The sequence below is a fragment of the Ochotona princeps genome, chromosome 2 (genome assembly GCF_030435755.1).
Source record: "Ochotona princeps isolate mOchPri1 chromosome 2, mOchPri1.hap1, whole genome shotgun sequence".
NCBI classification, from domain to species: domain Eukaryota; kingdom Metazoa; phylum Chordata; class Mammalia; order Lagomorpha; family Ochotonidae; genus Ochotona; species Ochotona princeps.
In genome coordinates this window covers 15,500,893-15,953,742 of record NC_080833.1, presented here as the reverse complement: position 1 = coordinate 15,953,742, position 452,850 = coordinate 15,500,893, and the positions used below count along the sequence as shown (strand labels likewise).

The following is a 452,850-nucleotide window of genomic DNA, read 5'->3' as shown; positions in this document are numbered from 1 at the left end:
CATATCATCAGCAACAGTCCAGGTATGATGAGGCTGGTGCAGAGTCCACTGATTGACATAGTCCGTCTTAGTTAATTAATTAATCTTTAAAAAAACCCGACAGCTTAGCCCACCAAGTTTCAACGCTGCCCCCTCCTCCTCTATTCTTTAGAAGAGACAAAATGCCTCTTTTCAAACTCGATTTGTCTGACTCTAAGATGAAATAGTCGACCAATGGACATTGGAAGGATATCCTCACCCTTGGATCGGCGAGATTGACAGCATTTCTACTTGGGCAGAACTCTCAGAGCATGTGCCACAGCAGGGACCCTAGGTTGATATTGGATGGCCTTTCTCCCTCCCCTGGTAGTGGGGCAGTTGGGAAGCTAGGTGTGGCTTCTCCCCTTATTTTGCTCCTTCGCCCAGAGACAGGAATAAGAAATCAAAAATTTGGAAACAGTGATCACACCCACTTTTTCCTAACCCTTGATCCTTCCCTCCCTGATCAACTGTGTAAATATCATCACACACACACACACACAAGTTCTAGTAAAAAAAAAAAAAGCAAACCAAACCAAATCAAAAACCCAAACTGGATTTGTCTGTGACTTTGTTTCAGCCGCACTCCTGCTTGCTGAGTCCTGAGGCTAGGAGTGTGGGTGATAGTTTCTCACAGCAACAGGTGCTGGCTGAGCACTCGCTGGGTGCCAGCTGCCAGACCGTCCACGTTCCGTGATTGTCTCCTGGAACAATCCAACCCCCGAGGGGCCAGCTGAAGCTTCATTTCTCCATTTTAAAGATGGGCACACTGAGGCAAATCAAGATGGCGGAATAGAGTAAGGACACGTTTAAACAGGTGAAGAACCATTAGCCAGTGTAAAACAGAGCAGGCACATTCCAGGAAATAGGAGAGGACAGAATGACAGCAGAGGGGCATCTGGAGACTGACAGACACTGGAAAGCAGCGAACACAACAGTGTAGTGTGCCAGTGACTGACAACCTAGTGGCATTTAACAAGCGGCAATCTGAACTGCACCAGCAACCCAAACTACACTGTCAACAAGAGAGCTCAGGAGGTGAACCCAGACAAAGGACTGCCCCTTCTGCTGATCTGTTTGATTTGACCAGCAGCAGAGACAGAGCAGCAGGTCCCAGACAAGTAGTGTGGGAATAGGGTGGATTTCACAACCCAGCCCACCCCCTACAGCCAAATCAGGTGCCATTTTGTGTAGGGAGACAAAGACTATGGGACAGGACTGAGCATGCACTGAGCTGGAAGTGAACTCATTTCTGGCTCAGTGAACTGCAACAGCTTGACATCCTACAGGTTCCACCCAAGATAGGTCCAGGTAGCCCCAGACCTGACAGCCAGCAGATCAAGAACTCCAGTAGTGACATATCAGGAACCATTTTGTATAGTGTGGTAAAGGCTTTAAGACTACAGGGACAATAGTGAGCTGTGCATGCACTGAGCTTGTAGTGAACTCACTGAGGTCAATGCATTGCACTGGTCCCACAGGGAAAATAATACCGATTTGGGCATTGTATGTGTCAAAATAGGTCTGTGTGGCCCCCAGGTCTAACAGTCAACAGGTTCCTGCAAGATCAACACCACTAACAACCTAGTTATATAGGACACCTTCTGTCTCTTTCCCTAATCCTGGGAACTGCTCTAACAGGAAGTGGGAGAACGATTGTAGACAACAGTGGATCCTCAGCACGGTATCGCAGGAGGTGGAGAGTGTGAGCCAGGAGCTGGGGCTGTGGAGACCATGGTGAAAGTCTGACATAAGAACCCAGACCTGGAACTCACTGGAGGTTGTGGCACAAGTGACTGTAAACAGAGTCGTGTACCAACTGCAATAAGTAAAATCGCACTGTAGACCTGTGGGTGACACAGCTTAGAAACCTGACCAAGGAGAAGAATCTGATAACCAGAGGTACAATGACCAAGAACAAAAGAAGAGACAGAGGCACAGTGAATATTACTGAAGACTGCCCGGCAAAGGAGCAAAACCCTTTGCCAATCTCAGAGTTCACTGAGGAAGACATCAAGTAAATGAGGGATACAGAATTTAAAATACTCATTATAAAGCTTCTTATCAACAATGAGAAGCATGTAATACAGGAGTTTAAGGAAGTTAAGGAATATGTCACACTGGAAATGAATCAAGTGAAAGTTGATATATTAGAAATGAAGAATATATTAGAAATGAAGAAGAAATGAGGAAATTAAAAGTACAGTGGAGAGTCTCCAAAGTAGGATGAAGGAAGCAGAAGAAACAATCTCAGGATTGGAAGATATTTCCTGTCACCAGGGGGAAACAAACAAAAAGCTGGAAGCAGAGCTGGGTGAAGCTAAAAAAAGTATTCAAGAACAGAAAGACACTATTAAAAGGCCAAATATAAGAGTTATGGGAGGCCCGGCGGTGTGGCCTAGAGGCTAAAGTCCTTGCCTTGAACGCCCCAGGATCCCATATGGGCGCTGGTTCTAATCCCAGCAGCTCCACTTCCCATCCAGCTCCCTGCTTGTGGCCTGGGAAAGCAGTCCAGGACGGCCCAAAGCTTTGGGACACTGCACCCGCGTGGGAGACCCGGAAGAGGTTCCTGGTTCCTGGCTTTGGATTGGCGCGCACCGGCCATTGCGTTCACTTGGGGAGTGAATCACCAGATAGAAGATCTTCCTCTCTGTCTCTCCTTCTCTCTGTATATCTGACTTTGTAATAAAAAATAAATTAAAAAAAAAAGAGTTATGGGAGTCCCAGAAGGTACAGAAAGATAAGCTGGATTTACAAATGTATTTAATGAAATAATAAGGAAAAATTTCCCTAATCTAGAGAAAGAATTGGGAAACAACATCCAGGAGGGGCACAGAACTCCCAACAGGGTTGACCAAAAACGATCTTCACCACAACACATGATAAACAAGCTCAAGTAGCATGTTATTTAACTTCATGGTGTTGTAAATTTCTATTTTTCTTCCTGTTGTTGATTTTGTATTGTGGCTTTTCATTTAAGGGGATTATAGTAACTGTGTAATGGAGATTATCATATCCAGACATGAGGATACAATACAGTATGCATTTCTACTTCCAGATCAAAGATGGACTCCCAGTGAAACTTTACTATATCTTGACAATAGGATGCTGGACTCTCTGCCGTTGTCCACACCCACAATGATGGACATATGACTGTTTATGAAGAACTATACTGTAGCAGTAACATAGGGGAACTCATGTTATTTTTATTACGGGGGAGTGAACTTGGGGAGGGAGGAAGGGAAATCCCAAGGCTTATGGAACTGTATCATAAAATGATAATAATAATGAAAAAAGAAGCAAAAAAACAAAACCGGGCACACCGAAATCTAAGAGAAGCCAGGAGGGGCAGGAGTTTAGCAGGATGGTTAAGTTGTCCAGGTCTCCTATTGGAGTGCCTGTTGGAGTCCTGGCTGCTCCACTTCTGATCTAGCTTCTTGCTAATGTGCACTCCGGGAAGCAGCAGAGGATTATTCAAAAACTTGGGTCCCTGTCACCTACGTGGAAGACACAGATTGAGTTCCTGGCTGTGGCCTGGACCAGTTCTGCCTGTTGGGGCAGCTAGGGAGTAAACCAGCAGGTAGAAGGTCTCTTTCTGTCTTTCAAATAGAATGAACACTAATGTGAACAATTTCACTTTAGTAACAAGCAGCAGAGCTGGGATTGGAACTACAGCCATCAGATTCAAAAGACCTGCCTGCTGTGTAGGATTTCATCCATGCAAGTAAGGATTTTGAATGTGTTTTTCCCCAAAAAGAAGGCAGCCATGGAAGGTTGTTTAAGCAAAGGAAGAATGTGATCTCTCATCTACAAAGATGGCGTAATTCCTCCTCATGGGGCTGTTGTGGGATTTTTCTCAGTTCACAGATCAGAACATCTCTGGGTCAGGGCTCAGAAGGGAAAAAAAGACAGCCCCAAGCCGACTGTCCTGGTTTAAAGGAAGTTGCTGCAGAGATTTTACCCATGTGTCACTACTGCCATCCTGTGGTCACTCTATTGTATGACAGGGTTTGGGTTCTGACTGGTTACATTCAGGTAATCCTGGGTGAGGTCTTGTGCTGGGAATCCGGGAGGGGCTGGTGCCCTGGGGTGCAAGTTGTAGAGCCCTGGAGTGGGCTCACTGAGATCCTATTGGTGACCCACACCCGAGCCACATCCTCACCCCGGAGATGCAGGAGGGTCTGGGGAGCAACAGGGTTCTAGACTTCACCTCTAGAAGCCTCAGTTTCCCCTGCTATATGGTGGAGACAGAACCAGCCTGCAGGGTTGTCCTCCACACAGCAAGTGTTGAGCACATGTAGCATTTGGTGAGTTGGCTGCCAGCCCTACTGCTGTGCCTGAACTTGCCCGGTGGCCTTGGCAAATCACTTCTACTCTCTGAGCCACATGATGTCAAGTTGCAACAAAATCATCCAGCTGTTACCCACTGGGGCTATGGAAAAAGATTTGGAAGTCTCGCTCACAAGCCCGTGAGTGTGAGCAGAGTCGAGCTTAGCCCAGCCCTGGTGGGGAGGGGGCTGTGAGACCCATGCCCTGCAGTGGAGCCAGCAGCCCGAGATGTGGTCTTGGAGCCAGCAATGGCATGCCAGTCTCTATGCCTGCCCAGTCCACTGGCTTGGAGACTGGCAGTTACCATGAACCCCGAGGTACCCCTACAACATGAAGCTGCGTCTCCACATTGGTCACACCCTGGAACGGCGCAGGGCTTCACCAACTGTGGCTCCCTCCACTCCCAGGACTCTCTGGAGTGGGATCCAGACATATGGGAATTTTTGTGGTTGCCTTTGAGAGGCAGGCAGACAGACAGGCACATACCTGAGCACAGCCATCGCTGATTCACCCCTTAAAAGCTCACAACAGACCAGGGAGCTTGAAGCCAAGAGTCAGAGCCCAATCCAGGTCCCCTGCGTGGGTGGCAGGACCCGGTCACTCCAGCTCTCCCTGCGGCCTCCCAGGGTCTGCTCAGCAAGAAGCTGAGTTGTGCTACAGTTGGGGATGGAGCACAGGCCCTCCCACAGCGAGTGCAGGTGTCTCTTTAAAAAAAATTATTTATGGGCCCGGTGGCATGGCCTAGTGGCTGAAGTCCTTGCCTTGAACGCCCCAGGATCCCATATGGGCGCCGGTTCTAATCCCGGCAGCTCCACTTCCCATCCAGCTCTCTGCTTGTGGCCTGGGAAAGCAGTCGAGGACGGCCCAAAGCTTTGGGACCCTGCACCCGCGTGGGAGACCTGGAAGAGGTTCCTGGTTCCCGGCATCGGATTGGCGTGCACCGGCCCGTTGCAGCTCACTTGGGGAGTGAATCATTGGACGGAAGATCTTCCTCTCTGTCTCTCCTCCTCCTCTCTGTATATCTGACTTTGTAATAAAATAAATAAATCTTTAAAAAAATTATTTATTTGATGGTGATTACAAGGTTGACCAGGGTGGAAAGGATCAAGGATCAGGGAAAAGTGGGTGAAATCATTGTTCCCTCATTCCCCATTTCTTTTTGTCTCTGAGGCAAGGGAAGAGATGAAGAGGAAGCCACACCCAACCTCCCAAATGTCCCAGTACCTAGGGATGGGAAACCACTACCCAGTATCAACCCAGAATCCTGCTATGGTCCATGTTCCGAGGGTTCTGATCAAGTGGTTTGGATAGTTCTGAAATGCTGTCGATTTTGCCGATCCAAGGGGGAGGCAGTCCTCCCAGTGCCCACCGGTTGTCATAGTCAACATCAAGTCTCCATTCACCCAGATTTTTGCTGTCATCATTTGCTGGGGTAGTCTTCTCGTTTGCTCTGTTCTCCTTCCTCTGCAATGGTGCCAAACGGGCTGCCATATTCTCCATGTGCGTTACGGTCTGTGTCCACTACTACGCCTTTTTTACTCGTTGTAGTGCAGGTGTCTCAGCCACTGGGCCCAACACCTGCCCCGGTACCTGGAGCTTTAAAAAGCTCCCCAGGTAGCTGCCATGGGCAGCTGCATTTGCCCCGAGAAGAGAGAAACATTTTATCTTTGGTGCTGATAGAGGTTCTTCCAGGTGTTCACCGAGCAAGATCTGACACCCAGCCCAGGAGTCAGGGGCCGGGGGGAGGTTTGATATCAAAACCAAGCCTAGCCAGAAGCTGGCCTTCATGGGGTCCTTATTAGGGGTCAGGCCCTGCGCTGCCTGCCTGCTTTCTTTCTAAAGGTTTATTTCATTCATTTGAAAGACAGAAGTAAGTGGGTGGGATGAGTGGGTGGTGGAGAAGGAGAGAGAGAGCACTTCAATCTGTTTTACTCCTGGAATGGCCACAATGGCTGAAACTGGGCCAGACCGAAGCCAGGAGCCTGGAATGCCATCCGGCTCTCCCACATGGGTGGCAGGGTCTCAAGCACTTGGGTCATTTTTTGCTGCTTTCCCAAGAGTATTAGGAGCTGGGGTATTTTCCCAGGAGTATTCTCAGGGAGCTGGATCAGAAGCAGAGAAGCTGGGACTCGAACCAGCACCATTATGGGTTGCCGACATTGTGAGCGGCAGTGTTACTGGCTCAGCCACATGAGGGCCATTTTTTTTTTTAAGAGATTCTTTATTTTTTTTTTTAAAGATTTATTCATTTTATTACAGCCAGATATACACAGAGGAGGAGAGACAGAGAGGAAGATCTTCTGTCCGATGATTCACTCCTCAAGTGAGCCGCAACGGGCCGGTGCGCGCCTATCCGAAGCCGGGAACCTGGAACCTCTTCCGGGTCTCCCACGCGGGTGCAGGGTCCCAATGCATTGGGCCATCCTCAACTGCTTTCCCAGGCCACAAGCAGGGAGCTGGATGGGAAGTGGAGCTGCCGGGATTAGAACCGGCGCCCATATGGGATCCCGGGGCTTTCAAGGCAAGGACTTTAGCCGCTAGGCCATGACGCCGGGCCCCAGATTCTTAATTTTTATTGGAAAGATGGATATACAGAGAGGAGGAGAGACAGAGAGGAAGATCTTCCATCCGATGATTCACTCCCCAAGTGAGCGCAACGGCCAGAGCTGAGCTGATCAGAAGCCTGGAACCTCTTCCAGGTCTCCCACACTGGTGCAGGGTCCCAAGGCTTTGGCCATCATGAGGGCCATTTTATTTTTATTTTTCTTTTTTTTTTCTTTTTATAATCCATTTTATTGTATTGTTGTTGACAATCTTTACATAGTTAACTATAGTTGAAGGAAAAACAAGAAAGAGAAAAAAAAAAAAAAGGTTCAGGGGGATAGGGAGGTGGGCAATGCTATTATGTCCATATTGTTTCCATCATGTATCTGAGGTAAAAGGGGATATTGAGGGAGAAGCCCCACCCGGTTTCCCGCCCACCCCAAGTCCCGGATGTGGGGCATGCTCTGAGATATGTGCTCAAGTGGAGTTAATAGTTCTCCAGTTATGAGTCACTGCCAGTTTCGCTTGATGAGGTGGTCCACTGATTGATATGGTCCATCATGAAGTCTCCATTTGTCCCATATTTCGCTGCCAACATGTAGCTGAGATGAATGATTGTCCTATTCTGTCTTCTGTCTTTTCTTGGTTAGAATTCTGAGTCCAGCAGTTCAAGTGGGGAGATCTCCAAAGATACTTTGAGGTATTCCCAGATTAGTTGCTTGTATGTTCTAGCAAGCACAGGGCCCGGCACAGTCCATCACCCTAATCAGCTGGTGGTTGCAATTGCTGTGTTGGTTCTGTTTTCAGTCCCGAGTTGCACTGGAACCAATGGGTGTTGCAGTCCAGTCTGGTTCGGCCCTTACATCAACCAGTGGGAGCTGCAGCCTAGTTGGGGCGACCCACAATAACCCCCACCAGACCGCCCCCTACCCTGGTTTGCCAGTATGTGTAGCAGAAGACCAATCTGTCCCCCATCCCATTTGGCTCTGGTACTTGTCGATGGGTATTGAAGCTTAGTTTTATCTAACCAACTCAACCATCCAGCCCTCACAGATATTGTTGAGTACCTCTCTATCTAGCCATCCCAGCCCCCGTCCTAGTTTTCATGCCCTCCCACGGGAATAGTGACCCAAGAAGGGGGAACCCACTTTTTCCCTCCAAGGTCTCTCTGTCCCGGTTTATGCACTCTTTAGGTGGTCCTGTGATTTGACTCGACAGAATTAGTCCCCAGTGCCAGCTTCTGCCAGCTGATGCTGTGGCCCTGATCTAGTCCACATGCAGCGCACAGGTGTTGTAGCCTTGCTTAGTCGTGTCTGTCTCTATCCCAGCCAACACTCTCCAGTGGGAGTGGTTGTCCAGCGAGGGGACCAGCCCCTTAACCCCCCCGCCAGCTCTGCCCCTCCCTTCCTGGATCTCACGTGTGCTGGATGGGTGCTGCATTCATATCCAGTACAGGCAACCACGCCCTGGCGTTCCATAATGTGTACTGGTTTTGTCGCAACCAAACCTGGCCCATTCCACACTCTGTTCTGGTGATCGGATTTGCCAGAGGATGACATGAACTGATTCAGCCTGGTCTGCTCCTGACCCATGCCGAATGCATGCCAGTGGGAAACTTTCCATGGCCTATTCTGGGCTGTTTCCAATCATGCTTCTCGCGCTTACCTGCAGGGACTGTGTCCTGCCAGAGGAGTTGCCCAGGCTCCTCCATCAGAACCCCTCCCAATGCCAGATTTTGCGCTTGCCAGGGGGTTCTTGAGCCAACCCTACTCAGTTCACCTCCTGTCCTAGCAGGAACAGTGGCTTTTCCTGGCTGGCTTTCACCCCATTCTGACTCTTGTTGTTGGATGTTTCAGCCCAGCCATGGCTCGTCCATACCCACATACAGCTCACACATGGCTCAGAAGGGGATTGAGACCCAGCCTAGTCAGTCCCACATCTACCCTGTTTCTCCATAACACCAGATGGTGCTGGGATCTGAACCGGCCTGGTGCATCCAATCCCAGCCCACACTAGTGCCTCGGGTGACTGCAACTGTTTCCTAGATAGAACGCAGCCCCCATTCCAGCACATACACCCCTTGGTGGGAACCTCATCCCAGCTGTGGCATCCCAGATTGGGACCGTTCCTAGCCGTAAATCACGCACCTGCACGTGGTTGCTCCGAGGACCATTAGGTGCCAGCCTGCTACACAAGCCGGAGCTTATCTTTTACTTGATAGGTGTTCAAAGCTCAGCATTATTAAGGGATTGGAAGTTCTTCAAAGGAAGAGTTACTGGCATTGGGAATCTTTAGGATTGGCTCAGATCCCAGAAACAGTGGGGTCACTCTAGAGCTATCTCAGCAGCGATTCAGATGTCCAGTACCCCAGAGCTCCCCGGCCGGGCGGCCAGCAGGCTCAGCCTGGCGCCAAATGGCGCACTGGCCGCCCGGGCCCAGCCCGCCATGAGCCATGGGCACATGGCGGACTGGGTTCGGGATCCGAGCTAGACGTCCTCTCCCGCAGCCCTCGGCTCGCCTCTGGCAGCCGGAGGTTAAATCCCGCAGGCCCAAGGTTGCGCCCCTCCCCAATCCCGTTCACCCACCACCCAATGAGGGTGATGGGTGGGTCCCGGACATGCCCAGTCACGGAGGCCTCCCCCCTCGGCGTACTCACCCCAGAAGGAAGCAGGCCTCGCACCCAGGCATGTCCGGGCCCAGCCCGCCATGAGCCATGGGCACATGGCAGACTGGGTTCGGGATCCGAGCTAGACGTCCTCTCCCGCAGCCCTCCTGAGGGCCATTTTAAAAACTAATTGATTGTATTCATTTGAAAGGCAAAGTGGGGGGGGGGTCAAGATGGTGGAGCAATATTAGCCAGTGTGAAACAAAGAGGACACATTCCAGGAAATAGAAGAGGACAGGGCCCGGCGGCATGGCCTAGCGGCTAAAGTCCTTGCCTTGAACGCCCCGGGATCCCATATGGGCGCCGGTTCTAATCCCGGCAGCTCCACTTCCCATCCAGCTCCCTGCCTGTGGCCTGGAAAAGCAGTTGAGGACGGCCCAATGCATTGGGACCCTGCACCCGCGTGGGAGACCCGGAAGAGGTTCCAGGTTCCCGGCATCAGATCGGCACACCGGCCCGTTGTGGCTCACTTGGGGAGTGAATCATCGGACAGAAGATCTTCCTCTCTGTCTCTCCTCCTCTGTGTATATCTGGCTGTAATAAAATGAATAAATCTTTAAAAAAAAAATAGAAGAGGACAGAACAACAGCAGAGGGGTACCTGGAAACTGACAGACAGACTCAGGAAAGCAGCAAAAACAACGGCGTGATGTTGCAGTGACTGACACCCCAGCAGCATTCTGCAATTGGCGATCTGAAGCCCACCAGCAGCCGGAACTCCACCAGCAACCACGTGGGAGGGAACACTCACCGGGAGCTCCAGAGGCGAACCCAAAGAACTGCCCGTCCTGATCTGTTTGATTTGACCAGGAGCAGAGTCAGAGTGGCAGGTCCCAGATGGGCGGTGTGGGAACAGGGTGGATTTCATTGCCCAGTCCACCTCCTAGAGCCGTATAAGGTGCCATTTTGTTTAAGGAGGCAAGGGATATATATATACAGTAATGATGTAGGGAAATTCAGTGAGGTGGGGGGATTGGGGAGGGGATAAGGGAAATCCCATGATCTATGGAACTGTATCATAAAATGATAATAATAAAAGAAGTAAAAAAAGAAAGAAAGAAAGAAAAAAGATGGGCACTTGCTTTCTGAGTGTGCTGTAATTTAATCATCACATTGATCAACCTTTTAAGAAGATTTATTTATTTATTTGAAAAGCAGAGTGACAGAATGGAAGAGGTGGAGAAGTCTTCCACCTGCTGGTTTGTTTCCCAAGTGGCTGCAAGGGTCGGGGCTGGGCTGAGCTGACACCAGCAGCCTGGAACTCCATCCAGGTCTCCCGCGTGAGTTCAGGGACCCCAAACACTTGGATCAGTCTTCCTCTGGTGCATTAGCAGTGAGCTGGATTCTGAGTGGAGCAGTGGGGACTTGAGCCATCACTCATACAGGATGCCAGCAGTGCAGGCAACAGCTTCATGTGCTGCGCCATGATACCAGCCCCCAAAACAGGGAATTAAGATTCTCTCTGCTGTTGGCAGAGGCTGGATACTGGTGGCCAACTTCACATGTCTTCTATGCTGGGCTGGCAGAGCCTTTGCCCCTGGTCCAGCAGCTGGGAGCATCTCGGGTCACGGGTCACGTGCTACAGATCCGTCCCTTCTCCCCTGCTGCGCAGGAACCCCAGGAACTAATCCTTTCATCAGAGGGCATTGGGAGGGATTAGAGCTGGGAAATTACGTGCCACAGCTGGTGGCCCCCGGAGAGCCAGGGCACAGCCTCTGTCCTGGAGGCCAGACCTGTTCCTCAGTGACACAGCAGACCCCCAAGGGCTAGTGGCTGTGGCAGCACTGGAATTGTCCCATCTTCTCTGAGCCTTCTGGGAGAGGGTAAGTGTGTGCACCACCCTGGGGTCCTGCGGGGATTGTTTCTGACAAGGCAGGAGGAGGAGTTAGACGTGGTGGGGCCATGAGCAGTAACCAGTTGTCCTAGTTTGCCTGGGCTCCAGGCCCAGTCATGGACAAACCGAGGCGGTGGGCCAGCCCAGGAGGGGCTTCCCAGGGCGTTCCGGGGGATTCACTTTGCCGCCTCTTCCCATTCTAGCATTGATCTGCCCCCATCGCTTTTCCAGCCTTGCACGACTCCCTTTGGCCTGCGTTGCTCTGACTCAGCATCCTGGTCCTAGGGTCTCCTGTGGCCCTACACCTTCAAGGATCTGGGACCTCCTGCCTCCTGAAAGAATGAAGACCCAGGTAAGAGACACAGCCCCCAGCAGTCTGCAGACCCTGCCCCAAGTGGCACCCCCACCCCCGTGTCACGTTCCCAGTGCCTGCTAACACTTCTCTTTGAAGCTTGGCCTCCACATACTGTCCCCAGGTACCTGTTCAAGGTCACGTTCCTGCTCCTCACCCCGAGCCAGCCGGCCTGGAGCCCCGTGTCTGCCCATTGCTTGTGACTCAGGAGAGGCTGGCTACTCTGAACCCCCAGCGGAGCCTTTTCTGGGTGTTCTGCCTGCATCGTCTCATTTACCTGCCCCTAAGCTCGGTGAGGTCCCTCACTCTGCCTGCCCCAAGCTCAGTTCCAATCCTGCTGTCCCTGCCAGCACTCTGGTGGAGACGTCCCCATTCCCTTGGGGCTGTAGTGGCCTGGTTTTACAGCATAAGTCGGCCTGTTGACTGGTTGGTTGGTTGGTTGGTTGTGCTGAGTTTTGACAAACGCATGAGGGCGCTACTGCAACCGAGACAGAGCCGTCCTCTCCCTCGCCACATTCCCTTCTGTTCTTCCTTAGCTGGTTTGTTTCCTGTCGTAATGGTATTTTCCACTAGGATGTTATGTAAGTGGTATTAGGCTAAAGGTTCTTGGGGCTAGCTCATTCCATTTGCCATAACGTATTGGAGATTGACCCACATGGCCGCAGGTTTCAGCAGTTTCTTCCTCGGCGCTGTTGAGTAATATCCCAGTGTGTGGAGGCAGCCCAGCTTGTCTGTCCCAGGGTGGGGAACACTTGACCTAGGGGCTGCATCAAGATCGTGAAAGTCACAGCAGCACCTGACATGCAATAAATCAGTAGCAGGCTACTTTTTAAAAAAGAAAAAGTTATTTGAAGGAGAGAGAGAGAGAGATATCTTTCATCTACTGATTTACTCCCCAGATGTCTACAATAGCTGGGGCTGTGCCAGGACAAAATCAGGAGCCTGGAACTCCATCATGGTCTCCCTCATGAGTTCAGGGGCCCTAGCACTTGGGCCATCCTCTATTGCTTTCCTGTATACATCAGCAAGGACTGGAATTGAAAGTGGAGCAGCCAGTAGTCTCTGAGTCTTACATGTGATGCTCATGTTTCAGGTAGAGGTTTAACTCACTATGCCACAACCCTGGCTCCAACAGCCTAAATTTTAAGGTGATAATTTGGTATGGGACACAAAGGAAGTCCTTGGAGAAAAGTTTCCCACCCCTATCAGTGACAATGTGAGATTCAGTTGTTTCTGGTATTTATTTATTTATTGGAAAGTAAGATTTACAGAGAGAAGGAAAGACAATAAGATCTTCCACATATTGGTTCACTCCCCAAGTGGCTGCAATGGCCAGAATTGAGCCGATCTGAGCCCTGGAGCCAGGAGCTTCTTCTGGGTCTCCCACGCAGGTGCAGGTCCCAAAGCTTTAGGACATCCTCTATTGCTTTCCCAGGCCACAAGCAGGGAGCTGGAAGGGAAGCGGGGCCGCCAGGATTAGAACCGGCACCCATATGGGATCCCGGCACGTTCAAGGCGAGGACCTTAACCATTATGCTATCACACCGTGTCCTGTCCAGCAGGACAGTCAACGGGGTCGCAGCCACCTAGGAGAGAATGAAGGGACAAGAGACACAAAGAATGGACGGCAAGACAGTAGGTCTGATCAAGCTGTCCATTTATTGATTTCAACTGAGGGTTTTTATATTCTTCAGTAACTAAGGCTCAGGGAAAGAGAAGCTGGGACGCAAGCCATGGTCTCAAGACCTATTGTTTTTGAGCAGCCACCATATCAACAATAGTAACCAACATATCAACAATAGCATAGGTAATCAGTAACAAGATGTCGGTAAGTACAGCATCAATCACATTCTAAAACAGTTGCTAGGAACAATTGAAGCTAAGCGTGTGATTAGTTTCATAACTTCTTTCCCAAGCATCTAGCCAACCGGGGGTTTTCCACTGTCCCATAGGTCTATATTTAAAATGGCTTCAGTGTGGCTATAGTGCACGGCTCCTGACAGCACCGGGCCCTGGAATTTGCTTTTAAAATCAAATGAGGGTCTAGCAACATGAAGGCTAAGTTTCTGCCTACAGTGCCAACATGCCGTATGTGTGCCAGTTTGTGTCCTGGCTGCTCCATGTCTGATCCAGAGTTAAAGCTCTGTGGGCCTGTCCCAGAACAGGACCTGGAAGACAGATGTCAGTCATCCTACAGACTCCTGCTGGGTCTCAGAAAGGACACGCACATCACTGGGGGACAGGTGGATGTGTGAGTCAATGATGCTTGGGCAAGATAAAGGGGATGCCTGCCTTACACCGTAGCCAAGATTGCTCTGTGTGAGAAAGTGCAGAGGCTGGTGTCAGTGACCTCTGGCCCATGTACATGCACACATACACACGGACATGCAAACCCAAGAGACAATATTGGCAAATGTGCCAGCAACCAAAACCAAGACATAAAGCCTCCCTATTCAAAATAAGGAACAGGGCTTAGGCTGTGCCAGACAATGTCTTCATTTGTTCAAGTCAATATGTACTTCATTGTGTCAAATGTGTGAGGCGGTGCTGGCATCATCCTCATTTTACATATATGGAGACAGAAGCCGACAGGGGTCAGGTGATGGAAGGTCACACAGCTGGTGAGCGACCAAGCTGAGTCTCACAGTCAGGCCATCTGGCCACAGATCCATGGCTGCGTGAGTCCACCTGCCAACCAAAGCGATGGTAAACACAACATGAATAGATAAGCCACGGGAGAGAGCACAGAGCCTACAGCTCTGACAAGAAAACCAACAGGAAAAAACAAGCAAAGGAGAAGGGTCTGATCAGAGAACACCAAACTCAGACGCATGCGAGAAACAGGAGCAGCTGTGTGGAGAAAAGGCTGATTCCCTGTGGGGTGGCGTGGGGGGCGGTGGCTGGGGAGCAGCTGAGCAGGACCCGGTGGGCTGAAGGACATCTTCCCCTGCCACCAGAGAGTCCGATTCCTGCATACGGTGCTCCCAGCTCAAATGGAAAGCAGCCATGTGTGTAAGACAGCGTAGGCCCGGGCTCTGCTCTAACTACTCCATGATCGCGTATTCCCACAATGGTGCAGCCCACTTAAGTCGTAAGGAACAACCCGGAGCCACAGGCACCTGCCTGGGTAAACACCAGCTGCAGGAGGAGGACCCAGTAGGACACCACTTGGATGAACTCAAAACAGTGCAGAACAATGCTCCATGCTGTTTTGGGGACCCGCAGCTGCATCACCCGGGACAAACGCCAAGATTGGGATGATCTGACGCTCAGGGAGCTGGCCAAGGGACCACAGACTGTGGAGGCTCCGCTGCCTGCAATGTGCTGCTTGCATCTATTCATCGATTGACAAGTATCACTTAGTGACATTCTTTAAAAAATATACTCTCGTATTAATTTATTTAAAAGGCAGAGTTACAGAGAGAAAGACAAGAACTTCCATCTGCTGGTTCACTCCCCAAATGGCCACAATGGCTGGGCTTGGTCTAGGATGAAGCCAGGAGCTAAGAGCTCCACCCAGATCTCCCACAAGGGTGGCAGGGGCCCAGACACTTCGGCCATCTTCTGTAGTTTTCTCAGCCACACTAGCAGGGAGCTGGCTCAGAAGTGGAGCAGCCGGGACTTGAACGGGTGTCACAACACCAATCTCCAGGGAGTACTTTAAGCACAAGGAATACCACAGTAGACAAAGCAAACACAATTCCCTGTTTTGTTTAATAATCATTATATGTATAGGTATATACATATACATATATATATACACACACACATATATATATTTACTTGAGAGCCAGAGTTACAGAAAGAGGGAGACATAAACACACACACAGATCTTCCATCTGCTTGTTCACTCCCAAAATGGCCACAGTGGCCAGAGCTGGGCTGGTCCAAAGCAGGGTACCAGGACCTTTTTCTGTATCTCCCGCATGGGCACAAGGGACCATCCTCTATTGCTTTCCCAGATCCTTAGCAGAGAGTTGGATCAGAAGTATGGCAGCCAGGACTAGAATGGGTGCCCATATGCTGGCACTGCAGGCAGAAGATTACCATAAGAAGGCACCATGCTGGCCCCAATTTCCTGTTTTCTAGTGGATTGGTGTGCTGAACAAACTGAACAAGTCCCGGGCATGTTACATTGTAAGATGTAAAGTTAGGAGGAAAATATGGTAAATGTTAAGATTTAACAAAGCTGGGTGGTGAACGCCTGGGATTCGCGAGAGCAGTGCCTCTCTCTCATATTCAGGATGCTTGGCGCATCTCATGATTTGAACAGGCCAGCAGGGCCTGGGGATTAGCTGGAGGTGGGGGGTGGAAGGACTGGTTGGGGCCAGCGAAGGTCCTGGCATTTGCAGCATGGGTGGCTGAGGGGAGGCAGGTGTCAGGATCTGAGAGTGAAAGAGTCAACCTGCCACTGAGGACGCCCACAATTCTCACTGCAGGGCCAGGACCCCAGTCCCAGCTCCACTCATTATTTTAGCTTCCTGCTACTGCATCATCTGGGAGGCAGCAAGGATGACCCCAATGCTTGGGTCCCTGTCACCCATGCCAAAAATGAAGTCCTGGCTCCTGGATTCAGCCCGGCCAGCCCTGGCTGTTGCAAGCACATGGAGAGGGGACTAGCAGATGGAAGGTCTCTCTTTGCTTTTTAACCAAAATGAAAGGAATAATAGTTACTAAAGGATGAATAATGGAACAGCTCAGAATAGCCACTGGCCCTAGGGGAGAGTCGCGAATTCTCTTGTAGCCCTTTCATCCCAGGATGGACCGAAAGGGACCCTGGGGACAGGGAAGAGTCCTGGTCCCAGCACAGCTTGGGCCACAAGGACAACACAGAGGTCACACCATGAGACATGAGGGCGGAGGGTCAGACAGGACAGATTCACTGCTTTCTTGCTCTGTGACCTTGAGCTAGTCACTTACCCTCTCTGAGGCCTATTTTATCCCCCTTGGAAATGGGGCCCACAGGCTGATGTCAGGAGCAGGTTGTGAGATGCTAAGCAGCCCATGTTGGGGTGGGCACCGACATGTGATGGGCATTGTCTTAGACAACTTCTTTTCTTCCTGGAGCTATAGTCTGCTTGCCTGGAGGTGAGATGGCTCAGGAAGTGATCTTAAGGCTCGTGCAGAACTTGGGCTGAGCAGGTTGGAGCCTGGCCGTTTGGTTCCCAGCCCTGTACCAGGATGTGTGGTTTGGGGGAGTCACCGGACTGCTCTGAGTCACAACATGAAGGCACTAGTAGGGTCTGCTTCATCTCTGTCTCCTTCTTGGTTAAAAATTTTTATCGATTGGGGCGGATGTGGTGGTTCAACAGGTTAAATTCTCCACCTGCAAGGCTGGCATGCCATATGGGCACTGGTTCTTGTCCTACCTGCTTCACTTCCAGTCCAGCTCCCTGGTTATGATCTGGGCAGGCAGCATAGGATGGGCAAGTGCTTGGAACCCTGCACCCACATGGAGACCCAGAAAGAAGCTCCTGGCTTTAGATAGGCTCAGGATTGGCCATTTTGTGGCCATTGGGGAGTGAACCGGCAGATGGAAAATCTTTGTCTCTGTCTCTCCTTTTCTTTGTAAATCTGCCTCTCCAATAAAAATAAGATAAAAATAAGTGAATCTTTAAAAAAATATTTTTATCTATTTATTTGAAAGAGGAAGACAGAGAATTTTCCATCTGATTTTTTTTTAAGATTTATTTATTTATTATTGGAAAGGTGGATATGCAGAGAGGAGGAGAGACAGAGAGGAAGATTTTCTGTCTGATGATTCACTCCCCAAGCGGCCTCAACGGCTGGAGCTGAGCCAATCCGAAGCCAGGAGCTCTTCTGGGTCTCCTATGCGGGTGCAGAGTCCCAAGACTTTAGGCTGTCCTCAACTGCTTTCCCAGGCCACAAGCAGGGAGCTGGATGGGAAGTGGAGCTGCCGGGATCAGAACCGGCGCCCATATGGGATCCTGGGGCGTTCAAGGCGAGGACTTTAACCACTACGCAATTGCGCCGGGCTCTTTCCACCTGATTTCATGGCTTACTTCCCAGATGGCTGCAATGGTCCCAGGGCTGGGCCAGGCTGAGCCAAGAACCAGGAATTCCAACCTAGGTCTCTCACGTGGGTGACAGGAAGCAGGGACATGGGCCACCATCTCCTGCCTTCCGGTGCGTTAGCAGGGAGATGGGAAGCAAGACAGCCAGACTCAAACCAGTGCTCTGCTGTGGAAAGCCAGCATCACAGGCAGCGGCTTCTCCCACTGCACCACAATGGCTCATGGCACCTGTCTTAAAAGGCATAGCACAGCCTCTGGGACACCAGCTGGAGGTGCTACAGCACTCCAAGGCGGGGGCTACAAGAGAGGTTGGGAGTTGCCACATCTGTCCCTTCTCCCTCAAGCTGTAGCACCTGTGGTCTCATCCCTGCTCTCCTGTTTCCTATACCCACTCACCTCTCAGGCTGTTACACTTCCTTAGGCCCTACACCTGCACTGGGGTAAGGCCCGAAGCCCTGGGCAGCGCCATCCTTCCTTGAGCTTTCCCAGCAGGTTCCGTTCTCATCATGAAGGTTTTTTTCACTCACTTTGACCCACCAGGCTTCTGGAGCATCATTGCTGTAAAGGTCCAACCACCCAGAGGGAGCCTGGCGCATGCCCACTGTTGGGCGCTCTTGCCCAGGTTTGTGAACACAGACCTGGAAGAACGGAGGGGGAACGCGGGCAAGTGCAAGAGTGGAGAGGAATGGAGGGCAGCCTTGTCCTGCTGGCATGGATTCTCACCTCCGCTTTAGCAATGTGCCTGGAGCAGCACACACAGGGACCACGGAGGACGACAAGCAAAGCAACAGCTGTGTCCTTGGAGAGCTGGCCCTCTCCAGTGTGTGAGCCAATGGTGGAAGGCCAGCTGCTGTGCCGAGTGCCGTGGGAGGAGGCATGGGAGAGTTAGGGAAGGCTTCATGGAGGAGGTGATGTTTCATCTGAAGGCCTGAGAGCCCTCGCTGTGTCCATGGGAGAAGCAAGGCATGACAGGCAGAGATGATGAGTGTGGGCAGACACACAAGGTGGGACTGTTGAAGGTCTCACTGGGAAGCCTCTTACGTTCACAAGAGTGAAATTCACCCACAGCTGAAAAGATTGCTTGGGACACCTGCACCCCATCATCAAAGAGCCTGAGTTGGAGACTCCAGCTCCCAGCTACTGCACAACCTGGAAGGCAGCAGGGGCTGGCTGACAGTCACATCCCCACCACCCATATGGGAGAACTGGAGTGAATTCCAGGCTCCTGGTTTGGCCCAACCGTGTGTGTTATAGGCATTTAGGGGTGTGAACAAGTGGGTGGGAGCTATCAAATGAATTAAGAAAACTTCATCTAAAGCTCTGGGCTGTCTGACGCCTGGGCAACCCAAGATGTAAGAGAGTCCTCCTCTCTTTCCTCTGACCCCAACTTCTTTTTTTTTTTTTTTTTTAAGATTTATTCATTTTATTACAGCCAGATATACACAGAGGAGGAGAGACAGAGAGGAAGATCTTCCGTCCGATGATTCACTCCCCAAGTGAGCTGCAACGGGCTGATGCGCGCCGATCTGATGCCGGGAACCTGGAACCTCTTCTGGGTCTCCCACGCAGGTGCAGTGTCCCAATGCATTGGGCCGTCCTGGACTGCTTTCCCAGGCCACAAGCAGGGAGCTGGATGGGAAGTGGAGCTGCCGGGATTAGAACCGGCGCCCATATGGGATCCCGGGGCTTTCAAGGCGAGGACTTTAGCCGCTAGGCCACGCCACCGGGCCCGTGACCCCAACTTCTTATCCCCGTCTCCCAGACTGCCCAGCAGCTCCACTTGCTCAAAGTGAGAAAGAAGTGGCTTCTCCCAGCCTTCAGCGCTTGCCTCTTCCTGCTGGCTGTGACCATGACTGGATGCTTCCTGTGGCAGTATCATCTCCCCAAGCTGCCGGCCGGTGAGTGCTCCCCCACCTGGGGCTCCAGGTGGCCCTCGGGGTGGGGCGAGGCAGGGCGGTGGCTCTGAGGGTGCAAGGCTCAGAAGCACTGGTGTCCTGCTGTGACCCCTGACTTGCGCTGTGCATCTTTGGGCCAGGCTAGTGATCTCTCTGTGCGTCGATGTCCTCTCGTGTATGAAATGAGGGTCCTGATGCCACCAGGCTTTCCCTCGACTCACCCAGTCTGGGTTCACCCAAAGGTGCAAGCAGTGTTTTTCTTGCTCTGCCTCCAGTGCCCTGGTAGGCTGTCTGAGCCCCAGCGCACTTTGAAATGCTCTTGCAAGTGCCAGCAGCCACTCCCTCCTGGGCTGGCTGAGTCCCCACAAAGGAGGCCCCAGGCCCCAGGGACTGCCAGCGTGCTAGAGGGCTCCTCCCCTTTCCTTCTCTCGCAAATTCCTGCAAGAGGGATTTCTCAGTCCCACAAGCAAGTAGGCCCCAGTTACGCAGGCTGGCCAGCCCTGTAGGGGTGTTGCCCACACATCAACGTGTTACATCCTTGGGTACTGACCTTGGCTACACACACAGAACAGAAACGTGAGCCAGAATGAAAATCTTACCCCCAAAAGGTGCACAAAACGCAAACCTCACGATTTGGATTTCTAGATTCAACAGGCGTGCAAGATAACCTAGCCCAGCTCCTACACAAGTTTCTAGATGCTTCCTTTCAAATTGTCCTGCATCCATCTCATGGTGGGGAAGCAAACAGTGCATGGCCTTGCCTTGCTGGGCCTGTCCTGAGCGTTGTCAGAGTGAGGACTCCCCTGCCCCACCCAGTGTGGGGTGAACCAGACCTGCACACTGAGGTTCCCAGGCAACACCGTGTGTGCACCCCACAGTCCCAGAGGCACGGCTGTGGGTTCCAGCCCTTGTGGCCAGGCAGTCAAGCCCCAGCTGTCACTGTGACCCCTCCTCCAGTGACTAACCTATACGGTGCTGTCACTGCGCCTCATTTCCAGTTTTAGGGCTCCCTGTCTGCCTGCAGAGTGGTGGGTGGTTTCTAGTGGTGCTGTGGGCTGCTCAGCCAATCCACGGGCTCTCCGCCAGGCAGTGGGCAAGCCTCCTGGGAGTGGATTTCTCCCCCCTGCAGCCTCTGGCTCAGCAAGCCACCTTCTCAGGCCTGTGTGCAGGGGGGCAGTGCTCCAGGGAGCAGGTTGCTCAGGCCTAACCTGGGAAGTTGCCCAGGGCATTCAGTTGCACAGTCAGACTTGGGTCACACTGACATTGTTTCATTTTGGTCAGTCTTAGGAGACAGAGGAAGGAAAGAAGGCTATAGCTCCCCAGCTCACAGCCCTTGACTCCACACTCCTGCCTTAGAGGGTTGGGGGACCACTGGCTGGTATCATAGCCTGAAGCAATGTCAATGCCAGCCCCCTTTCCCCTGAGGTTCCTGGCAGAGGCAAACGGACTGAGCCCGATGCCCGAGACTCGCCTCTGTGTAGATAGAATCCAAATAACTCTGCAGAACCAGAATATGGGGGAGAGAGACAGACACACTATGCAGCTGAGGCTTCTCCAAGCCGCTAAGTGCATTGGTCAAGGTCACACGGAGGTGACAGTGGGAAACTGGTCAAGTAAGAGATGGGGGAACAGGGGCTGCCAATCAGGAACTGGGGGTCTTGACGGTTACATGGACCTTCCGCTGGGCCACTCCATGCCTATGGGTGGCCTCTGGTGCTATCTTCTGGGCAGGGAGATTGCTGCTGGCCACAGAGGTCTGGCTCTGACCTTGGCTGCCACCTTCTCCCCGTCCCTTAGAAGGAGCCCCAGACTCCAGATCTCTGTGCCCTACTCGCTTTAGGGTCCCCGGCTCTGGAGGTGACCTCTGTCCCCATGAGGATGTGTCCCCGGCATCCTGAGCCCGTGCCTTTGGCCCACCCACTCCCTGTGCTGAAGGAGGCACTGGAGAAGGTCAGTGAGTGACCCCGGAGAGAACAGGGGAGGGCTGGGCCCGGGTGGTGGGGCAGGGCATCCCCGTGTGCTGGCACTAGCATTCGATCTGCATGTATCTAGCACATGTTTCTTGGGGGGTACCAACTCTGTGCTCAGCACCTGGGATGGGGTGGGGAGAAGACACTGACCCATGTTCAGTGCCTACCCTCTACCCCCAGACAGCAAACATTTACAAAGGAGTGAGCATGAGGACAGGAGTTTAGAGGACCCGCCCTGGGATAGGGAGGGTTCCTGGAAGAAGCCGTGTCTAAGCTGTGAACAAGGTGATGTGTGTGTGTGGTGGGGGTGAAACAGTTTGGGGAGGTGGAGTGGTGTCCAGATTGAGGGCCCAGCCCACTCAAAGGTCTGGCTGGAGCCTGCAGGTGCTGGGCACGTGTGGAGAATAGTAGCAGGTGGGAAAAGATGATTTTGTTGCAAACACACATGCACACGCATGCACGCACACACACATACCATGGCCGCATGTCAGAACACTAGAGGGAGGTGTCAGCCAGCTCCGGTCTGTGCCACCCACATGGCACACTCACTTTAGGAAATACAGGGACAAGGCACTGCAACATGGGGCACTGGGGACTGATGTCTGTCCCAGGGACAGCTGCCAGGAAGGGGTGGGGAGCCCCCAGGAGAGAAGGCCCGGCCGTGCAGGGACACGCTCACCACCAGCAGACAGCCGGGCAGAAGCACAGAGGGTGCCATGTGGCTCCCCGGGGAAACGTTTTCAAAAGCCATAATAACTGGCTGCCTTCCACCGGGTGCCTGGCGGGCACCAGCCGCTGTACAGGCCTCTGCATGCGCACTGCTGGAGAATTCCTGGCCACGAGGAGGAAACTGAGGCCTGGGGAGGCACAGCCAGTGCAGGGGTGGATCACAGGGCTGCCCTAAGAATGGGGGCTGGAGTCAGTACTGGGTTCGAATCCAGCCAGCCATGAGCCACATTCAGAAGGCATTTAGGAGCTCAGATCCTATTTTCTCATCTACAGAATGGGGAGAAGCTTAGCACAGCTTGGTCAGGCATCAATGATCCAATGCATGACAATCATTGTCTACACTTCTGGCACATAATGTTATCATTCTCATTATACCTCAGCATTGAAAATCACGAACCATTGTCAGTAAATGTCCAGAGAGGGTCTGGGGCCCTCTACAAATAGTGAAGCCCACCATCCATGGTTACAGTAAGTCTACTAGGAGGTTTTTCTTGAACATTCTTAGGGATCCAGCAGAATCAGTTCTAATTCTGTTCTCCTGTTTAAAGAAAATTGTTCAAGTTCCAGCTACTGCGCTTCTAATTAAACTTCATGTTAGTGTGCTGGGAAAGCAGCATGTGGTAGTACGGGTGCTTGGGGCCCTGCCACACAGGAGACCCGGATGTACCTGTATGCAGGCTCCTGGCTTTGGCCTGGCCCAGACTGCTTGATGCGACCATTTAGGGAGTGAGCCAGCAGATGGAAGATGTCTTTCTGTCTCTCCAGCAGTCCGTTCTCCTACTCTCTGTCGTTCTGCCTTTCAGACATGTAAACCTCTTGAAGAACTAAACGTTTATGGGCCCAGTTCCATAGCCTAGTGGCTAAAGTCCTTATCTTGCATGTGCTGAGATACTATATCGACACCGGTTCGTGTCCCGAATGATCCACTTCCTTTCCAGCTCCCTGCTTGTAGCCTGGGAAGGCAGTTGAGGGTGGCCCAGATCCAGAAAAATCTCCTGGCCCCTGGCTTTGGATTGGCTCAGCTCCAAATGTTGCAGCCACTTGAGGAGTGAACCAGTGGATAGAAGATCTTTTTCATATATATATGTATATATATATAAACTCTTAAAAACATATATATATCTCATATATATATATAAATCTCAAAAACACCTAGAAGTTTATTTATTTATTTAGAGATAAGTGAGGGGAGAAAGAGAGTTCCTATCTGTTGGGTCACTTTTTAAAAATGCTTGCAAGGGCTTGGCAGTGTGGCCTAGTGGCTAAGGTCCTTGCCTTGATCCCATATGGCCGCTGGTTCTAATCCCGGCAGCTCCACTGTCTCTCCTCCTCTCAGTATATCTGACTTTGTAATAAAAATAAAATAAATCTTTTTTTTTAAAAAAATGCTTGCAAAAGTCACGGTGGGGCCAGGTAGAAACCAAGAACTGGGAATTCAAACAGGTGGTGGGGACCCGACTACGTGAGCCACCACACAGTGTATGCTGGCAGGAAGGTGGAATTGAGAATAAAACTGAGATTTGAATTTAGACACTCTGATATGAGATGTGGGTATCCCACAGGGCAATTACGTTTTTTATTTGTTTATTTCTTTGAAAACGGGACACACAGAGATTCCATCTTGTAGGCACAGGCTGAGCTCACTACTCTACAGCGCCACCCCCACTTCATAAAGTGCATCTTTTTAAAAAGTATGTATTTGTTTATTGGAAAGGCAGATATATAGAAAGAAGGAAAGACAGAGAGAAAAATCTTCCATCTGCTGGTTCACTCCCCAAATGACTGCAGTGGCTGGAGCTCAGCCGATCTGAAGCCAGGAGCCAGGAGGTTCTTCCAGGTCTCCCACATGGGTCCAAGATCTCAAGGACTTGGGCCATCTTCCACTGCTTTCCCAGGTCACAAGCAGGAAGCTGAAGAGGAAGTGGAGCAGCTGGGACACATAGGCACATCTCTCTCTCTCTCTTTTTTAAGATTTATTTATTTTTATTATAAAGGCAGATATACGGAGAGGAGGACAGAGAGGAAAATCTTCCATCTGATGATTCACTCCCCAAGCAGCTGCAATGGCTGGAGTTGAACCTGTCTGAAGCCAGGATCTTGGGGCCTCTTCTGGGTCTCCCACACAGGTGCAGGTTCCCAAGGCTTTGGGCTATCCTCGACTGCTTTCTGAGTGTGTTCAAGACAATGATTTTAGCCACTAGGCTATTGCACTGGGCCCACATAGGCACATCTTAATTATCATGCCAAATGCCCACTCCCGCTTCTTTGAAGTGGCCAAGGCAATCTTTCTCTGAGCAAACATGGTGGGTGGAAGCCCCATAACTCGATGCAGGGGAGCTGTTGGGCAGAAGCGTGGGCGTGGCTTGAGATCCTGAGCACTGGAGGCTCCTGGGGGTTGTGTGGACGGAGGAGCATGGGCGGGGGGAGCCTGTCCCTGCACCTGCGCTCTGGCCTCCTGTCCTTCTCCCCCCAGGTGGACGGGATCCTGCGCCAGGCAATGGTTGCCCCAGGCCTGGCGGCCATGTCTGCCGTGGTCATCCACAATGACACCGTACTCTGGACTGGGAACTTTGGGAAGAAGAATGGCTCAGATCCCACTTCTGGGACCCCCAACGAGTACACCATGTACCGGTCAGCCTGGGTGAGGGGTGGGCGGGAGCAAACACTCTCAGGGACAGGGAGACCCAAGAGAGTTATGGTTGGGGAGGGGGTGTATGGACCTGCCAGTACCCGCTTTACAGATGAGAACATCAAGAGGGCCAGTGAGTGCTGCATATCACAAACAGACTAGACTTTCCAGGCTAGAAAAGATTTCCTTTTCCTTTCCCTTATTTCGTGTCTCTCATGTGCCACAAAGAACTACAGAGAGTTTCGGGGCCCTTGGCCCAGAGCCCTGTCTGTTGGAAGTGGTGGCCCAGTCAGAGGCAGCTTGGGGACATTTGGCTGCATACCTGGAGTCTCGCCTCCACAGTATTCACAATGCAAAGTGAGCACATTTGTTCTTAGGGCCCAAAGGGAGGGGCTTAGCACTCACCTGCACCTGCTCTGGGCCAGCTATGAAGCTGACAATTACACTTGCTGTCACTTAGCAAGCACTCACCGCCTGTCCCTTACAATGACAGGGACTTCACCTGCACCGTCCTGTTCAGCCCTTTTTACAGTCTGTGGAGTACATACTGAGACTGAATCTCAGAAAGGTCCAGTAACTTGCCCAAGACCACACAGCCAGTGAGAAGAGGTATCTGTTCCACTCTTGCCCAACTTTACTTCTTCTGGAATCTTCTCTAGCATTCCAGAGGCAGTTCCAGAAGGCCTGTGATTAAGGCTGGAGTCAGTATTTTTCTTTCTTTCTTTTTTTTTTTTAAAGATTTTATTTATTTATTTTTTTTTATCACAAAGTCAGATATACAGAGAGGAGGAGAGACAGAGAGGAAGATCTTCCGTCCGATGTTTCACTCCCCAAGTGAGCCGCAACGGGCCGGTGCGCGCCAATACGAAGCCGGGAGCTAGGAACCTCTTCCAGGTCTCCCACGTGGGTGCAGGGTCCCAAGGCTTTGGGCCGTCCTGGACTGCTTTCCCAGGCCACAAGCAGGGAGCTGGATGGGAAGTGGAGGTGCCGGGATTAGAACCGGCGCCCATATGGGATCCCGGGGCGTTCAAGGTGAGGACTTTAGCCGCTAGGCCATGCCGCCGGGCCCTGGAGTCAGTATTTTTCAAGAACATTAGAAAGCTAGTAGTTGAGGGCTCAGGGTGGGAAGTGGGCTGTGGGTCCAGCAGCGTGTCCCTTGGACTTTGTGTCTCAGGATATCCAGCATCTCCAAGATCTTCCCAGTCCTCATGCTGTACCGCCTGTGGGAGCAGGGCACCGTGGCCTCCCTGGATGATCCCCTGGAACGCTATGCCAGCACCTTTACCATTAACAACCCATGGGACATGGCATCAGCAGCCAAGCAGTATGGCCTGGTGGGTGGGCTGGACGAGGTGGGCCCAGCCCCAAGGCCTTCACCTGTCACCCTCCGGAGGATGGCCAGTCAGCTGTCAGGTGAGTTTCAGAGTTTATCCAGATTGTCCCAATCCAGCCAGGCTGGACCCGCTTCTTTCTCTGCTTTCTGATGCAGCCACCCTCCCTCTGACAGGGCCTGACACACACAGCTTACATCCATGTAGGCTCCCACCACTGCAGTACCAGGGAGCCTGTTTCACTGTGACCTTGTTGATTTAGCAAGTGTGCCATTCTGACCTTGGCCAGTTGGATCAATGAGATGTACCTTGAGCTCATGAGTGAAGCTGAATATCTTTTGGTATTCCTAAGTTTTTAAAGAGTCCTTTTTATTTCCTTTTCTATGAACTTTTCTCCCCTATCCGGTGTCCATTTTTCTGTTGAGTTGTTGATCTTTGTGTTGTTTGGAGCTGATGTTTATACATTAAGGGAATTAGGTCTTTGTTGGAGAATGGTCTGTAAAGATTGACTCGTTGACTTATTTATTCTTGAACTAAGCAGATCTTCAACCCATCAGCATAACCAGTTTGTTGTTTGTTTGTTTTGAGAGGCAGAGAGGAGAGAGAAAGAATATATTCCTATCCGCTGGTTCACTCCCAAAAATGCTCTTGGGCTGAAGTTGGGAACTCAACCCAACTGGCTCCCACATGGGTGGCAGGAACCCAGCAGCCTGGTCTGCACACCTGCCTCCCAGGGTCTGTGTTGGGTGGGGAGGAGGCAAAACCAGGTATCAAACCAGACACTCCATCGGGCAGCATGGGGCATCTTCACTGCTAAGCTGGGTGTCCACCCTTGATTTCTAGATTTTTTTGCATTAAAAAAACCCTATATTTCAATTTCATTTTCCATGAAATTTCTGAATTGATTCTCTCTTTTTTTCCATTTGTTTAAATTTTATTTTTGACAATCTTTACATAGTTAATTAGGGCACAAAGGTTCAAGGGCTACAGGAAGTGGGTAAGACTATTATTTCCACATTGTTTCCTTCATGTATCGGGGGTAAAGGGGGATATTAAGGGAGAAGCCTCACCCAGTCTCCCACCTACCCACCCCAGGTCCCCGATGTGGGGCATGCTCCGAGGGTCTTACTCAAGTGGTTTTGATCGTTCAGCAGTTATGAATCGCTTCCAGTCTTGCCACTCCAAGCACAATGAGGTCACTGAGGAATCCTCTGATTGACATAGTCCATCTGAGAGTCTCCGTTTGCCCAGTTTTTCACTGCCAATGTATGGCTGGGGTAGTTGATTGATTTCTTCTGTCCTCTGTCTTTTCATGGTTAGGGATCTGAGTCCGGCAGTTCGATTGGGGAGATCCCCAAAGAAACTTTGTCTGAGGTGATCCCAGACCAGATTCTTGTATGCACTAGCAAGTACAGGGCCCGGCACAGTCCATCGCCCCAATCAGCTGGTGGTTGCAATTGCTGGGCGGTTCTGTTTCCAGCCCTGTCTTCTACACGAACCAACGGGTGTTGCAGTCCAGCCTGGTTCTGCCCGGCACATACTCGGCCCTCACATCAGCCAGTGGGAGCTGCAGTGCATTGATTCTCTTAAAGACAAAGTCATGCAGCGGTGGCATGAGGTGCACACACAGTAACGTAGTACACCTCTCTGAGATGTAGCAGACGGGGCATCTCATGCAGCAGGGGGATGGCAGAAGAAACAGCTACCTGAGGCTACACAAGCACACACCATTACATCCCCAACAAAATGAGTAATGACACTCTTTCTGTGCTATAATGGAATATGATAGAATGTTAAGTAGGCAAGGAGCGATAAAAGCATGTATTGCACGCTGTCATAGAAAGAATAGAAGTGGGCCTGGTGCAGTAGCCTAGTGGCTAAAGACCTCACCTTGCATCCACCGGGATCCCATATGGGTGCTGTTTTATGTCCTGGATGCTTCACTTCCCATCTAGCTCCCTGCTTGTAGCCTGGGAAAGCAGTGAGGATGACCCAAGGACTTGGGACCCTGCACTCATATGGGAGACCCAGAAGAAGCTCCTGGCTCCTGGCTTCAGATTAGCTCATCTCTGGCCATTAGGGCCACTTGGGGTGTGAACCAGCAGACAGAAAAATCTTTCTCTCTGTCTCTCCTCTCTGTATATCTGACATTCCAATAAAAAAGTTAAAACTTTTTTTTAAAGGATGGATGTAATGTATATGTTGAATGTGTTTGGGATACATAGTATATAATGCACATCACATATAAACATGCATGTTAGTTTATTTGCACCAACTTTGGAGGAGAATTAGAGATGGAAGCATTGGGTGGGGAGGACATGGGGGCTGGGGAGGGCAAGAGGGCAGCTTTCACACCTTTCATGTCCTTTGCATTTGAACCATTAAATGAATTGCTTATTTTATTTTTTAATGGTTTATTTGTTTGCTCATTTGAAAGGCAGAGAGAGAAAGAGAGAGAGAGAGATCCATCTTTCATCTGCTGGTTCACTCCCCAAATGGCCCTAATAGCCAGGGGCTGGGCCATCCAAAGCCAGGAGTTTCACCCGGGTCTCCTACATGGGTGACAGGGGCTCAAGCACTTGGGTGGCCCTTTGCTGCTTTCCAAGTCACGTTAGTAGCCAGCTGGATGGGAGGCAGAGCAGCCAGGACCTGAGCTGGCACCTGTATGGGATGCTGGCAGCGACTCAATGCATCATGCCACAACACCATCCCCTAGAAGTCTCTTTTAAGAATGCAATATCGGGACCAGGGTTTTGGAGCAGTGGGTAAAGCCGCTGCTTGTGACCTCAACATCCCGTATGGGCACTGGTTTCTGTTGTAGCTGCTCTACTTCTCATCCAGCTCCCTGCTAGAGGATGGGAAAACCTGTGGAAGGTGGCCTAAATATTTAGGCTCCAGGCTGGGGCCTGACCCAGTCTTGACTGTTGTTGCCATCTGGGGAGTGAACCAGTGGATGGAAGATCTTTCTGTCTGTCTCCCTCTAACTGTGCCTTTCAAACAAATGTATGGATAAACTTTGGAGAAGATTTATTTAAGAGGTGAGGAGATCACAGGTACATCATGTGGGCATGTTCAAGGGTGGAGAGGATTGGGAGGGAAAGGGCAGGAGAGGGGAAAATGTTTCTGCTTTCCAATCTGTCTTTGGAGAGAGAGAGAGAGAGGGAGAGGGAGAGAAGGAGAGAGAGAGAGAGAGAGAGAGAGGCCAGTCTTCATATGATTTCGGGAAGGGGAATGTTTTCATGATACCACCCAGGTCCTTGGCGAGGGGAAGTATGCCCTGCGGAAAGGGTCATTGATGATTGGAGGGTGGGATTTACAAAGAACAGAGGGAATGTGCTTTCCAGCTCATGACTCCATACTGGCTGCCTACCTGTCCCATTTCACTGCCCACTTAGAGATTCCCAACTCTTAAAAGAAGGGTGCAGATTCATCCCACTTTCTGTGGATTAGGGGGTAGGACTTGCCTATCCCAGATTTAAAACTCTCTCTCATCTAATGGATCCCTTCTGGTGTACAGCTTCCACTCAGTTCCTGTCACCATGACCCCTTGCATCTTCATCATTACTCTGATGTTGGCTTCTTCGTATAGGAGTCCTTCACACAAGGGGTCTAATCATGCAGTGTGTGTGTTGAGGTCAGTGATCCTGAGTATCCTGTGGTCATCATGAGATGAAAGGACATGCTGCTTGCCAATTCCAAAAGCCATTAGTGGGCCTCTCCCAACAGTGGGCGCAATGGCCTGACCCAGCACTAACTCCCTAGGCCATACTGCCTGTCCTGCCCCCAGACCCTGCTCCTGTGCATGCCTGAGGATTCCACAGTCTGGCCTGGGGAGGCCCATAGTGACTGTCCATATCAAAAGCCCTGAGTAGTCCTGACCTTGGCCCAAGGACCCTGGCAAGTGGGTGGTGACAATCTACTCTCCAACCCCCTCCTCTTCCTCCAGCTTAGAGATCTAACATTAATAATAGGCAGTTATATTCACACATTGGTATACCAGAGCTGGCATGAACCAGACCCAGAATGCCAGCCAGCTGTGGGCTGCTTTTCTCCCAGCTGTGTAATACTTGCCTAAGTACCAGGCAACCTCAATAATTGCCTCCAGCTAAGGGGTCTTAATATATATTTTTTAAGGATTTATTTATTTTTATTGGAAAGTCAGATATATAGAGAGGAGGAGAGACAGAGAGGAAGATCTCCCATCTGATAATTCACTCCCCAAGTGACCGCAACGGCCAGAGCTGAGCCGATCCAAAGCCAGGAGCCTGGAGCTTCTTCTAGGTCTCCCACGCGGGTGCAGGATCCTAAGGTTTTGGGCCGTCCTTGACTGCTTTCCCAGGGCACAAGCAGGGAGCTGGATGGGAAGTGGGACTACCAGGATATGAGCTGGTGCCCATATGGGATTCTGGTGTGTGCAAGGTGAGGACTTTAGCCACTAGGCTATGTCGCCAAGCCTAGGGTCTTAAATATTTGATGGAGGTATCAGTTCATATCTGGAATACTCCATTTCTGATCCAGCTTCCTGCTAATGTGCCTGAGAATGCAACAGAAGATGGTCAAAGCGCCTGGACCCTGACACCTCTGGATTCCTACAAGTACAAAGTTCTTGGTTCCTGGCTATTGTGGCTGTTTAGGAAGTAATTCAGAGGATGGACAATCTCTCTCAGCTTTTATCACTCTGCCTTTCAAAGAAATAAAATAAATTTTAAGAATCAGAGAAAGAATTGGACTAAAATTAATTAAAAGAAAGAATGGCATACTTTAAGTTCAAATTCTGGAAGGGACTACCAGGGCCTTGAAGCCCTTGTGAGCTTCTGGGTAAATCCACCTTGCCTGACTCTAGGGCTCCCTCTAGGGGTGCACTGTGGAGTCGTCACCGGTATCCGTGGCACACAAGCTGGCTGTGAGGACCAGAGGGCCCACAGCCAGGAGGCCACAGTTCAGGAGGCCATCTGAACTCTCATTTGCTTTCACCCTAAACTTTGAGCTGCCTCCCTTCCCAGAAATCTCAGTTCATTCTCCAAGTTTTTTTTTTTAGCACCTCACAGACCAATTGCTGCAAATGCTTCAGCCCACCCTACTTGGGGGCGAGTAAAGGCTCCGAGAGGGGATACATTTGGGGACATGGGGGGAGGTGCTGGAGTCAGAACTGACAGGTGGAGCTCTCTTCTCCAACTGCCCAGGCCAGGCCCTGTGGGCATTCCTGAGACCTCTCCCTCCCAGAGTATCCCTCCCAGCTAACTCTGTTGGTGCCACCTTTAGGATGGATACTGAATCCAATCACTCTTCCCACTTCTGCTCTGATACCCTGGTCTCAGCCACTATTATTTGGGCCAAGATTTTCACAAGTCTCCAAGCATTCTTTCCTGCCTCTGCCCCTGGCCCCAACAGGTTGTTGTCCCATGAGCCAACTGACCTTGATAATGTGTACGTTGGATTATGTTGCTTTGCCTGCAACCCCTGCAGAGCCCCCCTCCCACACAGAGGGAAGACCACATACATCCAGTTGCCCAGAGCACCCTATAGGGTGACCGCACTCCCCCAAATCTCTCCCGTCTCACTCCCCCACAGCCACACCGCTAAAGGGATTATTTTCCCCATGTTACACATGGGGGCCTGGGGTCCAGAGAGATTAAATGATTTATCCAGTGAAGCAGGAAGCATGGTAGATCTAACCACTGCTCCTTCTCAGGACTGCCCAGGAGGCTGCGCGCCACCTCGCTGCTGTGGCAGGGTAGCACTCAGGAGGCTCTGAACATGCTCAAGGACGACGTGCTGGTGGTGGACCCCGGAACCAGGTGAGGAGTGCGTCCAGTGGCCTCCCTGGGAGACATACCCTTGTGAGAAGGAGCCTCATGCTAGCGCGTTGGAGCAGAGAGAGACTCAGGGATGGTTGACTGCACCCCTCAGTCCACAGCTAGAACAAGCAAGGCCTGAGATGGGAGCTGACGAGAAAAGAGTGGAGATATAGCAGGGTCACTAGGTGGAGAAGCCACGTCTGGGAGCAGAGGGGCTATAGGGCAGGATGGAAGATAGCCAATTCCCTAAGGTACTTAGTTCCCCTGCCTCAGAAACCCCTTCCATGCCCCTAAATGCTGAAGTGCAGCCCCTTCTTCCCTTTAGGAAGAGGATCCAGGTGCTGTAGAGGTAGTGGATGCTGGGACCTCTGCAGCCTGGAGCCTTCCTCTCAGCTCTGCTTTGAACTTACTCTGTGACCTTGGATGAGCACTTGACCCCTGTGAACCGCACTTCTCTTGTCTGCAAAGACCAAGATGGTTTAGCCATGAGGAATGCCCGGTGGCATCCGGGAACTCTCATCTGGGGCAGTCGTTTGGGAATCTTGAAACTGCCTAAGCCCTGGGAATCAAGAGAGAGGCCCCCTTCTGGATCTTCCGTGGTCAGGAACAGAAGGAGATGAGGTCCTGTCCCGTGCTTACTATCTTTGTGCTACAACATTATTATCATTTAAACAAAATTAAATAGTATTAGAGGAAAATTTCTCATTTGCTCCAAGCACATCACACGAAAGCTAAAGGGCCAGTAAGTGGGCTGTTACCAGGGTGGGAGTTTGGTGTGTTGACGAAGCTGTCACCTGCTCTCAAAGTGTCTGGTTTTGGGTCCCAGTTCCAGCTCCAGCTTCCTGTTCACGTTCACACTGGGAGTCGAGTGCTTGGCTCTGTCACTCGGGGGTGAGACCTGGAGTCACTTCCACGCTGTTGACTTAGGCCTGGCCCAGCCCTGGCTGTTGGGAACATTTGGGGGGTGAACCTGCAGATGGAAAAAAAAATCTCCATCTCTTTGCTTTCACATAAAATGAGAGAGGGCAGGGAGAGAGATTGGCTTTCTGCTGTCCCAGGTACACTGCTAAAGGCAGCTGTGTTCCCGCAGGGCTGTGTGGCCCTGCGGGTTGCCCTGTTGCCCTCGGGGCCTTAGCTGACTGCAGATGGATTACGGGTTTATTCTCACCCATCTCCGAAGTTTCCTCTGACTCTGACCATCTGACATGCAGAAAGGCTCCTTCCCACCCAGCTCCTCACCGCCCAGTGAAGCTTCCTGGGGAGGGGGCAGCGGAGGGGGCATTTTAGACTCCTGAGCAGGAGGGAAGGGGTTTATCTGCAGTCTGCTGAGGTTCAGCCCGGTTCCTACTGCTGTCCTTCCAGGTGCCATTACAGCACGCTGGCCTTCTCGCTCTTGGCGCACGTCCTGGCAGCTCACACCCCCCAGGGGGACTACCAGCGCTGGCTCTCGGAGAACATACTGGAGCCGTTGGGGCTGGTGGACACGGGCTTCGACTTCACACCCCGTGTCCGTGCCCGCCTGGCCGCTGGCTTTTACGGCAGTGGTCGGCCGGCACAGCTCTATGACCTGGGCTGGTACCGCCCGTCGGGCCAGATGTACTCCACCGCAGCCGACCTGGCCAAACTGGCCATAGCGCTCCTGGGCGGCGGGCCCACGCGGCTCCTGCAACCCGATGTGGCCAAGACGCTGCTGGCGCCGCTGCTGGCGTGCCCGAGCCCCTACTTCGCCAATGAGACGGGCACGCCCTGGGAGTTCCACATGCAGCGAGGCTACCGTGTGGTGCGTAAAGACGGCGATCTGGACGGCTACGCTGCCACCTTCTCGCTCGTGCCCCTGCTGCACCTGGGCTTCGTGCTGTTGCTGGCAGGACCGCGGCCGCCGGGACCCGACCTGGTGACCCAGGCCTACGACGTGCTCTTGCCAGCCATGGAGTCGGCGCTGCGGGAGGCTGAGCACAGCCCTGCCCCGCCGCCCAGCGCGCGCCCTTTCGCCGGCTACTTCACCTTTGCCAACTTAACCTTCTACGAGGTGCGCGCGGGATCCATGGGAGAGCTGCGCCTGCGCCAGTTCGGGCCCCGCGTGGAGGTGCTGGTGCCACCCGAGTTCCGCACGCTGACACTACGCCACGTGCGCGGCCGAGTCTTCCAGCTGCATGTGGCCCGCGAGTTTCCGTGCGCGCTGCCGCTTGGCGACGCGTGGCTCTCCCTGGAGGCCCAGCATGGGCAGCTGGTCAACTTCTATCCTCTGGACGGGCACGGGTTGTCTCCCGGCTTCGATGTGCCAGGCCTCAACACGTACCGGGTGCTGCGGCTGCAGCAGAAGCCCGTCTTCAAGGCCCAGTGACCGAAGGGGCCTGGCTCAGCTTGCCTCCCTGCTACTTGCCGCCCAAACCGCCCAGCCTGGCGTTTGGAAAGGGAAGGCCGCAGGGATGCCGATTGGAGAACCCGGGATTCCAGCTGGGTTGTAGTCGGTTCTGCATCCACGGGGGTTAGGGGAAGAATTACGTGCAGAAACTGAGAAACGTTTAGTAACTTCAGTCAATATTTCAGCATGGAGAGTCGTGTCCCTTGGTGTGTGCTGAATCTAAGACAAACTACAGGCTTGGAATTTGTCCATGAAAAAAATGAACCTTACTGAGTTACAGTTCTCAGGGCGTAGCTGAGTGATTCCAACAGAGCCTGCCCTCCTCCCCAGGCCTCCAGCAACGGAGACTAGAGCTCTCTGCCCACTGCCATTCCTCCACAGACAGTTCCCTCCCGCCCCCGCCCCGGGGCAACCACTGATGCGCTGTCAGGGTAGATTAGTTTCGCCTTCTAGAATGTCATAAAAATGGAAGCGTGCAATGTAGCCTTTTGTGCCCGTCTTCTTTGGCTCAGCGTGCTGTTTTTGAGGTTCCTCCGCGGCTTTGTGTCAACAGTTTGTTCTCTTTCATGCCATTGTGTGGCTGTGCCACTTGTGTTTATCCATCCACTTGTTGACGGGCCTTCGGCACTTCTCAAGGCCGCACTGTTAGGAAGCAGCGCTCGGCCCGTCTGCTCGGCGAACTCTGGCTACGGCGGTGTCTGCGGTGTCTGCGCGTGATGGCCATGCGGTTCTCTGGAGTGCGGTTCGTGAGGACTCTTCAGAAATCTCATGAGAAAAGCACCCTCTGAAAAATTATGCATGGATTTCACTCCCCCCCCCTTTTTGCACCAAAGCCAATCTGCTTCTTCACTCAGTTCTTCTATGAACTTCTTGAACTACCCTGATACTATACTTTCCCTGTGCACGTTTTTGCAAACACATGGGGTTGTCCGTCCCTTTATCTTTACCCAGGCCAAGGATTGTGAAGGCATAAGTCATTGTGCATGCGTTTAAATATTATATTTATTGAAATTGAAAGAGTTACAGAAAGAAAGGGGGAGACACACACGCAGAGGGAATGACAGGGAAAGCAGTTGAGGATGGCTTAAAGCCTTGGGACCCTGCACCTTGAGACCTGCAAGAGCTCCTGGCTCCTGGCTTCAAATTGGCTCAGCTCCAGCCTTTGCGACCCTTGGGGCGTGAACCATCAGATGGAAGATCTTCCTCTCTGTCTCTCCTCCTCTCTGTATATCCACCTTTCCAATAAAAATAAATAAATCTTTTTAAAAAAGGAAAGGTAGAGTTACAAACAGAAACAGAGACATAGAGAGACAGAGAGACAGAGAGATCTTCTATCTTCTGGTTCACTCCCCAGATGGATGCAGTGGCTAGAGCTAGGCTGGTCTGAAGCCAGGAGCCAGGAGCCAGGAGCCAGGAGCCAGGAGTTACAGGCCAGGAGCTTCTTCCAGGTATTCTACCACTTGGGCTCATCTTCCGCTGCTTTCCCAGACATGTAGGCATGCTACGAGAAAGCTGGGTTAGAATTGGAGCAGCCAGTACTTGAATTGACATCCATATGAGATGCCCCTGCCACAGGCGTGGCTTTATGCGCTATGCTGCAGCACTGGCCCCGAGATACTGACACTAACCCGTTCAGACCCAGGATCTGTCCATCAGCACGAGAAGCCATCCTTCCCCCTTTCCAGCCACGTCCACTCTGCTAACCAAGCACACGCCTTCCTGCTGGCAGCTGCAGACCTGGTCTCCTTTCCTGTAATGCTTCCAGGTTGTATCAGTGAGGTCACGTGGCAGCTGAGTGTTTGTTGCGAATATTAATGGTTGGGTTCTTTGCTTTGCAGTATAGTGGTGCCAGGGAGGGATGAAGCCTGATTTGTTTAACCATTCACTTGTTGAAGGACGTCTGGGTGCCTTCCAAAGTCGAGCTATCACGCATCAAGCTGCTACAAGCCTTTGTTTACAGGCGTTTGTGTGAACATAAGTTTTTACTGCTCTGGGATAGATGCCCAGCAGTGAAAGTGATGGGTTGAGTAGCAGTTGCATGTTTAGTGTATAAGGAAACTGCCAACACATTCCGGAATGCCTGTACCATTTTACGTTCCAGCCAGCAATGTATGAGTGATTTTATTTCCTCACATCTTTTAAAATTTCCCCAGCATTGGATATTGACACTCTTTTTTTTTTAAAATTCTAATGATTCTGATAGGTTTGTAGTGATATAGCAGTGTGTTTTAAAAATACTTAGCTATTTCTTTTTTATTTATGCAAAAGGTAGAGCATCAGAGAGAAAGAGAGATCTTTCATCTACTGGTTCATTCCCCAAATGTCAACAAAAGCTGGGGCTGGGCAGGTGGAAGTCAGGGGCCAGGAATCCCATCTGGGTCTCCCATGCTGATGGCAGTATGCTGGCACCTGCTGCCTCTGAGCGTGCACACCACTGGGCAGCTGGACCCAGAACCCAGGCAGTCCTGTATGTGTGACATAGAGGCATTTCAAACAGTGTCTCACCCACTGTGTCAGCGCTTACCCTGTTGAGACTTTTTCATTTTACTGCTACTTACTGACACTAGTGAGCACTTATTTATTTGATAAGCAGAGAGAGAGAGAGATAGAGAGAGAGAGAGAGAATTTGCCATCTGCTAGTCCATCCTGTACATGCCTGCAATAGCCAGAATTGGACCCAGGCACTCACTCCAGTGTGAGATATAGGCATCTTAACTGTTAAGCCAAATGATCACTCCTAAATCTATCATTTTTTAAAAGATTTATTTTTATTGGAAAAGCAGATCATATCTACAGAGAGAAGGTGAGACAGAGAAAGATCCTCTACCGGCTGGTTCACTCCTCAAACGGCTGGAACGGTCATATCTGAGCTGACCTAAGGCCAGAAGTCAGGAGCTTCTTCCAGACCTCCCGTGCAGGGTTCCTAGTATTTGGGCCATTCTCTGCTGCGTTCCTGAGCCATAACCAGGGAACTGGATTGGAAGTGGAGCAGCTGGAACTCAAACTGGCACCCATATGGGATCCCAGCATTGTAGGCAGAAGATTAGCCTGTTGAGCCTTGGTGCCTGCCCAAACTTATCTTTTATTTTCATATTTTTGTGTGTGTGCACTTTTTGAAATGTCCTCATACTTTTTTCTTCTGGGAATTTTGCTGAGTGGAAAACAAGCTGCTTAAAGGAAAATGCTCTTTCTGTCAAAGTCTAAACTTTAAGTGAGTCTTTTAAATAAAGTAAGTCCTAAGAAATAAAATTCAAGGCTGGCATTGTAGTGTACTGGGTCAAACTGCGCCCTGCAATGCTGGCATTCCATTTGGGCACTGGTTCTACTGCTGGCTGCTCCACTTCGGATCTAGCTCCCTGTCAATGAGCCTGGTGAAGCTGTGGAGCATGAGCTAAATCTTTGGGCCCCTGTACCCACCTGGAAGACCCGGAAGAAGCTTCAGACAGGTCCAGCTCTGGCCCTCATGGCCTTTTGGAGAATGAAACAGCAGATGGAACATTTCTCTCTCTGTAGCCTGACTTCCAAATAAATAAATAAATAAATAATTTTTTAAAAGAATGAAAGATTCCATATAGGACAGGCCCAAGCTGTGGCATTTGGCGGTAGAGCTGGAGAGGTGAGGCTGCCGCCCCTTCCCAGCTAGATAAGGGGACGAGTCTGTGTCCCCGTTTGTGTCCGAGCTGCTCCACTTCCCATCCAGCTCTCTGCCTGTGGCTGGGAAAGCAATAGAGGACGGCCCAAAGCCTTGGGATCCTGTACCTGTGTGGGAGACCTGGAAGAAGCTCCAGGCTCCTGGCTTTGGATCGGCTCAGCTCTGGCCCTTACGGCCATTTGGGGGAGTGAACCAGCGGATGGAAGAACTCTCTCACTGTTTCACCTTCTCTCTGTCAATCTGCCTTTCCAGTAAAAAAAAAAAAAAAAAAAAAAAGGCAGGAGCGGCTTGAAATTGAGACCTGGGGCATCTGATCAGGGTTGGTTTCAGTTCAGCCTTCTGTTCTCCCTGCCCACACCACTCTCTCTCCAGCCCTCGCCCCCGACTGGCCTGGGTCACAGCTGCTAAGGGGGGCAGAGGGCACGGAGTTCTTTCCTTGTTGCTCACCCAAACCCCAGAGACCACTGCTTCCTCTCTGAGGTTCAGCTTTGGGCTGCTACCAGACCCTACCTGCAGGGGGCAGAGTGGATCCATGAATGGGAGGTCTGGCTCCAGCTGTAGTCCAGACCCCTGCCTCCCATCCCAACATGCAGCGTTTGAGCCAACACCGTGGGCCAGGCTGGGCTTGGGCACTGCAACCCTCTCATGCAGGTGTTCTGTGCCCCCCTCCGTCAGACAGATTTGCTACCTGCTGTTGCATCCTCTAAGATGTCTCCTCCACTGGGGGTCCATACCCCTTCACGCCTTGAAAGCTTCCAGCATGACCACCGCATCTTCCGTGGTCACTGGCTCTGATAACAGCAGCTCCTCAATCGTGTTAATTCTGACTCCAGTCTCCACCTGCTACCTCTGACATGCCCAGGTCACTGTGTCCAGGATCTTCGCGTACACGGGCCGCTTTCTTCCCCTCTAGTTAGTGCAGGTCCTGCTGCCTCTACAATGGTTTTGCCTGTCACCCTGCATTCTGCCCAGCTGTGGTCCCAGACCCAATGCTGTTGTCACTCTCAGATTCCCTCTTCTTGAGTCCCTCTCCTGATTTGAACCCCAGGAATTGTTCCATGGGTGACAGAGACTGTGGCTGATGAACAAACACACGAGAAGATCATTGTAGTATCGTTTATTGGAAAAAGTGAAGAGACAGGAATTCCAACACCTGACAGATCAGGTGGGCGTGTCGGTAGGGGACTCAATGCACAGCCTGCATTTACACTGGTGTCTTTACGGACATGAACACGGGTCCCCCATTCCTTCTGCCTTCCTCCCTCTATTGGGATGTCTGGGAGGAGGATTTCAAATGTGGAATCTCCCTAAACCAACCCTTCCTGACATCACTGATCTCCATTGGAGAAACAAATGACAGGTCAGTGCAGTGCTCTGACCGCATTGCCACAGCCATCTGGGCCCCTCGGTTCAGTGCATCCGTTTGGCTAAGGGACAGGCCATGACACCTTGGCTGAGGGGAGACAGCCAAGAGGCTAGGTCGTGCGCTCAGGACTTGTTCCCTGCTTCCACTGCACACGGACTTCTTCTCATTGTCTCTCACCCTGTGACCTGCACAGACTGACATCTCCCCGGCTGCCTTACCACTAGATGCCACTGAGCGCACCTGTCACCCATGTGGGGATCTGCATCCTGGCGACTGCCCAATCCACAGTTAGCTGCAACAGCTTACTGCAGGTTGAAGAGGCACCTCTGATGCATATTCAAAACAACCCTCCCGGTCTCACTTCTTCTGCTCTCTGCCCCTGCCCCCGCCCCTCGCCCAGGGTCAGGGCACTTCCACCTTCCCAGTCGCTCACAGTAAACCCTGGGGAGCCTCGTTGATCCCCACTTCCTCTCTGAATGCAATCTGGATGTCTGAATGAGATAGCTTCCCGCCACCTCTGCTTTTCCAGTCCTGTCCCGGGCCCCTAACCTTTCCCTCCAGGATGGTTGCTGTAATATTCTAGTGCCCCACTTCCCCCAGCCAGACATGAGGTCCACCTGGCCAGGCTGCTTGTACAGTACCTGATTACCCTGGCCCCGGAGGACCCCAGTTCTCCCAGTCTCCCCGCACTCCTCTGGCTTCCTCCACACTGGTTGGGGACGATGCACGCATTCTCTGGCCTTGGGGTTGGCTGTTCCCACAGGCTGGCTGGCCACTCGCGGGCTCTCTCACCCCTCAGCGTTCTTGCCCCGGATGCTGTCTTCTTAGTGAGGTCTCCCCTGATCATGCTGTTTTTGTAAACTGAGGGATGATGTGTAAGGGGTATTCAAAAAGTTCATGGAAAATTCACATTATAAAGAGCTATGTGTAGATTTCAAAATTTTTTAAAGATTTATTTTATTTTTATTGCAAAGTCAGATATACAGAGAGGAGGAGAGACAGAGAGGAAGATCTTCCGTTCAATGATTCACTCCCCAAGTGTCTGTAATGGCCGGTGCTGCGCCGATCCGAAGCTGGGAACTAGGAACCTCCTCCAGGTCTCCCATGCGGGTGCAGGGTCCCAAGGCTTTGGGCCGTCCTCGACTGCTTTCCCAGGCCACAATCAGGGAGCTGGATGGAAAAGCGGGGCTGCCAGGATTAGAACTGGCGCCCATATGGGATCCTGGCACATTCAAGGTGAGACTTGAAGTGCTAGGCCACAGTGCCACGCTTGATTTCAAATTTTTTCTTGCTCCAAAATAAGCTTATCTCTTGGTGCCATTTTCTTTCTGAGATTAAAAATAAGTAAATTTGTATGAAAGAGAGAAGAAAGATGGATGGAAGGAAGGAAAGAAGGAAGGAAAGAAGGAAAGAATCTTCCGTCTGCTGATTCATTCCCCAAATGCTTCCAAAAGCCAGGACTGCGCCGGGCAGTGGCCCAGAAGTCCATCTGAGTCTCTCACATGGGTGGCAGGGACCTGAGCACCTGAGCCATATCTGCTGCCTCTTAGGGTATAGGATGGAACATGGAGCTGGCACTTGGATAAGAGGACAACAACTTAACCATTGTGCCAGTGCCCGGTCCCTGTGGGCTTGCTCATGTGCCTCCATATGAACATCCAGAGTAGGCAGGTTCATCAATGGCAGTGTAATTCCCAAAAGCTGTTGCTTCTGGGGAGAGGGAAGGGGATCAGATGAGGGTTGTAACTGTTCTGCTTCCTGCTCTAGTGGTAAATCACAAGTATAGACACACGCAGGTGCCTTAGAGCATCCATGGAATAATGAGCTCAAAGATAAGTTGATTAAAAAAAAAAAAAAGATTGGGCCTGGCGCCGTGGCCTAGCGGCTAAAGTCCTCGCCTTGAACGCCCCGGGATCCCATATGTGCACCGGTTCTAATCCCGGCTGCTCCACTTCCCATCCAGCTCCCTGCTTGTGGCCTGGGAAAACAGTCGAGGATGGCCCAAAGCTTTGGGACTCTGCACCTGCGTGGGAGACCTAGAAGAGGTTCCTGGTTCCCGGCTTCGGATCGGCGCGCACCGGCTGTTGCGGCTCACTTGGGGAGTGAATCATCGGACGGAAGATCTTCCTCTCTGTTTCTCCTCCTCTCTGTATGTCTGACTTTGTAATAAAAAAAAAATAAATCTTTTTTAAAAAGAATTTATTTATTTTTATTGAAAAGGCAGATTAACAGAGAGGAGAGACAAAGATCTTTCATACACTGGTTCACTCACCTAGTGGCCTGAGTGAATGTAAAGCAAGGATCCAGCAGCCAGGAGCCAGGAGCTTCCTCCCGGTCTCCCTCGAGTGCCTTTCCAGGCCATAAGCAGGGAGTTGGATGAGAAGTGGAGCAGCCAGGGCACAAACTGGGGCTCATATGGGATGTTGGTGCTTGGAAGCAAAGAATTAGCCAGTTGAGTCATTGCACTGTCCCAATAAATTGATTTTGATGTATGTAGTTTTTGAAATCCATGCAGTGTTCTCATGATACATATTTTCCACCAACTTTTCGAAATCACCCTGTATGTGTAGGAATGTGTTCTCCGCTGCAGCTCTGAGTAGAGCCCTGCGACCAAACAGGTAAGGAGCTGAGACAATGGAGTTTTAGAGCTGGCCCCTGGGTCCTAGTCCTGATTCCTGTTTTTCCCAACAGCTCCACAATAGTGGGAAGTTTCTTGGGTTTCCTTATCTGTAAGATAAGGATGGCGACAGCTCTCTTTCTCCAGCTTTATCTTTGCCATGGAATTCAAGCAAGCGATGGGTGGGCTGGTCTCAGGGAGCAAGGTGTGCCGGAGGAGGGTATGTGTTTCCCAGTGAGCCTCCGAGTGGCTCTGCAGCAGCTTAGATATCTTCCAAAAAGGGAGCCAAACTACCGCATAGGGTTGGCGGGGCTGAGCACGCCGCAGGCACCTGTGTGTACTGTCTCTGGGTGAGTGGGTGGGATTTTACAGCTTTGCCTGTGAATGTGTGGGGGGAGTCACGAATGAGTGTGCGTAGGGGAGGTGGAGCCTGTGGGTGAGCGATGGTGTATGTGTGTCAGTAGAGCCGAGGAGTCATTGAGCAGCTGTAGAATCTTAAGTGTTTTTTTTTTCTAAGACTTGTTTTATTTGAAAGGCAGAGTTACAGAGAGCAGGAGAGCAGATGTGAGAGTGAGAGTGAAAGAGAGAGAGAGAGATCCTCCATCCACTGGCTTATTCCCAAAATGGTCACAGTGGCCGGAGCTAAGCTGTTATGAGTCTCGCAGCCAGGAGCTTCTTCTGGTCCTTCAGTGCAGGTGCAGGAACCCAAGGACTTAAGCCATCCTTCACTGCTTCCGCAGTCCATAAGCAGGGAGCAGGATCAGAAGAAGAGTACTCAGTACATGAACCAGCACTCATATGGGATGTCATATGCTTAGCCTACTAGGCATGGTTTTGAGTCTTGAGTTTTATTTTTGTGCCAGCCATGGCCACTGGGGAGGAGGTGCCAGCTATGAATGAGGAGCTGGCAGCGTCTAGGCCCAATGTGTTGAGTCATCAGAGCAGGTCTGGGCAGACACTGTTGGCTGATGGACTTTGGGCAAAGGTCCATGGGGATGGGAGTGGGATCTCCAAGGCCATGGCATCAAACCCAGTGAAGGATGATGAGAAAATAGTTCTTCTCTGGGTGACCTTTCTTTGTGTGGCAGTAGTGATGCCCAATCCCTGAGGAGTGACTGGGCCTGTGGGTGCCCACACAGAGCCAGGAAGGGGAGAAGACTGGGCTCAGCTTTGGCAGGGTGGGCAGGGAAGTTAACAGGAACCAGGAGGGCTCAGAGAAAGAGAGAGAGAGAAAGAGAGAGAGAGAGGTGGTTCAGCGTCCCTGAGTGGGGAGCAGAGCCTCTTGGGATCTCACAGAAGGTGGGAGAATACAGGCAGAGCTGTTTGTGCCCAGAACTGGGACGGTGTCAGCATTCAGGAGACAGACAGATGCTGTCTGGGGTGCAGGGTCTGAAGCCCAGGAGTCTAAGGTAGGCCATAAGTGTGCACACTTGACTCTGTGTGAATATGTGTGCAAATCTAGTTAACCTCTCAGCGTGCCCATCCAGCTCCCATGCCAGCTGGCGTGTACAAACTGGCACAAGGGGATGTGCATATTTCGGGGGAGGGCGGAGCTGAATGTGCATCAGCATCGCTCACAGGGCACTTGGTTCATTTTTCTTTGAACAGCACACCTGACACTGGAGCATTGATCAAAAACACAGACCTGGAGTCTGGGAAGTCGCAAGATCGAGCCAGCTTTGGTGTCAACAGAAAGCCTGTTCCTTGTGCACGGCCATGTCCGGTATCCCATAGAGCAGAGGAGCAGGGTGGAAGCTTTATGAAGACCATAACACCATCCACCAGGGCTCCACTCTCAGCGCCAGTGGTATGTCACTGGGGATTCCTTCCACGGATGTCTTGGAGAAGCTAAGGCCCCAGCAGGGAATAACACCCAGCCCGGGGCTGTGTTGCACACCGTCCTTTTGGACCTGCTTCTCTTCTGCCTGGGACACTTTCTCCACCCTTTTTCTGAGAATGCTCCTAGCCTGCTGAAGAACTCTGCTCAGCACCCCAAGGGGGACCCCTTCAGGAGGGTTGGGGCCCCCTGCCTCCCTGGATGCCTGAGGCACTCAGTGGATGCATCGCCCGAGGGCCTGCTGGTGTCTTCCATCCACAGAGGGGTGACAGGTGTTTAATCCTGGCAGCATTCCCAGAGCCAGCTGAGCACCATGGGCTCCCGCATCCTGTACAGGTAGGTGGCCAAGGTGCCCTTTTAAGCATTCCCGGGCAGGGTGTGTGCATATTCTTTCTGTTTCTCCCATCTGTGTCTGTTATGGGGCCTTTTGTGTAGCGCGAATCCAGTACATATTTTTTAGAATATGTACGTTTGTTTATTTGAGAGAGAGAGAGAACACAAGCATGACAGGAAAGGTTGGTTGATCGAGAGGCAGACACGCATAGAGAGCTCTCATCCACTGGTTCACTCCTCCAGATGTCTGCAACAGCTGGGCCTAGTCAGTCTAAAGCCAGGAACCAGGTACTGGATCCAGGTGTTCCCCATGGTGGCAAGGATCCAACATCACTTCAGCCACCACCACTGTTTCCCTGGGTCTGCCTTAGCGGGAGCTGGAGTCAGGAGTCGGAACTGGGTTAGAACCTAAGCACTTTCATGTGGGACCTGGGCATCTTAGCCATCATCCTAACCTCTAGGTCAAACACCTGCACCAGCAAGTACTTTGTGCAGGGGTGAATGACAAATGAGATAGTGAATTGCAGGACAGACCCTTGGAGCCCACTGCTTGTTGACTTCTTCCCTGCTGAGCTTTTCCAGGCACTGTCAACCACCAGAGCATCTTGCACATGCCTGGTGCATCTCCAAGTGTGTTCCCTGGATGCTGGTTCCAAAAGGTACCCTCCCCCAAACCCATAAATCATTGCATCTTTTAAGAGATTCATCTTGCATGTTTAGTGTATTTAAGGATTTACAGTATCCTGAAATAAGAAATCTGATCTGGGTGGGTGCTTGGCATGGCTAAGATACCATTTGGGACACACCCGTATCACATTGGAGGTCCTGGGTTTGAGTCATGGTTCTGTTTCCAACTCCAGCTTCCTGCTCATGCACCCCAGGAGGCAGTAGGTGATAACTCAAAACCCCACCACCCACTTGGGACATTCAGATTGAGTTCTGGCCTCCTGACTTCAGCCTGGCTCAGCCCCAATTGCTGGGAGCACTTGGAGAACGTACAGTGAATAGAACTTTTCTCTCTTTCTCTGTGTCTCTCTGCCTCTCAAAGAAATAGAAGTAAAAGAAAAAGAAAAATCTGATGAACTCGACTTAGTCCCGAACTTGTCCAGTGTATTTGACCATGGAGCCTTTCTTGACGGTGTTTCCTAGCAGAGCATCAGCTGACATCCCCAGGACGAACCTGGACTGGCTGTCCACTGTGAGTCTAGCCTTGCCAGGCTGTGGGCAAGGCAGAGGGTATGACAGACAGGGGCCCTGCTGTTGTCGGCTTCCCACTAGCAGGGTAATCAGAGCCACGCCTCTCGTGTGCTTCACCGTAGGATTTTACAGCCACGACTACAAGGCCTGGAGCAGTGACGCGGCCATGCCGAGGACACACAGGCAACAGTGGCAGAGTTGGGCTAGAAATCCTAGGGCCGACCCCCAGCATGTGTTCTCAGAATAGGAGGGATAGTGTTCAAGTTCAACACTACCCCAGAGCCCAGCCCCAACCCCCACCCCTGAAGAACTCTTGGTCACACCTCAGACCCCTGCTCAGGCCTTCTGGGGGCTCCTCTTTGTTCTCTGGGGAGCCCCACAGGGCAAGGAAGGAACTTAGTTCAAGCGATCATTTTGACAATTCACATTTATTTTGGAAAAAGGAAGGTTCTACAAAGGCATTGGAGTAAACAGCGTCAGAGTTGCCCTTGGACATAGCTGTCAGAGCGTGCAGAAGCTGGTCTGAGCCCCAGCTGCGTCCCTCCCTGATCCCCAACATTATCAGGAAAATCCAGGTTCATGGCCAGAGGAAATGGGGTCCTGTGAACCCTTCCGCTCAAGACAGCCCCAGCCCCTGGTTGGGAACTGTGGCCTGCATAGCTCAGGATAGAGTGGATACTTAGTGGGGAGGTGTCCAACCCCTACCCACCACCTGCAATTGCGACCAAAGCTCAGGGGAGGGGCTGTGATGCTGCCCCCAGGAGGGTGACAGAAGAGGGCCTCCTTAGGAGCAGAGATCTGCTAGGGCAAGGGGCTGAGTGGGGATTGGGGTAGCAGCATAGCATTGTGAGGAGGGTGGGTGCTAGGGAGAGGCCACTTTCTGGCTGTGTGACAAGGGGCAGCCGCCATGCCACATCTCTGAGGGAGTGAGAGTCCTAACTGGACCCATCTTGCAGAGTGGGGTGAGGATGAAGAAGACGCTGCATATAAAAAGGATGAGTGTGGCACCAGGCACACAGTTGGCACTCAGAACGTAGCAGCTACAATTGTGAATTGGGCTGGGCCCAGCCAGTTGGCCATTGCTGTTTTCTGGAGTTTTCCCAAGGGGTTGGTGGTGAGTGACTATCTCTGCCAGGTGCAGCTGCGATCAGCCACAGAGGCTTTGGCCTGGTGCCCCCTTGCCTGGCGGAGCAATTCCCTGTCTGTGGAAGGGGATGAAGCTTACTGAGCTCTGAGTTGTCCACAGCCACCTTCTCAGGCTGGCCTCCAAGCTTGGCAGGCAGTAGCTAAGACTGGAAGAGGGGAGGGTGTCCGCGTGTGGCTGTGGGAGCTGCAACCTGAGGGTCAGAGGAAAGGAAGGGGCTTGCAGCAGGACCCTACAGGTGCCCATGCGGATACTCTGGCTCCGGGGGTCTGCTTGGGGACAGTCTTCAGCAGGGATCTCCAAGACCTTGACTTGCAGCTCCTGGCACAGACTATGTCAGCAGGGCCTCCACGTGCTTCCTGAGGTCTCTGCCAGAGCTGATCAGCCAGCAGGTACTGTGGCTGGCATGCAAGCCTTGCCCAGCTGTGGCCCAGAGGCCTCCCCTCTGCCCGGGAGGGCCTGGTATGGGCAGTTTTGCCCCTGTCCCTGGGGCAGAGGCTCCATGTCACCTTGCTCAAGTCCATCTCAACTCCCACTCAAAGGAGGCGGTTTGTTCTTAGGCCGTCTTTTCAGCTGCCTCCTCTTACTTCGCCACCCTCTCTCTTTGTGCTTTTTATTTTTACTTTTTGAAAATTAAAACTGCCTGGGCTCTCAGGTTTGGGGGCCAGCAATGAGCCAGGGGTCTGGAAATTCCAAGAACTAACAGCGTCAAATCCTCAAGGGACGGAATCTTAAAAGCCTGAAATCTTTCCACTGGAATCTTCCAATGGGGGGGCTCTGCAACCTTAGACTCTTGGAATCTTCCACCCGTGGGCGGTGAGAATTCGGGACTCTTGCCATCTCAGCAGGGCCCTGGAGGGAACATGGCCTTGCCCTGACCCCCTCACAGGCCTCCTGGCCTCAGCCTGCGCCCAGACACTTTTCCTGCTGATGAGGCCTGCCCTCCTCCCCGCAACCTCATCCAGTTCAATGCGAAGCCACTCCCTGCTTGGCTTAGCTCACTGAGCCAGGCCCTGGTTCTTAGTCCTGGGGGGTGTGGGGCGGGATGGGTGTCTAGAGGGCTTCTGTGGGGGTCCCATCTGAAGTGTCAAGTTGCTGCTGCTTTTTGCCGTGTCAGCTTTCTTGCAGCAGCCTTAGTGCTATGAAGTTGAGCTCAGACAGGCTGTGGATGTGGGGCCTTAATGGCAGTCTGGTCCCAGAACATTCCTGAGGGACACCCCAAGTCCCCTCTGTAGGGGTTCTGCTAGCGTGAGGCATCCTGGCTGACATGCCCAGCGCTTCCAGGTCATGGCCAAAGCCTGATGGGGTGTCTGGAGGAAGCTTGGTGTTGGCTTCTGGGACTCAGAGTTATGGCATATGGCAATGCTGTACATGCATTTTTTCCCCCTTGCACCTGTTTTTCTTCTACCCTAAGCTCCATCTCCCCTGGGGCATGGCCTGAGGTTGCTCCCTCCCAGGGACCCAGGTCACCCCATGCCACTGGCAGTCTGACCTGGGTCTCCCCAAAGGGTAAAGGAGACCACTGCCCACCCGAGATTTGATGGCAGGGATCTGCAGGGGTCCTGGGCTGGTCTCTTCTGAGTTTTTCCAGAATGCACTGTTGAAAAGCATAGGACCCCAGGGACTTTCCAACATGCCTGGGACAGATGGGCTCCCTGGGAGCTGCCCATGCCCACCTCCCTGCAGGCCTGGCAGCAGGTGCTAACTTTCCTGTTCCTCATGTCCCCTGCCCCTGTGACCTGGAGGATGTGGGGCAGCCATTAGCCCAGTGAGGAAGCAGGGCCACTCCCAGGCTCTTCTACAAGTCAGTTCAGCCCCATGCTTGCCGCCCCAGCATTCTCTGCTGCACCATAGCTTGTGCCCGACCTGCCTGAACTTCCTCCTCCCCTCTTGCTGTGTTCCCTATTTCCTCTACTCTCTGGACCCATGTGGAATTGGCTCCTCCCTGTGCCATTCCACATGGCCACAGCACCTTGGGATGTCTTTTCTTCCCACTTCTGTCATTTTCAAGTCAGCCTCCTCCAAGAAGGCCTCCCATCTGAGCTATTCCTTCTTCGACCCACCAGCAGCAGAGACCAAGAGCTTCCTGTTATCTGTGAGTAGGCACTAGAAGCGGACAGACTGGGGCTCAGGGCCTGCCCTGCTCCCTCCAGCCACTTCACCCCTGACTGCTGTTTCCTGCCCCCAGCACTGAGGTGCACATAGCGTTTCACTTGCCTTACCCAGGCAGGGGAAGAGTCTCCCTAAATCTGTGCCCATGCTAGTAACTGCAGCAGACAGCCACAGGGTCAGGGCTACAGCCGGTCCCATGAGGATAGGGTCATCTCCTGGGGAAGTCTTGCACTACTGGGATCCTGGGAGAGCCCAGAGTAGCCAAGGGCCTGGCACTAGGGTGGGCAGTGGCCTGCAGCCTTCCTGTGCCCAGCGTGGTGATGAGCTGGGCAGGGTGAGTACCCCTTGGCCTTCTGGCCATGAGCCCCTAGACTGTGACAGAATGAGAAGCAACCAGTAAAGAATGGGGCAAGTTCAGGTGATGCCCTCTGAACCAGGGGCACTGCTGGCATTGGTAAACAGCCCTTGCTGTTGAGTCCCTGAGGCGTCCCCACAGAACCCTGCCATAACCACTATCTGTTCTGATTGGTCAGTTCACGTCTTCCCAGCTAATTAGCTTTGTAAATATCACCCTCTGGGAAGAGGCCGGCTGATTCCTGACAATAACCCCCCCAGTGGGGGCAGCAGGGACCAGGGTGGGTGGCACAGCTCTCTTCCCCAACCTGGCCCTGGCACAGCTCTGCCAGTCACGTCATCCCAGAGCAGCTGGCTCCATTTCCACGGTGCCCTGGTCTGTGTTGACGAGGGCAGCTTTCCTTCCTTAAGCACCAACTGTGCAAATGCAGCCGGAAACGCCTCTCCCACTGCTGGGCAGGTGGGGGCTGGCACTTGGGGAAGTGGCGCCAGGAAAGGATTAGTAACCAGGCAGCAACGGCTTGGGGCTGTGTGCCTGGGCGAGTGGGCAGCTTAAGTAGAAGGGGCTTGGCAGCGCAACCTGCCACTCCCTGCCGAGCAGCAACCAAGAGGTGGGGGTGGGGGCATTGCGCCTGTGGAGGGGAGGAGCGGCGCCTGCACCTGGGGACAGTCACAGTGTTGTCTGTCTGCTCCCTGGAAGGAGAGACAGAGGGTCTGGGGAGCACCCGTACTCTGGGAAGCAGGAATGTGGTGTCCAAGACCACCAAGGCCCTTGGGCTCCAGAGGATGGACAAGCAGACGCACTGGCCAGTGGAACCCAGCCTAGCGGCTTAGGACAGGAAGCCATCTGACAGGAAGCACCGATGCCAGCCCCTTGTGGGGGCCCCGGAGCAGCAGGGCAGGGGGTGGGCTGGGGAGACAGAGTTAATCTAAAGAGCATCAATGCAGCCAGAAGGTGACCTTGTGTGCTGGGACAGCTGCCACCCGTGCGGGCATCTTGGGGGCACAGAGGGCTGGCCAGTGGGCCCCTGATGGCCAGGCAATGGGAAGCCTGCCAGGGCCTTCCCTGTGGCTGGCCCTGCTGTCCCCCTAGGGAGCTGACACTCCTCTAATCCCTTCCTTCCCTTTGAGTGGCATCATGGCTCTGGGAACCAGGTGAGTGACAGACAACAGGCTGGCCTGGCTGGGCGCGCTCTGACCGCAGGCTCTTGAACCTGCTGGATCACTCCTCAGAGTCGGTCTTCTCGAGGCCCTGCGAGGGGGTGTCCCTGCCTCCTCCTTCTCCATCGGACCTCTGTGCACAGCGCAGTTTCCCCATGCACACGGAGATCTACTCACGATGGCAGTAGGAGCCCATTTGTCTAAAGCTGGCCGAGAGAAGGTGGCCATTCCTGACAGGTGGGCAAGCGGATACTCCAGGAACACCCCCTGACCTCTGACTGTCACAGTCCATCCTCACAGCTCCCCTTTCTGCTGGGCCTGGTGTGTGGTGTACACCCAGTCAGCTCCCTTCTTCTGATGCAGTGGCTTACCTGGACACCCAGGGCATCGGATGCCAGGGTCCAGCTCACTTTTGTTGCCTGTGCCTTTGAAGGGTCACATGCAGTTCTGCTGTCCTTCAAGTGTCTGCTTGGTCCTAGGCCTTCTAGAATCCTGGGAGGACGTGATGGACCACCCAGCACGCCCCAAGGGGACCAGGCTCTCTCTTGGAATGCACAGAGGACAGGGGCCGTTTTATAACTAAAGCGTTTATTTCCGTTCCGCTCACTAACCGATTGTTCCGCTCAGGTGCCTGCCTTGGCCCACAGGACAGAATCTGTGGCCGGACCTCTTGGCTGATGGTTTCGCCCAAACCCCCAGACCTGGGCGAAGGCCTGGAGGTGGCAGAGAAATCACACACATCCCCTCGCAGGGAAGAGAAAGAGCACGGCCTGCCTGGGCCCCAGGAGCGCCCTCTGCAGGGCGGGGCTATCACAGTGAATGAGCAGGGTCCTGGCCTCTGGTGCAGCCCAGTTTCCAGTCCCAGCAGCAACACTGGGCTTTGGCCATCTCCGGGCACCCAGGAACCTCGAAGGGGCCTATTTGCCTGGGAAGTACTGGATCAACTGGGGTGGGTGGAGAGTAGCCCCACAACCCACTTCCTGCTCAATCTGTCGCTTTCAAAAATAGTCCTGGGGTGGTAGGGGGAGTGTGGGAGGGGAGATGGCTGCTCCCCCACCTTGGCGCCTCCCCCTCCCCACTGAAATCTCTCTGGAGTCTCTGGATGGCCAGATGGTCCTGTGGTGGTTGGCTTTGGTGAGGCCTGGCAGCAGGTGGGAAGTGAGAAGGATGTCAATGAAAACCGTATAAAAAATCCAGAAATGTGCATATAAAATCTCGCCCTTGGTGTATTGCCTAAGTCAGTACGCAGAAAGCACCTTCTTCTTGGAGAAGGATTAAGTCCTCCAAAGGTAGGAAATGTCAAAGTGTCATTTCATTAAAAAAAAAAATCCAACAAACAACCCCCCCAACCAAAACCACCCGTGACCAAAATTCCCTCCCCCTCCCCCCAAGTCCACGAGTTGCTCTCAACAAACCCAGTCGCTGGAGCAGCCCTCCTCGGTGGCAGTCGTAGCTGACGGCAGTGCCTGCAGCATCGGGCCTTGGCTGGGGGTGCCCTGGAGACCGGGCTGTGTGCAGGAGCTGCAGACGTGGGGGAGGGTCATCTCCAGCAAGGCCGCCCCTTTCTCAGGCGTCTGGGGCTCTCCCTGATCCAGGCGAACGGACGGAAGCCCCCACTTCAGCCCCATGAACTGGCAGGAGAAATGGTCTCTCACTGGAGTTCCCCAACTCTTCTTCAAAGACAGACCAGTTTTCTGTCTGCCCAGTGGCAGCAGGCATGGAGTTTTCCAAAGCGGGGGCCCAGGGTGGCCGTCTGTCCGCCTGCCCCGTGGGCCCGGCACTCGGCTCTGGCTTGAGCAGCCTGAGGACAGGAGAGGGGGCAGTCCCCCAGCTCTCCTCTTCTTCACCTCTGATCCACGCCTCTAGCCTGACCACCTTCCTCCCAGAGCGCGACGGAGAGAAGCTGCTGTTGGTGTCTGGCTGGACAAACTGCCTGGATCTCCCAGGCCGCCGTGATTTGCTCCAAGATCGGCCATTGCTTTCTTCATGAGAATCCTTTTTTAAAAAATGGTCCTTGTGTCTCCCGCCCCCTCCCAGGATCTATTTTTTTCTTTTGCTATTTTTTTCCCCTATTCCCTTATTTCCGTCGTCTGAGTGGTTTGTGTTCTCGGGGACGCCTCGTGGCTGCAGTGCTGCTTGGTCCTTCCTGTTGCCGGCGGCCTCCTGGCAGGTGGCTGACCCTGCAGTGGACGGAGCGCCAGGGGGGCCAGCATGTGGGGCAGAGGGGGCGGGGTCTGTAGGAACAGGTGCGACGAGGCGGTGACCGTCAGACCTCCACAGACTGAATCTGGTTCATCTGGGCCCGCATCACTTGGATGCTGTTGAGGATTTTTTTCTGGTGGCCGGCCAGTGTGACACCCACCCGTAGAATGTCCCTTTGGGAAAGAAGCACGCTTGTCAGGGTTGTGGAGAGAGGGGGGCGGGGGGCGGGGCTCCCTCAGGCAGGTTTGGGATAAGAGAGCAGGGTTGGGCTGCAGGGGCTGCGGGATTGGAAGAGCACTGGACAGACTTGGGGTGCCCAAGTGCCCTCTCCCCTCTGCCCTGGGTATGGGACAGGAGTGTGTATTTTCAAGGCACCAATTCCTGCCAACTCCTCAGCCTCCTACTAAAGCCCCAATTCACACAGGAACAGACAGAAGCCGAGGGACATGTTGGGATTTGCCTATGGTCACCCATCCAAGAGTCACAGCGATGTAGCATTGTCTCTCCAGAGTTGGCCATCTGACCCCTTGGTCCCCACCCTCTCTACGGGGACACTGCCTGTCCCTCGCCCTCCAGGGCTCCCTGCTCACTGGCCAAGGGAGTGGGCATCTGGAGGCAATGGACACTTACTCCATCATCATCTGAGACACGACGTCGAAGGAGGTGAAGCCGGCATTGGCGAAGCTCTCCTTGTACTGCCCCATCTTGATGGCCTCCAGCCACTCGTCCACCGTGTTAAAGCTGCTGTAGTCGGGGACTGTGCGGTCCAGCAGCGGCAGGTTGATCCTGGGGTGGGTGGGAGGGTGGGTGACAGGGATGGTCAGGGCCTCTGTCCTCCGAGGAGTGAGGGGGTGTGCACAGACATACCTGCGGGCGGTCACGCATGCACACTTGCAGACCACTGTGTGATCGTAGTGGGCAAGTACGTGTGGGCAGGACTTAAGGCTGGAGCGGCCTCTGCTGGGCCCTTGGGAACAAGGGCAGGAGGTACTTCTCTAATGGTTCTAATTTCCAAGAGACAGGATTCCAGCGAGGGTCACTCTGCCCGTCTCTTCCTGCCCCTGCCCCAAGGGCTGCTCTCCGTCCTGCTCTGCTACAGGAGGGCTGCAGCCCCAGAGCCCAGGGAAACAGGGGGTATGAGTGGCAATGATGTCCCTACTGGCCAGGAGTGAAATGATTCCCCTGTTGTCAAAAGCTCAGAGTGGCTTCAGCCAGAGAGCAAGCCAGGAGGGGGCTGACACAGAGCACGCAGGGAGTGACAAGTAGAGGCAGCGTGCAGGTCTCAGTGGAGGAAGGACCGTGACCCAAACAGTCTGGGAGCAGTGAGGCCGGCAGCTTTAAGCCACACAGCTGGAATTGCCTTGGACAGCTGGTGATTGCAGACTTGAGGAGTGAGAAGGTACAGGGCCAGCTTGGAGGTGGGAGTGGCAACTGCCCAGGGTGGGCAGTGGTGAATGGTGGCCCGATGGAGCATGCCCCAGGACCCTGGGGAGATGGAATGCTCCAGGGAGTCTGTGGCAACATTTCCTACATGGAGTCAGGCTCTCTGGCCTGGAGACGCTTACCTCAGCGTGGGGACACACGCGTGTGGGGTGTGAGATTCTGAGTGGGCTGTGTGTGCAGGGACCTGTGGCTGTGGGGAGCTGTGAGATGCTGTGCTTGTCTGTGTGTGAGGAAGCCCAAGTGTTTGTATCTAATTGTGTGTCCTCTGTGTGTGTAGGTGCAGAATGTCAATGAGAGGCTCCAGGGCGAGTGTGAGGGGAGTGATGGGCTGCCAGTCAGCTGCTGTCCTCTGTGACCATTCTTCAAAAGGCATTTTCCCTGCCACCTACAAGGGCACACACCTCTGATGCTCCGTGTTCCATACCCCCAAGCTGGGAAGATGCCAACCACCACTGCTCTTATCTGTTCCCAGCCCTGGTTGCAGCAGAGGACACCAGCCAGAATCAGGAGGCAGCCATGGCCCAGCCGGAGCAGGGCAGGGCCGTACCCGGAGGAGAGGGGTGCCATGGCTTTGAGGCTGTTGGGATTGCGGATCATCTTGTCTAGCGTGTTGACGATCTGGCCGAACTTGGGCCGGTGGTTGCGGTCCTTCTGCCAGCAATCCAGCATGAGCTGGTGCAGGGCACTCGGGCAGTCCATGGGTGCTGGTAGCCGGTAGTCCTGCTCGATGGCATTGATCACCTGGGGACAACATGGGGATAAGGGCGGGGGTGGTGACCTCAGTGCGCTCCTGGGCCTGAGCATGCTGGCCGTCATGGCCACTACTTCCCCTTCCTGGAGGGGACCCCAGAGCTGGGCCTGCCATGGTTTCCCACCACTGAGCTGGCAGCTGGGTGCTCTGCCAATGTTAGGGATTCAGCACCCTGACCACAACCTCTCCTAGGGCCTGCCCTGCTGGCCCGTCTGTGTCAACTCCACAGCTATGCCCTCTTTCCCCTCTGTGACCCCAACCCCCTCCTGGCCCCTGCTGGGTTCCAGCATGGCCGCATCTTCTGCACCTGTGCCATCCATTGCCGGTTCCAGGGGTGAGATGTTTCCTATAGCACAGCCTGGAGCCTGGCTGGTGCTTCCTCCCATGCGTCAGGGAGAGCAGCTCAGATACCCCTGGGGATCTGACCTTGTCCTCCTTCTCTAAGGAGCTTCTGTGGCTCTTCCTGCTGGTGCTTTTGCACATGAAAACCCTTGGGCTGGCATTCACATAGCACAGACCCTCACCTCCGTTCACGGCCAGCTTTCCTCCCCTGACTCCACAACACACCTCCTCCTATCCCACCCCTGGGCCTTTGCACAGGCTGCCCTCTCCACCTGGGAGTCCTCATTTCCACCAGTTCTTTTCCCACTGGAGTCCCACCAAAGACTTCCTGGCTGATGCTGCCCACGCTGCCCTGACTTCAAGGCCCACAGACGGAGCTCTAGACCTGTGTGCCTGACCACAGAGCTCTTGATGACTGCCCCTAGGCCCCTGAATCATCGTGCCTCCCAGCTACATGGTGAACATGTAGCAGGTCACAGGCGCTTTTCCTACTGCCCCCACCCCCACCCAGGGGATGCAGGTCCTGGGCACCCATACACCTCAGCTGACCTTGGCCTGGGGACAGCTCCGGCAGACTGTGGATCTCAACAGCCTTGACTCCTATGCCCCAGGGTGACAGAAGGTCATGAGGAACCCCTCCCCCCCAATCCCCATGGAGACTCACATCCTGGTTGGTCATGTCCCAGTAGGGCCGCTCCCCGTAGGACATCACTTCCCACATTACGATACCGTAGCTCCACACGTCGCTGGCTGAGGTGAACTTCCGGTACTGGATAGCTTCTGGGGCCGTCCAGCGGATGGGGATCTTCCCACCCTGGGGGACAGCAAGAGTTGGCCAGTGGGTGGGAGGCTGACCTGGGTGACCTCTTCTCTCGACAGTTCCCAGCCTGGTGGCTGGGCTGCAGCACTCTCAGGAGGCAGCTCTCCACTTCCCACCCTCCATGTGCTTCTGACCACAGGACATTTGCACATGCTGTCCTACTCATTCTGCTACCTAGACCCCTCCTCCTTCACATCCATGTGGCCCCCAAAAGCCTTTCCCTCATGTCCAAAGAAGTCCTCTCTCTTCTTCATCCCACTGCTGCCTTCTACCTGTCACAGGCACCTGTTCCCCAGCACAGCCCTCAATGGACTTACCTGCTACACTGGCTACACTGGCATCAGCCAGAGCTCTTTGAGGGCAGACCTGTATCTTACTCCTTAAGCTACAGACTCTTTCTGGGGGTAGGCATTGTGGTGTAATGGGTTAGGCTGCTACCTACATTGCTGGCAGCCCATATGGGTGCTGGTTCAAACTCCAGCTGCTCCATTTCCAACCCAGCTTCCTGCTAATGCACCTGGGAAAGCAATGGAGGATGGCCCAAGTGCTGGGGACCCTGCACTCATGTGGGAGACCCAGAAGAAGCTCCTGGCTTTAGCCTGACAGCCCCAACTGTTGGGGCTATTTGGGGAGTGTATCAGCTGTTGGAAGGCCTGTCTCTCCCTTCCTCTGAAATTCTGCCTTTCAAATAATAAAAAAAGTAAGCCCTAAAACAAACAAACAAACAAACAAACAAACAGACTTTTGGGGGCCAGCATTGTGGCACATCAGGTGCCTATACTTCATATGGGCTCTGGTTTGTGTCCCAGAGGTTCCATTTCTGATCCATCTCCCTGCTAAAGTGCCTGGGAAAGCAGCAGAGGATGGTCAACAAGCTTGGACCCCTTGGGTCTCTGCATTCATGTAGGAGGCTGGGATGAAGCTCTTGGCTCTTGGCTTCAGCCTGCCTCAGTGCCAGCCATGGCAACCATTTGAGGAGTGAACCAGCACATGGAAGATCTCTCTCCCTCTCCCTGTAACTGTCTTTTGCTGTCTTTTGAATAAATGAATCTTGAAAAACAAAACAAAACAAAACATATCAACAACCCTAGCTGCTCACAGGAGCAAGTCCCAAGGTTGGGCATTTCTAGGGCGTCTCCTCGGAGCTGCGCACTGCCTTTTCCCGTGTTCTAGTCACACAGCATGGCCATGTGCTCAGGGCCTCGGCTCAGGCGCTGCCCCTGCACCAGGCCTTCACCTGCCTGCAGTGCCATCCCACCCATCTGGGAGCTGAAGGAAGGCAGGACGTGTGGGTGCCAGGGCCTGGCGTTGGGCATGAGCAGGCAGGACTGGCACCGTGTTCCCCAGCTCCAACTTACCAGCGCACTGGTGTAGGTGGGGTCTGATGTGTCATCCTCTAGGAAGCGTGAGAGCCCAAAGTCAGACACTTTGCACACTAAGTTGCTGTTCACGAGGATGTTGCGGGCGGCCAGGTCGCGGTGCACATAGTTCATGTCTGCCAGGTACTTCATGCCTGCCGCGATGCCCCGCAGCATGCCCACCAGCTGGATGACTGTGAACTGCCCATCGTTTTGCTTCAGGAGTGAAAAAGACACGGTGTCGGTGCGAGGAGGGCAGGTGTGGGAGCTCTGGAGAGCTGGAGCAGGTCCCTGCTGCCCTGGCCCCAGGCTCCCTGGGGTGGGTGTAGGGAGGACTCGGATGCTGTAGAACCTGAGAGAGGCTGACTGTGGGGTGGGTGGGAAACTCATGGGCTTGAGAGCAGGTGGATGTGGCTTTACCCTGGCCCTACCCGTCTTGGCAGGGCAACTTGGGACATGTATTAGAACCTCATGGGCATAAGCCATTCTCACTTCCTAGGGCTGTTCTGAGTTAAGCAAAATGGTACATGGAAGAGGCCAGGCACCGAGTAGGCACTTTATGGGTGTTTGTGGCACAGCTATTAGCCCGATGGTGCTGCTGAGCAGAACCCTTTGCTGTGCTCTCTGGGAGGTGGGGGCAGGCCAGAAACTCCCCTCTGTTGGTCTTGCGCTCTGGACTCTGCCTGGTGCTGGGCGACTCTAAAATCTGGTGAAAACTCTGGTGGAGGGCTCAACACACCTGGTGCTAGTCTAGGCTTTCACCTTGACCCTCCGGGAGTCCCGTCTACCACTCTTCGGAGCTTGCTTCTCTGCGCAGCACAAGAAGGGTGGCTGAGAGTGTGCAGGAAGCAGGGCTCAGGCTGTGATCTGGCTCTGATCAATTGGGCAACCATACTGAGAAGGACGCTGGGATTACACCTGGGCTTCATGGGAGGCGGCGCTGGAATTGACTAGCAATGCCTGCCACGGGCCAGGGTTTGGAAAGTCACAGTCTGGAAGCTGTTCTGATCTAGGGTTCTCCCAGGACCCTCTAGGTACCCCATCCTGGGCCCAGCACCCCTGGCTTCCCGTACCCGGAGGAAGGAGTCCAGGGAGCCGTTCTCCATGAACTCTGTGATGATCATTACAGGTGTGCTCTTGGTGACCACACCCTCCAGGTGGATGACGTTGGGGTGATCAAACTGGCCCATGATGGAGGCCTCACTCAGGAAGTCCCGCCGCTGCTTCTCTGTGTAGCCTGACTTGAGTGTCTTGATGGCCACGAAGATCTCCCTCTTGCCGGGCAGCTTCAAGTGACCACTGCAGACCTCTCCAAATTCCCCTGGGATGGACATGGGGAGAGAGAGAGGTGGAAAGTCATCTGCCAGGGGGCAGGGTTCCTGTCACCTGTGTTCCTGTCCCCTCCTCATTGGATAATGTACCCTCTCAGACACAGAGTCTTAAGACAACGTGGAGGGCCCAGTCCTCAAATCCATCAGGGTGTCTTCATGGTATTTGGCTGGGCCTTGGGGGAGGGCTAGGGGGAGCCTGGGAGGGGGCGAGGTGGCAGTGTATAGCAACCTGGGATGGGCAGGAGATAAAGGACACAGCACTGGACAGAGAATCCCAAGGATTGGTTTTCAGCCCAATTCAATCAGTGATTTGCTGTGTAAGCTCCTTCCCAGCCCCATGCCTCAGTTTCCCCTTTTTCAGTTGGTGAGGTGGCTTTAGCAGATGACCCACTTACACAGCCCTTATTCCTTGGGCATTTTGAACCTTCAGGTCTTGGAGGGTCCTCTGTCCCTTTGCCCCAAGAGTACACACATGTTGGGGTGATCTCCCTGCCCACGGTGGCAGTTTGTAGGGTAGCAGCCACCTACCTGCTCCAATCACCTGCTCGATTTTGACGCAGGAGATGTCGATTTCCTTGGCAAATTCCCGCACTGCCTCGTTGGGATCCTCATAAGTGAATGGGTCAATGTAGATCTTCATGCCTGGGGTCACTGTGGGACAAGACAGGCCCGGTCACACAGACTGACTCATCTTGAGTCACACGGAAAAGCAGAAGTCTGTCCTTCCGTGGAGGGAAAGAAGCCTCCATGTAGCCCCTGGAAGAACTGGGCAACCTTCCCCCCATCTCCCCTGCCCTCCCCTGTGGGTCACTCGCCCTCCCTGGGTCTCCCTGAGCCAGAAGGGTTAAGAGGAACAGACAGAAGAGGGGGGACGTTGATTCTGATTGGGAGTAGCTTTCTGGAGTAGCCCGAATGTCAGGATGGACTGGCAAAGCCTGTTATGGGTGTGAGCCTGGAAGGACCAAAGGACACGCAGGCTGCAGGCCTCAGGATGGAGAATCAGGGGGTGCAAGCCAAGGAAGCAGGGGTCCAAAGGAAGAAGGAACAACACAGAAAGGGGGAGCAGTGGAAACGTTGCTGTTTGAGACCCTAGTATTCCACAGGGGAGTGCCTGGCTCTGAGTCAAGGCTCCACTTCTTTTTTTTTTTTTTTTAAAGATTTATTTTTATTACAGTCAGATATATACAGAGAGGAGGAGAGACAGAGAGGAAGATATTCCATCCAATGATTCACTCCCCAAGTGAGCCGCAACGGGCCGATGCGCGCTGATCTGAAGCCAGGAACCAGGAACCTCTTCCAGGTCTCCCACGCGGGTGCAGTGTCCCAAATCCTTGGGCCGTTCTCAACTGGATCCCAGGCCACAAGCAGGGAGCTGGATGGGAAGTGGAGCTGCCAGGATTAGAAACGGCGTCCATATGGGATCCCGGGGCGTTCAAGGTGAGGACTTTAGCCGCTAGGCCACGCCGCCGGGCCCAAGGCTCCACTTCTGAACCGGTTTTCTGCTTACGCACATCCTGGGAGGGCACTCAAGTACTTGGGCCTCTGGCATCCACAAGAGAGAATCAGACAGACCGAGTTCCAGGCTCTTGGCTTCAGCCTGGTACAGCTCTGTCAGTTGCTGGTGTCTGGGGAGTGAACCAGTGACTAGAAGACCTCTCTGGCTTTTAAATATGATTTTAAAAAATACAGACAGAACAAGCAACTACTAAGGACCCCTCCTCCCCACCACTTGCCCAGGAGCCTCTCCTAACTGTCCAGCCCACTCAGGTCTGAGTACCTACAGCTGCTGGGACTGCCTCCTGGGCCCAGCAGCCAGGCCAAAACCTTCCTGGATCCTGATTCCCTCCTGAGATCAGTGAGAGGCTAGACACTAGGCACATGGATTCGATCCTCGACCTGATGTAGACCTCTGTTCTTTGATGCAAGAGACAAAAAGCTGACCAGGACATCCAAAATCCAATTTGGATGTATCACCAAGCAGGATTCTCTGAAGTGAGGGACAGCTGATCTTCCCACAGCCGCCTCCCAGGTAACTGACCCTTCTGCTGCCTGGATTTGCTGGCTCCTCCCAGCCCAGGCCAGACTTGGGCTCCCGCAGCTCCCTGCTCACGTCAACCACTGCTTCAGCAGCTGCGTCTCTGGGAAGGAGTGGCCCTAGGAGCTCGAAGCTGGAATTTCTGGGTCTCTCTGAGACTTGGTCGAGAGGTGAGTAAGGCCAGCAACCTTGCTCAGCTGTGTGACCTTGGAGCTGTTAAGTTGACCATGCCCAGCCTCTGTTTCTGATATTCCAGCAAGGGGAGGAGGTTGCCATGACAACCCAAGACCTCAGGCCCGGGGAAAACACCGAGGGCTCCAATGTAGCAGTTGAAGCTTCTAACTGGTCTGCTGCTTGCTTTGTAAATCAAGTTTTATCGGAACACAGCCATGCTCACTCCTGTCCCTGTGGTTACTTTCATGCTGTAAGGCGGAGCTGAGCAGCTGTAGCAGAGGCGAGTGCTCCACAAAGCCTACAGTAAATACTGTCAGGGGTGGCATGTGGCACAGCATGGAAGTCGCTGCTCGGGACACGCACATCCCATACTGACAAAGTTCACCTCTGCTTCCAGTCCAGCTTCCTGGGGATGTGCACCCTGGAAGACAGCAGTGATGGCTCAGGACTTGGGTCCCTGCCACCCATGGGGGAATAGCTCCTGGTTTTAGCCTGGCCAAGCCTCATGTCCTGCACATTTGAGCAGTGAATGGGGGATTGAATCTCTTACTGATTACAAAACCACCACCCTGGCTCTGAAAGCTTGTGTTTAAACCATCTGATCTTAGGACATGAAATGACCCTGGGGGCTGTCCAGTGCTATGGACACCACTTGGGATGCCAAGTGCCTGGTTCAAGTTCTGGCTTGGCTCCTGGCTCAGCTCTGGCTACTGTGCACCCTGGGAGGAGGCAGAAGATAATGGTTAAGTACTTGAGTTCCTGTCACCCAGGAGGGCGACCCAGGCTGAGTTCTGCTCTCCTGGCTCTGGGGGTTTGTGAACATTTGGGAATGGAAAATTTCCATCTTTCTCTGTCACTCTTCCAAAAAGTAAAAAGAAGTAAATGTTTGAAAAAGGAAAGATGGCCACCTGTCACGGGTGGGGTCCATCAAGTGGGTGTCTGTGTGGCCCTTGGGGTCAGGGGTCCCTCTGGGGTTTGTGAGCCGAGGCTTGTCAGCCCTGGGACCCTGGGACCCTGGGACCATGGGCTTAAGGAGGCAAGCTTGGTGAGGCCCTGAGACAGAAGGCGCTGTTGTTCTTTTAGAAGGAGTTCATGCTCCTTATCAAGGCCAAAAATTATGGGAATAAACATTGTCAAAGATAAAATCTGCTCCCAAGTATGGGCGTGCGGGCGTCTGGGTTTTCCCTTGCTGTGCAGTGCACACTTGAGGTGGGCATGTGATCAGAGCCCACAAGCCACCTTGCAGGGGTCTGGGACCCCCAGAGGGGCTGAGAAGCTCAGCCGAGACGGCGCGTGCCTGCAGCAGAGGGCCTACAACAGACGCTCAGTGTCTGCAGAGCTGCGTCCAGATGAAGACAGAATGATGACAGCAGCTGTCACTCTGGAGCCCTGTCTGTGTCCCACACTGTGCCAGGTCCCCAAAACGCAGCATCCCGTAGCCTCCTTCCAGTAACTTGGAGGAAAGGTCCCATAATCCCCATTTCACACATGGGGAAACAGCTGCTCGGAGAGGCTAAGTTATCTGGCCCAAGCTACACAGCCAGCAACTGGCCCACTCAGGACCTGAACCCAGGACCAGTCCTCCTAGCTCCCATGTGCGTGGCCTCCTGCGTGATGCCTAACCAGGAGCTGGCTGCTCCTCCTCCTGGGAATTCAGCCATGACTTTTTTCCCTCTCTCCCCCTGCGACACCCTCTGCTCTTCCCCTAACTGCTGAATGTAAATCTGGGAGGCTGAATGAGAGACTGAGAATACTCTTACTAACTGGTTCATTCTTTCAGTCCTCAGTAGCTGGGGCTGAGCCAGGCCAATGCCAGGGGATGCCCCACATGGTGGCAGGGATGTGACCACACGAGCCATCACCACCTTCTACCGCCCAGGGTCTGCAGGGGTAAGGAGGTGCAATCACCAGAGGCCAGGGCCAGAGCCAGGAACGAAACCCAGGCTCTTGGAGCTGGCTGGGCCCATGCCCACTGCTTCTCCTCTGTGAAAGCTGCCTGTGTCCCCCTCATGGGAGAGCAGTACCTCCTCCTGGACCCTGCAACCCTGTCTCTACACCCATTCTATGGCTCTGGTGTCTGGTGGCTTTCCTTATCTTGTACCAGGGTTCCCAGGCATGACAGTGCGCATTATTCTTCCCCCTCTTTCTGGAACATTCTGTCACCTGTGGGAGCTGGCTTTACCTTCTCCCCCTGAGGTCAGGGGCCATGTCTGTTTTGTTCACAATGCCTGGGACGCAGTGGGTGCTTGACAGGTACCAACTGAGTGGCTGCTGGCATTACCCACTCATGTATGTACCTCCTTCCCTTTCCCACTTGGTTGGAGTCATGAATGCCCTGAATATTTGACAATAGGGCCCAGTGGCCAAATCCTGGCCTTGAATGCCCCGGGATCCCATACGGGTGCTGATTTACGTTCCAACTGCTCCACATCCCACCAAGCTCCTTGCTTGTGGCCTGGGAAAGCACCAGGGTCCCAAAGCCTTGGGACTCTGCCCCCGTGTACAAGACCAGCAGGAGGCTCCTGGCTTTAGATCAGCTCAGCTCTGGCCATTGCAGTCACTTGGGGGAGTGAACCAGTAGACAGAAGACCTTTCTCTATGTCTCTCCTTCTCTCTGTAAATCTGCCTTTCCAATAAGAGTAAATAAACCTTAAAAAAAAAAAAAAAAAGAATTTGACAAAAGCCACGACTCTGCTTCTTGAAAATCATTCCCTTATGTGTGTGCGCCCCTCCCTAGTGCATGTATAATTTTGGGGTGCTGCCAGCTAACTCCAGGGACCTTTACTGTTAGACTGTTGGCTGTGGACCACATATGTGAAATGGTTTGTAATAGATGTTCAAAAAACACCCAGGACACACCTTCCCTTGTCTGAGGGACATTGCTGAGTTCTTGATCCATTTCCTTCTGCTAACTATCCTACCAGGTATACACTATCACTGGGCCACCCAACTGGCTCTGGCCTACAAAGATCATCTCGCTTTAGGGCCTGACGGGGATTATTGGAAATGACCCCAACTAGGCCGCAGTGCCCACTGGTATGTTTGGCATACCAGTTTGGCATCAAGAGAGGGTGGCACAGACACTCAGCCTGGCCTGATGTGAGATGGGACAGTGGAGAAGATGGGGCCCCGGTCAAGCCACTGGAACAGGGATGGGGGATCTGCTGTGCCCTGGGAGAGCTGTGGGGAGGAAGGGGCCTTCCTGGGCCGGAGTCTGGGGTCCCTGTCATCTCACTCAGACCCTCAATTCCCTCATCACTGGTACATTCTGCACCATGCACCTGTACTTCCTCCATGCTGGGTGCCCTGTGGGGCCGGGCATACAGAGGATCGTGGCAGGCATGGCCTGTGTCTGATTGGGTCCTGGCCAGGCGACGGGGGGGGGGGGGGGAGATGGAAGCTGCTGACCCCCACAGTACAGCAAGCGCGTGCACAGACAAGGCCTGGAACCCTGGGGGCAGGGGCAGGCAGGTGGTGTATCCCTGATGGGGCCCAGGGAAAGGCAGGGGAGGCACGGGGGGTGGGGGTGGGGGGGACTCCAGGCAGAAGAGCCAGCAGGTGCCAAGGCCAGGAGGCTGGCATGGCTATTCCATGGCAGGTGGGAAAGTACATCCTGTGGGGTGAGTACATACTGTGGCCACTGGTGTAGTGCTGCAGCTTGTCCGTGTACTCCGAGTCGGCACGTTCAAACCCCCGTCTTCTGGAACAAGAGTAAAGGGCTGGAGCCATCTGCAGGTGCCCAGGGAGCTGGGAGCCACAGTAGGTGCCAGGCAGAGGGTGGACAGGCCTTTCCAGAGGCCTCCCTGCATGCCCAGCTTTGGTCCCTACACCCCCATCCCACCTCAAGTGCAGATTCGTTCTTCCCAGCTCCTCTCTGGCTAAGCCCCTTCCAGGTGCAGAGTCAGCTTCCAGCTGTGGCCCCTGGCCCGGGGTCCAGCCTATCCTACACAGTGGGGACCTCTTTAAGGAGGAGCCTCTGCTCGCCTAAGGCTCATGGGGGCGGGGAAGTGGTCCCAGCCTCCCGCCTTGCTAGCTGCTGGTGACACCATCTGCCCTTCTCCCTGTCTGAGCCCCCCATGTCTCCAGGAGCTCAGCTGGGCTCCTGCGCAAGTGCAGAAGGTGGGGCAACTGCACCTTCCCAACCACCAGCCGCCCAGCCCTGAGATGCTGCCGTCTCAACCGCGTCTACAGTTCAAGTGCTCAAGTGGCTGCAGTGGACCAGCCCCTGGATGTCCAAGCCACAGGAGGGGCAGCTGATGGTGGCCTTTAGGCGGTGGCAGTAGAGCATTGATTCGAGCAGCCAGGTTGGCATCAGACGGGGGTCCCCCACGCACCTGTTGCAGACAATGGCAATGACAACCACGGCGATGAGGAAGACCAGGCCGGCAGCTGAGGACCCGATGATGAGGGGCAGCTTCTCCTGGATGCTTGTTTGGTACTCGGCTGGGGAGAGAGCATGGTGGACACTGTCACCTCTGCTGGTCTCCTGGGATGTCCCCTGGTTCTGCTCCTGCTCCTGACAGAGCACCTGTCCCATGCATGTCACCCACACACATGTCACTTGGGACACATCTGTGAGCTGTTGCAGCTCAACTTGTCATCTTTAAAATAGGAAAGATAGTATCTACAGCCGGACATTGACATGGAAATCAACTAGAACAGCTGATTCACGGAGAGGCAGGTCAGAGTCAGGGGGGCAGGGAGACTCCCTGGGTTTGAACCCCAAAGGGACCACTTACTGTCAGGGTGAAACTCAGTATTGGGTTTCAGTGCCTTGCTTTTCCCAGCTGTGAAAAGGGATAACAGTAGCTCCCAGCTTGGCCAGCTGTTGCATAAAGTCCTCAGGACCTGAGTTCCCTGCTAATGTAGCTGAGGAAGGTCTTAAATGCTAGGGCCCTTGCCACCGCTGTGGGAGGTGGAGTTCCAGGCTCCTGGTTTTGGCCTGGACCAGCCTGAGCCACATTATCTGTGTGTGTGTGTGTGTGTGTGTGTGTGTGTGTGTGTGTGTGCAGAGAGGGTGGGGGTGGCAAAGCAGCAGATGGAAGATCTCTGTGTGAGTGTGCACGCGTACCCGCACGTGTTTGTCTCTTCAAATAAATAAACAAATCTTAAAGATGTTTGTTTTGGTGCAAAACATTTTGAAATCCACACATATGGGACTCTTGAAAAAACTATGTGGAAATGTAGGGCATGATAAAAACAATGTGTGGACTTGGACTATAGGGGAAGGGGACCATAATAAATTTCTCGTTTTAATTCCACTTTCTACCAGCGTCTTGGTGGCCTCTCCCTCTTATGTGTCTCCTATTCTGTTTGAGTGTTGCATTAATCCTGCGATAGACTTCCCGTGACTACCCACGTGTGATTCCACGCGTGGGGCAGAGTCCCGCAGGGAGCCCAGGGCCGCCTGGCCCAAGGCCAGGGACTCGGAGTGCTCAGGTGCACTTCGTATTGGCCTGGCTGAGAAAACACCAGGTTCCTTCTCAATGCCTTGAACTCCTTCAGCACTTGAAATTCTCATGTCCCTCCCCAACAAGAACAGGAGCATAGGAGGCAGGGTTGAGGCCAGCTCTGGGTCCTCAGTACTGACATGTGGCCCAGCACATGCAGGGCCCTTCAGTGTATACTGGGTAAAGAAGTGAGTGAAGGATCGAGTTGCCCAGGCCCCAGTCTGTGACACTCACCCCCCCAAGAAAGAGATCTGAGTGCTGAAGAAAAAAGGGGACCTCCTGGAGGAGGTGGGTGATCTAGGAGCCCTCGGAGGAGAGCTCTGTGGGAAGATGACAATGTGAGGTTCTGAGTGCCCTGGAAATGTTCAGCTGGACAAAGGCCCAGACACCGGGAAGGGCTCTGGAGTCGGGATGCCAAAGCCCCCCCGCCCCCAGAGCCTGGCTGGCTGCTGGTGGAGTGTCGAGGCTCATGGCAATGGCAGCTGGTGACAGCTAGCTGTGCAAGGGACCTGGTGCCAGCCCTGAGCAGGATCCTCAGCCTGATGCCTAACAACGAAGAGGATGAGGACAGCACGGTGGTTATCGCCCCATTTCTGGACAAGAAAACTGAGGGTCAGAAGTGAAGTGACTTGTTTACTGCCTCGGGGCGCCAAATCCACATCAGAACCCCAGTTTTCCTGGCACCCCACCTCACCCGGCTTACACTGTACTGATCAGAATGGGAATGATGCTTTTAAGACCTGCAGTCCTAGATGCAGAACACACATCACCCTCAGGCCACAACCTGCCATGTCCCCGCCTGGGGCAGACAAGACTACTCCATCGCTATGCGGCTTCTGCCCACTGCACTCAGACAGGATTTGCAAACTCCTGCTCTCAAATGCAATGCAAAGCCTGCCCTCACCCCTCGCACCCAGCTCACCTTCTGTCATGGTCTGGAAATACATCTTGCCACTGTAGCGCCCATAGCCTGCCACGGTGCGAGCCCGCACCTGGAAGACATAGATGGCGCCGGCTTTGAGGCTCTGCACCGTGACCGTGTTGGTGGGGCTTTTTATGGCTGTGGCGTTGAACTCACTGAGCTCCTGCCAAGGAACAGAGAAGACGGTTAGAGATACCGGCCGTCAGATCCGCGCCTGCGCCTCCTGCCACTTCCCGCCCTACCCGGGACAGAAGGGCATGTTCACAGCTTTTGCTTTTGGCTTGGCAATACCGCCCATAAAAGTGGATGGAGCGCAAGTCCCTGCCTGCCGGTGTTGGATTTAGCCTCGGGACTTGCTCTGGCCACCAGACGCAGTGCAAGCCGAGGAGGTCCGTGTGTTGTTGGGCTTGGCTGGGGGTGTATGCTCGTGCCATCTGCCACAAGATGGGGCTTGCCTTGGGTAACAGCCCGTTGCAGAACAAAAAACAAAAAACAAACAAACAAATAAAAAAAAAACCACCTGGAGACCTTGCCCCCCACCCCCTTCCCAGACTGAACAAGGCCCCATGAGCTGACCCACGATCATAAACCCACAAAGCAAGCGAAACAGCCCTGGTTTAGGGTGACTGATGGTGGCGCATGCATCATGTGGCTCATGTATAGACCCTGGAGGCTGGGCTGGTGTGTGAGCAGGGAGAGGCTCGCTGGGCTAAATGGAGGGATTTCTTCTTGGTCCAGCACATTTGGGTAAGAGCAGAGGAAAGCCCAGAGAGGGCAAATGACATTCAAGGCCACAGTAGCAGGTGGTGGCAGCAGCTGCCAGGCTTTTGCCTGGTTGGGGGGCTGTCAAGGGAGGTGGAGGGATGTCCCCTAAAAAGTGAGGGCTGTGGGTGGGGCTAGAGCAGGGAGCCCGTCCCCTGGGTCACAGTTGGGGAGGCAGGGACGGCTCGTGGTAGGGATAGGGCACCAGCAGATAGGAAGGCCCCTTCCTGTCCTCTCTTCCAGGAGAGAGGGGACGTCTCCACCCGTTCTCCATCCCCTCCTCCGCTGGACATGACTCTGTTCTCTGGGCCCAAACATGTGTTGTTAGTGCTGGAGTACGGGGTTCCTGTCTCGCTCCTTTGTCCTGGGCTCATGGCGAATGGGGCAGGGTGCTGTGCTTCATCGCTTGCCCCAGGCACAAAGTCCTGTGACAGAGTCCTTTCCCAGCACCTACGGGGGAAGGTCGACTTCTTGACTGGCATTCTAGACCCTTCAGAGCTGTCTCGGCCAATGGATCTTGCCACACCCCCAGGGTCCTCTTAGGCTCTGGCTGTTCCCAACTACTTCTTTCTTCCCTGAGAAGCCTACCAGATCTAGCATCCCTAGCTGCTTTTCCACTGACTGCTCTGATATACATGTCTGTCTTCTCTAGTGGCTGCTGGCACTGAGCACATAGTAGGTGCTTACTACTAACAATAATCAATGAACGAATAATTAAAGCGATCCACAAACGCAGAGCTGCAGTACCAGAAACAGCCACTGGGTGCCGCTGTCCAACATGGCATCTGCTCAGGCTTGCAAAAAGGGGTTGGGTGATACAGGCAGGGTGGGTGCCCACTTAGAGATGCTGGAGGTGTCAAGTTCTCCGGCACCGGAAGCAGATGAGAGGAAACTGCGGGTGTCTCAGGAGGAACCAACCCGAGCAGATCCGTCCCCTGAAGCACGAGATAGAGCCCAGGACTGGGAAACTGCTTCAAATCCCAGCTGAGCGGCTTTGTGGCCTTGGGCTGCTGGTGAAGGTAAAATTGGATCCGGTAGTGCCTCGCACATGGCGGATGCTGCCTTATCTCTCTGAAGTGCCTGGGTGTGATCAGGGAGTGACACCAGTAGGTGCTGGGAAGAAATGCTGTGTGAAATGCGCTAGCTCCTAGTTGCAGGCTTCAGCCTGAGACCCAGAGGTGGTGAGGCATGCAAGGGGTGTGCATCCTAAACCCTCTGAATTTCAGTTTTCTCCTCTCTGATGGGTTCACACCCAGAAGATGGTTGTAAAAATTCAACAAGAAGGTATGCGTTAGGTTTTTGATTCCGCCCTCTAGCTCACGTGAGGACTTCACACATGGATGAAGTGCTGTTGCCCCACGGCGTGCAGGAAGTCCTCCCATGGTTTAACAGATGGGCGCATCTATACACTGGCCCTCTCCAGGCCGCTTGAGGCATGAAGGCACCCTCTGCCCTGCTTGCTTCCAGCCCCTCCTGCCAGCAGGTTCTTCTACTCATGTCTGTTTCCTAGATGTTTTTACTGCATAAACATTGAAATCCAGGGTTGCTGCTGTGGCACAGCAGGTTCAGACACCACCTGTCATGCTGGCGTCACATATGAGTCCTGGTTCGAGTCCCAGATGCTCCACTTCCCATCCAGCTCCCTGCTGTTGCACCTGGGAAAGCAGCAGAGGATGGTCCAAGGGTTTGGACTCCAGCTACCTAAGCAGGAGACCCAGACAGAGATCCTGGCTCCTGGCTTCAGCCTGGCTGTTGCAATAATTTGTGGAGTGAACCAGAAGATGGAACAGTTCTTTTTTTCAAACAAGTAGACATATCTTCAAGAAAATATTGAAATTCCTGTGGCCCATAAGGACCAACAGGGACAACCCCCTCCTGGAGCTCCAAAGAGACGAGCATGGCCTGCCCCAGTGAGGCTGGGGACAGCTGCCAAACAGACCACCTCCCCGGGACACCGGAAGTGATGGAAACATCCAGCATCGGGGCTATCACGCGGCCAACCCATTCATCAGCAGGCATCCACAGGCTGCTGGCAGAATGGCTGTCAGCTTCAGGCAGGTGGGGAAGATCCCACAGGAGCTGGGGCCAGAGGCCAAACATGGTGCCCACTGGAGGTGGAGGGGCCCTTTAGGACCACACAGAACATTCAGGGAGGAACCCTACAGCAGGTGGCGGGGGGATTCCCAAGTGCTGGGCAGGGGCAAGCTCTGGACTTGGCAGATGTGAAGCTGCTCAAGCAGGATGTCTCTCCCCAGAGGCAGAGGTGGTGACTGAGCAGGGAGCGTGGCGGCAGAAGCCGCACCTGTGCCTCCTGCCCTTCCACTGCCGTCCCCACCCCGTGGCCCGCAGGCCCACTGCCCTGCTGTGCTCTTCTTGGCCCCGTGCGCTCCATTGGACTCTGCCAGTCTGGCCAGCTGTCCCTCAGTACACTCTCCAATGTCTTCTAAGAGATCATATCTCGACTGGCCTCTGGCCCCAGCCAGCTCCACATCTACCCTGGGGGAAGGCACCCCATGCCCAGAACCAGCCATGGTGGGTCCCTGGTTCCAACCCAGGGGTTTACAGTCTTGTCTGCACCTGTCAGCTTTGCACCGTTACTGTCACCAAGCCTCCCCATCCAGCCACCATTGCTGTTTCTTGATTATCCCACAGAAGCCTCGCACAAGGTCTCCTCCATGTTTCCAGGCCCCTCTGCCATCCCTGACAACACACAGCAAGCTACGGTGATCCGAGACAGATCGCATCAGACCAGAACCTTCTCATTACACTTGAAATCACACCCAGCCTCCCCAGAGACCTACCTCCACTGGCCCCGGTTCCCCTGCAGCCTCCCCTGGAGGTCTCCCGCTCACTTGTGCTGCTCCGGCCACACTCCCTTCTGCCTGCCTGCATACAGAATGTGGCCGGCATGTTGCTGCCCCAGGGCCTTCGAGCATGCTGCTCCTGCTGCCTGGGATGACTGTTCGCATCATGTGTCTGGCTGGTGAACTCCTCCCATCTTTCAAGGCTCGGCTCAAAGGTCACCCAGAGCAGGCTGCCCTTCCCCCGCCAGGACCAAGGGCTTCTCCTGGGTGTCCTGGGGTGTGTGTGGAGGAGCTTGCTGGCCCTTCTCTTGGCTGGTATTGAATCGGTTTCCCTGGCTACTTCTTCTGTCTCTGGGTCCAGCCCAAAGCTGGTGACAGCAAAAGTCCAATGACCCCCATGAGCAACTGTCACATGGTCCCCTCTCTGTAGCCCAGGGCCTGGTAGAAGGCCCTACAAAAGTAGGGTCCCCTCTCCCAGCAGCCAGACCTCCGGTTGCTGTCCCCAAAACCCTACCTCTCTTGTCTGTGTCTAAGCTCCTGGTTTTACCACCTCCCAACAGTTGTCTCGGAAGTGTCTCTGGGAAATAACTGGGAGGCAGGAGGCCCAGGCACGAGGCCACATGCCTGCCCGGCCGCCAGGCCCCAAGTGCCATTGGACAAGTCACATGTTTCTCTGTGCCTTAGTTTCCCCTCCCATTCAGTTATGAGAGTGAGAGCAGGGAGGGCCATGCCTTAGCACATCATGAGCACCCAGGACCTGTGAGCTGGTGGTCACCCAGCTGCCGTAGAACCTGCTGGTCCAGGCCCCCTGCGCAGGGGCCTGGAGATGCTCCGGCTGCAGTGGAAAGTAGGCCAGAGCCGTGTTCTGGTTCACACCCCCAGCAGCCTCCCAGGCCTGCCAGCTGCGGCAGGAAATGGGTCGCAGGCAGAACGCGCATCGGGATTCCTCATTTCCGCTCCCGTCTTCAGGGACAAACGCATTCAGTTTCGCTTAATCACAAAGCTTCTTAATTAGGTTTTTTTTTTTTTTTCCTTTTTGGAATTCTGAATTACTGAGGCTCTGTCTGCTGGATGGTGGGAATGCTGGCTCTGGCAGGGCCTGGGGAGTCCTGAACTGGAACCACTGGCTCCTATCAGGGTGCCCAGTGAGGGCAGGGCCACTGCCTGCACATCACACACTGCGCTGGCCTGCATGGCTGTGCTTCCTCGAGCCACCAGCACATGCTGCTCAAGCCCCTGCTGTGTGCTGGGCCACAGTGAAGACAGTGAAAGGCTCCCCCCATGGAGCTCAGAATGGAAGGAGCAAGTAACCCCATTCATGGCGGTGCCAGGTGGGAGAAAGGTTGCCTGCCCTGGTCAAGGCAGTGAGGGAGGGCTTCTCTGAGGAGGTGATGTTTCAGTTGTGATTTTTTAAGATCTAGTTATTTATTTGAAAGGCAGCGTGAATGAGAGAGTGAGAGAGGTTTTGCATCTACTAGCTCAGCCTCCAAATGGCTGCAATAACCCAGGCGAGAGCCAAGAGGAACCCCCATAATCAGGTCACCCACAAGGATGGCAGAGGCCCAAGGATGAGGTCATCAACTGCTGCTTTCCCAGGCATATTAGCAAGAAATTGGACTTGAGGTAGAGCGTCAGAACCGGCAATCTGCTATGGGCTGCTGGCATCATAACACTGGTCCCAATCTGTGATTTTTAATTAATTAATCAATTAGAGAAAGAGATGATTCCTTCATTCACTGCCAAAATGTCTGCTGTGGTCCTGGTCCTGGGCTGGGCTGGGCCAGAGGGTGAAGTTAGGAGCCCAGTCCAGGTGGGTGGCTATTGTTGCTACCTTCTCGGGTCTGCGTTAGCAGGCAGCTGGAGTCAGGGGCCAGGAACTGAAGCCAGGCACTTGGCTGTGGGACTTGGGCACCCCGATTGGTGTCTTCAACACCAGGCCAAAGCCTGACCCTGGGCAGAGATGAATTGGAGCTGCCTAGATGGAGGGAGAGGTGGGGGTGGGGAGGAGTCCAGTCACCGGCCAGCCAGACCCCACCTTCACTCCTTCATTCCCATGCTGGCTGTTCCCAGCTTGGGGCTGAGCCAAGCTAGGGCTTAGTGGGGGAAGACACAGGCACCTGATACCAGTTCTCTGTGTTTCTAGAGATGGGCAGAGTCCACGGAAGAAGACATCCCACACCCCCCCACCCCGGAGCAAGTGACACCTGTCTGGGACCCCACAGATTCTGACAAGCAGGGATGGGGTAGGGTGGGGGCATGCATGCATGGGCAGCAAGGAGAGGGCAGCCCCAAGATCAGTGGGTGCTTGGAGCCTCTGTGGGGAGGTCTGCATGGCCGGGCCCTGGGGAGAGATCTGTTCACTGACTTACTCAATCCTGGCTTACCAAGCAAGTGCTCAATGCCAGGCGCAGGGGGCTGGGAAGAAGGGGCGGAGGGCAGATGGAGAAACGTGAACCCTGACTTCTGGAACTGTAGCACTTATAGGGTAAACTGGATCAAGCCGGGTCAGGCCGGGCTGGTGTGTGACGGGTCTTGAGTATCACCAAAGTGTGATACCCCATAACCAGCTGTTAATAGGGCGCAGGGGTCCAGCCAGTCTCAGGAACGTAGAACCCTCTCCCCATGTTCCTCTGCTAATAGGGAGAGCTTTTCCAACCACTTCCGGTTCCCAGGAGGTGTGCCCTCAAAGGGTTTCCTTCCTGTCAGTCACTTACACTTTGGTTTAAATGGAAGCCCGGTGACACCTTGCAAAGGATGCCTCTGGTGTGGGCAGGAAGTCATCAGTCAAGGGACCAGGTGTGTGACCCAGTGGTTAGGCTGCCTCTTGGGCTGCTGGCAACCCCCGTAGAGGTGCCTAGTTCAAGTCTGGCTGTTCTATATCTGATCTAGCTCCCAGCTAATGCATCCTGGGATGCAGAGGCTAGTTCAAGAACTTGGGCCCTGCCACCCATATGAAAGACCCGGATGGGGGCCTGGCGCTGTGGCCTAGCAGTTCAAGTCCTCGCCTTGAATGCACCAGGATCCCATATGGGCGCCGGTTCTAATCCCGGCAGCTCCACTTCCCATCCAGCTCCCTGCTTGTGGCCTGGGAAGGCAGTCGAGGACAGCCCAAAGCCTTGGGACCCTGCACCCGCGTGGAGATCCGGAGGAGTTCCTGGCTCCTGGCTTTGGATTGGCGCAGCACCAGCCATTGCGCTCACTTGGGGAGTGAATCATTGGACAGAAGATCTTCCTCTCTGTCTCTCTTCCTCTCTGTATATCTGACTTTGCAATAAAAATACATAAATCTTAAAAAAAAAAAAAGGACCCAGATGGATCTCCTTGCCTTTCAAATGAAATAAAAATTGATCAATAACAATTTTTTCAGAAGTCACCCATCAGAGGGATTTCTGAGGCCACAGTGCACAGCCCAGAGGATGGTCATCCCCCATGTGCCCTCCTGGACCCATGCTGTGTATCTCTGTGTGGCTCTGCACTCTCTGGACCTCACACCATGCTGTCCTGGCCCACTGTGCAGCAGGCAGGGCCAGCACAGGACAGGGATGTGCTCGGCCTCTGTTGAGCACAAGGCACAGTGTGGCAGCAGCCTGCCCATCCCACTGACTCTCATAGACCCAGTGGAGCGGCGGCTTTGGGGAAGACATTCAGAGGTGAAGACGCTCACACCCCAGCTTGGAGTGCCACTTCCCACTCCAGCTTCCTGCCAACGCACACCTTGAGAGGCAGCGTGATAGCTCACATCATTGGGTTCCTGCCAGTCACAGGGGAGACCTGGATAGAGCTTGTGTCTCCAGGCTTTGCCCTGGCCCAGGCTCAGCCAGCAGGTGGGAGCTCTCTCAGAGAGACCCAGGCACACGCTCCAGGCTTCACAGCCAGCAGCAGCGGAGCCAGAGCAGGCACCAGGTAACCATGGTGGCCAGCACTCCTCCTGCTGCACAAGGCCCAGGGCTTGTGGATCTGCCAAGCTCGGGCCTGTGAGAGGAACCCCAGGGAAGCAGGTGGGGACAGGTACCTTCTCATAATACTGCAGCTCGTAGTCCAGGATCACACCGTTGGGCTGGTCTGGCTGGGACCAAGACAGGGTAATACTGTCCACAGTACGGCTCACCTGGTGCATGATGGACACGGCCGATGGAGCTATAAGAGAGGACAGAGGTCGGGATCAGGCATGGGCATGTGGGGGTACAGCTGCTGATCACAAGGGAATCGTGGGACCAGAGGACCCAGGCATGTGGTCCAGGCCACAGAGTCAGCTCAGACAAGCAGACAGGGGTAGCAGTGGGGGACATAAGGGCTCTTGTGCGGTTGTGAGTACAGCCCCTGAACTCTTCTGGGGCACCTTGCTGATACCAACAACTTCGCCCTTCCCAGTGTTGATTCCTGGGGCAGCTCAAGCCAGAGAGTCCAGAGATGCCCTGGGCATCCCCCTCATCCTGGCTGCAAATACAGTGGACCAGATGCTGCTCATTCCATCTTGGGATTTCTGGCCTGCTAGCTGGGGACACACAGACTGTGGACATGGGGCCAGCAGCCCTGGGAAAGGGAAGTAGAGGGGTGGTCATGGGGATGGAGAAGGTGTGAGTTGCATTGATTCAAGATTGGCACGGAGCACCTACTCTGTGCTGGAGATTCTAGCACTGAATAAAACTGATCCCTCCCCAAAAACATCTGCGCATTTACTGGAGCAATTCCACTCTGAAGTCCATGCAGCCAGTCCTGGGCTTTTGTCTGGGCTCCACCCTAAGAAACCAACTGCAAGGTGAGAATGCATCTGTTGAAATGCCCCCAATCTGCCTAACCTACCACACAGCTTAGCCACGCACCACACGGTAGAGTGTCCGTGGGGTTGCTGGTAGCTGGCCTTGCTGCCAGAGAGAGGTTTGGGACTGTCTAGTGACCTCTTCTGAGTGTGCGTTATGGTAGCATTGAAAATGACAAAGCCACTGTTGGTGGGGAGCTGTTGGTGCTCCCCAAGGCAAACAGGCTCCTCAACAGAGCCGCTTCAGGACCATCTGCAGCAGCACCACTCACGGCAGTGAACAACGGAAGATGAGGCAAATGGCTACCCACAGGAACATAGATACACAGCAGGTGGAATATCACATAGCCATGAAAAGCAGCAGGGTCCCGAACCCTGCTGTGAGGTGGATGAACCCTCATGGACCAACCAAACAGACGGAAGACACAGAGATGGTCCCCTGGATGCTTCTGTTTACACGAATTATTCAGAGACAGTAAGAGTGGTGGTTTGAGGGGACTTGAGAAAGAATAATGGGGAACAAGGGGTCTGGAGTGTTCTTTGGGATGATGGGAACATTTTGGAACTTTGTGGGAGTGGTGGGCACAGAACATCATAAATATTTTAAAAGCCACTGTATTCATGGAAACTTCATCTCAATAGAACCAGCCAATTTATCTTCCCCATCCTCGGCTATAGGAACTGTTAATGCTATCAAGAAGTGGTTACACAGAGACAAGAAGGCTAGAAGGACTTTGGGAAATAATTCAGCCCATGTCCCCAGTTCCAGAGAAACTGGGAGCTGTCTGGGAGTTCAAGTTCACAGCGTGTGGCCTTTTTGACACCTTAGTCCAGCATGCACCCAGCCTGCTTTCTGTCTTTCTCAGCTGGGACACATGTGCACAAACCACCTACTGCGTGTCAGCTCATGGCTCTGAGCCCTTTACACGAGCAAGTGGAATTGACCTGCTGGCTCCTGAGATCACAGTAGTGGGGGCTGGGATTTGAACCCATGTCTTCTTAGCTCCACAGCAGAGCAGGGAGGAGCTCCTGGCATTGCCTCTCCTATGGTGAGGCTTCCCAGGCCTGCATGGTCCTGGGAAGCCATGAAGAGGACATCTCCCAGGCTCCTCCTGGCTCCTGGGCAGGTGACAAGCAGGTATCCTGGGTCAGGCAGGGTGACTTCCCCTCCCTCAGACCGGCTCTGCAAGAGCCTGAAATCATGGGGCCAGCACTGGTGGGCTGCTCACACAGCATCTGTTTCCTGCCCTGTTTCTATCCCCTGACACTGTCTTCTTTGCTGCAGACACTGCCCGTGTGACCTTGGGTGGGCTGTACCCTCTCTGGACCTGGTCTCCTCAGAGCCATGATCCAGGCTGGAAGAGCCTTGCAGCTGGATGGTCCCTGCCTGTCACTCTGTTAAAGGTCCCGGTTGGGAGATGGGGCAGCCTAGGGGCCGGGGTGTATCCAGGCAGGCCCTGACTCTTCTCAGGACCCCCCCAGAGCCATGGACACCTGTCCCCAGACCCAACAGACAGAGTGGCAGCAGCATAGGGGGTACCAGCACCCCTGGTGGATCTCTGTGGCTACCTAAGCTGGGACTCCAGTCAGGGCAGTTATACTCTTAGGGTCAGGAATTGGGCCAAGTATTCAGGGTGGTGGCTGGCACGTGGACAGCTCACTGTATCACTGGCTACCGTGCGCAGAGCAGCTGGCCTGCGACATCTGATCCTTATGGCAGGAGGGAGGGGTGAGGGGCCTGGAGCTACACTTTGCAGAAGAGGAAGTGGGGACGCAGAGGGGCATGGTGACTTCCTCAGGGTCACATAGCTTGTGGGTCATGCAGGGCTTCCTGCCTCAACTACGCTCCTTGAGCGTCCTATTCCCTTAGGTCTGGACCCTCATGTGCCATCACTGCCCCAAGCACTGTGCTGGATTCTCTGTCTTGGATTCTTCAGGTGATCTCCTCTGCAGGGCCTGGTGGTCAGCATCTCTGGACAGCAGCTAAGGAAGTCCCTTCTGGGCCCTGGGCCCTGGGCAGGTTCCTGGAAGCAGCCTCTGGCCCTGGTCCTTTTAAGCCAATCTGCACGGCTGAGCATGGGTGCAGGGGCAGTGCAGATCACAGGATGCTCTAAGAAGCCCAGAGGATACCTGCCTCCAGGGCCCTCAGGGTGAGGAGGCCACGAGCAAGAGGAAGCCGGAATCCTCCAGGCATCTCAGGTCTGTCACCAATGGGTACAACCAAGCAAGGCAGGGAGAGCCACGGGAAGGGTGAAGTGAGGCTGCTTGCACTCACGGGGCAGGGACCTCCTGCCAGGCCATGCCTCTGGCTAGGCCACACCCCCAGCTCGCAGGGCGGAGTCCAGCAGTGTTTACCCCTGTCCACAGGCTCAGGGAGCTGTGAACAGGCAGGAATCACAGGGGTGACAGTCCTGCAGGTTTGGCCTATGATCCCAGTGTCACACTGGGTGCTGGCTTCAGGGGACAACAGGCTCCCTGCCTTCCTCTGGAGGCTCGAATGGCGGAAGCTTGACTTCTCAGTGGATGCTAGCTTGGCTCAGGAGGTACCATCTGCAGACTGGGGAGGTGTGGTTTGGGGCTCCTGGCCCCAGGGTGAAAACTTAGCTAAGGGGTCAAGTGCCAAACCAGGCCAGGGGTGTCCTGCTCACACTCCTCCTGGCATGTTCCGCCACCCCTCCTCTCCACTTCTCAGACTCAGTAGGCACAGGGGCCTTGGCACAGGAGCCCTGGGGCCCCTTCCCCTCAGGCCTGGGGCCTGAGAAGCTGCATTCCCCACAGGCGACCTGGTGAAATGGACGCTGTGGTTTGCAGACCCCACTTGGAGGATTCAGGGCCAGAGACAGGAAGGGGACTGTCTGAGGATCAAACCTGCAGGCCTCAGGAGCCTAGCCTGGGAGCTGGGCCTTGCACTAGGGGCACTGAGGTCCACACAGGGGGCCACCTCTCTTTCATGAAACGAACTTGGATCCAATGCCCCTGGTGTGCTCCGCCATGCCCTGCGAGGGGGTGGGACCAGGAAGCTGGCGCCAAAGCAGGTGCTTCCTCTGAGCCATTCTTTTAATGTTAAGATCCATTCTGTGAAGCTGGTGTTGTTATCATACCCATTTTAGAGACGAGGAAATGATGGTGTGGAAGAGTGAAGTAACCAACTCAGTCACACAGGTGAGCAACGCAGCTGGGACTCGAAAGGGTGGGTAGGATCCAGAGAGGTTCGGACATCAACATACCCCTTTGGTCCCTGAAGATGCCCTGCTGGGGCTCCTGTCCTGCTGTTACACTGCTAACTTCACCTGCACCTGTTCACTCTGCCACTGTCCACCCAGCCGCCCCAAGCGGGTCCTGCACAGTCATGGGGGTCTGGGCCTGGTGGGCTGAGCTGGCAGGCTTGGGTTTCAGGCAGCTCACCCAGGCTCTGATCCCCCTAAGCCCCATAACCCGGGCATGGCAAGGAGGCGGTATTTGCTGGGAAGATGATCAAGCCAGGCTGGCCTTTCTCCTGGAATCCGCGGGATTAGCGGTGGAGAAAAGGGAACAGCTGGATGTTCTCCGGCCCCTCCTGCTGCCGCCGCCCACCCTGGGGTGTCAGGTTTCCCTGTAAGTTGGTCAGCAGGGAATTCTGGAATTTTCAATTACCAGCCTGCACGCCGGCAAGGGGGACCGGGTCAGCGGTGCCCGTGACCTCTGTGCAGAGATGGAGCCCTAGGGAGCAAGCACAAAAGAGGTTTGTGGCTGCAAGGGGCAGGGGAGGCCAGCCGGTGGGGGGGCGTTGCTGGGCTGGAGCAGGTGGCCGGGGCCTGGCTGCTTTTGTTAGGCAAGGCTTGGGGAAGCAGCCCACCCTTGGGGTGCCTTCGTTCCCTTGGGGGCACAGAGGGACTGAGCCAGGCGCGCCCTAAAGGTCTTGTCCTGCAACTGGGATCCTGGGCCAGCACAGGAAGAAGCGAACCTGTGTGTGACCCTCGGAGTTCTGATTCACCTTCGCAGCCCTTGAGTTCCGAGCAGGGAGGGAGATCTCTACCCCAAGACAGGGGAAGGGGTCACTGGGCACCATCAAGTGGGAGACCCCACTCTAAGCCCCCTGTTCACATATCTCTGCGTCCCTAGACTCACTTCACTCCCTAAGGAGCCTGAAGCGGCTCCTACTGTCCCAGACTGAAACACGAATGTGCTTTGTGAGCCTGCACCTGCTACTTCCTGCTCTCAACCCCTGCTTCCCAGTCCCATCCACACTGGTCACCACTCTCCCCCTCCCCCGCCCATCTTCATTCAGGGTTTGGCTCACATGTCACCACCTCCTCAGAGGCGCCCTCCCATCAACCCTGTGTGAAGGCTGGAAGCTGCTGTCTCACCACCCCCTTCCCACCTATCCCCAGTGCCTGGGTCTTAGTCAATCTGAGATGAGGATAGGAGAAGTCAGATGAAGTTCAGGATGGCGGGGACCCAGCTTGGTCAGACTCTACTGCCTGGGTTGGCTTTTCTCCCCTGGCCATCTGGCCCTGTATGCAGTGGGGAGTAGAGCAGGCTGATGCCGGACCCTGGCTCTGCTGGGTAAAGACCCAATTGCCTCCTCCTGAGGATGCTGGGCCACCTTGGTCTCACCTGTGCTGTCTGGTGGGCCCCTCCGATCCCAGCACCAGCATTAGCAAGGGACGAGGTAGGAGCTCAGGCCTCGGGGTAGGTGACCCAGGCAGTTTGCCTTATTCTCCTCTGGAGTACGGGGGCAGTGACTAGGATCTTGGGGAGGTCCAATGAAGATACGCCTTTCAAGCGCTCAGCTCCAGAGTCAGGGGCAGAAGTCACAGGGTGAGCCCCGTGTCACAGCCAGAGCTGCTCAGATCTGCTAGCAGCAACGTGCTTGGCTGAGAGCTCAGCAGAAGCTCCTGGGCAGTGGTGGTCATGGGGAGTGGGGGGAGGCAGGCAGCTTCTAGGGTTCAAATCCCAGCTCGGCTACTCCCAGGCCAGTGTGTGACCTTAGGCCAATGACTTCTGACCCAGGTTTCTGACCTGTATCACAGGTGCGGCAGACACTGTTCAATGTGGGTCAAACTTTCTCAGAGGACAAAGCCCTGCTTCCAGCTTGGCACCTTCCGTCCCCATAAGAGACCACATGACCCCCAACCCTCTGGCAGCTACAAGGGACCTGTGACAATGAGCTTGCCAGGGAGCTCTAAGCTCTAGTCCTGGGTGGGTCTTCTCAGTAGGCTTCTTAAAGGGGAGAGGTCCAGGCAGTGGGCATCTAGCTTCAAGGTTAGGACACCTGCATCCCACGTTCAAGTGACTGGGCTTGATTTCCGGTCCTGGTTCCTGCTTCCTGTACTTTTTTTTTCCAGATTTATTATTAATGGGCCCGATATGGTAGCCTAGCAGCTAAAGTCCTTGCCTTGCAGGGGCCAGGATCCCATTTGGCGCTGATTCTAATTCTGGCGACCCTACTTCCCATCCAGCTTCCTGCTTGTGGCGTGGGAGAGCAGTCAAGGACAACACAAAACCTTGGGATCCTGCACCCGAGTGGGAGACCTGGAAGAGGCTTTGGGCTCCTGGCTTTGGATTGGCTCAGCTTCCAGCTGTTGTGGCCACTTGGGGAGTGAATCAACAGACAGAAGATCTTCCTCTCTGTCTCTCCTCCTCTCTGTATATCTGACTTTGCAATAAAAAAATAATAAATCTTTAAAAAAAGATTTATTATTTACTTGAAATGCAGAGCTGCAGAGTGATAGGGAAAGAACAGCTGGATTTTCTGTCTGCTGCTGCATTCCCCACGTGGCTGATCCAGGCTGAAGCCTAAAGCCTGAAGCCAGGTCTCCCACGTGGGTAGCAGGGTTCCAAGCACTCAGGTCATCTTCTGGTGCTTTCCCAAGTGCATTAGCAGGAGCCGGATGGGAAATGGAGCAGCTGGGACTAGAACCAGCTCTCACATGGGATGCCAGTGTCATAGGTGGTGGACACACCCTGGCTCCCTTGCTGCCGATTGGCTCCATAAGGAAAAACAGCTGTGTACTAAGGAGGCTGGCCTGTGGGTGAGTCCATGAGCTGCAACCACTCCACTGCCCATCTGTTTACACCTTAGCCTCACTGGTCTATGTGCTGTCAGCCCAGCCAGATCCATCTCCCCTCCGTCCTGTGCCACGTGCTGTCTTCCTTTGCCTCTGGGTTTGGACGTGGGGCTTGCTCTGACCAATGGGACACAAGCAAACATGATAGGACCACGACGAGGCCCTTCCCTTTATCCACCTGCTCTCTTAGTCCAGAGTCACCTGCTGTGGGTTGAGGCACAAGGCAGAGAATGGATGTCCCAGCTGTCCCAGTTCTAGCCACTGCAGACCAGCTGACAGCAGACAGTTCCCAAACATGCGGCGGAGCCCTGAGCAACGCCCAAGCTGCTGCGGTCCCCAGAGCAGACTCACACCCACCCCTGCCAGGACCAGCACATCCAGTCGGCTGCGGCTGGCTTGCGCTTCACCCCAGGGTTTCTGAAGTTGACTGCAGACGGGCACGGGGGCAGCAGCAGCCGACTGCTGCTCTTCCTGTAAGATGTGGCTAAACCCACTCTCACACAATACTCCAGATCCACAAAACTTCCCTGCAGAACAGTTGGGAGATCAAAGAGGCTGGCACCTGCAGAGGGCTTGGCCCGGGAGGGAAGAACCTCTCCCTCATTCTCGCTCTCCGTCCTCCCTCCCCAGGCTCTGGCTCACCCAGGGCTCTCTTGGCCCATTTCTCTCTGATCGTCCTGGCCTCCCAGGGAGAGAAGCAGGTGAGTGTGTGTTTGCAGCAGTCCTGGAGCCTGAGCCCAGTTGCTGTCTACCCGCCCCACTGCAGAGCGGGAGATCAGAAGAGAGTACAGGTGGTAAGTCAGGGCTCCGCAGAGTTCAAAGTCCTTCCGTGAGGAAGCTGTTTGGAGCAGTGTCACAGGCAGCAGTCTGGCCAGGGTGTTGGGGACGCATCTTGCCACGATCTTGGGCAGCTACTGAACCTCTTGATAAAAGGAGACCTTCACACCTGAGTAGGTGCAGGGTCCCCTGCCAATACTGCTGTGACCGCACCTGATTTAGGTCACCTGTGATTGGTGGAATAATGATCTCTCTCCACCCCCACCAGGATGCCCATGGCCCCCTGCCAGGGATCCATTGATTCAAATGAAATTGACTGTTGTGGTAAGGGTCATGGCCCGTGGGATGGATGGTTGTTCTGGGACTAACACGGTAGACCCAACCTAATCCATCACCTGGGTCCTGAAGAGGGGAGCCAGGCGCCAGGGTGTGGTGAAGCAGGGTCAGCCAGCCCTTGGGGCACCAGCATCCTGCATCAGGCAGCAGTTTGAGTCCGGGCTGCTCCACTTCCAATCCAGCTCCCTGCTAAGGCACCTGGGAAGGTGTCAGAAGGCGGCTCATGTGCTTGGGTTCTTGTCACCCACATGGGATGGAGTTCCTGGCTCCTGGCTTCAGCTGGACCCAGTCCTGAGCCAGCTATTCAGGGGAGTGAACCCAACTACCCCAGCTCCAGGAAGTAAGAACACATCCTTCCCACCCCTGCGTTCCATCTGAGTGGAGGAGCAGGTGCTGTCGGCAGCCTGAGGGCGCCTCCCCTGAGCTCAGGACCCACAGGACTGAAGCTGACTTTTGCTGTTTCTGGTCCCTGGGCCTGGCAGCTGCCAGGCACCCACCTGCTCTGTGCTCGGCACTTTGGACATGTTTCCGTCATCCCCACAGCCGTGCCACAGATCTGGAATGATGGGAAATACCATTGCACTGCTGAGGGGACTTAGGCTCCGGAAATAGCATCCTCCCACAGAGCCTGACCATACAGCCTGGACAGTGCCATGCCCGGTGAGAGCTCAGTTTGTTAGGTCTGGCACTGAGGCCCATTCTCCCATGTGACCCACCAGTGAGGGTGGAAGGGGACAACAGCTCAAGGAAACCAGAGACAGCTCCTGGCACAGCCACTGCTAAGGTGCCGTGGGTGAGGCCCTGTGGATCACCCCAAAGACAGACTTCTTCCTTTTAAGACGGGTCTCAGGGCTGTGGAAGGCAGGGCCCCAGTGCCTTGACAGAGTCTAGAAATGAGCCAAGGTCCACGGGAAGTGTGAAGGGCAAGTCTTCTGGGCAGAGGGAGCGGCCCAGGTAGAGACCCTGGGGGTTGTGCTTAGAGGAAACAGAACCTGCCTGCCAGCGGCTTCTTACACACCTCCTCCAGGATGGCCTCCTCCCTGCACAATTTCATCTCTGTCGACATAAACCTCTTCAGTATCAAAACCAAATGTCAATGCCTCCTCATCCAGGAAGCCCTCCAGCACACACCTTTCATTTTCCAGGAGGAAGCAGTCTCCGAGCACCTCCCTGGGGCCTCGCGCATGCCACTGTGAACCCAAAGCTGCACCCTCTGTCTCCTCTTCCCAGCCAGGGTCCAACTCCTCAGCAGCGGGTCTTGTGCCTTCCCCACAGTGGTCTTGCAGTCACAGGTTCCCAGTGGAGTCCACTTAGTAGTGGGGTCTTGCAGAAGTGACCCCACCTCCTTCCAGGCTCTGTTGGAACGTGGCTTTCAGGAAGCTCCCTCCCAGGGCCCCGTAACAGGGGCAGGCAAGGGCTTACAAGCATGAGGGCAGCCGTGGCAACACTACCAGCATTGCCATGCCACAGCAACCCACAGATGAGCAGAGTTACACTTGGGCACCCAAGCTCATGGCTTACACACACCGCCTGCTGTCTGGCACCCCAGGCCCCAAGTGAGGCTTAGCATGCAGAGGAAGGTACAAAGCCCTGGCACACGTCACACACACACACACACCAGATTTACACGCACAGCCAGACCCACAGCACACCTCAGGCTCCTGGGACACACTGCGACTGAGCCCAAGCCCTGGAGTCCCTGCAATCTCATCATTCTTCCTAATTTTGTGACTCAACCTCTCTGAGCAGAATCTGTGAAATGGGGACATTGGAGTCCAGGGATGTGGTGAGGTCCTACATGGGGAATATCCCCCGTCAAGAGCAGACAGCTGCTGTCCCACTTTCTGTGCCCTGAGTGTGCCATTTCCTCTCCCTGGAAGTTCAGAATTCTGTTGATCCTTCCAAGTGCGGGTCAAGCCCTGCGTTCTCCTGGAAGCCTTCCAGGATTCCACACGCACATCCCATGTACCCACTTTGCATAATGCAGGAAATCTAGGGACAGGATTCCCTTCCTCTCCTACAGACAGACCTCTCTCAGCCTTCCCTGTGTGCATCGTGGGGGCTGGGCAAAGCAGGCAGGGTGAATTGGGGGTTGGGGAAGGGGGGGCCTCACAATGCCCATAATAATCTCATGGGGCTGTCAGGTGGAGAACAGGCTGGGAGGTGTCTCCTGGACCCCACAGCAGTCTCAGGTGACACCAAGGCCAGCAGTCTGGGTGGGCTGGATGCTCAAGCAGGATAGACTGAAGGTGGGCTGGGGAATGGGTATGCACATCTGGCTGTTTTTTTCTTGCTATTAAAAAAAAGCAAGGTACAGGGTGCAGGATGGAGGGTGACATGGGGCCTCAGAGAGACCTAGTAAGTTGAGTATAAGGAGGACAGTGCTGTGAGTCAGCCATAACCCTGGCTGTGCACCTGCTGGCATTAGACTGTGGTGAACTGAGGTTCATAGACAGCACTTGTGGACCCTGCTGAGCACCCACCTCCGTACGTCTCCCCCTACTGCACTGTACTCAGGGTTGGAGTCAGGATATGTGCCAGTGACACGTGTCACTTCCTCTGACCCTCCTGGGATTGCTCCAGCTTCTGCCAGGCTGAGCTAGGACTCAGCAGTCACCACACCCTCAGAGGGCAAGGCAGGCAGTGTCAGGACAGATGCCGGGAGTCCCAAGCTGGCAGTGGAGTAGCCCTGTGCACTGGGGCGCTGGCCCAACACCCGAGGCGCTCACCTGCTTGGTTGGTGGTGATGTTCACGGAGGCGAACTGCGGTGAGAAGGGGCTTTGATCCGTGACGCCGTTCACGGCCTGGATCTCGAAGGTGTACTGCGTGTGGGCCAGCAGGTCGCTGATGTAGATGCGCGGCTCGGTCAGGCCCAGCTGGCGTGGCGCATACTGCACGTTGTCACCACAGCGGGTGCAGGCGCCCCGGCCCGAGCCACAGCTCTTACAGATGATGTTGTAAACGAGGTCCTCGCGGCCGCCAGAATCCCGCGGCGGGGTCCACTCCAGCATGAGAGAAGTCTCATTGACGCTGGAGATGACAGCCTGGGGGGCAGACGGGATGGCTGGGGAAGGGGAGAGGTGTGGGTGAGTGGGGGTCGTAGGGTGTCAGTCCCTCCCCTGCTCCCCCAGGACCTCCTCCAAGTCCTTCCTCCTCTTCACCTGAGAGATGTTTCCAGAACACAGTCTAGCAGGCTGCATACCAGTTTAAGCCTTTCCCTTGGAACGCCCTAGGGTCTATGCTTGGGGCTGGTTTGTGACTGGAAAGATCCCCATCTCGACCCTTTTATTTATTTATTTATTTAAAAGTCAAATATACAGAGAGGAGAGGCAGAGAGGAAGATCTTCTGTCTGATGATTCACTCCCCAAGTGGCAGCAACATTTGGAGCTGAGCCAATCCGAAGCCAAAAGCCTGGAGCTTCTTCCGGGTCTGCCATGTGGGTGCAGGATCCCAAGGTTTTGTGCCATCCTCCACTGCTTTCCCAGGCCACAAGCAGGGAGCTGGATGGGAAGCAGGGCCGCAGGGATGCAAACCAGCACGCATATGGGATCCCGGTGCATGGAAGGCAAAAACTTCAGTTGTTAGGCTACCGTGCTGGGCCTATCTCATTTCTATTTTTCCCTTCTGCTGTATCATGGGACACAACTTCACATAGGGCAGCAAGGTGCCCGGCTGCCCATGTATGAGAGCTGGCAGGTATTGAATCAGAACTCTGTTACAAAAGGGAGACATACAAGTGTGGCATGTCCCTTCGTCCTCTCCTGTGATGTGCCATCCAGAACATGTGCGATGGGGCTGGAGCTTCAGCGGCTGTGTTGGACTTGGAAGTGACCTTAAGCATAGAAACTACATGCTCTACATGCTGGGAAGAGCCAAGTCCCGAGACCCTCATGGTCTTATCATCCTGCACCAGGACTGCCTTTCAGGGAGAGAGTAAGTCAACTGGCTTTGAGCCACTGGGGTCCTCTTTTCCTTGCAGTTAAACGCCCCTGCTGACTGATACAGTCATTGAGTCATTCTTCCCCAGAACGCAGGGCAGCCTGCCGTGCTGCAGAACCACTGCGCGTGTCAGTCTGTCTCCTGCCAGGGCTCCTCAGTGAACTAAGACCTTGAACTTTACCCTGCAGGCGGTGTACCACTCCAAGACTGTTTCCGACCCCCATCTGCAGCAGGCGGCAGCTCGGCACTCAGGAAAGCTGCCTGGCCCTCACTCCTTGGGGACCAGCTTGGGGTTCGGATGGGGAGGGGAAACCTGGGGAAGGGCTGACCTTAGGTGCCCGGGACTTACTTGTGCAGGGCATGTCCAGGGGATCCAGGTCAGCTCTGTAGTAGCCATTGCGGCAGACACAGTTGGTAGCCCCTTCGGAAGTGGTCCGGCTGTTGATGGGACAGTGAGTGCATGCCTCGTCCCCCTGGTTGGCCTTGAAGGTTCCAGATGGGCAGGCTGTGAGAGAAGACAAGGAGGGTAACTGGGGAAGTGAGACAGGACTCCTCTGGCTTTTGGATCACCTCCACACCCCCAACCCAGCCCACATGGCCTGAGCTAGCTTCCTGCTGCCTTCCTGCAGCCCAGGAAACAGGTCACCAAGCTGGACGTCAGCTCTGGCTTCAATGTCACCTCCTCCAAGGGGCCACCCTGACCACCTTTGCTAAAGTGATTCTCTGTGGTCCTAGCTGATTCAGCCTCTATTTTCTTCAGGAGGCGCCACCACAATTTGTGACCATGCTGGGAAACCTGGGTGTTGCCTTTTCCATACCCAGAAGACATGTGGAGAGAGGAAGAGGAGCCGAGCCGGGTATATGCAGTGCTCAGTACATAGGTGCTGACTGAATGACTGGATCCCTCCCGGGATGCTGGGAGAATCGAATGGGAAGGAGAGAGGGGTGGAGGGCTGTTCAGCCAAGTTGTGTGCTTGTTTGGGCCATGCCAACATCACCTCCATCTCAAGCCACCATCAGTGCCTCTGTCCCTTGCTCGTTCTCTCTGCAGTCTTCCCCCGGGCCTGGCCACCAGGGTGACCAAATCAGTCCTTCTGGTCTTCCGCCTGGAAGTCCTGTGCCCCAGCAACTGCCTTCATCTGAGGCCAGCGGGGAGGGCTGGCCACCCTGCTGTATCTCTCTCCAGCCCCATCTGTCACCACTCTCATCTATTGGCAGTGTCAGACATCCTGGCCGCACACAAGGGTCCCCCGGATTGAACACCCTTCTCCCCCATGTGCCGGTGCCTTGGGAGTGGCAAGCCCAATGCCTGAGCCTCTGAGACTCTCCCACAGCAGCTGATACAGTCACTGCAGTGGCACACAGGCAGGGGCAACACTGACTGTGAGGAACAGGGAAAGCCCTGGCTTGCTTTGCTGTGTCTGGCCATTTCTGAGATGTCAAGCCTCCCGCCAGAACAAATTCCCAGCCACCAACTTGAGAGTGCTGAACACGACCAGGACCAAAAGCACACAATCAGCTCTTGTGCGGCAAGCTGGTCCAAGCTGGCGCCCGCCTGCCACGGGTCTGGGTTGGTGAACTGGAACCCACCCCTGGCTGCAAAGGCGGGTTGAGGGAGGGCTGAGTTTTAATGTCAGCATCTCTAGCATCTGACACAGGAGCCTGCACGTAGGAGGTGACTGAAGCCAGTGGGCATTGAACAACTCCAGGACAGGGGCTGTGGGCTGCAACAACAGACCGGACCTTAGGACACACAATGATGCTGCATTAGTGTCAGTATCACTTAACAGGCATACAAGGTCTACGAAGAATTTCCGTTGATCACGGGGTATGCAGTTGCCAGGAACAGAGGTGCATGCTGTAGATTCTCCCACTTAATTTAAGCGATCTCTACCTGAGGAGGGGCCACTCTCAGCTCATTTCACAGATGAGGAGCAGAGGCTCCTAGGGAACAACAGGAGCACTCTGTGATTCCAAAGATGCCGTATCCATACACCATGGGTCATAGACATGACCCCGAGGCTGAAGGCCGAGGCATGACAGGGCTGACTGGGGTCACTGGGGAAGGCAGAAGCCAAGCATGGCTCTCAAACCCAGGGCTCTGGCCCCCAGCAGCTGGCCAAACACCTGCCCCTGCCGCCGCTGTGAGTGTTCGGCCAGGCAGCCCCAGGCAGCATGGCAGCCGGCTGGAGCTGGGAAGCAGCTTTTCTCCCCGCCTGGCCCCCGGGCTCCAGGGACAGGTGATAATTGACCGAGTGAGCCCTGAGTCAGGGCTCCATCTGGGCCTGGCATGGCAAGGCTGCTAATTGGCACCGGGTGCTTCTCAAAAGCCTCAGAGTGGCTGGCCTACTGCCTCCACTTCCCTCCTCCTGGATGCCGCTGGGTTGCCACTCTGAGTGCCTCTCTGGGCTCCCAGGGTTCCAGGCGGAGGTGGCAGCAGGAGAGGCTTGCTTCTGGATGCCTGCCTAGAGCTGCACTCCCCCAAGCAGAGCAGGGAATCTGGGGTCTGGTGGAGATGAACTTGGGCACGGGCGGGCAGCTGCTTCCAGGGTCCAGGCCCAGTCCTGCCTGTCATTAGCGATGAAACCCTGGACAAATAACCTACACGCTCTGCACAATGGTGATAACAAGACCAAAGTGGAGTGGTGGAGGTGCCCGTAATCTCCCATCCTAGTGCTTGGATTTTCATCCTAGCTCTGGGTGCGATCCAGCTTCCTGCTAATGTGCACACTGGGAAGGCAGCAAAGGATGGCTCACGCACGTGGGTCCTTGCTAGCCCCAAGGGAACCCTGAATGGAGTGTTGGGTCCCTGGCTTCCACCTGGTCAGGCTCCAGCTGGTTTGGTATGTGGGGAGTGAACCAAAGGAGGAGAGATCCCCCACTTCTCTCTGTTCTCTCTGCCTTTTAAACACCATGAACCCAAATAAATAGAATTTTAAAAGGATATTGTCTTGTATTTTGGGGGAAGACTAAGTGAGGTGATGAAAGTAAGGTGTTTAGAGAAGTGCCTGCGTGGCTCATGTGTCACAACATGTTAAGCTGCCACTTGAGACGCTGGCATCTCCTATCTGAGCTGTTCCACTTCCGATCCAGCTTCTTGCTAATGCTCCTGGGAAGACAACAGAAGATATTCCAAGTATTTGGGTCCCTGTACCCATGTGGGAGACCTGCATGGAGTTCCTGGCTTTGGTTTGACCCAGTCCTAGCTGTTTCCGGCATTTAGGAAACGAATCACTGGATGGAAGCTCTCTCTCTACAACTCTTCTCTCTGTCTTGCAAATAAAGTGTGATACCAGTGTGTGCTATACAAGTCGAATAACCCTTATCAGGAAGGTTTGGGGCCTCAAGGGCTTGGGTTTGGGGATATCTGCACACCCCAGTGAGACATCTGGGGGATGGAAACCAAGCCTCAACGCAAAGCTCACTGATGTTTGTAGATGCCTTTCTCACATTGCCTGGAGGTCATTAGACATTTTTAGTAATTTCACGCTTAACAGTTTCACAGTGTGGAACTTCCTACCGGAGATGTCATGTCAGAGTCCAAAAAATTTCCATTATAGTATTAAGTATTTTAGACTTCAGAATTTTGGATTAAGGATATTGAAGCTGTATTCATTTGGCTTGTAAAAAAAAAAGTAAAGCTTGTTAAAGCTTTTCTGAACATGCTCTCCTTAGTACTTGCTTGTTTTTGGCTCTCCACTCACAGGTGCTAAACGCTGGCTGTGGTGGACATGGTCCTTGTCTCTTGGGGCTCAGGTGGTGTCAGAGAAGTGGTAACTTCATTTCTTTCTTTTTTTTTCTTTAAAAAAAGAATGATTTATTGGACCTGGTGCAGTAGCCTAGTGGGTAAACTCCTTGCCTTCCATGCCGGGTATCCCTTATGGGTGTTGGTTTTAATCCTGGTGGCCCCGCTTCCCATCCAGCTCCCTGCCTATGGCCTGGGAAAGCAGTCAAGAACAACCCAAAGCCTTGGGATCCTCCACCCGTCCTGGCTCCTAGCTTTGGACCGGCTCAGCTCCGGCCATTGCAGCCTCTTGGGGATGAACCAACAGATGGAATATCTTTTTCTCTGTATCTCCTCCTCTGTATATCTGCCTTTCCAGTAAAAACAAATCTTAAAAAAAGACTTATTTATTTTTATTGGAAAGGCGGATCAGATTTTTAGATAAAAGGATACAGAGAAAGGTCCTCCATCTGCTGATTCACTCCCAAAGTGGCCTGAGCGGATCTGACGCCAGGAGCCAGGAGCTTCTTCTGGGTCTCCCACATGGGTGCAGGATCCCAAGGCTTTGGGCTGTCCTTGACTGCTTTTCCAAGCCACAGGCAGAGAGCTGGATGGGAGGAAGAGCAACTAGGACATGAACTGTATGGTATCTTGGCGCATGCAAAGAAAGGATTTAGCCACTGAGCCATCACACCAGGCCTGAAGTAAAAACTTCTAAGCTTACTCAACAGTATAGCTGTTGTGGCACAGTAGATTAAGCCTCTGCTTACAAACCAGCCACTCTTATAGGCACTGGTTCGACCCTTGGTAGCTCTACATATGATCCAGCACCTTTCTAATGAACCTGAGAAAGTTTTGGAAGACGGCCCAAGTGCTTGAGCCCACATGTGAGACCCAGGTGGAGTTCCAGGCTCCTGGCTTCAACCTGGCCTAATCGTAGTCACTGCAGCCACCTGGGGAGTGGACTAGCCGATGAAAGTTCTCTCTCTCTCTCTTCCTCCCTCTCTGCATGTCTGCCTTTCAAATAAATAAATCTTTAAAATTAAAAATAATAATTTTACCTAACAGTTCCTACTATGTGCCAGGCATTGGGACATTGAGACACAAGACCCCAGCCCTGGTACCCAGGAGGCCATGGTCAGGCAGAGGGCTGGCCAGCCCTTCTTTTGCCAGGCCCACCTGCTGCTGCACCAGTCAGAGGAGCAAGCGACCAGGCTCTGGGGTTGGCAGGGCCAAATCAAAAGTACATTTGGTTCCTTTTCCTACTTGGGATCTCCAGGAAGCAAAGTCCCCCTCTGGGGAGAGGGGGCAGGGTCCACGGTGGGGACGACCTGGCAGCCTTCCATGCTGAGAGCCTGGGCTACTTCCTGCCCAGGCAGGAAGCGAGCTGCTCTCCTGTCAGAGGCAGGTGCCAGTCGGGAGCATCTCTATAGCTGCTTTCGGCTGACAGGCTCTGGCTGTAGCTGGGCTCAGGCACCCAGTGCGCTGGGCCCTCTGCTCTGATTGAAGAAGAAAAAAAAACAATTTGCATACATGCAGGGCTTGCCATGAGCAGGAGAGGTTTTTGGGGTTTGGCTCATGCAAAGTGGTTTTACCATTTTGCACGCTTCTTGCTTTTGCTACCGCCGCGGTTAACCCAGCAGTGAGGTTTCCAGGGCTGGGCTGAGTGCTGGTGGGCATGGTGCAGCCACTCAGTGTCTGGGATGAACTCACGGCTGGGCGAGGAAGTTCTCCAGCCCCTGCCTCACTGGTCCTTGTGACCGCAGGCCATTGGGAGGGGCAAACTGGCTCACCAAGGGGAGTGCGCAGTCTTAGGCCCACAGCCATGTGCCTCCTATTGTTGGTTCTTTCTCAAACACTCGCCCCCTAGGTCCTCAGTGTCTCCACCAGATGATGTGGGCTCCCCCATTTAGTCCTCCTCTTCCCCGCTCCTATCCAGCCTGATGAAGCCCTCGGCTGTCTTCCTGCTGTGGTAGCTCCTAAGGGATGTCGTCGCTGGGGGATGACAGTCATTCTGCCTCCACCCCCACCAGCCTCCTGCACATGCCCACCTCCACTGGGACCTCCCTCAACAGTTGGCCAGATGCCAGAGGTGGCAGCAGAGCCTCTCCCATGCCCAAGGGGCACCTCTCAGGCCAGCACCATCCCTGCCATCTGCCCACTTCCTGCTCTGCTTAAGCCCCCTTGGTGGCCCCCTCAGGGCCTGCCACGTGTCCAGCTGGCTTAGGTTCCCGGCCCCTCTATCAACAACAGCCTGGCTCTGGAGCAGCAGGTGGCTTTGAGTGCCCTGAACAAGCTATGCGAGGTCTCACTTAGGGCTTAGCCCAGGTGGTTCCCTCTGTCCAAAACGCCGTTCCAGCTCCAGTCTGGCCAAGTCCTTCTCACCCTTTCAGGGGCAGGATTTGGCCTTGTGGCTAAGATGCTCACATCTCCCATAGGAGTCCCTGAATCCCACACCTGGCTTCGCTCTGACTGCAGCTTCCTGCTGCTGCAGACCCTGGTAGGCCATGGTGATTGCACAGGTAACCAAGTGCCTGCCACCCACGTGACATGCTCCAGCCTAGGAGGGCATCTGGAGACTGAAGCAGCAGGTGGCTGCTCTCTATCTCTCCAGGAATCATTTTCAGCAAGCCCCCACCCAGATCACCTTTTGGTTTCCCTTGGATGACGTCTCCCCTAGGGTTGAGTTTGGGGGCTTGTCCCCTGCACTTGAACACCTGATGACGACCTCTGCCAACTTCACAGGGGTTGATAAGGCCTGTCCCTCCTCCCAGGTCACAAGTGCGGGGATGGTAACAGGAGCACCTACAGGGACTGGCACCTTGCACCTCCAGTGTCTGCATGAGAAGTGATAAGTAGGGACCTTAGAGAGTGTTTGCTGACTGACCAACTGAGGCCCTAATGGTAGAATCTTGCGCTTAATGTTACTCAGTGTGTGTGGCCTGGCGATTTTGTTTTAGGTCTCAGGATCCCCCAAGGACAGTTCTCCAGGCATTTGGTTAACACCAGTGTCTCTCACTGTCCCTCCCGGGCTGGCAGCTCTGTGAGGGCAGCCTCGGGGCCTGGTCTGTCCACCGCCTGGCACAGCTCCCTGAACCACAGACTAGAGGCCCTGTAGGGCCCAGCTCTCAGGCCAGGGCCAGCCTGAGCAGTGTGTGGGGAGCCTTACCCTGAACCCCACATCCTACCAAGAGCTGGCCCGAGTGTTTTTCAGCATGGCCGCAGCAGCGCTGCTAGGCGAGGTGTGGGGCCCCCAGCCGGGCTCTCAGGCTCTCAAGGTCCTCCCCTCAGCTGCCCCAGTACACACCCCCAACCCGCCCCCCCCGCCCCCCCCCCCCCCCGTGCTTCCCCCCCACACCAAGTAGGGGCTGATGTTCCTGCCTGCCCAGCAGGCAGCCCCATTCCTCCAATTTCCTCCCAATTAATCAAGCTCTGAACTTTTTAATTATCTGCCTGCAGGGGGACTCCCCACTCTGCTGAAGCAATTAAGGCCATTTCCAAGCGCTGTGCGGCTGCAGGCAGGCAGGGTTGGCTGACCAGGCCCTGAAGCTGGAGGAGGTCAGAGGCAGGGCCAGTGACAGCAGGGGGGCTGCCAAGGACTCCTGTGGCCCCCACCCTTGAGCTCCTGGGAGGTCAGTCAGGTCTGAAGTATGGGGCCACGTTTAGGTTCACTCAACAGCACTTTCTCTGCAGCTAGGCTCTCACTTCAACCATCCTGGGCAGCTGCTGCGCGATGGGGACTGGGTAGGGTGAGGTGCGTTCTAGCCCAGCTTCACCTTGACATTTGGAACTAGGACAGGTGTTATTTACAAACGAGGGAACAGAAGCTCTAGAGCAGCCCTAGAGATGGGGCTGGAATTTGAAGACAGCTCTGAGTCCTGAGCCACCTTGTTCTATTGCTTGTAAGAAGTCAGCATGGTCTGCAAGGTGCCCAAGTGGGGCAGGCGCTGTGGCACCACAGGTTAAGCCATATACAATGCTGTCAGCCCGTACAAGGGGCATTTTGAGTCCTGGCTGCTCTACTTCTGAGCCAGCTCCCTGCCAATGTGCTTGGGAGAGCAGCTGAAGATGGTCTAAGTCCTTGGGCCCCTGTCAGCCACGTGGGAGATCCAGATGGAGATACTGGCTCCTGGCTTTGGTCTGGCTCAGCCCCAGGTGAGTGAGTGAACCAGTAGATGGAAGTTCTCACTCTCCATCTCTCTAGCAGCCTTTCAAATAAATACTTTCACACAAATCCCAGGAAACCTCTGGCAAATGCCCCTAGCTCAGGTCCTGTTTGAGAACACAGACTCTCCACGGGCAGGGGGCCCAGCCTGTGCAAAGACACTGAGGTGTGAAGTAGCATGATGCTGCTGGGGTTCTCACTGGAGACCTAGAGAGGCAGGAGATGAAGATACAAAGTCAGGAGGCAGCTGGAGCCCTGGAAGCTGGTAGAACCTTCTGGACCTTTTGAGCTAGGCTGCGAATCTGCAACTCAGGCGAGGCCATGTCAGCTTAGTGGCCCTTGGAGCTGGAGCTGCAACCCATGTGTCCTGATGCCCTGATGTGTAGGGGGTGGTGTGCCCCCTTACAGCAATGACCTCCAGCTGCCTTCCTGGCTGTCACCCTTGTCCTGTCAACTCCTCACACCCCACAGGGAGGCCAGAGAGGGGAGCAGCTCCTGCTGGTGATCTCCCAGGACTCCCGTCTCACCCCAAGGAAAACCCCACAGCAACTTGGACGTGGCATTGAGCCCAGCCCAGTCCTCCGACCTGCTGCCCCTGCTAGGCTCAGGCCCTCACACATGCCAGTCCTTGCCCTGGTGTCTCTACAACATCCCTCCTACATCTCATCTCCTTCTTTATAACTGGGCTTAATGCCGCACACCCCAACTTCCTGAGAAAACAGGGTACCCCTGGTGCCTCCTCCCTCCAGCTGCAGATTCTCTCTGCACTAAGGCTTAGAAAGCCTGCGACCCTTGGGCTTCCCAGATGCTGGGCTGGTGAGCACTAAATCATTACCATGAAATGCCCGAGGGGAAGCCGGATGTGTCCAGAAAGCCTGACACATCTGGCAGGGCCAGGCCTCTGGGCACATCTGGTTGCTGTATTGACAGGTGACAGGTCATGAATGCAAGGTCTGATGCGACGAGGGTGTGGTGGATGGGATGGAGCTGAGAGGGGTCACCCAAGCTGCCTGGGTTAACACCACCCCAGCTTCTGCCTTGGGAGCATGGCAGGTGTCCCTGGTCTTGGTTATATTCTGAGGGAACTCAGACCCAGGACCCAAGTAGAGGGACTCTTACACGCCCGTGTCTGGCCACTTGGCTGGGCTCTGGCGAGCCTGGGAAAGCCCTCCTCCTCTTGCCAGCTGGGGAGAGGGCCTTTCCAGGGTCACCCCCTGCGGCTCTCCCCCTTCTGTGGGATGCAGAAATATGGTCATCAGTTCCACCTGAGGGAGCCCCTGGGCTGTGCCTGCCCCCACCCCCCACCTCCCACCTGCCCCCAGAAAACCATGGTCATTAATAAAGGACACAATTAGCTGTCAGCGAAGAGCATGTCTGGAATTTTTTTACCTGCCCGGTAAGGCAACAACACCCGCCCGCCTGCCCGCGTCCCCCAGGGAAGCAGCTGCCGTACACCTTCCAGGGGCCCCTCGCCCCGGCCTAGGGCAGGGAGCAGAGGAGGGGGGCCTGGAGGCCTGTGAACTTTCCCAGCGTGGGCGACGCAGGTCTGGGCCTGCGCGGGGCAGTTTTTTTCCAGGCCAGTGGAGAAAGTGACAAACCAAGAGAGATTCCTGGCAGAAGTTGTTTTGTTCAACCCAACAGGCAAGCCAATGCAACGCATGAGCCCCTCCCTGGTGGTGAGAGAGGCCCCGCATGCTGTGAGGATTCAGAGTGCAGGCAGCTCAAGTTTTCTGCCAGCTAAAGGCACAGGAAGGGAAACTGAGGCCGGGAGGGCGAGGAGGGGTCTGGCTCCTGCTTCTCTTGTGAGTTCTGCATCTCTCTCTCCCAAGCACCATTCACACCACAAGTGCCTGGGACCCGAGCTGGGGTGGATACCGAGCGGTCCCTAGTGGGGACAAGTGACAAGGAGATATGGTTCTCCCCCTGTCTAGGAGCTGAGGTCTGACGCATGGCAGACATGGGGCAAGAAGCAATGGATAGCAAACCTGATACCCTAGAGTTGCGATAGCTATGGAGGAGCCAGGCAGGGGAGCTGGTAGTGGACCTCAGGTGGCAGAACAGGCACAGAGCTGGCAAAGGCGGTAGAGTTACAGTCCCTTTGTCCCTCGCCAGTGTGACAGAGCTGAGAGCAGGCTGGCCCCAGCTGCTCCACACCCACTTGCTCCTAGGCAGAAAGACTACCTAACAAATGCCATGATCTGGAGATCGGTCACCCCCCAACCCTACTGCAGCTCAGAGCAATCAAATGCCACCCTCAGGGCCCAAGGATACCAGGCTTGGGAGACTCAGCCACCAACAACTGCCACTCCTCTTTCCCTGCCCACCCTGCATGCTTCTGGAACAACAGGGAACTGTGACTGGAATGCTAATACCAGCCCTGCTCAGGAGGTGCTGGTATTTGGCACCTCAGGGAGAAGGGATTAGGAAACACAAACAGAGAGAGGGGGCCTCACTCACATCCACATGGACTCCCCGCCTTGGGAGACCTGAGATTGCTCTCCATTCTGGGGGTCCTGAAACCGACCGTCTCCTCCTGTCAGCTTCTGGGGAGCAGACATAGGCCTCGGCTAACCCATGCCATAAATCAAACACACAAGATGTGGCTTGGCAGTCCTCCCAGTGAAAAAGATCTGGGGGTCCCAGTTGACCACGAGCCAAAAGCGGCTGAAAAGGCCTATGCGGATGCAGGTTGTGAGGGCGGCAGTGGAATGACAGCCACCACCCTCCCTGCTGCCCGGGCAGAGCTGGCCTGGAGTTCGTGGTCTGCAGAAGATTCCTGGTGGACAGAGCAGCTCAGGCATTCAATGCGGTGTCCATCTGCAGCTGTGCTTAGGTGGCGCTGGGTGCAGGAGGCGTGGACATGCTGAGAGCCTGGGGCTGAGTTCCCCCAGTAGTGTTTGGCAGTACCTGGCCCGGTTCAGGGAACCCCTAGAGCATGCTCCATTCACATCCCTGAGAATCAGTAATTTCCTCTCTTGCTCAGCTCCTGTCACCATTTCTGGAGGTTTAAGATCATGTGCGAAGGTGCATGGTGTCACTGGAAGCCACCCTTGACTGAGGATAGACTTGTAAAAAAAAGACTCATCCAACATCTTCTGAATCAGGACCAATGCCCAGCTCTGTATTGGGCATAGGCACAGAGCTGCAGTACACTGGCTCTTGTGCACTGTCTAGCAGGGCAGAGTGCCATGCACCGTGGTGCCAAGCAAGGCTCTGCAGAGCAGGGGCCATTGGCACAGGGGAGTCATGAAGGAACAGGAGTCAGCCAAGCTCTAATGAGCAGATGGGGCTGGTGCAGTGCGTGAAGCCGCTGACGGGACACAGGAGCGTCGGTGTGAGTCCTGGCCACACCCCTGCCCACCCACCTCCTGCTCACGTGTCTAGAAAGGTGCAGGAAGACGGCCTGAGGACACAGGTTTCTTGGCTTTGGCCTGGCCCAACCTTTCCCATTGCAGTCTTATAGAGGGTAAACTAGCAGATGGAGATTCTCTCTCTTCTCTGCAAGTCTGTCTTTCTAATAAATAAAATTTGTAATAACAAAAAAAGGAGTTTCAGAAGAAAAAGAGGGGAAGGGCATTCAGCTACAGAGTGTGGAAATGTAGCAGCATGCTCAGCTCGGAGGCTGGGCATCACAGGGAAGCCAGCGGGCAGCCTGCAACATGGCTCACAGCCCGGGGTCCCTTAGCCTCCTCCTCCCAGCAGCCTGCCAAGCTCTCGGTTCCTCACACCCCAGCCGACTCACTCTGGCTGCACCCTGCACCTGTCCTGGTCTGTCTTCCTTCCATCTTTTCCAGTCCTCCCCCTCCCCCAGCTCTCAGCCCTTCCTCCTCACTGTAACCATCCTGCCTCTTCGTCATGGAAAATGAGCAGAGCACCTATTTTTAAAACATTGTTTTAAGGATTTGTTTACTTACTTGAAAGGCAGAGTCACACACACATACACACAGAACAAAAGGAAGAGAGAAGTTATCTTCCATTAGCTAGGGTACTCCCCAAATGGCTGCCGTGCCTGGGGCTGGTCCAGGCTAAAGCCAGGCACCTGGAACTCCATCAACGTGGGTGGCAATTGCCCAACAGTTGAACCACCTCCTGCTGCCTTCCTCTAGAACATTAGCGAGGAACTGGAGCAAAAGCGTATTGGACTTGCACTGGAAGCTCCAACGTGGGGCAGCTGGGGCTGGGCCAGGTCACAGCTGAGAGCCAGGAACACCATCAGGCACCCAACACGGGTGGCGGGGACCTAAGTCTTTGAGCTATGACCTGCTGCCTCCCAAGATGCACGCTAGTGGAAAGCTGGAATTGAGAGGACTCAAGACTCGAACCCAGACACTCTTGACTATGGGATGCAGGCAGTCCAGGCTGCACCTTCACTGCCATGCCAAACGCAAGTCCAAGTACGCAGCATGTACCAGCATAATCAGTGGCTAGGTGTGCATGCTGGACTTCCTTGGGAGCCCCCAAGAAAGTCTTGAGCCCTGAACGTGACAACACGTAGGCTGCCTTGCAAGGTTAAGAAGGACAAGAGGACAAAAAAAAAAAAAAAAAAAAAAGAAAGGCAGGGATTCTAGGCAGAGGTAACAACTAGGGGAAAGGTGTGGAGGTGGGAATGGGCGTGGCCAGGCTGACACCTGCTGCTCATTCATTGAGTGCGCAGGTGCACACAGACAGCAGGCTGGCCAGGCAGGCGAGAATAGACAGCAGCACCCAGCTACCCACTTGGACCACCTCACACAGCGAAGCGTCTGTGCCCATCGCCTACAGACCAGGCAGCTCTGCCACTAAACAAGAACCCACAGACAATCAGGCAGGAAGGACACTCCTGGGTCCTAATGTCCCCATCGTTAGAGCAAGGACCAGGGTGTCAGGGTTCCTTTCCATGGAGCTGATTCCACGTATCCTTGGGGACTCCCAGTGGCTGTTGAAGAGGTTGCTTTCTGACGCTCTCCTCCCCAGAGCTTGCAAACATCCACACCTTCTCAGTCTGAAGGGGTCAAAAGTTGAAAGCATGAGCCAGCAGCAAGATTTTCAGCCTGAGTGATCTTGGGCCGACAGCCGGAGATTTTACGACAAATTGTCCCGACACAGCCACTGCGGAGCAAACACGGCTAAATGCAGCTTCGGCAGGACTCCCCTAAACAATTCTTTTATTTGAACAGCGTTTATGGTGCCTGGAGCCGCTGGGTCCAGTCTGTGCTATGATTTTGTGAAGGAGGAAGAAACTGACAGACAGAAAGATGGGGGAATGGGGGAACTAAAACAGAGGACAATGACAAACCTCTGAGCCCATAAACCCGTCTCTTAGCCCTTATAAAAACGGGGAGCCCTGGCTGTCTCTGAAAGCCTGTAAACTTGACAGGCACTTAGCCCCAGCCCCCACAGGGAAGGGCTTTAATCCTTGGGAAAACTGGGAGAAGGCCCACGCTGTCACTAAGTGAGGGCTTGAGGCCACACCTTCCCAGCTGAGTTCCTCTGACCTCACTACGCCCCAGGCTGGGTCCCAGGAGGGGCCAGAACTAACAGTTTCATGTTTGGAATCTTCTGATAAGTAACAGCGCTCTTGAATGTGTGCGCCAAACCAGGCACTGTTCTAAGTGCTTCACACAGGTTCACTTGTGTATATCTCGAATTATATCAAGATTTTCTAACTCTCAAGGACATGGGCGCAGAGAGGAGAGGCACTTGGCGTGGGGTTACAGGCTCAGAAAGTGGCAGAATCAGGAGTTGGTTTTTTTGTTTTGTTTTTGGTGAGGTTCCTCTAAAGAAAATTTATTGGGCCTGGTGTGATAGCCTAGTGGCTAAGTCCTTGCCATGCATCTACCAGGATCCCATATGGGCACTGGTTCTAATCCCAGCTGCTCTACTTCCCATCAAGCTCTCTGCTTGTGGCCTGGGAAAGCAGTAGAGGATGGCCCCAAAGTCTTGGGACCCTGCACCTGCATGGGAGTCCCCGAAGAAGCTCCTGGCTTCGGATCAGCTCAGCTCTGCTCATTGTGGCCATTTGGGGAGTGAACCAGTGGACAGAAGAGCTTTCTATATCTCCTTATCTCAGTATATCTGACTTTCCAGTAAAAAATAAATCTTTAAAAAATATATTAATTCATTTCACTGAAAGGCAGAGTTACACAGAGAGAAAGAGATCTTCCTCCCCTGCATTGTTCCCTAAAATGGCTGTAACAGCCAGAGTTGGGCGAGTATAAAGCTAAGAACCAGGAGTTCCTTCTGGGTCTCCCATATAGGTGCAGGGGTCAAAGCACTTGGGCTGTCTTCTGCTACCTTCCCAGGCCATAAGCAGGGAGCTGAATCAGAAGTGGAACAGCCAGGACACAATCTGGTACGCTGCAGACAGTGGCCTTATCCATGATGGCACAACATCCACCTCATTGCAAGACTCTTCCCAGGAAAGTTTTATTGGGGCTGGCACTGTGGTATGGTAGGTTAGGCCTCTGTCTGTGGTGCCTATATCCCATATGTGTAGCTAGTTCAAGTCCTGGCTACTCCACTGCCAATCCAGCTCCCTGCTGGTGTGCTTGGGAGGGCAATGGATGACCCAATTCCTAGGGCCCCTGCAGCCACACGGAGACCCAGAAGAAGTTTCAGGTTCCTGGAAGAAGCTCCAGGCTCCTGGTCTCTGCCTGGCCCAGCTCAGGCCATTGTGACTATTTGGGGAATAAGTCAGTGGGTAGCAATTCTCTAATTCTCCTTCCTTACCTGGAAACCTGCCTTTCAAGTAAAAAGCAAATTTTTGCTTTTTTCAAAAAAAACAAAAAGTTTTTATTTGAAAGGCAGAATGAGAGAGTGAAGAGAGAGCATGCTCCCTGTCCAGCTTTGGTGTTTCTGAGAAGCAGTGCAGTGCAGTGGCTAGTGCAGTTCTGCGCAGTGCAGGAGCCAGGCTGCCTGCCTGGGCTCAAGGCATTTCGCCACTTCCTAGCTGAACTTCCTGTGCATCAGTTTTGCTACTTGCAAGATGGGAACAAAACTCTCTTCCTCCACGTTGGCGGGAAGAAGGTTAATACATAGGAAACCCTGAGACTGTTGCGGGAGTACAGCGTATGTCTTTGTTCTAGTGATCTGCTCCCCTGGGGATGCATCCTGGGCCTTGCTGTCACACTGGACAGCCTCAGGCCCAGCCCAGAGCCCCTTTCACTGCAGACAGCTGCTCCAGCCTCCTGCCAGCCCCTGACACTGCAGAGAACTCAGCAGTCTCAGTTCAAATCCCAGCGCCTGCTCTTCCTGGCTGAGGCCCGTAAGTGTGCACGCATGCGCACGCACACATGAGTGACAACAGCTGCTTCCAGCTCACAGTGTGGGAGCAGGGGCCAAGAGACTGACGGCCCTGGCTGCCTGTATGGCCAGGGGAAAGTTGCTGGAATAGCAACTGGCTATAGGGCTTTAAGCCATGAACACAAAGTGAGGTCACCGCTGGCCGGTGCCTGGGACCTGCCCATCAAGCAGCTGTTGCTACGTCCTGTTTCTCCCTGCTGGGATCACTCACTCAACAGCCTGGGGCTGATACAACTGCAACCCAGACAGGCCAGATGCCTCCCCAGGAACTTATAACCAAGCCAAGGAGCCTGGCGTCCTCACCATGTCAAACAAGGTCAGGGTCATGGGCCAGGGGGAACTGGGGTCGGGCTAAGGTGCATCATCTGGGCTGCTGGCAGAGGGGTTACCTGGAGGAGGTGACACATGAGCTGAGGCAGGAAGGACAAGAACGTGTTGGATGTGGGGAGTGGGCAAAGAAGGGGGTTCCAACATAAAGGGAACAGACCATACCCCGCTCTTTCCTGGGGGAGGGCATGAGTAAGCTTGGGGGGCCTGGGAGCTGCAGAGAAGCCTGCGTGCCTGGAGAGGGTGAACAGGAGGGCTGAGCAGAAGGAAGGAGCCATGGCTTGCAGGATTAGCCTGGAAGCAGGTGTGATGGGAAACCATGGGGTGGGGCAGTGGCTTGGGATGTGAGCAGGTCCCTTTGCTGCCTGAGGACTAAGTGGTGTGTGAGCCCAGGGGAGGTAGTTGCATTATGGCATGTGCAGAAAAAGATAGTAACGGATGGATAGGGCAGTGACAGTGACGGGAGAGAGGCAGGGTGTTTAGCGTAGGGTACCAGCCCAGGTAGATGTAACTGCGGGGAAGAGGCCACCCCCTCATCAGTCTCCCAAGCAGGGAACACAGCCCTTCCATTGCCAGCTTCAGCATGGCTGCCACACCACTCCCGGAGGCTGAGCAGTCAGTGAGCTGGCCTCCCAGTGACAGAGCAGGTAATTAGGCTTTTGGGACAGGTGCCAGGGGGCTGGCTGAGCCTCCTCTGTGGGCTGTGCACAGCCTGTGGCCACACCACTCCTTGGCAAGAAATGGAAAGAAGCAAGCTGCTCTTAGCTGTCTTGTGCCTCACTTAGAGGGTCTTCCCACTACCTCCCATCCTACTGCAGGCCAGGATCAGGGACTCCCCCACTCCACCCATAGGAAGGCTCAGATCTGGCAGCCCCTGGCGTCAGCCCTGCCCCAGCCCCTCTGCTTTCTCCAAGCCCAGCACATCTTCTCCACTGGATCCTAATGTGAGGAACCACGTCTATACCAGTGCAAGTGAAAGCTGCAGCCCTCATGGAGACACCAGGTTTTCATCCCAGGAATGACTGCGACCTGGACACCCACAGGGCAGCCAGCCATGACTCTCCACAGCCTCCCCTGCTTTCCCTATCAAGGGTGCGACAGATCCCAGCCAATGTCCATTCCCTGTCACTGTTTCTCCTAGGCTCGGCCATGTGAGCGAGCACCTTCTGTGTTCATGGCCTGGGGGTGGGGCTGGCAATGGCATCAGAAGTGGGCCAAGGGCCCCCACTCAGACTTGGAGTTGCCCTTTCCACCGCCTAGGGCTGCCCTGCTCTCTAAGGATTTCTGACATCAGAGAGCTCCTGTCAGATTCCAGAACAACACAGACACTGATAGGCGAAGGCAGACAGGAACCGGCGGCCGAGCACGTGGCCTAAGTGAGCATTAAAAATGGATGTGACTTGGGGCGCAGCAGGCTTAGCTGTTCCCGGTGACACCAGAATTCCATATCAGAGTGCTGGCTGCTCCATTCCCAACCTGGCTCCCTGCTAACACACCTGGAAAGGCAGTGGAGCACAGTCCAGGCAGGTGCTCGGGGCCCTGTCACCTTCTTGGGAGACTGGATGGAGCTCTGGAATCCTTGCTTATGCCTGGTCCAGGGAAGTGAAGCAATAGGTGGACAATCTCTCTCTCTCTGAGAAACGGGGTGCAGATTTGTTCCCTTGTTCACATGTTCCACAGATGTTGACTGCGGCAGGCAACTTGCTGGGTCAGACCCAACCCCCACCGTTTGTCTCTTTTGCCATATGGTGAGCTGCTTGTGCAGGAGAGTGGCTGTGGGCCGACCACTTCCTAACTGTGTATCTTTGGGTGTATTTCTGTGTCTGTGTGCTCATCCAATGGGAGAACAAGACTAAACACGAGGAGCTGTTGCGGGTATGAAATGAACAAACTGTGATTGCCTAGTGGCGTGGCCTCCATCTTTCCATGTTCTTAAAAGACTTGGGGGACTTTTCCAATCAAGGGTTCTAACAACTGAGTTTCAGGTCTCTTCTTTTTCTTTAAAAAAGAAAAAAAAAAAACCGAGAGACAAAGAGAGAAGAGAGCAGAGAGCTCCTACCTGCTGGTTCACCTGCTACAGTTCTGCAATGGCTAGGGCTAAACTGGGGTCAGGGCCACGGCCCGGGACCACCCCCAGCTGGCCCGCATGATGGATGACAGCCCAGTTACCTGAGCCATCACTGCTGCCTCTCTGGGGTCGGCCTGGGGAAAAGCTGGAGTTGGGAGCCAGTGCTGGGATTGAACCCAGGCACTCTGCTTGGGACATGGGCATCTCCCCTGCTGGATCTTTTCTCCTCTTTCCAGCACTTTTGCAAAGAGTACAAAATTCATTTGTCAGAGAGAGAGAGAGAGAGAGAGAGAGAGAGAGAGAATTTTGGCACCTGGACCTCAGTATTCACCAGGCTCTTCCTATCTGATTTGTCAGGGGCTTTACCATGTTGTCTCCTTTAATCTGGGTGGCAGTGCTGTGACAGGAGGTTGCTGTTATTTCCCCCAGTCCACAAGGAGAAAAGAGGCTCGGAGGCTGCATCACATCACCCACCCACCTACCCATCCATCCATCCACCCATTGTCTGTCCAAGATTAATCAAGTACCGGTCACTATAAGCCAGTCAGATCCCATGCCGGTGCAAGGGTTCCATTGACCCACGAGACCCCATCCCTACCATAATCAGGGCTTCCAGTGTAGCAAGTGACAACCTCTGTTAGACAGTGAGCAGAGTTCCCAGGGTGTGCAGGGTGCGATGAGTGTGTTCACGAGGCAATGCCAAAGAGATTGTGGGAAATGCATGGTGTCTCTTCCCTGGATTCTCCATGGGCTTTCTGGAGCCCCTTGGCACATGCCCCTGGGTTTCAGCCTACCTGGAAAAGCCAGCCTCCAAGGCGCTGCTCCTAACATCTACCATCTCCTCCTGGTGCTGGCCATCTTTTCCCCCATCCCCTGAGAAGTCTACACTGGATCCCACGATTGTCACTGGCTTGCTGGCTGAGGGTTGCCTCCCATTGTCCTCTTGTCTGGAACCCTCCCCCTGCCCTGGCCCCACAATTTACTTTCTTCTCTGACTTCCCACAGGAACTCACATGCTCATTACTTTCCTGGTCACCTCCCCATAGACTTATTTCCTCTTTCAGCTTTTTTGCCACCTTGAGTCTTTTGCTGAAAGCAACCAGGCTCAGTCACCTTTAAACCTCGGGTAAGTTCCTGGTTGAGGTGTAGGGTTCATATACAAATAGCTTCTTCTGGCCCTCTGATCTCTAGATGGGTGGCTGCCTACATGGCTGTGTCGAGAGGGACCCCGAAGTAGCATCTGGCGCGGTAAGACGAGTATTGGGATTGATTTGTAATGTCTGCTCTGGACCCAGGAGAGAAGTGGCAACAGGTGCACTTCATTTCTAATAACCTGGGAAAATCCTCTTGCTTTTTAAGGCTTCATGCCCTCCTCCTGCTCCGGCCGGTCTGCAGAGCAGTAAGTCTAGGCTGTACCGGAGCACCAGGAGTCTGAGTGCTTCCCCTTCCTCTCCTAGCATGTCTCCCAGGGGACCAAAGTCACATGGCAGCCTGGTCCCAGACTTGGTGCAGAGCGCATAGACAGTCTCACATAAAGCTGGTGAGTGAGTCTTCTGCCTTAGTCATCCTGGGACTGAGGAGAAGGAGTTTATTAGCCCAGTTAAAAGGGGGGAGGTGGAGCCAAAGAGATGTATGAGCACCTGCCCAGAGCTACCTAGGCAAGGCCACACCTTTCCCAGGGTCTTTGGCTCCCAGCCAATGCTCCCCATGCCCCACCCAGTTAGCTGAATGGGCCGCTCTGATTGGATACTCCCCTCATGCCAATTAATCATGGTCCCAATCAGTGACAAGGCTGCATGTTCCCACTTGTTAAGTTGCTTGCACCTCACAAGGACTTGGGGTGAGGAACAGGGAACCACTGCCTTGGGTCAGTGGACTGGAACCCTGATGTTCAGAGGAAGCACGTGACTAGTTGGGGCCATGCAGAGCTGGAACTCAAGCCCAGGTTTTGGGGCTCCATGTTGCAGGCTCTGTCTGGGACCACCTCTGTTTTTTCGGGCAGGATGGCAGAGCAGGGGCAGGAAGGGGCTGTAACAGGAGTCCTGCTCTTGTCGCCCCACAGGCCAAGCCTCACCATGGGTAGTCTCTTTGAGGGGCAACCAGACGGGGAGAGAAGAGGTCACAAGCCCTGAGCAGTGGGGCGCCAGCTGTGCCCGGGCCTGGGCTCCCAGCAGCTGGGTAAACAAGTTCCTTCTAAGGGCTGGGGGAGGGAGTGGGATTCCTGTTCCTCTCGGGCTGCTGGTGTGTTGCTAATGATTCTGGGAAGGAGCTGGGGCAGGAGGAGTGCTAAGGTGGGATCGGGAGGAGCCACACAGAAGGACTGGGGTGGGACATCCTTGGAAAATCAGGATGACCTAAGCACAGATGGGGAAATGTGGCTGGGCTATCCCCCCTTTCTGCTCGGTCCCCTGCTTCCCACAGCCTGCTGTGATTTTAGTCTCAAGAATACATAATGCTGGGCAATTACTTGGTCTCCTGTGACTTAATCTTTCTATCTGGAAAATGGGCCTGCAGACCAATTCCTCAGGACTTCCCACCTCCCGTAGGATTTTGCTTCCATCTCTGAAGACATGAAAGCACTCTACCTTTTCTGTTTTGTTTTGTTTAAAATTATTTGGGAGGGGAGACAGAAAACACATTCCCATTAACCGATTCCCTTTCCACTTGCCCACACTGGCTGAACAGAGCCAGGAGCAAGAATACAACCGAGGTCTCCCACGTGGGTGGCGGAGGCCCACCCTTAGCCAGCCCTGCTGCCTCCCAGGGACTGCCCTGGCAGGAAGCTGGAGTCAGGAGCTGAAGTGAGAAACAAACCCAGGCGGCTTAGCTGCTAAATGCCTGCTTCCTCTTTGTCTTTCTTACTGTTTGCCTCCTGGGGCTTCTGGTTCCTAAATGAGTGCTCCATGCTCTTCCTGGTGCCCAGCACAGTGGATGCCCAGTATCAGCTTGTCCCCTGGACGACACAAATGAGTGAGAGGGTTGGCCAGATCCCTGCCTGGCCATGGTGTCTGCTGCGAAGCTCTGGGATTTGCTGGTTTTCTTGTAGTACATGGAGAAGGTGAAATTTCAAAAGGCGAGTGAGGGCTCAGGTTTTCAGCCATCTGGTGGGACAGGAGGCTGCAGGCTACACGAGGGCCCCCAGAAGGTCAAGTTCATGGAACAGCTGGCTGTGAAGGCCTTATCTGCTGATCCCTGACCCAGCAACAGTAACTATACATTCCCCTGGTTACAGCATTCTGCCCATCACCCTAGCACAGCCCTGCTCAAGGCCACCACTGCTGTATTCCATCAGGGTTCTCACGTACTTCGGAAAACAGGGACAGACCGGGGGGGGGGGGGGGCGACTCCTTGCTTGCTTTGTTTCTGTACCCCTAGAGCCAGGCGCAGAGAGGGCAGGAGCGGCTGAACCTCCCAGTCTGGCGCCGGCTGAGCTCTCAGCACGCCTCCCCTTGGACACACACGCTCTGTGGAGTGTAGACGATCAGAAGGCTTTGGGGAAATCAAACGTAGCTACTCAGGAAAGGCCAGAGCCCCTCCGGAGAGGCTGCGCGGCGGGGCCACTGGGCCCGGGGGCGGGTGATTCACGTCTCGCTGGCTGGGCTGGGAGCAAGGCCGCCGCTGAGCTGAATTCAGAAGACCTTCTCTGTTTTATCTCACAGATGTTTCTAGGATGGATGTGTCAAGGAAAAAAAAAAAAGATGAAGTTGAAAAATTCCAACTCAGCACATGTACCCCAGCCCGCAGAGACGTGAGGAGGGATTAAAACACCTCTCCTCCTTCGCAGGAGAAAGCTAAGCAGTGTCCCCGCCAGGGCTGCTCTGGCCACCTGCCGGCTGCAAAGACGACCTCCTCATTAGCCTGGCTCTCCCCCTGGAAACCCCTTGCAAAAACTGCATCCTGGGGGTGCGTGTGCGTTCGCACATGCCCCTGGCTGTGTCGCGGACCCTGTTCTCATACATAATGAAAGCTACCTTGAGTGTGCTTAGGAGGTGCTGGCCTCTGAAAGAAAAAAAATCTATCTATTTATTTTAATTATTTGAAAGGTACAGAGAGACGTCTCCCGTCCATGGGCTTACTCCCCACATGCTTGCGACAGCTGGCATTGCACCAGGCTGAGGCCAGGAGCCCCAGGACTCTGGGTTCCCTAGGTGGATGGTGGAGACCCAGTTACTGGCACCATCCCCTGCTGCCTTCCAGGGTCCACGTTAGCTAGAAGCTGGAGTCCGGGGCGAGCCGGGACCTGACCTGGGCACTCTGATAGGACACACGAGCCTCCCGAGGGGTGTCCTCACTCCCACACTGAGCCCCAGCCCAGGCCCGTGTTCTTATCACCTCCTTTTCTGGTGACTTGTTCATGTATCTGGGAACCTGCCTTCTGCATGCATGTCTCTTCATGGGCAGCCATGTGCTCAGGCGTATAGTTCAGCCTTTTTTGTCTGTGTGTTCACACACATGCCTGAATACTTTCACCCTGCTGTGTCTTCTTGGACATGAGCTTCTGCTGCTCAGTTCAAACCATGAGTCACACCTGCCCTGTAATTTGCTGCTAAAAGTAAAGTTTTATTGAAACAATCATGCCATTTGCGCATGGAGCCTCGCTGCTTAGGTACTAAGACTGGGGATCTGAGTCCCTGCAAGACCCACAAAGGCCACAGTCTGAACTCTGGGGACCTGTTGGTTTGGTCTGACTCCTGGCTGCGCTGGTTCTGAGCCAGCTCCCTGCTGTGTCTGAAAGAGCAGCAGAGGATGGCCCAAGTGCTGGAGCCCCTGCCATCCATGTGGGAGACCCAGACAGAGTCGCACGTTTCTGGATTCCGCTTGGCCCAGGCCAGGGCATCACGGTTATTTGGGAGAGTAAACTGGTAGATGGAAGATTTTCCTCCTGCCCAACTGCCCAGCCACGTGTGTGTAATTACCTTTCAAGTAAATAGATCATCTTTTTAAAGTGAGGGGGTTTTTGGTTTTGTTTTGCTTTTGGATTATGTTGTGAACGGATGCAAGCTCATGGTTATTGCATCTGTCAGAGAGTAATGACTCTGTGCTCCAAACAATGCTTTTTGTCTTAAGTCACTTTGCCTCCAATGGCTCGGATGGCTCTTGGCTTTTACTCTTTGTGTTCTGTTCTAGCCCTTTCTTCCACCCACTTGTGTATCATCATCTCCTGGGCTTGACTCTGCTCAATAGAGAGAGCTGCATTATTTTCTTCCTTATTCAAATGTAAACTAAGAATTTGGTTTTTTCTTTTTAAAATTTTAGGTATTTATTTTCATTTACTTGAAAACCCAGTGTGATAAGAAGCGAGATCCTCCATCCGCTGGTTCATTCTGCCAATTGCCTGAAAAAGCTGGACCGGGCCAAACCCAGGAGCCAGGAACTCCACCTGGGTCTCCCATGTGGGTGGCAGGGGCCCAGGCACTTGAGCCATCACTGCTGCCTCTCAGACACATTAGAAAGATGCCAGGAGGAGGAGGTGGGATGCAGTCCCGGGCACTGCAGTATGAGACATGGGCATCCCAGATGGTAACTCAGTTTGCTGCGCCACAACACCTGCCCCTCTGACCCTGTTTTAATTCCATTCTTACTCCTTCCATCTTGCAGTTTTTGTCCTATATGTATATATACAAAAAGTATAAATATATTTATATATAATTTATACATATATGTAAATTCCAATGTGAAGAAAAAAAGTCAAAGAGTTTCCTTTCTTTCTTAGAAGACAGGTCAACATTCTGTATGGCGGTGGGGAGAGGATGATAGCCCCATCAGCTCAACCCACCACGTTCCAGAAAGTTCTTCCTCTGCCTGTCTATGTGTATACAAGAACTATCTGTGTACACCTGTGCAGCTGCTGCCATTGTCACAACATTTCGGGTGCCCTCTCCACTGTACAGGGAGCAGAGGCTGGCCCTAAGGGTCCTAGATGGGGACTCTCACCAGTGGGACAATATCTGCTAAACGCTCCTAATCAGGCTCTCGCGTGGGCAAGGAAGGCTTCTTGGAGCAAGACAGCTGACCCGAATCCTGACAAAGGAAGAGGAACAGACTGGGCAGCATGGCCGCACCCGTGACCCTCCGAGGGGTTATGTTCCAGGCCATGGGTTAGAGACTATGTGATTTTGAACTTCTCTGATAGGATTCCTCACACACCTGGCACAAGTCACTACCAAGGACAGACTGGGTGTGAATGTGCCCGGCAAGATGAGTGGGGTTCCTGGAGTACTGTAGGGTGTCAGGCCTGGGAGTGCTAATCTGTCCAGAGACACAGGCGTGACACTGGTGTGCCCTTCCTGCCCGGGAAGACCCTGATGATCAGAGAGGTGGCATGAGATCAGAGGCCACGCGGGCTGCCCAGGACGGGACAACTCCGCATTTCCACCTCCTGCTGCCGCACACAGCCCGCATTCTCCAGGCCCTATTTTCCACCTCCCCAACTCTTTCTCCCCACTCCCTACTGAAGGAACTGGGGGGCCTCGAAGTCCTCCTAGACTGTGGGAGAGGAAGCCAGCGCCGTTGCCTCATCTGTTTGGGGTCTGGGGAAGCCCACTTCTTCTCCCAGGGCTCCTGCGTAGGTTTATGTGGGGCAGAGAATCAGGTTAATGGAATCCTGGCAGCCTCTGGCTAGGGGTGGGGGAGGGGTGCCCAGTCCCTTCTCCACCCCCCCATCCCCGCAGCCCACCATGGCCAATCCCGCTTACAGCCCAGCCTAGTACAGCCCCTCCGGAGCTCCCCAGGAGCCCAACATGAGCTCCACATGTCTTACCTTCCTCAGGGAACCCAGTCTAAGCAGCCTCCACCCATAGCCACCCTGGGGAGTAGATTCTATAGCTCAGCGTAGACCCTCCCTTGTAATGCTCTCAGCAACTCTGGATCCCTAAGCTGGCATAGTATGGTGCAGGGTAGGGCATGCAGTGGGAAAGCACTAGGATTGGCCCTGCTCTCAGGCCAAATATCCAAGCTCCCCAAACCTCATTTTTTTTCTTTCATCTTTCATAAAGTGGAGTAATAGTGGACTCAACTTGAAAGGATGGCTGGATTGCAATGAGGCCATGCGCATGAGCGCCCAGCAGGTTGCCTGGCACATAGTAGGACTTCAATGAATATTTATCGACTAGGTAACTGTTATGTCATGCCTATTGGCTCACTCTTCAAATGCATGGAGGTTGGAAACCCCATCCAAATCTCCCACGCGGGTAACAGGAACCCAATGACTTAAGTCAACGCCTGCTACCTCCCTGGGTGTGCATTAGCAGGAAGCTGGCACCAGAACCCAAACCCAGGCCCTCTAATACAGGATAGAGGTGTCCCGAGCTTAACTGCTGTTGCACCAAACGCCTGTCCCCACTGCTTGTTTCCGAGGGAGACCCAGCAGGGAGCACTGTTCCCCACCCTGATTCTGGGTTTGTATCTGGGGCACATTGCATCCCCAGAAGCGCTGCAAGCCACACACCCTGGGAGGTGCACGATAGGAATCACTTAACGCACATCACCAGCCCTGCAGCAGCCAGTGTGGGCCTGCCTGTCACTCTGGTTCAGACCTTCAGAGTGTGGGCGTCGCACTATACAGTCTTGACTTTTACCCTGTCTTCATCTGTCTCCCTGGACAAACAACCTCTGAACGGGCTACTGGCCTGCAGCCTCTGTTTTCCCAGAAGCAACATGAGGCGGCTGGTCCCAGCCTCCTGTGCACTCCAGATCTGCAGGGGCAAGGGGAGAAGGAGGAGCCCTCACTCCCTCCTGGGAGCCCTGTGAGGGTCCCTTGATACAAACGGAGAAACTGAGGCTGGGAGAGGTCTCCTGCCTGACCCATTCAGCTGGTATGCAGGCCTGCCTGGCCCTTCTCTGCGTGCGTGGCCTCCTGCTCTCATCAGCCTGCAGGCAACAGCAGGGAGCTTTGGTTTGGTCCCCTCGTGGCTCCAGTCCAGGGCCCGGGGCCTGCCCGCTCCCTGCCCCTCCCTGGGAGCCCCGTCTGCTGTCGCCTCGGAGGACAAAGCCATTGCAGCAGGCACCCCTGCGTGCAGCCCTGGAATCCCCGCGTGCAGCCCTTTCTCTGGCTTGTTGGAGCCTCGCCCAGGGTTGGCCCATCAGTCCTGGGAAGGAATTTGCAGTTTCTAAAGGAAGGAAAAGCAAATCATAGCTACGGGCCTCCCTTCCCGCCAGTCAAACGTGAGCATTATCATGAACTTGAACAGCTCTTGACCGTTTACAAATTCCTGCCTCCTCAGCCTGGCCTCAAGGCCTCTGCTCAGTGCTTGGCTATTTGTCCCGCCCACTGCTGTCACTTGGCACCTGTCACTATCACCCAAGCGAAAGCTCCCACACGGTTGTCTCTGGGTCTTTGCTCCCTCCCTTATCACCACCACCCTGAACCCAAATTCTGCTGCTTCTGAAACCTTCTGACACTTAGTCCTTCCTACAGGAAGGCCTTCGTGATGCCTTGACCATGAGTCCCTTGGCCCCACCCCCACTCTCATAGCACTGTGTATCCCCAGTGGCCCCATTGTTCTGTCTCTTAGGACAGAGAGTTGTCATGACTCATATCCATCTCCCCTGAGGCCAGAAAGTATTCTAACCCTCAGAGGATGACTTGGAAATGACAACTGACTGACCAGCAACTCATGAGCAACCACGACGGGCAAGTGTGCTGGGTGAACATCAGTGTGGTCATCGGTGTGACCGGCAGGCAGGTGAGGGTCAGCGCAGGTCAGGGAGGCCTTCGGGGATCAGGCACCCACAGCCCCTCACACCCTGGCTGGGAATCTGGGTGAAGGTCAGGCTGCGGCTGCCCACGCACTGGAAGCAGGCTTCTAGAACACACACACATTAATTCGAGCAGAAAGGCTGGCCGCACTTTTCCCTCTGGGTGTGTGCTGCAGGCGGGGAGGGGCCAGCCCAGCCTTCATGGCCTGGGGTTTCTGTGAGGCTCCTGCCCATGGCAGGGGCTGCGGTGGGGTGGAGAGGTGGGGAGGGGAGCAGAGGATGTCTCCCACTCTGCTTCGGCTCTGGCACGAGCCACCTGAGGTGTCCTCTTCCCTGCTCATTCTCAGTGTGACATCTTAACACCTGAACAGTGTCTCCTGTTCCCTCCGTGACATCATCCCAGGACAGCCCTCTGCCCTTCCTGCCGTGCCTCTACACATAGTTAGCCTGTGTTTGTTTCCCAGAACAGCCCACAATCCTGCGGATGTCACATTTCTGTGAACCCCGCTCAGGGTTAATATTCTACTGGCTGGCACAATTCTCTAATTCTGTGGGTCTGACCTTGTTAAATCTACAACACTTGCAAACTGCTGCCTCCCAGTCTTCCCTTGATGGGGTCTTCTGCATGCGCCTGTGACTGGACGATTGCAAGGTTCTCTAATTCCATGATTACAGCCTTGCGAGGCCGGCACCAGGCTCCCATTCACACTTGGCTGCAATGCTAATGCCACCCGGTTCTGTGCAGTCACAGGTGGGCATGGTACTGGTGTGTGCGCCCAGCTCGGGATCCTGGGCTATCTCACCTTGGCACTCTCCCCTTACTCATCCCTGGCTGTGGGGCAGTTCCTCCAGGGCTCACAGGTCCCTGTGGGAGGTCTCCAGCTTTGTCCCAGCCTCTAGTCTCTTCTGCCCACTAGGATTGGGTCAGCCACACATCCTCAGCGAACATGGAGAAGAGGCTCTGGGAGCTTTGGCATTGGGTGTGGAGGGCTGGGGGACAGGGCTTGGGATACTGACCGGTGTTGCTGTTTCCCCAACTCCACACTAGGTTAGTCATGGTGCAGCTGGGCCCTGCGGCTGCTGCTTCTACCACAGCCCAGGAGCAAGGCTTGAGAGCCCTGGGTTAGAAGCCACCAAGTTGCAATATGGTCCCCTGAATCCCTCAGGTAGGTGCACAAGACCTGTAACAGCCATGAACCCCCAGAAGTGGCTGGACCCAAACAGAACTGAGTGTGAGTGGCTGCATGGCAACACACGCAGGCCTGGCCCCAGCTCCACTGGCCCTGTGACCCTGAGATACTGATCTCTGTCCCAGAATGGGGGCAGAGTATGTGGGGGAGGGGAGGCATCAAAGGTCCTGCCTGATCCTTAGTGTCTAAGTGCACAGATATGTGCACACACAGGCACACATGGTTGCAGCCATCCACATCTATAGATCTATATAGATTGGGGGCCTCTGCTTACCTGTCCTGGTATATGGGTCTCCATAGGATGCCCCAGGTGTGATGTCCATAGCTAAGGCCAAGGGACTGGCCATCTTTTCCCTAGCTTTCTCTATAGTCACCTCAGCCCTGGATGGGCTGCTTCCAGGTGTACATGACCATGGGGAAGGAGAGGGTGGCCAGGCCCCCAGGTGGAAAATCAGACTTCCTCTACCTCCATGCCAGATATGTGAACCCCTCTGTCTGGAAGTAGGGGTTCCAGGGTTCTCTGCCTTGGGAGCACTTAGCTCTGACCACATTCCAGGTGTTCTACATGGCTTCCCTCAGTACCACCCTCACACTGAGTCTGCAAGCTGAGTGCTATCCTGGCCCACTCTCCTGATGAGAAAGGCGAGATGGTATTTCATCCCAGAAGGCAGGTTAGGGGTTGGTCACACCCAGGCCTGATGAGACAGTGGGGCCACCACCATGCATGGGATTCCTGAGGAATATGCCAGGATAGCAGCCAAGGGTCTTGGCTGAGAGCTCAGCTCTGAATGCTGGTCCTTCTACCTGCTTCTGGTGGGTCTCCTGTGGGCCAGCCTGGGGGTATGGGACTCAGAGTTACAAGTGAGCAATACCCAGCCTGCCATGGGAGTGGATCGGGGAGTGATTCACACAACAAGGATGGGCAGGCCCACATATCCACCCAGAGAAATCAGGGGAGTGGTGGTGGTGTGGTTTAAACTGGAGCTGGAGAGACCAGCAGGGTTTGCACTGGCAGCAGAGGGAGGGAGGGACACCAAGAAAGATGATACTTTTCTTAGAGGGGAATCTGCGCCCAGTGGGGAGCTCTGAATTCCATACTCATTTAGGCAGAATTTCAAGAAAAACTGGTTTGGCTCTGCAGACCCAAGGCACAGATCAACTGGAGGTCACAGCCAGGGGGAGGGGTGCTGTGGATCTTCCAGAAAGAACTGGCCTCCACTCACAGACCTTCCCTGGGCTGGGACCCCTGACAGGTGCCAGAGATGCTGCCTGGGGAAGCAAGGGTGATGGTGGCTTTGTGAGCTGGCCCAGGCCTGGGCCCAGGGACAGGATAACATTCTTGGCAGACCCTAGGGACCACCTCTTCAGCTTCATGTGCAGAGTGGGTGGCCAGGGGTGAGACCAAGAACAGCAAGTGTGGTTTCATGGTGGCTCAGAACCAAGTGTTGGAGTCAACATTAGCATAGTATGTTAAGCTCCTCCCAACAGTGCTGACACACCATCTGGGTATTTGTTTGTGTTCGGGCTGCTTCACTTCTCATCCAGCTCCCTGCTAATGTGCCTGGGAAAGCAGCAGGGGATGGTCCAATTGTTTGGGCCCCTGCACCCAATTCATGTGGGAGACCCGGATGAAATTCCAGGCTCCTGGCTTCCGTTTGTTGTAGCCATTTAGGGAAAGAACCAACAGATGGACACACTCTCTCTGTCTCTCCCTCTCTGTAACTATGCCTTACAGATAAAGAAAATAAATCTTAAAACAAAAAACGATGGGCCTGGCATGGTGGCTCAGTGGATAAATCCTCACCTTGCAACTCGGGGTCCTATAAGGGTGCCAGTTCGTGTCCCGGCTGCTCCACTTCCTATCCAGCACCCTGCCTGTGGCTTGGGAAAGCAGTGAAGATGGCCCAGAGTCTTGGACCCTGCACCATGTGGGAGGCACAGAAAAAGATCCTGGGTTTGGATTGGCTCAGCTCCAGCCATTGCGGACACGTGGGGAGTGAGCCAGTGGACAGAAGATCTTTCTCTATCTCCTCTCTCTCTGTAAATCTGCCTTTTCAATTAAAATAAATAAGTACTAAAACAAAAAAGACAGACAGTGTGTGGTTTGCATCAGCATCCAAAAGTAGGAGAAAGTGTGAGATGCAGATGGCTGCGGGGCCAAAGGCAGAAGGAGGTTGGTGCCAGCTTAGGCTCCGTACGCCTGCCTTTTTAAGGAGCCTGCATTTTCTGCTCATTGACTTGGAGCTTCGTGGGCAGAGTGCACCATCTGGAATAAGACAGCAGCCTTGGCCCAGGCGTTCTGCCTCTTCATTCCAGTTCACTCACCCTCCAGCAATGGCCACACCCCTGCTCAAAACTCTGCAGAGATGGGGCCCGGCGGCGTGGCCTAGCAGCTAAAGTCCTCGCCTTGAACACCCCGGGGTCCCATATGGGCGCCGGTTCTGATCCCGGCAGCTCCACTTCCCATCCAGCTCCCTGCTTGTGGCCTGGGAAAGCAGTCGAGGACGGCCCAAAGCTTTGGGACCCTGCACCCGCGTGGGAGACCCGGAAGAGGTTCCAGGTTCCCGGCTTCGGATCGGCGCGCATTGGCCCGTTGCGGCTCACTTGCGGAGTAAACCATCGGATGGAAGATCTTCCTCTCTGTTTCTCCTCCTCTGTGTATATCTGGCTGTAATAAAATGAATAAATCTTTAAAAAAAAAAACTCTGTAGAGATGCCCCCGTGTCCTCAGGGTTACACACTCAGCTCCTAGGCTGGCACCTACACCTCCAGGGGCCTTCTCTGGCTTACAGCGGCAGGGTCCACCCTTCCCCTCCCCCAGCACTGACCACCTGCGCAGGGATCCTCATTTGTCTATCTCTTAGCAGATGCAGCTCTGGCTCCCACCTGAGGCAGGCGTGTCGATTTGGTTTCCCATCCATAACCAGGGCAGCCCCAGCCTCCCCCAGGGCTGCTTGTTTTGCCTTGCAAAAGGCAGAGACTTCACCTGGCCCAGCTGCCCCCAGTGCTCCACTCAGTATGTAGGGAAGGAGGAGGGAGGAGAGGGAAGAGTTTCTATGTAATCCATTTCCCACCCCTGGCCAGAGTCTGAGTGGCACACAGAGCATCTTGCTCTGCCCTCCCTGCCCCTCATAAACCATGGCTGGGGCCAGAGCCCAAATCCAGAGGGGTTGTGCACCTTGCAGGGAGGAGCAGAGTTGGGACTGAGAGCTGGATGTCCTAACTCCCTGTCCAGTGCTCTTTTCTTGCCTCCTCCATCAGACTGGCCCCTTAGCCCTCTGTGCTCTTGACCCAAGGCTGCTGATCCAGTGCGTTCTGCCTGGGCTCTGAGGGGAATGGGTGGTTCACACAGGTCACTCCTGAAATCTTGCACCTTCAGTAGCAGCAGAATGTCAGCACCCAGGAATCATCTCTCAGAGGCCCATAGAGGTCAAGTGCTTTCCCTAAGGACACACAGCTAGAAAGGTTTTCATGGGGCATGCACATGAGACCAAGGTGCAGCACAAACTGTGTTCTTGACTTAGGAAAGTTCTGGGAGCTTCTAGGGGTGGGAGAACATGCCCTAGAGAAGGGAAGGAAGCTGACCCATCCCCAGGTTCTTTGCCTGGAAGGCCAGGGAGGAGCTGGGCTTTTACCAGCCTTGCCCAGCCTTGCAGGCAGCCCATCCTAGCAAAGCCCCTGGGAACCTGGCCCTGGCCAGCTCACCCTGCCTCGGCCACGGGCTCCCTGGGACGGAATGCTCACAGGGCTGCCATCCCAGGCTGTAGCTGAAAATTAAATTAAAACCACGACAGGGACAGTTAATTAAAGCAGATTAGCGTGAGACTAATTAGGGACACTGACACTGGAACCATCGCACTCCAAGATGTTAATTAGCTGTTCATTAATGTCAGCTTCCCGTTCAAGAGAGAAATATGAACAGCCCTTCTCCGGGCCTTCATTCTGGGGGCCCAGTAAACAGGGGCGCTTACCCAATGGCAGCCCTGGCCCGCCGGCTCCCCTCCCCTGCTCTGGTCCTGGGATCGGCCCCCTTCCTTTGTCTCCCTCCTACAGCAGCTTGCTGAGCGTTGGCACTGCGAGAAAGACCCTGGACTGGGTCTGGCGAGCTCAGCCAGGGCCTGGACATAGTCGCATTGGAAGAAAGGCGGCAAATCTGCCTGGCAAGCCAGGCTGGCACTCGGTCCCTGCCGCCTTGCACTCCCTGCATCACAGACACGACCCTCACTCCCTCCTCTCTTTCATTAGTCCACCCTTCCACTTGTCCAGTTATCCACCTGTCCATCCATCCACCCAACTGTCCACCCATCCACCAGTCCATCCACCTATCCATCCATCCCTCCACCCATTCATTTACCCATCTATCTACCCATCCACCTGTCCATTCATTCATCCATCCATCCTTCAGATCAGTCAGCAAGTCACACGTCTCCCCACCCATTCATAAATCTATGATTCCTGTATTCATCATTTTTTAATAGATTTTTTTTTTGGAAAGTCATATTTAGAGAGGAGAGAGAGTAAGAAAGATCTTCCATCTGCTGGTTCACTCTTCAAGAGGCTGCAACAGCCAGAACTGAGCCGATCTGAAGCCAGAAACCAGAAGCTTCTTTTGGGTCTCCCACGTGGGTGCAGGGTCCCAAGGCTTTGGGCCGTCCTCCACTGCCTTCCCAGATCACAAGCAGGGAGTTGGATGGGAAGTGGAGCAGCCAGGACATGAACTGGCGCCCACATGGGATCCTGGCACTTGCAAGGCAAAGACTTTAGCCACTAGGCTACCATGCAGGGCCTTGTATTCATCATTTTTTTTTTTTTAATCTCTCCACTAATCTTTTACCAAAATCTATCTCATTATCTACCTTTTCCTTTGTTAATCCATTCACTTAGTCCTTCATCTACCTGGCATTCACATACTCACTCACTCATCCCTTAACCTGTCTTCCTGCCCAGGGCTTTATCCACCTACCTAAGAAATCTCCCTATGTCTGCCGTCTCGCACCGTACACAACCTCCACTCACTGACTCCTCCACCTTCCTACCACTGCGCCTCTGTCCACCCTTCTCCCTCATCTACTCAACATTCTGTGCCAGGTACTGGGGCAGGGGGGAGATAGGATCACAAAGATGAGGAAAGGCTGGGACAGTAGAGCTTATTGTCACATCTGCTCTACAGAGCTAAAGTTACCTGCCCAAGATCACCCATCAGATTATTCATCTAATTTTTACTGTCTAAATATTCACTCAGTGTTTATGGCTTGCTTAGCCAGTAGGTGCCAGCTGAGCATACAAACACCATTCCTAACGGAACAAGCGCTTTAGTTTAGAGAGGTGATCCTCCAGGGAATCCTGGAATTTACTACCACTACATGCTGTTCCCCCATGCATATGCAGAAAGCATTTTGGAAGCTGATTTCAGGGAATTTCACATCCTTCTTTAAAGGCCACCCAGGAACCTTAGGCTGAGAACCACAATGCCAATGGAGAGACACATGGAGCAAATGCCAAACTCAGTGTTCAGTGGAGAAGTGAAGAGGAAGTCAGGGAAGGCTGCTTGGACGAGGTGGCAGCCATGCTGAGTTGTGAAGGATGGGCAGCTGGCCTCTGTAAACCGATACAGCCAAAGGCGCTTTGCAGGCATTGTGCTTTGTCAGCCTGGGGTGGGACTAGGGCCTACTGTGTGCAGGGGCTTGGAGGAATCAGACTTGGATTCAGGCCTCCAGCCCAGCTCTTCCTAAGATGCTATGAGCACTGCCTCTGGCCCCATTTTTGTCCTTGCTGTAGGACCAAATGGGGTCCATGTAGATCTGAGTGGCTGTTGGTATCTCAGAGACCCCAGGACTTGCATGGGTAGAGTTGTGTTAAACAGAAACATTAGCCCTAAGGCTCTGCATGTTGGGTCTTTCCTTATCACAGTCTCTGTTTGAGGAGGACATTGGGAGGCAGGGGCACTAGGCCTGGGCTGTCTGGAACCAGCTGGCTAGGAGGCAATAGCAGTAGCAGCCCGTAACACGGACCCAGGAGGCAATGAGTCAAGGAAATGGCCTGCAGGTTGGTGCATTCCCTGGCCAGGAGTAGACTCTAAGGCTAAGCTAATTGTCCCTTCCCCTTTCCTGCTCTAGCCTTCTCTGGGTTGGTGGGCATCTGGTCTTAGGTCAGCATCCCATCAAACCAAAGTCATGACACTGGTCACCTCCACTGCAGGAAACTGGACATTTCCAAAGGGGCATGGTTCTAGATCTGTCTTCATATCATACCTGTGCCAGGTGGGGCCACATGGCCTCAGGTGTAGCACGTTGTCATTCTAGGCTTTTTCGTTCTTCATTTATTTTTAGCATAAAAATTAAAACTGTAGGCCTCTTCCTGTCTCTAATTTTTTAATCCTTCACCTTCTTGCTTTACATGTGCAAAGCATGCATCATACACTTTTTGAATTTATTCTTTTTTTTTTTAACCCAAGAGTCACTGTCTATCACTGCAGAATTTAACCTATTCATATTTATTGTAGCATTGCAACAGGAACATGTCAGATGTCTCACAGAGTTCACTCTTTCCTCCTAGCACCATCCTGTTTTGTTCTTCCTGGCCCACTGCTCCTTCCACAAGCGCCACCTCTGGAATACGTGGCACCTGGGCTGCATTCATTGAGCAAAGTCAACTCTTACCTCTGAGCATCCCACACACTATCAGAACAGGAAAGGTCTTTATGATCCTCGGACTAAGGTTAGACATATTTAAAACATCAGTGTTGGGAACAGGCCCTGTGATGTTCCATTTAGGAAGAGCCCAAAATGTACCACACAAGAGAGAAGGGAAAATGAGAGACACAATCCTGGAGCCAGCAGAAGAGTCTCAAGAATGTAAGAGGGGGCCCCACGTGGTAGCCTAGCAGCTAAAATCTTCACCTTGAATGCAGCCAGGATCCCATATGGGCGCTGGTTCTAATCCCGGCAGCTCCACTTCCCATCCAGCTCCCTGCTTGTGGCCTGGGAAAGCAGTCGAGGACAGCCCAAAGCCTTGGAACCCTGCACCTGCATGGGAGACCTGGAAGAAGCTCCTGGCTCTTGGCTTTGGATCAGCACAGTTCCGGCCATTGTGGTTACTTGGGGAATGAATCAACGGATGGAAGATCTTCCTGTCTTTTTTCTTCTCTGTATATCTCTATAATAAAAATAAATAAATCTTAGAGAAAAAAAAAGAATGTAGGAGGGATAAGAGGGATTGTGCCAAGAGCTTGGGCTTTGTGGTTACCAAGACGGGCTTTGAACCTGACTCTATTCCAATTTTGACTGACTCTGGGCTTCCAATGCCTCTTCTGGACTTCCAGGAAGCCAGATCCAATGGTGTACGAGACTGCACTGCAGGATTCCGTGGCAACATTTAAAGGGGTAGCTCAGAGCGATAGTACGGGAAGTTTCTGACGAGTGCTCCAATTATTTGACTGCGCCTATTCTTTAACGATAGTTACTGACTTTGGGCTGGGCACACAATCTCCCCAAATCAGACCATACTTCCTGCCCGTCTTGTGGCTGAGTATGGCTATGGTTTGGTTCTAGTCAATGAGATACTGAGAAACGATAGCTGCATTTTCTGTTAAGTGATTTGTAAAGATACATGTCTCTAGATACATGTCTCTCCTCCCCGCTTGCTGAGATGTGGATGCGATGGCTAGGGCTCCGGCAGCTTACTTAGAGACCAACCAAGTCAGGAGGAGCCTGGGTCCTCTGTGACAGTGGATCCCATACCCTGGCTCTGAACTGCCCACCTCTGGGTTCCACTGACTTGAGTGAGGAATAAACTCTCATCTTGTTTAAATCACTGTTTTTTAGTTTTCTGTCACCAACAATTCACCTGATGACACAAGTGATCAAAAGCCAAAGAAACGGGTGAATACACACCTTGTTCAAGTTCTGGTTCTACCACCACCAATCCGAGAGATCCTGTGCAAGTTATTTAACCTCCGAAAAGTATAATGTAAATGTTCTTCAGGCAGTTACAAAACAGAAATGAAATATGGATATAAGACACTTGGTATAATCTCTATTTCATAATTAAAAGCTCAATAAAGAGGACCTGTGTTATGGCATAGCTGTGATGTTAGCAACCCATCTCAGAGTATTTGAGTCCTGGATACTCTACTTTGATCCAGCTCCCCGCTACTGTACCTGAGAAAGAGTGGAAAGTGGCCCAAGTGCTTGGGCCCCTGTACTCACGTAGGAGACCCAGATGGTGTTTCTGGCTCCTGGCTTCAGCTTCACTTAGATCTGGTTGTTGCAGCTTACTTATCTAGTCATTTATTTTTGGTTAAGATTTATTTAACTTGAAAGTCAGGGTTACAGAGTGAGAAAGAGATCAAGATCTTCCATCTGCTGGTCCATTCCCCCAAATGGCCACATCAGCCAGAACTTGACTGGTCTGAAGTTAGGAGCAAGGAGCTTTTTCTGGGCCTTCCACTTGGATGCAGGATCCCAAGGGTTTGGCTCATCCTCTCCCGCTTTCTCAGGCCATAAGCAGGGAGCTGGATTAGTAGTGGAGCAACCAGGACTTGAACCAGTGACCGGCCATATGGAATGCCAGTGCCGCAGGATGAGGTTTGGCTTGGCACACCACAGCATTACCCCTTGTTGTCACCTTTTGGGGAATTCACCAGTAGATGGAATATCTCTCTGTTGCTCTCATTCGCTTAGTCCCTCTGCCTTTTGAATAAATAAATCTTAAAACAAGAACTCAATAAATAAAATAATAGCAGCTCTTGTTGCCATTATGATCACAGCAGCTAATTTCTTCTCCCAGAACTCCATAAAAGCTGTAACTCCTGTAGCCCTGTGGCTTTTAGGGAATCATGTTCCCTCTGGGGAGGAGCAGGGCTCTAGTGACAGAAAGTCCCAATGGCCAATGTCCCCTTCCTTTGCTGTGCGATCCCAGCCCACCTCATCATCTCTCTGGGCTGACTCGCCTCTTCCTGATGCTGGTGATTCTGACCTCACCAGGCTGTTGTGAGGTTTCCATCTGATAATTCTTGGGGAGCAACCGGATGTAGCTGTGGCTTCAGGAAGTAGATACCAGAATATGCTAAGGGTGTGGATCTGGCCAGGCCTGAACCCAGCTCTTCCAGAAAGCAAAGCCACAACCTCATCGCTCATCTTTCAGCCTAACTGGCCCTAAGGGGTGCTTAGGACACAGTGGGGGGAAGACCAAAGCTCCATCTTTAAAAAGCCAATCAATTTGCGGCCATTAGATGTGGCTCCTCCACCAGAGACACCCAGGGGCCTCTTCCTCACCAGGCTCCCAGGAAATTGATTGGCAATTACTGACACTAATGGGGGCTGCAGAAGCCTGTGGATCTGCCCTGTCCTCTCTGGGGACAGTGATGGCATGTCAAGATCTGTCAGGCTACGTCCATCGTCAGGGCACACAAGACCAGATCTGGTCAGAAACTGGGGAGCCAGCTGGACTTGCATCCCCTGGGGACCCTCACCCCTTTACTTATTTATAGCTTGGTTGACTCATGGTGAGTTAATGGTCCTACTGGGGCTGGGCAGATGGTGGGGCCCAGAAGGGCAGGACGGGTGTGGGGAGACCAGCGAAGCTTCCAAGTCTGCCCTTCGACCTGGATCTGACATCACATAAAGGAGGCCTCAGTCCTCACAGGAAATCTGGGGTCAGAAAGGGAAAGAAAGGGGGCAAACAGAGAATGGCAGGACACAAAGACTGCAGCCACGAGAGGGTGTCTGCGGAGAGAGGCTGAGCTATGGCGCCGCGGGCCTGGCAGGGCCCTGGGAAGCTGTTGAGTGCAGCCCTGTCATCTCATAGATCCTCAGCAGCCATGGCACAGAGAGGGAAAAGCGCCAGCCTGAAGCTCACAGAACCCTTCGGGGGAGCTGGGACCAGAACTGGAGTAGTTGTCCATTGAACCGGGAAGTGAGATGTCCCTTGGACTGGAGGAGAAGGGGCATTTGCTCTAATTTGTAAGGGACATCTCTGAGCCTGGGGAAGGGCCAGCATGAGGATGTGGGGAGCTCAAGGCAGGACTAACTATTTCATTCTTGGGAAAGGGGGCTGGTTTTGGAGGGCTTCCTGGAGGAGATGATGTCGATGATGACAGGATGAAGAGGCAAATGGGGGTGTGCAGGGAGGGAGAATGAAGGGGATTCCAGGCCAAGAGAACAGCACACGCCAAGACTTGGTTGGGGCTGGGGACAGGCATACACCAACTACAGGAAGCAGCTGGAAGGTGGAGTGGAGCTAAGGAGAAGCAGGGGAGAAGCATGGGGGACAGGGCTGGCAGGAAGGAGCCTGGGCTTTATGCTGTGTGTGATTTGGCCATACCATGGTCTTCTCATAAAGTCGACCTGGGGTTGCCACAGGGGAAGGACTGATGGGGAAGAGGGAGGCAGGGTCTACGGTTAGAGGCAGTGGCACAAACAGGAAGGTAACAAGACCTGGCCGGGGGCCGGCAGAGGTGGGGCCTGGAGGGAGGGAGGGTGAAACTCCAGAGATGTGTAGGAGGGAAGATGGACAGGTGTCTGAACACATGGCAGGCCCCAGCTGAAGGAGGGGTTGGAGGAGGGCTGGATGGAGGAGACTGTAGAATCCGGGTTGACCAGATGTCCTGGGGATAGGGGTGAGTGTGGATAGGATGTGCATGGCATCCCTAAGCCAACACTGATGGATCACACAGTTTTGCCAAGAAGGAAAGGGCCAGGTGTTGCAAGGCAGGCAGCAGCAGGGGAAGTTCAGAGAGGTCAAGTGTCCTTCCAACGTCACACATCCAGGAAAGCTCCACAGGATTGGACTGCTGGGACTGTGTGCTTCACTTTCCCGCTGTGGATCACCTGTTCAGCCCAATAACTTGTTCCATCTCCCAGCCTCAGCCAGAAAGTGGGGCCTGAGATTTTGCCTGTTCCACCTGTGAGGGGCTTAGTCAGACCCATTCTTGGCCATGACTATGTAGTTTTGTGGATGGGTGGGCTATGAAGCCAAGATCATTGCAACCGAGGGTTCAGATTCCTGGAGTTCATGTCAGCCAGTTCATGCCCAGGGTGACCATGGGGGTCAGGCCCACCTATCATCTTCAACTTTTTTTTTTAAAGATTTATTTATTTATGGGCCCAGCACAGTGGCTTAGCGACTAAAGTCCTCGCCTTGAACACCCTGGGATCCCATATGGGCGCCAGTTCTAATCCCGGCAGCTCCACTTCCCATCCAGCTCCCTGCCTGTGGCCTGGGAAAGCAGTCGAGGACGACCCAAACCTTTGGGACCCTGCACCCGCGTGGGAGACCTGGAAGAGGTTCCTGGTTCCCGGCTTTGGATTGGCGCAGCACCAGCCATTGTGGCTCACTTGGGGAGTGAATCATCGGACAGAAGATCTTCCTCTGTGTCTCTCCTCCTCTCTGTATATCAGACTTTGTAATAAAAAATACACAAATCTTTAAAAAAAAAGATTTATTTATTTTTCTTGGAAAGGCAGATTTATGGAAAAAGAGAGACAGAGAGAAAGATCTTCCATCTGCTGACTCACTCCCCAAGTGACCACAATGGTCGGAATTGATCTGATCCGAAGCCAGGAGCCAGGAGCTTCTTCTGGGTTGCTTACATGAGTACAGGGTCCCAAAACTTTAGGCCATCTTCCATTGCTTTCCAAGGTCACACGTAGGGAGCTGGATGGGAAGTGGAACAGCATCTGGGACATGAACTAGCACTCACAGGCGATGCTGGCGCTTGCAAAGGGGAGGATTTAGTCATGGTGCCTGTGTCTTCACCCCTTTAAAGCCCCCAAAAGTCTGCACCTGGCACTCTCCCCCCTGGTCTGACTCTCCTGTCTCCACTCTGAACCTTACAGGTATCTTACCTGCCCTGCCTTCCTCAGGGCTTTATGCTGCTCCCTTGGCCTGGGAGACTTGCTGCCCCTCCCAGTCCCCACAGCTCCTCCAGTTCCCGTTGCCTGTCACATGTCACTCCAGGCTTCTGTCACCTCCTAGACCAACACAGGCTTCCAGGTGATCCCTCGTGGCTACCGTGTAGGGCTAGGCACAGGGTGTGGAGTTGGATAGGCCCAAGACCTTGGCTGGGTGCCACATGCAGGGGGCTCTTACGGCTGAGTGTCCCCGAACCTGTTTCCTCTTCCATGAAGTGGGAATGATCACTCAGGCTGAGATTAGCTCTCATGGCTGCTGGGAGGGTTACATGAGAGGATGGGTAGGGCCATGATGCACAAACTCTAAGGGGACAGCCAAAGTGATGGATTCGCTTATAGCCAAGCCAGAGCTCACTCCAAGGCTTCTAAGTGGGCCATTGATGGGGCTTCTGGCCCCGCTGCAGACCAGGCTGGCTTGGACCCCTCTAAGAAGTTCAACTCTTTGTCAAGCTTCTTGACCCACTTGCAGAGCGGCCACGGGCAGGCTGGCTCCCAGCTGGGGTGATCCCTGGGCAGCTGCCTGATGTGCTGACTGCCTCGTGCCTACTTGGCAGACAGGAAGATCAATACCGCAGTGGGTAGGCAGCCCCGCTCGATGCCACAGCCAGTCCCCAGAGCTGAGAGTGGACCAAGAATAGACAGCACCCCGCCTGCTCCCTCCACAGGGTCAGTCCAGGGCAGGCCAGAGTGCTGGGCTTTGATGGGCTGCCTGTTGCAGCCTCACTGAGCTCCATTCAAGCAGCTGGTATACCCTGAACTCCTCTAAGTTTGCTTTGAATGCATGTTAGCCCATTGAGTCCTCACAACCACCCTGGAAACAGGTGCCAAGAGCCTTGTTTTCCAGAGGGAAGGAAACTCAGTGACTCACCCAACACTACACCTGCTAGGACGTGTTCCAGGTAGGATTAGAACCCAGATCTGTCTGGCTCACAGCCCACACTTGTTGCTTGGATGTGCTGCTGCCCTCACTGTCACATGGACTGCTCCAGGGTCATTTGCTCCTGCAGACTTCTGTCCCCTCAGATCCCCATCCAAGGCCCTCTCTGTGCTCTGGGCGCTGGGACTCTGGCTCTGGAGCTTCTTGCGATGTGCATGTATTCTGACCAGCAGGTCCATGTGAGGTTAGGAGAGGCACCTCCTCGGCAGGAGTCCACGCGCAGCCCCTTTCTGTCAGGGTTAAAGGCTGAAGGTTGTGGGCTTGGCGTGATGGCTATGGGCGCTGGTTCGTGTCCCTGCTGCTCTACTACCCATCCAGCTCTCTACTTGTCGCCTCGGAAACCCCAGAAAACCCCAGGATGTGGTGAAAGCATTGACTAGTCCGGGTGGGGGACACCTGCAGAAGAGGGGGTCTAAGTTTCCATTTTACAGGTGGGGAGAAAGCCCAGAGAGGAGAGTCCTTGGCCTCAGGTTACACAACTTGAGAGTGGGATGCAGGATCCTGGATCTCATCTCTGTCTCTGCTAACACCCACACTCCTGATGCTCCGACAGCAGGTGCCAGCCTGACCTGGCAGCATCACCAGCTGAGACCTTAGGGAGGAAGCTGGGTCCTCATGCAGTCCTCGCCTCCTTCTTTGGAAACACCCAGAGCTCCCAACAGAGCTTCTGGCCCCAGACCCCCACCCAGCCTTGGTGGTCCTTGGCCAGGCTCTGCCAAGCCACAGGAAACATGAGCAAGGGCCCTGGCAAAGGCAGCACAGGCTGGAACTTGAGTCATGTGGGGCTTTCCAGGCACTTCTGGGACTGACAAATGCTGGCAAAAACATCTTGTGTCCCTGGAATTTCTGAGCAGTCCCTGAGACATGGCTCCCAAGTTCAAAGCCAAGGAGAGCCTGGAACCTAAAGGGGTTCAGGCTGTCTTCCTAGGGCATAGACCCCAGTTTGGCTGTGAGGTTTCTGGGGGGCCTGGTGGGCATGTTATTCAGGCCTCAAGAGGCTTCCTTGGGCATTGGTTTTGATGAGGACCCCCCACAAAAATCACTTTTGTTATCCTGCCTCAGTTTCCCTTTTTACAAATGGTGTTTCTGTGTGACATGGCAGCCAAGCTGCAGATTCAAGTCCAATCCCCCTTCACAAGACTGTCTGAGTTCCAAGAATAGTGGGGGGCTGGAAAGAGCAGACCCCTTGGGTATGGGAAGCAGAGAGGGGTTCAGCCACCAGGAAAACTACTACCACATGCTACATGGGACTGGGACTTCAACACTCGCCCGTGTCCTCCACGAGTGCCTCTGAGGACTTCTTGCCCAGTGTGGCTCCGGCCCCAGCACCTGGCAGCCTTCACGCGTGGCCACGGAGGGCGGCCGGTTTCAGCCCCTAGAGCTGTTTCCATGGAGACAGGCACAAGGCCAGCCAGGCTTTTGAAGAATACTCACAACAGTGCAAACTTGCCTCAGATGAGCTGCCATGCACTTGGGGAGTGAAACAGCCTGGCTCGCCCCACGCCCTTTAAACTGCTGGGACCTGGCCAGTGCAGCTTCAGGCGGCTCTTCAGGAAGACACAGCTCAGCTCTCTGGCTGGAACCTTGACCTGGGCATGCACTCCTGTGAGGTGGACATGAGGTCACTGTGATGCGTTGAGAGCTGACATGAAGTAGGTGCCTGGTTGCCTACCCTATGCCTACCCAGCATCATCCCTATGCAGGTGCTCAGGGCCACCCATCACACTGCACCGTGATAATTTGCCCCGTGTTCCCAAAGGAACCCCAGTAACTGCTGTGTGAGAGTGCCTCCCCACCCCACCAGGCCACTCCCCAGGCTGGCATTCAGTGGGCCCTCAGCAAGATAAATAGCAATGTGGGGCCAGTGTCCCACGAATGGTACCCCAAGTACTTGGGTCCCTGCCACTCATAGGAGAGACAGGATGGAGCTGCTGACTCCTGCCTTTGTGGCCTTTAGGGAAGCGAACCAGATGAAAGGCTCTCCTTTTAAAATAAATAAATGAATCTCTTTCAAAAAATTAAAATGATAAATAGAGGTCTAAGAGTGTGGTCCAGAGGCACCCTGCAGGATGGAGGGCATGGAGGTGATGGGGAGAATAAAGATATCCATGGATTTCCACTCGCAAGGGCACCAAGTCCCAAGAAATTTACAAGTCAGAAATATGGTTAAGCCAGAAATGCACCCGACCCACAGAACAACCCAGCTTGGTCACAGCATGCTGGAGGGCAGGCATTACCATGTCCCCTGCTGACCGAGGGGCTGCCTGGGAGCTGCAGTGGCCATGGATGCCCAGTATCACCAAGAGTGGAGACCAAATAGTGCTAGCTGGGGAAAGCCAGAAACTCAAAATTACAAGTACGGTTTTTACTGAGTGTGGGTCACTTTGGGTCATGGGAGAAATCAGAAAAGGTGGAGGCGGCCTGAAGTGGCAGCTGAGCGGAAGGCCAGGAAAAGGTGTTGGGAGTGTCCTGTACCCAAGGCTCCAGGGGAGAAGACCCAAGTGGCCATCACTTGGCCGAGGTGCGGAGCCACTAGGCTGTGGCCGCTGACACTCGCCTCCCAGTCGGGACGTGCCCACCCAGCTCCTGCTGCTGACCCTGCCTCCAAGCCAGCAGTTCTCAGTTTTCCACTCTCCCACCTGTACCTTCCCCAAGTGCCTCTCTGAGGTCAAGCTCTAGTGGCCCAGTCAGGCTGCACCTGGGGTAGGCATAGTTCTGGCTCCACCTTCAGCCTCTGCTGCCCGATGTCACCCCCACCTGCCACCTCACCATGGCTCACATGCTCATGTCGGGTTCCAAGCCACCTGGAACAGCCCATGCTGGGTGCAGTGCTTTCCGTTGGCAAAAAGACTCAGGGTCTGAACTCCGGACCTGTCACTTATAAGCTATGTGACCTCAGAGACGCGAATGACCCTCTCGAAGTCTGGGTTTTTGAGAAGAGAACCTTTCTGAGGTTGCTGAGAGACTGGAATGGATACATTTTCGGAACAGAAATGAAACAGGCAGTTGCGGGGATTATAGAATTAAAGTGCATTACAATAGTGACTACATCACAAGTGTAGGATGTCATAGGCCTAATTATAATACACTGCAAACCATCCAATAAAAGGAGCGGATGGCATTGTGGCACAGCACATTAAGCTGCTGTTTGAGATACCTGCCTTCCATTTCAGAGGGCCTAGAATCAAGTCCCATGTCTGCTTCAGATCCATCTCCCTGCCAATGTGCTTAGGAGGCAGCAAGTGACAGCTCGAGCACCTGGGACCCTGTCACGCAGGTGAAAGACCTTGATAGAGTTCGTGGCTTCTGGTTTTGGCCTGGCCCAGCTGTGACTGTCACAGGGAATGAACCAGTGGGATGGATCTCTATCTTACTCTTTGTCTTTCAAATAAGTGAACATTTTCTTTTATTTAAGATCTACTTCATTTATTTGAAAGGTAGAGTGACAGACAGAAGGAGGGAAAGACGGAGAGAACTCTTCCATCTATTGATTCGCATCCCAAATGACCATGACAGTCAGGGCTGCGGCCAGGCCAGAGCAGAAGCCAGGAGCTCCAGCGAGTCTCCCACAAGGGGTCTGGTGCCCAAGGATTTGGACCATCTTCTGGTGCTTTCCCAGGTACATTAACAGGGAGGTGGATCAGAAGTGGAGAAGCTGGGACTCACGGGTTCTTTGACATGAGATGTCAATGTTACGGGCAGCAGCTTTACTCACTGTGTCATCATACTGGCCTCTAAACTAAAAGCTTAAAAAAAAAAAAGGTACTAGATTTCAACAGCTAGAAAAACATGAAACACTGTTTAAGCTGCTGTACCCAACCAGCATGATCTCAAGTCATTTATTTGACCCCTTGCCTGTCTGCCTCTCCCTCCATCTGTCTGACCATTTACCAGGTCATCAATGTAGTCATTTGACCTAAACTTTTCAAACACCTGCTAGCTAAGGGGTGTACACAAAACCTCAGCCGCACCAGGAAAAGGTCATTACCAGGTATACCCCAAGTATGCCCGGCTTCCTCCAAGTCCTCCTTTGGTCCTCATAAAGGTTAGCATGCCCGTTTGCAGGCTGAGGCCAACATCCAGCGCCATTTGTGTGGCCCTCCCAGCCCCGGCACCACCCCCGTCCCCACCCCAGAGGTGAGCCTGGGTCCTCTGGCTCCTACTTTCTCAGGTGGTCACGCCACTGTGTTCCGGAGCCCTAGCCCCTAACTTCCTCTCCATTCTTAGCACTCTTCCCATTCCAGGCCAACCCCCAACCTTCCAGGGTGGCCTGTGTGGAATGTCCATCTGTGTCCCTTCCTGAGGAATTTCCTTACAGAATCTGCTCCAGCACTTGACTTGCCAATGCCCACTCCAAGGGGAAGTCTTGCTGAAAAGCCCAGGTGGGTCTAAGGAGCACCTCTGCCCCCTCCTCCCTGCAGCCCCACTCCTTCGTATGGGCCTGAAAGCTCTCCTGAAGGAAGCACCTGAGGTGAGGGGTGCAGATGTGTTCGTCTTCCTCCTCCCAACAGCCAGAGAAGCAGGTGCGATGCCTCCATTTTCTGGCAATTTCTGGGGGCTGAGTGGAGTCAGCTGATTTGTCTTAGGGGGCACAGCTCAGTGAGGGTGAGATGGGGAGGTTCCAGGCCTGAGCCCACAGTCAGGTGCCCCAAGGACATGGGCCATCTTCTGGTGCTTTCCCTTCTGCAACCAACAGACTTCTGCCCTCACCCCCAGTATCCTGTGGGGTTCTTTTAATTTTTTTTTTTAAGATTTATTTATTTTTATTGGAAAGTCAGAGATACAGAGAGAGGAAAATCTTCCATCCGATGATTCACTCCCCAAGTGACCGCAATGGCTGGTGCTGTGCCAATCTGAAGTCAGGAGCCAGGAGCTTCCTCCAGGTCTCCCATGCAGGTGCAGGAACCCAAGGCTTTGGGTCGTCCTCGACTGCCTTCCCAGGCCACAAGCAGGGAGCTGGATGGGAAGTGGAGCTGCCGGGATTAGAACCAGCACCCATATGGGATCCTGGCAATTCAATGCGAGGACTTTAGCTGCTAGGCCACTGTGCCGGGCCCTCTCTAAGTCTTATCCTGCCCCTGAGGGACAGACAGTGCGAGACAGCCAGACTTCCAGGGAAATTGAGGGGGAAAGATGGAAGGCTTCCTGCCATATGCAGTCGGGATGTCCTGACCACACACGGCCAAGGGGCTGCCTGGCCCTGTGGTCCCTGCCATCAGGATATAAGGGATCAAACCAGGATCAAACAAAATTCACACAGATGCTAGAGCTGAAACCCCATGGGGTTGCTGGGTCTCCTGTTCCTTTTGGTTGCTTGGACATATGAATGCACACTTAAGCTGCACTTCTCTCTCCACTGTGGAAGGGTAATGGAGACCAGATGAAGCCTTGGAGGAGATTAAGAGCTGCTAGATAGAATCCTCCTAGTCCCCGCCCCAGTGATCACACCAAACACCCAGCCAGACCCAACTGTAATCTATTGTCCTGGCCCATGAATCTCTATGGTGTCCATGCTGACTTCCGGGCCCATGATGCCCCTTGGCTCACTTGCACCTGGCAGACTTGTACACAGCCTTCACAGCCCAGAACAAGGTGAAGCCTTATCCATAAGGAGCTGCTATAACCGAAACAGAATACTTCTCAGAGCAGGAAGAGGGTGTCATCCCCTACTTCTCTGTACCTGGCAGAGTTGGTCCATGGTACACACTGGGTCTCCTCTTACTACTGGCTTAGCCTTGGTATCTAACACACAGGCTACTCAAACACACAGGCGTTTAATACAGTAGTTAAGACATGTCCTGGGAGACCTATGTCCCATTGCTGAGTGCCTGGTTCAAGGCCAGGTTCCACTTGTGAATGCAGATTGTGGGAGGCAGCAATTGATGCTTCAAGTTCTTGGGTCCCTGCTGCCCATGTGGGAGATTCGGATTGAGTTCTAGGCTCGCAGCTTTGGCCTGGCCCAGCCCTGACTGTTGCAGTCCTTTGGGGCGTGAGCCAGCAGATGAAAGACCTCTCTTTCACTCTTCCTTTCAAATAGAAATGTATCTTCAAAAACCAGAAGAGAGACCTATTCTATGGAAAGAAGTGGAGGTTGGGAGTCCAGCAGTCCTGGCTCAGCTGGTAACGCCCGTGGGAGCCCTGGGAGTTGGCTCCTCACCTTGCAGGGGATTTGGCTTCGTCCGCTGTAGAATGGGAGGAATCCTCCTGACCATCCTGGAGAGCAATGGTGAGATCTATATAATTAGGACATGGCGAATGCCCTAAACAAAGTCATATACATTACACATGCGCGTCCTGCATATTAATAAATCATCTACTGAAAAGACCAAATAGAGACCGCAGCTCCATGGAAACTCGGCCCAGGCACTGATCCCTTGGAAAAACATCTTAGGAGGGTTTCGTCTGATCTGTAGACACCTCTGCACCCCAGCCTAAGCTCCACTTAATTGTCTCGCTGTGAGGGTGCCGAGTAAATACTCCAGGCCAGCTGATGCCTGGAAACTGCCAATCGCCGGGGAGCAGCTCGTTCATTTTCCCGTCTCTGCACACGGACCCTGGCGCTTCTGCAACTCATCTTGGGAAATTGAGTGCAGCGGGTCAGGCTGGGGCCAGGGGGTCGCAGGAAGTGGGGCTGGGGGTACCAGGGGACTTGAAAGGGCCTACAGGGCCCCGCCGGGAAGCTGTTCAGGCTGGAGGAAACGGGCCTGGAGCTGCCGAAAGGCAGATGGATCCCAGGCCCGGCTGGGTCCCGCTGCCTCTGACTCTGCTCTCTGGTCTTCACTGGGGTGGGAGGAAGCCTGGGCCTCCTAGCAAGGCTGTACGCGGGTGGCCGGCAGTGAGCTCTGGGGGCTGACAGCCCCGTGGGTTTGAATCCTGGCCCCCAACTTAGCGGTATGTGTTGTTGGGTTAAGGTTCTTCACTTCTCAGGGTCTTAGCTCCCCCTCTGGACAATGAGAGATGAAGAAAAACAGTCCCATGGGACTCCGGGGCTGGCAGGAAGGCAGTCCACGTTAAGAGCTAGGCCCTGGGCCACGTGTGCGGCTGTCATTGGATCTGTGTTAAGCTGTCACAGTTATTGTCTCTTTCCTCCATCTAGGAGCATACTGTTTGGACATTCTCGGTGGCAAAATGTGCACCGTGGGTGGTAAGTGTTTTACACCACACACCAGCTCACAGGATCCCACCAGCAGCCTTCTGTACTGGGTGAAGGATCACCACAATTGATTAGTGATGTTTGAATTGGGAGTAGGAAGGGAGCGGGGTAGCTGCTGGATGCCTTACCTGTCCTCATTGGGATTTTTCACTCCCGCAGCTGATGCTGACGGAGACCTTGGCTTGAGCTAGGCACTGCCAGGGCGTGGGCTACAGGGGTGAGCAGAACCAGTCAGTTTCCCAGCGGAGGGGTGGGTGCAGTACTGCACTCGGGGGAGGAAAGTCAGGACACACCCATGCTGTGCCCTTAGCCCACGTGGGCCTCCGTCCCCTCAGCCCCAATAGGCACAGTGAGCTGCCGACTACTCTATTTTCTGCCTTTCTTCCATCCCCTGTGCATGGAAATATATCTGTTTGAAAGATAAAGAATTAGAGACAGAGAGAGAGAGAGCTTTCATCTACTAGTTGATTCTCTAAATGCTGCAATAGCTGCGCCAGGCTGAAGCCATGAATCCTGATCTCAACCCAGATCTCCCAAGCAGGTGGCAGGAGCTCCCTACTCAGGCCAGCACCTGCTGTATTCCAGGGTGTGCATCAGCGAGACTCCGGAGTTGGTAGCAGCGCCAGGACTTGCACCCAGGCACTGATTTGGGACACAGGTACTCCGAGCAGTGTCACACTGCACAAAGGTCGTCCCATAGTCCTCTGTTTTGACAATAACTTTCCACCCTTGGAGGGGCAGCTCCCTGTTCCTGCCCCTAACCAGTTCTGCAGAGCCTTCCGCTACTGCTACTGTGAAAGGGAATGTTGGGGGGACATCTTCCTTTCACTGGGAGTTCCTGGGGGGCATAGCTGTGCCAGTGCCTTTCCCAATACCCAGAGGCCAGTGACGAGCACACAAGCCAGGCTTCCGGAGGGGGCTGCAGCAGGCAGAGGGCAGAGGGCAGGATCAAATGACCTGGTGACACCTAGCAGGTGGGGCTCCTGTGCCGAGGTCCAACTGGTATATTCTGGTCAGCAGGCCTGCCATTAAATGCAGATTGTTCCACTTCCTGACTAGGTGTGGCTGTTACAGGGCCATTCTGAGAACCTGGCATCTCCATCTCAAAGGTGGAACTCCTGCTTGACCAGGTTGTGCAGCCAGAATCTAGGGCGCCCTTGGCATGCAGCCTGCTCTCCCCTCTCCTTCCTTCCCAAGGCAGTGTTCAGCTGCGGCACCTGAGCCCTGCAGTCAGACACGAGGTCCTGGGAGACCACATCTGGACAGCCCTGACCTCAGGAAGCAGGATCCAAGGGGAGTGGAGAACAGAGCCCCGGGCGGGGGGACCTGGCAGGTTCCTTGGACCATGCTGGACTTGGCACCCCAACGCGGTTTCTCCAAGAGCGGGATCTGAGGCTCGCCTGTGCAGGGCCGCCCCCAGCTCCTCTGACCCCCGCTGGCGGGGAAGCCTCCTTGTCCTTCCTTCAAGCAGGGGCGCCCGCTTCTTGGTGCTACAGCCAGAGCGCGGATAATAAAGGCACCTCTGTGTGTCTCGGGGGAAGCAGGGCTGGGGGTGGCGGTGGGGGGGCCCACAAAGCTCCCGCAGCTGTGTGTTTGCAAACAGGGGAGCTGAGCCGTGCAGAGGGGCTGAAAGCACTAATTGTCTTTAATTAAAGGAGGTTGGAGGCAGCGCAGGCTTTGACAAAAGAGATTCCCAGCCTGTTAGCAGCTTCAGCCTGTGCAGGAGCTGGGCCGCTTAGGCGCGCCCTCGGCTTTGTCCCCACAGGGCCGGGCCCTGCGGAGGGCACAGATGACACCTGCCTGGTGGGGGCGGGGTGCAGGGAGGGGCACCAGGGACCAAGCGCACGCAGTAGGACTGTGATGAGAACTAGGCTCCTGAAGCCTCGGCAGACATCCGGTGGAAGCATCTCATTCATTCACTCAGTCATTCATTCCATCACTCAGCAAGCACTGTTCAGCACTTGCTACACACCCAGCTGGTGCTCAGAGCTGGAATGCTCCCCGCATTTCGAGGACTTTTACATTCTAAGAGGGACACTGAGCACAGACTCTGAGATGTGGGAAGATGAGGTAGCTGTGAAGCTGTTATCATCATTATCCCTTCATCCCCGTCTGGGGAACAGCCTATCTAGACATGCTCATCGGCAAACTCCGCCTGCTCAGGTTTGAATCCCGATTCTGTGGCTTCCGCAGAACTTGCTGTGCGATCTGACGCCAGTGACTTTACCTGCCTGCGCCTCAGTTTTCCTACTTAAGAAAGGGGGATGGTAAAAAGCGCACACACTTTGCAGGCTATACAAGGAAACAGAGGTGTGTTAAAATGTTCACACCCGAATGTGCACCGAAAGCACACCAGTGGTCAGTGTCCGCTCTTCCCATTAGCCAGCTTGGCATCCAGATGGAGTCTCCCAAGCACTCGGCGGAGCAGAAGAACCCCAGCCCAGGAGGCTGGCTGGGCTCCAGGTCCAGCTCCGCCAGGAGCTGGTTATGTGGCTGCCCCGCCTCACTTTCCCCACCTGTCCAATTAGGGCCAGACAGGATGGAGGGTGAGAAAGTCTTCTGCAGGCTCTGCCTCCAGCGCCTGGGAATGGAGACTCCTCTGCAAAGCAGCGTCCCCAGGCCCCTGCTCCCTGCTGCATACAAATGGGGCAGGCTTCCCACGCGGCAGCTTCCTCGGCATTCTTTTGTCTTCTCTTGCTCCAAGCTCACCCTCAGACACATCTGTAGCCCCCCGGCAGACACATATTTACTAGCCAAATGCTCGCTCGCTCTCTCTCTCTCTCTCTCTCTCTCTCTCTCTCTCATGTACACACATGTGCACCTGCCTGGTTCCCACCCTGATTCTGTCTACAGCCTCAGAGCCCCTCACCCACCCAACACACATACACACAAATGCACACACTGGAAGCCTGGCTGACCCCTGGGTCCAGGGTGGGCGGGAGCCAGGAGGTTGCTCATAGCTTCTGATCCCCTGCAGCCCAGCTGGCTGGACTGGGTGGTCGTAGAGAGGGAGGGAGGGGGCAGAGGGCAAGAGTGTCCTGGGCCAACCCCCTCTGGCAGTGGGAGGGGAGGGCAGATCTGGAATGTCCCCCGTGGGGAGCACCATGGGAGCTGCCTCCCCTACCCCCTCTCTGCACTGGCACAGGAAACTGGAGTGGCCCAGCACGCACAAGTGGATCAAACCTAGGTACCATGTGGTCCCTTCAGAATCACAGAGCCTGGCCTCAGGTGGCACACAGATGTCAGAAGGATGCTGTGGTCCTAGAGGGGGGCAGGACAGGAAGGAGCAGTGCCCAGGACATACACACTGGCCACTGCAGGACGCCCTACTCTGACATACTCCAGGGTAGCCCGGCCAGAGGCATGACCCTACCATGGTCCCCTCTGAGCTCCCGGACCCAACATCATTTTGGGGGTGAGGTCCTCCAAAGCATGCCTTTCCTGGTACCCTGAGCTCCTGCCCCTCAGGCTGTCCCCAGTGGCAGCCTCGACCTGACCCCAAGGGAGTGGATTTATGTGCTCATCTGCCTGGCACTCGGGACATCCACCCTGTGCACCTGCGGTGTGCTGGTCAAACCTGCATGCTCCCCTGCACCTCACAAAGGAAGTGACCTGGAGAGTGGGGGGAGCACCAAGCCCAGCCAGGGCCCCACCAATGCTGTGCCTGGAGACGTGCACTCGGGTCCCTCTGCAGAGGAAAGTGGGAGGACAGCTTCTTTTGGACCCCTGGGTGACCAGGTGAGGGCAGAGGCTTCACGTTCCAGTTCAAGTCCCCTGGGGCCACTGCACATCCAGGGCAGCCAGACAGTGGTGCCTTTAGGGCCCAAGCGGAGGAGTGGGGGGAGGGTCAGAGGGAGAGAGAGGAGAGAAAAAGAGAAAAGCAGCGGAGGCAAGCAGCAGAGGGCAGAAGATGGGAGAGAAGGAGGAGGAGGCCAAGACAGACACCAGGGGAGAAGGAAGGGGAGGGAAAGACAAAGAGGCAGGAGGGAAGAGAGGGGGAGTCAAGTTCAGGGAGGGGATGGCTGGAAGGGGTGTGTAGGACTGGGACTGGGCCCTGCTCGGGAGTGGGGGAAGCGCAGTGGAGGTCCCAGGAGGAAGAGGCTGACCAGAGAACCTGGTCCCATCAGGGGCCTGGGCCAAGAGGAGGAGGAAGGCTGTGGATGCCAGGCGGGGGGATGGGGAGGAGGGTCTGGGAGTCCCACAGTGGGAGGGGTGAGCGGGTGTGTTCTCCAGCCCTGGCAGGTGTGGGCAGCAGCCGTGCTGGTGTCTTGCTCTCTCCACACCCTCTTCTACATTTTGCATTCTTGAGAGCTGTGCTGAGAGATTAATTCATATTTAATAGTCTTCCCCGGCAGGCTGGGGGCGGGGGTGGTGCAGAGTCACTATTTTGGTGAGGGGGGAAGGCACTAAGTAATGAGGCAGAGTGGACTGACTGACGGGTTTTCCCCATTCATTCCCCACCTATCCATGGAGCGCCCATCGTGTGCTGCCACAGCTCTGGGGCACGCAGGCTGAGCAGCTGGTGGAAGGGGTTAAACTTGGGGCCTGCTGCCTCTGGACATAACTGCTTTTGCACCTGTCTTCCCATTGGGAACAGGGGGTGGCCATGTCTGCTCCCAGGAGCTGGGGAAGATGGGCTGCCACTGCTGTGTCTGCAGAGACCCTGCCCGAGGACAAGAACGGACTCTGGGCAGTCTCCTGGGCCTCCTCCTGACTGCTTCCTCACTGAAGAGCTGGGCATCCAAAGACTGCCAACCCTGCCAGGCTCGGGGGTAGCCACAGCTGTGCAGCCAGGCCAGGGCCCTGTGTGGGAGGTGGGTCAGCCCTGCCCGGCCCTGGCAGCTGAAGCATGAACATGGGGGTGGGGCTGGCAGGTGCCCTGCCCCTCACAGCCTCACACCTGCCCTGTCGCTCAGGCCTGGATTACCCAGGGCCTCCTTGGGGCTATTTCTGTGTGTTCTCTGGGTCTCAGCTCTCAAGCCCCTTCCTCCAGGAAGCCTTCTGGAACTCCCCAGCTGGGTGTAGTCCTATTTCTCCCCTGGTGGGCCCTCACTGTCCCTCACACCTTGGCCCTCTGGGCATTACAGTCCCCCCGCCACATCACAATCTCTTCTGACCATCCAGTCCCACTTTGAGGTCATTTCCAGGACTAGAGTACTTGCTGGACAGACTGTTCCACCTGCTGTTGCTCTCCCTGGAGGCCAAACAAGCCACTTCCTGGATACTTCCCCCTCTTTGGCGAGGGACCATAGTTGGGGCAGAGAGTAACAGGTGATGGGGAGGAAGGTGAGCCCCGCTCTGCCACTCCCTGAGCCAGGCGCTTCCCCTCTCCATGGCATTTGGAGCCTAATACGGTGGCCTTAGGCTGGTGGCCATGCCCAAGGGTGACTGGTGGCAGAGGCTCTTTAGCGCCTTCTCTCACTGGCCATCCAAGCCCCCATCATCGGTAAAGTTGTTTTGCAAAAAGATTCCAAACAATTCGCCAGACCTACAATCAGAAGGCCAAGCCCCTCCTAGGAGGGAACCTTGCCCCACTCCCATTCCCCTCTCTGCAGTGTGCAGCCCTAAGCTTGATGCCAACACCGCTCCCCACCTCCACCACCACCCTGCGTCATCATTTCTGCCGGAAATCCCCCCATCGGCCCACTCCTCCCCGAGGCCCCGGCAGTCTCCTCTCTTTCCCGAGCTGGCTGCTCTCCGCCAGGGCGTGACATTCACCAGCGCGCCCCTCCGGTCCCATCTGCAGCGCGCCCCGCCCCCGACCCCCCCCCCCCCCCAGCAGCTAATCCGCACAAAGCCGCACGCAGGGCGCAGCATGACAAACAGGCCTTGCGCGGCTCGCAGGCGGCAGAGCGTGCTCGCCTCGGCCAAGGCGGGATTCAGCGCGCCTGTCACTCTTGGCGCCCCCGCCTCTCATTGGATTCCCAACACGCAGAGGTCAGCAGAAACGCGGGAGTGATGGGGATCAAAGGCAAGGGGCTCCTGTGAGATAAAGGGAGGCATTCTTCGCGGGCCACAGGGCTGCCGCTTGGGGGAGGCGCAGGAGGAGACCTGCTAGGGCTGCCGGTCCGTTCCACAGTGGGAAGGGGCAGGAGGCCACTCCCACCAGGCCTCTGATCCCCACCCCTGTACCCATGCTTGCCCAGGGCTGGAGCTCTGGACATCATTCAAGAAACGGCCTGTAACTGGCACCTGCTCTGGGGAGCTTCCTTGGAATGTTGAGCAGGCCTGTACCTGCTCCCCGTGCAAATCCTTGCAGTTCCCTGGGCCTCGCTGTCCTCCTCTGTGGAATGGGCACAGCAGCAGCTGCTACATAGGGTAATGGCTGGGAGGAAATGCAGGGACATCAGCCAAGGACTCACGCATGGCTGGGGGCAGCTCACCAGCGCCTCTTTGCAGAGCTGCCCTGCCCACTTGTCCAGAGATACCCAGCAGCCGAGGAAGGAGGCAAAAGTGCTTCTTAATGTCTCTGGGTGGACAGTGGAGAGTGGACAGGCTCGAGAGGGGAACGAGCATCAGTCCCAGCCTGGGCTGGGGCCTTCCTGCTCATGTCCTTTGTCCTTCACTGCCACCCCGGTGCTCTTCCGGGGCTGGGACCCCGCACAGCCTAGGTGGGGAGCCTGGCCCTAGCCCTATGCTCCCCCTGCACCCCGGGGTCCTGAGCTTTCCTGTGCCTGCGAGGAAGGTCTGGGTGGACGTGGGTGAGCACATGCATGGTGGGGGAGGGGCAGGCAGGGACAGAGTGGAGCTGCAAAACGGTCTTATTTGCTTTAAGAACGTTGGATCTGCTGACTTTGGTTCATAAAAGAGACATGAAGGGGACCTCAAAGGGAATTTCTAAGAGACAGAAAATCAATGGCCTGACATCCTGGCCCCCTGGATGTGTGTGTGTGTGTGTGTGTGTGTGTGTTTGTGTGCATGTTGATCGAGCACACACATTCACACACACAAATGCTCATTTTCAAGTGCATGTACGTTTGGCTGGGGACACTTAACACATATACACGAAGCTATGCATGCACACAGGACAATCTTCCGGTGGGATGCACCCCTGGGAACCCACGACTGCCTGACCCAGCAAGTGTGCTCACCCCTTGGTGCCACACACCCCCAAGGACACAAGGTAAGACTCCCTCCAGACACACACACACACACACACACACACTTGTGTGGCACAGCACACACCTTCCTGGCCAGGCATTTGTCCGACAACGCAGCACATACAGGCATGCTCCTCCCTGAACACAGATGTGCTGGGACCAGCCAGGCAGGAGCACATGGGACCACGCAAGCTCAGGGTGGCAAATCACTCCTAGAGGGCTCCAGGATGGCCTGCACAGGCAAGCATCTGTGCTGGACACATCCCTGAAATGGGCATATGTGCTCATGCTCCATGGATTGTTCCAACCACACAGGTGGATCATTGGTGGGCACGTGTATGCACCACAGGCAGGCAGGCACGTGTGCGCATGCGCGCACACACACCCCTGGCAGGCCCAGCACACACAGATGCCCCACACCAATCCAGCCCACATGTACACATCCTCCCTGGCTCTCTGGGGCGTTCCTACAGACAGATGGCTCTGACAGCAGAAGAGGCTACGGCTGTGGGGCTTCCAAAGCTAGCCAGCCTGCCGAGGCAACGTGGGGAAGCCAGTGACTGATGATCCTTAGATGCTTAAAATGTGGCTAATCCGAGGGTGGTGGCTTTAGGGAAGGAAGCAGGAAGTGGGTTTTCTAGAAGGAGCCAGTGCTACCTGACAGGTACCAGGGCAAGTCTGCAAAATGCCTGGAGCGCTGACATGAGGCTCAGGGCTCAGAGTGTGCTGGGGACATAGTGACAGACACAGCACTGCATACACGGTCTCAAGCCTGATCCAGGCCAGTCCTCATGTGTCATCCAATAGCCACTGTTCAATGACAACCATTTAGTCACCGACTCTCTTGGCACCCAGTTTTCTCAGCCACAGAAGGGGATGGGAACAGCCCCAAATACTTAGACACTAAGTAGCAGGCTCTGCCCTGCAGAGTCAGGGTCCACAGACCACACACCTCATGCCAGCTGCTGTACCAGGTGCACCTTACATGGTCTTCTTGAGTTTCCACTACATGTCCTGTGGTACTCCAGTTATTACTGTACCCATTTCATAGATGGGGAAATTGAGGCCATGGGAGGCGAATCATCCTATCTAGCTGCCAGTGTTGGGACCCAGATGGCTGGTTCTCACTTGGCTGAACCTTCTTGTTTGCTTACCATGGCAGGGTTGTGGCTCACCTGCCTGCACAGTCCCTCAAGGAGCACCATCAGGACCAGAGGCTGTCAGTGCCTCAGAGTCAGACTACAGATAGCAACTCTGAGTCAGGGATGGGGAGTATGCTCCGCCAGTGTCCAGGCCAGGGGACCCAGGTGGTCCCTGAGGCCAAACCAGACCCTGATACCCTGACTCTGAGCTCCTCCTAAGTTTCTTAAAACAAGGACATTCCACAAGCACACATATTAAGCACCTGCAGTGTGTTCATATTTGCTGGTCATCCATCACCGCTGCCCTGGCCCACCTTAGTCTTGTCCACACTACTCCATTCTCCAAGGACTCTGGCAGGCACTGGGCTGGTTCATTCCTTCCTGGAGCTGGACAGCCCCTTTCTCACCCTCCTCCTTAACCCATCTCATTCACCTTCTGGATGAACAGTCCCATTCACCAGCAGGGAAAATGAGGCTCAGGGTAAGGGCCTGGCTGTGTCTGTGTCATGAGGGGCAATGGCCAGGTAGGGACCTGCCCTCTCTTCTCCTCCGTGCTTGCACAGACCCTGGCATGCACTGTAGGGTCTGCACCACCAGGCCTGGGTGGGGAGGGGGCAGGGCTGGAACGACAAGACAGAGAAGAGGCTCTCACCAGGCGCCAGCTCCCAAGGGCCAGAGATTCTGTAGGAGAGACCTTCCATGCAATGGCTCACTCCACAAATGCCTGTGACAGCCAAGGCTGGGACAGGCTCAAGCCAGGACCCTGGGTCTCCCACATGGGTGGTAGGGGCTCAAGCACTTGAGCCATCAGCTATTGCCGCCCAGGGTACACAGCAGGGTTAAAGTGAAGGAACTGGGACTCAAGCCAGGCACTCTGATATGGGACGAGGCTGTTCCAGGAAGCAGCAACTTATGCAAGGATCCAAATGCCCACCCTTAAATCAATATCTGATAGGAAACTTGGTGGCAGCAAGGCAGCCCAGTCTCTCCCTAGGGCCTCTGCTAATAGTGGCACTCACAGAGGGGCTGGGAGGTTCCAGTCACTGAGGCTGGGTGGATGGATGGGTGGGACTCTGCCACCTACCATGCCTGAGCCATGGACAGCCTAGGAACCGGAGCTGCAGCAGTGAGTACAGTGGAGGTGCCCTGTGGTGCACGCCTTCTGCTGGGCAGGGAGGCCACAGAATTATCGCCTGGTCACACAGGGTCCGTCAGACACCATAGGAGCCCGGACAGACAGCAAGCAGGCAAGAGGGACCGGATGCAGGGTTGCTGGGCATCTCAGGAAAGACCACATGCTCCTGGCAGAAGCCACAGCCAAAGCTAGTGTGCCTGGGTTGGAGGGAATGGAAGGGAAGGTGTTGGGACCCCAGCTCTTGCTGTTTGCAAGATGGGGAGCCCCAGGGGTTCTGAGCAGACTGTGTTTTCGAGGGTAGAGAACAGTCAAGGGGAGGTGGCCAGTGGCCAAGTGGCCTGGTGAGTCCAGGATGAGGGCTGGGTTGGAGATGAGCCCAGAGAAGGCATCAATCGGGAGCCTTGGGGCCCTGATGCAGCCACCCAGGGAGAGACAAGAGGAGAAGGTCAAGGACTGGGCACAGGGGCTCTGCCAGATGGAGAGGCGGGGAAGTAGGAGATGAGCTAGAACCAACACTGAGCTCCCAGGGAGGGACCCAGGAGTGTGTGGTCCCTTAGGAGGGAGTGGTCACTTGGTCCATGTCACTGGCAGGTCAGGGAAGCTGAGGCCTGGCAACTGCCCCCGGTAACATGGGCATCCCTGTGGCTGATTCGATGGGATGATGGGTCTGGGGAGGGGAAGAGCAGAAGCAGAGCCCGGAATCCAACCTACTAATAACTCAGTCTCAGCTTCTATCCTTCCTAGCAATAAGCCTTGAGCAGGTCGCTTCACCTTTCTGAGCCTGCACTTACTCATCTGAAGAATGGGGACAACGCTCCCTTAACTGTCTAGGACTGTAGAGATTCGATTTGATTATGAGATAACAATTGTGGGAAAAACGTGCTAACACTATAAGTAGCCCATAGGGCTGGGCTTGAGGTGCAGGGTAAAGAAATCTGCTTGGGATGCCTGTCCTATATGAGGGTGCCTGGCTAGAGACACGGTGGCTCTGCTTCTGATCCCGCTGCTGTGACCCCTGGGAGGCAGCAGGCGATGGCTCAAGTTGCCACCCACATGGGAGATCCAGCTCCTGGCTTTGGCCTGGCATTTGGGGAGTAAGCTGCTGGAGAGAAGCTCTATTTGTCTCTTTCTGACTCTGTCTCTCGGCCTTTCCAATTATCAATAAGTGTAAGCAAAGAAGACAAAACCCAAACTATTTCAGTGGGATGAGTTCAGCTGGGAGTGACGGTGTGTCCATGGCCCCGTCCTGGCCTGCTGCTCAGCTGGCCAGACAGGTCATCAAGACCAGAGTATAAAACCCTATGATGAATATGACATCACCCCCCCTCCCCGACACACACACACACATACCACCATCATCACCACCACCCAGGCCAGGGATCCTGGGGCAGACCAGCAAGGCCTGGTGAAAGGCAGAAAGCCTGAATCCCAGTCAGGGCAGAGGCCCAAGGCCAGCCCAGTTTGGGATATGCCCTGGGCTTCCCATACTAGCCATTGCAGGTTGCCAGGCGCCTGTTTCTGACAGGCCAACCCCACCACTCATGCGTCACTCTCCACATGCTCTCTGGGCAGTCATCACCTCCACCCCACTCAGGACAGAGACCAAACGCTCCTGTAGGGTCTTGGGGGACCCTGGGAGGTCCCACCTTGCAGAGGCAAGGGCAGAGGCGGGCAGGGGAGCTCATGCTGGGCATCTCACAGACCACAAGGGCTCCAGCAAGCTCCCTCTGCCTGGGAGGTGCAGCAGGGTCAGCTCTGTCCACCCCCTCCCTAGGTGTGAAGTGACCCCTGCTCCTGGCTCCAGTGTCCGTTGTCTTGCAAGTGTCACACAGATCAAAGTATCTCATGGGCTGAGCAGCCCCAACGCTGCACAAAAGCAAGCAGCCTCCAGGGTTTTCTGGAACAAGGCGGAGTGCGAGTAAATAAACACTGTGCATATGTAAGACATTATAAGTACCCTGTGCTTTGGAGAGACAGATCTTCCTCAAACTTCAGTGTTAGTGTGGCAAGACATCCTTAAAGCTGCAGGAGCTTAGGTTCTGATTCCTGACAAGGCGAGTCCTGGGCCAGTAATTCCTTCCACTGGCCCTCCTGTGTCCCCAGCCCCCATGCAAAGCCTGGCAAGGAATCCATATTGGATTTCATAGGGTTTCTCTGCCAGCTCTACCTGTTAGGCACAAATAGCTTCCTTTCCCAAAAGCGAGTCTGACATGGGGAAGGGTCCAGATCTGCCTCAGTTTAAGCCTCATGCCTGCTGTGTGGCCTTGGGCTACTCCCTGTCCCTCTCTGTTCCTCCTGCCAGGTCAGGGTTGGTTCCTGGAGGCCTAAGGGGATGAGGGGCGGCTGAGGACAAAGAGCCATGGGAGGAGCAGTGCTAGCTGTGGGCGGAGGCCACTGGGAGCCAGTGGGAGCGGAGCCAGCTGCCGCAGAGCAGGGCAATGAAAATCTCTTAACCACACAGGATTGTTAACGGCTCCCAAATCCTGTTGTACCACAGGCTTAGAAAGGCTTAAACTGTTAAATGCACAAACTTCCTCAATAAACGGGCTGGCCGCTCTCACCAGACCCTGGGGCTCAGGAGCAGATGAAACGCACCGGCTAGAGGGAGGGGCCTGCCCAGCTGTTCTGGGTCCCGCGGGAGGCAGCCTGTGGCCAGCCATGTCCACCTGGGACAGGAGGGACTCGGGGGCCACAGGGCTTGGGTTCAAATCCTACCTTCTTTTCAGCTGTGTTCCCCTAGACAGGCTGATCTCCTCTCAGACTTTCACGTCTCTCTTGTGTAAGGTAGGGATGACCCATTGGATGACAGGATTAAGATGCTACAAGTGCAGGAGAGACCAGAGGTGGAAGAGGGGCCGGCAGTATGGTGCAGTGGCTTTAAGCCTCTGCTTGGGCTGCTCTGCTTCTGTTAATGCAAACAGAAAGGCAGCAGGTGGACCCGGTGTTTGTGCGCCTGCTACCCACATGGGAGACCCAGATGGAGTTCTGGGCTCTTGGATTCAGCCTGGACCAACCCCACCGTGGCCACTTGGGAAGTGAACTAGTGAATGAAGATTTTCTCTCTTTCTGATGCTCTGCCTTTTGAACAAATAAATACATAGTTTTGTTTTTCTTTTAGACATTTATTTATTTTACTTGAAAGGCAGTATTAATTATAGAGAAAAGGAGAGACAGAAGGAACCATCCACTGGTTCATTCCCCAACCGGCTGGGCCAGTCCAAAGCCAGGACCAGGAGCATCTTCCAGGTCTCCCATGTGGATTCAGGCGCACAATTACCTGGGCCATCCTCGCTGCTTTCTCAGGTGCATTAGCAGGGAGCTGGATTGGAAGTGGAGCAGCTGGGACAAGAACTGGTGCCCATATTGGATGCTGACACCACAGGTGGTAGCTTAACTCACTATGCTACAGTTCTGGCCCCATAAATAATCGCTTTCAGAAAAATCAGGAAAAAACAAAGAACTCTTGAAACACTGAGTGTAGAGCTGCCTCTGCCACAAATGAGAGGTGTGACATAAGCCTCAATGTCCCCATCTGATGGGAATATCCCAGTGGGTGGCCAGCAGGGAGGGCCATGCTGTGGGGTATGGTCAGGGGACTTCGCTTTCTGTTCACAAAGAGGCAGGCATGAAGCTTGGTGAGCCCCTAGGAGAAGAGGAGGCTGCCCCGCCGAGCCTGGTCCCAGGACTGTAACCATGCTTCCTCACATCTCCTCCTGCTCAAGGCCCAGCCTTCCTCCTCCCAGTGTGGGCCCTCCAACTCCGTGCAAACTGCAGGCTTCCAGCATCTCAGGGCCTCCCCAGGGGTCCAAGGCCAACAGGGTAAGGAAATTGAGGCTCGTCTGATCGCTCTATAGAGGTTCAGGCTGCATGCTCAGGTGTGGGTGGCACAGGCCCCAGTGACAGAAGGCAAGTGTATGCTGGCGCTGGTGCACTCTCACGTGACAAACCCGCCCCCATGTTGGCTGGACTGTGTGCTCCAACCCCTGGCACAAGCCTTGGAGCATGCCAGACTGGTCCAGCCACCTGTCCCCTCCCCCAGTGTGTCTCCACCCTGTCTCTGCCGAGCAGCAGAGGTTTCTGTGTGTGTGTGTTGAGGTCTGGGCTTCCCTCCCACCTAGCATTCCAAACTCACACTCTTCCCCAGCAGCATAGGCCCTGCCAGATGGCGGCCTCTCTCCATTTGCTCTTCCCTGGACTGACCGCATCCCACCCCCGCACAATCCCCCAGACACATCTGGCCACAGGGCCAACCTCTGTGGGAAGGAGACCACCTCAAGGATGGCCTAGCAGCCAACTCCAAGACCCCAGAGAGGACCTTGGGCCTCTGGCCTCTTTCCTCCCTTGGCTGGGGAAGTCTGGGAGTGAGAGACAACAGATCCGCAGGCGTGATATCCCACGCTGGCGTGCATGTGGGGAAACAGGCTGAAGTGCATGGGAGGATGGGGGTGCAGCCCAGCCCCCCGGAGGGTAATCTGGCAACGTGCATCCAAAGCACAAACAAAAAGTACGGGTCCTCTGACCCCATCATCGGAAACACAGCCTACGCAAATAGCAGCAGCAAGCAGTCCAGCGAGGCAAGCCCCCGGTCCACTGCAGCATGTCTTGGGGACACAGAAACACTGTGAGAACCTCCCTGGGACTGGACGGAGAAGGCAGATAAAGGGGTGGCATGTCCCCTGAAGAACATCCAGGTCTTCCCCAGAAGGCTGCAGCTCTAACATAGCACAAAGATGTTCAGGGCAAGCCCACGTCCTCACACACGCTTAGCAGGAGTCCACCATTTCTTTAAAATAACAATAATTGATAGGTGTGACTACTGACACGTACTCCTGGAAGAGGCCTCCCAGTTCGCCTCCTTGGCTTTCTCTGGGTGATGAGATCATGGGTGACTTTCATTTTCTCCTTTTCCTTAGCAGTAATTTCTAAAGATCCTGAAAATAATCTGCATTGCTTTGGTGATGAGAAAAAATGCTATCTGGAGATTAAAAAAAGTGTGTGTGGGCAGGGCCACATTGTGGCACAGCAGGTAAAGCTACTGTCTGTGACGGCCAGCATCCCGTATGGGCACTGGTTTGCGTCCCGACTCCTCCACTTGTGATCCAGCTCCCTGCTAATGGCCTGGGAAAGCAGCAGAGGATAGCCCAAGTCCCTGGGCCCCGGACCCAGAAGAAGCTCCTAGTCCCTGGCTCTGGCTTGGTTGAAGCTTGGCTGTTGCAGCCATCTGGGGAGTGAACCAGTAGATAGGAGGAAAAAAAAGTTCACAGTCAAAGGCAGTGTCCCATGAAACTCCCAATTCTTACTTTCCTAACACCTTTTCTCGGTTACTGCACACAAACGGAGGCTGGGGGAAGGTCAGGCACTGGCCCAAGGACATAGAGCTAGGGAGAGGCAGAGCCAGGGCTTAAAGCCAAGTCTCCAAGCCCAGGTCAAGGAGAGACCATGGAGGACAGAGCGCCGGGAGCTGCAAGGCAGAGTCCTGGGGAAGAGGGCGAGGCTGGAGAAGGCCAGCCGCTGGGAGCCAGGAAGTGCGAGCCAGAGCCAGCGAACACACATGTGTGTGCACAGCCTCCCCGAGCTGGCGCGCGGCCCCTCTCCCCATCCAAGCTAAATATTAAAACTCCCATTACACCCCGATAGTTATCATTGCAGCCAGCGCGCTCGCCTCTGGATCCGTTACAGCCGTGGAGACAGGCAGGCAGGCAGGCGAGGGCCCTTCCCCCCAGGCCCCCACAAAGGCTCGTGCTGGACGGGGTGAAGCAGGGGCCCAGAGACCAAGGGAAATGGGACACACAGACAGCACCCCTCCTCCCGCACACTCACTTGCACCTGGGAGGGGCCCACTCCAGGTCCTGGGGCAGTGGGAGTCACTGACTCCAGAGACACACACTGCCACCTTCAGCAACCCTGCTGGCAAGCAGCGTGATGGGCTCTGAGTTCCTGAGGGTGGGGACTGGGATTAGGGACAGGAAGGCCCAGGAGATCTCAAGTGGCAGGGCAGCCTTGTGAGTCGTGCAAGCTAGCATCAAGCACTGGGCACACAGCGAACAAATGAAGAAAAGGGAGCAGAGCCCTGTCTCCCATGGCCTCTCCTTCTGCCTTGCCAGGTCAGTCTGGTCAGCTCAATGATTGCTCATCAACACAGCCTGCCCAAAGTGGGTCCTCTTGTTGACATTACTGCACTATGTCTATTTTTTCCTCTCATTCATCATATCCGTACCTAGTTTCTTTATTTGGACATGCTGTTTTCCCCATCAATTTTCCTCCATCCATTCACCCCGACTAAAAAGTTGGGGAGTGCAGCAGACATGTCTGTGTTGCTCAGTTTGTATTCTCCAGCACCCAGGATGTGCCTGGCTCCCACGCCTGCTTTGATTGCTAAATGGGGACCGATGATGTGGCACAACGAGTTAAGCTGCCACCCGCAGTGCTGGCATCTCATATGGACACTGGTTGGCGTCCTGGCTCCTCCACTTCCCATCTAGCTCTCTGCTAAAGCAGCAGAAGATGGCCCAAGGACTTGGGCTCTTGCACCCACATGGAAGACCTGGAAGAAGCTCCTAATTCTGACATGGCCCAGAATTAGGCTATTGTAGCCATTTGGGAAGTAAACCAATAGACGGAAGATTCTCTTTGTTTCTCTCACTCTGCTGTTCAAACAAATAAAACAAAATCTCTTTTTAAAAGTACAGAACTGGGCCTGGTGTGGTGACTCAGTGGCTAAATCCTCACCTTGCAAGCACCAGGATCCCATGTGGGCGCTGTTTTGTGTCCCGGCTGCTCCACTTCCCATTCCAGCTCCCTGTTTGTACCCTGGGAAAAAAACAGGATGTCCCAAAGCCTTGGAACCCTGCACCTATGTGGGAGACCTGGAAGAAGCTCTTGGCTCCTGGTTTCAAGTTGTTTCAGTTCCAGCCATTGTGGCCATTTGGGGAGTGAACTGGTGAATGAAAGATCTGTCTCTCCTTCCATTTGTAGGTTTGTCTTTCCAAGAAAAATAAATAAATCTTTAAAAAAATATATATATATATAATATGTATATTTATACACATACAGACATAGTCACCAAGGATTTTGTCAAACATTCATGGAAAACAGAATTAAAAGATAAGAATTTTGGTTAAAAAAGTTCTGGAATAGGGCCCGGTGTGGTGGCCTAGTGGCTAAAGTTCTTGTCTTCAATGTGCCAGGATCCCATATGGGTGCCAGTTCTAATCCCAGTAGCCCCACTTTGCATCAGCTCACTGCTTGTGGCCTGGGAAAGCAGTCGAAGACAGCCTAAAGCCTTGGGACCCTGCACCCGTGTGGGAGACCTGGAAGAATTTCCAGGCTCCTGGTTTCGGATCAGTGCAGAGGGATTGGGGAGTGAATCATTGGACGGAAGATCTTCCTCTCTGTATCTATCTGACTTTGCAATAAAAATAAATAAATCTTTAGGAAAATTCTGGAATTTATATACAATGTTTCATGCTACATACTTTTTTCTCAAGATCTATTTTATTTTTATTGGAAAGGTACATCAGATTTACAGAGAAGAGATACAGAAGGCCTGGTGCAATGGCTCAATGGCTCAATGGCTAAATGCTCACTTTGCAAGTGTCAGGATATCATATGGGTGCTGGTTTATGTCCTGGCTGTCCCACTTCCCATCCAGCTCCCTGCTTGCGGCCTGGGAAAGTAGTAGAGGATGGCCCAAAGCCCTAGGATTCTGTACTCACATAGGAGACCCGGAAGAGGCTCCTGGTTTTGAATCGGCTCAGTTCCAACCATTGCAGACATTTGGGGAGTGAACCAGCAGATGAAGATCTTTCTTTTTTTCCTTCTGCAAATCTACCTTTCCAATAATAAATAAATCTTTAAAAAAGAATATGCTTGCTGCATCATCAGCTTTTCTAGACTGCCCCCTCTTCGATTGCACCTGCATATGGACGGCACCAGAGAAAGTTGGTGAACTTGAGCTGGTGTAATCCACAGTTCTGTACGCTACTCACTGAATGAGGAACTAGCACCCTCTTGTTACCCAACACTGCCTCCTTCCCCCTGTGGAGGTCACTCCCAAGGATCCAGCTACTCCCCACCTGCCTTCCCCCTGCAGCCTGATTTGCTGTGGTCTGTCTTAGCAAAGCAGTGGCTTCTCGCTCTACCCAACTGTTTCAGTGTTAAATGGCTCCTTTCAACCTCACCCGCCTAGAGATCCTGCTAACCTCTCCTCCCATCCTTGAAGAGTGGATTCCCCAAGGGTGTGTTATCACAACCTGTGCCTGAGTGAATGGTCCAGTTACAGGATCATCAAGGCTACCTGTGGCAAAATGCTGATTCTTCGTCCCCTCTCAGAGCTGCAGCACCAGGCCTCCAGAAGAGGGCTGAGCCAGACCCAGGAATCAGCGTTTCACCATCCTGCTAGATTGTTCTAATCCACAATGAGGGCTGGGAAGCCCTAGGCAAGAGGACGAGATACCACTTGGCCACCACTCTGAGGTACACTGCAGCCACCGACTCTCCCACGTCCTGGATCTGCAGGGACTCAGCCTGGAGCAGTCCCACCTCTGGGTGGCCGCTGCACAAGCCATAGCAGCAGCTGGTGGCCTTCTGGACTCCCTGAGCTCATTAATCATCCCCCTGTCTGACTCCCATTTACATTCCGTGGCTGATTGGGTCAGGTCTGGGGTTCAGCGATGGTCAGGTCCAGAGGATGGGGGCAATGGGAGGGAGCCTGGCTGGGCAGCTGCAGCTCCGACATCCCCTGGAACCTGACTACCCACAAGGATGCTGAGAGATCCTGTTCACGACAAGCAACCTTCAGGTTGGTCCTAGCAATACCACCTGCTGCATTCACATCCGGGCCATCCCTTTCCCTGGAGTCGGGGCTGAATTCTGTGTTTCATTCTTTAATAGTGAAACGGGCAGAACAGTGGGGTCAGGTTACAAAGATTGTGGCTCTGTCCTGGGTGCTCTTTGACATTCTCTGGGCTCTTGCTCAGTTCCTGCACATGTGAGACATGTGCCAAGAACCATATGATGGAACTTGAAAGAGGAGCCCTCCAGACTTGCAATGGAGGCATAACTTCATGGGAAACTCCAATCCAGAGGCACCCATCTTGGCTCTCCCTGGATTGCTCAGAATCCCAGAGATAACAACTACTTGCTACTGAAAACTGCTGCCTTGGGGTAACCTGCATGTAGCAGTTGATGCCTGATGCACCCCCTTATCTGAGGTTCCTCCAGCGGTAGCTCTTCCTGCATCCCTTTTAGATCCCCTAGCAAGGGACAAATCATGTCAACTCCTGCCCCCAGGCCTTGGTTCGTGCAGATCCACCCTGCAGAAGTCCTGGGTACCTACTCATCCTCTCCCCTGCCCCAGGCTCAAGGCCAATGCCACCTCCCCATGGAGTCTTCTGTCATCCCGTGCCCACCACAGCCTGAACAGTTTCCGTTCCACAAGTTGGACCTCACCACCTTCGTTGGCTCCAGGTCCATCTCCCCTGGAACCTGGGGGTCCACAGCTGCATCCTTCTCTGCACTGATACTCAACATCAAGTCAGGGATGGTTTGATGAGTGAATAACCGACCAATAATGAATGCCAGGTTTCGTGCTGGCTCACTCTACCCTCCAGTGCCATTTTCCATCGCTGTGAATTTTCACACTCATGGACTTACAACCAAATTGGTTAGCTTCTCCAAGCAAGCAAATTCCCAGTTTCTTTCCCAGAATCATCACCTTCCTGCAGGGGAAATTTCCTGTTCCTTCAAGCTCCTCTCTTTCCTCTCTTGTCTGTCTTCACATCCTGAATCACCAACCCCCAGCACTGTGGGCACAGCTCCAGGCACCCACCACCCAACCATCCCCTAGGCTTCCAGGGATTCAGCAATGCTGCCAGGGCTGAAGGCAGAAGTTGCAGGGGAGGTGGTAGTGAGACTCCCACACTCTCTGCCACTCTCAGCCTGGCATTAAAGGAACTCCAGGATGCAAGGATACAAGAGGAAGTCACACACTTTCCAGCTCACACTACCAGGCACCTGCAACAGGTGGGCTCTGCATACATCATCTTCTCATTTAGTTAGTATCTATCAAGGACTTCCTCTGTGCTGAAAATCATGCTAAATGCTTGCCACATGGCTGCTTACAGCCACCCAATCAAAGTGGGTTTTACAGTTGACCAGCGTCACACAGCTTCTAACCAGCAAGGCTGTGATTTGAACCCAGTTTCATCTAACTTCACAGCCTTCCCACCACCATGCAGTTCCTCCTACAAACTCCTCATGTTTACAAACCATCTTCACAGTTCTTTGTCATATCCACTGGTCCCAATGTTAGCTTATGCCCAGGGAAGCCAGACCGTCCCTACTCTCGTTGGTGCGTTCTCTGGACTTCATTGTTCTCGGGCTGCTATGATGACCAGATGAGTTAACTCACATAAGCGCTCAGCGTACAGTACAAGTGGCAGTCACAGAGCCCAGTTCACGGGAGAATGGCACATCCCCATTGCCTTGAATTAGCCATATGACTTGCTTGGACCATTGAGCTTGCAGGGACGGGATGTGTGGGCCACTGCAGATGGAAACTTGAGGGCCAGCGTGCCATCTGCCTCACACTCCCTTGCCTTTTGCCCTGCCCACAGCAGCCTGCCAGCTCCGGGTTCCAGGAGGGGGAGGAGTCTCAACCTGAGCCACGAAGGGCAGGTAGCACGGGGTGAGACACACGTTCTTCCTGTCTGGTCACTTCCACGTGGCTGGGCCTGTACTGACTGCGGAGTAAAAGCTCCATAAATGTTAAGTCATTCACACAGAAGGGCGATCTATTCTAGCTCATCTTCTTAAAAAGGAAACTCCACCAGTTGCCATCATAAATAACCATGAAATAACGAAATCGAAAAGTCTTTATCCTCACACCAACCCAAATCATCTGGTATTGCACCTGTCAAGTGTGTGGATGTGTGTACACGCGCACGTGCGAATGTGTGCACAGGAAGTGCTCCCCACATGCCTCCCTCGATCAAGCTGGGGCACTGGTGGAGGAGTGGATCTGGATACCCTAACCACAGGTGCCCCGTGGCCAGTCACCTCCAGGCCTTGGCCTTGCTCACTTGAGCCCTCAGCTGCCGTGTCCAAGTCTGTAGTCAGCAGCAACGTCTTCCTTCCTACCACCCACAGCATTAACAGAGGTATGTGCCCCACGTTGGCCCTTCCTTACCTCGACAAATGGTGCCATTCTCCACAGCCTCGAAGCCCGCCTTGCACATACAGCGCCCGATGGGCACCAGCCACTCGCCATCCCCGTTACAATACAGTTTGATGGGCACATCCACCTCCTCTGCATTGGCGATGCAGCTGCCCCGGGCAGCTACCAGGGATGTGCTCTCAGCCCCTGACAGTGTCTCCTGGAAGATGGCACCATTCTGGATGACACGGGGGCACTTGCGGTAGAAGACCCGCACGGCGATGAGGGACATACAGCCGCCATAGTCCTGGAAGGCCAGGTAGAAGCCGGTGCGAGACACGGGCCCGAAGCTCCGCACTTCGGTGTTGATTTTCATTACCCGGCCTCCCAGGTCCACCTGTGAGAAGCTCTCGTCGGCGGCAATGGTGTCCACCTTCACCCACGGATTCTCCATCCAGTTGGGGAAGGTCTTGGTGGCCGAGTCAAAGTCGGCCTCGTAGTAATAGAGGTTGAAGGTCTCCTTGCAGGAGCCGGGCACGCTGGGGATGCTGCTACAGTCACGCACTGAGAACTTCATCTCCACGTGGATGCGGTGGGCGCCCCGGCGCCGGATAAACTTGGTCCGCAGCCAGTTGTTCTGGCTTGACTCAAACACATTGCACACCTGGTAGGTGCGGATTGTGTTCATGTTCTCGTCGTAGCCGCTCACCTCTTCCCACTGTGGGAGAAATGCTAGTCAGCTGGGGGAGGTAATGGCTCAGCCCCAGCAAATGCCCTCAAAGGGGAGACACAGACTTGGACAAATCCTCTGGTTTGATGGTGGAGAATGTTAGAGAAGTCCTAATCTGATGGGAGAGGCATGGCCTTGGGGCATTCCCCATCCCTAAGGGTGACATGCCAATCTAATGGAACAGCACACGCCTTCTTGACTTTGATATTTCTCCTGGTCAGCGAGGGAGACGTGGCCCTCTCTGTCAGGGGTTCACAAACTTGATCAAGGAAAGAGATGTGGGGTCCTGATCCCTGGCATTTCCCATTCGACAGGGCCACAAGCGAGGGCCCTGCCTACAGGGAGTGCTTCTGATGGGAGCTGGCAGAGCTTTGGACATGGGGTTGGGTTGGGGGGATGCCAGCACAGTGGTGAGAGCGAGCTTCTGCCCTTTGAGAGTGCCTTGTGTGAGCAGGGAGACACATCCCTTGTCTTTGGGGACTTCTTCCTGTGAGTTAGTACCCATCCCCTTCCCTCAGGGGCAGCTCTGCTCTGGGCTCTCAGGCCAGACCTAGCAGGTTTAGGCTGGTTAGGAACCTCATAAGAAGGGCTCAGGGGTTGGAGTACCTTGGAATTGAATCTTTATTCCCATTGCAGCCCCTGGGCTCTGCTGGCATGGGGGTACCCAGTCCTGCAGGGGACACTCCCTGTCCTTTCCCTATCCCGATGCCTTCATCCCGCTGAAGCCTATTCCACCTCGCCCTCCCCACACACACCAGGCCCAGCTGGGCACACTTACAGGCTGTAGTCTACAGCCAAAGGGCTAGTGAGCAGGCAGGTGCAGACACCTGGCCCCGATTATGCAAACCTTTCTGAGTGCTCACCTGTGCTGCCTTGGAACAACTGTGACCTATCCAGGGAGCTCTGGGTTCTAATCTCGCGTTTGCTTATAATATGTGTGGCCTCAGGCAAGTCACTTCCTGTCTCCTGGTCTTTATTTCCCCAACTGCCAAATGTGACCATGGTTGGGGGGGGTGCGGGTGATGGGAGAGGCAGGTGGCCCCCATAGCCAATGCTGCTCATCGCCTTTGTTCTCTGCGTGGAGTGGCATGAAGGCTGCAGCCCGAGGAGGTCAGGGGCTACGCAGGGCGGGGGTGGTGGGGAAGGCCAGGCTGCAGCCTGCTAGCCCCATCTCCACTTCAATGGTGACTCCGAAGCTCCCCGACATTAAAATTTTCTCTTTTTTTGGTGGCACCATGTGACAAAGTCAGCCCCTTGTTACAACCACTGCTCTTCTTCAGAACTTAATTAGAGCACTTAATTAGAGCACTTTGCCTTTCTCCCCTCTCTCTAATTAACATGCGGAGGCCCTGCAGCCTAAACACCCCAAATAATTGCGGCCGGGGGCCCTGCAGCCCAGCCTGGCCTCATTACTGGCAGGGTGGGGCTGTGGGCCCAGCCGCCTTCGCAGATGGAAAATTGGTGACAAGAAAGAGCCACAGAAAGAAGCCTGACCCTGGGGCCCTTGCCTATTGAGAGCACAGGCCTAGGGGAGAAAGAGGAGGGGGATGCAGTGCCCTGGGGCAGCAGCTGAGTCCTGGGGGAGGGGGAGGGAAGGGAAGAGCTCTGGGAGGAGTGAATGTTAGCACCGACAATGGCCACGGTGCCAATTAGCAGCAGCAGCACTCTGGACGGGTAGCCCCATCTGAGCCGGGCCTGACAGTCCTAGGAAGGAGGTGCCGCTACGGCCGTCTCATTGATGCATAGACATAAGCTAAGGGACAGGGATGAGCTGGTGGGGGTGAAGAGGAAGAGGAACCTGCTCAGTGAGGGGAGCACAGATCCCAACAGGGAAGCAGAGGGAGTCCAAGGAGGGGGCACGTGAAGTTAGGATCTCACAGCAGGCCACTGCCTGGATGCAGCCTGAGCCCCAGCACCTGCTAACATTCGGCCTCTGGACCTCAGTGTATCCACCTGGAACATGGAGGCACTCCCGTCCAGTGGGATTGGAGACGATGCTACTGTAACTGAAGGAAACGACAGTTTGCTTTCCTCCTCTGTAAAATGGTCTGACTTTACACTATGAGGATCCTGCGGCTGAAGGCCCCTGCATATTGTCATGGTAACTGGTGCTCCATACATGGCCAGGAGAGGACTTGGAAGGGGGAGGGGTGGGTGGGCCGTGAGAGGTCTTTGCTCTGGGCTGAACTGGGCTTCGGGGCAGCAGGGAAGGGGCTGGACTTGGAGGGCATATCTAAGTCCTGAGCAGAGCCCAAGGAATCTTGGGGGATAAGACAGGGTTTGCAGATCACCAACTCACCCCTGATGATGGATGCACCATCCAGCCCAGCTCAGCCGTCGCTGTAGTGGAATCCATCAGCGTTTCTGTAGGAAGAGCCAAGAGTCATTGCCCAGCTTTGCCTACTTGGAGCTGTCAATCACTGCCCAGTCCTGCCTACTAGGAGCTGTCAATCACTGCCCAGTCCCACCTACTAGGAACTGTCAATCACTGGCTAGTCCCACCTACTAGGAACTGTCAGTCACTGCCCCAGCCCTGAGATGTGCCCCTCGGGATCCCTCATTCCAGCACTCTGCTTTCTTTCATCACCCCAATTAGAGGACTGTAATCCCAAAACCTGCCCTCCCTCCAGACCCTGTACCTCCATTCCCTAATCCCTCCCACTCTCATGGCTCAGCCAATTGCTTGATTCTATTTTTCCAGGTCCCTCCTATCTAGACCCCAATGGCCTCCCACCCAACCAATTCTCCACCCCTCCATGCCTCCTCCCACCCCTAATCCGGGTACTAGCCTTTCCCTCCTTTTCCATAATGTCAGGCTCCTAATCTGGGGTTTTCTCTAGGTTCCAAAGGGTCCACTACCAAATGCTCAAAATGCTACATCACCCCAAATAATTGTGATATAGTGGGTTAAGCTACTATCTGTGATGCCACCATCCCATATGGTCACTGGTTGGTCACTGCCCTGCTTCTGATCCAGCTCGCTGCTAAAGCATCTGGGAAAGCAGCAGAGAGGGTGGCCCAAGTGTTGGGACCCCCACCAACCATGCTGGAGATCTGGATGGAGTTCTTGTGGCCCAGCCTTGGCTACTCCTACTGCACCCACTCTGGGAGACAGATCCTTTGTGTGTGTGTGTGTGTGTGTGTGTGTGTGTGTGTGTGTGTGTGTATAATGCTACTTTTCAAATAAAAATACATCTTTAAAAATATTTCACATCAAAACTTCCTTGTAATCCATTCAGTTTTTGGCTTGCATCAAATTCTAAAAAGCTGGAATGTGGGTGCACTTCAGTGCCAGATAAGCTTATCCCACTGCCCACACAACTGCCAGGATCTGAAATCCTCAGGTGTCCCAGCTCTGCCAACTCTGCCCAGGATGGGTCCTGAAGGTGGAGGGTTGTGGGCAGCGGGCACCAGCTGTCACTGGTCAGACAGCTCTGTGACCAGCAGCCACACCATCTGTGGCAGAGGAGACCCACAGGGACAGAGAGAGGCCCCCTCCCCCAGGCTCAGCTCAGAGCTAGAGCCCCCATCCATGTCCCCCTGCTCTGGGAGAGGGACACCACCCCTCTGCCGGTTCACTCCCCAAATGACCACAATAGCCAAGAATGGACCAGGCTGAAGCCAGGAGCCAGGAGCCAGAAACTCCACCTGGATCTCCCACATGGGTGGGAGGGACCCAAGCACTTAGGCCATCTTCTACTGCCTTCCCGGGCACATTAGCAGGGACTGGATTGGAAGCAGAGCAGCCAGGACTCAGTCTGGAGTCCAATCTGGAATGTGGGAGTCCCAAGTGGCAGCTTCACGTGCTGGGCCACAATGGAGGCCCCCTCAGAACACTGTGTTCAACTGCAATGTACTGAGTGGATTCAAATGGAGCTCTTTCAGGCATTTGGCTAGCTGATGCCCATGACATCCAGGCACTGAGCTGGGTACGCTGGGACAAGAAGTAAAGAGGAGAAGACACCCACCCCCACCATGGAGCAGTGCAACCCGGTACAGATTTGAGCTGTGGGTGAGTAAGCACCAACCCAGCAGGTCACAGCGGAACCTGCACATGGCTCAGCTCAGCCTGCAGATGAGAGGCATGCTTGCTTTTCTGCTCCAGTTCTGTGTCCAAGGCAGGCATCATCAATCAATCACTACCCTCGATGGCTACATTGTACTTATCACCAGAGTCCCAGGACCCAAATGCCCACCAACTGTGACCCACTCCCTAGGGCAACCCACTTGCTTCTGATTGGAGATAAAGCAACTGGAGTAAAGGGAAGGAAAGGAACTCTCTAAAGGTCACAGAGGAGCTGATGGCAGTGCAGGTGCCAGCCTCCAACCCCATCACTCACAGGCATTTAGAACAATTAGTTTGATGGTCTGAGCGAGATTCACTGATGCCAGGAGATTGGGAGTGGGGTGCCAACTTTCAGGCCATTGAGAAGGTTCAAATAGAAGGTAATGAGGGCATGACCATGGCAGGGATGGAGGGGGGCTTGGGAGTTGGAGGGGGAAGCATCATTTGCCCAAAGATGACCTCAGCCAGACGGGAGAGCCAACAAGAGAGGATGCAGGAGTGTCCCCGTGACCACCTGTGGCTTGTGTTTGTGGTCCTTGGGTCCCTTCACACTGCGGCCAGCGTAGGGGTGTAGGAGTGGTGGGGGGGCCAGGGACAGTGGAGACAGTGCCAAGGGCATCTTTTTGATGGCAAATCGAAGTGAAGTTCTATTATGTTGCTTTGGGGCTGCAAAAAAGGGCTCCTTTTCACACTCGGAATGCTACAGATTTTCCTTCCTGGAGAGAACAAGGGTTGAACTTTTAACCTGTTCTCTCACTGGCCTCAGCCGGGGACTCGCCAAGCTGGGCTCTCTACCAGGCCAAAGGAGCAGCTGCCGGGGCAGTGTGGACCGAAGGAGAGCGGCGACTATGCTTGGGCCAGAGCAGGGCCACGGCTCTGCCAGGCGGAAGCCAGCTTGCCATGCAGGTGGCACCACCCATTTGGCTAAAGTCCTGGATAACCCAGAGGACAAGGACTTGGTTCGTGTGGCCCTGGAGGGAGGGGCTGGGAACTGACCTTGTTGTTCTCTGGGTGCAAACGCAGGCCCAGAAGGCACTTTGTCATAAGTCACACAGGAAAGCAGGAGACTCAAACCTGGGGCACCCCAAAAGCTTAGGCCTGGGCCTTTCACCCCCCTCATCTTCCTTCCAGTGCACTTGACCCAAACTTGCCCTGGCTGGGGGCAGGATGGACAGCCTGGGTGGAGGAGCCCAGGGGCCTGGAAGTGAGTAGGCTGACAGGCTCACAGCCAGCAAGGCTCAGAGGGCCCAGCAGGTTGGCAGCTGCCCTTGGAAAGCGGCAGCAGGGCAGTGACTCCTCTGCCCCCTTCACACCTGCCAGGCCTGGGAAGAGTTGTCAGCCCTAGGTACTGGGGCAGGAGACGGCACTTGGTTACCTCGCCCCTTCACCTTCCAAGGCTCACTCGCCTGTGCAACAGGACAGGCCCAGCTAAATTCCTATTGTGGATATGAAGACCCAATGTGTCGGGCAGCACCCAGCCCCAGAGGGCCCTCAGGAAGCCAGAGCCACTCAAAGGCAGCATGGGCCCTTGAAGGTGGATCCAAGAGGCTCCAGCTCCACCCACTGACTTTCCCACTCCTAGGCCGCACTGGCCAACGTCTGACCAACATCAGCTTTCCTCCCCGACGGCCACAGCCTCCAAGGAGCCCTTCCAAGTCCGACTGATGCTGCTTTCCTGGGATGTCCCAAACTCCTCTTGGTTTCTCTCCAGCCAAATGCAAGCATCCAGCATCTGGAGTGCAGAGTTCTCACCTCGGGTTCAGGACACCCGAGTCCCAGGTCCCAGCTTCCACACCGACACAGCCACTGGGACAGATCAGGGTCCTCTCTAATCCCTAAATTTCACAGGGGAGGGGAACTCAATTTCATTGAGGCCCTATGAAAACCTGGAGATGACATCAACGTTCTCCCAACAATGCCAGGAAGGACTTGATACAGTTCCATTTCACAGATGGGAAGGCCAAGGCTGGCAGGCTCAAGAACACACCCAGGGCCACTCCCCTCTTCCCTTGCCAGGCTGTTTTTCAGTTGCTGTCTCTCACCTGGCACTATTCTTTTGGTTTTAAGGTTTCTGAAATAGATCTATTTATAACATTTATTCATTGGAAAGATGCCTTTCGAACGTTCTCTCTCCTCCATCCCTACTTTGTCCGCCCCTCCTGCCCCCCATTGGTGACATCTCAACTCAGGTCACCTCCTCTGGGAAGTCCTCCCAGTCACTGGTGTCCCAAGGTGTCCTGGTGCTTGAGATGACCTGGGCAGTAACTGTCCTGGTTTGCCATTCTCCTCCAAGGGCCTGTGCTCCCCTGAAGAGCAAGGGCTGGAGCCCGTAGAACCCGACACAGGGCCTGGCTCAGAGGAGCGGGAACACGTGCCAGCCAGTGCCCTGTGCCACCCGGGGCTGCCTGGCTTCGGGCCTTTCCGGTGGGCGACACTGGATGACGTCAGCCCTCTGCCTTCCACCTGTATTGCTCTTGACTATTTTTCTTCCAATTGACTTTTTTTTTCTTAAGTGCATTTTAAAGAGGAAACAAAAGTGATTATTATTATAAATGGGAAACCAATATCACTTTCCATAAAAAGAAGGGAAATAAACACGAGGCTGCTGTAATTAAAAATGTTCACCGGCAAGCCACCGAGCACGCTCTGGGGGCCACGGGGCTCCATCAAGCTGCCTCCGCCGTGACAGTGCCAATCCCTCATTGCCGGGAAGCTGGCGTCCCCATACACAGATAATTAATCACCACGCGGATGTGACAAGACCACACGGGGATGTGCACGGTGCACTGTCGCCGATGGGTGTGGCGGGGGAGGAAAGGAAGGCCACATTTAGGTATGGCTTCCCAGGAGGGGAGTGCCCTGGCAGAGGGGGCAACTGAGAGAAAGTCAAGGGAGTGAGAGTGGGCAAGTGCTATCGGGGGAAGGGTGGGTGAATTGGGAACTGGAAGATTCGGCTCACTGTGCCCTTCTGCTCATATCCTCCCCAGCCTCACCAGTGTCTCCCCGCCTACACACACACACACACACACACACACACACACACACACTGCCACCTCCCTCCCCATTCAGCCCTACTACCCAACTGGATCTCAAGCGCTTATCAGAAACCACTCCCGTCCCTAAACCCAATGAAGAGCTGAGGAAAGTGGGGCCATAGACACTCTAGGAACCCAGGCCAAAGCAGGAATGGGGCCACCAGCCTGAGACACATGCCTTGGGGTGCAGCAGTGTTTGGGCCTACACCCCCTCTCCAGCCTGCAGCCGACACAAGAAAGCAATCAGGAGGCCCCGGCTGTGCGGCTGGGGGAGGCAGCCGGCCCCTCCGGCAACGTGGGAACAAGCAGTGTGCATTTCAGAAATATTTGCGTTCAAAGGGGAGACACACTGAAGTCGTTAGCATCAGGCCGCCAGGAGGTGGCTGCGCAGGAGCCCTGCTCACGGGCTGCTGGGCTGCAAGGCTGCCCCCTGCTCTCCAGGCCACCGCCGGCCAGCTCTGGCTGTCTGTGCCAGTGGGGGAGATGACAGCTTTCATTAAGCACCTCCTGCCTGTGTGCCAAACGCTGACTGGGGTATTAAAGATGCCATCTTCCAGATGGGAAAACTGAGGTCAGACAGGGACACACAGGCAGGGCCAGGGTTCGAACTCACACCGATGTCCTTACCTGTGTTCTTACCACTATGTCATCAGCTTAGAAAACGGAGAAGACCTCAAGGAAACCATCAAGGTGTGTGTGTGTGTGTGTGTGTGTGTGTGTGTGTGTGTCTAGGCTCAAGTGAGGACAGGAGGGGATAAAAGGGAGAGTAGCAGAGGAACAGGACTCAGATTTTCCAGGCCAGAACCTGGGCTCTGGCATCCTCCAGTGTGTGACTGAGCCTCAGTTTCACATCTGCAAAATGTGAGGATAAAGTAATACCTTGCAAGCAAGTCTTACTGCTCTGCACCTTGCAGGGCCCTTATCCTGGGGAAGCTGCCTTGCTCAGCAAGGCATCCACAGCTCTGACAACAGGGCCCAGGGCACATGCTCAGGTAGAGGCTGCCAGCCTGCACATGGTGGCTGTGTGGTGCTTGTCAAGCCCAGCTCTGGGCATAGCATAATGCAGCTATATCCACAGAGTGCCCGGTGCCTGCAGGAACATGTCCTAGCTCCTTTCTAGTGTATTCCAGGGTCACTGACGCCCTCTCAGGCTCTGTCTTTCCCCGCCTGAGCATCCAGCTGTACCACTTTCTGCTGTGGCCACAAGCCCGTCCACCTTTGCCTTCCTGATCGCCAAGTCCTTCCTGATATTTTAGCCAGGCTGGCTTCTCCTCTCTAACTCAGCTCCGGGCTCCTAGTGTCTGGCAGCCATCTACCTGGGCTGGGTTAAGTGACAAAGTCACGGTCATTTAGTGAATATCTACTTTACCCAAGCCCTGTGCTGGGCACCAGGGGCACAGAGACTGACCAGTTCTTTCCTCACAGCACTGCTAGGCTAGTGCCCAGGGCAAAGCAGGAACTGCAGGGAGAGGCAGGGGAGAACTGGCGCACACAGTCTAGGGAAACCTAGAGGAGGAAGTGAAAGCGGAAATAGTTGACTTTAGCCAAGCAATGAGAAAGAGCATCTCTGAGGAGCTGTCAGGAGAGGTGGGAAAGGGGGTGGGGAGCTCGGGTGGAGCTTGGGACCTGGCAATGGCAAGCTACGGAGCATTCCTGATGAGGCTAGAGACACTGGCCGTTCTGAGGACTTTGGGATCACATGGCGGCCCTGTGGAGGACATGAAGCTCCACATGGGGACCAGCTGGGTGGGGAGGTGGTACATGCTGGACAGGTGCCCGTGAGCCGTCCTTAACTGGCCAGGAGCCTCTCCAGAACGGGCAGCAAATCAGCTTAGCATGTGACCAAGCAGCAGGCCACTCAGGACCCTTCCAGAAGTTCATGGTAACTCAAACCCAAGCCTGGCTGGCATCTTCCGGTTGGTCCGTGAGATGCCAGCCACAGCCTGGGAGTCAGACCATTCTTTCCTCGTTCCAAATTAGATGTTCCAAGAAGAGAGAACGTTCAAGGCCACCAACAAGCTTAAGCAAGTCACTTCCCCTCTCTGAGGCTCTGTTCCTTATTCATAAAATGAGGATGACAAAATCCTCACCCTGCAAGCCTGGTACAGCAGCCTAGTGGCTAAAATTCTCACCTTGCATGCACCAGGATCCCATATGAGCGCCGGTTCGTGTCCTGGCTGCTCCGCTTCTCTTCCAGCTCCTGGGCTATGATCTGGGAAAGCAACTGGGGACAGCCCAAGCCTTCAGACCCTGTACCCATGTGGGAGACCTGGAAGAAGTTCCTGGCTCCTGTCTATGGATCAGCTCAGCCCCATTGTGGCCACTGGAGAGTGAATCAGCAGATGGAAGATCTTTCCTCTCTGTCTCTCCTTCTCTCTGCAAATCTGACTTTCCAATAAAAATAAATAAAATCTTAAAAAAAAAAAAGACAAAAAAGAAAATCCTCACCCTGCACCCTCACAGTTGCACTTGGACCCACAGGATGTAGGGCAACGAGGTCGGGCTACCTGAGGCCCACAGGGGACATGGCAAACACTCAACAGGTGTCTACCAGCACTGTCCCCTTGCCAGTTCAGAGCAAATTTCCAGGGAAACTGAGGCTTGCACAGATCAAGGAACTCACAGGGTCTGTAAGGAGCAGGTCAGACACCCCCCACCCCACATGCGGGGCCAGTCCCACGAGCCACCGGGCTCTTCCGCCTCCCATTGGGAAGGGACAAACCACTGATTTCATCTCCCAGGGATCCGGATGCCAGGCTCTGAGGTAAACCATGCACACATCACTTCGTAAATAAGGTTGATCCTGTCGTCCCATTGCCCAGATGAGCAGACTGAGTCCAGAGAGACTTTAAAACCTGTCCAAAGCCACAGAGCTAGAAAGAAGCTGAGATTTGAACCCAGCTCAGCCTGACAGCCTGATTGGGCTTCTGAGAACTCTGATGAGAACGGGAACCTAAGGGGCCTCAGACTCACTGGCCCAGAGTGAGTGAGGAGCCCATGTCAGCTTCTGGCAGCCCGTAGTCCTGTGGAAGCGGGGAAGAGCCAGCATGCTGTTTTTCTAGTCCAGCCCCTGTTCGAGGCTCAGGCAGCACGAAAGGGGATCCTGCTAATGGGAAATCCTTCTGCCCAGGCACACACTCCTGCTCGGCCTCCGTGGCCCGCCTGCGGCTGCCTGTGTTTTTTCAGGCTCCAGGCAGAGGAGTCCCCGCGACGCCGCCAGCTCCTCTACTCTGTCCCCCCGCCTGCCCGCTGTTGGCCTGGGCACCCGCCAGCGCCGGCCCCGGCTGAAACTCAATCCTTGGGGCCAGCCGGGCTGCACTAACAGCGGGCCACATTGTGCAGCCGGGGCTGCGGGAGCGTTTGGATCTGCTGCTTGGGGACCCACTTAACCTCTGCAAAGGACAGGATGATGGATGGGGGTCTGGGCCAGGGTTACTGGGGGTGGGGTGACGGTAAATGAACACCAGGGCCTACTGGGAGGGAGGGGGGAAAAGGAAGAGAGTGGGAGGGTTGGGGGCGAGACGGGCAGCTCTGGACATGGGACGAGCCTTCTTGGTTCTCGAGACAACTCTGAGAGGCCTGGCATTCTTATGGAAGCGAACTCTGAGAGGCCTGGTGACCTGACTAAGGGTACACAGAGTCTGAAACTGAGTCCAGGCCCATGCTCTTGGGTCTCCCAGGGCATGGCAGTCGTACTTTTAAAAACCCTCTTGCATAGGAATCCGCTTATGCTTGGTATCTACTGACCGGCAGAAGCAGTGTGCCCAGGTGCCCGGCATCAGGCCATGCTCTGTATTCCCTCATCCCCAGCATGACTTGCAGACACAGGACCAGTCATCACGGCCACGTCACATTAGAGGAGATGGGAGAGCTCAGAGAGGAAGCCGGCCAATTGTGACAAAGTAGGGAGCCCAGGTGGTCCCCACCAGCCGCACCCACAAGTGAGTGTGTCTCTCTCTGCCCACCAGACACAGTCCCCCTGTGCAGCCAATTTCTCCTCCCTGCAATGCCCCCCACCCTCCTGGGGACACTCAAACACGCCCCTCCAAATGGGTCCCAAATGTCACCTCCCCTGGGAAGCCTTCCTAGATAAGCCATGGACTGCAGCTTTCTGGTCCTGTGTATCTTCTGTCATCAGGTTAGCCTGTGGCTTTATTTTACTCATCAGCCCCTTTCCTTCACCCCCGTCAGCCAGGTCCACCCAGACATCAAACGTTCTCTCCCGCTTTCACCATCAGTCTGGGTGTCTGGAGTTTGTCTCCAGGAAATATGGCCACTGATGGGAGGATGGCTGTGCAACCCGTAGTAGTCAGGGAGGGGGTGGGCTGGAGGGCCTCCTGTGGACACCACAATCTGGGGAATGCTGAGCCCCTGCTAGGAAGCATTTGCACAGAGCCCACACCTACAACACCCACATCCTCCAGCAGTGTTGAATCTTCTAAATGATGCATTGTATCTAACCTGATAGCCTCTATAAGTAGTTTTGTAGTGTATTGTTCAGGGCATCATGCAAGGGAAAAAAATCTGTATCTGGGAAGAGTTTTTTTTTTAATGAATATTTTTTGATCTGCAAAGCTCCCTGCCAATGGCCTGGAAAGAAGTGGAAGATGGTCCGAATCCTGGTGCACCTGCACCCACATGAAGGATCCAAATACAGCCCTGGAAAGCCATAGTCATTTGGGCAGTGAACCAGCAGATGGAATCTGCACCCCCACCCCACCCTTTCTCTCTTTCCCTCTCTGACTTTAAACAAATCTTAGAAAAAAATAATGTCTTTGATCTGGGGTTGGCTAACTGTCACTGGGGAACCCATAGGTAAAGAAGGCTGGCTGTGAAAACACTGGGGGATGAGGCTGTGGTACAGTGAGTCAAACTGCAGCTTACAGCACCAGCATCCCACATATGATGCATGGGTTCGAGTCACGGTTTTTTTCCCTGCTAATGTGCCTGGGAAAGCAGCAGTAGATGGTCCAAGTGCTTGGGCTTTGTACCAACATGGGAGACCCAGATGAAGTTCCCCTGGCTCTTGGCTTTGGCCGAGCCCAACCCCACCGTTGCAGCCACTTGGGTGAGGAAATCAGTGGTTGGACAATTCTCATTCTCTCTCTTTCTCGGCTCTCACAAGGCTCTGTAAGATACATTATTATTGTCCCATCACCCAGCCACCCAGCCACCCTTGTTGCTTACCCCACCCATCGATTGTTATCCCCCTCACCCACTTGACATCCTCCCTACCCACACACCCGGAAGCAACCTCCCTTCATCCGCCCGTCTTTATTCCCGACAGCCAGTGGCCAAGGAACCTCAGAGTTGAACAGCATGCCCGACCCCCACAGCCCACCTGTGAGCAGCCACCTGCGAAGGTGAAGCAGGTTCCCTTTTAACTACTCTGCTGTTTGGCTTCCTGGCTCTCCTGCTTCCTTCTCACTGTCCCCTCGCATGCAGGCCTAATCGTCTAAGTCACCTCAAATCCGTCTGGATGTGAGTAGAGTGTAAATTACAAATCAATACGACACAGGCCACTGAAGTCCAGGCCCAGCTCCATCAGCGTGGAGTCAATTAGCAAGCCTGCTGCAGGACCTGCTGGGATTGCATCTATTTGCCTAATTGGCACTGGTTTCCCCCAGTGCAGGACAATTAACTCGAATTCTAGAACCCAGACCACCCCTCTGCTTCTGGGCAAGGTGTCAGGCGTTCAGCCACATGGAATGCTGCTGAGCATTCAGCCACTCACTGACCCACCCGCCTACTCAGCCATCCAACCCCCCACCAGCCGGTCCTCCAAGGCATCCACAGGCCGGCCTGACATCCATGCCCCCACACAGCTATTCACCCTGCCAGCCATCTATCCATCTCCCCAGCCACCCATTCACTTACTCAACAACCCACCCACTCACCCATTCCCAAACCCTCAATCCAAGCAACCATTTAAGAAAGCAACCTGCCATCTTGTCATCCACTCATCTTCTCACTGACTTCCATCCACCTGTCATCCCACGGCCCATCTATACAGCTAGCATCCCACTTTGGTAGCCATCCATCCATTCATCTACCCATCCACCCATCTTTCCATGAGCCAACTTCTCTTCCCCCATACTCTCTTCTTTCTCAATCCATCTCTCCACCTGCCCATTCACTTATACAATCCATCCACTCTTGTCACTCACTTTGACGCATCTGCTCAGCTGGCACCTGCCTCTCCCATCCAGGCAGCCTGCATTGTCACACCCCTACTATGTGTCAGGCTCATGCAAAATCCTGGAGGACTGAAACCAAACACTGTCCCAAACCTCAAGAAACTCAGTGATCTGAGGCAAACTCTAAACCACCTGTGGCCCCCACCCCCAGTACCCAAGGCTTCTCCAAGCTTCACATTCCACACCCAGATTTGGCCTCTGGCTCAGGCTGGCACTCTGGGCTTGGTCCTGCTGGCACTGAATCTGGCTTCCTGCCACCTCCAGGTGATGAGCTCTACAGGAGCCCCACAGGCGTGGAGACCTGTTTTCCACACTACAGCAGACACAGATGTAGCTGGGTCCCGACTGTCCCTCAAAATGACCAGTGGAGAACATGCCCCCTGAGGCAGCCCCATCCCTGTTCTATAGCCTGCAAGAAGGACCCCAGGAATGAACAGATGTAACCCATCATAGAGAGACCTAACTTGTCCAGGGATCACAGGGCACTCCCATGAGTGCAACTTGGCCGGAACCCCAAATATGGAGTAGGAGACAAGCCAAAGGAAGGAGGGCAACAGGGGAACTCAGAGAAGGAGAAAGGGTGTTGCCAGCAGAGGACAGGCCGTGCAAGTGGGTGCATGAACCAGTGCCCTTCCCCGCACCAGGGAGATGGCAGGCTCAGAACTTCAGGTGCCTGAGTGCTGGGCTCAAGAACAGCTGAGAGTACACTGGAGGGGATGTAACTAATGAAGAAACTGCAGCCAAGGGAGCAGAAGTGGTACAGAGATGGTTTCCCCGAGCCACACTGCTGATCGTGAGCATGCCAGAGATCCCATCCCAAGTGTGACGGCTCTGAAGTTCTTTCTGCTGCTCTTTCTGTGGGTGGCTGCTGCCCCAGAGGAGACCTTTCAGAATGCCTGTATCCGGCCCACATGGATGCTCGCCTCCTGGACCACAGAATGCTCCAGGTCTCCAGCTCTGCTTGACGTGACTTCAAGGACTCCCTTGCAGCTAAGTGGGCACTGCTTTGAGCTGGCAGGGGGTAAAGTGGGTGTATCCTAGCATGTGGGTGTTTCTTTCCTTTCATTATCTTCATGACAAGAGCCTCCATCAGTTTCTGATCATTTCCTACCCACCTGAGTCATAATGTCAGACAAAGCTTCCAGCATGAGCTGGTGAGGTTGGTGACACGGCCAGCCTGGAAAGGCTCATGGCTGGAGGAAACACTTGAGAAGAAACAGAGCTTGGAATTAAGGGGGGGGGGGTCCTTGGAGGAGAAAAGATACCCAGAGAGGAGACCCTGAGTCCACTGCAAGGAAGATCCTAGCCACCAGCATCTCCATGGCCATGGCTAACATTTACACAGCCCCTACTATCTGCCAGGCCCTGTGTCATGCCAGTGACACACTTGCCTTCAGCAGGTTTTCCCAATTCATCAAGGGATGTGTCATCATCCCCAGTTTGCAGATGTGCAAACTGAGGCTCAGTGAAGACCTGTTAGTGGCTCACACCACTGCAAGCTGGTGAAGAAGGCAACCTGGATTTCTGAATGGTGTGACCCGAGCTCTTCTCCACAATCCCAAGGAGCCTTTGGGATTCCATAGTCTTGGGTAAGGGTGGGCTTCCAGATCTGAAAGTGGTGCAGGGCGGGGTGGGGGTGGGGGGAAGGGGGCAGGGATGCAACCACCTGATCGACTCCCCATCCTCCATGGCTGCAGGTCCTGCAGGTGCCTCAGCAGCCTCCACAGAGTGCCAGGAGTGTGTGAGGTGGGCCGTGATACGACCAGCCCTCTGGGCTCCTGCTGCAGGGCATAGTGGCAGAGAAGCTGCCTGCCCACGCTGCAAAGGTCCTCTCCCTCACCTGGGCTGCTGCAGAGCTAAGCACAATGTGCTAGGCTTGGGGCTGCTTGGCCCTGGCCTCTGACCCCCACGGTGCCTCCGTCCACACCCATCTGCTCATTCCACATTTTCTCTCCTGCTGCTGAGATTTTGTCTTGGGTCCTGCCCCTGCCTGAGCAGCAGGAGCATCACATACAGGCCAGTAAGAGCCGGGGGTCTCAGGAGAGGCTCACAGAAGGAGGGTAAAGTATGCTAGGCTCTAGCCTCCTGAGACCTATCCAAGTGACTTCCCCTGTTCAGGGTATCCATCCTCGAAGACTCAGCTCAGACACGTCTTCCTCCAGGAAGTCTTCCCTGATCACCTGCATTCCCCAGATTCAGCCGGAAGACCCTTCTCTGAGCTCCAGAAGGACTCTAATGCCCTTTCTTCACCTGTGTTTGGACTGGGCCTGTGGTCTGCTAACATTGAGCTGAGTGGAACAGGGAGGCAGTTGGAGGTCTGGGTGACCAGGAGACGGCTTCTGTCACACATAGCAGAGGCTGTATCAGACCACAAGCAGGTGGCCTTGGGCTAAGCTCAGCAGCTGCCCTCCCAAGCATAATGCCCCAAGCTGTGGCCATGCTGCTCAACAGGAGGTCACAGGCTCCCTAGCCACAGGCAGGCCTAGCTCCCTGGGTCCCACAATGGGGCACCTCCTCACCAGGAATTCAGTCCCGGTGGCCTCGCCAATGCTAACAGCAGGGCCTGGAATTCCTGCTCAAATTGGGAAATTGGATCTGGAAGCTCAAGCATCCGACCACAGGCAGGCGCCTCTCTAGTGGGGTTCAGGTGTGCAGTGAGTGGGTCCCTCCAGCCGATGGGGAGCCCAAGCACCGCTCCCTTCCCTCCACTGGTCCTCCCCTTCTCCCTCCATACAGGTCTGCAGCTTCAGCAACTTCACCCGGAAAATGGGGGCAATGAACCATACCTACTCACAGGTGCACACGCAAATCTCTCAGCACCAGGCCTGGTGAGCGAGCATCACTCAGGGAGGCGAAAAGCACTTAGCATCAGTGAGTGCCCCTTTACCCCAGGCCAACCAGACGTGGATACCACCAGGGTGGGGGTGGGAGGACACGAATCCTGATCCTTAAGCAACTGTGAGCGTTTGGCCTTGCAACTGTCCACTGTCCATAGGGGACGCCAAGCAGGTTTGCGGAGCAGACTAGGAAGCTGCAAGTCAGAGTGGGAACCGGGCTCGCCTGGGAGCTGGTGACGGCGCTGGGATTCAGTCATCCCCGCTGCCTGCTGTCAAACACTTGGGGAGTCCCTGTGCTGGGCCTGGCGGGAGCGTTCTCTGGGCTTCATTTAAAGCTGCAATTATCTGTTCCATTTCCCCTGCTTCTGGATGGGCTCTCTGGGGAGTCGGGAAGACCCCATTGGAAGACACCCGAAATGGGGGTGTCCAGGGATTCCTTCCCATACTTCCGAGCAGCAAGGGGACACACGCTTGCCACAGCCCTCTTCCTGCATTTGGTCTCTCACCTCTGGACCCCTGCACCAGGGAGCAGGCTGGGGGTGGGTGGTTTTGCTCGGGGTGGGAAGCCCTTGCCAGTCCACAGAGGCTGTGAAGGAACAAGCTGGGGGCTGAGGGATTGCTAACGTGCAGCAGGATGATAGTGCCCAGTGTAGAGATGGGAAGACTGAGGCAATTTAGAGATGATTCCCAGCTGCCGTGGTGAGGTAGTAATGAGCAGAGCCCAAAGCCAGAGTGATGCAAACTACAGAACAGTTCCCCCTGTGTGTGATGCCCCCTCGATGGACTCAGGTTTCATGGCTCTGGTGCCTCCTGAGCACTGGCTAGGAGGCAGCAGGAACCTCATTCTATAGGAAAGGGCTAGGCCAAGGTTGCATGCCAGGCTCTTGGTTGGCGGGGGAGCTGGAGGAGAGGACTCCCCATTTCCCCTCTAGAAAAGCTTCCACAGCCTGCTCAGCCCCATCCCCAACTTCCCCATCTCCCCAGGGCCACAGCCTCCCTTACAGAACACCCTGGAGGACAGCTTGGAGGAAGCAGCAGCGCTGTGCCCACTCACCAGGCAGTGGTGCTGAGACAGGGCGTCTTCCCACTCTGAGCTGTGGGAAACACACAACACGAACAGCTGCCTTGCAGGTGCCCAGGACAGCTGATAACATCACGCACAGGAGTGCCCGCCTGGGCCCTGGCCACAGGAAGCACTTGGTAAACGACGATGCCCCTTCTAATTCCCACTGTCTGGGCACAGTGCAGGCGAGCACCAGAGGGACATTGCGTTGTTGTGACTGCCCACATCAGCCGGCCCCACTGGTCAGGGCTGAGATGGACTCCAGCTTTCTTGTCCGTGGAAGATATAAGGTCACACACATGCACACACGCACACACACACACACACACACACACACACCTCACTCCACCCCTGTAACGAATCTGCAACAGCTAAAGGGACTTTGCAGGTGAGACTGCATGGAGACTGCTCTGAGATGCGGCAAGGGGCTGCGGCTGCAGGAAGGCAAGCGGCCTCTAGCACCTGGGAAATGGATTCTCCCTGGAAAGCTTCCAGGGGAGTGGTGCCCCAGAGACCCCCCACTCAGCCCGAGGAATCCCACTTTAGACCTCAGACTCCAGAAAAGGTGCTATTGGAAGCCACTTTGCTGTAGTTCCTCATGGCAGCCTGGGAGACTAACCCAGCATCCTCAATGGGAAAAGCCGAGGTCTCTGCACATTAATAACTGGTCTGTCACCTGGACCCCATGAGCTCACTCCTCAATGCAGAGTGAAAGCCCCCTGCTGAGCGAGGACGAATGTGAGCTGGGGGGGGCTCCAGCGTTTCCCATCAAGCTACCCCCCTGTCCCCTGTGCCCAGCTGGGACAGGCGTCGGGTAGCACTGGAGCAGAAATGGGTCCTATGGGTTACTGCTGGGCCCAGCGATGGTCTCGGGTCTAGCACAGGACAGCCTCCCTTAGGGCTCCCATGGATCAAGCCCTGCCCAGGACTTCATTTCCCTATAGCCCCATGCAGCAGAAATTTGTATTGGTCCCATTTTATAGATGGAGAAACTGAGACTCACAGAAAGGATGCACTCTGCCCAGGGTTGTCCAGCAACCTTCATCCTGCACAGTCCCAGGAAGCTCCAGTCCTCCAAGGCAGGGAGCCTCTGGTGTGGGCCTAGCTCTGTGTGTGTGTGGGGGGGTACTCTCTGCCCCAGCACTCTTTGCACCTGAGGTAAGAATCAGGTCTGCCTCCCAGAGTGTGTCCATGGTAGCTGGTTCCAGGTGCACGAGGAGGAAACGACCTTGAGGGCAGCTGCGGCTGGCTCAGAGCCCCCTCTGCCCGCCTCCACTCTCCCACTTTATGGAAAGGGCCCCCTGAGTCCCTGCCAAGGCCAGTCCTTCAGCAAGGGCTGGCAGAGATCCCATACTGCCTCTTAATTCCTGGGGTCCAGAGAGGGGAGTGGGCTGCCCTACCACACCACTGCGTGGGTGCCTTAGAAGGGCTTTCGTGTGTCCTGCCCCAGCCTGTGGAGCAGAGAAGCCCCAGACACTGTGACACTGAGCAGAACAGGCTGGGAGCTCTGGACCCAGACCTTGGGAGGCTGAACTTTGTTCTGAGCCATGGGTGTCCCTGTGACACCCCTGGGAGGCTCCAGCTGGACTCTGGAGACTGGGAGAGGAACAGCGCCCACACACACAGTTCTGAGCCCATCTTTCCTGTCGCAATGGGACCACAAGAGCTGGGAGCTGGGGGGCTGGAATCGGAGGTCCCTGGTGGCTCTGGGCACTCTGAGGCTGCCGCCTGCACCCTGGCGTATACCCCGCGCGTCCCCAGGCGACGTTCGCCTCAGATGACTCTGGCAGCAGCGCCGGTGCCAGGCTGGGGAGGGGGAGGCGGGCAGGGCGGCGCTGCCACAGCAGGCCTCGGAGCCCGCGCGGAATCCCAATTGAGCTATTTTTAATGTGCTTCAATTTTCATTTTCTTTTATTGGAAAACACAGATGGTGACTTGCTGCCCCCCTCGCTCACACTGAGCAAGGCGCCGACAGGGAGTGAGAGTCGCAGCACATGCACACGCCCTCCCCACTCCCCCCCACGGCTGGGGAACATGGCCCAGCGGCTGCCCTGGGGCCTTACTGTCCCCACCTATAAAATGGGAAGCCCTGAAAAGCCCCTGTCAGTCTCCACCAGCAGGCAGGGTCTGAGCTGGAGAAGGGATTAAAGGCCACTCACTAGCCCATGGTGGAAAAGGGGGTGCCCATGAGAGGAAAGGAGGGAGATGGCCAGCTCAAGCCAACGAGTTACACCCCAGGCTGTAACACCCCAGGTTAAGAGAGGCAGAAGCTGAGGCCTCACAGATCCATGGTGCGGCTTCATTTCCCTCCATCAGCAGCGCTGTGGGGTGGCGCAGGGCAGCAGCCAGCTGTATACCTGCCCAAACTCGAGCCCGTTTGGCAAGTTCTGGTTCCAGACTTCCCTTCTCCCCACAAAGAGTAGACTTGAGGGGCTGGAGACTTGTATAAAGCTCCCGGGTGACACTGGGGCAGCCTATGGACCCCTGGCTCCACCGTGGGCTCAGCCACGTGACCATGGTTGAGGACATTCACCTGTTTGAACTGCAATATCCTCCTCTGGAAAACCGAGACTCTCCCTCAAAGACTTGTAGAGAGTCAAAAGACTAGTTAGGATCACATCCCTTCCTGAGGCAGAGCCATTGCCCCCAGTGTTGCCGTCGTCCTGGGATACAGCATGGGGCAGGGAGACACCCAGAACAGAGGAAATCAGAAGGGGGCTGTAGCACCAGGCAGTGAGTCTCACAGGTTTTGGGGTGGCCTTGGCTGCTGGGCTACTGTATGTCTCAGCTCCCTATTATGCTCTCAGTCCTGGGCATGACAACTGGTGCATGTTGTAGCTCCTGTGAGCAGGTGACATGAGAGGGAAGTGGGGCCCAGCAGGGGCAACACCCCAAGAGTCCAACCCAAGAGCCTGCCTCCAGGGTTGCCCGCATCCCCACATCATTCCACCAGCAGCCAAGGCCTGGCTAAAGGAGCATCCCGTGGGCTCCCTCTTTTCTGTGCCCTCATACCCCACCCCCACACTGGTCTTTGAGCACCCACACCTATAAAACTGGACTTACTCTCTAGCAGGTAGAGCTGGGCACAAATGCTGTCTGGGTAAGCCAAGCATGAGGTTCCCTAAGCCTCAGTGTTCTCAGCTCTAAAATGGAGGGAGGGTTGAGTTACCTACCCGACCTTCTAGCCGTGTGCACCACAGCAAAGGAGAGGTTGCAGGCACACTGGGAATCTTGTACTGGGTGCCCAAGCCAGGGTGGGAGGGCAGAGAGTGTTCCTCCCAGGGGGATGCTGGGCAGGGTCTGGATTTCTCCACTTGCTCCCGACACTCCCAGACCTGTGGTCCCCTGAACCCAAAGTTCAGAGCTGTGAGCCAATGGGCTGCAAGAGCCAGCAAGGGAGGTGAGCTGCTGACTGTCCTTTGTGAGGGTGACATGGCTCCATAGTGTCACCCAACAAATGGGGCGCAGTCACGTGAAAACATCTGGATTCTCTGCCTGAGGGCTCAGAGCTGCCTGGACACGAAGGCAGAGCAGCAGATTCATTGTGGGGGTCTTGGCCCCAGGCCAGGCCTCCTTGGGGTTGGACAGCCACAGATTGGGATGCCGAATTTGCCTGTGTACTGGGCACTCTCCCATGGCTGCCCCATGTTCTTCTTACAATGGCTCTGCAGCATGGACATGCAGCCATGCCTCAGACCTACACATGGGACCACTACATGATCATCAGGGCTTTGGGCTGAGTCAGCAGATGCCAAGGAGTGAGACCCAGACCCGGGCAGTTATCAGGCAGACAGCCCACTACCAGTGCCATGACAGGAGCAGGTACCGTAGCCACAAGGGGCGCAACGGGATATGATGGGTTCCAAAGGGTGAGGCAGGCCTCACTAGTTGAGCAATGGGAGTGGTTCAATGAGGCCAAGGGATTTGTGCAAGGCCCACCAAGACTAGCAGCTGTGTTGGCTACTGAGTCCAATGTTCTTTCAGGATGCTTCTTGGCAAATAAGGAGACGAGGATGCTGGAGAAAAAAAAAGTCTCAAAGTAGAAGAAATAGTGCATGCAGAGGCCCTGAGAGGGGAGTACGACAACATGTTCAGCAGTTAACCAGCGAACTCACCCACTCATCCACCAACCATCCTTCCATTCTTGCATCCCTCCATCTGTCCCTCCATCTCTTCATCATTCCATCCATCCATCCATCCATCCATCCATCCATCCATCCATCCATCCCTCTGTTCCTGCACCTACCAGGCCCTAGTTGAGCTCCCATAAGTACCAGGCAATGTGCTGGGAGATGAGGATCTGAGCTAGTCCCAGAAAGGATGGCTCCGTGTTGTGCTCTCTCCCACCCTGTCACAGAGGAGGAAACAGGCTCAGAGAGTGGACCTGACTCATCAAGCAAGGAAAGACCAGTGGTGACAGGTGGACTTGAGTCCCAGTGTTCCAGATGGCAGCCACAATCCTGCCCTAGGAAGTGCCTAGGTCCAACTCCAGTCTAGGGCTCCTGACTCCAGCTTCTCGCTAGGGCAGACCCTCGGTGCAGCAGTGACGGCTCAAGCACTTAGGTTCCAAGCACCCACAGGGGAGACCCGGATTGGGCTGCTGGCTCAGCGTTCCAGCCGGCCCAGCCCTAGATGTGATGGGGGTGGGGAATGAACACAGACAATGTGGGCATTTTGGGAGTGAGCTAGCAAGTGGGAGCATCTCTCTCTCTGCTTCTCCTGCCCTGGCTTCATATTCACAGCTCTGGCCTGGCATGGGACAGCAGGTGTCCTGCTGTATGGACCTTAAGAGCAAGGCCCACTGCTGCTAGGCGCCCAGTGTGGGATGGACCCTGACTCCAGAACCACCTGCTGCCCAGGGAGCCCTGAGGAGGAATACATCCTGTCTGGTCCCTCCACTCCCTCCTTCCCAACCCTCTTCTCTGCCCCAGCTTCTGGTCCTGGAGCCTTGCTAGAGGGCTTTTAAGCTCTCAGGGCCCACTGTCCTGCTTTGGGAATACCCAAACCTGAAAAAAATAGAGAGAGAGAGAGGAAGGAAGGAAGGAAAGAAGAAAGAAAGAAAGAGAAAAAAGAAAGAAAGAAACTAGCTTACAGATGGTGAACACAGCCAACTTTTGCATCATTGGGAGGTCCATTACGCAGATGAGAAAACTGAGGCTCGGAGCCATGATGACATGTGTGCAGGGTCCCAATGCTGTAAACAAAAGGGTAAGGATTCGGCTGCACCCCTGCCCGACCTCACAATGTGTTCCTGGCTTCCCTTCCAGAACATCCCCTAACTGTTCCCTGTCAAATCTTTTCACTCTTCGATGTCTACCTGGGCCTCTGGGAAGCCCTCCCTAACTGTCCCAAGCCACCTCTACTCCCTGGAGTTAATTTGTGAGCTCCTCCTTGTGGGTTGGGCTCCCAGGTGAGACAGGGCAGGGCAGGTGGGGTGGGGGGTAGGGGTGTCTCCTGGAGGACTAGATTCTTCACAGTGACCTCAATATTGCATATAGACTGCAGCAGAGAGCAGGTTCAGGCCCCTTTAACAGCATCCCAGAGTATGGGGAAGGTCTATCCCTTTCTCTCTCACTTGCCCATCCTCTGCCATTACCCTGGGTTTAGAAATGAAAAAGAGAGCCTGGCACAGTAACCTAGTGGCAAAAGCCCTCGTCTAGTACGCGCTGGGATCCCACATGGGCGCCGGTTCTAATCACGGCAGCCCCACTTCCCATCCAGCTCCCTGCTTGTGGCCTGGAAAAGTAGTCGAGGACGGTCCAAAGCCTTGGGAACCTGCACCTGTGTGGGAGACCTGGAAGAAGCTCCGGGTCCTGGCTTCGGATGGGCGCAGAGGGATTGGGGAGTGAATGATTGGATGGAAGATCTTCCTCTCTGTCTCTCCTCCTCTCTGTATATCTGACTTTCCAATGAAAATAAATCTTTAAAAAAAATGAAAAAGAGTCCCTGCTTATTAGCAGACATTATAGCAACATAGATGAGTATGGAGAGAGAAATCAGGGTCCTTTCCTGGAGACAGCAGGAAAACACACTCCTGGTCACACAAGTGCTCACAGGGGCACACCCACACACATACTCCTGAGAGGCACCAGTAGGGCTGCACTCAGCAGATGGCTCGGCCCTGGATTGGGGATGGCACATGTCTTCTGACCCAGGCACAGAAGGTTCCAGCACATTCTACAAATGTTGCACATCCATGGTTCTGGGATGTGGTCCCTCCATTCTCAGCCCTCTCCCACAGAGTCCACCAGGGCATTCTGGGGCAGCAGGTGTCCTGTCCTATGCTTGGCCCGGGACAGCTCTCAGGAATGGGGAGTGTAGCAACCAGGGTTGGCAGGGTCCCAAGGGGAAAAGCGGTCGGCATACGTACCCCACTCTCCCCTATGCACACCTCTGCTCCCCTGCAGCCTGGCTGCTTCCCCCACACCTCATAAATCTACAGGCGGCCAGGCCCACTCAACCCAGTCAGCCGTCCCTGGAGACTCCTAGATAAAGCAGCAGTGGGCAGAGGGGAGGACTGGGTTGTGGTGCTCGCGGAGCCTCTCGGGCCCTGGGCCCAGCATATAGTCCCAGGGCCAGTCTCCAGGTACACGTCCCAGGGGACCTGCCTGGGCCAGCTGCCCAGCTGGGCTTCCTGCTGCCCCTCTGGGCCTGGTTGCCCATTCATCGTGAAACCGCAGCGGTGCAGACCGTCCCCAACACCCCTTTTATCATGTCCCTCCCCAATGCTGGCCGGCTCCTGTCTCCAGGGCTTGGGGGAGAATGCACAATTTCTTCCCCCGGAATTCCTGAACCCGCCACATAGCTTCCCACCCCCACCGCACTCCCCAAGCCCTGGGATGAGATTTGGCTCAGTTAGCCGTGTGTTCTCACGTCCCACCTTATCCCTGCAAACACATCATGTGCCCAGGTTGTAGGCATGGCTGCCAAGGAACGCCTTCTAGAATCACACATGGCAGTGGGGATGGTAGCAGTGAGCTGTGCAAACCACAGACCTGGTACTTGGCCACTTACAAGGATGGAATAAATGTCCATTCTCTTTTCCTGCCTAACAATCATGTATAACAATATCAATAACAACAACAAAATGTTGGAAGCACGTATGTGCATCGACTTACTTGACTCTCTAAACCCTCCTTTGAGAGCTGCGGTGCATCATTCCCATTTTCCAGATGAGGAAACCAAGGCCCAGGACTGTGAAGTCAGGACTGTGAAGTCACTGGCCTGGGCCAGAGCAAAGAACAGAACCCCCAAAGATGCTCCCCAGGAGTGAGACAGTACCTGCCCTATCCTGGCACAAATCTGGATCCGTCTGAAGGCAACAAGTCTCATGGGCGAGGCAGGAGGAGGCAAAGTTATAGGGTAGCTGAGTGTGGCCCCTGCCCATTGATACGGGGATCCCCTGCCCTGAACCCAGAGGAAGGAGATGCTGAAGGCCTTCAACAAGCCCTCCCTGCTCTGGGGGTGTGGGTGGTCTGCAGGCGGGAGAGTGGCATCTGGCACTGCCATACATGGCGCTCTACAGTGAGATCTCCCCACCCTCCCCACCCTTGCACCCCAGATCCAGTCAGAGAAAGGCTCTGCTTGGATTTCAACAGCCCCGGACCATGCAGAAGCGCAGGCCTGATGGGAGGCTCCCCTAGGTCCCCTAGGCCCCCCAGCCCTCTCCTCCCCTGAGTACCTCTCTGTTCCTTGCCCAGCACTGGCTTAAGAGGAACCTCTCCTGCTTGCATCTGGGGGATGGGAGATCAATGCGGGGGGGGGGGGGGCGGCTAGCTCCAGGACACATCCCAGCAACTGTTTTTGCCTGGCCCCCAAAACTCTGGCCACAGGCTTCCTTCCTTCCTGTAGGGAACACAGCCACCCAGGCCCATGCAGTGACATCTGTTTGTGTCAGTAGATCTGGGTGCTTGCTCTAGGGTGGGGACATGGACTTCCCTTCTCAGCACGTTTACTCCAGGAAACCGGGAGCCCTTTCTAGAACATGTCTCAGGATGGTGGCAACCAAGACGGGCAACTGGGAACCACAGCACAGAAAGGCAGGGGAGCCCTCTTCTAGCCAGCTTCCTGGCTGCCTGTAACTCTCCCAGCATGGCCAGTGTGCGACAGCATTTCCAGGCGGGATGCGCGGATCACACGGGGGCAGGCTCAGGGTTCTAGCAGGGGCGCAATGCTAGCTCTCAGCCTAGGGTCACAGGCCTGTGCTGGGGGAAGCAGCTGTGGGTGCCTCCCGTCCCCAGGTCTCATCTCCCCCTAGCCCCAGCACCCTCCCAGCCGGAGGCGAAGGTTTGGAAAGGCCCCTATTGCACATCTGGACCTCATTAGGCTGAGAAGCTGGAGAGGACGGGATACAAATGGGTCCAGCAAGGGTTTAGATAAATACGGGGATGATAGATCCACACTGGGTTATTGAGGGGAAGAGAAAGGATGTTCGAGGAAGAGCCTTAACCTTGTCAAGCTCCCCGACAAACTGTCCCCAGGGGGCCCGCTACTCAGCAGCCTCATCTCCTGCCTCCCCTCCACACGCAGCCCACGCCTGGCCAGAGGCACAGGCAACGCCGTCTCGGGCCACCGGGCTTGGACTTGGGCCTTGGGCGTGGCCCCGACCCTGCTGACTCAGCCCCCGTGGCCTTCCCTGACCCCCCCAGGCTGGGGGTGGACTCTCGGGGCACGACAGTGACTTTCTCACCTGCTATCCAAAGCCACTTGACATGGCTCGGTGAGCTCAGCGAAAGGACCCACATGCTGTGATTTCATGACCACGAGAAGAGCCGTCACGCATCCCATGTCTGCAAGGGCCAGGGGCCATGCCACTCACACTCATGGAAACATTTAACCTGCATGCCAGCCTGGGGAGGCAGCCCCATGTTACAGGCTGAGGGTCGCTGAACACTGCAGCTCACACTCTCTCCCTGGTCCGACAAGGCCTCCCCCTGCAGCAGGTAGAAGCAACCTGCTACGGGAAAGGAGTGAACAGGAAACTGAACCTTAGCAGCAGCTAGAGTCCAGCCCCAGCTCCAGCCAGGCCTTTCTTAGGGGCTCCTCCTGGATGGTGGATCTTCACTCCCTGGCCACATGGTGATCGTGGAGGACATTGCCGAATAACTTTTCTGTCTGCATGATATGCAGCCACCATCGTAAACAACTGCAAAGTGCATCACACATTGCTGAGAAAGCTCACCAAATTTAAGTGTCATACTGCCCCTGGGTGGTCAGTTTAACTGGATGGGACAGGAAACTGAGGCTGGGAGAGGAGAAATGACTCCCACATTGCTGCACAGCTACTTGGAACTCATGAGTTGCCAGAGTCCAAAGCCTGGAACTGGGCAGAGTCCTAGAGCAGGCTTCATTGTTCTCATTCCTTGAGATGAGGTCCAGGACAATTTCACCCTCAACTTCCCAGGACTCACACAGCACAGAAGGCCGGTGGCCTTCCACAACATATGTGGCCCCACAGTGAAACCCTGCTGAGTGACAACGTCCACCCTGTGACACATCAGTGCTCTTAGCTCATGTGTCCACTAGGTCAACTGTGCTGGATCTGTGTGTCCCTGATTTCTACAGAAGGGCAACAAAGCCCAGAGAGGCAAGCACCCCTAAAGAAGGCATACGAGGACTGGCAGAGCTTGTGTCTCTCAAGGCGGAGGCGGAGGAAGGTCAAAGCTCCTAGCTCAGACTGGAACGGCACTTGAGAGAAAGGGGGGAGACCCACGATGGGAGCCAGTTCAGTGGCTGCCCACATGCTAACTCAGGTATGGGACAAGGGCTGGGGCTGGGACAGGAGCTGGGGCTGGGAGAGAGGCTAGAACAGAGGCAAGGGCAGGGACTGGGGTTGGGACTGGGGCTGGACCTGGGGTTGGGATTGGGGCTAGGTCTGGGGCTGGGGCAGGGGCCAGGCTTGGGGTTGGTGCTAAAGTTAGGGCAGTGGCAGGGGCTGAGGCTGGGGCAGGAGCTGGGGTTGGGCCTGGAGCTGTGACTAGGGCTGGGAACTGTAGAGTCGACAGCCCTAGGCCAGTGCCAGACAGGTGAGCTCATCTCTGCCTCCGTGTACTGGGCACCCCATCAGTCCTAAAGGCAAAAGGTGGATGGACATGGGATGCAGCTGAGAGCCCCAACTCTGCCCTGGCAGCTCACTGGTACACCTGCCAGGGACCTCTGTCAGGACTCGGCGCTGTGCCTGGTCTTCAACTTCCCCTGTACCAATGAAGGGCTGGGACTGACCAGCTCTCACCAAGCTGCAGGCTGTTCTAAACCAATATTAGGACAGATCACATGCATACACACAATTAAGCCACACTTGAATTTCTGATTCGGTCACTAACTTTTACTGAAGGAAATTCATCTGGAAAGGAAAAACTGGGTTAGTACTGTAACAAGAAGAGATCCAGTACTGATTCCTCTAAGAGAGGTGGCATGGGAGGAGGCCAAGGGACTGGGCTCTGCAGCCAGCTGCCTGGGAGCTTAATCCACACTCACTGTGTAACCTTGGGCAAGTCACTTCACCTTCCTCAGGAATGCTGACAGAGCCTGGTTCCTAAGGGTGCAGTAAGGATAAAGGAGGTGTTGTGTGTAAAGCTGTGTGTGTGTGTGTGTGTGTGCATTTAGACTCCACCATGATAGCAGGACGATGGCTGGCTTTCCAGCTCCCCAGTGGGGTCTGAGTCTGGGGCCTGCTCTTCCTGGATGAAAGGGAGATTAAGGGCTGTCAGAGAGGTGTCACAGACATGCTGGCAGGAAGCAGTCTCCATGAGTCATCAGCAGCGTGGGGGACGAGCGGCCAGGCTCTCACTCTCCTACTGCGTGATTCTGTGTCATTTAACACCACCTCTGCGTTCCCCCTGTCCTGCCCTATCCCATACCCCAGGAACATGGGACAAAAGCACATGGGGCTGGTCTGGAGCCAGGAGCCAGCAGCTTCTTCCAGGTCTCCCAGGTTGAGTGCAGGGACCTAAGCACTCAGCTGTCCTTTGCTGCTTTCCCCAGGCCATACGCAAGGAGCTGGATCAGAAAAGTAGAGTGGTCAGGATTCAAACCACCTAGCCCCATCACAGCGCTGGCCCCAAACAAATCTTAAAAACCAAGACAGTTCTATCACATGCCCCTTACCTGCTGAAATTCCCACTGTGGCAGCCACCCCTCGCACTGGGTTTTCTCAGCCAGCCCCAACATCAGTTTTCCCAGTCTCCTTTGGGTGGTGGCATGAAGTCAAGGTTAAGCGTAAGTGTGGGTTCTGATACCTGCCAGCTATACAACCTTGAGTGAATCCTATCCCTGGCAGGCCCATCTCCTCACTGGTGAAACCTGCACCTGCCAAGGCTGTGTGTGCTGAGGGATACAATCAAGCAGAGGAGCAGATCGGGGGCTTTGCACAGCACAGGATGCACATTTAGCACTGATAAATGGCAATCCTTGACGTTATTAATAAATTTGCAACTTGTGAAAAACTTTCCTCTGTTGAGCCACACACCTGGATGCCCATGACTGTGGAGCTTTGTGTACTTTTCCGCATCCAGCCTGCCATGCCCACATCTTTCTGGTGTTTGAGGAGAGCAGAGGCCAGCTGACAGCTCAGCACCATCAGTGCCCAGGTGGGCTCTGGATCCTAGCAGAGGTGTAGCTGAATGAATAAATGAATCAATCAGTGAGGAGGGGACCAGGCCCCCAGGCACTGATGTCACACAGCATCTGTGACACCAGATGATCACAAAACACCTGCTGCCACCAGTACAGCACTGGTTTCACTCCCAGGTTCCTGATGGGTGTTTTGGGGTGAGCCCAGCTCAGGGCTGAGCAATGCAGGAGGCAGTGAATGCCAGAAGAAATGTACACTCCAGGGTCTGGCATGATGGCTCAATGGCTAAATACTTACCTTGCAAGTGCTAGTATCTCATATGGGTGCTAATTTGTGTCCCAGCTACTCTGCTTCCTATCCAGCTCCCTGCTTAGGGCCTGGGAAAGCAGCCGAGGATGGCCTAAAACTTGGGACCCTGCACCTGCATGGGAGACCTGGAAGAGCCTCCTGGCTTCAGATTGGCTCAGCTCTGGCCGTGGCAGCCATTTGAGGAGTGAACCAGTAGTCGGAAGATGTTTCTCTGTCTCTCCTTCTCTCTAGAATCTTCTTTTCAAGTAATAAACAAATAAATCTTTCTAAAATGAGAGAAATAAGAACAAAAGGCCGAATTTCATAAGGGCTTACTCTGTGCCAGAAGAGATTTAGATGCGGCAACATTTTGAATAGTCACAACGATGAAGTAAAATAGATTAGATTTCTTGCCCTAATTTACAGATGGGGAAACAGGTCAGACAGAATGAAATAACTAGCTCAAATAGGTAGTGGGCAGTGGAGCCAGAATATGAGCTACGGAAGCTATCTCTAGTGCTATGCCGATTCTCCGTCACCATGCTCGTCGCTCAAGCGCTTTTTGAAGATTTATTTATTTATTGACTTGAAAGGCAGAGTACCAGATATCTTCCATGCACTGGTTCACTCCAAATGCCAGCAACAGCCAGGGCTGGGCGAAGCTGAATCCAGAAGCCCAGAACTCCATCTGGGTCTCCCACTTGGAAGCCAAGTACCCGAGACATCATCCATTGTTTTTCCAGGAAACTGAGGTAGAAAGGGGGCAGCTGGGACTTGGATAATGCTCTCTGCCCCAAGCAGTGGCTTAACCCCACAGCGCCACAGCACCTACCCCATATGTGCTTCTTCCTTAGCTTTGCACAACTAACCACTTGCCCAATGAAGTAATCAAGGTATGTCAGCTTGCTGGTGGCAGAGTAGGGTGGCCCAGTCTCACACACAGTCCTGCTCCTCACTTCTACAGCACAGCAGGTTCTAGAGCCCACAGCCCATCTCATCCCTACAGCACAGCGGGTTCTAGAGCCCAAAGCCCATCTCACCCCTACAGCACAGCGGGTTCTGGAGCCCACAGCCCATCTCATCCCTACAGCACAGCGGGTTCTAGAGCCCACAGCCCATCTCACCCCTACAGCACAGCGGGTTCTAGAGCCCACAGCCCTTCTCACCCCTACAGCACAGCGGGTTCTAGAGCCCACAGCACCAGCAAAAGGAGGCAGCCAAATTCCTTCCAGATGAGAGGAAGGTGCCCCCCCAACTCCTTACCGGAAGAAAAATCTTAGCATCTCAGCCTCCTCTCTCTGCAGGCCACATCTTTGGCAGAGGTGGCTGGCAAGGCCATCTCACTGGCTACACCAGCTCCCGGGCAGGTATGTCTTTCTCAGAACCCCCAGGCATGCCATCTTGCCTGAAGCTGTGCAAATTGATTCAGGATGCTGGAGGTAGAAGGAAAGGCCCACGCATCAAAAGTGCCGCATAGATTTCAGCCATGTTGATACACAATTAGCTTGGCCTGGGCCAGTCGGATGGTTCCTGCCGGATACTGATGCCACCTGACAGGTCGACAAGAGCCTGCCTTGTTCAGCGCCGTGCCCAGGGACCTGGTCTGAGAAAACGCAGTTTTCTCCCCACCTACCTGGGTTTCTGCTCTGAAGCTGACTGATGCAGAAACCTGGGTTTCAATCCCAGCCCTGCCGCCAGCCTGCCAACTCTCCTCCCAGGGCCTCAGTTTCCCCTTCTATAAAACATGATGATGTGCTGAGGGTCACCTGCCAGGACCACTGGTCATTTCACCTTGCAACACCCTCTAGGAGGACGGCAAGCCTTAGAGACTTACCCTGAGGTTATCTGGCAGCGTATGGCCTCAGACAACCCAGGTTCTGGATCTAGCTTCTCCCCCACGCTGTGGGGAGGTCATAAGGAAAATACTGGGCGCTTCTGGGAGCTGACTTTGCCACCCTGAAACGCAGAGGTATGTCAGCATTTGGAAGCTGCAGCCGCAGTAGGCAACGCCATCCTTCACCCCAGGTCAATTTCAGGACCTTGCCCATCCGTCCAGAAGCAGAGGAGGCATCCATCACTCCGAGGAGACACACAGGGTCGGGGTGCAACCTGCCCCATGCCACTGCCGCACCATCTAGCCATTCATGTCCTATTCATGGGTCTCTGTTACCGTTACCCTGCTTGGTGGGCTCTGCTTCTGACCCAGCTTCCTGCTAACCAGCCTGGAGAGACAGGAGAGGATGGAAAGATTAGAATGGAGTTCCGGCTCCTGGCTTGGACTTGGCCCAGCCCTGGCTGTTGGAGAATAAACTAGAAGATGGAAGATCTCCTCTACCCCCATCACCAACTTTCGAAAAAAAATACCTTTTTTTATTTTTTAATAGCCACAGTTGCCCCTTATTTGAGAAGCTCTCTGCTGACTGCCTGATCTGCCTCAGGTTCTAAGGCCAGGTATCTGGCAGGGGCAGCGCCTGCCCCTGACACAGCTGGTGACCCAGAGAAGGTATATGTCCTCAGGGGTCTTTGATCAAAATGGAGTCATGGCTGTGTGGTGGGAGCCCACAGCCATGGGGCCGGCAGAACCCTTTCTCAGCAAGCCTCGGCAGTTCACATTCAATCCCTCCCTGTTCCCACCGCGCCAGATGCAAGATGGGGCATGAAAAGATGGGGAGATAGGCTTTGAAACAGAAGCTGGGGGCTGATGCAGTGGCTCAACTGGCTAATCTTTTGCCTGCATGCACCGGGATGCCATATGGGCACCAGTATGTGTCCCTGCTGCTTCACTTTCCATCCAGCTCCCTGCTTGTGGCCTGGGAATGCAGTCAAGGACAGCCCAAAGCCTTGGAACCCTGCACCCACTGTGGGAGACCTGGAAGAGGCTTCTGGCTTCAGATTGGATCAGTTCCGGCCAATGGGGCCATTTGGGAGTGAACTAGTGGAAGATCTTTTTCACTGTCTCACTTTGTAGGTCTGTCTTTCCAATAAAAATAAATAAATCTTAAAGCTTAAGAAGCAAGCCAGAGACCGTTACACAAACCAGAAGAGTCAGCCAGGCAGGACAGTTACCCTGTGCATAGACACCAAACCCTGCTGACCCTGTTACAAAGACACCTGTGGCCAGGTCCTGCACAGAGCATGCTTGTCTTATTGTGTCTCTCAGCCCCCAAGGTGGAGATTGTTCATCTCCCTGCTTTAAAACACAGCTTAGGAGCTGCCATCGTGGCATAGCAAACTAAGCCTTCTCCCTGTGACAAGTCTGAGTCCAGGCTGCTTTACTTCCAATCCAACTCCCTGCTTATGTGCCTGGGAAAGCAGCGGAAGATGGCCCAAGAACCTGGGCACCTGTACTTGTCGAAAGACCTGGAAGCAGTCCCTGGCTCCTGGCTTCAAACCATTCTAGCTCTGGCCATTGCAGCTGTTTTGGGGAGTATTCTTCCAGGACTCCCGCACGAGGGCAGAATTCCAAAGACTTGGACCATCCTCTGCTGCCTTTCCAGGCCGAAAGTGGAGAGTTGGATTGGAAGTAGAGCAGCTAGGACACGCATTGGTGCCCAGATGAGATGTGGCACTTGGAGGTGGAGGACCGGCCCATTGAGTCAACACGCTGGCTTTTAAATACAAAATAAATAAATCTTGTACACACACAGAGATGTTAATTCATTTGGAAGGCAGAGATCCTTCTGCTAATTCACTCCCCAAAGTCTGGGACAACTTGGAGGCTGGGCCAGGTCAAAGCTGCAAGCCTGGAACTCCATCCAAGTTTCCCATGTGCATGACAGAAGAGTCCAGTACCTGACCCTCATCTACTGCCTCCCAGAGAGCACACATTAGCAGGAAGCTGCTAGGAAGAGAAGCAGCTCAAACCCAAGCACTCTGATAGAACACGCCAGTGTCCCAGGAAAACTCTGAAACCACTGTTGGCAGATCCACGAAGGCCATGAATGCTCAGAGCAGCAGGGACTCGACCCAAGTCAGAACTGCCAGCAAGTAGGGAGGGATGTATCTTAGAGTCTGCCTCTTTCGGTGGAGGCCCAAGTGACTCACAGTTAAGTGCACAAATCTCAGGCGTCCAGCCCAGTGATCTCGCGTACATCAAACCATGTGATGACCACCCAGAAAAGTTCCTTGTGTGCCTCCCTCAGCCACATCCTCCCCGAGTTCTGCTTGCTTTTGGCTTCTTCCACTCAGCTAAGCACCGTGATGGTGAAATGGATCCGCAATGCTGTGTGCTCCTAGTCTTTCATTATGCCTTAGTGTTGCAATGCAGCCCATTGTGTGAATACAACACAACTTGCCTGCTCTTTGCTGACGGGCATGGGGATGTTTCCAGTTTGGGCTGGTGTGAGCAAAGCTGTTCTCAACATTCTGGTCTTGCACCTGTCCTTTGGCGAACCCAGGCACTCATCTACCTAGGTCTTCATTAACCAAGGATAGGGGGCCTGGTGTGATAGCCTAATGGCTAAATCCTCACCTTGCATGCACTGGGATCCCATATGGGTGCTGGTGTGTGTCCCAGCTGCTCCATTTCCCATCCAGTTCCCTGTGTGTGACCTGGGAAAGCAGTAGAGGATGGCTCAAAGCCTTGGGACCCTGCACCCAAGTAGGAGACATGGGAGAAGCTCCTGGCTTCGGACCAGCTCAGCTCAGCTCTGGCTGCTGCTGCAGTCACTTGGGGAGTGAACCAGCAGATGGAAGATCTTTCTCTCTCTCTCCTTCTCTCTTTAAATTTGCCTTTGCATCCACCATGGTGGGAGGGTTTGGGGAGGGGTGGGGAGAATCCAAGTACCTATGAAACTGTGTCACATAATACAAAGTAATTAATGAATTAAAAATAATAAATAAATTTAAAAATAAAAAAAATAAAAAAAATTTGCCTTTGCAAGAAAAATAAAGAAATTTTAAAACAAAACAAAACGAAAATAGGGGTAGGGAGCAGGTGTCTGGCCTAGCAGTTAAGTTGTCAGCTAGAATGTCAGCATCCCACATCCACAGCACCTGGGGTCAAGTCTCAGCTGTACTTCCAGTTCCAGCTTCCTGCTAAGTGTGTCCTGGGAGGCAGAAGGCAATGGTTCCAGTAGGTCCCTGTCACTTGCAGAAGAGACTTGGAGGGAGCTCCCGGCTCCTGGCTTTGGCTTGGCATAGCTCTAGGCATCGCGGAGTAAACCAGCAAATAGGACCTCTCTCTGTGTCTCTCTCATAAGTGAAATAAATAAATAAGTGAATAATGTTTAAAAAGTGAAATAAATAAACAGAACATTTAAAAACAAATAAATAGGGAGCAGAACTATTGGCCACACAGCAGGCCTATGCTTAGCTCTATGAAAACGTCCACACTCTTTTCCATGGGGTTATGCGGCTGATTTGCTCACGGCCTTGCCCCAATGTGTTTCTCAGGGAAATCATGATTCGGGTTGATTTGGAAAGAAGTGATTCATTATGCTAATAATAAAATATAATTTGCTCCTTTTTAGTACCACTGGGTGAATTCCATTAGAAGCAAATTCACAAATCTATTCCAAAGCCTTTGTGAGGATCCCTAGGTTGTAATTGGGGGTTTAAAACCAAAGCCTCTCCATTATCCACTGCTCCAGATGCCAGGCCTCAGGCCCCAGGATGGCACTAGACAACATCACTGTTTGCAAAGGGGGGCAGAGACGGCCAGCGGTGTGACTGCCAAGCTCTTGGGAGCCCTTCTCCCTTTCAGCCTCCTGGAGGTACTAGGAAGCAATGGTCCCTGACCCATTTTACAGAGGAGGAAACCGAGGTTCAGGAATGTGTGTACCTTGACCTGGGTCTCCCTTCCTGGAAGCTCAGTAGCTTCCGGGGTGCTGGAGTCCCAGGTTCTTGTGACAGTGACTAACCAAGGCACAGAATGGGCCCTGGGGAAGAGGCTGGCTGCAGGGAGGGAGGGAACAAGGACCCCAGGAGAAACCTGAGGCTTAACCTTCAAAGCCCCAGGGCCAGGAATCAATAAACCCTATTGCCTTCCTGATGTGGGGGACGGGATGACAGGGGTGGGGATGCTGGACAGAGCCAGGGGCCTGGTTCTACAGCCCTCTTCCGTTGGCCCTAGGTCCACACTGGTGCAGAACCGGGAATCCCCAACTCAGCTAGCACAGCCCTAACATCAGCGACCACAGCCTGACCATACCACAAGCAAGGCCTGGACCTCCAGGGCCGACCCTGCCCCTGGACTCATTTGGGTCCTGATCGTAAGCAGAGACCTCAGTCTAGACCTGGACTGGGCCTGGCCCTCCATCCCCAGTGAGCCCTGGGCAAGCCCTCTCCCTGAACCTCAGTTTCCCCATCTCTAAGTGGGGTGCTGATAACATACATGGGCCTGGGTTCAAGTTCTGATTTGCAGCTTCCCACGGGGGCTATGCCTTAACCGCACAAAAGGAAAGCAGAGCGTAGCTTACAGGTGGACACCAAAGACCAGCAGCCCAGCAAGCAGCACATTTGAAGCCCCTGCAGGTGAACTGTCTTGCAGCCCTTGTTTTTGTGGTTGCACTAAAGAGAGGGCAATAAGACAAAGAGATTGAGTTCGGAGGAGCCCAGGGCTGTCTCCCAGTGTCCCAAGCCTTCTGGGTTTCACTTCCCACCTGCAGACAGGAACGACAGATAGGCCACGGCTCAGCCACTCACCCTGCAAGGAACTAAGCACCTACTGCGCGCAAGGCGTCCTTGAGAGTGCCAGGCAGGAATGAGGCCCCCTACCCTAATCTGCCAGGAACCCCTTATCTCTCGAGGAGAGACAGGAGGGCTTGGGATTTAGATAACAGGGAGACTGGGGGACGGCTAGGGGGGAAGGGCAGCCAGGTGTCGGAGTGGAGGGAAAGCAGACGGCTCCAGGGAGGGAAAGAAAATGCAATGCCCAACTCTGTAGGGGTCAGGGCAGGAGGATCAGTTCTAATAGCCCCATGGTAAGAAAGAGACACAGAGAGAGAGCACGCAATTGGGATGCTGGGATGGAGTCAGAGGATCCGCACTGGGGTAAGGGGGTCCTCCAAAGTTGGGACCAGCCCCAGTGACCACACAGTGCCCTCCCTGCCAGTCCAGGCAGCCACAGTTGGGAGCTGCCTTCCATTACAGCCAGAGGGGCCCAGGGGCTTCAGAGCAGAGGTAGGCACAGGGAGCAGATCCCTGCTCCCACTCTCCCAAACAGGGCAGACCAGGCCATTCAGGGTTGGCTCACACAAGCCCCCGGGGCGTCCTCCAACAGGCACCGAGTTAGGAACTTTCCACAGCTGCCCCCACTCAGAGGATGGAGACTCAGCTCTACTTCCCATTTCCCTGAGCCCAAGGGCGAGGCCAAGGCCACCCACATCAGCTGGGGTGGAGGCGCCAGCACCACGCCAAGGGTGCCGACTTGGGCTAAAGGAGGGTGGGGTTCTGGAAGAGGCTGCAGCGGCAGGGAGGACAAGAGGAAAGGCAGGGCGGGCTGAAGGGGTGGGACGCGGGACTTGGGGATGGCCAGACCTGCAGGAGGGCACAGGTCTTGCAAGTGTCCATTGGGCACAGAACTGCTTGGCTGTGCGGGAGCTGTGCTGGTTACAAAGATGAGACAGGCTCCTGGGCAAGCAAGCTCTCCCCACGGACTATGCGGCTGCCCTCCTCCCAAGCCCTGGAGTTGACTCTGAAGGACCGGGAGAGGGGTGCAGCAGCTTCCGGGGTGCTAAATGGCCCACGGTGGACAGGATGGTCCCACACCTGTGAGAATTATCCTCCCAAACCAGAAGGTAAGCTCATTTAAAACAAACAGAATCTGCCGAGAAGGCTTCTCCGTCCCCAGAAAGGGACCTCCCTCCCCACCCCCACCATGACCCCGGGCAGATAATTCCAGCCAGGTCCAGTCTTGGGGACCCTCACTCAGGTAAAGAGGTCCTGACTGGGTAGGTACTGCTGAAAAAAGATCTCCAGGTCACAGGGGACCGCAAGCCGAGTACAAGGAAGCAACAAAAGGCTCAGGCAAATCGTTGGGGCCTGAAGCTTCAAAAACAGGGTTTATTTAGATAATCCCTTGCCAGGCCTCCCGCCTCAGCGCCTGGTTTCTCCGAGGATTTATTTTGTGAAAATGTCTCTCTCAACAAGTCAGTTATCCTGCCCTGAGCCGAGCAGGGAATTCTTCTCCGTGTTCAAAACCACAAACCCCAGGCAGCTCCTCACGCGGCCCGGTGCCTTTCTGCAGCGTCAGGCGATGAATCACTCATTGGAGCCCAGCGCGGCTCCAGGCCAGGCCGGGCGCGATCAGGGGAGGACGGGCCCCTTGCACACCCAGCTCTAGGGCCAACTGTGCGGGGCCTGGGTCGGCCACAGCTCATCACACACACACACACACACACACACACGCCTCTTGCCAGATGCAACTATGACCTGCGCCCTTTGAGGAAGGTGTTCAGGGAGAGGGTGAGAGGACAAACTGGGAGAGTACAGCGCTGAGACAGGAAACTAACCCACCCGCTGCATGTGCCTTCTGGTGCCCTGTGCAGTTCACTGCTGACGTCACAGCCATTCTCCCGGCCCAGCCAGCACCCCACGAGCCTGGGTCTGACCTTGCCAGGGCTATGAGGGCACCTTGCTTGTCCCCTTCTCTGCCAATGCCAACCTCCAGGCTTACTGCTAGTCTCATCTCCCTGGGAGTGTCCATAGCAGAGGACCAACACTCAACCGGCCAGCCAGGGAGCCACCGTCGGGAACCCCTCCTCCTCAGTGGCTCCTCAGGAAACAGGTTGGGTAGAAAGGAGTCCACCACTGCAGGGCTGAGTCCTGGCACCTGTGCCCTGGAAGGACTACTGAGTAGCTGACTTGCCGACTGAGTGAGCACCTGCAGTGGGATGGCGTGGGTACAGTGCAGCAAAGCACAAGGAACCCACACACAGAGCCAAGTCCCGGCTCAACAGTTTAGCAGCGGGGTGACCCATGGGGACCAGTGCCGTTCCTGAGAGCTCAGTCTCCTCGCCTCTCCAATGGGGACAATGGTGGCCCCACCAGGGTTGCTAGGAAGCTGCAAAGGGACAAGGATTGACCAGAGCCTGGCGCAGCAGCAGCCCCCGGAGAGGGCATACAGCACTCACGCCACCGCATGGTCACTCACGATTAAAGGATTCAAACACCAGGTAGGTCTCCTGGCTTTGGAACAGCCATCAGCACAGACCTGGATCGAGCCAGGCGCACTCAAATAAGGGAACACTTGTAGAAAAGATGAAGAGATGCTAAGACCAGGCCCCCAGATGAAAGCAGCCAACTTGACTGCAGCACAAACCCTGCCCAACAAGGAGTGTTGTTCCAGGGGGGTCCCAGGAACCCTTCCAACCCCAAAGAGGGGAGATATCTCATGTTGCAGACATGTTGGTACTGGTCCTCTTTATTAAAAAGTTAGAAAGCTTCCTCATTTCTTCTCTCTCAGAGGCACACAGAGAGTTCCAATCCACTAATTACTCCTTGAATGCCCACAGTGTCCGGGAGAGACCACAGCCAGGAGTTGAGAACTTTAGCTGAGTCTCCCACGTGGACAGCAGGAACCCAGCTACTGGAGCCATCACCAGGCCCTCTGCATGTCTGCATGAGCAGGAAGCTGGAATCATGAGCTGTAGCTAGGTCTCAAACCCAGGAACACCAATGGGGGATCCCGATGTCCTAGTAGGCACCTGTGGTGCCAGGCCCAGTGACCAGTGTTCCCTTCCCCTCCATGGTTCCCTTAGGTCCTGTCACAAGGCAGGGCAGGAGCTTCAGGCCCAGGAGCTTGCTTGCTGCGCCTGCGACCCCGCTCCCAGCTCAGCCCGGCACTACCTAGCTTCAGCTGCGTCTGAACAGCCTATGCATTATGATAATTTCCTCCCACTTGCAAGGTCTTGTGGGTGTCACACTGAGTTGTAAAAACCTCTCGGAGAGAGGCGGAAGTTATTTTTATGGGCAGACAGTGTTTTCATTCACTTCTTCATTCATAAAACATCAACTGGGAGAGCCTGCTGGTAGCAGACGCTGGACTGGGGGCCCAGCGATGAATGAGATCAGAATGAGCTGCAGCTGGGCCTTGCAAGGCCACCTCAGTCCAGAGCCGGTAGCAGCAGGTAGGGCACACTGGAATCCGCTGGACATAGGAAGTGTTCACTCTCATCAGTAACTGGGGCCAGAAGATCAATCTTGGGGCATGGGAGTCTGTGACACACATTTGAAAAACCTGGAGTGTGTGGGTGAGGGTGACAAAGACAGGCAGAAGTGACAGCAAGGGCCAGCTCACCAGGCAGCTGGGGTCTGGCCTTGTTCAGACAGGAAGGAGCCCTAGGGCTGAGCAGGGCAGCGATGGGATGTGAGTTGCAATGTGGAAGACTCAGGTGGAGCTCAGCAGGGCACAGTGATGGGGTCCTTGCTACCGCCCAGGAGAGGGAGAGGCTGTAGGGACAGAGAGGCAGAGCCAGGCCCAGCTGAAAGGAATCGAGCAGAGACAGATTAGGAAACCAAGCCATGGACGGCTGGCCCAGCATTCCTTGTCAGACCACTGGCTGAATTCAATGCCTGGAGGTCCCTGGGGCGAGCCCCAGGTTCTCAGCTGCCACCCCCTCAGCGTTCAGCCCAACGGTCATTGCCAAGGTGGTGGCTGAGACTTTTGAGCCAATCAGGGGCTCCCAGTTCTGGTAGCCGAGTTGGGGGTGGGAAGGGTCCGGGAGTCTTGAGGCAGCCCTGCCGCGCACTAGGAAGAAAGCCCCATTGCAGGCTGCACCAGGGTCTGGGCTGTGCCTTTATCCGCAGTGACCCTGCCACAGCGTCTGCGGCTCAGACGTTTCGGGATGCAAGGCCGCCCCACCCCCGAGGGGCCCTAACTAAAGCTGCAAAGGGGCCTCCTGGGGTCGCAGCCCCATTGAGGCTTCCCAACTCCTTCCCACCCCCAGGGAATCGTGCTTGGCATGGCCTCGAGTGGGGGCGGGTCCCCCAGGCCCTGCCTCAGCTCTCGGAGGATTCCTGCGCTGTCCCTCCCCCTCCTCCACCGTTCTTTGTCCCGCCTCCAGAATGATTTGGGAGGGGACAGGCTTTTGTGACTCTGGCCCAGCCCTGGGGCCTCCCGACACCAGCCAACAAGAGGGGCCTCCTAGTCTCTAAGCTTCCCCTAGGCCAGCCCACTCTCCCATCTACAGCAGCGTTGCCAGGGAACACATGAGGCCTCACGCCTCTGTCCCCTCCCCACTTTCGACAACAGCAACAGTGACCAATCATCTCTCATAGGGAGCAGGGAATCTAGGTACCACAGCATCATCTTCATTCACTGATGGGAAACTGAAGCCCACAGAGGGTATGTGGCCTCGCTCAAGTCACAGAGCATTTCCATGGCCAGCCAGGATTGGAACCCACAGGCCCGTGTACCACACAAGACTCCCAAAGCTGTGCTGTTAAGAAAGGGTGAATAGGCAGGAGTGTCGGCCAAGGCCCCGCCCTGCTCTGGGTCACCCCTAATTCCAAAGAGCCCCTGATGCCACACAAGAATCCTGAGGCCCTCCCCACCCCTGGGTGGGAAGGTCAGTTTTGGGGAAGACAAGCTCCCATCAGCCAGATGACGGACAGTGTTGGGAGAGAGGTTTTCTCAGCCCTCAAACCAGACCTGTGGGAGGCAGCTCCAGGCCCGGGGCAAGCCAGGCAGCCCTTTACCAGACATGGCACCTTTGGTTCCAGGAGCGAGGATGCTTCCCAGGCTGGAGGCTGGTGGGGTACACAGCCTGGGAGCCAGGAAGAGCTGGGCTGAGCCCCTGCTGTGCAGCCCCTCCAAGCACCACCCTCTCGGGGCCTCAATTTCCCCACCCCACTGGGTAGTGAGAGCAAAATGGATGGAAAAGCAGTAAACCTGCCCGGTGCAAAGCAAATGCTCAGTGTCCACACTGTCATCATGACTGTCAGCGCCGAGCAGCATGAGCTTGTCATCTGGGTCCCCTAAGTTCAATCTAAACAGCCTGTGTGCATCCCTGATTTTCTGGACTCGCGCACTTCCCAGCTTCCAGCAGTAGGTCCTCCGAGGCTTCTCAGGACCCCCAAAGAAATGCAGGTTCCCGGGCAGTAGCCCATGGCCCCTCCTGTGGCCCTCCCCTGGGGGGACCCGGCTCAAGCCTCAGCTCTCCCCTCTCACCAAAATGTTACAGGCCAATATGGAGTGCGGAGGTCAGAGAACAGAACGGGCACCCATCCTACCAAGCCCCCAGTGCTCTTGCTCGCTGTCCGCTGAGTGGGAGTCCTGGGCAGAGCTCTGTCCCCGCCCCCACTCGGGGACTCCTGATGAGGGTGGCCCCTTGGCTGTGGCTTGGTTTGTGGGGATCAAGAATGAGTCCTGGGATCCCAGCTCTGTCCCCACTGTCACACCCACCTGACACAGCCAGGAGCACTGGCTTTGTGTGGGACGGGGGCGGTTCTGCCACTCACGGACTGTGGGTCCCCCTCAGAGGCCCAAAACAGTGACACTAACAGTTGTACCTTCTGGTGGCAGACTCAACAAGGTCACATGGGGGCACGCAGTAGGGTGGCAGGACATGCCGCAGCCATCGTAGTGCGAAGCTCCACTTGAAACTCTTACTCGGGCCTGGCGGCGTAGCCTAATGGCTAAAGTCCTCACCTTGAACGAGGATCCCATACAGGTGCCGCTTCTAATCCCCGCAGCTCCACTTCCCATCCAGCTCCCTGCTTGTGGCCTGGAAAAGCAGTTGAGGACGGCCCAAAGCCTTGGGACCCTGCACCCGCATGGGAGACCTGGAAGATGTTCCTGGTTCCCGGCTTCGGATTGGCTTAGCACTGGCCGTTGCGGCTCACTTGGGGAGTGAATCATCGGATGGAAGATCTTCCTCTCTGTCTCTCCTCCTCTCTGTATATCTGACTTTGTAATAAAATAAATAAATCTTAAAAAAAAAAAAGAAACTCTTACTCGCTTCCAAGGAGAACTTTGGCACCACATGGCAGTGTGTGTTGTCACATGTGTCATGTCTCAACACTTAAGTGCTCTGTCCTCCCTGTGCCTCAGTCTCCCCATCTGAACAGAAAGAGGCTGCCTGGAAAGGTAGCCGAGGAGGGAGAACATGCAGCGGGTTGGGACAGGGGTGGGTTCGAGGTACCAGGAGAAAAACACAGCGGGGCAAGAAAACCCTTCTGTCTCTCTGGGCCTCTGTGGCTGCATCTACGCAATGGGCCTCATGCCACACTTGCACCCAGCAGGCACTGGCTGGGTTTGGGTGGACCAGGTGCCAGGTTTTGCAACTGGAGCGTCTGGTGCTAAGATGCAGACGTCACGGTCCTGTGGCTGAGGGGTGGGCCTCCCCCTCTGGGGGCTGTAAGAGGGCGGCAACAGTGAGTGGGAACACACTGGGCTGTCCGTGTGTGGGCTTCCACGAAGGGCCTCTCCTCACACATCGGAAAACAGGAGGGGACAAAATATCTGCTAGGCTGGCAACAATCAGAAGGGCGGCTTTCAAATCCAACTATGCACGCCTGTGTATGTGCACATGCGTGTGCATGTGTGCGCGCTCCTGTGTACTGGGGGCTGTGGAATGAAATGAGGTCATATGGGAACGGACTATTTTTATATCAACAAGGCATTTTAAAAATACTTCTTAATTACATGAAGATGGGTAAAAGGTTTTCTCAAAAATTAGAGAGAACTGTCAGAACCGCCCTTCGGCACCTCCCATGCCCTTCCCCCAACGCTCTGCCTCCCGCCTGCGGCCTCGCCTCCCACCCTCTCCCGCCCCCCTCACCTTTCCCAGGCCCCCACAGCTCTTGGCGCCCACCCCTGGGAGGCAACTGGCCCACACATCTGGACAGAGGGGAGCCAGATCTGCAGGGCCCCACCCTTGGAGCTCTTTCCAGCGGCTTCTTAGTTCACCCTGGGAGACCCGGGAAGAGGGGGATAGGGAGGGCCTCTTGCTTTCCCCACTGCATAGCAGGGGCCCAGGCAGAGTGTGAGACCCGCCTGAGGTCACACAGCCTGCCTTCTGCCCTAGAGGGTGCTTGCTGTCTTCCAATGCAGCTCCAAGGATGCTCAAACCCAGGACCGGTAGTCTCCCTCCCTCCCTCCAGGGAGAGGGACCTTCCTGGCGCTGCCGCCAGCCCCTTGTTTCCTGAGCATCCACCACAACATGCAGCAGGCGGGATTAGCACTATAACTCTAGTGGCAACCTACCCACAGTCACGTCAGCACCGAGGCAGCAGGGGTGGTGGCAGGGTCTGTGGTCAGCTGTCTTCCAAAGCAGCCCCCAGCCTCAAAGAGGAAAGAGACTCCTGCAAAGTCACCATTGCATCCTGACAGGTGGGCCTGAGCGCAGGTCATGCTCTCCCCTGTTCCCCATGTTTCACCCCCCCCCGGGATGGTCCAGCAACTGCTGGCGGCACCAAAGTGGCTGCCCAGAGATGGCACTGTCAATTATTCATCAATGTTCAAAACCAGCAGACTGGGCCCGGCGGCGTGGCCTAGCAGCTAAAGTCCTCGCCTTGAACGCGCCGGGATCCCATATGGGCGCCGGTTCTAATCCCGGCAGCCCTGCTTCCCATCCACCTCCCTGCTTGTGGCCTGGGAAAGCAGTCCAGGACGGCCCAATGCATTGGGACACTGCACCCGCGTGGGAGACCTGGAAGAGGTTCCTGGTTCTCGGCTTCGGATCGGCGCACCAGCCCGTTGTGGCTCACTTGGGGAGTGAATCATCGGATGGAAGATCTTCCTCTCTGTCTCTCCTCCTCTCTGTATATCTGACTTTGTAATAAAAATAAATCTTTAAAAAAAAAAACCAGCAGACAGACACTTCTACATCGTGAATGCCAGCAGAGCTGCCTGGGGCAACTGGGGTGGCCAGAAGCTGCAGTCAGAGCAACATTGAGGGGCGTCGGCCCCAGAGCCCTTGGCTGGAAGCAGAGCTGAAGCCGCCTTGCCACTGGTAGGTCATCCCCTTCTGTCAAGTCCTGAATTGCTTGTAGCCCCATAGCCGGTCCCCTCAGGGCAGTCGGGCCACTGCTTTCTGAACACAGGTCTGGTCCTGGAGGCACAAGTCCTTCCTGGGTCCCCACCAGGTCACCTGCTCCATGCACACTGGCTGCCTGGCACACTCCTGCTCCAGGGCCTTGGCCTGGCCTGTGGTCTCCACCTGGACCTACTCCATCAACTCCCCGGCCTCAGCTCCCATATCTCCTCCTCTTCCCAGCTGGCCCTCCCCACCCTGTCCTCTGCCCTGGTCCCTCCTGAGTCCCTGCCACCATTGTCGCCTCACCTCTTTAGGCATTTCCTCCAATAGAGGAACACTCCATGGACAAGGACAGTCCGAAGTGCCCCCTGGAGTGGCCCACAGTCACACGGCTGCTCAGACAGCCCTGACATCTCCCTCCAGGGCACCAGGAAGAAGAGAAAGGCGTGAGGCCCGAGCTCCACTGAGGACAACCCTCAGCAGCTCAGCCGCTGCACAAGTCACTGCTCCTCCCCGAGGACCAGGAATCTCATTGGTCCAGCCCCGGGGCCCTTCCTCTTGGCCGAGGAGGGGCTGGGCACAACCAAACATGCCAGCCCCCCAAGGCTAGGCCCACGTCGTGTGATTCACCTCGCCTCCCACCCCCGACCCTGGGGCCTGGCCCTGTGCCAAGCCCCTGCAGACTTCAATACCAGGCTGTTCAATTACACAGATGACGGGTGTCACAGCACTCTGCCAACTGTCACCACAGAGAACACTCAGACGCTGCCCTCCCACCCCCTCCAACAACCGTGCACTCATTCATCTTTCCCCTCGCACGCAGGCACTGGGCACCTGCTCTGGGCCATGCACTGCAGTGGGCCCAGGGAGCCCAAGGCTGAAGTAACTCAAACAAGGCCTCCGCCTTTGTGGGGCTGAGTCTGGTAGGAGAGAGAGAAAGAGATGATCAAAGAAGCACGCGACTTACAGTAAAAGTGCAACTTTGGCAAATAAGACATCAGCCCAAAGAACTGCCTGGTGTTTGAGGCAGACAAACGATCCTGGTGATTCCAGCTTGAGCGAGCGGCCAGCGCAAAGGCCCTGTGGCAGCAAGGAGCCAGGGCGGCCACCACTGCAAGACGGAGGCGGATGATGGAGCTGCAGGGAAGGGAAGCTTTTTGCCTCTAAAACAATGGGAAGTCATGGGAATGTTCTACAGAAAACAACATGGCTGGATGCCATATCCATCCGGAGTCTTGATCCCCTACTTGTCACTATGCCCCAGGGTGGCTATGGCTGGGGGAGTGTCAGGCTTCCAGGGCCTGCTGCCTAGGTGAGAATGCCCAGAATGAAGCAGCCTGAAGCCGTCGGGGTGCCTGCTGTCTGACGTCTCCCTGTTGCCTGAGGTCTGCTCCCCAGCATGACTGTCACAACGAAAACCTGCCCAGAAATTCAGGAACTCAGGGCGGCTCCTCCTGGGATCCGAACTGGGAGGCAGCACCCCGAGTGAGCAGATTATCAGGCTGTGTAATTTCTGGAATAAACACAGCTGTGTTTGTTTCTCAGCACGGCGTTCCAGACACAACGGCAGCCTGGCCCTCCACGGGCAGCTGGAGCTTCACACCTAGGGACGTAGGGGGTCTGCGAACATGCCCCTCTCAAAGGCCATGGGTGCTATCACACAGCCCGAGTCGCCTTAGGGTCCATGCAAGAACCAGAGCAGCTGCAGGCCCAGAATGGACACAGAGCAGCAGGAGAGCTCCGAGAGCCTCTGCCCTTCGGGTCACGTGCAGACAACTGGCCTTACAGCAGTCGCCATGCGGAGGTCCTCCCAAAGATGAGTCCACAGGCGCGTGCCCTATGTCTGAGCTGCACAGATGGGAACACTGAGGTCCAGGGAGGGGACAGGCAAGGACAGGGCAAGGACAATGTCCATCCAACCCTGTTGGTTGTGTGCTGGGCTTTGCAACACGTCCCAGGTGCTCACCACTTTGGCTGTGTTCTGCAGCACTGACACGGAGCTGGCTGGTGGTCCTGCCCAGGTATCCAGGAACTGGGAGAAGTAAGATCATGGGCACCCTCTCAGAGGCCTGACTTCCACCTCTACAAAGCAGGGACAACTGTGCCTACTGCAGGGGACTGTCCTGGGGATTACACAGAAATCTGCCTGCAGGGACTCTGGGCAGGGCCACGCCACACCATGTTCAAAGGAGTCCACTCAAGAAGAATATCCATCGTTTGTTCAGCAACTGTCCCCTGGGCACCTAGTGTCCCTGGCACCACAATGGACACTGACTAGGACCCAATCCCTAAGCACATATTGGCATGTAGTGGGATCAGAAATGGAATAGCTGGGGCTTGAACCAGTAGCTCCAATAGGGATGCCCCAAGTGGCAACTTCACCACTACACCCAATGCCTGGCCCTAAGTCATGTGTAAAATGCCCACTTCTTATTTTTTGTGTCCTCAGACTCTCAGAAGGACCTGAGGCTGCTGTTGAAAGGCCTGGATGGCCACGGCCCCACAGCTGGGAAGCAGCACCACCTATGGTGAAGGCTCCATCTCCCACAGGAGCAGCTTGAGAGACCACAGCCCTGCCAGCAGTGTTGCGTGACTTCAGGCAGGTAGCTGTCCCTGCTGGGACTCAATTTCCCCCCATGTCCAGCAGCCTGGAAGAGCAGGGTCCCAGCAAGTTGTCTAAACCCTGTCCTGGCCCTGAGGATCACAGTGGACAGGGTGGCACAGTATTCCAAGGAGGTCCCTGGGAGCTGGAGGGCTGCAGCGTGGGGAGCATCTGAGTTTTTATTTAAGGGGTTTATTTATTTATTTATTTCCTTATTTATTTATTTAAAAGGCAGAGCGACAGAGAAGAGAGGTAGATCTTCTACCTGCTTCCACCATTATTATTCATGTGCACTCAACCATGGTCCCTCCACTCTGGCTCACCCTGCCCTGACCTTTCCCATGCTAGAGCAGCTGGCTGGGCAGCAGTAGGCCATACCCAGGCCCGGGCAGCCCCTCCTGGCCTCCAGGCTTCCCCGTGCCCACTGGGGGCTCCCCTCGCATGCTAGCCTCTGAGACCATCTTCCTGGATGCTCCCCAGCTTCTGATTGATTTTTCAGACTCGGGGCTACTTCCAGCCCCCACTGTCACTTGTCACTCAGGGTCTTTTTTATGCTAGGCTCCCACCTCCTCTGCCGCTCTCATCTCCTCTTTCTATTCTCCGCAGCCAGTGGCTTCTGCAAAGCAGCTCCTTGCAGCCTCTAGGCCTCAGCTCAGGCCGTTCCCTCCGCTAAGGATGTCATCCCCCACGTTCTCCTTGTGCCCAAGCCCTGCCTCGCTGCTTTGTCTTCCCTGACAGTACAGGTTGGAAGACCTGTTCCCCTCAGCCCTCCCTGTCTGTCACACACAGCTATGCGCAGCCCCAACAGCCCTGATCCAAAAGGCTCAAGCCCACAAGTGTTTAGGATCTGGAAAAGTTTTTTTTGGATATTTTCATTGATCTAATAAGTTACTTGGGGAATGGGCCTTGTTCTCTAAACGTGAAATTCATTGATGATTCACATACTTCTCACCCACACACACAAAGATGACTGCACAAGGTAGTTGTTTAGATTTATCTATTGGGCCTGGCACTGAAGACTAGTGGTTAAAGTCCTTGCCTTGCATGCACCGGGATCCCATATGGGTACTGGTTCGTGTACTGGTGCCCCACTTCCCATCCAGCTCCCTGCTTGTGGCCTGGGAAAGCAATCGAGGATGGCTCAAAACCTTGGGACCCTGCCCCTAAGTGGGAGACCTGGAAGAAGCTCCTGGTTCCTGGCTCCTAGCTTCAGATCGGCTCGGCTCCGGCCATTGTGGCCACTTGAGGAGTGAACCAGTGGACAGAAGATCTTTCTCTCTCTGTCTCTGCTCCTCTCTGTATATCTGACTTTCCAATAAAAATAATACATATATTTTTTAAATTTTGAAAGGTAAATTTACAGAGAGAAGGAGACAGAAAAATTGTCCACCCCTCAGTTTGAAATGCCCACAATGGCTGCAGCTGAACCAATCCAAAGTCAGGAACTTCCTACAGGTCTCCCAAGTGGGTGCAGGGGCCATGTTCTGCCGCTTTCCCAGGCCATAAGCAGGGAGCTGGATTGAAAGTAGAGCAGCCAGGCCCAGCACAATGGCTCAGTGGCCAAATCCTTGCCTTGCACATGCCGGGATCCATGTGGGCTCTGATTCGTGTTCAAGCTGCTCCAGTTCCCACAGAGCTAGCTCCCGGCTTGTGGTCTGGGAAGGTAGTAGAGGATGGCCCAAAGCCTTGGAACCCTGGACCCACGTGGGAGACCCAGAGTAGGTTCCTGGCTCCTAGGTTTGGATCAGTTTAGTTACAGTCATTGTGCCCATTTGGGGTATAAACCATTGGATGAAAGACCTTTCTCTGTCTCTCTCTGTAAATCTACCTTTGCAATAAAAATAAAATAAATAAAACAACAAAGAAATGGAGCAGCCAGAACTCAAACTGGCATCCATATGGGATGGCGACTCGATAGGATCAGATGGCTACAGCACCATGACAGACCCTGTACACAGCATTTGTAGCGTGTCCACATGCTGACTATGACATGCAGTCAAGCATGCAACTGTCCACTTACAGTGTCGCATCAGTACTACCAGCTCTTAGTAAATTTTCATTTGGGAGCATTCTGAATTTCAGACTTTTGAACTAGGGATGTTCAACCTGCATTAAAGCAGTGGCTGTGGATCACAAACATTCCCTGAACCCATGTTTCTTCCTCCTATAAACCAAGAGCTAGGGCCAGATTCCAGCAAGATGGCCAAGTGCCTGCTCAGGATGCCCACGTTCCGTATCACAGTGCCTGGCAGGCATCAGATGATGACTCCAGTTCTGGGGTCCCTGTCCCCCGTGTGGAAGACCCCTATGGAGTTCTGACTCCTGGCCCTGGAGGAATGAACCAGAGGATGAAAGATTTCTCTCTCTTTCTCAAACATACAAAAAAGAAACATTTTCAAAATTGCCAAGGACTATCACGCAGTTGTGGGAGGGGACGCTGGGAGCCTGCTGGAGCAACCCAACACTCTCTGGGTGGGATGGGACAGAGGGAGGCTGCTGAGATGACGACACAGATGCTGGAAGAGAAAAGGAAGATGGAGCCGGGAGAAGGTGAGGAAGGGGCTGGGGAGGAGGGAGGGGAGGAGGAGGCCTTGCTGCTCCTTGGCTGGGATCTAACACTGACAGCAGAAGGCAACTCCTGTGCTTCCCCAAGCCCCCAGCGCCCCGGAGGTTTCTAGCAATGACTGCTGGGTGGGTGGACAGATGGACCAAGGTGAGAGGGCGGAGTTCTGAGAAGAAAGGACACACGGACAGATGAGCAGAAACGCAGCAGGCTGGAAGAGCCCGGGTGTGTGATCCCGGAAGCCTCCGGTGCAGCCTCCCCCAGCAGCAGAGGCTTCTGGGAGCAGATGCCAAATCTGTTCTCCTGCTGTTACAGCCCCCCCACCCCCTACGACTCCCAGCTCCCATGCTCCCTGGCCAGCAGCAGTTTGCTCTCAAGGTAGAGTGAGTAGAAGCTTTGGGCAGACAAGGCCCGGGGGACACCCAGCTCTTCCTCCACCCGTCACCAGCCCCTGACAGCAGGAATGGGGCTCCCAATGTGCGAGCCAAGTCGGTGGGAAAACAGGATTTGCTTTGATGGAAATCCACCGTGGGGGCCGGTATCCCCAGAGCACCCCAATGCAGAAGTTTTCACAAATCCACAGCCACCGGCTCAGCTGCTTCTCCAGACCTGGGGAGTGCACTGCTTGCCAGCTCCCCACAGGGCCAGAAACGGGAAGAAGGAAATGTCACCATGCTGATACCAGAAGGAATCCAAGGGGGAGAATGGCAGTCTGGAGTTTGGCGTTTGTTCATTCATCTGTCCATGCAGCTATCCAACACACACAGCCACTCTGCCTTCGTCCATTCATCGCTCCATCCAATCTCCAAGACGCCATTTGGCTATTGGTCTACCTACCTGTCTCTCTCTACGTATCCAACCATCCAGGAAACCATCCTGTTATCTGTCTTCCACCCGACAACCTCCCCAGTTTATCCAATCATCCAGCCCACATACTATCCATGCACTCATGCCTTGTTGGAGCCAGAAGCTCTTTGCCACTGTACTCCCCAGAACCGCGGGAGCTGCCATCTGAGACCGTGGGGAGTGACAGCTGCCGCTGACGGGGACAAGCGAGGGGAACGACGGGCCAGGGCCCTAACTCGAACAGATTCCCTGGGCCACGGCCTTTCGTGGGTTCCAGAAAGGCCCCGCAGGCTCTGACCAAGGCTGTTCCCAGGCCCTGCCTTCCCGTGAGAGGCGCAGAAGCCCCATTCAGGAGGGACACATCCCACTGTGCGCTAAGCTGCTTTCTCCCCACTTACACGTTTCAGATGCTTTTTGTCCTTCCGACTTCCCATGGACCCAGGCCAAGTGGCAAGTTGGTGCTGTGGACATATGTCGTCGCCATAATGGGAATGTTGACCCCATGCTCTCTCCCCACTGGGCCCAGGCAGCCTGCACCCCACCCCGGGGCTTGGCGCGTCCTGCTCGCAGCCACCCGGGCTTCTCGCCAGCTGCCTGAGTACATCCCATGTTTGCTGGAACTCTGAGCAGATCGCTACAGATGCTGTTCCCAGTGGCTGGCAGGCCTGCCACATACTTCCTTGCTTAGCTGCTCCTTAAGAACCATCTAGGAAGCTGTCTCTTCCAGGAAGCCGTCCCTAACCTCATTTCACAGTTGAAGAAACTGACAGGGGTCTGGCTTTGTTGAGGCATAGTACGCTATACCACCACTTGCAATGCCTGCATTTCATACAGATACTGGTTTGAATCCTGGCTACTCCACTTCTGATCCCTGGAAAAGCAACAGAAAATGACCCAAGAGCTTAAGCCCCCTGCACCCATATGGGTGATCTGATGAAGCTCCAGGCTCCTGGCTTCAGCTTGGCTAAATCCTGGCAATTGTAGTCACATAGGGAGCAAACCACCAAGTGGAAGATTCTCTCTTCCTCTGTCTCTCCCTCTCTAATTCTTTAAAATAAATATTTTTAAAAAGAGACTGAGGTTCCACAGGGTAAGTTAAAAAAGCCAAGGTAACACCGTGCAAAGATGCCCGAGCCAGAGCCAATGCAGCCCAGGATCTCTGCATGCCACTGACTGCCCCATGAAGGAGCAGCTGGAGCAAGACAAGCTCTCTGCCTTCCTGTATGAGGACATTGTGACCGTAGGTCAGCGACGGAGTCAGCGAGCATAGGATTACAGTTGATGGGACAATATTTGTATGATAAACAACTGAATGGATGTCTTGTGTGTGACTGATTGGATATCCTTTGCATGAGAAGGACTTCCAAACTAAGGCATAGAAACAGTTGATGGTTCTGTTGATGAACTAAGTATCTCTACCTTAATCCTGTATGACCCTCAGCATATAAAGTCTGTTGCCCCTAATAAATTTTGGCTATTGATCATCAGTCAGTAGTCCAAGCGTGTTATTATCGGCTCCGTGCACCAAGTCCATCGCTGCAGGACAGCGGCACCTTCCAATGTGGCCAGTGCCTGCCAGATAGGTGGGATACTTCTGGATTGTTCTGGAAGGTGGGGAAACAGAGATCATGGCAGGAAGTGACAGGATATAAGACCCCCCCCCACCCCTGCCTCAGTTCAGAGTTACAGGTAGTGTTCTGACCACTGCTTACTAGCTATATGACCATGGGCAAATCACTACAGCTCCAGACCTCAACTTCTCCATCTGTACAATGGCAAAAACACCCTTCATGTCTCTTCCCCCAGACACTTAAGCCACAGCCTGCAGTCTTCTGCCATGAGCCAAGTCCAAATGGCACACATGGTTGCTCTCGTCAGGAATGAATTTTATAACAAAACAAGTGAGCATCTCAGTAACAAGCTTTGCCATAAGCGTCAGACTTAAATCAGACCTGGTGAAAGTGGTCCCTGATGTCTGCATGGCAACATGGTCAGGAATGGGGAGCACCTGCCTTGTATTTTAAGATTTGCGGATTTATTTTAAAAGCACAGTGAGAGAGAGAGAGATTGTGTGTGAGAGAGAATCTTCCATCCACTGGTTCACTCCTCATATGGATGCAAAAGCCAAAGCCTGAAGGGGTCCTAGCATTTGGGCCACACTCTGCTGCTTCCTCAGGAGCACTAGCAGGGAGGTAGCAGGTTCGGAAGCAGAGTAGCCAGGTCTGGGACAGGACAGCTTAATGGCTGTGCCACAATATCACCCATCCCTGGACACTGTCTCCCTGGCCTCCAGCTCACCCTCTCCACAGTGCAGGCTGCTGCTGGGTCTGAGCTCTCAAACCAGGGAGCTTGTGATCTATGCTCTGCCCAAGCCTAACCTTGTTCAGTTAGTGAACAGAAGCCCACCTCCCAGCTTAACCGTTTAACCCACAGCACTTGACCACCTGCTACCCTGGTCTCCTCTGCCACATCTTTGGAGGTGATGCTTACAGACCAGTGTGCTCACCCATCCACTTCACCATTTGCCCAAATCTCTCCGTGCTCTGAGCCAACCTGTGTTCCAAACTCGGGTTTGACAGTCCCTGTCCAACACCCTTAGGTCATGTTCTTTTCCTTCCATGTGGCCCTACTTCCGAGCTCAACGGTCAACGACACCCACAGCCTCACCTTCACAGCCCCTTCTAGAACTGAGCAAGAGCTGCTCCTTGGCAGAACCTTCCCAGGTAGCTGAAGTTATACTCCCCAATTTACTGCCCAAGACACTGAGGACCAAGCAGGTGACACGACCTGTCCAGCCACAGGCCCTGCCTCCACAGTCAGCCCCTCCCACCTCGCATCAGGCCTTGCATAGACCTGCAACCACCAGCAAAGGGCAGCGGGTCTGGGCCATGAAAACGGGGAGCTGGGTGCAGAGGGTAGGCTCCAAGATGCTATCGAAGGGTGAATATGCCCATCCCACAGTCAGATGTTACCTGTTCAACCACTGGGGCAGCAGTGGGCTTCTTCCTGCTGACTGAACAAGAAGAGGAAGTTCCACATCTTCTCCCTCACCTGGAACCTGAGGGGATGTCTGGGATGCACATGAGTCAGCCTTGTAACATGCTTGGACCCACTACTAAGCGCCACAGGCTAGATGTTCTGTGATACCAGGGCCTAGCTCTCAACAAGCCTTGCCAGTCCCATACCACCCTCCTGGGAATCCACAGCACTAGACCCAGGATGGAGTGGGCAATTTTGAGGAACCAAGAGGGGCCTGGCCTCCCAGCCACGTCCACCAGGCAGGGTGGCCACACTGCAAACGAGTCCCTGCTGGACCAGGCTACAGAGCAGAGCACCTGCCAGCAGAGCCCCGCCCGCCCACAGAGGCAAAGCTCTCATCAATCATGGCTGCCGGAAGCCAGTGTGTTTTGGGTGGCAACCAATCATGGATGCGGTGTTCAGGGTTCCCCAACCCCTGCCTACAGCCTAGCACTGGGCACCGAATCCTGGGGCTGGAAGAGTCCTTCCAAACCTGCGTTTCAGGTGCAGCACAGGCAGGATATATCCCAGGGTCAGAGGACAAGCATGGGTGCGGACCCAAGAGACAAACCTGGATCCCAACGTAGGAGTAAGCAGATGGCTCCGGCACTCGAGTTGAGGAGGCGGCTGCTATTCAGCCCCAGCCAAGGGTTGCCACGTGGGGATATGGGCCTGGTGTAGCCAGATTGCCTGACTTTTCAGAGGAGCCAAAACAAGATCTTTCTTGATTTTTAAATGTTGCCTAAGAATTCAGACTGGACTTGTGATCTCTGGGGCTTCGGGCTTTAAGTTCGGTCCAGCCATTGCTGTGGGCAAGGCGCATTATCTGGCAGACATCACCGTCCCCATCTTTAAAGTGAGCCCCAGGCTTCCCACCTTATTCCAGGGTTGTGGGGGAAAATTCAATGAGCTGGCACCTTTGGAAATGGGGGCAAAAAATGGCCTGGTGTCCGCTCTCAGCACAAGCGCCCCTCACAGTGCCGCAAGTTAACACCGATCTAAGTTGCAGTAATATTCTGCTCATTACAACAGAGATTGCACATTTATGGCAAGTCGGTGAGTTCCCGAGCCTCCTGCTGGCATGAGCTCCGATGTGGATGGAGTCAGAGGCTGGATGGCTGCCCGGGAGACCCCTACCAGAGCTGAGCAGAGCTGCTGAACAGCGGGAACATTCCAGAGGTGACTGGGCCTTCCACCCAGCTGCAGCTTTCAGCGCCTGCTCCACTTCTCCCTCATGCCCCCTGAACCTGCCCCCTGAGCTCTGGTGTCCTCAACTATGAAATGGACACACTCTGACATCCACCTATAGGGTTGCTGGGGAAGTTGTATGAGACTCCATGCACAATACCCTCAGAACAGTGCCTGACACACAGAGGATGGCTTTTAGCATATCAGGACATAGAAGTCTGTGCTATCCCTGGGGCTAGGGAAGGCCATAGCTGGGGAGTGGATAGCACCCTTGAAACGGGGCCTTTCAATGGTGCCCCTTGCCCTGGAAGGCTCAGGACTGACGTCTTTGGCTTTCCCCTGGGTTTGAATGCAAAAAGGCCAAGGGACAGCCAGAGGCAGGAAAAAGAAACTTGGCAAAATCGCATCCATGGCGCCCAGGAAACCAGCGTCCCAGCACACGAGTGTGCATGTGTGTCCATCACTCCCGGGCCACACACAGCTCAGCCTCCTCAGATCCACATGTCCGTCTTCTCCAAGGCACTCCCAGTCCCATGCTATCACGAGGGATCTGAGGCTCAGAGATGTCCAGCAACAAGCCTGGGAACACCCAGCAAGAGACACCCCTCTGGGGCAGAACAGAAAGAGACCAGCCGCAGACTCAAGGTCCAGGGAGTCTTAGGCAGGACCAAGTTTTTGGCCATGGCATAGTGGGCAACCACCAAGGGGTGCTGGGCACAGCACGTGTCCCACATAACAGGCAGCAACTCCAGTTTACAAATGAGGACGCAGGCCCACAGCTCAAGGTCACAGAACAACCAGGCCCTCTGCCCTGAGGACACCCCCCCACTCTCACACCACTCCCAGGGAGGGGCAGCAGCAGGTGGTTCAGGGAGGCTCACCTCCCCAGACCAAGGCTCCTGGAGGGGGTGAAGGGAGGGGAGGGGTCTGCCCTGGCCAAGCCCCCAGGTGCCACGGGTGCCCCTCCCCCACCAACCCTCCGGAAGGCAGCTGCTTTTAAAGGCCCTAAAATCGTTTGCAAGGCAGCCTTATCAGACCGGCCGAGCCGATCCCAATCAGGAAGTCTCCAGGTGCTGCCTCTACCAACGGCCGTCTGCCGCACCCCTGGGAGCTGTGTAAACATTCTCAGCTTGCTGGCCGTCCCCAGCCACCTCCTCTTTCAGCCGAGCAGCCCGCCCTGCCTGCCCTGGCCTGCTTCACTTCCGCCTCTCCCAGCTTCCTGCTGAGGGTCCTCTGCCTCTTTCCCAGAACGCACGGGTCCCATCTTGGTACTGAAAAGCAAATCCACCCACCCATGGATTTCCCAGCCATGCTCCCGACCTACCAAGCCTTCAGCTAAGTGAGGCAAGCGGATCAGGTCACAAGTTGGAGTCACCTCTTCCAGGAAGCCTACCTGGATCTGCACTCCCAGAGTGCCCCTGCCCTGTGCATCCCTCATCCACCTGCCTCTTCTGGTGGGGGCCTTTCTGTGTGCAGGGCCCTATCCTCAGACCTGAGCTTACAGAAAGGTGCTGGGAAGGAAGGGCTGACTGGCAGCTATCCTAGGCTGAACGCCCAGCAAAGATGCTCAGAGAAGCCGGCCATGCCTCTGCATAGTTGCCCAGCCTGGCTCCCCACAGCAGCAGATCCCCCCTCCCACCCGACGCCTGCTATATCTTATAATATAGAGATGGACAGTAGAATGAATGAACACAGCAGTCTGCCTGTAGATTCTACAGCGTTTGGGTTTTAAATCTAAGCCCTGATTTCCTGGCTAAGACGGGTGCAGGCAAGCAGTCTCCTTCAAAAACCAGAAGCAGAAGAAACAAACATAAAAGGAAAGCCAACTCCGGCTAATCCCGCTGAAGGTCGCTTGGTCTTAGGTGATGCCCAAGAGGGCGGCACAGCGGGGCTGGCCCAGGAGCGGGGGAGCCAGGTAGGGAAAGGCGAGAGCTACACTCCCTGCCCATCAAAAGGAGACTTGTCTACCGCGCACGTGGCCCCTGCTGGAGCACTTGAACCCTTCACTGGCTGGAGCTGAATCGGCCCATTCATGATCACCCCAAACTTTGTCCCATCCCTGCTCAAACTATTCCTCAGGGTCTCCCCCCAGGGAAGATTCCCCAAACTGTCAGACTCCCTCACTCATCGTTCATCTGTGTTTCATTCTCCTGCCACTCACTCATGTGTGCACATTCGGTCCATTCAGTGTTGCTTAGCTGACGACCCCTTGCTTGGCTGAGCACAGCTCCAGGGACTGGGGGTGCCATCCCATGGCAGATTAAAGAAAAAAAATTTCTTCGTTCCTGGAACTGGCAGCCTAGTGGATAAGCAGATATCCAGGGAGGATACCAACAAGCCTTTGACACCGAAGTGGTGGGATAGAAGGTATCAAAACTGGATGAAGTAATCAGGGGAGCCTTCTGGAGGTGGTATTTGAGCAGAGATCTTTGGACCACAACTCTGCCTGCCAAAATAAACCAGCTGGTGAGTCTTTGCCTCCATGTCTTTTCCACATGCTGGTTTCTCTTCCCAGCACCCCTCAAAAGTCCCCAAGCCAACCTCCTGGACTTCGGGAATATGGCTCTGAGCACAACAGGTGGCTAAGGAAGCGCCACGTGCGGGGGTGGGGGTGGGGAGGGCAGTAAAAGCACAAGGTAAAGTCAAAGTGGCGGGCTCTAACGTGCGTGCAACGTCACCACCTCCCCGACTGCCCCAGGTGGCTAAGAACTTCCTGCTGGCAGCTCCCAGGGCTACAGGGCTCCCCTTCTCCCCTGCCAGTGTGTGTCCTTCGTGTCCCTGCCAGCTCCAGGGCCCAGAGGACATTCGGGTATATCTGGGGAAGGAATGAACACGTGCAGAGAAGGGAGCCGGGTTCTCTCCTGGTGCCCCTCGTCTGGATTCCATCTAGCGGCGGCTCTGCCACCAACGTCTTCTGCTTCACTCCCTCCAAGCTGTTTACTTGTTCATGATGAGTCTATGGTTTGGGGAGACACTAAGCACACCGTCCCCTCACAAAACCCCCCAACACACACACACACACACACACACACACACACACTCCTTTCCCACATTCCCCAGGCTGCACTGGGGGCTTGCTTAGGGCCTCAACACTCAGGACAGTCCCACTCCAGGCGGAGGGCCAGAGGAACAGGCAAGGAAGGGGAGGGTGGCCCCATAGCTTCCAGAGCCAAGTTTCCACTCAGTTTCTAGCCTGCTGCTCCCCAAAGGACCCCCCCCCCCCGGTGTCCCCAGGTATGCCCAGGGCAGCACAGCCCACGGCATCCTCCAAATCCCAGAGGTGACACCCAAGACTTCAAAGTGGACCCTCAGGTTCTCCCCCGATCTTTCCACCCACCCACCTATGCAACAGGTGCACTAAGGGTCAGGGTGCCCTACTGAGCAGATGAGAAAACTGAAGCTGGGTGCAGGAAGGTACATGCATAGGAGGGAATGGCGAGATGAGCTGAACCACTGCACACTCCAGACACTGGGGTTCCTACAGGCAAGGGAGCCAGTCCAGGCAGGGTCCCACGGTGAACCCACAACAGAGCCCTTGACCTCCACCTCATACTTTTGCCCAGCTCTTCGCCCAGCTCCTTGGCCCCAATGGGCCGATTTTCTTGGAGGCAGAAGGAGTCTGCAGCCAGGTGCAGAGGACCCCCTGCCACCCTCCTCCCACCCAGCCATGGCTTCCCTTTCCCACATTGCAATGCCCCCCAGTGGCAGGCCCAACAGCCAGGCCCCCCCCCCGTGACGTCAGCAGTGGGCCAGCCCCGTGTAGAGGCCAGGGGCCAGTCTGGCCACAGCCCACCAGATTCCAAGTACCCCCTGCCAGGGCCACGGCCCTTCCATCTACCCTGCAGTAATTAGAAACACACCCAGGCCTCTTCCAATGCGACGGGGCCAATCTTGCTGCCTCTAGCGCCGCTGACTGCAACCTAAAGAGTGATATTTATGCCAAGCTCCCCAAAACACCGTAAACATCCCGATGTAGAGCAGGCCAATGCATGAGTCATTTCTCCACAGCCACAGTTAATAAGTGGTACCCTCTGCCACATTCCCGGGCGCTCCCGCCAGTGGCTACCCTCCCTACTCCTGGAGCTTGCCCTCTGCACAGAGTGCCCATGGCACCCTTGCCATCCCACCGGCCCCACTCTGGGAGGCCGCAGGCAGCCTCCGAGTCCTCCAGGAGCCATAGGTCAGCTACCCCAGCGCCAAAAACCAGGACAGCCCTCCAGGAACACCCCCAGCCTTAGCCGCTGAGGGTGGTCACCAAGGTGCTCATTATCCAGGCAGCAGCTTAGGTTACACACCACAGGGTCCCCCATCAGTGTCACTTCCAGAGGCCGCAGCCCAGAGACCCCATGCCATCAGGTTTTGTTTAAATTGCAAATGGGAAGGGGGCTCCTGGTCACCCCAAAGTGGCCTGAGAAGAGGGTATGCAGTGCCAACCTCATCCCCAAGTGGCACAGTCCCGCAAGGTGTGATCTTGTTGGGGGACAAGAAAAGGCAGCCCCGGGGACCCAACTTGAAAGACTCAGGCCTGGGTTCCTTTTTTGTCACCTGCAGGCCGGGGTGAGCGAGGCCCTGGGCGTCCACAAGCTTCTCTGTCTGTTCAGAGGCACCAGCAAGCACACCCACCTGGCATCCCCGGCAAGCCTGATATTGAAGGTTCCCACGCAACTGCGGCGGGAAAGCACTTTGTAAAGCTTAAAGTACCTTGTCAACGGTGCGGCACGCCGTAAACCACAGAGACCGGCTCCGTGCAAAGTACTTCATAAGCTGGGACGTGCCCCACACATGAGAACCATTATTCACATTTAGCTCTTGGCCAGCACTCTGGGTTCTTCCTGGGGAACACACCCAGACCCCACCAACTTTCCTTCCCTGGCTAGCAAGGCTCTCGCCTGGGGGTCGGGTGGGACCAACACATGAGGCCACAGGGGATCGAGAGGGCCCAGCGACCCCGGCCAAGGCCAACACATGCCAAGAGCATCTGGTCCGGCCCTGGCGGCAGCTGGAGAGTTCCCGGGGCTCCAGCCGCCACGCTGGGCTGTACTGCGCACGGGGCGGTGGCCGGCAGGGGTGCCCGGAGACTCCGCGCGGCGGAGAGATGCCCACCGACCCATCCCCCGCCCCCCGCAGCCCTGCCGGGGAGGAGACCCCATTGTACGCCGCAGGCGATGGGCAGGCACCGGCGTCGGTGGCTAGCGCGCTCGCCTCGACTATGCCAGTCCGCGCTCTTCAGGGCGCGCTGGGGGCCCCGTCCCGGGTGCTCTGGACCAGGGACACCCCCCACCTCGGCCAGCCGCGGTGCCTCCTTCCCCACCCACCCCCACCCCGCTCTGCTCCCTGCCAAACTTTGCGGCCCCGACTGAGCGCCCGGACCCCCGGCCCCGCTCCACTCCACCGGTGCCGAAACAGGCCAGGCCCGCGCGAAGGGGCTGCCCGAGCCGGGGGCGGAGAGCACGCGTGGGCAGCCCCCAACCCTGGGCGGCGCTTGCCGGGCTGGCTACAAAGCCTCGGCAAGATGGTCCCTTCGCCTCCTCCTGGCACAGTCAATCAGCGCCCGCCGCTCTCCGGGCGCTCGCGGGGCCCGCGCCCCTCGGCGCGGCCGGACACACCTCCCCGCGGCCACCTGCGCCCCGCGCCAGCCCCCAGGCAAACTTTGCGGGCCGTGGGGCGGAGGTGGGCGCCGGCGGACGCTCGTGCCCGGCCGCTCCCCGCCCCCATCACCGCCCGCCGGCTCACCTTCCACGGCAGCAAGCAGAGGCAGCAGCAGCAGCGCGGCCCCCAGCCTCCGCAAGGCCATGGCTGCGCTTCCCGGGGCCTCGGGCCGCGGCGCCGCGGGGGCCCGGGCGGGAGCGCGCGCCCCGGGCTCGGGGGCCGGGGGGAGCGGCGAGGCGCGGCGCACACACAGCCGCCGCCACCGCGCAGCCAGCAGAATGAGCCATCCAGCCCGGGCAGAACGGGGACCCGGGCTCCGCCAGCGCTGGGCACGGCCCACCTGAGCCGCGGGCGCGGGGGGAGTCCGGCCCCGCCGCCGCCCCCCGCGCGCGCCCCGGCGCCCCGCGCCTCGCGCCCCGCCCCGGCCTCCACGCCCCCGGTCTCCTCGGAGAACCCCAGCCGGGGGCAGTGCGCGTCACGGAGCGTGGCGACCCCGCGCGCCCGGGCGGCCGCGACCCCGCGCTCCCCCCCGCGCAGCAGTGGTCTCTCCCGGCGCTGTGGCTCCTCCAGATAAAGCAGCGATTTCAGCCCAAATGTTTCTCAATTTTTATTGAATGCTGCAAAGCCGGAGAGCGTCTGGCGCGGCTGACAGGGGCAGGGAGAGGGAACCCGGGGGGAAGGTGAGAAAAGGGGCGTCCCAGAGCTGGGGCTGGAGCTACCTGTCAGGCCCTGGAGAGCCACCCCTCAATCTCAGCCCCGCCACTTGGGTCCCTGCGGCTTCGTAAGGGACCGAACTGCAATGAATGGGAAAAGAAAAAAAAAAAAAAAAAAGGTGGTGGTGGAGGGGTGTGGGGGAAGCTGGGAACAAAACAGGCGGCTTTCCCAGGCGCTGGGGCCGGGCTGGGGCCTTGGCGCGGCCCCCAGGGCCTGGGGGCGTCCCTCCGGCAGCGGTGGGCCGAGCCCTGGCAGAGCCCAGGCAGACAGACCCCAGGCCTCCCCTTGCTGCCTCGTTGTTCCCAAAGAGCTGACAGCCCCTCCCTGCAGCCCATGCAAGTCAGATTTCTGGTTTTCTGTTGATCTTGGTCCCCGTACAGTTCAGGAGTGACAGCGGCCCGTGCTAGGGGTGGCCAGGTTTGGGGTGGGGTGGGGGGAGCCCTCACTCAAACCGGCCGAGTAGAATGGGACTGTGCCTGGCTGTGGCTCCATCAGGACACACCCCTTGGGCCATTTCTGTGTGCCCAGCCCACTCTGACAGCCTTTATCACCGTCATCGTTAGCAGGCTTTGCTGGGCTGGCTGGTGGGCGAGCTGCAGGCACCCCGCTTCCGGCCTTAGGGAGCTGCTCTCCGGACCAATAGATTGAGATCTCTCGGAGCTGGGCATTCTGGGCGGGTGGGTGCAGGAGCCCGGCAGGTGGTTAGAGTTCACTCCAGACTTCACCTGCCCCTTTGTCCCAAAAACTCCCTGAATGCCCCAAGAAGCCCTTTAAGATCTAACCCTAGCACTAAAAAGGAAGTGCAGACTGAGAAAATGGCCTCTGAGGTTGGGAAAATTGGGTCACCTTTGACAAGTGGGAGAGTTGTCCTGAAACGGATGCCATCCTGAAAGACCACCAGGAGGGAGATGGGCCCCCAAGGCAGGGAGCAGCCTTGCAGAAGGAGCAGCCAGCACCCCCTGCACCCAGGTGGGGTTGGCTGGGGGTGGGGCCAGCTCCTCTGTCCTTCCTGATTGTCTCCCTGTGCAGGAGAACCCAGGCACCTGGAACCTGTCCCACCTGGGCGCAGGCCTCCCAGCAGAAGGGCTCCCAGCAGTGCCAGGTGCCCGCTGTTTATTGAGCATCTACTAAGTGCTGGGTGGACTGTGGACTCAGCCTCCCCTGTGTCCATCGACTTGCCCCCAGCATCCGTGGGGGATCCGGAGGCGTGTTGTGTGTGCTGTATCCTCTTTCGCCTTTAGCCCTGTGAGGGCTGGAACCACAAAGGACAGCATCAGTGACCAGTCCCAGATCACAGTGAGTGGAAGCTACACTCCAACGACCCTCTCCTCCTCCCGCCCGTCCCACATCAGCACTGGTTCCCTTGTAGCTTTCAGCTCAGGCAGTCATTTGGTGGACTTCCCAAACCTCATTTTACAAATAAGGAAACAGAGGCCAAAGAGAGAAAGTGGTTCACCCAGTAGGTGATGAAATTGTCATCTGTCCAGGGAGGGCGCTTTATCCGTTAGACATAAAATAGCGCCAGAAATTGTTCCCTCCCCACTTCCTCTCCGTCCTTCTATCTGAGCTACCCAAGGGGGCCTGGGTTTGCGATGGGGCCAGGCCCTGCCTCCCGGGTCTCTGTCACCAGCTTGCTTTCTTCCAGGCTAAAAGGTGGGAGTCGGGAGTCCCAATCAAGCCCCTCCCCGCCACCACCGTAACTCTCACAGACCTTGGCCTTGGGGCTCTCCTCTGCCAGCTTCCTTGCTAATTACATTTCTTGGAAGCTGAGCAACCCACTCGGCCTCTGGCTGGTGTCTCTGATTGTGGAAAGGTGTCTTATTTGTATATCTTTTCTACCTGTAGCTGGGAAGTCACCTGTGTGTGGGCGGGGCCTGGCTCGGAGTGGGGGGGGGGAGTAGATGGCCTGCTCCTTCACTTCCTCTCTGAGGAAGATGCAGTTTAGGCTCGACTGGTCTAATGACAACAGCTCCTCGCATTTGCAATCACGCTTTAACAGTTTGCAGAGCAGCGTTCACACCCTTCAGCTCCACTCGTGCTAATTCACCCAGCCTCCCTTGCGGGCCACCTGGCAATGGGGCAGAGCTGTGCTGCCCAAGGGGAAGGGGCAAGGAAGGCCTTCGCCCTAGGACAAACCCCAGGTTTGGGTTTTGGCTCAGCTGGAAGGAGGCTTCAGCAAGCTCACTTCTCTGGATCTTTCTCAATCCCATCTGATGGACAGGCATGACCTGGCACCTGCTGCCAGGCAGGCACTGAGGGATGCAGGGGACACAGCTGGGGACCTGCCAGGCTAGCCCTGCTCTCCAGGAGCTTATGCTCTTCAAAAATTAAAAAAAAAAAAAAAAAAAAGGAAAAGGTAAAGTCTGTTTTAATTCAATCTTGCCCTGAACTTTCTGGAATGCCCTGGTGTGCCTAGCGACCAGAGGATGACCTGCACGGTTTTAGGAGGCAGCAGCACAGAGTGATGGAGCAGTGATTGATGGTGATAAGAGGCTAGTCCAGTCTAGGGGTGGGTGGTGTCAAGCAGGATGCTGTCAACAGATACTGGGGGTGGGAGGAGGTCCTATGTAGACCCCCAAGTGCAAAGCTCCCTAGGTAGGAGAAAGTGTGGGGGATTAGGCCAGGACCCTGAACCTGGGTTGTGTATTGTAAGCACAAAGGGAAGCCACAGAGGACAAGTAGGGGAGTGAAGGGACCTGAGGCAAAGGACCTGAGGCAAAGGAAGCTGTGTGAACTTGATGGAGTAGAGATAGATGCTAACCCTGGCACCATCCTCCCAGTCCATGGAGCTGGCCTGGCTCCTGTACCCATGTCTCTGAGACCCCAGCCTTCCCTTAACCTACTGTGTGACCTTGAGCAGAGCAGTCACCCTCTCTGGGCTCAACTTGCACAAATGCAAAATGAGGGCATTTGGCCAAGGGAAACCATCTAAAGCCGTGTTCGACCCTGGCCCTCCCAGCATGGTGGACTCGGTGGGGGCAGGCGGGCTCAGAAGAGGCTCTCTCGCGGAGGAGGAGGAGGGGTCTTGAGAGGTCTGTTGTCCTGACTGACAGGGCCTGGACAGCAGCCTGGGTCTCTGACTCCTGCCCCAGGGCCTGCCGTGCCCACACCAGGACTGAAGGGGACCCTCGGACAGTGTGAGCTGTAGCACCCTTGCAGCCGGGCCACACTCAACTCCTGCTTCTGCCACCAGTTTGCTGTGTGACCCTAGTCAGGGCCTGTCCCTTCTCTGACCTTGAGTTGGGAGAGTCACACTTCTGTCCTCAGGAAGCTGTACAATAGGAACACAGTCCATATCCCACATGTAACTTTAAAAACCTATAGTAGCTACATTAAAAAAGTAAAAATATCAGGGCAATGTAGTGGCATAGCAAGCTAGACCTCCACCTGTGGCGCCAGCATCCCTTATAGGCGTCCGTCTGAGTCCCAGCTGCTCCACTTCTGATTTAGCGCCTTGCTAAGGTGTCTGGGAAAGCAGAGGAAGATGGCCCAAGTCCTTCAGCTTCTGTACCCACGTGGGAGACCCAGAAGGAACTCTTGGCACCTGGCTTTGGACTGGCGCATGTCCGACCATTGCAGCCATTTAGGGAGAGAATCAGTGGATGGAAGATCTCGCTGTCTCACCTTCTTTCTCTGTAGTTCTGCCTTTCAAATAACAGTAAACAAATCTTTTTTTTTTTTTTAGATTTATTTTTATTACAAAGTCAGATACACAGAGAGGAGGAGAGACAGAGAGGAAGATCTTCCATCCGATGTTTCACTCCCCAAGTGAGCCGCAATGGGCCAGTGCGCACCGATCCGGATGCCGGGAACCGGGAACCTCTTCCAGGTCTCCCACACGGGTGCAGGGTCCCAAGCTTTGGGCCATCCTCGACTGCTTTCCCAGGCCACAAACAGGGAGCTGGATGGGAAGTGGAGCTGCTGGGATTAGAACTGGCACCCATATGGGACCCTGGGGTGTTCAAGGCGAGGACTTTAGCCGCTAGGCCACGCCGCCGGGCCCAGCAAATCTTTTTTTTAAGATTTATTTATTTTTATTGCAAAGTCAGATAGACAGAGACGAGGAGAAACAGAGAGGAAGATCTTGCATCCACTGATTTACTACCCAAGTGACCTCAACGGCCGGTGCTGCACTGATCCGAAGCCAGGAGCCGAGTGCTTCTTCCAGGTCTCCCACGCGGGTGTAGGGTCTCAAGGCTTTGGGCTGTCCTTGACTGCTTTCCCAGGCCACAAGCAGGGAGCTGGATGAGAAGCGGGGCTGCCGGCATCAGAACCGGCGCCTGCCCATATGAGATCCTGGCGCATTCAAGGCGAGAACTTTAGCTGGTAAACCACTGCGCTGAGCCCCAACAAATCTTTTTTTTTTTTTTTTTAACAAAAAGACACAGGCGGAATTGATTTCCAATTATTTATTTAACCAACATACCCAAAATATCGTGAATTCAGCATGCAGCTAATAAACAATGTTACCTTTGCTTTTTTCCACTGCATCTTTGGCCTTTGGAGTCGAATATATGTGTCCCAGCATCTTCTATCAGCCTTGTTCCAAGTGCTCAACGGCCACGGGTCGGCAGGGCTACACAAAGGAACCTGCATCTAGGTGATGAACCGGGATGATCCTATACAGGAACGTGCGGTCCTTGGTGCAAGTTGTCCAAAGCCTCCTCCAGGGGCCAGAGACGGAGGCTCTCCTGGAGGACTGAGTGAGGCTGGCCTGCAGGCTAAGATGCCATTGGCACGCCTGGTTGGAGTTGTAGCTCCAGCTCCAGGTGATGTAGACCCTGGGAGGCAGCGAGGGGCGACTCAGGTTCTGGAGCCCTGCCACCTGTGTGCGAGCTCCGGATGGAGTTCCTGGCATTGGAAAGTGAACCGGTGCATAGGGACTCCTGCTCGCTCGCTTCTCCCTCTCTCACTGCCTCCTCTCTCCTACTTCCTCTTGCTGGTTCTCAAATAATCACCTTGATTATCCTACATGGGCAGTGGCTCAAGAGTTGATTGCCCCACTTCCGATCCAGCTCCCTGCTAATGTGCCCGGGAAAGTAGCAGAAGATGGCCCAAATGCTAGGTTCCCTGCACTCACATGGGAGTCCTGAAGAAGCTGTGGGCTCCTGGCTTCGGCCTGGCTAGCTCTGGCACTTGTGGCCATCCCGGGAGTGAACCAATGGTTGGAAAATTTCTCTTTCTCCTCCTCTCTCAGTGACTCTGCTTTTAAATAAAAATAAATATTCAAAAAATAATAAAAATGCAGTAACAAGTGTTCAAAAGGAAAATGAAGATCACTTATAACCCCCAGGCCGGAGGCACTGTGGGTACTTTGGCGCTTTTCCCGCCAGGTGCAGGTCTCTTGCACATTGCTGTAATACTGCTGTGTGTGCAGGCCTGTGTCCTGTCCCTGTTCCCTTCCAGCACTGTGGGGCAAGTTGGTTTGGGCTTACTCCAGGAAAACAGTGCTACACAGCCAGCAGCTCTGGGCCTTCCAGTGTGTGCCTGCAGCCTCTGCTCTGCCTTGATGCGCCTTTATGCCCAGGGGCTGCAGGAATACCCAGGAGGGAGGGTCTGCTGAAAGCTGACGGCATTTGATTCTTCCCCACCCCCCACCCCCCACCCCACCCCCCCGGCCCTGCCTGGCTCTTTGTGAGGCTAGGCTGGGCTGGGCTGTGGCTCCCAGCAGCCAGTCTCTCGACTGCCATCTGGTGTCCCTGTAAGTTACTGCAGCTCCAGGAGCACCACTTTACTTTCTGACCAGCCTTCCCTGGTAGGGAATCATCTGAACTTGCATCTGGGCAGGGGCTTCCTGCTGCTCTCACTGGGCAGCGCCGTAGCTCTAGAACAATGTGCGCTGGGATCCAGATCCAGCCCCGTCTCTTCTGGGCTCTGGGTCCTGGGCTATCTCCCCTGTCCAGGTGTCTCAGCATCCTCTTCTGTAACATGGGCTAGCATACCTGTCTTCTCTGAAGTCGGGAACTTGAAGTGAGAAGCCGTGTGAGGTGCTGCATGCTGAGATGGGTCCACAGTGCCTAGTGTGCCCCACCATCTGGTGTCAGGAAGAAAGGAAGCTGCGGGGGCTGCTACTCCTCCTCCCTCTCCAGTTCTCTGTTCTGAGCTCCCAAGGCCCTGAAACCACCCATCTCCAACTGAGATACTTGGCTGCTCTAAGCCCTCATTGGCTCCCTAATACCTGCTGCAGTGAACACAACCCCCCAGCACCTCATTCAAGGCCTCTCAGCGATGGGCCCAGATAGATCATCTCCCCAGTCTCGACTCCCACGGTCGACGCCCTCTGCCCCAACCACGCTGTTGTCCTCAGATCTGTACCTTCCACCGCCATGATCTTCTCAGCAGCTTCTGTCTGGATCTTATTCTGCCCGGACGCTCTGGCAAAATCCAGTGCATCTTCCAGGGGCCATGCCACTCCTCCAAGAACCACCCCGGCCCCCTTCCAGGCCTGCTGACTCCCTGACATGCTGATGGCGGGCACCTCCATCTCCATCTTGTATCCTCCACAGCAGCCTTGCCTGGGCTTTGCGGGAGGGGAGGAATGTTGCCCAAATCTTGTGTGATCTTGAACTTCCCTCTTCCTGCCTCTCTAGACCAGGGGATACCTGGGGACGGACTGCATCCTGTTCACCTCTGTATCCAGAGTCCAGCCAAGGGCCCGGCTCACAGCTGCAGGGGAACTGATGGCTGTGCTGACTTGAAACTTTCTCTCCTGGGCAGAATCTTCCTTAGCATTGGAGACAGGTGGCCCAATACTGCCCAGTGTCTGTGAGTCACAGATCACCACCAGGAGCCAAAGGTACACTCCCTCCAGGGAGCTGGGAAGACCTGGGAGCCGTGTGAACCCTGGTGGCAGCAGGAGAGGGGAGGGGGTCTGGCTTACAGGGTAGCCTGGTCTGGCGCCCTGCTCCCTCCATTGTCTGCTTTGATCTCCCGTGAGCCTGGCCGCCTTCTCCACCTCACTGTGGAAGAAATGGAGGAAGTGACTTAGTTAAGGTCTCTCTACAGCCTCAGGAACACTGAGCTGGGAGCCAAGCCTCTGGTTCCCTGGGTCCCTGGGCCCTCTTGAAGCCTACAACTGTGTTGTGGTTGAAAAGGTACCAGACTGCAGTTCAGGAGACCAGAGTTCAAATCCTGATGCAGCCATTGGCTCTCTGCATGGTGATCCAGCCTCAGTTGGGAAGCCTCAGTTATCGCGTGGCGGGACCTGTTAAAAGATAAAAGGAGGGCCCGGCGGCATGGCCTCGCCATGAAAGCCCCGGGATCCCTTATGGGTGCCGGTTCTAATCCCAGAAGCTCCACTTCCCATCCAGCTCCCTGCTTGTGGCCTGGGAAAGCAGTCGAGGACGGCCCAATGCATTGGGACCCTGCACCCGTGTGGGAGACCCAGAAGAGGTTCCAGGTTCCCGGCTTCGGATCGGCGCGCACCAGCCCGTTGTGGCTCACTTGGGGAGTGAATCATCGGCCGGAAGATCTTCCTCTCTGTCTGCCCTCCTCTGTGTATATCTGGCTGTAATAAAATGAATAAATCTTTAAAAAAAAAAAAAAGATAAAAGGAGCCAGGCACGGGACACACCTCTGCCCACCGGGGAGGGCCCTATCCAGGTGAAAGGTCACCACTGGTTCCCCTGAGCCTGGCGCTTTGATCCCAGCGCCCCAGAGCAGTGTAGTTTATGGCAGTTCACTGGGCCAACCATTTCTCAGGCTGCTGTTCTTTAAGGAGTTTCGAAGAGCTGTTTTGATGGGTGACTGGCAACAGAGGTGTGGCAAGGTGGGGGAGCTGGGCCAGGAGAGCTGTTCCGACTCAGGCCTGGGCCCCAAAATGGCCCACACGAGGCACGGTACTGAGGCTAGGAAAATGTGCAGGAGGTCCAAGGGCAAATCATATATTTTTAAGGGCCCTTGTGCCCTAAAAGAAACATCATAGACGGGATAGCTGAGCTCAGGGCAAAGACTCTCGCTTAAGATGGAAGCGCAAAAGGACAGACACTAGCCGGTTCATAGTGGAACAGGACCGAGGGGAAAGGAGTGCCTTGGCAGAAGTATCTGCCAAGTAGAGGGGAGGGGATGGATGGAGAGAAGGAAGCAAGGAGGGGAAGATGAGCAGATGGATAGATTGATGGATGGGTGACTGGACGAATGGACAGATGGGTGGACACACAGGCAAATGGCCAAATGGGTAGATGAATGGATGGGTGGATGGGAAGATGGATATATGGTGGATGGGTGATTGGGCAGATGGATGGACAGGGTTGTTGGATGATGGGCAGAGGGGTGGGCAAGCAGATAGACGGATGGGTAGATAGCTGGACAGATGGATAGATGGAAGGATGGATGATGGATGGATAACTGGACGAAGGGGCAGAGGGATGGAAACACAGGTGAATGGATGGGTGGATGGGTTCACGAGTTGGTGATGGGTGAGTATATGGATGGATGGCTTGATGGGTGGATGGATACATGGATGGAGAGGAGGAAGAATGACAAGCAGGCAGGTTCTCAGGACATGGTGACGTACCACCTGTAACGAGTCTCTGCATTGCCAGAAGTTGACTCAGCGGGTTTGGAAGAACATCTTTGTGATCAGGAAAGATCCCTAGGAGGTAGAACAGGATTTATGATGGCTCTGAATCTGAACTCTCTAACCATGGTGATAAGGATAGCAGTAACCGCAGCTGCCAGGGGCTGCGCTGAGCAAGTTGCCCCCAAATTCCCTGGGAAGGTCTGCCTGTGGCTTCGGTGCCCATCTTGTCTGTGCTTGGTTCCCTTGGGCCCTCACCTTGACTGCCTGACTGTTGGTCTTGGAAAGCCTGGGGTGGCCCAGCTGGCACTTCAGCCTGGGGAACGGGAGCCTCTGTGTCACGTCGTGGGTCCCTGGCTGGTCCAGAGTCCTGCTCTCCTGAAAGAGGGACCGGCTCTGACCAGGCTCTTTTTTTTTTTTTTTTTAAGATTTATTTATTGGGCCCGGCCGCGTGGTCTAGCGGCGAAAGTCCTCGCCTTGAAAGCCCCGGGATCCCATATGGGCGCCGGTTCTAATCCCAGAAGCTCCACTTCCCATCCAGCTCCCTGCTTGTGGCCTGGGAAAGCCGTCGAGGACGGCCCAATGCATTGGGACACTGCACCCGCGTGGGAGACCCGGAAGAGGTTCCAGGTTTGTAATAAAAATAAATAAATCTTTTTTTTAAAGATTTATTCACTTTATTACAGCCAGATGTACATAGAGGAGGAGAGACAGAGAGGAAGATCTTCCGGCCGATGACTCACTCCCCAAGTGAGCCGCAACGGGCCGGTGCGCACCGATCCAAAGCCGGGAACCTGGAGCCCAGGAGGGGAACTGTGATGCAGAAGGGAGCAGGAGGCTTGAGGCCAGGGGCTGCATGCTTGGAGGCCTTCATGGAGATCCCTTGGGGAGGCTTATGACTGGGCAGTGGGCTCCGGGTCTGCCATGGTGAAACTATGATGGAGCCAGAACTTGAGAGTTTTTAGGTTCAGAAGGGCCTGGCATCAGTTTCTCCACACTTCTCATTTTACGATGAAGAAGCTGTAAGTTCCAGAGAAGGAAAGGAACTTCCTCAAGTTCAAGGGCAGCACCAGCGAAACTTATTTCCAGATTAGGGGGTGAAATTGGCAACTGGCCTGGGACTTCCAGGCTGGGATGGGGAGCCCCAGGGAGTCCCAGGAGACAAGATGGGTGGTTCTTGTTTTTCTAGAACCATTGCCAGGTCTACATCAAGCTCCCCACTATAACTGCAATGAATTGGAAAGCAGCCAGCTTGTCTGTTCCACTTGTTAACTGAGAGTCTACCCTTCTACTGTTGCATATGATTTCTTTTAATATTTTTTCCAAAGGATTTGCTTGGGGCTGAAATTGTGGCATAGCAAATGAATCCTCCACCGCAGTGCGAGCATGCTCAGATGGGCGCTAGTTCATGTCCCGGCTGTTCCACTTCTGATCCAGCTCCCTGTATACAGCCTGGGAAAGCAGTTGAGGACAGCCCAAAGCCTTGGGACCCTGCACCCACGTGGGAGACCCAGCGGAAGTTTCTGGCGCCTCGCTCTGGATTGGCTCAGCTCATCAGCCATTGCAGCTATTTGGGGAGTGACCCAGTGGAAGGAAGATTCTTTCTGTGCTTCTTATTCTTTCTGTAATTCTGCCTTTCCAATAAAAAAATCAGTAAGTCTTTTAAAATAAATAGGATTTATTTAATTTAGTTGAAAGAGACAGGGAGACACGTCTTCCTTCTGCTGGTTCATTTCCCAGATGGCTTCATTGGTAGGGGCTGGCTTAGGCTCAAGCCAGGAGCCAGGAACTCCATCTGGTTCACTCATTTGGATGACAAGGACCCAGGCACTTGGGCCATCTTTCTCTGCTTTCCCAGGCACATTCACAACAAGTTGGATTGGAAGCAGAGCAGCCAGGACTCGAACTGACAGCGTAATATATGATGTTGATGTCAGCAACAGTGGCTTAGCTACCGCACTTCCACACTGGCTCCTGGATTCATGCTTCAGTGCCAACGGTCTCCTTGATCATGCATTCCAACACAGTCAGGCCTTCATCTAGTGATTTCAGGAGCCAGGGAGGCCCTGGGGAGCTGACTGTGGCGAATACACGAGTAGAAGGTCAAACTTTGATTTCTGAATTCTAATTCTGCACCAGGCCCATGAGCTATCTTGGAAGGGACAAAGGGTAAGGGTGGCACCACAGGGTGACAATGCCAAGCAGGTGGGAGCCTGGGATGCTTTCCACCACTTAATTAAGATCACAAAGGGAAGCAGGATCTGCATTGGATTGTGGGGATTATGCAAATAAGGCTGCAGATTTCTGATCTCCTGGTCCCTCAGGCTGTTATGCTGGCCTGGACCACAGCGAGGCCTGGCTCCTGCCTGGAGTCTGCAGCCAGGCAGAAGCGTGGCTGGGACCCTGGCTTCCTGGAGCCCAGCCCTGGGGTAGAACTTCTCGAGGGAGCCTGGGGCCAGATTATCCTGGCAGAGGGAATATTTGAAGTGGTCACTCTGGAGGGAAAGCAGCCCCGGGTCCCATGGCATAGCTCTTCTCTGAGAAGGCAGTGAGGAGAAAGGCAGGAGGCAGAACTGGGTTTGGTTCTCTGCTCCGCCATTTGCTGGCTGCGTGACTCTGGGCGAATGGGTCCATCACTCAGTCTTCATCCATGAAATGGGAGATAAGATTGCACCTGCTAGCGTGGCCGTGTGGACTCACTGTGACGCTGCCCACTCACTGCCTCAACAGCACCCAGGAGTGTTCTTTTCCTCCTTGCTTTCTGGGGAATAAGTGCAATGATATTTTATGCATTGTAGTAATTTTATTGATATACAAAATATTCTGTAAGGCTATAGTAGCAGGTCCCAGCATGGTGGCTCAATTGGCTAATTCTCCCCTCTACAAGTGCTGGAATCCCATATGGGCTCTGATTTGTGTCCCAGCTGCCCTGCTTCCCATTAATCTCCCTGCTTATGGGGTGTAAACCAGCAGATGGAAGAGCTTTCTCTCTTTCCTTCTCTCTGTAGGTCTGCCTTTACAATAAATGTATATGAAGTTATATAAATTCCACATATACACTGTATATAAACACTGTGTATACATGTATATGTTCCATATGTACCTACTGCATACTTTCTTACTTTTTTCTAAAGATTTATTCTATTTTTATCGGAAGGGCAGATCAGATTTATGGAGAAAATGAGAGACAAGGAGAAAGAAGTGCCATTCACTGGTAGCAATGGCCAGAGCTGAGCCATTCTGAAGCCAGGAGCCAGGAGCTTCTCCTAGGTCTCCCATGTGGGTTCAGGGTCCCAAGAGCTTGGGCCATCCTCTACTGTTTTCCCAGGCCACAAGCAGGGAGCTGGATGGGAAGCGGAGCCACTTGGACATGGACCAACACCCATAATGGGATCCCTGCGCTTGCAGAGGGGAGAATTAGCCAACTGAGCCATTGTGCCAGGCCCACATGTGACATACTTGCCATGATTCTTTTTAACAGTTATTTATTTGAAAGGCAGAATTACAGAGACAAAGCTCTTTCCTCTGTGGGTCACTCCCCAAACGGCTGGAACAGCCAGGGGCAGGCTGATCTCAAACATTTCCTCTAAATTTCCCAGGTGGGTACAGGGGCCCCGGTTCATGGACCATCCTTTGTTGCTTTCCCAGGCTCCTTGAACAGGCAGCTGCATCAGAAGTGGAGCAGCTGGGAATCAAATTGGCACCCATTTGGGATGTCGGTGTTGCAGACGGTGACTTAACCTGCTGTATGACAGGGCCAGTCCCTCCCTAAGCATTTTGCATACCACCTCATGAGATTTTGAAAAAATTTTTTGTACCAAAACAAGCTTATCTTTTAATTCCATTTTCCATGGATTTTCAGAAGTACTCTCCTATATATGGGAAATAACAGCAGAACCTAGCGTGACAGCCAGCACATGGAGAATGCCTGCGGCCGGAAGGTGCTGGGAACTGTTTTAAGCTCTGCAAACATTGGCTGTCAGAGGGCTGCTGGCAGTCCTGAGCAGCCGGAAGTGCAGCCACACCCACTCCCCCAGGGAGGGGCTGTATCCACTTTGCTCCCTTGGCTGAGCTGAACCTGGTGGATTGCTGGCCCGTATCACCAGCTGTCTGCATGCCCCTCCAGGACCTAACAGTCATCAGCTTGAACTTGTTCATCTTACACTTGAGAAACTGAGGTTCAGGGAGGAAAGGCTGCCCACGCCTGCTGCTCTGACTCTGGATGGAGCTCCCCACAGGGTCCCTGTCTCCAAGCCCCGCCCTGCCCTGCCCTACTGTCCACCGGACCCAGCACCTGGGGAATGATGTCTAACCCACCAGCTGCCTCCCTCCTGGGCGACAAATGTTGGCTGAGGTTGAGTCATGAAGTCAGAGCTAGTCCCTGGGGGTGAAGGCAGGCGCTGGACCTGAACAACTTCACACCCGTCTGACCACGGAGGAACCAGGAGGAGAGCTCTGGGTCAGATGTGGGGTTAGAAAGTGGGGAGGCTCAGCCTGCTGAGCCTGCTGGGGCAGTGGTGTCCCAGGAGTAAGGCTGTGCCATGCAGACTTGATGTCCTCCTCTGTAAGGATCTTCACTACCATTCCTGGCTGGCATAGTCGTGACAGGACAGGTGAAGATGTGATGGTGTCCATCACAGATAGAGTAAAATCATTTCACAGAGAATGATGTCACACGGGTGACCTGTGGAGGCACAGAGGGACAGAAGAAGTTGGCCAAGATCACATAGCCCTGCTGCAGGTGAAGGGGAAGGACCTACAGAATTCCCTGGGCCTTGCCCTGTTACTACTCTGTCCAACCCGGCGGGTCCTGGGGAGCTGGGTTGAAATGTGGCTAGCCTGAAGTAGGAGGTGCATAAATGCCAAAGTGCACACCAGCTTCTGAAAGTACGGTAAAGAGAAAAAGTAAAACATAAACAATGGGCCCTTCGCGGTAGCCCAGTGGCTGAAGTTCTTGCCTTGGCATACACTGGGATCCCATATGGGTGCCGATTCATGTCCCAACTGCCCCACTTCCCATCCAGCTCTCTGCTTGTGGCCTGGGAAAGCACTTAAGGGCAGTGCAAGTCTTGGGACCCTGTACCCATGTGGGAGACCCGAAAGAAGCTCCTGGCACCTGGCTTCGAATTGGCTTAGCTCTGGCTGCTGTGACCACTTGGGGAGAGAAATAATGGACAGAAGACCTGTCCCTTTTTATCTCTTTGATCTGACATTCCAACACTACTAATAAAAAAAGATAGATCTTAAACAAAACAAAACAAAACAAAAAACACTCCAAAATTTTGAAGAAATGTTGCTAAGGGGTTAGTGTTGTGGTGCAGTGAGTTAAGCTGCCTTTTGAGTGGCTGGCATCCCATATTGGAGTACTAGTATGAGTCCTGGCTGCCCTATGTCCAATGTGGCCGCCTGCTCACACACCTGTGAAAGCAGTGGGTGGCCCAAGTGCTTGGAGACTTGCCTGGGAGACCTGGTAGAGCCCTGAGGCTCCTGACTTTGGTTTGAATGAGCCCTGGCCACTCGTGGCCATTTGGGAAGCGAAAATGAAAGATCTCTCTTCCTTTGCAACTCTGCCTTTCATACAAATGATCAAGTCTTTAAATAAGAATGCTGATGAAATGTAAAAATAACATTTGGGATATACTAGGTTCACTAAAATGTGTTGCTGGAAATCAATTGCACTTGTTTCTCTTTGCTGGTTCTAACCTGGCTCCTAGAACAGTTGCAATTGTACATTTCCATTGCCCAGGGCAGCTCTGGATGACATTGCCCAACAGAACTTGCCACACAGATGAGAACATTCGCTCCTGTCCTCACGAGGCAGCCACCCAGTGGGACGTGACTGTTGAGAGAGGCCCAGCGCGTCTGAGCCAGTGCCTAGTGTGTGCCTTCCCTGGAATGAATCCTAGCTGGTGTTCAGCAGCTGCCATTGCTACAGCGACTCCTGTATGGGCCAGCACAGCCTGGCTGGGCTTTTCTGGCTCAGGAAGACAATGAAGTACCGCAGAAAAGAGGGGAGGGGGACATGAGGAGCACCCTAGAGGCTCGGCCAGGCTCCATTGGCCTACGGAAATGGGGCCCAGAGAGGTTGGGGTCCTCCCAGAGCACACAGCTTGGAGGGGAGCCTCACTGCAGGCCTCCTCTTTCTCCAGGGGCTCCTCCAGGGCCCTACCCAGCCCAGAGATCAGCTGTTCTCCCAGCCACCCGCTGGAGACCCGTCTACCCCCAGGAGCTGTCGTCACCCTTCCCTGCCACCTCCCCCTGTGCTTCACGCCTGAGCTGCACGCCGCCTCATCTCAGCCTCCCCAACTGCGTGCCCTCCGGACCCCTCTCATCCAGTCCTACCCTCCATTCCTGGAAGTATGACTCCTTTTCCTTGGTCCCCAGCTGCTTCAGAATGCGGAACTTGAACTTGCACCTATGTGGAAACAGCAGTAGCTGAAGCCTGACCTGCTGCTGTCCTAGCAGGCTGACCATGGCTGCTACAAGCCAGCTCAGCCACCTCCTTCTGGTGTGAACTTGGGCCAGGGATGTCTCTCTGAGCCTCCATTAACTCATCTGAAAAAGGGCAAGCAGATGCATCTGCACTTCCTTTTGGGTTTTTTTTTTTTTTAAGATTTATTTATTTTTATTACAAAGTCAGATATATAGAGAGGGGAGACAGAGAGGAAGATCTTCTGTCCAATGATTCACTCCCCAAGTGAGCGCAACGGCTGGTGCTGCAATCCGAAGCCAGGAACCAGGAACCTCTTCCGGGTCTCCCACACAGGTGCAGGATCCCAAATCTTTGGGCCATCCTCCACTGCCTTCCCAGGCCACAAGCAGGGAGCTGGATGGGAAGTGGAGCTGCCGGGATTAGAACCGGCACCCATATGGGATCCTGACGCGTTCAAGGCGAGGACTTTAGCCACTAGGCGATGCTGCCAGGCCCTGGGTTACTTCTTGATAGACTGCATTGTATATTGATAATGCATTCAGGGGCAAATGTTTGGCTTAGGGTTAACATGCCTGTGTCCCACACCGGATGCCTGGGCCTGGTTCCTGATTCCAGCTTCCTGCTGCTTCATACTGCAGGCAGAGGTAGGAAATGGTATGCAGGCCATAAGCAGGGAACTAGATCAGAAGTGGAGCAGCCGGGATTCAACTTAGTGCCCATATGGGATGCCAGCACTGAAGGTAGATGCTTAAGCTATTATCCCACATTGCTAACTGCTGAAATATGTTTTCTACTGAATACATAGCGCTTTTGCACTATTGTAAAGTTGAAAATGTCTAAGCCAGGGCCTGGTGCAGTGGCCTAGTGGCTAGAGTCCTCGCCTTGCATGCACCAGGATCCCATATGGGTGCTGTTTCATAGCCTGGTGGCCCCTCTTCCCATCCAGCTGCCTACTTGTGGCCTGGAAAGGCAGTTGAGGACAGCCCAAAGTCTTGGGACCCTGCACTCACATGGGAGACTTGGAGGAGGTTTCTGGTCCCTGGTTTCGAATCAGCACAGCTCCAGCCGTTGCGGCTGCTTGGGGAGTGAATTAGTGGATGAAAGATCTTCCTCCCTGTCTCTCCTCCTCTCTGTATATCTGCCTTTCCAATTAAAAAAAATATTAAAAAAGAAAAGAAAAAAATGCCTAAGCCTGACCATTGTAAGTTGGAGATTATCTACAGTTATACCACAGGGTTCTTACATTAAGTATCAGGGCACTTCAAGAATTTCATGGGCAGCATGGAGCTGGCATGGTGCAGTGAATTAAGCCAATTCCTGTGATGCTGGCATTCCATATGAGAGTACTGGTTCAAGTTCTGGCTGCTTAATCCAGCTCCCTGCTAATGTGCTTGGGAAAGCAGTGGAAGATGGCCAAGTGCCTAGAGAACCCTGCCACCCATGTGGGAGACCCAAAGGGAGTTCTTGGCTCCTGGCTTCGGCCTGGCCTATCACCAGCTGTTGCAGTCATTTGGGGAGTGAACCAGCAGTTGCTATCTTTCTCTCTCTGTGTCTTTCCCTCTCTCTCTGTAACTCTGCCTTTTAAGCAAAGTTCCCCAGTTCCAGGATGAGCATCTGGTACAGCTGCAAAGCCATCCCTTGGGACAACCTGCTTTAAATCCTGGCTTCACTTCTAATCTGCCTTCCTGCTTAAGCGTACCCTAAGAGGCAGTCGGTGATGGCTCAGGTACATGGGACCCTGCTATTTGTGTGGGAGACCAGGATGGAGCATACTGGAGTATCCTGGCATCTGCGGTATCCGATGTCGGCTGTTGCAGCCACTTGCGTAGCGAACTAGCAGATGGGAGAGCTCTGTCTGATACTCATTCTTTCGCTGCCTTAAAATCCCTGAACTAAAGAAACCGAAATGATAATATGGTATAAAAAATTGATCGATGGAATACTTTGTCTATATTTGTGGAACACACAGTGTGATAACTAGATACATATATACAATGTATAATGACCAAACTATAGTAAGTAGCATTTCCTCCAAACTCCCCTCTTCTAGCCCTTTATAAACATTAAAAAAAAAATTGTAAGCTCTCGTTACCCTAGTAGGTGTTGTTCATATTTCCATTTTTTAATGAGAAACCAGAGGTCAAAGAGGAAGACATTTGCATAAGGCCATTCATTTCTGTGGCCCTCAGGCCGAGCCCATTCAAGTAGAAAACTGGCCTGCATGTGACTTCTGTACTGTCCCATGCCTCAGAGGTGTTCCGGTAGCTGCACATGGATCTGCCCAGGCGGGCTCTCCCAGGAGCCAGTGCACTGCCCTGAGCCAGGAGCAGAATGGTGAATGGCACATCTTAACCTGATTCAAAAACACCTAGCCACCAGGAGGTGCTCATTGGATGCGTGTTTGTGTGAGAGCAACTCATAGTCCTGCAGTGCCTTGTTCAAGCTGTCCAGCTATTGAGGAGTGCAGGGCAGGGTGGAAATGGGCTTCTGTGTCACTTACATTTGAAGGCTTACAAGTTGCAATTCAAATTAATGCACAGACAGAATAAGGCTAGTACGGGCAGGTGCCGCTTGACTGCAGAGAACATCTGAGGGGGTTTTGTTCCTGTCTGAGCATCAGGAGGTGCATGCCCACAGGTGCAGGCTGCTATGATGCAGGGCACAGCATCCCATGGGGCCACCACTGTATATGTGGCCTTTTGTTGACCAGGATGCCATTATATGGAACACATTATAATGAAATACAAAATATACATAAGGCTATAGTCTTTAAACTTTATTTTTTAAAGATTTATTTATTTTCATTGGAAAGGCAGATGTAAAGAGAGAAGGAGAGACAGAGAGAAAGATCTTCATTCTGTTGAGTCACTCATTCCCAAGGTGGCTGCAACAGCTGGAGCTGAGCCAATCCAAAGTCAGGAGCCAGGAGCCTCTTCTGGATCTTCTGGGCATCCCACGAGGGTGCAAGTTCCCAAGGTTGTGGGCTATCCTTGATTGCTTTCCCAAGCCACAAGCAGGGAGCCAGATGGGAAGTGGCTTAGCCAGGACATGAACTGGTACCCTTATGGAATCCTGGCACATGCTAGGTGAGGATTTAGCCACTAGGCCATTGCACCAGGCCCAAGTTTTTAAATTTTGATTTAAAGATTATTTATTTGGGGCCCGGCACAGTAGCTTCGCGGCTGGAGTCCTCACCTTGAACGTACCGGGATCCCATATGGGTTTCGGTTCTAATCCCGTAGGTCCTGCTTCCCATCCAGCTCCCTGCTTGTGGCCTGAGAAAGCATTTGAGGACAGCCCAGGGCCTTGGGACTCCACACCTGTGTGGGAGACTCGGAGGAGGTTCCAGGCTCCTGGCTTCGAATTGGCTCAGTTCTGGCCGTTGTGGTCGCTTGGGGAGTGAATCAGTGGATGGGGGAATCTTCCTCTCTGTCTCTCCTCTTCCTGTATATCTGACTTTGCAATAAAAATAAATAAATGATTTTTTAAAGATTATTTATTTGGTAGAGCTACAGAGAGAGGTAGAGAGATCTTCCATTGCACTGGCTTACTCCTCAGATGGCCAGGCCAAAGCCAGAACCAGGAATTTCATCCGCATCTCCCACGTAAGTCCAGGGACTCCGACACTTCAACCATCTTCAGCTGCGTTTCTTCCACACAAGGGCATAAGCAGGGAGCTAGAAGGGAGGTAAGCAGCCAGGACATGAACCGATGCCATATGGGATGCCAGCGTCACAGGTGGAAGCTTTATTTGCTGTGCCACAAAACTGACCCTGTAATTCTATAGCTTGGATATGACTGAAAGTCAGCAAACTAACCAAGATGAGCAAATGAGATGCGTGTTGCTCATGTCTGGGTGGTTTCTGGATGGGCCGATGAGTAATAAAACAAGAACACGATGATTCACAAGTTGTTAGATATTTATTCTACCAGTTTTGTTTTCCTTGTCTGCATTTCAGCAAATTCAGTAATTGTGTTGTTATCATCAAGATTTTCAGGTAATTTCTGCTCTGTTGATGGCAATGTGAAATTAGACAGCCTTTCTCAAGTCATTGTATTTCTCAGAGAGTTTTTAATTAATTTCAACTGGGAAACACTTGCTCTGTTGAGGATGTAGCAACAAATTGTCAATAAAATTCTTAAAGCAATATTTAGATTAGGAAATGAGCCATGAATTTTACATAGCAAGCTTAAGCACTGTGATGGGGCTGCCTATGATAAATGACAACGATTGTGGAAAATATTACAAGCCGTTTAGGTTCTCCATCTAAATTATAGCATGGGATCTTGACGTTTTACCATCTCTCGAAGCAGGAGCCAAGCCTAGGTTGTGCATATCCTGGTGGTCACACTCTGAGTGTGCTGTGAATGGGTTGATGACCCGGTCGGTTGTAAGGGTCATAGGGATTATCTTCTGGTAAGGAGTATTCAGCTGCTGAGTGCCAGCCTTGTGGGTACTCTGCCCCTCACCGAGCACCTGGGGATCCACCTCCAGAGGATGGAAGAGGAGCAAGGAAGTGCGTGCCTGAGGCTCCTGGGATTTGCCACTGTCGCAGGGTTTAGCAAGCTACTTAGTGTTTCCTTTTGCCTAAGTGCCATGATTTTTCTCACCCAGCCAGAGCCTTCCACTGTCCCAGAGCTGCTGCACCTGCGAGGCAGGCAGCCGCACAGTGCACGGGCCTCTGCTGCGTCCACAGGCCACTAGCCTTTGTGTCCAGGGCAGCAGAAGGCAGGAAGCAGGAAGTGTTTCCCACGGTGGTAGGCACAAGAGCAGGTGTCGAGGGTGATCGGGGTACTGTGCCTAGCCACTGGGGTGCCATGTCTTCTTTTTTCTTATTATTTAAAGATTTATTTGAAAGGCAGAGCATGAGAGAGAGAGAGAGAGAGAGAGAGAGAGAGCAATTTTCTACCTGCCAATTCGGTCTCCAAATGGCTGCAACAGCCAGAGCTGGGCCACAGCCATGAGCCAGGAACTCCATCTAGGACTCCCACATGGGTGCCAGGGACCCCAGCACTTGGGTCATCTTCCACTGCTTTCCCAGGTGCATTAGTGGGGAGCTGGTTCCGATGCAGAGCAGCTGGGATTTGAACTGGTGTCTCAGGCAGCGACTCAACCTTGGTTCCTCAATTTCTTCTTGGAGAGTCGTTGGGTCTGTGTGAGTGTGTGCTGCTTGCGGGTGGGCTGGCTCTGGGACTGGGCAGGAGCTAAGGGAGGAAAGCGTGGACCAACGCTCACAGCGCAGGTGCTTCGGCCAACACTGCCATGCCCATGCTTGGGCCATTTCTGGTCGTGCATTGGCTGAGTGGTGACTTCACTAAGTCTTCCAAGACAGGCTTGTTCCTAGCATTTCAGGCAACGTTGCCGCCACTGCTCTACTGAGCAGGCAAGACCATTTCAAAACAACAGGTGTATTAGTATCCACATTATGGCAGGCTAGAAAATAGCTCTATTGTGGGGAGAAGTGCAGAAGATTTACCAACTCAGCCAATAGTAAAAGTGTGCAGTTCAGCAGTGTTGCATATATCAGTGTGGTGGAAGAGATTTCTAGAACTTTCTCATGTCATAAAATAGGAATTCTGTAGGCACCTACTTCCTCTTCCTCCCAAATCTTGGTATCTGCCATTCTCCTATTTCTTTTTGCTTTACTTTGTTTTATTTGAAAGGGTGTGTGGGGGGTGGTGGAGGAGAGAGAGAGACCTTCTATCCACTGGTTCACTCTCGGAAAAATTGAGTCTGGGCCAGGTTGAAGCCAGGAGCCTGGACTCCTGATCTCCCACAGAAGTGGCAGGGCCCCACGTGCTTGAGCCACCATCAGCTGTCTCCCACCATCAGCTCTGCCCACCAGCACAAAGCCAGAGTTGGGAGCAAAGCCGAAGTCTGGGATGCTCCAACAATGGGGCAACTTGGGGGCCACCTCAGGTCATGCCAAGCCACCCACCCCTACTTCCTGTTCCCGTGAATTCGATCACTTTACATACCTCCCTGTGGATTCATTTTTGTGTTTATGAAAATTTCAGTCTGCAATTGATTGAGAAATTAAAAACCCAGAAGTTCCTTCACCATAAATAGAGCGAGAAGCTGGGCTACCAACATGCGGGGGCCCCTCAAAGCTCTTAAGGAATTTCTGCTTGGTTCCCTGGCCCCCAGCTTCCCTCAGCGCTTGCTGGGAAGGCTGCACAGCCGCATCCCTCCAGGCGTGCTGGCCACTGATCTTGCCAGGGCAGCATGGCTGGCTGGCTGGCTAGCTGGCTGGCTGGGCGGGGCCCTCTGGGCTCCCAGCGGGCCCCATTCCTGCCCCATTTCACGCCCCAAGGACTTCTTTGTCTCCACCGATGCCTGGTTTTCAGTCTCCACATCCCTGAGAGGGCTTCTCAGGGATGACACACTCTGGCATCTCCCACCGCTGACTTCCCGCCTGAGGTCCCCGTGTAATGCCGTGAGACCACATTCCTCTCTGGCTGCCTGTCTGTCACCTGTGTGTGTTATGATTCACGCTGGGGTGGATGGGATGCTCTAATGTCCCGAGCATGTGGCCAAGGGTGGGGGGCACATTCCAGAATTTCTGAGCCAGGAGGCATTGGAGGCCACTTCCTCTTATTTATGAGATTACACATTCCGTGCAAAAACCTTCAAAGACAGCCACGGTGCCAACACAAGATCCTGCCTGTGTTCCAACACATATTGTTCAAGAACGAGAGCCGTGACGTCTACAGGCGTGTGTGTGTCACAGGCAGTGCACGTCTTGCCACAGCTCTGCAGCACAAGGTGCCGTGGGCAGGTGCTTGCTAGTTAGCCCTCATGGCCTTTGATCAGACACTTTCTCTCTCAACAACATTGCTGTGCTCAAGTGTTCATTCTTTCCTTCAAATAAAACTCTGGAGACAGAGTTCCAATCTAGGCAAAAGGACACACTGACTGGCTACAGGTGGGGCCACCGGAAGTTTCAAGAGTGTCCATTGTAGCTCAGGAGTGCCAGCACTTGGTATTGTGGCTTCTGAGCCCATGATCTGGTTGTTTTCATGTGTGTTGCTTTGGAGATGCTGTGCATGCTTTCTTTATGCCTGTTGGTCAACTGCACAGAGCTTCCCCTTCGCCTTGTGGTTATTTGGTTTCACTGAGATAGATTTTGGAGTCTGTCTGTCTACTCTTAATGTCACAGCTGGGAAAATGCACATGTCCAGAGGTGAGGCTGACCAAGTTCAAGGTAGGGTCAGGCCAGCCTGGAAACCAGGATTTCTGATGCCCAGGGGAGGGCTTTCCCCCGATTCTGGGGCCCTGTGGAGGAGGTGGGGTGGTGACTCAAGAACCCCAGCTGTGTCTCTTGCGCTTGTTGTCAAGACAGTGGACAGGAGACTCTGGACCCTTCTTTCCCGGTCTCAGGCTTCTCGCCCATCAGGTGCTCAGCTCTTTCTCAACAGTGAAATCCAGATGCTGCTGCTCTCCCCAAGACGCTGCTCGGCTCTGCTTGTCGCGAGGGGGTCTTGTGTAGGGGGCAGACTTGGCAGCTTGCACAGCCTTTCCAGAAGCTGAAATTCTTGGGGGCTCCATGAAGTTCATGGAAAATGTCTGCAATGAATAGCTATTAATGGATTTCAAAAATTCTGCACTGAGGGCTCTGGCACAGTAGCCTAGTGGCTAAAGTCCTCACCTTGCACGCGCTGGGATCCCATATGGGCACCAGTTCATATCCCTGTGGCTCTGCTTCTCATCCAGCTCCCTGTTTGTGGCCTGGGATGGCAGTAGAGGACAACCTAAAGCCTTGGAACCCTGTACCCGCCTGGGAGATCCGGCAAAAGTTCCAGGCTCCTGGTTTTGGATTGGCTCAGCTCCAGCCATGGAGGTCACTTGGGGTGTGAATCAGCAGGTGGAAGATCTTCCTCTCTGTGTCTCCTCCTCTCTGTAAATCTGACTTTCCAATAAAAAAATAAAAATAAATCTTCAAAAAAATTCTGCACTGAAACAAATTCTAAGCACTATCATTTAATTGTTTTCATTTTATTCAAAAGGCAGAGAAACACATACAGAGAAAAGGAGTCAGACAAACATTTTCCATTTCCTGTTTCTTCTGGTTTATTCTCCAACTGTCCCCACACAACTGGGACTGGCTGAGGCCCAAAACCAAAGCCGAGAATTCCATCCCAATCTCCCATGCTGCCCCCAGGGGGTGCATCAGCAGGAAGTTGGACTGTAAGCAGAGCCAAGATCCCCACTCAGGATGTGGATGTCTCAAGTAGCCTCTCGATGCTGTGCCAAGCCCCTGCCCCTTACTCTACTTTCCCATAAACTTTCTCAGGTACTCTCGTAAGCTCAAGTCGGCTTACAGAGTTCAAATGCCTTAGCCTGCACAAATCCCAACCCCAGGCAGGTCTCTCAGCTGTCCTCCAACACACCTGCCCAAACAGGTGCCTTGAAGCTCCTCTACATAGAAATGCTATCTGTCCACCTGGCACAGGTTCCAAAATTCCTCAGACATGCACGGAATTTGCAGGGTATGGATGAGGGAGACACGTCACAGAACAGCACAGTTTCCATGGAAGCCATGGGGGCAGTGGGGGGCACAGTGGGCATCCAGCCCAGGGTGGGCTTCCTGGAGGAAGCAATGCCTAATTCTTTTTTTTTTAAAGATTTATTTATTTTTATTACAAAGTCAGATATACAGAGAGGAGGAGAGACAGAGAGGAAGATCTTCCATCCTATGTTTCACTCCCCAAGTGAGCGCAACGGCCGGTGCTGAGCCGATCTGAAGCGGGGAACCAGGAACCTCTTCCGGGTCTCCCACAGGGGTTCAGGGTCCCAAGGCTTTGGGCCATCCTTGACTGCCTTCCCAGGCCACAAGCAGGGAGCTGGATGGGAAGTGGAGCTGCTGGGATTAGAACCAGCGCCCATATGGGATCCCGGGGCGTTCAAGGCGAGGACTTCAGCCGCTAGGCCACGCTGCCCGGCCCGCAATGCCTAATTCTTATCCTAAAGAAGGAAAGGTGATAGCCAGGGAAAGGAAAGTGTCTGGGGCAGAGCAAAAGGGTAGACAGAGCTGGTGACAAAGAAGACACAATATAAAAGGCCACTTGTGTGGGGTGGTGGGGAACCTCTGTGTTTTCTGCTTTTGTGGTTTCTGCCTTGCTTGCTTGGCTGGGGGCTGTGTGAACCTGAGAGTGTACGAGACACCTGGCAGGTCACGTAGGCAGAGCACTCCTCAGGAAGGAGGCCCCTGGTGTTAGATAAGACCTGCTCACTACCTATAGCCCACCAGTTTGTACTATTTGAAAGTTGCTTGCTTCAAACCTACCAATAGAAGCCTGCCAACTTGTTCTTTTTAAAAGTTAACAGTTAAAGTGACAAATCATGACTGTGGAATTGGCCTAAAGTGTATCAAAACCCTGTGCTGTGCAACCTCTACCCTTCTGCTGCTGCTTCTGCCCCTTTTTGCTGCTGCTACTACTGCTGTGGCTGGGGTGGCGCCTGCAGCATCCCACTGGGCTGGGGTGATGGCTTGGAGCCTAGGTTATTCTGAATAAATCGCCCTTGTGTGTTTGCCTCGATTTCAGACTCCTGATGATTTCTGGGGAGCTCAAAATCTGGGTACAGCAGTGGTGCGAGGATTAAGCAGCTCCTTGGGATGCCAGCAGCCTGTATCAGAATGCTGGTTAAAGTCCTGCTGCTCCACTTCTGATCCAGCTCCCTGCTAGCGTGCCTGAGAAGGCAGTGAAAGGTGGCCCAAGTTTGGGGCTCCTGTTACTCATTGGGGGGACCTGAATGTCTGGCCTAGTTCCAACACCAGTCCCAGCTATTGCAGCCGTTTGAGAAGTGAACCAACAGATGGAAGATCTCTCTCAATGTCTTTCCCTCTGTTTCTGTCATTTTGCGTTTCAAATAAACAGAATATGTCTTAAAAAAAAAAACTGTAGTAGGTGTTGTGGCGTGGCCGCTGAAGCTGCCGCTTGAGGTGGCTACAGCCCTCCTGAGCTAGAAGTCTAGGGCTAGGCTGGATCTGCTTCTGAGCCTGCGCCCTGCTAGGGCTTCTGGGAAGCAGGGGAAGGGGCCAAATAGCTTGGGGTCCTCTCACTTCCCTGGGAGACCAATTCAGTTCAAGACTGCTGGCTTCAGCCTGGCCCAGACCTGGTTGCCGTCAGCATTCAGGGAGCGAACCAGTGAGTGGGCGATTCTGTCTGTCTCTTTGTTGGTCTGTTTCTCTGTCATTCTGCCTTTCAAGTAGATAAAAATAAACAAACATTTAAGAAAATAAAATAGGAATGCCATGAGGAGGAGCAAGGAGTCAGTGACCCGGTGAGGCAGGAGAGAGAATATCATTCATTCATTGTTCAAAAAGCATTAGCAGGCATTTCAAACGTTCCTAGAAAAAGAAATTAAAAGGTCAGTTTATTTTGATGCAAAAAGAGTTTAAAACCCAGGCATGTGAGGAGTGTTCATAAGTTCCTAAGTGTGTAGACTGCAATACAGTCCACTGGTACCATGTTCATGTGTGTTAACTGTAAAGTCTCATTCATTCCGGAGGACTAGTAGGCCCATTACACATTAAAGCCTCTGATTACTTTCTGTGAAAGCTGGGATTTTCTAAAATGAAAATGGGAACAGCCTAGTTTTATATTTCAGCAGTCCCTTTTAGGTCTGCCTCATTGTTATGGAAAAACCTGTGACCTCACAAACAAAGTGCCTGGAGGGGTCTTAGGGACCCCCAGGCCACACTCTGGGAAGGATGAATGGGATGAGAGGAAATCCTGGAGGCAGGTGAGGAGGCAGCTTTTATGGCTGGAGAGAGAGCCCAGGCGCTGAGGGCAGGGCAGCATTGTGGAGGGAGGGTGCTGGGCTGGGAGGCGGGGCCTGGGACCAGGTTCTGCCTGTGGTGTGGGAGGCAAGTTAAGGCCCCAACTTGGGTGTGTGGGTGTGGGCTGCCGAGGCAGGGCTGTCATGGGGGAGCAGGTTTTCGAGGTGAAGCTAATAAGCTCTTGGAGCTGGCTGGGTGGGGAATGTATGTAGACTCCTAAGTGCAGTGCTCAGCCTGCGCCAGGAGAGAAAGGGGTTGGTGTGAGAGGGAGAGCATTGCTGAGGACAGAGATGTTAGCGCTGGAGGAAACAATCCTGGGAGCTGCTGCTGGACAGGAGAGGCCCATGTGGGAGTGTGGCATCAGCCCTTCCCAACACTTGCCTGGGGCATGCTGCGGCTGTGTCATCGAAGCCAGTCCCAAGGAGGGGCCCAGCCAAGGCTCAGCACAGAGGAGACCTGGGGACATGGGAGCTGCTGAGGGGCATCCAGCCAGGGCAGGGCACCCCGGGAGGTGAGGTGTCCAGGGGCCTCTTTCATCTGTGAATCTTTGCCTTGGTTTGATGCTCCGGACACCTGGCCAGGCTGAGACAGGTGCTAGGCCAACTGACCCTGAGGTGGGCTTATTGAGCATCAAGCTCGAGCCCACCCTGACCCTGGGCTCTGATTCTGTTCTACGCACCTCCAAGGGTTGGTTTGCGTGGCAGGAAAGCCAATCCAAGATGGCCCTCATCTCCCTGAAAGTGATTGGTGGGCACTGCCCATCTGTCAGCACCACAGTGTTGGCCGCGAAGGACTTAGCCTTGAGCCCAGTGGGTGAGGGCTTCCAAGACTCTTGGAACAGACAAAAAAGAGGTTAGCAATGACCATGAATATGAGTACATAGCAAGGGCCTGGAAATGGTCCTTATGTGCACTTCGTCCTTCTCAGAGCAAATCCTGAGAGAAGACAGATTGTCACCCTGTTCTGAAGATGACAGCTTGATGCACTGGCCCAGGGGGTTAAGCTCACACCCTCCATCTGAGTGCTGGTTCAAGTCCCGGCTCTTCTACTTCCCACCTGCTCCTGCTCCTGCTCCCTATCAAGGTGTCTGAGAAAGCTCCAGAGGATGGCCCAAGTGCTTGGGCCCTTGCCACACATGTGGAGTTCCAGGCTTCTGCCTTGGCCTGGCCCAATCCCAGCCACCGGAGCCATTTGGGGAGTGAATCAACAGATGCAAGTTCTCTCTTTTCTTCTCTATCTCTCCTACTCTGTCTCTCAGATAAATAAACCAAAATGAGAGAGGTGAGAGAGGTTAGAGAGGTTGCGTCATTTTGCCAGGTCCACAGAAGCAGACCACAAGGAATGGGGTCGGAGCTCAGACACCCTGCCTCCAGAGTGTGATGGTTCAGCTGTGCCCAGCTATGCCCACTCACTTGAGAGCAGGTGCTGGAGAGCCCCACGATGGTGGCCACACAGTGGACATGCACTCTCCCCACTGGGGACATCAGGAAGGCTTCTCGGAGGTGGTGCCACACAGTATGAGAATCAGCCAGGCCAAGGGCATCGAAGCAGGAAGGATGCTCCGAGCAGAGGAGAGAGCACCTGTGAAGGTCAGGGACAGAAGGACAGAAGCACATGGCTTCTTGAGACTGTAGTGAGGAGCCCCCACAATTGGCACGGGGAGAGCAGGGGTCCACGTGAGGGGCTGCGAAGTGGGCATGATTTTCCTGACAGGGAGGACCAAGCGTCAGATCGAGCAGGGGAGAAGTGTGAAGACAGAGATGGCTCCATATCTACAGCCAGTCCCAACCCTTGGCCCTGCCCTGTGGAGCCTGGAGCACCTTTCACTGATAGCCCCCCCACCAGCCTCTGGGTAGCACAACATGGAAACTCCACAATCACATCAGAGCCTTCTCCCCTCCCCAACTCCTTCTAGCTCGCTCCAGCCTGCCACCCCCTGGCCCAAGCCCCACCTTGGCCTGCTGAGGAAACGGAACAAGAGCCCTTCCATTTCCACATCACTACCAACACAAGTCTATCCCACCTGTCCGCCACGCATGATGCTCAGTGGCTGCCCAAGGCTGGCAAGGTGGAAGGCAAGCTCCCTGGCTCCCTGTGCCCTCCTTGCTGGCTCAGATTCAGGCTGCACAATGTCTTTCTGCTTCATGGGAGCATGCATGCCTGGGGCCTCCTGGCTTTTGCGTGGGGCATCTGGAAGGCTGCCGTGGCCCCTCTCGCCAGCAACGTGTGATAAACCTCCTCTTCATCCTTCAGTTCCTGCCTCCCTTCATCACACACACATTGTTTCAAAGTCTGTCCTCCCCTGGGTCTCTGCCCCAGCACATGACAGTGAGCGTGAGCCCAGGAGACATCCAGTAATGGTTGTTGAATGAGAGAATCAGACATCTACTCCGAAGAAGCTCAGAGGGTCAGGCGGAGGCTGCATTGCAAGGTGCCCAGGGTCCCCCCAGGGAGGTCAGGATCGCAGGGGGCAGTGAGGATGTTTGGGAAGCAGAGGAGGCAATGGTAAATTTCCAAGGCATTTCTGTTTTAGTTTTTTTTTTTTTTCCCCCAAGATCTGTTTATTTATGGAGCTAATGCAATATAGTTTAACTGCCTAATCTTCCACCTCTAAGAGCTGGCATCCACGTGGGCACTGGATCATATATCCTGATTGCTTCACTTTCAATCCAACTCTCTGCTAATGGCCTGGGAAAGCAGTAGATTACGGCCCAAAGCCGTGGACCCCTGCACCCATGTGGGAGACCCAGAAGAAACTTCTGGCTTTGGATAGGCTCAGCTCCGGCTGTTGTGGCCACCTGGGGAGTGAATCAGTGGATGGAACATGTTTTTTTGTCTTTCCTTCTCCCTATAAATCTACTTTTCCAATAAAAATAAAATAAATGCTTTTAAAAAAAGATTTATTTATTTGAAAGAAGAGAGAGAGAGAGAGAGAGAGAGAGAGAGAGAGATCTTTCACTTGCTGCTTCATCCCCTACATGGCCACGATGGCCAGGACGGGGCCAAACAGAAACCAGGAGCCAGGAGTTCTGTCTGAGTTTTCCATGTGGCTAACAGAGGCTTAAGTGCTTGGATCATCCTCTGTTGTTTTCCTAGCACATTAGCAGAGAGCTAGATTGAAAGTGGAGCATCCGGGAAGAAACTGGCACCCAAATGGGATAGTGGCATTGTACGTGGTGGCTTAATGTGCTGTGCTACAATACCAGCACTTGTTTTTGACTTCTGTTGTTTTAAGATTTATTTATTTCAAAGCATGACAGAGAGGGAGAGAGAGAGAGAAAGAGAGAGAGAGAGCTCTTCCAACTACTGGTTCACTCCCTAAATGGCTGCAACAGCAGGGGGCTGGGCCAGGCTGAAGCCAGAAGCCAGGAACTCCTTCTGGAAGACCTAAGCACTTGGGTCCTCTTTCATCACTTTTCCATGCGCTTTAGCAACAAGCTGGTTTGGAAGCTGAGCAGCTGGGGCTTGAACTGGAGCTTGCATGGAATGCCAGTGTCACAGGCAGAGGCTCCACTGCTCCACAATGGTGACCGCCCCCTTGTGTCACCTGCTGGACCTTGAAGGACCAACAGGACTCCATTAGGCATAGGGGGCTGGAGGAAGAGCAAGTGTCTCAGAGTTCCTCAATATTGTTGGCCTGGTGATACATGGAGAGCTTGCGTGGAAGCAGGTTATGCCCTTGACCCCTGAGGTGTGGTCCACAATGCCCTCTGCCATGTCCCCATGAGAAAGCACTGAGTCCCAGCTGCTTGGCTTCCAATCCAACTTGTTGCTGTTGTGCCTGAGAAAGTAATGAAAAGATGACCCATGTTTGGCCTTCGTAGCCGTGCGCAAGCGTATACACATGGCCCTGCTGCCGGCAACCTCACTGGAGTGTTTCACCCGGGACATGAGGGGGTCAGCCCTGTGAGGAGTGATTCGAATGTCTGAATATCGTCATGGAGACTGAGACCCTGCCATCCTGGACCCTGCGCCACTTCCTTCTCCTCACAGCTCACAAAATTCGTGCAGGTCCAGCCGTCCACCAATCAGATATAATCTCCTGGTATCTTACCTGAGAATTCTATCCGCTCCTCCCCAATGTCTCGCTGCGGGGGGGCTTCCCCAACCCCCACCCACTTACCAATCACCCTCAGGCAATCAACTGTGACAATTTCGGGCACCAATCCCCTGGCCTGCCCTTAATTCCTCCCAATCCCCCCATACCTTGTGGGTTCACCTCAATGATATAAAGGGGCCCCCAGGTGTGTCCCTCTCTCTTCTCCTTTGCTCTCCCACCAACCCATCCCATTCATACTCTGCTGGAATAAAACTTCCTAAAGTACCTTGTTGTGTCTGGTGTTTGCCTTAAGGTAAAAGGACTTGACTGCGGGAATTGGCTGCACATTAGAACTCTAAGAACTGTAAGAGCTTTAAGTTTGTGTTTAAAACCTTTCAAACAGGGCCTGGCATGATGGCCTAGTGGCTAAAATCCTTGCCTTAAAAGCGCCAGGATCCCATATGGGTGGTGGTTCTAATCCTGGCAGCCCCACTTCCCATCCAGCTCCCTGCTTGTGGCCTGGGAAAGCAGTCGAGGATGGCCCAAAGCTTTGGGATCTGGATCCTGCACCCGCGTGGGAGACCTGGAGGAAGTTCCTGGCTCCTGGCTTCAGATTAGTACCTCTCCAGCTGTTGCAGTCACTTGGGGATTGAATCATCGGACAGAAGATCTTCCTCTCTGTCTCTCCTCCTCTCTGTATATCTGACTTTGTAATAAAAATAAAAACAACAACAACCTAACACGCCCTGGCTTCTGGGATGGCTCTGTGTCGGCTCCTGCCTGCCAATGTTGAGGTGAGCCAGCCTCAGGGCATGGAGGGTGTGTTCAGCCCACCATCTTTTCTGTGTACCACATGGGAGGTGGAGCCACGTGGACCAAGAAATCTCTGAGGTCTGGCTGAATAAATCAAAGGAAGACACCAATGTGCCTCCCTTGGAAGACCAGGTGTGAGTGTCAGGCATGGATGGATCCAGGTGCTCCATCCACCTCCTGCTGTGGTGCTCCTCTCCGAGGCTTTACCCACAAGCCTTCTCTCAGGTGAACTGACCAGAGCATCTGATGCACAGCAAGGCCACTCCCCAGATGAATGCAATGGTCAGGCTAGACCAGGACAAAACCAAGAGCCCCGAACTCCGTCTGAGTCTCACATGAGTGACAGGGGTCCAAGCACCCAGGCCACCTTCCATTGTTTTCCCAGGCACATCAGCAGGAAGGTGGGTCAGAAGCAGAGCAAATGGGGCTCAACGAGGGCTGTTGTTATAGGACGCTGGCAGGGCAGGGCAGGGCAGGGCAGGGCAGGAGGCAGTTTAGTCGGCTGCATCACCATGCTGGCCTACATGCCCACTTTTGGACCAGTTGCCATGCTCAGAGAAGATTGAAATGTGTTGATTGGCCAGATCTGGGACCTGGGCCCACTGTGGGTGAGATGCTGGCAGTGCCTGCCCCTTCCCAATTGTGCAGATAGATAGAGGGACAAAGAAACCAGCAGACTGTTGCAAGAGGGGCTGGCCCCTTCCCAGGGATGGGGGGGGAGACTGTTGCTGCTGCTCTCTGGCCTGATGTCCTGCCTGGCCTGGGATAGCGAGGAAGTCCCCCACCCCCCAACATGCATGTCACACAGAGGCCCCTGGAGATCCGGGAGTCCCGGCCTCCTGCGCTGGCCCTTCTGCCCTGGCTCTGTGACCTTGGCTGATGACTATTTCCGTTGAGCCTCAGTCTCCTTCTTGAACAGTGGAAGACACAGGGGAGAGGTTGGGGGTGGCAGGGCTAGCAGGCTCGCTGCCCTGGGCCAGGGATGCTGTGAGGGTGCAGAAGGAGCCCACGGAGGAGGCCTTGCGCCCCCTGAGTCTTGACTGCAGCTCTCAGACCCGCAAGGCCATGCATATGCTGCTGGCTGGTGGGACATGGTGGGGACAGCGCTGGCTGTAGTGTGTGTATTATTTTCCACTCGCAATTCTGCCCCAGGGTCAGCTCCCGAGCCCAGGTAGCAGTTGTCATTGTTCCTAGTGCCTGGAACAGTGCCTGTTGCATAGACAAAGCTCACGCAGTACTCAGCCAAGTCAAAGAACGGGAGAGGACAGGAAGCCCTATAGGGGCTCTGACCGCCCCTCGGCCCGCCGCCACGGTTTTTCCAAGGAGCTGTCTCCTCTGCTCCACCGCCCACACATTCTGCTGTTGACAAATGGCCCTGATGACAGCACAGTCCCACGCCCTCCGCAACCCCAGACACACGTGCCGGCTCACACGATCCCTGTGGCGGCAGTGCAGCCCGGAGGTGGGCAGCTGGGCCTTTTCAGATGCCCAGCATCCCAGCTCCAGGCTTATTCAGTAGCGATAGGCATGCCATCCTCTCAGAGTGACTCTTGGTGTCCCGGATGTAGCAGGTGCTCCCTTGGAGGTCTGCTCTTTCCCCAAGAGGCTGGCCGGAGTCCACTCTTCTTATGAGAAGCCCTCGCTGACTGCCCTCAGGGCTCTGAGAGCTCCTGGGCGGAGGCTTTCAGGGATGGTGAGTGCCGTTTCCTGGGTATCCGTGGCTGTCTCCCCAGCAGCCCCTGCCGTGGGCCACGTTTTAATGAGGAATTCTCTTTGTGCATGAGGAAGTGAGCCTTTGATCTCCCCGCTGGAGTTGGCTGAATGTGACGGTGTGCACGGAGCAGCAGCTGAGCCCCGGGCTGGAGTTCGGGCTGGGGCTCTGCCACGGAGGAGGGCTGGATCTGCAGCAGTGGCCTCCCCGCACCCAGCCTCAGTTTCCTCATGGGTACAAAGGGCCTGTGCACAATTTCTTTGCATCTTCTCCTTCTTGAATTTCAGTGGCTAATGGACCATTATCTCTGGGTCACCGGTGGGAACAATGAGGCCAGGAGAGGTAATGCCCAACACCCTCAACCTGGTGTGGGACACAGGGGATTTGAACCCATGCTGCCTGACTCCTGAACTCGCCTGATCATGGGACTGGCAAGGCCAAAGGTAACAGGAAAGGCTATGGTCATCAGGTGGTCCCTTGGGGTAAATAAAAGTTGGGACCTGCATGCTTATCCTGCTCTGGGAGGGGCAGCCTGGGCACTCCAGTCAGGAGGCCAGGTGCCAGGATGTGGAGGGTGAATCCTTTTCAAAGGGGAATCAAGTTCTCATGCAATTCCCTGAATTGCTCAGTGGCCTGGCTTTGGGAGGCAGCGATAGTTTTGGAGGTCTCTTCCTTCATGTTGTACTGTCTACCGCCCCCCAACCTGTCAAGAAAAGAAAGTCACCTAGGACTGGTGATAGGGTTGGAACTGGCCCCAGATCATGACCTGACACTTGGCTACACTCTACACGCCCACTGGGGAGCTCTCAGAAGAGATACCAAAGGGAATGGATACAGACCCAATGTCTTACTGACAGGGTGTCATGGGCCAGAGTCACGACCAAGAGAGGAGAGACAGGGAGTGTGAGTGAGATCAAAGGGAAACAGAAGCAAAAAGATTGGCAGGGCACAAATGGGAAGAAGGAGGAAGAGAGCTGAAGCTCATTCCCAGATCCAGGGGCATGAGGAGGGTACAGCCTGCCCAGGACGCCACTGCAGCGCCGCTGTGCGGCACCATTGCCAAGCTGCCACTAGGGGCACCCGCATCCTAAGACAAATGCCTGCTTCAAGTCCTGGCTCATCCACTTCTGACTCCAGCTTCCTGCTGATGCTCATCCCAGCAGGCCCAAACGATGGCTCAAATACTTGGGTCCCCATGGAGAAGATTCACATGGAGTTTCAGATGGAGTTTTTGGTCCCTGTGTCTCCTTGTCAGGCAAGTTGTGAAGGAGGTTGGTGGGATTCCAGGTCAGGTCCCTGCAGAGGACAGGAGAGAGAGGGACAGGAAGTTGGGGCTGTGTACACAAGCTGGGTGATGTGCAAGGCACAGCCATTCACCTGGGTCTGTTTCTGAATCTATGAAATGAGTGTGTGTGTGTGTGTGTGTGCATATTTGTGTATACATGCATGTGCGTGTGTATGAATGTGTGTATGAGACAGAAGATATGCACAGTTGTGCTCGTGTGTATGTGGGTATGTGCATGTTTGTGTGTGCATACATGAGTGTGTATGCCAGGCAGAAGGTGGGCATGGATGCCCACCTGTGCATGCAAGCTTTGCATTGTGTGTGTGTGCAGGGGGCAGCACTGGAGATTTGATATTCAGGATTCTCCTCCTTGTGGGCTCTGGACCACCCATGGGTGGGGGCAGCTAGTCTGTGCCTCCTCCCTGGGAGGGATTCAGCTAGGACTCAGCTGTTGCCGCCTCCTGCTCATCCTGGCCCTGCCCTCCCACTGGCTCCCAGCCCCTCACTTGCTCTGCCAGGCAAACCCCAGACAGCCAGAACAGGGAGAGTTTGGGCTCTGCCATGAATGTGGCCACTCGCTGTTTTCTTCTTTTCTGCTTCAGGGGCCCATGCTGTGCTGAGCTCATTAACACTAACAGTAGCTGCTGTTATTGGGTACCTACTGTGTACCAGACCCAGAGTTCGTTGGTCACAGGCTATCTCGTCACCCATTCAGAATGCACTCCCCATGGCTCGGCATTTGGTGTATGGGGAAAGGCAGGCTGGGTGGGGGGCAAGGTGGTGGTGGGAGGCATGAACTGCCTCAGTGAAATACCAGCCACATTGGGGTCCCGGGCAGGCAGAAGATGGGCGACTTGCAGCAAATCACTTTCTGCTTTGGGGTCTCAGTGTCCCCATCTGTCAAGAGTGTGGCAGTAAGAAACAGAGATGGTGGGGGAGCCCTTGGCACAGACAAACCCTGCCAATCTCAGCTACTGGCACAAGTGGATTGAAGTTCGGTCCTGAGTTGAAGGCCCGGCTCTGCCACACAGCATGCTGGGTGACCTGGGCAAGCAAGAGGAATGCAGAGCTATGAGGACAGGTTGAGGGTGTTCACAGGGGCCCCGCAGCGCACCCCCACATAGGAAGGAGCACCTTTGATCCTAGCCCCCGTGCCCACCCCACTCTCCCGGGTCCCCTCGCAGGGCTGTGGGAAGAGAAGACGCAGGGCGGGTAGGGATTAGTCCTGGGTCCCTCTCCTGGGGCAGCTCTTTTAACTGGGGCCTCCCTAGGGATCAGCCCTGCCCCCTCCCAGGCCCCGGGCCAGGCCTGTGTTTGCTGCGGGGATCTGGGCTGGCCCGGGGCCCCTGTCTTTGATTCCTGGGCAGCTTTGCTTGCTTTGCGTGGTGGGGCCAGCAGCCCGCAGGCCGGCTCTCCGGGAGCAGGCGGGCTGCAGTGGGAAAGCCGGGCAAGCGGCCCTAAGAGGATTGCGGCCTTTCTTCCCCCCCTTTGTGCCGCTCCCGCGGCCGCCAGCGCCCAGACCACAAAGGCCGTTTGTTTGGCCGCCTCTGGGGGCGCCGGGGTCACAGCTGACAACCGCGCCCTTGGAGACAGCAGCGCCCTGGTGAGCGGGAGCGTCCAGGCCTGGCACTTCCTTGGAAGCAGTCGGGGCTTGCTGCAGGGACGGGGCGCGGGGTGGGGGGACCCCAGGGTGGTCAGTCGGAGTGGGCGGGCCCAGGCATCCAGAATAGACGGAGACTTGGGTCCCCAGCACCCAGCCAAGCTCCCACTGCAATCTTGGCAGTGTGGTCGCTCCCTTTCTGCCATTGGTTCCTTGGCCCAGTAGGGACCAAGAGGAAAGAAAAGCAGTGGGGCAGCAGACAAAAGGGGCAGAGCCAGCTTAAAAATGGAGGCTCCAGGGCCCGGCGGCATGGCCTAGCGGCTGAAGTCCTCGCCTTGAACGCCCCGGGATCCCATATAGCCGCCGGTTCTGGTCCCGGTGGCTCCGCTTCCCATCCAGCTCCCTGCTTGTGGCCTGGGAAAGCAGTTGAGGATGGCCCAAGGCTTTGGGACTCTGCACCCGCGTGGGAGACCTGGAAGAGGTTCCTGGTTCCTGGCATCGGACTGGCGCAGCGCCAGCCGTTGCGCTCACTTGGGGAGTGAATCATCGGATGGAAGATCTTCCTCTCTGTCTCTCCTCCTCTCTGTATATCTGACTTTGTAATAAAAAAAGAAAAAAAGAAAGAAAGAAAGAAAGAAAGAAAGAAAGAAAGAAGAAAAGAAAGAAACAAAGAAAGAAACAAAGAAAGAAAGAATGGAGGCTCTGGGAGACCCCTGGAGAGGCGTGTGTCCCCGTGGTCGGAGGCCACACTCCACATTCTACATCTCAGGTCTAAACTGCTGGTGGTGGGGTTGAAGGAGAGGGCAGTCATTTCACTCAAGTACTCCACCTCCAAGAGGTGCTGAACCAAGTGAGAAGCCAGATCAGATTCTGCCCCAGGCACCTCTGCCGTGCTGGGAGGGAGGCTTGTGGACGACACACTCTGACCAGGGGCTCCCTGGCCTGCTGTTTGGACTGTTCCTGTGGGATATGGGACCACATCCTTGGCCTTGGATTTTTGTACAGACGTGTGATCATATCCTAGGCCTTGGTCTGCTGTATCGGACTGCCCCATGCCCTGTCCAGTGTTTGACTGCATCCTTGGCCCTGGCCCACGCATCTCCGCCACACCCCCGTCTACCTTTCAAGTGGATGAAAATAAATCAGGGCACATTTCTTAAAGGATGGGAGCATGAACACTCCAGGCCCAAAGGACCTCTGGACCCAGTCCCCAGTGCATCTCTGGGGCTGCAGCTGAGCTAAGACAGGCCCTTCTGGGTGTGCCAAGGACCCTGGGGTACCCAGAGGCTCTGTACCCTGTCTGGAGGTGTGAGGCTGGGCAGGCAGTGGCAGGAGAACAGGACTGAGGGGAGCGGAAGCAGCTCCTGCTCAGCGTGCAAAGAGCCCGAGTCTGTGGGAGAGCAGCGTCCTGGCTGCAGAGGATGCCACCCTGCTGCCATCCTGCTGGCAGGGTGGGTGGGAGGCTTGGCAGAGGGGACTTGGGCAAGCACTTGTTGTAGCCCGGGTAAGAGGAACATAGAGGCAGCAGCTGAGCGGTCAGAGCAGACTGCGGATTAGTCACCTGCCCGGGAGGTGACCGGTTAGGATGTGAACTTCCAGATGAGGCAGCATCTGGGTGGGTGGTGGGCACCTGACAGGGCTGCCCTGAAGTGCCTCTCTGAGTTAGAAAGAGGGCACTGTGTGTGGATCTCAGCACAGAAAGTATTTTGGGAGCTTGGTTTTCCTGCATCATCTTTAAATATTGATGACCACCAATTTTAGGAGCTTGATGCTGGTGGCCAGGAGGCTTCTATGAGCTTCACTGCATGGTCGTACCAAGTCCTCAACCGAAACTCATGGAGGAGACACAGTGTAACACCTCCATTTTCCAGATAAAGAAATGGAGGCAAAGAGAGAGTAATTCATCCTGATCACCCTGTCAGGAAGTGGCCGAACTGGGATTTGAATGCAGGTTGCCTGGCTCTGGCAGCTGCGCAGTGAACCAGAGTACCGCAGTGCCCAGTGTACCGCGATTCACAGCCTGCTGCCTGTGCCTGTGGCTGCTTAGCAGGTCCTGTGCTGTACTCCCCATTGTCCAACGGAGTACACCTGCCCCGAGACCCCAGTGGATGCCTCAGACCATGGGGCATATACAACCTGACACATTACATGGATATTTCTGCCTGTAAATACCTATGATTGGATTTATTTTGTGAATTAGACAAATAAGAGGGGAACACTAAACAATAAAAAGAATAATTGCAATGATGCCCTGTAATCAAATCGTCATTCATTCTTGAAAGAATCAAGACAAATAGTATTATTTTGGGGCCACAGTTGGCAGTGCAGGAAATGAAACCATGTGTAAAAAGGAGATTGATGTAATCTTTTACATATCTATTTTTTAATTTTAAAAGTTATTTGTTTGGGGACCAGCATGGTAGTCTAGTGGCTGAAGTCCTCGCCTTTCATGCGCCGGGATCCTACATGGGTGCTGGTTTAAGTCCCAGCTTTTTCCACTTCCCTTCCAGCTCCCTGGTTGTGACCTGGGAAAGCAGTGGAGTATGGCCCAAGGCCTTGGGATCCTGCGCCTGCGTGGGGAGACCCGGAGGAGGCTCCTGGCTTTGGACAAACTCAGTTCTGGCCATTGCGTCTGCTTGGGGAGTGGACCAGCAGATGGAAGATCTTTTGTCTGCCTCTCCTTCTTTCTATAGATCTGATTTTCCAAAGAAAATGGAAAAATATTTTTAAAAAATGTTTATTTGAAAGACAGAGAGAGAGAGAGAGAGAGGAAGAGAGAGAGAGAGAGAGAGAGAAATCTTTTATTCATTTGTTCATTCCCCAAATGTCCACAGCAGTCGGGCTAGGAAGTCAATCCAGCTCTCCCATGTGGGTGGCAGGGACCCAGCTACTGGCACTGCCACCTGCTGCCTCCCAGGAGGTACATCTGCAGGAAGCCGAATCAGGAGCAGGACTGGAAGCCAGGCATCTTAAGTGCCATCTTAATGGCAGCACCAAATGCCTGCCCCTATTATTTAGTTATTCAGAGAGGCAGAGACACACACACACAGATAAAAAGAGCTCCCATCCTCTGCTTTGCTTCTCAAATGCCTGCCATGGCTGCGGAGGCCAAACAAGGAGCCAGAAACTCCATCCAGTTTCCCATATGGGTAGCAGGAATTCAACAAGTTGAACCATCGCTGCTACCTCCCAGGGTCTGCACTGGCAAGAAGCAAGAATTGGGACCCATAGCTGGGATTCTATCCCAGGTATTCTGATAACGGCATGCCTTATCTATCCTTACTTGGACGGCTAAAAGCCCAACCCTGTCCTAATGTTTACAAGCCAAAAAGCAATGTCATTTCACAGGTTGTATTGGACTCTCAGGGAAGTCCTGGACATACGTGGTGCAGGGACTGCCACCACCTGGTGGCGGTGTACCCCAAGCAGAGCCAAGACAAAGGCCAAATGTTCCAGTGTCACAGGTATGCACTCCAGGCCAAGGCAGTCCACGGCTACCCACCCAGGCAACATTGTTGTGGAGGGAAGGAGATGAGGCTCCTAGGGCCTGGGCTGGGGAAATTGTGTCTTGGAGGGGCTGTGGTTGTGGGTTCCCGGGATGCAATTGCCATGCCCAGGGTGGACTCCCTCCCTAGTTCCCTAGACGACCAGCATTAGCATTTCTGGAACAGCTGGTGGGAGCTCGGGTGGGGTGGGGGGTTACTCTGCAAACATCGGCTGCACCCATGACCCCGACCTTCTAATCCTAGGGCTTAACTGACTTCATTAACTCTAGGAGGCTGGGCAGAGACCCCCCCAAATCATTCTCTGTCAAACCGCACTCATAAAAATCCCATTCCTGGGAACTGTACAGGAAAACCTACAGCCTGGAGACAGGGGACTGGAGGTGGTGACCTTTGCATGTGAACCCTCTGCTGCCTGGTAAAAGGGCAGTAGCCAGCCCACCCACCCCCCACTCGCCCAGGGGCGGTGAAGGAGGAAACTGGGTGAGAGCAAAGCACGCTGGGTAGCCTGGCCAGGAGCTGAGCTGTCTAGCCTCCCGCCACCCCCCGCGGTTGCCATGGCAACAGAGTGGCGGGCGGGAGGAGAAGAGGAGAGACCACTCGCCCCTCAGACAATGGGAACCTGTTCCGGGTCACTGCTGGCGTTATCCTGAGGGACTTGGGGTGGTCAACAGTTGTGGCTCTTCACACCCTGAAGTCCTGGACCCCGGGGCACAGTCCTGGGTGCTGGTTGAGCCTGGGGTCTTTGGAATGAGAGCCGAAAAACAGACCTGTCTCTCCAGGAACCTCCAGTCCCACCAGAGACTCCTCTTCCTGGGCTCCCAGATCCCCCATGGTAAAGTTAGCTCACATGCTGACCCCTCGCCCCCACCTTCTGTGCTGCAGAGCTTAACCTTCTGTGAGGAGGTGAGTGGCAGGTGCAGGTGGAAGTGGCAGCCGCTCTGGGGACAAGCCACATATTTCATGAGTAATTTAATATCTGGAGTGTGAACCACTGAGCCTGGAGCGAGGAGCTACCCTGGGCCTCCTAATGCGGGGGTGAAGATAGAGGAATGACAGGGTTGAGCCAGGGGCTACAGGGGACTTCACCTTTTAAAGGTCCTGTGAGGGGGCCAGGAAGGGGCGGGGACATGCACCTGCTATGCCCAGACCATGAGCACTTGGAGCCTGGGAGCTCTGGGAGCTGGCCTAGGGGTGGTTGCTTTGAGCCCCAGGGACTTGAGTTTGGCTCCTGCTAAGTGTGTCCCCTGGAATTACACCTGTCTAAGCCTCACTTTCTTTTTCTGTAAAATGGTGTGGGTTGTAATGCTGAGGGCTCACATCCTGCTCTGGGTATAGCTGCCAGCCTCCTGGGATGGGGGCTTCTCTGGACCTCTGGTTCTGCCCCTTGCCTCCTCGTCAGTCTCCCTTGCCTGCACAGAGTAGTCCCTTTTCACTACCTGGAAGCAGTTTGGTGTGCTTGAGCCCAGCTGGCCTAGATTGTCTCCTCATTCTACAGATTGGGAAACTGAGGCTCAAGAGGGGGAACGGTGGCTCCCAAAGCCACGTGGGAGGTGGGTGCTCAGCCCAGGACTGCAGCTCTGGTCTCTGGACCATGTACAGTGCTGCTTTCCAGTGGTAGGTGCCGTGTCACAGGAGTGCCTGTTCCAGGCTGGGAGAGAAGCGAGCCACGGTGGGGGGGGGGGGGGTTGGGCAGGATTCACACTCAGACCTGAGAATACTCAAACCAGAGCCAGCTCTGTCCCTGCACCCCAGAAGGCCCAACCAAGGCCCGGGCAGTGCAGTTTGTTCCCTCCCAGGGCTCTGGGGGAAAGAGCTTGGCTACACCAGGAAAGGCGTCCGTTTTCCTGCTGAGGAGACCGGAGTAGGTGATGTGGGATACTGACATTGTGGTCGGCAGCTTAACCCACTGTGCCAAAGCACCAGCTGCCCCCAGGTCTATTTTTAGCCCTTATTCCAGTGCGGGTCTCAAGGTCTCTCTCCGACTGAGGGGTGTTTTCAGCGTGACTCCCGGGGTAGCTTCTTTGGTGCTTCTCATTGCAGTGAGCTCTGGGTTGTATGTGAGGCACCATGCTGTGTCTACCTTCCCAGCAGCCCATGGGTGAGTTATTGCCCCATTTTGCAGACAAGGAAGTTGAGGCTCTAGTGGTGGTGGGGGCGGGATGCTGACTCCAGGTCCTAGAAGTGTCGGGTCTGATTGGGGGCACCTTGGAAGATTGCTCACCTGTCTCTTTGTTGTTCTGACACCCCAGCCTAGTCCTCAGTTCTCCTCCCCACTCCCAGCAGGTCCCACACAGCTGTGGCTGAGAACCCATGCTGGACAAGGCCCTGGTGGCCTGAGCTGTACAAGAAAAGGAATAAAGATGTTTTTCTCAGGTCTCCTTCCCTGTACACCAGCTGGGGCCGAGCCTGGTAAGGCTGACATTTATATACTCTCTTTAATCACATTAGCTGCTGTCTCGCAGACACGTCGCTCATGGGGGCCCAGCCATCTCTCCTGTGGACACGTGTGCCTGCAAAGGGTGCCTGCCCCCAAAGAGGGGTGAGTACAGGTCCTGGAGGCCACGGACAGGCCCTCGGGGCAGCACAGCCCATCCACTAGCCCAGCAGATGCCCAGCGTGGTCGAAACCCAGGCTGGAGAGAGAGGAAAATTGGCCACCAGAGAGGCCTGTGAATTTTTTTTTTTTGTGGTCTCTAGTGGCTCATGGGAACCTCATGAGAAGCAGTGGTCTCAGTTGGCAGGCCAGGGTGCTAGCATTTGTTGAGGACCTGTTGGTGTGTGCACAGCAACAAGTGGTTCTTTCTGACAGCCACTCTTCCCTGTGTGCCTGTTACAAGCTGGCAGGTGCTTGCCCGATGCCAGTCTGTGTGGCTCATGACACCCAAAGCCAGGATCGCTCCATTTTGTATCCCAGGAAGCAATAGCTTAGAGTTGAGGTGCCCCAGCCAGAAAGTGGCAGAGCTGGCACAGACCTAGAGGGGCTCCTGGGAGAGGAAAGGCACACAGCTCACCGAGCAGCATGTCCTGTGCTCGGTGCGTGGGGCTGGGTTTTCTTGGCTGTCTGTGGGCTTTTGCTTCTGCTCACACTGCACAGGGGCTGGGGGTGGGGCAGCTCAGGGTGAGGAGAGGGCAGAGAGAAGAATCTGAACAAGCAATGGAGCAATGAGGTAGGGAGGTAGGAGGCTGGGGAACAGCGGCGCAGAAGGGGTGCAAGTGATGCTGGGAGAGACCCTGTGTTCTTCTGGCCTCCGATGGGGGCCACCATGTCCACAGCAGGGGTGTTGGGCAGATTCAGTGGGTTCACATCTCTATTCTGGGGCTCCCGGAACCACTTGACGCTCGCCTGTGCCTTGCCTCACAATACTAGTCTTCCGGGGGAGATGGCCTGGGGCTAAGGGACACAACTGTGCTCCCCATCCCTGGCTGGGCAGTCCTTGCCACTTGCCCATCTCCCTCTCTGCGTAGGGGCTACTTGTCCAGGTGACATTGGGGAATTGGTTCCAGGACCACCAACAGATCTCCAGCTCCCAAGCTGTGCAAATCCTTTGGAGAAAACGGGGTCGGAATTGCATGTTGCCTGTGCACCCTCTGTGTGTTTGCAGGCATCTCCAGGTGACTTCCAGGATGAACACACAGTGAATGCTGCGTGTGTCATGGGCACACTGTATTGGCAGGGAATATGAACGGTGCAGCCAGTGCAGCCCTCACCATGAAGTGCCTCAGCCAGCTGGGTCAATTCTCCAATGCTGGTGACAGGTGCACTGCATTGCTATCTGACTGCAAGTCCTCTGCTCGCTGGAGCAAGCAAGAGGAACCAATCAATCCACCAAGTCACAGATCAGCCAACTGATGAGTGATTGAATCAATCATTGATTTGCTCACCTATGCTTTCATTCATTCATTTGTAAAACATGGATGTACTGGGACAGTTCCGTTCCAGCTTCCCTCCTGGGTCCTGGCTGAGTTCTGCGCAGGGCTGGCATAGTGGTACCGCAGCTGCTGCTCCTGCCTGCTGGATGACCTGTCTGACGTCTCTGCCCTCTTCCCACGGGAGTAGCAGCTCCTGTCACTCTTGGTGCACAGGCAAGGCATGGACTTGAGAGTGCCTATGCCACTAGAACCACAGGCGAGGCTACTGCCACTGAACTGGCGCCATTCTTTCCCCACTGGGAAGCAGTTTGTGGCTCAGAGAGGGCTAGTGGCTTGCCTGTGGTTACACAGCAGGTCAGGCTTTGAGGTCAACCTAGGATCAGGAGCCCTTGACCTCCTATCCAGGGTGCTTCCTGTCTGGCCAGGACTCCCCACTGTGGATACTCCTCCCTGGGTGGGCCCTGCTGGATTTCTTGAACTAAACACCCCCTGTTCTGCATCTGGGATGTCTCTGCAATGCCTCCTGGCTACGTGCTAAAATCAACGCAGCCTGCAGCCTGCTCTGCCAGGCAGACGTGTGAGGCTGTGTGTGTCAGAGTGGGGGAGGGCATGGAGGCAGGGTGCCAGGCACCCTCCGTGATGTCAGCGGGAGGCCAGAAGGGCAAGGAGATGAAAGGGAAGGAGACTGCAGGGCTCAGCCAGGGAGACACGGACCAACCCCCCAGAGCTGCTTGCTTTGCCTGCCCTTGAACTCCCTCACTGTCACCATCAGATTATTGTACCAAGGACCACAGCAGCAGCACCAGCATTCAGTGTTTGAATGAGCACCTGCTGGGCTGCACTGACCGCGGTCCACTCCTGAGCAACCGAAGTCAAGGCCAACTCCCTGCCCCTGCTTGGTAATGCAGTAGGTTAAGGCGCTGCTTGGGATGTCGGCCTCCCATGTCGGAGTGCCCAGGATTAAATCCCACCTCTGCTTCAGATCCAGTTTCCTTGGGAGACGGCAGGAGATGGATGGAGCTCCAGGCTCGTGGCTTCAGCCTGGCCCAGCCCTGTCTGTTGCAGGCAGCTGGGAAATGAACTAGTGGATCGAAGATCTCTCTTTCTGTGTTATTCTGTCTTTCAAATAAATGCAACTTTAAAAAAAAGCTGATGAAGGGTTGGCTCCATGGTGTAGTAGCTTAAACCTCCACTTGTGCTATCCACATCTCATATGGACCCTTGTTTGAGTCCTGACTGCTCCACTTCAAATTCAGCTCCCTACTTTTACGCCTGGGAAAGCAGCAGAAGATGGCATGACTCCTAGGACTCCTGCATGTGGAAGATTTGGAAGGAACTTCAGGCTCCTGACCTTGGACTGATCTACTCCAGCCCTGTTGGAGGAGAGAGCCAGCAGATGGAAGATCTCTTCTGTCTCTCTCTCTGTGTCTTTCTCTCTCTCTGAATCTGCCTTTCAAATAAAAATCTTTTTTAAAAATACAAAATAAAAAAATCTGGTGAGAGTTCAGTGGGATTCTGTGTGCCAAGCTTTTGGTACCCAGAGAGTTGTCCATGGGTACCAGCTGCAGCCATGACATTGGGTTGTTCTTGGAACTGGTGCACACACACCACCACAGAGCTTATTTCCTCAGCAACTTTCTGGGGTGGGTGTGACTGCCACCCCCAAGGGACAGAAAGGAGCCGGAAGCCCCCAGAGGTCCATTCATTGGCCTGAGAAGGCAGAGTTTATAATGCCGCAGGATGGATTTGAGTGCAGCCCTGCCCAGGTCACAGTCCTGGGACCCTGGGACCTGCCCCCTGGCGGAACCTTCTCCCTTGGGAGGCAGCTGCAGGCAGGAGGCCTAGCTCCTCGCATCTTGTCCCCACACAGCCCTCTGCAATGGCGAGGCCACTCAGCCACTGACCACGGCCTCCAAGTCTCGGCTCGGCCTCCAAGTCTCGGCTCGGTCTCCTGGGTGGGGCTGGAATCAGCTGGAATGAATGAGAAAAATACCGAACTTCAGGTTTCTGCTCCTGCTGTCAGATGAGGTGGGATTGGAACCTCTAGGGTGGGACTCGGATACCAGCAATTTCCAGGGGATTTGGCTATCACTAGAACTGGAGACCTAGTGCCCCTGATGGCTCAGGGTAGGAACTGTGATGCCCAGTTTACAGCTTATGGCACTGAGGCCCAGCGAGTCTTATCCTTATCCTAAGGTTGGAATCTGGCGGACGAGTCCATTGAGACAGCACAGGCTTGTGGGGGGACTTGGGGGCGTTCCGGGCTCCATATCCTGATCTGTCCTGGGAGCTACCCCTGTAATCAGTACAGATGACAAGTTCCAGCCCACAGGTTGAATCCTGCCCACAGTCTGTTGGTGTGCGGCCTGCCAGCTAAGAATGGTTTGTACTCTTTGAAATGTTTGAGAAAAAATAGCAGGAGAAATATTCTGGGGCATGTGAACGTTACATCAAATTCAGTGTCCATCAAGATTGACTGAACTCAGCTCCATTCATTTACCCATGAGATTCCAGGACCCCTTGAGCACAACAACGCCTTGTGTGCTCAAGTCCCTTATGGAAAATGCTGTATCATTAGCATATAACCCATACATAGCTTCCTGTACACTTTAAACCATCTCCAGGTGACCAACAATACTTAGTACAACAGAAATGCTATGGAAGGGACTGGAGCTCTGGTATAACACCCTAAGTGACTACCTGCGACACTGGCATCCCGTATGGGCTCAGGTTCAAGTCTTGGCTGCTCTACTTTCGATCCAGCTCCTTGCTCAAGGCCTGGGAAAGCAGTGGAGGATGGCCAAGCACATGGGCTCGTGTACCCTCAGTTCTCGTGGGAGACCTGGCTTCTGCTTTGCCCAGCCTGGGCTGCTGTGACTTTGGGGAAGCGAACCAGCGGATTGAAGGTCTTTCTCCCTGTATAAATCTGCCTTTTAAATAAATAAATAAATAAAGAGAAAGGCTGTGGGAATAGTCACTATCCTCCATGGCTTAGGGGATAATGACTAGGGGATAATCTTTCCCCGTGGCTTCCCTGTGAGAAACACCCTGAAGTGGGAGCCGCCTGGATGTTGCTTGTGGCTATCTTCCTGTGACTGAAGAGAAGGGTTGGGGCAAGGGAGGCCATGTGGTTGCAAAGCCTGAAGGATCTGATGTCTGGGTCCTTACAGAGAAAGCGTGATCTGGAGCACTTTCAGCAGCACCTAGAGCCTCGGAGGGGGCATGTTTCCAACCTGCAGGTGGCTGTGTCCCTCCCCTGTAGAACTTAGCATCCTCGGGCCTTGTGGATGCTGGGATCTCACTTGGGGCTGCAAGCTTAGAGGAACTTGGGCCTGCAGAGCTGACCCCTGCCTCAGCCCCGCACTGGAAGTTGGTAGCCCACTCAGAGAGTGGGGAGGGCTGGGGGAAAGCGAGGGAGGAGCCTCACCTGCCTATGCCCACTTCCTGCTGTCTTTCTGCTGGTGTCTGCTCCCCTCTGGTGGCAGTGAGCTGGGAGCTGGCCCAGCACGGTGAGTTTGTCTCTATCTCCTTGGGAATTTAGTCCAAAGACCTCAGCTTTGCCAGTGCTTTCATTTAGACAGGGTGCTTCTAGGAACTGACCATACCACAGGTGTCAAGGGCGTCCCCCAGGACATGATGGCTGCATTTTTTTTTTTTTTTTTGTACGAGGGTGAAATGGAAGATCAGAGGGCATTCACTTGGCTGTGGCCACTCAGCTGGTCAGAGGCCCAGGCAGGATTTGAGCGTGAGGTCTATTTGACCCAAGAGCCAGTGAGCTTGACCGTGACTCCGTCCAGCCCCTCAGGGTGACTTAGCCTGCTGTAATGTGCTAACAAGTTGCCTGGCATTGATTCTGTCTCCATCACGTACTAGGCAAGTCACGTGACTACTGTATCTCAGTGTTCCCAGCTGCAAAAACGGAGAGCAGGTATGGTGGTGATGTAGGTTAGCCTGAAGAGCTGACAGCTGTGATTTTATGACTTAACTAAGCCCTGACCTTCCTTCTCTGCCTCTTTTCAACCAGCTCAAAGTACCAGGCTCACAGGGAGGGGTCAGGTGGGTGATGGCAAAGAAGCCAGGCTGGAGTCAGGCCCATGGACTGCCTTGGTCTGACTATTGGGCCTGTAATGTCCGCTCTCTGATTCTCAATGTTCTCCTCTGTAGAATGGGAGCCATTGGACAAAGGCAGTGACTCTGAAAGTGTGGTCTCCCAACCAGCAGCAGGAAAAGAAGCTTAGAGTGAAATCTTTTGGCCTCACTGATGCTGGTTTAGACCACCTGCCTGTTAGGCTGCTGTGACTGAAGGTAAGACCACCCACTAGGTGCTTCACTCAACCCCTGGAGCTGCTGTTTGTTCTAGACCTTGCTCTTCCTTGGCGTCTGCTGATTGGGCCAACGTGTACCTTGCTGCACACTGAGCCAAGCAGATTCCCAGTTCAGGTGTTAGATTCTGTGTCACTGGGGCCATTGCTCTGGTGTAGCAAGCAAAGCTGCCACCCGTAGCATTGGCATTCCATATGGGTGCCAGTTAGAGTCCTGGCTGCTCCACTTCCCCACCTGGGAAAGCTATGGAAGACGACCCAAGTGTTTGGGCCCCTGCGCCTATTGAGAGGCCCAGAAGGAGCCCCTGGCTTCTGATTTTGGTCTGGTCCTGCCGTCTGGAGAGACAGTGCACACATGAGTGGAAGATCTCTCCCTTTTAACTAAATAAATATAAAAGTCTTAAAAAAAAAATCTGTGTTCTCTCCATAACAGACAGAGGGGTCAAGGTGTCACCTTGGCCATCCACTTGCCTTAAAGGTGGCAAGGCCTGCTCTGCAGAGAGAGAGGCCCAAGCAGGGAGGGAGTCATGGCCCCCCAGGTTGGAGTGCCCAGCTCTTGCTCCAGTGTCTGCTCAGGCAGGACTGTCCACCTGCTCCCTGGATGGCTATCTCTGAGCCCCTGTATTCTTCTTGGTTCTTATGACCTCATCCAACTCCCCAGAGAACTCTAAGGGATAACTCTGCTCACTGCAAAGCCATAACACAGGTAAGGAATTTGGATCCCTACACTTGCTAGTAGGAGACATTCACCTGCCATGGGCATGGCTGACAGAGTCCAGGGTTTCTGACTGATCTGGAAGCTGGGGTGGGGTGGATAGGGAAGAAAGGGCACCTTGTAAGTGTCGACTGAGGAGCCTGGGGCAGAATGGAAGTCAACACCCGGGCTCATGGTCAAAGACAGAGGAGCACCAATTCTGTAGGAGTGCTGACGCCTGATGCCAGTGGCCATGGCTGGCTCTGCCTGCGTGGGATACTCTGCACCTAATGTGGTCAGGTCTGCCCCTGGGATGAAATGGTCCCTGCCTAGACAGATCCAGCTGCAGAGGGTCAAGAATGTGGTCCTCTGAGGCCTGATGAGAGACCAGAGGGCAATGGAGAGGCCTGCAGATGTGGTCAGAGGATCATATGGCTAGGGTTTACCAAGAACACTGAGGCCAGCAGAGGCAGGTGCCAGGTCCAGCTGTGCATGGGTCAGCTGTGTGGCCCTGGGTAAATCCCTTACTCTTTCTAATCCCCCCAGTTTGCTTATCCATATGAAGGGCCTTCTAAGTATACTGCTTAGAGGCTGCCTCTGGAATTCAATGGGCTAACACACCCCAAGCAGAAGATATGCAGGAACCCCAGGTGGCTGAGCTCCTGTTGTTGTTGTTGCCATCATTGCTGGACAGATGTTTTGGGATGGTAGGGCCGAGCAGCAGATAGAACAGCCAAGCCTAGAGGAAAGATTTCAAACTTTGGCTGGAAATTCTAGGGTTGGGATGGTCACCGACGCCAGGCTGGGAGATGAAGCAGAGGTAGTAGCTATGCTCGTGAATGAAGGCCTGCGAGCTGGACCAGCCACAGGCAGGGGTGCCTTGGATCATGACTGGAGAGGGCTTGGCTGGGGGCAGGGATTCTCATAGAAAGGGCTAAAGTGAGCAGGTGCAGACTGGACCTCCTATTCCTGTGGTCTCCACCGACCTGGCAAGGACTCTTTATTGAGGGGCTGCTGTGCAGCCTGGACTCTGTCAGGGTTCACAGATGAGCAAGGGACTCACAGCCTACCTAGGGGGATGGAGTGGATATGAATGAAAGGGCAGCTGTGCTTTGTGCATGCTCTGATAGGAATGAGGGAGAGTTGGGGTGGAACATTGGAGGAGTACAGTTTGGGTGAGGCGGTATAGCCTGGGTGAGTTTCTGAGGCTGGTTGGGCTGACAAAGTGGAAATTTGCAGGTGAGCGACAAGTGGGCAGACAGCCCTGCTGCAGGAAAGCAGGGACAGGTTAGAGGAGCATGGGCTGGGCTGTAGCCAGTGGAGGTTGGGATGGAAGGTTGTTGAGCAGGGGTGTGGTGTGTCTTGTGACTGGATGATTCAGTAAGACCACAGGAGGGAGGGTGCATGGGGAGAATTGAAAGGGAAGGTCCCAGGACCAGAGTCAGCTATGATTCCTTGCTGGGCTAACATGAATTACATGTGCAAAGCCTCTTTCCGGATTGGCCCAGGTCTGTTGCTTTAAAGAGATCTTAGGTAGGCAGACTTTCCCTTAAATCCCAACTGTGGAACTCTACTTCCCAGCTCCTCAGCCACCTCTTCTGAACTCCAGGTGCAGTGCACCCTCTCTTGGGGAGGAAAGAATGAGAAAGCATCCAGTCGGTGGTTGGGTGGGGTGGGCGTTCCCACCCCCACCTCCCACTGGGTGGCTGGTGTAGGACAGAACAGAGTTTGACCACCTAGTCATCTCTAATAATGTGGGTTTTCCACATTCAGAGATCAGCCATGCATCCACTCCTTGAGCAATCCACTCATTCACTTGGTTGGCTTTCCTGAGCAGGTGCTGTGACCCAAGGCTGACTCTACCCAGGTCTCTTGGCCTTGAAAACTTTATTTACTCATTCACTCTGCAACATTCCCAGAGCTCTCCTGCATGCCCCTGAGGGGAGGAGCCAATGCGGGGGGAAGGGGGCGCATCGGGTGGGATGGGGTGAGTATCAGCCCCGCTGCCAGGTCATACATCTGCATCTGGGAAGAGCAGGAACCCAGAGAAGATGCTATTGGCCCCCTCCATGGCCAGCAGGGAGTTCTTATCGTTGGTCTGCAGGTGGACGCTCTCACCCATCTCCAGCTTGAGGACCACGCCACCCGTGGTGACCTGGAAGGTGTTGATGGAGTAGTCACAGAAGGTAAGCACCTTCTGTGGCTTCTCCCGGCCCCGAAAGATGCCTACACACAGGTTCCCTCGTGAACTGGCATGGTAGGTGAAGTAGTAGAGGCCGGGCACGGTACATGTGAACTTGCCACTCCGAGAATAGTAGTTGTTGTTCTCATTGGTGATGGTGTGCTCGAAGCGGACAGGAAGGTCCCGGCGCACAGGGGTGGCGGTGGTCTTTAGGACTGAGAAGACGATCTTCTGTGTGGCTTTGTAGTCTCCCGATTCGCCCTTGGGGCCGGGGGCTCCGGGGGCTCCTGGGACACCTTTAGGGCCAACTGGTCCCTTGGGGCCCACTTTTCCTGGATTCCCAGGACTCCCTGGGTCTCCCTTCTCTCCAAACTCTCCGTGATCGCCAGCTAGTCCTGGAAGTCCTAGAAAAAATGGCACAAAGGAAAGGAGGTGGTCAGAATCTTTGGCGACAAAAGGAAGGTACCTGGGCTGTGTCCTTGGGCAGGGCTCTGCCCCTCTCTGGGCCTGAGTCTGCCACCTGTCAGGAAGAGGAGGCAGCCCTTGAAGAGTCAGCTTCCGGCCCAGCGTTCTGCACTGCTCCTTCATTTGCCAGGAACAGGGACTAATTGGCAGGGAGAGGAGTCAACATCCCTGAGAAAGGTCCAAGGCCTCCTTCCTCCCCAACTTGTACAAGCACAAGTCTGGAGCGGGGATAATGAATATTTGGCATGCGTGTTAACCCTCTCCACTCTGACACCCATGGCAGACATCCCTAATCCATCACAGCACACATGCATTTTTTGTTGCCCCTGCAAAGTGAACTTCAGAATTCTCAACTCCACCACTCCATGCAGCCATTGGTTTGGCACAACACAAAACAAAACAAGCAACAACAACAACAAAACCCCTCTTTTCCAGACGAGCAGCACCCAGGAGTGCCTGGGAACATGGCTCTGGACACACACACTTGTTTATGTTCTGCCACGTGTGCTGTATCTGGCTGTGTCACCTTGATGTAATGAGTCGCTGTGAGACTCAGCTTGTGTTGTCTGGGATTCTGAAGATGAAATGAGTTTAGTTGGGGAGAGTGGCTGGCTCCGCAAATGAATAAGCAGCTTTTTTCAGGCTTGCTGCCCGGGTGTCATCTGATAGGTGAGGAGGTAGTGTTGAGAGGTGAAGTCAGACCCAGGAGTTGTATTCTAACCCATGACTGGGTGGTTTCCAAGGAGCTCTTGCGTGTTCTCCGTCTCCCTCTCTCTTGCTAGAGATTCATGTTCTAGCTACTGGGCTACCTTTCTGGACACCAGTTTTCCCATCTGTAAAGTGGGAATAGGAAATCCCCACTGGCAGAGCTATTACAAAGGCTTAGCAAGCAAATGGGTTTGTGGGTTTTGCAATCTCACAGGCAGACAACTGGGACTTGGGGTACAGGAGATGGTGTCTGGGCCAGAGACTAATGTGTTTGCAAAGCCCATCATACCTTTTTCTCCCTTTACCCCTGGGGTTCCAGGATTGCCATCAGAGCCAGGTAATCCTGGGATGCCTGGGGTGCCAGGGATGGCTGGGTGCCCGGAGCAGCTGCTCTGTGCTTGCGAAGCGTCCAACAGACTGAGCAACAGCAGCAGTGCTGGGATGCTGCCTCTTGGGCTCTTCATTGCCATGCTCTTTCTGCCGCCTTCTGTGGGGAGAGATGTGGAAGGTCACTCATGGTGACGCCTGTCATCCACCTGCCCATATGCCCATCCATCACCCACTCTTCCCTCTCCATCCATCCATCCATCCATCCATCCATCCATCCATCCATCCATCCATGTATCTATTGATGCCTCCACCCACGCACATATGCATCCATGCATCCATGCAGCCACCCACCCCCCTATGTGCTCACTGATTGTTTTCTCTTCCTCAGAGCCTGAACTAGGTGCTGAGGACACAGTGATGCACAAGATACAGCCACTGCCTTCACAATCCTGTCTGTGCCCTCAGGTGGGGGAGGGAGGGACAGAGAAAGAGGTCAACCCCTGAGGCACCAGGAGCGGTCACAGATTGAGACTGATGCTTGGAAGGGAAGGGTGGGGGTGTTGCGGGAAGGGTCACGGGCTTGTGAAGGGGAGACTAGTCTCTTGGGGAAGGCACTCCCATCCAGGAGAGGCTCCTGTCAGAGAAGAGGCGTTCAGGCCGTCATGTGAAGGTTCATTAGGGGTGGTGGGAGAAAGGCCCCAGGGTGGAGCAGAGGTTGGGGCAGCAGGGTCAGAGTTGGCGGAGGGAGGATTGCAGGGATGTAAATGAGACTGCAGGTGTAGGGGGCAGCATCTCAGCTCAGGCCACCCGTGCCTCATATGCAGAGGCCACTCCATGCCTATGGTTCTGACAGGGCTCCGAGGCCCCCAGAGGTCCAGTCACCTGCTCGGGGTGCACAGGAAGGAGCGTGATCCTCACCTGTTCTTCATTCCATTGAGGTAACATTCACATAATATAAATGACTTGATTCAAGTGGGCATTTAGTGATATCTGCCATCCTCGTAGCATTGTGGCCGCTGGCTCCTGGGTCTACTTCTAAGACAAGCTCATCATCTGCCAGTGAATGACCCTGGACACAAGACAGCTGCCTCCACGCCCCGCCTCTGGCCTCTCATGGTCCTATCTCACCAGTTCTGCATGTTTCCTACAAATGGGACCTTTGAGTGTAATGTTCCCGGGGTCACCCCTGTCGGTGCACACACCTGTCAGGACTTCCTGCACCTGTGTGGTGTCCCTCTGGGCAGAGTGCCTTGTGTGCTGCCATTTCTCACAGACAGCCATTCTGGGTGCGTTGACTTGTGCGCCACCGTGACTAGTGCTGCTGGGAACACGCACACGCTGATTTGAGCACCTGTTTGTAACTCTCTTGGGTGTACTCCTAGGAGCAGAATTCCCACTGTCACAGGAATTCTATGTTTACCTTTTTGAGACATTTCAGCCTATTTGTAAAAAAAGTTATTTGAGAGCCAGAGAGCTATACACACATCTGTGATTGCTGGTAAAGACAGAGCCACAGGGCACAGGGCCCTTCCCCAGCAGGACAGCCCCTGGATCCCACGGCTGTCCTGGAGCCAAGACACAGTCTCATTTTTAAAATTTATGAATCAACCTGAAAGGCAGAGTGACAGAAAGAGACACAGAGAGAGAGAGAGATAGGGAGAGAAGGAGAGAGAGGGAGATAGAGAGAGAGAGACAGGGAGAGACTGCCCTTCGCTGGTTCACGCTTCCAATGTCCACAGCAGCTAGGGCTGGCCCAGACCAAAGCCAGGAACCAGGAACTCCATCTGAGTCTCCCATGTGGGTGGCAGGAAGCCCACCCTGCCCCTGCCCCAAGCATGTGGGCCATTCTCTGTGGCCTTGCACATACATTAGTAGGAAGGGATGCTGGCATTGCACATGCTTGCTTAACTCATTGTGCCACAATAAGTTCCCATTTTAGGAGTAAGATATATCCTGGTCTCTGTGGGCTGAGTGGTAAAGCGGGACTGCTTCCTGGAGGAAGAAGGCTTTGACTAGTGTCCTGCAGCTGGGGAAAGTTGGCTTAGGGCCAAGGCGAGAAAGGCCACCTCTGCAGACCCCAAGGCTGAGATGGCACAAGCCATGGGCGAAGGTGGCCTTAGTGGAGACATCCCCGAAGAGACTGGGGTGAACATTTGGCCTTGCAGTTGTTTTTTAGGGTATCCACACCCCACATTGGAGTTCCTGGCTCTGGTTCCCTGACTCCAGCTTCTTGTCAATGCCGACCCCAGGAGGCTGCAGTGATGGGTTTGGTAACTGGGCTACTGCCACCCACGTGGGAGACCCTCCTGGAGATCATTGTGGATATTTGGAGGGGTGGCCCAGAAGTAGAAGCCGTGTGTATGTGTGTGTAGGAAAAGTCATTTCTGTTCGGCTTCTGTTTACCTGCCTATACAATGGGCATAATAGAAATCTTGGGCCTGACATGGTGGCCTAACGGCTAGAAGTCCTTACCATGCATGCACTGGGATCCCATAAGGGCTCCGGTTCGTATCCTGGCTGCCCCACTTCCCATCTAGCTCCCTGTTTCGTGACCCAAAGCCATGGGATCCTGCACCCACATGGGAGACCTGGAAGAGGCTCCGGGCTCTTGGTTTCAACTCCAACCATTGTGGCCACTGGGGAGTGAATCAGCAGATGGAAAAATCTTCCTCTTTGTCTCTCCTCCTCTCTGTATATCTGACTTTCCAACAAAGTAACTTAAAAATATAAAAAAAAAAAAGATAAAAGAAATCTCTCCCTGGAAGGGTGGAGCCTGGTGAGTTGGAGAAGTGTAAGGGTCCTTGGGCACTGTATCATTTTCTCCATCAGCCAAGAGCCCATGATTCTGGGAGCAGGAGGGAAGATGCCAGGAGAGAGAGGAAGGGGTCCCGCCCAGCGAGAGGGGTTCGTTCAGCCGGCAGTGGCCCCGGGCTGCGGAGCTCTGGCCAGTGGGGCGTTGGACATAGTGTTGGTGCATCAGACTCCCTGGGGGAAGCTGGAGACCGGGGTGCGGAAGTTGGAAATATCCCGATTCTTGTCCATTTCAGCATCCTTAGAACTCACCTGACCTGGCCCCACCAGCCCAGCCAGTGGGAACCCTTTCGCCTCTTCCTGGTCCCTTGTTGGAGTCTGGCTGAGCTGACCTTGAACTCTGCCTATGCTGCTGCTTGAGTGCATGGCCTCAGCCAGTGCTTCGCCTCTCACGGCCTCTCTGGCCGAGGTGCTGTCAGGACGATGGAACATAGCAGCCCCAGAGAGACAGCCCCTGGGACCCTTCTCTCCAGGACACCTGACCAGCACCTCTCAGCTCAGCTGCTCACCAAGCTCTCCACTTGCCAGGACCACGCTGAGCTTTCTAAGCACTGCTGATGAATGACAGCAGCCAGGTGCTGGCAAGGAGGGCTGGCCGAGGGGAACCTGGGTTCTAACCCCACCTCTGATCTGGAGTCACGGCCACAGTTGAGCAGAGTGTACGTTTGGCTATGGGAGATCCTGAGCTTCTTTGGGACTGGCAGCAGCCCAGGATGGTTTCCTCAAAGGGGGTCTCAAGTGACAGAGTCAGGTGACCAGCACATGCAAGCACAGAGTCCAGGACCCCAGAACCCTCTGCCGGAGTCTCCACTCATCTGCTTGCCAAGGTTCACCCCACTCTCTGCTCGGTTAAACACACAAGGCTGGTCTAGACTGGGTGCCTTGGCCCACGCGCTGGGTGTCACAACCTCCCTGCCACACCAGCCCCCTCCTCACCTGGGGACTGGGTGTCCTTTGAGGCCGCTGAGCTGGGCAGCAGTGGGACTAGGAGCTCAGAGCCCGCTGCTCTTTGCTCCAAAGCGGAAGCTCTGTGTCCCGGGAACAGGAAGGGCTTTCCCCTGACTGCCCCCTCCTGCAGACCCCCCCCACTTCCCATCTCCCGACTGTCTCCCCACCCTGTTGCCCTCAGGCAGTTTCAGATCCCATTTCTGCCTTCTGGAGGGGTTTACTGTAACTGGGGCTGGGGGGTGGCCAATTGGGTTTCGCCGACTCAGCAGCTGTGGGGCACACAGGCTGTGCAAGGAGGCTGTGCTGCATCTTGTGTTTGTAGCCTTGTGATCTGGCACTGATGCCAGGGCACACCCAGCAGGAGGTGATGTGGGGACCCTTGAGTCCTACTTGCCTGTCAAATGCTCTCAGCCAAAGGCAACCAAGGGAAGCCCTGTTTTCTCTGCCATGTGCTGAGGCCACTATTCCACCTGCTGAACAATTCTCACTGACCACTAGGGGGAGCATGGAAGGACTGATGGAGGGGAAGGGGCATGTGGGGGAAGTGGGGGTGTCGGGTGTGTTCATCATCAGCATTGCCTCATGGCCCAGGTGCCCCCTTTCTGGGCTCATCTCTGCCGTCCCTCCAACCTCGCATTCTGCACCTCCGTGCTTTCCTGGCACTCCGAAATAATCTAATAATGCATTTTAAATGTGCTCATTATTTATTTATGGCCCTGCCTCTGCCTCAAGCTGGGCTGGAGGCTGTGACAATATGAAGCAGTTGGGGGCCTGTTGCTTGCTGATCCCGGAATGACACCAGCTTAGGGCAGGAGGAGGGCTTGGAGGAGACCCCACCCAGCCTCCTCATTCTGCATGTGGGGAAACTGAGGCCCAGAGAGGACAGTCTTCATCCTTACACAGGCAACGTTGGCTGTTATAAGCCAGGCCCTGGAAATGGAGCAGGAAGACAGTCAGCTATGGCTCTGGACCCTGTTGTGCCCGTTCTACTGGGGTCATTGGTGGTCAACATCAGATGACATCCTAAGATTTATGCTGCTGTGTTAAGCATCACACACACACACAAAAAGCCATTGCCAGGGCTCACACCTATGTAGGTGGCAGGTTCAATGGCTGACATCCCAGGCAGCAGGGTAGCAGCCCTCTGCAATTGAAGGTAGCGAGACTCCCTTCTCGGAGGCATCCCAGGGACAGCCGCCACCAAGCACCAGAAACTGCACATACGGGAGGTGTCTTGATCTCTGTGTTTGGAGATTTAAAAAAAAAAAAAAATGTCCCTGGCTTGTGGATGCTGACACATGGAAATCTAGCACCAAGTGCATGAAATGAAAGGGGAGGAAAGGAAGCTTGATAAAACCAGCAGGGCTCTGGGCTCGACCCCTGTAAACCCAAAAGGAGCCGGGGGGGGAGAGGGAAAGGGCAGCGGGAACTTGGTGGGCTGCAGGTGCAGGGTCCCATCTGAAGGCCTGGTTGTGGTCTGTAATTCCCTGGTGGCAGGTAGCACTTGGGAAAGCTGGCTTTCATTAGGGTGGAAGCAGCAAGGCTAAGGGCAAGACCCAGCAGAGAGTGGATCAAGTCTGGGCTTTGGAATGGACCACTTTCAAGTTTGAACCCAGCCACGTGACTTTTTAACTGTGTGACTACAGGCACAGGGGCTGGCTTCAGCCTCCTTGGGCTTGAGCACTGGTCTCCTGGGGTCCCTGGGGAGTCAGTGAGCTCAGTCTGCAGGTGAGGGCCCCTCTGGGTGGTCAGTCCCTGGTGAGCACCCAATGCAAACATAGAACCTGTCTTATGCGCAGGAAGGGATTTGGTGGAGCCTGGACTCCTTGGGCCCACAGGAGACCTGGATATGGGCATCAGGGGCTGGAGGTTGTGTCCCTGGGCCTTGACCCCTGAGTGGTAGCTGCTGATCTTTGGGCCTGTGGCCCACAGAGTGGATAAGCCCTGCAGAGGGTAGGGAAGCCTCTGTTTTTATGCAACCAGGGGGACCTGTCCTGGCTCCTGTGCCCTCTCTGCCTCCCTCCACCCGCAGCACAACAGTGAAGTGGGCATTTTCAAAGGTCTGCCTCTCCTGACAAAGAGAGGCAGATAAGGAGAACGGAACCAGCCCGGAAACTCTTGCTTGCCAAGCACGGATTCTGCTGTGACTCTGGCCTACACGAGCACAGTATTGATTTGTGAGCCAAAGACAGATGAGAGAAGTCGGAGCACCCGTGGCCTTGCTGGGCCAGTGGATAGGTGGCTGGGTGACTGATGGAGGGGGAGCTGTGAAGGCCCGGTGCCTGGGCATGGTGAGGTCAGCTGCGGCCCCTGCCTCTTGCCACCTGCTCCATCTCTGTCTGCCTGTTGGCCCCACACATATATCTTGTGGCCCACTGTGGACATCAGAGGGGTCCTGACCATGAGAATGCATTGGCCAGGCCTGCTGTTCTGGCAGCCCACCTCTGCCTGCCACGGCCTCCAGGAGCTTTCTGGGGCCTTGTGAACTAAGCTGAGATGCCAGCCAGGTGGGCCAGCTGCTCCCAGACCTAAGCATGCCTCAGATTCCCCCAGTTCTGTTGCAAACCCTTCAGGTCTGCCCAGGAGAGTCATTTTTAAAAAAAATCTTTTAGTAGTTAAGCCAGCACCCAGGGGCCTGGGCAGGTGCTAGATCCATAGCAGCTGGTCCCAACCACCAACAGCCTCAAAGCCAACAGCACCTGGAGGCTTGTGGGCAGCAGGGACTTTAGACAAACTCCCGGAGCCCCCAGTTTGCAAGTCAGATATGTGAGCGCCATTTCCCTGTCACCCCCATCCACCCACAGCCATCTCACAGGACATTGTTATGAACACTCACAGAGTTCATATGTGTGGGGCACTGGGGCTGCTACGGTAGCATGCAGGCTAATCCTCTGCCTGTGGTGCTGGCATCCTATGTGGGTGCCGGTTTGTGTCCTAAATGCTCTACTTCCAATTTAACTCCTTGCTTATGGCTTGGGAAAGCAGCAGAAAATGGCAGAGCCTCTGAGTCCACACACTCACCTGGGAGCCCAGAAAGAAGCTCTTGGCCTCCAGCTTCGGACTGGTTGAGCTCTGGCCATTGTGGCCATTTGGGGAATGATTGAGCAGATAGAAGACCTGCCTCTCTTCTCTCTGTATAAAAAAGTTAACCTTTCAAATAATAATAAGAAAAAAATGTATAAAGCACTTAGCATATGCGCAGTGTATAGTGAATGCTCAATAAGTGTTAGCTATTGTGACTTTTTAAAAAAAGATCTATTTTGAAAGGCAGAGAGAGAGATATTATCTATCATATTCCAATTTCACTCTGTGAATTGCCACGAGAGCCAGGGTTTGTTCAAGCTGAATTCAGGAACCCCAGTTCCATCTGGGTCACCCATGTGCTTGGGACGATCCTCACACTCAGGCCATCCTTGCTGCTTTCCCAGGTGCATTAGCAGGGAGCTGGATTGGAAGTGGAGCAGCTGGGACTTGAACCAGTGCCCATGCGGGATACCTGCGGTGTTACAGGTAACACCTTAGTCTGCTCTGCCGTAACACCATCAGCCACTAGCAGGATTTTCATTCACCCGTTCATGCTTTTAGCTGTTCATTTACCCACATAAGCATCCATTAACCCAATTCACTCATTTGTTCAGACCACGATGCCCATGCTGTATCTTCCTGAGTCCAAGCTGCTCCCCAAATTCAGCAGGGCCTGGAGACCACATGCACGCTTGCCAGCCAGCAAGCTTAGTGCTGCTAGCGGCCACAGTGCCTCTCCTGCAGAGGGGGCTGGCAGTCAGTTCCGTTGGGGCTGCTGGGAGCCAGGCTCTCCTGAGCACCTGTGAGATGTCCCACGTCCAGCCTGATACCAAGCTGAAGCTGCTACATTCAAGGAATGGACAGTGAGGAACTCAAGCCAGGCGTTTTCACTGATTTATTTGTTCATCTGTATTTCTCCCCATTTCTTTCAATACGCGCCCCCCCCCCAAAAAAAAACCCAGTGAGGTTTCCAGCAGGTATTAGGTACAAGGAGTAACTTCTGAAGCTGCACAGAGAAGGAAGAGAATTTGTGGACCAAGGGATCAAGGCAGGCTTCCTGGAGGAGGAGTCCATCAGGTGGGGACAAAGGCTTGGACAGGGGTGCAGACAGGGACAGCTGTGGGCTGTGCCCCCTAGTCAGGAAAGAGCAGGAAGCCAGAGAAGACGCTGTCGGAGCCCTCGGTGCCCACCATGCCATTGTAGTCGTTGACGGCCAACCACACCTCGTCGCCCACCTGCAGCCGCAGGGACACCCCGCCCGAGCTGACCTGCTTGGTATTGGACGTGTGGTCACAAAAGGCGGTCATCCTGTTCCCGTTGTGGTACAGCTGAACACACAGGTTGGCTGTATTTGAGGTGTGGTAGACGAAGTAGTAGAGGCCGGGCACTTTGCAGGTGAACTTGCCAGTACTTGTGTCGTAATCCCCTTGAGGGTTGGTGATGACCGTGTTGAACTTGACCAGACCATTGGGTGTCGGGTACTCGGCAGTCTGCCGAGTGACCGTGAACACTGACTGGTGCTTTTGCTTGTACCTGCCCTCCACACCTGGCTCTCCTGGAGGGCCCCTGCGCCCAGGCTCCCCCGGAATCCCAGAGGCTCCCATGGGGCCGTTTTTCCCTGGATGGCCGGGTGTGCCTGGTTCGCCTTTCTGACCCTTGGGTCCTCGGATCCCTGGGATAGCTGGGATTCCTAGGCAAAGAGAAAGCAGGAGGGAAGTGACAGGGCAAGAGACAGGCCAGGGCAGTCCTAGGGTGTCTTTCTCGGGCTGACTAGCCAGGTGTGGTCTCTAGAAGTTTCTTCCCGTATGGACCATCTGCCTGGCAGCAGTGTGTGGGAGCAAGATATAGCCTAAGGAGAGAGAAGTCTTGCTTCCCCTGGACTTGACCTCTGACCTTGGTTACATTTCCACAGCCCCTTTGCCTCTCTGCCTGTTTCCACATTTGTCATGGAGGATGGGATGTGAGTCAGCAGAGCCCAATGGGGTCTCCAGAACATGCTGGAGGAATCCCAGGGTCGGATGAGATGGTTCTATTTAGGTCACAAGGCTGTCCACCCTGTGGGCTAAATGTAAGCAGAGACCCTTACAGGCTGGCAAAGGCCTCCTCCTGGACAGGGCTTCCCGGTAGCTGCTCAGCCTGCTCCCTGGCACGGAGGAGGAAAAGGAGAGGCCGCGAGGCAAAGCTCCAGGGCAGCCCGGTGCCTGGGCTCTGAGGATAGAGGATCTGGATGGCCATGGAGTGGCCTCAGTCCTGGAGCAGCAGGGGCAAGAGGTGGTGGGCTTCCTGCTTGCAACACCTAAGTCCTGGCCCCCTAACCAGCCCAGTCAGATGCTCTGCCCCTGCCCCTGCCCCACCACTCCAGATAGGCAGACTCACCTGGCTCACCCTTGGGTCCTGGCAGCCCATCATGCCCATCCCTTCCTGGAGTCCCAGGCAGGCCTGGCATTCCAGGGATTCCGTAGCAGCTTGTGCTGGCCTGGCTTCCAAGTGGTAGGGCCAGCAGGAGGAGCAGCAGGTGTGCCCCATGCAGGGGCTGGAAGGTGGGGCTCACATCCATCCTGCGAAGGCAGCAGGCCTGGGGTGGGGGGAGATGCACAACTGGCCCACTCAGCCTCATGTCCCAGCCATCCTTCTTGGTCCTGGGACCCACCCTTTTACCCCAACCCCACACCCTTGACACCCATCAGCCAAGCTGTCCCTGGTGTCATGTTTCAGGAAGGTGACATCGGCTGTCCCATGGGCAGGGTGCCATCCTCACCTGGGTGGGGGACTTCTGTATGGCTCACAGAGAGGCCTTCCAATCTGCGAGCCCTTTCCTAGGCATGCCAACACTGTGTTGGGGCGGCCTGAGCCAGGACGGCCCAGGGCGGGGCTGGACAGCCCCCTGGCCTCCTCTCTGCACCACAGCCCACATCCCCTTTCTCATCAGTTTTCCTGAGTCCACATTTCCTTCTGGGTGCTGAGCCAGACTGACCCCAGCAACATCCTGTCCCCCTCCCTCCCCCTGCCTGTTCCAGAGGGTCAGAAATGAGGAAATGGCCACTGCCAGCATCTGGTTAAGGGGTGCTTGTGTGCATACATGTACGATCATGCATGTGTGAATACGTGTGTGTGTGTGTGTGAGTGAGCATAAGACCCCAGACTACAGAGGCTCCCAAAAGCAGGCTCCGCCTGTCACCCTGTGTGGTGGTGCTAAGTTGACTGTGGCTCAGTTGCTATACCACATCCCGGGGGGGAAGGGCTAAACCGTGGCAAGACAGAAAATCGAGACTCAGGGAGAAGCTATCCCTGGTTTGCCTGGTTTCTTGGAGTTCTAAGTCTCGCCCTGAGAACCCTCTGTGCCGCTGCTCCAGAAGCCAGCCTCACACGCACCTGCCAAGGACAGGACTTGGTCTGGAAGCGTCCGTGTCCCATCCTGGCTGCTGCACTCAGAGGTGGGAGTCCAGAAGAGCCAGCAGCCTTGGGCTTCTCTTGCAGTCCTGCCACTCCCTTGTCTCAAGGCCTTGAGCAAATCACGGGTTCTCTGGGCCTCACTCGGCCCTTTTGTACCCTGGGGGTGTGGCAGGGTGTGAGCGTGGGAGCCTCTGTTGCCCATGGAAAGCTCAGCTTTCCTGTCATCACTGCCTTCCCCAGCTGGACCAGAGGAACCGTCCCCCAACCTGGGCCTCTGCTGCTGGAGCTCATTGTGGATGGTGAGGGGTTGCCAGTCAGGGACAGGCTGGAAGATCTGCTCCGCTTCTCCCTCCCGTCATGGGAGGTTCATGGGAGAAGAGGTTCTGACCCCTGCCCCATCCCTGTCCCTGTGTGTGACTCTCAGGCAGTGATTCCATGGCCTTGACTTTGAACTTTTGTTCCTCCTCCTTACCACCTGGGACAGTGTGTGTTATAGGCGTGAGCAGGATGCCAGCACCCAGCATCTGCCCTGCTGAGTGGCGTTCCTGTCTGTCCAGTGATGAGGGGATCTCAGAGTGTCCAGTGAGGTCCCACTGGGTGGGTGGAAGCTAGGGGACAGAGAAGACAGGACCAGAACCATGCTACATGGGCAGGGGCACCAAACTGTGACGCCAGCCCCCATACAAGTCCTCTGCGCCAAGGTCTATCTTATCCAGCAGGTGGCAGTCTCAGCCCATACTCAGTGGTCCCAGCCAAAGCAGCCCATCCCGGAAAGGCGGCCTGACCCATCCTGCACCAGCACTTCCCTAGTTCCACCCCAAAGCAAGGACGCTGTACCTGGCACGCACAGCTCAAGGTGTGTGTGTGTGTGTGTGTGTGTGTGGTGTGTTTTGGGGGGCACTTTGGAGGGTTTGTGGATCTTCTCTGGGTGTCTGCGGCTGTGAGTGCTGGGACAGCAGCTTGGGCACCCCTGGTGTGTGTGGAGGGTAGGGAGGGGGCGCGTCCCCAGTGTGCCTCTCTGAGGGGTGCCTGTCTTGAACCCAGAGGGGCATCGCCATGTCACATGTTGGTGGGCAAGTAGGGCCACACGCATCCCAAGCGAGGTATAGATGTGTATGTGTGTGTGACAGTGGTGTGTGTGTGCGGCCATGATGTGTGTGTCTGTGGAATCATGTGTACAGTGCACACATGTGTGTATGACTAATATGTGTATATGTTTGATTATGCATGTATGGACGTGTATGAGACTGTGGTGTATATATGCCTAATATGCACATGGGTGCCTGGTGGTATGTATGGCTGTGATACATATGTGTGCATGTGCACACAGCACACTGGTACAAGCAGGTTCCTCTGAGAAGAGACAAAGGACATTAGACTGTCACTGCTGACCTCCTGGCCTCCCCGTGGCTCCACAGCCCACGCACACATGTGGGAGCAGGTTCCTTCTGAGCAGCTGCCTAAGGGGACTAGCAGGACCCCAGGGATGCACCGTGGGGGTTCCAGATGCCCAAGTGCCCGGGCGGGATGCCCCGCAGGCGATGCAAGCAGCAGCCATGGCCTCCCTGTCTGCTGGGCAGTACACGGAGACCAAGCTGCAGGGATGGCTGCCAGTGCCCTTGTCCTGCTGTGCCTTCTTTCGGATTCCTGCCCACGTCTTCCTGGGACAGGGCAGCAGACACATGGGCGGGAGTTATATGCAGCCACAGAGGCAGGTGACCAGTGGCCAGCAGGGCAGTGGTTAAACCACAAGTGTGACTGTTGGCAGGCTCGGTCCTGTTCCAGCTCCTGCCCGTGGATACCTGGGCCGGTGGAGTTTCACTGTCTGTGAGATGGGGGGTGCAACTGTCAACAGGAAGCAGAATAATCGCCTAAACTCCTGGGAGCCAGCACCTGCTCCCATGCTCTACTGGGAGGCCATCAGATCATCCCAACCACCCTCCCAGGGGTGAGCTGCAATTGGTCCCATTTTACAGAGAAGGAAATTGAGACCACACAATGGCGGACATGAAGTAAGAGGCACGCCAGTGACAACTAGAAAGGGGATGGTGCCAGGGTCTGAACCTGAAGCACCCAGCTAGGGAGAGCCTAGGACAGGGCTGCCTCCTGCTCGCTCTGGTGTCCTGATCACCCTTGAGCGCCCCCTCCTCACCTGCCCTCCCCCGGCGGGGAGCCAGCGAAGCCAACCCAAGCAGGTAGAGAGGCATTTATTTTGGGGGAGGGGCTGAGATATGGCTGAGAGCAGGTGGAGGGGTTTCGAGTCTCGGAGTCGGGTCTCTCCTTTCTGGCCGCTCATCCAACAGCACCGCACCCCCCCTTCCTCATTCCACAGAGTAGAGTGTGGGGGATAGAGGGGGCGGTGAGCAGCGGGGTGGCAGAGCTGGGGCACAGGAGGCAGTTCAGTTGGATGGAAAGATGAGGAAGCCGCTGAAGACGCTGTCGGCCTCGTTGCCCTGGTAGATGCGGCCCGTGGTGGGGTCCTTCTCGATCCACACCTGGTCCCCTTTCTGCAGCTGCAGCACGGTGCCCCCCGACAGCACCTGGAAGAGTCCCCTGCTGTTGCTGTCGCAGAAGCCCACGGAGCGGCGCACCTGCGCCCTGGAGGAGGAGGCGATGAACAGGCAGAGGTCCCACTTGGACACCACCTGGAAGGTGAAGTAGTAGAAGCCAGGCACGTTGCACACGAAGCGGCCTGAGTGGTTCTGGTACGGCTCTTCCTGGTTGGTGATGATGGTGTCGAAGATGACCACGTTGCCGCCTGTCGGCGGGTTCCGCCTCACTGCCGAGAAGGCCGGCCGTGGCTGGTCCCTGATGTTGCCTGGGTAGCCCTTGGTGCCTTTGGGTCCCGGGCTGCCGCGGTCCCCTACAGGGCCACTGGGCCCTGGGAAGCCCACCTTGCCAGGGCTGCCGGGGGGACCTGGTTCCCCAGGGTCTCCTTTTAGGCCTCGGATGCCCGTGCGCATGCCAGGGGCCCCTGTGGGGAGAAAGGGCCGGCAGACCGAGAGTGAGAGTCTAGCGCTGGCCAGTCCTCGGGACAGGACTGGGAGCCCCGCGTGGTGGTGGGCAGGACAGACTAGATTCAGATTAGCTGTGAGACCTTAGATAACTGTGCCAACTTCTCTGAGCCTCTGCTGAAAAATGGAGAGCAGCAGCACGTGGGCCGAATGGGATGCCCTGTTGGCTCTGCGGTGTCCTGCTGGCGGCTGCGCCTCCGCACCCTTGCAGGCTGGAGACTCCCCCTCCCCCTGCCCAGGCTTGGGGTCTGCCTGGCCTTCGGGTCTGCTCGCAGAGGGGTCACACCAGATTTTCTTTCTCACCCTGGAACTTCCTCCCTTTTCCATCATCCTCAGTGCTTTTACTCTAGAAACTTTCTGAGGTTTGGAGAGGGAAGCGGGGGCAGAATTGGGGGGTGCAGGTGCCTCTTTCTATACTGGGCAAGGCTGTCTTTCTACTTCACAGCTGAGGCAACTGAGGTGCAGACAGGGCCAGTCGCTTGCTCAAGGCCACACAGCAAAATCCCTGGAACCCAAGCCTTCTAGTCAAGGACCAGGGACCCAAGACCTTCATGACTAGAACCAACCCATTTTCTGGAGGAGAAAGGTGAGGCTGAGGAAAGAGGATCCAGGCAGTAAGAGGAGGGGGGACTGATTAGGACTCCCCAGCTCCTAGGGCTAAGTACCAACTAGAGGGGCTTTTGCCTCCCCACTCCCCAACCAGGCTGTAGAGCTGTGCCCAGAGCGAGGCTACTCACCAGGCGCCCCTCTCTCGCCCTTGAGGCCAGGCCGACCCGGTCGGCCAGGTATCCCTGGGACCCCATCCCTGCCGTTGGGGGCTTGGCACACATCCTGGGTCACCCCAGAGGCCAGACATGTGGCTAGCACACAGACCACCAGCCAGCTCCATGAGATCTCCATGCTGCCAGCCCTGTGGAGACATGGACGGAGCCTGGGCAGGCGGGACACAGCCCACTCCTCACGAACACCAGAGGTGCGGCTCTGTGCCCCTTGCACACATTCTCCACTAAACTCCAGGGCCCCACACTTCCCACCCCAGAACCACAGCATCATACAGAGACCCGCAGAAGCCTGAGCCCAGCCACACAGTCACAGTCAGACCCAACCTCTTCCCACACAGCCCTGTCCACCAGTTCCAAACCCACTACAGTAGCCAGACACACAGACCAAGAGCCAAGCGGCTGGCTTCCCTCCTTCGTGGGGGCGCAAACATTCATACACTCCCATGGTTGATCGATTTCATTGAACAAATATTTATCGAGTGCCGGCTCCTTATTTAATCAACACTCTCTCGCCCAGATGGCAGAGCTGTGCAGACACACACGTATGACACCCTGTACCTGCTCATCAGTCTGCACATCACCTGGGGTGTGCTGTCCCCCACAGCCCCCTCCTGGCTCTGGTACCCGGAGCCTGCTCCTGGCTCCTTGGGCTTTTGGGGCCAGGACCCAGAAACTGTAGACCTGCTTCATTCCGCATCTTCTGCAAGTCTGGCTCAGGAAGCTAATGTCCCCTCTGCTCACTCGGGATGCTGCCTGAGCCAGCGCTGGTGGGGCCCACAGCTGGCCAGCCTCAGCCCCTGCCCGTCTGCCTTGGTGGCAATGGCAGGGTGGGGGGTTCTGGCTACTTGGACCAGCTGCCTGCTTCCCTGAGTTCCTTAGCTCCCCAGCCCCTCCCTCTCGGGCTCTGGCCTCACCTGCCTCGGGTTGTCTGCTCCCGGCTGGATGCTTCTGCCCTCTGCCCAGGGGCCCTGGGGTGATGGTCAGTGGGAGTGGCGCTGGGGAGCAGCCAAGTTTCACATCCCTTCCCCCTTCCCCTTCTCCAGACTTGCCTCCGGAGCTTCCCCAGGGGCCAGAGCTTGCCAGCGACATTTTGAGCAGATGTCAGCAAGACCAGATGCTGGCTGTCCTGCCGCAGCCCCAGCTGGTGTGGGGGCAGGGCGAGGCATGGAGAAGAGGGGAACAGGGGCGTCTTTCCAGACTTGGTCACCTGCAGGACTTTGTCTTGGTGAGGAAAGCAGCGTATGTTCATTTCCTGAAGCTTGGAAAACACAAAGAAGAAAGGAGTGTGTGTGTGTTGTGTGAGGTGCGTGAGATATAACAGTTTCCATCGCTTCCAAGTAGCGTGTCTTGGGGAAATTATTCAATGTCCCAGAGCCTCAGTTTTCTTATCTGTAAGGTAGGAATAGTAGATTCTACCTCATCTGATCATGAGAACATTTTAGCAGTCCATCGCCTTAACCACTCGGCCATCTCGTCCACACGAGAACATTTTAATGACATGGAATTGCAGAATGTGAAATCAACAGCATGTATCAGCATTTAGAGAAACTGGTGAGGGAGGGTCTGACTGGCTAAGCCTGCGGTGCTGCTATCCCATAAGGGCACCAGTTTCAGTCCAGGCTGCTCCACTTCTGATCCAACTCTTGCTAATGGACTAGGAGAGCAGTGCAGGATGGACCAATTCCTTGAGCCCCTGCACTCACATGGGAGACATGGAAGAAGCTCCTGGCTCCTGGCTCCTGGCTTTGGATTGGCTCAGCCCTGGCCGCTACAGCCATTTTGGGGAGTGAACCAGTGGATGGAAGATCTCTCCCTCTGTGTCTCGTTCTCTGTAACTCTGCCTTTCAAATCAATTAATCAATCTTAAAAAAAAAAAAGAAGGAAACTGTTGCAGATGCAGCAGGAGCATAGCTACTAATTCCTAAAATGGAAAGAAGAGGGGGAGGAAGAAGTGGGAGTGGCCCCACACAGTCCCACCCAGCACCTCTCTTCTTTGTATCCTGTGGGTGTTGCCTCCCTGCAAAAGGAGCTAAAACAGCTATCAGGGTCAGTCTATGGGCAGTGGATTAAGGCACCACTTGTAGTGCCTGCCTCCCCTCTCAGAGCACCACTTCCCATCCCGGGACTGTGCCCTTCAGATGCCCTGCTAATGCCCCTGGAGGCAGCAGGTGATGGCTCCCTGCCTCCTTTGTGGGAGACCAGGTGGAGTTGTGGGCACTTGTCGTTAGCCAGTCCCAGGCCCAGCTGTTGGAGGCATTTGAGGAGTGGATCAGTGGAAGATCCTCCTCTCTCTTAGTGTCACTTTGAAATAAACAGAAATGAGTAAACTTAGCAACAACTAAGGACCAGAGGCAGTAAGACTGACCCAAGGTGGCCCAAAGAGTGCGTGGAGTTGGCCCAAGGAGAGAGCAGACGCTGTGCTGAGCTTCTTCCAGCACAGTTCAATTCTCACCGAAATAGAGTGAGAATGTGCCCGGGCCGTAAGGGGCTTTATTTTCTTTTTTGCAGCTTATTAGTGAAGCAGACTTACAAAGCTGGTTCAATGAGATGAAAAAAAAAAAGAAGAATCATCCACGGAGAGGAGAGAGTAAGGCGGCAGAAACGGCAAGAAGATTGTGGAATATTCATGAGATTGCTAAGTTAGATACAAAACTGGTTAATGTTCTATAAGGCAATAAAATCGCAAGCTCGGAGTTGTCTTCCCTACTGGAAAGAAATCATTTGCATCTCGGCCAGACAAAAATAATTTGCACCTTATCCGGTTCCTACCAGTTAGCAGCTATCTTTGCAGAGTCCGGATCCTAATCAATAGTAAATAATCAGTCAGTCCCCGGAGTGGGAGATGACCGTCAGGAGGGCTGGAGTGTGACTTTGAAAGGACATCGGCTGGCTATCTGTTAGCTTTATTCCAAGTGTTGGTGCTTTTACTTCTCTGGTTGTGACAAGCCGGAAACACTTCCCCAGAACTAAAAGGCGGCAGGAGTAATGTTAACAGCATTATGGTGGAAAGAAAATGAATCAGCAGCCACCCCGTGACTCTCTCACCACAGGGGTACGTTCTCCTTTCTCTCCAGGGTAAAGCCTGAGGCTGGGAGAAAGCCATGAATGTAGCGCTGGCCTCAAAGTCCACGGTGGACTCACCTCTCCTGCCAGAGTCGGGATCCAGGAAACAACCCACGCAGCCCGTGTTGCCAACAGCTAAGCTCACGGTTGGAAAAGAATTCCAGGGATGCAAGGTGGGGCCCCTATGCACCTTTCCCAGTGGTCCTATACAGGCTGGTGCTTGAGATCAGGGCAGATTTCCTCTGCCTTGGCTGAGTAACGCTGGCCCCACCTCATGCGCACAAAGGGATGCAATCTTTAAAGAGTCACACCCCTGGTGGGATGTTTAAACAGAGAGAGGCTCCCGGGAGCAGGTGTCCCTGTCCGAGATCATTTTAGAAAGAGGTTCCTATAGGCCCCGAGACCGGCAATATCCCTTGCCTAATTTAAATAGCTATTTCCAGGCCTCTCTCTCACTCTGTCTGAAGCGTATTCGGCAAAGTGCAGAAAGTCACATGTGTGGATAACACCACTCTCTGCTGCTGGTATTTTTTTTTTTTTCGTTAAAAGCCATTGACATGTAATTTGCATGCGGTAAACTGCACAGATGCCAAGTGTGGGTCCCGCAGCTTGCAGACGCAGGCACAGAGCCTGCCCCACGGCAGGGTGGGTGGGTGGAGAGCAGATCGGGCCCATCATCCCAGCAGGAGGCCTCCCCCCTCAGGTCAGCAGAGCTCCCCCACCCCTAAGTAGCCAGAGTTTCCCACTCCGTGGCTGTTGCCCCGCTGCCTGCCCCGAACTCCAGGCGAATGGAATCATGTTCCTTCGCACCTGGTTTCTTTCCGTGAAAGAACGTGCTGGGGAGACCGGCTATTCGTCCACATCTGCACGAGATGGTCACTTGTTTAGTTTGCAGCGTGAGACTCCTGTCTTGTCTGTCCACTCTCCCCCTGGTGGGTCACTCTAATGACCAGCATTGTCACACAAGCCCTGTGCCCAGCCAGCCCTGGGGACAGGAGCACTCAGTTTTCTGTTGTGGTTGTAATGTCATGCGGGGGGTGTGGCGTCCACCCCAGCCCTCTGCTCCCTCTTTCTCCCTCAGCCCATGTCTCCTCCCTCCTCCACAGACAACCCCAGATCCTTAGCCTCAGCCACTCTCTCCTCCCCACGTCTGCTTCATGCCCTTCCCTCTGGACATGCGCTGTTTCATCTTCCTCCTTGGGCCTCTGTGGTCTTCCCTCCACTCTCGTCCTTGCCACCCAGTAAGTTGAAGGGATGTGATGGCTGGAGGGGAGAGACTGCTGCCATGATGGGAGGAGGCTGCTGTACACCCTCAAGCCCTTTTTTTGCTTGCAGATCGAAGCCCTTGTCTGCATGGTCCTCTGAAAGTTGAGAAACTGTCAGCAGCTCCTTTAGAGCAGGATGAGGCTGCCCCCAGTTTAGAGCCTGCGTCCTGCCTGCCGTGTGATTGGCAGGCATCCCCTCCCAGGTCTGGGGCTCCAGTCCTTGCCTAGAAACCGAGGGGGATGAGCTGGACACAAAGCCAAGACCCCATCTTCTCTCCCCACCTGCCACTCAGGGATCAGCACACTGAGGAGAAGTTTGAGAAGGAAAAGTAGAAAGAAGACAAATCAAGACAAAAGTCTCAGAGGAATGTGAAGAAAAATAGCTAGAGATGAAGCCCCCTCCCCAACTCCTCCAGTCCTGGGGCCCCACCTGGAGATGTGTCCCAGCAGCTCCTATGGAGCCGGCACCAGCGCCAGGAAGAAGTACCACTGTAAATGCTTCTCGCAGCTTTGTAGGCAGATGAGCTGGGGGGAGGTTAGAAGGATTAGGAGAAAGTTTGGAAAACAAACCTAGCTGGCAATGGGACCAGCAGGGAGGAAGTGCGGCCCCCTGGGGCGAATGCAGGGATGGAAAGGAGGTCCCCTTTCCTCTCCCGTGTCCCCGGGGATGGGGGCTCACCGAGGCTTGGGGTCACAGGTGAGTGGCCAGGGAAAGCCCCGCGGGCAGAGGCTGGGAGCCCCTTTAGGGGCCCAGCATGGCGCCTGAACCTCCCTATAGCCACTGCCGTCCTTGGGATCCACACCGCCCTCTTGCCGGTGGGTAGAGGCTGAAGCTGTACCTAGGTGCATTTGCAAGATGCTCCCAGCCTGAGCAGCTGCGTGCAACGTTCCGCACTGAGCCAGTTGATGGGTCGAAAAGAGCAGATCAGAAGGGTGGGCGAGGAGACCACTCAGTGGCAGTGGGCACCATCTCCACGCGCTTTCCTGCCCCATGCCCAGGTCGCTTACATACTTCCTTTCGTGAAGTTAACACAGTTACTCACAGGTTTTCTGACTCATTTTCTTCTAGGATTCACTACCCCCGGGTGGGTGAAGGGACCCCGCACTTGAGTCATCCTCTGCAGTTTTCCCAGGCACATTAGCAGGGAGCTGGATCAAAAGGCAATCGGGCTTTGAACTGATGCTCTGATCTGGGATGCTGGTATTGCAAATGGTGGTTTAATGTGTTACGCCACAAGGCTGGCCTGACCGGCTCATTTTCAAAGAAACACCTGAGACTGAAGAGGCATAATGACCTGTTCCCTGGCCTAAGTGTTGCTGGGTTTAACAAATAAAAATCCAGGATGGGGCCCGGCTCAGTAGCCTGGCAGCTAAATCCTTGTCTTGAATGCGCCAGGATCCCATATGTGTGCTGGTTCTAATCCCGGCAGCCCTGCTTCCCATCCAACTTCCTGCTTGTGGCCTGGGACAGCAGTCAAGGACGGCCCAAAGCCTTGGGACCCTGCATCCGCCTGGCAGATCCTAGAAGAGTTCCTGGCTTCGAATTGGCTTAGCTCTGGCCATTGCGCTCACTTGGGGAGTGAATCATCGGACGGAAGATCTTCCTCTCTGTCTCTCCTCCTCTCTGTATATCTGATTTTCCAATAAAAGTAAATAAAGCTTAAAAAAAAATCCAGGATGCCCAGCTCAATTTGAATTTCAGCTAAATAACAGCATGCGTGGGAGACACGAGGAGGCTTCAAAAAGCTCATGGAAAATGGAATGATTTTGGTATAAAAACGTTTGAAATCCACACACAGATTGTCATAAAATGAATTTTCCATGAATTTTTGGACAGTATTCCCCTCTCCAGGAGTTATGCTAAGGCAATTATTCTTTTTGTGTTTTACCTGGCACCTGGCAAGTAGCACAGGCCCCAGCTCTGTTGGCTCTGCCCTCAAGGTTCTCAGGTGTGGAGGGGTGGGGCCAGGGAGGTTCCCTGGTCCCTGAGTCCCTTTGGGACAGAAAGCACTGCTCCCCAGAGCTGGCCATGAGCCCCAACCCAGCTCCCCAACAGCAGGGCCAGGGCAAGCAGAGGGGCCATCGCGGACAGGGGACTTCAGTTCTCGTCCCAGAGTGCCTCCCCGCACAGACCGACGTCCTGGGTCTCAACCTCCCTGTCTGTAGACAGATGGGAACATCTGGCCAGAACTGTGGTTCTTGTGTGCAGTTACCTGGGCGAGCTGGGCTGCATACCACCTGTTGCATAGGAACAGGGCAGGGAGGGGGGCTGTAGGGAGGGGTACTTGGAGCTTCTGCGTTTGTGAAGGGGCCAGTGGGCTTCTCAGGCTGCTGGCCCAGTCTCTTTCTGGCGCCATGACTGTGGTCAGGTCCCTCCAACCTTGGTATGATGGCTGAACTTACCCTGGAAGCTTGGATGAGATCTTTGAGCCCCTGAGAAGCAGGTGCAAGGCCCTGGATGGGGGAGTCAAGGCCAGGCTTGCTGGGATGGGAGTGAGGGGGGCTGGAGGGGAGGAGGAGAGGTCCCTTAGTCTCCCCAGGGGTTGGGGTCAGGTCCAGCCTGGCATTCAGGCACGGATCTTACCTCTGAGAAGGGATTTTGGCTCCCCATGGGGTTACTTCTGTCATCCCCGCCCCTCCTCCACCCCACAGTTCTCTGGAAGCATCCTAGCTTGGGCTTTTTCCAGGATCTGGAGTCGCAGCAAGGTTGGCCTTTGCCAGCAGCTGTCCTACACGCCCTATGCCTGGGGCCAGGCAGCCTCGCCCCACACAGTCCAGCTCACACAGGGTCCCAGGACTGCATGGACTGGGCGGGCTCAGCCAGGCATCGAGCTCAGCGCCCACCCCCTGTTTTCTCATTTTCCTATCTCGAAGCCACTCTGGAATCGGCTGGTGACAGCTGCTTCTGCCCCCTCTGTCCCCTCCTGCCACCCTCTGCTGATTACAAATAAACACCCGCTCTACACGGGAGAGTAATTAACTCTCTTCGGTGGGGAAGAACTAATCAGCCTGGAGTTTGCTGCAGGTGGGAAAAGGGAAGGCTTTTCCTAAGTAGTATGCAAATGAACCTAGAGTATGCAAATGAACCCCTCAGTGCTCCAGGGAAGGGCTGTCAGGGCCGGAAGTGCTGTCTGTGGCCCAAGGTTGCAAGGGGTGGGGGAGCAGCCTTGTCCACTCTGTCTGCAAGAGGCTGGAGCTTGGAGGCCGGCGTGGTGCTAGAGCCGGGATCCCAGCACACCTGCTCTCTCTTATGCATTAGACAGAGGAGACTGAGGGAGAAACGGGCTTTGAATTTGAACACAGTGTGATGGAGCAGGGCCTCACCAGTGACCCTGGCCAATGGCTTCACCTTCTTGAACCTTCCCAAACCTAGCACTTTGGTGGTGGGTGTTCTGCAGGTAGGAACTCTTATTAGAATGAAGGTACTCCCACAGGATTCCCAGGGAAAGCCCTGCCCCTAAGGGGCTCACCAGTCAGCCATTTGGGTCAGCCTGCTCCTACCCTGACCCCCCAAAAGTCCTGTGGGGGTCTGATAATCTGGACTAGGACTTTGTGAGGAAGGCGAGGTCTCCAGCGCATCAAATCTAAGGAGGTGCTGACTCTCAAGATGGTCCAAGTGCAGAATTGACCTTACGAGTGAGTGAGTGCCTCCTTAAAATCTTGTACCTGTAGTACCTCATCATTGCTCTGGTCCCAGTGGAAATCCCACTGGTGTGGAGTCATCCTGCTCTTGGCTCAAGCATTGCCCCTGCCCTGTGACTCTTCTATATAAGTATTGGTCTCAAAAATTATTCCATTTTAGTTGGAAAGGCAGAGATGGAAGCAGAGCTCTTGCACTCACTGGTTTTCCTTTCTTTTTTTTTTATTAATATTTTATTGTATTCTTGTTGACAATCTTTACATAGTTAATTACAGTAAAAAAAAAAGGTTCAGGGGGTATAGGGAAGTGGGTAATAGTATTATGTCCATATTGTTTCCATTATGTATCTGAGGTAAAGGGGGATATTGAGGGAGAAGCCCCACCCAGTTTCCCACCCCCCAAGTCCCGGATGTGGGGCATGCTCTGAGATCCTTGCTCAAGTGGTTTTAATAGTTCTCCAGTTACGAATCGCTGCCAGTTTCGCTCGATGAGGTCGTCCACTGATTGACACAGTCCATCATAGGGTCTTCATTTGCCCAGTATTTCGCTGCCAACATATAGCTGAGGTGGTTGATTGACTTGTTCTGTCCTCTGTCTTTTCTTGGCTAGGGTTCTGAGTCCAGCAGTTCAATTGGGGAGATCTCCAAAGAAACTTTGAGGTGTTCCCAGACCAGATTCTTGCATGTTCTAGCAAGCACAGGGCCCGGCACAGTCCATCACCACGATCAGCTGGTGGTTTCAATTGCTGGATTGGTTCTGTTTTCAGTCCCGACTTCCACTGGAACCAATGGGTGTTGCAGTCCAGTCTGGGTCTGCCCAGCACATACTCGGCCCTTCCATCAACCAGTGAGAGCTGCAGCCTAGTTGGGGCGACCCACAATAACCCCCACCAGGCCCGCCCCCTACCCTGGTTTGCCAGTATGTATAGCAGACTAGTCCAGTCTGTCCCATGTCCCGTTTGGCTCTTGTACTTGTCAGTGGGTATTAAAGCTTAGTTACATCTAACCAACTCAACTCTCCAGCCCTCACGGATGTTGTTGAGTGCCTCTCTGTCTAGCCACCCCAGCCCCCGTCCTAGTTTTCATGCCCTCCCGTGGGAGTAGTAACCCAAGAGGGGGGAACCCACTATTTCCCTCCCAGGTCTCTCTCACTCCCGGTTTATTCACTCTTCGGGTGGTTCCGTGGTTTGACTTGACAGAATTAGCCCCCAGTGCCAGCTTCTGCCAGCTGATGCTGCGGCTAAGCCCAAACATCCCTCACCCACTCTAATTTATGCTTGCACCAGGAAGAATAATCCACCTAGCCTGGCTTTTCCCTGATCTAGTCCACGTGCAGTGCACAGGTGTTGCAGCCTTGCTTAGTCTGGTCTGTCCCCATCCCAGTCCAAGCTCTCCAGTGGGAGTAGCTGTCTGGCGAGGGGACCAGCCCCTTAATCCCCTTGCCAGCTCTGCCCCTCCCTTCCTGGAGCTCGTACGTGCTGGTTGGGTGCTGCAGTCAAATCCAGTACAGGCAACCTCGCCCTAGCATTCCATATTGTGCACTGGTACTCACTGGTTTTCATTCCAGATTCCCCTGAAACAGCCTAAGCCAGGGAGTCTGGAACTTGATCCAGGTCTCCCACATGGGCGGCAGACATCCCAGGGTGGCATCCGCAGGCGTCTGCATCAGAAGTGGAGCCAGAGCCCCCCGCATCCCCCGCTTGGGTATGAAATGTGGGCGTCCCCAGGGAGGTCTCCATTGGCACCGAAGGTGTGCCCCTTACAAGGCGGAGGGGTCAAGGAAAGGGACACAGCTGTCCTCAGTGATGGAGACAGTGACATCTTGGCTGAGGTGTTGGTTTCATGTTTATATAATTTGTAAAACTCATCAGATATGATATTGAAGTGTATACGTTTCACAGCACATAAATCCCTACAGCACAATTTCAAAATAAAATACAATGTCGCTATCTTCCAGGAGAGATTATGCAGTGATAATGCCACCAAAGTGTGCGCCCAGCTCCCACTTGTACACCTCCTGGGATGGGATTTGAGCTGGGATTTGAACCAGTGTCCATATGGGATGCTAGTACTTGCAAGCGGAGGATTAGCCTGATATGCTTAAAAACATTTGACATTTAACTAAAAGTTGATCATCGTGGTGTGTGCCTGTACAGTGCGTCAAGCACATTTATGCCAATGTTACACATCATTAGCATCCATCTCTGGCATGTTCTCCATTGGGCTGTGTGGCACCCATGACGTGAGGGCCCCTCCTGGTGCCACTGGCCCCTGAGCTCCATGCCCCTGCCTCTGCATCCAGGACGACTCTGGGCCTGGGTAGGTGGGCTCATGCAGTGTTTGTCCTGTTGGCTTGTCTCCTTTCCCTCGGCTTGATGTGTTCAAGGCTGACCCGTGCTCTGCCACCTGCTGCCTTGCTGAGGTACGGTGGGGTTCCAGCGAAGAGAGGACGCACTGTTTTCATCTATCTTTCTGGTGATGGACGTGCCTTGGACCAGTGAGTGTCACTGTGGTAAACCCAAGAGGGTAGACCCTGGTTCCTGGGAGACCCTGCTGCGGCTGCTGCCCTGGAGCTTAGGCCATCCTCCGCTGCTTTTCCAGGCACACTAGCAGGGCGTTACACTGGAAGTGGAGCAGCGCAATGGAGGCCTTGGGGTGAGGACATGGGAAGAAAGCAGGTCAGTGGCTCTGGCTGAGCTCTTTCTTCCCTGGGACAGGGGCTTTGGAGCAGTCCTGTCGGGCCCAGTTTCTAGGCTTAAGCAGGGAAGGGCTATAGGAAGGATGGGGTGGGGGTTGTGGGATGAATATTTCTTTCCCGGAGCTTTCTGGAGGCCAGTGGATCCTGGCTAGGAGGAGGGGAAGCAAAGGCCAGTGGGGCTGACTCTGAGGCAGCCTGGGTAACAGGCATGGTTCCAAGGCACTCCTGGAGCTAGGCTGGGGTCATGTCCTTAGCTAAGGCCCATGTTAGGGACACTGGCTTGGGAGCCTGGGTTGCTGGTTTAAGGCCCAGCTCGGAGTCTCTTCATTTCTAACAGGCACTGTCTCATCCACCTAGTGGGGAGGTGGGGACTCTCCTGGGATGGCACTGATAATGAAGCATCTTTCCCCCAGCAGGTCTGTGGGTGTTCAGTTAGTTCTAAAGATGGGTGATTCGCTCAGGAAACCCCCAACATCGAGCAAGAGGTCTGGTCTTAGAGGGAGATGTTTTTATGGGGTATGAGAGTACTGGTTGGCGTGCCCCCCAGCCCATCCACTGTACCCGTCCTACAATTTCAGTTTCCCCATTGCTGATGGCAGTAGTATGGCCAAGCAGGGTTCTGACATTGGGATGGTATCTGGGGTGAGTGAAGCCACCAGCTGCCATGCCGGCAGCCCACATCCAAGCATTAGTCTGAGCCCCAGTTGCCCCGTTTCTGATTCAACATTCTGCTAATGTGGGCAGCAGGTGATGGTATAAGTGTTTGGGCACCTGCTACTCATGTTCACTCATCCTGGCCTGTTGGGTGGTGAAATCACTCGCCCCAGGCTGCACACTATGAGACTATAAGCAGTCAGTGCCTGGGCTTGTGTGTGGCCTTGAGATAGTAGTCTTGGCTTTCTGAGCCTTGGTCTCCACATCCACAAAACTGGAATGACAGGACCTGGTGTGATGGCTCAATTAGCTAATCTTCCCATTGCAAGTGCCGGGATTCACTAGGGACACTGGTTCATGTCCTGGCCCCCTCCATTTCCCTCCAGCTCCCTGTGTATGGCCTGTGAAAGCAGTAGAGGATGACTCAGAGCCTTGGGACCCTGTAACCATGTAAGAGACCCAGAAGAAGCCTTGGACTCCTGGCTTTGGATCGGCTCTGCTCTGGCTGTTGTGGCCATCTGAGGAGTAAACCAGCAAATAGCGGATCCTTCTCTCTGGCTCTCCTTGTCTCTCTGTTAATCTGTCTTTCCAACAGAAACAAATCTTAAACAAACAAGCAACAATGGGAATGACAGTCCTTCTCTGGCAGCTGCTCTCTAGGGGTGGGTGGTAGAGATACTAGGAGGCCCCACAGGGCTTGGCTGTGGGATGCTGTGACCCTGCTGGCACTCAGATGGCCCCGGTCAGCTGAGGGGCCACACCTGGTAGTCTCTGGTAGTGTTGGTAGCTTAGCTTGGGCAACGCCGGGCATCTGGGGCTTCCTTGGGGGTCTCTGCCTGGTTTCAGACTATCTGCACACCATTTTCCCTACAGGCCATTGCTGACACTGAGGCAACCCCTCCCCCAGCTCTGCAACACCCCTCCACCTGGGCATGAGGGCCTGAGAGGTCCTCCTGGGCAGTGAGGCCCCTTGTGACTTCCTGGGGCTTCCAGCATCTGCAATGGGCAGACTATTGTGGGGAAGGAGGCACTGCTCCACAGCGCCCCCCTTTGCTTCCTGGCAGGAGGGGGTGACCAGGTTATTTTGATAATAAAAGTTTAATAAATTGAAAGGCACGGTTTCCATTCTGTGGGTAATTAGCTACTGCCTCTATGCTCCCTGCTAATTGTCTCTCTCACTCCAGACGGGCGGAGATCAATAGGAAGCAGCCGCTGTGCGGTGAAAGTCACAATTAATTAATTGTTGGGCGTGTGTGTGTCTCCATCTCTGTCACATCAAAGGGCTGGCTTGGCTCTGCTGGGCTGGCCCAGCCCAGAGGCCCCAGACGCAAGTGACCGTCAGCCACGGGGCCCTCCCCTCGGCTGCAGGAGGTGCCTCAAGAAGGGGTCTTCAGAGACTGCAGGCCCGGCGCCTTCTCTGACAGCGAGCATCTTCCACGTCTCCACCTTGTGTGCAGGCTCCCCCATGGCATCTCCACTTCGGCACCCCCCAACTCCATCAGCCCTGATGCCCTCTCTCCTCTTGTCCGTTCAGTCTACTCTGCAGTGCAGCTGAACTTGGCTTTCTACATTACAGCTTGGGCTGTGTTGGTCGTCAGGATAGTAGGGTGCGGTCAGGGGTGCTGGGAATGCTCTCCCTGTGGCTGTCGTGGGGGCCTGTGGGGTGCGTGTGGGTGCAAAATGTCCTTCCGTTGAATACTGCAGATTAGTGCTTGCGCACACACACTTGCACACACGCACCCACACACAAACCCCATCCCCACTCAGCAACAACTAAGGCTGATGCGCCTGACGGTGAAGCCTGAGGCTGCTGGGATCTCCATGGGTGGGAGGCTGCTGGGGCCTTTCCTGCTGTTGCCCATTAGTCTCAGGATGAGCAGCACTCGCCCTTTCCCTGCTGGGGAAACAGAGGCACAGAAAGAGGTTGGGAAGGAGCTAGGGACAGGAGAGGGAAAGATGTGTGCAGGTGGGGGCTGGCTGTACCAGACACAAGCTCCATGCCTCATGTGCCTGTATTTCCCATTTCACAGACAGAGAAACTAAGCCTCAAAGCGGGGCAGGTGCAGGAGGTCTGAGCTGACACAGCCTGAGAGTGAAGGCGTCCTCATTCCAATCCCCTTCTAGTTGAGGAGGAGAGTAGGGTGACGTAGAGGGAAGTTGGGAATGTGGGAGAGGGAGACGGGTGTGAGGAGGGAGGAGTGAACCTGGGCTCGTCCTAACAAGCTGTGAGAGCACAGGGCAGCTGCTGAAGATGCAGACTGTGACTGCAAGCACACAGGCATGCGTAGTCAGCACATGTGCGTGCACACACAGCACATGCGTGTATGCACAGCAAGGTGTGTACACATGCTCCTACATGAACACTATTGTTCCCCCCTTTCTGGGGGGAGCCACATCCCTAGGGCCTGTGTGCCCAGATTTCTGTCCCTAAGCTTCATTGTGCCTGCACACTGCCTGGCACACAGCAGGACCTGGGGGCAGCCTAGGCTCCCGGCCCTAACCCAGGGCTGCAGCTCTGCAGGTGCAGCGTGGCTGGAGAGGGTCGGATCTGCCTGGCCAGAACCTCCCCCAGCTCCATGATGCTCGGCTCTCCCCTACCCACAGCAGGTCTATGCCCGCCCCCGCCCGGAGCTGCCAGGTTGGCAAATATTGTACCAGCTCCTTCCCGGTGGGGAAGGCGGTGCCTGTCCTTCTGTCACCGCTTCTTCGTGAGAACACAGCAGTGAGTCCAGCCTCCTGCTCAGGGCTGGCTGTCAGGGGAGGCCACCTCTGTGCTCCCACCACCGTTGCCGCCTGTCACTGCGCCTTTGAAGTGGTGCCTGATTTTCCAGTCTGTCTGAAGTCGCTGGCTGTTTATGTAGCAGCTGGTCCAGCAAGTCCCCCGCGGGGCCCTTCCATGCTGTGGTGCCAGCCGCTGGGGACTCGGAGAGGCAGCCCCTGGCTCCCACGGGTTGTGGTGGAGGGAGGATGCTGAGATGCCATTGGTGCTGTCTTTGGGGTCTCCTAGACTGAATTTGCGTAGTTTTTGTTTAAAAGGACAACAAAGGAGTCTCCAAGAGCCCCAAAGTGCTGTCTTGTTTCAAAGAAAGAGGAATAAAGACAGAAAAGAAAAAAACCCAAACAAGGGCCAAAGGCTAAACTCTAGCCTGCTTTGAAATGCTTTGCTGTGGCAGGGGTGGAAGGTGTAGCACGGGACGCCCACGTGCCATGTGACCTTGGCCAAGTCACTTGACTCTGTCCTCTGAGTCCCCAGGGAGAGTTCCATGGGCCTGGGAAAGTCATTCTCTGCCCAGAAAATCAGAGGTGGGGCTAGAGAGGCCTCAGAGAGCAGGCCTGTGGCAGGGTGGGGGTTGCATGAAACCCCCAGCATCAGAAGGGTTGAGTGTGTTGCCCTAGGTTGCACAGCAAGGGTGGACATGTGGGAGAGGTGAGATTACCTAGTCTCTTCTCCTGCCTCAAGGAGGGGCAGGAGGGAGTCTACAGGGAGCACCGGGTCAGGCTGTCAATGTTACTCAATGCATTTCAATGTGACCTTGAGAGAGGAGCTTCCAGGGAGGTCTCTGGGGGAAGGACAGAAGAGGATCCCGCACCTGCCACTCTGTCCAAGGTACTGCACATCTCTAAGCCTCGCTTTCCTCACCTGTAAAATGGGGCTGTTCTCTGGGCCTCCCTCATACACAGCGGGGTGGGCAGCAGATAGCAGGCCCAGGAAGGGCTTGGTGGCACATGGGCACTCTGTAAGTACCAGCGGGTTCTCCTCTGTGCCTCGGGCATGGGGCCCAGCTTCTTAGTCAAGCTGATGGAGGAGGAGGGCACATGGGCTGGTCTCCCGGGCTTGGCTGTTATTTGTCTCTCACATCACACCCCCTACCACAAGAGCCCCTTCCTGGGAGAGACAGGCAGCACTGGCAGGTGGTGCGGGAAATGTCAGCTCATCTTGTGGACAGGCCCTGCTGACACTGAGGCCACCCCCCGCGGTCGAGGCGGGCAGGGAGCAACCTGGACCCGGCCTTGCTCCCCCTGGGCCCGGCCTTGCTTGGTCTACCTGTCACAGTTCTGGCTCTAGCCCTGGGAGGTGACCCTAAAAGGCAGCTGGGGTTGCCTGCTGAGGGCTGGGGAGCTGTCAGTCTGGGGGGTTGGTTTTAAATGGAGGTGGTGGGTGGGCTGAGCTTTAAGCACACAGTGTGGAAGGCAGGTGCCCAGTGGGGAGGGGCTTAGGGCTTGGATGCAGGATGCAGCAGGCAGGTGTCTTGGTTGCACTTTGTCACACACTTGCTATGTGACGTGGGCTGCATCAACTCACCAGACTCTGTAGGTGGGAGTGGGGGTCCCGGGGAGATTGGAACAGCGCCTGTGCTGAGATGCCAAGATGACGGCTATATGCTTGGCCTCATGAGAGTACACAGCATTCATTCATTCATTCATTCATTCATTCAATCAGTAAGGTGTCACTGGACACCTAACCATGATCGTCCAGCCCAGTCTAGGCACTGAGGAGAGAGCTGTGAGCCATGAGACAAAGATCCTTACCCTTGTAGAACTGACCTTCCAATGAGGAGGGGAAGGGGCCTGGGAGGGGAGGATCCAGGATATCAGGGTCCTAGCAAGGACAAAGGCTGGAGAACAGAGGCAGGGACGCAAATCCTGGCTCTAGGTGCTGGTGTTGTGGTTCAGCGGGTTAAGCCATTGCATGCATGTGAGCGCCAGTTCAAGTCCCAGCTGTTGTACTTCTGTTTCATCTCCCTGCTAGTGTGCCTGTGAAACTGACAAAACAGCAGAAGACAGTCTAACTAGTCCTCTGCCACTCACAGGGGAGACCTGGATGGAGTTCCTGGTTCCTGGCTTTGACCTGGCACAGCCCCAACTATTGTGGCCATTTGGGGAGTAACCCAGTAGATGTAAGACCTCTCTCTGCTTTCCAAATAAATAAGTAAGCCTTCAACAACAAAAGGAAATCCTGGCTCAACTAGGATTGCTGTGTGACTTGGGCAAGGCCTTTTCCATCTCTGGGCTTTAGTTTTCATGTGTGCAAAGTGGGCATGAGCCCGCAGCCTTGCCTCTATGAAAGGCAGATCTCTCATGGGTCGGACCTGGGAAGGTTCGAGTAGGATGGGTTCCACTGCTGGTTCGCTTTCCTTGCTCTGAGCATCAGGGCAGAACAACCAGCCAGGGGCAGATGAGTTCTACCTGCAGCACCTCGATGTGGCTGGCATGCCCAGCCAGCTGCAAGCCCACACATGGCGGCTGTGCCTGTAAAAGCCTGACCTTGAAGTAGAAACAGGATTTGCATGCTCTGAGTCCTAAGAACTACTCCTGCAACACCAAAGTCCGGCTTTCTTTCCAGTCCCCCTTATGGTGGGGTTCTGGGACTCTGGAGAACTTGTAGCATCAGAAGCCAACAGCACTCACTTGTTTTCAGTCCATCCGTCCATCTCAGCAAGCACAGATCCAGTGGCCACCATGTGGCAACCTCACACTAGGCTCAGGGCATTGGGGTATGATAGCTTCTTGAATAAACAGTAAGTACATCCTCATTCCAGGCCCTGGGATGGCACTGGGGACAAAGAGACTCTGGTTGATTCAATGCTTGGTGACACCCATGTGTGTCCTTTGCTGGGTATCAATTGGCCTCGAGCTCTGCTCTGTGCCAGGCCCTCTGAAGTGTGCTGGGAGCACAGAGCTGCAGGCTCCCTGGCTCCTGTTCTGAGAGTGCTGCTTAGTATGTGACCATGAAGTCCAGCCTCCCACCGGGATTCTGAGTGAATCACGGGGTTTCACAAGAGGCACGCCAACAGACTACCCCGCCTTGTCCATGACTTTGCTAATTGAGCTCCTGACATTAACCTGCATTACCATAAACACTATGGGGAATGGCCATGGCCCACACAGCATAGCGGCTTGGAGGTGGGTGGTTGTGGGGAAAATTGGTGGAGGAGTGTAACAGAAATGAATGGGTCCTCACGCCTTAATTTCATCGTTAATTTGGACCCAGTCGCTCCAGCTGCCTTGACTGAATCTCTCTAGCTCTCCAAGGCCATGGAGAAGCAGGTGGTGATGTAAGAAAGCAGAGGTGTGCTGTAAGCTTGGGGAGGGAGTGCTGGGCCCTGGAGGGTGAGGGGCTGGGGTGGCTGTGCCCCACTGTAGGCACCCAGGGCTAGAGGGGCAGCTTTGGTACTGAGGGACCCTACATGGGAGACATGCAGGGGAGTGGGAGAGCCACCAAGGCAAACGAATGGGAGAGAGAATGGTAGACCGACAGAAGGACTGCCTGCCTGCCTGACTGCCTGCCCAGGAGACGGGAAAACAAACTAACTGAAAGGCAGGTAGGCAGCCAGCTCGCACACAGACAGGTGTGATGACACAGCACAGGTGCACTGAGGGAGGAGCAGGCTGGCCACTGGGAGGACAGACAGACTTCATGGACCAACACAGAGCGCAAGCCCAGCAGATGGAGAGACGGCCGCCTGTCAGCCCACGGCAGATTGAAAGCGTTGGGGCAGACAGTCGAGCGGTGATCTCCCGAGAAGCCGTCAGAACAGAAGCAGGCATCTCACTGTCCACTGAGGACAGATGGACGGGCCCATGGGCAGGATGTAGAGAGTTGGGCAGAGGCAAGGATCATGGAGCCTCCCCCTACCACTGGGTGAGCTCAGAGGGAGCCAGAGACCCCGTGGATGCCTTCATATTGCATATTAAGCCCCTTGCGTGCGGGAGACTGGCGTGCAGGGTGCTCCCCTGGGTCCTGCCTCCCGGTTCATTTCTCCACTCTTCTCAGCCACGTGCAGCATCTGGCACGCAAGACGAGGAGAAGCAGCTGTGATGTGCTCCTAGGTGGCGGAATGGGGTCAGTGCCTGCCCTCTGCTCTGTAGGCCCAGAGGCAGGGATGTGTTTGGGGTGGGATAGCTCAGGCATAGATAAGTTCCTGGAAGCACTGAAGGGGACCTGCTGGGCAGCTGCCCCTCCGCTGCTGATCTGCACTGCCTGACCCTGGCCAGGACTGTGTGACAGATTCTATTGTTATTCCTGTATAACAGAGTAGCCAAGTGGGGATCAGAGTGAGGCCAGCCGCTGGCTCAGGACTCCCACATGGCTGGGGAGGGAACTCTTGCCCTGGGCTGGGCTGCTCACTCGAACTCATGTGTGCTCCCCTCATTGGCCTTGGAGGGACTGCCAAGACTGTGGCTGGGCTGTGACCCTGCTGGACCCTGGGGCACACTGTGGAAAGCCTATTGGCTGGAAGCTACCAACCACCTTCCCTTGTACTGGTTTGTCCAGTGACTGAGAGTTCTTGGGTCTTGGGCAGGGATTCCTGTTATCCCTCAGGTGGGTGGAAAGTGAGGCAGGGCAGACCTTCAATAGTTGGGACTCTTGGCAACAAGATTCCCAGATTGTTACAGCCTCATTGCCCGCTGACATGGCTGATGGGGAAAAATTTGGAGCTATCCTAAGCAGTGCCTGGGGCCTCAACCACCACCACCTCAATTTTCATTCATTTGTCTTCTATGTCCTCAGTCACCTGAACTCAAGACAATAAAGGCTTCCATTCATCTAGATGATGATCATGGTCATAACCATTTAGGGTGCCAAACAAGAGGAGGTACATTCGTTCTTGGCTCTCCTCCCCTTTGCTGTGACTCTGGGATGCAGGCATCTCCCGTACTCCATGGGGAGCGGGGAGACCAAAGCTTAGTGGCTTCCTCTGGTCTCATAGGAAAGGTAGGGCCAAGCTCCAAGCTTCTGTGAGCCTAAGGTGTGAGCTTAGTCTGTGCTACCCCAGCACCCACCTCAGAGATGGAGGTGAAGATTGGCAGGGCATGAATCTAGGAGACCTGGAGATAGGCAAAGATGCTCCCCACTGAGGTCTTGCCAGGCTCTCTTCCAAGGTGTGGCTACTAGACCTTCCTCCACCACGACGTCCTATCTCAGTGACACCAACAATCTGCTCATCCCCTTTGGCTCATATCAGCAACTATTGCTGAACCAGGGCCCCAGGCTCACCACCTCCCAGCAGCCTCATCCTTCCTCCAAGCAGCTCTGCAAGAAGCCAACACAAAATAATGCTTGAAAGTCATTCGCCCAGCTCACAACTCTCTCCCCCCAGCTGTCTGGTTTCATGGTCTTGTCACAATTACAGTGCCTCCACCCCGGGGCCTGCGGGCAGCAGCTGCAGATGTGGCTTCAGCACCAAGGACAGTTCCATGTTGCTTTTGGGCTGCTCGGACGTCCTGGGAGTTGGATGCTCAGGAAAGATAGGTGCATTCTTGGGAGTCCGTTATAGAGTAAACTACTGGTAAGTGAACAAATGATTAGGTCAGTTTCAGTCAGAACAAGAGTTCAGGGAACAAAAGTTCAGAAAATTAGAGAGCCCTGGATGAAAGCAATTTACCCTGAAGGTAGAGTCAAGAGTAACTTTTTTCAAACCTCAGATTTCCTAGCATCTGCCTGAGCAGGGAGGGACCCTGGAGTGTCTGGGGAGAGAGCTCAGGCTGTGCTGAGTTCTACTGCTGGACGCTCCACACCAGCGTGGTTCTGTAAGGATCCTTACACTGCAGCAAAAGGGCTCCTATTCTGTTTTTCAAGTGTATTTATGTATTTGAAAGGCAGACTGATGGAGAAAAAGAGTGAGATACAAACAGGTCTGTCTTCTTGTTACCCATCTCGCCCACTGCAAAGGCTTACAACAAGCAAACCTGGGCGATGTTAAAGCTTGAAGCATGCACTCCATCCAGGATTCCCATGTGGTGGCAGCCACCTAAGTACTTGAGCCATTGTTTGCTGCCCCAGGGTGTACACTGGTAGGCAGCTGGATCAGAACCAGAGGCAGGACTTGATCCCAGGTACTCTGCTAGGAGTTGGAGGTGTCCCAAGAGGTGATTTAAGCTTTTGAGCCACAACACCTCCCCAATTCTTACTCTAAGAATAAGGCATAAAATTGTCCCTTGGGAAAGATAAGCATGTGTGCGTTGGGGTGGAGGGGAGAATCAGAGGTGAGCATCTCAGCCTCATTAAACATATAGACACCATTTACACACACAGTCACATTCTGGCTCATGTCACGTGTGTCCAGCACACCCACCCCCTGTCGCGCGAAAACCTCTACATGAACGTGTGCCCCCACAGCTCCACACCAGCAGTCTCTCTCCCACACACCGGGAGATCATGTCATATGCACTCCTTTTCACAGTCACACATCACTATATACACCAAAATATCTACACGGCCATGATAATCATTTGTACACATCTAAGCGTGAATCCATGGCGATGGGCATGCTCCCTCCACCCCACTACTCATGGTCTCTGGCCAGCAGGCCTGGGATGCTTTCCTCCACAGAAAATTTTTCAGGAGGTCCATTCTGGTGTGTGATCTGCTGGCTTGCTAGGTGATCTCTCCAGCTCCACCATTGCCCCTCCCTGGAACAGCCAGGCTGTCTGGAATTGGACTCTGGCTTCCATGCTCACAGCTCCATACTGTGTAGCAAGTTTCACACCTCTCTTTGCCTCTGTCTCCTGGGGGCAAAAAGGAGCTGCTACTGGTAACATTCTGTGCACAGGGCATGGCACACATGTGGCACCATGTCTGGCATCAGACAAAAGTGCAGTAAATGGTGGCTGGTTGTTACTAACGCTAAGCTACTCATGTGTCCGGTAGTGATCATGCAAGTGGATCTCTACCCAGCTTCTCTTGTGTGTGTCTGTCTGTGTGGAGGGCAGACTTCCTTTTGGCACTCCAGAGGAAGTCAGCAGGGGTGGGGGTGGGGAGACTGCTCCTAGGCTCCCCTCTTTTCACACTGACTTACCCCAGGCCTTGAGTCATCTTGGCTATGCCTCCACTTGACCTTCTCTCCCTTGGTGCTTCCAGTTTCCCTTTCCTGAGTTCGAACCATGCCTGCCCCTTCCTTCCTTCCTTCCTCTCCAGAACCCTTTCTTCCTTGGGCTTCTTCCTTCGGCTCCTTCCTGCCACCTCCAAATGGGAAGCCTGCTTTGGGGTTTACTTTGCATTTTTTGGTATTCAGAGATGTGCTTCTGTGCTAATCTCCCCACTCTAGATGCTCATCACATTTCTCTTAAAGCTACAGGAGTTCCCCCCATCTCCATCTTTTATTCATCACCTTCCAGCAGCCCCAACACGGGGGACATGGAAATGCACACCCTCCACGGACTGCGCATTCCATGCCAGCCATGGACCCTTCTGCAGCCACCGAGGCTGCAGGAGATGGAGGATTCTGCTGTGGCCTCGGTCATCAGCCCCGGGTGGAGGGAGATAGCAAAGAGTGCTGGGAGCTGCTCTGGGGGCAGGAACCCCAGACGACTTGTGTGGCCCACCTCTCCTGCCTCCAGAACCTCACCCATGCCAGCCAATGGCATTGTTCCCCAGCTCCCACTACCATGGCACAATTTCTGGTGCTAGTGACACATTCCAGGCCTTTGGCCTTATGCTATGTGCCCTCAGGCCAAGGCACATGTAAGTAATGGCTCAGGCTGCAGATGAGGAAATAAGGCCCAAGGAGAAGTGACATCCTGAAGGGCACACAGAAAAGAAGAGGGAGAAAAGAGAGAAAAGAGACTTCTGGGAAGGGCAGTGAGTGATCTGTACATTTAGCACTCACGGAGTTTTTGCCATGAGCCTTCCCTGCCCCGAGGCTGGACTCAGGGTCCTCTGGCTACACAGGATGGTTCTGGCCCTCATCAGTTGGCAGTGGATGTGAGCGACACATCACAGTGAACCCAAGAGCTTTAGTGGGAAGCCAGGACAAGGCATGCAGAAAAGGGGGCTTTCAATCCCAAGTTAAGGTTGGGGAAGCAGAGGCTGAGATGGTCATGGGAGAAGGAAAGGAACAACTTTCCTCTAGTGGAAAACATGCTGGCATGGCCATAGGAGGAGCCCAGGATCACGATGGAGCCTGCAGATGTTTTCTCGTGGCTAGAGGATTCCCTGTGATCGGCTGGGAGTGAGAACAGGACATGAGATCAGGGAAGTGGGCAGGGCCGGCAAGCACAGGTTTCCCCTGGGCTTTGGACATCTCTTCCCAAGTGCCTTCTGACTCTCATCCTATTGTTTATGTTCTCCCAGTGACCCCTTTGCCAGGGAGGGCCTGGCCAGTCTTCCCCCACATTGGGGGATCCTCAATAGAGCCCAAAGAAGGCAAAACTGGCTCCAAAGAGGAGATACGGGATGTGGACCCCCTAACTGATGGTGTGACCAGCTTGCTCCAGCACCTGTCCCAGGATCTGCTTTTTAAAGGGGTACTGAAGAGCAGGGCAAACAAGTAAATAAACCTGTAAATGAGGTAACTTACACTGGTTGGAGGTGTTACAGATGCAATGACATCAGATACCAGGACAGGAAGTGGTTGGGATGGCAGTCAGGGTCACACTTAGGCTGAGCCTTTTCTGATGTTCAAGTTTGTCCCAGACAGGGGAGTGGATACAAAGGCTTGAAGTCCAACAGTCAAGGAGAAAGGTCCAGGGAGGGAAGGGAGCTTGGTGGGAAGGAGCTGGAGGCTGACAGAGTATGTGGACAGGCCAGAGAGATGTGACTGTAAACTCGGTAGCAAGCTTTGAAGGATTACAATCAGGGACACTGGATGATCCGGTTTATGTTTTTAAAGATCCCTTTGGCTGCTTTTGGAGAAAGGATTATGGGAGCGGCAAGGAAGCAGAGGAACAAGGAAGGAGGCTCCCGCAGTCAGCCAGTGATAAACTAGGGACAGGAGGAGAGGCCTGATTGGATTGGCACGTTTCGGAGAGAATTGACAACACATGCCGATTTTGGACCGGCACAACCTGGCCCTGGGAGTCAGCACTCTGGACAGCATGTCGGGGAGTTTCTGAGACTTGGACCCTGAAGACTAAGCCGCCTGAAGATGGCCCTCTGGATTCCCCCCGACTGAGGTGTTGGAGAAGACAGACAGGCAGTTTCCATCTGCTGGCTCATTTTCCACGGATAGGGCTGAAGACAGGAGCCAGCAGCTTAAGCTGAGCCTGGCCTGTGAGTGGCAGGGACCCAGGCATTTGACCCACCTGCCTGCTGCCTGTCACAATGTACATTAGCAGGAGGCTGAAAAAGGGATTGGAATCAAGACACAAACTCAGGGACTGTAATACTGGGTGTGAAAAACTTAGCCAGTGTCCTCACTGCCAGGCCATCGGCTGCTCCTTCCCCGCCCCCACCCCCCGGCTCTTTATGGGATTTAAAAAATAAGTGATGGGGCATGGCATTGTGGCACTGTGGGTTAAGCAACTTCCACCATTTGCAATGTTACCCTCCCATAGTGGAACTCCAATTCCAGACCTGGCTACAATGCTTCCAGGTCAGCTTCCTGCTAATGCGCTTAAGAAGGCAGAAGATGGTAGCTCAAGTACTTAGACCCCTGCAACCTACATGAGGAGGCCTAGATGGAGCTCCTGGCTCCTGACTTCTGTCTGGTCCAGCTCTGGTTGTTGCAGCCATTTGGGGAGTGAATCAGTGTATGGAAGTGCTTCCCTGCCCCTGGTCACTCTTTCAGATAAATAAATCCTGTGTGTGCTCCAGTGTTGTCATCACCTGGTTAGGCCTTCATGCCGCTTTGATCTCTGTTTTAAAGGTTTGTATGATACCTGGGAAAGCAGTGGATGACTCAAAGTTCTGGATGGAATTCCAGGCTCCAGGCTTCTGCCTGGCCCAGCCTTGGCCATTGCAGTCATCTGGGAAATGAGCTAGTGAACGGAGGATTTCTCTCTCACCAACCCAACCCCCGTAACTCTAACTCCAATAAATCTTGTTCTTTTTTTAAAATAAAAATGCTTGCCTTAGTGTGCAATATCGGGTATATTCCTTTCTCATTTATATTTTCAATCCATATTATATTTTGGAGACGTGTTTTTATATCCAGTTTATCCATTGTAACTGTGGTGGATTATTTGCTTGTAACTTTTTGTAAACGTTTAAATATTTTCACCCGCTTCAAAGAGAGAGAAATCCAAGAGAGGAACCCAGAGCTCCACCCTGTTCTCCCATGTGGGTGACAGGAACCTAACCACTTGAGCCATCACCTGCCACCTCCCAGGCAGAGCAGTAGGGGGTTGGATCAGCAGCAGCACGGCAGGGACTTGAACCGGCACTTCCATGTGGGATTCTTAGCCCACCGAGCCACATGGCAGCCCCTCCCTTGTACTTTTAAAGCTGTTTATTCTAATTTCCTGCTGAGAGACAGGTGGCTTTCTGTTTTCCCATTACCTATCAATGTGTGACGAAGACCCTTGCACGTGGATCTTTGCATGGGAGTGAGTTTCTCTAGAATACTGTAACATCCTGTGTAGGTGTCCCGTTCAGGACTCCCCACCCTTTGCACCCTGGTTGCTCACAGCTCACAGCGGCTGTTTCCTTGGAGGCTTCCTCCCCCATGGAGTTGTACTGTTCTCATCTTCCACGTGCCACGCCACTGATTGAGTGAGACAGGGTACAATGCACTCACTCCCTTGCCTCAAGGCAGCGTTATCAGCATTCCAAAGGTCCCTGTGGGATCAGATTGGAACTAATCTCCAAGCATTTCTTCCCATCTTATCTGCTACCCTCCTCTCTCATCTGAGCACTCTCCCTTCATAAATCACTTGCTCTAGAGTGTCTGTCTGCGATCCCACTTAGGAAACCCAAACGAACACGGCACATGTGAGTGGTGGAGTTGGCTTGGTGGCAGATTTGCTCATCTTAAAATTCACTCAGCATTTTCAAATTGCTCTCCAAGTACTTTTGCCAATTTACACTCCCACCAGCAGTTTATAAACACTGCTATCTCCCCCACACCTTCATCAGCACTAGGGTCACACAAGGATACCTCAAACACTGCCATAGAAATGGAACTAAAGGATTTCACGTGACGCAAAAAAACAGAGAAATGCGTGCCTAGGAGGGGTTTTCAAAAAGTTGGTGGAAAACATGTATTCTAAAAAAAAAAAATTCACAGGTTTTAAAAATTTTGGCACCAAAATAAACCTGTCACTTTTTCTTCTTTTAAAAAAAAGATTCATTTATTTTTATTGGAAAAGCAGTTAGATTTACAGAGAGAAAGAGAAACAGAGAGAAATATCTTCCATCCACTGATTCACTCCCAAGTGGCTGCAATGTTCAGAGCTGAGCCGATTCAAAGCCAGGAGCCAGGAACTTTTTCTGGGTCCCTCACGTGGGTGTATGATCCCAAGGTTTTGGGTCATCCTCTACTGCTTTCCCAGGCCACAAGTAGGGAGCTGGATGGGAAGCGGAGCAGCCAGGACACAAACTGGCACTTGTATGGGATGCTGGCTCATGTAAGGTGAGGACTTTAGCCAACTGAGCCATCATGCCCAGCCCTAAACCTGTCATTTAATTGCATCTTCCATAAACTTTCTCAAGTCCTCACATGGACTAATTATGCTGGTCAGATCAATGCAATGTGCTACACTGTCCATGTGGGCAGTCAGCTCATAGGCTCCTGCGTGGCTGCAAGCGGGAGGTGCCATTGGCAACCCTGCAGTGAAGCTTGGTCCTCTCCACGCCCTCAGTGAAGTGGGAGCCAGAACATGGGCCCTGGTGGTCCTCCATTCGCTCACCGGCATCACCCCAGGGCACCGTCCCAAATGTCTGCCCTGAAACCAATGCAGCGGGTTCTTTTGTCTCCTGCCAGGCCTCTGGCACCATGTCCCAGCTCCTGCACCTGCACCCTGCCCTGGACACCAACGACACGGGACACTACCTGCCCTGTCCCACAGCACCCGAATCTCCCAGGAACCCTGGGTCCTGGAGTTGTCCTCCTCTGGGGTATAGGATGGGGGCATCCTTCCTCTCTGAGAGAACTCGAGGCAAGCACCCCATGCAGGTAAGCACCTGGGCCTCTGGGGGTGCTCCCAGAGTCCAGTCAAGCTGGGCTCTGACTCACTCCACCCCCACCTTAGCAACCTGACTTGGACACTCAGTTTCTTCACAATCCCACCTTCCTGGGCAGATGACGGAGGAAGGGTTATGAATGGGATGTCAAGAGGATGTGAGTGAAAAAACTTAGGACACACAGGCAAAGCTGAGGCAGAATTTATTGTTGTTGAAGGAAAGAGTTCCAGACTCAGGATAGGGACCCCTGGCCCCCTCATGGGTTGGGGAGCCAGGGGGTCATACTTCAGCAGGTGCCAGGCCCACTGTGTCCCCCAGAGCCCAGAAAGCAGGTGAGGCGGGAGACGTGTTTCCCACTTCCATAGGAAGGATGAGCAACTGGGCTGTACAGTAATACACCGAGGAGGGCAGGGCGGGCTGCAGCTCCCCGAATTATTGCGAGAGTGAGTGGGGGGAGGCTCAGTGCTGGTGTCTCCACGGGAGGGCTGTGCTGGCGGTGGGCAGGGGCTGGGGTCCCAAGGAGGGGCTGGGGCCTCCCTCTGGAGCCTGCGCAGGGCGCCCTACCTGCCAGACTATCCTGGGAGGGACCTTCTCATCCTGGGTGCTTTGTATGTGCTTTGAGGACCATTTTTGCATTGTCGAGAGTGAGGAAAAAAAATATTCTGACATGATAGAAAACAGATTATTTATATACCCTGGTGGGCCGGAAGGGGAAGGGCCAGTCTGTGAGGGGAGGGGCTTCCTGGGACCCCTCCACCCCCAGCTGTCCTTGTGGGATGGAGTGGGTGTGAGGCAAGAGACCTCAACCCTGGAACATGGTTGCTGTGTGGCCTTGGCCAAGACATACCCACTGGGTGGACCCCTGTCCCCACGGGTCCAGGGAGCCATGGGGCTGAAAAGTGTGGATCCCACTGTCGTGGAAGTGTGGTCAGGGCCAGGCAGTGAGAAGTTGGCCAGGGCTTTCTGAGTGAGGAGACCTGGGTCGTGGAGGAGGCGTCGGAGGCTGGGGCCAGTGCTGGGCCCCTGGCCCCTCACCAGGAGGCCAGGTCCAGCTGAGGGCGGCTCATAGGCTCTGCCACATGCCGGCATGAAGGCTGACCAGAGCAACTGGCCAGGAACCCTGTTTTCCTGTGAAAGCAGTAGGAGGGAACTGAGGAACTGAGGTCGGGAACTGAGGCTGTTCCCGACCTGAGGAACAGCCAGGGGGTGGGCTCACCCAGCTGGGGATGAGGGCCGGCCTGGTGCTGGTATGGTTTATGAGGGGCCCTGACTCTAGCCCCCACCTGCATGGCAGGTGGCCAGGAGCCCAGCCCCAGGCCCATGGGGGCACTGAGACCTGCATGGCATCACACCAACTACTCTGCCCAAATACCTGTCACGACCCTCATCCGTGGTCATGCCTGCACTCTCCCAGTCCTAATGGGCCAGCACGCATACCTGTGCTGGGCAGACGTGCACATGGTCACGGATGGATCCTGTGGGCCCCTAGGGTCTCACGATAATCCTCCCCCAGAGTGCACACCCATGTGCACACCGGGGCAGGTGAGCCTCTAAGGCCCAGGAAGAGAGACGGCTCAGCGCCGGCAGCAGGTTTCACAGTCAGCCAGGCCCCAGGGCCCTGCCCACGTGTCTGAGTGCCACAGCTCCTGAGCCTGTGGCCAGCAGGAGGCGGGACAGAGACCCAGGGCCAGGCAGAACGCTTGCAGACCCTGCACACCCAGGGATGGCTGCTGCGCTGCAAGTCAGAGGTGCCGACGTGGCCCCTGGGTGCTGCTCAACTGGGCCCTCATAGTCTGGATGCTGCCCAGGATCTTCTTCTGGTGGCCCATGAGGGTGATGCCCAGGGCACGCACGTCCCTGCGGGGAAGTATGGCAATGATGGCAGTGGCGGTGGTCTGCCAGCAAGACACGGCTGTGCCCAGCCCCTGGCACTGCCATTCCCTCCCTCCTCCACACCACGGCAGAGGCCCATCAGCCGCTGCAGCTGCCACCGCCATCACTTACTGTGCGTTCATACGTAGCACCATGCCCAAGGAGGAGTAGCCCCCAGCAGCGAAGTGGTCTCGGTAGCGGCCCATGCGGATGGAGTCCAGCCAGTCCCCCACCGTGAGGCCCCCGCCCCCACCTGCTCGGAGGTCAAAACAGCTGCGGGCGAAGGCAGGGGGTGGGCACCTAGGGCACAGGGGTCTCGGTCAGTGGGGGACCCTGACACAGCCTCCCTCAGCCTCCCTCCTCATTCAGTGGTGGGCAGAGGTTTGCCAGGCAAGATCCCAAGGAGCCAGCTGGGTGGAAGAACCAGGTTGAGGTGTGGGCCTGGTCAGGCGTAGTGCTGCCCTGGCAGCTGGGTCTGTGGTGCTGGGTGAGCTGTAGTACCTGCTGGTTGTGGCCGTGGCCCTGAGACTCTCGGGGCTGCGGATTAGTGCGTCAAGGACGCTGACGATGTGGGAGAAGCGGGGCCGCTGGGCACGATCCTTGTGCCAGCAGTCGAGCATGAGCTGATGCAGGGCACGGGGGCAGCCCATGGGTGCTGGCAGCCGGTACCCCTCCTCCACCGAGCTGATGACCTGGGGGCAGGACACAGGGTGGACTCCCACCGTCCTCCCGCCAAGGCCCTCCCCACAGTGGCTCTGCTGTCCCGCCCTGGGCAGGGGATGAAGGTGATCCTCACTTACATCCCGGTTGGTCATGTTCCAGTAGGGCCTCTCCCCATAGGCCAGCACCTCCCACATGACCACTCCGAAGCTCCACACATCACTGGCCGAGGAGAAGGTCCGGAAGGCAATGGCTTCGGGAGCTGTCCAACGGATGGGGATCTTCCCTCCCTGCTAGGGGAATGGGGGGCATGAGAGGGGGTTGGCTCCCGGGGCTGTTCTTTGGGGTTTTGTTTCCCAGCTCAGTCAGGGTGAAGCAGCCGCTTCTGTCCAAGACAGCCTGTTGTTCTTGGGGGTGGGGGGGAGTGGGAAGGAGCCTCAGAACTGTCATGAAGACCAAAAGCAGCAGTAATGCAGAGGGCCTGGCACACAGCAGGTGCGCAACAGTGATCAGGCTGCAGGTCCATGCCTGGGCAGCGGGGAGCACAGAGGAAGGCTTAGGGGCTTTCTAACTCTTTCTTTTCCTCTTCCTCTTCCTCAGTGTGCAGGTGGTCTGGCTTGGGCCAGGCCCATGCCACCTCTTGGCCTTCCAGCGGCCCCAGGGCACCTGCCAAGAAGCCTGGTTTGCAGCCAACCCTTCAAGATGGGGAAATGTGGCACCAGCATCTGGAGCTCCCGGTGTTGAATGGCTACATGGTGACCAAAGGAAAGCAGGTGGGGGCGCGTGCTCAGGGTGCGAGGACACACCCAGGTGAAAGGCAGCATGGAAACTGCCGCACTTGGGGTCCCAGCTGGGCGAGCCGCCAGCAGGCAGGGCCACGAACAGCATACCGTGGTGGTGTAGGCGGCCTCTGCATCATCCTCCAGCACCCTTGAGAGTCCAAAGTCTGACACCTTGCACACCAGGTTGCCGTCCACCAGCACGTTGCGGGCGGCCAGGTCACGGTGCACGTAGCCCAGGTCTGAGAGGTAGCGCATGCCGGCACCCACGCCCCGCAGCATGCCCACCAGCTGCATGATGGTGAACTGCCCGTCATGGGTCTGCAAAGGACATGGCTCGGCGTGGGCTCCAGGAAGGCCCAGTGAGGCGCTCAGTCCCTCTGTGTGCTTTGTGTGGGTGGAGGGGCTCTCAGGGATCTATGAAGTGCTGCAGTGCTGGGGTGCTCTGCAGTGACTCTGCCCGTGTGCAACAGGGTGGACACTGGTTTGGAGGGGCTCAGCCTTAAGCCCATGAGTGCCCAAGAAACAGGCCAGGTTGGAGCCCTTCCCACCATTCTTGTTACGCCTCCCAGCTGGAGTTGTGAGTGTGGGGGCAGGCACCCCTCTCAGCCTGGGCAAAGGCAGAGGACCTTGGGGAGCACGGCAACATGAATGGTGGGGTTGAAAGGAGGTTTGTCAAATGACAACAGCAAGAAATCTCAGTGAATGGAGCCAATGGACATTGGAAGGGTGACATCATCCTTGGATGGGTGAAAACAGCAGCATTTCAGAACTATCCAAGCCACCTGGACAGAACCTTGGAATATGTACACATTGAGACTCTGGGTTGATATGAGGTGGCGGCTCTTCATCCGTGGGTACTGGGACGTGTGGAAAGTCATGAGTGGTTTCCCTCTTTGTCTTTCCCCTTCCCCCAGGAACAAGAAGAAGAAACAGCAAATTTGGAAGCAATGAGTTCACCCAATTTTCCCTAAACCTCAATCCTTCCCATCCTGATCAACCATGTAACCATTATTAACAATTTTTTTAAAAGGTGGTTTGCTTGGCACACCACCAAGACCTCTCAGACACATCTCCCTCACCCCAGGAACCTGGGTGGGGTAGGTGTGAGGGGTCTGACTCAACACGCACCCTCAGGAAGGCGTCCAGAGATCCGTTCTCCATGTACTCGGTCACGATCATCGCCAGCCGGCCTGGGGAGTGTGAGGAGGTAGGGGGGCTCTTGGTGGGGAATGCACAGAAACCTCCAGGGCACACCCCTCCCCAGGAGCTGGCCCAGTGCCGGGCTCTCCCCACCTTGGGGGTGACCCTAGAGGGAGGCACCTACCCCGTGTGACTACGCCTTCCAGGCGAATAATGTTGGGGTGGTCGAACTGGCCCATGATGGAGGCCTCGCTCAGGAAGTCCCGCCGCTGCCTCTCTGTGTAGCCGGCTTTGAGGGCCTTGATGGCCACGGGCACGTCCCGCTGCCCTGGCACCCGCAGCCACCCGTAGCAGACTTCCCCGGACTCACCTGGGAGGCAGGCAAGGTAGTGGCACCCCCATAATGTCCTGGCCCTGGCCCCCTCTCCCACCCTCCCACCCCTCCCATCCCTACCCGGGGCTCACCGGAGCCAATGATCTTCTCAATGTGGATGCGGGAGGCCTCGATCTCCCGGGTGAAACCACGACCTGCCCGGCCCGGCTCCTCATAGTTGTGGGGCTCTGCATAGAACTGGGGCTCTGGCAGCTTCCCTGGGGGGTGATGCAGGGGCAGGAAGACGGGTGGGGGCGCTGAGGGGCAGGGGGAGGTGGTGACAGGCCTTCATGGGGGTCCAGGAAGAATTCCCCTCTCCCAGCATTCCCTGGACCTAGGGTCATCTCTTGGGGGTCTACCTAGCAAAGCAGGAGTCTCTGCAGAGCAGCCCTGGGGGGCTCTGGGGACTTGGCAGCAAGTGCGTCTTCTTCTGGGGTCCCTGCCAGAGTCTTCGAGATCTTTCTAAATCATTCTGGATGGGGATGTGGTCCAAAAAAGGCTGCCTGCTCCTAAGTGACATCCTGATCGGTTCCAAGGGGTTCCCTGGAGGACTGTTCTAGAAGGATTGTGTGGCTGCCCCTGGGCCCTATAGAAACCAGTGCCAGAACTGATACCAGCAAGTGCTGGGGTGCAGGAATGGAGGGTTGATGGTGGGATCCTCATGTTCCCACTGCTTTCTGGGTCAATCCTGACAACTTCTCTGTAGCCAGGATTCCTGTTCCTCTGGCAAACCCACATACACAATTTTGTGCCCTGCCCTGGGAGTCCATAGCCTGGGAGAAGGCCTTTCACACTGCACCTTGGGGGCCAGCCATGTGACCCTGGGCTCTGGCCTCCTCCAGGGGTGCCCTCTTCCTTCCTCCCCCCGACCCGGGACCCGGCCTCACCCTGCCCGCTCTGGTAGTGCATCTTCTCCTCATCCGAGTCCTGGAAGGCCTTGCTATAGCCACAGTGCCTGCAGGGTGAAGTTATCGCATTGACTGAGGCCCGGCCTGCCCTCTGCTTCTGGGCCAGCTGAACCAGCACAGTCATGATAGTCACAAAGCACTTGGCACAGACAATCGTCCCTTCCAGCAGGACCTGTCCCTGCAGGCAAGGGCTGCAAGATGAAGGCTTACACACCCGGTCCCCTCTCTGCTCCTGGCCGGCCCTTCTGCCTCCCAGGGCCTCGGTGTCTCCATCTGTCATGTGAGCTTTCCAGTTGGCACATGTGGAGGCTGAAGCCGTCCCTCAGCACCCCCTGACCTCTGCCTCCCCTAGAAGGCATGGCCGAGGGGCAGAGTGACAGAGAAGGTGGACACCGGTTTGACAGGCCCCAGCACTGCCACCCATCAGCTGTGTGACTTTAGCAGGTGACCTCACCTCTCTGCTTTCCAACATACCCACCTGCCAAGTAAGGCCAGCCTCTCGACCTCCCTCAAGTAGCACTGGAATTATCTGAGATGGTATGTCTGTACGTGAGCTGGACCCGGGCGCATGGAGAGCACTGCCTGGGCACAGCTGGGAGCAGGCGGAGGGGCTCGGGGCAGCCGGGGAGGCTCAGGACCACCCACCTCTTCTTGCAGATGAGCAGGACCAGGAGCACGACCAGACCCGTGATGAGTGTCAGGCAGATCCAGACGATGGTCCGGGTGTCGTAGCGGGGCCCTGTGGGGGAGCCAGGTCTGGAGGCCAGGCCCGCAAACCCTGGGCCAGAGACCAGCCCTCTGCTCCCACCCACGCACTCCTAAGCTTCCCCAGGCTCTGCTTCCAGGTGGCGGGGGCAGGGGGGACTGTGCAGCCTGGGGAGAACCAGTCTGCTTCTCTGAGCCAGAGGCAGATGAGCTGAAAACGCCCATCCGTGCCGCAGCTGCTCTGAGTGTGACAGGATGCAGGGCGCTGAGTGCGGCACATCTGGTCTCAGTGGCCCTCCTCACTGCGCTCCCAAGGCATATCCCAATGTCCCCTGCAGATGAGACACCTGGGGCTCAGAGGACTGGCTTAAGCAGTGGGGCAGGTGCCCCAGGCCTGATAGCCTGTGTGGGCGCCCAGGTGCATGGTGGCAATCATGGTAAAGAAGCTGACTGGCTGGAGACCGGGCAGGGGAGAGTGAAACCTCCAAGTCAGTGAGGTCTCCCAAGCTGCCGATGACCCGGATCACCCTCAGGGCTTCCTGGAACCCAAACACTGTGGTTCTGATGAAGAATGAGCTCTTCCGGTCCCAGGCTCCCAGGGAATAGGAGTGGAATGGTCTTTGAGAACGAGCCTGGAGTTCATCCAAACTGCTCAGGTTCAAGCCTTGTTGTTCTGGATCACCCTGGACAAGCCAAATCCCTGCTCTGGCTCTCATTTCCTTCATCTATGAGAGGGGGACACGGAAAATACCTGCCTGCTTCACTAGGTCCTGGGACCCCTAGGAAGCTAACCTGGTTGTGGCAGGGGCACCAGGAGACCCTGAGAAGGAGGCGCCAGCAGCCAGTGGCTGGCACTGCTTCCCTGAACCTCACCTGTTCACCTGCGGAAAGGCTGGCAGCAGCTACGCTTGGTGAGACAGCCAGCGGGAATCCCATGCTGGCACCGGCCTAGGGCATACTCATCTCCCTGTTTTGCCCCAGTGAGCTCCTGGCATCTCCCTTTCCCAGCACCCTTACCTACCCTTCTTACCCACCCACCTCCCTGCACTTACGGGGTTTCCCAGTCTCCACCTCCATGGCCTGGCTGAAGCGGCCACAGCCTGCCGAGGTTCGAGCTCGGACCTGGAACACGTAGCGAGTGCCGGGCTTGAGGCCCGACACGGTGGCGCTGGTGGTGACGGCCTTGAGCGTGGAGTAGCTCTGCATCTCCTTGTCCTGTGCAGAGCCAGGGATGGGGTGTGGTTGTGGTCAGCAGAGGTCACGCCCCTGTCCCACCCCTAGGCCCCGCCCACGGTACCTTCTCATAGTACTTGATCTCATACTCCAGGATGATGCCATTGGGCTGCTCCGGCTCCTGCCACAGCAGCGAGACGCTCGTCTGCCCGGCCCGCTCCTGCCGGATCACCACCACCTGCGATGGGGCTGGGGAGGCGCCCGCCCGGTCAGGGCGGCCGGCACTGACTGGCTCCATTCTTGGGCTGCAGGGCCTTGGTTGGAGCTGGTTGGGGTCTAACTGGCCAGCAGCTTCCAGGAGAGGGGTGGGGAGTGCTCAGGAGCAAAGAGGGAGGGGAGAGAAAAAGGAATGGTCCCTTGGGTGGGGGCCTGGGGTCGGGGCTGGGCCAGGGAAGAGGCCACATGAGCTCAAGGCTTCCCCCAGTCCCACTAGGGCAGCCACCCACGCCTGCCTGCCCTACCAGCTCTACCCTCCTCTTCAGCTATCCTGTTCTCCCAGCACCCCTGGGAAGCACTGACTTGGACACATGCTCTGTCCCTCGGTCTGTGTGAGGCTAGCAAAGGGCCACATGTTGCCCAGCCACCTTGGTCTCAGTGAAGCTCACAGGAGATGTGTGCACATGCGTGCACAGGGAATCATCTGTTAGAGCAGGACGGGAGGGGTTCCTGCCACAAAGTAGCGGGTGTGGACAGAGTCAGGGCTGGGCATGCAGGTGGTCATGGCATGATCAGTGGGACCTGCTGGTGCCTGGACACAGCAGGAGGGAAAATCACAGCTGAAATTGGGCTTTGGGACTTGAGGAATCCAGGGAATGGTGATGCTGAGCCCTAAGACCAGGTCTGGGGGAGTTGCAGGGGGTGTGGCTTGCTTTTCCCGCATCCCAGAGGAGGTAGAAGAGAGTGGTTGCACCGATGACCTAGGCTGGGGGTCGTACGCATGAAGGTGGAATTCAAAGCTACTGCCCTGACCAAGTCATCCACAGAGATAAAGCTGGCAGAAGAAAGAAAGGTGGACTGGGCCCCAGCCCTCTAGGGTCACACAGAGGTGGGACTGGCAAGATGAAAGAGGAGTAGCAGCTAGCTGGGACAGGAGCACCTAAACCAGGGGTTCCAATGGAGGTGGGGCAGAGCAGGGGAGATGGGCATGCTGCCTGCGGTCACCTGGGGACATGGGTATCTGCAGAGGGGGGTCAGGAGGTGCCGAGCAGGGCAGCAGAGGCAACCCCTACAGGAAAGAAGAGTGGGGCTCGGGGCAGGAGGAATGTAGGCTCAAGCGAGGGTCCAGCTGTCTTTAACAATGAGGCATACCAGATGCTACCTGGATGGACCAGCTGGGCACCTGCCTCGGGGCCCCAAGTGTCACCAGGTAGACGGGCAGGCTTTAAGCACCAGGTACCGGCCCTGCTTTTTTCACTATGTGGCCAGCACCTGGTAGAGTACTCAGTAGGGAGTGCGTGCCTGGTGACTTGCTAAGGCAGGCAGCCTCAGGGTGGACAGTGGCCAGGTTCAGAGAGGGCAAGCCTGGGCTACAGCAGCAAGAGGCCTGCTGGGCTGGGTTGCAGCCAAGTCCTGGGTCTGAGGGTTGGCTCTGCCACTTCTCAAGCAAGTGAATGGCACTCTGGGCTTCCTTGTTCCTCTGTGATGTGGTGGGAGGGGCACACATTGGGCTAGGCCTGGGGATGTTGGGGCATGGGCAAGTGTGCCCATCAGAGGGGACACTGTCCCGGGCAGGCCCCAGGGCCTGGCTGCTCTGCTTGGAGGCAGAGGTCCCAGAAGGCATGCCAGAGAGACCAACACCCCTGCCCGCACCCTGGGGGCCACAGCCATAGAGGGGAGAAGGTTCTCCTGAGTGGCTGTTCTTGAATGACATTTACTGAGCATGTTCCAAGCGGCAGATGCAGGGACAGGCAGCTGAGTTTCTCCTTTGTATGCCTCTCAGGGGCACCTAACACAGGCATTAGCATTCCTACTGAAGCAGAGAATGAATGTTCTGGAACCCAGGCTCATGGCAGCCAGGCCGGTCTGCCTCTACACTCCCGGGGAACCTTCCCTCTCAGAGATGACCTTCTGCTTCTGCAAGTGTAGGAGGAGGCCTGTGCTGGGGTCTTGGTGAGGAGGGCAACTGCTTGCCCACCCAGCTAAGTCCCATGCATTGCTGCCATCCCTAGATGGGCCTGGGCCTGGGGAGGGGTGGGTGTGTGTGTGGGGGCGGGGGGACGATGGAGTGTCTCCTCCTACCTGCCTGGTTCGTGGTGATGTTGACCACGGCGGCCCGGCGGGGCTCTGGGCTCAGGTCGGAAACGCCGTTGACAGCCTCGATCCAAAAGGAGTAGTTCATGTGGGCCAGCAGGTTGGCCACCAGCAGGCTGGCTTGCACCAGGCTGGTCTGCTGGGGCACGAAGCGGGGGCCGCTCCCGCAGGCCTCGCAGTGGCTCAGTGCCCAGGGGCAGCGGCGGCACACGGCGTTGTAGGTGATGTCGCTGCGGCCGCCTGGGTCCAAGGGAGGGGCCCACTCTAGGGTCACGGATGTCCCGTTCACACTGGAGATCAGGTTCACGGGTGCTGAGGGCGGCCCTGGGGAGGCAGAGGGGGCCGGGGCTATGAGGGGAATTACCTGATCTGGCTTAGTGCCTCTCTTCCGATGAAGGGTCCCCCAAGGGAAGGCCACTCTGTCCTCTGAAGCCCCAGGGCTGCGATTGTCTCTGTCATCAGACTGGGGTCACTTAGACCTGAGAGTCAGGCCCTGGGTACAGAAACCTTCTGTCCAAGGCAAACCACAGGGGTGCTGGGCTGTCACTCCCCACGATTTCCCCAGAGTGGGAGAGAGATGGCACAGAGCCACCTAGGCACTCATGTCCCCTCCTTAAGTCCCTGTGCTGGGTGTCACAGAAAATGCCCCAACACTCATGAAGGGATAAGGCAGAGGCCCAAGGGAGCCCACCTGGGTCTGCCCTTGCCATATGAGTAGAAGCCCCTCCCTCACCCCAAATGCCAGTCCCAGCCCTCAAGTCTGCACAGCACCAAGTCTTCGGAGGGAGAGAGCTGGGGCCATCAGGTAGGCACAGTGCAGGGGTGGGGCTGGGGCTTGAGCTAGGAGGACATGGGGAGCTGTGGGGACTCACATGGGATCTCAATTCCAACTTGGGACCCAAACAGGGAGTTTCAAAACAGCCAGATGTCAGAGTTGCAGAGTCTGACCACCTGAGCCGATGGAAAATTTAAAGGGCATGATGCTAAGAGCCTAGGCTTTCAAACATCTCTGTTTGATGTTTGATATTTCAGAATATCTCTGGAACCATAGGCAATGCACAGGGGCATCAGAAAGAAACCAGAGCCCAGCCTGTGGCATGTAAGTGCCCAGGAGCCGGAGCTGGGGCTGCCACCTTGCCACACAGCTGTGCCTCTGCTCCATGGGCCACATACACAGGCAACACACAGCACTAGGCAGGGCAGGCACAGGGGAGTGTGTGCAGTCACACCTGGCACACCTGGGCATAACTATGCCCTTTCCCCCTCCCCTGTGGGCAGCCTGAGTGGACTATGGCCCCAGCTGGCCTGGAGTGGGTGTGTGAGCAGTCCCTCCTGGAGGGAAGCAGAAAGGATCTATCCACAGGGGAGGACAGGGCATGTGTGTATGCAGAGCCACGCCCTCGTGGCAGCACACACTGCACCGTACAGTCTTGCAGACACTCACAAACTCCCTCCAGGGCCAGACGTGCCCCCCACAGTCCCAGGTGCACACACCATGCAGTTGCCTTTGCAGGGGTGAACAGCTGGGGACACACATGGTCACACAGCATTGCAAGCATCAAGGACACACACAGATGTGCACACACACAGAGCACATGGCACACGCTTTAGCAGTGCCAGCCAGCTGAATCAGGATGGGTGGAGGGGGTACTTCTGACCCACCTTGTTCACCCCAACATGGCGCTTCACTCTCAGGTCAGGGGGTCAAGGCCTGCTCACAGGTGACACACAGCTCAGGGCTGGGAGTTCAAGGAGGTCAAGGCTGCTGCTGAAGGATCAGAGGTGTCCTCCCAGTCCAGGCTAACCCTTGGCTCAGCCAGGTCAGTGGGACCTGATTTGTCAACAGTGGCAGGCCAGAGTGTGGGGTTCTGGCCCAGTGTTGACCTTGAGGGTGCCGGGGGCAGCGTTGGTACTCACTGGTGCAAGCTGCAGATGGTGGGTCCAGGGCTGCGCGGTAGTAGCTGAGGTCACAGCGGCAGGCCTGAGCAGCAGGGGCTGCAGAGTGGCTGTGTGGGGGGCACCTGGCACACAGCTGGTCCCCTGGGGCTGACTTGTAGAAGCCCAGCTCACAGGCTGCAGAGGAGAAGGGGGCCGCAGGCAGACCAGTGGGTTTCCGTGGCCAGCCTCGGCAACGGCTCCCAACTGACCTGAGGTGTGACTTCCTGGCAGGTCCCAGGACACAGAGGGGCAGAACTTCGCCAGCACCCAGTGCCACCCTCAGGTGCAGGTGCAGGTGCAGAGAGGATCGGTAACTTATACAGGGCTGTGCAGCCAGAGGGGTCGGCACTGAGCCAACTCAGCCTCAACTCCCCCAGTCCCAGAGGTCCCACTTCCAGTCTCAGATTCTGTCCTTCCTGGAACACTGAGGTCCTTGGGCAAGACCCCAACCTTAGAGGTGCAAGGGACGAAACCCCAGGGGGTAGACATGTAAGTAGGAAAGGTATTGAAAAAAGCAGTAGGCTTCTCAAACATGGGCAGGTATGGAACTGTCCCCACCACAGATGGCCAAGGTGGAAGAGCCAGGGCCTGGGAACCTGTATTTCATAGCTCCACAAGCTCCTCCTCTCCCAGAACCTCACTGTACTCTCCCTTTCCTATCCACCGCTACCCCCTGCCGTCATGGCTGCCACTCCTTGTCTCCTGTCTGACCCTCTCTGTGGTCGCTGTCACCGCCTGCTCTGTGGCTCCCCTGGACAGTGACAGCAGCTGTAGGCAGTGAGGCCGTGCATGCTGTTAGATGGTTTAAGGGGGGAGTTGGGGTGCGCCCTACCAACAGCCAGTGGCATTGGAGAGGGGAAGGCACAGTCACCAAGGCCATGGCTGTTTTCAGGAGGCAGATGAAGATAAGAGATGGTGAAGGGTAAATGAGGCAAAGGCTGCCCTCCGGAGGTGGCCAGGATGTTGGCGTTGTGGCCAGGCAGGGAATGGGGCGGATGCTGGGCTGCAGGTGTCATAGGCGTCTCTACCACGCACGTTTTGCTCTCCTCCTGCCTCTTAAGCATCCCCGCCCAGAGCCTAACCAGGACTACCTGGCTGCCAAAGTCTTCCCCGCCAGCCCCAAACCCACCTGGAGCCTGCCACTCCTCTCCCCCATCCTTAGGCTACCCTGATGTGCTAGGCACCCCTTGGCCAGAGCAGGCTGCTCCTGGCCTCGGGCCTTCTGCACCTGCCAGGCCTGCCTCCTGGGGCGCCCTTCTGCCCTGTCTATCAGCTGGACTCCTCTTTCCAGATCTATTCTCACTGGCCCTTCGAGGAGGCCTATTTGAACCTCTCCTTCACACGCCTACGAGTAACCACTCCTCTCTCTGCTGTGGCTGTTCCTGTGGGCTCGCGACTGTGTGCATGACATTGGGTCTGCATTCACGGATCTGTGTGTACGATTCTCCTGCCCTGGGGCTGCCTGGCCCATCTCCCAGTCCCCAGCACCTGACACAAGCTTGCCCCAGAGTCCAAGCTGTTCACCCATCATTATCTGCTCTGGGCACAGATGGAGCCCAGGGGCTCTGGGGCAGGGAACAGGGGAGGGGTGGCCACTGCCACCCAGCCAGGCTGCTCCCGGTTCTGTCCCTGGCACTGAACTCTGTGGGAAGCCTCCAAGGACTTGCTCTCCCTTAAAGTCTCATCTGGGGTCCTGGGTGTGTGTGTGAGAAGCCCACTGCTAAGCACGGTGTCTGGGACCTTGCCCTCTCCGCTACAAGACCAGGCAGTGGGTTAATCTGTCCAATAATACAGATGCTAGAGGATACCAGAGCCAGGAGACACGGCAATAGGATGTTTCCGACGAGATAGGGGAAGCTGGGGAGCTATGAGGTGCTGTGGACAGAGGAGGGGCAGGGAAAATAGCTCCCCCGCCCCCGCATCAAGGTCTCTCTCCCACCCCGAAGGCTCAGACTTAACTCAGAGCTGGGAGTCCTGGCCGAAGAAAAACTGTGACCCTGCTTCCTGCTCCCAGCAGCCCTCTGGGGGGCCCAGCCCTGGGGTTGAACTCACTCACCCACTCCTCCTCCACCCTGGGAGCCAGGCAGGGAGTGCCCTCAGAGGCGGCTTGGCCCTTGCTCAGCAGGTATCTGCTGGATGCGTAGTGTCCTGCATGGCAGCCCCCCTCACTGCGAAGATCAGATCCACAGCACCCAGCATGGCAGGAGCCACAGCCCGCAGGCTCCTTTGCGTATTCATTCCTGCACCTGGCCTTTGGGGAGCTTGACGTGAAGTAGGCTGGGATGTAGCCTGGCCTCAGGGCAAGGCACAAAGTCCCGTGTAGCTCTGCGGTGCAGGGTTGCAGCCTGGGCATCTTCCCTAGCTCGACCCCTGCCTCTGTGAGCTCAGTGGCACTGGGCCTGGGGCTGTGACTCAGTTTCCTCATCTGGACAATAACTGCATCCCCCTCCCTGCCCTGTGCTGTCGTCAGGGAGCACAGGTGAACCAGCTCCAGCACATGTGACATCATGACAGCATGCGGACCAGACTCAGCACAATGTCTGCATCCCAGTGCCCAGGCTCCTGGCCACACCAGAGGGCAAGCCAGCCCCAAGGACCCTCGGAGCCAGTGCCTGTCCCCACTGCATCTGCACGACGTCCCTGGGCTCAAGGATAGTTCCTGAGCTCTGTTGCTCTCAACCCGCAATCCAAGCTAATGCCTGCGTGGCCAGGTTAATCCACACAATGGAAATAAAATAATCTTTAATAAGAAGACTAATCACAGGCCCTTAGGGAGCTCAGGGTCCTGGTGGCTGGGCTGGGGATGACGGCTGAGACAGACGGAGTGGCTCTGGGCTGGATTCAGGCCCTGTGTGCTGCCCCAGGGTGCTTCTGCACCAGGCTGCGGGCCAGGAGGGGTGGCTGCCCTGCGAGGGCACCTTGCCCAGGCGCCCATCAGGTTGGCAGCTGCCTGCAGCCCCAGCCTCTTTGCTGCTCTCCCCGGCAAAGTGCTTGCGACTTGACAAATACGGTGTCCGCTGGTGCACGCGTGGAGGAAATTAATGCTAAATCAGATTTTAAGCACAGCCAGAAAGGCACAGGAGCCCGTTGCTCATGTTCCCCTCCGAAATGAGCCTCTGATATTTATAGAAAGACGATGAGGGCCGCAGGGGTGATTTATATCCACACCCAGGTGACAGGAAGGACCGTCACTGCGATGACTCCAGTGGGGGATGCTCTGAGAGCCGGGAGGAGGTGCGGCCATGCTGCCGGGTGGCCATGTGGTTGGGAACTGGGCGCAGTGGGTAGCTCTCTAGAAGGGAATCTGCAAGAGCTGGACTCCAGCCACCCCTGCCTGCCACTGTGTGTCCTTGGGCCGGCCACTTGGCTTCTCTGCGCTTCCACGTCCCCACCAGCTAGCTGGCATTTTTCCATGGGTGATCTCGTGGGGATCCTTGCCTTAACTGGCTTCATCTGTAGCATCCAGCATGGCCTGGCCACCTTTAGGGGCAGCTCTGAAGGGTACAGCCAGCAGGACAGGATGTGCGCGGCCTGACCCCTGTCCTGCACCTTAGGCTTCTGCTGCTTCTCCTGGCCCTGAAAGAAAGCGGAACCATGGCTGGGCAAGCCGGGCTCTCCCTAGCTCTCCTGTTCACAGCTCTGGCCGGACAGAAATCCCCAGTCTGAGCAGGGAGGGTCCCCTGCTGGAAGGAGTGGCCATGGGAAAGCACCCCTTCTTAGTTCCTCCTGAGTCTTGGGCTCCAAGGAGGACACGGGTAGCGTGGGGCTGCTCTCACGGGGAAAGCCACTCTTCCCAGGCAGGTGATGTGGGGTTCTGGCAGCCCCAGCTGGGCTGGGAGGTGCTGTTCCTCGAGAGCGTGCAGACTGGTATTCCCCTCCCAAAATGTGCTGCCTGCAGAGCACTGTGAATTAATATTTTTCATAAAACTTGTAATTATCTCGCAACTGGCATAATTACGATGCATTATGATTTAAATGGAGAATTCAAAATCCGTAGCCATTCCCTGGCCCTGGCGCCGCCACCAGCCCTTTGTTACTCTCTTTGAACGGGTGGGTGGAGGGGAGCATCCCACGCTGAGGTCTCCAGCAAACGCTCCATCTGCCTGTAGACCCTGGGTGAAGTGTCCCCAGCTCTCCCCAAGGGAGGCCCAACTCCTCAGTCAGGGGCTCCTGTGTGACAAGCCACACTTGCTCCAAACATCTAGAGCAGGGGCCGGGGCTAACCTTGAGCAGGTGCACACAGGCTGGCAGGGGGTTCCAGCTCATGTGGTGCCAGATCCTAAGGGTCAGTACAGGCTCCAGGGAGGAGGACAATGGGGGCTCAGGGGAGGACTCTCAGCTCCAGGGTCTGGGCTCAGAGCCTGACTCCACTCTGACGGGATGCCCCCAGGGACATGGGCAGGTGCTCAAGAAAAGGAGTCACGGGGCACACACCATACAAGAGCGCTTATCAGAGCTGGTGCTATGGCATAGCACACTAAGTGTCCATTTGAGGTGCCAGCATCCCATATGTCCCAGCTGCCCCACTTTCCTTTTAGTTCCCTGCTATGACTTGGGAAGGTAGCAGAGGATGCTCCAAGACCTTGGGCCCATGTACCCACGTGGGGGACCAAGAGGAAGCTCCTGGCTTCATACTGGCCGAGCTCTTCATTTCAGCCATTTTGAAACTGAACCAGCAGGTGGAAGCTTTCTCTCCTTCTCTCTGGAGTTCTGCCTTTCAAATTAAATAAAAGACCTTCCCCAAGGGCCCAGCACATTTTCACCAACCACATAGGTCCTTTCCTCTCCCCATGAGAAAGTCCCTGCTAGGCCAGGGACAACACAGACCCAACCTCAGGTCCCCGCTCTCGCTCCCCACCAGCTGGCACAGAACACCACCTCTTGCACCTCAGTCTCTCTAGGAGTAAAGGCAAACCGTAACATCTCCCTTATTACATAAACCAGTGGTCTGAGGCAGGAAGTGGCCCATTGTAAGCTGCAAAGGCCACGGGGAGCAGAGTAGGAAGCAGGGAGGCACAGGGCAAGGGTAGCTGAGAGAGGACCCATGGGAGGCTGACGGGCTGGGCAGCCAGGCACACAGGCCCATGGAGGGTATCGCACATCCAGAAGCAGAGTGGGATGAGGGACAGGGTCTGGACTCAGCGTGCACTGAGGACATCTTTCCATGGGCTCTGGTCTCTCTGGTCCTTGCAGGGCAATACCCTGCCCCTTTCCCTCCTCAGCCCAGGGTCACCAAAGGCTTCAGCAGCCAGGCTTCGCTGTGCCCTGTGTGGCTGAGCTGCTGTGTGTCCTGCCCCTGGGGAGATCGGGAGAAAGCAGGCTGAGCCCAGCACCAGCTGGGGCCCCAGCTGGCCAGTCAGAGCTCTCTGTGGGTCCTGCTCACGCACGAGGAGCCGCTGGCTGCACCCTGTGGGAGCCTGCACTCTCCTCTGCGCCTCTTACTTTGGAGCAGGTGTCATGCCGGTGTCATGGCAGGGAGCAGGCGCCATGCCAGGTTCTCAGCCATCCCTCTCTCCCTCTCAGGCCCTTGCCTATCCTTTCCATGGCTCCCTGGGTAACTGCACAAACACATGCAGGCTGGGTCAGTGCCAGGACTGACCAGGCAAGCACCGTCCTCTCTGGGCGCCCAGCTCCTTGCACCTTCCCAGAGCTCCCATCCTGTGCCTTGCTTCCAGTTCGCCCCCAGGGAGTCGCTTAGAGCTCTCCAACAGCACCTGTCACAAGTCAGTCCCTAACCTAGGACCTGCGCCACGCAACCTGCCGGCACAGGGGTCCCTGAGCTGTCGCCCAGTCCCCACCTTGGGCTGGCAAACATTCATATGGATGGCCTGGCATATCTACTGGCTAAGGATCCCTAGGGCTGTGCATCCTCCCAGGTGACATGGTGCCGCGGACAAGGCAACAGCTCCCGGCCGCGCATGCCTTGCTCACCCACACAGGCGTCTCGCCGCTCCTCGTAGCCGGCGCTGCACACGCACTTGCCAATGGGCACCAGCCACTCGCCCTCGGCACTGCAGTACATCTTGGGCGTGTCCCGCTCCTCCGAGTGCCGCACACACTGGCCTCGCACCTCCACCAGAGAGGAGGAGTCGGCCCCGGTCACCGCCTCCGAGAAGGCAGCCAGGTTGCGCACCATGGCAGGGCACTTCTTGTAGTAGATCCGGAGAGACAGGATGGCGAGGCAGGCGCCGATGTCCTGGAACGCCAGGTAGAAGCCGCGCTTGCTGAGGGGGCCCACGCCACGCACCTCGGTGTTGAGCTTGAGCCGACGCACACCCAGGTCAGCACCTGTGAAGCTCTCGTCGGCCGCAATGGTGTCTATTTTGAGGAACTGGCTCTCCTGGGTGCTGGAGCCCAGGTCCCGGTCTGACTCCAGGTAGTAGAGGTTAAAGGTCTCCTTGCAGGTGCCCAGCACACCAGGCATGCTGTTGCAGTCGCGTAGGGTGAACTTGATCTCAGCGTAGACGCGCCGGGCACCGTCACGGGGCACCCAGCTTGTGCGTAGCCAGTTGTTTTGGTTGGGGCTCATGACGTTGCACACCTGGTACGTGTGGATGGGCTGGAAGGACTCGTCTACCTCATTGATGGAGTCCCACTGTGGGAGAGATTATAGTCGCTCAAGGGTCAGCCCAGGGACTTCTTTGGCTGACCACCTGGCTAGGGCCACGTGTGCTGGTGAGGCACAAGCTCCCCAGATCCTGGGGGAGCTGACCTTCTCCTGGATTCTGTCAGCTGCTAGCTCCCAGGCACCTGCAGCCACGACCTGATAGAATGCCACGGGCCCCCTGGGAACAGTAATGCAATGGATTTTTCCAGAGGAGGAAATGCAGACAGAGACTTAGGTCTGCGGTCACCCAGGCAGGGCCCGAGAAGCCTTCATAGGCACAGGCCCACCTGCAGCGAAGCCCCGGCCTCATTCCTGCCCTGCCCTGCCCGGAGGGGCTGGATGTGCCTGCTGAAGCCAGCAATCCGGCTCTCCAAAGCAGCTGCACGGGGGACCTACATGGGTGCTCCCCGAGTTTGTGGTGGGGTCACAGTGCTGTGCACCTGGCAGAGACCATACTTGGAAGTTCTACCTCTTTCTGTGGCAGCGGCCACACAGTCCAAGCCTCTCCTGAGACACTGGGCGGCAGCAGCCGCAGCTCCAGGAGACACCACTGGCTGTAGCCAAGCTGGGATGTGAGCTGCAATAACTGTACTCTGGCACTTTGACCCCGGATAACTTCAACATACGAGGGGTTTTGCTGGGATGTGGCATCGTTACAAGACACGGGCACCTGGGTAAGAACCAGGGATTCACTGTTGGCACCACTGCAACCTCCAGCAGCCCGTCCTGTCTGGTGCTGGCTGAGTGACCCTCTGGTTGCCACTCCCTCCGCCCTGCTGCCCTTGCTGCCCCTTCGCCCTGACCTGAGGCTCAGGAATGAAGGCTAGCCAGACCGCTACTTCTGCAGTAGCAGGCAGCGGGAAAGTCAAGTGTGGTCACCCTGGTCCTGTGGCCGGTTGCACCTCAGCCACCCAGAAATAATGACTCAAACGCACCCTCAGCGCTGTCAGAGTGCAAGGGCAGCTCCTGCAAGAGGAGAAAGCCAGGCAATGTGTGTATCCCAGAAGGGATGCGTCCACAATATGTAAAGAACTCCTGAGTTCAGCAACAACATAAGCAATTGGATGAGAAAATGAGCCAAGGGCTGGCAAGTGCATGGCAAGGTGCTCAGTGCATTAGCAGTCAGGGTCCCGAGGAAGGCTACCACCAACACACACACACCGTGGGTGATATGGAACAACTGGAACCCCAGTCCACTGCAGTGGGATCAGGAAATGGCATGGCAGTTACTCAGAAAGTTAACTTGGACCAGCAATTCCACCTGCGGCTGTGCCTGCCCCCGACGGGAGAGCAGAGCCCTAGAGACAATGGAACATCGTGCACACAGCAGCTGAAACGTGCAAGTGGCCCGGATGTCCACAGGCAGGCTCAGCAGGTGATAGGCACAGGGAATGGACATTCTCCCACCAACAAAAGAGAGGAAACTGGGGCTGCTGTGGTGGCAGAGTGGGTCAAGTCATCCGTTTTGGCACCTGTTCAAGACCTGGCTGTTCCACTTCATCCTGATCCAGTTCCCTTGTGTCCCTGTGCATGACCTGGAAGCAGCTCTGGGTCCTGAGCTCCTGGCTTCAGCCTGGCACAGCCCTGGCCATTGCACGCCTTGGGGGAATGAACCAGCAAATGGAAGATTTTTTTTCTCTCTCTTGCTCTCTTCCCCACTGCATCCCTCCTTCACTTTTTCAAATTAATGAATTTTTTTTAAAGGAATGAAACTCTACAATGGTACAAGATGGATGACCCTGGGCACATCGGGTGAAATGATGTCAGCAAGATATGAAAGGACCAGCATCGAATGGTCCATTAATGTGGGCGAGCCAATGGAATGCGACTCACAGTGACAGAGACCACAGGGAGGGCAGCACCGGGGGAGGGAGGACCAGGAGACACCACACCATTCCATAACTTCAGTTTGAAAAGATGGAGCACATACATACAGCACTCTGTGTCACTAAAAGTGACTACAACGGGGCTAGCACGATGGCTCCCTTGGCTCATCCTCTACCTATAAGCACTTGGATCCCATATGGGTAATAATTTGTGTCCCAGCAGCCTCGCTTGCCATCCAGCTCCCTGCTTGTAGCCTGGGAAAGCAGTAAAGGAAGGCCCAAAGCCTTGGGACCCTGCACCCAAGCTCCTGGTTCCTGGCTTTGGATCAGCTCAGCTCTGGCTATTGCGACCATTTGTGGAGTGAACCAACGGATGGAAGATCTCGCTATTAAAAAAAAAAATCTAGCTTTCCAATAAAAATAAATATTGTTTTGGTCCCAACGCCATAGCCTGGTGGCTAAAGTCCTTGCCTTGCATGTGTCAGGGGACCCTGCACCTGTGTGGGAGACCCAGAAGAAGCTCCTGGCCCCTAGCTTTGGATCAGCTCAGCTTCAGCCATTGTGGTCACTTGGGGAGTGAATCATTAGTTGGAAGATCATCTTCCTCTCCGTATATCTGACTATCCAATAAAAGTAAATAAATCTTAAAAAAAAAAAAACCTTGAAGCAAAAGCAGCTGTAATGTTAATTTCATGTGCATCTTATCACAGTAAAACAACAACAACAGACCAGATATGGGCCCAGCATGATGACCTAGTGGCTAAATCTTTGCTTTGCAAATGCTGTGATCGCATATTGAGTGCCGGTTCGTATCCTGACTGCTCCATGTCCCATCCAGCTCCCTGATTGTGGCTAGGGAAAGCAATCAAGGACAGCTCAAAGCCTTGGGAAGCTGAGCCATGTGAGAGACCTGGAAGAAGCTCCTGGCTCCTGGCTTCAGATCGGCTCAGCTCCAGCTGCTGTGACCACTTGGGGAGTGAATCAAAGGATGGAAGATCTTTCTGTCTCTCCTTTTCTCTGTAAATTTGCCTTTCCAATAAAAATAAATAATAATAATAATAAAAAGATAGACCAAGGTTCTTCAAAAAGTTCATGAAAAATGAAATCACAAGGTAAAGTTTATTTTGACACAAAAAATATTTAAAAGGCATGCAGTTTTCCCAGGTTACACATTTTCTGTGAGCTTTCTGGAAAACCACTTGCTTCCATGAATTTCAACAATTTCTCAAATGCCTTCACATCCTAGAATTCCTGCCTGCCCTCCAGTGCCTCTCGGTCCACCAGACAAGGGGGTACAGGTGGTCCTGGGGACCACGGGAATCCAGTTGGCGGGATGGGGGTGCCTGAGGCCTCTTGGGCGTGAACTCCTGCTGTGTCACCTGCCAGCCTGGAGCTGGGACGGAGCGGGAACCCTGTGCAGGGACAGGGAAGGCCCAGACAGTCCTGGCCTCCTGACAACATGCAGGAGTCAGGGCAGAGGCCAGGAAGGGGCTCCTCCACAGAGGCCCTGCCCGGGCTTCTCTCCTGAGCAAACACCCTTGAACCTTTGATCGAGGGATTCTGGAGCCCTGTTTGTGACACCCTGGGGGGCTCTGAGCTGGGCTCCTAAATGCAGAGACCACCTGTGACAGACCACAGCCGTGCCGGCCTGAGCCTCAGCACCATGTCTGTACAGCAGCACTCAGGCAGGCCCTACCTTCACGAGAGGGCACAAGAAGAAGCTGCCTGCCACATGCCCAGTTTAGACATGGCGTGGACAGCACTGAGTACCTTCCTAGCCTGCCACACCGCCTCCAAGGACTTGGGGGGAGAGGGAGGGGTCCTGGAGGGTCAGCCTCATTTGCAAGTTTATGCTTCTTGTTACCCCGACCCCAAGAAGGACCCCTGCTCCACAATCTACTGTGTGGCCAGGCACGGAGCAGCGCTGCATCACATCTGGGGTTAAAGTCATTGTCACAATTAATGGAACACCAAAGAGCCTGCCAGCTGCTCCCTGTCTGTTTCCTGCCAGAGGCTCAGATAAATTAATCAGCTTGATCTGCATCCACTCTAGCCTCTCCACCAGGGCCAAGGGCCTGGCCCAGCCCTGTCAGCCCGGGGGCTGCTGCTGACGCCTGCTCCTGAAGGCCTGGCACAAGGACAGGATCTGCCCTTTCCTGGAGCACGCCATCATGCTGCACGCCAGCGCACTGCTCTGCCAACATTTCTTCCCTGAACACCGCCCTGCACATCAGCTGCACAGCCCTGGGAAACACCACATTCCCTCTCTGAGCTGTTGGCTTCCCATTTGTGAAATGGGTTACTCCTGATATGCCTGTGTACCCCAGGAGGTTCAGGGTAAGGGTCAGGTAGGACAACGCAATGAACATGCCATCAGCCAAGGGAGCACTCATCGGCAGCTTCAGTGTGTCAGGCCAGAGGTGGCAGGTCCTGGCATGGGCAGCAGAGGAAGGCACACAGCCCAGGCAAGAGCAGGCTGCTGGGGCCTGACTGCCCTTGACCCTGGCAAGCTGCCGAGCCTCTCGGGGCTCCTGCCTTCTCGGTATGAAGTCCCTTGCGTGCACCCCATCTCTGATGACACCTGCATGCGGCAGGCCCTAGGATCATCCTGAGGTTCCAAAGGACACAGACATGGGCAGACCTGAGGGTAGCTCGTCAGAGCCCACACCCTTGCCCTCCAGTCGTGCCAGTGGCATTTGTTTCGATGATAGGGGAGGTGTGGGTGACCCTGTATGCAGGTCTTGAATAGACTCCAAAATCAGGGGGCTGATGGACCCTCAAGGTTCATCTCCACAGGAGCCCCTCCCCTCTGGGCAAGAGAACCATCTGGAAAGCATCTCTCAGAGACTTCTGGGCCCTCCCCAGACCTCCTAGCCATGGATACCTGTCCACTTCATCTGCTAACCTGGCTTGGGTTCAAGGGCTCCAGGCTGGGGACCCAGTATCTTACTGTAGCCTCCTTTCTGGTCTGCACAGCCCAGGCCAGTCTCAGGCTCAGCAAACAAACCAGGACCTTCTCTCACCATGAGGACACAGACCAGGCCTCCTCACCTGCACAGGTGACATGGAATTCAACAGGGTTCAAGTTCCATTGGCCCTGGAGGCTGTTTGACAGTAGCCAAGTTTTTCTCACTTGGGTGTGCACCTAGGCAGCCATGTCACCCCCAAGGATTGGTTGCAAGAAGGAGGTAAGATGGTGGCTGTGAGCTGACAGCTCTGCGGGCAGACGTGCATGTTCTGCTAGCGAATGCCTCAAGGGCTTGCTGAGCCGGGCAGACACAAGGGCCTCAGCGACCATCTCCTCACCTGCTGAAAACCCCCCAGGCTCTGTGGGTCCCTAAACTCTTCAGGGGATGGCCACACCCAGGGCCAAACCAGGGCCAGGCGCCGCTCCTTCTGGCTGCTGAGACCCAGGTGAGGTCCAACTCAGCCAACAGCTGGGTGGTCACCCCAGGCGGGGTTTGGCTCACTTCTCCAATGCTCCCTCTCAGCAATAGTTGCCGGGAACATCCACAGAGGCAGGAGTCCCCACTCGGCCTATAGCACCGGGACTGTCACAGTCCATGAGGATTCCGGGATGTATCCCTGCAGCTTCCAGCAGCATGGTGCACGCAGGCTGACCACAGACCACAGTCGCAACTGCCTAGTGACCCCTGTCCCTGAGCGTGCAGCAGGGCGCATCCTGCCTTCCAGCCACAGGCAACGGATGACCTGCAGGAAAACCCCACCCCAAGTCAAGAAAGCCCTCCCTGGTACTGCCTCCCGTGGCACCAGCATCCCACACAAGCACTGGTTCAAGACCAGGCCACTTCTTTTCTGATCCAGCTCCTGCTAATGTGCCTGGGACAGCAGCAGATTGCCCAAGTGCTTGGGTCCCTGCACTCACATGGGAGACCGGATTAAGCTCCTGGCTTCTGGCTTTGGACCAGCCCAGCTCTGGCTGGTGTGGCCATCTGGGGATGAAAGATCTCTTTCTGTCACTCTTTCAAGAAATTATTTTTAAAAAGCTCCCCTTTTGGTTAATGTTAGCATTTAGTGTCGTGATCATCATCATTAACAGTCTCTTTCCTTCATCCACAGAGCCATGGAAGCTCAAAGTGTTCAGTGTGTGTGTGTGTGTGACATGCAGTCATCAGCAGTGTGTATGGGTGTGTGAGCATAGTGTGAGACAGTAGACACAACACCCGCTCTAACAACATTCATGACAACAGAGGGCTTGCTGGGTGCAAGGACGGTGCCGGGGCCCCGTCACCCTCCCAACCCCCACCCCACCCAGAGCATGGCCCAGGCTCGTCCCTTTCCATAAAGGGGACTCTGATGTGGGGCCAGGTGACATGGGGCCCCACCTGGTATAAGCAGGGAGCTGGGGTCCCAGCAGGCTCAGGGGTGTCCCTTCACCCTACACAACCTGGGAGAGACATGAAGGGACTGGCACCTGGGGGGGGCAGAAGCGGACACCTGCGAACCCCTGCCAGGGTCATCACAGAGGCTGAATGGGCCAGGATGCCTGGTGTTGTGAGGGCTAGCAGTCCCCCTCCCCAGGTCGTGGTTCTGTAAGGGGTCTGCTGAGAGTGGAGGACCGACCCCTAAGACGGGGAGGCCTGACTGGGGCCTTGCGGACACTGCCAGGTCGCCAGGCCTGGGCTTGTGGAGAATGTCGGGCAAGCGCAGGGCTGCTTCTTTAATCCTGCCGCTCTCGAACTGCTCTAGTCCTTGGGTAGCCTCCACCCAGCCCTGGGCCTCCTTTTGATCTCAGAGCCCAGCATCGGTCCCGCCTCTCTCTCTCTCAGGGATGTTGCCGCTCCATCACTCACCCCATGAGCCGGGTATGTGAGCCAGCCCCAGTCCCCGTGGATGGTCGACGTGTCCAGCAAATTCACTGGAAAACAGGAGACAAGTGGAACATCAGGCTCCGGGCCCCCGTTCCCAGCTGGGTACAGTCCCAGCCCTCGCCACGGCAGCGCCATGCCTCTGTCTGCCCGTTTCTGTCTCCCTTCACCTCCCCTGTCCTTCAAGACCCACTCTGAGTGCTCTTCCTTTCCGACCCTCGTCCACTACCACGGCCAAAGTCATAGTTCAAGCTCCTGGGACTCAAGCCCCACTCCCGGTGGGGGTTCAGAGGCTGGAGAGAGATGGGCTCATCCTCCAGTCCTGCCATTTAGGGGTCGTGTGCCCTCAGACAAGGGCCCGGCCCTCCCTGAACCTCTTCTTCCTCTGTCAAACGGGGGCAACAGTGCCTCCGTCAAAGGTCTTTTGATGACAGGGCCCTCATCCCCTGTGACACAACGGCATGGAAACGACACTGCTGCAGAGCACTGGCCCTGGCTCTATAATCATCTTAGGGGCCTGGGATGGCGCTTGGCATCTCACATGCCCTCTGTGCCTCTCAGTGAGCACTGGCGATGTGCTGACCACTGCAAGGGGAGCTGGAGGCGTGTGACCCACACACCGAAGCCACCATTATCTCCATTTTACAGATGAAAGAGCTGAGCCTCCGAGTTCACTTTGCCTGGACTCCCACAGAGGCAGCTGGCTGGGCTGAAGGTTCCGGGCACCTGCCACACCAACCCACAGGCAAGAGCCCCGCAGCCCTGATGGCTGGGCCCCAGGAGCTCGGAGCTGTCCTGACGATGGGGAAGTTAGGCTGTGTGCCCAGAGGACCCCACCAGCGCCAACCACACAGTAAAGACAAGACCCACCTTTGCAGTCAGACATCTGTGCTTCAAGTGTGACCCAGCCACTTAGGAGCAGGTTTGTAAAATAGGATAAGAATCCCTAAGGGTTAGGTGCCCACGCCAGTGCCTGATCCTCACCAACGCCGCTGCTTTTCTCCAAGCCCCGGCTCTTGTCCTCTCCGCCCCCGGGACCCTGCTGCTTCCTCACACTAACAAGGGGGCTCCTACGTTGAGACATCAGGGCTCTGCCCACTTTTCAGCTTAGTCTCCAACTGCTCTGCATCCTTGGGTAAGTCCCTGCCCCTCTCTGAGTTCCAGCTTCACTTTGCTTCGCCTGGTGACAGTGCATGGGGAGAGAGGCTTGGCTCCAGGGTCCCACAGCTTCCATTACACTCTCTCCTCACTCTTCTCACTCCGCCATGAGCAAGACCCTCCTGGCTTGCCCTCCCCAGAGGGTGTGTGCCCTTGAGCTCAGCCCAGCTCTAAGCCTGGCCCTGCAGCACAGAGCCAAGTAAACCCCGTGTGAGGATGCTCCTACTTGCAGATTTCTGTCTTCCTCCCGTACTCCCCACCCCTCCCCAGAGGCCTACTGTTGAGGGGGCTGGAAGAGCCTGGGGCACGATGGCGGCGGTGGGGGGGGTGCTGGTGGGCCAAGGGGATGCACTAGTGTCTGTCTGTAGAGGGACCTCCCCGCCGGCTGTCCCCTGCCGGGGGCATGGGCAGAGACAAGGCTTCCCGCCTCCCTCCTGCCTCCCTCTCAGGCAACGTGCAGAAAACTGGGTCAGGCACTCGCTCCTCCTGCTGGTGGGGGAGGGGAGGGGGCTGCATTGCAGTTTCCCCCAGACCACAGGGCCCTCTTTGGGAGAGGGTGGGAAAGGACTACATGGACTCCCCCAGCCCCACCCATCCCCCAGGGGATCTCTAAGCTGCAGGTACCTGCTTCTGGTCTGGCTAAATGCCATGGGAGCCACCCCTGCATACTCCTGACTTCAGGGTCTATGGACCCCACTCTCAGGGCCCTTCCTGCTTCCCCGGGGGGCCCCTCCACATGCGTAGTGTCCAGCCAGGGTCTTAGCTAAGTCCAAAGTCAATTCTATTGGATTCCAGAAGGGCTACAGGATCCCAGGACTGTTTGTTCCAATCCGTTCCAGACCCTTCTCCGTCCCTGCACCCCACTTCTCTCTCCTTATCTCTATCTTCCTCTGTGGGTGGCACAGCGGAGGCTCTGGAGGGAAGCCAGGCCCATCGGAGGGAGGTGCGGTAAGGATGGCAGGGGATGCAACAGCAGGCCTGCCCACCCAGGTCAGCATTCCCTGGGGTTCTGCTCGTTACCACGGCCGGCTTCCCTGGCACATGACCCTCTCCCCCAACACAAACCCAGGACCTGTCTCCTCACTTGCAAAACAGGAGGTCTGGACTTCTTGGCCTCACAGGTCATTCAGTGAGGTCCATCACTGATCTGCTCTGTGCTGAAAATGTCTGTGGGTGTCCCCCAACCCAGGCCAGCAGTGCAGGCTGCTCCAGATACATCAACCAGACCCCCTCACGCACTCCAAGCAGCACATAAAATTCCGAGGCCGTCCCCATTCCTTTGTGGAAGGCAGTATGCGATTTCTTTTTTCTTTGGCACTATCACCTTGCCCCATTCCATCTTGCTGAGACTAATACTTAAATTGATTTACATTCCCCAAGGACAATGTGCGATGGTGAGGCTGGAGAATTCGGGGTGTTCAGGAGGAGTCAGCCAGGATGGGAACCCCTTTGAGATCACCCCAAGGCACAGGACAATCCCTACCCATTAGCGGTAGGGTGCAGGACCCAAGGCATCTCTGCAGGTGCAGTGTCCTTCCTCAGCCCCTGCCAGTGCTGCAGAGCCACTGTGGGGTATCTGGCACAGCTGGGTCCCTGCTGCCAACACAGCCCACTCCCTAAGTTCCAACACACTCCACTAGTCAGCTCAAGCTCTGCACCTGCCAAGGGACAATGCCAGAAAGGACTCTTGGATGTCCCCCCTGTGGCTGGGTAACTGTCACCTTGCTGTGGGGACCTGTTGCAGTGACTGGATGCCCAATGCCTCCCCTGCCTAGGGCTTCCTCGCTGCCTCTTTCTGGATCTTGCCTTTTTCCCAGCGGTTGCCCTCCCGTGGACGCGTCTTCTACTCCGAGGTCTCCCTGTTCTCAGCGTGGTAGCCTGAGCAAAGTCCCCTCATGGGGGGCCCTGGGTTTCTGGAAGGTGCTGGCTCCTCCCGGAGGGCAGTGCTGGAGTGAGTAGTAGCAGGTGAATGGCCAGATTCCTGGGGCCTTATTGTCGCTGCTTCACAACCCTGCCTCCCGCCTGCCCTCCACCCCCCCCCCCCCCCCCCCGCCTGCCTCTCTCCCACTGCCCCCTGCAACCCTGTGGAAACTGTCTTCTCAGGCTGCAGGCAGGGAGCCTCAGGGCATCCTGCTCCAGTCCTGCCCTTGTCCTTACTGCCCCAAGCCTTGGCTCCCCTATTTCTCCTGCTTCTTTAGCCCCTCCCACTCCAGCTAGCCCTGTCTGCTGCCTGAGAGTGGCCCCTGCCTTGGCTGGGCCCGTTTCATCCCAGAGTCTTTTTTTCTTTTTAAATCTATGTGCATTTCTGCACCTGCTTGCACCGGCCACGGATGCAAGTTGAAGGTCCCCTTACATACATGGTGTACCCATGTAACCACATGTTTGTGCACATGCATTTCGCTGCTTTTCTGGATATGAGCCGGCATGTTGTGGAGGTAGGGCCTGTCCACACGTGTGAATCGCCGCCATCCTGGATCTACACGTGTGGATCCCGAGGAACGCGTGCATGTGAGGGTGTGCACATGTGTGCAGGGTGCGGTTGCTGCGGGCTGTGTGTGCAAGGGGTGGATCTGTGGACCACCTGATGGTGGGTGAGCACTGCTGGACCCACAGCTCCTTCCATCTGTGTGGATGCTCATCCTGCTGGGGTGAGGACCCAGCGTCAGCCCCAGCGTCCTGCAGCCCAGTGCTGGGCAGTGCTGTGAGGCCAGGGTTGGAGCAGGGGACAGGCCAGGGGGAAGGGGCCAAGCAGCCTCCTGGGCTGGACCTGGAGCACCTGGTGGTGGGGTATGGGTGTGTGTGTCTGTGTGTCTGTGTGTGTGCAGGTACAAAGTCTTACATGTCCCTGTGTCCCCGTGCAGGGCTCCTTGCCACCCACCTTACACCCCTCCCTCCCCACACACTCTAGGGAACAGAAGTCACTCTCAGACCTTTATGGTCCTGGCTACTCGGTCTACCATCTCTGCCTCTTCTGCCCCTCCCCTCTCGGCCCCCCAAGGGCCACTGAGGGATGGAGCCACCCGGTTTGCCCCGGACAAGACCCTGCCCTGCCCCCTCGGGCTCTCTGCACCTCAAGCCCTTGCCTCTCTGGCCCCAACCTGCTCCTGCAGCAGGCACTCCCCACCAGGGCAGTCCCCTCATCTCCACCCCTAAGCTCCTCATTCCTTCCCCTTCCTTGCCCACTCTATGTCCTGGCCGCTCAGTGCCACCCCAAGCCCCCTTTGCATTCGGTCTGGGAGCCCGGTTCCCAATCCCCAATCCCTTCTCTCTCCGACCTCAGCGCCTGCCGCCCTGCTCTGTCCTCTGTCCCCTGCCCCCTATCTGCAGCCCCTTCCTCCTCCCTACCTCTTCGCTTGTCTTCTGTCCAGACCTGTGCCCTTGTCTCCGCGCACCATCCTCAGTTCCCCGGCCCAGCGCTACCTGCCTCCGCTCCTCGCACTGGTCCCTGCCCCATTCCTCTGCCCGCGGTTCCCAGCGCCTCTGCCCCTCAGCCTCAAGCCCTCGCGTCCCCGTTCCCATCGCTCCGGCGCTCAGCCCCACGGAGCCTCTCCCGTGCTGCCATCCCTGGCCCCAGGCCGGTAGAGCCTGGACTGCGCTGGAGCTCAGGGTCGGGCAAAGGAAGTTGAGCCGCAGGCAGCGCGCGCCGCGCCCCCGGCCCCTCGCCGCCGCCGCCCCGCCGCCGCCCCGCCACCGCGGCCGCCGCTGCTCACCTTCGCCGCGCGCCGCGGACACGCAGGTGGCCGCCGCCGCCGCGGCCGTGACGACCCAGAGCGCGGGGGGCAGGCGGCCCCGGGCGGGGGCCATGGCAGGCCGGGCGTGCGGGCGGGGGCGCCGCGCACCCTGGGCTCGGCCACGGCGGCCCGCGCGGCGGCGCGCTCGCTGGCTTCCCGCACAGCCGGCGGCCCGGCGCACACACCGGCGCACACGCGGGCACCCGCGCCCGCCGCTGCCGCCGCCGCCCGGGGCGGGGGGCCGGCCCGTCACGGCGCCGAGCCAATCAGCACCGAGGCGGGGGGCTCGCGCCAGCCCCGCGGCCACCCGGCCGCGGGCCCCGCACCAGCACACGTGCGCACGCTCACACTGGCGCGCTCGCACCTGGGCGGCGGTGCCTCGCGTCCCACACGTGGGCTCTCCCGACCCCGACCCCGACCCCCCGGGGACTCCGGGCGCCGACGGACTTTCGGGTGCTGTACGCCCACTGACATCCGCTCGTCGGAGCGTAGCCCTCGGGCGCACGGATGCGCACACACACTAGTTCACGGACAGGATCAAACTCAGACAGCTGAAGTGGAAAATCGCGCTCGCTTGTCCCACCCCAAGGACGGACGGTTTGAGGAGGCTTGAGAGTGGACCGAGTGCCGGCGGCTTGGGGGACCTGCCTGATGGGTTTAAATCCTGGCTCCGTGGCTGTAGGCAAGTTTCTTAGCCTCTCTGAGCCTGGATTCCATGTCTGTAAAGCAGTGGCTCTGCCCTCGGGTAGTTGTGGGGCTGTACGCGCTCAGCAGCACACTGTTGGGCACTCAGCCATGGTGAGGCTCATTCCCTGCTCTGCCTCCGCAGAATTTCCCCCGGGAGTAGGGACTCATCCTGGAAGACTGTGGACTGTGGAGGAGGACAGAAATGTAAGTTCCCTCCTGGGGCTCCACCCACCGCCAGACCCCGGGTGCACCTGCCCCGCCAATTAGCGTGGGAAGCAGGTCAGAGACTGCACGCTTGGGCCTCCCAGGCCCGGCCTCGGGAATGAGTGCTGGGCTGGCACTGCGGACCAGGGGACTCCTCTGTGCCTTCAGCTTCTGATTGGCAAAGACCATGGTCCAGCCCCTCTTCCTTCCCTGGAGGAAGTCAGACTCATAGCTTTGGGTCACACAACATGTTGATGGCCATCTGGGGGACACAGAATAAACGCCAGGTCCTGCCCTGGGTGTGTATAAACTTGCTCTGGTTTGAGTCACACACTGCCCCACAAGGGAGCTGCGACTAAAGATGAGGAGCTCAGAACAGTCAGGCTTTGCCTCGGATCCCACACTTGGCCACACACTGGCGAGGTGCCCAGGTCCAGGCCTGGCTGACTCCCAAGCCCTGTTCTGCCCTCTGCATCTTGCTAACAGCACAGACTGCCTGCCTCATGGGGTGAGCCTCCTCTTAGCAGAGTATTCAAGCAGGCACTCAGTGGAGATTAATACTGAAGGGAACGGAGGGGTGTGAGCAGCAGATGGACCTAGACACAGCGCATCTCCAGGAACTCAGATGCCCGCCTGCCCAAGGCAGGCAGGTGCCCTGGCTACCTCAGCTAGGAGAGTGTACCCAGCTTCAGCCAACAATGTCAGTTTCCACGTTTCTAAGTTGCAAAAGGATGTGAAATTTGTCTGTGGAATTTCTCAACTCTGCATGTTGATGTTTTGATCACACTGCAGTGTGTGCAAACTTGGGTGTTGAGTGCCACAGCGTCCTTCAGGGCTCCTCGCATGCAGGAGCCCGTGGTTGGAAACTCCTGCATGGGGCATGGTGCTAGTGGGCACAGCAGTGCAGACAGGGTGCAGTGCAGGACGGGGTCCCCAGCAGGCTCTCCTGGAGGTTGGTAAAGTACACTCTGCTGGGGCTTGGGGTTCAGTGTCCTCCAATGGGCAAGGGTTTTGCCCATTGGGTGTGTTAGGAAACAGAAGGTAGCGAACTCTCAGCCACCGAAGGGCTTGAAGCTGCTTCTCAGCCGGGAGTAGGCCCCCTGTTCCAGATCCCTGACAGCCACTGAAGAAATCCACTTGGCAAACCGCTATGGCCCTGCCTACCACCACACTGGATGTCCAGCCGGGGTGTGCCCTCTGCCCTCTCCCTCCCACCCTTGCCCTCTGCTCTGCTGGGCTTCCCAGGGCAGCTTGCCAACCGGCAAGCAGGAAAGAAAAGCCAGCTGATTCTGCCCATCCTGACCAGACCGACTGATTGGCGACTGGTGGCTATAGAAACAGGTGGGGTGGGAGTGAAGCTGCCGCTGTCTCCTGAGAGGCCAGGCACTGAGGAGGACGGGTCAGGGGTAGGAGACCTGCCTGTCTCCCCACCTGCCCTGTCGTCTGCATGCAGGATTCACCCATTTTAAAGACAAGGGCAGCGAGGGAGATGGCAGATGGTGTGTGGCCTGAGGGAGAAAAGCGGGGCAGTACCGCTCTTTTGCCTTCTCTTCCCCCACTGGACTGTTTTGTGTTTTTATTTTATAATTTTTATTTATTTAAGAGAGAGAGACAATGAGCTCCCTCCCATCTGCTGGGGTTGAGCTGGGCCCAGCCAGGAGCTGGGAACCCCATCGGGGTCTCCCCTGTGGGTGGTTACTCCCCTAAAGCTGGTTACTGCAGCCTTGCCACTGCCCTTCAGCGTCTGCCTTGGCAGGAAGCTGGAGTCAGGAGCTGGAGCCACAAGGGAGCCCAGACCTGTTGATGCGGAAGCTGGGTGCCCGCTCCCCTGCCACCCTGGCACCTGTGTCTGGAGGTGGTTGCAGTCATGTACTAGCTTGGGTTTCCAGGTCACTGCTTTGGTGAACTTGCCCTGAGCTCACCAAGAAGGGAGTGTGAGCAGCGGTCACTCCCTCCCATTAGCACGTTGGCCCTTGACACAGGACGCAGGCTAGTGGTGGGCCTGACCCAGCTGGACTTGGACTTCCACTTTGAGGCTTTTCCCTGCCCTCACCACCACTTTTTTTTTTCCTCTTCTGGCAGTGGGAGTATTTCCTCTTACTTCATCTTTCTGGATTTTAGTTTCCCCAACTCTGAAAATGGGGGTAACGCCACCCACTCAGAGGGGCCCTAGGAGCCTTGTCTGGGTTCACAGCTGGTGGTGTGTCAAGAAGGGCATGCTGCTGGCTTTTAGAGGCGGGGGTTGGAGCTGAGTGGGTGAGGCATGTGGGGCTACATGGGGCATGTGCGGCCTTAGGCCCAGTTAGAATGCAGATATGAGCTGAGTAGGGGGTGGCAGACACATTTCCATCTGTGCTGGAACCATCCTGCCGCGGGCACCTTGTGGCCCCAGGCAGGACCCAGGCGCCCACCGGGAGGAAACGGCACCTGCTCCACAGGGGGGTTGGCCAGAGCAGGAGTGGCCAAGGCGGGCCTGTCACCCCAAGCATGGAGTATGCTACATGCTACATTTTTTTTCCCTTTTCATTAGAAAGTGAAAAGAAACAGGTGACATAAAGTGACCTGCGTTTGTGGGTTGTACTGTACCTGGCGTGTAGCATTGATTTTTCAGGTCACTAATTCAACAGCCGCATCCTGGGCACCTGGTGCGGCCCTGTGCTAGGGACCAGACCTGGGTCTCTGCTCACAGTGTGTCCGTGTCACAGGCAGGCAGATCATGAAACAGTCACAAAGTCCCCTTCCACACAAAGGAATATTCCAGAAGCTGCAGGCATCAAAACGTGAAATAAAATTTACAATTTAAAATATTTCCCAAAAAAGTCCTTTTTAAGCATAAAATAAAAAACCCTGAATGTAATTTAGCCCTTCCTCAGTACCTCCAAGTCATCCACGATGAATAAAGAATCATGAATCTTGATGTGCAAAAGGACCCATGGATGTGTTAGCCCCGACTGCCACTGGGTTGGGGCCACATAAGCGGGCAGGCCTTTGCTCCCGACACGGTGACCCCAGGCCGTGGACTTGAACAATGTCTCCCTCGTTTCTCGCTCCCAGGCCTCTTCTCTCTGCTGCCCCAATAGTGACCAGTCAGCCTCCCCAACTGCTCTTAGGAGGCAGAGGAAGCCTGTGTGTGGTGCAAGAGCCCGTGGGTTCTGGGAGAGGGAGGGGCTTCCCAAGTGACCCCTGACAGGCGCCCATGGTGGCGGAGGCTTGCTGCCTGTCTCTGGCTGGTCTCAGGTTAGAGGCTGAGTGAGGCAGTGTTCTGAGTGCCTACATGGCTTATTAATGGCCGGGCATGCACAGAGACTAATTGCTTCTTCCTGTTTACATATAATTAATCACTCGCCCCGTTTAGAATGGTTGGCAAGCAGCAGAGGGTACTGGGCATTTGCATGGATGGGCCTCACAGCTCTAGGCTGCTCCATGCCTCGTTTCAGGCCTTTCCTGTCCTGGCAAGCTGGACCTGAAGCATCCTTGGCTCCCTTGAGGCCAGCTGCCTTTGGGCCCTCCCCTCTCCCCTGACTCTGAAGCTTCCTGAGGAAGGAGTCGTCTGTTCTCACCCCTCGGCTCTCCTGCAGTCCATCACAGCCTCCATAGTCCCTTGAAGCCCGTCTGTCCCCTGGACACTCCCGGTCCTCTCTCAGCGCTGCTTAAGTCAGGAACCTGAACTTTGTGCCCATCCCTCCAGCTGTGTCCTGTGTAGAATGGAGCTTGTCCGCACCTGCGTCCCTACTGCCAAAGTCCTGGCCCTGTCCCCTTGTTGCTGCATTGCTGGCCTCTGCAGACACTCCCTGCACCACCACCACCCCTGCTCCTGTCCCCGCCATGACCACTCTGTACCTTGCAGTCAGAAAGGTCATTGAATGCCCATGGTCACCCAGCCCCTCAGCCTCCCCTCACCCTAGACAGAACCCCATCAGGGTCTCCTGTGGGCCTCTCTAGATAAAGATGTAAATCGTCTTAAGCCGCAAGACCCTGCCCAGGTGGTCTCTGCTGCTACCCCCATCGCTTCTTCCTGTTCTGGTGCTTTGTTAGTTCTGTTTGCTTCAGCTCAGGGCAGATGTCTCAGGATGCACGGGAGTCCACCTGTGATGGTATGCCACCCGATTCCCACTGCCACGGACGAGAGCACATCTTTGGGCTTGCTGGACCCCAAAGCCCCACCTCTGGCAGAGGGGCTTGATCCTCTGCCCACCCAGTGCCTGCCTGAGTGTAGGCCAGTCTCCGTGCAGTGCTGGGCAGTGCTCGGCCTCGGGGAGGGCCCCTGAGCACTCCAGCCCCGCCAGCCCCGTGCACAGCAGCCTGTTCTGCTCTTATTCATCTTCATCTTGATCCTCTGAAGTGAGTTCTATTCTTATCTACATTGTCTCCATATGAATGCGAGTCAGGTGACAGAGAGGTGACACGACTTGGCCAAGATGTCACAGATGTTAAGTGGCAGCCCCGCCTGACTCCACTGACTCCATAGATGCTGGGGTTGGGGGCAGGGAGGGCGTGCAGAGGGGCCTTGGAAGGTGGGGAAGAGACAGCCGAAACCTCGTCAGTTCTGGGGGCTGCTTTGGGGGTTCCTGGGGAGAATTGCTGGCCCTCCCCTGACCCCTTAGGTGTCTTTGGGGACAGTAAAGGAACTTTAAGGCCCTGAGGAGTAGCCTGCACCAAGCTTGGGCCTGGGGCAAAGCAGGGCCTCCTGGTCACAGACAGGGGGACAGGACCCCCAGCAGTCAGCTTGGGCTCTGCCGCTTCCTGTGTGTCCTGTGGTTTTGGGAGATCACTGTACCTCTCTATGCCTCATCCCAACCTGTGGCATGGGGCAGCAGCACCTACCCTGTCACCCACCTGTCCTGCAGCCCCCAGCCCTTCCTCAGAGAGAAGCCAGCACTGGGCCAGGCCCCTTGCCAGACAGTGTAGCCAGACATGGTCTCGGCCAGCATTCTGCCCTATTGGGTGGTAGTGAGCCCGTGGGGCGCCCTGCTGGCTGGGAGGGGCTCCTGTGCTTGTTCGCAAGTGTTTTAAGACAGGGAGAGAGGGAAAGAGCATGCCTCTGTGTGTGTGTAGGGGGGAAGGCGAGGCAGTGAGTGAGCAGGCTAGTGCCTGGGTGACGGTGACTTGCTTGCATGGAGGGGTGCAGGGGTGACAGCTCCGCTCTGGAGCAAGGGGCTCATCTCAGAAGGTGGCTTGGTGATACCCACCATCAAAAGCACCGGGATGCTAAGCAGCTCTAAAGACCTGTGTTTTCTTTTCACTGGAGCTGCAAGACCAAGCGTCTCTCCATCACAGCTGGGAAGGCCTGACTCCGGGCGACAGAGCGGGTCCTGGCTGGGGTCAAGACCACTGGCACTTGCACCACTGCTGCCCCTTCCCTTGTTGTCACCCCTTCCCCGCCTCCATCCCGTTGCCTCCGTTCACTTACTTCTGGGGCCTCACCATGGCACAGGGGACAGGAAGGGGGAGTCTGCACTGTGCTGCCTGTGCTGTATGGACCTCATGGCTTGTCCTTGGGGCCTGATGGCAGAGATATAGGGAGGGCCAGACAGTGGGGAGCGTGGCAGCTGAGACCAAAGTTACACTGCCAGCAGTAGCTCTCCGAGGGGTCAGATACCTGTGTCGGGTCACACAGCCAGGGAACCCCTCCGGGAAATCTGCCGTTGTGACTGCGTGTGGCCTCCCCCCACAGGGACAGGTCCCTGGGGAAGAAGTGGCTGCAGACTCAAGAGTGGTGCAGGATTACCTAGGAGGACTCCTCTGAGGTCTGGCTTCTGGCTTCCGGCTTAGTTCTGGTTTTTCTCAAATGCAGCTTCCTTACCTGTTCTTCCTGGAGGGGGGCAGCACAGAGAGCCCAGCCCTGCCTCCACCTCAGAGCTCTGGGGCACACGCTGCCCCAGCTCCCCCAGCTCCAGCCAAGTGGGGATTGAGGCCCTTTGTCAGGGGAAGCGGGGACAGCTTCTCAGGCACAACACGCCCATGCCCTCCTGAGGAGCTGGGAGCCACGGCGGGACCATGGACCTGCCGAGGGGATGCTTGGCAGTGGCAGGTGTTCCAGGGCCCGGTCTCCTGGTGACAGGCTGTGGAGGGCTTGCTGGGGTGGGGACGGCCCACCCCACCTAGGCTCCAACAGCCTCCCTGGTGGCCTTGTGGGCGGGGCTCTGCCCCTCTCTTGCCTGTTTCCTGGGAACTGTCCCCTCACCAGCCCCATCCCAGCTCAGAACCCGTCTCCTGCGTCCCCTTTCACTCCATTGCCACCTTTTCCTGACCACAGTCTCCTGCTGCCAGCCACCCCCCCCTTCCACCATGGGCAGGATAATCTTTCTGAAGGCAGGCCCTCCTGTGCCCCTGGGCATGCAGCCTGCCTTTCTGTGGCTCCCCCAAGCCCACTCTTGCCCCAGGTCTTTGCACCTGCTACTCCTGACCCTGCACTGGTTCCCAGACGGGACCTGACTTCTACCTCTGCAGGACTCAGTCTGAGCATCACCTCCTCCTCCTGGAAGCCTTCCTGTCCTGAACCCCTGGATTTAGGTGTGCAGCCTCCAGATCCTTCAGCACTGACCACGGCCATCTTTATCTACAGCTGGCTGCAATGGGCTCACAGACAGTGTATGGAGTGTTCTGCCCACACGAAGTCCATCCTGGCCCTGCCCACAGCCCAGGGCTTGCTTGTTTGTCCATGCAGCTTCAGAGGGGCAGTTCACTGATGTCACCTGTGGAGTGAGGATCCTGGCTTGGGTGTCTGTCCCATGCCTGCCGCTTGCAGGAGACAGGAAGCTAGCACTGCTGGGAGAGACAGCCTAGGTCCAGCCCTGCTCCCCCCGCCGGCCCCCCCTCCGCCGCACCCCCAGCAGCATGGAGAGGCACGCACAGCTCCACTCCTTGGGTTGCATCCCTGCACCTTTGGCTGACCCTCAAGTGCCTAACCTTGCCTGGTTGTGGCTTCCTGGCGTCCAGGTCTCTCCAGACGTCCAGCCTCTGCCCCTCCCCTCCCCCCAGCCTGCTGAAAAGCCAAGAAAGCGAAAGGGCTTTGCATGTGCCCTCAGTCCTGGTGCTGCCCTACCTCGCTCTCAGTTGCTCTTGCTCTGCCAGCCTGCCCCATCCCCCACCAACTGCACCCTGGACCCCAGCCCTAGCAGATGGGCAGGCGCTCAGCGCGCTGGCCCCTCCTCTCCCACGCCAGCGCCCAGGGGCTGGGGGGCTGGGGGGTTGAGGGGCTTGGCTGATGAAGTCGTCTGGGAAGCAGGAAGCTAAAGATGTAAAGGAGCCCGTGAAATCCTTGGTGACAGCCGTGACCACTGCGGCTTCAGCCATTAATCGTGGTGCTTTAACAGCCCTGAAATCCACCTGGGGCGCTTGTCACTGCGCCCGCTTGTCACACATGCACATGAGGGCTGGGCGCACTCACACACACATGCTCTGTGAGCCTCACGGAAGGAGAGGGTGTGGTACCCGGGCCTCCTGCCCCGGCCCGCATCCCTTGTGGCTGCTCAACACTAGCTCCTGCCCACCCCCCACTATCTGTTCGTAAAGGCTTTGTTGTTGGTCCTGCCCTCCTCCTGGGCCATGCGTACAGCATGTGGCCCTCCGCAGGCCTCAGGAGCACGAGCCATCTCAGAAAGGCCCTAGTCTACGTCCCGCTCTGCAGGGTGAGAGTGCTGGCTGGTGATGCCGGGAGTCTGGGCTCTGACTCTGGATCTTGGCCACCCACTCAGGAGTAGTGGAGGTCTTCTCTGAAGAGTCTCTCGGCTGCCCTGGGCATGGGGTGCCCTGGGGGTGCTATCTGGAACGAGGTGCTGGGTGTCCCGCAGACTGCCTAAGGAGGATGGCCTGGCCTGGGAGCATGACCAAGGGCGCCCTGCTCAGTGCTGAGCACAGGCTCGTGAGAGACACCGAGGGAGGTCTGCTGAGCAGTCACCACCAAACCCCCAAGACTTTCCAGGAATCTCTTCGGGGTCTTCCCCACAAGCACGCTCTGTAGCCCTGGCTCCCCTCTGCAGCCCAGGCTCCCAACACCCTCCTTCCCTCAGGACAAAGCAGTCACCCTTTGAACCTGCTGTGTAGTGTGGCCTCTCCGGGTCCTCTGGCAGCACCGTGTCTCCTACCCTGTCCCTTTGTCTGCTACACTCCATTTCTTGCTACGTCAACCCCAAGCCTTCTCTGTGTTGCCCCTGGCTTGGGAAGGACTGAGGGCAGTGGCAGGGCCATGCCACATAGGACCTCTTTGACGCTGTTGGGCTGCTGGGTTGCTGGGCTGCCTGGACTGGGCAGTGAGACGGCCCCAGACGGGCCCACCAGCCAGGCTCAGGGAAAGCGGGACAAATGAGCCCAAATGCCCATTGTGCCTCTCAGGATCCTTGCCCTCAGGCCTCAGGGCACAGCTACCAGGTTACTCTACCCTTCCTGGGGATCATCCTTTTGAGAGAAATAGGAAGCTAACATCAAGGACTCCTCAATCCCTGTGCTGAAAACAAGACCCCTGCTTACGGGTTACAAGCCCTGCCTCTACAAGGCGGCCTGTGTGGAAGAGCTGATTGGGCAAGCGGAGTACCCTGGCCCAGGGCCTGAGGAAGGGGCTGGCATCTTGAGAGGGGGTGCTTTGTCTGGCTGTGACCCGGGGCCCCTGTGAGGGTGACGGGAGCTGATGGAAGTGCAGCCACTTGTACCTTTGCCACGGTTACGGTTACTGACAGGCCGTGTCTGCTATTGTTAGCACTGACCCAGTAACCAGTACCGCCTGAGCAGCAAGGGCCGCATGCATACAGTTCCTGGGATGACTTTGTAAAACCTCCCCACAGCTGCTGGGTGACTTCTTGTGTCCCTGTTAGCGAGGTGGCTGGTCACAGGACAGGGCAGCAGAGGGTGGAGCCCTGGGCTGCCAGCTGACCCTAGAACCCACAGCCCCGATGGCAGCCATGCTGGGCATGTTGGAGAGGTTTCCATTGTGCAGCCCCAAGGCTGTGACCCTGTCGGGGTCCCTCTGGCTGCCTCCCTCCCAGCGGGCACCCCGTCTCTGAGCGGTGACCGACTTGCTAGCAGACTTCAAAGATAGTATTTGATGAGTTTTAGCGACTCCGGCAAAACTCTCATTTGAATTTCAGGCACTGGTGTGTGATTTCCTCGGTGACAGCTCCGAGGGATGCTCGGGCTCGGCTGTCATCCAGTGGGGCTTCCGCTGCCCGCGGAGTAATGGCGGGGGCTGGGCGGGCTGCCTGCCATTGAAGCTCCGGCAAGGGAGGCATAAACAAGTGACAGAGAGAGAGAGAGAGAGAGAAGGAGAGAGAGAGAGGGAGAGAGAGAGGTGGGGGGTGCTGGGCCTCAGGAGACACCGCATGGAGAACAGCAGAGAGCAGAGGGTGGAAAGATAAGAAGACCTAAAGGAAATGGGGTGAGAGAATAGAGCAGGACCAAGACCTGCAGCTACAGCCGGATATGGAGAACAGGGGGGAGGGAAGGAGAAATATGGGAGGGGATAAGGGCAGAGCGAGCACCTCACTCTGCCTGTGCTACCCCAGCGCCTGCTCAGGGCCTGGCCCCATGTGTAAGAGGCTCCGGGGTCCAGCAGGGACAAGAGATGCAAAGGCTGTGCCAGGGGCCTGGGCTCTGGGCACTGGGAGCTTCTGCCTTCCGGTCTCCACCCCCTTCGCTGCAGCTGTCTCCAGGTAATGGTGAAGTTGTTGTGTCTCCCAATGCCAGCATCTGCCCAATGCCTACCCTGCTGCCCCCACCCACAGCTCCAGCAGGAGACCTGAGGCTGAGGGTGGGAGGACTGTTATTCCCCCAAGAGCCCCCCAACCATAAACACCCATGCCCGAGTCCAGCAGCTGTGGCTGGGAAGGCAGTCCAGGAGCAGGAGCCGTGGCTCTCCTTTCTCTAGCCCCAGGTCTCTCCTGCAGAAGTCACTGCTGGATTTCATTGTCGCAGGACTGCTGGCTGGGACAGTCCGAGGATTTGTGTGAGGGGCTGAACCCAGCCCTTGGGTCAGCTGAATCTGAGATCGGGGCACCCCTACCCCCAGAACCCAGGCTCTGAGATTGTTTCCCCAACGATGCTGCCCACTCTGGGAGAGGAGGCAGTGCCCTGCCCTTTCTGTTCAGCTCAGCCCTGGATTTTGATCAGCTCAGCTCTGGCCATTGCAATCATTTTGGGAACTGAACCAGAGGATGGAATACCTCTTTGTCAATCTCTTTTTCCTCTCTCTATAAAATCTGCCTTCCAAAAAGTAAAAAAAAAAAAAAAATCTTAAAAAGAAAACAACATAAGATGGGGTCAGCACGGTGGCATAGTATTCTTATCCTCTCTCTGTGGTGCTAGCATCCCCTATGGCCGCCGGTTTCATGTCCCAGTGGGTCTGTTTCCTATCCAGCTCCCTCTTATGGCTGGGAAAGCAGTGGAGGATGATTCAAGTTCTTGGGTCCCCACATGGGAGACACAGAGGAAACTCCTGGCTTCAGATTGGCTCAGCTCTAGCTGTTGCAACCATTTGGGGTGTGAGCCAACAGATGGAAGATTTTTCTCTTTGCCTTTCAAATAAAAATAAATAAATCTTTTTTTTTAAAGAAAACAATGTAAGCTAAATGATCAGCATTTTTATATCAATTAGGTGTTAGATGAAAAGAATTCTGATATGTTGGGCTAAATAAAACATATGAGGAAAGTTATTTTCACTTGCTGTTTTTTTCCTTTTTAAAATGTGACTATCAGAACATTTCATTTTTCTTTTATATGTGTTCATACATCTTTACTTCTGTGAAAAACAAAGGAGAAAGAGAGAGCTTTTGTCTGCTGGTTCAGTTCCCTCATGCCAGCTACAGTTGGGACTGGGCCTGGTGGGAAGCAGGGACCGGGAGCTCCATCCAGCTCTACCACAGGGGTAGGATAAAGGGGTCAGGCACAGTGGTCAGAAGTTGGACTGGAGGCAGAGGCAGTTGGCAGGATTCCTTCCCAGACACTTGGATAGTGGGTATCCCACGTGCCAGCTGAGCCAGCCACAGCTGGCCCTTCCAACAAGGTAAATGACCTACAGGACTTACGTTAAGTTCTCGCTTATTAAACTTTACTTCTGTCTTATTTGAGAAGCAGAGAGACAGACGGAGCCATCCTCCACCTGCTGATTCACCACTAACATGTCGGAAACAGCCAGAGCAGGGAGCCTGGCTCTCAGTCAAGGGTGCCCACGTGCATGGCAGAGACCAGGCTGCGTGAGCCTCCTTCGCGGCCTCCCAGGACCCAAGATCAGACATGGAACCGGGACGGGAACCAGGCACTCTAATAGGATGTCAGCATCCCCAGTGCTGCGTCCCTCCTGTTGAGCATGTAGCAGGCGAGGCTGCCCTAGAATGTTTGAGCTAGAAAAAGCTTTAGATATCAGAGCCCCCAGACTGTCACTATTTACGTGGGGAGATGAAGCCCAGAGGCCAGGAAACAGAAAGGAGTGTGTGGGGGGACACTCAGCAAGGCCCTGGGGGCCAAGCAAGGGAGACAGACACACCAGTTTACCAGGGTGAGAGGAGAGGTCAGTCAATGGCCCCAGGGGTCAGGCGCCCACGGAGCCTCTGGCCAGGGCCAGGAGGGGCTTCTACCCTCAGCCCAAGGCCACAGCAAGGCTGGGGCCAGGAGCTCATTGCTGTCAGAGCGGCTGACTGAAGGCACTCATTACCAAGTGCAGGGGGACACAAGATGGGGCTGAACTCTGGACCACCAGGAAGAGAGTGAGCCCTGGCACTGCTGGGTCAAAGGTAGCAAGGAAATGCTTGAGGTATGATCTGCCCCAGTCTGAGCCCTCTAGAGGGCAAGGCTGTATCAATAGCAAAGCAGGTGTCCGGAGCCCAGCAGGCTGGGTGACCTCTCTCTGTGGCCTGTGACGTTTAAGGCTGAGTCTGGTAGCAGACAAAGCCGGCCACCAGGCCCTGCCACTTCTCAGTGACCCTCAGTCAGTCCCTCCACTTCCCTGGGACCCTGCTTCCCTCTCCAAAACATGTACCCCATGCCTACCTTCAGAGCTGGCTGGGGGACCCAACGGAGGGCAGGCTGAGCCTAGCTGCAGCAAGTTCAACAAACAAGCAAGTTCATGCACCTGTCCTGGCCGGGCACCTGCCCTGGCTGGGCCCCGGCCCCAGGGGATTGTGTAAGAGACGGACTACTGAGGAAGGGGTGTGCAAAATGAATGGATTGTTCTGAGGGCTGTGCAAAGCAGAGACAGTGGGGAGGATGGTGCCTGAACCAGGACTTCAGGCAGTTTGGCTGAGTGCACTCTGAAGTGGCAGGTGGATGTGAGAGTTTAATCAGAATGCCCAGGGCCCGGCGGCATAGCCTATCGACTAAAGTCCTCGCCTTGAACGCGCCGGGATCCCATATGGGCACCGGTTCTAATCCCGGCAGCTCCACTTCCCATCCAGCTCCCTGCTTGTGGCCTGGGAAGGCAGTCGAGGACAGCCCAAGGCTTTGGGACCCTGCACCCGCGTGGGAGACCTGGAAGAGGTTCCGGTTCCCAGCTTCGGATCGGCACGCACCGGCCGTTGCGGCTCACTTGGGGAATGAATCATCGGATGGAGGATCTTCCTCTCTGTCTCTCCTCCTCTCTGTATATCTGACTTTGTAATAAAAAATAAATAAATCTTTAAAAAAAAAATCAGGATGCCCAGCGCTGGGATGCTCTACAAAGTCACCCAACCCCCGAGTGCTCACCTGGTACAACTAGGTGCCTATGTCCCACTTCTAGGTTTCCACCCCACTCCGTCCTCCTAAAACAAGTGCCTATGGAACTTTGGGCGGGTTACTTGTGCAAGTCTCCACCCAGCCACTAGGAGCGCCCCCACCCCCAGATGCCTACTGAGGCCTCACTCTGGGCTGGCAGAAACCACTGGGGAAGCCCCACATTCCAGGCCAGGTAGAGGAGCAGGTGCCAGGTGAGCTGTAGGGAAGACTCGTTGGAGGAGCTAGTGTCTGAATCAGGCCTCAAGGCATCCTCAGGATGAGTGGATGACCAGGAGATGGGGGAAGAAGGCACAGTACAGGCAGAGTGGCTGGGAGGACAGGGAGCTGCTGCTCCTGTTGCTGCTTGAACCAAAAAAGAGGTCAGGGTGCGGGCACGGGAGATTACTGGCGGTTTGAAAAGCTGAGTGAAGGGTGAGGCAGGGAGACAGCTGGGGGCCGGCAGACAGCAAGTCTCAGGGGGACCTGCCTGGCCAACTCGGCCGCCAGGACTTGAGCTTGGGCGCTGTTGGAGGTCGGAGTGGGCCACGGTGGGGTCGCATGCATGTCCCAGGCGGATGTGGCTGACAGGTGAAAGGCCTGTGAAGACTGTTTGAGGCCTCCCCACCCGCAGCACTTCAGGCCTTCACTTCTCTGTCAAGGGGTCTCCAGGGCCTCCAGCCACCCCAAGCCCATCTTCTCCACACGTGCCCTGCTTGTGAATGACTGAGGCGAGAGAGCTCGCAGTGGGCGGAGGATGGCCTGAGCCCTCCAGAGCTGTGCAGAGGCCCTATTGTCTTGTCTGGCTGTCTGCGCCTGTTTTCAGCTGCTGGGGTAAAGTCTCGGCATCCCACCCACCACTCGTGTAAATCCGTGGCTTTCTCCTCACCCGTGGACAGAGCCCGATGCCCTCAGCAGAGGTGTGAATGAGCGCGTGGGATCGCATGCAGCCCCTAGTCCAGCAGCTGTGGAGAGTGGGTGGGGAGGGGGCTGAGCTCACCTCCTGTTTCAGAGATGGGGAGGTCGACACTGCGAGGAAGCTGCCCAACTGACCACAGATAACCACCGCTGCGACTGTGCTTGGCCGACTGGGGCAGCCCGTCTGGGATCCCTTCCCCTCCATCAGGTACCTGCCCCACAGAGGAACACCTCAAGTTGAGGAAGGAGGAACCCCCAAGGGAGCACTGCAGGTATCGTCCACCCTGTCCCCCTGGAGGAAGTCACTCCTGGGGTCCCACCCTGCACTTCAAACCTTGGTAAGGCACTGGCCGCCCCTGCCCTGGGGTCAGCCTGAGCTCTGCACCTGCTACAGGCCATGACGCGACCTCTCCCTCGCCTGGCCCCGGGCACGCAGAATTGCTGCCCATCTCCTTACAGAGGGCTGTGTACTCTGTCCCCATGTGGCTGCGGAATGTGTGCTCCGGCTGAGCTCTTTCCATGGGCTGCTGTCTCCTTTTCAGCATCATTCTTCGAGTCCTTTTCAGTATTATTCCCCAGTGAAATCCTAATGCGACAGGTACACGGCTAAACGTGAATGCACAATTTGCCTATCTGTTCTGTACTAAGTATAAAGAGCAAGATGCTCCTGCTTTTAATAGCTGGCCACCATCCCCTCCCTCCCACAGTCCCCTAGCCTGGAGCCAGCACAGCTCAGCCCAGTGTCCCTGGGGAAGTCCCAGGCATTGGAAAACACACTTGCTGAGCTTCCTTAATTGCTTCACCACAGCTAATCACTTCCCGACGGAGCATGAGATGGCAAACGGATGTCAGGGCTCGTGCGCTGGTCACATGCCGACATGGATCCTCCTCCACCTCCACCCTGGGTGTGGGGGCCTCACCCAGAGGAAAGCTGGGCGTGGCAGTCTGCCTCACAAGGTAATGGGAGGGTCGGGGTGGAGGGGTGTAAGGATCATCTAATCCAGGCTCCATGAGGAGTGGCCATGGGAGACTGAGGTCAGGGAATTTGCCTGTTGAGGCAGAGGCCACGCCCACCCATCGCAGCATCCCACTGCCTGGCCCCAGGTCTGACACAGGCTAGATATGTAGCCATGGAGGAGCTCATGCTGAGTGGGCCAAGGGCCACCTGCTCTCTGCCCTAGGCCGAGGAGGGGCTGGGTGTGAGCTGCAGCCAGGGTGCCTGGGGAGCCCTCGTGATGCCAGTGCCAGCAGGGTTCGGCAGACAACACAGGGCATCACACAGGGTGGTCTTTGACACCTGTGACCTGACTGGATGTCTCACACCTCATGTGGTCCATGGGTTTTCATCTCCCTCCCGCTGGACATTCCCCCATCACAGCTCGTGGTAGCCTTGTGCTTCCACTTCAGAGTCACAGTCTTGGCAGCCTTCCTGAACCCTTGTTCTCAAATCCGTGTCCAATCCATCAGTAAATGCTGTTGGCTGAGTAGGCCCACCCCTCCCCACAATGGTTTTCCTTGCTTGGCTAACAAATGAGCTGCTTGGAGGTGGCTTTTGGTTGCAGGCTCATTTTCATGCCTTTGGACTTCTGCTGACACGAGACAGTGCTGGCCCTTGGAGTAACCCGCCGGTATCCACCTTTCTCTTTGTTGCAGTACCTTGCCACAAACCCCCTACTGGCCACATCCTGAAGTAACCCAGGATGGCCTATGGGATGCAACCCTGCCGACTCCAGAACCTCACCGCCCCCTTCTCTCCCTTGCCCACTGTCAGTAGTCCTCAAGCAGACCATGCTGCTCTATTCCCCGGGGCTCTTGCTCTGGCTGTCCCCTTGGCCAGAAGTGTCCTCTTCTGGACGTTTGCATGGCTACTCCCTCCAGCCAATGGGTCTTGAGTTGTCGAAGCAGGGAGGCCTTTCCTGGCACGTCTCTCCTGCCTCACCTGCTCTTTTTCCACCCAGGATTCTAGATGTTCTACTGCTGGCATTTCAAATGTGCAATGGCCGCGTGTGACCAGTGACTTCCACACTGGCCCGTACAGGGCAGCATACTTCCATGACGACGGAGAACCTGTTGCACAGCACGAGACCAGGCATTGTTGGGATGGTGCACTTTGGCAGCGTGGTCCCAGGCTCACAACTAGGAGTTCTTGAGCTGTGACTGCTACAGTCTGGGCTGCAGTGCCCTCCTCGCCTAAGATGTGCTTTTCCTCACAGTGCTCATTGTGCTGAGTCCAGCTGTTGTGGGTGTTCTGCTACTGCTGTCTACCTATCCCGAGTGGCCAAGCAACTGACTCCCTGGACATGGTCCGAGCCCTTGCAGCCATCCAGGGCTGCTGCCGGCATCTGCTTGGTGGTGACCACACACATTCTCAAGCAAGGAGCCATCCCAGGCATGGCTGCACTGCCAAGCAGGGAATCTGGCTGCAGTTCCACCGCTCGCCAGTGGAGGCACCATCAGTGTGAAAATGAGGTCTTGTTTGGTCTGAGTTCTCTTTCTGAACAGAGGGTAGATTTCACGTTGCTAGAAGTCTCAAAGCAAATCATGTATCCATAGCACTTGAGGACTAAGGGGGAGCTGCCCCTGCAGCAGGCATTACGGGACCACAGTTACTCACCCAGGATAAGCATTTAACCACTGTCTCCAGCAGCCTTCTACCAGGCGAGGCCTCGCTCCAATGTTTGGCACAGAAATGGGGCTACTATGTGGGTAATGCTTTGTATTCAGCTGAGGCCCCTTGGTCCAGGATCCTGGGCAGCATCAGGCTGGTCTCAAAAATCCTGCTTTATGATGTGGGATCTGCAGAGCTGGCTCCACTGGTGCTGCACAGCCTTCTGGGTGATGCCAATGATATGGACTGGATGGACAGCTAGGACCAGTCCCTGCCCTCTGGACTCACTGTCCAATGTGCTCTTCCATCCTGTCCCCCCAGCAGGCTACCCGCCTGAGAACCAGAGGCACACAGTGGCTTTCTGCATCAGGCAGGGACCACCTGGAGATTGCCCTCTAACACGACTGGTGTAACTTTTACGGAGCATCTGCCATGTGCCAGGAGCTAGGCGAGAACCTTCCATGTGTTATTAAACAGAGTCTGAGATGCTGCCTGGAGCTGCTAGGGGCACGCCTCAGCCGGGGCAGGAGCTCTGGTGGTGTCTGTGCCCTGACCTGCGCTTCCAGTGTCCTCTGAGGAGGGGTCCGAGAGTGACTGGTCCCAGGCAGGTGGAGGGCAGAGGTCGTGACTTGCTCCTGGAGATGCTTCCAGCAGCGGCTCAGTTTTAGGCCTGGGTGGTTGTCCCATGCAGGATGGTGGGGAGGGCACAGGAGACCTGAGAGGCAGAGAAGCTCCTGGGAGCCGTGACTGCAGCCCAGGTGCGGCAGACAAGACTGCGTGAGGAATGGGAAGCAGGGGCCAATGAGCAATGCTCTGCAACAACCTGCTGTTTGGGACAGACCTGGGTTCACATCCCAGCTGTGCTGCTCAGTGGCTTGGCATGACTCTGGTGTGTCTGTTCTCATCCCTATGAGAGCAGAGTCCAACATCACAGTGCTAGTCTCAGCCCAATGTCCAACAGCAGTCACTATGAGATTATTATTTTTTAAAGATTTACCAGTTTGAAAGGCAGAGTTATACACACACATCTCCCAGCCGCTGGTTCACTTCCAAAAAGGTCTCAATGATTGGGTCTTAGGCAGGCCAGAGCCAGGAGCCTGGAAATCCTTCTGGGTCTCCTATGGGTACAGGAGCCATCTGGGAAGTGAAATAGTTTGAACTCAGGATGCCAGCACTGCAGGTGGGGGCCTAACCTGATGTACCACAATGCTGGCTCTTAGGAAATTATTTCTAACATTTATTAATCCACTCACTCCTCACACCAAGAAAGGAAAGTAACACAGCAGGTCCCAGGAGCTGTGGGCCTGCTGTCCAGCTGGCACAGGTGTTTCTGGCATTTGATCCTTATATACAACCAACCTCCTACAACTATAGTGCCATTTCAGCCGGATCTGCCCCATCCTACCATATCCTGCACGGGTTCAAGCAAACAGCAGGAGCTTAGACTCCCAGCTCAGAGCAAGCAGATACCTGAGGTGTCAAGCCAACATCTGTGAGTTAGAACAGTGTCACACGGGCCTTCCCCTTGAAGGGTCGCAATGTAGTGAGAATCTATATCATCCTTTGACAATCTACCAATCTGTGTTTCCAAGCCCACACGCACTCTTCCCCGACATCTCCCACCCATGCATGTTCACAAACAGCTGCCCTGGCGCTGGCTCCACGCGGAGCACAAACGCCTCATCCTGAAACGAAACGTGTTCGGCCCTGTGCCAGTCCCTTGGCCCTCTTCCCCACCCCAACCCAATTTTATCAGACCCTCCTGATGGCAGGGCTGTGAAATCTCCCCTGGAGGGGACGGTGGGTCCCTGGACTGACCTTGTCCTGATGTGTTTGATCAGCTGTTCTGGCCTGCGCTGGGGGACCAGGGCAAGAAGAGCGGGCAGGATCGGTGTTTGATCAGAGACGCTGGGAGCTCAGGGGCCGCCAGCTGCTCTTAGCCTTCTGCTAATCTCTTCTCAGAGGACAAAGAAAGGAGGAGGCTCTGACAGAGGAGCCCACAGGTAACTCGGGGAACAACCTTGCTGTCAGAAGTGGGGGTTCTCTGAGGGAGCAACAAGGGCAAACAGGAGAACAGAGCACACGGTCCTGACTCCACCTCCACGTGCCCAACACAGCATGCCCCACTTGGAGACCAAGACGGTGAGGGTGGTCCCTGTCCTTGAGCTGTTTAGAATGCAACAGGAGAGAAAGCAAAGAATCAAGGTGCAACATGGGCAACCGCATGTCCAGGTTGTCAAGTGCAGGAGATGCGCATGGGCAATCTCAGAATGCAGATTTATAAACACGGAAAGCTGGGCAAGTCCTCCCTCCACTGTACAATTCAAGTAACTGGGCTGGTGCCTACGTTCTGCCCTACAGAGCAGGCCACGGTGGGACACAATTACCCAGCTTCCCTACCAGCTAGTCCAAGATCTGGGTCATCCTTTGTGTGTTGCAGCAGGCCATGTTCACTGCGTGCCCACGCCAAGGCACAGCACACACGCTCTTTTGGTACCTGAAATGACCGGCTCATGTGCAGGATTGCAGAGGATATTAATATCAAGCTAACATTCTCCACCATAGACCCATCAAATCCAGGCTTTTAATCTGCAGTTTTGTGTAAGCAGACTTTATAAGCCAGAAGCTTGGGAGAACTCACCTTGTCCAAGGCCACGCAGTCATTCATGGCACAGCCTGGGTGCTGGCACACTGCCTGCACATGGTCCCTGGGAAGGAGGCTCAGGAAATGACACTCCATGGGACAGGGGAGTGTTTTATTCTCCAGGCCACCAGGCCTGTGAAGCTATGCCCATCTGACACTGCCCCGACCAAAGAGAAGATGGGCCGGTGGCACCACAATGCCTGGGGAACTCACAGAGCACGACTTTCTTCAAAGTACACATTTTATTGATAGAGTACATGTTGAACATCGTCATGGTTTGCAACCCAATGTGTACAGCATCGCGTGGCTGCAGGCGTGACTGGCCTTGGCCTAGCAGAAGGAGCAATCTCAGCAGCCCAGGGAAGGGGCTGTCCCGGTTAGGTGGTCCCAGAGCGCAGCCAGCCTCTGGCTCCCATACATGCTCAGCTGCAGCTGCAGGTGCTGTGAATTTTGGAGTTTCTGCTCCGGTCCAAGTCCTGGCAGCCCCAATGCTTCCATGGCAACAGAAACAATTATCAACCTGTCTCCAGCACCCCCTCCAGCCCTAAATCTTTCTTTTACTTCCACTGTCTTCCTACTTTCCATTATCTCTGGGATCCACGGGCTAAGCAGGCCAGGACTGGGCCTGGGGCTGCTCAGCTCTTCCTGGAGATGCTGACAACCCCCTCCTCCCAGCTCCCCATAGAAATACCACTCATCCCGGAGCTGCCTGCTCAGCTTCCCCCAGCACTTGGTGCCCTGGTTCTCAGGCACAACAGACTCAAAAGGTTCAGCCTCCCAACCTATTAGGATGTTATCTGTCTTGGCATCCACAAGGGCCACGACCTCAGGGATGGGAAAGACCTCTCAGGGTCTCATCTTCCCTGACTGAGCCTTCATTTTCCCATTCACCCGCTGTCTGACTGGACCTTATTTTCTCCCGCAGCCCCTGACCATCAGGCGCTCTGGCCTGAGGTGCCTCCAGGGGGCGCCGTAAGTGACAACGTTCCCTTGGAACGTTGCACCAGCACTCACTGGGCTCATGGCCTTCCAACCACAGAGCTTGAGTCAGAAAAGGCAGGCTCCAAAACAAGATGCCTAATGATCTCTGTCCCTGCCTGCTGCTGTTCCTCTGGTGCCCAGTTCGGCTCAGGGTCCGGGACATGAAGGGCCAGCGTCATCCTCCTGTAGTGGCCCTTGCTCTCAAACAATCTGTGTGTTGCCCCTGTGAGGGCCACTGCCCTGCCACTGATGCCACCTCTTCTACAGGACGAAGTTTCCAGCTTGGACACTGAGCACTGTGGCTTCCTCACCGGCTGGCTCACGGGCTCTGGGAGTTGAGAAGGTTGGGGTCTCATGTGACCAATCGGCAAGTCCTGAGACGTGCACTTCTCCACAGCCCAGCAGCACCTCCAGGTACAAGGTGGTCAGGACAGCGGCCTCTGTGGTGGCAATTCCAAGGGGTTTTGGGGGCAAGAGTATGAGATATGAACACTCTGGCCAAGCAGAATGCAAGCAGTGCAGTGCCACCCACGCTCAGGCTTCTCTGGGGTACCGTCAGCCGGCCCAGGCAGAGGCCCAGCTGGGCGAGCAAGCAGCTCCAGGCAGGGCCCTGTCTCCCACTGAGAGCCCCCGATGTCCCCAGCACGCCCTGCCTCTGCTGGACCTCGGCTGAGCCAACTACCAGGCTGGCTGTTTGGGGGTTCTGCCACACTGTGATGGCCGCTGAAACCCAAGAAAGGGTTTCTTATGCAGGAAAGCATCTGATACTGGAACTCTTAGCTCTGTACTCAGATTTTTAAGATCACTCTCATCTCTAGGTCTTCAGCCACTAATTTTTTTTTCTTGGCTTGTTGTCTTGGTTACATTGGCACCATGGCCTGTGAGCTGTTGCATGCTTGTCCACGGGTTTAGTACCAAGGCTGGAAGCACTTGCGGCGTAAGAGCCTGCTGGCAGCTCTGGGGACTAAACCCCGAGACAGGGGCAGCCTTGGTAGCAGCAAGCGAGGCCTTCAGAGGGAGTCATAGGGAGCCCAAGTCTTAAAGGTTTGAGCACCATCTTCTGGTCAGTTCTTGGCTTCTGAGGCCAACTCTCTTTCAAACACTCCATTTACTTCAGCATGGGGAGATTGCTGAACTGACAATCCCAGGCAGTTTGTCCATGAAAATGGGAGAAGGCCAGGAGGCAACTGGCTGGCTGGGGTGAGCCGGCCAGAGCTGCCGCTGTACACAGTGGCCAGCGGGAAGGCCCCTGTGCAGTGCAGCCCTGACCTTCCCAGCCTGTAGTTCTAAGGCCAATGACGAGTTCAGGACCTGCTCCTCCCCAGGGCTCAGGCCACAGTGTGGCAGGAAGGCCTGCCTGGTGTGTAAACATCTACTAGAGACTGCAACCTTTGGCTCGAAGGAAAAGATAAACGCTAGTCATTCTCCCTCAACGGCAGGGACCATCCATCTAATTGCACTTCGTAATGGATTCCACAAACCATTAATTATCAGATTGTATCATAGGAACTAAAGATACAAAAGCATTATGAAAGTCAGATTCAAAAGACTCAATGACCTGCAGCAGTGGGAGCCTGGGAACACTCGGCCAGCAGTAACCGCTTTTCCTGTGACAACAGACGGCCTGGCAGGTGCAGGTCACAGCTGCGAGGGAGCAAGGCCTCCAGGTTAGGCACAAGATTAAGCCTTAGGTTCCAGGAAGGAGATGAGGAACACATGCAGGGGAGAGCTGTGGGAACCAGCCTGCAGGAAGGAACACTAGGATGGAATTGCTGGAGATGCAGAGACCATCTTCATTGCCAGATGGTCTCACATTAAACCCTGGTGGCAGAAACGCCCCAAAGGCTTTGGCTGAGGAAGGACTGACCCTTCCTGCATCAACATTTGGGCATGTTCACTGGGCACAATGGGGAGCCTGACTAACTGAGGACGGGCCATGAGCTCAAAGATAGGTCTCTGGACGGCTCGGCTGGGCTTCTCTCATTGCTCAATGGCCAGAGACACTGGCAGTATTTCTAAATGCCATTCTGCCACCAAGGGCTGTCAGCACCAGCTCCCATTACACTGCTCATTCACTCTATTTGGGAGGGGCTGGGGGTAGCGCTGCGACAAATGCTGAAGCCATAGGCCTGTCTGCTATTGAGGATGGTGGAGTCAGCACTGATGACTCAGACATCGTGGGTTCCATGAGGACAAGGGTGCTCTGTCTGCTTTCCAAGTGAAGCCACTCCCGTCGGTGCTAGGCTAAGAGGCTCCCAGTCAGGACGGCCAGAGAGAGAGGGCATATGCTAGCTGTGCTGCCTTCTCTGGGCAGGTGTGGGAGCCCCGCCCATCACTTGGCTTCTCCACAGATTAGGGTCACGGTGCCATCCAGCAAGTCCTCCACGGTCATGGCCACGAGCTCAGAGCCGGTCGAAGATGCCTGGGAATCTGGCAACGTCACAAACACCTGGGACCCGGCAAGCTGGGTCTCCTCCAAAGTGATCACCTGTTCTGCTGGAGCCACTGGCTCTGGGGTTTGGATCACCTGAAAGGGAAAGACCAGGAGGTTGCTCTGGGCACGGTCCCTGAATAGCGCCCCAGAACTCACACGGCTTCCACCTCATGCTGTAATGATGATATTTATGTTTTCACCTGAGGAGAGTAATTACACGTACCTAATGGGAGGAGGCAAGCCCAACACACCAGCAATGCAAAAGAGAAGGCAGGCAGACCATTTAAATAACTCTGGGCAGGAGATTGCTGTAATTTTGCTCAGCACACCATCTCAGGGTGTCAGGACTCTATGATTACACGCCAGTGAACACAGGCTCCATTTCTCATCCCGGGTTTCCCTGTCTGGAGGATGGCATTGCAGAAGTCAGTATCGTGTGAGAGGAATGCTACTGAAGGTGGTGGATCTCATGCTCGAAGCATGGGCAGGGGAGTGCTTACCAGAAGCCCAGGCCTGCCAAGGTGACACCTCTGGACCTCGGCTGGGCTAGGTACTGCCCCTGAAGCCAGCAGGCTAAGAGGCTGAGGAGGTTGGGGATTTGGATAAATGGTGGCTTCCTCCATGCTGACACTCTGACCTGTACACCTCAGAGTCACCAGTCGCCGTAATACTCAAAGGGCACAGCTACCTGGCTGTTGAGCCTCAGCCAAGGGACAAGAATGGGCGCAGTGAGGACCAGTTCAGCTGCTTCTCTGTGTGATGGAGTGAAGAGATAAACTGAAGTTCAACTAACAGCTTGAAAAGTAGCTTGTAAACTGTTCTTTCCTTTTTAAAGAATGACACACATCCCTCCCGTGCCCCCTTCCTCTTTCCCAGAAGACATCTTACCAAGACCCCTAGTCCACAAAAAAGCAGAAACAGAATAATGCTGGCTGAAAGGGAGCCTGCAGCCCTGCCCAGCTGGCCCCCTCTCGGCCCTTCCCAGGCTCTGGAGAACAGGACTGGTAGGTGACTGACCCAGGGAACTGGACAGTGGGACAGTCAGCACTCCAACCTCGCTCAGCTCCTCTGTAGCCCACTGACAATCCACAGGACTGAGCTGCTTTTCCTTTCTTCCCACTGTCTCTGGAGTTGGGAGAAAGAAAAGAGGACCAGGGAGAGAGAGGCTGGATTGAACTTGGCTGTGAAACATTAAGAGGTGGTTTTTTTTTTGCCCAGATATATGTGCTGTGTCCAGCCCAGAGGCGTGTATCTAAGGGTCTCGACTTGGGTGGTTCGTACCCAACACAGGCTCAGCAGCCATTTTCCATGCTTCCTGAAACCCTCCCTACCTCCTACGGTGTTCCTGAGGACGTGGGAAAGGACTGAACTGCAAGCAGAAACCCTATGCAAGCTCCCCCTGGTAGTGAAATGCCTCCAGGGCCCTTTAAGAAGTCGCAGTCAGTCTGGGTGTTGTGGCACAGCTACCCCTGGAGAAGCCTGAGGGATCCCAGGCCAGCCTCCTGTGACCTGACAGCCCCACACTCACCTGCACTACCTGCGAGGCGGCTGCCTGGGTCTCAGCATCCATCACCTTGGGGTGCTCAGATTCCAAGTGACCCTCGAGCTGGGCCTGGGAGGTGAAGAGCTCCCCGCAGAGCTCACAGGGGAAGGTGCTCTCCGACTGCTTGAAGTGCTCGGTGGTGACATGGTGCTGCAGTGCCCCGGGGAAGCGGAACGTAGCTGCACAGTACAAGCACCTGAATGGCTGGGCCCCTGGTGGAGGGGGAGACAGAGACAGGCCATGAACGGAATGCCTGGAGCAACAAGGATAGGGAGAGGTGAGAGGTGAGAGGAAGGAACAGTGAGACTGAAGCTAACCATCAAATCCCTGTTTGTGGCCTGTTTCAGATCCCTGGGACCTTGGAAGAGTCGAGGCAAGTGAGGGGCTCTGAGAGCACACTTCACCAGCACTCGTCAGGCTGCTCCTGTCCCTGTGAAGCCGGTCAGGAACTCCGCTGCAGATAATGATGTCAGCGACTGTCTAGCTCATCAGTCTGAACACTCACATTTTAGCATCTCTGCAATTGGATCAATGGCATCTTGCGACAGCTCTGGGTGAGCTAGCAGTTAGGTGCAACTGTCAATGACTGTTTGCATGAACATCAAAAGTGGCAGCATCAAGATTTGCACAACGAGTGTCCACGGCTTGGAAGAAAATCCCTATGGCTGGAGTGGTGCATAATTGTAACTCATGGGAACAAAACGGCTTCAGAGAGAGGAGGTAAGTGATGGGGCTTAGTTCATTGCCAAAGCAGGAATTAAGTTGGGCTCATTTGACGCAACACGTAAGAGAGCAGAGCAGTGTTCAGTTCTCTATCAGAACCTGACAGCCATGCTCCATCTTATCAGTGCTCTCAATAGCAGCGAACACACACCTACCAAGAGTCAGACCTGAAAACCACTCGAGAAGCTAGCTTCTTCCCTTAATTAACTAATTAGTTAATTTTTAACTAGAAAGGAAGATCTACATTAAGATCTTCCATCTGTTGTTTCACTCTGCAAGTGGCTGCAACAGCCAGAGCTGAGCCAATCCAAAGACATGAGCCAAGAGCTTCTTCAGGGTCTCCTAGGTGGGTACAGGGTCCCAAGGCCTAGGGTCATCTTCTGCTGCTTTCTGAGGCCACAAGCAGGGAGCTGGATGGGAAGTGGAACAGCTAGGACATGAACCAGTGCCCATATGGGATCCCAGTGCTTCAAGGGGAAGGACAACAGAGCCATTGTGCTGGGTCCCTTTATTTTTTTTATCTTTTACTCTTTATGCTTGTACATAGGTTAGGTGACAGAATAAAAATGTACAAAATTAAGGTCCAAAAAAAAAAAACAAACAAACATTTAGAATAACCTGTATGTGCTAAGTGATAAGAAAGCATTGTTTAACCAGGCTGAATCACTTCATGTCATACACTGGTAAATCCGAACACCAGAACAGAGTGTGGGTTGAGCCAGCTTTGGTCGTGACAAAAACCAGTGCACAATATGGAATGCCAGGGTGAGGTTGCTTGTACTGGATGTGACTGCAGCACCCAACCAGCACGCGTGAGAACCAGGAAGGGAGGGGGCAGAGCTGGCAGGGGGATGAAGGGGCTGGTCCCCTCGCCAGACAGCTACTCCGACTGGAGAGCGTGGGCTGGGATGGGGACAGACCAGACTAAGCAAGGCTACAACACCTGTGCGCCTCATGTGGACTAGATCAGGGAAAAGCCAGGCTGGGAGGATTATTCCTGCCGGTACAAGCATAAATTACAGTGGGTAAGGGTTGTTTGGACTTAGCCACAGCATCAGCTGGCAGAAGCTGGCACTAGGGGCTAATTCTGTCAAGTCAAACCACAGAACCACCCGAAGAGAGCATAAACCGAGATGGAGAGAGACCCGGGAGGGAAACAGTGGGTTCCCCTCTCTTGGGTTACTACTCCCACGGGAGGGCATGAAAACTAGGACGGGGACTGGGGTGGCTAGACAGAGAGGCACTCAACAACATCCGTGAGGGCTGGAGAGTTGAGCTGGTTAGATGGAACCAAGCTTTAATACCCATTGACAAGTACAAGAGCCAAATGGGAAGTGGGACAGACTGGACTAGTCTGCTATACATACTGGCAAACCAGGGTAGGGGGCGGGCCTGGTGGGGGTTATTGTGGGTCACTCTGGCTGGGCTGCAGCTCCCACTGGTTGATGTGAGGGCCGAGTATGTGCTGGGCAGAACCAGGCTGGACTGTAACATCCATTGGTTCAAGTGGAAGTTGGGACTGAAAACAGAACCAACTCAGCAATTGCAACCACCAGCTGATTGTGGCGATGGACTGTGCCGGGTCCTGTGTTTGCTTGAACATACAAGAATCTGGTCTGGGAATACTTCAAAGTTTCTTTGTGGATCTCCCCAATCGAACTGCTGGACTCAGAACCCTAGCCAAGAAGACAGAAGAAAGAATAAGTCAATCAACCACCTCAGCTAAATGTTGGCAGCGAAATACTGGGCAAATGAAGACTCTATGATGGACTATGTTAATCAGTGGATTCTTTAACGACCTCATCGTGCTGGGAGTGGCGAAACTGGAAGCGATTCATAACTAGTGAATTATTAAAACCACTTGAGCAAGTATCTCAGAGCATACCCAACATCCGGGACTTGGGGTGGCTGGGAAACTGGGTGGGGCTTCTCCCTCAATAACCCCCTTTATCTCATATATAAGAAGAAAACAATATGGATATAATAGTATTACCCACTTCCCTATAGCCCCTGAACCTTTTTACCGTAATTAACTATGTAAGGATTGTCAAAAATATAATAAAAAAATATATATTAAAAAAAAAAAAAAAGAAAGCATTGTTTAATTGGTAGTAGTTGTGCTGTCTTAACGGTTCATTAAAAGTGATGCACCCGGCCCTCCAGAGCTGGTGAAATAAAGCCATGACAATGACGAGCACAGCCTATGTTCAGGGGGTATTTATATTCCTTGGGCTTTTCAGTTACTCTGAGGTGGGTACTGCAATCGTTCCCATTTTCTAAGTGAGCAAAGTCGAGGCGCACCAGTCAGTGGAGTGCTTTGGCCTGGGCTGCACAGCTGTGAGCGGCGGTGGTGATCAGATTCCCCAACAAGCAGTCTAGTTCAAGGGGACATGAGGGGGCACTGACCTGAATGCTGGCACTTGATATGAACCTGCAGCAAGGCTGGTGTGGGGAAGAGCTCCTTACACTGGTCACATTCGTGGAACTTCATATCTGGAAAGTGTCAAACGAAAGAAGTGATGGCAAAGAACAGAGGATATCTCCCTGAAGCTGGAGGGTAACAGGACATCTACCAAGGGCTGAGCTGTACCCCAGCAGAGACCGATGCAGACAGGCCAAGGGCGGACAGCACCGGGTCTGGCACAGACTGCCTGGATGCAAAGAGGATTAAGTGAGAAAAGACCCAGGGAAGGAATGTTTAGCCAATGCCTGGCCTGCTGGTTACGTTCTCTGAGGACGGATGTGACTATCCTTCAGTTTTCCTGTTAGGTAGGTATCAACAACTAATTCTGAAGGGAGGTAACTAGATTCAGAAAAGGGTCTAGCTGACTCCCTTCCTGCTGTGGGGGCTGACAGGAGCTGCCACCTACTGGCGTCCTGGGTTCGAGAACCCCTGCCATTCATATAGTACTGCATCCTTCAGGTGAGCTAAGCGGGACAGAGGCATGGCACCAGCTCAGTCCGCCAGGCCACTGCACGAGAGAGCTTCCTCAGAGAACCCAGGGTGCTAGGACATCCAGCCCATGCACTCGGTCGGGGGCATCCACACCTCACCTGCGTGCTCTGCTTTGATGTGCTTCTTGTGTTCGATGCTGTTGGGAAAGGCTTTGTCACACGAGCTGCACTGCAGGGATGAGAACTTGGAAGACCGGTGGTTCTGAGCAGCAAACACGTCAGGGTGATGGGTCCGATTGTGGTACCACAGACCGGACAATTGCTGCAAAAGATTGGGCAAATATTAAGTCTTAGAAAGTTCCAGCAGTCTGGAGAGCTCACATGCTCCTTGTGAGAGACAGAAAAAGGTTCTGAGGTAAGCTCGTGCACCCACATTGCAGGAGCAAAACACCTAAGTCACTGAGGCTGTTCTAGACCAGGGCTTGGTCCTTCATAAATCCTCACCTTACAGCAAGCCCAGAGAGGAAGTGTCAGGGCCTTGCTGCGGAGCTGGAAGCTGGACACAGGCTGAGGAAACGACTTCCCGAGGCCACACGCTTAGGGACGAGCTCCTCCAACATTATACCTGGCCTTTCCGAGGGAACATTAGCGTTCCTCACTCTTGAGCCTTGCTTGGATTCCCAGGTGTGGCAGAGCAACCTGCTGGACGAGCAGCACGTGCTGTCCCCGTGCCATGAGGGCGGCACTGAGGCATCGGCCCAGGTGGGACCCTCCTCTGAACACCAGCACATGGCCCGCCCCAGCACGGGTGGAAAGGAGCTGAAGGGCGTGTCTTCCCCTGCTTCCAGGGGCCAGCAGAGACCGCCCTTCCCTCTGCGAAGCGTTTCTGAGTTGTACTTGCTTCTTAGCTCTTCGGGAACACTTCAAGAAACTGGCACCAACAAATTGAGGGGGCTGATGTTGTGGTGCAGCGGTGTAAGTGGCAGGCTGAGACACTGGCATCCCGAGACACTGGTATCCCGTATTGTGCTCTAGTTCAAGTCTCAGCTGCTCAACTTCTGATCCAACTCACTGCTAATGCACCTAGGAAAGCAGCGAGAATGGCCCAAGTGCTGGGCCCCCGGCACCCACGTGGGAGACCCGGAAGGCATTCCAGGCTCCTGGCTTCAGCCTAGCCCAGCCCTGGCTGTTGTGGCCATTTAAGGAGTGAACCAGCAGATGGAAGAGCTGTCACTCTGCCTTCCAAATAAAAGAAAAATCCATGCATGGATTTAAAATTTTCCCTGCAGTAAAATAAACTTGCCATTGCTTTTCATTTTATAAAATATCCTTATATATTAAATTAATTATATATCAAATTATTTTTTTAAAAAGATTTTATTTATTTTTATTGGAAAGGCGGATATACAGAGAGGAGGAGAGGCAAAGAGGAAGATCTTCCTTCTGATGGTTCACTCCCCAAGTGAGCCGCAAGGGCTGGAGATGAGCCAATCCAAATACAGGAGCCAGGAACTTCTTCTGGGTCTCCCGCGTGGGTGCAGGGTCCCAAAGGTTTGGGCCGTCCTCAACTGCTTTCCCAGGCCACAAGCAGGGAGCTGCATGGGAAGTGGGGCTGCCGGGATTAGAACCAGCGCCCACATGGGATCCCAGAGTGCTCAAGGTGAGGACTTCAACCACTACGCTGTCATGCCAGGCCCTATATATCAAATTCTAAGGTAAAAAAAATGTAGAGCCCCCACCCCTGCAGCTCTCCCACTGCAGCTCCTGAATCACCCAGGCACAGCAGGCTGGGGAGGGGGCCCTGAGGTCACCTGGTAGGCCTTGTTGCAGATCCCACAGCTGAAGGGTTTCCCGCCGACGTGGGTCACCATATGGCGCTCCAGCATGGAGGGTGCACTGAAGATCTTTCCACACGTGGGGCAGGGGTGGTACTCCTTGGAGTGCACCTCGTGGATGTGCTTCCGGTGATCCTGCAGAGTGGGGAAACTCATCCTGCATTTCTTGCAGTCATAAGGGTCTTCTATGTCTGGTTCCAACAGGGACATCCATGCAAGGAAGAGACAGAAGGAAAAAACAAAACAAAAAAACAGCACAAGCAGCAGTCAGTGCACGCCAGCTACCATGACCAGTCGGCTCCCAGGGCAGGGATAGCACAGCCCTTGGGCGACTCCCCCGACCTTCGTCCCTGGAGGTGGGTTTCCTCCGAAGTTTCTGGCTGCCATGACCAGTTGGCTCCCAGGGCAGGGATGGCGCAGCCCTTTGGCGACTCCCCCGACCTTCGTCCCTGGAGGTGGGTTTCCTCCGCAGTTTCTGGCTGCCATAACCAGTTGGCTCCCAGGGCAGGGATGGCGCAGCCCTTGGGCGACTCCCCCGACCTTCGTCCCTGGAGGTGGGTTTCCTCCGCAGTTTCTGCACCAGCTGCCATAACCAGTTGGCTCCCAGGGCAGGGATGGCGCAGCCCTTGGGCGACTCCCCCGACCTTCGTCCCTGGAGGTGGGTTTCCTCCGCAGTTTCTGCACCAGCTGCCATAACCAGTTGGCTCCCAGGGCAGGGATGGCGCAGCCCTTGGGCGACTCCCCCGACCTTCGTCCCTGGAGGTGGGTTTCCTCCGCAGTTTCTGGCTGCCATAACCAGTTGGCTCCCAGGGCAGGGATGGCGCAGCCCTTGGGCGACTCCCCCGACCTTCGTCCCTGGAGGTGGGTTTCCTCCGCAGTTTCTGGCTGCCATAACCAGTTGGCTCCCAGGGCAGGGATGGCGCAGCCCTTGGGCGACTCCCCCGACCTTCGTCCCTGGAGGTGGGTTTCCTCCGCAGTTTCTGGCTGCCATAACCAGTTGGCTCCCAGGGCAGGGATGGCGCAGCCCTTGGGCGACTCCCCCGACCTTCGTCCCTGGAGGTGGGTTTCCTCCGCAGTTTCTGCACCAGCTGCCAATGGCATGGAATGGTCACCCCAATTCCTGGTTCTGTATCTTACAAGGTCTATTTCACTACTTCCCGGGGAGCGCCCATCTTGCTCTCTGCTGTCCTCAATGGGCAGCGTGAATTTTCTAATTCCTGGCAGCAGCTTTTCGCCCACGGCCCACAGTGTCACTGTTCCCCGGGTCTGTAGAGTCTGCCTGGAGAAGTCTTCCCCTGCCCCTCACATTAGGTTCCATTGGCACAGATGCTGCTGAGTGAATGATTTGCAGCATGCGTCGTCCAGGCGCTCTATGTAACATGAACTCGCTTAGAGTCTACTCTCATCACTGTTTTACAGATCAGGAACATCAAGGTTTGGAGAGGTAAGTTGTACCTTGCCCAAGTGCACAATGAGGCAACGGCAGAGCTGGGCAACAATCCTGACTTAGCCCTGCAAGTCCACACTCCTCATCCCTCAGACCTCAAAAACAAGGACTGGCCCAGAGGAAGGATACACTCTTACGGGAACAAACTTCAGCTTTTTTTCTTAAAGCAACCGAAATAGGAAAATTAATGTTTATTAATAAAATCCTTAGTCTACAAGAAAGGCTCACAATCTATAAATACACCACTTCATCGAATAATTCAGGAATTCTACATGTATAACCTTTGGCATCATGAACTAGTTTCCCTGTAAATGTAAGCTCTTGCAATTTCAGCTTTCACTTCTTGTAGGATTTATTTATCTGAAAGGCAGAGTGACAGAGAGAAGGTGAGACAGAGAGACTCTCCACCCACATGCTCCCAACCAGGTGAGGCCAGAGTGGGGCCAGGACCAGGAACTCCTTTCAGGTCTCAGTGGGTGGCAGGAACCCAAGGATTTGAGTCATCAGTCCACCGCCTCCCAGGTGAATTAGCAGGGAGTTGGATCAGAAGCATGGATTAACCAGGATTAGAATCAGACAATCCAATAGGAGACACAGGCATCCTAAGAGGCAGCTTAACTTGTTGTATAACACCGGCCCTACAGTTCCTTTGTAGGACACTTGGGTGCAGGTCTCTATAAGCAGGTCCAAAGGAAAGGGGCCTGGGAGGGAGGGCGGGGCTGCATCCTGGGCCTGCTACGGATGATACATTTCTTCTGGGGCATAGCCAAGTATTTTGGGACTCCTCCATTCTGAAAATTAGTCATGTTTTCAATTCTGCCCTTCCATATATGGGATGCTACTGGGAAAGAAGACCGAAGCGGAATGTTATTTATAGAGGTTGAGGGGACATCAAAATTGTGGTGCTGGATCTAAGTCAAATTCTACTCATCTGGAAGTTACTCGCAATGCCCTGGGGGAGAGGGTCCACACTTTATATTCCTTCTGCAGTGTCTGGTGTGCAGCCACATGCTGGCACACGGAAGTTGTGACCAAGTCCTCACTGGCTGGCTGCTGACAGACCTGGATGGTTTATGTAAGCGCATGGTGTGACACTGTATCTGCCAACAGCTAGAAACTGGCACGTTGGGAAGAGGGGTGAGGGGAGGACGGCCTGCCATACGATGGGATGTGAGCATTTTCTGTTAGGTCAGGAGCTCTGTGTGCCACAAGAACTTTCTCACTGAATTCTTACAGCAATCCAAGGGGACAACGTTGCTGTTTGCTTTGGTTTATACAAGGGGCCTAAGAGGCTTAGAAATGAAAACTTGTTCAAGGTCTCAAGGAAGCTAAGCTGTAGGGTTGAGGTTCTAGTTGACGCCTGCGTGATTTCAGTCCAAGCTCTTGGCTTCCCTGCCGGCTGTGCTGCTGCTCTACTCCCGCTGCAATGAGAGAGGCTGCAGAAAACGCCGCTGGCCAGCCAAAACGCCACGCTAATTCCTGAGGATAAAACACGAAATCACAGAACTCCTTTCTTCCCTGTGTGTGTGTTTTGTCTGTATCAGTTCCAGCAGGAGAAAGCTAGGCAGTGAGCACTTGTGACAGTGGACATGGACTTAGGAGAGTACCTGGCTTTCTTTCCCACAGCAAGGCAGTGAGAGTACAGGATGAAGGTATGAAGAGGAGGGGGGACGACACAGGGGGTGGCATAGCCGGGAAGCATTGTGGTACACGTGAGCCCATCTGCTACAGAGGCTCTCTCCTTTATGTGCAATTGGTCTGTCTGTCAAACAGTGCCAAGGAGGCCAAAGAGGAAGAAGAAGACAGAGAAACAGCCTGGTAGGAGAGCAATGAGCCTCCCACAATGACCCAGAAGAACCAGTCTTCTCAAAAAGGCATTGAGTGACTCTGGGCTCTGCAGGAAATACAGAAGGGGCTCAGGGATGGGGGTGGCATTTACAACTGTCACAGGCTTTCTTAGCGCCAGGCGCGGCATTGAGGGCTCAACAACCCACACTGTCAGTACATACTGTGGAAGGTGTGCAGGTGGATGGAGAGGCCATTGGCTTGCCGGAAGCCCTTGCCACAATCCCTGCAGACATATGGCTTGTCCCCGGTATGGGTCCTCACGTGGCGGGACAGCTCAATGGACTGGGCGAACACAGCATCGCAGTACTGGCAGGCATACATTTTCCCTGGAAATATATTTGGCTTATTAGAGCAGGACACAGCATTTATGGCATTCAGACAAACAAAAGAAAATTCTATGGCATACATCAGGGAACCATCAACTGCTTGATGACATGGAAACCCCAGGTGAACTGCAACACACTGGATAAGAGTCTGAGCTGTCACACACACCTGAGTCGGCTACACAGAGGGTCAAGTGTGGGCTGAAGAACAAGGACAGGGGTCTCATCACATGGGAAGACCCTTCTGTTCTTCAGGCCACATAAGCCAGAAGAGCTCACTCCACTCCCAGCACACAGGTATAGCCTGTGCCCTGAAAGACGTGGGTTTGGACTCCCTTGACATAGATACATGAGGGCCAGTGGGGGTCTACTTCTAGAGCAGTCAGCCCTATTTTTGTTTCTGACCTACTGGGGATAGAACAGGACCACATTAGGTTCTTGAAATGAAGGGTTGAAATGACGGAAGTCAGGTGTGCAGTCTACAACCTTCCTGTCTGGCCCTCTTCTGGGAGCTCTGATCTCAGAACCCTAGGGGTCATCTGCAGTGACACTGCCCACCTTTGTCCACAGCTCCAGATGCACACAGCCAATCCTCACTGCTCCCTTGCTGTATGTGGAGGGTTAGTGGGCCTCCCAACTCATTACAGCCAAAACACAGCTCCTGATACTCTCCCCACCTCCAACCCCTCCCATCTCAGTAAAGAGCGTTGTCATATACCCAGCTGCTCATGTCCCAGACTCCAAAGCCATCCTTAATTCCCCTCTTCCCATCACATGTATTTCATGAGTCCTGTCACTTTCATTTTCACAAAGAGAGTCCAGACTTTAATGTCTGGAAACTGCTTCTCTACACACTCCTGTGACAGCCCCCAGTCCCTCTGCTGAGCCCATCCTCTTGCCCTAGCTTAACAGTTCATTATCCAGAAGGGCCAGAATCAACTTCCAAGAAGCTAAATCAGATCTCACCATGACTCTGCTTCGGGTCTTCCTATGGAAGACAGCCTGATGGTCCCCAAACGACCCCTGAGGTCTGCAGACAGAAGACTTCACGGCTGGGGCCGGGGCTGCTGTGATGGGGAGATCATCCTGGATTACCCACATGACCCCACTGGACTCCCAGGGTTCACTGTCAGAGGAAGCAAGGACAGGGAAGGGGCAGGCAGAGGCTGCAGCAATGGCACCAGGAGCCATGGCACGTAGGCAAGCTTGGGGAGACGGGAAAGAAAGGGACAGTTTTCTCCTAGAGTGCCCAGAAGAAACACAGCTCTGCTGCCACTCTGACTTCATCCTTCTAAGACGGCGGAGGTTTTCTCACCTCCAGAGCAACCAGGTAACGCATTTCACAGAAAGACCATGGGTCCTTCTACCTAGGCTTGTAAGACCCTAAAGAGCCCTGGCTTTGGTGACTTCTCTGGCCTTGCTTCCTACCACTCTTTCCCCTCCTGCCTCTGCCATAGCCCCTCCTAGTTCTTTGTGGCTTCTTGAGCAACCCAAGTTTGTTCCCTGTGAGCAGAGGGCTTTGCACTTGTGATGTTCTTCTAGATCTCCATCGGCTGCATGTCTCAGTCCACTTGGGCTTCTGCTACACAGCCATTTCTCTGAGGGATGCTACAGAGAATGCCTCCACCCTGTCAGCCCGTCACTGCTCATGCTGCTCTGTGTTCCTTCACAGTAACGACTCCGCCTGAATTGATCTCACTCAGCTGTGTGTTTATTGCTTCTTATTCTCTGGAAGGCAAGCCCTGTGACAGTATCTATAACTTCCCCAAGCCTGGAACAGTGCTCAAAGAATGCATTCAGCTACAAATACTCATCAAGGGCCTACTATTAGCAAGTGTCATTCTAAGTTCACCCAACACAGCAGCAGGAATGCAACAAGCTTCAATTGGGGGGGACTGTATGTGAAATAAATCGACACTGTAACATATTTTAAGCATTAAGGCAAGAAAATGAATAGGCTGGGTTCTGAGAGTTCCTCTAGGGTGGACAGGGAGGGCACAGTGTGGACAAGGACTTAGAGGAGGAAGGAAGGGAAGCAGACGCGATCGCAGAGGGCTGTCCTGAAGAGGGACTGGCAGGAACGGAAGTGCTGGGGCAAGTGCCCAGCAGGTCTGCAGCCTGTAAGGAGGCTTAAGTGTGAGGGAAGGGAGCTCAGCAAGTGAGAAGCGAGGGAAGAATCGGGGGATAGAATCAGGAAGGGCCTGGCAGGCAATTTTAGGGATTATGAATTTCACACTGAGTGAGATGAAAAGCCATGGTAGAGTTTGGAGTAGGGGAGTGCCTGATAAGGTTCACTTTTTCAAATACAGAAGAAAAGGGCAGAGCAAGCAGCTGGTGAGAAAGCTCTTGTCAGTCCTTTAGCGGCAGCATCCTCCCAACAACATGGAAGCTTCTCCTCCATCCGGACTAGAAATGCCCTTTTCACTCTTCCCCATTGTCCTGGCACCAATCCTGTCACACCCCTGATCGCCGAGGCCATGACTGTCTTCATGTCCCCCTCCTGCCTGCTGAGACGCCAGCTGTGACAGCAAAGGATTCCAGCTGAGCAGCCCAATATTTGGCATCACCTGATCCACAGTACGTGCTCAATCAAGCTCCTTCTCATGCTTAAGTTTATCACAAATTAAGAATTCCTGGCTTTATGTAAAACTCCGAGAACAATAACATCACAACACGATGGGAACCAGCCTCAGCCTCTGTTTACAAGCTCTCAGTAAGCATTTCATGTGCCTGTGCACACACATTTCCCTAGCTGCCTATGCCTGGAGACTCAGTTCTTTTTTTTTTTTTTCCCAGCCTAATTCCAAATAGGATTTGGCAGCTCAGTAGTACAGGCTGCTGGAGAAATAAGGGGCCCTACCAGGCCTTACCTTCTGAGTGTTTCTTCTTGGTGTGGTAGGCCAGAGCAGAGGCCTGGGTGAAGGTCATGAGGCAATGTTTGCACATGAACGGGCGGTCCCCGGTGTGGAGGCGCAGGTGGTTCTTCAGGGTAGAATTGGCTGCAAACTTGGCACCACACTCCTCGCAGGAGAACGGCTTCTCGTCAAAGTGCTCTGTCAGCTTGTGGTACTGCATACCTGCAGGCGGGGCAGTGCCAGGGGCAAGACACGGGCATTACTGTCACAAGTCTAACATGAGGATGCCGAAGAGCCCTGTCACAGGCCAAGTCGAGGAGGGAAGCAGAACGCGAATCAGGAGACCAGGCCTCACCACCGCCCATCTGCCCACCAACCACCCTTCCTCCTGGTTGGAAGAGGCGAAAAAAGAAAAAGAAAAAAAAAAAAAAGGAAAAAATTCTGTGTTTATCTTCCCTACCCAGTTGTCTTTCTTAAATAGGACCTTAACCACCCAGAAATAGGGAAATAAAACTCCTATTCCTATGTGTTATTGTCTACCCAGCATTTGGGACATGGGCAAAGAACTGCCTACACAGCCCTTAGTCTCTGTGACTCTTGTCTATCGTAAGAAACAAGCACACAGACCCCCTGTGAGCCAGGCACTGACAGCTGGCTATCAGCATGACTAATCACAGCTACCAGTTATTCTGCACTAACTTCACTACAGGTATTGCTACAATGTTTAGCTAAAATCTTGGAAACAACCTGAAAAAGCAAGTGGCATCAGGTTACCTGCTTAACAGGGAAACCAAAGGGCAGCCAAGTTGCTTCCAGAGCCAAGCTGTTGTCAGAATACCACCTTGCCTCCAGAGGAACCGCTTGCCTCTGTTCACTGGGCTTATTCACATCCCTCAGTACACACAACTGGGGGCACGGCCTAGAAGCCAAGCCCTGATCACCCCATAGCGCTGCGCTCACCACTGTACCTGAGGCGTGGGCAAACTCCCTCCCACAGAGGTCGCAGGTCACTGGCAGCCTCTTCTTCTTCTTCTTGGGGGCACCAGGCTCTCCTGTGCCGTGGGCCTCCAGCTGATGCTTCTCCAGTTCTTTCTTGGAATCCTTGGTCTCACTGCACTCCTTGCACTGCACCTGTTTGCTCTTGGCCACCCGGCAGCGCTTCATGTGCACTTTCAGGCGGCAGTAGAAGTGGAAGCTTTTGTCGCAGGCCTTACAGACGAAGCTTTTCTTGGCAGAGTCAGGGGAGGCAGAAGCTTCTTTCTCCGGTGGTTCTGGCAAGGAGCCGGCCTCTCCTTGGCTGTTTTGTTCCCTGGACTGGCACTTGTCTCCTGCTGGCTCAGCTACCTCTTCTCCTTCTCTGTCATTGCCTTCCAGGTGAGACGTGCTGCTCACCCTCCATGCTTCCTTCCCTCCATCTTCCTTAGTGAGGACACCTACACAGGAGAGAGAACCTTTCTGTTTTGTTCCATAAAAGTCTTACAGGACACTGGAGACTCCTTGGGAATCCTCAGAAAACTCTACAGGGACACCACTGTCCTCTTTGCTTTTCCAATCAGCACACCAGCATCAGCTGCAGCATCTATGTCAGATCTGCCCAGTACTGAGAACACAACAAACATGGCAGCAGCTTACAGTAGCAACGAGCTCTGACACAGATCATTTCCTGCGTCCCCCAACCAAGAAACAAACAACCCGGGAGCCTGACAGGATCCAGTCCCACACCGTTCCTTACCCAGGCGTGTTAGCTCCTGCATGACGGGCTGCAGGTGGGCAGAGGATTTATGGACAGTGCACAGGAGGTGATACATTTTAGTGGCCGAGATGGACCTGTCCACGGCTCTACTCAGTGCTGTTCTCAGCGAAGCTTCAGGGCTGGCTGCCTCAGAGGGGATGCTCAGCATCTAAACACCGGCAGATAAAGTGTTGGGTTAATGTTAGCAGATTTTCTCCATGGTTTTCAACGTAGCAAAGAACCATGCTAATAGCAGGAAGCAGGAAGGCACTGCTACATCTACAAGTAGTTTATATTTCTCATAATAAATGTAGCAGAGAGCCTTGCTTTCCCAAAAATCCTATGCAAAGCAGCAAATTAAGAAAGCAGATATCCAGACAAACGTGCAAACATAAAGAGTGGATACACAAGCAGGAAAGCATTAAGATGTTCAGCACGCAGGCTGGCACTGAGGTGTAACAGGTTAAGCTGTTCAGCACGCAGGCTGGCACTGCGGTGTAGCCAGTTAAGCCTCTGCCTATAGTGCCAACCCACTGTGGTCATTTGTACAATGGACTACTAGTAGATGGAAGATCTCTCTCTGTCTTTTCCCACCTTCTCTCTTTGTTAACTCTGCCTCTCAAATAAATAAATACATCTTAAAAAAAATGTCCATTATGAAATACTCAGAAGCAATGAGCCTCCTAAGTTAATATTAAAAACTTGGAAAGCTATGGGATTCGGTTGTCTCCATTTTGAAGATCACGATAATTTCTCTTAATACAAAATTGTCTTCATGCATGGAAATGATTCCACACAATCAGCAGCTTCATATTTTTGGAAATTTAGATTGACCCTTTTAAACACTATTTTCTTTCATAAAGAAACTCAGCATTCTAAAGAAGGTTCAAATAGGGGCTTTAGAGAGGCCAAGAATATCATCTCGACGCCACCCTCTTTTACAAAGTTAGAGCTATCAGCATAAAGAGGCAGCACATGGAGAAAAATAAAGCTAAACGATCCACAGATGGTCAAATGGAATTTTCACTTGGAAGATACTTTATTTCTGTTCTTTTCAAGTCGGTCTAAATAAATCTGATGTCCCCGAAGGCAGGCAGGAGACTCATTAGTGAGGTTAAACCTCATCAGCCGCAGAGGCCCCACCTCTGAAGTGTGAGCGAGTGGCACTCTGACAGATGACCCTCTCCTCGGATGCCCTGAAGAAACCCCAGCCACCCTGTCCGCACCTGAGAGTCAGACCAGCCTGGCACACGGTCATACATCATCTGCCTGCTGCCCACTTTCCATGCCTACCTGGACCCACAGGGCATCATGGGTGAAGCTGCGGTTTAATTTTTGCTCCCTGATGCTTCTCCTCTCCCTAAGTTTCCATGTCATCCTGGTCTGGAGATCCTTGGAGTCCCCTGCGACCTCCACTTGGCTTTTCTGGCATGCCGGCCTCTTTGTGAGAAGCCTTACAGAAAATGAGTTGGCATTATTTGCTACCCCATATGGGTAAAAGCTTTGTTCTAGCTATGTTCATCTTGGCTCTTTTGAGGAGCCAGAACAGAACCGTAATAGAATAAATTTTATTTTCCTTCATCTGAAAGATGATGCTTCTTAAAACATGTTAGCGAACACTGTCATGGTATTCTGAGACTTACCTAGGTTTAAATAAATGAAATAAATCTAGATTTAACATGAACCCTGATTCAAATCTTGGCTTTAGGGGCAGGCATTGTGACAGTGACACAGTGAGTTAATATTGCAGCGTCTGATATAGAGTTCCAGCTCCTCTACTTTCCACTTATGAAACTGGGCAGTGGTAGATGATGGCCCAAGTACCTGGATTCCTGCCACCCAGGTGGAACAGTTCCTGGCTCCTGGTTTTGGCCCAGCTCAGCCTTGGCTGCTGCAAGCATCTGGGAATTAAGCCATCAGAGGGACGATTTCTGTTTCTCCTCCATTCTTTCTGCCACTCTGCCTTACAAATAAATAAATCTTTCTGGGGGGGAAAAAGTCCTGGCTTCATCTTTCACCTGCTGGAGCATCCTGGACACAGGAGTTATTTCTCTGAGCCAGAGCTCCCTTGTCCGTAAAATATGGTGACATTACCTGGCCCTGAGGTTTGGGGAAACTAAAAGCGTAAAGCAGGTGCTGGCTTAGCTGGGCCCAGAGGTGGGGCCCTGCAGATGCTGAGGACTGAAGGCAGGCCCAGACACTAAGGTGGTCAAACACCCTGATTTTATTCTCTCCCACCTCTTTCACAGTCTCTGCCACGCACTCCTCCTCTGAGGCGAGAGACTTGAGTTCAAGACTTTGCTGGATTGCCTCTCTAATCAGTCTGTTATGCCTCACGAACACTTCTAAGGCAGCGCTTTCTGGGGCGGTCACTGAAAGAAAGGGGTTTGAAGGTTCATTAGTAAAAATTAAGTACCTTTTCTCTGCATCTTTCCAATGCTCAATAATTTATCATGAGAACACATATCATCTATTGCCTGTTTCCCACAAAGCACAGCCGTGAGAATACAATGACGACAAATATAAAGTTAAAGTAACCACTGGTTTCTTCTCTGTTGCTGTTCCTTTAAATTTACAAACTACTGTGTGCTGGAACAAAGCTGCCAGTCCTTAAATCTGATGAAGTGTGGATGATTACAAGGAAGCTCTTCCTCTCGTCTGCCTGGTAACTTCCGTGATGGCAAGGCCACGGTAGAGGTCAGGATGCGTACCTGCCTGGAAGAAGGCATCTGCGCCAGGCTCCCTCCGCACTTGCTCCAGGAGCAGGTTCAACAGGCGCGACTTGGTCTTCTGTTCCAGTAGAAGCTGCCAAACAGCTGTTGCAGAGAGGGTCTGCTGTTCTAGAACTGCTGACAGCAGGGAGCTGAACCCCCCTGAACCCGGATCACGTTGCACAAGCTTCTCCATGACCTTCAAGATGCAGCATAAACACGCACGTGAGAGACCTGGTAGCCACCAGCCCAAATGCAGAGTTGCTGGTCCAAGCCCTGGGGTGCAGTGCCCACGTTTCTGGGAAGGAATTTCCAATCTCCTTCCCAGCTTCCCCTCCCTGGACCTGAGACCCTTTATGCAGGACAAGGGTCTCCATTGCTTTCTGACCACCTCCTTATGAAGGAATGACAACCACCCCACTTGCGACTCCACTTTAGAAATTGAGTTATCTTCTATTATTCCTTTTCTACTCAGCATTTCTCAACACAGCTGCACATGTATATTTATAGAAAACATAAACACAGGGTAAAAAGATCATGGGAAATGGAATGAGAAGATATTTGTTTTGCTGCAAATTTTGAAATCCATGCAGTTTTACAAAATAACTTTCTGTAGCCTCCACCATGTAACACACACACACATATGTAATCTTATTTATTTTTTGGTCTTTTTAAAAAATTTATTTTTATCAGCAAGGCACATCTACAGACAGAAGGAGATACAGAGAGAAAATCTTCCATCTGTTGGTTCACTCTCCAAGTGGCCACAATGGCTGGAGCTGAGCCAAACTGAAGCCAGGAGCCAGGAGCTTCTTCTGGGTTTCCCACGTGGGTGCAGGGTCCCAAGGCTTTGGGCTGTCCTCAATTGCTTTCCCAGGCCACAGGCAGGGAGCTGGATGGGAAGTGGAGCTGCCAGGACACAAACCGGCGTCCATATGGAATTCTGGCAGATCCAAGGTGAGGACTTTAGCCACTAGGCTATTGTGCCGAGCCCAATCTTATTATTTTTTCTTTTTCCTTTCTCTGTCCTTTTACTTTACTGGCCTCTCCGATGCCCCACCTGGCTCACCTCTCTTTCTCCAGGGCATATGCTCCTCACATGTGAGATCACCTGTAGCAACATCTGGTTGTCGGTGAAAATTTCAGAGAGGTTTTCTTGGTAACGCCGCAAGAGCTCAGTTCCAAAATCACCAGGGCTTGACTGGCCTGTAAGGATGTCAGCAACACATGTCTGATGGAACAAAACCTCCTCAGAGCACCTCCCACAGAAGACCAGGGGATGCTACAAATGAGATGCAGGGAAACCAGCTCACACACAGTCAGTTGCCTCTGTAGAGTGGAGCCCAACTGCCAGCTTGAGGCCTCACACACGTGTTCAGATCTCCTCTGGTTAACTCTTAATCATTGGATGCTCTGAAAGTTTGTGTCTGGTGCTAAAAGGTGGCAACTGCCAACGGGGATAATTCGAAGGCTGCAGTGGACAGATTCAGGAGTGTCATTCATTAGGCCTGAGGTAAAGCATCCGAGTGGTGTACCAAAATACACCGGCTACAGAGCCCATGCATGACGCTGACCTACAATTCTGTTCCACATCCTTGGAGCCAATCTCGCAGGGATTTTTATTTAAAAGACCACATTTACTTGAAAACAATTATAATCAAAATTATGAGGAATTTTCCTCAGCTTTGTAGATCACTTTTAAAAACTTATTCTCCTCTTTGGCCCAGTGACTCTACTGTTAGAATCTTAAGAAATTATTTAAAGGCAAAAATTAAAAACGACCTGTAAAGACAACTGTTGCTGCATACATCTGTGGTGATGGTCAAGATATTAACCAGTAATGTTTGAAGGGCCAACTCCCTGCCAGGCACTGGGCCAAATGTTTCCCAAGAATTAAGTTCATGGTACCCACATAAATCAATGTGATGGGTACCAAGTTCTCCCTATTTCACAACTAAAACGGGGTCCACAAAGGTGAAATCACCTGCCCAGAGTCACCCGGCTGCACACTCAAGGGCTCTTGACTGAGTCGGTATGCTTCATCTGCCTAATGGCAGAAATCCCAACATCACAAACATGGTAGAGTCTCAATATGACAGAAATAATGTCATGAGCAGAATACGTCAAAACAGTAATACTAACACACTTGAACAGGATTTAGGCCATTTTGTTCTTTACTTTCTGAGCTATTTGAGTTTGAACATGCATATATTATGTCTATAAGCTAGAAGAAAGTTCTACCCCTCACCAAATAACCTTTTTCTGAAAACCAACTCAGTCCTAAATGTCCTGTTGTAGGAGACAACTGGCTCACACTGCTTGTCTTTCTAAGGAATGGGATGTGGACTCCTTTCCCCAAGCTGAATGCTCAGAGAAGTCAGTTCTGGGACTACTTCAATCAGGCAACTTTCAAGGAGGGCTGGGGCAACCCAGCTTTGCATCTTGGCTGCTCACATCTGTCACCCTGGCTCTTCTCAATGTTAGTCTATGAGCCTGCACACTCCTTTGCCTTTCGCAGGCAACCCTGGAAGGTGCTGGGAAAGCTGTATGTTAATCCACAGAACCTGAGCTGCACCTTGAGTGGGCTTAAATCCTCAGATTTCAGCTCTTTAGTAATATTCAGAACTGCAGATTTGTGGCACCTAGTTTCTGCTTTGCAATGACATTTCTGAATATTTTTTCCTTAGCATGGAGCCAAGAGGGTGTTGTAAGCTATAGTTTTCTGTAGGGGTAGTTTCAGCCCACAGAGTTAACAATTAACGGGCACCTGTGGCGCTGGGCAATGCAGCTAATCTCTGCAAATTCTCCAGCAGAAGGTCCAAGTTCGGGAATGCGATCTTCACAGCTTGGAGCAGCTTGACCACACTCTCAGCACTCAGGGTCTTCTCTTCGGTTATTCTGTGCAACAAATTCTCTATTGCCTCCTTGGGTGTTCCGCTCTCACAGCAATTCAGAATCACCTGCAGTGGCAAGCAATCAGCAGACACCAGTGACCAACAATCGGAAATGTATCTGACACACCACTGGGAAGCCCAGCAGGCTGCCATTACGGGACGCCCTGTTTCTGCATCCTCCTCCCATGGTCTCTAGCACTTCTCCCGCCACTCTATTCCGTTTCAACAAAGGTCTAAAACATTCTTCATGTAGCATCCGTGAAACCTTCCTTTCTCAAAGGCACATCATTGCTTCCTTGCTTGGATCTTGTGCAAACGTGATCACACTCAGCCCGCAGGACCTGGCTCATTAGATAACAAACCAGCTGTAAGAAGACCGGCAATTAATTACTAAATGTTTCTCAATCTTTGCTCGGTAAAGTCTAAGATGACTGTGTAGGTTATAGTCAGAGTAATTCTATTATTTTACTTGCTTTTACATTATTTGAATTGCCTTTCTGGAATATTCTTCTTGTGAGTTCTTGCTCACCCATCCCTCCCATTCTCCATGGCCACAGGCATCAGCTGTGGTCCTAAGTCAACAATGCTACTCTCTTGCTCTTCCTTGGTGTACAAAAAGATTTTTCTGAGTGCAAAGGGCATCGGGCTCTAGGAAAAGGTTAAAAATGAAACACAAGACAGACATTTTACAGATGCCTTTGTATAACAACAGACCTATTTGTTAATGGACTACAACGGGCTATGTATGACTCGGCTATCCTGGCGTCACGTGGAACTGACAGAGCAGGGATTGTTCTCCAACACACACTGCACAGATCCATGGTGCTTGAGCTGTGAGCTTGCCTTGGTGATGCCAGCGCTCAGGAGAACCAGGGGGCAAATCAGTCATGGCAGTATGCTAGAGGCTGCCAATGTCAAATTATTAACTTTCACTTTAAAATAATGCATTTAGCTTTAAACTCAAATTGGCTTCACACATACACATAATAAATCTTGTTGTTATATTCCTTGTCATTACATAAAATAATCATTCTCTTTTTAAGGTCCAAATATATAGAAGATTAACTAAATGAATCATAATTTAACAGCTTACATCTAAAAACTGCACCAATTTCAGTGCAAAATCTTGGTTCCTATGTCAAAATCTGATACATAATGAAGCAGCCAGTTAGCATGCATGGGCTTTAAAGATTTATTTTTTTATTGGAAAGGCAGATATACAGAGAGGAGGAGAGAGAGAGAGAGAGAGGAAGATCTTCCGTCCGATGATTCACTCCCCAAGTAAATGCAATGGCTGGTGCTGTGCTGATCCAAAGCCAGGAGCCAGGAAATTCTTTCCGGGTCTCCCACATGGGTGCAGGGTCCCAAAGCCTTGGGCCGTCCTCGACTGCTTTCCCAGACCACAAGCAGGGAGCTGGATGGGAAGTGGGGCTGCCGCGATTAGAACCGGTGGCCAAATGGGATCCCGGCACATTCAAGGCGAGGACTTTAACCACTATGCTATCGCGCCAGGCCCAAGCATGGGCTTTAAAGCCAGGCAGATCCAGTCTGAACCCTAGTTGTATTATTTATTGCTTGTATGACCTTGGGCAGGCTCTTTAATTCTTCCAGCCTTATTTTGCTCATTTACAAAAGAAATACTAATACCAACTCTCGCACAGTTGTTACGAGGGCTCTGTAAAATGCAGCTGCTCTCCGCAGAGGCAAGTGTAACACAACGGACATACGTGACCTGAAAGACCTGACGGTATAGCTGACATACTAGGAGAAGCACCCACGGTGCGTAAGAGACTGTAGAGATTAGAAGCCTGGTTGTCTTTGGGTGAGTAGCCAGACTTCCTCGAGCTTCTGTCCCTTCACGCTTAGAGTGAAAATTAATAGTCGTAACTCAGGGCACCTGGGAGAGCGGCGGGAGCTGCCAGGTAGTCAGGGCCCTGCCACCCATACAAGACCTGCACGGAGTGTCTCGCTCCCGGCGTCAGTGTCCCAGTCCCAGCCCCAGCCACTGCAGCCATCTGGGCAGTAAACCAGTGCATGGAAGATTTTCCTTTCTCTCAGTCTCTAAAATTTTACCTTTCAGATAAATACATAAAACGTTAAACAAACAAACCCCTAATAATAAAAGATTCTGAGCTGGCATTTGATTCAGCAATTAAGTCACCATGTGTGCTGCCCACATCCCATGTTCTGAGTGCCTGGTTCCAGTCCTGACTCCTCCACTTTCAATCCAGCTTCCTGCTAACTCACAATTCAGCAGCAGCTGGGTCCTGCCATCATATGGGAGACCTGAACTAAGCTGGATGCTCTGGCCTCGTTAGTTCTTGGCTTTTGTAGGCATTTGGAGAGTGAACTACTAGATGGAAAATTTCTCATTATCTGCCTTTCAGATAAAGTAAAAACAAACAAAAATGTATTTAACATAATGCTTGGCACATGGACCACAACAAACATAATCTAGCAATTCCTACTTTGATGTCTGTTTCCAGTCCTGATGTAAAAACACTTCTATTTGGGCAGCCCTCTCCCCAGCATCATGGCTGCCCTCGGACCCCTGGTGAAGCCCAAGATTGTCAAGAAGAGGACCAAGAAGTTCAGCTGGCACCAGTGTGACCTCTATGTCAAGATCAAGTGGAACTGGTGGGAGCCCCGGGGCACTGACAACAGGGTGCAGCGCAGGTTCAAGGGCCAGATCCTGATGCCCAGCATCGGCTATGGGAGCAGAGAGAAGACCAGGCACATGCCGCCCAGTGGCTTCCACAACCTCCCGGTCACAAAGTCAAGGAGCTGCAGATTGTTCACAATGTCACCTCCAAGAACCACAAAGCTGTCGGGGAAAGGGCAGTCAGCTGGCCATCTGAGTCACCCACCCCAGTGCCAGGCTGCACAGCGAAGAAAACGAATAGCCAGCTGGGTGCACATTTTATTTGTGTTTAAGTAAAGCCTTGAGAACTAAAAAAACCAAAAAACAAAAACAAAAACTACTTCTATTTACTGCTTCTCACAAAAAGAACCCAAAGTATTTACACATAAGGGTCATGACACCCTTAATTAGCATAATTTCATAACAAAAGAAAGTTCTAAATAGCCTGTTTACATGTTCTAGATGATGTAAAATACTCAGACCATTCAATAAATATTCACCTCTACACTCCCATTTTATTAGTTTGCTTCAATTTTCACGAGAAAGAATAGCTTAATGAAGCTCTGGTGGGTCTCCAATCCTCAGAAGTGCTTTTGTGGTTTGTAACTAACTTAAGTTCTTCTACTTCAGCGTTTTTTCTGTGAAGTAAACTGAAAGTGACAGAAGAAAATGACAGTGTGGTCTATGCTGCTGCGGAAAACAAGGCTGAGTTCGGGCTGTTTCTATAAGTGCCATTTCACCAAGATAATGGAACAGTTCAAAGGACACGTTCAATTTAGCTAATAAGGAGAAGGTTTGAATGAGTAATTGAATGAACTCACCAAATAGGGTGTCACATACTCTGAGTTAGAAGTAACTTATTTAAACTGAGTGCCTGAGATGACAATCTGTAGATTAACCTTTTATATATACATACGCATATATATATATATAATTTTTCTCTAAGACCTCCAAGTAAGTTAGACATTGCACAACATGATTTGAAAAAAATAGTTTTTAGATTAAAAGTTATTTCCATTTACACGAGCTGTATAATAGCAGAGAAAAGTAGTCATTTGCGATGCAGTAGTCGATGGCTCCAATGCTTAAGCCATTATACTGGTGGTTTCTAGACTTCACTGCTAAACATTTAAGCCACTTCCTACAGTTTTAAGAATTGATGCCACAACAGTTTTCTATCCCTATTCTTTCCTTCCAGATATAAAACTATTTTTAGCACAAAGTTGAAATCAATAACACCAACAAATACAGTTATCTAGCTGCCTTGAGAACTCATGCCAGCAGTTTTATGAGGATTTTAGTAGCTAGCTGGTGGGAGAGTAAATAGGTCCAACCTTCCTGAAGGGCACTCTGGCGGTACCTATCCAACAGTGGGAAATATTATCTTCCCTATCCCAAAAGACCACTTCTTAGAACTCATTCTAAGGAACTCAGTTGAGAAGCATGCATGCAAAGATGTGTTTGCAAACATGTTCTGTGCATGATAGAGACAAATACCTAGTGATAAGGAATTACTGAATTGTGGTATGTCCACTAAAACATAATCTACCTACCTGCGCTCATATTATACATATTGAAATAGGCACAGTAAATACAAATTAGAAAGCCATCTGTCCTGTATAACCCCAACCCAGGCTGAGTCAAGGGCACGTGGGGATATGTGCTTCATCACCTCTGAAGAGTGAAATTTGAATTTTTCTTGTTTGCTTGTTTCCCCAATTTTTTTACATATGAATAGCGCATTGTTTCTGTAAAAAGGAAGAGTGACATTGTAATGGAAAATGTGCCTCAACATTTTAACTCTTGTAATAAGAATTCCTTGAGTCTGAGCAGGAACATCACCCAAACATTTACCCAGAAGGACGCTGCAAGGGACACCAAGGGGTGTGGAACGAGAATTTGGATCCCGAGGTGCCGCCTATGCACCAGGCACAAAAACAACTAAGCTAACAAGTGCGCTGTGCCACCCAAGAGGTACTGGCTTATTTATCTGCTGGAGTGCTGCAGGAAATGGGGAGCTGGAGTTACCCTTTTCTCACTGCTGGGCAGGAATCCTTCCTCGGCTGTTTGCAGGAACTCCACAATGGGCCTCAGCTGTGTCACACACTGTGTCAGCCCCTCTTTCTGTTCCAGTAACAGGACAGACAAGGTCTTTCCCTGCTCCGTGCACCCTAGGGGAGGAAGAATTAGAGACACACAAGAGCAGCTAGTCAATTTGAAGAAAATGACAGCAAGGTTTGTCAAGAGATCTAACAGAATAGTCAAGTGGCTCTCAGCTTATTCTGAGCACCCGAATGCAGAACTGCTTTCAGAGGAAAACACTTTATTATTCTGTTTAAACTCTATGAAAGAAAAAGTGTTTCATTTATCTGTCGAAGCACAAAGCTGCAGAGCTAGCCAGAGGTTAACTTTCGGTTGGCAAGGCCAGTGCTTTGTACCTAACCCAAATGAGAGAAGCAGCAGCCTTTAAGTGCTGTCAGTGAACCGGCTCACTGTGGGCACCCAGCTTACGGGTTTGGATCTGTGGCTTCTGAAAGGCAGAACACTGTTGGTACTCTCCAATTTCAAGATATAAGACTAGTTAACTAAGGGCTATAAATGAAGATTCACATTCATGTTTGAATGCATTTAACATGCAGGTTCTGGAACAGCACATAGAATGTGTGTGATGAAGGTAGACACCATTAGAAGGAAGGAACAGTATGGCGTCTTTCCCAAAGGTAGCTTGGTCATGTGGTGGGCAGAGTTGCTCCTACCTCTTGGCTGTCCTGTTTCTGCATCTTTGGGCTTTCCGTGTAACAGTGCTGATTTGACTGCAGGATTAGAATCCTGGTACAGCCTCAGCAGGGACGTAACCGTGGAAACATCCAGGCTCTCTTCTCTTACTTTACTCAGGATTCTCTGAAATGCTGAGTGTTCTTCACCCTCAAGACATTCCATTAGGGTCTGTGGAACAAAAGGACCCAGAGATTAGCCAGGCCTAGGACCTGCCCTCAACAACCACTGCAGCGGCACTCTCCCTGCCTCCACTGGCTGCACCAGCCCCCACTCGGCCCCCACTCGGCCCCCACTCGGCCCCCACTCGGCCCTTGCGGCTCTCCAACTCCAGGCCATTGCCTTGCTTGGGGGTCTCCTCGGCCAGGGGCCGTTACAGCCGTGGATCCTCTCTATTGCTCCCAGTGCTGCATCTGCTACACCGTGTGTGATAACCTGCTCCTTCCCCTCCTACTGGACATCCTGAAGACACGGGTTGGGTGATCCAGAGCTCTGCACGCTCAGCCTGCTGTTACATGTTCTGTGGATTTTTTAACAGATTTAATACATGTCTTACCTAATTATCCCTTTCTGGATCTTAAGACATTTTGAGTATTTCTTTGGACAAGGATATCTGAATTTCAAATTTGGTAAGCTGTCATTTTATTACCCAAGAATGCAATTAAAACCTCACAATTTAGAAAAAAAAAAGAACACTGTAAATCACTTACAATCTAAATGACAATTTAGAAAGACATGGGCCTTACTACTTTCAGTAAATTCTGTGATAATTAAGGCTAACAACATGTGGGCTTGTTGCTGCCAGTTCTAAGAAGCACATACAATTCACATATTAATTTCCCATGCTAATTGCTTCTAATCTGAGAGGCTTCCAAGTTGCTTCCTCGAAGCAACACTGTCTACACAGCAAGCCTTGTGTCTGGCTTCGTGCCTTAACCCTCCTGTGGCATGTGGCATTCCTATGGTCTCTATAACAGTTCTCTGACCTCACTGGCTTTTTGGATAAGGCCATTGTTTTCCAGCTATCCTCACCGATTCTTCCAAATTCACAACTACAGCAGTACCCGACAGTCATCTCTCTCCTTGGTATTTTTCTCCTTTTGTTATTCTTAATAACCTCTCACACGCCCAGCTGTAACTTTCACCTTTATGCAACTAATCCTCAAAACAAGTGCCAGCCTCCATCTCCACTGGAGTCTGGAGCCAGTCTGTTCCTACAAGCTGTGCCTTGGGCTCAGGGTCACAAAGAAAACTAAACTCTCCATATAGACATGTCTAGAACTGGTATTACAATATCAACCAGCCAGGTGGCAAAATACATTCCAACCAGCATTCTCTTCTTTGGTCTTATGTGAATGGAGGCAGCCCCATGGGAGATCCTGATGGAGTTCCTGGCTCCTGGCCTTGTTCTCACCCAACCCTTGTTGTCCAGAGAACTCGGAGTGTGAACCAGTGAATGGAAGACCGATCTCTGTCCTTTCTGGATCAACGCATAAACAACAGTTTCTCATGTATTGTGAGAAAAATTAACTTAGATAAACAGTACAGATTTCATTGTTGGGGCTGACACTGTGGTGTAGTGACTTATGCTGCTGTCTGCAATGTTGGCATCCCATGTGGGTGCCAGTTTGAATCCTAGATGCTTTACTTTGGATCCCGCTTCTTGTTAATGGTGCCTTGGAAAGCAATGGAGGATGGCAGCCCAACTGTTTGGGGTCCCTGCACTTATGTGGGAGATCCAAAGCTCCTGGCTTTGACCTGGTTTAACCCTAGCTGTTGAGCCATTGGGAAGTTAACCAGCAGATGGAAGACTCTCTTTCTCTCAACCTGTAACTGCCTTTCAAAAAAAAAAAAGTAAATCTTTTTTTTTTTTTTTAAAAAGATTTATTCATTTTATTACAGCCAGATATACACAGAGGAGGAGAGACAGAGAGGAAGATCTTCCGTCCGATGATTCACTCCCCAAGTGAGCCGCAACGGGCTGGTGCGTGCCGATCCGAAGCCGGGAACCAGGAACCTCTTCCGGGTCTCCCACGCGGGTGCAGGGTCCCAAAGCCTTGGGCCATCCTCCACTGCTTTCCCAGGCCACAAGCAGGGAGCTGGATGGGAAGTGGAGCTGCCGGGACTAGAACCGGCGCCCATATGGGATCCCGGGGCTTTCAAGGCGAGGACTTTAGCCGCTAGGCCACGCCGCCGGGCCCAAAAAAGTAAATCTTAAAAAAGAGATTTCATTGGAATAACTTCCATGAACTTTAAGATAATAACTTTCCCTATTAATAATAATAATTTTAAAAAAAGAAAGGGAGAAAGGAAGAGCTGGCATGACAGCTCAGTGTCTAGATCCTTGCCTTGGGCCCGGCGGCGTGGCCTAGCGGCTAAAAGTCCTCGCCTTGAACGCCCCAGGATCCCATATGGGCGCCGGTCCAAATCCCGGCAGCTCCACTTCCCATCCAGCTCCCTGCTTGTGGCCTGGGAAAGCAGTCAAGGACGGCCCAATGCATTGGGACACTGCACCCGCGTGGGAGACCCGGAAGAGGTTCCTGGTTCCCGGCATCCGGATCTGTGCAGCACTGGCCGTTGCGGCTCACTTGGGGAGTGAATCGCTGGATGGAAGATCTTCCTCTGTGTCTCTCCTCCTCTCCGTATATCAGACTTTGTAATAAAATAAATAAATCTTTTTTAAAAAAATAGATCCTTGCCTTGAATGTGTCGGGATCCCATATGGGTGCTGGTTCGTGTTCTAGCTGTTCCACTTCCCATCTAGCTCCTTGCTTGTGGCCTGGAAAGCAGTAGAGGATGGTCCAAAGCACTGGGACCATCCCATGTGGGAGACCTGGAAGAAGCTTCTGGCTATGGATTGGCTCAACTCTGGCTGTTACAGCCATTTGGGGAGTAAACCAGAGGATAGAAAATCTTTCTGTCTCTCCTCTCTGTAAATCTGCCTTTCCAATAAAAAAATTAAACAAACACAACAAGACACAAAGACACACACACACGTATTTTAGACAAAGATTTGTTTGAAAGTCAGAGTTAGAGGGAAAGAGAAGAGTTATCTTCCATCTGCGGCTTCACTCTGCAGATGGCCAAAATGGCCGTCCCACTATACCACCATACCCTCTATACAACAATGCCAGCCCCAAAGATATCATTTAAATGCTTCTCTTCTTTTAATCAGATTATTAACCTTTTCATGCTTTTATCAGCTGACCCATTATTTCCTTACAACACCTCTTCATTGCCACTGTGAAGTGCCAAGAGAGCAGCCTGCAAGCTGACTCCTGGTGCCTCAGAACTGCAACAGTAACAGGATGTCACTTTATTTTTAAAATATTTATTTTATCTATTTGAAACAGTCATAGATAAAGAGGATAGTCATAGAGAGATCTTTCACCTGTTAATTTATTCCCCAAGTGGCTACAGTGCTGGAGCTGGGTCAGGCTGGAGCCAGGAGCCTGAAACTCCACTGGGTGTCCTGCATAGGTGACAGCGGCTCAAACACCTGGGCCGTTTTTTTTTCTTTCCCAGGTGCATTAACAGGGAGCTGGATTGGAAGTAGAGCAGCAGGAACTTGAAATGGCACCGAAGCAGGATGCCAGCATCACAGGCAGGGACTTAATCCACTCTAACACACCAACCCAAGGACGCCACTTTTGAGGTTAGGTGACCATGACTTCCGTCATGCATGTTCTCTGTGCAGGTGATCTTCTGCCTCTCTGTCTGTGCTCTTGGCAAAGCGAGCAGCCGACTGAGAGAGGGCCCCATGGCAGAGAAGTGTGTCTCCAGGCAGCAGCCATCAGTGTGAACAGGGACAAGAGTCTTGCGAGTGCTGCTGCCTTCCTGGAGAGCACCCCTGGGAGGGGCTCTAGGTCAGTTTTACCCTGACTCGCAGAACCCTGGGGTAATAAAGGTACTGTGCTAAGATGCTAATTTTCAGAATAATTCATCCCACAATAACAGACCACTAATGCAAACCCATTCACAACTACTGCTGACTAAGGTAAACGTGTTTCTCTGTTTCCCCTTTCCTTCGTGTCCACCTGTGCACCTGAACCTTTATAGCATATAGCTATCTCAACCCATCCTAGCCTGCTTTTCTTTTTCACTTGAAGTTCTCAGAGTATCCTAAGCCCACCTCTCTCCATATCCAATTTGTCTGGCATTATTATTTGAACCAGTGGGGAAGAGCTGCTTTCATCAATGGTGGCATCTGATGTGTTTCTTATTATCCCTTCTGCGGAACTACTCAGCAGTGAAATTAAAACATTTGTTAACTTCACTGCACAGCAGTGACGTGAGGGTGACCATCTGGGAAGAGAAGCAAGGGTGGGCTGATGAAAGGGCCAGGAAGGAGCAGCCAGCTGCCTGCACAGCTCTGTTCGCCACTCTTCCTTCTAGAACCTTCTGAGGACCCACACCAGAACCAGTGTTGGAGTTATATTCCTTTACTGTACCCCCTCCGACTGGGCTCCATAATGGAGTAAGCTCTTTTGTGAAATAGTATCTCTGCCTAAACAGAAAGGCATCATGCTTGAACCTGCACCAGAATTGCAGGAGCTGAACCAAAATGGAGTTCTGCCAAACAGGCCAAGTTCTTTAAGCATACATTTCAAAATCCTTTGATTCTCTGGGTTTAAAGGTACTTTCATAAATTCAAGTTAATGCATGGTCACATAAAGTATTTATGAGTAATTACATGGGTAAAGATATTTAAATATAGATATATGGCTTACAAAAAAACCCACTTAATCTTTCTCCTAACTCTAGTCTTTTACTTGAATTTACCTCCCTGGGAGCTGTTTAAGTATGTTCTGTTGGCTTGGGCATCCCACCATGGTCACTCAGCTCCGCCCCAGACACTGCACTGGAACCATCTGCTTTCCTCCACCTCCTGCTTCCAGGAGGCGTTTATAAAGTCTTACACACTACTGTTCAGCTGAATATCAGAGAGGTGAAGTGACTTGCCTAAGGTAACAGGGCCAATGTAGAGTAGTCTGATAAACAGTGCACACTGCACACCCTAGACCTGAAACCTCTTTCACCTAGTCCTAGCTCTCACCCAGTCCTAGCTCTCGGATTTGGAGTGGAATCAAATCCCTTTAGGCTGTACTCTTTTGTACTTCCTAGAATCAACATGGCTCTGAATATGGGGAATTATCTAGGTAATCTGTTTCATTGTTTTTAGTGTCAAAGATTAGTTATGGAGATTGGGACAGAGTAGGTACCTAACAATTGCTTATCTAACTGAATGGAATCCCTTGGCCATAAAACACTGGTCCTTCTACCTACGGCTGTGTGTCTTCATACTTAATAACTGTCATAGACGAGGATGGGAAAAACCATAACTCATTTTCACCCCAACAGACTTGTACAATGAGTTCCATTAACTCAGTCCGAGGAGGGTTACTCAACACTGCCAGTGAACACAGCCCTTAAAACACAAGCCTGTAATATTTGACAAATACCCAAAGCAGTGACAAGGTTGAAAATACCAGATTACTTAGAAGACACTAGTTTGCTTTTGAAATGAAGTTGAAGGAGGAAAAAAATACCACTAGGTCTTCAGCTCTGGGAGTCTTTCTAGAACTTTAGGTGAAAAGTGAATCCAACAGCACAGAAATCAATAGTAGCAAAAGTTATCTCTTTATTCTAGTCCAAGATCCACTTTGCTTTACAATTCATTAAAAGCAGGGACATGGCCAGGAATAAAGAAGACAGACAATTGAAGCTGAAGAAGAGTCCGAGACTGGCTTTACATCACTTTTTTACTTGGCTTAGACAGAAAGCCTCTGAGGTCAGTGTTTGCTCTTCCTAACGAGCAGGGCAAGACAGAAGGTATCTCCCCTCGAGCCCCCAGGAGCCCTCTCCCTCACCAGCGCTGGCTTTGGGCTGGTGATCCCCAGGCAGCGCAGCCTCTTTGCAGGCTGCCGCATTCACCACAGGGAATGGCTTTGCCACCTTTCATCATTCAGCTCAGAAAATAGAATAATCATGACACTAGTTCATGACATCCTTCCTAAACTCAAGCCTGGCCACCACCACCTTGCCCCAGAATATTTTTCAGAAAAGAAACCAGTTGTTTGGTCCGCCTCAGCCACAGTCCCTCATCACTTCGAGCCTTCACAAGCTTCAAAATGATGTACGCCCTGGGAGGTAGTCTTTAATGAATCACAAGTTATGTTCTGCTAATGACCCTAATAACAACAACATACTGCCACTACTAACAACAAAATCATTCAAAGCTCTCTGGGAGCCAACCGTGGAAAACAGCAAAACAAAAAGCTCGGAACAACCTTTAAAATCGTACTGAAACCTAGAATTAGGTCATTCCAAGTGCAAAGTCCTTAACGCTCTCATCATTTTGATAACCCCTGTGTAATCATCCCCTAAATTAACTGTAAGTGAGGCAGGGCGTCCTGGCCATTAAGACATTGTAAGGATAGAGTCTGAGTCTTAAATTTATTTTCCTGGTGCAAAGCAGTTGCTCAGGAAATATCTGGCAAGTTGAGGGTAAGCAATATGTGGGGAAAATGTATATTTCGTGGCCTCCCACAACATGAAGAGGTACAGCAGACATACACCCAGAGTTCCTATTAAGCCACTGTGCTTTCCGGTACTGCTTCTCAAAATGTGGTCTGCAAATACCACAAGAGCAACCCAGGGGAATTTGTTAAAGATTTAGATTTCCAAACTCTACCACAAGGTAAGGACTGGAGTCTGAAAATGAGGCCATGGAAACACACACTTAACCCATACACTAGGTAACTCTTACATTGTTGCACCACTGTGTTACAGACGCACTGAGTGTTGGACCCGTCACTACCCTGCAGTCTGCAGAGCTGCTGCCAAGTGGACAGCGGTACCCATTTGAAGTGCAGCTTCAGGATGTCACAAGGCTTTAGGGGAAAGGGAGCATTTTGAGGTATATTAGGTCCAGAAGTAGAGTAGTTGCTACTTATTGAACTCCTACTGTGTAACTGGCATTTTACTGTGAGTGCTCTCTATATAATCTTTTTTTAAATAAAGATTTATTTATTTAAAGGCACATGATAGAGATGGAGAGACACAGAAGTCTTCCATCTGCTGGTTCACTCCCCAACTGGCCTTGAGGGCTAACACTAGTCCAGATCAAAGCCAGGAGCCATGTGAGTAGCAGGGGTTCCAAACACTGGTGCCATCTTCAACCGCTTTCCCAGGCACATTAGAAGGGAGTTAGGCTGGATACAGAGCAGCTAGGACTTGACTTGGTGCTCTGATTAAGGATGCCAGTGTGCAAGTCACAGCTTAACTTGCTATGCCATCATGCAGGTTCATAAATAATTGTAATTAATTCACAATGATTCTGAGATGTAGGTAGTAACAGCCCGCTTAATAGATTTTGAAGTCAGGTCTGTAAAGACTAAGTTGCTCAAGGTTACAACACCAGTAAATGGTAGCCACTCAGTAAAGAAGCTGTAGTCTGCACAGTGGAACACTAACCAGTAATAACAAGACATGAAAGAACACACAACAGCATGGATGGATCGCAAATTGATTACGCTGAATTAGAGAAGCCAGACAAAAAGGATATAAGATATGACCACATCTATGTAAAAATTCTAGAAAATATAAACTAGTATAGTCCATACTGACATAAAGATCAGTGGGAGAATGGTTAAGTGGAAAGTGGAAGGAAGAGCGTGTTACTAAAGGGCATGAAGAGCTCCTCGGGTGAGGCACATGTCTCCCTCCTGGACTGTGCAGGTGGTTCCAGGGTGTATTTCACAACTTCTCAGGCCTTGCAGGCCTTGCTTCACGGCAGCCCAAGTCTTACAAGGCAAGCACATTGCTATGCAGCTGTCTGAAAGAAGGCATACGAGGGAAGTGGACTGCCTGAGTGCAGAGTGGCATTTCCCCAACTCCATATTTGATTTCATCTCATGTCCTTAAAGCATCTTTTCCTTTTTTCTTTCCAGAGTTGAAAGATTTATTATGGACTCTGACAGAATCAATTTTAAACACAGCCACCAAGTGGTCTGTAGGGCTCTTATTCTGACCTCTAAAACGGAGGAAGAAACAGGGTAAGCCTATAATGATTACCAACAGTGAATACTGGTCTTTGAAAGTACTATTAATGTTATTGCCATCAGAAGATTAGAAGAAGAACTACGACAAAAGGAAAGAAATATTGAATGAGCCCATGTGTGACAGACATTTTTTGAGCACCAGCTATATGTCAGGCACTTCTAGGTACCAGTGTTTAAAAAAAAAATATGAAAGACACAGTTTGAGTGAGTGTAGAGATGATGATAATTTGATTTTACTGATCTAGGAGATAACATTGCTCCTCTGCAGCCAAAGGGAAAAAGAGAAAATGCAGAGACAGAGGTATGGCAACAACAAAAGACAAAAATGATGGACTGAACAGTTAAAAGGACAAGCACGTGCAATATATATATATATATATACAATTGTTATATCCTTCAGCATAGCAGGCATAAAGAATTGTAAGGATTTATGACTTGAAACCTCCCAAAGGTCATCAGGGTCAGGCTTGTTAAATTATCACCCAAGAAAACAACTTCTAGTAAACTGCTGACTAACATGGTGAAAAGAAACACTAGATCTTGAATTTGCTTTTCATTTTTAAAAAAGATTTATTTGAGAGGCAGAGTGACAGACAGTGAGAAAGTGTGTGTGTGTGTGAGAGAAAGAGAGAGAGAGAGAGAGAGAGAGAGAGAGAGAGAGAGAGAGAGAGAGAATATATCTTTCATCTGCTGATTCACTCCATCAGTGCCTACAATAGCAGGGACTGGGCCAGGCCAAAGGCAGGAGCCAGGAACTGAAGCACTAAGCTGGACAGGAAGCAGAACAGTTGGCACTTGAATTAGCCCTCTGACATGATACATGGTTGTCTCAATTGGTGGCTTAATCTGCTGTGCTACAACACCTGCCTCAAGACCTTGAATTTTTTTAAAAAAAGTAAAACAACTTGCCATACATCAGGAAAACACTTAAACATCATAAAATTATGGCTTGGATTAATAGTAACTAATATAGTTATCACAACAGGAGAAGACCCTGCCATACCACCCACCCCCACGAGATGAGCAAGCCTGCTGAACAGAGTTCCTCACTGTGTTGCAGCCTGTCAAAAGGGAGCAAGGCTGGCAGAGAAGAGAATCAGGTGCAGCAGAAAGTGGCTGTGGAGGCAGAGCTTGCAGGGTTAAGGGTGAGGAACCAGGTAGTAAGGAGATAAGCTGTGTCTCAACAAGTCATTGAAAACTGAAAGGTCAGCCAAGAACACAGCATGATAACCATGTGGCAGTTTTTTCTCAGATGGACCTATCCTAAGCCTTTCTGTCCCACGGGCCATTTCTGCCCTGTCACTATGCAGAACAACTTAGTGGAAGGGAACAGCTCTCAAGGCAGATGCTTAGATTTGAACTCTGATTCTGAGTCTTAGGAGATCAGCCCGCGTTAACTGCCAAGTCCCATCATGTTCTGTTTTTTTTTGTTCCTTTCTGAGAGGCAAGAAGATAGAGACAAGAGACATAAAGAGAGGGTACACATTTGCTGGTTCACTTGTCTAAATGCCCGCAAAGCCAGGGGTGAGCAGGGGCTAAAGCCAGGAATGCCATCTGGGTCTTCCCTGTGGATGGCTGGAATCCAATTGCTTGAGCCCTCACCACTGCCTCCCAGGGCACACATTAACAGGAAGCTGGGATTAGAAACCGGGAATTAAATCCAGGGACTCCAATGTGGGATAAGGGATCTTAACCACTGGACTAAATACCTGCTGCTAAATCACTTCTTGGAAATTGTTCTCTCATCCATAAAACAGGACTAAAAAATAGTACCACTTCAATGATTTTACGAAGATCAAATGAGATTAAACATACACCAAGCTCAGCAGAGTAAGATCAATAAACATTATCAGTTTTATGCCCCCAAAATGGCAATGATATTCCTAGACATGGAATGTAATTTATTGTTACATTTACACAAAATCCTTCTGGTACATGTTTTGAATATCTGCTGTTTTGCTTTTATAGTTTAGAACTCTGCTTGGGGTTAGCCATGGCTATTTTCTGCCCTCTGTTATTCTTGACTAATCATGAAACAATGGTATGATCAGACAAGAATCCTAGATCAAAACTAGTTATAAACTGGGATCTGCATGAGTTGAATAATCCTTATCTGGAATGCCTAGGAATAGCATAATTTCAAATTTTGAAGTTTTCTGGACCCTGGGCTATCTGTATAAGCTTTACTGCTTGGGCAAACCAATGTGAAAATGCAAACCAAAATGGCTCTGCAAGGTGCCCACAGGCTGCCGAGCAAGGCACAGCTTTCACAGCACTGCAGATTGTGGAGCTCCAGACCGGGGACCTTTGTGTCCTAGCACTTCATTTTGCAAGTATTCTGCCTTCTACATTTGCAAGATTGCCCTTTAGGGCTGCCAAAAATTTAAAGCTTAAAACACCCTTTAGGCATGCTGTGCACTTCCCTATTTCTGCCCCACAAATTAAAAATAATATCCTAGGAACACAAGATCAGCAACCAAACAAATCTCAGAGGTGCCTACCTCCTTCTGCAGGCCTTTAATTTCTGAACATTCTTCTAGTTTTTTCAAAACATCCTGAGTAGCCAAGAGTGCATCTGAGAAGACACTTTGATTTTCTAGAAGGAAATCCAGCTGACAATGCTTCCTCTTACACTCTGAATGAAGAAAATAAAATAAATCAGTCACAGTACTCGAAGCTAGAACATTGAAGCTGTCGGAGGACCCTTGGGCCACACACAGCAGCACCTCTCCCAGCTCCCTGCTCCATGGCCTCCTCAGCCTGGTTCAAATAATGGAGAATAAGCAGTCATTTCGATACTGCTTACGTGCAAGGTAGTTCACCTTTCACCCCTCAACTGTGGAAAACAGAAACTTTAAAGATTGCCTCAGTAAGGTACTGCACTGGATCTTGGTTTCCTACCTAATAGAAGTCTTGGGTAAATTCATAATGAAACAAAAATTAACAAAGCTCATGCAGTCTAGTAACTGGCAGTTCACAAAACAACAATTAAAATAGCATTACCTGGTTCTGTGCTCACCCGCTCTGCTACACTGGAGCTCTGTACACTAAGAGTTGGGGAACAAACTTCAGCTGTTGCAGGAGGCTCCGATGGGGTTCCAGCATCGCCCTCAACCTCCTGAACTCTGGCAGGGTCCATGCTTGTCCCCTGAGGAGCTGCTGGTGCTGCTTCTTCTGCCTCAGCTTTCACAGGGGCCACTGGGGTGGCAGAAACTTCCAGCGGAGGAGCTTCCGCAGCACTTTCTGAGGAAGGAACTTCTACCTGAGGCTTCTCCGATCCCTTCCTGGACGGCTCAGAGGCTGACGGAGAGACATCTCTCACCACCTGACCCTGGACAGAGCAGCTTACAAGGCTGGTCAGAAGATTTTTACAACTCACGGCCACATCAAACATCTGGAGGCTGTCGGCTAACGAGATGATTTTGGAGAAGTTGTGCTTGCCCACAGGCAGTTTGCCAGTGTACATCATCTCCAGTAAGAGGGCAAACTCCTCGGGGCTCACCACGCTTGCGTCGATGGAGATGGTATCTGTGCTGTCCAGCAGGGTTTTGAACAGGAGGCTGGCAGCCGCCAGGACGAGCTTGTGAGCCCTGAAGTAGATGGCACCAATGGAAATGGTGCAGTCACAGAACCGCTGCTCTTTGCACAGTGTGTAGAGCTGCTGCAGCAACTGCCGGCTGTAGTTGGGGAGCTCCATGGTGTCGGCCTGGCCCCTAGAACTTCTCCCTTCCTTTCAGCCAGAGTTTACAGGAGGAGCTGCCCTGGGGAAAGTCACACCACCATGTTACAACTTCACAAGGAACACACTGAATAAAATGCTAGGCAGAAATTCTTCCCACCCTGATCAACTATGTAAACATCATCTAAAATTAAACAAAATACTAGGCAGTCAAAGGCGATTCACTTCTTCATTCAACAAATGTTGCTCAAAAGGGAGGGGCGGTGTGCCAGGTCTCCTAAAGCAATAGTCATCATCCCATGTTTACCTGGAAGGGACCATGTTCAGTGCTTTGTCCCCAATGACTTGGGAACCATCACTCTTTCCTCCCCATCTTATCCATGAGACTCAAGTCCACACAGAGAAGAGGAAGCACCTGAGGGACAACAGCCATTAAGTAGAGTGGCTGCAAGGTGGCAGCCACACGCCACACACCAGTCCTGGCCCCCAGGAGCTCTCAGCCCGATGGAGGAGACAAACGCACACACAGAGACTTACACTAATGTCCTCAGCTTACACAGCCTGTCCATATCACTGACCACTGAAACGGCCACCACGCCTGGGTGCTCCTGTGCTCACCAGCCCCACCTTCCCGAGGTTTCCTCAGTGTCTTTGTTTTTTTTAATTAAATGACTTTGGCCTCTACAGCTTATAATGCTCCAGTCATCCACCTTGTGTCATCTGCCTCATCTGATCCCATCACTTAGAAATACCACCCAGTGCTGAAGGCTGTCAGGGACTGCCCCGTGGCCCTCTCCTCTGAACCCCATCTATCTGCACCACCTCCAACTGGGAAACCAATAGGTTTCGGAAACGTAAGACATCCATCTAGACTCTCCTACTGTTTTCTGCACTTCACAATTATGTCTTAGCACTTCACAATTATGTTCAGACTAAAAATCCAGAAGTCACTTGTGACATTTTTTCTTCTCATAGCTTAAATCCAACCCTTTCCATATTCTATTGGCTGTACCTAAAAAAAAGTCACCCAAATCCACTCGCGAGTCTCCCCCCTGGTCTCCTAGCTCTGGCCCTTCCCTGGGATACTCCTGACTTGCCCTCACTTCAGTCTATCCTGAACACGGCCAAATCTTGTCACTTTGCATAAAAGCTGGTCTTAAGAGTACTAGCTGAGGCTCTGACCGCAGCCTACCACGTCCTTCCTGCTCTGGCTGTCTTTAGCCCGAGACCCCCATCTTGCTGGCCTGGCCCTGCCCACTCTGTGACAAGCACCTCCCCCGTTGATCTTGTAGCATTCTAAGCTCATTGCAGCCCCTGAGTTGCCTCTTATATGAGAGTACTTACAAAAGTTCAAAGAAAAATGAAAATAAAAATTGATTTTGGTGCAAAGATTTTTTGAAATTAGTGCAACTTTCACACAATATGCATTTTCCCACTTTAAAAACTTTTTATTTCTTTGTGACTGGAGGGGCAAGATTGGCAGCAATACAGAACTGTTGAACTATCAAAACCACTTGAGCAGTGCCCTAGGAACATACCCCACATCGGGCCCTGGGATGGTTGGGAGGGTGGGTGTGGCTTCTCGCCTTATCTCTCCCTTCCCCCAAGATACAGGGAGGAAAAAAGAGGATGTCAAAACAATGGTCACACTCACTTTCATCTAGCCATTGACCCTTCGCACCCTAATCCAATATGTAAAAAGTGTCAAAAGTAAAGTTTATAAAGAGAGAAGAAAAGGAATTTGACATGCTCAATGCTAGATATGAACAAGTTATGATTTGGGGCAACTTATTAATTATGCATTATATTTGGATTTTCTGTATTACATATATGTGTGAATGTATATTTATTAAAAAAAATTATGAAGGAATGTTTGTGAAGGAATGAGGGAGAGAAAATGTAAGTTCCTATCCACTGGTTTATGTCCCCAAATGCTCACAACAGCTCGAGGACCAAAGCCAGGAGCCAGACAACCTGAGTCATTCCCGTGGCCTCCTAGGATCCGCACTGCAGGAAGCTGGAGTCAAACAGCAGGGCCAAGGGCTGACCTGGGGCATTCGGATATGGAACACAGGGGACTGAATTAATGCGCCAAATGCCCAACCCTCCATTGGCTTTTTGGAATACCTCCCTTCCCCAATGTGTTGTGCTTCCTTGCTCACTCCCACCAGGTCTCTGTCCAAAGCCCATGCTACAGTCAGTAATGCCTTTCCTGATCATAAACTGCAACCTCCTCTCTAACTTCAGAACATCCCACTCCCAACTTCCAAATTGTTTCTTTAAATTATAGCACCAGTCACCAACTGACACACACTATTTTTAAAAATATTTATTAATTTTATTTTTTTATTGGAAAGTCAGTTATACAGAGAGTAGGAGAGACATATTGGAAGATCTTCTGTCTGCTGGTTCATTCCCCAAGTGGCCCCAATGGTCAGAGCTGAGCTGATCTGAAGCTAGGAGCCAGGCGCTTCTTCCGGGTCACCCACGTGAGTGTAGGGTCCCAAGGCCATTCTCAACTGCTTTCCCAGGCCACAAGCAGGGAGCTGGATGGGAAGCGGGGCTGCCAAGATTAGAACCGGTGACCATATGGTATCCTGGGCATGCAAGGTGAGGCTTTAGCCACTAGGCTACCTTGCTGGGCCCTGACATATGCTATATTTTTAATTGTTCTTTACTTTATCAATCTCCTGTCATAAAATGTTGCCTCCATTCAGAAGAATTTTTTCACATGCTGTGACCCAGTGCTTAATATTCTGCAATAATCAACAGGAGTACTATTGGCTAGCTGATGTGATGAATAACTGGAGGGAAAAGTAATGATAGAAATTTACACACAGAAACCCATTTGGGGAATGGAAGAATCCAGAAGTTAGAGTTTTGCGGAGGAGCACAATAGCTAGCCTGCATCTGAAAAGAGGGGCCAGCAATGGTGAGGCAAAAGGGCTAGGAAAGAAAGCCATGCTGGTCAGGCAAGCCTGCTCGAGGGCCACAGACTGAGCAAACACCCTTTGGGTGTTGGGGTGTGATGCTAGGAAGTGTGATTACACAGAGTTCAGAGAAACCAGAATACAAAGCAGCCATAGTGATTTGTCCCAGAGACAAATCTGGAGAAGCAGCAAGGGATTGTGGTCACAGGAAATGGGCACAGGTCAGTTCAGGGGCGGGGATTTTGCCCAAGGGAGGGAGGAGTCATTGAAGTTGCTGAAGGGCTTAAAGCAGGACAGTCCTATGTGAGATACACATTTGAAATCTATCACTTATCCATATCTATACAGAAGTTACAGGGCCTGGCACGGTAGCCTTCTTGAACGCGCAGGGATCCCATTTGGGCCCCTGTTCATGACCCAACAGCCCTGCTTCCCATCCAGCTTCCTGTCTGAGGCTTGGGAAAGCAGTCGAGGATGGCTCAAAGCCTTGGTACCCTGCCCCAGAATGGGAGACCCAGAAGAGGCTCCTGGCTTCGGATTGGCTCAGCTCTGGCCACTGCAGCCACTTGGGGAGTGAACCATCAGATGGAAGACCTTTCTCTCTGTCTCTCCTTCTCTCTGTATATCTGACTTTCCAATAAAAAAAAAAAAAAATTCTTAAAAAAAAAAAAGAAAAAGAAAAAGAAAGAAGTTACTTTACCCCAGACACATGAAAAAAAACCAATGTGGAAATAATAGTCTTACCCACTTAAAAAAAAAGGAAGAAATTCTAGCAATCAAGAACACCATTATTGGAAATAAAGCACCGACAAAAATCCCATGTCCATTCATGCTAAAGACTTCTCTATAAATTAGAAAATAGAAGAGAACTTCTTCAACTTGATAAAGAACACCTTCAAAAGACCCACAGCTGACAGCATACTTAATGGCAAGAAATTCAGTTTTCTCACTAAGACCAAGATCACAGCAAGGACATTTTTTCACATAGCTGCTTTTCAGTATTGTCTGGAAGTCTTTGCATATAGGAAATAAAAGGTATATAATGTAGGAAGAGATATGTAAATCTTTGTTTGCAGATGACATGATGGTCTACATGGGAAATCTGAGAAAACTGTCTAAAATAAAAGGAAGCAAAAATAAAATCTCCTCCTAGAATTAATAAGCAATTATAGCAAGGTTACAGAATACAAAGTTAATACACAAAATTCAACTGCTTTCCTGTTTGTAGCAATGAATAAATCAAACTTGAAGTTTAAAAACACTCCTAAAATAGTTAGGTAAGACCTGACAAAATATGACCAAAAATCTATATGACAAAAACTGAAACACTCTGATGAAATAAATCCAAGAGCCAAATAGACATTCCATGTTCTTGAATAGAAAATATTGCCAAGACATTAGTTCTCCACAACTTGATTTATGGATTCAACACAATCTCAGTAAATTCTATGGCTATCAACAAATTGATTTTACAGCATATGATAAGGTCAAATACCCAAAAGAACTAAGATAATACTGAAGAACAAAGTTGGAGGGCTGACAGGATGTGATTTTAAGACTTACTTCAGGGAGGTCCAACACGATGGCTCAGTGGCTAAATCCTCGCCTTGCATGCACTGGGATCCCAAATGGGCACCAGTTCATACCCTGGCTGCTCTACTTTATGTCCAGCCTCTTGCTGTAGCCTGGGAAAGCAGTCGAGGATGGTCCAAAGCCTTGGGACTCTTCACCCGCATGAGAGACGTGGAAGAAGCTCCTGGTTCCTGGCTTCAGACTGGCTCAGCTCCAAATGTTGCAGCCATTTGGGGAATGAGCCAGCGGATGGGAGACCTTTCTCCAGGCTTACTCCAGGGGTCAGGGACTATGTCAGGTAGACATCAGAAACCAAAAACTTCACGCAGGTCTCCCATGTGGGTGGCAGGGGCCAAAGCACGTGGACCATCTTCTGCCATATTCCTTGGTGCATTAGCAGGGAGCTGGATTAGAAGCGGAGCAGCTGGGACTTGAACCAGTACTCTGATAAAAGAAGCTGGTAATACAGGTAACAGCTTAGCCCACTGTATCATGATGCCAAACCCAAGTCAACCAATCCTTGACAAAGGAGCATAAGTGGTCTATTACACAAATAATGTTGGAACTAAACAGTAACACATACACAAAAATATAAAACTAGACACAGATTCACAAAAATGAACTCAATGGGGCTGGCATGGTGGCATAGAAAGATAATCCTCTGCCTGCAGTGTTAGCATCCCAAATGGGAGCTGGTTCCTGTTTCTGATCCAGCTTTCTGCCAACAGCTTGGGAAAGCAGTTGAAGACGGCCCAGGTCCTTGGGTGCGTGTATCCACATGGGAAGCTGGCTTCCAGCTTCAGGATGGTCCAGCTCTGGCCATGGCTGCCATTTGCAGAATGAACCAGCAAAAGAAGATTTCTCTCTGTGTCCCTTTTTTCTGTAATTCTGACTTTTGAGTAAAAAAAAATTACAAAAAACAAAACTTAACTCAATAAACCTAGCGACTTAAATGTAAAACTGTAAGACTATAAACACCTAGAAGATAACATAGGAGAAAGCCTAGCCGATGTTAAGTGTGAGGACAATTCTTCAGGTACAACAGCAAAGGCATAATCCATGAAAGAAATAACTGATAAGCCAAACTTCATTAGAGTAATAATAATTTAAAAAAGCTTCTGTAATAGGCAATCAAGAAAATGAGAATACAAACCACAGATGAGAAGAAAATATTTACAAAAGTTACAGCTGATCAATGACTGTTTCAAAATATACAAAGAACTCTTATAGCTCAACAATAAGAAAATGAACAACCTGATTTTAAAAATCTGAAAAAGACATGAACAGACATGAACCAAAGAAGAGACACAGATGGCAAAAGGGCACATAGGAAGAGCTGTGCAACACTGTGGATCATTAGGGAACAGCAAATCAAAGCAACAAGACACCATGACACACCTCCTAGGACAGTCAAAACTGAAAACAACAGCGACTCCAAATGCTGGCCAGGACAGAGCAACACAGAGCACCAGCTGACATGCCAGTGCCAGCAGGTGAGAATGCAAAAAACTTCATTATACTTCGGAAGACAGTTTATTACAAAAGAAAGCATGCTCCTCCCATACAACCTGGCAATCACACTTCCTGTAATTACTTAAAGGAACTGAAGACTCACGGTACACAAAACTCTGCCCATGATTTTGCACAGTAGCTTGCTCACAACTTCCATAATTTGGAAGCAATGAAGAAGTAGGTGAACAGATAAAATAAATGCACATTACTAAGTGACAGAAGCCAGTCTGAAAAGGCTACATAATGTGTGTGACACAATGTTGGGGGTAGACAAGGAGGGAAAAGACAGAGCAGAGGATTATTAGGCATGGACTTATTCTGCATGAATCTATAATGGTGGATACAGCCCATGAGACTCCTGTCAAAACCTAAAGACACACACCAACAGTGAACCCCCACGTAGCCTACGGACTTTGGGTAAAAATGATGTGTCAGTATAAACCCATCGATTTAAAAATGTACCAAATGGGCCTGGCGTGATAGCCTAGTGGTTAAAATCCTTGCCTTGCATACGCTAGGATCCTGTATGGGCCGGTCTGTATCCAGGCTGCTCCAATTCCCTTCCAGTTCCCTGCTTGTAGCCTGGGAAAGTAGTGGAGGACGGCCTAACGCCCTGGGGCTGTGCACCTGTGTGGGGGACCTAAAGGAAGCTCCTAGATCCTGGCGTCAGACTGATTCAGTTCTGGCCATTGTGGCCACCTGGGGAGTGATGCAGCAGACAGAAGACCTTTCTCTCTGTTTCTCCTCTCTGTAAATCTGTCTTTCCAAGATAGATAGATAGATAGATAGATAGATAGATAGATAGATAGATGAGTTGTAGAAAACACCAGCGGGGGAGGCTGCACGTGGTGTGGAGAACGCAGACCACAGAGGAACTCTGCTTCCCATCATGTTCCTGCGTACCTAAACTACTCCAACAAACGAAGCTCAGCAGTTAACATACAATATTTCCTAAACTACATCTACATTTTCCAATCCTGAGCACCTCAAAATGTCCACATGGATGGGCACTCATGAAGTAATGTACCATTTTGAGCTGGCTTAAAGAGGATCTTTGAGAACATTCAGCCTGCTGGGTAGTTTGTTTTAATATCAGCATTATCAAATTGTATACATACATGTTAAAACAGATAAAATAATACCAGGAGCTAGGTCACCCACTGGACCCACAGTAAAAGCAGGAGTGGGATTGAAATTTTTATCTCTTTGTATTTAGGGAAAGAAAACAATTTTCCTAAGACTTAAAATAAGCAAAGGTAGGAGCTATCTTTTAATGATCAGGTGACCGAAATTTTAATATTTAACATTTTAATAAAAATTAAAAGAGAAATTCAGCTTGCAACTTACAGGAAGCATAAACTACTAAATGGGCATTCAAGTGAACAAGTAAAACAAGCCGCCTCCCCCTTCCCCAGACCCCTAACCCATCACTGGTCCTGCTCACCAATTCTGTGAACACAGTGTGAGTTCGGGTCACAGACACAGACCTTACGGATCAGTGAGCCAACAAACCTACCTGCAGGTACATTGCATCTCTTTTTTATTAATAATAAATAAGAGATGGGGTTATATTTTCACAGCACCAAATTTTGCTTGATGGTCACTTTTCCAGGGAGTGCATCCATGTTTTGCATCAGGTTAAAAAAAAAATAACTCCCACCAAGAGCCAGAGGGACATGTTCTAAGCAGCAGCTACAGCAATTTGTGGTCAGAGCTATTTGATATTTTTCAGCAACTAAATTAGAAGAGAGAACAGAATAAACTGAACAGAATCTGCAGTTGAAAAGGGTTAAAAACCGAACCAATTGTGGCTTACCCGTGCATATGGTACTGAAAACATGGTTATTAGCTTGAGCAGTAAGGCCGGAAACATTCAAGGGCGGTCAAGGGCTACAAAATGGATCTCAGTCGCCAAGGTTGAAAGTTGAAAATCTGCTGTGGTTAATAGGAATACTAATTAAAGAACAGACTTTTAGCAAAATGGCACACTGAGCTGATGCAAACAAGTCTTATCTTCCACCTCAAACATGCAGAAATTCTGGATAAAACGCCAAAAAAAAAAAAAAAAAAAAGAAAAGAAAAGAAAGAAAGAAAGCTTTTAAAACACATAGCCAAGCTCTAAAAAAAAAAAAAAAAAAAAAATTTGAAAAAGGGAACTCTCCAGGCACCTGCAATGAAAGCGACGCCAATATCAAAGCCAGCACAGTAACTGGCAGCTGAGACTGTGGTGGTCCACAGAGGCTTTAGATGCCTACACAGACACTGGGCTTAAAGGAGGACGCATTCACACTCGCAAGCAGGCGGGCAATGGAGCTCTGACAGGCAGAAGGTGGGGAAGTTAGATCCGAGTCCCGGGAGCCCCGCACACCTATTCCTCCTTTCTATGTAGTCTGTAAACTTCCTCCTCCCTGGCACAGTTGTTGCTCACTGTCTAGAGCATGAAGAAGAAAAAACACATCCACAAAAATTCTAACATGTAGGCTGACCCAGGCCACACAGAGGTACAGGATACATTTTTATACATAGATTTTAAAGATTTACTTATTTGAAAGGCAGAGTTACATGGATGGTGGGGTGGGTGGAGGGAATAGAGAGGAAGAAAGAGATCTTCCATCTGCTGGTTTGCTCTTCAGACGGCCACAACGGCCAGGTCAAAGCCATTAGGGTCTTCTGGGTGGGTTTTCCAGGTGGATGGCAGTGGTCCAAACACCTGGGCCATCAACTACTGCTTCACCAAGCAGTTAGCACCGAGCTGGATTAGAAGTGGAACAGCTGCCACTTGAAGCTGTGCTCACTGTGATGCCAGCATCACCAGCAGCAGCTTCACCTGCTGCACCAGGATGCTGGCCCAGATGTTTACATTCTTCATCAGACAAGGATTCCAAGCTGAGAAATTAACACAAGAAGGAGTCTGGCACAACAATAAAACAAAAACAAGCAAACAAACAAAACCAAACGAACAAACAAAAACTCACAATACATCCAGCACCCAAAGTGCAGAGATTCACTTGAGGAATAAGAAAAATACAAAAATAATTCTGCCTTCATAGGCCTGGCGTGGTAGCCTAGTGAATAAAGTCCTTATCTTGCATGCGCTAGGATCCCTTATGGGCACCGGTTCGTATCTAGGCTGCTCCACTTCCCATCCAGCTCCCTGCTTGTGGCCTGGGAAAGCAGTGGAGGACGGCCCAAAGCCTTGGGACCCTGCACCAGAAGAAGCTCCTGGCTCCTGGCTTTGAACAGCCTCTGTTCCAGCTGTTGCAGCCACTTGGGGAGTGAATCAGCAGACAGAAGGTCTCTCTGTCATTCCTACTCTCTGTAAATCTGTCTTTCCAATGAAACTAAATAAATCTTAAAAAAAAAAAAGAGAGAAAGAAAAGAAATCTCTCCATTACAAAAAACATGAGCAAGAAAAGGACATCCACAAATGCTAAAGGTAGGAACTGCCAAGGGAACATGTGGAGCAGGCGCAGGCAAAGATTTATTAATGCCATAAAGGGGGGAAGTGGTACAATGAATTAGACTACGTAAATCTGATACTTTCTGTCAAAGAATTCCATAGATAATTGGACAAAAAGCAGAAATGGGAGATGGCATTTTCAAGGGTTAGAGGCACTGAGAATTACCATGTAAAATACACAACAATTCCTACAATTCTAAGAGGAAAGAAACAAATTCGGTAGGTGGTAGTAACAACAGTTGTAATAGCAATAGCAGCTAGCATCTATTTGAAAGACAGGGTTACAGAGCGAGAGGGAGAGATTGAGAATGAGATATTCCATCCACTGATTACTCCTCAAATGGCTGTAATGGCAGGAGCTGTGCCAAGCTTAAGCCAAGAGCCTGGAGCCTCTTCTGGGTCTCCCATATGGGTGCAGAGACCCAAACACTTGGACCATCTTCTACTTCTTTCCCAGTTGCATTAGCAGGGAAGTGAATCATAAGTGGAACAACCAGATCTTATCCTGGTGCCCATATGGAATGCTGGCGTCCCAGGCTTCGGCTGAACTTGCTACACCACGGCACCAGCCCCATCTATTGGAGGCAAACTCAGGAAGTGTTCCAGATGCTTTACACACAGAAATAACGCACTTGATCCTCTAACAAGTGGATAAAGCAGACCCTGTTACCACCCTGTTTACCACCTGGGAAGCTAAGGCCCAGAGAGGGTGATGAATTTCTCCAGGGTCTCAGAGTAATGGGTAGTAGCATCAGGATTTGAATCTAGGACATCACTTGATGGGTATATAAATTCACATGGCTCTTCTGCAAAAGTAAGTTGGTAATACAGAGTTCTGCAGGGCAACTGTGTCCTGCGATGCAAGAATCATCCTTCTGTAAAAATGCTCCTGTAGACCCGTAAAGAAATAGGGACAGGAAGATCACTGGGGGGTTGTTTGTAGCAGCAGGGAGATGAGAGGCAATGCGTATGTTCTTTCCCAGAAGAATGAGTAAGTCCATGTGCAGGCTGCACACTGTGAACACAGCGCATCAGATGGGAGGGACAGCTTGCTGCTCAACATGAAAGTGGACAGACAGATCCTAGAGACCGAGTACTGAGCAGAAAAAATAAGAACCGAGACAAATGCTAGTGTACGACATTCATGTAAGGATAAACACATAGAAAAACCCAAACTAGGTATTAGATCAGGCTATGCACATCACTGAGAGGAGTGAGTTACCAAATACAATAGACTGGCTGAACATAAAGGGAGTGGGGATGTGACCAGGAGTTAGGGGTGACAGGAAGAGACAATGTACAGGGCCCTGTGCAGATAAACAAACGCTGGAGAGGAGGTTCTCTGAGCCTCCCTTATGAAAAGACAGACCTAAAAAATCACATACCAAAATGAGTCATGACATTTTTACTGACAAAAGACATTCCACGTGGAAGATGGGGAAACAGCACCTCCAAGGAATGAGAATGATAAAAATTACAGAATTATAGAATGCTATAATATGCTATACATTAGTCATGCTTTGTTTTAATAAACAGGCAAAATGAGTAGAAGTCATAATAAAGGCAAAAGTAGGAAAAGATAGGTAGATGTAGAAAAGCGCTTCTAGGACAAAAAAATTACTGAAAGGCATCTATTAATGAATTAACTAGAGTAGAAACAACTAGTAAATCAGTGATTAGGAGAAAAATCTAAGAAAAGTGCTCAGAAGGTAGCAGTGAGTTAAAAACAGAAAATAGGAGAGACATTGGGACCTGAAGAGAGAGGTGAAGCACGCGTGGAAGCAGCATTCCAGCTGCAGATAACAAAGAACGTGCTGGAAGCAAGTGGAAGCCACATCGTGTGAGGATTTCCTATAAGTGAAAACAGACGAGTCATCAGAACACCAACAGAAAACACACACACACACGAACAAACCCAGATCAAATGTAATAATAAGAGAATGACAATTAGACTGATACAAATGTCCTGTTAGTAGTAATAGATGTTAGAGGAAATACAGTTTTCAAACACTAGGGTGAATCAGCCACTATCTTCTGAGACTGAGATTCAGAGAACTCAGTGTTATTGAAAGACATCATAAGAAAACTGAACCAGAAAGCATACTATGTAAGGAAAAACTTGTAAATAGCAAGCAAACAAACTGCTAAACATCAAACTCACTAAAATGGTTTTAAATTGGACTGACAACATCAAATGTTGTCTAAGAACTCTCAAACATCATTGGTAGAGTGTAAAATTATCTAACGCTTTGAGGAACTGGTTAGCAATTTCTATAACAAAGAATGGATTACCATACAGGCAACAACATGGATGAATCACATAAATGTCATTATCAAAGAAATCAGACAAAAAGCAAAAATACCATATGATCCAATTTACTGGGAATACAGACAAAACTAAGAAACACAGTCCTCCAAAAAAAAAAAAATCAATTGTGATAAAAATTTGACAACAGCTTTAAGAGTGATGGGGTGTTTTTGGAGCAGAATCAAACAGAGATACCTGGATCACCTAGGAGAATGGAAATATTTTGGTACATTATTTGGGGTGGTAGTTATGAGAGTAGGTATTTGTCAAAGCTCTTCAAATAGAATACTGCACTGCTGGTTAATTACATCTTCACGAAAAAACTGCTAAATATATCAGTCCAGCTAAGATGGCACAGACTTTAAAAATGCATATGAGAAGGGAGATTAAAAACAAGGGAGAACAGTGGCCATCATAGTGGCCACCACAGTTGAGTGCTTTCCATGTGCCAGGAACCCTAGTTAAGTGTTCTGCGTATGTTTAACTTGTTTAATCCCTTCAACAACTTGTAAAGCTGATGCTCTTATCATCCTCTTTTTCAGATAAGAAAATTGTAGCACAGAGAGGCTGCATAACTACCCAGAGTCAAGTGGCGTGTGTTGTCAGAATGGAGTTCAAAATCAGGTAGTCTGGCACTGCGGCCTACACAAAATGAAAGGTGAGAGAAGGGAGACCAGAGTTAGAGGATTCTAAAAGTCAAGAGGACAACAACAACAAAAAAAAATAGGTTTAGGCTTTTCAGTGATGTGTGTTTTTGGAGAGTATAAGGGAAAAGCTAAATAAATAAGTTCAAACAAGATGCAGAAAATTAAGATTAGAAGACTAATCCAGCAGTAAGTGGGAAAAGGGAAAAACGAAGGCAAGAAAACGGCAGCAAGCAAAAAACAAATTAAGGCAGTAGAAATAAATCCAAGTGTACTAGCAATCACAATAAAGAGACAGCCGAACCCTCCTGTTCAAGCCAGCTGTATGTTGCTTATCAGTGTGTGGGTGTGCTTATGCTTCGAGTGCCAAGCACGTGGTAAGCACTATGTGTTAGCAGTTATTGTTGTCACTAAGAGAGGCTGTGAAATCATCCTCATTAAACAGTTTTGAAACAGCCATCTGACTTCACGGCTTATATGTGTGTGTGTGTCTGTAAATAAACATAACTATATAACCTTCACGGACCACTTTCCGGTACCGTTGTGTTATTAAATAAACAAACAGAAACCTGAGGGATGCACGCGTGGTTTGGGGGCCAGTGAAGCATACCGGAAAGACTATAAACTACAGCTTGCTGATCTTCCAGCTGCGATGGAAAACCTCTAACACCTACTGACTGTTTCTGCCTGACTCCCTTTGCAGAGAAGGTAGATGGAGAAAACACAGCAGCAGATGTCATAGGGTCACAGTGTGTTTTCCAGAGGTTGGCATCTTTAAGCCCTACAGATTCATATGGGAGACAGCCTAAATTATGTTATCAAGCACTAAGTAAAATTGCCAGGCCTGAAAAACTCTCCAAGGTCTCATGGGAAGAACGTTTAAGCAACAAAAGAGTACCAGGAAGATGGATGTTCCTCAAAGGAACAATATTAAAGCCTCAAGAAAAGACTATACTGATACAGAATAAAGACACTGAAAAAGAAGAAACTTAATCGGCTGAACCAAGTGCTGCATAATGACCCAAAACACAAATGGGAATTCAACACAAAGCAGAAACTAGGCCAGCTTTCTGAAAGGAGCACAAAGGATATTTATTTATTTAAATTTTTATTCTGTCCACTTCCAAAAAAAAAATTCCATAAAGTTTGAACCGTCTCCAAGTTACCAAAAATCAAAACAGGAAAAGCCCAAGTGATAACTTAGCTTGCAGGAAACATGGAATCCCTTTAATGAACAGGAAGGCAACACTTAAGATTCAGTCTCGATTTAATTATACTTTGCCTAATTAAATAAATAGATGTTCTGCAATCCATAACTGCTAACAAGTTCCCAGACAAGGCGAGGCCTCTGTTGCCACTATTAGAGGGTATCGGGCTCTTGGTCCCTCAGGGAACCAGACCTGCTTATTCCCCAATTTACTGTACTTACTTTCCTGTAAGTCTTCAGCCGGCAATACACAGATGGCGAGCAGTAATCATTTATGGGTCAATTGCCCTTCACTTACTCTGTGCATTCTAGGTTCTGTGTGTGTGCCAAGTGAAATATATAAAACAGGATCCTGTCCATTAGCAGTTGGTAAGAAAGTTGACTCAACTTTGGAATGACCAAAACAAAATTCTTAAAAGGACTGGATCTTCAAGAGATGAGAAGAAAAAGGAAGAGGAGAGAAAAGTCAGACTAATTACAGAGTGGCAGGGAAAGGGCGAGCGCTGGTAGTTCCAAGTGAACGACAGTTTCAACAGGCAAAAGTGACAAGTCAGAGAGACATGCACAGAAGGTGAACACCACCCTGGCTCCAGAGGAGGCACACACAGCAGGTGTGTGGCAGATACTGCACGCACATGGGCGGGTGGCACAGCACATGGGCGGGTGGCACAGCACCTGGCATCAGAGAGGCACCAAATAAGCCGCCACCCCTCATGGAAACTGGGCTGGCTACAGCACACAAGAGGAAGTGTGGAGTAGAGGTTACATAATGAGTGGAGAAACTAATGCTACCTTTAAGGGGCAGAAGCTGCAGAACATCACAATGAAAGCAGAGCAGGACCAGTGCCACGTGGCGTGTCCTCATGAGGAAAGAGATGAGCTCTAAAGAACAGCCACAGATACATTTCTACCAGTAAACCTGTACTGCGTGGATTTCTACATCTCAACATCCAAAGGAGAAAAACCATCCTTACCCTTACCAAGGGTCCTGAATTCTGGTTCCCTTCACACTCCTGCCCTGGGGCACACCTATCCCATGGTCTGAGATGTGCATCTCCTGGTCTCCCTGGATGCACACCTGCTGGAAGTTGTGTGTTTGTGTTCAGTTGCTATTGTTAGCAATATTCCCTATCTCCTGAACAAAATCTTTACTTTTGTCTTGACTCCTGGGCTCTGCTAGCAGCAGAGAGCTAGAAGGGACCTATTCATTGCTTTTACGGACCAGGAGTTTATTACTTTGTCAATCATGTACTCTTTATCGTGTGACCAAGTGACCTCGGTCCTATCTCCTTCCCTTTTATGGGAGGAAACCGAGGTCCTGGGAGGCCGAGCTGGTCTCTGATCCTCCTCTGGTTTAACCCCTTGGCTATTGAGAATCTCACAAACAACCAGAGTCAGGTGAAACAAAGACACTCTCAAACGTAATTAGAGCAAAGATCATACATTCAGAGACAAGAATTGGGGGATTTGCCACACATAAAAGATGATTTAAAATATAAGGTATCTGAGGAATATCAGTCAAGTTAAAAGAGAACCTCTAGCAATTATTTCTGAGAATGCAAGGAGGATTGAAAGAGGTTAGAAAAGGGTGACTATAGCTTTTAGCAGGCCCAGGTTTCTCGAGTTCAAAAGCAGCTGTCATTCGGTCTCTTCTCTCACAATGAAGGTCTGACAGGCAGAAATGCACAATGTGATTTACACTCCCATGCCTTGCACACTGCCAATGGTTGTTTCTATGTTGCCATCACTCCTCCCTATCATTCCGTCCAAAATGGGAGATTATTTTGGTCCAATCACCAAGATTTACAGCAGTACCAGAATGGCCTGTATGCTTTCCTAAGGTGTATGTCAGTCAGTGGAAGTCCAGATGGCCAGAACAGCCCTGAAGAACTCCAGCACTAAGGATTCTAAGGGTCTGTGATGGTCCTGAGGAAACTCTTATGTAGACACCAAGAATCCATCTAGTATAAAAATGTGTGGATGTCCGTGCTTGGAGTGGTGAGAGTGGCAGCAATACAGAACTGTTGAACTATCAAAACCACCTGAGCAAGAGCCTTGCAGCATGCCCCTCATCTGGGACCTGGGGTGGGTGGGAAACTGGGTGGGGCCTCTCCCTTAAAATCTCCTTTTACATCAGATATATTAAGGAAACAATAAAAATGTGTGGATGTCATAATACTTGGCATCTAATTATTTATAAATGCCATCCTCCCTGGATTATACCCCTTACACAGCATACCATGTTTTCCTTACTTCAAGATCTTTGTTACTTTGCATAATACTAATATCTCTACTTTAAGAAAAATAGTGTGCATATGTACATATAATATTGACATATGATGTGAATGTGGTAACATGCTTTTTTTAAAGATTTTATTTATTCTTATTGGAAAGGCGGAAATACGGAGAGGAGGAGAGACAGAGAGGAAGATCTTCCGTTCGCGATCACAACGGTTGGAGCTGAGCCAATCCGAAGTTGGGAGCCAGGAGCTTTTCCAGGTCGCCCACGTGGGTGCAGGGTCCCAAGGCTTTGGGCTGTCCTCAACTGCTTTCCCAGGCCACAAGGAGGGAGCTGGATGGGAAGTGGAGCAGCCAGGATTAGAACCGGCGTGTTCAAGGCAAGGACTTTAGCCGCTAGGCCACCACACCAGGCCCTTGGAATTTTTTTTTTAAGATTTATTTATTTTTTATTACAAAGTCAGATATACAGAGAGGAGGAGAGACAGAGAGGAAGATCTTCCATCTGATGGTTCACTCCCCAAGTGAGCCGCAATGGCCGGTGCGCGCCGATCCAAAGCCGGGAACCAGGAACCTCTTCTGGGTCTCCCACACGGGTGCAGGATCCCAAAGCTTTGGGCCGTCCTCGACTGCTTTCCCAGGCCACAAGCAGGGAGCTGGATGGGAAGTAGAGCAGCCTAGATACGAACCGGCGCCCATATGGTATCCCGGGGCGTGCAAGGCGAGGACTTTAGCCACTAGGCCACGCCGCCAGGCCCAGCTCATAGGCTTTTATCCACCAGAATAATTTCTCCAACTTTAACGTGTATACAATCACCTGGCAAGCGGGCACTATTTTGGAGGAGGCGGTAGTTAAAGTCTCAACATCCCATACTGGAGTGCCTGGCTTCAATGCCAACCCCATGTCCTGACTCCAACTTTTAATGCAGGCTGTGGAGATGGCCACCCATGGCAAGAACTGGATTGAATTCCCTCTCTTGGCTTTGGTCCTGCCTGTTGCAGGCATTTGGGGAGTGAAGCAATGGACAGAAAAGCTGACTCTCGAAACAAAACAAAAACCTCACAAACAATAATTAAATTCCAGATGACAAAGATGCTGTTTGTCCAAGGAACCCTCTGAGTAGCCAAATACTGTGTGACATTGCATCTTCTTAAATTACATATAATTACGAAACACATTTTAAACAAAAAGTCTGAAGTCACTTTCAAATCCTTTCCTTTTGCACATGCCCTTGGCTGCAGTAAGCAAAACAAACTCCTGAGTAGCTCTGGGACTGTTATCTGAGCCATGGATAAGTATAATAACCAGGCCTTAGGCAAAAGCTCCGTGGCCTCCTGGTCCCAATCCAAATGCCTTTGGAATGCATTCCAGCAACCTGTTCTTCCAAGGTCAAGCCGGCTTCTTTGGCTAGTACCCATGTTACCAGATCCAACAAGCCCTGATCCCAGGTCAGAGCGCTTGCGATCCAGACTGAACAGGTCACCTGGACCTGACTAAGGCTTGAAAGCCTCAGACGGCAAACCAAATCAATAAATGTATGCTGAACTGAACAGAGTGGAGAGATCTCGGCTCATGACATGACGTAGGACCTACCGTGACACTTTCTTCTGGCCACTATGCCATCTATCTGCCCACACAGAACCAGACAACTCTACTTCTCTTCCACAGTCTCCTTCCTCAGTCTCTGAAAGCTGCACCTCATGGCTAATACTCTCTGTGGCATAAAGTCTGTTTTAAAACTCAATTATTATGTGTTGCCTTGAATCTAGTGAGACCAAGAGGGCATCAAATGGCCCAGCCAGAAGCACTCCTTCCCCTCTCTGCGCCTGTAGATAAGGTTCCCTCAACAAACCTACCCACCAAAGGAACAGGTACAATTCCTGCCTGCTCTTCACAATTCCCTGCCAACTCTTCAAATTATTCCAACAAGCCAATCGCATCCTCTGGCAGGGATCAGGGGCACTTCTGGATACCGCAAGGCTGCTTTCCAACATCCCTGGTTGTTTGCTCTTAAGTGCACCCCCTAATTTGGCCCTGTGTTGGTGGCAGTACCTTCCTCCTCAAGGCAGTGAGCATATGTGATGACAAAACCGCTGTCCTTCTTCTTGGTTACAGGTGTTCTGTGTTCAGATGATCCCCACAACAACAGGGTAAAAACGAGGCATCATCTTTTGTGGACTCTGCTCTTTTTTGTGTCCTTGAATCTCTCAGATGCTTTTGGCAAGGTCAACACTGTTCTACACATGGTAGCAGTGTCTGCCAATGGGTTAAGCACTTTCCATCAGCTTTCTCATTTAATTTCCCCAAAAATCCCATTAGGTAGATACCATTATTATCCCTGTTTTACAGATGAGGAAACTAATGTTCAGCAAGTTTATGCAATTTGCCCAAGACCACATGGCTAACAAGTTGTGTCAGAGGCCGAAGGCAAACCTGCCTGCCTCTCTGTTCTCAACTGTGACATTGTCTCTCCGGCCGATGTGACCTCCCCCTTCACAGTCAGAGACGGCCTGCATTTGAGACTCCCTCTACAGCTTCTGCGGCTGGGCTCCGGTAAAGACGGATGGAGGAAGCGGGTACCTAGAAAGAGTGCCATTAAAACAGGCTGGCCGGGCAGCCAGCCAGTAATTCCTAGGACAGTTTGGACTTCTTTGCCAGAAGATTCAGCTTGGCTGCCAACCTTGCAGATACAGAGACCCTATCCTGCTAGCTTCACAGTGAATTGAATCTGCAGAGGCTGAGTAACATTCTAAAATCTGAAGAGAAGAAATTCTCAATTCAAACAGCAATTTGTTAATTCAGAAGGTGAACTATGCCTATGCTTTAACAGTATTTGTTAAATAATTCAAGTGGCAAGATCAAGTATCATCAGAAAGCTTTTCAGGTATAGTAGCAGAGAGCAGAGAATTTGCTGTATGTAAATGACATTTAGCATAAGCCTGGGGCATCTGTCTTTGCCATTAAAGTAAATGCTTAGACCCCAAACTGACAGCGAGAGTCTGGGAGAGTCTGAGGGTGAGCACACTGCCACGTGACATCCTGCCGAGTTCCTTCGCTCGCCAAGCTCCCGGACTCCTTGGTGGCTCCAGCCTCTCTTCTAATTTTGGCACATTGCAGGACTCTGCTTTGTCTTTGAAATAACCTTTGGCAGATATCTGAGAGTACGGGCCTCATTTTTTAGACTCTCTCTGACTGCAAGGAGTACCTCCTGTTGCCCTGCCTACCAGCATTTCTTTTCATGCTCTGGGAAACTCTCTATAGCAGATCAGAACTGTTCCTTTAAGAAGCCTAAGCCCAAGGAAGCCCTACATCACACAAACTTACACCCTTCTAGCTGCCTTCAGGGTCATCTTCCAAACACTGGAGGTGGGAGACTCAGTCCTTATTCCCTCCCACTCTGTTCACTCACCCACTCCTTACACGTGTTTCTGTACTTCCCTCAGGAAACTTATCACCAATTAAAATTTCTATAAAATGCACTTACTAATGCCAAAAATATATGAAATTATTCGTTATGAGCAGATAAGAAAACCAGAATTAAAAAAACGTTCAGAGGGGAGTGAATTATCAGATGGAAGATGTTCCTCTCTGTCTCTCCTCCTCTCTGTATATCTGACTTCGCAATAAAAATAAATCTTTAAAAAAAAAAGGTTTGAAGTCATAGCTGAGAACTGTGAAGCAGTGGTTCATATAAAACAGATTCTGATTAGGTATTCAGTAAGTGGAATCCGTACTCAGTGATGCTAGGCAGGTCACTTGAATCACTGTGCGCCTGGGTCTTTTTTTTTTTTTTTTTTTTAAGATTTTATTATTATTATTATTATTTTTTTTTTTTTTTAAGATTTTATTATTATTGGAAAGCCGGATATACAGAGAGGAGGAGAGACAGAGAGGAAGATCTTCCGTCCGATGATTCACTCCCCAAGTGAGCCGCAACGGGCCGGTGCGCGCCGATCCGAAGCCGGGAACCAGGAACCTCTTCCAGGTCTCCCACGCGGGTGCAGTGTCCCAAAGCTTTGGGCCATCCTCGACTGCTTTCCCAGGCCACAAGCAGGGAGCTGGATGGGAAGTGGAGCTGCCGGGATTAGAACCGGCGCCCATATGGGATCCCAGGGCGTTCAAGGCGAGGACTTTAGCCGCTAGGCCACGCTGCCGGGCCCACGCCTGGGTCTTTACACTTTGAGTGTGATGATGAAATGAGGTAAGGCATCTGAACTGCTTTAGTGAAGTGACTGTCAAGAACAAGTGTTAGCTGCCTGTAATGAGAATACTATTTGCATTAATACTGCAGGAGAGGGAAGAATGGGACAGATGTGCACACAGAGCTCACGGAAGTATAAACCGGCAAGATCTTGCAGAGAAGTACGCCACTCCTCTGGAGCTATAAAAATGCCCTGGGAGACAAATAAAAATTTGGTAGGGGGGAGGGGTGTGGCTGACATGCACTGTTTGACTGTTTTACCAGAATGACTGTATGTACCAATTGTTTGTTTACTGGTGAAGAGTGAGAAACCCAGCAGGTTAAGTCGCTGCCTTCAATGATGGCATCCTATGGGTGCTGTCTTGACCGTTCAAAAACCCACTGAGCACCCAGATGGGAGGCCTGCAAGGAGTTCCAGGTTCCTGCCTTTCGCACGGTCCAGCACTGGCTATGGCAGCCATCCAGGTAGGGGAGTCAACCAATGGATAATCTTTCTCACTACTAGGTCTCACCCACTCTCTTTAACTCTTTCAAATAAACAAATGCATGTTTTTTTTTAAAAAATGAGCTGTCTGTGACAGAGGGGAGATGTTTTAATTCTATGTCCTTTAGAGATACTTTTAGGGATCTATCAAGACAGAAATACTTATGAACACTGTAGTTAGAGAAATGCCATTAATTGTAAGCCAAACAAAATTGGAAACATATGTTAACATGAGGCTTTCAAACAAATATTATATATAGTCACATATATTACATAGCCATTAAAATGCAGATTCTATATGCCAGCTAAAGGATAATTAACCAAAGGAAAAATGTTTCATCAAATTTAAAAATTTCTTCAAGATACTACCATTAAAGGAAAAAAAGACCACCCATAAAATGGGAACAAATGTATCTATGGACGCAGCATCTAGAACTACCTACAAGCCAGCAGTCAGTATTCAGAATCCTGAAAATTCAACGATAAAAGGATAAACAAATTTGAAAATGGGCAAAAGAACTAAACAGACATCTCCCCAAAGAAGAGACAAAATAACCAGCAAGCACATGAAAAGATGCCAACAGCTTTAGTCGTCAGGAAGATGTGTAAGTCAGAGTCACGAGAGGGGCAGATATTTGGCCCAGGGCAAGCTGCCAGCGAGGACACTGCTTCCGATTCCAGCCTGCCACGACTCCAGACCCGGAGGCAGCTCGTGATGTTGGCTCAGTACTTGGGTTCCTGCCTGCCATGTGAGAGATCCAAGGGAGTTCCAGCTTCCGCCTGGCCTGTTTGTTGTGGGCATTTTCAACCACAGGATGACAGATCTTTGACTCTCTTTCAAAAAAGTTCATTAAAAGATAATACTAGAAAACAAAACCCCCAAAATATAAATATATATATATATATATATATTTAAATGAACAAAAATAATAAAACAAAAACAGAAAATACAAGCATTGCTAAGGCTGTCGAGAAACTGGAACTCCAACAGAAGTGACGTGAGAACATTCTGGGGGAAAGCAGGATGGTACAGATACTGCGGAAGACAGTTTGGCTGTTCCTCCAAAAGACCCAGGGGGCTGATCAACTCTCCACCTGGGTATATATCCTATCAAAGCACTACAACACACAAAACTTGTACATTAATGGTCACTGGAGCATAACAGCCAAAAAGTGGAATCAATTTAAGTGTCCATCTGATGAATGGACATACAAAATCAATGTCCATAGAAAGAAATATTACTCAGCCAAAAAAAGGGGAAACATCACTAAGCCTTCCTTAAAAAGTTTTAATGATTTAATTTGAAAAGCAAAGACACAAAGATTTGCCACCCACTGTTTCAGTCCCCAAATGCCTGCACGCCCTGGGCCAGGCCAAAGACAGGAAGCTGAAACTCAATCTAGGCCTTACACGTGCCTGGCCAGGCCTCCCTCCCCCCAACAGAGTCATCATCTGCCGCCTCCCAGAGTGTGCCCTGGCAGGCAACTGGAGCTGAAAGTGGACCTGGAACTCAAACCCACACAGTCTAACGTGAGATACAAGCGTTCTCGGGAGCCAAAAGTCCACTCTCGTCAGATCAACCCTGAAAACACTGCGCTCAGTAGAACAGGTACAAAAGGACACATAATGTATGGCTGATTTATATGAACTGTCCAGAACAGGCAAAGCCATAGGTAGCAAGGGATTCGTGGTTACCAGAGGGATTGGGATGAAGAAAATGAGGAGTGCGTGATCATTAATAATAGGTAAAGAATTTTTGAAGCAATCAAAGATGTTCTGGAACTAGAAAGTGGTGATTATCACTCAGACTTCTTTTTATTTTTATTTTTAAAAAATAACATTTTTATTTGAGAAGGAAGGAGAGAAGAGGTGTATCTTTTATTTTCTGGTTCACTCCCCAAATGTCTGCAAAAATCAGGGCTGGGCCACACCAAGGCCAGGAGCCTGGAACTCAGTCTGTATCCCTCATGTCTGTGGCAGGGACCTAAGTACTTCAGCCCCCATCGGCCACCTCCCAGGGTAGGCATTAGCAGGAGGCTGGATTGAAGTAGAGCTAGGCCTTGATTCAGAGGCATTCTGACATGAGATGTGTGTTCCAAGTGATGTTTCAAATCCTAAGCTAAATGCTTTCGCCACACTGATTATTATTATTTTATCTTTTATTGGAAAGGCAGATTTACATAACAGAGAAGACAAACAGAAAGATCTTTCATCTGCTGGTTCATTCTCCAAATGGCCGCAACAGCCAGAGCTTGAGCCAAAGCAGGAGCTTCTTCTGAGTCTCCCATAGTGGGTACAGGGTCACAAAGCTTTGGGCCATCCACTGCTTCCAGGCCACAGGCCACAGGCCACAGGTAGATGGGAAGTGGAACAGCCGGGACACAAACCAGTGCCGATATGGGATCCCAGTGCTTGCAAGGGGAGGATAAGCCAGTGAACCACTGTGCCGCCCCACACAGACTTTTAACCTGTACACTTAAAGATAACTCATAATGTGAGTAATTGCTTTCCATATATTAAAGGAAACAATCAGCATGCCACTGAACTCATGCATAATTCCAACTTAGTTTAAAATTATATGTGCATGCATATATTCATTTGCATAACAAATATAAAAAATATACCAGAAATGCTACCAGCATTTACCCTCATGCAATGTCATTATGGGGCCTTTTCTACTTTACAGGTTTCAAATTTGTTATTGCAAACATGTACTATTTTTTGTTTTTATTTTTTTAAAGATTTATTTATTTTTATTGGAATGAGGAGCTTCTTCCGGATCTCCCACGTGGGTGCAGAGTCCCAAGACCTTGGGCCATCCTCAACTGCCTTCCCAGGCCACAAGCAGGGAGCTGGATGGGATGCGAAGCCACGGGGACACGAACTGGTGACCAAGATCCTGCAACATGCAAGGCAAGGACTTTAGCCACTAGGCTACCGTGCCAGGTCCCATGTATTATTTTTTATAACTAGGACATTTACCTAGAAACCTAAGTAGGTCCATCTGGCTTAGGGCTAGTGCCATTTTCCATGTACTACTTACCTATATTAAACACGTTCTCAGCTCCTACTATGAAGCAAACACAGTGCAGGCAGGTAAGTCAAAGGTGGGGTTCAAACCCAAGTCCATTACTGGGTATGGGAGAGGAGTCCAATGTTATGGCTTATTTATTTATTTATTTATTTTTAAGATTTATTCATTTTATTACAGCCAGATATACAGAGAGGAAGAGAGACAGAGAGGAAGATCTTCCATCCGATGATTCACTCCCCAAGTGAGCCGCAACGGGCCGATGCGTGCTGATCCGAAGCCGGGAACCTGGAACCTCTTCCGGGTCTCCCACGCGGGTGCAGGGTCCCAATGCATTGGGCCGTTCTCAACTGCTTTCCCAGGCCACAGCAGGGAGCTGGATGGGAAGTGGAGCTGCCGGGATTAGAACCGGTGCCCATATGGGATCCCGGGGCTTTCAAGGCGAGGACTTTAGCCGCTAGGCCACGCCGCCGGGCCCATGGCTTATTTATTTTTATCAGGGTAAATTAACCATTCAGTAACTGACAGATCTGTAGGTCAGATGTCCAGGCAGGCTTAGCTTGGTATTTTGGTCTCAAATGCAAAAATCAAGCTCTGGGGCTCTGGGGCTGAGTCCACGCCCACACACACTCAGGTCAGCGTGGTCCTTTGTGGTTGAAGGGCTGATGCCTTCAGTCACATCCACCTCGAAGAAGCCACCAACAGCTTGCTGCATTCCACCTGTGCTTCAAATCTCTCCCCCTTCTCTGCCCCTGCACCTGACTTCAGTGGGGAGAAAGTTCTCAATTTCAAAGGCTCATGTGATGAGGCAATTCAGGATGATCTCCCTATTTTAAGTTTCATCACCTTTATTTCACCTGCAAAGACTCCTCTATTTTAATGCTATCAGAACATATTCGAAACTTCTGGGGACTAGCACATAGACACTCTACAGACTTAGGGGTCTTCTGCCAATAACACTCATGAAATCAATGTATGGCTGGCTCCTCCCTCCTTCCCAAACTACCAAACTTCTGCTTCAAAATAGTCACAGCCTTTTCAGGCAGCTGCTTTCAGCCTTTTCAGGAAATTGCAACCCTTTCTTTTCTTAATGTCATTTGGAGGTTCACAATTCAGGACTAGCCACCCCATTAATTTGGCATCTGAAGGAGGCAGGCAAGGCAAAGCAGGTATGGAGGAAGGATCTGGTGGGGAGCTCAGAAGCCAAGTCTATGTGCTTTAAGTTACACTCAATGTTGTCCCAACTACACACTTTCTCAGGGAGAAAGCCCACAGCTTTCCTCTGCAACAGGATAGCTTTGGTGTTCAAGAATGGAACTGGAGCCTAACAAACTGCATGGGAATCTTGAATGTCCAATTACAAATGTGTGATCTTGTACACATTACCTAACCTACATGGGCTGTTTCCTCCTTTTAAAAAATACAATACTGGGCCCGGCGTGATGGCCTGTCAGCTAAAGTCCTCGCCTTGAACGCCCCGGGATACCATATGGGCGCCAGTTCTAATCCTGGCAGCTCCACTTCCCATCCAGCTCCCTGCTTGTGGCCTGGGAAAGCAGTCGAGGATGGCCCAAAGCTTTGGGACCCTGCACCCGTGTGGGAGACCCGGAAGAAGTTCCTGGTTCCCGGCTTTGGATCGGCGCAGCACCGACCGTTGCGGTCACTTGGGGAGTGAATCATCGGATGGAAGATGTTCCTCTCTGTCTCTCCTCCTCTCTGTACATCTGACTTTGTAATAAAAAATAAACAAATCTTAAAAAAAAATACAATACTAATGGTCCCTCACTCACTTTTGCTGTTGAAAGTCTGAATAGGTTGGGCCCAATGTGATGATGGCTCAGTTGGCTAATCCTTCCCTTGCTAGTACCAGGATTCCATGTGGGCGCTGGTTCAAGTCCTAGCTGCTCCACTTCCCATCCAGCTCCTTGCTTGTGGCCTGGGAAAGCAACGGAGGATGGCCCAAGGCCCTGGGAGTTTGCAGTCAGAAGCAGTTCCTGGCTCCTGGCTTTGGATCAGCTCAGCTCAGTCATTGCGGCCATTTGGAGAGTGAACCAGCAAATGGAACATATTTCTCCGTCTCTTCCTCTATTACATAAATCTGCCTTTCCATAAAAATAAATAAATATTTTAGAAAAAAAAAGAATGACTGGTTTTTATGCCAGGGATGTAAGTGCTCAATAAATTAATCAGCTGCTTGCATCATAAACCACCAGCCCCACTGTCAATGCTGCCTCACAGATTCTCAAGCAGGTAGCGACATGAAAAGGATTAAGGGTCGCTAGCAAGGTTGTTTCCAATCTCCAAAGTGGTAGCAAGCATCTGACTTTTGAGGAGCCTCTGAAAACCATTCTATTCAACTAATTCCTTTATCTGGGTTCTCTCAATTCCTAATGAAACTCTTCCTTTGAAGCATTTTATAAAATACAATGAGGCAAAACAAAATGTTCAGTATGACAAACTGCTTACACCCGCTCATCTTCTGACTAATTCATAGAAACAAGTGACTTCTGAAGGCTATTACAACGAAGGAGGCTTTGAGAGCTTTGGGTGCCTTTCTGAGCCATGCTGCTCTGATCCAGTGGCTCATCCAAGATTACTCTTCAGACAGGGCTGCAGAGTCTCGGGAGCAACACAGCCGTCTAATGAGTGACTAGGGATTGCGACTGCATTAGACTTAATGCCAACTTTTCCTTTCTGCAGTCAAGAGTCTCAACAAGCAATCATCACTCCAATACTTTCAAATCCAGCCTCTTAGGTGTTAAACAAGACGCTTGGCTTTGTCACTGGTGCTGACAGGCACTTTGCTCTGACTTGCAAGCATGGATGATTTCTGAGTTTTCATCACCTTTCTGGTCAGAATTCCCTTTTCTTCTGGGGGGAACAAGACTGGACCACACATTAACACAGTACCAGATTCAAAAGACTTGTCTAATGTACAAATGAGAGGACGGCAGCAACTAAACACCGCATGGGGCCCTGTGATGGCAGAGGTAAAGGCCTGGGGGCACAGGTTCTAAAGATGAGCCCAGCCCTGCCTCTCTGCTTAGCTCTTCGATTTCAGGCAAGATGCTTTATGCCCTAGGCCTCAGTTTCTTCATTTGTAAATCAGAGAAAATATTAGGGCTTATCTCATGAGGTAGCTGCAAGAAGTCATAAGTGGCTATATAAATGAGTCAGGACACATAAAGGATGGTTTCTGTAACACTGTCAATATTCATTAAATACCAGCTATTAGTAATGACTGTAACATCCTGTCATTGGGAAAAGAAACAAAGAACTTGCCCTGCCAGAGGCAGGTACTATACCTCAGCAAGTTAGACTGTCACTTGAGACATCAGACGGTGGCTCAAGTCCCAGCTGCTCCACTTCTGTTCCAGTTCCTACTAATGCACCTTGAAGGCAGGTTAAGATGGCCCAAGTATTCGGGACCCTACCAAGTACTTGGTACCAAGTACTTGGCCAGGATGGAGTTTCTATTTCCTGGCTTTGGCCTGGCCCAAGCTTGCCTGCTGTAGTCATCTGGGAAGTGAAATCAGAGAATGGAAAATCTCTGACATTTTGCCCTTCAAATAACAAATACATAATCTTAAGGGAATTATACCTGTCCAAATTTGCATTTATCACCCTGCTTCACCACTTTTAGTTACATGTGTATTTGCTACACATGTCAGTATAGCATGCTTTTTTTTAAAATAAAGAATTAATAGACAACCATACTTCACACAACTAGCTTCACACTACTAGTCGAGGAGAGGAGGTAGCTAGGAAAGGGAAAGTGGGGCAGAGTTGGGCCTCTTGTAACAACCCTGCGGTGCAATAAGAGTTCATATAAAAACTTGAATTCAGTTTGGCTGTGGGGCTGGGGCTAAAGGAACCTCCTGCAGCTGGCTGCTGTAGGGGGTGCCCCAGCCAGGACAGACCCAATGCTGGGGAATCAGGCCATGGTCACTGCTGCTCTGTGGTGACCAAGTCCCAGGCTTTGGTCAGCCAGTGTGCCTATTTGGTGCCAAGCTCTGCCTGCTGGCTGCCTGGCGGCAAGTTCTGGGGTTTTTAGGGTATGTAATTGCTGCCTAACAACATCCATGGATAAGCCCAGTGGGAGTGTAGGTGAGGGATGAATCCTGGGTGATTCCCAGTAACAGGGTCACAGAACTTTCTGGCAAGTGTAGGGACTGAGACCTGGTGGTTTGGAAGGGAGAGTCCATAAGATCTATTTGGGCCAGAGTGACTCACCAGGCACATGGGAATCCTGAGATGGGCTGGTAACATAGAGCATCACTGACTGCCACACATCATCCACATGAAAGCTATGAATCAGGGCCTGTCTGGTAGGGCTAGGTATCAGTACCTAAATGAGTGGTGGAACAGGGAATGGGTCACACTTGGCAGGGTCAAGACACTAACCGATATGTGAGAGAACCAGGTCAGAGGGTAGATTTTGTGGGGGAAGTGTGGGACCAAACCTGTGGAAATACAAGTCCCACTGGTTAGCTCGCAAGCTGGGGTGGCGATGGGCTGAGCTAGGTGTAACCATGGAACCTGCCATCACTCACGGGTAGAGGAATCGACAACAGTCTAGGCAGGTCAAGGCAGCAGCACCCGAATGTGCATGCTAAAACAGGATGTGGAGTGGGCCGAGCTGCAACTGGAAGGGGGCGGACCAGACAGGGCAGAGCAAACTTTAACTCATAAGGAAGACCAGAAATCAGGATGGAGCACAGGTCACGCCAAGCTAGGCTCCTGCACCGACTGGTTTGCAAGAGCCAGGGATATTAGGCCACAGCATCGAAGGCAAAGGCTAAGACAGATGAGGGGCTAAGCCAACTGGGTCAGAGCAATCACTGGCAGGCATGTAATTTCGGGCTGGGAATAGACCCGGTTGGGGAGCTGTGAGAGTATACCCTTGCTGGGCTGGGGTTCCCACTGGTGAGTGTGGGGGCCAGAGTGGGGGCTGCATTCTGGTCTGGATATGGCTGCAGTATCCCTTGGCACAAGTGTGAACTGGGGCTGGGCGCACTAACTGGGCTGGACTCCAACACCATCTGGTGCTCTGGAGAACCCGGGTAGATGTAGAACAGACTAGACTAGGTCTCTGCCCCTACTGAGCCATGTGTGAGCAGTGTCTTGGTATAGATGAGCCTTAGCTGGGCTGAAATATCCAAAAGAAAGAACCGGAAAGGACTGAAGGCCAGCAAGGAAAGGCCACTGTTCCTGCCAGGACAGGAGGTGGACTAAGTAGTGCTGGCCCATGGACCCACCAGTATGCACAAGATCTGGCATAGGGAGAGGTTCTGATGGAGGAGCTTGGGAAACTCCTCTGGCAGGACACAGTCCCTAGAGGTGAGTGCAAGAACCACAATAGGGAGCAACCCAGACCAGGCCAGAGAAAGATACCCACCGGCATACATTTGGCATAGGTCGGGGGCAGAGCAGCCTGAACCCGTTCACATCACCTGCTGGAGAATTCGAACAGAGTGTGGGTCGGGCCAGGTTCAGTTGCAACACATACCAGTGCACATTACGGAAAGCCGAGGTGAGGTGAGCCACACCAGATGTAGCCGCAGCGCCCAACCAGCACACGTGAGAACCATGAAGGGAAGGGCAAAGCCGGCAGGGGGAATGTGGGCTAGTCTGCTGGACAGCCACTCCCACTGGAGAGCATGAGTTGGGATGGGGGCAGACCAGACCAGGCAGAGCTACAATACCTGAGGGCCTCATGTGGACTAGATCAGGGCAAAACCAGGCTGGGCTGACTGTTCCTACTGGGTGAGGGTTGGTTGGGCTTTGCCGCAGCATCAGCTGGCAGATGCTGGCACTGGGGGCTGAATCTGTCAAGTTAAACTCCAGAACCACCAGGAGAGTGCATAATCTGGGAGTAGAAGTGGCCTCGTAAGGAAATAGTGGGCACCGCCCTCTTGGGTTACCACTGGAGAGCATGAAAACCAGGACAGGGGCAGGGCTGGCTAGACAGAAAGGCACCTGCCAGTATGTGTATGGACTGGATAGTAGGGCTGGTTGGGTTGAACTAGGCTTCAATGCCCATTGACATGTACGAGAGCTAAATGGGATGTGGGACAGACTGAACAAGTCTGCAGTACATAGTGGCAAGCATGGGAACCAGGGTAGGAGGCGGGTAGGAGGCGGGCCTGGTTGGGGTTATGGGGAGTTGCAACTAGGCTGCAACTCCCACTGGTTTGCATGAGGGCCAAGTATGAAGTGGGAAGGATCGGGCTGGACTGCAACAACCATTGGTTCACGTGGAATCAAGGCTGGAAACAGAACTGACCCAGCAACTGAACCAACTAGCATGTGCATAAGCTGATTGGGGCGACGGACGGTGCCAGACCCTTTACTGACAAGCACACGCAAAAATCAGGTCTGGGGATCATCCCAGATGAAGTTTCTTTGGGGATTCCTCCAACTGAACTGCTGATCTCAGAACCCCAACCATGAAGACTATGTCAGCCAGTGGATTCTGAAGAGATTTCATTGTGCTTGGAGTGGCGAGACTGGCAACAATTCAGAACTGTTGAACTATCAAAACTGCTTGAGCAGGACCCTCGAAGCGTGCCCCATATCGGGGACCTGGGATGTGTGAGAGACTGGGTGGGGCTTCTCCCTTTGTTTCTCCCCTGACCCCAGATACCAAAAAAAATATTAGTGCGGAAACAATGGTCTTACCCACTTTTCTGTAACCCTTGACCCTTTTTATCCTAATCAACTATGTAAGATTATCAAAATAAAAATATATTTAAAAAAAACTTGAATTCATTGAGAGTTTAGAGACACGGGGGCTAGCACTGTGGTGAGTTGTTGATGCAGGCATCTTACATCAGAGTTCAGGCTCAATCCCCAGCTGCTTGGCTGTCAATCCAGTTCCTCAATGCACTTGGCAAGGCAGCAGAAGCCATTCTGAGCACTTGGGACCCTGCCACTGTGTGACAGTCTGGATGGTGTCCCACGTTCCTGGCTTTGGGGAATAAACCAGATGTAACGTCTCTCTGTCTCCCCCTCTCTGGGTCACTCTACCTTTCAAGTAAGTAAAAAGAATTAAGAGGTAGTGTTTTTCTTTAAGATTTATTTGCAAGGCAAAGAGATGGACAGAGAGCTCCCATTCACAAGTTCAAGTCCTTAAAGACCCCTGACTGGGACTGAAGCCAGGGCACATTATGGCTATCTCTTCACATTCGCACTAACAGGAAACTGGAGTTAGGAGCTGCAGCCACGTGAGACCAGGCACTATGACACAGGACACAGACATTAAAAACAAACAAACAAAAAACTTATTTATTTTTGTTGAAAGGATAGATTTACAAAGAGAAGGAGAGAGAGTTTCTCTGCTGGTTCAGTCCCCAAATGGCTGTAACGGCCGGAGCTGTGATCCAAAACCAGGAGCTAGGAGCTTCTTCTGGGTCTCCCACATGGGTGCAGGATCTCAAGGTCGTGGGCCACTCTCTGCTACTTTCCTAGGCCACAAGCAGGGAGCGGATGGGAAGTGGAGCAGCCGGGACACAAACTGATGCCAATATGGTATGCTAGCACTTGTAGGTGGAGAATTAGCCAGTTGAGCCATTGTGCTAGCCCCAGATCATTGCTAGGCCAAACGTAACCCCAAAGAATATATGAAATCACCTGATCTAATTATCACATTTCACAGATGAGAACACTGAGCCCCTGAGGTGCAAATTGTTTTACGATTTAGTTCATTAACGACAGAAAAGACTATGTTACTGAGGCCTTACATACAAGAACACAGTCATCTCTGAGTCACAGACTGGCTCCAGCAACTAGCAGACAGCAAAATCCAGGGATGCTCGAGTCCCTCCTATAAAGCAGCACAGTATTTACATATAACCCTGAGCTTTCTGCTGTGTGCTTCCAACCATCTTTGTATGAACACGTCATACAATTCAAATGCCATGTAAACAGCTGTGACACTGTATCAGGGAATACTGACAATTACATGCTCAGTACAGATGTGATTGGTTTCCAGATATTTCTGGTCTGCAGCTGGTTGACTCTGCAGCTTCAGATGCTGCTGACTGGAGAGCTCACTTCTGAGAACGTGATCCAGGACAGGGGAGGAACAGACAGTTTGGGAGGCCCAGGTAGTCAGCTCCCCACAGAGACTAACACTGATCCAGCATTTGTCATAGCCCAGGCACTGTGCCAAGCACTTTACATGGGTAGCTCAGATCATTTTTTGCAAAAAACCAGTGAGATAGTTACTATTATTAAGCCCACTTTCAAGTGAGGAAGCTGAGGCCTAGAGAGATGAAATGATCTGCCCAGAGCACGAAGCCAGCATGGCCAGAGCCGGTAGATGAACACACTGCCTGTCCCCACCATTGCCACCTTCACCCTGAGTCACACAGACCAAGTTTGGAAATTGAAGCAGCAGTTGACACTCTCCATCCTGCAGTCTGTCTCCTACTTTGGGGACAATGTCTTTGTTCAGAGGGACAGTAAAAAAGCATTTTTAACCCAGAGCAGGTAACATTCTGGGCCTTGTTTATGAGGCATCATGTACCCATTCCTTGAGCCCCCAGCATCAACTTCCCCCGGTGGCCATGCAGCTGAGGGATGTGGGAGCCTGTGCAGCCCCACTGGTCCCCTAAACCTCGGTCTCCATCCTTCCCAGTGGTCAAGGTGTGCTGGCCCATCCCACAGCCCAACACCCTTGCTGTGGCTTGGCACTACACAGGGCTGAAACCCAGCATCATCGCTGCTCTCAATGGCACAGCTGGGGAGAAGAGACCACCGGCAGCTTCAATCCTCCTTTTCTTACACTTTGTAGTTAAGTACCAGAGGCACGGAGGAGACTGCGGGCCTCCGCTGCCTGCAGTTCTGTCCTATTACACCAGCCAGATCACTCAGCCTTCAGCAGCCCTCTGTGTACATTTCACACGTGAACTCCATCCTCCTCTCCTCCTAATGCTGTAAGCTTTTTCTTTTGTCTTTGAAGAAGTGGGAATTACTTTCATCTCTATCTTTCCCTCATCCATCACCAGGGAGTATGACAAGAGGGTTATCTTAAGGAGCTAAGAAAAAAAAATGCAGAAGAGGCTAACTCCTCTATTGCCTTTAACTTTGGCAAAGAGCCTGTGGGACTCCATAGTATTTGCTCAAAAATGTTCAAAGGAAGACATGGAGAATTTCATCTTCAACATTCTGCTGCCCAGGAAAAACCCCTGGAACTCTAGGGGCCAATTAGGCAGCTGTCTTGGACTTTGACCTTTGAAAGTCTCCCTCTGGCTTTAACCTAACTGGAACTGAGGGCAGCTGACAGCAGAGTGCCAGCTGAGTGAGCAGCTTGTGTCTGGAGTGGTCAGATTTAATGACTGCCAGGCCTTCAGAAGAACACTCGGAAGTTACAGGACCGTGCCAAACCTATAGGCTAAATGAGCAGCTAGTTTCACTGACATTTAATTTAAATGTATTAGTTCCTACTGGGTACTCAAAACGGTGGCAAGCCTTTGAAAATCAAGGAATATCAGACTACCCTAATAAAACCAGAGAAAGGAAAGACAGAGTGAACAGAGCACATCAGAGGAGCAGGGAGAAGCAGGCGAGCTCACTGTCTACAACTGGAGGGCAGAAGCACCTGCTGAGGGAACTAGGAGAGGGAGGCCAAACACACTTCACTCCTGCCTGATTTCTGCTCTCTCTTGGCCAGCTGGAACTCAAAATCTGAACAATCTTAATAAGGAGCTGTAACGAGTCGAGTTCTGAATCTGACTTTAAGCGTTGTAACCTTGAGTACCTCCCTTTCAAAACCTGTCTTCTCAACTGTAAAAAGGAGTTAGTGTGTATATGGGAGTTTATAATGATATTCTCACCTTTATGTTTAAAAATTGTCTTGATTTTTAAAGCTGGGAATAACAGTACCTGGTGCTTAGCTGTGAGTAGTGGAATAATTATATGAAACACTTAGCACCTTGCTTGACACTTTTTGTGCTTAGCAAATGGTATCAACATAGTATTTCTGAAAGTTCTGGGAGACAGAAGAAAGAGAACAAAATCCTATGAACCAGTGAATTAAGGACCACTGACAAGGGTGTACCTGGGCATCGATGTGCAGAGGACAGCCTTCTGAAAATGCTTCCTCCAGGTCTCTCCTTCCTTTATCCACTTTCATTTGTCCTTACTACCTTAATTACCCATTCGACAATAATCTACAACTGCTGACTAATGACAGGATGCAGTGTTCGGTTGTGAGAAAGGAAAAGAAAGGACAACAACAGACATCAGATGAGCTCTTGAGGGCACAACCTTAAGGCTGGTCTGTGGGAGGCACCCAGGAACCACTCAAGTTACTCAGGAAACTTTCTGAGTAGCTATATATACCTTCTCTGTAGAGTTCTGGATTCTAAAAGTGGTTACTTTTTTTCCCCCTAAAAGCTAAGAATAAAAGTATAATCAATAGAACAAGAATTTTGATTTTATGTAATGAAACACATAAACATTCCTGAAAAATCACTAAAGTAGCTAAGAGCAAATGAGAAGACAGATCAACATCCTGGAGAATAAAAATCCAAATCAAAGACATCTGCTTTCCCTAAACTAATTTACAAATTTAACACAGTCTCAATAAAAACACCATCCAGTTGCCTCCTCCTGAGACCTGGCAGGTGGATGAAAAGGTTATCATGGCAGAATAAAAAAGCAAGAACAGGACTGTCTGACACTGTGCCAGCAATGTTGGGGCACACTTAATAAGAGACTGATGGAATTATGACTCCTTATGAAGGAATATACTATTGTAGCAACGTGGGGAAAATCTGTCGGGGGGTGGGAGTTTCGAGGGGAATCCCAAATAAAACAAAATTTAAAAAAGAAAAAATAAAGCAAGAACAAGCAGAAAAAAATGAATGAAAAAACTGACCCTTTCTGATGTTAAAACAATTTATAAAGCTCCTAAAATTAAGATTTTAATGGCAAATGAACTGACAAGTGAGTCAATGAATTTTCTATTCAACAAAACAAAAAATCGAGTGAGAAAATGTGAACAAAAGTGTAGTATTTGATAAAGACATTGTTCAAAATCAGACACGTGAGTTTTCAATCAACAACACTGAGACAATTGATCACTGGAAAAAGGTAGTAGCAGATCTTTCCTCAAGCCAAACGGTGAGAAACGAAGGGACGTGTGTCCCAGAGATGACTGCAGGTTCAAGTTGCAGCTACTCTGTTTCAGACCCAACTTCCTGCTAACACACCTGAGAGGACAGTGGATGAACGCCCAACTGCCTGGGCCTGTCACCTGCACTGGAGACTCAGATGGAATTCCTGGCTCCTGGGCTCAGCCTGGTCCACACTTTGCCTGTGTGGCCATTAGGTGAGTGAAAGAGCAGATGGATGTGTTGCTTTGTCTTTCAAATATAAATCAATCTTTGGGGAAAAAAAAAGTAAATCACAAACGTAATAGAGCACATGAATGGGTTCCTCATAAACTACAGTGGGGCAAATTTGCTAATGATCACTCAAAATCCAAATACTGAGATAAATCTGATACACAAAAAACATAAAACTTACACACAGCAATGAAGCAATATCTGCAAAGCCAGGCATATGACAAATCAAAAAGGCAGTTTTGGGCCCAGTGCGATAGCATAGTGGTTAAGGCCCTCACCTTGCACGCCCGGGATCCCATATGGGCGCCAGTTCTAATCCTGGCAGCCCTGCTTCCCATCCAGCTCCCTGCTTGTGGCCTGGGAAAACAGTCGAGGACGGCCCAGAGCTTTGGGACCCTGCACCCGCGTGGGAGACCCAGAAGAGGTTCCTGGTTCTTGGCTTCGGATTGGCTCAGCTCCAGCCATTGCGCACTTGGGGAGTGAATCATCAGACGGAAGATGCTCCTCTCTGTATATCTGACTTTCCAATAAAAATAAATAAATCTTAAAAAAAAAAAAGGCAGTTTTAAAACTTACACCACAGACATAGGCAGAAATTCTCACCAAATGAGAAAACAATTTTAAGCTACACTATAGTATCATACACCTGACGGATTGGCAAAACCCCAACTTTTGACAGCATTTTTTGTTAGCAAGATTCATGAAGAAGTATGAAACAAAAGTTCCATGAATGCATCGTTTTTATTCTGGAACCATGTAAATGGTTCACATAGTTAAAAAACAAAAACAGATTTTTTTTCCCAGCAATTCTTAAACTTTGAGACAAGTAAGCCTAGCTGCCAAGTGCATTAAGTTGGCAGTGTAAGTAGAGAGAACATGACATCAAGGACTGTAAAAGTTTTCCATGGTTTTACAACTCATGTAGCATTTCTCCTGAGGCCAAAAAGGAAACAGAGGAAACTGAAACCACATTCAGCAACTAACCGGCCAGTGTGGGTAACAGCACTGCTACTGGCCTGAGTGCTAGCGGTGCCAAGGAAATCCTGCGAGCAGCTCCAAGCTCTGGAATGTGACTCCCTGGGCCCAGGGGCTCCAGTGGAAGGCCGAGAGGGGAGTGCAGGGGTGCTAAGAGAGGAGCCTGGAGAGACAGGCCTGGTTGGGATCAGAGGTGGAGCACACGCCAAAACGAGGAACCGCAGGGAGGCCTAGGGCAGGAAAGCCAACTGGGCGACTGCTCAGGGAAGGCCACAGTCAGACACAGGCTCCCTGAGATCCCTGGCAGCAGTGCACCGAGCAGAGAGGTGATGCCAGCTGAGGGCCCCTGGCCAGCTGGCTGGAGGGCTGGTTCAGAATCTTGGACAAGAGATTAGCTGCACCCGCTGGGAGGCCTAACTGAATGAGTGCTATTGCTGGGTGGGCAGTGACGGAGAGTGGGGAGCAGGGAAAGAGGAAGGATGGGCCAGAGATTAAAAGCAAAGGCAGGAATCCAAGACCACGCCCAGGCTTCTGCTTTTGGCAACCCTGCTGCTAAAGCCCCAAATCACCTCCTGGAGCCAGTGGGCCAAGGAGCTAAAGGAGTTAAGGCAACTTGAGAGTCAGGTTGCAGTCTTAGAACGCTGAGAAATGCAAAATAGCGGGCTACATCACCCCTGAGCAATATTTTTAAAGTCAGGAACAAAATCATACACTGTTCACTTTTATTTATACATTAAAAGAGAAAAAAAAATCCTATTCAAGTGACCTGTATTCAGAGCCTGAAAAGCCATTATTCACACCTCAAGATCCTGCATAAAGCGTTCTGAGTGTTTGATTTTGTGCCAGGACCAGGCTCCAGCACCCCGCCAAAGGTGATTCATCCACATGCCTCCAGGGCTCACAGCAACATAAGATCTCAAATGCTTAAATGTAAGCAACTAACTTTAAAAAAGGATTTATTCATTTTTATTGCAAAGTCAGATATATACAAAGAGGAGGAGAGACAGAGAAATATCATTTGTGCGATGGTTCACTCTCCAAGTGACCACAACGGCTGGTGCTGTGCCAATCTGAAGCCAGGAGCCTAGATCCTCTTCCGGGTCTCCAACGTGGGTGCAGGGTCCCAAGGCCCTGGGCCGTCCTCGACTACTTTCCCAGGCCACAAGCAGGGAGCTGGATGGGAAGTGGGGCTGTCAAGATTAGAACCAGTGCCCATATGGGATCCCAGCGCATTCAAGGTGAGGACTTAAGCTGTTAGGCCATGGCACTGGACCATAAGCAACTAACTTTTAAACACTGTGTAATCCAAACTGACCTACAGCAGTTTTCTATAGAAGTCCCACTTTTACAAGATCCTAAAATGCAGGTATCTCCTTTTCTTCCTTTGGGTACTAATAAACCAAGAAATCACATCTATAGACCGTCTTTTTTTCAGAGGTCCCAGTATTAGCTAAAATCTAAGGTAAGTCTGGTTTCAAAATAGATATAGGGGGTTAGATACGCCTGGGTCTTTGCTGGACACACAGTCCTCCGGGGCTCACAGCTACTCTAATCTTCTGTCCAGGATCCTGAAACAGGCCTTCAGCCAGCTGGCCAGGGGTTCTCAGCTGGCTTCCCCTCCCATCCATTTGGTGCATCGCCGCCAGGGCTCTCAGGAAGCCAGCATCTAACATTCTCTGAGCAGTCACCCAGCGGGCTTCCTGCCCTGGGCCTCCCCGCCGTTCCTCAGCTTGGAGTGCTTCCTCTCTCACTGGAAACACATCCTGTCTTCACTCCTATTCTTCCTCAAATCTATCCCTCTTCCTTCTCTCCCTTTTTACACAACTTTCCTGAGGAATGGCCTCCATCCATGAGTGATGCTAAGAACAAAGCACTGACCTTCTATGACCTCTTGTCACCTGTCAGAAAGAAAAGACCTGGTGTCCACCCAGACCACGCCCCCATCGCAATGTCTCCCAGGCATTTCCACAGCCCTTCACTGTGTGGCCTCCCTTTTCATACAATCATCCAGCTTTGCCTGACCACTTTAAACAGGAAAAAAAGCCTAAAGACAGGTAGGAAACTCACAGGTCAGGTCAGGGTCACACGGCAGTGACGTCACGTCGCAGACCTACATGGGCATCGCAGCGCAGCAGTGCTGCATGCGAGGTTGCATTGTTCTGCACCCTCTGAGGGAGCTCAGAAGCCCTCTGAGATCTGATTAAGGTTAATGGGATCGAGAGACTCGCAAGATGGCCGACATAGGAGGAAGACTGTGAGAGAGCTCACAGACAGAGAGGGTTAGAACGCGACAAAAGAGTAAGTGGAGCAGCATAGAACTACAGGGAGAAGAACGTGAAGTTCCCTGGACAGTGTGGAACCAAAAAAATCCACACAACTCGGAAGAGCAACCAGGGAAAAAACAAAAGAAAGAGCAGGGGAGACGACTTTCCGCTCCTGACCTGCTGAGTCACCTCTGAGTGCAGACACTGAAAGCCGCCGACCGACCCGGAGACCGACCCGCAGACGCAGTGGCCGTGAGGACCAGCGGTGATTGGGACCCGCTGGCATCTGCTCACCCTGGTCACCAGGACCCTGAATCACCAGGACCCGCCGGCATCCACCCACCCTGGTCGCCAAGCCCCGCCGGGACCTGCCCCAGCCGCAGCCTCCAGGTTCCAGCCGCCTGCACCCGCCGAGAACAGCAACGGACACAGCAGTCGCTGGGAGACACACCTGCGGCGAGAATTCCGACCAGAGGAAGAGGCAGACTGCAAGAACCTGAGGTTTGAGAGAGCTGGGTGGGGACAGTGGTGGGTTGGAGGCTTCGGGAGTTGGCCCCCCAGGGGCATGCACAAAGCCTGAACACAATTGGTGCTCCTCTCCCCGCCCCTCCCCCACCCCCAGACTCCTGCGTCTAGAGACACAGGGCGAGTGCCTTGAAATTGCCAAAACTGTGTCTGGGAGAAAGGCAAAAGGCACATTGGATATTCCCCCGTGCCCGTGCCTTTGAGGTCTGGCACTCAGCTGGGCGGTGCTATACCACAGGAACCCAAGCACGCCATCTGGGCTGGGCAGTCCCGTGCTAGCACTGGGCCGGTCGGTCCCCTGCAAGCGCTGGGGTGGGCGGGCCTGCACAGGAGGCGCTTCCAGAGAACACCTGGAACACCCCACGCCCTATAGTCCAGTGCTCCGAGCCCTGTGATCCCGCGCACAGGGGGTGCGCACAGAGAGTGCCTTCACTCCCCCACGCCCTGTGGTAGCATACCTGTAGGGGACGAGCTGAGAGTGCGCTTTGAATCCACTGGGCCCTGGAAGTGGCGCCCTGAGGTCCAGTGTTCTGGAGACGCACCAAAAGTGCCTTGAAAATTCCCACACCCTGCTACTCCACGCCTGCAGACTCCGATCTCTAGAGGATAGTGCTTGGAGACCCCTCAGCACACTGGTGCCTAGGTCTCTCAAAAAAGAAACACTAACACAATGGGAAGAAATACCAGAAAAGGTAATGATCCAGATGAGAGTGCCAACACCCTACCAATACAGGATCGAAAGCCAATGTCTATTTCGGAGATGCGAGATGAAGACATAGAAGATCTACCAGACAAGGAATTCAAAAAAATAATGTTAAAATATGTCAGAGACAATGAGAAGAATTGGGAGGACTTCAAGGAATTCAAGAACCACATAGCCTCAGAAATACAACAAATGAAAAGTAAAATCCTTGACTTAGAGCACAAAATTGAGAGCCTAACCAACAGAACAAATACAGCAGAAGAGAGGATCTCTGAAACAGAAGACACACAAAACGAACATACCCAGTTCATGAAACAGCTGGAGACAAGTCTGAACAAAGCCAATAAGACCATACAAGAAATGAAAGACAACCTCAGAAAATCAAATATTAGGATTATTGGCCTTCCTGAAGGAGCGGAAAAAGAGTCATGAATGCAAATGGTGCTCGACGAAATTATACAGGAAAACTTTCAAAACACTTGGAACATGAACCCAGCCCAAATCCAGGACGGTCAGAGGACTCCCAGCAGATATGACCCAAAGCGATCTTCACCCAGACATATGGTGCTCAAGTTCCACTCCAACGAAGACAAAGAAAGAATCCTAAGACAAGTACGAAGCAGAGAAAAGATCACATACCGGGGAAAACCAATCAGGATCACTGCTGACTTCTCTGAAGAGACTTTACAAGCAAGAAGAGAATGGACAAAGATCTTCCAAATCCTGAAACAGAACAACTGTCAACCAAGAATATTGTACCCAGCAAAGATCTCATTCGTATTTGAGAACGAAATCAAATACTTCCACAGCAAAGAGAAATTAGAAGAATATGCCAGCACAAAACCAGCTCTACAAAATCTCCTTAGAAATGCACTAAATTCAGAAAAAAAGGAGGTGAATCATAAGCAAAGATGGCAAACAGGAAGATCTTCCCACTAAAGTCCACACAAGGAAGGGCAATTACACAGATATCAACACCCACAAAAACAAGTATGGCAGGGCAAAATCACAACCTCTCAATTTTAACTCTTAACACAAATGGCCTGAACTCACCAATCAAAAGGCATAGATTAACAGAATGGATTATCAAACAGCACCCAACTATCTGTTGCCTACAAGAGACACATCTAACCAGAAGAGATTCGAAGAAGCTGAAAGTGAAAGGTTGGAAACAAATATTTCATGCCAATGGACGAGAAAAAAAGGCTGGGGTAGCTGTCTTAATTTCAGATGATGTGGACTTCAATCTGACACACATCAAAAAGGACAGGGAAGGACATTATATATTGGTGAAGGGACTGATTCGTCAGGAAGTAATTACCATTGTGAACATATATGCACCAAATTCAAACGCACCTAGCTACGTGAAGCAATTACTCACGGACTTAAGGGGAGACATAGATATGCACACAATAATAGTGGGTGATCTTAACACCCCACTAACAACAATAGACAGATCAACAAAACAAAAACTCAACAAAGAAACAACAGAGCTCATACAAACAATAGAACAACTGGACTTGGTTGACATCTATAGAATTTTTTACCCTAAGGCCACAGATTATACATTTTTTTCAGCAGTGCATGGCACCTTCTCCAGGATCGACCACATGATAGGACACAAAGCAAACCTAAATAACTTCAAAAAGATAGGAATCATACCATGTACCCTCTCAGACCACCACGGAATGAAGCTGGAAATCAGCAATTCAAAATGTCCCAGGAAATACAGAAACTCTTGGAGGCTGAACAATATGCTATTAAACGAACAATGGATCAGAGAAGAAATTAAAGATGAGATCAAAAAATTTATGGAAACCAATGAAAACTCTGACACAACATTCCAAAATTTGTGGGACACTGCCAAAGCAGTGCTACGGGGTAAACTCATCGCAATTGGAGCTCATGTCCAGGCCCAAGAGAGGCGCCAAATACAGGAACTAAACACACACCTCCAGGAATTGGAAAAACAACAGCAGAAGAGCCCCACACACAATAGGAAACAAGAAATCATCAAAACAAGGGAGGAAATCAACCAGATAGAAATAAAAAAAATCATACACAAAATCAATGAATCAAAAAGCTGGTTTTTTGAGAAGATAAACAAGATAGACACCCCACTGGCCCGACTGACAAGGAAAAAACAAGAGAAGGCAAGAATTAACAGCATCAAAGATGAAAAAGGTAACATAACAACAGACACCGCATCCATTAAGGCCATAATTAGAAATTACTACAAAGCACTGTACTCCAACAAATCAGAAGATCACCAAGAAATGGAAAAGTTCTTAGACTTCTACCACCTGCCAAAACTTAGCCCAGAGGCAACAAACGACCTGAACAAACCCATAACTGAAGTAGAGATTGAATCAGTGATTAAAGACCTCCCAACAAAGAAAAGCCCAGGCCCAGACGGCTTCACTCCAGAATTCTACAAAACATTCCGAACAGAACTGACCCCAATCCTCTACAAACTCTTCAAAACAATAGAAGAAGAGGCAACCCTTCCAAACTCATTCTATGAAGCCAACATTACCTTAATCCCAAAACCAGACAGAGAACTAACAGAGAAGGAAAACTACAGACCTATCTCTTTGATGAACATTGATGCTAAGATTCTCAACAAAATCCTAGCCAACAGAATTCAAAAACACATCAGACAGATCGTTCATCCAGATCAAGTAGGATTCATCCCTGGAATGCAGGGATGGTTCAACATTCGCAAATCCATAAATGTGATACACCACATCCAAAAACTGAAAAACAAGAATCATATGATAGTATCAATAGATGCAGAAAAAGCTTTCGACAAAATCCAACACCACTTCCTACTAAAAACCCTAACCAAGGTAGGCATAGATGGAAAAATCCACAACATAATTAAAGCCATATATGAAAAACCCAACGCCAGCATCATACTGAATGGAGAAAAACTGGAACCCTTCCCACTGAGATCTGGAACAAGACAGGGATGTCCACTTTCTCCACTACTATTCAACATAGTCCTAGAGGTACTCGCTGAGGCCATAAGACAAGAAAAAGAAATCAGAGGAATCCAAATGGGAAACGAAGAAGTCAAACTCTCACTATATGCAGATGATATGATTCTTTATGTAGAAGAGCCAAGAGACTCAATACAGAGACTGCTAGAACTTGTACGAGAGTTTGGTAGAGTGGCAGGGTACAAAATTAATGAACAAAAATCAACAGCCATAGTGTATGCGAACAGCCCCAAGATGGAAAAAGACTTAACCAGCAAGATACCATTCAAAATAACAGAGAAAAGTATGAAATATCTGGGAATAAATCTAACCAAAAATGTAGGAGACTTATTTGAAGAAAACTACAAACTACTTAAAAAAGAAATTGAACAAGACCTCAAAAGATGGAGTAACATCCCATGCTCCTGGATAGGTAAAATCAATATCATTAAAATGTCTATACTGCCAAAAGCAATATATACATTCAACGCAATCCCAATCAAATTGCCCAAAACATTCTTCATGGAACTGGAAACAATGATCCAAAGGTTCATCTGGAAGCACAAAAAACCACGGATAGCTAGAACCATCCTGAAGAACAGAAAGTTAGCAGGGGGAATCACAGTTCCGGACCTCTGGACATACTATAGGGCAGTGGTTATCAAAACAGCGTGGTACTGGCACAAAGATAGAGAGGAAGATCAATGGAGCAGAATAGAAACACCAGAAGGAAACCCACACAGATACAGCCAAATAATCTTTGACAAAAAGACAAACGACAATCCAGGCAAATGGGAAGGTCTGTTCAATAAATGCTGTTGGGACAACTGGTTGATAGCCTGCAGAAACAAAAAAATAGATCCACATCTCTCACCATACACTAAGATCAGATCTAAATGGATAACAGATCTAAACCTACATCCAGAAACCTTCAAACTTTTGGAAGAAAATGTTGGAAACACACTGGAACACTTAGGGGTAGGCCCTCACTTCCTAAAAAAGACTCCAAATGCAGTAGAAATCGAGACCAAAATAAACAATTGGGACCTCATCAAACTAAGAAGCTTCTGTACAGCTAGAGAAACAATCAACAAAGTAAAAAGGCAACCCACAGAATGGGAGAAGATCTTCGCACACGACATAGGTGATAGAGGGCTGATCTCCAGAATATACAAAGAGCTACAAAACAACCAAAATGTCAAAACAAACAAGCCACTCAAGAAATGGGCACGGGAAATGGGCAAACACTTCACAAAGGAACAAACCCAAATGGCAAATAAACATATGAAAAAATGCTCAAATTCCCTGGCAATAAGGGAAATCCAAATTAAAACATCAATGAGGTACCACCTAACACCAGTAAGACTGGCTCACATGAATAAAAGCACCAACAACACTTGTTGGCGAGGTTGCGGGGAAAAGGGAACCCTACTCCACTGCTGGTGGGGCTGCAGGCTGGTACAGCCTCTATGGAAATCAGTATGGAGAATATTCAAACAACTCAAATTCAACATACCGTATGATCCAGCAATAGCACTCCTAGGAATATATCCAGAACACTTGTTTTATGAGAAACCAACATGCACTCCTATGCTCATAGCAGCACAATCAGTAATTGCAAAAACATGGAAGCAACCAAAATGCCCATCAACAGAGGATTGGATAAGAAAGCTATGGTTCATCTACTCCATGGAATACTACTCAGCTATTAAAAAAAACAAAATGCAGTTCTTTGTGGCCAAATGGGCCAAACTGGAAACCATAATGCTAAGGGAAATGAGCCAATCCCAAAAGGTTAAATACCACATGTTTGCCTTAATTTAAGATGATATGATGTTATGTATAACATGTTAGGTTATGTATGTTATATGTTGTGTATAAACTAAAATTGAAATGTCAATGAGGTGGTCACAGAAGGTGGTTAAGAACTCGCATTTACTTTTACCATATTGGTTACTCATTACTATGTCAATTAATTCCATAATGATGTAAATTTGTGCTGATGATATGTTGGAGCTTTCAATTGACTGGGATGATGCTCTGCTGGCTCTGTCTTCAGACCAGAGAGGGTATACATAAGAAGCCGTTGGACTTGACTGGACAATAAGATGCTGGACTCTATGTTTGGTATACGCTTGCAATGGGGGAATCTCAACTGAACTTGAGCTGTGGTTATGCAACAAGGTGGAGGAATCCACCATGGTGGGAGGGTTTGGGGAGGGGTGGGGAGAACCCAAGTATCTATGTAATTGTGTTACATAATACAATGTAATTACTGAAGTTAAATAAAAAATATATAAAAAAAAAAAAAAAAAAAAAGGTTAATGGGATCTCTCTCCCAGAAAAACACCATCCACGCAAGTTTGCCAACAAAGGATCCGTGGGTCCTTGGATTCGATCATTTACCCCAAGCTTACAGAGCTCTGATTGAAGTGGACAGGCTTTAACGGATTACTTTATGTAAGGAAATGAAATTTCTGGCAACTTGCTTCTGAGGATTCAGAGTCCAGGAGCAGCATCAGGGCTACACAAGGCAAGTCGGCTTTCTTTCTTTTCTTTTCTTTTCTTTCCTTACTCGCCTGTCCCCTGAGGGGTGCTGATCTCACACCTGCACGCTGTCTGCAAATGAAATACCCAACTCTGCTTGACTTCCGGAAGGTGACAATCTCATCCCCAAATTTCAATGCCCTAATATTTAATTCTTTCCTCTGTGTGGTTAGTAGTGTGCTTTCTCTGCATTATCAAGATGATGGCTTTAGAAGACGGGCTACTACAGCCAGAAAACCATACATCCCAATTCAATTTTCTTGGGAAAATCAAAGAGTTTGCTGTGTCGAAGAGTTGAAAGAGGCTGAGGGGTCAGTGCCGTCCCCCAGGGTGCTGGTACAGGCTGCACTGGGGAAGGATACTGTAAACACTCAGGATGAGGCAACAGGGCAGACCAATTTGTTTTTCAATCTATTTTATTTCAGTTCAAAGCATCATAGAGGACAGACAGTCCAAAATAACAAGCCACACCTTGCTTATATTCAGTCTTCCTCAATCTCCAAAGGCAGCTGAGTGTTGCCAGAGTATGGCTTGTTTTCGGGCTGCCTGTCTGCAACGATGCTTTGAACTGAAATAAAATAGATTGAAAAACAAATTGGTGTGCCCTGGCTCTCCCTGCAGTTTCACATTATCCTTCAAAGCTCATGTTGCCACCTACCCTTTACCAGAACCCAACAGACTCCAATCACAGAGTCAAACTGCCAGGCTCTGCATGGGAAGGACCCACCCCAACCTGAAATAGCAATTTAATTCAGGGCTTGTTGTTTAACATCACTTTAACACACCGCTCTGTCCGGTTCCCTGTTCCGTTTGCCGCTCTGGACTTTCATCTTCAGGTGACATGTGCAAGATGGCTATTGGAGACAGTTTCAAGCAGAATCGGACACAGCTGATCTTTGGTACAGTTCCTTGACTTAGTATTGCCTCTAACTTTTCATGTTCATGAGCCCACACATCAGCCTATTTTTACCTACCCAAAAAGTCTGCTACTATTTTCAAAGCATTCAACATTTTTAAAGTATGCATCGTTATTTTGCAGACCTGTAAAGGAAACCTGAAATCATTTGCCAACAAACTGTGAAATTATCAACCAGGAAAATAACAACACTGTCTTTCATGTTTATTTATGTGAAAGGCCAGGTGATGGGAGGTAGAGAGGAATAGAAAAACACTTTCCATCTGCTGGCTTACTCGTAGTCCCCGAGATGAGACCAACAGGGGCTAGGTCAGGCCAAAGCCAGAGGACGAATTAGCAGAAAGCTCAATCAAAGTGGAAGTGCTGGCACTCAAATCTGTACTCCAACATAGATAGCAGCAGCCTAAGCAGCAGCTTAACCCGCTGTGCCACAAAGCCCACCAGGGCTAACATTCCCTTAGACTGCCCTAAGAAAATATTTCACACAGCTTCGGTGGAAGAACAGAAATGGTTTCAAGCTTAAAACACAAAATCACTGAAAAATGCTCTGCAGACAGTTGAATTACTTTAAATCCCATTTGGAAAAGTTCCTCTCTAAAAGGAAGCATTAAAGAGGAAAAAAAAAAAAGAGATTTCTTTCTCTCTCCAATAACAGAAAAACTATCCCTCCTGCAGATTTTGTCTGCAGTATACTTCTGGGTTTCTGCTGTTAGTTACCAAGGAAGTTTCTGTTTAGGGGTAGATTTGGAATTCAGCAATATATTCAACAACAAGACAACACGTAAGCTGTAATCAGCTCGACCTTGGGGAAGGTACTGTTGTCACACTGTACAGTCTGAGCGTGCAAGGGCCCACAGCTCCATCAGCGGGAAAGCTGGGACGGAGACCAGCCCCGGACAAACAACCACGGCACAAGCACCGGCTTCTCTCTCTCCTCGCACACACCTAGTTCTTGCCCATCTTACTGAGGACCTGTTTCAGAGTCCTTGACACCTGTCTCCATGCCCCCTTCTTGTTACACTGACTTTTTGTCACTAGCCACGTTTCAGTGTAAGCTGTCTTTCTCAAGGGGTCTTCCCTGAGCGCATACCCACTAGTCTACCTCCCCACAGCGCGTCTCCTCGCAGGCAGCTCCCCTGCGTCGGAACATGTGTTACTTCCTTACTGTCCTGACCCTCAGCTTCAGCTTCAGCTTCCAGGACAGCTGCCTCGGGGCCAGCCTGCTCGCCCTGCTTACGACACAGTGGCCCCACATGGAGGCAGTCAGTGCGCAGCAGGCATTCAAATATTTGCTCCATGAATGACCTGGATTTGTTTTCTCTAACTTCTACCTGCAAATACCAGGTAAGGGGTGCCCTGCCCTGGGGGATTTCCCAAGCTACTAGAAGAGACCACAGGCAGATGAACCATTCGGGATGTGGAAGGTGATGGGGTTAACGGCAGCTCTCACTCCTTTACAAACTAGCCACTTAGCCTGGGACATCGCTCCTCTGTGAACACTAGCTTCCTCATCTGTGAAACCAAACTACTACCTCTGTCACATGTCGGTGTGAGGATCAAACGCTACATGGAAGTAGAGCACTTAGCATCCAGTACCTGGCACAAAGGCATCATGCAATAAATACTAGTGTTATTATGATACCATAAAACCTGTATTTGAAATCATCTTTGCAGACCATCTGCCCATATCCCCCACAAAACTCCAATTCCAGGGAAGGGCAGAGATCAGGGTACTGGTCTTGTTCACTACTATACTTCCAGGGATATGAACTCTTCCTGGCACACAGCAGCTGCTCAAGAAATCCTGAGGAAATAATAAACGCATCCATCCACACCAGCACTGGATGCTCTGAAGCCATTTTTTTAAAAAACCAAGCATGAGAGGCCAGTCTGCCACAACTGCCACGTCAGTACCCCAGACAAATACTGAGTCCGTGTCCTGGACATCCCACTGCTGATGGCCTGAGTCAAGCAGGGAAGGAAGCATGGCTGCCCCTGTCACCCACGGTCTAGGAAGTGAACCAGCAGATGGAAGGAAGATCTCTCTTTCTCTACCTCTGCCTTTCAAATATATTTAAAAATACAAAGATGGAAAGCTAGGTTGGGAAACCACTGCTACAGAGGGTAAAAAAATTCTACAGTACAAAGGGGGTGGAAGATTGTAAATGTTTGCTATCTTAACCAAGTAGAGAAAAATTTCATTTCGAGAAGAAATCTCCACTAACACACTAAAGTGTGGACACAATTCTAGGGACTAACAAACAGCGGAAGAGAGAAATTCAGAATAAATAAATCCCGAAGCAGTTTGCTCTTGGCCATGAGGCAAGGGTTTCCCGGGCAAAAGCTCAATTTACCCACCCTATAATCCAGTGCACCCTTAAATAGCTTTCCACCAAGGACCTGGGCTGCTTTTCCCACATGGAAACACCAGGCCCACAAACCCCATCACAAAACACAGAAAGCCTAAGCATGGAGAAAGACATCTGCTGCTTGCAGGCTTTGCGCAGTTGCTACTATTAGACAAAGTAGCAAAAGCGACTTCAGGGATCAGTAGGGCCAGAGGGGTAGCCAACACCAGGAGCACCGCACTGTATTAGCTCCCACTCCGCTAGGAGCAAACAAGACACCGCTGAAGGCAACCACCACCACACCAGTCCACCTCCGCCCAGGGCAAGCGTGGGCAGGCTTTGTCCGTCAGTGGCCAACATAGGATTTTTTTGGTTCTGTGGGCAAGCCATAGCAAAACTACTCAACTGTGAGCAGAAATGCAGCCCTGGGCAGCAGGTGCACAACGAACACGGTCATGTTCCAATGAAACTTCATTTGTGGACACTGAGACTGGACAAGTTCCAGCGAACATTCTCTTACTCCAACCGTTAGAAAATGTAAACACACACACACACACACACACTTTTCAACGTTGAACAAACCCCGAGACAGAGGGAAGGGAGGCGGTGGATGGGGTCCTGGCCTCAGGCCAGCGTAGCCGACGCGAGGCGGTGGGACCTGGGGAGAGGCCCAGGGGGCTGGGAGCGGTCAGGGCTGGCCAGCTCCGCGTCCCCGCCCGAGCCGAGCTCGCTGTGTGGACAGCCTCGCGCACGGGCTGCCCGGGGCGGCTGTGACCCAGGGGGGAGCTCCGCGATGATGGCCACGCGGAAGGGTCCCAGGGAACCCTTCTCATTGCAGATGCCTCTCGGGCCTCATTTACAAAAGGGGTCTCCACGCTGCGTCCCAGCCCTGTTTCTATGGTTACCTGTTCAGCACCGATTCAAACTGCCGTTCTTTATTGATAGCGCCATAGAGGACAAGAACACGCCTGCCCGAAGGGAACAATAAAGCTTTCGCCATTCAACAGCGGCGCAGACGCCAGAAGGCGGCCATCTTGAGGCCGGCGCAGAAGGGGGAAAAGACGGAAGGGGGAGGCCCGACCGTCCCCGCGCCGAGTCACGTGCTGGGGGCGGTCTCGCGAGAGGGCGGAGCCTGCGTCCCGAGTCACTCTCCACCAATCGTAGGACTCGGGGCGAGCCGCTAGCCCGCCCTTCCTCGGCCCTCTGCCCTTGGCCACGCCCTCTGGTCGTCACGCCTTCGAGAAGCTGGAATGGAGTTCAAGTTCCCCTCGCCGGGGCGGCTGTAGGGTTATCGTTTTATATCCAAGAAGAGTGAAGAGATAGGCTTTTTCCTAAGCAATTTTTTTCCTAAACAACACATAATAACACGTGCCAAGCGGAGACGGAGCCGCGTCTCTCCGCGCGCTGTCAGGCGTGGGGAGGTGATGGGCCGCCGCATCAGCCCGCGGTGCATCTGGATTTATTGGGATGCTGCCAGGTTTAGGCTCCGGCGGTTTGCGGGGCGCGGCGGGAGCTCGTGTTGGGCTCGGGTTGTGTCCCACAGACGGGTTTAGTCAGAGCCAGCCTCTCAGGCCGAGCACCTGTGGTCAGCGCGGGCGCCTGAGCCCGGCCAGCCGGTCGCCGACGGGACCCGGGCGGCCGCACCCTCCAGTCCGCCTGGCACGTCCGCAGTGTGGATATCCACCCGTCCCGACGCCGTCCCTGTCGACGCATTCGTTCCCTCGCCGTTTTCAGTCAGATTGCGTCTGCTGGATCGAGCCGTCGCTCGTGCCATTGCTGTCGCTGGGTCCTGTGTGTAGCTGTTGTCCCTGACCGTAAACTCCAGACAGTTCTGTGTGTTCAGCTGTGGCCCTGCCCGTTGTTTTCACCATCATTGTCGCTCGGCTCCTTTCCTGCCACGGAATCCACCCGGGAGTGCACAGTGGTCATCCTTACCAACCAACCTCCCTCGGGGTCGGATTTATTGTGCCTGACATTCGATCACTTTTGTACTCGCTCCAACTGCGGTGTTGTCCCCCAAGCACTCATATTAGTCACCCCCTCCTTCCCTCAGTGGGAGCCCCAGGAGGTAGGGTTGTCAGGCTGATCAAACGCTGACAATGATGCCTGGCGCACAGTAGATGTTCTTGAAAATTATTGAATTAATGAATTTTTTTAAAAATTTATTTATTTTTATTGGAAAGGCGGATATACAGAGAGGAGAAGAGACAGAGAGGAAGATCTTCCGTCCAATGATTCACTCCCCAAGTGAGCCGCAACGGGCCGATGCGCGCCGATCCAAAGCCAGGAGCTTCTTCTGGGTCTCACACATGGGTGCAGGGTTCCAAAGGTTTGGGCCACCCTCGACTGCTTTCCCAGGCCACAAGCAGGGAGCTGGATGGGAGCAGGGCCACCAGGATTAGAACCGGCGCCCATATGGGATCCAGGGCATGCAAGGTGAGGACTTTAACCTCTATGCTATTGTGCTGGGCCCAAATTAATTAATTTTTAAAAAGGATTTATTTTTTATTGGAAAGTCAGAATTACAGAGCAAAGGAGACAGAAGAATCTTCATTTGCTCGCTCAATCCCTAAGTGGCTGCAGTAGTAGGAGTGCAATAGCCTGAGATGAGCCAATCTGAAGTCAGGAGCCTGGAGCTTCTGTTGGGTCTCCCACACAGGTACAGGGTCCCAAGGCTTTGGGCCATCCTCTGCTGCATTCCCAGGCCACAAACAGGGAGCTGGATGGGAACTAGAGCATCCGGGATACAAACTGGATCCACATGGGATCTTGGCTCTTGCAGAGGATTTCAGCCTCTAGGCTGTTGCGCTGGGCCCAAATTAATGGGGTTTTTTTTTGGGGGGGGGGAGCATTTTTACCAACGTGCTGAATGTTAATGTGGATGACTTGAGACTAGGGAACCTCAAAAAATGGGAATGAGTCTTCAGGTACAGTCTTCCACTCTCTTCCACCTCCTCCCCCTCCCTGTATCTCCCAGTTCTGCTGAGCAAGATGCCATCTTCCGGGGACAGTGAAAACAGCCAGCACATGAAGTGGGTGTTCGCACAGTGGCTGAGACCTGTGCATCGCCTAGGATCCTGGCGTCCCATGCCCAGTGTCTGGGCTGAGTCGGAGTCCTGGCTCTTCTGCTTCCAGTCCCACTCCCCAGTCTTCTGCCAGTGAACACCCTGAGTAGTGGTAGACAATGGCTTCAGTACTTGGGCTGCTGCCACCACCAGAGAGACACAGATTGTGTTCTGGGCTCATGGCATCTCCCTGCTCTAGCTCCACCCCAGCAACTACAGATATTTGGGAGAATAACCAGCATATAGAAGATTTATATCTATCTATTTATCTATCTATCTATCTATCTTTCCATTGCTCTGCCTTTCAAGTACATGAAAAAAATGAACATGTTAATGAAAGCATTTTGAAAAAGAGCAAGAAAAATGGCCACCATATGGGCAAAACTCCTGGGACCATGGTTATAAGCAACTAGACCTCAGACTTTATATATATATTTATGTATGTATGTATTTTTGATGATGTTTAAATAGTTGATCAGGGTGTGAAGAGTCAAGGATCAGGGGAAGGTGAGCAAGACCATTGTTTACACATTTTCTTTTTCTTCTTCCTACATCTGGGGAAGGAGAGAATGCAATGGGAGAGACCACACCTAGGCTCCCCAGTACTCAGTGTCCTCCCAGGGTCCCCATTGTGGAGCATGTTCTGAGGGTTCCGCCCAACTGGTTTCTGTAGTTCTAAGATGTTGATATTGCCACTCCAGGGATGAGAAAATCCTCCCAAGGTAAATTGACTGACATAGTCCACCTCAGAGTCTCCATTCGCCCAGAAATTTGCTGTCAACTTTCCCTGGAGTGGTTGATCAGTTTGTTCTGCCCTCCTTCTCCTGCAAACCATTGAGTGCTGTGGCCTAGCCCAACCCTGCCCACCACATACATGCTTGGCCCTTGTGTACACCAGGGAGGGCTGAAGCCCAGTCAGAGCAACCCCCAGTATCCCCCAGCTCTAGTTCCTGTGTACCTGTCCCACATCCCATTCAACTCTCGCACACACCATTGGTCACTGAAGTCTAACTCAACACAATCAACTCCACCCTCTAGCCCACACTTGTGCCAGTGGATGCCACCACCCATCCATCCAGGCCAACCCCCAATCCTGATTTTCATGCTCACCAGTGGGAGTTGCAGCCCATCATACAGGTACAGGTCTCCCCAGTGGACACACCTTCATGCCCCAGATCTTACACATTCCAGATGGTTCTGCAGTCTAGCTCAACAGGACTTGCCCCTAGTCCCAGCACTTGCCAACTGATGCTGTGGCCAAGTCCAACCCACCTGCCCCTACTCTGGCTCATGCCTATACCAGTGGATACAATCAGTTACCCCAGCCTGACTCTCTCCCTAACAGTTCACATGTAGGCCAACATGTGTTGCAGCCCTGCCCAGCCTGGTGTGACCCCAGTTGCAGCTCTCACGCTCACCAGCAGGAGCAGTGGCCAGTAGGGTGTCCCACTACTCACCCACAGGACTCACACACCTGCCGCTGTCTTGTACGTGCTGGTGAGTGCTGCATCCCAGACTGGCATAGCCTGTGTCTCGTCAGCATTTGCCAGCGGGTGCTGTAGCCTGGCCCAGCCTGGTCTGCCCCATTCCAGCTCATGCTGGCAGGTGCTGGCGCCTGTTCACATTAGGGTACAGTCAGTTCCCAGTCCCAGCCCTAATGTGAACTGGCTGGTGATGCGGCCAGACTCAGCCTGTCCTGCACCCCATTCTGGTTCTCAGATCTGCCAGTGAGTGTTACTGCCGCCAGACCTGAGCCACATTTATGCTGGCAGGTACTGTAACCTGGTCTGGTCTGGGCTGTTCCTTGTCTTGGTCCTTGTGCTCACCTGCAGGGACTGAACCCCAACAAATGAGTTCCCAAGCTCCTTTATTGGGTCTCCTCTCAGTGGCAGATTTCACGCACACTGATGAGTCTTTGGTCTGAGCTGACTTATTCTACCTGCTGTCCTGGCAGGAACAGTAGTAGTCTTGCTCAACTGATCTATACCCAATTTGGTTATCACTGTTGGATGTTACAGCCCAGCCACATCTAGTCCACACCCTGACATAGCTCTCAGGTGGCCCAGTGGGCGCTGAAACCTAGCCCAGTCCATCCTACAATCATTCTGGCTCTCATGAGCACCAGGGGGTGCTGGAATCTAGCCCAATTTGGTGCACTTCAGACCCAGTCCACGTCCATGTAGAGGGACACTGCAGTCATGTCCAGTCCAGACCACCACCCCCATTCTGGCTCCCACTTGCACCAGTGGGAATCATAAACCAGTAAAGGCATCTCCTTAACTCCCCAATCAGGCCTGTTCTCAGCCCCAAATTTTGCACATGCTAATGGTTGCTCTGACCCAGCTCTGCATAGCCCATCCCCTGTCATGACCTTTGCCATCAGATGCTGCAGCCTGGCCTGAACTGGCCCACCCTCAGTCCCAAATCTTGCTGGCAAATGCAAGAGCCTGGTCCTGCCTAGTCCACCCCCTTCTAAAACCAACCCACACACTTGCCAATGGGTTGGAACTACCCTGCCCAGTCTGACCATCATCCAGGTCTGAATCACATACTCACCAGTAGGAGCTATGGCCCACCAGGGGAATTTCCCAAGTTCCCCCACCAGACTCACCCCCAGACCCAGATCTTGCTTATGCCAGCAGGTGCTAGGTCCTTACTTGTCACAGAATAACCCCTCCATCCTGGCCTATGTATAAGCAGTGGATGTTGTTGCCCGGCCTACCACACTGCCTTGGGTGTGCCTGCAAGTACTGCAGCCTGGCCAACCCAGCCTGTATCCAATCCCAATGCCCATGTGAGTGTTGGAGGGTTCCATGGTCATGCCTAGTTCACCCTGTCACCACCCCCAGCTCCCAAGAAAACCAGCTGAAAGTGTGGATCACAGGTGTGGGCCCACACATTCCCCACAGAATCTTCCCCCAGACCCGGTTCTCTCACATGCTGATTAGTGCCATGGCCCAGCCTAACATTTCCCATCCCTTTTCCATGTCTCGCTGGTGGGTACTGTGGTCTAGCCCTGCCAGGAAGACCCACAGCCCAGGCTTTAGTGTACACCAGTGAGTGTTATTCGTCATTGGTCGATCCTAACTAGCCTAGCTCTGATCTCCCACGAGAGCTGGTGCTCCAGTGTGACCCTTGAATGTCCTCACATTGTCCCCTCAGAACTGTACTGCCAGGTGGCCTGAGGGACCTGTCCCGAGATCCACTGTCCAGGACCCTGCCTTGGCATGAACTGACTCATCTGGCTCTGAGCACATGGATGCCTG

General features: G+C 53.4%; 7 protein-coding genes and 1 pseudogene across 12 annotated transcripts; 2 read left to right on the top strand and 6 right to left on the bottom strand.

The window, feature by feature from the left end:
• Positions 1-1,868: 1,868 nt before the first annotated feature.
• C1QA (complement C1q A chain) lies at positions 1,869-282,067 on the bottom strand. Its single transcript, XM_004592385.4, has 4 exons — positions 281,944-282,067; positions 280,985-281,157; positions 279,623-280,207; positions 1,869-1,880 (listed from the first exon to the last, which is right to left on the bottom strand). The coding sequence occupies exons 2-3, from the start codon at positions 281,145-281,147 to the stop codon at positions 279,633-279,635; spliced, it is 738 nt and encodes a 245-aa protein (XP_004592442.3). The 5' UTR covers positions 281,148-281,157; positions 281,944-282,067; the 3' UTR covers positions 1,869-1,880; positions 279,623-279,632.
• LACTBL1 (lactamase beta like 1) lies at positions 19,611-34,472 on the top strand. The gene is made up of 6 exons (XM_058676683.1): positions 19,611-19,674; positions 21,512-21,621; positions 24,844-25,001; positions 26,174-26,412; positions 32,023-32,128; positions 33,491-34,472. The coding sequence occupies exons 1-6, from the start codon at positions 19,626-19,628 to the stop codon at positions 34,470-34,472; spliced, it is 1,644 nt and encodes a 547-aa protein (XP_058532666.1). The 5' UTR covers positions 19,611-19,625.
• EPHB2 (EPH receptor B2) lies at positions 51,847-215,494 on the bottom strand. 3 transcript variants are annotated; one of them, XM_058676615.1, is made up of 16 exons: positions 215,169-215,494; positions 157,539-157,603; positions 154,543-155,227; positions 86,873-87,028; positions 85,312-85,647; positions 74,673-74,797; positions 67,095-67,257; positions 65,057-65,165; positions 64,355-64,422; positions 59,042-59,164; positions 58,256-58,503; positions 57,183-57,398; positions 55,669-55,818; positions 54,459-54,652; positions 53,099-53,254; positions 51,847-52,641 (listed from the first exon to the last, which is right to left on the bottom strand). In XM_058676615.1, exons 1-16 carry the CDS (start codon positions 215,227-215,229, stop codon positions 52,533-52,535), a joined length of 2,964 nt encoding a protein of 987 aa, XP_058532598.1. In that variant the 5' UTR covers positions 215,230-215,494; the 3' UTR covers positions 51,847-52,532. The 3 variants fall into 3 exon arrangements, with proteins under 3 accessions (XP_058532598.1, XP_058532607.1, XP_058532616.1); XM_058676624.1 differs by having other exon boundaries at positions 67,095-67,164; XM_058676633.1 differs by having other exon boundaries at positions 64,355-64,419; positions 215,169-215,250.
• Positions 265,243-270,915, bottom strand: C1QB (complement C1q B chain). The gene is made up of 3 exons (XM_004592384.2): positions 270,805-270,915; positions 267,017-267,214; positions 265,243-265,958 (listed from the first exon to the last, which is right to left on the bottom strand). Exons 2-3 carry the CDS (start codon positions 267,195-267,197, stop codon positions 265,384-265,386), a joined length of 756 nt encoding a protein of 251 aa, XP_004592441.2. The 5' UTR covers positions 267,198-267,214; positions 270,805-270,915; the 3' UTR covers positions 265,243-265,383.
• Positions 274,718-276,769, bottom strand: C1QC (complement C1q C chain). 2 transcript variants are annotated; one of them, XM_058676656.1, is made up of 3 exons: positions 276,599-276,769; positions 276,217-276,415; positions 274,718-275,530 (listed from the first exon to the last, which is right to left on the bottom strand). In XM_058676656.1, the coding sequence occupies exons 2-3, from the start codon at positions 276,395-276,397 to the stop codon at positions 274,974-274,976; spliced, it is 738 nt and encodes a 245-aa protein (XP_058532639.1). In that variant the 5' UTR covers positions 276,398-276,415; positions 276,599-276,769; the 3' UTR covers positions 274,718-274,973. The 2 variants fall into 2 exon arrangements, with proteins under 2 accessions (XP_058532639.1, XP_036350466.2); XM_036494573.2 differs by having other exon boundaries at positions 276,217-276,398; positions 276,599-276,767.
• Positions 282,068-307,375: 25,308 nt separating the features above from the next.
• On the bottom strand, positions 307,376-337,420 carry EPHA8 (EPH receptor A8). Of its 2 annotated transcripts, none has more exons than XM_058676601.1 (17): positions 337,182-337,420; positions 332,299-332,363; positions 324,983-325,646; positions 319,031-319,186; positions 317,102-317,437; positions 314,928-315,052; positions 314,683-314,845; positions 313,571-313,664; positions 312,905-312,972; positions 312,110-312,274; positions 311,829-312,014; positions 311,633-311,694; positions 310,613-310,822; positions 309,863-310,012; positions 309,564-309,754; positions 309,195-309,362; positions 307,376-309,047 (listed from the first exon to the last, which is right to left on the bottom strand). In XM_058676601.1, exons 1-17 carry the CDS (start codon positions 337,273-337,275, stop codon positions 308,933-308,935), a joined length of 3,012 nt encoding a protein of 1,003 aa, XP_058532584.1. In that variant the 5' UTR covers positions 337,276-337,420; the 3' UTR covers positions 307,376-308,932. The 2 variants fall into 2 exon arrangements, with proteins under 2 accessions (XP_058532584.1, XP_058532588.1); XM_058676605.1 differs by having other exon boundaries at positions 312,110-312,235.
• Positions 337,421-359,988: 22,568 nt separating this feature from the next.
• On the bottom strand, positions 359,989-447,596 carry ZBTB40 (zinc finger and BTB domain containing 40). Of its 2 annotated transcripts, XM_004592279.2 has the most exons (18): positions 447,425-447,596; positions 397,642-398,399; positions 397,140-397,273; positions 386,557-386,746; positions 385,829-385,971; positions 381,033-381,225; positions 379,335-379,471; positions 378,266-378,464; positions 377,793-377,926; positions 375,555-375,723; positions 374,791-375,255; positions 373,838-374,044; positions 370,806-370,970; positions 367,326-367,540; positions 365,674-365,836; positions 365,026-365,112; positions 361,882-362,108; positions 359,989-360,446 (listed from the first exon to the last, which is right to left on the bottom strand). In XM_004592279.2, the coding sequence occupies exons 2-18, from the start codon at positions 398,333-398,335 to the stop codon at positions 360,252-360,254; spliced, it is 3,717 nt and encodes a 1,238-aa protein (XP_004592336.2). In that variant the 5' UTR covers positions 398,336-398,399; positions 447,425-447,596; the 3' UTR covers positions 359,989-360,251. The 2 variants fall into 2 exon arrangements, with proteins under 2 accessions (XP_004592336.2, XP_036350363.2); XM_036494470.2 differs by lacking the exons at positions 385,829-385,971; positions 386,557-386,746.
• Positions 383,622-384,062, top strand: LOC101531753 (large ribosomal subunit protein eL32-like; annotated as a pseudogene).
• Positions 447,597-452,850: the final 5,254 nt, after the last annotated feature.

What these genes read in the sequence shown, in the direction of transcription:
- EPHB2 (XM_058676615.1), bottom strand. Translation starts at nt 215,229, where the DNA reads ATGGCCTTGCGGAGGCTGGGGGCCGCGCTGCTGCTGCTGCCTCTGCTT. An exon ending in CCCTGGACTCCTTCCTCCGG is followed by an intron (nt 57,399 to 58,255) that starts GTACGGGAAGCC and finishes TCACTCCTGAAG; the next exon opens with CAAAACGATGGGCAGTTCAC. An exon ending in CCACCTACACCAGTGCGCTG is followed by an intron (nt 55,819 to 57,182) that starts GTAAGTTGGAGC and finishes GCTGTCCCCCAG; the next exon opens with GGTGGGAAGATCCCCATCCG.
- C1QC (XM_058676656.1), bottom strand. Translation starts at nt 276,397, where the DNA reads ATGGATGTGAGCCCCACCTTCCAGCCCCTGCATGGGGCACACCTGCTG. An exon ending in AGGACCCAAGGGTGAGCCAG is followed by an intron (nt 275,531 to 276,216) that starts GTGAGTCTGCCT and finishes CTCTTTGCCTAG; the next exon opens with GAATCCCAGCTATCCCAGGG.
- C1QB (XM_004592384.2), bottom strand. Translation starts at nt 267,197, where the DNA reads ATGGCAATGAAGAGCCCAAGAGGCAGCATCCCAGCACTGCTGCTGTTG. An exon ending in AGGGGTAAAGGGAGAAAAAG is followed by an intron (nt 265,959 to 267,016) that starts GTATGATGGGCT and finishes CATTTTTTCTAG; the next exon opens with GACTTCCAGGACTAGCTGGC.
- LACTBL1 (XM_058676683.1), top strand. Translation starts at nt 19,626, where the DNA reads ATGACTGGATGCTTCCTGTGGCAGTATCATCTCCCCAAGCTGCCGGCC. An exon ending in TCTCCCCAAGCTGCCGGCCG is followed by an intron (nt 19,675 to 21,511) that starts GTGAGTGCTCCC and finishes TACTCGCTTTAG; the next exon opens with GGTCCCCGGCTCTGGAGGTG. An exon ending in GATGGCCAGTCAGCTGTCAG is followed by an intron (nt 26,413 to 32,022) that starts GTGAGTTTCAGA and finishes GCTCCTTCTCAG; the next exon opens with GACTGCCCAGGAGGCTGCGC.
- ZBTB40 (XM_004592279.2), bottom strand. Translation starts at nt 398,335, where the DNA reads ATGGAGCTCCCCAACTACAGCCGGCAGTTGCTGCAGCAGCTCTACACA. An exon ending in GCAGGAGCTAACACGCCTGG is followed by an intron (nt 375,256 to 375,554) that starts GTAAGGAACGGT and finishes TCTCCTGTGTAG; the next exon opens with GTGTCCTCACTAAGGAAGAT. An exon ending in TATCAAGTGCCAGCATTCAG is followed by an intron (nt 362,109 to 365,025) that starts GTCAGTGCCCCC and finishes CCCCTCCACCAG; the next exon opens with GGGCCCAGCCATTCAGGTGC.
- EPHA8 (XM_058676601.1), bottom strand. Translation starts at nt 337,275, where the DNA reads ATGGCCCCCGCCCGGGGCCGCCTGCCCCCCGCGCTCTGGGTCGTCACG. An exon ending in CATCACCACGAACCAGGCAG is followed by an intron (nt 315,053 to 317,101) that starts GTAGGAGGAGAC and finishes GCGCCTCCCCAG; the next exon opens with CCCCATCGCAGGTGGTGGTG. An exon ending in GCACTACCAGAGCGGGCAGG is followed by an intron (nt 312,275 to 312,904) that starts GTGAGGCCGGGT and finishes CCTGCCCCTCAG; the next exon opens with CGCCCCCACCCGTCTTCCTG.
- C1QA (XM_004592385.4), bottom strand. Translation starts at nt 281,147, where the DNA reads ATGGAGATCTCATGGAGCTGGCTGGTGGTCTGTGTGCTAGCCACATGT. An exon ending in GGGCGAGAGAGGGGCGCCTG is followed by an intron (nt 280,208 to 280,984) that starts GTGAGTAGCCTC and finishes TTCTCCCCACAG; the next exon opens with GGGCCCCTGGCATGCGCACG.